This window comes from Tyto alba, unplaced genomic scaffold, assembly GCF_018691265.1.
Source record: "Tyto alba isolate M040663 unplaced genomic scaffold, T.alba_DEE_v4.0 Super-Scaffold_6, whole genome shotgun sequence".
Lineage (NCBI taxonomy): Eukaryota > Metazoa > Chordata > Aves > Strigiformes > Tytonidae > Tyto > Tyto alba.
In genome coordinates this window covers 11,310,731-11,887,446 of record NW_024881327.1, presented here as the reverse complement: position 1 = coordinate 11,887,446, position 576,716 = coordinate 11,310,731, and the positions used below count along the sequence as shown (strand labels likewise).

The window sequence follows — 576,716 nt, the reverse complement described above, 5'->3', positions numbered from 1 at the left end:
TCCCTGAGCGAAGAGGAGAAAAGTGTGTGTATGGGTATTATTTCCTATATAATAACTGTGCCCCAACTTTCTGGGTTTTTTGAAGAACATTAAACCCCAGAGTAACTCTATGATCAAGCTCTTACAGGTTTCAAAGAAGTAGAAAAAAGTCTACTGTTCTCTTCTCTGTAGCAAAATGACTGAGCACACAATGGCAGAGCACTTCATATTGGTCAGCAATTCAGACTGTAAAAGACCAGCCACACATTAGTTCCCTGCTTGTAAGAGCCTAAAATCACACATAAGGATTCCCATTTAGGCCTCTTCAGAGATCCTAATCGGAGTGAACATAAGCAGTTAATCAGAAAGGCTGGTTTCACAACAAATGTAATAAATTCCCAAATGGTCAAGCCCAGCAGTGCTTCTTGAAACAGCAGCAGCAGTAACTGCAGCAAACAGATGTTAATGTTTCACAAAGATAAATTTTAACAAACACTTTAAGGCATGGCTCAAAAATAATGTTTCTTTAACAGGAGTTCTGATTTTTTTTTTTTTTATTTGAACAGAAAAGGAATAGACCAGTGGTAAAGACAAATTTACACTTTTAGTGAAGTACACTGCTCACTGCATTTACATTTGTAAACTGGTTATGTCACCTGTTTGGACCAACAGAAGCAATTTGTAGACTTCTTTTTTCCTGGGGATTTTTAGTTTATGAAAAATAAGCTGCTTTTTGTTGTTTTGGTTTTAGGTTTTGTTTGTTTGTTTGTTTGTTTTGTTTGTTTGTTTTTAAAAAAATCAAAACAAAACAGAAAACTGAGAGAATAATTTAACACTTTCAATTCAAATATTTGTCATGGAAAGAACAGTTGTTACTAAAGCAGATAGTCAAGTGTGGGAAAAACTAATTGTGTTTTAATATTCTCTTTTTGCAAGTAACCTAATTAACTTTTTACAAAAGTGTCCTCTAAGTTACATACTAGTGTATCGTACTTCAGAGTTTCAATAACATGTTAACTTCAATAACTTATATAAAATCATGGTCCTTCCCCAGTTATTATTCCTGAACTCCAAAGGGACATCTTTGGATAGAGTGACTTATCTAAAAATTACTATTTCATTAAGCAATTCACTTTCACTTCACCTTTGAAAGGTGATGATACAGTGATAAATATATTTTGAAAGAACAAAGTTTGTGATAAAGGCTCTTGCAGCATTATTAATTACACCCACACTCAGAATGCTTAAAAATAAGATATGCTTCCTATATATACTCCAAATCATATTAAGGCATGGAAAATGACATGGAAGCTATCAGAAATCTTACCATTGAAAGGAATGCAAAAGCCTTAATGGTTCCACTAAACAGCATGAGGTTTTGTTTTGTGTTTTTTTCTCTAATTTATTTCAGCCTCTGCATAACTGGTTTTTCATCCCGAAGCCACTTCCTAGCACTTCTAGGAGCCAAAACAACATGTAGATTAAAAAAACAAACAAAACCCCAAAACAGCCAACTAGCCAAAACCATCCTGTTTGCTTATTACACAGCAAACAGAATCCTCTACATTGTAATTCTAGTTTATGATCAACTTTTCATAGAAGACCTTCCTCCTGTTTTTCTAAAATAAGTATGCTTGAAATACCAGAAAAACGCCTTCAACTGAACTTTTCTGGTAGTTCTTAAAATATTCTTAAAATAATATTTATGAGATTATTTTTGATCATAAAAGAACAGAAGTATTTTCAGACCTTCACACAGGCATAAGACATAAGCCCGCTTGCTTTTAGGCACTGGTAATCTCATTGATACTGATAAAATTATTCATGCTTTGAAAATTAAGTGATTAAGCATATTCTTAATTTTTTTCCTGGGCTGGACCTCTAGGTAATAGGCTTAACACACTGAACAGGCTGCATACAGCTTTTACATGATTGAGTAAGTTTTAAAACAAACCAAAAAGTCAAGTATACTGTTCATCTCTGGTCTTTTTGAGCATGTTAGTCTTTCGGAGGAACAGTTATGCATCATAGTGTCTGGAAACGTCCAAGTTAGCATGCAAATTAAAGGAGGTAGAAGATATGCAATTACTTCACAAAAGGACAGATCTAAAAAGAATCAATGACAGGCTACACTACAGGCGAATGAGCAAAGTTAAGCTTTGTATTGTGAATTAAGATTTAATGAATTCCTGGGTAAGTTTTATCAAAAAAACCTAAAGGAAATGGAAAAGAAAAAGAATATTGTTTGATCATGGATTAGCTAAATGAAAATGCCATGTATGTTAAAAATAATATCCATCCAAGACAGAGTGACCTTGAACATTTAGCTATAGCACTAATCATCAGGAGGTATGATACTCTGTTATTTCAACATAATGATGAATTGATTGCCATGAAAACAAAACTACATTGCAAGAGTATTTCAAAATCCCAGTGGCATATTTGTAATATGCCTTTTCTGATAATAAGAGATTGCAAAATATGTTTTTTCTTTACGGAAAGGTTAAAAAAGGAAACAGCCTTTTAAAACAACTAAATTATCAATTAAGTTTAAAAAATTTTCAGTAGAAGAACATCTATCTCTCTTTTTTCTTATATCCCTCCCAGAGACAGTAATCTAAAATGAGATGGGCAACATATCACATCCAATACACAAATATAACTATCAAACACAATTATCTAAATGATGGTAAGAGTTCACTGCACAGTGATTTTTTCCTCTGATAACTATGCTAAGGAACTGCTTTTCAGGACAGAGCAAATAGAGTTTACAGACTGATGCAGATATATCATAGACATAAAGTGGTTATTTGGACAAACATTTCAATCAGACTGTCACAGAAGTAGTTCCGTTTCCTATTTCCAACTGATGATAATTTTAAATGTAATTGATGGTAAATTATTTGTGGTGCTGGGAACTAGACCTTTCAAAATCATGAGTTAGAGGATATTTTTCAACAGCTTTTATTCTATATTAGACATAAACTGCCACAAAGAACAGTAGGGAATGTTCTGTTCCCAACAAATTGAACTTGTCCATGCAAGATATAATCACAGCCCCAATTTCAAGTACCAGAATTGCTGATTAAGAATGCAGCTACTAAGGAGAAAAACCGTGATCTAAAAGAGCTCATCGAACATTGCACATTCCACAAAATAATAGCACCAATGGCAATTTTATTCTCTTTAAAAGACTCAATGTTCTTCTGTGAAATTGCAGGACAAAAAGTTGTCTATGGGAAGGCAAGGAATTTCAAGAGACTTAATTCCTGTAACTAGGGTCATAGTTGAAGGTGAGGCCAGAGGCATAAACCTGATGAGAAGCATTACAGCTTGTCCCCATGACTGAATGGAAGCCATCGGCGTGTGTCTGACCGTGCTCAGGCCCAGACTAGCCAGAGGAGGCTCAGTCCCCGCTTCTGTTCCACAGCAAGAACCATTAAGCTGCAATGTCTATGATATCCTTGGTACCGTCAAGAATCCAAGGCTGTAGAAATATTTTCAGAAACAAAGTATGTTATCATTTTAATAGTGGATCTGTCAGGATCTCTGATAAATTATTATGGAAAAGCAGATTTTTAAAAAGTATGATTTAAGTAACAGAATAGTCAGAATCTTCATGTCTTTTCCCTGTCAGAGTTTAGCTTTTCTTTAGAAATAAGACTCTGAGGGATTAGCTTCCTTCTGCATGTAACAAAATTTTAACACTATTGAAACTACTTTCCTATTGTACAAACACAGTGTTACTAGATGGTAGTATAATAACTAAGGTTACAGTAATCAGAGAACAGCAAAGCACTGAAATCTCCTATCTACAAATAGGATAAAAAAGAATTAATAAAGAAAGTGGCCATCTTCATAATTTCATGTAAAACACTACTGGCAGACTACATCTCTTAAATTCTGTATATTGTTTTTCTTCATCTGCATTGACTTGAAACAGTTGGAAAAATATGCTCATTTTTATTTGATATAAGAACCACAGGCAAGTAAGTTAAGACTTCAAAATTCCCAGTAAGCTATGGCATACTAAGAATAGTAAAGAAAGAGCCTCATCCCTTCCTTACCATCTCAGTAACAAGAATATAGTTATGTTTCTTCTCTATTCAGGACACATATTTACTAGCACATAGACAATTCTACTCATTCAGTGCTACAAAAATACTTTTTGAGGCAGTCTTCAAAAATTAAGAAACACTTATGCGTGAATAGAGGTTGAAAATCATGGCCCTGATCAAAGACATTTGGCTTTCACCTTCCCCTTCTGCTTTCTCCTCCTCTTCATAATGTAGCTGCTAGCAACTGCCCTTTATTTGGGTACACATATATCCATCCTGTCAGTCAACATAAATACTCATTAGAGACAGACAAGGTGGAAGAAAATCCAAGCAGCATGAGAGAATTTCCAACCTGCTGACGTCAACAGCGAAACTTCTATTTCTGTATGACCAGCGTATCATCTCCATGCACTTCCCCAGAGAGAGGTAAAGTGGTCTAATGGTTTCATCTTAAGTCAGAAAATGCACAAAACTGCCAGATTTCAGGTACAACCCTGGGCAAGCCACACAGCTGCTCTCAAATTCCTTGTTTGCAACATGCAGATAATAAATCTGGCAAATGTACTGCCATAAAATAACTAAGCGTGATTATTGATTTTTGCCTTATAAAAGGCAACAGTACAGACCTCAAGTTAAGAACATTGTAGCCCAGTGCTAGTAAGCAGCAGAATCTGGGAAGAAGATGATTGTCTACTTTTATAATTATTGATTTTTACAGGGTACATATCACTTTATTACCTTGACACTCTTTAAGTATGGAGCTTCATAAGCAATTAACAAACCAAATACAAGAACAAATGGACCTTATATAAATGCCAGTAGCAGACCTGCTTTAAAGGACAAAAATGAAAGAAATGCTATTAAGCAGGCTAAATGTCAGAGATTCCTGAGTGCTTACACTTAATTAGCGGAAGACTTTGTTTTAGTAACATATTTTTAATCTATGAGAGTTCATAATTAATTGTATACCTGCAAGGAACAATGTCCACAGATTTCTAAATTTGATAAACGTGAAAAACTGAAGGAGGCCTTTTTCGTGTACATCCTATTGGTGAAATCTGTGAAGAACAGCTAAGCCACCAGTCCGTGTTGACACTATAACTTCTGACAATGTAACCAGACAAAGGGATATTCTTCACAAAGCAATACTCTTTATGGTATGTCACCTACTTATCCTTTACCTACATGAAGTTCATTATTTATGTGAGCAGAATACTGGTAATAGTGAATTGTGTTGTGCCAGAGACTCCTCTAACCAACTACAAGAAAACAGATAGCAGCTGTGTAAACTGAACTCCTGGTCTTGTTCCTCACACGATTACCATTATTAAGTGCAGTACGGAATGGAGGAAATCACTGACGACTGCCAAGGCAACTGCTAAAGGGGAAAAATAGAAAAAACAAACTGATCAACATATATATTTTTATTTTCCCATGGAAACTAAGGTATAAATCCACACAATAATTTATTTTATGACAGATTATTTTTAAAAAGTCTGCTGAAGTTTGCTCCTAGCTCTACCCTGTTCCACCTTCTCACCACTCCCTGCACTGTAACATTTAATTCATGGGTGGTAATTGCCACTGTAGCCAAGACAGGACCTGGTAATGAGCAGAGTTAAAAAGCAAGGGACGATACAACCTTTTAGACCGGCTTTTTCAGAAGAGAAATCATGATGCTGCTAGGTACTGGCAAATATAAAACACCTTTATTGCAAAACATCAGAAAGGTTGCTGCTGCTACCATACTGATCATAAAAATTGCCAGCAACACTGACACATTATATCTCTCTGTGGCAAGCCAAGGATCAACAGTGTTTGCCACCTCATGGACAAACTGTAAAATACAGACAGTGTGTATTCATGACTGGCAGCATCTGGAAGCAGGATTAGTGGCTTTCAGATGAAAATTTGTTCTGTTCAGGCGAACAGGATTTGCAGTCCTCCACAACAGTATTGAATATGGACTACAGCTCCCCGTACTTGGATCTAGCATTTTCAAATCCCTTGTAAATGGGGAAAATTGTATCTTTCTAAACACACTTGTTTGTTCCAAAGGACAAGGTAGAGTTAATACAAAATCAAAATAAAAAAAAAAAAAAGGAGAGGGACCATTACCCAGCTTTCTGGATCAAAGATGTTTCTAATGTGCAATTTATAGAGCATGCTTACCTGCACACAGCTGAACAAAAGTAAAAATCTTCCATACTAATGCAGAAACTCATTTTCACATACATAACACCACAGCTCATCACAAACCACATTTGTCCGAGAAACTAACATGTATAGTTATTGAATAGCAGGATAGAGCATGTGGTACAAGTTCCTCTCCCTCCTCCTTCACCAATGTTTAGGAGCATCTTTTTTCTTTCAGTCTAACATCATCTGTGAAGTGTCAATCAACCGGCTCCAATTTCCCTACCCTTGTCCTAAAAAGTTCCCACACCTGACCTGCTTCTTTTTATTCCAGTCACTGCAACTGCAGAGAAAACATATGTTCAACCTCTTGCTTTTCTTAGTCTGTGGCTAGATTGTTTCAAAACCCCATTGTAAGCTGGGAATTTCTGCCATTTGTCTAAAAAGGGGTGTTAACATTAAAGGCCAAGCTCAGCTATTTGAATGCCAGCGCTGTTAAACTGCTAGATGAAATATGAAGACTCAACATGACTCATTAAAATTTCATTGTTCAGAAACAGATTAGACTAATTTCATTTTAAATCTCAGTACCAATGTAGAACAAGAATCAACAAAACATTCACCAATCTACCAATAAACTTCACATTTTCAGGGAGATGACCTAGACTGCTTCATTAGTCTCTGCCTTATCTAGCATTCTCCTCTCAAAAACTGAGCAAATGTCTTATTTTGTACAATATTCAAGTAGTACTTTGATTTGTATAAAAACTGGAATAAGAGAATTCAGGGTAAGTGAACTTAAACTGATAACTGTACTCTATAACCTAAATTAGCTGGAGTTACTAATTTATTCTCAATGTTAAAATATTTTACTGACTAAGGTATTTCTATTTCCCATAATCAGTGGTTGGAGAGAGGACTCAGATACTGAAGTCCAATCTGGTTAGGTACTGTCCCACTTACTATTAAATTACTAAAACTTTTAAAAGTAACAAAACACACCAATGCAATTACAATGACCAGCAGAAATCTTTCAAATTCCATGCCTATATCATAATGGAAATAAAGATGATAAACAGGGTTTTTTCACAGTCTAATAGAACTACTGATTATATTTAACTCTTTTTTTTTTGTTTTGTTTTGTTTTTTTTTTCCCAACTGAAAGTGACAGACAGGAACAATATCTTGGTAAAAGTCAGCATAATTGAAACAAATTAATCTGGATAGCACTCTTTCCAAGTGAGTTGCCAGCACATTAGCAAAAGTAGAAAAAAAGATCGCAGTCACAAGTCATCAGCCTATTATATTGGAAGCAGTTAGAAATAACTGTCCTCCAATTCCATATTGCAAAGAAATACACATCAAATGCTTTCTCATGCACTGAAAAAACAGTAATGCCAGGACTGAAGTATATGCTTCTTTTCTGTTTCTAAAACTCTCTGACACACTCTGCAGGTCACAAGGCGTCATGTCATCATGTTACATTCTCAGTGGAACAGGGAAAAGCATATCAGGACCTAAGGGAAGGGAAATTAGACTGTAAAGCCTCTTCAAGAGAGGAACAGTAAATAATAATGATAATGATAATAATAATAAAGTAAAATGAAAAAATATTCAGCAGATACAATTCAAGTATTTGTTTTTCAAAGACCAAACAACCCACTTGCACAGGAATTTAAAGAGTTTTAGAAGTTTACTAAAATATGTTACTTTACTGCTAGATTAGAATAATGGCTTTCTTTTCCATGGCCATCTCTCTCTTTGCCTTGGACAAGTGCTAGGATGGTGAGTGAGCCAGAGGCAAGGCATGGGGGAGCAGTGCAGTACAGGCACAAAGGCAATCAGAGTACAAGAAGGTTTGCAAGAGGGAAAAGGAGTGGGAAGGAGATTCTCCAACTGCAAAGCACACTGACCACGACCCAGTGGCTCCTGTGAAAACAGCCAGCCACGGCAAGCTACAACCCTTGCAATTACACTTGCGCTTGTCTGCGTAAAGAGCAATTCTTTTTATCGCACCAGAGCTTCCTGGTGCTCCTCCACCTCTCTTTAGCCAGCTGTACAGTATCAGAAATTGGGTAAAGAGGCTCTTGTTTTGCCAAGTATGCCACTGGTATACACTCATCCATGATCAAACTGGCTGTAAAAGGAGGAAACACAAAGATGTGCAGCACAATAACGTACACATGATTTAAGTGTTTGAGTATTAGGTAGAACGATCAGAGACAGTGAATCAAACTCCAACATGTCTTGAAGCTTACGTTGGAAAGCAGAAGATAGATAGCAAATTTAACCATGTGCACAGGGAAAGGGGAAGGGAACCTCACAATGCAGCCACAACATTCAAATTGATTTTAAACATCTCTGATATCCAGAGAGCCTAGAATAGCTTCTCTGTGTAATTTCCAATGCCAGTGAGCACACTGCAGGTGCTGTTAGAGTAAATATGTACTCTACTATGTAGGTGTGAATTTTAAGACTATGGTATGTAACTCTGAACTTGCCACTACTTCTTTCTTGAGATGAGCTCTCAGCTGTGACAACTGGCTCTTTGCACTATCTATAAATGTTCTTTTCATATAAATGATGTCTGTTCTACATCTTAACAGGAGTGACTCCCCAGGAATAGGGACCAAAGAAGTTAAAATATTTTCAATTCCTTTAGTAGGAATGGAAAAAAAAAAAGATTTCCAAGGGTTTATATAACATTTCTAGCTTACCCGGCCCCTGAAAAGTAAGCTCTGCTACAAGCAGCAGAGCTGCTTAAAACTTAAGAGAAAGTTTTATAGTCATGGATGGTATTTATTGATTCTCCATTACTGATCAGCATTTCAGAAGTACAAATTTCCAAATGTTCATAACCAATTATAAATGCAACTTATAAACATTTATTTCGGCATGATATTTTCTAGCTATGAGAATTGCTCTTCCCACCAAAAATATCTTGATGAGACCTTCTATACAGTTTCTTCCCCCAGTGACTTCAGTCAAGATACCAAATAGAAAAATTGGTATAAAAATAGGCAGGTACAATGTACCCTTATGCCACAGAATCCCTTGTTAAAAAATTTCCATACATATACTTCTCCCAGAAATGAAAGCTTGGGCATGATGCATCATTCACAATTTCAGAGATTAGTTTATTGTGGGAGAATCTTGGAGGCTGATTAAAAAAATAAGATTGATATAATGGAAAGTTTGATTCAAGATTAAATGCTGGGATAGCTACTGCTGCATTATACAATCAAGATGGATGACTGGATAAAGAAGTATGGAAAAAAAATGCAAAAGGGCTTTATAAGAAGCCAGCCAAACAATAATGTTGAAATAATGAAATCTAAATACTGCTAAATTACTTGAAAGGATAGAAAATTTATCATTATGGAAACAAGATAAATCTAAATAATAAAGATATATTAAAATGCAGTAAATCTGTCTTGTTTTAACTCTTTTTCCAATACTGACAGTTTTATGATGTATATGTAATCAAAATATGGTTTTGCTTGTTTTGTTTTGCTTGTTGGTTTTTGGTGTTTTGTTTTGGTTTTGTTTTTTTTTTTTTTTTGAAATATTGGGTTATTTAATTTGAAACAACAGATCCCATTCAAATCTTGTCATAATATTTCTTCTTCTCTCAAAGTCCATCATGTCTACATTTTGCGAATATATATGCAACAAAAATGTTACTTTTTCAAAATTAAATAAATCAGCTTTTAGCAATCAAATTGTATAACAACTGAAGTAGATACTTTCATAGAAGGTTTTCAGGATATCGTGTTTATTATATATTAGGCAGCTAGTCTAATTAGACTAATTAGTGAAGCAGATAATCATTTAAGTAGGGATGAGCTAAACAACTTGGTGATTATATTCTTTAAAAAACACGCCTTTTTGTTTGGGTTTGGTTTTTTTTTGTTGTTTTGGCTTTGTTTCAGACAGATTTCAGTATTAACTTCTGATGCTAAACTCCTCCAGAGAAATCTTTACAAAAGTAAGCAAGCAGCTGGTAGCTAACAGCTACCTTCTACTAAGCAATTATTTACACCAAACAAGTAGGAAATATAATGTAAACAATATTTCAAGCATCTAATTTCCTACACAGAATTACACACAACACCCCTATTAATTTTTTACAAGAAAAATCATTTGTGTGCATCCACAGAATTTTTTAATCAGTATCTTGTGCAGCAATAATTTTGACAAGGGAGAGCACAGCCCCTCTTTGGAAGCACTTTCCTGGTCTTTAGTCATGCTGTCCAATGTTAAATCTCATGGATGCTGAGGAAATTTCATGCTTACCTGGTTATGCTGGGTTCACAAACACCATAGTTCCACTCTTTACAATCCATAAAGCACTTTGCAAACTTTATTGTGTCTTTAAGCACACTAGGCATGGAAAAAATCAAATCTAAAATATTGCTTGGGTATAGTTTTTGTACTAAATTTTCAAGTTTGGCAGGGGAAATAAAAACAAAATTAAAGAGCAATGTCTTCTTTTGATGATTTAATAGTCAAGCAAAGAAACAGGTGTGTGATTTAGCAGTGCTATGGTTACATAAGTATACATTTGAACACACATCCAATTCAAAACCCCACCCCCTGGGAATATGTGCCCTAGTTTTCCAGGTAGCCTACAGCACATGCCAAATTTGAAACAGAAATGTTTCCCTAATCAGCTAAATCTGTGTCAAAATGTCAACTCAGCTTAGGTCCAAGTCATTGCCACTCATGATCTCTAGAATGGCCATAATTAATATTTGTGCAGCATGAGGGACTCCAGACATTAACAGTGGGGCACAGTCTCCTAACAACTACCACAAAGCAAAAACAGGTACCCATGCCTCCCTTTGGTACACGTGGATCTGAGTGCTCACCTTAGGAAAGTATGTAGCGGGACAGAAACACTGCACTTGTCACTACTGCCTTTGTGCCCTCTCAAAGGCTGCACGATAGTTCCTGTTCCATAAAAAGGCACTTTGCAATCATGATTCTTGTTGGGATGGAGCTAATTTTCACAGTAGCAGCTTTTGCACTGTAGCTATAGCAAATTAAAGGCACTTATTTTTACCCAGTCAACCAAGATACATTGACTAAAATATGTATTATATATAACAATTCCAGATAAAAGACCACTTGCGAGTAAGGGGCAGACAAACAATAGTTAACAGGAGTTGCTCAACTGTGCTGAAGAGGAGGCTGGTGACAACAGCTAAATTTGGGGGTAACCAGGTGAGTCTCACTGACACGTACCAAGCCTCTCGCCATTTCTAGTCAGCAGCTACCAATCTTTTGCAAACTAAGATATCACAGAGGCTATTAGCTGTTCATGTTCGCTTACATTGTACAAAGAAAAAAAAGCACTGATATAAAAATGGACTATTACACAAGAAAGCAAGGTCTTCACTCTGCAAACGGCTAAAAAAATGTGGCCGTTTATTAATTATTGAGAAAAATGGTGTTCATGCAATTATTGCCCTCAGTGAGTTACACAGATCAAGAGAACAAAACTAAAGCCAAATCTTAAAGCTAGATGATTCTCTGACTTCACTGGGCTTACATCAGTTTACACCAGCAGCATGCCTAGCTCTTCGTTATGACACTTCCATTCTTTTAAGCCACTAATGCACAATCTCAGCATTAATTTCAGATAATTTTTCTAGTCTGTGGAAAAAAGCTACGTACATTTGAAGTGTATGAATACATGCATATACATATATTAATTGTATTATAAATAAAGACATGTTACAGATACATAAGTTATAATGTGTTCAAAATCAACTTCCCTTACTTTGTAAATGGTTCCTGTTTTGATGTAATTGGCCCACTAATCAACAGAAAGCCTACCGAGTACAGTAAATCTGCATTATCTGATTGTCCTGGACTGCATCATTACATAGTCTGGAAGTAAGACACCATAACCTATAGAAGGCTATGCCCTTCACCTAAATCTGACGCTTTCGCACATTATATACAAATACTGTGTTGAAGAGTGACTTTTGTGGGGGGACATCTTTAATACTTGAGGCAGCCCCTCAGAAGTTCCTGTACTCTGCCTAACCTGGAGCTGAGAGCAGGCAAGCAGCTTTCCTAAATTACAGAAAGTACTGTTTCAGGGGTTAATCATCTGGGATTGTTTAAACAGAGGGACATCTGGCACACCTCCCCACAGAGACCAAACAAATCATTTCTAATCTCCCTCTACTGTATCAGGGTCTGGGTTTCATCCAGTGCTAATTTGCAATTTTACTGCACATTCCATCATTTCCACAACACTGTGTAGTAAAAATACCCAGCTTTACATTCATTCCAGCAGAGAAGAAAAAAAAAAAAAACAACCCCGAAACAAAACACCCCAGAACTGTAATCAGAAGAGCTTTAAATTGCCAAAAGACAAAAGAAAGTTTCTTTTTCTAAAGAACGTTCACCTAGTACTATTGGTATTGCTTTTAAGAATACACGTGTAGTATTTGGCAGAGCTACTGAACTGTGCAAAATCAAGAGTTTGAAGAATAAACAGAGTAAAGTGAGGCAATTCAAAATGTACATAATTTGAGATAATAGAAAGGGTGAAATGAAAAATGATACTCCCAGAAGTACCAGTTCTATAAAAATTTCAAACCATCAATTTTACGTAGCAAAATGAACAAAGCAACTCCACAAGCAAGGCAATTACTGATATCTCTTTGTAATAAGTGCAGAAGAAATGGAATTAAGCAAAAACATAGTTTTTGTACTGCAAACATAAAAGCTTGAAGTTTTTATGTGAAAAGGCTTTAAGCCTTTTTTCCCCCCTTACTTATTTTTTAATTGTTCTACTCTCACTTTTCATCTGAATATTTTAATGTAAATGAGAAAGAGGATTGTAGGTCTTCCACCAAGGGCCCTCAGTAGTGGAGATACACAGGTAGAACTTTGACTAGGATAAAATTCATTACATTTTATTTGAAAGAGGAAGATAAATAAAGAAAAAAATGATCTGCTGAGAAGTTTATCGCCTGGCATCTGTGTCAAGCAGGGTAAGAAATATGACTATATTACCCAGCTGTGCTAGGCAGAATATCATAAAACAATTTGAGATTCTATCTCTTAGTTTCATCTGTTAGCATATGTCCTGTTTTTCAGGGAATAACCTAATACAATACAAGTAATTTAGAGGTAATTAACTGTAAAAGCCTTTGGATGGATTATCACTTCAACAAAGAAATCAAGTCATTATCTATATTCAGATATATTCAGGGACTGTTTCATCATAGAGCAATATAAGTGCTATGTATCTCGGGAGGTACATTACATTTTAAAATATCTCTGTATATTTCAGCCTTAGGACAGTAATCTGAGTTTTATAATTATATCCAAATTATAATCTGAAGTTGCTTTTTCTAATTGAAAATGTTTTGGAAGAAAAAAAAAAATATTGGAGGTCTGTGTCTATCTAGGATTTCGAGATGTTGCTGTTCTTTAACGGGACTTATGCGATGGTGGAGAAGCAGACCAAGGGCCTCCGCTGAATCACTAAACTGTGGCAATGCCACCACTCAGTAAACAAAACTCCTCAATCTTTCTGAAATTTATATATTTTTGTTCCCAATCCAAACAGAAATCAGCCCAGGCACTTTAAATATGGAAGATGGTGTCAGTGAAACCTCTAAACTGTGTGCACATATCCTCATGCACATTTTATTAGTATTAAGAAGTAGAAGAAGAAATTATGATCATGATAAATAACCTGAAAAAACATGAAAAGTTTGTGTCTGGCAGAAAGTTCTGTTGCAGTCCTTAATATTCAGTAAATCCTAGTTCTTTTTCAGGAGAAAGTGTAATTGGCCTTATTATCTCCACCTTTACAGCTGCAACAACATAAAAGCAAACTGATCCAGGCACAGCCCTACCTTCACCTTGAAGAGGCCTAAACATTAAGAGTTAGTTGTTATGCAAATAAAACTGAACACAATTCAAGCCATTATTCATATTTCAGACTGAGGAGACTGAACAAAAGCTATAAGAATGTGATACTAAGATTCCAAAGTGGAAAAGATAAATGACATTTACTCAGCAACACCATGACTTCCTTATATTTAATGATACACATTAGAAAGCCCGCCAACATCTGCCAAGGAAGCGATATATTAAGCAGAAAATTGGTCAGGTTAATAATACTAAGGGTTTGTAATTTAACCTCTGAAACTTCACTATTACTAGAAGGCATTTATATATGAATAAATATATACACACGTGTAGCCAAATGGGCCCATACATAATGCTAGGCCACGTAGCACTTGTCAGGGAAGGTAAAATATACAGTATCATTTCTGTATAATTGTCTACAAGAAGAAACAGTTTACACCAGAACATTTACATTTCTGTGGATTTACAGCTTATTCACATATTATATATATAGGGATGTTTGCAGAGAATTTTTTCTGTCTATGCAATTATACCTCACATTATTTTTACATGTATATATGTATATACATACTCTAGACTACAATATATATCTGTAGGTACTATAAACAAAAAAAATGTATGTACAAAACAATGTATATTTATGTTTTATTGCTAATTTGATGTGGGTCAGATTTCAGATAGTGTAAACCATTTACTTCTTACAAAAAAATTCCATCCTGAAATCTTGGCATATTTAAATGAGTTACAGTTTATCTTCATATTTTTCACTGTTATTAATATGATTTATATATATATATAAACTAATTATACAGCATTATGATCTAAAAGCTTTTGAGCAAAACCATTTCAGTTCAGTTCCTGTAACTAGTAATATCTTGATTAATAAGTTTCAGTAATGTGAGGTCACTTCATTCTGAGCTGGAGCAGTCAGTGGAAGGAAAAATCAGTCTGTGCCACAGAAACATTTAATTCATCCTGCCTTGCAGATGTAAAGTCTCAGCCATTTCAGTCGCACTTCAAATTGTCTTATGTATCAGATACATACATATTTAAATATTTCACACTACTGAAAGACATATTAACATTTATATTGACTTTTAAAAATACCTATAGAGACTTGGGAGCAATAAATGTTAATTAGCTGCATTACTTAGACTATGCAACCTCATCTTGAAAAACAAAGTTTCCGTTTCCTGGGGTTTCCTAAGCACCATCAAAGAATATGAAATTATATGTATATGTATTTCCTCCGATATATCCAGCCTACCAGCCAAGTTGCAACAGGCATGAGTTTGATCAATTTAACAGGTAGTCCTTACCATTTTCAAAAGAGATATAAGAGCCCTGGAAAAGGCAGAGTTAAATGGCATAAAAATTACAAGCAGGATTTTATCTTCTAAGAAGATGCACATTTTTATCACTTGAAGAAGATCCACACACATGACAGACAGTGACCTCAGACTGGGCACCACATGCTGGTCATCAAGCGTGACATTTCATTTGCAATAAATGTTATATACACAAGAAAAGACCAGCTCACAGTCTCTAAATGTGGTTCACCATGTTATCATATAGACTACGATATAAATAAAAATGAACCACTCCAAATTTTTTTTTTTTAATAGAAACCTATTTACATTTAGACAATTTGGATTTTGGGTGAATTACATTTGGAAGCATAGTAAATTTATTCTGAAATCTTTGTATGCGTGATGACCTTTCAGATGCTAAAGTAGTAGAAATACAGTGTTACAGCTGTAATAATCAAAACAAATAGGCACTTGCTCCAAAACTGTAAATAATTTTTGTCATAGTTTCCAAGGATTCACAGAAATGTAAATTGTCTAAAAACAATTCAGAGCTCTGAATGGTAGCTGAACAAATACCTTGCTAATTCATTAATTCAGGATGTGTTCAATGTCCTCCAGAGGACTTTTGAAAACTTACAAAGTGCTTAGAAATTTTTTGTTTGTTTGTATTTTCAATACTGCCTTTTGATTAGCAGTAGTTTTGGGTTAAACCAAGATGAAAATTTTGGCAGGTATTTTCACAAAAGTGAAATACCTCACTGCCACTGTGTCCTGGGATCGAGTGAGTAGTGGGGTTTTGGGTAGCAGGGGAGGGGACTATAGGGGCGGCCCCCTGTGAGAAGCTTCTCAAAGCTCCCCTGGCTCCAAGTCAGCTCCACCTCTGCTCAAAAACTGAGCCAATCAGCTGCGCCTCTGCGATAACGTATTTAAGAAGGAACGTGGTGACGGGTGGTGGGACTTGTGAGGAGGAGTTGCTGCAGCTGCATGAACACCAAGGTCAGTGGGGGAACGGAGGAAGAAAGGAGGGGGGAGGTGTGCCGGAGCAGAGACCCCCCTGTATCCTGTGGTGAGACGGCAGGGCGGCCCCCCCCCGCCACCCATGAAGATCTGCAGTAGAGCAGACATTGATTTATGGCCTGTGCTTTTTGCCTAGATGACCAAGGTGCTGTGCCCGAAGAAGGCCGGGGTCTCAGGGGAAAAGGCAGCCCCGCTGCTGTAATTCAGCGCTGGGAGGATTGCAGCATGCAGGGGAGTCCCACGCCGGAGCAGCTCGGGAAGGGCTGCAGCCGTGGGAGGGAATCCAGTTGGAGAAGGTTGGTGACCCACAACAGAGCAGTGTGGGGAACGCTGCGGCCCGTGGGAGGGACTCACATTGGAGAAAAATTGTGGAGGACTTTCTCCTGTGAGAGGGGGACCACGATGGAGCAGGGGAACAAGTTCCAGAAGCTCCCCCCACCAAAGATGGAAGCAGCGGCAGCACTGACTGCACCCCCCATTCCCTGCCCCTGCACCACTGGGGGAGGAGGTAGAGATATCGGGAGCAGAGCTGAGCCCGGGAAGAAGGGAGGGGTGGGGGGAAGGTGTTCTCAAGATGTGGCAATGCTTCTCACTGTCCTACTCTGTTATGTGTTGTTAGTGTCTGTAATAAATGTATGTTCTTTTTTTTCTTCCCCTAATGAGTCTGCCTTTTGCTCATGACCATAATGGGTGATTTTCCCTTCTCAGTCCCATCTTGAACCCCAAGCCTGGCTCACTTGTCCCTTCTCATTGCCAGAAGAGAAGGGGGAGAGAGTGGCTGTGTGGTGTGTGGCTGCTGACCAGGCTCAAACCATGACACACTGCCTTCCATTCTGTCTCCAGGTCTGCATGCAGCAGTCATTACTACGAACTCTGAGCATGCTGCACACTCTGAAAGTGCCTGGTTAGGAAGCCAGATAACCAAACCAGAGCTTAAAGTATAAGTGCAGGGTACGTCCAGCTGATCTTGCATCTCAAAGGCCAATAGCTCTTATTTCCAAAAAGCAGTAAGCATTAAAGCCTAAAACTGCCAATTTAAGAAAGATGAAAACAAGGGGGTTTTGCTCAGTTTTAAAACTCTATGCAAGAAAATTAGCATAGGAGTTTAGTTAAAATCAGATTTTGGACCAAAGAATACTGATCTTACCTAATCACAGGTTTTCATTATGACCATATTTACAGGTGTCATTTTTATAATGAAGTTATATAAATTAATCCCTGATCAGCACTTCTTAGGTCTTAAAAATACCAAACAATAGCACTTGAAAATAGAAACATTTGTTGCCACTGGCTGATACATGTAACCTTGTATTTAATTATATTGGACTAATTAGTTTGATTTCAATAAGAGCTCCTTTTTTCTACAATCTACAAATAAACAGGAATACCCAAAACTCCACAATGCTTACAAAGTTTTCAGAAGAGACACTTGTTTTCAAGTGAATGCTTCATCTTTTAAAGGTTGTTCATGGTTTCTAACCGAACATCACAGCAATACTTTCCATACTCTGTGAGATATTAGCACTACAGCATAGAATGCAACAGAAGGGGCGGGAGAGAGGGAAAAGGAAGATCCATGTTCATGTAGGAGCAGATTTTTTTGTGTGTCAGATAAGTAAAATAAGTAACAGGAATGGAGGCAAAAGTGAAGCTAATACACTTAGCTGAACTGCTCAGGTGAAACCCAAGCAGTCACAAAAATGCTTAGAAACAAAAATTTGTTGTGTTTATGATATAGGAAATATTTTGGTAGAACACTGTTCTTTAGCACTGTGTGGCCAGACCATCAACTCATAAAATATTATAAGCTTTACTGAATGAAATGGGGTGATGTCACGTTACATTGCAGAAATATCTGCCGGCTATATTTTTCAATCCCTATAAAGTTAATTGTTGCTAAATAACAGAATAATTATGTATATAAAAGCAACAGTGGTTACAGAGCAACATTAAGATGAACTTTTTACAGTCATTGAGCCTTATGGTATCATATACAGAATGTAAATATAATATGCTTATAGATGGAGAGAATCATATTTTTAAAGAAATGGTCACTCAAAGCATTTTAAAGTTTTGGAATGGAAGCATTTCCTTTTTTATTTCCAAAAGACAGTGTGTTTCAAATATGCCATTTTTGACATAAAATTTTAAAAATTTAGTCAAGAAACAGAAAATTTATTACATATTAGAAAAAGGAAATGCTTGCAATAATGTTGTGGGTTTTTTTTTTTCTTCAAACTTTAACTTCAGCACCTGCTATAAATATAGTTTTATGGTGTGATTATTTTCAGTGTTAAAAGACAAATTTTTTACTTTGCAAATTTCTCATCTTTCATTAGAACTGAATGATACCATTACCTCTGTGACCTCCTCCTTTCAGTCATCATCTTGATACTTACATAAGTAAATATTAGTATTAGAGTATTCCAAGTAAGTCCATAATACTAATACACAGATTTAATAATATCTTCTGTATTTGTTGTTACCCTGACCTCTTCTAGAAGAGGGTAGGGAGGGATTCATACTCTATTTCAGACCTTTCTCCTCAGTGTCTGTGTTCCGAGTCCTTGTATAGTTAGCAGAGAGAGATAAACTCCAAGTGTATGTGATGGGGACAGAAGGCACAATGATCTTAATGAGATTCAGAATTATCATAGGAAAAGCAGACAAACAAATGTATTTTTCCTAACACTCTGAATGACAAGTGTAAAGTTAATGTCAATACAAAAATCTTAAATCTGATAGATAAAATAAAACAATTAGCTCAAGAAATATTAGTTGCTTTCTGGCATTCAAAAGTGACTCTACAAATCAGCAGGAGGTAATTGCACTATAAATATTCTAAATACAGTTTAATTTTAAACTAAAGACTTTGAAGTCCACAGAAGTGCCAGAAAGCCACTTTTATGACCCTCCATTATTTCGTTTATTGTCCTTTCCAGATTTGCACATGCAAACTGTAACATCATCATCATAACTATCTTCTGCTAGTCATTTTCTGCAGAGGGGGCTCATTCTTGTGTGAGCAGTGAGGTCCTATTGTTTTCTGCTTCTTGAAAGCAAGAGTAAGAAATAAGATTGTAGAAGATTCATGAAGATCAGTGTGACAAATCTTTACACATCCCAGCATTGCCACTGTCTTTGGTCCTGTGTTAGTTACCTATTTTGCTCCACAGAGTAACAGGGCATCCACAGAGCATCCAACACACCAAGATATGATAATGGCATGAGTCATATGCATCCTAACAGCACCTAATGACTTGCATCCTAACAGCACTAGTAGGTTGTGAGAAGAACATAAGATGCATTTATTAATAAACCATTGTAGCTGCTTCTACTAGAGGCAGAAAGCCACTCATCAAATTTACTAATGCTAGACAGGAACAATTTTCTCATTTCTAGGTTCTGAAAAATGCCTTCTGAAACCACGGGGAAGGTACATCACACAGACAGCAGATACATCAACTAGATCTGTCCATTCCTGGGAGATTCCTAGTGTGTGGATAATATGCTAATAAGTAGCAAAGACTAACCATTAAAAAGGTATCAAACCAGTCTGAATAAGCCTAAAGAAGTTGCATGCTCATTCCAGCACCATACTTTGAAAGGGTACAGTTGCTGGGGAGAGCTTATAGCAGCCTTAAGAAATATACTTTAAAGTGCCTTTCCTAAGGGAAACTTAGCATTCTGAATTCTGATAAAAACTATCACAAAACCAATTATAAACAGGCTAACAAATTAACTATTTTTTCCAGGAAGCTTACTTCGCCTGAAGCTTATTCTGATATGAAACATTCTCTGATATAATCTCACCTGCAACCACAAATTATACTTCCTATTTTAAACTAAGAAGGAAGAGCGATTATGTACTTTTCCCTTCAAGCTTGATACAGCTGTAAAGATTTTAAATATCTCATCATCTAAAATTCTAGCTCTGCAAAGGGCTGAACTGGATCTATTCTAACAGACAATGTGTTCTTGAGACTGAATGTGTTTAACTATTGCTTGACACTTTTTTTGATTTTTTTGTGGCACATATACGTGGACTGAAATGGTATTTAGATTGCTTAATCAATAATAGGTTATAAAAGCACTTCATTAGGAATGGAGTTTACTTGAAGGGAGGAGGCCGTCAAGAGGTACTAGTGAATAGCACGGTCAGCAGCTCACCCTCTCAGTGCCAAAACTGGTGTCAACTCAAATAAATTACTTCAAGAGAGAGACACAGATAGCAAGCACAGTGACTGGCACTATCATCAAAATACTGGTTAACAATGTATTTTCATTTCATTAATTCTGGGCTTTATATTATTATTATAGAAAAAACAAACAAACAAAAACAACAGAAGGAAGACCTGCTGAGAAATATGAAGCTGTATTTCCCTAGCTCCAATGTGAGAGAAAACAGCAAAGACCTTCATTTCCAAAACAGAACTCAAACCTTAAGAGGGGGAATTATTAATCTATGTAGCATGCATCTTTTATCATTTGTGATACATCTTGTTAGCAGTTTTCATGAAGAGTGAGAAATTACTATTAAAGATGGGAAAATACCTTCATCTTCCAGTCAAAATTTGGAGGATGCTGAGAAAATATCTGAGACAATCTACTCTGCTATAGCCTATAAAAATACTTCCACATAAATAAATACCACATTTTATAAGACAAAGCTTGAACTAGCTCTTTAGGACATCATAGCATTAGCAACAGTGTAATGGCAGCTATAGAAAGTAGATTAACCCTCTTACAGTTTTCCATAGTGAGATTTTACAATACTGTGACACTGCAAGTCTTATAGGGAAGGAAAGTCTGTATGTGTTTGTATGGCACTGAGAACATTTTGGATGCTTCCATGATAACAATATCAGCAGCAAAGACTCAGTCCAAGTAACAGGTTGAACCACTTTCTGGGAGAGAGGAAATCTTAGCTTTAAAAGCTTAACATTTGCTCAGATAGTGACATTAACAGGACATGAACTTTCCCTCTGAATACAGTATGTAACTGCTTCAAAAATAAGCATCTCAGCTGCATCTCAGCATTCATCTGTCAAAGCTGGATAACATTACGAGAAATGCACACTTGTATTTTATTATCTTTTAATTACATTCACAGTTTTTACTGTCAGAAGGCACCCTATACATGAGGCTTTTAGCCTCTCCTAGAGCAGGACAGCTTGCTATGCATTTAACAGCTACAGCAGGGCGTTACAGCTCCACCTTTTCTCCCCTTCCTTCCTCTTTCATAGGTAAACAAAGAATAAGGGGGGGAGAAAGTAATTTTAGACGTAGAACTTTGGCCACTTGCAGAACACAGTACTAAACAATTTCATGGAGACTGGAGAATTTGCATCCTAACTGTGTTCCCATTAGTGTTATGATTTGCTTCTACTCTTTTTGCAAGCCTGTTTACACCTGGTGAATTTCCAGCTGATTTCTTATTTTTAAAGCAATTCCTCAGTTCCATTTGTTGCAAAGAATCATTCACTGCTCTTTGTTTACGATGTCTGTCTTATTTGCTTACGAGTTCTTCCATATAAATATTTTACTAACGCACAACAATACCAAACTGTAATGGGACTTCCCAAAATCATTTCTTCAGGATAAATTGCATCAGCACAAGGTAGTTTTACAGATAAAAGAAAATATTATGGCATGTCTTAATGACATGCAGCACACTACTCTGATCTCTTAAAAAGGCATTTCAGTATAATGACTCCTGTAACATGAAACACGTTTGCTAAAAGTAGTACCAAAAATTTGAAAGGATCCGTTAGTAAGTCATATTCATTGTTTGGAGTTACTGCTTCTACCCATTTTTGGGTAAAAACATAAATATATGTAAAAACCCTTCTGTCCTATTCTGGACAGAATCTGAGAATTTCTTTGAATATGCATTTGCCTCCTTAATTAAGGCATCCATTAAGGTCATGAAAATACTTATTTTGGGCCTGGGAAAACCACAATGTTTATATACGGACCAAAGATTTTTAAATCCATATAAAAAGTCCTAAAAAGAACTGAAATGTTCCTAAAATCATAAGTCTACTCCTGTTCCTAAATCCTAGCTCCCACAGGAAGTCACATGGATTTAAAATTATCTCTAATATAAAGTGATAATTTAAATTGTCTCAGAACTGGCTTATTATCTTAAGTAGTGACAGCAAACTGAAGCACCCTTTAGTGTTTCTCAAATGAGAAAAGAGTTTGTGGACTCAGCAATTCTGTTAATCTTTAGTCTAAAGTAAACCAAACTTGAATTAGAAGTAATTCCTGAATATACAACTACTTTTCTGTATGTTTTATGTATAAATGTGTTCTATCATCCTTCCTCAAAGAACATACTGCTGAAAATACATTATAAGGGTATGAATGGGTAAGGCTACCCCTGGCCAGCCTGCATTTTGATACCAATAAAGTAAATTTATGAGCACTGCAGAATATGCAGAATACTTACTACCTTTTTGGTGTACATACAAAAATACTTCAGAACTAATCTCTGAGGCTGGAAAATAGTATATAGGATTCTACAGTCACAACATAAATAGAATAATGAGGGCTTCAAAAGGCTCTTTTTCAACAGAGTTTTATATAGTCACTTCATATAACCAAGAAAAAGAAAATTCTGTCTTAGCATAGCATAGTGTTTAGATTAAAGTCTTTTACATCATCTAAATCACTTATTAATATATTACTCCTCCTTTTCCTATGCACTATGAATTACTCAGTATCTGTTTGGGAATGGCACTGGATTTTCAAGTCATCTAACTTGAAATTTCACAAAAATTGCCGTTTAAAATAAGTAATAGGCTGATCATCCTCAGGAGAAAGGCAGGAGAGATGGGGAGAAGAAAGGATATAATTTAGGTTATAAGTGAAGCTGGCTGCTACCCAAGAATTCTACCAGCTGAACCAGTGATTTAATTGTTGGCCTGAATTCTCATTATATATTGCTGCAAAATTATACTGCCCAATTAGGTTCGTAATCTAATATTCTAACTACACCTTGGATTTTTTTGTACAGCATCCAGCAGTGAATTCCAAGAACTAATTTGATTCCTTGTTCATAGTTCTAATAACTTTTAATGCAAGTTTGTTATTTTGCTGCTGTCTTAACTCAAAATCCCTTTTAATTCCTCCCTCCCCTCCAATTTGAAAAAAAAACATGATGGGAGGATGGCACATGAGCAATATAAAAATATTTTGACACTGGCTATGAATGATTCATTAAATCTTGGTCAATAATTCAAAATGAGGTTTCCAAGCTAATAGTCACCAGTTTTCAGATTTTATTGGAAAAACACTCAAATTAGAGATGTGCCCAATTATGTGACGCAAGCCTGGTAATTCTTAGCTGCACAACAAGCAATCTCATGCACTTTTGTGAACAATCACTGGAACTTTCTCAGACTGTGTTTGCTTTAATAACAGCCCATCAGCACACCTTTCCACCCCTCAAATAGCTGCCTGTTAAATAATGGTTTAGTTCAGCATCTGGGCAGAAGTTAGACACAATGCATTAGTCTGCTAGGGCCTATATGGTTACAAATGCGTTTCCAAACACTCGTTGACAACATGGCAAATGCCTCAAGTCTGTTAGCTACCTTTATCACAGAACACAAAGGTTCTTAATGGCGGTGGGAATATAAGGTAAATGAAAACTGTCAATTCAAAATGACTTTTCCTTTTATAAATTAAACTCAGTGTGAACAAATGGATTGGTACTTGCTTTCTTCCACACTTGGTCAACAACTGTACTTCTCAGTTCTGGGCTGGGGTCAAGCTGAAAGGAGTAGCAACAGGGACAGAATTAAAAAAGAAAGGGTAGGAAAAAAAAGGAAAAAATACCTTGGGTATTTTATTTTCTCCTTTTGACTTCCTGCAACAGATTAGTCCTCTAAATACACTGCAAGTAACCCTTTCCCTGTTAAGGTGCCTGCTGTGCATTGTTCCTATTAGAGAACAACATGTACCAGAATAAAATCTAAGTTCAATACACATTTTAACCTAAAAATCTAAGGAGAATGGTGCTAGAAAATCCAGAGAATAAAGAAAAAACACATGTTATAGAGTCCTGGCTGAGTTGAAATCTTGATTTTGGGGGGTATGAGATGTGATCAGGCTCCAATCATAACCTCTAGATACTGTATTGCGTGACAGACTAACTCAGTGCATCAGCAGGTTTCATGTGCATCAGCAGGTTTCATGTAGTAGTAGTTTACACTCAAACAGCATGATCAGGGGACAATAAGGCCCCAAAATAGTTTGCTCATTTAATTTTTACTGGAGTTACCACATCCACAAATCAGCCCTTAAAAAACTGATCCTTAAATGCAATTTTAACCTTTATAATAGACTACAATAGGTCTTTTAGTGAGCTGCTTTAGTAGTCAAATGAAAACTGAAGTTGCTGTCTTCTCCAAGGCAGACTGGTATTTAGCTCTCAATGTTTAGAATTAAAACAAGGTGTCTTTTGTTAGGACATCTATAGAGCATTGGGAAAGGAAAACAATTTGTTCTAAAATTAAATAGGTCAGACAGACACGTACGGAGATGACACTTCAAGCAGGCAGTGATGACTGTGAATGTGACTAGCTGCTTTTACAGAAGGAAGGTTGAAAATTTAAGTAACGCCACAAAGCCAAGGACTTATGCTTCACTCATTTAACAGGTCCAAACTGACAAGCTTGGAAATGAAGGAGGTTTGTTTTCTGATGCACATTCTGCATAGAAATGCATAATTCTCCCACATTCTCTTGCACTGGTGTGGTTTGTCTCTTGTCTAGTTAAACTGCAGTCTACTGCTAAAAGAAAAAAAGAAACTGGAAGCTTGGCATGAACACCAAAGGCTAACTGAAATAATCAGTGTTTATGATGATCTACACTAGTGACGCCCTACCCAGACATTAGCAAGGGGAAATACTTCCTTTTGGTGCATTTGGAACTGTTGAGACAGTTCCAAATCCCCCTTCAAAATTTTCCTGCCATCAATGGCTTTCCAGTCATTCTGTGAAGACAGTAAACTTTAACAGACCTACTCAAAATTGAACAAGACACTAAAAGGATATAAAATGACTTTGCAGAACTTGCTCTCTGCTTTGGTTAAGTAACATGAAAAGTATACTCCACTCCCTAATATAAGCATAAAAGTGGTAGCATGTACGAGACCATTGACACAAATGTGTTTTTACCATCCTAATGATCAATGTATACTGAGGAAACAAAATGAAATCTGAAGGAATTTAACTGGGAAGAGATACTAAACAGCATGTGTAAGGGTAACAGGATCTGGTTTACAGTGTTTTCTACATAGATAGGTTCCAGTCCTGCTACTGCCCAAGTAGGAAAAGCACAGTGCCCAGGATTACACAGAATAACTACTCCTTGTTAAATAATCTCTGTGGTTTGGTACGCACTGTTCTCCACACAGTTCTCCTGCACATATCCCCATATTTCGGTTATAAAAGCAACTTCACCTGAAAGCTTTGATCAGTAACCCTATTAGCTGTTGATAGTTGGGCATATTTGGGCGGAGAAAGGAAGAAAGCAGTTTAATTTTCAAGACAACAATACAAAACACTCAGCAATCAGTTCTTTAATTGAAGCTCACTCCCACTCAAGCTAGTTTGAACGGAAGTAGCATGGGTGCCTAAGCATTTTCATCAGCCCCACGCGGGCTACCTAAGCCCATTCAAATGCCTGCACACTCTGACAGTGCTGTGTAGATGTGCCCTAAAATGTGAAATGATACCTTGTAGTCCCCAGGCAACACCCAGAAATAACTGACCATGTAGATTTACTATAACAGATCCTGTATAGTTATTTTAAATAGAAATCCAAAGATGCATAAATAATAAAAAGCAGTTCCCTGCCTCGCTTCATGTGCTCTCTCATATCACTAAAGGTAGATCTTAAATGTGACTTTCCCTGGAGGCACCTGCAGCTCTGTCTTCAGCCCTGTCACTGAAAGGGAGGCACAGTTTAATGACCCTGCTCACTTCTGGTTCCCTTACTGCCCTCCTGCCTCTCTCTGAGGTGGCTTGACCCAGCCCCCAGCAGCCAAGGTCAAGTCAGAGGCCGTGTTTGGTTAAATGCTGCACCCCTGGGGCAGCCTTTCAGGGCTAAGGATGACTCCGCAGCTGGAAAATATGGCAGGATACATATCTATATGTGTACTGGGGCGTGTGTGTATATACTTCTGCACAAGTGACAAGCAGGAACATTAGTATGATATTAGCTGGTCACGCATCAGCATCGTGAGACAATTAGTATAACTATCACTTGTTGAATTCGTGCTTTCCAAGGTGTCACTAATAAGAATTATTATCTTTCTTTTAATCCATGGTCTAGATGAAGCAAGTGACAGGGGAATTGCCTACCCTCTTCTTTTTGGAGGAGTAAAACATACCGCACACTCCAGAGTCCCTCCACTGCTATGAACGTTACTAAGCACATGTGAGACTGGCATGGCACTGCAGTTTGAGACAAAGGAGGGGCAGAAAGAACAGGGAATTTTAATTTTTGTGCAGGAGCAGAAGCCGTGCTTGGAGAAAAAAAAGAAAAACAAACCAAAAAACTAGTCTCCCAGTAAGATTTTTTTTTTTTTGCCTTCATACTTTGAGTATTTCCTCTTTCATATCTTACTGAATTTATTTAGTGCATGCATTTGGCCAATTTGTTTTAAAGGTATACTCTTCTACCTATAGTCTGAAGGCAGAAGAATATCTTTTCTATGGGGATCATCTTTTTTCTGATGATACAGACAGTAAGTATTGAAGTTTATTTGAAACAAACAAGGTGAAAATAGGTTTTCTTAATTTCCTTTAAAAAAGGATATTACCCTAAAGTATTCCCAATTTTTTAAGAATGTAGCTGAAATCTGTCTTTCTTACATAAAGAAATAACTGTAAAGTTTCACCATAATTAGGATCTTTCAGCATTTTTACATTTGAAAATGAACAAATATATTTAAGTATATAACATATGTAACAAATCAATAATAGCTCCTTAAAATAAATGCTGACTGTATCCTTTTATAGAAATGCCTGTGGAAAATGTAATTAACAGTAGACCAGTTCTTCTTCAGTACATTTCTTCTACTCTTTCAGAAGATTTTACCCAAGTGTGATTCCCCTTCCCCCTTCCTTCTATCAGGAAATTTTGACTCCTCTGTGGGTTCCAAATTCATTTATTTCAAGGTACTTACTAATTCCCTTCTAAAAGAAGATGAACAGTGACAGAAAACAGTTGCTGGGAAAAGCATATTTGTCCTTTAGAACAGACGCTGAAGTACATTGACATTTCCCCATACCAGTACAATTTTGAAAGTGGTTTTCTACTGCTACACACAGATTACCTTACACAGATGCCAGCTATTGCATTTCATGCTATCAAAAAAAAAATCCACAATCAATAAAAATATAACTATGTTCTTCCATTTAAATAAAGAAAAAAATAAAAGGACCTTGCGATGCAGGTATGGCTACCCTGAATTCCACTGCACAGTTTATATGCCAAAAATTCAAGCCTAGCTGCTCAGTAGGCTTTCCCTTGGAAATTACTTTCAACAGTATCTAGGCCTGGACCTTCCACATGCTGAAATACTCTCGGGTTTGAACTTGCTCAGTTCTAATAAAGGACAGTGAGTCCTGTAAAAGCTCAGACTTGGGGTTAAGCTCCCACTGTGATGCAATGACGAATCTGCCTCACTGCAAAACCCACCAGGTCTTCCAAGTGAGTAAGTTTACCTAACGGCATGCAGTAGTTTATCTGAGCTAATTAAAGCACTTTGAAGCCAACTGGATTCTGAAGGAGGAGGGAAAAAGAAGGGATGGGGGTGTAAAGTCTTGCATGACTACAGTGAAAATACTTACTATTTTCTTGACGAGCTCAAAAGATACCATTGGGAGCAGCAAGAAAAAGATAAGGTACTTACCACTGTGAATGCCAACAGGGTTTTAAGAAATAACGGGAAAATACCTTTAAGAGAAATATTTGCAAGCGTGGTTCCTTCCACACTGGTACAGTTTGTGTTTCATCAGGAATAAAGAGGATACAAGTTATTAAATAGATGAGAGAAGAAATGAGTGGATTGGGCAGACGCTGAAATGTGAAACAATCTAAAAAAATGAGAAAACCATGCTCTCTTGGATGTTGATCTAGAAGCACAGCTATCTGTTACAAATTCATTCATCTAGAAGCAAGGCTAATCTAGCCAAAATTGGGATCATAATTTTTATACTGTGCTGTTCACTATGTGTTTTGGGCTGAATGAATTGCTTTTAAGGGCATTAGAAGGAAGCATTAATTACAGCTGGGACATACTTGGAAAATGTAAAGGATCACACCTGAGAAATCACCTCCACAAGAGCTGAATAGCTGGCTTCCACCTTGAAAGAGCTGCAAAAAAGTCAATCCTGCTGCACGTGTGAAACAGACAGTCAAAGGGATCGATGGTGGAAACTCATCTGAGGACTCCCAGTACATTGCACATAATGACTGAAAATAATTAGTTCATTAGTCTCAGTCCAAAATGTCAAAATCATGTTTACCATGTGATTTAGAAAACACATGTTAAAAACCTCACACAACTAAACCAATTTTTTGACCCTGTAGATCCTACTGCACTAACTTTTATTCAAAACCCAAGTAATCTGTCTTATGAAAGTTATTACCTAGAGTCAGGGCTAGCTTTTGAGATAGGCATACTGGATAGCAATCCAATAGTAAATAAAACCAGCATAAGACTGGCTAGCCTAGACACCTTAACTCCAGCCATGGCTCAGGGAACAAAATGCCTGAACCAGCACCCAGGCCAATAGGCAGCCAGGGCTCTGCTAGAAACAGGTCATACCAACTTTCACTTCAGTTACATCTTCAACAACCTCCCAAAAAGCAGAATAAGAAAAGAGTTTCTTGCCATATAGGACTGTAATAAACAAAACAAGAAACAACAAAAAGTTTCAGAGAACAAATAGATCTGTTTATCAGCAGAATGCCAACGATCTAGAAGACCTTTTCAGTCTCTCTTATGTGTTACCATTTTCTTTAAACACCATATAATGGAAAAATAAATGAGGTGACAATGATGAAAAGACAAAAAATTGTCCCAGTTCAAAATCCCAAGACAGAATTGATTTGAAAATATTTTGTACACAATCCTTCTCATAACACGAAGACCACCAAGAGATTGAGCTCCTTCCTGTTTTTTTTTTCTTCTCCTTTTTCCTGATCTACAGTTTCACTGGTGTCATCACACGGTCAATTTTTATTTCAGCATCACATCGCATTCTCTCACAATCACTCTGCCGACTCCCCTACCCCCCCAACAGTATTATCGTGGTAGGAAACGGGAAAGGGGAGAGGGAACCTGAAGACATGACTGGTCCATGTCAGTAGTGAAGATACAGACAAGCAGCCACCACAGGAACTGTTGGTAGGAAAAGTGTCCACGCAGACTAACATTCATCCACTGGATATCTCACTTAAACTGTGCCAGATAAAAAATTCTACCTTTTGTAAACATCTGGTTGTAAAATATAACGTTATGGGAAACTTCTGCCACAAAACACATGCAGACAGTAAACAAATAAATTAAACCAGTGCAAAGCAACAGGGACCATGTTTTCTCTGCAGTATAAGTCGTGCTCCCATTAAAAGGAACAACAACACAATTATAATACTTGTTTCCTGTATATCACCTCTCATCAGACATCATTCTCAGTACATGCGTTATTCAAGCCCCACAAGGCTCTCAGATTCCAGAGTATTTAAATTTGCCACCGTAAGCTGATTTGACCATTTCCACAACTAGTTTCTCAAGAGAATCTCATTGCAAATTTGACTTTTTATTGCTTAAGAGCAGCATAAATGAGTGAAGAGCACTCTTTCATATATATTTGTGAGAGATGTTCATAAAATTAAAATTGAAACAGTTCTTTTACTTAAATCTATCTTCAGCAAAAGACAACTCCAAAATTTCAGCATTGTAGAGAAGAAGCTGAAACCAACAAACCTATTTCAGTATATCTGTAGATGAAGATGAGGGAAAGAAACTAACTACATATAAATGAGGAGAAAATAGATTATAATATAGTTAAAAGAAAACTCTAATGATTAATTATCCATGTCTAATATCAATATGGTAACTTTTTTGCTGATCTTAAATATAAAAATATTTTGACTTCGAGTGAAGCAAAAAACTTCTCTGGTTTACCCTCTGAAAATGTTTTAGAATATGACTGCACAATAGGAATAGCTATCACCTGATTCATCCCTTTCTTTTAGATGAGGGAAAGAATATCCACACGCAAGTGAGAAATTCTCTATCATGGAAAACAATGGAAATTTTTTGACTCAAACCACTTCAGTCTTGCCTGAAGAGAGTCATAGTATCATACAATTACATTCTGTTAACTCACAAAAGGAGAAAAATAACTAAACTTTAAAATTTATATGCTATCTTTTTACCTCAGATTCTTAACATGAGGTACATAAATCACTGAATGGAACAGTGTAATAGTCTATTTTTTGACGGGAAAAAACACCCAAATCCATGAACCATAAAGAGGAATTATTTTATGTCATACAGAGTGTATCAAATACTAAAAATTAATCGTTTTTTAACTGAGAGAGAATATTCTGGATTGGGATGAGTCTCTATGTAAACAGATAAACAAAGTAAAAATGTACTGATCTGGGCACTTCATTATTCCTCTATATTCAACTACAGAGACTAATATATGAATGTCAACTCAAATATATTTGATTTAATTTAAACTTAGTAATTTCAGTCTTTACCAGTTATTATACAAACTGATATAAAATGTACTAGACTGAGAAAGCATTTAAGTAGATCTTGTTGATTTTTTCCCTACTAAATTACAGTATTTAAACGAAGAATACATTATTAAAAGGATGGCAATTTGAGTGCTAGCTCCACTTTAAAAATTACAAAGTATTGACTGTTTTACAGGGCCTCAAAGAAAAAGAAATTATTTAAATTAACTTCTCATGCTTTCATCTGGTGGTTTCCACAGTTAACTAGAGATATTCCCTACTGTGAGACAACTATTGTGTGCAGAATTAGGTTCATATCAATTAGATGGCAATGTTTTAAAACGACACCAACCACAGAACAGAGAAAAGCTATTATGTTTCATGAGATACTCTCCCCCTTCCAAGGAAACCTGATAGGTTTCCATAACATTGGATAGGCATTTGCTTTGGTAGTAGCAGGAAGAAGTAAACCATCCATGAGTACAAAACAGCATATAAGTTAAAGGGAATTTCATGAAGTCTTAAATTTTAATACCCTTTTCTTAGTGTTGTTGTTGGCATAGGTATATCTAACAGGAGTAGGGGGAGCATCTTAACAGCTAAGCAGCAAGTATCTGAGTCATTTCAATAGCATAACACAGACATGGGCACAACGAGTTAAACTGCTTCTCATGTATGTCATTCCCTCCTGCTTTTCATTAGGAATTTTAACCTCCAAAGCAAACAACCACATATAAGTGTTAAAAGCCTAACCTATATCCACAAATGTGGAATATTATATCCTTTATATTGATGATGCAGAGTACAACCAGTGCAGCTTAGAATGGACTGTACAAACATACATGTTGGTTTGGTTATGGAGGAGGAGAGCTAGAGTAACACTACACAGGTTCAAGAATGATTATAACAATAATGTGATGCTATGATCAACATGAAGACTGTGCTTTTATCATTGAGATACTGGGGTCTGATGCTACTAAGAACAAAAGATTTCAAGATGAAGTTTCAGATATTAGCATGGTAACCCACAAGTGAACAATTCACTGCCCATGGAAAGACAAGAACAGAAGCCTGCTAAAAAAAACATGGCGGAAGATATAAAGGAAAAAAATTTTATCAAGGCTTGAGAATTTGTGAAGGCTTATTATATTTATGGAGGTCTTCAGGGAGAAGGGGTGGTTTACACTATGAAACAGGCAGAAAGCCAATGCCAGTTTGCAGTTATCTATAAGTCTGCAGGATACAACAGTACAACTGTGGCAAAGAAATTCCTCTGTTAACCCCAATTTCTTGCTTGTTTTAAGAATACTACCAAAACATTCAGTATCCATAGCAAGATGGGAGGGAAAGAGACACTGGTTTTAGGGCTTAGGTTGAAAGCCTTTACCTTTCTAGGAAGAACACTCTATTTAACCAGCACACCCACATGATATGAAGACACAGATAAACTGTTCTAACTCCCAAACCACGTATGTAATTTTTTTTTTCCTAAAAAGCTGAAGATCACAATGCTTAGAACCATAATTGAGAATAATTCTTAAAATTACATTACATGCAGGTATATGGAGATATATACATGTATATGTTTTTCTAGACCAAGACAACACACTTGAATGAAAAATTGAGTCAGTGAAGAGGCCAAGATTATGATTATATAGTTAATTTTTAATAGTAAGTTTTGCATTTTTTGTACCATAACAAATGATATAAAAACATTTTTATTTGCTGAGGAATAAAAAAAAAAAAAAACAAAACAACCAAAAAGCAACAAGCATATAACAATACAGCCTACTAATTCGTTGCTAAGGGAAAAGTCTTAGCCAAGTGGGAGAAAAATTGCCTGAAGAGCCCAACAAGAGACATGAGACTGTAAATCATCCATTAAAAAAAAAAAAAAAAGCTCTGAGTGACACTGTTAGCTACATTTTCCTTTTTGCCATGCCATGTCTTCTCCTATAATGCTATTTACACAACCATTGCTGGGAAACTGTCTGGGAAAGTCAGCTAATGACTAATTAAAGGGATTGCTCATCAAAGATGGCACAATGACAGCTTGACCTACCTCCCCCATTTTCATACTTCCCCCAAACAAGTTGCTGTGTTTCTGATTTATGTCATAACCATTATATCATTTAAATATAATTTTATATGTGGCAGAAAGTAATCTTTCCACAGCATGCATAAAGAAAGCATAAATATTGAAAAAAAGCAGATGATTGCGAATGACTTGAAAGAGCAAGTGATTAAGCTTAATGCTTACAATTTAAAAGTCACAGGCAAAGCACATTCACCTACACATTTGCAGAGCTCTCTTGGGCAAATGCAAGCCAACACAGCTCAGTAGATAATTTTAGTGTTATTTATCCTATAAAGAGCACTACATAAGAAAAAAGAAGAAAAAACAAAACAGAAAAACAAAATAATCCCTGCCACCTATGGTGGCCAAATTTTGATGGCATATGTTCATGAGTACTACATGAATACTATGAGGATCAGCAAAAAAAACAACTTTGAACTGAGTATGTGACACATCCCTTTCAAGTTAGGCTGCTACTTGAATATGCTTAAGTAAGACCTGCACTGAATTTTGTATGCTGTTGTTATGCATAAAATATTTTTAAAGCCACACATACCCCTGAGAGGAAGAACAACAGCCTTCTCTTTCTTTTTTAGTACAGAATATAATTTCACACATCACTATGCATATTCAGTGCTGGATATGGCTTTCTGTCAGCATTTTTCTTTTATTTATGTTTCCTATTTTTTTACTTGCAATATCCAGGTGTATTATGTGAATCTGGTTTGCATACAGTATGGCAAACGTATACTGCTTGCTTACTTGCTTTGCCCTAATTATTGGCTGCAGCTACTCATATCCCTCACTTGGTCCCAGCAGAATACTGTGGCAAAAGTGCTGGAAGTCATAGTAATTAGTCACAGTCTGACAAGAGCAGAAGATGCATTTGTTTCAAAACCCACTCCCTTCCTCCCCCTATTTTTTTTTTTTTTTTCCTTAAGGGAAAACAAACTCCCAAACACAAACTGCAACAAAACTCTCTGCATTTGGGAATTAGTTGATTATCTCTGTGGAGACACTGAATATCATATTCACACACAGCACACTTTTGGAAAAAAGCTCAGTTTGCTGCAAAAAAGGAACAGAAGGATTTCAGTAGCGCACAGGGGAATGAATCTGAAAATGAAATTTATTACTTCACCACAGCTTGTCAATTCTCTCTGAAATAAGAAATAATAATTCAGACTATACTCCAATTACAGTGAGTATTCAACAAACAGGAGAAGTCAGCTTAAGTAAATGTGTCTAATTGACCATCTAGGATTCTAAAAAAAGAATTTTTCTCAGCTGCTTCCTCTGAATTAGCTGTATGAACTCAGACAGCCTTGTCTATAAATGTAAAGGGTTTGAATCAGAGTAAGTTCTTTTTAATGATTAGATTGCAGGTTTAGACATATGTGAAAGTCAACAGGTTTCATTAAAAGTGCTTTGATTCAACTTTTACATCCTGATCATTAGATTAATAATAAGCTGTTGTCTTTACTACTGATCTACCTGTAGGTGTCTATGTAGAAGAACTGAAATGTCCTAATTAACAGGAGAAAGAAACCAGTCTCCTATGGCAGCAAAGCGAGAAAGTATTCCTCTGAATTACAAACTACGTACACAGTTGAAATTAGCAGGAGTAATTGTGCATTCCTTTTTTCCTTTGAACACTCACCTCTTGACTGGTAACTCTGAGTGAAGATGTGCTCTATTATGGACCTTCCTGGCACGCACTGAAAAGGTTCTTGACCTTGTTTGGCCAAAAGGATCTACTGCTCTACTAGAGAATGATTCACCTTTTTGGGGGGTGATGGTCTTTAAGACTATCTCACATATACAGCAAGAGGAAACCATGCCTCCCTATTCAACCTTCACTGGCTGGTTTTTATATGGCAATCTTTCTTATGCTTGACATTTTCCTTTTACTGAGTACTTGAGAGTATTGCTAACATCCAATTTTAGGAAGAGTGAAAGAAAGTGGTCGAATTGCCAGAAACGTTGTCACTGATATCTATGTGCCCATAGAGATGTTCAATGGTATGTACCAAAACTGAATAGCCTTCAGGTTTAAAAAAATTATTTTTCTTTTATTAAATAATCCCTGCTTTTCCTAGTTATCACTATCTTTCTTAAACATCTGTCAGACTGAGTGTATCTATGCACAGTAATATCGTTATAGAAGTGTGAAGCAATGAACTATCCTGTCGTACAGACCAACATGACTTATGGTCTGATTCAGGGGCGTTGTGAGCACACCTAACTTCCACTGAGTTCACCAGAGTTTTGTAAAGCAGGATGTGAGTCAGAACGAAGTGGTAGATTCAGATGACAATAGGTTTTGCACAAATGCCTGCAGTTTCACTCCATTCTCGACCTGCCACTAAAATATAAAAAGAACCATGCCTTTGAGATAACATATGTTTGCTTAGATGAGTTTGGGAAAGAGCAGAGCCCAGCTCCAATCACAATCAAAGTAATCAGTCAGTGAAAAAGACTTAGATTTAAGATTAAACTATATTAGTTTAAGCCACTTGTCTTGCATAGGAATATCCTAAAGACCTTGATAATAGTAGGAAAGAAACTGAGAAGCATCTGGAATTATTGCAACTAAACAGTTATTGTGTATTTAATATATGATTTTTATTTTTATCTACTAATCTTTTGGAAAAGCCTTTTTAGTAATGTATACTAATGTACAGGATAAAACAGATTATAGGCTGTGTTGATAGCTTAGTTCTATATATTGTTCTGGTTGCTGAACACTTACCTAAATAAAAGGTTTTTCAAGCACTTATCTGTCCAGACAGTTTAAAATTCAGCAAGTGACATTTTCCATCCCTCAAGCTGACTTTTTTAAAATTTGAAGTTGAAATAAGTTGGCTAAGTTTGAGAATGGTGTCAAAGCAAAACGCTCGAAGATAGAGTTCCCAAATCAACATAATTCACTTCAAAGTTTTAGTGCCTCAGAGTTATGAGGTTAAAGCATCCTTCTCTTAGTTTCTTAGATATGTCCTTTGTCTTTCTTATGGAAAGGAATCCAAACCTGGGCAAATTACAAGCCACTGAAAAGCCTTCTTCACACAGATTCACAGTAGACACATTGGTATTTGGCCTCTATATTTTCTTAATTTTTTTTCTATGCACAAAACAAACCCTACTTTCTCACATCCCAAATGTGCCTACAATGACACAGGTGGCTGAGCAGAACTTCACTGACATTCACTCCTCCCACCAGATGTCCAGAGTTTTTTCTGCAGTTCTTAAGATGCTGCCAACCCCTTCCCTACCCTCCAATTATCCTCATATTTTGCAGATGTTCATGCAGTGTAGAAAAATGAAAAAGCACTTGGTTTAAAGACAAGGAATTGAGGGGGAAGCCACAAGACAGGCCACAGGATCCAGAATTCCAGGAAAGAGACAGAAGGCAAGAATCAAAGTGGAGGAATATGTGTACAGGCAGAGTAGATAAGGATGTAAGGAAACAGAGACCGAGTCCACAAAGTTGAAGAGAAAATGAAAAGAAGAGACTACAACTACCAGACTCCCTATTCTGGGCAAAACCAACCTTCTTTAGTGTGAGCAACCACCTGTGAAATTTCTTTACGCCTAGCAAATCTCTAGTTTCTTGGTGAAATAAAAAAGTTTCATCAGAAATCTCTGAAGTTAAAGCCAAACACTGTCAAGAGAGGAGATGCTGAATTTTAGATACTTGGCTGAATGTACAGCACATTGAGGTGAATTATGATGCAGAACCTGAGAACCGCAGATTTTTCCCTATACTGCCTCTGTGATGCAGTGCCCAGTGTAGGTACTGCCCAGTGAATGATCATATCTGCATAATGAACAAACCTGTTATTTATACATACCTTTGATATGTAAAAAATGGAAGATGTGAAATAAATGAGACAATTAAATTACTGAAGACTACCTATAGAATCAAATTCTTGCTTCCACCATCAAGTTTCTAAATGAAGAAAAGCAAACACCCCTGAACTTTTCACAGCTATCTACTAGCATGTATATTCTGTATTTTTAGGGTCGTGTGAAGCATTAGGGGTTTGATTTGATAAAGTACAGAATGCTCAGGATTGCGAATTAACTCAGATGGATCCACGCTTTGAAAATTACAAAACTAAAATGAAAGAATAGTAAAAACAAAAGTTCATATATAAAGCTTATGCATATTTGGCAGTGTGAAGTATTAACATCCCTCTGTCTTAGTTTTCTATACGTGAAACAGGTATACAGCATTGTTGTGATAAGGCCGTTATTTTTGGATATGTGTACTACAGAATAGCACTGTGGGACTGAGTTAAGGTTGCAAGAACTCTAATTTCACCACTTCTAACCAAATTTGAAGCTGTAATAATCTTTTAATACAGTTGCTGAAATTCAATTCCTGAACTCATTTACATACTAAACATAATAATGTGCTTTTAACCTTTGTAATCCAGTCATATTAGTTATAGACACATATTCTAATAATGCACCCTAATACGATCATCATTAAATATTCCTGGAATCTGCAGACAAGAATTTAAGCTAGTACCTAACAAGACTAACAAAAAAACCACCAAATAGCATACTAACACAAAACAACAAAAATTAATTCTATTTGCAACAGGTTTCTGAATGTGTATGGCATATCTCTACCTAACATTTTCCAAAGCACTGTGTGGATTGCTTCTGAGGCCTCAGGATGGAAAAAAAGTGAAAGTTTATCTGTTGGCAAACTGTTTCACACACACCAGTACATTTTCAGGACTGCTGAGAAGAGAAAAAAGATGAAGTCATCTGATTAGATGTTTAATGAGATTATGCATGCACAGTTACATAGGACTTCTATTTAAACTGGGGAAAAAAGAGAAAATATCCATCTTGGCACTAGTACCTATCAATGAAAAACAGTAAAAATTTAATTTCTGTGTGGCTTTCCAAAAAAAACGATCAAGAATGAAATCATGTATCTAGCTGCAACTTCTGCTGAAGTACAAAATGACAATACAATTAATAGCTGCTCTAGCTGACTATTCAAATTGCCTTTGCAGTGGCAGCAGCAAACATTGTTTGTATTCCCCAACAGCTGTCTGGAAGGACAAATAACTCAAGAACTTCAAATTTACCAGTGGACTAATGATAAAATGTCAGAGATTCGGAGCAAAAATTTCTTACATTTCCTTTACAGAGTGTCACCTGCCTATGAACAGGAAATGGGAATTACTGAATTTTCTCATTGTCCTAACGAAGGAAGATGAAGATGGCATGTATGTTCCCTTGGCTAATCTTTCGGCCAGGGGGGATTGTTTCTAATGACAAGGGTAAATGAGAGAAAACCTCAGAAAAATCAGTGCAATATTACCCAAAAAGAAATCCTACGACTGGGAAAAAAAAGTAATCAGCATACATTTTTAAATTTCTGCATGGTTTTAGCTAATAATAATAATAATATATAAAGATAAGAAGTTGAGCTTGATAGGTAGTAGCTTAATTTTGATTCAAAAGTATTGCAAATAAATGGGGATCTAAACAATCCAAATTCAAGACTTGAAATAACCCCCAATATAAAAATTTTATTTCCTCAAAATGCTCTTTTTCGAACTCACTTTGCATGCATACCATGACCAAAACATTTAATTTTCCATAGGTGGTCTTGACCACACATTTCAGCTCTAGATTTATTTTTCCTCTAAGTTTGGTTTGCTTTTTAGATGAAGTTTTACTTCAACCCTATATAGAAGCAAGGGTTAGTCATTCATCTGAGATGACAAAAGATTCATTAGTGAGTTTTGGGTTTTTTATCTATATTTGTAGCAGAACTAAAATATTTTAATGAACCCTTTAAAGGACATGGTTGGAAGTCCAAAACATGCTTTGAATCCCCAAAATCTCACCTCTGTAAAATTACTCTTTAGTGGTTTTATTGAAGATGGGCAAGAGATGGAAAAAAAAAGACAAGAAGCACCACCTAACAAAGCAACATAAAAATGAGTGCAGCCCTAATAGTTTACGCCACATGAATTATTTTGATCCATAGTTTCCATTTGGATCTTATCAGAAAAGAGTCAATTTGGAACAGAGCATTCAATGAAAGAAAAAAACCCCAGAAGTTTATTTCTTACCGGCATATCAAATTGCAAATTACAGTCAGAGAAATCCAATCCCTTTAAATGGAATTTTTAAAACCTATTTTTAAAATAAATTTGCAAATTCAATTGTATCAAGTTCGCTCTACTTAAGGTGCTGGGAAAGAAAACCATAATCATGCAAAGAACATTAATATTCAAACCAGTACAACAACAACAAAATGACACAACACAGTTATAAAATTAATTATTATCTAGTCCTAAAATTAATGTTATAACTTCAGGCCACTACAAGATCAGACTGCTTTCAAATTTGAACAAGAGGCAGTAATCCACGTCTCTAAAATCACCTGCCTTGAAGAGCAAACCTTGCATGATCCAGCAGCCTCTTTCAAGGCAGCGGATAAAAATCTGCTTTAGGTGATCACAGCTCTTCAAAGTTTGTGCTTCCTGTAATAGAAAGTATTTTCTGAGTGGAAAAGGCAGGTGAAATCTTTGAAATCTTATCTTCCCTACACAATTCCCCAAGAATTAGCAGCTAAGGAGCCTCCTCCGCTGTGGAAGAGCGACTATCGCCACAGCACCGGAGAGCGCTGCTGGGTGCAGCACAAGCCTTGAAACATATCTGGCTTGTAGACAAAGGTATTTTCTACCTCTCACTACAGCTCCATGAAAGATTTTAATACATGCTTTCTTAACTGAAAAACTTACTGCATATTAATTAAAATACACAGGGACTGTTTGAATGGATTAATATTTGTCATTACCCACAGAAAATTAAAAATTAAAAAATTCTCAAGTTTAAAAAAACCCAGTGTGACCCCTATAACCGCAGTCTCGGTGTTTATGTGAATTATGTATCATGCAAGTCTGTAGCTTTTATGTACAAAGACTGTTTGCATAATCCCCTTCCTAAATATCCACTTAACTATCCCATAGATCTACTATCAAAGAACTGCTGTCACTTCCACTGACTGTGGATATAATGTTATTACCTTTCAAACTGTCTTTGAGATGGAGTATCATTTATAACGTCAGTATAGTATAATTATGTATTGAAATCCTAAAGTGGATAAACACAGGATTACTAAAGATAGGCAAAGACAGACGATCATGAGAAGTACCAGTTGTGCCACAAAATTTTATTACTTATTCTATATTTTAATCTCCCAGGAATGTGCCAGATTTCTGAAGTGACCACAGCACTTTAAACACAGAAGACATGAAACTAGGTAAAGAAGAATGCGTGCAAATATCTTCACTTTCACTTTTACTACTATTGCCTTTTTTCTTTCTTTTTGCATAAAAAATAAACATGCTACCTTTTCTTCAGTTTGAAATATTATACTCTTTAAAGGTGTTCTAGTTCAATTTTTATTTCTAAGTTACATCACTGTGCATATATAACGTAGAGTGTCAGCTATTTAGAACATAAAGCAGCTATTTCAGATCAGCTTTATTTCTAAAAATCGTATTTAGCTTGAGTTGATACAGAAAAAAATGTAACTCTTAAAACTGGATATCCCCAAACCAAAATATATTTTAAATTTGGTTCCTCTCAGTGGAAGGACATCAGATACTCTGCAAATAGTCCAGGTAAGTCTTCTATACAGAGAAACACCTCTTTAAAGTACTAGTACTAGCCAACCAGTTCTGATTTTTCACCGGTGGGAAGGAATATCAAAAATTTTTTTCTTCACCTCAGCTACCAGGACCACAACCAGGAACACATCTACTTCCTTTGCTGAACGGGGATGGCTGCTGGTCGTAAGCTTTGAAATCTTGATGCAAAGACTACAGGCATTCCTGTGGCTAGTCTGAATTATCACACACTTACACTGTAAATTACTGGTGATATTCAAAGAGATCATAAGACCAGAATCTACAGGCTTCCAAGGAAACTTTCAGCTTAATCCACCTGAATGTGAGTGCCATTAGCAAAAGGGAGACTATGCTAACCCTGAAATCAGAAGAGCAGTAACAGATTGTAGGTGTGTCCAAACTACCATTCAATTGCCTGGCACGTACATGCATAGCAATGAAAGAATGGCCCCACCAACTTTAGCTTTTATTAATTAAATATCTAGGGTGCAGGATATGTACTCTGTCATACATTCACTGATGCTCCATCTCCGATAGCAGGAAACACACATTGGCTCAAGCTAGAAATCTAACTTTGGAACACTGTACAATCACTTGTAAAAGAAGTCACAGAGTATTAAAAATAATGGATCTGAATAGTAATTTATGATGAAAAAACTTTGGGCTTCCACTAATATCCACCTTCATAAATAACAGGGAGTAACAAGAATTTTTGTTAACCTCCATGAAAGAAGCTTTTGACTGTCCTGTGAAATATTCTTTGAAAAGCTCTTCAGAATAAAAAAAAAAAAAAAAAAAACCAACATGAATTTAAGCAAAAGATAGACATGGATATTGAAGAGAAAGAAAAAGTCACAGACTATGTGATCTTAGAGATATGTTATAATCTTTACTTTGCGCTGGTTTTTAATAATAGTAATAAAAAAACCCTGCTAATTTACAGTGTGACAAGACACCTTTCAGGGAGCAAAAATCTTTGTCCTGCTAAGTCACTGCAGATCATCTGTCTGCAGCCCTTAGAAACAGTACAACAGGCACATTTTCTCTTATAACCTAGCAATTGTCAGAGCAAGGTATGAGTTTCAAAGAAACCATGTCCACTCAAATGTTGCTTTTATTATTTTGAGCAGGAAAATATTAAATTTGCCTCCACTTATCACCTTTCCTGGAAACCCCAATTACCACCCAAATGCCACTACAAGGGAGTAAAAATAAGAAGTCCTAGAAACTAAATGTTCTGACAGTTCTCAGGTGTTCTACCTAAAGTCTCACTTTTACTTGGCCGCAGTTCATATAATACAGAGTATTACAGAACCTATATTTTAGGTTAAATAGCTTTCTCTATTAAAATAAGTTGTTTTTATCTCTGTTACTTGCTGAGGTTAAAATCCAGTTAAAACCTAAGTAACCTTTCTAATGTCCTACTTACTCAGCTGATAAAGTCTCCTAATGACAACACTTAAGTATGAGTGTCAGTGATATGAAAACAATTAATTGGTTTTTCCTCTAGTTTGTTCCCTCTCTCCCGACTCTCTTCTGTACTCCTCTCATTTCTGTGGTACTAGTCAAAATATATGTGCTTTGCTAAATGACTTGAGCTCTGAGTATCTTCTGAGATTTATCACAAGAGCTGATACTTGAACTTAAAACTTTAATGGCACACTTACAGTCTTATAATTCAGAGATAATTTCATTGAGGGTAATTCGCTAAAATCAATCAGATCTAAAAAAAGATAGGGTGGGTAAAGAAAAAATGAAACCAGCAAGTAATTTACCAACAAAACACTCTTTAATAGAACACCTTTCATTAATTCAGATTTCTAATTAACCACTGAATACTTGCAAATCATGGACAATGAACATCTACAAATCAACTAAAAAGAAAAAAGCCACTAAACTTACCACGGGGATCACCTATTAGGCTGTATAATCTGACCTAATACGCAAGATACAGATGTTTCTGTGCATGTAGGAACCAGAACCTGAATGTCAAGCATCACCAAAGCTTTGGATTCTCATTTATCATTTTTCACGTCTGCATTAATTTTTATCTCTAAATTATCCCTCTGTGTTTACTGTAAGTTATGCAGAATGACTTCCAAGTTGAAATAAGCTTAGCAGATCCCCGCTGGTTTTGCCAGAGGCAGGCTTTGTTCTGGCTCACCTGGCAGAGCTGTACTGATGCCTGCGCCTCAGGACAACCGCAGGTCTCAGCCTCCGCTGGGGTAATGTGAAAACTGTACACTCAGTGGACTTTGTGAAGGATACTGTAACCCAAATTATTACATGGTCAGTCATTCCCTAGTAATCATCAAAACAGTGCTTAGCATATCACTTTTCTATTATTGCTTTATTTTGTTTAGACAACTGCAGCTGAAATTTTACTCTATTTTTCCCCCTCTTGCACTGCCTAAACACAAAACCACTAATATGTAGTCTTGACTTATTTGAAATTCAAAACATGAAATGAAAAAGCTCAGAAACCTGAAGTGGGCTAAGGAGAGAGTAAAGGTGCATTTCCTGAGCGTAAAAACACACCCAAAGCCACTACAAAAGCAACACATCTTATTACACACAACAAATATATAGGGTGCAGACTCCTTTTGCTACATCCAACTGGGGAGAGTAGAGAATAATACTCCTACTTACCTCTTAGAAAATCCTCTGTGTGGATGCATATTTTTTTTTTTCATTCTTCTCTTTTCTGCATGGACTTTAGCAGAAAAGACAGCATCTAGACTTAGGAACTAAACCTGGAAGCATCTACAGAGCTTTATGGTCTACCCATTGATTTCTGACCCCACAGGGCAGAAACAGAAGCACAGAGTCATTCCTTACACCTGGTATGTTCCAGATGAGAAGGCTTCTTCATGTGCTTGCATAATGGCATAGTGATACTTGTAAATAGTGATTTTTTCATACAATAACGAATGTTTTATTTAGAGAACTGAAACTCTTAGGAACTACAAACTCTGCATGATAAGTAAAGAGATGTATTTTTCCCAAGGGAAAAGAAAGTTGATGTGTCTTATAATGAATAAAGCACCCAGCTGTTAAGACTAGGGATGATTTAATCCTGTCTTGATTAAAAAAAAAAAAAAACCAACAAAAAAACCCAACACAACAACAAACAAACAACAAACCAAACCAAAAAAAAAACAACCAAAAAAACAAACCTTAGGAGAGAATGGGCAGCAGCCTGATTTGTAATAAGGTTAACTTCACACACCTGTGCCATCTCTTCTTTCTGTAACCCTGCTGGAAGCTCCTTCCCCACAACCACCCATCCCAGGGGCTTTGCTGCCTGTGTAACAAGGATCCTGGCTCTGATATGGCCCAGCTGGATTGCCTTGACTCAGGTGGCTAAAACAAACCACTGAGAAAATCTGTAGAGAGATAGAAGGGGTGAAATTACGGCCAGAGAGGAAGCTTGGAGAGATGGGACTGCCGACAGCTTTTTGATTCAAGAGGGAAAATATCAACATGGAAATAAGTGCTGAGTCTGGCTGGGATGGAGGCAGTCCTCAGTCACAGCAGCCTCAGGTGCTGTGCCTTGCGTTTGTGGCTAAAACAGTGTTGAGAACACACCAGTGTTTTGGCTGTTGCTGAACAGTATCAAGACTTTCCCTCTTCTCCTAGTAAGCAGGCTGGGGGTGCACAAAAAGTTGGGAGAGGACACAGCCAGGACAGCTGACCCAAACTGACCTAAGGGATATCCCTGACCATATGACATTGTGGTTATCAATAAAAGCTCAGGAAAGGAAGATGGAAGGGTTTGTGGTTATGGTGCTTGTCTTTCCAAACAAGTCATGCATGCTGCTTCCCAGGAAATGACGACATCTGCCTGTCGAGGGAAAGTAGTTAATGAATTCTTTTTGCATGCTTAGCTTTTGCTTTTCCTACTAAACTGTCATTATCTTGATCCCAGAGTCTTCTCACCTTCCTTCTATTTTCACCTTCAAGTGAGAAGGGAGTGGGTGTTAGATGGGGTCAACATGACACAAAAGGTATAAATTCCCAAAGAGAAAAACAACAACCTGTTTTTTTTTTTTTTTCTGTCTCTGCCATTGAAGCTGGTGAGCTACTGCAACTCAGCCTGGGAATACAATCCAGAGCACTGGTGAAGCTGAATCTTCTCTGCCTGACTGATGCCTTCCTGGCCAGCAAAGACCCCTTGGGTGCCTTATTAGCAGTGGTGACCTTAAGAGCTCAGTAAATTCTTTCCATCTTATTTGTGTGTTAGCCAATAAATAGTTGCTTTAGGTTTTAAGTGGTGTATATCCTGGTTGCAGAAGACTTTCTGCATCAGGCCAAATATGTCTGAATGAACTGACAGATGCTGCTATATAAATCTCAGATATTTTGACAAGCTACATGCAAAGTAATCACACTTCCATGTACAGATGCTATGTAGAAAAGCTTGATCTGTTCTGTGCAGGCAGTAGCTATTGGGGAGTCTAACATCTCAGAAAACCGTATCTTACATGGTCAGGTTATACTCTTCCAAACCAACCAGCTTATAAACAATTATGATATGCTGTGCTGCAGGTCTGCTATGAATGGAGTAATATACAAATTACACAAGAATATACATTGTGAAAGTCTGCTGTCAATATTCCACAACTCACTGTGGCTTATCAGACTGCTACATTTACTATTGCACCAACACTTTTTACCAAGGGGCTAAGTTTGAGATAATTTTTCTGTTATGTCAATGTTTGCTTTATACCAGCTAAGAATTTCTTAAGAAAAAAAGGCCTTCATCTGGATAGGCAACAGTTGAGGGCTCAACACTTCCTTGGGAAATAAGAGCATGCTTCCAGATCTGCTGCCTTGAGACAGACCCTGTTTTTTTCTGCCACCCACTTTGCACAGGAGTCCCCTGGGACACAGCTACAGGACACTCCAAGGCAAGTCCTAGTTTCTCCTGAGCACTCACTGAATATTTAAATGAATATTCATTAGAACAAATAACTGAATCTTTATCTCCCACTTCGTGGGTGACTACTGTAAAAAGCTGGAGAGAATCATGTCTCTCTCCACTGCTCTAGCTGTTCCTTTACATATAAATAATTAGAAAGTAATTTTAAAAAGCTTTATCAGAATATCCCTACCAGTTTCAAGTCATTAGCCTTCCCCTCACCCACCCAGGACTGGAGTTTATAACTGTTTCTGTCTGACTGGTTTACTCACTTGTAACATCCATTTAATCTCCTGGGCCCACAGAAAGTTTTTGGGGTGAAGAAAGGGGTGAGAAGGAGGTTTGACAAAGGCAATGATAGAAGAAAACAGTCTTGCAGCTGAGATTTTAAAAGATTTCTATGTATTTAGACACTCAAATCCCTGTTAATTTTTACATCATCTTAAGGAAAATATTAATGCAAACTCTTAGGAAAAGCATCATCTTATTCTCTAGGTATGCAGTTTGCATCGTTTAATGAAGCTCATAAGAGAAACAGTGCTGAGATGAACAAGGAAATGAACTAGAATTTACTTCCTGATTTATCCATATGTTTTCTGTGCAAGCTACTTGCATTTAAGTCTGAACATAACTTTACATTTTCCATTTTATAGACTGCAAATTTAAGCACAGAATATATTAAGTCATTTTCTGTGGCCTGTAAAAGGACAAAATAGCATCTCATAGGGATGAGGAAAATGATGACACTCAGCAGTATAATGTGGCACTCTAGCTTTATGGTGATGAAACAGGTAAGTTATACCACAATATAAATGATGCTATTTTATAAAATTACATTTGGAGTTACAATAATGGACCAACAACAGAATTCCTCTCAGACACTTAAGACATTATTGGTAATACTTATTTGCAAAAGACATTGGTAATATATGGACAGATCTTCATACTTACGAGTTATAATGTGAGTGACACGGAAAGCACCGTTATTAAAATTGATATGCTGATGAATCTATGTACTATTCTCCACTTCTAAAATAAATTAAATTACATTTTAATTTTTTCTTCTTAATTTACATTTGTGCTCAGCGTGCTGTGCTCAAAATTCAATATGCTGTCTAGTAATTGGCTCTTCAGGACTATTTACTGGTTAGCTAATAGTATACTACTGCCTGCTTTTGTTTTCCAAGCATATCTCAACTGTTGTCATTTCCTCCAATAAGCAAATGAAATTTTTTGCAGCAGTCACTTTAAAACCATCCAGTAATAGATATTGTGTAATATACCCATGACTACCCCATGGGAAACAGCTGTGGTTTGAACTAGAGTAAATCCGTGCACCATAACAGGCAATTATCGCAACAAATCTCTGAATTTAAAACTTATAATTCTACAGTGTGAGTCAGACCAAGTGTCAGGCCAGAGTTGCATGCCATTCAGCTCAAGACCTGTCTAGCAGGCTGTACCTGCGGCACATCTAGGCAGCAAGCTACAAACCAACTTACAGTATGAGTCAGTCAGTGATCTGAAAGGAAATCCACAGAGAGACCTTGCTTAGAGCAGGCAATGAAGAACCAAGGCTTCCCACAGAATGACTTGGGCTAATCAATCTCTTGTATGTCACACCTGTGATGCCACTCTGTGGATGCACATTATGAGCCACACTGTCAGCTACCAAAATTACAAATCACAGCTGGTTTACGTAATCAGTAAGATACATCTGACTAATGGTCATTCCTTGATCAGGTTCAAACTTGGCAGCGCTTCTTAGGATCCTACCAGCTAGGCAAAAGAATAATTTGTTTTTCTGACTCCTTTCAGCAAATATACCCAGTCACCATACAATTTCCTAATGTTACATTTTAGCGTAATCATTATTAATTTCCCATAACAGAGTCCCATATATTCTTCAGAGTTGGTGTTCCATTAATGCCTTTTCTCAATCAACTTTAAAAATCAATGTATGAGGATGTTATGGATAATATCAAAGGAAATTTTAATCAAAATTGAAATACTGACTTGTGGTATCTTTTGCAAGACAGTTTTATGCTGAAAAATCATATCTGTACTATAAGAAGACTTTTAGATGCTATAAAAAATATTTACATGATAGTCTTGTATGTGTTTTGTTCCCATGTCCATTAAGAGCCACCTCTATGACAGTATGTAATTTCCCTTGTACCTCAAATAGTGGGGAAGAGTGTTCCTTGCTATCTCTGAAAGTCAAACCAAATTAAAATGTCAGAAAAGCCTATGCACAGAGTTTTGGCTTACATGTCTTTTTTCTTCTTATCCTTTGTCCTGACCTATTTATGGCCTCTCTTGCAATGAAAGTTAAGTTACCTCTACAGCTACACTTACCTAGTTACCAACATACACAATGCAGATATTTGTAGCCCTTACCAATGACACAAAAGGGATGGTTAGACCAGGGAGAAGAAGCATCTTCAGTATCCTCCTGTGTCTACACTGGGTTTTTAACTAATGTGACCTGCATTACTGGAACACCTTGAACAGGAGTATAACTTGTGAGTATCTATCTTCTGTAAGTAACTATCTTCCAGCAAAACAATGGCAGTCCATATTTTAATAACATTTCAGCTGTAAAAAACGGAATCCAGAAAATGTCAAAAGCCGTATTTAAGAAAAGCTCTGAATACATTTGAATATATCTCTTTTTGACTGCATCAACATCATCACATGTTAATCCTCCTGTACATGTATTCCACTTCTCATTTGAACCATCTTCTATGAAGGCTGTATCAGAAACTAGGCCTTACCTAAATACTGAAGTTATTTCACCAGAAACATTGCCGTATCACCTCAAGGCACTTGGATAAACTTATCAGAAAAAAAATCAAGACAAGAAGTACGTGCATAGCTTAACGATAGCACTCACTTTACAGTGAGGAATGCTGTAATGTCAGTTGCTGTGTTCTCCCTGCTCCAAATCTATCAATCAGAGATGTCTGGTCCATCACATAAACTGGGGCAGAATTCAATCGGTCTATGTTTATGGAACACATACTATGATATTGCCTAGCTCTTCTAGTGTCATATTTGAAAGCAAATGAAGTATAAGGGAAAATAGTTGAAAACTTGAAGACAATATTTTTTTAAAAACTTCTGTTATAACACCTAAGAAAAATGGATAAAAGGAAGGAATAATTTTTCACAGCATATTTTAAGATTAACTAGAACAACTTTAAACAATCTAAGCTCAGGAAGCACCAATTTCTAAAAAATATTATTGGTGTGACTTTTGGGGGCAGTGAGATTCTACTAAGGGTAATCTAAGAAAGGTTCATGCTACACTCCATATTAATATACAGTGTCTTGATACAACATATGATAGTGCACAATTCATTTGAAAACTAGCATACTTGGTTAATAAAGCAAAAAACCTTAATGTCCAACAATTAAATAATACAGACTGTTCACTTCTGCACAATTTCACAGACTGCAGTGCAATTTATCATTATTCTATCACGCTCAGCCCACAGAAAAAATACTACATCTCATCAAAGTAGATTACTGAGAATAAACGAGACACCCAAAGAACAGAAGAAAAACATCATTAACATACATTTTCATAAATAGACATAGCTAGATAATGAGGGCCAGAAATCCTAAATCACATGACAAACGTCACACAGGAAGTTTATGGCAAACCTGGGACCTTAACACAGATACGCCAAACCCCAGTTTGGCACCCTACCACATAAAACTCTCCTATCTCTAAGTTTATACCTGTACAGATCTTCAGAGAAGTAGTTTAACATTAGGAGGAAATGCAAAAAATATATATTATGTTGTTCAGCCTGGACTGTACTTTAGATATTGCTTACTCTGCTTTGCTTCAATACTTGATTTCTTCTGTTTTAAATATCTGTTTCAAGAAGACACTTTTTTCACTGTAACTAATCACAATTGGAAGCTGTTCAGGAAGGGTTTTATTTAATAATGTGTGTGTGGGGGGGAAAAAATCATATGCTACTCCGCCTGTCTGCACTGATACTGTTAGCTCCCTGTTTAAATAGGCAGGCAGAAAGAACTGCTCATACTTGTTATTCAGTGGGAAAAGAGAAGAATTCTAACTTGTGCCAAATATTTTTAAGTGTTATGAATTTATATCAGCTCAGAAGTATATGCTTTTGAACACTGAATTTTAAAGTGGGTTAGATTTTTCTTAAAAAATTTCCTTAAAATGCTTTTTCCCCATAAAAAAAGAAATAAAAAAAAAAAAAGAAAAATATGATGTCGGAGTGTGAAAATGAAAATACAACAGACAGATTTTTATAAACCAGTATGTATGACACATTTTCATGATGAAATCTGCAAACTGCTGTTTGTTTATGCCTACATTTTTCATTAATAGACATTAACTTATAGGTCTTGTCTGTGAGCAACACCAGTTCTGATAATTCTGAGACAGAAACACTACCTAGATGAAATGACAGATACTGAGATGTGCCTTGATTCTCCTCCCACTTTATCCTGAAAATTAAGTCCTTTTTATCTTGTTCCAGCCACAAGAAAAAAATAAGTTTGTCTACTGCTTGCTCTACGATTCCTTCTGCAATAAATATCTAAGATTCAGCATGTCAGTCATATAAAGAGATCCAGCCATTTTGAATATGGCAGTGTTTTTAAAAAAATATGTGTATATGCACAAAACTGGCTTTTAGTTGGCATTTTTGCTGACAACATTAAAAAGGCAAACACCATTGCAGATAATGGATGAATTAAAAAAAAAAAAAGTACATCCTGGGTGCCCAAAACATCTACAGAGCCAAAAGGAAAACTGGGGACTCAAACCAAGGAAATAATTATGATGTGCACTCAAAAAATGGCAAATGGGCAATGAATGCAACATATGACTGGGTTAAAACAAGTTTTGATTCCAGAGAAAAATATCAGCACAACAGCAATTTTTTAAATTTTACTTTTATTTTTTTTACTACTATATGAAGTTTATGTGGAAAAAAAAATATTTTCTGGGTAAGTATGGAGAATACAATTCCAAAAGCAAAGCACTATTTTATAGCTGAGATTTTCTGTACTCTTTTAGTATTTTAGTTTCACTTATTACAAATGCAGTTCTTAAAGAAAAAAAAAAATAAAATGCAGTCATACAAAATAGAAACCTTCTATGTTTTTAATAGCGTGAATAATCCCAAACTTCATCCCACTTTCTTAGGAAAAAGGGGCTGGCAGGCAGCAATCCTTTCTGCACATTGCTTACACTACAGAAGGTGGGAACTGCATTATGCCAGCTGTTTTGGTCAGGAATTAATCAATATTGGCAGAAGGGTCAGACCAATATATTGAGGTGATATTTATTCTCCTATCTGTCATTCTTCTCTCTACCCTCACACAGCCAAACCATGGAAAAACTGGTGAATGACAGCGAACTTCTCTGCGAGGCTGATGTTGTCACCAGATGACAACTCAAAGGCAAGGCAGGTGCTAAGGCAGCACTGCTCACCCTGGACGGTGCCTTTGGCTGTGCCCCTCTCCCTCCTGTACCCACACCTACCTAAAGGGGCTTCCATCTGTTTCGTTTTCAGACAACCTAGTTTCTGAGATCATAAATTGACCTTTAGGTTAAGTAAGAGTACAGAATTTTATTTTTTTTCCTGTTTGTTTCTTAATTAATATGGTGGGGGGATTACACATTTTGTTGATCTGTTACATTTCTATCTGTAATATTTTAATGTAATTATTTAGTGGCCTGAAGCCAACAACAGATAAGGTTGTGTGCAAATGCAGGAACACCCACAAACAAAAGTACACAACCTGTGTTATGATTTTATATCCTTAAAGCCCAACAAATAAGTAAGTAATCATTTCAGTAGCATTTTTATATCAGGGGAATATATATTTTATTCCCATTGTATAAACATGATGGCGCCTTGATCCTACTGAGTGACACAGACAGCAACCCCAGATGCTTGCTTATTTGCAATGTTAAAAGTTTATTAACTTCTGTTTCCACAGCTCCACAGTAAACAGGCACAGTACTCTTTGCCAGATAATCTTCTCCCTGCAGATGCTGGTTGCTGTAGCAACCTGTTGTAACAGCCGGTATGCCAAAGTGACCACCCCATACGTGCACACAACACACAATAGTTCCAGGAGAAAAGTTGAAACAACGGAACAAATCCAGCTGTAGCACTGCTGAAAGGAGTATTTCTGCAGTTACAATACCACTTAGGTAGTTAAATCCACAAAGACTGAGTCTCTTTGTATAGCACATGTAAGAATAGGTATATGATCAAATACATTTATTCAAAGTATAATAAAACTGTGTATATACTTCCCTACTAAAACTGAGGGGAAATTATTTCCATATGCAAGCGAGGAGACATACCAGGATGTACCTAACATGCAGGTTTTCTATGTATGTATTAATTACACATTAATTACAGAAACACAGAGTGGTTGAGGTTGGAAGGGATCTCTGGAGGTCATCTTATCCAACTCCCCTGCCCAAGCAGGGCCACCTAAAGAGGTTGCCCAGAACCATGTCCAGACGGCTTTTGAATATCTCCATGGATGGAACCTCCACAACCTCCCTGGGCAACCTGTGTCAGTGCTGGGCCACCCTCACAGAACAAAAGTGTTTCCTGATATTCAGAGGGAACCTCTTGTGTTTCAGTTTGTGCCCATTGCCTCTGATCCCGTCACTGATCACCAGTGAAAAGATCCTTGCTCCCTCCTCTTTACACTCTCTCTTCAGGTCCTTATATACATGGATAGGATTCTCCTCCTGAGCCTTCTCTAGGCTAAACAGTCCCAGCTCTCTCAGCCTTTCCTCATAGAAGAGATGCTCCAGTCACTTCATCATCTTGGTAACCCTTCATTGGACACTCTCCAGTATGTCCATGTCTCTCTTGTACTGGGGAGACCAGAACTGGACCCCACACTTCAGGTGTGGCTTCACCAGTGCTCAGTAGATGGGAAGGATCCCCTCCCTTGACCGAGTCAATAATTTGCCTAAGGTGGCCCAGGACACCATGAGCCTTCATTGTAGCTAGGGTATGTTGCTGGGTCATGGTCAACTTGGTGTACACCAGGACCACCAGGCCCTATTCTACAAAGCTGCTTTCCAGACGGCACCTCTCCCAACTGCCATGATCGTTCAAGGACTACTGAGAGCGGCCTCACAGTGACTACAGTCACCTCTCCCAGTATTCGTGGCTGCATCCCATCGGGGCCCATGGGTTTATGTATCTCCAGTTTGCTTAAGTATTCTCTAAGCCACAATAAATTAATTACATAGAGATAATTAGTGAATGTATACATAATTAGCACCTTTTTACAGATCAGAAACCAAATCACAGGTTACAGAAGTTATCTAAGTTTAAAACAAAACAAAACCAAAACCAGAAGTGTGGTTTTAATCCAAAAACTGAGTCCCAGCCTAATGCTGCTATTCTGTTCTTTAAGGCACTTCCTTCCAGGCAGCAGAACATACTTTAATCTTTTCTGCCTGGAATTCAGCAGCAAGGGTCCTTTCTTGCTCAGAACATTTTTCTGTATTTGTTTAATCAATAGATTCATTTTATGTTAACGAAACACAATCTGGACCTTTAATCAAGCTGATTTAAGTCCCTGCTTTTAATTAGGACCAGATAAAAAATCATAACCAGTTGAATTTAGAGGAGGTATAAAAGATAGCCTAATTTGACTCATTTTCTTCCTAAAACAAAAGTGTTGTCTTTTCTAGCTTATCTCGCATTGTACCAGCATCAACACCTCTATATCCGGTAAATATTTTCATGTCAATATTTTAATAACATTAAAATCCTGCTTAATTATAACAGCACAGATCAGTTTTTCCCTGAATTGTATTACTAAAAATGCTTCTCAAATGTCATTGCCAAATGGCTTGCTCAAATCTCAACAGAAAGGGCACTGCTCATTGAGAAACAGTGTCAGATCTTTGCTGTCAAAATTATCCACAGGGGACACATTTTACCATCTCGTAATGTTTCTAAACCTTTTGAAACACTTCTGTGGTCTCATAAAGATTTCCCTTGGTACCCTGTAAACAAAAGGTCAGATCTGCATTTATCCAGGTTCCACAGTTATGGGAGATTTATCACTGCATTATCTGAAGATATGGCATGGGCAAGCAAGCTGGAGCACTGTATTTCATTTCAAGCAGCTGAGGCCTCCAGCTCTTATTTTGCCTTTTTTGGTGTTTGTGGGTTTGGTTTTGTTTTTTTTTTTTTTTTTTTCCCTCTTAGCAGAACTGAAAACAAGGCTTAATAGAACACTTTGGGCTTGTTTTCTAGATCACCTAAACCATTTAATTGAAAAATTAGAGATAAAATAAGCTATTCATGTAAAGAAGCACCAACAAGAAACATTGTTCCTTTTGATAGGTTTGGCTGATGAGCAGCTTTGAAGTAAATTTATTATCTGGAGATACATTTTTTTTGGCACAGAAATTAGTCCTGACTATCAAGCATAGAAGAAGCGGTAACTGTTTAAACATCTTAAGCAAGCCTGGAGAAGCTTTACATAGTAGAGTACAGCTATCCTAAATCAAATAGCAAAGAAACAGTACTTGTCCTTTTCTATTTGTTTACTTTGGGCATATGACAGAACTTTCTGTGCAGTTTGTTTTCTCTGCAGTGTCAATTCTCTCCGCTGTCTCTACTGTCAGGCAGCACCAGGCACAAGAGAAGGACTAGAAGCTATTTTTAAATTTTTCCTTCCATCCCTCTCCTCACTTCCCTTAATTGGCTAGGTTCAGGTCCACGTTTTCCCTTTAAGCTAGAAATTGCTTGAGCTCTTAGTGTTAGGTTTTAGCAACAGATGGTATACTTCCCTCTGAGTTAATTCTGAACTAGTATCTCAGGGCTGAGATTGCTAGAGGTGTTATCTTTCAGCAAAGATCCTGATTTTATAATCATTACCAATCCAAAGCCTACTTTTTCTTTAAAGTTGTTAAGCTCTGCTGTGGCATTATTCTGTGTCAAACAGCTGCTTCAATCCATCTAAGAGAAAGATGCTATCAGAATGCTGAGGATGCAACAGTGGAATATGGTATTAAATGAAGAATTATGCACTATTTGCTATTGAGTAAAATATCCTCTCCCAAACTCTCTAACAAACAACACTCAAGTTCCTGCAAGTTCTTGACAATACCAATGAAACAGCTTTCCTCAACCTGGAGTGTAGGTAAAAGTAATAAAATAAGACTGAAATTAAAAAAAAAAAAAAAAAAAAAAAAGGTAGAATCTGATGGAATGGGGAAAAGCAGGAAGGAAAACTGGGTAAGAAAAACCCAAAATATTGATATATTGATTGAGGGCAAATCTGGAGAGAAGGTTAAGACAATTTGATAAAGTTAAAAGGAAAACAGGAGACAGTTCTTGGCCAATAAAAATGGGGAAAGCAGTATAAGGAATCCATGGAAGTCTGACAGGATGAGTAAAACAGTAAAAGAAAGAGAGTGGCAATAGGAAGGGCAGAGAACACTGAATCCCCTTATCAGGAAAATGCCACTAGACTGAACCGTGAAACCAAGATCTGATGTCAGGAAATTCAATAAACTCTAGAAAGATGTTGGGAATTCAGCAGATGAGCACAATAAATACATATTTTTAATTTAACATGTTCTTACAATAATTCCAGTATTGGCACCGTTGCACATGAATCTATTAAAAATATGGAAATAAAGGGAAAATGAAAGGAAATGAGCTTGGCTCTCAGTACTCTTGATTCCTTGCATGGAGAGCAAAATTCAATTGAAATGTTTCCTGGGGCAGAGAAAGATTAAAAGGAAATTAATGGTATTCTATGGGCACAAATAATGTTTCATAGGGTTTGTCTGTGGTTATCATAGCTAAAGGCTAAATAACATATTACGTTTGAGTGAAAGTTCAAATGATACAATATGTAGCTGTTCTTCTTGTTGCCTAAATAAATTTCCATTACACTGATGTGTAAGGAGCTGAAACTGTAATGAATCCTACTGTTTTGACCTCTAACCAAAGTCTTTATGTTTAGCTATGAAAAGGTTAGATAAGCTTTGTTATCTAACAAAGTTTGTTTTCTTTGGGTATTGTTTGCTTTGTTTGGGTTTTTTGTGTTGTTTTTTTCTTTTTTTGCTTTGTTTTTTTTCCCCCCAAGAGATGCTCTGGATGCTTAATTTGCACAGATCTTTTACATAGCAGCCTCTGAATTCTCCCAAACGCTATCTCATTTGTCCTTCTGCTACTGTCTTTTGAGCATGTTGACCTTTATCCTTATTTATGCCTAGTGCTTTCAAACCAGCGTAACATTAATGCAGAATTTATTTTTTAAGGGACCCTTAAATTTGTCTGCGAGTAGGACATTTCTCTATAGTAATTTAAAATCAAAATTCAACCACTTATTCCCATTAATTAGATTTGTGGAACAACTAGGAGCTATTAAAACATGTATAGCATGATGAATAACCTTTGTGCTAAACATTATTCTCCGGTCTCCTTTACTCCTTTCAACCCAAAATTCACCATGTCATCACTACTCACTTCAGCAGGAGTTCTCCTTCTCTTCATTTCTCTCCCTCCCCTATTCATAAATCCTGTATTTCCTCCACTAGCTAAAATTCTGCTTTTCTTCTACACGACATACAATTCAGGATAAATTACCAATAAAATACTCAGAAGAAGAAAATAAATATATTGTTGTTTGTAGTTAACACAGACCTGATTGTTAGCTGGATTTCTCTCTCACAGGCCCCCATATTTACTAAGGGGAACAATGTCTCTGTATCCGTTGCCATTTTGTGATGTAAAGTGTTACACTAACTATATACATATTCTTGGTATATAAATGTATAAAAGTGAACAAACCAACCATTGTTAAGAATACAGGCTAGAAAACAAAATTACAGCTACTGTACAAAACCAGGAGGAATTCAAATATGCTTCTTTTGCTCAGGCAGATAAGATGCCCTTCCTCACTAGATAATATGAAAAGCAGGGAGGGGTTTTCTGGGGAGCGGCACGTTTTTAGTGGTGTAACAGACAGTTGCAACGACCTGAAGCACATATAAACTCCAGGCATTGGAGGAGAGGACTAGGAGCACACCACCTGTCCGACGGCTGACTGCCATGGGAGGAGAGCGGGGCACCCAGGCTGGAAGAGAGCTGCAGTTCATCGTCAGAGGTTCTCCACTCAGGCAAACCAGGACAATGGTGGCATGGCAGCGTGCATCTGTCCAGCAAGCTAGACACAACCTCAGAGCCCCAGATTATCTGGTGACGTTTAACAGTGATGTTCCACCAGTAAGTAATTTTGCCCAGAAAGAGTTAATTAGTTTTCTCCAGAGATGTTTACTAGATGAATAGGCTAATGGTTTATTAAATCATCATGTATAGCTGATAATTGCTTTTAAAATCACTGCCATAGCCTGTATTCCAGTCTGACCATTTTGCATTTAAAATGCAAAACCTTTGGGGAATAAATAAATAAGAATCAGATAACACGCTGTAAAAATTACTTAAAAAGGTTTTCCCCAAATCAAGTTCAGCTTTGATCTCCTGTTTATCCCTCTATTTTATTTCCTAGTTATGTACAAATTGCATGATGATATAGTTTGAACGCAGAGCTGCATTTGTGGAGCACCAGACACAATGTTCCAGTCCTGCTCCCTAGAAGTACTTGAGGGCCATCACAGTATGAAATCTTAAAACAAAGGTTTTTCATTGCTTTCCTGTATGGCCTATCATAGTACTGCTGAATAAGGCTGTGATCCTCTTCAGAAGATCTCCCTAGAAACCAGATGTTTGTTGAGGTTTTAAATTGTTACTTATTGTATCACACTAAAAATATCATGCTGTGAGAAATGTATTATGCATTTGATATGTGTACTCATGCCCTGGCATTTGCTTACTGAACCAGTAAAATACCTTCTTATTAGCATTTATTTTGGAAACAGCACCAAGAAAGAAAAGAATACATGCTTTAATTCAACATTTGGGATTAAATGGATTAAGGAATATTTTTGTTTAGCTCTGGTTTCTTTTAAAGACATCTGGGCCAATTCCTGTTGCCCTGCCTAGAGCTCACAGATAATCAGGAGAACTAGAATTTTTAACTGAACAAGATACCTATCATGGATAGGAATTTCCTTTTCCAAAAACACAGGTTTTCATTTAAGCAACCTTTCAGCTGGCAAGTTCTCACCTCTCTACTACACTGAGGGTTTAGGTTACGGTTGACAGTGTCTGTCCTACTGTAGTCAATTCAGTACAATATACTCGACAGAAGTGAGAAGCTTTCTGGAATTATGAGCAATTTATATTGTCCACTGAACTATGTATGATCCAGTAAACAGTAACATTAGACTTCAAATCTCTTTTTTCAAAGCAGGTGTGCATCAATAGTGCCTATCACGGACAGTAACAGCCTGTTTTAAATAACTTTTTTCAAGTGGAGATGCAGGAATAGAGCAATGCAGGCGCACAGACAAACATCAGCCAAGATGACTTCAGTCAGATAGAAAATATCTCTCAAAGTTATAAAGTTAAAAACTATTATTTGTGCAAGTGGATAATACTTGTTCACTTTAAAATAAGCTCTATTTATTTTAAAAGCAGATAATCACAACCTTCTGGAAAAATATTAGTGTAGAATATCTTGTATAATTTTTTTCCTGCACAGTTAGCACAGGTTCATCCCCTCTCCACCAAAATCTTAAAAGTAGATATCTCATTTTGGACATTGGACTGCTTGCCAGCCAGCTTTTGTCAGGAAAACCTCTTCAGCTCCCAGTGGCAATTCTCTCAAGGCTGACTCTCTCCTGCCTCTATGTTGGACTTTTAAGTCTAAATGCATTAGAATGAATTCTAAATATTTAAGCAGAGCAGAAGACCAATGTAGATGACATGCAGTGCAGGAAGAAAATCTTGGCCTCAATAGCATGTGCAACAACCTTATTCACCCTATGTGTAGTGGTGGCCCAATCCTCAATGGATCCAATCCTGGAATGAACTCCATCTCATTCCATTGGTGTTTCCAGAATTTAGATAGAAAAATCCTTACAATGTTTAGAATATATAAGAGAAAAGTTAGATTGAACTATAAAACCTGTTTCTCAATCCTCATACACTTTGAATTCAAGCTGGACTTAAATTTGATTGTAGTCACAACAAATTGTTTCACCTTTTCATAGTTTGAAGGTAAGATCTACAGTGTTAATAACTAGAGCAAAACAAGGGTAAAGAAAAGAGGAATGTGACATCCTAGATCAAGAAGAACATACTGGAGAACGTTTCCAGACTGGATAATCTGCAAGCTGCAGTCAGACTACACAGGATGGACAAGCTCAGCTCTGAAATCAATCTCACACGGTCACACTTCTGAAGATGTTTAGGTACTTTGCTCCCAGTAAAACCACAGATCACAAAAGCACCCAAAAGGCGTTTGAGGATGTATGTTGTTGTCAGCAATGTAATGGGGTAAGCATACAGGCTTTGTGTTGAGGGTGTGAAATAGGAGGAACATCAGGATGGAACCCACAAAAGGCAGGGTGCTGAACAAAAAGTTTCTCCAACAAGATGGCAGAAACAGGGAGGCTTTAGCCTGAGCTCTAAGAACTCATAACCAAAAGGTAAGTTGTTAGAACGTGTACCCAGAACGTGAGAAAACAGTTTGATTTCCCTGTTCAACCTCAGGAGATTTGATTCTCCCAGTATGGTGCTCTAATTAGCAAGCTGTCCCCTATTGTGGAGAGGGAAGCTTTGATCTCTCCCACTGAAGCTATCTGTCTTTTCAGAGAACAGGAGCACGGCAGATGCACTGTGCAGAGAGATGTGAGTTCCACTCCCTGTTCCAATGGCTGCTCAATACACCTGAAATGCATTCAAACATAGACCAGATCCCTTGCTTCCTCTCCCAGGCATATGTCTCAATGTCTATATTCACAGAAATCATAGAATGGTTTGGTTTGGAAAGGACCTTTAAAGGTCATCGAGTCCAACCACCCTGCAATGAGCAGGGACATCTTCAACCTGGCCTTGCATGTTTTCAGGGATGGGGCATCTACCACCTCTCTGGGAAACCTGTTCCATTGTTTCACCATCTTTATCATAAAAAAATTTCTTCCTTCTTTCTAGTCTGAAATTCCACAAATTCTCCTCACTGGTCAAGCAACTCTTTAAATTGTTGTGAAAAATACAACAGCTTCAACAGAAGGACTGGCTGGGAACATCACAGACAACCAATAGGTTGGTGGTTATGTCACCTTCTGGGAGTTAAGTGATGGGCAGTCTCATCTCCTCAAGTAGAAAGGTGCACAGAGACTTTGTTTCCTGAATCCCTAGGGGAGAGCTCTATTCCCTAGAAAAGCTAACACTGTGAAAAAGGGGCTTACAATCCAATGCATGCACTGCAAGAACCACCACTGCAGGGGTTGTTGCAAGAGAGGCTGAAAAACACTTCCTAATTTGGGGAGCATGAAGAAGAGCAAGAATTAGATAAGCACCAGGCACCTCAGAACTGCATCTCACAATATCTAATTTCAGAAATGTATGTACCCCCCCAAGGAAATAACAACAGCTAAACTGTTTTTTTTCAGTATAAGCCTTTCACTCAGATGTCCAAAGCAGCTTTTAAATATCTTGCACCTTCTGTGGATCTCCCTTATGGGCTCCCAGGTCTCGCATGAGTTCTTATATTAAGCATCTGTCTATTGACTACTGTTGGCAGAGTAGTAGACAGTCTTAAGCTGTTAAATACTTGTTAGCTAAGGATATGAAACTCCGAATTTTTTAGTTAAGGTTGATTAGCCATGGGTATAAGTATGGTTTGAGATCTTTTGATGGAAGATAAAAGGAGACATTTGCATTCATTACACTGATGCATAAATGCCAGTGATCCTTTCTGTTTAATGAGACAACATATATATTATATGTTTACAAAAGTGGAAAGAAGATTCTCATCTTGGAACCCTTCTGCCAGGTATGAATTTACGCATGCACGAATGTGATCATGGTTCCAGCGAAACTATACCAAACAAGTATGAACAACTAACATACCTCTTAAGTAATAAGCAAACATCTTGTATATAGTGATGAAAACTTTTAATCATCCCATGTACTAATACTTTTGCTCTGCTCTTCCTTTTTTGCATTATGCTCTTTCTTTTTCTATGCCAAGAGATGGTACTTTGATATTGAAATCTGTTTTGTAGTTTGACCTCTAAAGAGTGACCTTCAAACTTTAATTCATTTAATTGTTATTCGACACTGTGGGAACCAAGCTGGCTTGCAAAGGAGGCCAGGTGAATCCCTAAGGTTTAGTGTTCTGTTTCGTTTCTATACCCAGTCACTAACTGTGAGACCATTTGGCAGCAGCAGTCTTCAAGCCTTCAAATAATTAGTTCTTGCTAAAATAGGCGGAGATTGTAGGAAGAACATAGTATGGAAGACTATAACCAAATAAAACCCCAAGACCCAACAAGCCACACTTCTGCAATGTGCCCTACTTGGAAAAAGTTGAAGAAACTTTGTCACCTAAGTTTGTACCTCTATATAGCCTTATATTCCAATTAAAAGTGGCACAAGAGAAAGAAAAACCTTTCAGAACTGGGATAAGTACAAAGGAAAAAAAACAATTAAATTCAGAATTAAAATTGGCAGTAAATAAAAGAGAATTGGGATAGGGAGTAATTTTCTCTTTAAATATTCTGTATAGCTCCACAGTAGTATTTCCACAGATCTTTTTGCAGAAATGTTAACATAGAGAAACATATTTTAAAAACATTTTTACAAAATTCTCACTTGCTTAAAAAAATAAAAGAGCCATAAGATTTTCCTATAATCAGATCTCTGGGGTTTTTGTTTGTTTGTTTGGGCTTTTTGATCAATATTCTCAGTACTCCTGTATGTCCAAGAAGATACACAGCTTTTCGTAAATCAACAGAAATTTTCCTGATAGGATTGTCGAAGGCAAGATCTCATACTTGTATCTTAGTCTCCTAGTTCTGAAAAAAATGGTCTTTAATGACACTAGCCACTGAACTGAGCATATCTGAGTGTTAAACACACACACAAAAAAAGAGAATTCAGGATGACAAGAATGGACAATCCACTAGATGACCTTTATATCTTAGAAATTACATGTGGGAACTGGGGAGTGGTGGCTAAACTGTCAGTCACTAAAAGACTGGAGATGGGAATAAAGGGTCTGAAAAAGATACAGACTCACCTACAAATGATGCCAGAAGCTGGGGGATGATCTTCAGAAATGACTCTTCCTTCGTTTGCCTGCTAACATTTATTTCATTTTATTTTAAAGCTGTACCTAGAATCATGCTGAGTATAAAAGACTCCTAAAAGATATTCCTCTCCCATACAGTTGACAGTCAGCATCTTGACAGGTTTCTTCCATCCCTGGATATTCCCAGTCAATTACTTTTTTTTTTTTTTTTTTTTTTTTTAAGTAATTCAAAACTAATGCCTTTCTCTGCTCTCACCACTTTTTTTACTCCCCTTTTCATCTCCAGAAAGTGTAAGTATCAGAATATCTATAAAGTTTAATACTAGTTGCTCCTTTTTTATTTTTCTTCTTTTATATTTTTATTTTGTGTTAATATTTGCCTTTAGAAAATATTCTTAAGATATTTTCTTGTGAAAAATCAGAGATAGTGAGATGGAGTTGCTTTGATGTATCACCAAGCTGGAAACTGGTAACTGGGGATTCTCACAGCAACCAGCTGTCCTAATTTTTCTGTTTTATGTTGAAGATAATGGAAAGGGTGAAAGGACAAATGTTCAAGAGAGACTCTTTTCTGCTGTTTCTCAAGTGTAAATCGGTGCTTTGATGCCTCAGCTTCTGAGTCGTACCCCTGCCTCCCCACCCCACTGGTATATCAAAATGCAGTAACAGCCCACAGTTGAAAGTGGACTTACTGGTTCCTGCTGTTTACCGTTTCAATAAGCTGTTTCTGTGGGCAAGAGCATTGCCCATCATTTTTCAGCTTTCCTGCTTGTGCTTGTACATCAAAATTCACCAAAACACAACATCTCAGACGAATCCCATGATATACTCAACTCGGCACACCTGAATCAGAAGTCTAAGTTTTCCAATGACCTTTTCTAGAAAAGGTAAAGCAATATTATTTTTCCTTTCTAAACCAAACAGTTTATATGTTCCACTAACTTCTTATTCAAGCTGGGATACAAGACTTAAGGCTTTTTCCAATGATAACAATACTCCCAAACACCTGTAACTTCACTGTAATGATCTAACATTATTGATAAGTTTGGGATGTAAAAAACAACCACACTCACAAAGAAACTTCCCCAAACCCCTTTGTCTGTTATGACCATCAAGGTACAGGAATGAACTCTGGAAATAAGCACACAAGCCTGACATTATGACATTGATATGATTACATTATAATCATCCTCTTAAAATATACCAAATGTCAAGTCGTTGGAGAAAAACCATGCACCTGCAAAAGAAAACCCCAGCATTCCTCCTTATGCTCTCAACTATTTGCTATTCCACATAGAGTCATATACTTTACAGAATCATAGATGTGTTTTTTTAAAGGTACATAAAAGGTATTTTAGGTATTAAAAATTAGAATTATAATTTATGTTTAGATAAATTTTATTAGGTAATGAAAATATTCCACTTTGATGTTTGGAGCTGGGAAGTAGTGAAAGGCTCACTATTTCTTATGATGTAAAATGAGGATAGCTTCAAAGTGCTGATTTGGGGATGTTCAACTCAGAAACCATTTTATTCTCAATATTTTATAAAATTAGCTAAAAGTAAAGGATTTTAAACAGTATCTGGGAAATCATCAGCAACCCTCCAATTCTGTTTATTTATCTACATAGCTACAAAATGTCAGTTCAGAATTTTGTTGCATTTACATAAAAACAGAAGGATATGAAACCATCCAGTATTTTTTTGTATCTTTGGTCAATCTTAAATGCAGATTTTAAAAGTGAGACTCAATTTAACAAAAAAATATTTACATACAGCTGAAGTGATTATTATCTATAAAATAATTAGCTTTCTAACTTATTTTTAGGGGAGTCTGTCCTGGAACACTTTTAATAAAGGCAAAGTATAGTGGAAGAGGATTTTGTCTGAAACAGTTGGTCAAAGTCTTTCCCATAAAATGCCCGAACTATGATAACTTTATAACTTAACCCTTCTCATGTATTTCATAGCAGCTAATAACCAGCTACACTATTAAACATCCTATGGGCAATATAATAAAAATTAATGCCTGTTATTCAATTACTAGCTAATTAAAAGTATTTACTGTGTTTAACTACCACACTGCATGATAACAGAGTGGTGATTTCAATGAATGCACTAATATATTTTATTAATCACATGGTAATTATTGTAATAAATTTCAATAAAATGATATTAGGGGATCATAAATCTAATCACCATCCTTTATTAAAGTTCTTGTTAAAGTCAGACAATTATCAACAATCAAGAGGAGACACTCTACCAATTGCTGGTGGTGAAAAGATCGTACGAGTTCACAAAAATCAGAATGCAGGGATGACACAGGAGCATCACTTGCCTCTCTTCAGAAGTTTCCGAGGAGAAGGCGGCTGGAGGTGGTGAGAGCAGCCACGGACAAGCCGGCTCCTGCTCCTCAGCCCTGGCAAAGCCAGCGAGCTCAACACTGCAGGGATGAGTCTCCTGATAATTACACACTGCCATCACTACTCTGCCAGGCCCACAAGACTATGACCCCCAGCACAACTCTCTACAACAGCTTTATTTGCTTCATGCTTGTTTATATCATCCCTGTTACAAAGCACAACAAAAAAAGGTCATAGGAGTGGCTAGGAAAGTAACAACAACAAATTAGGACTTTAAGCAACTCTTACTTTGTTAGCAAACTGCTCATCTCCGCATGTTATTTATTGCTTTCAGGTGAATGAAACAACAGATCAGGCTGGAGTTGTGATTTCATCTTGCTTTAGAGATTGCAGGCTCCAACAGAAAAAATACAGCGCTTTTAAACAAGATGAGGGTTACACAGGTTGCTGCTACAGCTCGATGCGAAGCTTTCGTACAAACAAATGCAAACAATCATTTATACAGCCATTCCCACAGTCTTAAAATGAAGCTATTTGCAAAGATAAATATTTGTCTGCTAAAAGAATCTGATGGGCCACAGTCAAATTCTGTTACCTTGGTGGCACTTGCTTTGTTGAAAGTACTGGAAGAAATAGGTTCGTGTAGATTCTGAACCACACAGAAAGGAGCAAAAAAAAAGTTATTTGAAGGGACAACATGAGCAAAGCCCAGCAGGTGTGTGCCACGGTCTTCCGGAGATCACAAATAAATACACGCACGTGCAATTTACATATGCAATTTGCCATCAGTGTGTTTTGTCTCCCATGCATCCCAGTCTCATACCCTAGCAATTAACTGAAAATTCCGAGATTTCTGCATCATAAACTATTATAATATCATATTATGTAAAAACCCCTTAAAAAACTCACAGTAGCCTGATACCTCATGGTGTAACAACTATGGACTGACAGGTCTTCACCAAAGCTAATGTAGTCACAACAGGATGTAACTGGTGTAAACTAAAGGAGAACGGTGCTCCCTCTAAAAACAAAACAAAACAGGAATCCAAGAACTTGAAGAGCCCAGGAAAATCATTTTATTAGCTGGAACCACAGGAGGAGAGTGGGGGGAGGCTGCAGCAGCCTGCATTAGCGTTTTAGAATTCTTCCAGTAGAAACAAACAGCCTAGTTTGCATGCTAAAATCAAAGCACAGGATAGCGAACAACCCACAATTTATGCAGCTGAAAGTCAGAAGGCAAAAACCCTCGAGGAAGTTTTATAATCACGACCTTATCAACTAACAGACACAATTTTATGAAAAATATCTGTGTAGGTGTGCAAGGTTTCCAGAAGAGGAAATAATACACGCCATTAAATAGATGCTAGTAGAACTCTACTATGCAGTCTGCATAAAGCAGGTAATTTTAAAACAAGACACAAATATAGTGAGTTTAGTTTCAAATAAGGTAATCCTATTTTTTCTCTCCTACATCCATGAAAAATAAAATACAATATAGCTAAGAATACGCATACAAGACTGACATTGTACTATAATGACACATTCAATAATTGGTTATATTTGAGTATTGATTTTGTGGTAAGCATTTAAAAAAATAAATACCAATATATGACACGACTTCTCTATGTATGAAGCTTATTAAAAGACAATAAAAACTCTGTCTGTATATTTGCAGCAAAATTAGGGAACAAAAGAAATGTTAAATTATTTACTTGTTCTAGGAAGTACACAACAGTTGACTCTGAAAAAGAAAATCCATATCTTACATGCATAAAATATTGCATTAGACATCTATTTCATTAATATACTGTAGTTTTATCTAAAGCACATTCTAAGCTTCTTGTTTTTAAATTAACTGGATTTCTTCACTTTCAGGAACTTAGCTGTATTTCTTGTTGTTAGTGAGCAGATGCAATACACTTTTATTAAAAAAAAAATATTTTCAATCTATGCTATATTTCCTCTGTACTGAAGCAAATTATCTAACCCTTAGCTACACAGCAGCTGGGATTTACTTTTCCAAACAGAAATTTTATGCTGGCAGCATCGGTTCTGCTTCATTTGTGATAGACCCACAGATTTTATTTTTTTTTCTATGAAAACAAATGGAAATGGAACACCTGGTAGCTGTCATGTCAAAACAATGTATTGCAGCCCATGGCACCCTCCATACCTAGGGACTTCTTGCATAATGACATGAGAACTCTTTAGTTCTAGCCTTCTCTTCCTCCTGGAAGAGCTTTGCAATAATCTACTGCTCATAATTTTATATAAATACTAGGCCATTATTGCCCTACTATTAAACCATCCTGGATTTTCATCCAATAACAAATGCAATAGAAAAACTATTCTATTGAGTCAAATGATTGCAACTCTTGAAAAAATTTGTCTCCTACACCTCTCAATTTTTGTGTTTACAAAGGTCACAAAAACTACTTAAGAACATATTCCTACCTACAACTTCTTGCCTCAAAAAAAACCAAATCCTTTTTTCATCTTAAAAACATACAAGACTTTCCTGGTCACATAATACAAGAGAAATTTTCCAGAATTTAGGCTACTGCAAATAAGTGACACTCAAGTGTTTGACAATATGCTTTATGTTATTTAAAAAAAATTCTTGGAATCTTAACTTTGGAATTTTACTCTTTCTCTCTCTTTCTATTCCCCTTCTCCCTCAGCCCCGCCCCATCTTTGCAAGAGTTGATCACTGGAATCAACAGCAGCAACTTGCACTTTTCTAACATTTTCACTAGATCAGCTCTATTGTTGGCTAGTAACAGAAAAGCTGCCATCCTTTATGTGCTCCAGGTCTGAGAAAAGTAACAGAATACTCATACAGTTTTACTAGTTATTAAAAAAAAATTAATCTTTCATTCATAAGAAAGCATCATTAAATCACTTAAATCACTTAATTTGTCTAAGTAAGAAAAAACAAGTACTGTGGATTCTGACTCCAGATGTAAAAAGAAAAAAAACATCAATCATAAATGGACACTGGTATTTTTGAGAAGACAATCCACACTTTAAATACTCTCATGCTATGTGTCCTAGGAATTTAAAACACCAAAGCACTTTGAGTCTCCCCTTTCTTTCCAAGTTTTGCACAAAATAAACCCAATCTTGTATATATGAAAAAAAACAACCTATTTTGCCTTGATATCAATCTTTATAAAATACCATGAAGAAAATAGAGATGGCAGCATTTCTAAAAGTATCAGGGTAACAGACAGCAAAAATAAATGCTGATAGTCAGATCTATAATTGCTATAAACATTTGTTCTACTTCTTTCTTACAGCCAAACTTTGGACCAGTTAAACACTGACACAAGCAGAAGTTTGATCATTTACTGTGAGAACTACAGAGACACGTATCTTCAAAGCCATTGCAGAAACACAGCTAGCTGACTTGGTAAAAATATAGATGGAAATATCAGTGTTAGAGACCTCTCCTGTATATTCCTCTTATTCTTGGACTACATCCCTTTCTGCTCAGGCAAACCAACAAGCACACAGAAGACATGCAAGTACCCGTACATATTACAAAACCATAGTCAAATTTGCCTAAGTCACTCAATGTAAAAGCAGGACTCAAAAGTTGGGAAAGTACTGTTTTGGGTAAGATATTTTTGAGAACTGATAACATAGGGTTTTTTCCTTTTTTTCTCTATGTTTATCTAATTTGATATAATGCAAAACTACACAATACCTTTAAAGTCCTCTTTAATATGACTATTAAGATTATTGAAGCAGAACATTTATTTGTTTTTTAGTACGTTATAAGTGAATAAATTAAAAATACATTGAACAACATCAGAATTCATCCTAACCTCAGAGGATAGTACAATTCACTGGTGCAGAAAAACACCACATATGAAATTAAAAAGTTAAATTTACATCAACAAAAAAGCAACCTGCCTGTGCAGAGCAGTAACAATCAGCCTTCCAGTTCTGCTTGGATCTGTAAGTCACCAAGGATTAGATGACTTCCACAGCTTCCTTCCCAGGTTAATTTTTCAGTGATTCTAGGGAGCTCTGGACCCAGAAGCCACAACAATATCATGGAAAAAATGGGTAAGTAGTATTTGGACCTTAACAGTGAAAACTGCTGAGATGAATTGCAGAGTGCTGAAAGACAAATTCCTTCACCAGGCTTTTAGGGAGAACTGCAAACACATTTGAAAGGTACTCTCCCATGATCTTTCCAAACAATTCAGCAGCTCTAATTGTTGAATGCAATTTAAAAGTAACAAATTTATGTTCCTTTGTTCAGTACTAGAACAATACAATCTGTCTTTAATTTAAAGTCCACAATGAAATCATGAGTCACATTAATAGATCCTTCAGCCTTGAATTTGAATTCCTAGTCCTCATCCTTTTATACATTCTCTCATTGCTATTTTCCCCACATGCAAGAGATAACATCTTAAAATGTGTTTTCATAGTGCAAATAACAAGTCACAGTACAGAAAAGAATCAGACCTCAAAAATCAGAACCATCACCTAAATTCATTCTTACATTGAGAGCCATCAGTACCCCAAGCCATCTTCACTCTAGCATGACACCACTCTGACACCTCACCTTTGATGTTCCCCCCCAATGCTCTTTCTCGCTCTGATGCCAATGCAATTAGAGTATCTAACAGAATAAATGTTTCACCCACCACTGGATCTCAAACTCCTCCCTGCCCTGGCCTTTGGTGCATATAATTTCCTTAATCCAAAATGCAACAGACAAAACGGTGGAAATACTGTTTCTCCTAGCTCATTGATAAGTTCATTGATGAAGGACCTGGAACAACATTCTCTCATCAGAACACCTCTGTCAGGCACAGAAGCAGCATTCTTTCACCTGACTCTGGCAAAAAGTCAATTTAACCTTCCTTATTATCCTAGGATTTTTCCAGAACTGATTAAAAAAACCTCTATCAATCCACAAGTAAACTATCCTACTTAATTCTACTACATAAACACTTAAACATTAACACCTTCAGCTCAGAAGATTGAAGACTTTCAGGAATACTTGTGTATGCCTGACTAACTGTGTGCGTTTTTAATACAATCATGCTTTAGCCTCATGACATTACTGAGGTCAACTGCCCTCACATAAAGCCACTGTAAAATTCAATACCATCAGCAACTTCATAAGAGAACATGTTGTGGTTATAAACTGAAAACAAGCCCCAGTGATATCATGAGATCCCACAAATGGTGCCTCAGCTATGCAGCTCCAGCAATCCTTTTCTAGAGCAGATATCCATTGATACACAAAATATTTAGAGAATTAATATAAGGTCCATTAATTACAATTTTTTCTAGAAACTGAAGACAAGGTCAAAAACATCTATATCCCCACAAATGAGTAAGACCTCATCTAGTTGAGAGGAAAAAGGAGATTTCATAAAATTGACAAGTGCACATGTATATAAAAAGGGAAGTCTAATAAACCATTCTAACATATATATCAGTCTTTCTTTAGCAGGTTTCTTTGACTAATATTTAAAAGTTAATTTAGCATTCTCAAATTTTTCACACCAATGATATTTTTAAGTGGCAAATTTTCCTATGGGACAGTGGTACAAGAGATGGCATTTGGTTATATTATGACAGCATTTTAATTTATAACAAAAAAAGAGATAGGGTAAAAAAATATACAGAGGGCAGCACTCTACACTAAAAATAGACATGGCTCATGAAGAGATACATGATCTGACAAGAGATTTATCTGCACTTATGAAAGTTGAGTAACACAGTTGGGATTACCCTCTTCTGCACAGTTACACTCTGAAAAAGGGGCAAAAAAATATTTTATTTTTTATTTCAAGTTATTTATGAGATGTGCCACAATCATTATTTAGCGTGGCACAATATAACTTGTATTTTTAATGAGGAAAAAAAAAAAGAACATCAGTTAGAAAAGATTTAGTCACACTATATGCAATCATTCATGAGAAGTTTAAGTGTTCAGTTTAAAATCAAAACAAGTGTTGAAATTACTCAAATTATGTAACACAGCCTTTGTTTCACAGATAGCTAAATATCTCTTTTTTCACACTTCGTTTTTTAAAGCTCTCAGTATGGACCATGTTCTCGAAGTAGTAATCTGACTCACTGCCAACCTCATTAGTAATTTATAGTAAATGTTCCTTTTCTAAAGAATCCTGATTTCTCCATCAGATTAAATGAAATGTATATAATTTACATTAAGCTTTCACTACATGCTTTTAAAGACTATTTTGATTATAGGATGAGAACTAGAGAACATCACATAATGTGTAGGCTAGAGATAAGAACTTATTAGAAATAAAGAACACTCTTCATCTGTCAATGAATTAGGATGAGTAATTTACTTTATTTCTACCACCTTTTACCCATCTGCATTAATGTTATTTTGTTTCATATTCACAAATGTCCTTAGTTTTGGAAACCCTTAGTTTTGGAAATCCCTTCTATGTTTTGTTTCACATTGTTTGGAGACAAATCTTCCAAGTGATTTCCTCCCCCAGGCCAATAAACCATTAGAATTAACAAAATATCTTAAAAATACTGGAAAAAATGGTTTTTTTTGTCTTCTATTTGAATGGAAAATGTAAAAATTCAAAAAAAATGTATCAAATAATTTCCCTAGTTAAACACATCCTAAAACTTGCCTTACTTAAGAATAGGATCAGGAAAGGATTCATCAAGTCACTCAAACTAATACTTTAATGCTTTTCTGAATTGTAGTATATTGGCTACAAATCTCTGAGAACAGACACCTCTGCTTTTTACACTTTCCTTTACTTAGATGTGACAAGCATCAATTCAATCCAAAGATGTGTCGTGGAATCTATCATGTTAATACAGCATTATTTAATAAAAATAGTATTCAGTTAATGAGATCACATCTATCATGCATATGGATTTGAGGCTTCAGTCCTGAAATGTGGATAAATAAGATGCAAAAGAACAATGTGGTTTGCAAAGAATAATGTTTACACAGTAGTTTACACTGCCATCTTCAAGCAGAATGAGGTTAACAAGTACCAGCCCGTGAAGTGCTCCACCTTCGATACTGAGGTTTATTTTCATTTCCATGTTGTAATACATCTTGAAGAATAAAAATGCTTGCAAGATCACAACTAGTATGTGACAATTTATTTTGAAACAGGTCTGAAATTAAATAATCGCCTAATTTACCTCCTAAATTGCAATTTTCAACTTTAGGTGACGCAGTCCTTCACAAACACACAATATTCATGATACAGGGAATATTCGTGTGCTTATGGACAAAATTGCTTGCAGATATATCTCCCCGCTCTCCCAGCAGGATGGATGTACACACTGGCATGTGCATGCACATACACCCGCTCCCCATCCCTCCAATAGAAACAAGCTGACATTGGGGAACAGATCAAATTTGAGCAAAAATCTCATATTGCAAAGTCTCATGTAATAATAAAAAAAAAAAAAAAAAAAAAAAGGAACTTCCTTCACATGCCTTCAAGTGAAGGACAGTTTTATGGTTCCTCATACTCCTCTGTCCTCGTCCTTCCCTTGCAGTCAGTAATGCACACTACCGGGCAGAGGCTGGCACCGCACGCACCGTTGTCTCTAACAGAGCAACACAGATTTACATCTGACTTCCTGCTCTTCAGTTCTTTTCCCTGTTCTTAGTTTTAATTATCACTCCCATGATCGTGATTTGGAAAATTCAGCCCTTCTCCATCGCCACTACTTGTACTTTATTTCTCCAGGTTTACAGCTCAAGCATAAATTTTATAAACATCCTGCCACCCAAAACCCACATTAAATTATAACAACATTGCAGTATGTGTAGTAGGGTAAAAACGAGCACTGGATAGTGTTCATCTGATAGCACTATATGATCTAAAAAAAAAAAGCATCTGTAGAAACTGAATGGAAAGAATAGTTATTTTAACTACATTTACCAGTAAATTCAAAATTAAAACAAGTTATGCAAAAAAATGCCCAGACTTCCTGCAAAACATATTAATCATCAGATCATTCCTTTAGTTGCATAGCATACAGTTCAAGTAATTATGTCTCCCTGTTATTAAATATATTGCATTTAAAATTTTCTGTTCTAAAATAACTGTAAAGTAAGACTTGCCCTAAGTTACTGTTGTGTCTGGGTCTTTAGCATGTTCCTATTGCTTAAGATAATGATTGTTTCTAATACATTAATAATGTGTATTAAAGACTCTTAGATACTTAAATGGTTTGCTGTGGTACTTTAAAAGCATTCCTCCTAGACCAAACTCTATCTTTCCAGAGCTAAACCCACCATTTTCAGATCTTTTGGAAGACAATGCACATTGCATTCAGCAGGATTGGAGCTTTCTGCCTTTGTTTTCTGTGCACGTATAAATAACCAGAGAATTATTTACATGCATGGAGAATACAAACAAACAAAAAAGATTTTATACTATTATACTGCCAAATGTGTTTTCTGTAGTGAGAAACATTTAAATAAATAAATAAATTATATCTATAAGCTGTGCTTGTGTGCGGTAATTTTCTGTAAGCTGTTTTGCAGTTGCTAAAGAATTTATAGCTCAAATGCAAGTATTAAAGAAGCACCACTTTTGCCCCACAACTAAACAAAAAAAAATGTTTCAGTTAATTTCAAACCCTCCTTTAGTGGTTACCTTGTATGTTATTCTGCTTTTTTCTTTGAAATCTATTCATGAAATGGGACAAAACATAATGAAATAAAAACCCCTTTCCAAAAACATGCTGAAGGAATGGCAATTTCATGAGTCCTTATGTTTGACACACCACTGCCAGCATATTTCACAGTACATTAAAAGGACACATGTGGAAATGCAGTTATAGTTTTTTATTATGAAAAAGAGAGCTGTTTGGATGCAAGATGCACTCTACTAAAAGACTGCACTGTAACTCCATATCACAGGATGTGTACTAGTCCACTAGAAGGTGACATCAAGAATTGAAACAAGCCCTACATCTATGAGGGGTTTTGTGGGATATTCCTTGGCGACATACAGAGACCACCCCTCCCAGAGGGAAGGATGCAACAAGGAAATTCTAGAAACATCAACAGCACTGGGAAGGGGCCCTGATTCATACAAGCTGGGCTCCGGCTACAAGCCAAACAGACACTTGAACGCTTTTTCCAGGAAACTAAAATAAATATCTTCTACTTTCCTCATTATTACCCAATAAACTGTACTTTTTATTACACATAGCTTCCAGCTAATGGTGTGCAAAAACATGGCTTCTCACTTCAAATAAAAGAGTTTAAATCTGCTTAATAGCTTTTGGAACTTTATGATAGATATTAAGTCAGAAAGTACTTACAAAGTTTTAAATTCTTACAAAGTCAGGTACAACGGAGGCAAAATTAGAAATTTTGACCAGTCACTATATTTGTTGATGGGTGGTTTTTTTTTAATTTGCAGCACTGTAATCACAGGCTATTGCACTAGCAATGCTTTACACTTATGGATTGTAAGGCCAGGAGGACACAGTGGATTTACAGTGAGTGTTTAATCAGCTACTACCATTTCAATATACTGAAGAGAATACGTTCGGCAATAAAAGTATATGTAATTCATGACATTCCTTCACTGGCAAATCCCAAATAAAACTAATATTGGCACAGATCTATAAGCATGATATGGTGAAAGATAGACATTTCATATCCAACTACATTTTGGGGACAGAAGTTCACAGTACGCAAACAGAAGGTAAAGAGATGTAGTGCTTGAAAGAAAATTAAAAAGTAGATATTTTCTCTTCTTTGCATATTGTATCTTTGTTAATTGTTAGATAACGTAAATGGGATGCATGATGGTTTTCTCTTAAGAGCCAGGATAACATTTTAAAGTATTATGGCTACATTTCTAGCTCTCCTATGAATTTCCCTTCTTGCCATAGGATGAACAATTTAGTGTCTCCAATCCAACTCAACAAAACTCAAGAGTGTGTGCACTTCTGTCTACTTTATGTTTCTACCAAATTAACAGAGTTTACAAACATATTAAACATTTTATTGAATTATAGACTCTGTTTCTCAGAGACCTGTCCTAACTCTCTAGGCTTCTTAAGGGCTTACATTAATGCACAAGGATATACCCTCAGCTCATGTAAGTTTTCTTACATACGTAACTGAATAATTATATTTCTTAGAGGAAGACAAACTTTCAACATATATCTACAAGATGGAAAAATACTGCTGTTTCAAATTTAGAAAGCTGCAGGTATTAAAAAAAAGGAGAGAAAATATTTTAATAAGAATTAAAAAGAAGATCTATACATAGATGCTGGATCAACAGGACCTATTTGTTTTAGTCACTCAGATTTCCTTTATTCAGAGGAGAAAAAAAAGCCCTACAAATCCTGGGAACTTGGTTAGGCTGCACCAAGGCACAATACTTACAGAGAAAAGAAGCATTTCAGTGAGATTCTTCATCTTCCTATATTTTCTTAGGTAAACACTTGGGTTATTAGTGTTAAGACAGCAAAACCAGACTGGAAAATGTTACAGATGACCAAAGAAGAGTCCACTTGTCTATTACATTAATTACTGAATTTAATCCCTTTGTTAGTCAAATTAAAAATAAACCAATTTAGGCCATTAAGTCTTCTCATTACTTGAAACTTTCAAGTTAATGGCAACCACAAAGAGCTTAAGAAGTATATAAATATAATTTATAAATATATAAAGTCTTTATAGACACAGTCAAGGAACTTAGGTGCTCTTCTTCTTCCGGTATTACTTTTGCCATTTAATACAGAAGACAGCACTTTTTATTCATGGTGCATTTAAAACAGATAAATTGGGATATACATTTTGAATACTCCTAAGGCAGTGTTCAGGGCCACTGGACCTTAGACTGTGTTTGTTTGAAGACTTCTGTCTTCAAAAACAGATTTTCTAATTGCTTTCTGTCTAATTGGATGCTTGCAAACTGTTTAATTTTCACAGGTCACTTAAAAAGATGTGAAAATCTCTGGAACTACTCATGTTCTTGACCTGAGACATTTTACTACATTTAATGAACAATGCAATGTGACTGGTAAATCATGTCAGGAAGTTTAACAACAAAATTAAACTAACTTGGTTTGAAATTATCACTAGATGAAGCACAACCAGTGACAAACCATAAGTAAAATTGATCATAACAGAATTCCATCTAGCGTAGATGAAAAGTGTGCTCCAGTAATGGCTGGATGAGTGTTAAAATTTCATCAGACTTCTACAAGTAGTCATAAAGTGAAGAAGCCATTAATTAAATCTGCAAATGATGCAATAAGTGGGAAGATAGTTAAGTGCTAGACAGATTAAAAGAAAATAAAAAGAGGGCCTATGTTGATAAGATTTGCCAAAACGAGAATGAAAAAATGCTACTGAGCACCTCTAAGGGCAATAAGCTAAACTTTACATGTATAAAAGGCATTAGATTTATGTTTCTATATAAATGCAAAGTAGCATTAACAATGCACTGAAAAATCTAAGACTGAAAATGGAACCGATAGCTAACCAGCCCAACTCCTAAATACTAAAACCTGCAAAATCCGCAAAAGCAATTCTAAAAACTGAAAAGTAGGGTGATGCTCTATGGCAGAGGCTGCTCCTTGGTTTATAGCATGGAATATATTGAAAAGTCTCCCTACAAAATTTGGTAGTATTTCACAAGCTGACTAAAGGAAAAAAAAGTTTAGAAAAACATGGGCTGCTTTAGCTGACCTCTAACTTACTTAGACAGACTGATTTGCGATTATCAGTCTCTTTGGTATCTCAAGACTCACAGGGAACAGTCAAACAAAAATAGTCAGCATAGACCAGTAGCTTAGCCCTCAAACTCCTATCATGACTAGAAATCTGTACTGGTATCATCAGCTAATGAAGTTTCCATAAAAACCCTGCTCCCACTTATGCTCCCCTATTGAGTAGGATTCCAGTGGCGTTTCTTTCTGGGAATTAAGTGAACTATTCTGATATATGCACAGGCTCTCTATATATCTCCATAAAATCTACAGACCTAATACCAACAAGCATGAATCAAAATTGTTGTCTTTTCATATTGTCAATCAGTGAAATGTTTGCGCTTTGTTTGTTACAGAATACAAGTTACTGGATCTAAGTAAACAAATTACTGGAGCATAGAAAATAATTCTAAGTTTAACTTGTCTATTTATACTGGGGTTTCATTGTAACTTTTTTTTTTTTTTTTTTTTAAAGAAGAAGTAAAAGTTTATTTCCTTTTATTTTATGTTAATACTGCTGTCTCTTTTATGGTGTATCTCTGATTTTATAGGACATTACTATCCTGTGTTTCAGGAATAGCATCCAGATCTTCACCTATCTCCCACAGTTCCACATACATAATGCTGCATACTTTATTCCATCTTACTTGCCATTCATGCCCACCCACAAGAGACACATTACTCAGATCCAAAGATTATAGCATTGTAATGCTGATGATACCTAGATTTATTTCTCTACTAGACATTAATGATGCAGTATCTTGGCATACATTTAAAGTGCATTTTTAGATGTATGAAGTTGAAGATACCATGAAATATATCAATTTTTCTGCAAAATAAATTTTATACTGTCAATATGTAGTTAACTGCTACTATTTTACCTTGTCTCTTCCAAATAATTAATCACAAAACCACATTTCTGTATTTTCAGCTAGTCCTGGTAACACTGTAAATCAGAAGAGAAAAGTAACCAAAAACACTTTCTAGGAATTAATACTTCTGTAAAGATAATAGAAATGAGCCATGTACCATTTATTTTTGAAGCTTGCACTCACATGGGCACATTAATTTTCTCATATCCTTTAATAACAGAATTAGACTTCTGAGAGACACTGGCACAAAATGGCAATGCTTTTCCAAAAAAAAACCCTCTCCTTTTTTTGCATAAGACAGTTTTCACAATTAAGTTCAATTTGAAACCTCAGACTTGATCAGACACCCAAAGGACTAACCAGTACAGTACTTATCAATCCTCTACTACTGAGTACAGCAAAAGAGCCACAAGACATGTAGAACAGTCCAAGCTGGTTTTGGATATCACTATTTTTAATACTGTCAATAGGGAACACTTAGTAAGATAATTCCTGTTATCAGTGCATCTATCACACTTTAAGCAATCTGCTGCCTCAGCAAAATGGTTTGCTTGTAGCTTGCAGGCTTGCTTTCACAATGTAGCTCATGTTCTCCACCATGGGATCTGTATCATGCTGAAAAAGTAGAGGTCTTTGCAAAGGCAACTGCAAACTATGAAGGCAAGTGAACAAAGAGAAGTAGGAGTGAGTTTCCTGCCTTCCACAGCATACTCACTCCATTTTCTTTATCCCCAACAATGCCGTTGCAGAGGTCAATTTTGGAGGCACTACTTGTCCTAATGAAACAGGACACTTGTTTGGGGCTAGTAATTCAAGCAAATGCTAAACTGTCTGTTACATTAAGGTATGTACTACAACAAAATATTTTTGAAATACACAGATATAAATATTTTTTTTCTCAAAATAAAGCACACTTTCCTTGGGATCAAAACCTCTACAGTTCTCCATATAATGTCTTCTTGACAGGAAGCAGGCAGTAAGATGTCAGTGCAGGCTTTTGGTTTCACAGTGCTTTCATTTTTCTGGAGTAATAGTATCATGGACTAGTCAAGAGACGTGTGATCTGAGTTGGGCACATTTGGAGATGATGAATCCTTCTAAATTTCAAAAGGAAAAAGAAACCAAAAATACCACCACAAAATGGCTTGCAAAATTAAATGCAGTGTCCCAAAATCTTTACAAAGGAATCTGAAAACAGGTCTATCTGTGATCAGAAAGTGCTTACTTAGCATGCTGGGTTATTTTGCCAATATGTTACAGAAAGAAAATGGCACACTCTTAAATCAAATCCAATAGAAGAGCAGAATGCAAAAGTGCAAGCCAACTGGCTGATCATCCATAACAAGACACTCACTGGTTACAAGCAAATTCTGTCTTTTTGAGTTATATTTCACTTTTTCATTAAAGTCTGATATTTTAGAAGTTCAACCTTGCTACAGAATAGGTTATAGCAGCCCACAGGGAAAATGAGACGCATTACATACCAAGAATGATGAATTTGGAAACATCATAAGGCTCATGGGGTAGGTTGCGGTCCAGCTGGCCCATATTTTGTGATGCATTAATCAAAATAGCATTGACTACAGTAGAAGTTAATCCTATCATAACATGCTAAAGCAGAACAAGCTGAATTCTGGTTCCATGCCATGCTCCCATACACCTTCAAGTAAAATAACAACACACACAAACATGAAACATGCAATTCTCCTAAACCTCATCATATAATTCTCCACATATGCTAGCAACTGTGATTCATACTAAATCAAGGGATGTGTGTCACAGATGTCAACAGAGATTTTTGGGGAATAATAAAAGTTATTTCTGCACATGCACTGTTCTTACCATAGAAAAATTTGCAGTTTGTTTTACTATCAAACATCTTATTCAGCAACAAAAAGTTTCAAAAATTAAGCATCCAAAACCACATAGACAATCATCTTAGAATAAATTCCATCTTTAAAAACCTACTCTCATTTTTCTGTAAGACTAGATGAATTCTGTCACAGAAATCAGTATTAACTTGATCTAACCTAAGCACTATAGAATGTACTATCAAATGAAAATCCTCCAGATTTATTAGAAAATAAGTATTTTACTTATGAGGCAGAAAATAACAAAGTATATTGCAAAGTGTTAAAAATGTAGTGTCATTAACCGCCCTGCCACCCCCCTGAAAAAAACAACAAGAAAAAAAAAAGCAATAGAAAAATAACCTGCCAAAAGCTGCTTAGGTTAAAGCATGTGAATCTCTGATAAACATTCCAGTTCAAACAGAAATAACAAAAAGAACAATCTTGATCCTTCTACCTTGGACTGTTGAACAAACTGTCCTTTTCAGAACTCAGAGTTTTCTTTGTTTTGAGAAAAGTTCGCATTTTTTCAAACAGCCTGGCACAGGAACAGCTATATTAATTGATTTATATAATACACTACTTACAAAATTCAATTATTCTCTTGTACCACAGTATGGGCATGTTGCAGAGAATCTTAACAGACAATGGTGGTAGTGTCAGATAGAGTCCAGTGCCACACACTAAACAGCAGACCAATTTCTGAGCAAATATATTTCATGGTTTAATTGTAGCAGCATATAGAATTAAGAGCAATGGCATTTAAGCTGTGCCAATTTATGATCCACTAAGAATCTCACTGTATTACTTTTCAAGCTAGGTAAAGACAGATAAGGGTTTAAAAATTACCTATTTAAACTGTTAACAACAATCTGATTAGCTAATGGCTTTTGTATTATGAACACTTGTTTTTTCTTTGAAATGTTGACACAAAGCCATCACACTTGTTACCTGTACTAAACTGGCATGAATCAACAATACAGTATTGCAAATTTAAATATTTTATGCAAATATTAACAAAAAAGAAGATGGTACATTTTCCTAATAAAGAATAATTTTTGACATTCATAGAATTCAAAGCACTTCAATAAATGGCAAAAAAGGAAACCAAGGTAGAGAAAGGGAAAATTACCTAGGTGAGACCATACAGAACATCAGTGGAAGCATGATGTCAGAAAACAGGTTTTCTGACAAAGAATTCGGAAGTCTCACTGCTCAATTATGCTATAGTGAAAACAAAAAGGGGGGGTACAGAAAGATAAAGCAGAAATTCCAGAACAATCATCAAAACACTGAGCGACATTACAGCTAGACATACAGTGTAAGATGGTGGCAATGATGCTGAAAAGGCAAAAATACCAATATTAAGGTATCATGAATTCATTGTTCCCTTCAGGGTTGTAAAATCTATTACAGAATTTTATCTTCAACGAGTACCTAATTAACACGTAGAACTACTTCTGCATTTTTACAAAAGCTAATAATTTATTTGAGTGGTAATTCTGTGCAAATGGTAAAATGAAAATTTTCATATACATTGTGCTTTGGTAATAGCACCTACAGCCCAGGCATAGACTAGTTCTGTTTGTATATGCTAATTTAGACTTCTCTATCATGTTAAGATGAAGAGAAATGCTCTTGATAAGACTGAACTTCAATTGCAGTATCCCTATGAAAATTTTCCCTCCTTCTGATATTTTATCTTCTTTATTTAGTCTTCTTTACCACAGATAACACTGTGCATGATCTTTTTTTTTTTTTTTTTTGCCTGATGGTGTGTAAAAATTGTTTTTTTAAGCACCACACTTTTCAGACAACAACTTTTAATGTTTGCATTTCTCAGAAAGAATTATCATGTCACCATCCCTTACCTTCAACACCTTCAACAGCTGCCTGTGACAGAAAAGGAATAATTCTTAAGGTATTTATATCATTGATTGCATCATCAAGAATGTGGGCTGTCAATGCTAGTGTGTCACTACTTGCATCCCTCAGTGGCACCTGACATCTGCAGCACGGCTCTCTAGGACCGTGCTTGCAGCATTCCCTCTCAAGGAAGGTCTGTACTAGCACAAGACACGTTCTCTGGGAACTCTTGAGTATACCAGCACGTTTCTCCAAGACTTGCCACACATGAGAGTATTCTGCTTACGACCATCTACCTGAGAAAATGTCTGACTCCAGTGAAAACTTTCTTTCCTGTTGTGCTGCTTGGCAACACTGGCTCCTGACCCTGCCCTTGGGGCACCTGTGTGTGGTACCACTGACAGTCACGCTCCGCAGGCTGGGCTGGGAAGCTGAGTGTCCGCTTGCTTCAGTCCTTATTTTCCCTCTCGCAACTCAAGGTACAGTTTTTAATTTTGCCACAACTAATGTGCTGCAGGGGCAAGCTGCACTGAAAGATAAGTCAGTGGGTTCTTGCATCCCTCCACCCCTTTATGCCAGCTCTAGAGATCAGGATGCTGTAGGACGTTAGTGCACGTGGACGCCCCTCACCACGGCAGCTGACTCGCACTGTGGCTCTGTGATCACTACATTTAATGGTACGTGGAGAGCAGAAACCATTTCAGTTAGCATCTTGCTATTGAAGCACTGTAAGTGTAGTGTAGAACTACACTGTTATTAACTCCTGCTTCTCTTCCTTTCCTTCCTCCACCCTAAATGAAGAAAAATATTCCATTCATCCCATAAGATCTAGTCACGGTTGACTGAATAGCTGTCAAGAAAAGAAAGAAATCAACATTTGGAGCTTGTATTTTATGTAAACATCTAACTCCTATACTCAGGGTTTCCAGGATACTAGATTAAGGATAGAGCACAAAGACACTTCAGTTGAGACTGGGGAATATATTTAACGATGGGTGCTTCTGAAAACATTAAGATAAATTTGTCTAAATGAAATATTGATGAATAGACATTTATCTCTTCCCAGCCTTATATTAAATGCATTGAGTTTTCCTAGCAAACATAAAACTACATTTTTGAAGGCTTCCCTTTCAATAGCTTCAGTGTTCTGGCACTATGGTATATATGGTAACTGAATTATTTTTAACGACCTAGTTGAAAACACAGTTAAAAAAATTAGTACTTTCACTTCCATTTACTTAAAAAAGCAACTCTAACAACTTATTACAGTATGTGGAACTTTGAGATTGATTGCTCAAGGATTTAAAACATTAGAAAGGCTGGCAAGAGTATATACCCACCCATGCACAAACCTGAGCACACACATACTCTTGCTGTGGCCTGAACTCAGGCTATTTGCACCACGTTTAAAATTTAAACTGGTTTCCATTTATTCCCGTGAATTCTCAAGCCAAGGTCATGGCTCTGCCAACTGCACATTTACAAACCTGTCGGATCAATAGAGTAACACGTTAAGCTTGGGTTCAGTTCTTTATGCCAGTGAGATAATACTCCTCCACAGAACCTGAAGTCAGTCAAAGGTTGGGCTCCACAGTCTTATCCTGCAGCCCTACCCACTCTTAAGCAAGCAGCAGTAATTGCATCATAGGTTACTGGTGTGGTGAGCTCTCCAAGACAACAGACTACCCACACACCTGAAAATCACTGCCTACTGTCGGAAAAATGGAAAGCCACACTGTGTTGTTCCTGGGCTCAAGACCTGAAGTGGTACACCAGTAAGCTGCAGCCTACAGCAATGGTATTGCTGGGCCTCCTGCTGCTCCTTTCTTGACAACACTGGCATGTCTCTGACACCCCAGGGAGCCAGGTCAGGAGCTCAGCCAGTGGTAAGTAACCCAATAGAGAAGTGAATACCTTCCCAAACTGGCTCATCAGGTCGTCTGGTGAGAGCTATTGCAAATTCTGTGGCAAACTGCCACTGACAGGTTTAGCTGGAGCGAATCACATCTTCAGGGAGGAGTTACGCTTCCCAATAATCACCTGCTCTTCCCTGTTGCATGACATCTCCCTTCAAACTGCCAGCCCTGGCATTAAACAGCTCTTGAACTGAGACAGACAGCAGAAAACTGTTCACTTTTTTGCAGAGTAGTTAAGATGTAGGTCTGTGATATAAGTGAGCAGTTCAGCACCACTGAAAGAGGCATCAGGAGGACACAGGTCCTCTCTGTGATGGAACTGAATTCCCAGGGGTCATCCTTCTCAGGTAACCCTAGCTCTGCATCACTGAAGGCTGCTGCTGATAGTAAATCTTCTTGCTTCCCAGGTTCCTATTAATAAACAATTATTGACATTTTCCTCCTTCCCACTTAGCTGTAATTAACTATCTCACCTTCACCATTGGTTATATGTGGTACCCAAGCTGCAAATCAACCGATACGCAAACAGTGTTTGTAGAAACTTGGCTTAGAGATCCATATTGAACAGTTTCTAACATGGTTTCTTTTCCTTAAGCTATCCAGATACCAGCAAATTCTCTGAACAAAAGACAGTTTCTAGACTTTTGCTCATTTCTTCCTGCTTCCTTTGGACTTTCACAAAATGATTCGTCTCTGGTCTTGAAATGCAATCTGCAAAACACAGCAGCAATCTCAGGAGGCCTCACCAGCACCAAAGGGACAAGAAGGATTATTTTGGGTGTCTTACTGCTAAAGTTCTAATGCACTTGTGGAAGCCTCCATAAGTAAAACAGTTTTTGCTTTTGCTGTTATTCATTCAATTTTTTTTTTCTCCCAATAACAATTACATTTGTTTAACAGCTAAAGACTCACCCTTCAATGAAAGCATCTCGAAAGCTTTCCCTGGAGACTTTTTTCAAGCAATTAATAAATCAATCAAAAGCACATACATGTACAAGTTACCATATTAATGAAAACCCTACAGAAACAAATCTGTTCGTTAAAACTGATGCTCATTTTTGATTCAGGAGAATGTGTAAAACACACTATAACCTGAAAAATTATAATACAGTTGGTAATTTTAAAAATATTACCAAGTATAACTACAAGACCTTCAGCATCATCCCTGAAGTTGAACTTCATAGACCAAGTGACAGACGGGAAAATCAACACTGGATAACCACCACATCTCTACAAATAAGGTTATGACTAGCTCATTTGAATAACCCCTAAATTAGGTTTACTGAGCAATTTCAGTGAGTTTTTATAAAGCTAACTCTTCACCAGTTTGTGCTGCAGCTTTCCACATATTCAATATGGACAATTTACCCATCACCACATCATGAAATTATGTGACCAGAGTCAAAAATAGGTTATATCACTGACCTGCTTTATGTCCCACTATGAAGCCCAGTCTTAGCACTGGCAGCAATGTCAACATCTTGTGTGCTCTAGAATACTCTATTTACTTAAATTGGAAACCCACAATAGTATTGTAGAATGTATAATAACCATAATAATAGTTTTTAGTATATCTGAGATCAAATGTATTTGCAAGTCTTCCCTAATCACAATTAGGTTTGGGTTGTTTTGTTTCGGTTTATTTATTATAATAGCAGGTATATCCAATAAGCAAAACAACAAATATTTCACTAAGCAGCATAAAATCACCAATTACTGTTAATGGCTATTGTTTTATGAGATGGTTGAAATGTAAGCATTTTTAAATGATTGTTAGTAAATGTTTATAAAAAACATTTTTCGACTCATGGTAGGAAACCAAAAAAATAGTGAAAATTATTTGAAAGCAGTGAATGGATTTAAATACAGGATAATAATTGGGTTTCTGCTATGGGCTTCACTTTAATTTAGAAAGAGGTAGTTTGCAATAGACCAACTATAAAAATAAGATCTGTTCAATTTTATTTTTAGCTTATCACTGTTGAAAAGTAATACTTTGCTTAAACTACCACATTATACAAGTTACATATTTCATCACAATGTGGATGTTTACTTTTTTATCTGCCTCTGAAAACAGAACTAAAATCGAAGCCTCCAAGAAATTTTCTTCTATTTCAGAATTTTAGATTGTCAAGATTTCAAATTCTGCTCATATATAAAAATAGACAAAAAAAAATCAGTAAAAAACTTAAGATATTTATTATTACTGTCAGTACAAGAAATTCTTATACTGCATACTGACCCATGAATTATTGGTACACCATGACCAAGTTTATTACTACATACTCCTCTTTTTCCCTCCCTTTTATGTGCAGGTAAAATTAATTAAATCAATAACAATTGTTAAATAAAATGCCACTAACCTATTCATCAAAAGATAAATCTAGATTCAAAATCAGGTTTATGACATATATTTTGGACCTGTGCATGTTATTTTCCCCTGTTCACAGAGCAGTAAGTTGAGTAATGAGAACAAAGCCTGTTTGCAAATGTAAATACAATGAAGCAGTCCTTAATTAGCACATGCAAATGTAAGTTCAGAAAATTGCTTATTATCTTCAATGTTCAAAATTGTAACTTCTATTTATACAAATTTAGAGATTATATTCTGTGTAATTAGGTGTAAATTCTAAGGATATGCATTAATCATAATTTGTCTTTGCAAATAGGATTAATTAGTGTTTGCAATAGCATATGCAAGTGGAGATTAACTGTGAATCACACTTGCTCAAGTAATACACTAAATGAAGTCAGCATCACTTTCTAGATTTTTTTTTTAAAAAAAACAAAGGTAACTACATACTTCAGTATAATTCCAGAAACTTTCATAGTAAAATTAAAAACACAAAAGAACAGATCATGCCCATGTAAAGTACACTGTAATGCACATTGTTTATGATGAACCAGAACACCCCGGTGGAGTGCTACTGATTTACACAGATCAGGATCCGATTTCAGCACACTAAAACAGGAGAAAACTGAGAAAAGGGGACACAATATTTACTTCTCTCTGACTCAGAAGTGATAAATATCTGAATACCCATACTGTGGCCTTCTACGTAATGTACAGTTTCATTACAAAACTGGATGTGATCAGAACCTAATTAAACATACTACAAAGGTCATACAAAGCCAAATAGTGACAGAAAACTGCTTTTTGATAAAAGAGCATCACATTGCACTTTACATGTGTATACTATAGATATGTATAGTGTGCATTTAGCTATAGCTAAAATTCTAATGTTTTCATCAAGCACCTTGCCGGTAGAAAAAAATCAGATTCATTTTACAAAGATAATAAGATTTTCTGAATTCTGAATGAGAAGTTCCCTTCTCTCTCCAGTCACAGTGCAAGGAATAATAGCAATAATAAAAATAAATACTACCTGTCTTCCTCATCCCAGTCTTTTTTGGACAGAGACTGATAAAGAATGCAGTCTTTAAACTCCATGGAAGGAGAGTAAGGCATAATTTTTAAATTATTTTTGAATTTGGAGAGCTAAACCAAGGAAACAACAAGCAATTGCTGTCCCCTTTAGTTCTCACAATTTGTAAATAACTTTTACTTCAATCTTGATATATGTGTTCATATGAACTGTACAAAAAATGTAATACTATTCAATTTATGCCACACAAATAAATTAACAACATATTCCATTTCAGACCTCATTATAAAGAATAATAAATGGACAGATCCCATCTCTGATACCCTTCAGAGAAGCCTATCTGCACCTTTTAAAGGCAAAGCAGATTTCTATTCTAACAATGGTGAAACCTCTTCCAGGCAAATACTGTGAAAAGTCCTTCCTTCTAGGACACAAGATAAAGTTTTTGGCACATTTCATATACAAAAGGTTCATACTGGAAAACCTCTGTTATGCTAACTCAGAATATAGGTAGAAAAAAGGTGATGCTAATAAAAAGAGCTCTGTTTAAAAAACAAAACAAAACAAAACAACAACAAAACAAACACCAAAATGCAAACAACAAAACAACACCAAAAAAACCCACAAAGGTTTAAAATAATTATTTTTTCTTCTACAAAACTGACCAGCTCCCCATACATGCATAAAAAAGTTGTGCCTGGGTCACTTACATTACAAAGATAATTAAAATGCTAACAGTTAACTTGATCCAAATCCACAAACTATACTTAGGTTTTTGGAGGATGTTGATTGCAGCTGGTATTTAAATACCTCTCTGCATTTGGACTGATGTGGTACAAAATTTAGCATATTAAGGTATCTCCTAATAAGTTCCACATGTCTGCAAACTCTTCATTGAAGGTAAGAATCTGTGTACTGATCTGACCCTGTTTACCAACAAATGACAGTGCTGATTGGTTTTAGAAACCAGTTTACTTATTTTTGAAGATACTGTTCAAGATGGAGTTTTATGTTTTGTTAAAATAAGCCCTGGGATCTTAAATATTAATTTAATGCAACTTTAGAGCCCATTAGTGGAAGTGTAGTATGCTTTCTTCCTGAAACAAGAAAACTAGAGTAGGATGTTAGATTACTGAAGTTAGAATTTGTTGCAGTAACTTAACCTTTTTGAAAAGGAAATGTTACTAAAACATATGGAAAAAAGCATGTTGGATATTTTACACTAACATTATATTCACCTTAGAGATCCTCTGACATTGTATGCTGTGATTTGGATTTTGTTTCCATTTCCAGTCAATCTGCAAAATTTAGAGTTGCTACTGGCCAATTCCTACCTCAACAAACACAGCTTCCTTTGAAATTAAGAGGCTGTCAGCATAGCTATCCAGCATCAGTACGTTCTTCCTTATAATCACGTATCATTTGATCCATTACTTTGGAAAAGTTGCATTGAGTTCAAGCAGTTAAAGTGGGTAGGTAGTGTTTGTATAATATGATATTTATAGTGCCTGTGTACCACTTTTTACATGGAAAAATAAAAGTTAACTAATTGGTGATTAAATAAAGTACACTAAAGATAGATTCTGGCTCCCTTGTGTTTTTTATTCTAACCAATCCAGGAAATAGTTTGCATCTAAGAATGAGAATGTCAACTGCCCTGTGGAGTAAATATCTTCTCTCCCAAAACTTGTCACATCCCTAGAGAGTTCTGCAGAGTCATTTTAAAGGATCCTTTTAAAAGAAACCTTATATGTGTGTTTTCTTGGTTATTTTAATTGTGACTAAAATTATACAAAATAGTAGAAATTAATAGAAAAGATGGTATTATAAGTAGGCAAAGTCCTGCTGCAACCTGTAGGGCCACTGCAATTCTATGACAGCTATACAGTTATCAAAAATGGGGATAGTGGTAGAGCTTTTCCCCATAGTGTGAGGGCCAAAGCAACACTGATTTAAAACATTGCCTCCATAAACCTCTATCGTAAAGATTACAATTTAAGTGCAGAGTCTGTCACGTGGACCCTCTAGTTGCCAAATATAGCTAAAACTGTTGCCTATATAGTCAGATGTTTGCTTTTAAAGACAAAGCAGATGAAATGATTGCAAACAGTAGGAGAAAGTGCCAGGGTATTTAAATAGCATCATTATTATTTCTGAAGTGCCTATGTACAAGTCAAAGCTACTTGCATCAGTAACACTAATGTGCTAATTCAATATGCATCCAGTAAATCTGCAGCTGATGCAGTAACTCAACAATAAACATGTGTCTGCAGAACAAACTTTCAAGACAAAAAAAAATTTAAATGGATAAGGATTTTGTGACAATCCTTGATTTAACTTATTCTTAATATGGGCATACAACCTATTTTGCTGTAACTGATATAGATATTGAGTAAGATTAAGCAGCGACATCTTCCAATTGGAAATTTTTATCCTACACCCAAAAGATTTCCCTCTTGACTTCACTGGTACCTCCATATAAACTTGCACTCCAAGTTACTGGTTCTGCACTATCAATACAAATACAAAGAAAATTTTAAAAGATCCATTTCAAGGAAAGATTTCAAGCAATAATGGAAACTGCAGATAGGGAGGACGACTGTTCACCAATGAACACAGAAGTAGCATGGAAACCAGTGCTGACAAAGAAACAATCTGGGAATTAAAGAAAAAAAAAAAAGTACAGGAAGGAACAGAGACTAGGGAATTAGAGAACTGTAATGAGTCAATAAGGCAAGTTTACGAGAATAGGAAGTGAAAGTACTGGAAGTTTCCAGAGAACAATTCAAACAAAGATATAATAAAAATATGAAAAAAATAACATTTGATTAAATATATTGTACAGTCTTCATCCTCTCTCCCCTCCCCAGTGCCTCCCACCTCTCTCCCCTTCTAAAAGAAAATAGTTGCCTGTAGGCAGTAGGCCTTTTTCAGAAATAATGTATTTACTAACCTGTGAGAACTAATCTAGACTTCAGTCTTAGAAGAGGTGTAAAATTGAGTAATTGTCACATACCGTGGGAGGTTACCCCACTAGTTATTTGAAACATCATCTCTTACAAGCACACACATACAAACACACAAATTTACGCAACTAAGGGTTACAGAATAACATGATACATTACTGTTGTGGCTATACTTAATGAGTTTTGGCAATGCATTTAGCAAAAAGAAAAAACCCTAAAATTTACTATGTGCAAAAGAAGACCCAAATACTAAGAAAATGTGCAGAAGAGATTTTGAGTGACTCAGCCTAATGCCTCAGGATAGTTCAATATAACATTCTGGCATCCCAAATTGAACATGGAAGTTGAATCAGGCTGTCCACACTTCCTTGTTCTTCAATCAAAACAGAACTTCCCTTGGCTATAGATATTGAGCTCTATACCATAAATATTTTGGTAGAAGTTTTCTCTTCGTCTGATGGCTAAGAAAATATGAAGCAGCAGCATGATTCCCCTGGGCAAAAATTCTCTAGAAGACAGGATAGTTCACTAATTTATTTAACCTGGACTTTAAAAGGCCTCCTGTAAGAAGAAGGTGAAATCTTGCCATGCAAAATCTTCACTGGGTATGCTTTCCTAGGTGTATTTAATAAGACTTTGGTCCCACAATAATCTACTCAAATTAATACAAGAACAAGATGAGTATTTTATGAGCACATGGCCTCAAGTCTTTGAACACATTTTTTATGCTTATGCAGAAATGCTGGTACTAATCATGCATTAATTAAATTTATCAGAAGTAAAGGAGCACATTACATTCATTACTTACAACCAAAGGGCAAGGTGAAGCAACAATTGGAACAACGAAGGATAGAAACAAACCTGAAATGAGTATCGTCAACAGAAGGAAAGTTGCCCAATATTGTTTAACATATTAAATTCTCCTATCTTTACTGTAACAGTAAGTAACTCACCTAGAGTTTTAAAAGTCAGCTTTAAGAATTGTATGGGGTTTTGTGTGCAACAAGGACTATGAGATCTCTATTGAAATGTATAGACTAGCAGTATGAAAGGGGAATATGTCATGTCAGTGCTCCCTTCACACACTCTAATTTACTGTGCTAGGATCTTCCACATACATGTGACATGATAAACATACAGAAAGCATTCTGTGTTTAGCCAGAACAACGGCATGACCTACTGAAAATTCATTACATTATGAAATACAAGATACTGCAAAGCACTAATGCAAAGTAAGCCTTCTGACAGTCTAAAAAGTTTTCTGTAGATGTCCAAAAGAATTTAAAAGTATTTTAATTAAATTGTAAATGTGTATGGTCAGCTGAAAATAGCTGTCCTCTATGCAGTCCAAGCTGACAGCTTACAGTAAAGCTCTTTGATATTTGCCACCAAGAATCTGTTACAAATAGTTCATGAAAACTAAAGGGTGGGTAAACAAGTTCTACAGGGATTTCTGACTTGCGACAAGATAGAATAAACCAATATAATTTCTAGGCATTTAAAAAGGTATCTAAAATTATCTTAACATCCCCAGAATTGAAAGTGGCATTGTTTTCTTTTTACATGTTTTGAACATAGCAGCTAGCGCTCTGAACTATAGAAAAAATATCACGTCCTAGTTGCTAAGAATTATTCTGTATAGGCAGTTTGTGTTAGATGTTTTTTTTTCCTCTTCCTTCTGCCTAAAAATAAGAAAAAGACTGAGGAAAAATGAATTTAAAAGAAAAAGTGTGACTTTCTGGTTTCTGTTATTGTTGAAGTTTTAGAAGCATGCTTTCTGGGTGATAAAAATTATGTTTTATAGAAAAAAAAGAAAGGAGAGGATGAGCCAAATGGGACTGTAATATGGAGAGAGAATAAAAACAATACAGCAAGATAAAAGAAAATGAGCAAAGGAGCAACAGCAGGGGAAAATAATGAGCCAGAACAAAAGCCCCACCACTAACAGATTTTGCAAATATTCCCAACAGCAAGACAAATTTGCAGACATGGCAACAAGAGGTTTGAGAAAGGAAGACAGAAAAACCTGGGGTTTACAAATGGAGTCAGCCAACTAATTTCTTCCTTTCCTGCTGAAGAGAGTATAAAAAGCTCTTAGATGCAAGCATTTGGCACCTTCTTTTGGCAATATACGCCCCATATATATAATATCCGCTTAATCTGTTTCTCAGCATAAACATGTTCAACAAAGAACTATAATGATAGTGAACTGCTGAAAAAGACCTATAAAAAAATCATGAACATTGGATACTAGTTTCATCATCATTATAGATGATGAGAAACACGTTAATTAAACAAATCTCATAAAGAAGAATAATCAAACTAAACCCAAACCAGAATATATTCCTTCAAGGATGCTGTCAGGATAAAGAATCTCGAGGGAAATAAACTCATAAAAAATATGTCTACTGGCAATTATCAGTCTTGAGGTTACAAAAACCCCTAACCTGCTTTGGTAAACTGAGCAGTTTACCAGTAACATCACTCTACACTTGTTTTCTCCTTTCACTCTGTCTTTACTATTGTTTAGTATCAGGAAAGAGCATTGACCTATGAAAACCTTCAGAAGACAGATCTATTGCTCTTCCTGGGTATTTGTTTCAAAGGAAAGCATTAAAAAGTAAGCAGGTGCACTCTAATAGGTTCATAAAGGCTTTGCTTTCCTCCTTGTTCTCACTAGTTTTGTTCTTGTTTTGTTTTTCAGATTACTTGTCTGTGTTATTTTATCAGGCAGATCACTGAAATCACATCTAGGAGTTCCATAACAAGAACATTTTTAGAGGTTTTTCTATTTAAGTTACTGTTGAGTTCGCATCTGTACTATTTTAAAAAGATCTGAAAATTTTTATTGTGTTTTATGGTAGTAGCAAGATTAAGTTCTAGCCAGGCCAGTCTTCTCCGATGGCTTGTCTTTCAGCACATGGGGACGGCCTGCTCCTGCACCTTTAGGTTTTCCTTCTTGAAGAATATCCAGCCTTCCTGGACTCCTTCGCCCTTTAGGACTGCCTCCCATGGGACTCTGTCAACCAGGTTCCTAAACAGGCCAAAGTCTGACCTCTGCAAGTCTAAGGTAGCAGTTCTGCTGATCCCCCCTCCTTACTTCTCCAAGAATTGAAAACTATCTGTGATCATTATGCCCAAGATGGCCTCCAACCATCACATCACCCACAAGTCCTCCTCTATTTGCAAACAACAGGTCCATCAGGATGCCTTCCCTAGTTGGCTCACTTGCCAGCCACACTAGGAAATTATCTTCCACACACTCCAGGAACCTCCTGGACTGTTTCCTCTCTGCTGTATTGTATTTCCAGCAGACATCTGGCAAGTTCAAGTCCCCTAAGAGAACAAGGGCTAGTGGTTGTGAGACTTCTCCCAGTTGCTTATAGAATATTTCATCTGCCTCTTCATCCTGTTTGGGTGGTGAATAACAGACTCCCATCGTGACATCTGCCTTGTTGGCCTTCCCACTGATTCTTACCCATAAATGCTCAACCCTTTCGACACCATTGTTAAGCTCCAGACAATCAAGACACTTGCTAACATACAGGGCTACCCCACTGACTCTCCTTGCTTGCCTGTCCCTTCTGAAAAGTTTATAGCCATCCATTGCAGCATTCCAGTTGTGAGAGTCATCCCACCATGTTTGCATGATGGCATCTATGTCATAGTTTTCCTGATGCACACAATGGCTTCCAGCTCTTCCTGTTTGTTGCCCATGCTGCATGCACTGGTGTGGATGCATTTCGGTTGGGCTATTGATCCCGCCACCTGTCTGGGGGAAGAAGCCCTAATTCCTACATGACCATTCTCAGGCACTTCCGTGGTTTCTAAAATATCAATAACCCTTGTGTCTTTGCTGCCATATGGATCTCCATCCCCTACCTCCACTAAGATGCCAGACCAAAGGACCTTGCTAGCACACTGTCCCTCAAATATTGGCATGCTGCCCCCAGGCTTATCTCTAGTGAGGCTAGTTTTATTACTTTTCCTCTTCAAATCTAGTTTAAAGATCTTTCAATGAGCCCTGCTAACTCCCATGCAAAGATCCTTTTCCCCGTATGAGAGAGGTGTACCCCATCTGTTGCCAGCAGGCCTGCTCTCATGTAAAACAACCCATGGTCAAAAAAACCCAGTTCCGCCTGTGACATGAGGCTTGTAGCCAGATATTGATCTGCTGGCTCTTCCTGTTTCTTCCCTCATCATTCCCTACAACTGGAAGGATAGAGAAAAACACTACTTGTGCTCCTGATCCCCTAACCAGTCATCCCAAGGCCCTGAAGTCTCTCTTGATTGCCCTCAGACTTCGTGTTGCAATTTCATTACTGCCTACCTGAAAATTCAATAATGAGTAATAATTTGAGTGCCATACTAGGGTAGAAAGTTTTCTCTTCACATCTTTAACCCAGGCCCCAGGGAGGCAGCAAACTTCCCTAAGTGGGTCCAGTTTGCACCCTGGGATTTCTATTCCCTTCAGAAGGGAGTCTCCTATGACAATGACCTGTCTTTTTTAATTTATGGGAACATAGAAGTGTTGTATGGGTTTAACAGAAAACATGATGAACAATCACCTCATACACAGGACTGCTAATAAAGATATGGCACACCACTTGGTCAAAGATTTTCCGGAACAGAAATACTAAATGCAACATTAATCCACTGCCAGTACAGAGACAGAATTGCAGTCTGAAAAATATGCTATCTTTAACTTGGCCTTATTTATACAAAATTTAATTGCTAGATTATTTTGAATTAGAATAGGGGAAGACTGTATCTCAACAGAACACAGAGTAAATACTGGCCTTTTAACTGACATTGAAAATCATCTCCTCCCAAATAAACCAAACAAAGTTCCAGTTACACTCAATGTCATCCAGTCAAGACACTTGTTCTTAACTCCATACTACCAAGAAAGAATTCCATATTAATGCAATTTAATACAGTATCCCAGTCAATTTATTGATTTTTCAGGCCAGCTTGCAAGCAAAACTCCAATTTTTGTGTAATCCATGAAGGCTAATTGTTCCGAGAATGTAATTAAATAGGAGCAATGTTATTTGTAAAACTTTTCTTTCTAAGGCTTGGACCATCTATCTGACACACTCGATACAATGCCCAGTTCCTGTAGCAAAAAATGATCTCTTGGCCTGGGGCACCAATGGAAGTTCTGCCAACATTGTCTCTCACACTTCAAGGATGAATTCACAGTAGTCATCACTAACAGCACCAGTCTCAGTGTATCCATGTATTTGGAACAGAAGTTATGCTCAGTTTCATTAGTTTCTGAATTTGCTGCATATCTAAATTAAAATACCTAATCAACCATTTTGTAATGCTCATTCCTCACACATTAAGAGATCTGTAAATCCAAGGAATCATTTTCCCAACATGAAAAACAATTATAAGATTATTAATATTCATCATAGTTAGGTCAACTGTGGGGCTATGCTTTGCTTTTGTTTGCTTTTGTAATGGGTTTATGTGGCAAGGTGTTGCAAAAAGGAGGGCTGCAGGGTGGCCTCTGTGAGAAGAGTTCAAGAGCTGCCCATAATGGACACAGGTTATTCCAGACAGCTCCACAGTGGACCCACTGTTGCAGTGTGTCCACAAATGTCACAGTGAGCATTAGTAAAACTGGTGGCACATCTGTGAGAACATATTTAAGAAAGGACAGAACACCAGAGAGCAGAGGAGTGAAGGAAAAAAGTTGAGAAAAAACTCTGTGAATGCCAAGTGAAGAAGAGAGAAGAGGCACCAAAGCAGACATCCACATTGCAGCCTATGGAGAGCACTCTGTCAGAGCAGGTGGGTATGCCCTGACGGAACTGCAGCCCATGGAGAACCATGCTGGAGAAGTTTCTAGAGCACATTCAGCCTCTCAGTTCCAGATGCCAATTAAAAAACATGAAAGAACAAATGACACAACTTCATCGCCCTGCCTCAAGTTCACTGGGGTGCTCTCACCATTTCCAAAGAGTCTAATAAATAACGTTATCTGTGGCTTCAGCTCATCTTATATTTAGTTTTGCAGTTCAGGGAGATTCTCACAAAAAAAAACAATTTGCTCACTTCTGCCCAGTTACCACAGTGATTAAAAATTTCTGGATTTATTTTGCTATACACATATGTGAGAGTCTTTGGTAGGCAACTCAACTGTTAGCTACTGTTTCTCTAGTATGCACCTTCTAGCATCAGGGATCAGTTCCACAAGCCTTCAAAAATACTGCAACACTGCGAGTATGAGTAGATACATGACAACATCTGAAGAGCCAACTGTTTTGCAATTACTTGAGTTTTATTCAGGGTACCTGGATGCTTGCAAAACACAGAACCTTAAAAGCTGACTCCACTGGAGCCAGATAGGACCACTGAATTGGTCCTTTCCCAAACTTCCACTCTAACCAGCAGAACTTGTCTTCCTTCTTGTCTTTATTTCTGTAATACCTGAAATTTGGCAACTTCTTAGGGGTTTTCTTTCAAGAATTTATTCATAATCTGACAGGACTCCTGTAGTACAATTGTCTCCACTTTGATCTTTTCTCCTCAAACATTTAACAGCCTAGAAGATGAAATGTAGATGTACACAGATGCAGAATTATATATTCACATGGACACTTCATAATACTTGCAAATTAGGAAGCTTATGTCTCTGATGTGCACACTTAAAATTGCTTCATATATTTAAGGTATGAAAATCCTACTGTCTCTATCATCTATTCCTCTCATGTAGTTGTGCTTTCCTCATTCTTCACTTAAAACATAACATTATGTCAGGGAAAGTGTTGACATTTCTCTCCAAATAGTATGTATGCACCATTACACAATACAGATCAAGCCCTCATATTTTAGCATCAGATATAAAGCTATCACTTAATTTCATCATCACAGTTAACATCAACAGCACCACCAAGTTTTTCCTGGATTTTCTTAGATGAATAAAAATCTCCCTGAAAATAATGAAGCTGGTACTGAATATAAAGTTGCAAAATGGTATCTAATTCATGTGCTTTCAACTTCAGCATGATTTAATACGTGTACACACAGAAATATATTTTTGCAAGATTTTTTGCAGTGCACTTGCTAGTAACTAAATAGATTTTTTTTTTTCTTTTATTGCTGGTATCCAGTAGATTCTGTTTTCAATTTAATGCCTTCTTGTACATTACAAAAGAAATGTATTACTATTCCCCAAATCTCATTTATAATCCTTCCCCTTCATGCTCCTTCTTGCTGTTTTATCATTAATGTTAATATTCAGTTGACTCTTAAGAAGTAGAAACTTCCATTACTAAAAATGAATAAAGGAATACTAAAAGAGCACTGTATTGAAATGAAGGCAGAGTATATAGCCTGGATATAGTTCTCACTACATTTCTGTTAAGAAAGTACATTTTCTGTTTCTATTATTGGTATAACATAGGCCATATATTGTATTCTAAGTTTTTCCTCCTAAGATCTTTCAGTTTTAACATTTATATAAAAGTCTAAAGCATACTGAAAAGTTTAAACCATAATAAAAATGACCAAATACTGTACGTATACCTTAAAAATACTTGTTAACACTGTGTAAACTCAGCTCCAGAATATAAGCCACTGATCTAACTATTTAAGAACAACAAAATTTTCAGCCCTTTCACCATGCAGACAGTACCTATGCCCGCAAACATCCTCAATTATTATGTTTCATATTATTTTAGAGACCTGTTGTAAACATCGTAAGGTACAGGAATTCTTTACTGGCCCAACTGCATATTGCGGTCCAGCAGAATAATTTATATGCCACTATTCACACTGTTCTGCATGTTTTCATACTGAAATTGCTTCATAAGATTAATTTTAAAAAAAACCCCAAACACTGACAAATAATAATAAAAAAAAAATTTCCTTCAATTAAAGCAGGATGTAACCTTTCTGCCTCTCTATCCCACCCCAGGCTTTTTGAGACTTGTCTGCCTCTCTGACTGCTTATAAGTGTTAAAACCACTCTTGTTCCTTCTCAACCTCTCAATGTTTACCACATAATATTTGCTTTAGCTATAACATTTTTGTACTTGTGTTAATTTTAAATCCAGTAACTCAATTTCTACTTTTTCCTCTCTCATGTTTTATCAAACAGCATCATACTCACACATTTGGAAATCCCTGGAGGAAAGCAAAGAAAGCAAACTCAGGTTATCTGGTAGCACTTGGAAAGCATCAAATGGAGAAAGAACAATGTGTGCTAGTTAAAATAACAAACCCCTGCACTTGTTAAATGTCAGTGCTCAGAATGAGAGCAAAGTATTTTGCCAATACTGTTTTACCATTTTATCCCAGTTAACATGGTGTTGCCATTGCTTGTAACAGCACATGCTCTGGATTAAGCTAACAACACGGGCATCAAGATCTGCTTTTGTCCTGCCTGCCTGGATATTTGCTTTAGCCCTTAAGAGGAATTATCTAATGACCAGGTTACTATTACCATTTTTGTAATAGCTGCTGTTGAGCTTTTCACAGTTGTGCGGCGTAACACCTTGCATTGGGCTTACATGGCAAGGTTTTGGTACCAGGGGCGTGCAGGGGTGGCTTTGTCAGCTGTATGTCTGTATCTTCCAGATATGAGTAACAAGCACTTACTCGGCGAAGAATGATCTTCCAGTCATGAGCAATCCAAACAATTACAGGCACTGGATGTCCTGGTTGGGGCTGGCCTAGAGCTCCCGTTGGTCTGGCAGCGGGAGGAGCTGCAGCCCCCTGAGACCCCAGGGGCTCCCCAGGCCCCAGTGCCCTCACCTGTGTGCGGGGGCGGGGGGAGCACATCTGGAGGGCTGGGCCCCGATTGGCCGATAGTCCGTGTCATGTGACCTTGTGCTCACCATATAAAGGCAGGAGTGGGCTGGGAGGGGCTGCCACTTCTGCGAGTGTGGCTGTGGGGCCTTGGTGTTGGGGATCACCAGCCAGGAGCAGGCGGGTGTCTGTCGGTCGGTCTGTGGGTGGTGAGCAGCTGTATTGTACATTACCCACTGATACTGCTGTCAGCGTATTATTCTGTTACTGTTATTAAACTGTTTTTATCTCAACCCGTGAGTCTCCCTTTGCCCCTCCGATTCCCTCCCCATTCCCAAGTGGGGGGAGGGTGGGTGAGCGGCTATGTGGCATTTAGTTGCTGAGTAGGCTCAAACCACAACACTGGATGACAGCAGAGACCCCAGGACTATGAACAACTCAGCAGTGGCTAGTTACTCACCATCAAAGGATAGAAATCTTTGGAGCGTGGCAAAACCAGTTGTAAGGATAACAAAGATGTCACGTGAACTTGAAACCAATGATGAAGAACAAAGTGTACAACATGTTAACAAACATATCAGTGAGATCCCAACTGGCTTCCAGAATGAGGAGAAAGAAATCATCAATGTTAACATCAGCCTCTTGCCAAGGATGTGTGATACCAGATTTACTGCAGTACTACTACTCCCTCAACTGACTTGAACTGACCTTCACAAGAGAGGCTGCGCAAGAGTAGCAATACATCAAAGAAAGGAGTAGGTACTAGGAACTGTATGTACATTTAATTTTTGTCTGAACTAGATGTGCTAGTATCACTGTAACTGGGATGATAATAATAACAAAAATAATCTTTGATCAGATTGTTAGGACTTTAGACTAACACTAAGTTCTTGTCTGTGCATATAAAGTGTGGGTTTTGCCCACACTGATCGTGTCTCCATGAAGCCTGAACTCTAATTCTCAATCATTACTTTTTTCCAGACCATTTGAATGCTGTGTGAGCAAAAAACCTAACCTGGGTACCTTCTTATTGTTTTGTAAAGTTATAGAAAAATTAAAGTAAACCAAAGAAATTGCAAAAAAAAAAAAAAAAAGGTATTGGAAATAATGGGTAATTTCCTGGGAAAGTTAACGCTCTTTACTCTGAAAGTCAAAGGGCCATATTCAGTTTTGCACTGAAATGAGAGCTGCTAGCAACACCTCTATCAGGCGACAGGTTTAGAAATACACCAGCTGATAGACTTAGGAGGAACAGGCAATGTTCCTCACAGATCATGTGATGCTTTGTTTAAGGAAATACAATGTAAAATGTTTTCTCTACTCTCTTCCAGATAACAGTATCCTACGTGGACTGAAAATACTACCATAATAAATATGGTGATGAAAAAAAAAAAAAAGAAGCATGACAGCAAGAAGTAGATATTTCTATGCAGAAATAATTTTCTAGTATCAAGAAAGAGAAGGAAAAATAGCAACAGATGAAGTTCAACAAGGAAGGTGATGTTCAAAAGGATAATATGCACAAGCCCATTTCTGTTGCATCTTTAGATTATGTATTTGCTACTTAATTGTTTTTTCAAGATACTTCCAATAAATACAACAAGAACTATATGCAATTATACACACAAAGAAGTTTCAGAAAGCCTAACAGAAAGGGTGAGAAAGGATGATGAAGGTGGCTGTTATGAACAAAAGAAAAGATCATATAGGACTGATAAACAATAACACCATGTGAAGTGATATGGAATCAGCCAACATACTGCAACATCACTTGTGAGGAAAGTTCATTATATTTAAAGACTTGCGTGAATATTTAGTTGACTGCTTTTATTTTCAGTTCAGATCCATTTAAGAATAACTCATGAAATGTTATTTTTAAATGGGAGTGGTAAGTCCTCTGTTTGAAATAAAAGCTACAGGTGCTCCAGTTGAATAACTGTTAAGATACACTGTGAGGCCTGATCAAAATGGCATAGTAATAAGATTCAGGGATTGACTCCTGTTAGTAAGAAAAGGTATTTGCAGGAAAGCTTAAAGAATACTGCTGGCACAAGTACCTTATCTTACCTGGTAAGGTGGGGTGTAGAGTACATCCTCAGGTGAATGAAGTCAATCCTGGGTAAGACAACACTGAAGCAACTAACAGTGGTGACAAGTTTTGTGGTGAACTCTCCACTTTGCTTCTGATTTCTTGATTAATAAAGCCATAAACCAGGAATAACCAGTCCCCCACCACAACCTCCTTTGCACAACAACAGCTCTCCACTCAAGCAGCACAGTCATGTCCAGCAAACACAATATTAACTCCACCCACATGTATCAGTGCTGTCTTAGCAGTCTCTTAGAAGCTGGAGTACTCAGAAAATAAGAAGTAGAATAAAGCTGTGATTGTAATAAATTCAAAAATCAGAGTGTATGCTTTTAGGATCAGCTCTCCTATTTCCTGGGATAAAGCTGGGTAAATACTGACCTTGTGAAAGCTTACCAACCCCCCTCAAAACATCTCTTGATGAATATGTAATTTTCAAGTGTGATTCAAATAGAGCATTCATCAAATATTCATCAAACATTCATCAAACAGAGCACATATTGAAAGATACTGACCTGTATTCACAACTGGTACAAAAGTATTAATATTGGAAGACAAAAAAAAAAAAAAAAAACCGGCAGATTTTTAAAAACTAATAGTTTCTGTAAGTTTCCAGACCTTGAAGATGTATTTTTTCAAACTCAGAGAAAAGCATCACTGAAGCTTTTTCTTACTTGTAGTGAATCACCAATAGATGATTAATTGCACAAAATGGTAAGAATAATTAAGTTTTATTTCAGATAATAACTTTGTGATAGCTTACTAATAATTTATTCATATATATATTTAATAATGAAGATATTACTGCCCAAAAAAGCCATGTTTGAGTGTTGATAATACAAATATTATATTAAGTAGTAGCATTTTGCCAGTAAGGGTAACGCGCAGCTCATTTCATATACAGCAGTATTTAATTAAATCCGTAAGTGGAGAGTGTCCAGATGTTGTTTTTTAATTTAATAATGATGGAACCAATGAGATGCTGATAGGTTTGTAAATTAAGCCTTCAGAACATGGAGAATTCCACAGGGCCTTTGAAAAAAAAAAAAAAAAAAAAAAAAAAAAGAAAAGAAAAAGAAATGAAATGAAATCTTAAAGATGCATGGTTTAATGGCAACACAAAGTTAAATGAAAAATGATCATTTTGCTGTAATGCAGTCATGCAGGCAGCATGTATCAATAAAGCTTCTTTCACATCAATGATCAATGTAACAAGGAATTAAGTGACAATGCAACCAAAACCAGAAATCTGACTCGTCAGCTTGTGCATGACAGTTCTAGTTAGAAAACAGTTATGTACAACAGATGCCATGTTTGTACAGGAAAAAGGTCACCAGAATGAGCTAGTTTATGCTAATAGAGGGAATCTACATGCAGCATGCACACAACACGAAAACATTTCCACGTTATGATAAAACCGTGTAAGTAGATCATTCTGCATTAAAAAGCACTCATTCTAAATGTACTAATATGACACAAATGGTACACTTTGCTTTATAATACAGTGGTTATCCATGCCTCATTTCTGAATTTCGCTTGTTGATCTTTTCTTAAAGGTGAATCTATGTTTTTACCATTTTTAAGAAAATATACTCAAAGCCTATTGCAAAACAAATCTATGTTTCAGAATTGCTGATTGTTATCGAATGCACTTTACTAAATTCTTGGTTCACTCTTTTGAACAAAATTCAAAAGATTCCAGTGCTACTATGATATTCCCAAACCATTCTCTGGCACTACAAACAGGTCACTGATAGCATTCAGCATAATGTATGAACAGAGTCAGTAAGGTATAATCTAGTGGGACAAGGTAGGCTTTTTAATTTCAATCAAATAAAAACTATTGAAAGGACTTCTTTGTCAGTGTCCTACTCCTTTCTATCCTTAGTGTAATAGGTCAGAGTGTATGTAGTAAAAACATATTATTAATTCTAGGGATAACTTCTCAGTTAATTAATACTTTGAGATGTCGTGAACTGCCTGGTAGCATCTCTATGACAGGAACAATGCAACTATAACATGCTGAAAATATACTACTGCAATAACACAAATACTACGCAGAAATTAAAGTAAAAATAAGACATGAGACAAAAGTCTAGATGGATATGCTTAAGTGAAAAAGTAAACTTCTGAAGATCTCTAAGGAAAAGACAGTAACGGAGCTAAAGCCAGGAAAGTGGGAAAACCATTACCTTAACAAACCAAAACTTCTAGGATGAATAAGTAGTAATAACTAAACACCCTCCTTTCCCCCATTCCAAGACAGCTAAGCAAAAGTTAGTGACAGTAAGTGTGGTCAATATTTCTAAGTACCTCATATTTTGTTGCACTTTGAAAGCAAGATAGAAACAGCATAACTGCATATACAGAAACAGAAGAAGTTTATGACAGAGAAATATAGAATAAGTAGAAAGAAGGAAAACTTAACAGGCAAGAAAAACATAGCACTGTTATTGCAGAGTATATTACAGGAAAACAATATTTTTAAGGATACAAAGACTAAGTTCTGGTCTGCAATACAACTCATCTATTATATCTTCAAGCCACATATTACTACAAATATTTAAACAGCATGCAGTTTATTTATACAAGCAGCAAGAAGACAACTTGCATTCAACAAATCAAAACTGAAGATCATTCATCCTAATTGAGCACCACTACAGAATGTAAATTTTACTGTTCTTTATTCCTAGAGATGGCAAATTTAAATGCATAATACCTGTTGATAATCAGCTGCAGAATTAAAGTGATTAGTGGAAAACTGTCTTTCCCATACAGCAAGTCTCAGTTTCTGTCCCAGAACCCAGTTACTTTTCAAAGTTTATATGAAAACCTGTATCTCTTTTTCTATAGCACCACAGACACCAAACCCTGAGCACAAGCAAGCATCCTCTGGCAAGGTCAGCACTGGTAACTTGAATCGTTTACCCCTGTAGTGAGCAGTACTAGGTGTAACAATTCATTCATGTTCATGACTTTGTGGCCAAACGAAATTCAAACAGCAAGGACAGAGGGGTTTGATGGTGAGGCAATATGATTGGTAAGGGTTGGTGGGAGGCCATCATTAAAACCAAAATAGTTTCAGCATATTTCACTGATATGGATGAAAAGTTTGACAGCATTTGCACAACTAGGTCATCCTAAAACACACATGGATTTTGAAATGGTATTTTGAAACTGTCTACTAAAAAAAAAGGCAATCAAACATGAGAAGAAGAGAAAATTACTAGAGGAAGTTGTGGGAAAGGAATTAACACAACAAGAAGAAATTCAATATCCAGATATGAATAGTTACACAGAAGTACAAGCAAAACAAAGACTGAAATGGCTAATGGTTTATTTGATTTCTAAAGGTAGTTACTTTGTTTTAAATAATTGTGCATTAGAGAAAGACGTATTATGCACAAGTTTGCATTACTTCACTGTATGTGTTAGAAAACAAACTCAGATAGAAAATTAGAAATAACTGGAGAAAAATAATCTAGTAGTAACATACAATCACAGGTGAACATCAGCCTCCATGGTGGGGTGGGGGGGGAGGCAGAAGCAAGGTGTATTTCCTTGTTTAGGTGGCAAAATGCAACTCATTTCACATTATAGCAAACTATGCAATACTGTGAGGAGGAATATATATAGATTTAAGTAGAAAGTTCACAAAGTTCAAGCACTTTAGTATTCCATTCCTTTGCCTTTCTAAAGTAGAGGGCACAATGCAACATGGTCCCTCACAGCATCCATGAACCATGAGAGCTGGCTGCCGGGGAGGATGAGCACAGAAGGGAGGTGGAGGGCAACAGTCAGAGCATCCACCTCCACATCTTCCACTCCCTCCTAGTGAAACACAGGGACTCTGCAGAAAGAGGTGCCCCAGCTTTGAGAAGGAAATGGAGGCATACTTTCCAAGGTAATGTACAGCAAGCTACAAAACAAATACCCTGAAAAATGTATTAGTAAACCTATTAATCTTAATACTGCATGGTAGTACAGGTGTTTAGACTCAGTGCCTGCTTATGTATCGCCCAGCACTGTTGCAAACACAATGCTGGTGATCACCAAGGAAAGGTGAATTTTGTTTGTAACTATGCCAATCAAACAGTAAGCAGATTGGGAGTAATACCACACAAGTTTGTTGTCTGAGACTCTAGAAGCATAACACAAAACGTAAGGACCACTAACTGGAAAGGATTCTCATTAAATGGGGAATGAATTAAGGACCAGTTCAAAACCTGTTTACATCAGCTTTGCTCTCTGTATGAAAGAGAAAGATCAAACAGAATAGCAGTTCTGAGATGTGAAACCTGTAGTATCAGCACAAGGCAAACACCGAAAGGACACTGTAGAAATCGCGTCAGCTCTTAGGAATTTCCAGTCTGTGTAGAATAAAATTAAGTACAAATTCTTTTCATCTTATAAAGATTGACAAAATGGTGCTGTGTCGGACTTCTTTTGGTGACAGAAATAGACAACTGTACTATATTTAATTCTGCTTTTGAGACATTTTAATGAAAACTCATTGCCAATGGCACATGTCGTACAGTGTTCGAGTGATGCTTGCATGATACTTAGGACTACCTATTTAGCTAGCAGCCATTAGTGGAGGCATATTGCTCAACATGATTCTGTAATCAATTCGCAAGGCTACCTGACTGTTATCTATTCATCTTCTGGTCCGTTTTAGTAACCTGATCGGTATGGAAGAAATTATTCCTTGGCCTCTCAATAAAATAAAGCTTTGCAAACAAAGGAAGGTGAAGGAGCTTAAATTGGCACTGATTATTTAAAACACATTAATCATTTATTATTTAGCAGTCTCCCACATCAATCTGTTGTGCACATGGCTCTTCCTGTAAGACTCCCAAAATGTTTTAAATGATTCTCAGTACACATATTGGAAAATGGAATAAATTTAGGACCATCATAAGGTGGGGATCCCTTGACATTCTGCGGTAGAAAGCAATTAGCTCTCTCAGAAACCTGGATTACTATCTAATGCCTTCCCCTGAATACACGACAGCTGACTTGATATTTTACTTTCTATTTAGTTAAGTAGCAAAGTGGTCATGTTAATCACTTAAGGAAACTAAGATTTCTCATCATGGAAGACCTTTTTCATCCTTATCAAAACTTATGTTAAACTTTATATTTCAATTCCATAATTAAGTTTCTTATTAGATTGTTTTAATACAAAAAAGAGATTCAGCAGTGTGCTTCCAGTTCAAACAGTTCTTTATGAGAAACATTATCTTTACTGCTACAGACTAACTTTCACTTGCTTGCTAACACAGTACTCTAAAACAATTTCAGTTGAAAAATCTCAGTGTGCAGCATGGGAGAAAACACAGAAATCTATCAGAATATTATCCAACAATTTACAGGTGTTGCAGGAGATTGCATGATCCAAACTTTGCTGATAATTTTGATAGCCTGAATCTGACTGTAATTATGTTGTATCTGCTAGCATAAAATACATTATATTAAATTCCATTCTGGTAACTTCTCAAATACTTACCCAAAACACTCAGTCAACACTATTTAAATATTTTCAGAGCAGCTCCACAGAGAGAAGAACATTTCTTCCGTTTGATTCTTCACCCATTCTTTCCTGGACATAGACTAACCTCTAGCCTTTTTTCACTACTGTACACCCTATGGATGAAAGGATTCATTCCTCATCCAAGTCAAAGTCAGAACTTCCATTTACTTTTAACGACATATCTAAATTAATTCCATTGCTAAAGAATAGTCTCTCAACTACCGGTGACACTGTCCAGCAGTCAAACAAATCAGATAGGCAACTATTAAGTTTATACAGTGAAACAAAAGAATATGAAAGAATATAAAACAAAATATTCACAAAAGCACTAACTTAAAGATTTCTGAAATTCTACATTCTGAAATATGTATCAATGTTTGTACAACATTGATGAAATAATGCTACACAAATCCCTGATAACACTTTTATCCACTTTATAACACTTTATTATTATATTCTGAGGTTGCATTAAGAAGAAATAGAACAGATTACTTTTTTTTTAAATTACACCAGAAAATCTGTAGTGATGATGGAATTAACTTATATTTTCTGCTTACCTGTTAAACTAGATATCTCAGGTATTTAATGCATGCTATTCTCAGAATTTGTGACTAATGGCATAAAAATAATAACCTGCATTTCATCACCTGTTCTGTGCTTTTCTATTTAATTTCACATTAGCACAATATTATTGTAGTTATACACACTTATGCACATCCTGAATAAAATGATGTACAGATACTACTTGCCAAGGTTACAACTTGCTCTTTAAATTGTCATATACAAACAAGGAATACAAATGTAATTGCCACTTGGTTTCAACAGAAACACAGCTGAATCTATCATTACCTGTAATAGCTATCCTTTGAAGAAAAGCTGCACAATCTAATAAAGAAGTGATCAAAAGTTTTTATCAATATTACGAAAAGTATTAACACTATTTGCACATTCTTCTTCACTGAATTCCCTTCTGGATGATCATAGTAAGCATGTCTTATTCCTGTAAATTAGTTCAACTTCCTCTGTAATCAATTCACTGCAATGCAATTTTCAGAAATACTCTGTACAAGATAAATACAGGTGGATGTGTTGTTCCATACAAAAACATTCTACATTTCCTTTTGTTCTTGCATTGCATCTCCCTATATAAGAAAAGATACGATTGCAACCATGACATGGTCAAGTCATTTTACCAGGAAAAGTTGAAAAATGTATTCCACTAATGTTGAAGAGAATGCTGCTAAAGAAAAGGATTGTTAGAAATTATTACTATCTCTAATACTCAGTCCTCAGCAGAAATCTCTATCTGTTTGGGGGAGAGGGTTCTAATCTTATTGCAGACTCAGTAATCATCTACTTTATTGACAGAAGACTTCCACACACACACATACCCTTCCCACAAACTGTAAGGGAACACAGACTGGTAAAAGGAAAAAAAAAAAATCCATTAACAGCATGGATCTCTGCAGCATGAGATACCACATATTTGATTTGGGAGGGAACAACCAAATGCATAAATCATATCCGTTTAAAAAAAAAAAAAAAAAGAAAAACCAAACCCAAATCAACCCTACAAATTGCTTGTTCTCATTTTTAGTGGAAGCCTTTTATTTAACATCTAAGATGTAATAAAGTAGCTGTTAAGGATAATTAGTCCCAGAAGAAAGGGATATAGCATTGCAATATACAAAAATGTTTTAAATTATTTTTGAATATGATGGGATTTTCACCATTAATATATACACTTCACATTTTCAGTAAATTCCAACTGACATTATTTCACAGATAAAGTAGCACATAAGGGTCCATGAACAAGGAATTAGTGCAGATAGGTACACTAAGTAAAGTAATGGCTTATTTGCCCTAAATAAAAGAACACTCAAAAAAACCCAAAACCCAACCCACATGTGTTGGGTAATCTAAAAATAGTAAGTACATTTTTGTCCAAAGTATTTTACTTTTTAAAAAAAAAAAAAAAGTTAGTACTCCTGACTTGAATCAGCTTTCAAAGTCTGAAAAAACACCAAAGTGGTTTGCTTCAAGAACTTTTCAGAATTAAATATGAAATTTCTATATTTTTATCTTCAGCAGACTATCCAAAGACTCAGAAGAAAAACTTTAATGCTTCACTGATACAAAACATACTGAAAGGAAGGTTTCAAAATATGCTTTAATTCCAGTGTTCTTTTTATAAATTTGAAGCAGCATGTTGGTATACACCAATGCAGAACCACAGCCTTATTTTGCAGAACAGTCTTTGGTAAGAAGACTTGTTAGACTTTGCTCAAATCACAGAAGAGAACCGTGCTAAATATTCCACATTGTGGCATTCTTAATCGAAGATTATTCAAGAAGGATCATATAAACAAGTGAATCTTTTACACTTATTCAGCCAATGTCCCACAGATAGAATACTTTTTTAAAAAAACTGGGAAAAATTATTTCTACAGTTAAGGAAACTTCCATGACTATGTTCTTGCATGAGGATACATACTATCAATTAACTTTCCAGTAGAAATTCTGACAGATGCTCTTCAGGAAACAGAATCTTATTGTCACTTTTCAAGACTATATTTATTCCATTATCTTCTGAAATTCAAATATTATTTGGACAGCACAAGGTGATTATAAACATAACTACCTCATTAAATTGTCAGTAAGTCTGTAAATGAATACTGAAAAAAAATTACAATCCACTAATACATATCCTCTACGTTCACTTATGCTAATTCTCAGCTGTTGCTGTTTTTTAAACATAAAATTAATAGGTCATTGGTATGCTGGCAGGTAGTTGTAATTCTCATGTTTCAAAAGGTATTTTAGAATCATTTAAGAGCAAAGGATGAATGGTGTTCTGGTAATTCCCCCTAAATCAATGCACGGACACAACAGCAGTAGAGGCAAACAGGCTGAGAGAAGTCTGAACACCCACAAAGATGATAAAAAATACTGTTTGATACAGCTACTTACATCATGGCCTACGAGGTCTGTCTGCGTGGATTTATCTGCTTGGGAGGCAAGAGCCTTCTGAAAGCACTGGGCCTTTTCCTGTAAAACAAAATAACATATCATAGCTGAGCCATGTCTTTCCTCACCGGGCTTTACAGCTACAATTATCCAGATAAGTTCAAAACTCATGTATGGGCAGCTGTTTGGAAATAGATTTATTATGGTATTATTCTCACTGAGGGGTTGATTTCCTTACTGTTATTTCCTTTATCAATTTTTCTTTCTCTTAAACAGACAGTAGGCTTGGGAAGTCCAACTATGCGGTAGAGCTGGGCCCACAAGAAGGATGACCCTGGAGTGTAACGCAAAGCTATTTTCTTCCAAAGCAGATACAAATACAAAGCACTGAGGAGCAGCAGTGACTCTTGCTAACACCAGCACCATTCCAACAGTAAAGAAACTTTTTTTTTTTGTAAGAAACATTAAGCAACATGCAAACTCCACTGAAGATCACAACACTGAGATGACTTTCCCCTTGGCTGATGCAAACACATTAGCAAAGCCTAAAGATTTCTTGGTTATTGTACTGATTTCTGCTTTTCCTGTCCTTGTCCCTCTGTACCTCAATCATTTTTGAAGTGTGGCATGGAACAGCTGGGACAGGCTTGAGCAAAGAAATCTGGCCACTTTGACACAATTATGCTTCACCAAAAAAAAGCATTTTGATATTTCATTTGAAACTCATCACTAAGTAGAAATGTTGATCCTCATCAAGCCCTTACATATACTATACTATTTTCCAGAAGAAAGTATACAGTGAAACAACTGTTAATACATGGGATAAGGCAGGAAAAGGCACACAGGAGGGGAAGGTTCCATGAATATAGAACACAAAGCCCTTTACTGCACTGATTTATGTTTTCCTATCTACTGCTTCAGTTTTATTTTTCAGCTATATTCATACTTATCCAATAGTTATCTTTGACTCAAATTCCTCAAGACCTACGAAAGTATGTTTTAATGTTACTAACAGGTATGTATTACAGTAAAATAGAATTTGTGTAAATTTAATTTCAAGTTAATTGAATCTCAAGTTGAATGAATCTCAGTTTTTACTGAAATAAAGACATAAATAAAGAAATGTTATTATTTTCAGCTATTGTCTGATTTGTGTTTTCCTTTTGTGGTGGGTTGACCCTGACTGGATGCCAGGTGCCCATCAAAGCCACTCTATCATTCCCACTCCTCAACTGGATGAGGAGAGAGTAAAATATAACAAAAAGCTCATGGGTCAAGATAAGGACTTGAGGAGATCACTCACCAATTACCGCCATGGACAAACTCGATTTGGGGAAAAACCTAATTTAATTTAATACCAATCAAATCAGAGTAGAATAATGAGAAATAAAGCCAAATCTTAAAACACATTCCCTGCACCCCTAACTTTACTCCTGATTTTCTCTACCTCCTCCCCCTGAGTGGCACAGGAGGGATGGGGAATGGGGGTTGTGGTCAGTTCCTCACACAATGTCTCTGCTGCTCCTTCCTCCTCAAAGGTAGGACTTGTCACACTTCCCCTGCTCAAAGCGTGGGGTCCCTCCCATGGGAGACAGTCCTCCATTAACTTCTCCAGCATGAATCCTTCCCACAGGCTCCAGTTCTTCATGAAGTGCTCCAGCGTGGGTCCCTTCCATGGGCTGCAGTCCTTCAGAAACAGCCTGATCCAGCGTGGGCCCCCCATGAGGTCACAGGTCCTGCCAGCAAACCTGCTCCATGCTCCAACGTGGGCTCCTCTCTCCATGGGGACACAGGTCCTGCCAGGAGCCTGCTCCAGCACTGGCTTCCCACATGGTCACAGCCTCCTTCAGGCACATCCACCTGCTCCAGCATGGCATCCTCCATGGGCTAGAGGTGGAGATCTGCTCCACCATTAACCCCCATGGGTTGCAGGGGGACAACCTGACTCACCATGGTCTTCATCGCGGGCTGCAGGGGAATCTCTGCTCCAGCACCTGGACCACCTCCTCCCTCTCCTTCTTCACTGACCCTGGTGTTTGAAGAGTTGTTTCTCTCACACATTCTCACTCCTCTCTCCAGCTGCAATTTCTGTTGGGCAGCCTGAGGGTTTTTTTCCCCTTCTTAAATATGTTACCACAGAGGTGCTACCACTGTCACTAATGGCCCCGGCCTTGGCCAGTGACGGGTCCGTCTTGGACCCGGCTGCGTTGGCTCTGTCGGACATGGGGGAAGCCTCTGTCAGCTTCTCATAGAAGCCACCCCTGTAGCCCCACCCCTCTCAAAACCCTGCCACGCAAACCCAATACACCTTTGTAAGTATCTCTTCTACATATTTTAAAAATCTAATGTTATTCAAGACAAGATGCACATCACTTTGTTAAGTGAATTTTGACCAAAAGCAGATAAGCAGCAAGAAGAAGACACCACCTAAATGACTCTATCTCCAGTACTTCAACTCTTTAAATAAGGCGGGGTGGGGAGGAAGGAGCAGAATTCAGACAGATCACTTCACTGGTATGAGACAACTTGTGAGCAAACTTGCTGATGTAACTACTGAGTTAAAACTGAATTCATAGCAAAGGTTATCTCATTTCCAACAGAAAAGCTTAACCTTCTTGAGATCTGAATTTACTAGTCCACTGCCCGCAGCATCCTCACGTGTTTAGAAAACAGACATTGTTATACATCTACTGTCTTATTTAGACAACAGTATTTTACTACTCGGAAGCTCCATGAATTTTCTAGTTATAAACCCAGACATGCACAAAGACTGAATGTTCAAGTGACATTATGATTAGACCAAAACCAATATTAAACTTCCTCTGTGGATACACAAATACATGTTTTGAAGTAACAGGAAAAAAACACAGAAATCAAAACCTTCATTAAGGCAACCAATTAAACTGGGAAAGCTAGGAATGTTGGAAAAATCAAATCCATTTCTTTCTGTGAGCTGCTCATTTAACTGTGTATATGCAGTGAGATCCATTTTTAATGTACACAATTTTTGACTCGCTATTATCATCTTTACCAGAAGCAGAAGTTAAAGATGTCCATGTTGACAAGCAGTATCTTCTCTTTACTCTACAAAAAGAGTACTTTCAACTGTGTTTATGCAAAACCCTCATAATATGAATTCTTTTCAAAATTATTAAATATAATAATAGTGTATCTTATTTCAAGTGATGCAATAAAAGTCCATGACAAGTTTAAAATCACAGACATAAATATTTTCTATGCAATAATGTAGAAAACTTACAGTTTGTCACAAAACAGCATACGACTGGAAGAGGTTACTTACACTTAAATCATTCAACTTAATCTCAGTTATGTTTTCCTAACTTGTACTACTTTATTTCTAGAATTGTTGTTGCCAGAGTAATGTAGCTGTTCTAAAAGACATACTTCTGTGTATGAAATAATTTTACTAATTTTAAACATCAAAAACCACTAGAAAACGTTCTAATAAAAAACCACTTCCTAAAATTATAAGATGATACTTTAAATAAAATTGCATGCTGTATTAACTATATCAATAGACAGACTTTATAATGAACTAATGTGGCAAAATCCTGGGAAAAAAATTTTTACACTGTAATGTGAATTTTATATCTATAAAGTATAGCATACTACAGAATGCAAGATAAATGCAAAACTTCAGTGTAACTGTTTCTGTAAAAGCATAGCAGGTCTTCACACAACAATAGATATTAATCCTACTCTACACCAAAAAAAAAGTATAAACTGACACTTTATTTTACTACATAATAAACTACTGTAAATATTTGGCAACATTTACTAGATATTTATGTAAGAGAAGGAAAGAGTGTTGTTTTCGCAGAACAAGTCTGATAAAGGAGGAGCGATTCACACCTAGCCTGTGGCCAGAAGATAATCGGTCCTTTTGTTAACTGTGATGACACAGTACTTGGAACTAGTTTTAGGTGGATGGAGATACCAAAAGGCTTGGGGAACCTGAACTTTTGAACTTTTCATCTTAGTAGGCTTGCGTCATGAGCTCATGCATATTACCTTCTCCACCCTGGAGAGAGCCAAGGTTCATTTCCATGAACATGAGACGTATGAACACATACATGAAGAGGCGTGTTGGTCGGCAGTTCGGGAAGCCTGTACACCCTGTAGTACTCAACCAGTGAGGAATCAGGGGAGGGAATTTGTGGTCCGGAGACAGGGATATAAACCATCGCACGGTGGCTGCTGGGCGCGTCCACCTGGTGGGGCGCCCGGTCTTGCAAGAACATAATAAAAAGTGCTTCACAACGCATTCTGTCTGAGCTGTTACTAATTGGCAATTGAGCATTTTCTCACATTTACAACACTGTCTGCTTTTGGCCATAGATTTACTGTTCCTACCCACGTACATCACAACATGCCAGACGCAGATCCCAGATACAGCCAAAAACCCTCTGCAGGGAGGTCAAGTTCTCCAACGAACAAAGATTGATCGAAGGAGATCTGCACCTTTGCCTTTTTCACAAATCTTACTAAGAATAGTAATTTTAAAAGAATTGATGTCCAGGTATCAATTAATTTTGCTTTTGCAAATGTGTTACCCTAGCATGCTGTTTGATATGTCTGAGTCTGCATGGTTACTTTGGTCTTTAGCATTGGAATAGACAACAAGCGCTGCCACAAATGCAAAAGTCTAAGGCACTAAGTGAGAGGCAGTCTGAAAAGGAAAGCAATCTCTTATTTGCTTTTTATTAAGCTAATACAAATGGGAAAGACTGGCAAACTTCCAGGTGTCCAGGTAATGGAGAGGACCTTTGCAACTAAAGACCTGTCCCTTTTTCTCAATTGTATCAAATCAGCCAAATAAAAGATCTTTACAAGCATGCTTTAACATTAATTCATAACAAAGGAATAAGTTACCTAGACATATATTCCCATCGCAGCCTTCAATTGCCATCACATCATTACTCCTGGAGACAGTTACTATTATACAGTAATATTTTAAAGCAATTTTTCAAGTACTGATACTTCTTTGAGACCTTCCTGCTATTTTAAAGCACCAAAGTTATCTTCTTTCAGAGGCTTCCTAGTGAAATGGAGTAATTAGTGACTTTTTCCATAGGTGACCCATCTTCATACCACTAGCTCCATAGCCTGCACCCTATGGCCTTCCAGAAGCTTTTTCATAAGCCTATGTTGAAACTTAAGGATTTTGAGAAAGTCAAACCACAGGATAAGGTGCTTCCTTAATGCTCTCATTTTTCTTTTGAGATATTTCATAGAATCACAGAAGATTAAATAGTCCCATCCACCTGCTTTCTGCCCTTTCACTACATGTATCTGAGAGGAGTTGGCTCTGCCTTCTCTGTAAGATATTAGTTAGTTAAATAACTGTAAATAGATCCTTCCTTAACCGTCGTCTTCTTTTCAGGGTGAACAAAACAGGTGCCTTTGCCTCTCCATGGAATATCATATGCTCAGGCCCCCTAAGCATCTAAGAGGTCCCGTGAAAGGAACATCTCTGAAGATCAAGAAGGGACCAAATTATTTATTTTTGAGATACTTTTAGATTTTTAAGATCAGACAAACAAAGTACTTCTAGGTGACTTTTTAAAATAGAGCATAAATTAACATATTTTCTTACACTTCTGTGTGTTGTTATTCCCTTATTCCCTCTTAGTAAAATAAATAGGATTGAGTTCACCTGCAAGTTGACAGGGATAAGAGTATGAAAAATTCCCATTCCCTGGGTTCATCCTAATTAGTGAAAAAGCAAGAAGAGTTGTTGGCAATTTTCAAGTCAGATAACCCGTAGCAACATTGCCAGCAACATTCATCACAAATCTTCTCTCTCATGTACACATGTGTGTTGGAGGAAAAGACAGATAAAAACTATGTGGAAGGACATTTTCTCCGTCATTCGCTATTGCTTACATTACTGAGATTACCAACTGAAGTATCTAATGAAAAGCATTAGTCTATGCTAAATAAAGCCATTCATTCACATGGGAATAAGTTCACATGTAGTTTATATCTCAAACTGCCTCTAGTACAAGAGTGTCATTATTTATATACTTATTATTTTATTACTATATTTGTAATAAGTCACTGAGATGTACTGAAATAGGAATATAACAGGCATCAGCTGATCACATGCATGTGAAAACATTACAGATAAAATAGGTAAGTGAAATATAAGATAAAACAGTAAGTGAAAAATGCACTTAATCTTCACTCTAAGACAGCTGCTAGATAAAAAAATGGAGTCAGTTACTACCAGTCTACTTATATTTAGAGAGTCAGTGTAGGTTAGTACATCTTGAAACATACAACTGGCTTTTTACAATGTTCCTTCTCTGAACAAAAGAGAGCTAAAACCATTTTCATATCTTTGACTGTGAAAAGGTCAAAGCTATTTTTTGTGACCATTCTCTTACCCACATCTCTATCAGTGACAGCACGGTGACCACTTGTGGTGCTTCATTTAATTGCAAATTCCAGAAAGAAAATGCTTGAAATTTACCTTGAACAGTTATACTAAATCAAACAGCGAAACTTACCATTCCAGCTGTATTGGAGAAATCAGAAGTCTGTTAGCCAGTACAGCTGTGGCTTTCATCAATAAGGAATCTATTTTGTCTAGCTGATAACATACAAAAGATTTTTTTTTTCCCTAACAGCTGTTCCACCTTTATTCTTACTTACATTAAAAAAAAATCTCATAACTTTTTGCATTGAAATCTCTTCATACTCAAATGATTAAAACTCAGTCTCCTATAGTCTGTACAGATTATTGTAGGACTTCATGGATATAAATCAGTTTTGTTTGGGTTTTCTCTCAGCATTCAGCCAAAACAGCCTACACTTGTCAGCATCAGTACTACAGTCAAATTTACAACCTACATTAAATTGTTTACCATGCTTCAGGCATTTACCCCACTGCAAATCACAACTTATATTTGCTCCAGAACTTGGAAAGAAAAGCTTGTCTTCAGCAGACTTATAAAAATGCTAAACCTCTTAATTTTGATGTGTTTTGGGATTAAACTTAGTCAACAGCAGCAGTTAGGCAGTGAGAGCAAAGGGATAACAAGTAGCACCAAAACCTGCTCTCCAGCATCTATTCTATCTAATTTTCAGGTTATAGTAAGCTACAGAACTGCCTATATGACAGCAATTTCCATAGAAATTGAGTCCCTTCTGGTTTGAGTCTCAGTTTGGGAAGAAAATGTAACATATAAAGCATAGCTCTAGTGATAAACTCTGTTACAGATGAATCACATCACACTTGAAAGCACTTTGTGAAGCCCAGTAAAAAGCCCAGCTGACTCTTGAGCACAGACTAAGAACACAGCTGTAGCTTGGTCCAACACTCAGCAGATAAAGTACTAAGAACTAAGGTGCTAAAAAGCCACAAAACATTTACAGGCATCAGTCTGGAGTCACAGTGGTGAATGGGTGTGATCATCCCCAAGGGGATTAGCCCATCGTTCAGGAGAAAAACAAGGGAGAACTTGGTGGGAATGCACCCAAGTATGCATAAATAGAGGTTTCACTGAGGGTTATATTTCTGTCAAATCACGGTAAACAGTGAAAACCAAAACAACATGGAATTTCAATGAATGTTTCATAGCTTTCACATAGGACTCTCATACACACCAAAATAGCTTTTCGGTTACTACGTTATATTTTTTTTGTAAAACACAAAGGCAAAGTCCTACGCATATACTAAGTATGGTATCTGGAATGAAAGACGTTCCTTCTGCTCTGATTTCAATTAAAACACAGTATTCAGGTGTGAGTCAAGAAAGGCTAAGTACAAGCCTGTCTCCAAGCAGTTTGCAATACTCTAATAATTAGTTACTGCCAAGTCTGAATACATTTAAAGAAAAAAAAAACCAATTTCAAATAACTATTATGAAATGATTACACTTTCGGATGAACCATATTTAGGAAGATTTCAAATCTTTATAAAATTACAAGCCCCACCATAGTCATGCCAGCTAGCCTTACTCACAGTAATGCAAAGGTTTACTAGATCCTAGCCAGAGAGGGTTATTACTATAATTTTAAAAAAAGTTTTGAAATCCTTATAATATCATGTTTCTTCAACTTTCCATACCCAAGCTCTAGAAGAGAAAAATTCTTCTGTTTTGTTGAGTGCTGTATGACCTTACCAATAAAAAGGTAACTCCAAGCTTTGAGAGCACAGGTTATCTAATCAGAAACAGAAAACACAAAAAAGTGAATCTCCTAGTCCACTGAGCTGATGTATGCCAGAGACAGGAAAAGAGACTTAAAAATTATATCTTCTGATTCTTATTTACTTGACCGGACCATTATTCCAAACATTACCACTACCACTTGTGTACGTATTGCAAAATTAAAACTAAATGTTTACAGGGACATGAGACCACCACAGAATTTCAGGATAAGGATTTTTCAAGCATACCTGAGCTTTTAGCTTTATTTTTTAAAAGCATCTTTGGAATGTGCTTTAAAACATAGCATTAAAAAGTGGCAGATATCTGTTTAAGCTGTATTAAAAAAATAACATTGCATTTCTTGCAGGGATTTATATTCGAAAAACAAATGTATCGTGATTATTTCCTGTTTTATCTGTTGCATCAACAGAAAGTAAAGGATTAAATTTCCAGGTGGTATTAGAATTTATCATTAAAATTTTAAAGCAATACCTGGTTATCATTTATTACTATCATTCACTCATTCAGTAAAGCTGTATAGCAAGTAGTCACTTCCTTACTGATTATGTTTCCCATAATAAATCAATACTACTCTAAGACATAAGTTTCTCTACACACATCACTGGAAGTATAGAGGAACTTTTTCCAGTCATTACACCTCTAAAATAAAAAAAAATCACGTCACACATTTGTATATGACCCAGATGTGGCCATGAATGCTTTGAATACTACAATACAATAGGAAATTTATATTGTCACACTCTATGTCACACACATGGCCATAACAAGTGATGCCAACCCTAACAACCCCCTCCCCCCAGCAACAACAAAAATTAAAAAAAAATGAGAAATTAACTGAAAGGGAAGGAAAAAACAATCAGTAGTGCAGTCATAAAAACCTTCAAAAGGCTGACACATTGTCCTGGGTTTGAGTGAGTGGTGGGGTTTTTTTGGTAGCAGGGGAGGGGGCTACAGCAGTGGCCCCTGTGAGAAGCTTCTTGAAGCTCCCCTGGCTCCAAGTTGGACCCGCCTCTGCACCAAAGACGAGCCAATCAGCTGCACCTCTGCGATAACGTATTTAAGAAGGGACGTGGTGACGGGCAGTGGGACTTGTGAGGAGGAGTTGCTGCAGCTGCGTGAACACCAAGGTCAGTGGAGGAACGGAGGAAGAAAGGAGGGGGGAGGTGTGCCGGAGCAGAGACCCCCCTGTATCCTGTGGTGAGACGGCAGGGCGGCCCCCCCTGCCACCCATGAAGATCTACAGTGGAGCAGACACTGATTTATGGCCTGTGAGGGGCCTCATACAGCCACTTAAGGTGGCTATCCTCAAAGTCAGATGAGATGCTGGGGGAAGAAGCAGCCCCAACCGTTTTAGTTTGGTGCTGGGAGGATTGCAGCGTGTGGAGGTGTCCCATATTGAAGCACCCCGGGAAGGGCTGCAGCCTGTGGGAGGAACTCCAGTTAGAGAAAGTTGGTGTCACGCCAGAGCAGCTAGGGAAACGCTGTGGCCTGTGGGAGGGACTCATGTCAGAGAAAGTTTGTGGAAGACTGTCTCCTATGAGAGGGGGACCACAATGGAGCAGGGGGAGGTTCCAGAAGTTCCCTCTCCCCCACCGCTCTCCCTCCAAAGATGGAAGAAGCAGCAGCACTGATTGCATCCCCCATTCCCTTCTCCCTGCACTGCTGAGGGAGGAGGTAGAGATATCGGGAGCAGAGCTGAGCCTGGGAAGAAGGGAGGGGTGGGGGGAAGGTGTTCTCAACGTGTGGCAATGCTTCTCACTGTCCTACTCTGTTAAGTGTTGTTAGTGTCTGTAATAAATGTATGTTCTTTTTTTCTTCTCATAACGAGTCTGCCTTTTGCCTATGACCATAATGGGTGATTTGCCCCTCCCTGTCCTATCTTGAATCCCAAGCCTGGCTTATTTTCTCCTTTTCAGTGCTGGGGGGAAGGTGGAGTGAGTGGCTGTGTGGTGCTCAGTTGCCCTCTGAATTCAAACCACAACACACATAAAGCAGAGTCGTTCATGCAGAAATTACCTCTACAAGTAGTTTTGAACTGCTAATAAAGTACTGTCTTTTAATCTTAATTTGTGTTATGGCTGCATCCTAATGTCCAGAAAGATAGCCTAATTTTTATAGTAGCTTGTCTAATAAAGAATTAGTGCTCTCTCAACCTGTATGTCCTAAGATTAGGACTGCTACACCACCACTAGGACCACATAGACAAATACAATACTGTCCCAAAATATAAGACGCCCAACAGACAAGCCTAGGAGACAATATTATCCCAATTTGATAAATCAGAAATTGTGATGCAGGGACACCAAGACTTACAGCAGCAAAACACACAAAAATATTAATGCTATTGACTCAATCTTCCCACAAATATTTGAAGAAATATAATCAATAGGGGATTTATTTTTCAAGGTCATGCATGAAGTCACCTTCAGAGTTATAGAGCACTGCATAGATCCAAATCTTATGTGCTATTCACAAAAGCAGTCTTCTTCACACTGTTAAACTTCAACATATTCACATATTTAGATATGAATTTCCGGGCTCAGTTATCTACTCAGGTCCCACAACAGTGAACAGTATTCGGTACAATTACACGCAAGATTACTTCAAAGCAGGACTACACATTCAAGTTCAAAGATCCAACTTGCAGATCTTCGATTCACAATATTTCAGCTTTTTCTTCTCTGTGGACATCACAGATATGGCAGTGTTAGTTACAGTTACAGCTCTTCAGTTACAGCTTTCATTTACTTAACTGTACAGTATTAAATAGTCCCACTGAAGATGTGAAACTGGTTACTGTTCTTTTACACAGCAATTGTTAACTCGTCAGCTGTAAAATACTTGATCATCAAGAATAATGAGGTCTTACTGCATTTAAGTTGTGCTTTTCCTCAGTTTACTAGCTGAAAATGGAGACAAGACATGTAAAGTCTCTAATTAAATTGCTTATAAGCCAAGCAAACCAGTGTTTGGTTTTTTAGAAAGAACTGCATGTTAGAAAATTACTATCCTAAACCTTAAACAAGGATATAAACATACTTATTTCAAGTATTTGCCTTGTGGGAGTTACACACTACCTTTTTCATAGCGTAGCAAGAATTAGTTCTTCCAAGAGCCTAGATTAGGACAAAGTGGATTAGATAAATTATTCCTGCACTTCTACTTTCATTAAAATATATTGCCACAACATTGCCTCTAGTTGGTATGCTCATGATTCAGCTGGCAGAGTTCTGCTGACACACAAACGCAAAACTAACATGAAAAGGAACACAAACCTATCAACTTTGGCAAACAAAGAAAGCACATAGTTTATAACCTTGGGATTTTTCCTTCCTTTATCCCTTTTTTATAGCAACCACATTTATCACTTTCACGGCATACATGATTTTAAATGCTGCCAGGTTCTGGATGGGTACATGAAGAGAATTTCACAGTCTGTTCCAAACAGCTGTTTTGAAAGGTTTTTTTTCTTTCCATAACATCTTCCATGTTTTTTTGGTGACTATCAGTAATCACTGAAGGAAAAAACTCTCTGGTTAAACAAATACATACTACAAGATAACAGCCATATGAAAATCCTGTAGCAATAACTAGCAGATGATTCTGCAACACATTTAATATAAAGTTTTACTTAGGGAAGTTTATTAATTTTTGAAAGTATCAAAGGTGCCCCTTCACTTTTCATTGTTTTTCTTCTCTATCATGTGAAATGCTAACGTTACGCACTTTGTCCTTTAGGCCTCTAACTGGAGTTGCTTAAATGGATTGCCTCTAAAATGTTTCTGTTGATTTGTGGTTTCCTTATCCTCTGTGCATGCAGGGACATTCGTGGGATGTGATTAATGTCAGCACCAGCTACTTTGCACGTAGATTTAACAGCACGTGCATTAAGCCAGAGTGCAGGAATCATTAACTCAGCATATTCCAAATTGCAACTGATGTTTATTGAAGGCTTCTGGCATTAATTAAACCTCACACAGCTAAGCATTTACAATAATTTTACAGCTTGCTGTCCTGAGGAATGAGATTCACGACTTTGGGATTAGAAGCATACACTACAAACACAACCAAATGGTCATTTTAAAGTCATCCCAGCAACAACTGCATGGGGCAGATTTTGATAACTTGTTGTTCAAACGAATAGAAAAAAAAAAAAATCATATAAATCAAATAATTACTGACACTATGGTAATCAACAAAAGCATGTACCAATCTTTGTGATAAATAAGGCTGCAGTTTTATTCATTGATATCAACAATGTATGAATCCTGCATCACTGTAAATATATCTAGCAGTACCGAAAATAACCCACAGCTGCCATTTTTTGAGTTGCCCCTGTGTGACATTACGCCAATTACTCAATAAATTAATTGTACATTTTGGCAAGTATTTTTGCTAGAAGCATCAGCTTGGGTTTAGCACTGCCAGAATAGGACAACGATGTGACTTGCTTTTGTCCTGCGCTCATATGCAGTGCATTGTGTGCATACTGACATGTACACACGGGAAGTGATCACGCTGCCTGCCCATCTACTCATCAGTGATGATTTTTTATTACAATGGTCAACACTAACTAGTCCAACCAACAGAGTTAGAAAATTAAAGCTTCTGTAAGCTTCGTGAAAGTCACTGTGTGGACAGATGCGAAGGGCCTAAGCTGGCAAGTGGCTTCAGCATGAGCGTCGAGCTCCAAGTCAGCCAGCCAGGCAGCCGGCAGAGAGCTGGGAGCCAGTCACCCTGTGCAGCGCCTTCGGCCCAGGTCACAGGAGCCCAGGAGGCTGCTTAGGGACTCTATAGGGAAAGCAGGGCATGAAGAATTACAGGGAAACAGAGGAGACATACACAGAATAGGATTCAGTGGTTCTGCTTGTGAAAAAGCTTCAGTCACTACACTAGGTTCTCAGATGTACTGTAAAGACTTTTTCCTAGGAAATTAATTGCTTAAGCAAGGACCAAAAGGCATTTTACCCTTTGTGAACCTGCTCTCAGGAGAAGCCACAGCATGGGTTTTGCCAGTAATTGACACTGAAAAGTTATTAAAGTAGATACCTTTTTACAGTGAATTTAGGTTCATCACTCATGCCCTCCACTCTAGCCACTCACCTCGAGACACTGAAAATTAAATGCAAAGTGCATCATATTTTATTCCTTAAAACAAAACCAACATGCTTTAATATACATTATCATGGTATTACAAATACTTTTGCACATCTAACCAATGCTCACTAGTAATGTTCAGCAGCTTTGTACTGCTTTGCCAAAGCAGAACAGCTTTGATGGGACAACAAAATTTGCTTTCACTTTTACAATACCAAAGCAATCCAGATGTGCCTTTGTATATTTTGTAATACTGGACAGACTATGACACAGTAACATTCCAACACAAGATGGGAGAGAAGAATATCAATCTCCTATTCTTTCAAACATTTCTTTAATTAATTCAGAAATTTTCCCAATGATGGGAGCTTGACTTCATGAAAGCTGTGTGACTGTTAGGAATTCTACAGCAAATCAGTGGGATGCTGGAACTCAGACAAGCATGTATAGCGCTGACATTCTGATTTCAATTAATGAAAGTACTGAAATACGTAGAAAAATACTTTCATCACCATATAAATGTTGTACTTTTCTAAGCATCTGCAGAAGAAACTAAAAATTCTTATACTGTATAAGGAAAGAAACTGTTGCTTTATAGTTTTTGGTATGATGCATATGCACAAGAAGCTATAGCACAAAGAATATGAAATAAGCTTTTTCTTACTATTTCTAGAAGCATTACAGGACCTTGAGGAAAGAGTATTGAAGAAAGATCTCTGCTTTTTTTACCCTTTTAAAAATACAATTCCTCACTTTAAGGAAATGGTGACTAGACCTCTATTTTCCAGTGACATATATCATAAGCAAAACATATTGCTATGGTCCCCATAATACTGCTATAATGGAACCAAAAAGACGACTTATAATCATGACCGTAAGCAGCTGTCACATAAAATTGTTCAAAGAGGGGAAATAACAACCTGAACTAAATATTCATAAAAGCAAAAGAATTACATTATACAAGTCTAAAGCGACACACTGATACTATCTTATAGAGTTTTTCAGACAAAAGAGGAATAAATTCTAATTTTGCCTCAGAAAACAAGAAGTGAAAAGAGATGAAGGTGAACCTATGGCACTTAAGAAACATTAATAGTCAGATCATACTATAACATAAATTCAGTGTACCAAATAAACCCTCTTTATTGGCTCATAATCAGCCTGTTGGTACACTATTGTTGATAAAATTGTTTTGCTAAAATTTTTACAAGTGTTCTTTAATGCTCCCCAGCACTGTCTCAGCTCATAATGTGTGCCTACTAACAAAAAAGGATTTGTTTGTAAACGCTGCTTCCAGATAAGCCAGCGCTGCCTAGGAAGATGCCTTGTTTCTCAACACACACTACATGCTATAGTATCTTATAAAGATGCAGAAGAGAGCTGAATCCTGCCTGTTGGTTGAAGACCAGGGACTCCCTGTGATCTGTAAATGTAAACCAATAAAGACAGCTTTGAAACAAAAGCACTTTCAAACTAGGCACATGAAAAGAGGCAATGAATCACCGAAGTAGAAGATGGAGGTATAAAACTACAAACACTGTAAAATTGTATTGAACAAGTAAGCAACAGAGATCCTTTGGGGGGTTAACAAATAAACAGGTAACAAGCGGTTCAGGAGCTCCCTTGAGCTGCAAAGTGACGGATTGGGAGAGCATTGATGAAAACATCCCATGCTTTCACATACCAGCTTTTCTGTAAGCACCTGCTTGTGGCCACCACTGGAGACAGATGGCCGAAGGAAGGGCTGGATAAACCCTTGCACTGTCCCAGGACAGTTTTTCTTATTTCGTATTCTAAAGCCTAAACCAAATCCACTCTTGGAGATATCAGCCTCCCAAACACCCAGCTCATACTGTTTCAGTGGACAAGAAAACTGGTTACTTCTACTTTTCATCCAGTTATTTCTTGTTTCTTAATAATGGAATGATAGTTTGTGTAGATTTTTCCTACTTTTTCAGTTAAGCTTGTAGCACTAGGAGCTAAGAAAAAAATAAAAACAGGCAAAAGCTACTGAACGGCACATCCTGGGGAGAACTTTCTAGCACACTCATGTAAGCTCAAAGAAAATAGTAATCTCTGTGATTACATTTCAGTAACATTTACCATGTGGTCTAACAACAGTATGTATTTTCAAACTGGGCATTATAAAAATAGTCTACAAAGTGTTACCAATTTTGAGAAATAAGACTTGTCTACATATTTTTATATGCAAACCCCAATGTAACTATGAAGATCCAGAATCCAGAGTTTAAATCAGGAATACTTAAAGACATAGGAAAAAAATTTAAAAAGATTACCATAGACAAAGACTAATGTGGCAAATAAGGGTATATTTTATATGATTAGGTGGTGGGTTGTGGATGGGAGGGGAACAGGCTATATTTCAGTAACCAAAATTAATGGGCATTGTAGAGTGAAAGGTACCAAGTCAATGTTACAATCCATGGGTGATTTTATCAATGCACAATGATGTCATGTTAGAAAAAAAGTCTCTGCCAGAACAAATAGTATCATCATAAAATAGCTCACTAGATGGTTTGTTCTTGAGTTGTAAATATTTAGCAATTGCACAGCATTAGCCAGGGACTAAGTACTGGTTAGCATTTTTAGAATACAATAAACATCTGTTCAATCTAAAAAAAAAAAAAACAAACAACTTCTTTTAACCTATAACGCTGCACTCAATTGGCAGCTGTATGGCAGTGCTCAATCAATTCTCAAAATTTCAAACTGAACCAAAGTTAGAAAACATGATAATTAAACAGGCATTTTATTAAAGCAGAAGTGAGAAGACAGTCTACAAGAGCCTCTAAAGTGCATCCAAAAGCTAGTGGCAAAAGCAATTTCGAATTTACTTGTGAGAACTTGGGGTAGGGTAACAACCTGTGTCTCTACACCATACTGCTGCTACTTGGTTCAGATTTCTGTTTTCTCCAGAAACTTTCTGCAGTGTCCACTGTAACAAGGTATCTGTGGATTTAGGAATCACGGTAAGACAGATAGCATTTACAATCATTAAGCGTAAGTTGTGCAAAAAGCTCTGTCTCCATTTTTATTTATTACTGATTTAATAAAATAAAGTAAGTAAAAATCTGATTTTGCTCTGTTCATTAAACAGGTTTTGTAGAACTTAAATCAGAAGAAAGCTTTTTTATTTTATTTTTTTTTTTAATGAGGGCATCAATCCATTTGTTTCACAGTTCCCTATACATTTTATTGAAACTGAACCTCACTCAACAGACCAACAATTCAGAACATCACTGAACTCTCAGTCAGGTGTATATAGACAAACTGGTTTAGACTGTTGCATATTTGATAATCACAGAAAGTTTGCCAGTCTTCATATCTTCAACATTTATGGCACATTATTCCATTCATGGTAACAGAAAGCATCATTTCTCTGAATTCAACAATACATTTACTGTAGGCCGTCACATGTCTATTTACAAATTACATAAAACATTAAATAGGAAAGCTGAAAATACAACAATTATTTGAACAAATGTAATTTCAAAGTATGGATATTATCAGAAGTGGTAGATGTATCTAGTCTTTTATGGAAAGATAGCTGAGTTTTTCATGAGTTCCACAGAATTTCTCAAGTAGGTCATCAAGTAGGTCTTCTTAAACTTTCAGGTTATCCTAGCTATATGTTCAAGAAATACCACAGTCAAAATTGACTTGTTATTCACAAGCACCACTCTATGTCAAAAGAGTGGCAAGTTTCTTGAAAAGTGATGTGGTGTTCAACATTTTTAGGAAGAGATGCTTAGTTTATTCTGTATACACTGACTTTTGTAGCATCAATTACAAAGACAGCATTTGCTTTCCTATCAGAATTTGCACACAAGCAAAAGTGAAGAAAGTGACTACTTTTTGAAGTGCCAAAACTGCATCCAACCTGTAAAAGACTTAATGGTTTTTGGCAGCCTGTCTCCAATTCTACCACAAGAACTATGGTAGATACTACAAACAGATGAATTTTCTTCATCTCTGATCTTTTGAGTGCATTTAATTTCTATCTTAGTCTTAGCTTGTTCTCATGAGGCACTACAGAGGTCTTCCGTAGCATCTGATCCTAGATATTCAGCTCAGCTCCATTCACCTGTGAAGTTTTACCTGCTGCTCAGACTACAATGTTCCATGTTGTCTATTTTATATATTTACCAGTTCTGATGGTGATGACTACATAGACTATCAACAAGGAGGAAAGGGCACCATGCAGAGACCTAGTCAAGCACTTACACACAACACACACAGCAAAGGAAACAGGCAACATGAAGAGACCATTAGTGAATATCCAAACTGGGGTTATAAGAGGACTATGTGCAAACAACCACCTTTAGCCCAACAGCTGTTCTCCCACAGGCTCAGTTGGTGCCACTGAGGCTTTTCCTGCTTGGGCTGATGTAGTGTGTGTAATCCTTACCTGGTTATAGAAAGTGACCCAATAGTGCAGCCTATTCCACTACTGATATGCATCAGAAACTTTCATAGGGACAAAAGAAAAAACAAAACAAAAACAAACAAACAAAAAAACCCCAAACCAAACAAAAAACCACAACCACAAAAAAGCCAAACAAATTGCCCCTACAACTTCTTTATGATCAGGATAGTTATAAATAGGACCCAAACGCTACAAAGCTAAACTCCTGACACAGAATTCTCAGTTCAGCTAAGTTCACTTCCTCTTGTCTCTTCATCTGCACAAGATTTGAGGTAAGCATTTTTTTGCATTCTTTTCTTTCCACTCATATATTCTCCAAGCAGATCTATTTCTTCCTTACTTGTGTCTTTTTCTGGTCCTTTATTTCCCTGCTACAGATTACTAACAACCTTTGTTCTTTATCTGCCAGTGAGAGATTTTGCTCTTCCCTCTAGACTTTGGCTTCCAATACACATGACCCTTAAATCCAAGGTCTCTCCTCATTACAACAACTTCAGCTTCAGGGGCAGTCACAACAATTGGCTGCTAAAGTGCCAGGGCTGGCACCCTCTCCAGAGTTCTTACTGAAGAAGTAAAGGTGTCATGGGGAGGACAAAAATGGAACTCACTTAACTGCAGAAGTTAACTTTGAATTGATACTTTTATGGTCTTAGAACATCTTGACACATGAAAATACAAACACATGGAATCTTTGTCATCCTCTTTACTTTTTTTTTTTTTCTTTCCATAGCAAGGGGAGCACCCATTTTCTCCATCACAAAATAACTTACAAACTCTGTACAATTTGCTTCATGTTATAGCCTAAATGTGCACCTAGACTTTTAAGACAAGGTCAGGCGATGCCCCTCACTTCCTGCTTTATCTTCCAACCACTGACTCACATAGGACATTTCTGCTTCTCCATGTGGCCAAACTCCAGGCAGCTATACTGCAACCAGCTGTGAACCTGCAGCTAGGTCTGTTCCTGTAGCTGGGACTCCATGAAATCACCTAGAATACAGGACTTCTCAGTCACATTAATAGCAGAGGAGTGGAGCCTCCACCACATTGCATGGCACCGATCTTCACCCTACTTTCTTACACCTTCCCCACTCCCAGAACTCCTCTGTGTTTAGCAAAGCAGCCTGCATAGCTCAGACTTTATAGGAAAGCTGAGCAGACTGGAATGTTAGATGTGTAAACATGGAGGACATAGGTAAAGCCACTTGTCAGTACACACACCTGCATTACCAAGTTCTCAGAAGAGAAGATAATAAGACCCTTTTCATTAACTTGCCATCCCCACAGATGGCACATTTAACATAGTGGGCTGTCTGAGACATGTCCTAGGAATTAGTTGTCATTCATTCCTAGAAACTTAGCTTATAGTGACAAGAAAAAATACAGCTCCATGCTGCATGACTGACCCTGCATGGTAGAGAGTGGACAGGACAGGAGATGACTAAATCGGTTATAAACTTTTGCTAAATACATATATGTATATACCTATATGTACATTTACATAGGTGAAAAAGATCATCCCTCTGATGGTGAGTAACAGGTGCTCTCTACCACTGATGGAAGCCATACACCATTATAACTTCCTGTTCTTGATATAATCCAGTTTAAACAGAAAAACGCTCCTGACATTCCAGTCCAAATCTCTTTTAGCTGCAGACACACTTAGACAATCCAGTTGCATATGTATTGCAAGATGACCTTAGCTTTCAACAGTTTATCACCCTTCTCACATGATGCAAAATTTGTTGTCACTAATTACTCAGTTACTGTGAGCCAGTAAGAGATGTACTCTGCAGTTGAAGTGCCCCTGGACAAGGGGAATGAAATTTTGAGTGTACAAGCAGGACAAAAGCGTATTGCTGCACTGTGTCTTTACTGGTAAAGATCAGAATTCTGGAAAATTTAGTTGCAGTGGTCCAAAGAAATGTTGAAGAATCTCATACAAATGTAACATCAATATTACAACAGTCTCAACTACTTAAGTTATACCCACTAGAGTGTATCTCTTTTCCACTCCAGGAAAAGCCCAAAGATTTTAAATTTAATTGAACACACATTTTTAGTAATACATTCTCAGGGAAAAAACTACTCCAAATCGCATTGGCTTTGAAGCTACCTTTCCACGGAAATCTTTAAATTGGACATAATGAGAGATCCAAGGTCAAAAGGGAGAGAGGGAGTTGTGCTGTAACATACTTCTCTCACGCACCCGTTCCTCTTATATTTTCATTCATTTTGCAGTTCAAAAAGGTAGTCACCAGAAATTCAATGTTCTATACCAATGATTCTTACCAAATTGCCTTGCAGTACAGGTCACAGAGTTCATCTACTCCCCTCTGCTATGTCTGCTCTTGTGTTTCGACTGACTGCTTTACACAGATGGTTTCTTTATCCATCTCTGAATTCTGGTCCCTACAGTTACTGAGTGTTAGTAACAGGATGCTACTCTGCAAAGAACAATAATTCTGATTTCCCCAAATGTCATGTGTCATTACAATCTGCCAGGTTAGCATACCCGTCTTATCACTTCATTCCCTGTCCAAAAAGGAAGCTTCAAAATCACGTATACCCTTTAGATTTCTTTGGCAAATGTGAACTGTGAGCACATCATGTTTTAGTCACAAGCACAAATGACAGAATTCTTCACTGAAATACCAAACTAAAAACATTTGTGGAAAATCTAGAGAAAAACATTAACATCTTCCTGCGTGCTTGAACAAATATTATTATTAATGAAATTCAGGATGTCACAAAATTGGTTCTCTAGAGCCTGTAATCTATTGTGGAACTCTTTCATATTGATGTGGTAGTGGCAACATGTTCCTTAAAACTCTCAGCATCTGTGGGAAATCAATTATGGTCAGACATTACTTCACACGAAGTATCTTGGTGAATCAGGTTCCAAGGACAACATGTAGTAATAAAAAAAAAAAAAAAGTTCATTTACTTTGTAGTGAGAAGATTTGTTTTGTATGTGATAGACAGAATTTTTAGTATTATAGAGATCGCTGCTTTCTAAATCCAGGTTTGGTTTTGTTTTTTTACTTGAGCAACACCATGTAAACAAATTTCCCTCTTATTTGTTCCTTACAAAATGCTGTGCAACCTTTGTTGTATCTCAAAAGGGATGGTTTTACCTCAGCAATAGCTTCAGTGAAGTTCAACTTTCTCAGTATTTTTCTTACCAGGTATTTTGTCTTGGGACTTGTTAAAAAGTGTTTAATGTGTTACAAAAATTAATCCATGTAAAATACAACTTTTTCATTGCTTTCTAAGGCCTCCATCCTTCAGCAGCAACTTCTAACAGGAAGGTGGAAATTTCCAAGGCTTAGGCATGCTATTCCAAGGATTTAGCTCACAAGGAAATAAACTTTGTGTTTTGCTGAAAAGAGGAAACAAAATCAGAACTGCGTAACAAGAAATTACTACATTAAAAGCAATAAACTCTCATCAGAAAATTAATTTCATGCTCTTTTGGGGGCTGGGTTGGGGAGGGAGGAGGCAAGAATGTGGCTCATGTAACTGGAAATTTTATCACTGCCATCAGGAACATGAGCAGAAACGAAGGCAGTCTTCACTATGGTGTTTCCCATGGGAGTACTTTATTTTGCAGACTTTCTTTTCCTTGAAGGTTTTGTAATTATATTTCCATAATTTAGTCATATAAACAATATTATGATTGAGGTACTTCTCCTTAATTCAATCGCATAAAAAGAGCAGATTTGAATTTTTCACTTATCAGTGTAATAGCTGGCTTATTAAAAACATGTGGCATAACTAAGTGATAATAGGATATTCTTTCTTTCCAATATTTCTTTTAGAAAGAGCTTTTATGTATCTCTTTGGGACAGAGCTTCTTGAACAATATAGCTCTCTTCATTGTAAAGTGATTATATCAAATTGAAATTCATATATCCGGTTGATGGACTTGCTCGTAGTTCAAAGACTACATAATGTTAATGTTGATCTTTTAAATAAAAACAAATTCTTGATGATCACCTTACCCTATTACTGAAAAAAGACTCATCTCAATCACATTTCCCTATGATCACCACAGAAAATTCTGATGTTTACCCTCAGAGATAGGTTTTTAAAGAATTAAAATTTCTTTCTTATGAACTACTGTCAATTACACCATTCTTCTTGATTAGGATGTCTAGCATTATTCTTGCAAAGCATCCACACCTGCACCAAGACTTCTAAAGCACTTTATTTAACAGATGGCATACTCATACAGTTTTGGTTTTGGTTGCTGTTCTTTTTTTGTTGGTTTGGGGTATTGTTTTGTTTTGTTTTTAATAGAATGCAGCTCTGGATTAAGTTATTAAACCCATAAACAAACCACTTTTCAAACGCTGGAAGCACTGAATGACTTGTATTAACTTCAGCGAGACTCCCAAATACCAATTGTATTTGAAGACTTATACAGTTTTCAATGTAAGGACCCAGAAGCCTAGCTTTAATGAGAGGAAGAGAAGGGACAAAGCCCCCACTCAGTCTCCAAAACTTGGATGTATGATAAATTCATACCCTAAAGCCAAAAGAGAGGAGAAAGGGGACTTAAATACTTTACTGTCTATAACATCAGATTAAAAAAACATTTACATATTCACAGCACACATACTGTCAATAACTGATTTAAGTTTTCAAAAGCCAATGAGCAATAATTGTTGCTATCAACTTGTCAAGTAAAACTAAATTAAATGAAAACCTGTAGCATTAACACAGAAGTAGAGGCATTTAAAAAGTAAAGATGAATACAAGAAATTAAATTGAAAGAAATGAAGGATATTTTAAAAAAATTTATGCAAACCATATCCTTCAGGTGGAAGAACAGGTGCTTTGTGAAAAAACTAATTCCACTGAACATAACACTCTGCTTATTTTTATTTACATAAATATTTAGCAGATATAAATATAAATAATTATTTAAGTTAATTAATGTACCTTTTATTTCTTATTAACACAGTAACTTTCAATTAAATTCTCTACAATTAAAATGGTGGAAAGAAACAGAATGAAAATGTTTTAATGCAGCATTGCCTTAGGTCATTAATTCATGTTATGGCAACAAGTCTTGAATCTACAAAGGCTGAAGCTAATTAAGGTTGATATTTTACAAATACTGAATTTGCACCACATTTGATCTTGAGCACCATGGTGTGATTCCAGATGTTATCAATCAAAATCACTACATCATCACTAGAGTTTTAGGTGTAAAACAAAAAAATAAAACTATATTTAATTTCATACAGGTGACAGAGTATTTTAATGACCATATTCCTAATACCACATCAGTGATAAAATGGAAGGATAAACTTGCAAGCACTTGCAATTTAAGAAATAGAGGCTGTACTTTACAGTCAGAGGGATTTAGTCTCTCAGTAATTATTCCTGCTACGCATTATTACACTGTGTTAATCATCTAATCACACGATTTTAATGTTATCGTAAATTCCATATAAGATGACATATCTGGGGAAAAAGAAAAAACATACTTGATTTTGCAAGAGCAAAGAAATGGGCAAGCAGAAATAAAGCATAAAAGTAGCAAAGAAAAAAGCCATCTTAATGTTACAGGAAAAAAGCTTTAAAAATGATTAAAAGAAGTATCCGGAGATTCAGGGAACCGCGGAAGATGGTAATGAAGAAGATACAGCCATCGCTTATTAACTGAATATGTAAAGGTATTCTACCAAGAACACTAGCTGCTAACTGCAGAAAACCTATCAGCACCAGTACTTGTATGGACTTTGCTTTGTAATAAAGAGTTGCATGAACTGGAATATTTCAGTAGATCAAAACAGGTAGCATAGATGCAAGAACACTGGCAATCTAGATCAGAAGACCATATAATGGGAAAGGTATGATTAAAACCTTGATGTTTGGTGAAGGAAGAACATAGAGGAACTTAACTGTATTTTAAAAAAATATTCATATGAATTCATATAAATGTATAAGAATATATTTCTTATAAGAAATAATACTAGCACAAGCCCAAATTTCTGTCTCAGTCCAGTAAGGTAGTTGCCAAATGAAAAACAATACAGACAAGCAAACCAAAGCAACAGATTTCTGCCAGTGTTTCTTCAATCGAAAGGCTCCATAGGGCTTGCTCCTCAAAGGACTTGTCATTATCTTTGGTGTGAACCAGATCGAACTCCTAAAGCACATACAAGTTAGAATTACCTACTGCTTAGGTGGGCAAAAACTGTTGGTTTGTCTTTTTCAATTATGTACAGATGTACACACACCAAGTAAAGTTACAGATAAATTACCAGCTATATGAATTTTGCGTGCATATTAAAAAGAAAGACTACAGAGAATTCCAGTACTCAGTATTAAACATACTGTATTTTCAAGTGTGCCCAGACTGCCTTCATTTTCTTTGTGGTAGCTCAATTCAATGTTTTCTACTACACAGGTATGAACTCCTAGCACTAAACTCACACGGAGCAGACAGGGCGCAGAGGCAGCTTCTTTGCATTCCAGGCCTTTCTGAATAGGTAACGATGCATATGGACACAGCTACAGGTTCGATATCTCTAGAGGCCTGGATTTCTCTTGTTTAATCAAGAAATCCCCTAAATGTGGATGAGATAGCAGCCATACTATGTTCTTGAAGTGCAATAAAGTTTAATGGAATATACTGATTAGAAAGTAGGATTATGAATTATATGAAATATGTATTTCTATATAAACATGTATTACAGAATCCAGAAGATCTGGCTATCCAGAAGATATTCTGTTTTAAATTTCCTTCTGAAAATTTGAGACAGCTATACTATTTTGGCTTTCCTTATTAACCCATATTATTTTTAAGCGAAACTGATTGAACATCCTTTGCTAATCTGTTCTACCCTGTCAAATTCCACTCCTCTAAGATAAATTCCACAGAATACATTTAATATATCCAAATAAAGGAAATTTGCAAATCACTAGGCACCATGTGCATTGACCTTCGCTCTTCTTTTGAATTTGCAGTATGGTTCATTTTAGTCAAGCTGTTGAAACATTTGTGCTATAATGCATCAAATTAAGGCAACCAGCTGTGATGTTTAATTTAAGCTAAAAGTTTACGATCTGCAACTACACAATACCTTAGGGAATAACTGATATTTCATGTTACTAAACTAAATGGAGTTACAAAATGGTTACAATATTCCCTACACTTTACTCAGAGCATGTTGTCATTTAAGCTTTGAGTCTGTAAAGAACACAAGCGTTCAGTCAGAACCTGTGTGTTATAGAGAATAAATGAACAACCAGTTCTAGCCTTTGCTGAATACATAGATTCGAGGCCTTCTGGTCTAATGTGTTGTTAGATTACTCCTATATTTTATCCTTCATTATGTGTAATGGAGTTTCTCCATTTGTGAGAAAGTGAGAATTAGGAAAAACCATTAACTATTTTGTCATAATGAACCATTTTTAGCAGATATTTTGTCCAGATATGGTACATAGAGTTGAATAATTGGAACAAAAACAACCAAAAAATACCCCAAGCATTTTCTAGCTATGAAGCACTCTTGAAAGAAAATCCCCTCCAACAATGGCTAAGCCACTGTATTGTTCTTGACAACGGCAATGTATAAAACAAGAAAGAAACGACACTTTATGAATGATTAAGTAACGATACCTTTTGGAATATTTTAGGAGATTAATAAAGGAGAGAAAAACTAAGGTATATATATGAAATGCAAAAAGTGTGAAAACTAATGTAACGGAAGTTGAAACTTCAGGTTACCAATCTAGAAAGGAACAAAGTCAGCTAGAATATTGATATATGACAAAACCCATGTATATTAACTAGCTCACTACTTTGTTCATCAGTGGTCAGATGTTCTTTTAAAAAGTGTAAAGTATAGATGTGATAGTTTATAAACAAATATACATAAGGCACATGCTTCAACTAGAATGATACATTGATAACTTACAATGACAGTGTACCTCCAGTGAAATTAGAAAGTTGATTTTCATTGATTGAGGTGTTCTGGGTAGCTCTTTAAACATTTTCTTAGTTATAACTGACTTTAGCAATCTTCTGCAAGAGCCAAAACACCCAGAAAACATCTTCATGCTTACTGCAGTCTTCTGGTAACAAGCTATATTATGGGCAAAGAGATTCAGGCATAGGATGTCCTATAATGGACGCAACTTCACCATAGGGGTACACTGGAGTCTCCAGTTATTTTTTTCCTGGTATAGGAGCCCTATGAAGGCAGGCAGCTATCGGAAATTTAATTTTATTAAATGAAGCAATCTGTAGATTCATTTTATTTGGGTTAGTGCAGACTCCCTTACTGACAACTGCTGGAAATTACTAGTACATCAACAAAATCTGTCTGTTAGATCTTGCTTCAACTAAAAAGAGGAAAAAAAAGTCTATTTTTCTTATTACTTCAAGAACAATGAGAAACTCTCCATCTTTAACATCCAGAAACTCCCAGAAATTTTAAATACATCTTAATAAAATAGATTCCCATTTTTAGTTCCCTAAATTAATTTTAATCACCACTCTGCTTCCCTGCCATATTTCATTCTTGCATTATTGCAGTTGGCAATGTCATCAAAGGGTCATGCAATTGAGAAAGCCATGCTGCTTGAAAACTGATTACTACTCCAACATCCTTGTGGTAAAAAATATTAAGATCAAGTGAAGGATGAAAGCAAGCACAGAATCTGTTGCTTTCAATGGCATGCTGCTTTATACCACTCTGGAATCAGAAGAGTCTGCTGTATTAACATTTGAAAACTAGAGATTACCTAGTACAACATAAATGTCTGTTTTCCACAACAATGTTTCAAAATCTTTCCTTCAGACTCAGGAATAAAAACCAAAAACTAAAAATGAGCAAACCCAACCTCAGCCTAATATGGTTTATAATGTTCTAAACAATTGCTTAAAGGATTTTTAAAGTGAAAACCTGGTGCTCAATACTTGGCTTGATCTTTAATAACACAGTTATGAAGTGACAATCATTAAAACACTCATATAAAAGTTTATGCAAATGATATACCATCTGTACAATTTCAAACAAGCACTATAATTTCACACTGAGAACTAAAAACTGTGAAAAAGCAAAGTACTTTGTGGATACAAGATGTTGGAAGGCACAGCTCTAATATCTACAACATTTTCAACTGATTACAGTCTTTCACTCAAGCAGACACTAGTTACAATCCAGAGAGGAACAAAAACAACCCAACAAACTACAAAATAAAGATCCACAATAATTATACTTGAACACAAAATACTTGACAGTCAATTCCTCCTTTGTTTGCCTGCCAAATACTGAAATCAGAATGTTATGTTACTCTGGCAACAGTGAATTAGATCAAGTGCCTGTAAAAGTAGGCTTTAAATTCCATTACAAGAATACTCTACATCAAGATTTGCAAAAAAAAAAAACAACAATACAAAAACAAAACAAAACAAAACAAAAAATAAAATGAATCTATAACTTACAGTTTTCAAGATAAAAAAAAAAAAAAAGGAAGCATTTTGTTTTAAAATGCAAATTATTATGTTTAACAAACACCTAGAAAATATTAATCATGAGTGATTTTGTTCTGCTTTTAACAGTTAACAAAGAGTATTTCAATATCAGTAGCACTTTCCTTAGTGGCCTTACAAATACCATCAAAAAGTACTGAAAGAACAATGCCAATTTCTTTACCTAAGAACCAGCTGTGTCAGAGACTTCACGGACACTCTCACATCTTTAAAATTCAACCAGAGCCTTGTCCATAGATGGCCATGAATGATTTGAGATTACTGGTACTTCCAAAATTTTTCTACTATTTTCTCCCCAAAATACGAGAATAAAAATATTTTTTTTAAAAGGCAAATGTAAGTATAGCTACCCGCACGAGGAAAAAACTGTTTTATCCCATACTGGGACTTCAGATTAGCAAGACTGTTGCACATAGAGCTGAACTCCTGTTACTACAGCTAGAACACTAGAAAGTGTTCTTTGAGTTAGTGGCTTCTCATCCATGAGTATAAATGCTCAGATGTTTGCTCTTTTTTTTTGATCAACACAACTGAGTTCCTACGAACATTACTTCTTTATTATTCCAGGTTAGCAAAGTAATGAAGCATGTGTTCAGCAATGAACATATGTCAGAATCCCACTTCAATTTCATTTTAAATTTGACTTTATCTTTTCCTAGCCTACACTGATGACCAAAATTGGTGGAACTTGCAGGGATAAGCATTCAAAAATGTAAAACTATCTCACTCTTGTATATCATAAATTATATATGCAGCATGTAACTTCGAAGTGTTATTTACAAACGGTGGACTTGGTGGAGTATCACTTGAATTTGCATTTTGCAGCCAACATTACAGTGTGTAAAATAATATTTCCTGTCAGAAGCAACTGAGAACCTGCCAAAACAACGGTACGGAAGAAATAGCACGATATATCTGCAAAAGCAGTGTATTCATTTACTTTCTATTTTGTCTTGTGGAACAGAAAAAAACACACAGGAAAGTTTTCTGGAAAAAGTTCATCTTCTGCAACTTTTACTGTAATATTTTACTAAAGTATTACCCATCAAAAAATAGTAATGTTCTGTATTCTGCTCTATAACAGCTTTGCTGACTACAGGTTTCATACACACTATTCTCTGATATGTAAATTCAGTATTTTCCCACCTACTATTTCTCTTTTACATTCTAGAAGGACAATGGTTTTTATCATTTTTAATACTTACTTTGAAGTTCATTCTTACTAAGCATAGGTGTATTACTTTCTTAACAGTTTTCATTTTTGACAAACCAATTAGGAAAAAAAAATCCATATACTTAGTAAGGATAACTACTAAATACAAACAGCTAAAATTTGATATGGGGTGGGTATGGAATATGTTTTTTGAAGAAAAGCATTGTCTTCATGGCAAGTTGCATTTTCATCATTGAAAAGCCCATATAGATATCAAGTCATTCATTGCCAGTCACCATAGAAGTGGTTTGCCTAACATGGAAACATATGCCCAAACACAGAAAGCACCCATTCTTCATGAGAAAAAGGATTTGAAGGCTTCAGTAGCCCGTCCTGGCCAGCTTGTCACACTTGCTCATTCTGTAGTTCAACAAGAGCAAGGAAGCTCTGGAAAGGAGGAAGAATCAGCCCCCTGCTCTGCTAGGAACTTCCTAGGAGACCTTCAGAAAGCTTCTGGGGAAGAGGGCAAAAGAAGTCACAAACCCTGATATGAACAGTATTGATTTTACACACCTAAAACTGCCATTCCAAAGTGTAACAGACATTTCCAAGTCTAATTTAAATGCACAGCCTAATCAGCCTATGAGAGACATATCACAGTGAATTGCTAATAGTGATATGCATATTTTATTCTCATCCACAGATCTGAAGGAAGATTAAAAATTTTTTGGAAGAATATATAAGTACTTATGAAACATGTTAGTACATAACATTACCTGTGGAGTCAGTGTTAATTTCTTAATTCCACATTAATGGAAGCAAGGAAATGGAAAATGACACAAATTAGTCATGCAGAATATTGATGGCATTTGGGTAGGAATATAAAGTAATATTGAAAACATTTGCATATGTATGTAAATAAATAAATATCCACATCTAGGTTAATAGTATATTAGATGGATCCAAAATGAAGGAAGTAATTAGATTTTTTTATACAGTTTATAAAATATTAATACCTTGGCAATATTTTAGTAAATGCATTTTGTTCATATTTAATTCTATTATGCTCAAAATATAGAAATATACTATCTTCAGTCAGTTTAAGTCTAATTTGTTTTTTCTTTTTGTCTTAGGAAAAAATAAACAATGAAATTACCACAGGAAAGTTTGAAGACAAAAAATTTTTTAAAAAAATCACACATTCATCTGAGACAACACTGGAGACCTTGAAAAGTGACCTCAACAAAAAGACAATTTCTTCAGTATCCAGAGCATTAAAGGAACACCATTATTTGAAGACTTCTCCAAAGCATAGGAGCATCTTGACATAAGACAATTTGGCTGAATCTGAATTTCAGATGAAAGACTGGCAATCTATAAATGTCAATGTCATACTGATACAAATGCTGAATACTGGTTGCATATATGTGCATTTGGGAGGAGAGAATTTATTAGTCTCTAGAAATCTGAAGTTTGTCTTATCCAGACTGATGGTTGAAGTTCACATTACATCTAACCTATAACAGGCATTCTTATCTATCCTTACTCTCCTCCCTCAAACCCCTCACTGCCTGGCTGTTCATTTCCACTGCAACTCCTGGCATCCCATCTACCTCTTATGTGACCACATGATGATCTGGATCAGCTCTTTGATATGAGACCAAACTCATAATTTATTTTTGTTGGATCAGTTTTCCATTATATTCAGATTGATGCTGTTAAGTTACTAACCCTTAAGTTGGAAAGGAAGAAGGAAAATGAGCAAAAACATCCCTCACAGAAGGAGATTCTACGGTCAGATTCAGTAAAATCGACCAACAGAAGTGTGATATCTACAGAACCCAATCATACATTTGGAAGGATCAGGATATTATTCTTTTACCCTCTAGTGTTTCATAGCATTTAAGAATTGGGAGGAGTGCTCAGGTGGGAAGCAGAATGCAAAAGAGGGAATTTCTGCACACACATGTTGCTAAATAATGCCGCTTATGGATAGAGCATTTATTTGTCAGATTTGGAGAAGGAAAACAAAAAAAAAATCTATCAGTGTTTATAAAACATATAGATAAAACTTCAACTCAGAATGCTCAAAGCCAACAAATTACCGTAAAATGCAAAGCTATGCTAGGAAAAGCAGTGGTGTAGTGTCTTTCCCAAGGCACCTGCTACTGACCACTATTACAGATAGGACCCTGCATGAGACAAACAGTTCAGCTGAACCAACTGATAACGGTTCTCATATTTTTTAGAAATAAGTGGTTGTTCTTATACCCTCTTATGACCTTATGGAGAAAGCTGAAAGCATTACAATGGAGCAGGTAATATAGCTCACAATGAAATTTCAGGAAAATTAAAGCCTAACTTCTGGCCAATCATTTAAACACATGCCTAATTTTAAGGTCATGCATAATTCAAGTTACTTAAAAGCCCCCTACATATTTAAATCACACATAATGCTCAAGTGCTTTGCTACAGCAGGAAATGACCCAGAGGATGTTATGGAACTGCTCATAACCTTTCTTACTTTTCAGCTTTAGGTTAACCTCCAGCTTATTATAAAGAAGAGCTTTTGAATACAACGGACTCTGTCAGCATCTTAAAGATTGAATGCAATTTTAACATAGTGACAACACCACTAATGCTTTTTGAAAAATTAACTTGATAATTTCTGTCACTTTTTAATAAAGATAAAGGGGGATAACTGAAGTCATTAGATGAGAATATGAAATTCACCATTTTGTTGTAATATGGTTAAAATAGCAATTTTACAGCTGTCAGTGTTTAAAGGGGTTAGTGTTAGGCTATTCATCTGGAAGATAAGTATTTCATATGTAGCCTGTAATATGAAGACAAAGTCTTACTGTCATTCTATAATTCATGTGTGTTTCAAAGTACATACTTCCACTTCTGAAGATAAATAAAATAGTACAGCAAAATGTTCACTTTTATATGTTACAAAGCAGACTATTTTGCTTGCTCCATGATAATGAGGCCTTGAACATCAAAATGTTACTTCCCTTTACATTACAAAAAGGTATGAGAGTTATGAATATGTAAGAAATTTAAGTACACAGAAACATACACATAACTTCCTTCTGGTTTTGTACTCATCTCTCAGTGGTAAAATATATTTGCAGTCTCATTCATGATCTTATAAACTGTCCTTCCTCACATGGCAGTAACTTTTTTATCCTCGCAAGACAAGACAGAGATTTTCAATTACCACCCTAGCAAAATCAGTTTGATCATACTTAACTGTCCACTAATTATACTATTTGGTAATTTATTAAACATCCATAATCAGGTAAGCCTTTAATACAGTAATTGAAAGAGATACAGCACAACTTGACAAAAACAATTTAAGTTCTGATGTTTCAGTTCCTCAGAATAGAGGCTGTTGATTGCTGTACATCTGCACTCTACCTAACGGTTAGTGTCTACTCTTAGATCACCTTTTCTAAAGTAACAGCAATAGATAATGAGGTTTTATGTGGATAAACTGGCAAAAGCAAGATCAGATGTGTGTAGGACCACTGTAAAACACAGTCATTTCTGAAAAGCCCATTTAAATAGTTTTGGTGTGTGTTTTTCTTTAATTAAAAAGATTTATTCATATTGTTCAGTAAATGAGAAAATTTATGGCTTCAAAATACGGATTTTCATTTCAGAAGTTGCTTCTGCTGAAACAAGGAAAATAATAATTAAAAAAAAATCAAACAAGAATTATATGCATTAATTTCTACAAAGCACAGTCAAGAATGAGATCCTGATTTCCAATACAGATCAATTGTATCTTAATTTCCAATGCATTCTTTCCCTTATATCATATAATTGTAGAAGCATTTAGGTTGGAAAAGACATTTAAGATCATCAACTCCAAACGTTAACCTCGCACTGCCAAGTCCACCACTAAACCCTGTCCCTAAGCACCACATCTACATGTCTTCTAAATAACTGAGTCAGTGGTGACTCAATCACTTCCCTGGGCAGCCTGTTCCAGTGCTTGATAACCCTTTCAGTGAAGAAATTTTTCCTAATATCCACTCTAACCCTCCCCTGGCACAACTTGAGGCCATTTCCTCTTATCCTATCACTTGTTACTTGGGAGAAGAGACTCACCCACCTCACTACAATCTTCTTTCAGTAGTTGTAGAGAGCAATAGGGTCTCCCATCACCCTCCTTTTCTCCAGGTTAAACAACCCTAGTTCCCTCAGCTGCTCCTTGTAATAGTTGTTCTCTAGACCCTTCACCAGCTTCATTGCTCTTCTTTGGACATGCTCCAGCATCTCAATCTCTTTCTCGTAGAGAGGGGCCCAAAACTGAACACAATATTTGAGCATTATATGACTGTATCCTAACATTTATCGATGAACTACATTAATAGTCACACATAGGCAATTTCCACACTAATTCTTTGTGTAGAGTATACTAAAAGATCTTAATCGCAAAGGTACTTTATGCTAATAAAAAGTGTCCTTTAAAAAAATACATCTTTTTTTTCGGTGCTACAAAATGTTCTTCCTCTTTGAACAAAGAGAAGAGGGCTACTGAAAACACTTAGGTCCTATAAACAACCTGTACTCTGTGCTACGTGTAGACAAATTTACTGTAATAAGGAAACTTCTCTTAATGCACAGAAAACCAGAAACATTAGTGGGCAAACAGAAACAATTTAAAAATCATTCTACTTCCTTTGCTTGTTACGTTAGTTACCAGACCCTTCTGAAGTCCCATTTGAAATCTCAGTCAATGGGAACATCAGAACAGATACAAGACCTTCAAGGTTAAAAACTCAGCAGCTTTTCAGCAGCAACCAACTAAGCCATTTCTCACCTACACAGCATGTTAGCTAGGAAAGCAACTTCTTACTGAAGCAGACAATCCTGTGTACTGTGTATTGTGGCCTTTGTTACAACTGCATTTACAGTGATAGAAAAGACAATTGCTTTGTTTGAGTGCTTAACATTTATACAGCTCATACCATTGTGATAGAAGTAGGCAGCCACTGCTGACAGAACCTGCATCTGTGCAGCTTATGTGTACATGGAATATAAAGGAACAATGGTTGTTTTTATATCACATATTAGTTTGCTGCTGTAGGTAGAAGCCAGCTGCATTCAGCAGCTCCATCTTTCAGACCTACCCTTTAGACATTTCTGCACACTCACACTGCAACAAATACACTCTGCTACGAACACTGCTCCACTCAGAGAGGAAGCTCTGCTGGCATAAGAGCTTTTGAACAGCGGTAAATGGATCCAAACTAGGATTTGTATTATATAAAATTAAGTTTAATGATTTTGGAGAGAAGAAACTAGGAGTGCAACAAAGTTTCAAAGCAACAATAGCGTCTGTATTGCAAAACACATTTCAAAGGGTTTAAGGGTACACTGATTTGGACTTAAATTGGCTGAACTAGATGAGCAGATCTGCACAATGCATGAAGTCTGAGGTTATACTCTAATGCCCTTGCTATCCTTTAACTCCATAATCATGGCCCTTCAACTTACGGAGTTGGTCAAAGCACATCTCCGGTACCTCTCCTCATATGGGTATATGCTGGTAATGTTCACTCATAATGAAACTGTCCATTCAAAGCTTTCAGAAAAGCTGCTTCCCACTCTAATAAAGAAATACATTTGTAACCTCAGAGTGAACACCTTACATTTTACACATTAAATGAAACTTTTGAACAGTGAGGATAGTCAGCTCTGTTTTGTAACAGGTAGTTTAATGGAAAATCTCACTTAATAGGAAGACAATTTTCTGTCCCACTAACTCATTTTTGCAGTAATGGAGGACGACTGTACGTATTTAATATCAATTGCCATTAACAGTTTCCCATTTAATGTCAATTGAAAAAACACAGATTTCCTGCTTTTGATAGCATTTAATGTCAGGTACTACATGTCACATAGATATCTTTTTCAACCTTTTAATAAAATATATGGAGTCCATTTACAACTTCATTCAAGTTGTTCCAGTGAAGGTCTAGTCAAAATAATAGATTAAAAGAACAGGATTGAGAAAAGCACTATATGGTGATATTGCCTCTATAACCATACTTATAACTTGAAAACAAACAGGCAATTAATAATCCTGGATAGCATAAAAAAAAAAAATCCTACAACAATCTGGAATTCAGATTAAGGAGAAAACTTTCAGTTTCCCTCAACCTTTTATAAAAAGAAATAACCCATAACTACACAAGCATTCTGACAACAACTACTGCGAAATCTTGGGAAATATGAATGATCTTATCCAAAGATCTTTGAAGATCTTTTGAAGACTTTGTTGAATTTTACAAAGGTTAATATGAGTTCTTATAATGGCACTTCAAAAATAAGCACATCAGAATTATGCCAGTGTTTTTAATGCACATAAAAAATGAAAATTACTACATTTTGAAGCACTTCCCAAAACATACAGTCTTCCTCTAGTTTTCAATAAGGACTAAAGAATATGTAGGTGTTATAAGTGATCTGCACAGCATTCAGAACATGGTTGTCCTGTTCATTACTAACACACAAGTGATTTCACTTCCTTTATAATTGAACGTTTCTAATGTTTGAAAAAGTCATCAAAGATTTAGCATAACCCTTCTAGAGTGGGACATCCCATTCCAGAGATGAAAATAGTGCAGTAAGAGCCAGACTTTGAACAAAGCTCTTTAGGTGCCTAGAAAGTCAGTACAAGTTATCCAAGTAAAATAAACTTAACTGTCAGATGCCTTATTAATACATTGCCTATGAAAGGCTCAATGACTTCCCTAAAATTATTGTGCTCTATCTTAAAGAGATTGTTCACTTTGTGACTTAAAGAGTGTAGATAGACATTTACACTTCAGCATCTCATTTTTAAGTATCCCCCGTCAGAACTAAGCAGTGTTCAGCTATTCAAGGCTTTGGCTTGTTTTCATTATTGTTGCTTAAAATTTGAACACAGATTCAAAAATTTATTCTGTATAGGAATTTGTTCTACAGATAGTACCAATTTTGGAAGTAAGCATCACTCAGTATAAATACTGAAATCAGATTTTGGCTTTGAACTTTTGAGAGATGCAAACAGAATAGAGATACAAAAGATCTATTTAATCAATATATTTAGAGGAAATGCACAATGAGAAACAACATTCAGTGAGATAGAAAACAGAGCTATCTGCAGGAAATGGAGTTTAAATGGGAGCAAAGCCCAATAATCATTGCAAAATATTAGCATAAACCTCTTCCACAGCAAATTTGCTTTCTTTGTATCCATAATCACATGGGACAAATCTGACCTAATCAAACATAACAGAAATTTTGTCATCAACTTCTAGAAGTGACTGGTATCTGCTTGCTTAAAATTGTAGAACTGCAGAGGTTTTTAATATGATGAATCATTCAGAGATAATCAGAGAGAATTAAATGAATTCTGTGATAGTTCATTCATTAACAACAAAATTTTATGCTATCACTCTACATTCAAGATCCCATTCTCTCTTTAGATCTACACTGATGATATCACAATGGCATAAATGCTACAACAATGTGACTGGCAGGATTTTTATAAGCTGATTAGGCCCTGTAGGGGAGCAATAATAAATTTTTCACTTGCAACCTGTGCATCTTTCAGTGATTTGCAGTCACTGAAAAGTGGCAAAACATGGAATTCAAGTGAACATTTCAGTCACCTCTTAGAGAAACAAGACTTCAAAACACTAACAGAGAATTTCATGGTGCTTTCTTCAGATATTGAAAAAATAACATTTTTAGTGCTTACTGAAGTTATACATCACATGTTGAAGTTGTGCAAACAATCCATTTCAGATCACCTTAAAAAGGAAATACAACCACCGATGACACAGTAGCTGCTCATCTGATGTGGCCCTTTAATATATCCAATTCATATCATATCTCCAAGATAAGAAGAAAAGATCACAGTCTTTAAATCTTGTGACAGGAACCACATCTTCATGGTTAAGAGTAAGAAGCCCATTTCCACTTCATTCCATGACATACACTAGTTCACACTTCCAAACGTAAAATCACATGCAAGCAATTTAGCTTAATCCTGCAAAACAAGTTGACAAAACCTGGGCATGTCTACAGGTGCATCCATGCAAGCATTTGAGTTCAGATAGGGTTTCAAAATGTAAACTCTCCTATGAACTTTTGGTTTGTATCAGATAACAGTCTCTGAGTGCACAAGCTCAGCTCCTTTCAGATAAAATGGAACAAAATTGTGTATTGGAGGAACATAATTGGTATGCTTCAACACCTAATGAGGGTCCAATCCAGAGGACCTGACTTAAGAGTAAAACCCCATGAAATTGCATAGAGCAGATACTGGATCATCAGAACCAACTGCTATAATCTTCAGATCCTTTCCTACTCATGCTGACAAGTACTATTTGATAGTACAGAAAAAACAGCCATTTACAGACTCATGACATAAGCAATACAGACAACTCCCCTAGCTACAGATAACTGTTCTAATAAACTGTTCTAATAAACCCTGCCTATGTTAAAAATATCTTTGTATTTTAACATCATTTTACTTTTGTCAGGTTTTAAAAAACTGTTAACATGAGGAGAAAAAAAAACCCAACAGTGATACTGAAGTGAATTCTGAAAGTTTCAAACAAAATCAAACAAAACCCACAAATGCATTTCCTCAGCTTTGATTTGGAACTTAAATAATTTGTTAGTCAGAAATTGGGTTAAGTCTTGAAATTAAAAAAGTTGTAATCTTTAGGTTTTTCCTCTTTAAGACCTTTAAGACAAATTTAAACTGAAATTAACTGAGTGATAATTTGGTCATAGAAGTGAAACCAAAGATGCTTCAAGCCACTAGGCCTGCATTGATAACCTGGAGGTACTCCTCTGGATTTTCATTTGAGCAGATTCAAAACCCAGCCATACTCCCAGAAAAGCCCATTTGAGGAAAAAAAAAGGTCTGATGTGTAATGGATGGCCTTACAAAAGAGGCCTCACAAACTGTCAGTTCTTTCTCATGAAATTAAAAAGCTCTTCCAAAACCCTCAAAATAACAACAAAAAATGTATTTTTAATAAAAATCATCTAATACATGAAAGGTTGCACTAAAATTTTTAGAATCTCAGTATCCTGACACCAGCGAAAGAAAAAACTTTTCACCTTCAGAAGTCATCTGCAGAGAAGTAGTAAACCCTGGTGGAACTGCACAAAAAAATCCTAGAACTGCTGAACTTTCAATCCTGCTGCAGAAGAGAGGTCCCCACAGTGGTTTAAATGGAGTTTACCATTATTTTTAACAGTATTTTAAAAGAATGGCCTGAATGGCATGGTATGTTCAGCCATACTTTTTTAAGAACAAATAAAAAAACTTGTGTTAAATAGACTGTAGGGACTTTTGGAACTCTATCTTCTAAAGCTTAAAGGGTAATGTACTGTTTTAAACCCCTGTGACACCATGCTGCAGATCTCTCCTTACAAAGACAAACTTTATATCTCTCTAGGTACTCATTACAGTATACTCTGTATATATACAAAAAATGTCCTGTCTATTAAACTATAAAACTGTACTCTGCTCTTAGTGCTTTAACTGTCTCTGCCCCAAGATAAATTTTCTACCTTCCTTTTCTTTTTTTTTTTTTTTTTTTTTTTTTTTGACAATAAAACAGCACTCTACCAAATTCATGAAGACAGTAACACAGTTTTGGTAAGGTGAGACTGGTGGATGACCATAGAAAGTGAGAGATACAAAAAAGCACAAACATACATTATTTCATTCTTGTTAATATCCCTCAAGCCTGGGTGGACATAAATATATGTAATTCTACTATGTCATCAACAAGAGAGTCTGCAATAAAAGTAGTGTCCAATTTCTTTTCACAAAAACAAATCTCGTATCATATGTAGCTTTTTGGTAACTCCTCTGACCAAGCTAACATATTCTGACTTGGTAAAACCTTTTTCTCAGTACAACCGAAACATGTCTTTAAGCTGATGCTAGTGCCTAAAAACCACTCAAAGTCATTTCCTACCTAAGTTTCATTAAAGTTTAGATGTGTTTTAATGCATTTCTGATTCCTCCTGGTGACAAAAATATTACAGGATTCACAGCAGTTACAGTGAAAAGTACAGTAATAATCACCTTCAACAGATGACTTTGTGAATAGAAGAGAATTTTTCTCTAGCATTCAAGCACAATTTTTTCAAATCTTCCCTAAAGGCCATCTGCCATTCTGGATGATTTTTGAGATTGCACTCTTATAGCTGCCACTGTGTACTCCAGCTATCATAAAACAAAAAAGTCTCAGAAAACAAAAATAATTACTAACCCCTCAAAATTATTCTCATTTTCTTCATTTTTACCATGTGAAGTCTCAAAGACACTGTTGCTAGTTTATTTCTGAAAAATTAGCTTTCAGTTTTCTATAGAGATTAAGGGTGGTGGGGATTTGTGCATGTGAGATAGCATATGGCATTGTGAACCTTTTCCTTTCTTCATTTCCAGCCTGATGTTAAAAATAACACCTTGTTCTTTTGGTTATTTACTTAAGGAGGTCACACCATTAATCATAAAGGGAGACATGCAACTTAGTTAACATTGGCCTTTTTTGCACTGTTCTACTTCCAAAGCAGTATACAAATCATCTTTAAATCTAAAGACACAATCTGATCTAATGAATGACAAAGTTGCCAACAATCTTTACATGTTAGATATTACATTAATATACCTGTCCATCAAAACCATGTTATTAAGTAAATGAAGCATTCTATTATTGTCCTACAAAATGGATACTTAAACTTTTCCCCTCTAGGCATACAATGACAGAACTTGCTGTAAATCAGCACAGCTCATCAGCACATCAAGTAGCTATGATTATGCATGCCTACTAAAGATCTAGTCCTTATTGACAGATAAATCATCATGAGCAGAAATTAGAGCTTTCTTTCCTCTTATCATTTCACACTGAAGCTTTGCAGAGAAAAAGCTAAGCCACAAAAATATACTTTTTTTTGGTTTTGTTTTGTTTTGTTTTTTGTTACTTTATAAAATGGCTTAATTGTGATTATGGTAGACGAGCTCCCACTTACAATTCGTTTTGTTTATTTGTCTATTTTTTAAAAGACTTCTTGTCTCTGCTAAACAATCTATGTGGGTATTAATGCAACCAAAGACAGTTGCCAGGAATGAAGTCTACACATGAGAGCTTTCATTGCATGATCTAAGGTGCTTCCCAACCTTGTGAGAGAAACAGAAAACAGATACTCTGGGGCTAGCACAAAGGAATGAGAAAAAGACTGCATTATTACTTCAAGTCCTCCAGTGGAATAAGAGATTACATGGCTCTAACCTTAAGACATGAATGGGATGCTATCAACTTGTTTTTTATACTGCATTTAAGTTCAAAGCAGATACAATAGGGAAGCAAGTCCAATTCACACATTGATGTATAGCTCACAACTGGAATTGTTAAATGCTATTTTTTTTTGAACAGCAAAGAGCCATGCATAAGCTTGTCCATGCGATTCTCACATAATAATTACATATGAAATACCAAAGCAGCCAACATTTCACAGAAAAAGGAAGGATAGTTATTTTCACTTATTTTAGTATAAAAACAGATGAGCTGTGAAAGATGCCTTCTTGTACATGTTCATTCTCAATGGCATTAATTAGTCATAAGTATAAAATTCTACTCCTATGCCTTCTGAGAAGTATAGCACCATTTATAGTACAATTCAGGAACTTCTTCACTTCATTGAATGTCTACTGGGAGACTAGCAATGTTACAAGGCTCTGGAATATTGTTCTATGCTTTATTTACTCACATCACTGTATACAAGTACGAGAAAGCTAGCACCACAAAAACTGAAGAGGGATGCTGACGATTAACAGAGCTTTAAGAAAAAAAAGTGAAAATCATATTGAAATGTTACGTAACTGGGTTTGACATTCTTCAACAATGAACATTTCTAATTCTGCAGCCTGAAGTAATTATCAAGAAAGCTGATCAAGAAACACTAAGGCCTTCACAGAGCTAAACTCATGTAACCTGTAAATGTGAGGCCCTTAAGACCCCTTTAAAGATGCTGCTCCATAATTTAGACATATGGTACAATACAGTTCTGAAGGGATATTCAGCAAACTAAATGAGCAAACTTTTATTAACATTTTATGTTGACACTTTTAGTGCACACTAGTGTAAGTATACATAAAAGCCTGAAAAGCCTTTCAAAAGCTACCTTACACAAAAGCCTCTTTCTGCGTACTAGTAGCTACCTGGACAGCAACTTTCCAGAGAGAGATAAATAACTTCCTTACTTTTCTAAACAAACTTCTTTGGGCTGATCAACTCTATTAGCATGGGATGTCCTTTCTGTTAATTATATTATGCCAAGTCAAAAACCGATCAAACTACAAAGTATTCTGTGCAAATGGATGATACTGATCATAAAAGTTATAACAGGAAGACACAATTAAAAAAATTTTTTTTGAGCAGTGCATGCTTGCCCATCTACACATACTGAATAAAATGATAAAAATAAAAGCAATGGCAACAACAGCCTACAAATTTTACAAATTGTATTGGTGAAAGCTTTGGAAAAAGAAAGTGAGAATAAGTCTGTTCTGAAATGGGATCCCATAAGCCTTCAGTGTGCTATTTTAAGAAGAAGGAGTAACTAACTGTATCCTGGCTTCACTGTGACAAAGCACAGAAACATCTAATTGGTTCACTTGGAGGAACTTGAGCCTGCTACTCATCTGAGTTACATTGTCCCATGTACAGCTGAAATTCTGAGCTGTAATCACTCATACAGTCCTCCCCTTCCTCTTCCTTGTTTTTTTTATTATTTCATCTACTTTAGTTTTATACTGTTACATGTCCTTCACATGAAAAGTATTTTTCTGCACATTCATTTTCTTAAAAGTCTTATTCTTAAAATACATCCTATTTCCTTAAAGATATATCCCATTTCAACATTGCATACTGTAGTTAATCAGGCCTTCCTGAACATTCAATTAAACAGGGGCAATGCTGGATTCTCAGCTCTATTGGACACATTTTACTAGGTCTTTGTGTGATTATCCCAAAGGCCAGTGTCCATGTAGAGACTTGTGTCTTGTTGGGATATTTACTTATAGTGCTCACCCTCATACTGGAGTTCACTTGAATTACTCAAACTAGCCGTTAGAGTTCTTGCTTAAAAAAGTCAAATTGATGCTCACCAACCCTTTTATACTTAAAAGAGACAGAAAGAAAGAAGAGGAAACAAAACAACAAACCAAACACTGCCCCACCCCTACCCCACACCAGTTTCTCCATGCGTAAGTTTCTCACATTTTAAGAGGAAGAATACTAGACAGCAGAAACACCAAAGTATTTCACATGTAAGACATCAAATCAAATCTAGATCAAACCCACACTGAGTCAAAATCCTTACTATCTATGAGATGATTACTAACTTATGTAAAATGAGCTGAATTCTGCTCCTACTGGGCAGGCATCTATACCACAAAGTCATCATTTGTCATTAATAGCCACCCTTCATACAGCCTAAGCAACCTGATGAAAGATTAAACGAACAAGCAAGATGGACTTGACTCTTTCATGTCAGGTGTTAATTCTCAGTCTGGGGCTCAGTCATATCAATAAAACAGTATGGAAAAAGACATAAGTGAACAAAATTAAGACACAATATTTGAGGCTTGTGATAAAGGGGTTGTTTTTTGTTTTTTGGGTTTTTTTTTAATCTGTACTTATCCCTTCCCAAAGGCTTCCGGATGGCTAAGTAGAGCTGAAAATACAATTGTAATTCAAAATTGCACAAATACCAAACCAATACAATTAATATATGCTTGCTTGAAGCAGAACTCTTTTCTCATTATTTAATCTCTCTTTACTCAAATTTTCTCTGATTTGCCATTAATAATTTCATAAGGTATTTTTTAAAGCAGATCTTAATATTAAACTTATTTGCATGACAGAATAAGCCTTGTGCTATTACGGTTTCTTTGTATTTCCAAACAGACTCTGACAGCAAACAGGAGAGCTTTATTCTCTTTAACTTAGCAGTATACCTAGCAATCATAATACATTGTACTTTTAACCATTTTCATGGGCAAAACAGTATGTTTAGGAGAATACAGGCCTGTCTTGAGTCTTCATTTTTCTGTGTTTCTTTCTTTTATTTTTAAGTACACGAACCTATTTAGAGAAGGAAACACTACAGCATCTGGTAGAAAAAGTGTTGTTTGTGATGATAATTTCTGAGATATGTTAATGCCTCAGTCTCACAGTTAAACATTAACCTGGATTTCAGGCATCCTTCCCAAGTGAAAAACCAATCTGCACCTTATCCACTAACAGGAAAACATTATTCAGCAATACAACGCACACCTCAATTCCCTATCCTGGCCTGAATCCATATTTTACAATTTCTTAAATAAAAAGTTCCTAAATAGTAGTTTGACATCTGATATTATTAGAAGACATGATGCGAGTCTGATAACTAGCTAGAATTTTGGATAACAAGCACATGAGAGAAAGATCATGTTTTCAATTAGCCCAGCACTCTTAAAATACAATAATGTAAATAATAATTTGATTATGATGGAATTTGATCATGATATTGAATGAGATTTATGCTCAGACTCTAAGACCAGAAGTTTGACGGTACGTTGGGCCACTGTGCCAATTACATAACCAGAAAACAGTTGCAACTGCTTTTTCCCCTCTAATCAGTGCTCTGGAGGCTGCATCTGAAAGTAACATGCATTGTTTTGGGGACACCACTATGAGAGATAGATGCAAACTGGAGAGGGTACAGGCCACTAAGATGGTGGATCAAATGACATACAAGGAGAAGCTAAGTGAACTGGGTTTGTTTGGTCTGGAGAAGGGAAGGCTAAAGGGGCATCTATTTGCTCTCTTCCACTATCGAACAGGGTATGGAGAAGAAGCAGCCAAATCCTTCTCAAATGGGCACATAGAAAAGCAGCGATCAACAGCACATGTTGCAATGAGAGAAACTCGTACTGGACACAAGAAAAAAAAAATTCTTCACAGGACTGGTTAGACAGGTCTCCAAGGAGGCTGCAGAATTTTGGTCCCTAGAGAATTTCAACACATGGCTAGAAAAGGCCCTGAACAACCTGGTCTGACTTTGAAGCGAACTCTGTTAGAAGATAGGACTAGAGCACCCCTGAGGTCCTTCTCACCTAAATTACCCATCATTTTAGGTTACATGCTTTTGTTCTAGTAGTGTCTACTAAGAAGCCTGCCTGGTAGGCTACACACAGTTTTACACACAGTTTTTATTTGCATTTTTTTTTTTGGTACATTTTTGAAGCACTATTTCCAATGTTCCAGTAAATAGTGGGCTGACAGGTAAAAAAATGAACATCAGATGACTTGGACTTTAAAATTTGGTATATAAGCCTGATGGAAAATGAGAGAGCTAATAAATTGCCTTACGTTTCTACTTATTATGCTCTCCAACTGGTCTTACAGGGCAATGGTAAGTTTTTATTTTATGTTATTTTATATGTTAGTAGGCTTTGGATAGGGATTTATGTTCAGCCAAACACAGTCATTGAGCAAATACTGCATGGGAATGAATGTAATAGCCCAAACTTAAAAAGTTTGGAGTTCAGAACTATTCACGGGCAAAATTGCAATTCAACTGACCGCCTGTATCAACAACTCTCTGGCAACATGGTCACTGCTAGGCCTTTGCTGCATCTACTTCTTCTCATGCTGAATTTTATGTATTCCTTATCAGACCAGTCACCCTGTTTTATTAACTCCTTATTAGGGACTTCATGTATATGAGAGGTTTTAATAACTCATAAATAGAGAAAATAAACTATCAAAGCTGAAATGGAATCAAGAAAAAACTTTGTAAGACACTCTGTTCTGCAGATGTTTTACTACTGATACTAGGAAATATTAGAGATGACCTCAGCTTTACCACTCTTTTAGGGTTCTTTCTACAGAGACAAACAGATAACTGAATGTGCATGGAACATGCAGCTTCCTGATTCCCTACAGGTTACGTACATTTTGTATTTCCCAGTTAATTGTCACCTTAATGGTTAAGAACTATGCACATTCTCTCTCCCTGCCTCATTCTGTTTACACTGATTCTGCAGAAAACCAGATTTTGGTAATAACAACATATGTGAAAAAAGCTCTATGCTTGGATGCTTCTTAAATTTTGCTGACTAAGCAGAATCGTTCATGAATTTTAGGTTTAAAATTCAAGAGAAAGAGACATACATTACTAACTCTATTTTGACAAATAAAAATCAAATAGCACTAGAGATGTCTTAAACTTCTGTAGTAGAAAGAAAGGGTAGAGAGAGTAGAAAGGAGCCAATGAACCACATCATCTCAGGTTCTGAACTAGAGGGATTAAAAAAAAGGAAACATATTTGTCCCTTAAGAACTGAATTCCATTTCCATAAATTAAAAGAGATGCAACAAAATAAATTCCACAAGATTCCAGAAACTGATCTAAGTTTCCTTATTCACACTGACTAAGTGAGGAAGGATCATTTGCACAGCAAGTTCTATAGGCTGAGAACACCTATGTTTGCCGTGCTCTTAAAAGGTCAGTCTAGTGACAGTGTAAAAGTTGTCAGTCCTCTCTATGCCACCCTTCCCTTCAGAATCTATCACCTTTCTCCTGAAAGTTATACAATAAATAGGTGGTTCAGCCGAAAAATAAAATGAGCTCTCCTGCTGCTTTAGGTCATCCTTTAATTACACTAATTTTTATTTTTCCAGCCTATTAACCTGAACTCCATTACAAGCACACCAACCAAACTGAAGCATGTTTACATAAAGTTTATTTTTCTTCCTTCTCATCACCATACTACTAGCGTATCAGCTCTACTTGTTCTTTCCAAAACCATAGTAATACGACATCCTATTGCCCAACTAGCATTGTTTGGTGAAACCCTCATTTGTAAGCTGCAACAAAAACCTCACATTGTGAGAAATTCTGGTTTTATAAAGTCATGCATTGATAATTGGTGAATTCTGATAAATACTACAGCATGCACACTCTATTACTCTTCTGGTAAATCATGAGAGCTCCCTTTGAGAAAAACAATATAATCTGTAAGTCAAATTGGGAAATGTAAGATAAATGTCTTGCATTATTACTAGAAAACTCCAAAATATGTTAAGTACATTGCAAACATACTGAATAATTCATAAACAATAGCTCTGAAAAAAAAAAACAACAACCAAATCCAAAGAGATATATTTTCACTTTATATTGTGAACTCAACAAAGAATAGTACAAAACAGTTTATTGCTTTTATTTTACTAGCCATGCAGAGTAACCACTGAAAAAATATTCAGAATTGACTACCCCAGACAAACCAAATAGATGTATAATGTGTGAGATTAATTAATTTACTATTAACTAGTAGCTATTTTCTTCTCCTTTTAATTTAAATGTAACACATGGCTAAAAGTCAGTAAGATCATTGGGGTTTATTTGATTTTCTGATGATAACCATATATTACCTTTTTATCTTCTATATCAAGATACAAAGGAGTATAAAAAGCTCATCTAGTTAAACTATCAAAGGAGATAAAATGTGAAAGGAGATTACTCTTTTTGGAAAGAATTTACCAATGCAAGTAGAAATTTGTAAGATAGATTTCTGCTAGGACACTCAGCAGGCTTTTGTACATAGTCTTGTAACATGCTGCATATCAATGATATCCCACACGGCACTTTTTACTACCACTCAGCATGAATGCATTGCTGCGCTTCAGTCATCTGCCTCCTCCCTGAAGGGCGATGAAGCATTTGTATAGACCACTGCCTATCTCACCAAACCCCTAGTTTAAATATAGGGTAATAAGCAGGTAATTTCTGAAAGCTTTGCCACAGAATCCATCCCCTTCTTGTTATATCAGGATACTGGTGAAATCTCATTGAGAGTCAAAGGTATTATAGCCAAACGTCAGTCTGAATGAATGATACTGAAAATAGCTGCAGTAAAACATGTAGAGGACATTAAAAGAAGTGCACACTGTGTGTGGCTTCTATAAAAAGGAAGAGGGAATAATATTTCAAAAGACAAAGAAAGATGCAGGAAAACAAAACAGCAAAGATAGACCCAAAGTGGACAAGAAAGAAGCTTGGCATTGTGACCAAAAACTACCGCTTGCTGTCGGATTTGTACTATGCTCAAAAAAAAAAAAAAAAAATTATCTCAATTATCTGAAATAAATGGCACCACTTCCAGTAGCTGTCTAGCATCACTATCTTTCTCATGAATCCTAGAGAAAATAACACAGGGCATCCAAGATGCTGATTAGCTACTCAAATCCAGAAGATCAGTAATACTTTATTCTATCGAATTCACTTCTCCCAAGCACTGGAGAATTTCTCACTTTGATCTCTCCACACCCTATGCTTTCTGGTCTCCAGATCAAATCAACTTGAAACAGCTATGGAAAAGGACATTTTTTCTATACAAAAACTGAAAGAGGTAACAGAAATCTATTCCCAATTTCAGAGCTAAGACTTCACACAGACAAACTGGATATAGAGCTGTACCTTCTGTGAAAGTTACAGTAAAACTCTATGTATACATCCCAGTGAGAAAGTGTTCAGTCTTTGAAACAGAGTGTCTTGGGTTTGAGCGAGTGGTGGGGTTTTTTTGGTAGCAGGGGAGGGGGCTATAGGGGCGGCCCCCTGTGAGAAGCTTCTCAAAGCTCCCCCAGCTCCAAGTCAGCTCCACCTCTGCACCAAAACTGAGCCAATCAGCTGCTCCTCTGCGATAAATTATTTAAGAAGGGACGTGGTGACGAGCAATCAGACTTGTGAGGAGGAGTTACAGTGGAGGAACAGAGGAAGAAAGGAGGGGGGAGGTGTGCCGGAGCAGAGACCCCCCTGTATTCTGTGGTGAGACGGCAGGGCGGCCCCCCCCGCCACCCATGAAGATCTACGGTGGAGCAGACATTGATTTATGGCCTGTGGTTTTTGCATGGTTGATCAAGGTGCTGTGCCCGAAGAAGGCCGGGGTCTCATGGGAAAAGGCAGCCCCGCTGCTGTAATTCAGTGCTGGGAGGATTGCAGCATGCGGGGGAGTCCCACGCTGGAGCATCTAGGGAAGGGCTGCAGCCGTGGGAGGGAATCCAGTTGGAGAAAGTTGGTGACCCATGACGGAGCAGTGTGGGGAACGCTGTGGCCCATGGGAGGGACTCATGTCAGAGAAAGTTTGTGGAAGACTGTCTCCTGTGAGAGGGGGACCACGATGGAGCAGGAGGAACAAGTTCCAGAAGCTCCCCCCACCAAAGATGGAAGAGGTGGCAGCACTGACTGCACCCCCCATTCCCTGCCCCTGCGCCACTGTGGGAGGAGGTAGAGATATCGGGAGCAGAGCTGAGCCCGGGAAGAAGGGAGGGGTGGGGGGAAGGTGTTCTCAAGACGTGGCAATGCTTCTCACTGTCCTACTCTGTTATGTGTTGTTAGTGTCTGTAATAAATGTATGTTCTTTTTTTTCTTCCCCTAATGAGTCTGCCTTTTGCTCATGACCATAATGAGTGATCTACCCCTCCCGTTCCTATCTCGAACCCCAAGCCTGGCTCACTTGTCCCTTCTCATTGCCGGAAGAGAAGGGGGAGAGAGTGGTTGTGTGGTGTTTGGCTGCCGACCAGGCTCAAACCACAACACAGAGGTTAAATGAAACCTGTTAACTCTCTTGTACCTCAAATAACATTTTTTTCCTTAAATACAAACTGAAATTAAGTAATAATTAAAAAAAAAAAAAACCACATAGAAAACTTGGAGAGAATGTATGGATTTTTTTTCTGTGAAGCAGTATTAGTGCGATCTAACAAATACTTTAATACAGCTAGTTTTTTGTTATTTATTTAGGAAAGGACAGAGATTGCAGTTCAGCTTTTCAGTGGTGTAAGAACAGTTTCCCAGTCCTTACATCAAAGTATTTTCAAATAAATGCTTACAATTTTTCTTTCTAAAATGTCTCGTTTATGGACAAAAATGTCTCATTTATGGACAAAAATATTGAATGTCTTCAAATGCTGAAATATACTGTGAGTGAAGGAAAAAATATTGAGGATGAAAACCACATAACACTCTTTCCTTAGACAACTTCACTATAATGTAAACAAAAACGATATTTTGATATTAGCAGCTAAGTGCTTCTGCTATTAGAACATGATTCTTCATTTGTGATGTTTGCTATACCAGTGTGTATGCACAGAATTTTCTGTGAATCATTGCCAGGTATAGCAAATAAAACTGGACAAGACACTAAATGACAACTGGGAAAAAAAAAAAAATAAAGAGTGAGCAAGTAAAACATTATTCTTATATTAGATGCCTAGCACAGACAGATATCCCCACACCTTCAAAACCAAAATATTTCCCAACCAGAAAATTAATTATTGGAAGAAACAACAGTACCAGTTGACTCATTAAACATTGCTGTGCAGAGCTGAGGATAAAGCATTTATTAATCTGAAACTCATCCACATCAGAAGACTATAGTAAAAATGTCACACAGATGCCTTTAGCAACATACCGAAGCTGTTAAATCATACAAATTAAACTGCTGATCTTAAGTAGCAAAACAACCTTTCCAGTATATGTGTATTTGCTTTTAAGCAACATTACTTTTCTTCTTCCTCTTATAAACACATATAATGCAATAGCATGTTGTTGGATGATACTGACAGCAGTACTCTTCATACAAGCTCAAACGTAAGTACTTCTTTGAGAATTTATCCAGTATCAGGAATATAGGGCCATGTCAAGCAACAGTCAGTTTCCATATTTTCAGTCAGCCTTCCCTCTACAACCTTCTTTATCATAAAAATGTTAGCAATTCTTGAGTGGAAAGTAACTACGAAGAAGCATACTTAATAAGAGAGACAGTGTGTGTGGACACATGCATGTTTCTGTGTATCTATATATAAATATTTATGTGTATATATATATTTATATGTGTGTGCATGCACATGTGTATACGTATATATGAAAAACACAAACTGAATTTTAAAAAATCCAGGATTCTGAGTAATCAAAACTATACAAAAATCACACTGGATCTTTGCTGCCTCTTCATATCCTTTATTCCTACAGCTTAGAAAACAACATAGATTTTCCTTTGCCTCAGTTACTCAGCAAGTCTTGGTAGAAATCCTGTTTTGCACCATGAAAACTCTCTTTGCAAGTCTTTGGTGAGAACTGCTCCGGTTAGCCCCTCAAGTGATGCATAACAGCTTAGCTCCACAGAGCTCCAAGGACATAGGTCAACACTCTAGTTTGACCTTGACAAAGTCATGGTATAAAACAAACACTATACTACATGCAGCTACATAGGAAATAAAATCTACCATAATTCATTTAAGGAGAAATTAAAATCTCTAAAAATATGTGTCAGTCAAAAGTATGTAACATCTACAAAGCTGATGAACTGCAACATACAAAGTCTTCCTTCCCACAACACCTCCAAGACACTGACATTTCCATTTGTCTTAAAATTCATCCATTATTGGCTATCTTTATAACTTCATTAGAGTTAAAATTGTTTCATTCAAATTGGTTAAAAAAATTAGATGAAAATGGAATGGTGACACTGAGACCTATTTTTTGTCTTTCATATAAACCAAAGAGTGAAGTTCTCTGAGATTTCAGAGTAAGGCCAGATCATATTTGCCTGCTTACATGAAAAGACCCATCAGTAAAATGCTGCACATCTCGTGAAGGCAGCAGTCTACAAGTGACACTGCTTCCAAAGACAAGCATATGCAGTGCAGTTTTATTAAAGCAGTGTAAGCCTCAGCATTGTCTCAGGAGAGACTTTGGACAAATGTTGTATTTTGGATTTGCTCATTTCTGCAGTATTATTTTTATGAAATATTCAAGGGCACAATCTCAGTGAGACCAGGAAGACAGTACTCCATGCTAGTGACATAGTTGTTTATCTATGCCAAACACCATGATATGACAATGGTTTGTGATAGGGACGTATATGCAGAACCACCTCCACAAGTGCCAAGGAATACTAAAGATCCTATCTGACTGGCAGCTTCTCATCAAGGGACTGGCGTAGATGAGGAATCAGAGCCTAATCCCCATTGTGTGTCATAGAATATTGCCATTTTCATGCGCCACGTCTGTCCTGTTGAACTGATTCAGAGTAATTACAGCTCAGATAAGCCTTCTCTGGAATATGTGCAATTAATTTTCCTGTAAAAAAGGGGAAAGAAGCCTGACATTTTAATAATGTTTAAATACATCTAATCTTTTTCTTTTCTGCTCCTAATGTTTCCTAAATATGAAGAAGTAGGATTTGAAAGAACTTACAAACTACCTGTTCTTATGTAAATCATCCATGGGTCTGCAATATCCCCTCATAAAACAGTCAACATGAAATAATATTACAAATCAGCAGAATGTAGAGCAAGTGGGTTATTAGCGTAAAGATCAATCTAGTTTGGTTTGTTTTTTTTTTTTTTTTTACTATAAGCACTATTATTCTTTTTAAATAGGAATTACCTAATTTCTTTAAAATTTCAAGGACAACTTTTTTAAAATTTTGAAAATAGACTGGACTAACCAAAATTTCTGGTTTTCCTAACAATTTAAAAAATGGTTTTCACAAGTTCATTAATATATTTTTCCAAATCTCACTCTTGGCCTGTCAAAACAGAACAAGTTGTGATTTTAAGACTGTACAATTCAAGGCATCTATATTAGCATAACTACATTTTGAGGTGAGTTTTACACTTAACCCAAGTGTCTTTCATAAACAGTTCATCAGCAGGATTCAAGTGCATCTCAGGCTTTCTGTTACACTTCAAAGCTGAATAACAAGTACTCATCTTCACAATACTTCAAAACTGCAGCAATTGGCTAATTGCCCATTACTGAAACCTACAGAAAAGAGCTAAGATTTCCATCATTCTGCCCTCCAGGAATACACTATATTTAGAGAAAAAAAAAAAAAAGAAAAAAACACAACAATAAAAAATAAAACAAAACCAACAACAACAACAAAAAAACACACAAAAACCCACCACCACCACCAAAAACACAACACAACTCCCTTCCTCCCCAATCATTTAACATGTTTTAGACAAGGAAGTAGAACTTGTTTATGATTTGCAAAGACAAAACAAAAAAAAGTGCAGTTATGTTTTGTTGAGCTGACTCGAGAGTATCTAGTCCTAAAGCATTAATTCCTACAGCTTGAGGTAAAGCTCACTTAGATAGCACTGTACCTAGCTATTCCATAAATATAAAAGTCTAACATTTGATAAAAAGCCAACTCTACAGCAGAAAAATATCTCCAACAGCTGGACTATGAGAGGGATTCATCTTCTGTCCTAACTTTGCCTCCAGTTCCACTCAGAATCCACCTAAACTGCCTCACTACACTTTTTATTTCGATGGGACAACACACATGACTCAAGTTACAGAGGGAAATCAAGGTTGAAACAATAATATTGTTAACACTCATTTTTCAGTGTGAATGCTGCTGTACCAATGGCAGCAGTAGAATAAATGTTACTGTAAGCAGCACTCAGTTATTTTTGTCACTATACCATGAAAATATTTTCTGCTTAAAGTCATTCTAAGTGCTCACACTGCAGTGGAAAAAGATTGATTTGGAAAATGTACATGAAGATGCAGTTGCAGGTAGAGCTGGGTAAGAGACAGCTGAGATTTCAAACATCATTTTGTGTCCGACGAAAACTGAGTTTAATTTATTTTGTTTACTTTAGGGGAGAAAAAATAAATAAATAACTAAATAAAAAGAATAATAATAAAATAAAACAGAACAAGCAATTGCTCCTTTCACCAAACCCTGAAGAATGGATTCACTTTGTTTCTTTGATTTTCTGGATAAGAGGATATTTTCACAAATGAGTACACCTTTGAGACAAAGCAATGCTCTGAACCCAAATTTTATGTTCCTGTTCAGGTTCACCATTTCCAAGGAGCTTTAGAGCAGTTTTTGGCATCTGACATGTTAGAAGCCAAACTCTCCTACAATTTCTGTAGCAGGTATTTTTCAGGAGATAATGACAGAACAGAGGAATTAATTCCACTGCTCTGTATACCTGTGCTTATTCCTCCAAAGACTGACAGATACACTTCTGGTGACCACAGGGGGTCAATCCAAAATTATCACTAAAAAGAGAACAAACAAAAAAATTGGGGAGGGACTACTTTTCTAAGTTCTTGTTTGTTTGCTCAGAGGTAGGTGAGGGCTCCTTCCATTTTATCCTTTGTTCCTGGGTCTTGTAACTGAACATCTAAACCCCTGTTTTAATTCCTCAAAGATTTACTCTATTCACCCTTCAAGAGCTAGATAACAATTATAAGAGAGAACAGTTGAAGGTCCTCTGAAGCTTCATCTGCTTACAGCAAGTCAGCTTGTACTCCATTGACATTTTCCACCCTCAGCTCTGTTCAAGGTCTCTTTCATAATGCATGCAAATGTGGTAGAAATACTTTTTCAGAAGTATTTGAAAATTTCAAAAAATCAAAGGGGGGAAAGGGAAGACAACTAGAAAACTCTAGAAAAACTAGAGAAAAGAAAGAAACAAATGGTCCTTGAGAGCCAAAATTCACCCAAAGCTCACTTTAGGTTAGTTGCAGAGTTCTGCAGAAAAACTAGTTAACCAAGGCTTTGAGATCTATATGCAAGCATCCAACTTAATGGAAAACCACAAGGAAAATACAGATTTTTCATATACTTCTCTCAAGAAGTATAAAACTGACTCTCACTCAAATTGATTTTTATGTTAAAGTGGTATCTCTTAATTAACATCATGATGTCATGGTTTTAAGACAGGCAGGTTGTATTTACAACTGTTGTATTTCCATATTCAGAATGACAATGGAACATGGGTTACCCTAAGATTAAAGACCAAAAATTATAGTTATTCATCAAGTGCTACATCTGTAGTATATTGTAGCTAAGTGAAAAGGTGTACAGTTTCATTAGCCAAAAATTGCTGTTCTACCTATCTTTTGTAAACATTCAGTTTCCTAATATTTATAGTTTTACAAACACATAAATAACTGCAGGATTTGCAGAATATTAAAGCATGTTTTGCATCAATTTTTGACCTATTTTATATAAGCGAAGAAAACAGTTTTATCAGCATTTTCTAGCATTCATTTCAAATTTACTTCATTTTTAACAGCTCTAAAAAGAGAACTTACTTTCCCTGAATAGTCCATGCATGTATCTCTGTAAAACAACTCAAGCAGTGAAGAGCAAACTGTATGAAGCTCCGGTTGGTAGGGCAGAGAGATGAAAAAGGGGATTGTGATGCCCGCCTGGCGCCTGAAGTGGCTTCCTCAGCCTGCAGGACGGTGAATGAAGCTGCAGCAGGAACTTCCCCCAAGGGCCTGAGGCCTTGCAAATAAGCCCCAGAGCAAACCAGAGAGGGAACCCTGGGCCTATCTTTTACTAGGCCTCAGTATTTAGTAGCACCATGGTGGCAGGGCCCCAGGCACCTTCCTGAAGATGACACTGGATGTGCAGTATGAGAGGTGGTGGCCACAGGGGCACGAGCCCTGTTGCTCTTCAGAAGACTTCAGGTCGCATCCTCAGCCTCATACAGCCTTGTTATAGGCATCAGGGAAGCAACAGAGGCTCACTCTAAGCATACTGAGGCTTTTTAGATGCTTAAGATCAAAACCATGGCTGGAAAGAGCTGCTCCATAGCTGCCCAACTTCAGAGAAGCCTAAACTGAGTGGGTGCTTCCCTGTCGGATTGCTGAGGTCTTTCAATAAGTAGACTTTAGTTTAGTGATCCCGTGGATACCAAGGGATATGCTTGCTCTGTTTCCAGAAGATTGCCAAAATGTTCAGTAGTTCTGGCACAAGTTCTAAGTGTGTTTTTAGTGAGCTCTTTTACTAGTCTGTCACTTTAATTCTAGCTGCTCTAGAAATCCTGGCAGCTCTTAAAGCACCACACCCTTAAACAAACAAAACCCTCAAGATTTTACAAATAAATAGTATTGCAGAAGAATACAAAATAGATATTAAAAAATACACAGATGGCCTGAGCTAGCATAATGACTCTGCACTTACATACCTCACACACAAAAATCCTTTTTTCCAATCCTGTGGGCACCAACTACCTTGATTTGGGGTTTTGGGGTTTTTTTTTTGTTTTTTTTTTTTTTTTTTTTTTCGTACGTTTCATAACCTTAAGTCCGGCTTCTGTCACGTTCATCTCCCAGTCTGGCTTTAGTTAGTTCAACATGAGTAAATGAGATATACTGAGTCCTTTCAAAACTTAATTTCAAGTTACTAAATGTGGTCTCAAGACTCTCACCTGTACTCTTTTTTAAATCCATGATACGTGCTTTCACTCATATGGAAAACCTTATTTCATGACCCTAGGAAGTTGTATTTTTCTGTCTATTATGACATACAAGAACTAAATTCCCTGTGGGATTATTTTCTACAACCGACATATATACAGATGGACTTGACGACAGTTAACAGCAAAAGAGCTACATTTCATTGTATCAACACAGGATAATTTTACACTGACAACATTGTCTAACAGTTAAATAGCACATGTTCTGAACTAGACTGATATAAAATTAATGCTCCAGGACTGTGCAGAAGCTTGATGTTCCCTGTGTCCCATTTTGTCATTTAATTTTAGATAATAATTACACAATACATCATTTCTTAATGTAGCCAAATATGAAACAAAGAATATCGATGACCTGTATTTATTTTGCAGATGTTAATATAGCAAAGGAGTCTTTCATCCTTGAGCAGCATTACATTTTTCCCATGCAACTTGGAACTTAGCTATTTGTGTTGGTGTGAAGACATACTTTGGTTTTGGTTAGTATATAAAAGATGCAGTAATGGACGGACCTGAATTAATTCTGTCCAGGCTTGAGCTAGCCACCAGGCATGAGATAGAAAGGCACAAAAAGCCCCTGAGCTAGATCAGTTAAGATCTAATTAGGGGAAAAACTTCACCTCCCAACCTGCACACTTGCAACTTCCATGGAAACAATGTATGTGCTGTACATCCTCCTGAATGTCATCACCCTACATGCTTTCTCTGCAGAGTCTTTAAGCAAACCATTTGTGATAGAAAAGGTGGAAAAATCTCTCTTCTTTATTTAAAAATAAGACATGCATGTTTTAATTATGTTCCATCAAAAATGGAATTTTAAAATTATGTTAGTATAGTCTTAATAGTACAGTAAAATGCATTTTCATGTGCTTAGTTTTTTTAATTGCTATACACATATTTCACCTCAGTCACTTGAGAGTATTCTGTCTATCCTTAAAATGGTAGTACTCAAGCATTAGTAGCTCATATGCTAAGGAGCGGTTCAACAAGTGTAAGAATATTTATTATTTAAATTAAAGACATTATGGAGAAAAAGTATTTCATTTTCTACTGAACAATCTTGTAGATGTGAAAAGCAGCACATAGCAGAAGTATTCACAATTCATCAGGACATGTGCATGGCCCTTCAAGATTTCTACCATATGCATTCAGTGCTGTGCTACTTCTCCCCTTCTTTGATACTGCAAGACAACTGTCAACACAATCTTTTAAAAGAAATTTCTACTAACAGTGCAACTAGATAGCAGCCACTTCAGAGGCTGACAGGTATCTGGAAATGTACAGTCAGTGTTATCAGTGTTTATCTGAATAATTAACATAGCCTTAGGCTAGCTATTCTGTGAGTGTGAAATTGTATTTCTTTAGTTTCTGGTCTGGATGAGTGACATTATCATGTAAATGAACTTTAAAAATAAAAATTGCTTCTCCTGCTTACCAGCTCCTCACGAAGTTGGGCTATGAGTTCATCTCTCTCCTTCAGCTGCACCTTCAGCACTGAGCATTCATCTTTTATTCCATCCTACAAAAACATCAAAGGAGATGTTATAATAGGCTTAATACTTTTACTTTGCTCTTGACAAGAAAAGGCTGTTTCACATAGTGTGAGATAATTACATTCAAGTAATGAAACTCAATTCTCCTTTGTCATGACTGGTATTTTCAATAACATATTCTAAGTTGCTGCATAAACAAATTAATGTATCCAAAGACTTTACATAGAAATGTGAATAGCTCCCTGTACAGAAGTCCATTTCATTGTTCTCTGAATCTTTTAAGCCTTTTGCTGAAGATCCGATCAGGTCATTCCTTTTCAGTTAAGGAATGGCTATGAAGTGCAATAATTTTACTCATAGAAAACAACATTACAGAAATATCAATTTAGAAGCATTATTGTGGAGCTCTTGGTCTTGGAGAGGATGAAAAAGAAAGCACAAGAGAAATTCACAGGAAAAGTAAAGTACCCTTCCCATGTGTACACCTTTTGTTCCACATCAGCAAAAACAGCAGCAATTCTGGTATTTAACAGGGTTAAGGAAAGAAAATAGTTTCCACTTAGCTTGACTATAACTCAATTCGACTTGCATGACAACAAACATAATAGCTAAGACTGTAGTCAAACCCCAGTCCATGAGGCAGTCCGCAAGTTGTCCCCTGGCAATTTTGTGAGTTCATGTAAGTCTGAGTATGGTGTCCAGATCTGGGGGCCCTGGCATAAGAAGGACATGGACTTGCTCCAGAGGGTCCAGAGGAGGCCACAAAGATGCTCAGGGGGCTGGAGCAGCTCCCCTGGGAGGCCGGGCTGAGAGAGTTGGAGGGGTTCAGCCTGGAGAAGAGAAGGCTCCGGGGAGACCTTAGAGTGGCCTTCCAGTACTTAAAGGGGGCTACAGGAAAGCTGGGGAGGGACTCTTTGTCAGGAAATGTAGTGACAGGATGAGGGGTAACAGTTTTAAACTGAAAGAGGGTGGATTTAGATGAGCTATAAGGAAAAAATTCTCTCCTGTGCGGGCGGTGAGGCGCTGGCCCAGGGTGCCCAGAGCAGCTGTGGCTGCCCCCTCCCTGGAAGGGTTCCAGGCCAGGTTGGACGGGGCTGGGAGCCCCCTGGGCTGGGGGAAGGGGGCCCTGCCCGGGGCAGGGGGGTGTGTGTGTGGAACTAGATGATCTTTAAGGCCTCTTCCAGCCCAAGACATTCTATGTTTCTATGAAATCTAATCACCCTATTTGGCAGTTAAATGTCAATCCCATTTTTTCCCTGTTCTGATAAACATCCAAGAGGAGAAATTCAAATGAAATGACTGAACTGTTGAAGAATAAAAACCCAACAAAATAACCAGCCAACTGGATGCTCGTACAACTATTAATGTAGCACTGTATCTTTACATCCTTCTAGTAGAGAGACATATTTACAGTGTTTAGGAAATATACTGGTTTGGATAATCATTATTTTCCCCCAAAACACAAGCCATACAAGAAAACTTTTGGGAATATAGTGTTATTTGCACAACACAAATCAGACCTCTATCTAACAGGTGATAACACATATAAAAGTGCAGAATTTATGTAGAATACGAAGAGCTCAGGGGTTGAAAAGGGTATAACCAGTGCAATAAACTTCAACTCTGTCAGTACTAATGTGTCTGCAACTCCAAATGAACACACAAATACGATACAAAAAAGTAAATTGTGTGGAGTCCATTCTCCCCAGTTAAATTTCAGTTACAATAATTACCTTTTGAAGTAATTATATTGCTCATTATCCACTCTAACAGAATTGGAAGAAGAAACAAGATACTCACATATATAAACCCCAAATATTTATAACTGCAATAAAAAGAGATACCCCCATTTCTGGCAGACAGTTAATGAACCTGCTTACACAATACTTCAGTACTATGTACAGATCTCCTGAAATATTCAAATTCAGGAAAAAAGCCAGGACTTGCTCTATCTCCTTTAGGGAAAAGCTCACATGAATTTTTCTTTGCTATATGGTATAGAGGCATTTCACTCTTACTATCTACTAATAGAATGCTGTCTATGAATTTTAGCTGAAAATAAAATACTAATACATCCCAGAATACAGTCCTCAGCACACAATATATTATTAGCATATATTTCACATTCTAGTTAGCAAAAATATTGCCTTATAAAAATATATGGTATCAAGAACTTCACTAATATTTTATCTGTGAGGTCTTTATTTTTAAAAACAGTTTTAAAAGCGATGCAGCATTAACTATCGTGCAATATCTAGTTATGCTATTCTGACTTCTTTTTGTCAACACTTTCAAATTGTTGTTATGTTCTGATTTTCCCCCTTTTAACTTAAAAAAAAAAAAAAAGTTAGTGAAATACACAGTGGAAGAAGGAAAACAATGTCCCATAAGCACGACTACTACAAAGTAGCTTTTAGAAAGCATGCACAAGCAAATACAGCAATGAAGCCTGTAATAGTGAGCAGGAAAGATTTTCGAGTTAAGCTTTGTCACCAGGTATTGTCTAAAAGGCAATGCAGGACTCTCTTGGACTAGTGAGAGCTTGAAGAAAGGCTTTGCCTCCCAGAGCTTCTAAACATTTAAAAATCATGGTACATCTCTGAGAACAAAAAGCAGTCATGCACCCAGCTGGATCTTCCTCACCTCCACGAAGGACTGTCCCTTCTTGCACAGCACCATCCTCCAGGCACTTAACTTCTATGTTCCAGGCAACAACTTTCTCATCCAGTATAGACTGTAACTGTCATCACAGTTTAGAGAAAAATATGTAGGGCTAAGGTAAGTTTTCCCTTGTCTTGCCACATATCAGTGAAACTCCAATTAACATGGGCCCGTGGGATGTGATTTCTGTAAATCAATACCCCACACCATCAGCTCCTATGCAGACCTTTGCAGCTTAGTAAAACCGCATCCTGCAATTTCTGGGGGACCCACTGTGCTGGGATACTTGAGAGTGTGAGTGCTGGACAATACCCTTCATACATTTACCAGCATTAAATGAAAGAATACCTGTTGCTTCCACCCCTTCCTTAAATCATTTTCAGTATTAAGCTAAGCTAGCAGTTAGGTAAACTTAACTGCAGAATGCAGGTGCTGCCATCACTGTCCCCAAACAAGACTTCATCTGCACCTGACCATCTCAGCAAGGACTGTTCACTAAACAGGGTCTTTTCTGCAACTTGCTGTACAGGCACATCAATGTGTATGCAGGAGTTACCCAGAATTCTCTAGTAAAAGGGAAATGCTAGTGATTCGCAAATTTTGATGTTATCGTTTAGTAAAAGAAGTAATAATAAGCACAGTCTAGATTTCATCCCTTCTACACCACACTGTGTTTGCAAGCAGCGGAGAGCTCTTGTTCAATTAGGATTTTTTAATCCCATCTTTCTGCATGGTATCTGCACAAGCACCATTTGTCCCATAAATGCAAGACAAAAGGGAAAAGACAAATGGTACTTGGTGCTTCTTTTATGTTTCTACTATATTTTGAGGAAATTTCTTATATAATACAAATGGAGAAAACAAACAGAAGAAAGAAAATATCATACAGAAAAAAAAGAGAAAAAAAATAGTCAACTGCAGAATGGCTTGGATAATTTCAATATCCCATACATTTGTTTGAATGTCATACTAACAGAATAAAAAATGTTATAGAATTAACTATCTGTTGCCAAAACAGAGAATGCAGTTCTTCCAGAAAGTAACTATTGAAAGCTAGGGGAAGGAGAGAAGGCTCCAAAAATCACATTCTTCTTCAAGAGCCAAAATACTTCGGTGAGGGCTTGTGTGGAAGATACCAAAGTAGGAGCAGGCAATTGAAAGGTGTGGGGTGTAGGAAAAGCTAGTGGAGTAGGGGCAAACAGCAATGCATACCAGGATAGTGTGAATTCAGAAACAGATCACCTTTGCTCCTTAGGAGGCCTGAAATGTTTCATTATCTACTGTGAAATCGCAGTACAGTGCAAGGCTGCTATGGAAAGACCAAGAAGTTTGTTGAGGAAAGCTTCTCAAGGTAAATGAGCAATAGGAGATGCAGTCCAGTGGAGATTTTTAGTAAAAAATAAACTACCTGCAAACCAGAATTCCCCTCTAAGGAGTTGTCACAACAACAGATATTGAAGAGGAAGGGTGTTGAAAAGGATGTCCTGCTTTAAGCAGTGCATGCAATCAGTGTATTCTGAGTCTACACTGTAATTACAAAGCTGGAAGTAACATTTTCCCACATAAAGCAGAGCTTTTTAATATGCTTTGAATATTCAGGGGCTGCATGATTTGGGCTTTTCACTATCACCACATTCCAGTAGATACTCGATCTGTGTATTCCTATGTTTGGAAAAATAAGCTTATTTATAATGCTGGTTATGATCAAGTATGCAAAATATTTCTCATGTTTTTGCAGCACTTGCAATACTTATAGAATGTAAAAGAATAACACTCTTGCCGTATAAGTATAGCTGAGTTAAAGTGCTATCCATAATCGATTAAATGACCATAGATTTAAAATTCTGCTAGGTAATATTTACCATTCCTAGTTACAAAACTACTATCCTTGGACACTCTGGTTTCTTATTGTTCTGCAAAGTAAGTTTATACCTGTATATTTTATCAAGGCTATCAGTCCAATGAGAGCATGGATGCTATGAAAATATTAATCACCACTCCAATTAATTGAATCATATGCTCTGCACATGTCCATAAGCTATCTGTATACACTGTAGCTTTGAGGTCATTTGGTTGAGTTTAATAAATTATTACATACAGTAATAAGTATTATAATGATACTATCATTATTTTTATGAATGTTTTTCTTCATCTCATTATGAAAAAAAAAATAAGAACTCTGCTCTCCACTAAAGTGAGCATACCCATAACAGGCTTGTCCAAGACTCTAGAAATACTTGATAAAAGAGAAGTCAATTAACAGCTCATTCTTAAAGAGAACTGTTAGACACAGCATGCCCTGTAAATAAAATGCTGTGTCTTCAAACTACTTTCTTTTATTAAATGGAGGTAAACAAAAAGGTTTGTAGCTTAAATTTCAGGTGTACGTCATAGAAATGCAAAAGCAGCGGTGTGCAAATTATCTGTTGTATTTTCCTCATGTTCTCTGATATTGTAATTAAAATCCAGGACTTAGCTTCATATTCACTATGGAGCTGATGCTATTATTGTACATGCTTATGGTCACAGTGTTCTTTAAATTATCATCTTTTTACTTCTTCAAATTATCACCCTTTTACTTATTTTCAGTCATAGGCTATGACAGCAATTGCTATGTCTCAGTGCTAGTATTTTCCCATTTTAGTTTAATTCTGTCCATCTGGGAAAATGCTAAACATAATAGCAAACCTGTTTCTCATCAGATCAGGTTACAAGATGAGAAATTGTACAGCGTGTTAGAAGACAGCTGCAGCAGGTTATGCATAAGTGCCAAAAAGCATAATCATTTCCATTTTGAAAAGTTACTTTATACCTCTTCATACTTTGCAACAAATAGGCATATTGTGCTTACTGTAATCAAAGTGCTATAAACAAAACTAACCAAGTATCATGGAAGATAAATTCAGTGCAATTTTACTTCGATACTAAACAGAATATGCTGCCAAAATAGTACCATAAAATTAGAATATTATAAAACTCATTTGATAAATGTGCTGAATTTCAGATGCTAAGCAGATTGTTTACCAACTTAGGGTAATACAAAACTCGGCAATTACTTAAAATGTAGTTTCTTAAAAAATATCATCCTGGAACAAACCAAACTAAGAAATAAAACTGAGTATCAAGGACAGAAAGCTACATAAATACCGTAATAGTTAAAACTTCCTTTAAGTTATGCAGCAGATTCATACAGCAAAATTAATACATTTCTGGATAACTATCTAGAACATTCAGAGAAAACACTTCTTATTTTAACACGTACAATAATTTTATGCCAGCAGTGTAAGAGTTTAGACTATGTACAGGGTTATGGATGTCTTTTACAGTTCACTTTATACCACCTGGCATCTGAAAAGCACCGAGTACTTTTGAAGATCTTGAAATTTGTAGAGAATCACCATTACCTATCTCCAAACTGAGATCCCACTTGTGTAACACGTACCGTGTTGACAGATATAATTTTATTAAAAGGAAAAAAAAAAAAATTCTACGTATTTGAGATCATTCATGTGAGTAGACTTCTGGATATTACAGACTCTGTTTTCAGAAATGATTTTTTTTTGTCAGATCATGAATAGTTTCATTGGTTGTTGTTATTATTGTTTTAATGACAATCTTAATGATCTTAACATGAGGCAGAGAACCCGAGACTGCATTATGTATTTCAGGCGCCAAAATGTGGTCCGTCTTTGAGAGATAGTCCCATGATGTATTTCTACCATGCTACCTTATGTATACATGGTATGACTTTCCAGTGTTCCATTTCTCCTTTCTGTGTTCACTCTAGGTCTACATATTGTATCAATTTATATCTGTCATATTAATTCTTTTCAGTCACACCAAGAGAGAAATGAATTGGCTGGCTGCAATTCTTCACACGTGCAAAGCACATTGATTTTGCTTCTTAGGCTCATCTGTTGTTCTGGTGCTATGCCAGTCCAGTTAGTCTTGGCTGGAGTCCTGACGATGCTCCCTAAGAGAGGCTGCTGCCTGCAGGCCACGGTCAGACTTAACTCACCCGCTTCTCGTGCCACACTGCCCTGCCAGCTGCTGCTCAAGCCCAGCACAAGGGCGAGGGCCAGTCCACGCTTCACAAATTCCCATTAAAGCGTCCCACGGCAACTCAGAGCGATCGCCCACAGCCACCTTGACTCAACACAAGCAGAGTCTCACTGCAGGGTATCTTTTCAGAAGGAACAAAACAAATCTATAAAATCCTGAATCAGCTTTGGAAGCTATGGTCGTATCAGAATCAGACATCATTACGTACATCCTCTTTCAGTGCAGCTACAGCATTCAGATGGCATTTCCAAAGGAACAGCTCTATATTTAGTTTCTTGATCATGAAGTCAAATGGATTTTGAGGAGCACAGGATCTGATCTTATAATGATAAGTAAGGGTGATTAATCCTCATAGAACCTTATGTAATTCTATACTATGTTCTACCTAAATTCAATTACATGGAATATGTCGATAAATATTTTACTGGTACAATTTAGGGCAGCTATATCCATTTGAATACTAGAATGCAACTGATATTTTACTATGAAGGTAACACTCAAAAAGACTACATAGGCTATGCTGCCTTAACCTCAGACATTTATGAATACAGAGCTAAATAAACAATGTTTTCTTCATAGCAATCCAACTGTCAGTTAACTGTGAAATACCGATTGAGCAAATTAATTTTTTTTTTCACTTAGCTGAATTTTGCTCTCCTCAGGAGTGATAATAAAAAGCATGGAATTTAAAAGAATGCAGCTTGATTATTAAACTGCAAAGCATAAAACTGAATGATCATACCAGGTGAACCCCAAGGTGTATCTAACCTTCAGAAATCATGATCAGCAGCCAGGAGTAGAAATGTGTAATAAACATATAAATGTATTTTTCCCTGATATATCACTGTATTTACTCTCTTCTTACGGCTCTTCCTGAGCCAGAATTCATATACACAGTACCACACCTCCTTGGGTAACATCTCTAAATAAATTATATGTTCATGAAAAGAAAACTAACCAATCAAGTGAAACAAAAAAAAAAACAATCCCCCAAACCTGCCTTTTGTTTCAAACCTGCTGCTGAACAGTCATTGTTCCTCTCAAGAAAAAACAGGAGTATTTCCTATACATCTTCTCCCTGTCTTCCACAGTTTTATAAGTCTGTGTACTTACTGTACAACTCCTGCCATCTCTGAAGCTCAGGTTTACTTCCTTTCTTACATAAACCACCCTGCATCTCTGATCAAAACCTATGATCCACCTTTCAGTTGCACTACACCATTCATTCAAACCAGGTAATCAGGATTCCACGTAGCACTCAAGCAGTGGCTTAGCCATCTATTCACAAAACTGCATTATGGTATTTTGGTTTGCATTCATTTCTAAGTGATTATTCAAATTAATTGTTAAGGGCCCAGATTTATAGAAAAACCCCATGTCTTCTGTGTTTTCTGTAGAAGGGGAAAAAAATCAATCACAAACCCTTTTGTCAACCTAAAATCAAGTGTCACAAACTTCAGAATAAATGAATTTCGGGAACAACATCCCTGTACCTAATTCATCAGGAGCCCTGAGAGAACTATTAAGAATAATTACTCAACTGTATGTACTTTTTTTTGATTTTGTTAAGTACTAAGCTAGTCTTTTCAGGGAACTATGGACAATGTCTGAAAGATCTCTTTCCTCTTTTAGAAAAATAGGACTGTTCTTCCCCATGTGTATTTCTTTGTGCCTGCTGACACTGAATCTCAACTGCCTTTCATCTTTAAATCATTTGGAATGATGAGATCTTTCTGCAACATTTCATACTCCATTTTAATTCTGATTATTCTGGACCCTTCTGGAAGTATAATTCTTCCTTTAATAAATGACTACTTACTCACATCTTTTGTACTCTACACCTAATCTGCCATTAATCCAAGAGAAGACTTTCCTACTCATTCTCTTATTTTTTAAAAGCCTTCAGTGACGAGCCTTGTTGAAAGCTTTTTGGAAAATGAGTTAACTACAAAAACCAGATCCTTATTCACATGCTGATGACTCTTCAGCTGACTTCTGAATGATGATTAAAATCTCAGAAAGTCAGGTCTGCTCTTCCCCATTTATTATACTCATTCATGGGCCAACTAAATCTATTTTCCAGAACAGTTTCTATTAATTTAATCGGTAACAAAGTAAAATAAAAGAGCTTTTTAAAAAAAACAATCAACCAACAAAAAATGTCATCTTATTTCCAATTGTCATTTTGCTAAGATTAAAGCAACAAATATTGGGCAAGAATTAGTTGTTCAACAATTTCTTCTATCAGTTTCTTTAGCACACTCAAATGAGTAGCTGGTGCAAGGGATTTCTTATTCTACATTCATATTCTCAGATATCTTCAACTGACATTTCAAGGCTCATTCCTCAGACTAGTTCCCCCAGTGATGCTGGAGTATCTACTTATGTGGAAAGAAACGCAGATAACTTATTTACTTTTTTTACAATAAACTTATTTGACAGGAATGCTTCCTTACATAACAATTATCTTTCAGCATTGCAAATTCTCTGGAAGACCTCATGCCACTTATTAATTTAAAGAAAACCTTTTGTAATCGGGGCTGGAGGGGGGGAGGGTACCGTTTGTTGTTTGTTTTAGTATTTTGGCCTTGCTTATTTTACTTTTACATTAAATTGTAAGCATGAAGTTTAGCAATTTAATATTCTCCTATTAACTCTCATTATAATCAGGGAAAAAAATATCTTATTCATATCTAATTTTTTGCCCCAGTACCAAATCAGCAAAACCAAACCCCTTTTGCAATCTTATATGCAAACAACCATAATCATGTCCTACATATAAATTGATTAACGTGAAAAAAAGTGGGGGTCCACAGCTGGCCTGAGGACCCCAAGACGAGGACAACTGACACTGACTTGGATAAGACAGCCGTGTACCTGTGAGAAAGAAGAGGCTGAGACTGCAGCTTGATAAGATAGCTGTGTACCCGTGAGAAAGGAGAAGAGGCTGGGACTGCAGATGTAAACAACTTAATGGAACATGAGAACAGCAGAAACCCAGCAAGAAAAACAGCAGATGTGGCAAGAAGGATAAGGTCATGCAATCATGAACTGTTGGGTTGAACCAATAAACTAAGAACACATATGCTTAAGAAATATATATATAAGGCTTGTAAGACAATAAACTTAGGCTTTTGGCTTTGCTTGCAACTTGATGAATGTGTCGCGTCCGTCACAACAGCGACAAAAAACTACCCGTAAGACCTGTAACTTTGTACAGACATAATTTCACTCACAACTGAAACACAGCCACTTTTTCACTTGTATGTCACAATTTCTTTCTGACAAGCAGCATGATAAAACCATTTAGGGCAAGTAAAGTAAAAATATCAGCCAACTGCCACATTTCCATAAAAGTTTCATTACCGCCAAGCTAGTAAATGCATTTCTTCATATTCAGAGAATAACGTCCTACACAAAACCTCATTTCTCTAAATGTAAGGAGATAAGTCCAAATCAGATACTGATTCCCCTAGGAGGAGATCAATAGCAAAGTTCCTTCTGGTTCCAACCTAGCACAGGCCACCGGGCTGAATTTTCTCCGAACCCACTGTAGTCTTCTACTATCACCTTGAAAATGTGACACCATTTTCATTATTTTATGATGAATTCAACAGTTATGCTTTAAAATATTCTTTCTCCTGCTTCCTGGAATTACAAGAAAATTTCAGACAAGAGGAAAAGGAAGCCTTAAAAAAATAGTTACTTCAGCTTTTCCAGTTGTGAGGAAAAATGTGACAAAACAACCCCTTGTGCACACCAACCAAAAGACAAAATATATTTTTATGTTTTACAGTTACTATTTTTAAAGCCAAGTCAAGATTTTCTTTAGGACCCAAATAAAGATAATTTTAGATTGACCAGGATGATTCAGGGAGGAAACAAATTAATAATTTTTTAGATCTTCCAAACAGACCAGAATTGACAGAAGTAATCTTATTAAATGCTCTCAAGAGAATAAGAAAGGGGAAGAGATCCAGCCAGCTCTGGTTGAGGTTATAATTATGTAAATAATGTGTAATTCTAGGGAAGTTTTTCAGATCAAAACCACGAATGTTTGCATGCATGGATAATGCATGCAAATAACAAATACTCACAGAATTAACAGTGATATAATAGTTACTATTAAATACTGTCTAGTGCAGGTCTGGAGAATAAGTGAGAAGAATGTGAAAGCTCATGGTGGCAGGGTACCTAATTCTCTGCCAGGTATTTAAGAAAATTATTAAATAGGGACAAATACTACAACTTCAACTTATACAAGCAAGGTGTCTTCATGACACAGAACTTAGATTTTTTTCATGCATCGTATGTTTTATCTTTGTATAAAATGGGACAAGTGCAAATTCTAGGGAAAGAGGTGTCAGAAGAGCATATAGACTTGTAGAACAGCAGAGGACACACAAATATACTTTGGAAATAAAAAGTTCAGCCCAGATTAACCTCAATGTTTCCCTCACTATTTTGGACTTTAAATTTTTATTTGTCCGCTAATATTTTATGATATTAGGAGATCAAAAGTATTAATTCTAAAGACCAACTCTATTCTGGTAGGTAGACTGGGGAAAAAGCTGCTTTAGAAAGTGCTTATTACCTAATAATTGTTAAGCATGCTACCATATATACAGAATAGTACTATTTCAAAGGTAGGCACATGTACATTTTAAATTTTGAATAAAACTTTGATTTTTGACTGTATTTAGACCATCTTATTTCATTACTTAAAGAGATGTCTAAAAATTTCCTATTACCTTATTCTGCTAATCATTCTGTGTAAATTGCTGCATTCTGGTTTAAATAACTTTGTGATTTCAGCAACCAACATAAGCTTTCTGGAGTTCTGATGTTATGAATGAGATCAAACTAGTGCCGAGATTGACAATTTCCAAAACAGCATCACGTCCAGTGGAATTCTGTGTGTCCAATATGAAACAATTTCTTTCTAGAGACAATAAGTTCTGGAGCAATGACCCAAATCAAATTTTAAGAAATCAGTATCTCTGAAAAGGTCACGGATTTTTTTTTTTTTTCTTTTTCTTAATTGGGGACCTATTTAAGGGTTAATAGATTGAATATTACTATTAGAAATAAACTTTAAAAATACATAATATAAACTACTTTTTCAAAAGCATATTTAGTTCACTTTGTGCAATGTTCTTGTTCCTATATTAGTAAAAGAATACCACGAGTATTGTGACATCCATGCATTTTTACATATAGGGAATTTGGTAATTTTGTAACACTTCAATATATCACAAATCGCTTCATTTCCCCTTCCCCCTCCAAATTCACATATATACAACATTTTGAACAATGGGTTCTTTTCAGTTGTATATTCCAAATGCTTCCATATAAAGAGGTCCATGTTACCCCATTTTTAATTTTTATTTTATTTTTTTCAGAGTAGGAAATTCAAACATACAAAGGGGAACGTAAGCACACACCTGGAGTACTCAGAAGAACCTGCAATTGGTGACAGGTTTCCCAAGCTTTGTGCCTATGAAAAAGGACTCCCCTGTTCATATTACACGAGACATCACATAAACACAATACCATATTAATGACTAATGACATCTCTACTCATGGCCATATTAATTCAAATTAGGAAAAAAAAATATCTCAAAACAGTATCTTTTCTTTGGCAAGTCTTCGAGTACTTTCATGCCAGTCTAACTTCATTTATTTCAAAAGGCTCCCTAGGACCCACAATGGTAATACAGAAAAGTAAGACCCTCATATTTAGATAAAATCACACCATAGAACTACCATACACTGTGATTATTTTTATATCATTAAGGGGTATTGTGGAGAACACGGTGTCCTCTCTTAAACTATACATAATACTTGTAATTTGCTACTGCTTATAGGTCATCAAATATACTATATCAATAAACATACAATATAATATTACTGACCCTTTAAATACAACAGGAGCAAATAGCAAAATAATGCATAGCTGGTGGGCAAATCAGTAATTCATTTTGATATTTCATAACATTTTGCTACAATTTACATAAAACTTGAACATATAAAACATGAAGATTGTTTCCTAGCTTTATCACACTTGCTAAACACAGTCGGATTTGTTTCTCTAAATGAGCAATTTTGTAAATTATTGACATAACCTCTTTCATCTACTGTCATTTAGTACACAGAGCTATTGGATGCACATTTCTTGTATAGAACCACTGAGGTTTTATCCCTTCTTATCAGGTAGGCAAGAATAGAATCTGAATTACAGTGAACATACTTCACACTGAATACAGATATATGAAGTCAATCACTAGGCTTCTCACTTATATAAATAAATATATGGAAATTCCAGGGTAATGAAGGGATGTCATTTTCGATATATATTTTACCAAAAGAATAATTGGCTGTGTTTATTTTTTATCAACACTATTCATGCTACTCATTATTTTGATGTTTTCAATTAAATATTTTGCTTTTCCTCTTCAAGTGGTCACATCTCCATCATCTTCTTATAATCTCTAAAAGAGAATTCTGCATTTTTCATGTCAATGTTCAAGCTAGGCAGTCACAGAAAATAAATAATAATAACAAAAAAAATCTAAAAAGACTTAGATAGACTACACATTCAGTGCAACTCCCTCACAAACTGCATACCCAATTACTTACTGACCTTAAATGAAAATGCATTCTTCATTTGAGAGTAAACCTTTGTTCAATCAATGTGACATTTTGCTGGTAGTTTTTATGCAGCTATATCAATCTTTAAATACCACCTACTTTGCATATATACAGAAAATCTAATTTCTGGACCGACATTACGATCATTGCAAAAGAAAAACCAGCTGTATCTTAATGAGTTTTTAAGCAAGAATAAAACAAAAAGGGCTTTGATAACTGAGAAAAACAAAATTCAGCTATCAGAAGATAGTTATGGTGTCATAGAACATTTACAAAGATACTACAAAATGTATGTCTCTTAAGACAATAAATACAGTACCAACTATAAATACCTACCTAGTTTGGTCAGCACAGAAGACAATACCATCTAATTAGTACAGCACTTCTCATAATAAACGTGCTAATACAGAATTGCTCCTCCTGTTTCTGAGCTACCATGTATAGAGATACATATATAGATACTGCACTAAGCCAAACAGAAATAAAATTCTATGCATAAAATGTTATAGAGAGTGTTAGGGTTCGTTTGTTGTTGGTTTTTTATACTTAGATCCTCCTACACTGCACATTTTAAATCGGAGTATTTCAAGTATACAAGTCTTGCAGAAGAAACCTGAATTTTCTTTTCCCAAAGATTACCTAAAAATGTATTTAGGAGCATTGTAAATTTGGCAGACAGTCTCTATAAAATTTTCCTCTGTAAAAAGAAACAAACAAAAATCCTAATAATGCCAAGATACCATGGGAAACAACAGTGGCCATGAAGCAGACATCTTTTGTTTGTTTCTTTGTAACCGAGTGGCAGATGACCACTTTTTCCTTACAACTGAAGCCAGTTGGGGATTTCATAACAACATATTTTCTCACTTTAAAGTGTTTATTTCGTTAGAAAAAGCCCTTGACCTTTCTGAATAAAAATTAACCAGTTTTGAAGAACCTTACAAGGGCAAAATGTTCTCATACCAGTGAGCTGGAAGAGCAGCCATTAGCTGCCGGGCTGCCTGCCCATGCGTTCAGTGCCTGAGGTCACCCCTGGGGAGGTGGGCACGGGCGGGCGTGCTTCCTCACCCCCACAACCCGGACAGGAACCCCGGTCACCGCCTGATTGAGATTTTAGAGCAGCCTGCACTTTTTCTCTCCACAAGAAAATGAAACAAAGGCTTGGTGGTTTGCATAAAAGTGAATTCTTGTTTCAAGTACGGCATCATTCAAGCTTCTTTGTTACAAACAAGGAAAGAGCACCGAGACTGTGCCAGAGAAGACACCGATGAAAATTTACTTTTGAGTATGGCTGCTGTTTCTGCTTTGGAACAGCGTATTTGCTTTATCTTCTTTCCATATGCTGGGAGAACACGTTTTGTAGAACTTTTCATTAATATTAAAATACATTAAATGAGTGGAGGTAAACTAAAGATTCATTTGCCTGGTAATAACACTGTAATTATGCCTGTGGGATTTGAATTAAAAGCATCCAAATGCTAATAAGAACTAGTTAACTCCAGTGGGTAGCTGTGATTAGCTATTACTAGACTTGATCTTCTAGAAATGGGGAAAGTTGAAGGGTTGCAGGGTTACAACCTAAGAAAAATAGGTGGTTCTTCTACATGGATATTCATACGAATCATCTTTTTCTACTCATAAATCTTACCATTTAATTCTTTAATATTTGTCATTATAGAACTGGGAAGCCTAACCTAGCAACCTCTTCTCTGCTCATTTGAACAAACAAAGAAAAATGCCAAGAAACTCAGCCAAAAATGAGCTTGATGTTATTTTCTTTAGGCAGTTTCCCAGAGATCCAGTTACTAAAACATTTTTTGTAAGTCATATTTTAAGTGAATTGTGTGTGCCACACAGACATTAATTATGCTGTCACTTGCAGTACAATATTACACCTAGTTAAATTCCCGCATGATTCTTCCTTCACCACTGTTACAGGGTCTTAGCCATTTGCCCTTTCCCATTTTGATTATTAAAAAGCATATTCCACTTACAGCACACCTCTAGCATCTCCTGTTTTTTGACAAAAAAAGGGAAGCATGCATTTCGGTGTCCATTTTTTCCTGGACAAGTGTTCTATCCTGACATACCCCCAGAGAAGCTTAGCCAGTAGATGTGGTGAGTGAGACTGGGGAGATTAATGAGCTCATTATAATTCATTAAAGAGTGATGTGGGGATGACTGCCCACTTTAATTAGTTTTATTACTGTAGGAAATTGTTTCATATGCCAAGCTCATCACCAAGCATGCCTGGAAAACATTAGAGTGGTAATCAGACTTGATATGAGAACCTTTCATTAGCCTGTAAGGCTAAAGGCTCTCATAATGACAAGGAAGGTATTAAAAAGATGGACATGAGAGTGGCTAGTATAAAATAATTTATCGTGTCTAATAATTCAGTGATAAACAGCACAATGATGATTTCAAGTTAAAAAGTTGGTGGAACAGCTGTGTTGCTATGGCAGACCGTGTACTCTTCCTGTAATCATGACATTAGCTGACAGTAATAGATTTAGAAGGTTTAATAGGTCAGGTTTGCTCAGATAATAAATCCTAATGCAAATTACCTATGACTCAAATATTCTAATGAAAATGTTAATTGGTAACTGGAATTTCTTCAGAAATACATGGGCCTCTTTTCCCAGTCATCCCCTAGATTAACAAGCACATTTCCACACATTTCTTGACAACTTTTTTACCTGTTGCAGGTAAACAACAGGTAAAATTTTTTTGTAGATAACGATAGGTAAAAAAGCCCTAGGTAAATTAGTAGTAGATCTGGATGAAGAGAAATGGAGAACTAGCTTAAGAGTTCTCTCAAGTCTCTGAAAGTCCCACTGAAGAAAGGAATATGTTCTAGGATCTGCTTTTTTAACATTTAAAGGCCTAGAACATATCCACATTCAAGGTCTCTTCATCATTATGCAAATGGTTTAAGGTCTAATCTCTGTAACCTCAGTAATTTATTACGATCATGACTACCTTATCATCATTTTAATTATGCTCTCTTTTAATCTAAGCAACATTAAATCTTCCTAAGCCCTACTTTCCTGATTAGTTGTATTCTGAATATATTGTTTAGTATTATCAAGCTCTGTAACTTATCAAGATTTAGGTATTTATATTAATACAAATGTTAAGGGAATATCTATAAATGCCTCATTCTGGTAACGAACAGAAGAAAGCGATGGAACTATAGTCTAAATTGGTCATTGATAAGATCATGGATGATCAAATTTCTCAAGAGTACATCATAATGAAGTATGGCAAATTATGACTGAGCATATTTTTAATAATATAATTTTTTTCATTTTACGACATTTTTCAGGTGATTTTAGAGTAGCATAGTGCAAGATTTTTTTCTTCCCCTCCCCCCAAATATATGAGGCAATTAAACAATGTAAAATAAAACAGCTTCTAAAGTCATCTCAGTTTTCAAACATACCATTATCTTTTCATGCTTAGTGTTGTTCAGCCATTCCAAACACCCCCTACCTCAAAGCCATTCTTTCTCCTCAAATTTTCACAAACAAACCACTTGCCACTCTTGAATTTTCTAGTGCAAAAGAGCAGGTTTCTTTCTGACTACATAACAGAGTAACTGTCCATTGTTATTTTGCTTAACTGGTAAGAAAATAGGTGTCACTAGCACCTCACTCTGCAGAAGCTTTGCAACATTTCCTGTGGCAAGTGGCCCCACTGGTTATTAGCTGAATACGATACTGTTGAGACTGGCAGGGCAGCAGCATCTGACTGTCAGGTATTTTCACATTCCTATTGTAAATATGGTACATATAAGTATCATAAATGGTGGGTTAACAAAAAGAAATAAAGGCAGCAAACACACTGATTTCTAGGATGTCTTCTGTACAGCTCTGTGTGCTCTTATCTAAAAGGCAGTCCTTACTATTGCACTGTGGCTCACAGTATTAATAAACTAAGTCTTACAAAAGTCTTCTGACATAGGTTGTCGTTACAATCTTACAGAAGAGGAAGCTGAACAAAAAGGACAACGAAAAATCTCTGAATAAAACTCTGAGGTTTTTATTTCCATTTGTTGCCATGATTATAATTAAATTATCTCATTTGCTTGTTATCACTCTCACACCCCTTAATATTCCTTATCCTTGTATCACACCCGGGTCTGGCATAATTAAGGGTTCTATACTTTTGCCAAGCCACACTGGTTCTGAGTCCAGGACTTTATATTCCCAAAAGATTTCGTTACCTGAGAATGGGTAGGGTAAATGAATACTACCAAAACTGAAAATATTTACTGGTAAGACTCCTGGGTCTACTTTCAATTGTTGAAACAGATGGAGGAATTTTTGTGGGTGTTATTTTAGAGGTGATTAATCCTGATTTCCCAATCAGTTGGTATTTGTTTCTCCCTCGTACATAATCTTTTTGAGGCCCAGCAGTATCCTTAGCAACTGAACTGGAATATCTAGTCCAACATTTGAACTGGGAATCATTTTATATGTTACTAGTCCAATGTAAGGAGAAACATTTTCTGCAGTTTAAGCTGTGAAACAGTGAAAAGAGAAACAAAACAAACCCACGACAGCTTTCACGTCTAGGTGGGAGGATTTGATCAGATTTCAGCATAGTCATCTGGCAATTGTATACAGTGGATTTATGGGAGCTATGGAAAACAGAAAGTAATTTCAGTAATGCAAGATACAGCAAATTCATCTGCTCAAGTAAAATTTATTCAGCATCACCACTGTTTATGTATATAAAATAAAGCTAGCTGTAGTTTAGCTACTCCATGCAGACTGATAATTCTGCATGTTTTGAAGACTGCCAAATTACTGTCATCTCACCTTGTTCTCACTTGTATCACATACTTATTATTCGCAGTTTTCTGGAAGCTGTGGAGTGGAACTGAGGTTAAGAATCAAATCTCAAGCAAGGCAGTAACATAAAAGAGACATTGCAGAGCAGTTCTGTCTTGCTACTTTGAGCTGATTCTCTCTGAACTTGAAGTATAATTGCCCTTGATAACACAAAATTAATGTAAAGGCTGGTTTTTGTCTGTTTGTTTGGAAAGCTATTCAATATACTAAAAAGTTGTGTTTGCCCTGGAGTAAGATCTACTTGGTTTGATTTCATGGTTTTCTTTAGCAAGGGGATTATCTTGCCTTTTGACTCAAAAGGCTTATCACTTACCAGAATAAATCTATTTGGGGGAAAAAAAACAAAGATTCTGGAGTTTGAGGTTTTTAATTTTTTTTTTTTTTTAAGAGAGAAAAGAGGTTGGGGAATACTGCGTGCAAGTGAGGACATTTCTTGTTTCCTTCTGCATGATAATTCAAATACTCTGAAAAGTTTCATTCTCTTTATTAAGTATGTTTTATTTATTGTTGTACCATAATACCAGCCTAAAACCATTTAAAACAGTTCCCGGAGATATTACAAGACTGATTTAAGCTAATGCTTAGAATTCTTACAACAAATCTGATCCTTAGATGTTTTGTAAATTACAAAATACATAGTAAATTACACAATAAAGACATAGTAGGAAAATCATTTGATTACTTGTGAAGAGAATACTTTGAAAATTCCTATTGAACTGGTTACTGAATCTGTAAATGATGCTAATGTTGTTCCTTGTCATCACTGAATATTCTATTTATATCAATTTGGCTGTAAAAAGAATACAGTCATACTTCTACCACTTGCTGTCAGTTAGTACTAATAACAAAAGCTGTTGCTTGTACTTGGACACATACACAAGAATCATGGTTTTGTTTTGTTTTAAAAACTAACAGCAATAGGATTCTTTAGCTATTCAAAACTATACATGGAGGTACAGAAACACATGAGCTACACTTTCCAAATAAACTTACAATTTCAGTTCCTTTGGTTTTTAGGTACCTCACATAGAAAATCCAAACAGGGTTCCAATTTTGAGAAAACACTCATAAAAATCTTTAGTGCAATGTGAATAAGCAAGAATCACTGAAAGTTATGGTGACTTTTGCTGTGTTTGGACAAATTGCATTAATCAAAACTATTATTTTGTTAAAAGTAAATATTTGTTTGAAGAAACACAGTCCAACTGATTTAAAACAAATTACAAATTAATGCACAAATTGAATTTCCCTGTTTCTCAAATTGTATTTGGCTTTAATAACCAATTGCAATGTTTTTTAAATACAGTAACACAGTCCTTCAGTATGTTACTAGCACTTTATTCACTGCAGTCTATTTAATTATATTTTCTTAAATATGTCTTTTTGAAATCCATATTAAAAGCTATGGTATCAATCATATTACTCTCCTCATGAAAAATAAACCTAAATTTTTCATCAGTATAACCTGTTCACAACAAATGACTTACCCAAATAACATCACTGATCTGTATCAATCTATATGTAAAATTCAGTCTTTGGGACTCACTTCAAAGACATGCAAAATCGCAGTCAATTCACCTTTATTTATTTTTTCAAAAAAGGTACTTACTGTCCTATAGTTCATACTCTTTCTACATACATTTTAAAAATGGTCAGATCCAAGCATCAGCCCCATCCATGAAAAGCAAGAACAAGGTAGAGACTAAACTAAGGGAACTAATCAAAAACAAACAGCAAAATAAGCCTGAAATATTAAAGACCACATATTTATGTACCTAAAAAGAAAAGCAGATTATGCCTATTAACTTGTACCCTGATTTTGCTAGCACATATATGTTGAACAACTGTTAGCATTGAATACACTCCCTCTTGTACAGTCAATTATGTGTTTGTATGCTTAAAAGTTCTTTGTCTTCTTGTTCAATTCAAATTACACAGAACAATTACCTTATGCCAGAAAAATCAGAAGTGGAAGAAAGGGTTACTTCCTTCTCAGTTAAGTTTCTCAACTGGAGATTAAATGAAAAACTGAATGAAAGAAGATGATGGCTCTCAGGGCTAACTCTAGCTGATGGACTGTTGTCAATGCTTCAAACACTTGTCATTCAAAGAACTTCAGCTTGACAGAAAAGCAAGCAGAATTTAGACTTAACTATTCTCTCTCTGATACTGCTACAATTTTGGCCATTGGCATTAACTTAGTCTATAAAAGTCAAATGCTATCCCTGAAAATACAAAATGGATGATTTTGCAGTAAAAGAACAGAAGTTGTAACTAAAATTAGTAGAGAAAAATCATCTGAGTGTGAAACTGCTGTGGAAATACACATGGTTTCATCCGATTATTTTTTTTTTGCCCCAAGGAATATAGATGTGTGAAAATCCTATGACAACATTTACAGAATTACTTAGAAAATGATACAGTCCTGGAGATACTGTCCTTCAGCACCTTTCAGATTGTGGATGAGAAGTTTAATTAAGGCTATAAACTAGGGATAGAGATGACTTCCATATCTATATATATGATTAAACACCTGTCCTAATGAGGTCCTGATCTTTAAAGACGGTATTAAGCACTCTATCTCACAGGTTAAATCTTTGAAGCAAACGTCAGAATTTACCGTCATTGTTGATCAAATGACTCATTTTCACAGGAATTTTTCATCACATTAAATGGAGCTTCCAAAGATTATCTCCTCTATAGTATAGAGAGACACTGCTTTGTTTCTTCTGTCATATATAAAAGAAGTCAGGCAAAAGGCTACGAAAACATTAACGCCACATCTGTAATTTATAAAAAAGAAACCAGTTACATCCATTATGGGACATGCTTACACTTTGAACCAAACTGCAAAACATTAGAAAACTTAGTGTCATTTTAATAAGCTTAAGTAAAACAGAACCAAGCAAAGGTGATTAACATTTTTTTTTTAAAACTTGAGAATTTTTGAGGTTAATCAAGTTTGCCCGTACATTTAATAGATACAGATGTAGTATCCAGACGCAATACCAGTAATGCTGCAGCATAGCCTTCCTTCCCTGTACGCCGAAGCAGATCCTGCCCAGGTGAACACTTCTCCATGCATTATCACCAACAAAACAAAATGAATACTTTTGCACAAATGTCACCTTCCATCCCTCCAGCAAAAGACCGCTGACACAATATTCATGGAATGAGATTCTTAGCCTCCCTCTATATATCTCCACAGTTGTATGGAGATGGAGAATCTACCCTACATATCTTCCCAACCAGCAGAAATAGGCTTAATACTTACTACTAGATGTTATGAAAATAAATGGGACTATGCAAACTAGTAAGCTGGTGTTATACACCTACAGGAGTGAGCAGTAATTTTTTATATCCTGCAGAGAGATGAGCTTAGACTTCAGAGAACAGAAAAAGTCAGACTGATTTTGCAGAGATATCAAATAGAATGAAAACCCCAGAGCAGAACTTCTCCATTAAAACAGAGTCATAGTTTTTCTTGATTCAATGGAAAGAAGCAGCTTATGGGAGAAACATAATGGTTTATGGTATCATAAATATCAATCTGGGCAAACCCTATTTTGCTCTCTACAAGACCAATGTGTGTTCTTCTAGGCATCTTATTGCCTGGCTGGCTTATAATTTTTTACTCTTATCCCTACAATTTTTAAAGTTGTTGGTATGTAGCCAAACCTGTCGACAAAAGGATGAAAATATTTCACTCTTCATAAAACATCAGGTGAATTATTTACTGTCTAACCCTATTGTCACTTTTCTACTAAATCTCACAACAAGGAAAGTCCTTTTGCACTGATAAAAATCAGCGATTGTAAAATGCTTTAGGAATGCTATTAGCCTTTATAATCCAGTCCATTAAAAGCAAAGTAGTATGTATGCATTAAGCATGAATGAGATCAAAAGGCACTAAACTTCTAGTCACCAAAAGTAAATCACATTCTAATTTATTAACAAAACCTACTTATTCTATCTGAAATTATTCCATTCTACTAGTAATACAAGGAAATAGATGCAGAGATCAATAGTATATTGCTCTGGACATCACGTCTGCTTCCTTGGTCTTGAGAACCCCACAAGGGTGCTACTTGCTCGTGCAAGAGAGCAGTAGGTCAATGCTGTATCAGGATAGTTGCTTCTATGCCCTAAGTGCTTTATCAGCTACAGGAACAGCTGCTAAAGGCTACCGATGCATTAAGCTCAGTCCCAGTTCAGACAGTTTCTTATCCAGTGCCTCCCAGAGCCTGCCAATACCTGCTGGTTGAGTCTGGGTTGAGAAAAGATTTATCTTATTTTGAAAGTGATGCTTTCTCTCTCTGCTTATGAGACCCAACTCTCCGGAAAGCCTAATGAAGTGACCAGGTTTGTGTACACAGTGACACAAACAAACCCTCCAGTCATAGGAAGGGAGGAGAAGCTGTGAAAGAATGGTAAATAAGTAATGTAATAGAAGAATGGATTAAATAAGACACAGAGGAAAGAAGATGATGTGATAGGAGAAATATAAGGAAAATCAGGGAAGAAAAATTAAGCTACAGGAAGTTATCAAAAAAAGCAGAAGTTTACAGCTTTTGATATAAAATACAGTTAAAAGAAAAAAAAAAAAAAACAAACAAACAAAAAAAAAAAAACAAAAAAAAAAAAAACAAAAACAAAAACAAGAGAAACAAAGGATAAATGCCACAGAAAATCCGAACTTATTTTTTTCTGGTACAATTTATCATAATCAATACCAAAACAGATTTAGTAATGTAAATAGTGCCATATTATGTATAAACAGAATATAATTTTCTTGTACAAGAAACTAAAATGAAAGTTTTATCAAATGTCTGAACCTTTGATGTATAAGAAATTAATTTCCTGAAACACTGGGTGCAGTATTTATCTTTCATTCTTGCCTTGGAAAGAAAGGCAATCCTGCAGAAATCATTGAGAAGAACAAATGACCTAGGGAATGAAGCCAGGGTTACATCAAGAAATGCCCATATTTGGAAAATTCTGAGAACTCAGTTTTTAAAGAGGCAGCCCCATTGGAAAATTGCTGTTGTAACAGCAAGACAGATTCAAACCAATGAAAAGAATGAAAGAAGGAGAGAAGAGAGTGATGTTACAAACCATGAGTCAAGACTTTAATGAGTTAAAAAAAAAAAACAACAAAGATCAACTGGACCTTAAGTAGACAGTGCATCTGGACAGTAATATAAGCTAAGTAAGGATCATTTCCCACTGGGGGAAGCCAAGAATTACAGAAGAAAATAAAGGGCCAGAGCAAATGAGGGGGCATGAGGAGGTGAGGAGGCCATACCTCTGGATGCTGGGTAAAAAGTGTGGGTCTTGATGGAAGGGAAAACATACATAATAATTTTTAGTGTTTTATTCTGTATGCCAGACAATGCTATGATCACTATGCATTAGTTCTGTATCATTTTAAGTCTCTGGATTCAGATAAAAGATAGTACATACATGGCTGGAATAGCACTTCTTCACCTATGCTTCTTCAATTCAACCCACGTCTTAAAATAGACGTGCATTGTGCTCATTCTCCTAAGACAGAAAGGATGGATCACCATCTCATATAAGCTTCACTAGTTAAGATTTCATAAATTTTTTATAACTTTATATGGTACCTATTTCAGTATCAACAGAATGGTAATCATAATGAATGTGATTTAATGGAGGAATGTGTATATCCTGAGACAGAAAATAATAAAAATTTTCTCTAAGCTTCATATAATCATGGAAACTAAATACCAGATGGTATTATTTTTTCACTGACAAAAACATTCTGTCTATGCTTTATGTCACTGTAACAATCTTCATGATAGAAAATACTTTAAAATATTGATTACTTTTTTTTTTTTCCTTTTAATGCAGGTGAAATTACTCTAAGGTATCTGTTTTATTTTTAAACACAGAATGGCCAGAGAGCCATCTAGCTAATGAGAGGATAGCACTGACATGTGCAGCCTAGGAACAGAGAAAGGAATTACACCTCATTTTATTCCCTTCTCAAGTTTTCTGCTGCTGAAAAAACAGGATATTATGGCTTATTCTCACCAATGTACTTGTCTATCTCATCATATTAGTAGGCAGAAGTCACAACTTATCTTCTCCAATCACACATAGTTAAACTGCAAGGCTTTCCATCCTGTTTCCTTATTGTTCAGCAACACTTCTGACATTTTTAAGAGCACAATACAAAAGAATTAACAGATTGCATTTTAAACTGTGAACATTTCTTCATTAAAGATGTCTTTTAATTGGGTCAATAACTTGTCTGTAATTTGCTGAAGGAAAAGTGTAAGAGGACAAGAACAGGTCTACAAAATTGGTTAATTTACACAAGGCAAATAAAACACTCTGATGGCTAACGAAACACAAAATGTTTTTTTTGTGGTTTGTGGGGGAGTGTTTTTCATTCAGGCTGCTGGGGATGATGATGGGGTTATTCTCATAGCGTTTACAGGCTAGAGGAGGTCCTGCTTAAGGTGCTGAACTCAAATTACATATCCCAGAGCTGAGAAACATAATGACTAGAAACCCCAGCAGGGGCTTGCTGCAGGGACAGAAGAGCCAGGTACGGGGATACTGCAGTCCAGAGCACAGCCATGAAAAACATACAGGCAACTAAGAACAAGGGGTGGAGGGGTGGAAGAAGACATTAAGCCAAGTGGTGGCAACTAGTTAGCTAGCTCACTATTCCAGTACTAAAGAAAACTACTATTATTACCCTGTCCAGAAAGAAAACCAATGTGAATCTAGGTTTCAGAAACAGAAATAACCCTGAAAATGGTAAGTGTGGGAAACTACATGCCTTGGTATTTAGGGTTTCCAGAGCTCAAAGCCCAGAGTGGAGGCTGGTAAAATTTCTTGTTTCGCCTCACAAAAAAAGTGTGACTTCTATTGTCATAAAAAGGGTAAGAGATTGACAAAGATATGAAATTTGGGTCCAGAAAGACAGGCTGATGAAGTTTCTGACTGTTTCAGCATGGACCTAGGAGTTAAAATGGGGCTTTTACCTCGTAAAGCTCATTGCCTCAGGAAGGTACCCCTTGTCAGAAGGTGAGGAAGGTGCAGGGACTGGCTCATGCTGAAGCTGGACTGGGTTTCCATAAACCTCTGAGGGAGGATATTATGCAGACCAGACTGAGTGCAGTGCCATCTCACAGTGAGGGATGCTCTGGATTACATCCTGCTACAGTCAGACATAAAATATGACAAGTAATTTGTAAAAATTATAAGTTTATGATCAGACATAAAACTTGGATCTTTCATTATTTGAGCTACAGCTGAACCATTTTTAAAAGTACATGAAAAAAACACTTTCTAATTCAGCTGCGCAATAAAATACTTGAAAATATGTAATTTCAATGTATAATTTCAGCTTTCCAAAAAGCATTAATGCTATGTAACCTCAGTTAATAAAGTCATAATAAACACACTATCAAAATAGGAAGATGCCAGTATGCCGTATGTGAACAAATGCAGCAAAAAATAATCTCTAATGATACCATTTTGAAAAAGTTTGGTAAAAATCAGGAGATTTTCTTAGTCAAAGTTACCCAACTCTAATCAGCATGAAATTAAAACAATTTATGCTCATTTACACTGTTAAGTCAAGCACTCACTGAATCTAATTTTTGGTTTTGGAAATATTTAGAAATTAGTAATGATTTGACAGATCTTTTATCTGTATAACTATGTTCCCAGGGTGTAAAATACATGTTATGCATTACTCAAATTAAATAATATCATATCCCAAAGACCTATTAATCGTATAACTTTTCACCAATTAAAAAGGATCAAGTATCTTTTCTGAAATATTAGGTTGCAGCTGTATTCCTATCAGGAAGGTTAAACAGATTTATCTTTCAAGTACAAATAGGATGGTCTTGATATTCATCAAACATTCCTTTTGGGATCACAGGTCTGTGCTTTCTTTTAGCAGACATTTATTACTGTACACTCACTTGGCAGATGCACAATATCCAAACTGTCCAGTTGCCATGTAATGGCTATTCATTCTGACATCAAGTTTGTTGAAATTATTTCCCTACATATCTGAGGGCATGACACCACTTCAGCTCTTCTATTTTTTTCAGGCTGTTTGTACAATAGCACTCCTAGATAAAGGCATTGGCAGTAAGGATGGCATATTATCACAATTTCTTCTCAATTTAGCATGGCCATATAATAAAGGAATGCTAGATAAACTGTTTTTTTTTTTTTTTTAAAGGAAATAATTGCTATTACCACAACATTTACAATCAAAATACTGTTCTATTATAAATATGCAAAAGATTTTTAGTTGTTGAATTGTTTGAGTGCTGGTAAATTCTGCTTTTATATATCATGTTCCAATAATTAGGACTGTTCCTCAAGAAATCGTTCCTTTTCAGTATGGCTTTCATTTCGAAGAGCACACTTTTAATGACTCCTGGATTTTATTTCTCCAGCACTCAAAATGCCAGAGGTAAGCACTAATGAACCCAAGCATATGTGCAAAGATAAGCACATGCTTATATTAGACTTACTTTTAAGACCATAAAAGGAAGTTGTTGCAGCTGAAGCTACATTTTTGAAAATATTTATTAATTCAAGAAGTGCAGTATGTCAAAGTGTCTTCAAAGTCCATGTGCAGAAAAATTTGTATGTTTTAAGCAAGACATCAGAGGTTAAGAAATAATTTTTAATGAAAATCGAAGGATACTTGAATAATATATTTGGGACAACTACTGTAAAATCAATATATTGAACAAAGACACCACGGTTATATGGGACATTTCTAGCAGCATCTTATATTTCAGTTGATAAATTTATTCAGAAAAAAGTTGAGAGAGATTTACATATTGTGGTGGTTTTACAAAACAGGAAAAATATATGAACTACAGTAAATATGGACTTGAACAAGTCTTCCAAACAGAAGGGAGAGTTTTATGACTTCTTTAGAAATGTATTTAATGTACTAAAATGAGTAGGTACCTTGTATAACTCTTTGAATGTATGTTTGGGTTACCTTTTACAAACTGTGTAAATTGTGCAGCTACTTTTTATAATAATTATTTAATTTGTATAAATACCTACCATAACTACAATAATTTATCTTTTATTTTAATTATCATCAGTGACATAGCACAATGAATGCTTTTAACTGATATTAAGCACTTCTGCACATTCAGATGAATCAGTAATGGATTTTGTAGTAAGTGTTAAAAATACTTTGACAATGTGCGTTTGCAGACCAGCCCTCAAAGAAAAAGGCATAAGCTAACTAAAATGTAACAAACTCTTGACATTTTAATCTTAAGCACCCTAGCTGGTTGCTCTACTTGTAATTTTCAAAATTAAACTTCCATACAAAGCTTTGTTCTGTACCAGAGCAGGCACTAACTGCTCTAAAGAGCAGCATTTCTTTTTTGTGCAGGAGATGTTTACCAGTGGCTTTTAAAGAATCTTTAATTTTAGGTACCAGCAATTCATAAAAGACCTGACTTGGAGAAAGTACTGATATTTTGCATACAAAGTATGCTAAGTAGCAAAATCTAGGGATCTTACACCAGTGGGCACTTTTGAGACCGTTAGCTAAAACCAGCCAGTTTTGAATAGCAATATAGCTACATCTGGAAGAGCTACACGTAAGACAGAATGTCCTTCCTGAAATCAGCAAACCATTTATGTCTAGGCTTTTTTTCTTTTACATCTGACAACCTTGAAACTTCACCCACAGCTATATTCTCCTGATTTATCTTAGCACTGAACTGCACGCTTGACTCTAAACACCCAGTTAATCTTGTGTCTCTCTGCCCCTTCCTTTCTCATGGAAAACCCAATGATGGAGAAGTACATTTTCTGGTTAGAAAATAATTTAGTGATTTTCATTTCATCAGGCAGAGCTTTTTTTCAGTCACTGCTGATGCATTCTGAGCTAGAGAAAACAAATGTTTCTACAGAAGTTTACTGTAAAAGCTCCTGGAAAGGGAGACTGAATTAATTTGGTTTTCTGAAGAACTGAGTAAGAGAGTTTAAGAAAGATCTATACTTTCTTAGTAGGGAAAAAATACCCAAATAATTTGACTGGAAATAGACAAAGAGCCGAGGAGATATTATTTGGCATCACTTTCCACTGGAAAGATTTAATAGATGCAAGTTGATGTGACTATAATGGAAAGACAGAAGTTTTCCTCCTTTAGCATCACCACATAGAATTGAAAAAGACAGCTGCAAGTATGCAGCTGATCTACCCAGGAAAAAAATAACAGTTGGCTTTGCAGCTGCCTGAAACCCTCCCTTCAAGTAATCTTTGTCCTTTAACCTTGATTGCTTAGATCACGGTTGACAGTCTTCTGTTCTGGAGCCAACTTGTTTGTTTAGGTGAATTTTGGACAACCTATCATTTCCCAAAACAGCAAGCAGGTGGCATACTCCAAATAATGGAGAAGCTAGTGGCAACTACAAGACCCATCAGTGAGAGAACCTGCAGCTCAGGGAGGTCACAGGGACCCTGCTTAGCCGTCTGCCCATGAGTACTTTTCTCATGCCAGCAGAGACTCCAGCTGGAATGATCCTGCTCCTAGTGCAGGAGCACCTCCCATGCAGACAAGGCCTTTTCCACAGAAATCACCGGAGCAGAACTGCCTCCACATCACCATTGTGATGGACACTGCCCTCCAACCCATCTAGTAGTCATTTACTAGCCCCGTTCTCCAACTCTAGTCCTTGCTGCCTGCAGGGCTCCACAGCCCAGCCCCTTCCAGTTTCTACACAACAGAGACTGGATAGAAAGGAATTTGGCAGTAGAAAGCCAACTACTTTCCAATATAGTCTAAGCTTTGCATTAGAAAACTAACCTTGCTCCTGTGAGTCCATCACATAGAAGTCAGTCAAACTAGCACTGCTGAACTGCTAAGCCATGCAATTTCCATACAGATTGGCCAATTAGCTAGAGAAGCAGCAAACCCTTGACTTGACTTCTCTTCCAGTTCAGACTTCCTTGCAGGTGAGGTATGGCTCATCAGCCAGTTGCTGACTCTCACTCATTTAGGTATCTTCTGCCAGTCTCTGCCATGTGACTTTCCTGCTCCTTACTATCTTTCTGCTGTTCTCAAAAAAATGCTCATGCCTTATGAGGTGTATCATCACATCATACTGGTAATCTTTCTATTATGACACATTCAAAGTTTTCTTTTTTTTCTCTATCTTGTTAATTACTTCACTAAAATTTAATTTCGACTGATTAACTGAAACATTGTTATCGTGCTCTAATAGCTACAGAAATCTGATGGATATATTTAGGAGCAAGAAATTAGTGTTGTAACAGAAATTGAATGTGGATCTAGCTTTCTTCACAGGCAGTTTCATCTGTCTAGTGATGTTGTACTCTTGCATTTCATAAAGAAATTTTATCTTCCTTTCGCTTCTGAGTGAAGCATAAACTGTGAGCTTATTTTCTACTGAAAACAAATAGGACCAAGTCTTCTGAGTTTGAGTTGTTTTGATTTTTTTTTTAAATGAAGTTGTTGGAAAGATGAAACCATATGTCATACTTAACATTACCTGACATCTTTACCCCTCTGTCTGTTCCTAGTCTCTCATCCACCTGGGTGACAGGAAAATGGAGGAATAAAACCAATAATTTGCTTAATGGAGCTTTCATTATTACTTGAATTTCAATTTCATTATCTGTTACACAGGAAATAAATGTTTCCTCTTGTGATATAAGAGGAGGGGGAAGAGACTTGAAAAGAGAAAAATTGGTAGTGAAATGTTGCTTAGAATTCAATGATAAAGACTTTTAATCTAAACTTTGTCCTGGGCTGAGTGAGTGGTGGAGTTTTTTGGTGGCAGGGGAGGGGGCTATCGGGGCGGCCCCCTGTGAGAAGCTTCTCGAAGCTCCCCCAGCTCCAAGTCAGCTCCACTTCTGTTTGGGAAATTGAGCCAATGAGCTGCGCCTCTGCGATAACGTATTTAAGAAGGAACGTGGTGACGGGCAGTGGGACTTGTGAGGAGGAGTCGCTGCAGCTGCGTGAACACCAAGGTCAGTGGAGGAACGGAGGAAGAAAGGAGGGGGGAGGTGTGCCGGAGCAGAGACCCCCCTGTATCCTGTGGTGAGACGGCAGGGCGGCCCCCCCCTGCCACCCATGAAGATCTACGGTGGAGCAGACACTGATTTATGGCCTGTGGCTCCTGCTCGGATAATCAAGGTGCTGTGCCCGAAGAAGGCCGGGGTCTCATGGGAAAAGGCAGCCCCGCTGCTGTAATTCAGCACTGGGAGGATTGCTGCATGCGGGGGAGTCCCACGCCGGAGCAGCTCGGGAAGGGCTGCAGCCGTGGGAGGGAATCCAGTCGGAGGAAGTTAGTGACCCATGACGGAGCAGTGTGGGGAACGCTGCGGCCCATGGGAGGGACTCATGTCGGAGAAAGTTTGTGGAGGACTGTCTCCTGTGAGAGGGGGACCACGATGGAGCAGGGGGAAACAAGTTTTGGACACTCCCCTCACCGAAGATGAAGGAAGTGGCAGCGCTGACTGCACCCCCCATTCCCTGCCCCTGCGCCACTGTGGGAGGAGGTAGAGATATCGGGAGCAGAGCTGAGCCCGGGAAGAAGGGAGGGGTGGGGGGAAGGTGTTCTCAAGACGTGGCAATGCTTCTCACTGTCCTACTCTGTTATGTGTTGTTAGTGTCTGTAATAAATGTATGTTCTTTTTTTCCTCCCCTAACAAGTCTGCCTTTTGCTCGTGATCATAAAAGGGGGATTTTTCCCCATCCCCGTCCTATCTTGAACCCCAAGCCTGGCTCTCTGTCCCTTCTCATTGCCGGGGGGGAAGGGAGAGAGAGCTGCTGCGTTGTGGTTGGCTGCCAATCAGGCCTAAACCACGACAAACTTTCATACTTTATGTACGTAATGTAATAGATGACTACTAAGAACCTAATAAACAACATTTTAAGATTAGCAGGCTTTTTAAAAAATATATTAATCTTATATTATTTACAGCATCTCACTTGATCCAAACTTATTCCTTAGGAGACAATGCTACTTAGAGGGGGACCTAATTTTCATTGAAACTGTCAAATAGACAGTTTTTTTAATCTCATCACATGCATGAGATTAAAAAGAACTTGAGCAAGGTGTTTCCAACATGTTTCCTGTAATGTAAGGTGTCAATCCTTCTGAAGCTCTGTTATGTTCATTATAGAGAAAAACTAATTAAGACATAGCTGTATTAGGCAAGGCATTGCTTTCATGCACACTAGATCCAATCTTACCAGTTTGATGGAACATCTTCAGACCTGCCAAAAAGTAGTAATTAAATCATAACATTCATAACAGTCAAACAGTCAGATGCCAGTGTGGACTATTTGATGTGAATTAATATTCTTATTAACAATTAGAACTCCCATGGTTTTTGATATGCAGCCTGCAGTATCATGTTCACTGTCCTATTCTTATGTATTTTGGTGTCTAGAACATTTGCAAGTACTAATATTTTGCACATCTACCACAGCTGCCTTCTGAGCACTTCAAAGGATTAATAAAATTAGTCTCACTATGCCACTAAAAAGAATAAATGTACTCTGTCAGTTCTGCAGATAGAATTTAAATCACCTATCTCCCCTACGAAGATATGCAGCTCCTGGGACAGAAGTTCCGTATCCTCTGATTTTCACTTTTCTACCTTAAACCCAAGGCAATCTTTATAAATAAACTACTAAAATAGCACAAGGCTTGCACTATTTGCAATTTAAACACATTTTTGTAAACCACAAATGGAAATTCCCGCCCCTGCAATCTTCTCCCTTTTGTCCACCCAGAAAGAGAAAGAAAAATCCAGTGCCACTTCTCAAAAATTAGAGGTAAACACAGTCCTTTCTTCTTCTGAGGCACTTGATAAGAACCTTTGATTGACATTTGGTTTACTTTTTCCCCTTTTCCTTTATTGCCCTTTTCTCTCATGAAACAAAGGAGAAAGAGAGGGTGAGTAGGCTGCTGTCATCAAGAGCTACACAGATGCAGCTCTGAACAAGAGCAGGTGTAATTTAAAAAAAAAAAGCAACTTAGGAATTGACAGCATATATACAGTAAGTATTTCTATAAGAAATATATACCTGTATCTGTGGGTATACATGAGGGAGAAATCGGTTCCCAAGTGAGCCTGCTAGTAAACTTCATAGTAAAATAAACTTTATATTAAACTTTCTAAAAACTCCATAAAGAAGTCTGAAGGGCCTTTAACTCACATAACCCAAAAGGCTCTGTTAGGATTAAAATAAGAACGCATAACTTTTAAAGTAGAGAAAACTTTAGAGTTTTCTAAGGAGAACTGAACAAGCCCACAGTCACTTCTCAGCTGCCCCTGTGCCATGGGAGATCTTTCTGCTGCTTTGCTGGCCTGGCTTGAGCAGCCCTACTCACTGTTCACAGTGAGCTTTGCCCAGGATCCAAGACTGGCTGTGGGGCCAGCTGGCCATCCTCAGTACAGTAACCTGGGCTCCCCACACAGCCCCCAGATCCCCACTGCCCCTCTCACCTTCCCCTGGAAGGAGGCAGCGGCAGCTCCTCGCCCTGGTTTGGGCTGGCTACCTTGCTCAGAGGCACTAGTGACCTCTCCGTGCCTCCAGGACAGGCTCTTCTCCAGAGGACTTTGGTAAAAGTTGTTCTGTTTTCTTGAGCAGAAAAGCATCAGTCAACTCACATAACACTCTACTACCTCCTACACTCCATTATTAAATTGAAATTGCTCTGTGACAGTGGTGCAGAGCTGAACTCTCCCTGCCTATTCCAGTCCTGCCATCTGTTAATACTTCTCAGGTAAGTCTTGTAGGGTTTCTCTTTATGTACCAAAGTTCCATTATCTGAGAAATTATGTCCTAATTCCTGACATCTTTGCTCTCCATTGGTATGCTTCCAGTGGGAGCATATTCCAGTCAAAGCTGGATGCTTACATGTTCTTGACCAGACGACATCATTGTCACCTACAGATTTACTGAAAGCTGTTTCATCCAGATAATTGTGCTCTAGCTAGCCACACAAGGAAAATTAAAGGTTTTTTTGACTAAGAACTTACTGTCAGTTACTGTAAATCACTTGTCTTGGGTTTACAGTTCAATTAATAACTTATTGGAATGAACAGGTCCTGTGCCAAGAGACCAGATCCTGCCCTTTCCTCAACTCCAGCTCATTTCCCACCTGTATGCAGAGTCAAACCAAAACATGTACAAATAGGTGTGGATGGCAGAAGAGAAGTGAGGCTGGAAATGTGCCTGCTTCTTCTGGAAGCCCGAGATTATGCCAAGTGAAAAAATTAAACCAGACTAAGCCAGAGAAGCATCAAGTAGCAAAGTGGAGGATCATGACATCTGGATCTGTCACTGGCAAACAGTTTGATTAAAATACAGCTCCATGCTGTACTTTTTCCTTTTACTTTGTTCCTGAAAATTAGAAGGTTTTAAAACTTTTTTTTTTTTTTTTTTTTTTAAATTGAAGAATAATAATAATCAACTTGTTAAAGAAAAGAACTAGGGAAGTTCACACCTCCGGGGTGGTGTATGACCTTGAGAAAGCCACCCAACAACTCCATGCTTGCACAGAGTGTCAGTCCTGCCAATCTGTACTATATATACATTGTTGCAGTGACTTTTTTTTTAATACTCTTGAGAGTTTCACACATGTAATAAAGATTGACAAGCACACAATTAATTCTGTAGGTCATCTGCTACACAGATGTATTTTACATTCCTTCTCTGAACAACTTTTTTATGTTAAAGCAAGGTCGTTTTGGATTATTAAATTCTATTCTGGATTATCAAATCTTCTCAATTCAAATTACAATGGATGGTATTGCTCCAAGATCCTCACATTTATTTATGCACCCACAGTATTTTACACATGACTTTAAAATCATGGAATGGTTTGTGTTGAAAAGGACCTTAAAGACCATCCAGTTCCACCCCCCCTGCCCCGGGCAGGGCCCCCTTCCCCCAGCCCAGGGTGCTCCCAGCCCCGTCCAACCTGGCCTTGAACCCTTCCAGGGAGGGGGCAGCCACAGCTGCTCCAGGCACCCTGGGCCAGCGCCTCACCACCCACACAATAAAGAATTTTTTCCTTGCACCTAACCTAAATCTACCCTCTTTCAGTTTAAACCGTTACCCCTTGTCCTATCCCTACACTCCCTGAAAAAGTCCCTTCCCGCCTTTCCTGTCCCCCCTTTAGGTACTGGCAGGCCGCTGTAAGGTCTCCCCGGAGCCTTCTCTTCTCCAAGCTGAACCCCCCCAACTCTCTCAGCCTGGCCTCCCAGGGGAGCTGCTCCAGCCCCCTGAGCACCTTCATGTCCCTCCTCTGGACCCACTCGAGCAGGTCCGTGTCCTTCTGATGCTGGGGCCCCAGAGCTGGCCCCAGCACTGCAGGGGGGGTCTCACGAGAGGGAGCAGAGGGCGAGAATCACCTCCCTCGACCTGCTGGCCACAAAAATGAAACAAAGGAGACAGCCATATTCTGCCTCTGTGAGAAAACAGCATAGGTCTTTAACAAAACTGTGGATCCTTGTTCATATACCAGGGGTCCACTGTTGCACAGAGTTCAGCAGGCAGAGAATCACACACCTCAGACCACCATAGAAAATGTTTACATCTGTTACGTGCCTGAACTTTAAAAAATTATTTCAAGTCTAATGATTGTAGACTAACAATTACTTAAATAAACTCTAGCCTAATAATTGATAAAAGTGTCCCAACTATATGGCATGAAATATATTTTGATATGCTTCAAGAGATGCAAGAGATATGATGCCTTAAATTGATATATATTTACTTTTCCTGAATAATTCTTGATCACTTTCAATTCATTAAATACAGACCTCTTCCAGTCCCCTGACAAAAAAAGTAAGGAGCAAGTTAAAAGAAGTGACTACAGGGCATACAAAAGACAACTTCATTTCCGATTTGTATGTAACAGCTGCCGAGTACTAGGTTTCCTAATCTGTGTCCTTTCTCCTAGTGACCATGTAGTCTGCCCACCTGAAGAAGCTCTTCCCAGTTTATCAGCTTGTTCTTATAATGCTCCCATCTGGCATATAAATAACAGCTGATACTCCTAAAAAAAATTGTGGGAAGATATGCAGATACATTAATGCCTGCTGTATCCTTCTTCACATGAGGAATTAAATAGTTAACAGTATGGACTTTTAAACTGAATTTTAAAATGTCAGTGGGTATCTTCAGTTGACTCTTCCTAGTGAGATGATAGTTGTCATATAAACAATATTGTCCTTACAAGTATATAATTTTGCTAAGTCTGTAATGCTGTAGCATTCCTGGGTAACTGACGAGACCTTCATACCTTTTTAAATCTCTTTTGCAGTAATTTTATCTATCAGACTTTTATTCACTGCTTTTAAATAATTTTACAGCTACAGTTGCAGCTTAAATAAATGTCAGTCATTTCTGTAAGGTGTTTCTTTGAAGTACGCTGCATTACTGATGTTTTGTTTATACCACCACGATACCTGTAAATACTGATTTTCATGCCAAATGGCTTTAATGTCAGAAATGGCTATCACAATTTGTCAAGATCATTGAGTGCACTGCTCCGCTGAACAATAATGTAACTAGTGGAGATCAACATACTCTGCAGGAGACTCCAAAATAACACCACTGGGGATAAGGCTACGTTGCTGCCAAAAGAATCACAGTCGGAAATAATCAGCTCTCTAAAATCCCAACAAGCCTCCAAATTCTTACTTTCAAAAATTCATTGCCTAAAGGACTGGGAACAAGTAAGAGACAATCCACGAGAAGCTGGTACAACACAGTAAAATTTCGTAAGATGCTCATATTTTGCATAACATCTTTTCACAATGACACAAAAGGAATCCTCCCCTCTATTCATATTAGCAGTGTTTCTCATCATATCCCACACAAGGGTTTTTATTTTAAACCAGGATTAACATCAACTGTCACATTTCAGACTGTATTTGAACCCTTTTTTAGGTAAAATATTTCTAGAGGATTTTCTGGTGTTAGCCATGTGATACTTTGTGTAATAATTTTGTTCTATAATAGTTGATGTCACATAGACAAAACTGAGTCAAGAGGGCGAAATGATGAACATGCTGTTATTTAAGACAAGACAGGAAAAACAAAAACAAAACAACCCACAGATGGAAAGAGACACCTGATAAACTCAACTCATGCAGGGCAAAGAAAGATGGCTTCTGTTGATTTAACCTAACAATTGATGAATTTCACTAAACATCTTGCTTGCAAACATTTCAGTTATACTGCCAAATGCTCAGTTTTGCTCAACAGTCTAATGATCCATTAGTCAGTGTGACAGAGTCAGGTTTTTGTTTCACCCCCATAACACCCACATACCAAGGAAGAAGATCTTATTTGGTTCATTTAAAGAAATCATAGTTCCTTAACCAAAAGGTCTCATAGGTAACTTCCTTTAACAATTCTTAAGCCTAAATTAATTTTATGAAAGCTACATCTCAAATGCAAAAAAAAAAATATTTCTGAGAGCAGGCTGATATGAATGAAAAGTAGCACAACACAGCTTACATATATTGTGTATGTGCAGGGATATCTTTTCAGCTGAACCCTTTGATGAATTTGCCTGGCAGCACTCTTAAATTTTGTAATGTAGAAAAGTCAGGTTAAAAGTATCTATTCTACATTAATCTTCCTTCAAACTAATTTAAGGCAGGTACAGAGTAGAACATTAGTCACATTGATTAGGACGGTAGTTTTAATTAATACTTCAGTCACTAATCCAAACTATAGGTCAGTAGTGTCCCATAGTGCTCATATTATGCTTTGGAGGGGACCTGGGGAGGCGTCATTGCTTCATTACACCGGAGAGAAGTGGCATGGTCCATCTGACATTATCCATCCATCTACCCATCTTGAATTGGACACCTTTGGCACAACCAACTGCCCAGAGAGACTGGAACTGCAGGGCTCAGATTTCCTTTAGCTCCTGTTGTTTGAAATAAGAAGCCCCAAACCTCTGGCCTGCTAGAGCCTACAGAATCATCATACCAAGCTCTCCAAACACATAGAGCAGGGGCTTCATTTGCTTCCGATCTTTTGTTTGACTTAAGTCAAATCACTATTTCTTGACTACCTGTTTCTCTGCCATTAGGCTTGCAGTGATATTAAATGCCACCTTTGTCTACAGTCATCTTTTTCTTCCCTTTTTCCTGACAAATTGCCTACAATCAGAGGTATACAAGCAGTTGACAAAGTGACCAGCTGCACTCCAATTCACAACATCATGTTTAGTTATATTTTGACCCTGCCAATACAGCCTGAAGGGATGAACCTTCTGCAACCGGACAGTCAAACAGCAATGTCACATACAGCACAAAAGAACATTTGATGCACTTTAAATCATAATCATAAGCCAATTTAAGTTAATCTGTTCCCTGGTGAGACATGCACTTGCTTAGATTCAGTTAGTTTTGCCTTTTGGATCCTTCTGGGAATACTCTTTTAAGCTAACTACATCACGAAGCTTGCCTGCACTGTTGCTTTAAATGATTCATGGATGTGAGCAATTATGATTTCCACAAAGCACAAAAAAGTTTATGAAAATATTACAGAAGGAATAAAATACAAATGGACACATATCTCATCTTGTGGCAGAAGAGTGACTAAATTTTTTTAGTAAATGCCTGCCATTTATATTTCCACAATTAAAGCCCTTGGGGTACAGACTCCCAGAGGGAAAACAACATACAACAGCAAAAAAAAATTAAACTCCTTTCCGTATGACATGGGAAGGGTTCTGTAGATAAAGAATAATAAAAATAACTGCACAAAGGAATACTTAACATTACATTTCCCATCAAATAATATGATGCAAACTTGAAAAATAGTTTTTTCAAGATATCTTTCCATTCCTATAAGCAAAAAACTTTTAGTATTTTACAGAGAACTGAAGTATCACTTAGTACCAACTACTCCGTTTAATGCTATATGGAATTGAAAGTTATCTTAAAATATAGTAGGTATTCCTCAGATACCATTATTTCATTTAAAGAGAATTGATCATTTTCTACACATGAGTGTGAATGGGGAGATCTGTTTGCAGAGCAGGCGTGGCTCACCAGTTTGGGTAGCAAAGGAGCTGCCGAATTCTTGTCTTGAGTGAGAATATAAGCCCTTCAAGTAAGACACAGGTCAGTGAGGAATAATTAACAACTGGAAATTGAAACCAGGAAAAGCAGAATAAGTTCCCCAGTCTGAGACCAGGACAGCGTGCAGTATCACCGACACAGTAGAAATACCCCAAGCCTCTTTCTGTGAAAATCCCATAGGGGTGTTAGGAGGATTAGTGTTTGCAAGAGCCTTGGTACCTCAGAATTAGTATTTACGATGATCAGTCTCCTCAAATTTGCATGCTGAAGATACCTAGATGATATGTGAGTAGCATTTATATGGTTACAGTACTGATATATAAAAAAATGACAGCTTCATAATATTTGTTAGATTTTTTCCAATTAATTTCATTTACTCTAAGGACTTCTTCCTCTCTAAGAGGTGCATACTCCTTTATAAAATAGATTAAGCCCAATAATATTGTTGTTTTAATTTATGGACAGGTAATTCTGTGGGTTTTTTTCTTGTCATGATAAGGAAATATAATTTTGCTAACAAATTTACATTCATCCTCATGCATCACTGAGAATAATTATGGAAATCAGATGAACAGTACTGGAATCAACCATTCTGTGGTTGTAGAAGGAGAGAGGATAAATATATTCAAAAGAGGAGTCTGAAGCAAATGGCTTAAAGGATTAATAAATTAAAGGCCTGTATATATTATTCATTCAAAATGTTTATAAGCCTGACAGTAAACATCAAATATACAAATTTCTAATTGAAGGAGCATCCTCAAGAATATAGCAGAGCATAAAGCAAAATAATGAAGATACCAAGAAGCCACAAGTACCATTCTGGTCATTTCTAATTATGAAAAATACCTTATTATCACAGCTAAAGGCTTTGCTGCTTATAACTAAGGGTGGCCGAATGACATGGTATATGATCTGCTTGTTTCGAGCCTGTGCAGAGCACAAGAACGTCCTGAAATGTTTGACATTTCCATGGGACAGGAAAGCAATTTCTCCTCCAAATTTAATTCTGTATTGATATGACAACTAGAATTCAGGTGGTCAGTTTTAGCAAACTCCTTTCCTTCCCACAAAATCCTTCCCCTTAGTGCTGCTCAGTGAGCAGAGCACACTATGGACAGAGCAGAAAATGCACATCCAGAACTGTTTGCAGAAAGATGACAGCCTATTGAGCTTGCAAATACAGGAACACTTATTTTATGTCCAAAGAGATTGAAAATTTGATCAAGCAAAGAAAACTGACCTGTAGCAATCCAAACAATCACTCAGAAACAGTGATATGTCAATGTTATATTCCTAGTTCCCCTCCAACAGTAACCTAACTTCATCCTACTTCAGATCTGCAATACCAGCATGAAAACAATATTTAATATCTTTAAAATTTCTCTCTCACAGTACTAAAAAAAATGGTAACTTGTGTGTGTGAAACACTTAAATCCTTTAACACTGGTATGCCAAATTAACTACTTCATTTTAAACTTTCACTGTCACCAGATTTCTTCCTATTTGTCTTCTTTCATGTTTTTATTGCATCAGTTTTTATAAGATACATAATTATACCCTGCAGATTTTCAGTTAGTGCATGTCTCCTAGGCATTTTAAATTTGATACAGGCATAGCAGCCTGTGAAAGAGGTAAGGCTCTAGGTGTTTTAGCAAAAGCTGAACAAAAAACTTCAGCAATAGTAGGTGTTTGATGTTGCTTGCAAAAACTTGATATTTAACTGGCCTTGAAAACAACTCTTTATTCCTCAGATCCAACCTTCCCTGAACTTTACTTCTATTTACTGATTTATTGAAATAAACTGCCTGTTTAGGCATCTTGTTAGAAGCACCAGAAACAAAGATTTGCTCTGTACAATCATGTGGAACATTATGTGCTTCTCCCTTTCACATAAATATGAAACTTCACTCTGATTTGGAAGGATCCTGCCACAGGGAAAAAAAATAAAATAAAAAAAAAAACAAACCACCACAATCGTGCTTCTTCATTCCTTTCTTGGTTACTGACGACAGACAGAAATGTAACAATTACAGAAAATGGTACTATTGATTTCAAGCAATGGAGATACTCAGACACCAGAGGAACAGAACCAGTAGGGGATTAAAAGCCTGTTTTAAGGTGACTTTAATCAAAGTATGATTGGGACTATGCAATACTGCTGAGAGTAAACACTACAAGAGTGAACAACTGGCTGGGAGGAAAAGGAGGTCCCTGTCATTCCCAGTTCCTAACAAAGAGCAACCATGCTGGTGACAGTGATGAGCTCTGCTGCCTAGGAACTGAACTGAACTACTCGGCACCAATGGAAAAGGATTTCTCCTATTCCTTTTGAAATCCTCGGTTCTGTATCTCAGGATATCCATCCATTCACTGTTTGTATATCCTGTTCCGCGACACCCTTGGTAAACTTAATCCCATCGTAACCTACAATTATTTGTACAGAAGTGGTCATTGTTCTCTGCTCATACAAAGATCAAAAACTCATAGGAATTAAGTATAAGGCCAGACCCTATGGAGTGAAATTATCATTTTATCAAAGAAAAGCTATCTTTTACGAGAACAAACAAACATTAAGTTTTACAGATATGGATCTGGGAATTAGATGTGCCCACAGTCTGCCATGGACCTAAAGAGAACTTTTTTCCACCATGCCCTCATTAGCCTTAATGTCATCTTTCAGAACTCCTGTTTAGAACACTAAAATCTATCACAAGGCTACCCATAACACTGTTCAGCTCCTCCCCTCACATCTGTGTAAATTTAAAACACTTAGAAAATACCATCCAAATGAAAACCATGTGAATTCTTCTCACCTATAACATTCATCATGGCTTGAAGATATCAAATTTAAAAGAAGAAAAGAAGTTTCTTCCTTGGTTCATGTTTCCCCTCTGAATTTCTGTCAGATGATCTGCTAAATATTTTGTTCATTATTGATATGGTCAGAAACAAGTGACTAAGTCTGTTTATGGGCTTTTTTTCCCCCTCCCCTTATCTAAAAATTACATCAATTTTTAAAATTGTCACAGTTATCTATAAGCTACTTGAAGTAGGAGTGGCATTCTCCTGTATATGTTCCCCATGACAACAGTGCAACATACCCACAGGCTAGAGACTATGTTTTCTCCATTTTAGAAAGAAATAAAATTAACATTTTCCGTTGTCTCCATCCCCAATATCTTTCTGGACTCTTGCTAATCTTTGATGACTGAAGAAGACTGAATAAACAGATTTCTTATTCTACACAGGCAATGACACATAACTTCCCTGCACAATTATTAAGAGCCAGATCATTCAGCCACATTTAAGAACCCTTCAACAAACAGAGACGCTCTTCTCCTTGTCCTGTTTTTTTTTTTTTTCTTTTTTAATTGTGCAAAAAAGGCAAAAGACAACTTGATGATTCTTGAACATGAAAAGGTCACCTTAAACACACAAATATATTTCATTACCAACCATCAGTGTACTGAACTGTAGTGGAAGCAAGGAAAAGGGCAGACAGTAAATGGAATGCACATGCTACGGCTTAAAATGAGAATACATCACACCCTTCAGAAACAAGAAACTTATTCCAACAATACTATAACTATGTTACACTTCTAATATTTTAATACAGAAAAAAATAACTTTTGTTCACACAGAACTAGCTTTAATGTTATGCAACCATGCAAAGGTTGGTGGAAAGAGGAACAGCATTTAGAAAGTCTTAACCAAACTTTCTAAGTCACCTACTCTGGTTGTATCACGCAATCAAAGCCTCACAGATAAGCCAGCTTCCTCAGCAAAATTAAACAGCCCAGTATAAATAGATGGCTTGCAAGGGTGATTATAACTTAATAAGAGACGTAGCATTACCAAGAGACAAACTGAAAGAAAAAAAAACAAACCAAAATAAAACAACAAACTAACACAAGTCAAACCACAGCAAGGCATCATTCATCACCTCTCAGTAGGCTGCACTACAAGAGAGGGAACTGGAGGAAAGGCAGGATATAGCTGGGTTTCTTAAGTGGCACACAGTGTCTGTGTTTCAGCAGCTAAACCTTGCCTTTAATTTCAGGTGATTAAAATTAACACTATATCCCACTCTCCTTAATGGCTGTCTAAATTGCTCACCAAAATACCTGTCTGTTTAAACTCCAGGAAAGCATTATCAAAATCAGTCAGTTATTTTTAGTGTCGTACTTTTGAGACATCCAACTTGATAAGCATTTCAGAACACCAACCCTGTATTTCCTACAATAAAGGATTATGTTTGAAAACATGTGGCTGGGTCATTAACATTACTTATTTAGAGACTGGGAAAGTTGTTTATACATGTTCTAATAGAAGAGTCAAGGAACTTTCTAACATATGTTTTCCATTTGAAAACTTGGATTTGATGAATCTGAAACTTCTTTTCAAAAACACATTAGGTTTCCATGCAAATGTCTTTTGGAGCTTTTCTGGATGAAAAATGCAATCACTGGCCAAAAAGAGAGAGAGAGACCACCTGCTACTGTGGGAATAGTCATCTGAGATGCAGGAAATCCATTTTAAAGTTCCTGGTTTGGTTAATTTATTCTAGGAAAAAGATATCTATTGTTCTAACACATACTGGAAACTGAATCATTATTATTAAATAAATTCTTGCATTGCAAACAGTTCTACATTTTAATTATATTGAATCAACTTTATGAAAATACTCCAATTTTATCTCATTTACAACAGTACAACCACAAAAAATACTCTTGGTTGGAACAGTCAATACAGATTTATATTTTCACCTATAAAATAACTGATGGGGTTAAAACGGTCAGTACAGATTTATATTTTTCAGTTCTAAACTAATCGATGCCTATGACACAATCCATGCCATCCATGACCTGAAGACACACGCCACTGTAGTCAATGGGCACTGTGCCCTTGATTTAAACAGAATTTCACTCCAAACTCCTTGGAATAATTCTGCTCACTAAAAGAATATTCATGTTTTCCAAATGCCAGTGTCCTCCTCCACATTTATTTATGCCGACTGGTCCCCAGCCAAGTGAAATTAGGAGGATTTACTATCTGTATTGAGATGATTAGGACAAAGAACTTCCAGTGCTCTTACTGGGGATATCAGGATCCTCCCATGGAGCTTCAAGAAAATCTTCTTTCACCGTCTTAGTGATAACATGTTTCCAGCCACTTGTAATGTCACAAGTTTTATAATATTTTCATCTTAGATATATAGTACTCAGCAGGAAAAAATGACCCTGTAGGCATGTATTAGAATTCATCGTGTGATCTTGTGTCTGCCTGAGGGAAGGAACCTGAACAAACCTAACATTTACCCTTGTAATACTGATTATATTAATTTTTAAGTTACGCTGGAAACCCTGTTAACTGAAAATAATTAATTATAATCCTTCTACATGTCTTTGGTTGAAGCTTCATCTGTGTTTCTGGTTGCTTTTGGAGATTTTAGTAGGATGGACATTAATCCTTTTTCTGTATGTGTCTCACTGAGAAAATAACTGAATTTATAGAATTAGAAGTATCAATTTTGCCTAATCCAACGGCTTGCAATTTTCAAATATTGAAATAACCCTTACTCTATGAAGAAAGTGTCACTAAATTAAGGAAAACATACTAAAAGAAAAGAGAATGCATGTTCACAAAATCTGGAAAGGAAAGGCAGCTATGATCAAGGCATAGAGGCAGAAAAAAATCATGCAATACAGGCGTAGTTCCCAGTTTCATTCCTGATTCTTTCAGTAATTATATCAGTGACACTGGGAAATTATAGATGTTAAACTATGTTCCCTGCAATAAACATTTAAATTAAAAAAAAAAAAAAAAAAACGCAAGAAAAAAAGCACTAAATCTTGTAAAATATCCTTGTACCAGGTTTCTGAGCTCACACAAGTTTTCTTGAATGATCCCAAATTTTGGGTGTCTGGACCTGCAGGTATTACCTCTCTTGAAGTATTTTGTTCTAACACCAAACATTGAGCTGCAAGTACTGAAGGAAATGGTAATCCCAGAAAACACCATCTTATGTTCAGAATGTGAAAGTATTTGTCTGTCTTTTCCATACATGAAGCCTGGCAGGTATACATTACCCACAGGCACTCAAGACCACTTCTGTCCAGGTGATAAATTTTTCCTTAACTATAAATCATTCATTCAGAAAATAATATCCATTGAGGGATTCTCGATGTTCAATCTCTTCTACAGTCTTCTTTTTAACACTTCAATACACTTAGAATGGTTAGTTAGTGCCACTAACCAAACGAGGATGGAGTCCCAGCCCTAGCAGCAGCATTTTCTCCTGGTCTTCATTATGCCTTGGGAGATTGTTTATTTAGTCTATTTGTTTCTTCTTGCTCATCCAATTCCCCTTAAGAGAGCTAAATCAACTAAGTTCGTACAGGGAAGTCTAACAGCCCAAAGTACTTAAGCAGTAACATAACCTGAACTATTAACTCACAGTATTCCTAAAATTGCATAGCAGTATTTTTAGATTATATAGTAGTGCCATTGTCTTCTGTATCTCCTCCTTTCAAAACCTTCAGGAAGAGGTAGATATTTCTGATTCCATGGTGTACAGGACAGCTTTTTCAATGGATGCACACAAGGTACATAAAGACACATTCAAATTTGGCCATAAATGTCGTGTATTTTCAACAAGAGCAAGAAATCAGAATCAATGGCAGACACAGAGAGCGTGTTGGGAAGGAGACAACTTGTTTCCCAGATTCCATTTACAGGCCAGGATAAACTAAGACCTGAAAGAAACTATTAGGTCAAGGAAAACTGGGCAAGTATATATACTTTTTAATTTTTTCTTCCATTAAGTTCTATTTTGATAATGTTATTCTTTGTCACTCCATTTCATATCAGTCAAAACTTAGGAGAATTTCACAGCCACATCCACACCCTTCTGGATGAGCTGATACAAATATTACCCATGAAACAGGTGATATAGTTCTGCTCAGACAGACTTGCTGGCAGAGCCCTGTTCCTTAGGAAAAGTGTGCACAGAGCTACTGAGAAAAAGGAAGAGTGAATAGATGCACAGATGCTTCTTGCAATAGGACCCGTAATACCTAATTCTCACTCCTACCTTCAGAATAAATTCAGTGCATTTGTAGATCTCATATACTACGATGATAAGGACTGTGAGACAAATCAGATGTACAAGGCTTTTTTCAGAAATTACAAAATTGAAGGCTTTCATCAAAGGCAGAAAACCACTGTGATGACGTGACTTTTGAAAGTCTGTGCTACAGCAGTAAGACATAAGGAGTCATAAGTGAATACTGATACCAGAAATAAAATTAAAGAATGGAAGGAATCAATTAAGCTACTGAAGAATGATGAGACTCGTTTAAAATAAACTGGAGATTAGGGTGGCAGATTAGGACAGGTGGAGTTGAGCAAGTCATACTTCTAGAACTCTATTCACTTCAGTAGAAATACCAAAAGTATTTCTGTAATAAACAAAAAACGCAGAGGCTTCAGAGCTTACATGCTGCTTAGTGGAAGCAGAAATCAGGTGGAGGATGGGATGAGAGGGACAAGAGCTAATGAGGCCTCCAGCCCATACAAGAATATCACTGAACTCTAACCTGTATCTGCCCATGGGTCATTATGTCTGTGTGGTTATTTCAGAGTCCATTTTGAAAACAAGGAGAAACAAAACATTTAAATGGTTTTATTCAAAGAAGTACCAGCAAATAGTTAAAATATGGCAAATAGTGCATTTAAGGAAGAGAGGGCAAATGGCCTGGCTGTGTGTCAACTAGCATAAGAAGCTTTTTGAAGTATAGGCCAAATTTGTTGTCATCGTTGCTGACTAAGTTAGGACAAGACCTCATTCTCCAGCTAGATATGTGCAGTCACACTCTCAAAGATAAGTTGCTTTGGCGATCATTATTGTGACTGTCATACTGATTATTCCAAACATCTGCAGTAAAAATATTTATCTGATTACTGACCAGACGGAAAACTTATCTCTTGTTAAAGTTATATGCACAAACGTCATGAGCTGCCAGAGAGTCATGCCCATTAGTGACCGCAAAGATCTGCATTTACAGAGCCTGTAGAGCTGCAGGATGAATGGCAGAACTATTAGTACAGACCTAATTTAGTATAGATCTAGATCTTATTAGACCTACAGCAGTGGCAACACTGTTAAGGACTGTTAGCCTTTGCTACTTGCGCTGGCACTTCCATTTCTTCCTCAGGGAATCAGCATCAAGAGTATTAATTACAGAAGTCAGAACACAGTTAGATAAATGCTGACGGAAATTCTCAGCTCCCTCAAAGCAGAAAGTAAAGAATGTAAGGATTTTTTTCTTATGTTTAATGCCAATTAGGAAAGCATGGTTGAGATTAATCATGGAATTGAAATGCAATTAAACATTGCATTTATATAATACATTACTATTATGGTTATTATTTACAACTTGGTTGTGGCTAATAATCAGTGGGACTGGTGCTCATTATAACAGATAACGTATGTTTAGGTAATATTAGATATCTTAGATATGAATGGCTGTCATAGATCCCTTCCTAAAAGTGCCTGTCAGTAATTTAAAAACAATAATAAATCACTATTAATATAAAGCACAGTATAATGAGTAGGAGAAATGAACAGGTTTTAAAAAATGGATGAGACATTGCTTGATATGTTAACCTTTCAGAAATAACCCCTCCTTCATGGATCTTCTAAATGAAAGGCAAGTTTATTTTTAATAACAGCTTATGAGCATACATATAAGTAGTCATAATTAATTAAAAGTCACTCACATTTGAACCAGCTATAGTTTTGCTATTATAACATAGAATAACACTTGAGTTAAGGTTGCATGACAAATACCATTCTGCTCTGTTGTATTTCAGATTCTTAATTCTGAAATTTTATAACTGTGACATAACTTTTTTCCCCAAGACAAAGATCTAATTCTTCAAGAAATATTATACAGGGACAGAAGGATAAACATCTTTTCAAAGGAAGATCCTCCCTACAGAAAAGTTTAAGTGCAAAACCATCAACAAAGAAGATGTTCTTTTGTGAGAGAAGAAATGAACTCTTCCCATAATACGGGAAAATATCTGGCTTTTTTTAAATAGCTTTAACCACAGAAAACAGCAGATTGAAAGCTGGAACTTGACATGAAAAATAACTTTCACTAGAAAGAAATGCTTATGAGTGTTCTATCAAAAATTGGTTCAGGAAAGCTTTTCAAAAGAGCACTGTCTGCCTACATGTCTAAACAGGATTTTTTTTTAAAGCTTTTAAAGAGCACAGCCAGGGAAGACTGCTCCAAACGCACGTGTGTCACTAAATCCGCAGGGAGAAAGAAACCCGAAGCCACATGAAAAACTGGTGGTACTTCTGGCCACTGTGCAAAGTTGCTCCTTCCTCAAGCAAAACCAAATTCCATTGCTATTTCACTACCTGTAACAACAGTTATGGAGCAAAGGTTGCTGGACATCATTAATGATACATTTATGTTTTCATTTCGTCAGGGCTGTTTTTAGGATTGAATAGCACTTGAGTTGGCTACCCTTACTTCTTACTCAGTTGTTTTCTACTCCCTTTTGCTAGCTATCACTGAGACTCCTTTAGAGGTATTGTCTTACCATAAATAAAACATAATGAATCCATTAAATAATGGCAATACAATGGACCCAGGTGGAGTATCTCTTGCTGTACTGGAAAACACTTTACTCCAAGTATTCCTGAGCATGGTTTCACATGATTTGGATCTTTCTGGCAGTACTGCATGTCACAGTATATGCAATATATTGTGACAATGGTAACTGAGTTCAGTGCCACTAGAGCTGAGACGCAACGTGAAAGCACTCCCATAGAGATGTTGCTTCCAACTTTCTCTAGATTAAATTCAAAATCTTAAAATGTTTTTGAACAAGTTTAGGTTCCCCTTCATATTTATAGAGCACAATCCTGTGGGATTAAAAATAACAGGCATCTGCTTTGGTGAAGTTGGATGTAATAAGAGTATGATGACAGGATTTGCATTCTTTCTTTATGCAGAAATACAGACTTTCTTTAAAGATGAAATGATAAAATCCAAGAAAGGACAGTTATCTTTCTTGGTATAAAACCAGGTACGATTGAGAACAGAGGCTTGGTTTCATTTCTCAGTCTAATATAAAAGCTCATTAGCTCAGAGATCTTCAACTGTCCCAAAGAGACACAGTATTTATACTGCCCTGTTTCATTACACCTGTGTTTTCAGAACCATAGAATGGAATTTGTTTCAATCTTCATTTCTGCAGCAAGGAGGTGGGAAAGGTTATTATCATGTTGCTAAGGGAAATGCATCATCCTATCATCAAAAGGCAATATTATAGACTGACAGTATTTGGAGAGGATTATGGCTTGTAAAACCAGTCATTCACAATACTACTGGAACAATATTGGACTCTCTTGGAGTGAGTCAGGAAAAAATAACAGGAACCGTTACATTTTATATTACTTTTATTTCTACTTAAGGTCATTGGCCGTGAGATATAGTTGACTTTTTCCTGGTCTGGCCCCCATTTTACTTGAATTCCAAGGGAAAATGTTCCCCGTTTTGAAAACTGACTGAAAATGAAAGATTAAATAATGCTTCCTGCCCTTTTTTTTTTCGGTTTCTTGTACCATTTTCTACTATAAAATATAAAGGAAGGAGACTTTTAATACGAATAAGTACCTTCATTTTTTTTTATTAGAGCAACTATTCCTCTTCAACAAAGTCATTTACAACCCATTTTGAGCTACCATTTCCTTTAAAAATAAACGAAGGCACTACAGTGTATTTGTCAGAGTACTCCTGATGCAAACAGAGCAATGTTTGCTTAACTCAGCTGAGAATTTAAGCATAAGAGTTTATTGTAACTATTTCAAGTTAGATTTCCTTACCTCTTATACCTTTACCTGAGCTGAGCAGCCCATTCCTTTGTATGTGATGTATCTCAGTGGTTTCCCAGGCACAGGGAGAAACATTAACTACTGAATCTGCCTCATAATGTTGAGTAGACTTCAATGTGCACTTAATGGGGCTTCCCAAGGGAAAAAAGATGTGTGTGCTCTAGTATCATGGCACAACATTGCTCAATTTCAAGCAAATCTCATTGAGAGGTAGGAGTCTTGAAAACATTAAACTCCAAAAGAGGAATGAGATTCGGTGACTAGCTGATCACCTCCACTGATGAAACCACTGAGCAAGCACAGTCCTTAACCATTCTAGTAACAGGAATCAGCTCGTTAGTTAGCTGGTTATAAACTGTAGTACAACTCTTGCACAGATATACAAAATAAGGAGAAAAAAAAATAATCTATTTTTATGAAGTTGATCAGGTCTGAAGGAGTCTAGTATTTCCTGCACTGGAGGCATGTGCAGGAGAGATGCAAATTTTGCACCATCAAACTTCATTAACTCTACTTCCTCAGCTTTAATTCTGCATCATCACAAAGTCACTGATAACACAACCCAAGCTACTAATTGTTTTCGCACAGTAAGCAAAAACTTACTGGGGAAATGGGAAATTTTAAAAGGGATGCTCCTGTGAGTGTAACTTTGTCCATATTATGACACAAATTTGAGACAATGGTGCTGAAAACCCGAGTTCCCTCTTCCTTGTCTCAGCAGACAACTGGCAAGGTGATGGCTTTGCTTGCAGCCACATCACTGCTCTAAATACCTGGGTGGCCTCAAAGACCCCTTCCAAGAGTTGGGTCCTGTCTAAGGTCATTCTGTGTCCCAGGGCTTGATACCATGAAGACAAGTGAAAAAGTGACATAGGGCCACTTTTTCCTCATGTCTTAAACCTTAAAAAGTTGTAGATATCATCCCATCATTTATTATTCAAATTAATTAAAATGACAGGCCTGTGGCTTACACTGGTTTTACACCAAAACTGGTCTTTGACATATCTTTAGCATCTGTATTTTTGTGGTAACTAATCATTGTTCCATTAAGACATGTACTTGAAATGCAATATAAAGAAAGACCTGTTGATGACAAATTACATACTCACATATACAGGGATGTGCATATCAAAATGTATCACTGGCAGATGAGATGGATAAAACACAGTCTTATAAATAATGGTTTATAGTTCTAATCTAATCCTCTGAAAACCAATAACATTTTATTCTAAGTATTTTATGAAAATTGCATGGTATATAGGTAAGAACATCTGCTGATATCACAGTAATTTAAAGAAAAGGAAGCAGTAATAATAGCACTTTATAGTATACTAGATAACATGATAAGCCAAAGTTCACACACAATACTTTTTAAGAAATTAATTAACTGTACCTTGAAAAATAATGGCTCCTCGGGAAGAGGGCTAACAGGGAGCGAAGTGGTGCTACTAGCTGGACTCATGTCTGTACTCTGAAAGAAAAGCACACAGGAGTTTACATTTCCAATCAAGTTCTACGGACATCTTTTTACATTTTGGGGAAAAAAAATTACCTCAAAAACAACACAAAAAATCCAACAGAATTAGATTGACAAAGCAACTGCAATCTGTACTGTATTTACCTTTAATTAATAAAAGTATTTCACTAATGGGTAAGTGCATTTTCTGTATTTTAAATGAACTCCCCATTCAAAGACTGAAACGTAGGCCCAAATAAGAAAACATGCCATGCCTACAGAAGAGTAATACAAGAGGATAACTGAGAACACAAAAATTTATTCATACAGAGTAAGCTATGATATGCCATTTTTTAAAATTTATTTTTATTATTTTTTGGATGGCCCAATAGTAAAGCTAGAAGGAAAAATCAACAGGATAGCAATATATTGCAGGAAAGTATTTGGATCAAAGTTTAAAAAAAGATAATTTTCACATGATTCAATATATCTTACAAATAAGCACTAATACATGAAAAGAAACAGTGAGCAGCAAAGTTAATAAGGAAAATAAGTATGCTCCAACGGACCTATCCAGTCAAAATGCTTGAAAGACTGATCTAAAACTCCACTCTTTCTTAGGTAATATTTCAGAAACCTGTTGGTTAGCATGGTCATTACTTTTAGAGAAGTGACAGATATGAAAAGAAGTGTGAAAACTTAATAATTTGGAATGGTAATAATAATAGAAGAACAAAATCTGGATTTAAAAAACACATAAACAAAACCAAGATTGTTCTGGAGAAAACTAGAATATATGATGCTTCTTGGAAAGTAGGTCCTTAAGTGCTAAAAGGAAAAAATCCAACAACAACAATAAACCAGAAAAGATCTAATGGAGAATATAAAAAAAAAAAAAAAAACAAGTTTGCATGAGCTAGAAGTTCATTTCCTTTTCACACTATGGCATTGCAATATAGAATGATTTAATGAGTTCAAATTTTGCAACTAACTAATCAGATCTCTTGTTTCACATCACTATGAATCTATTATGACCCCTCTGATAAGCCCAAATTCTTCAAGTGAAGAATACCGCTTCTCCATGAAGTTCTAACAGTTCATTCATCAGAAGATTTTTATGCAGAGATACTGTATTTTATTCAACCAACTGGTACAGGATGAAAACTGAGATGAAATTTTGGGTATGAAATCCCTATATCAGATCTGAAATAAAGGGCACAGAGTTCAAAGTTAACAACTACTGAGAAAATCACTGAGTTTAATTAGATACATATCAGTTACACCATACCTGAGAGAAAAGACAATAGTTACTTCATAAATAAAAGGGATGCAGGTAAAGGAGAGGGCCATAGTAATTATTTCCTAAGAGAAAGAGAGAGATAGGTAGTTTATAACCCATGGAACACAAAGAAGTTGTTGAGGAATAAGGGAGATTATAATATGTCAGAAAAACATTATCTTGGTTGAATCCATCACTCTGGTATTCAGACACATTACAAATTTTAGCACAGAATCCTGCACTTGATCATCAAGGAAACTGGTTGATAATATTTACTAAAAGGAAGTGAAACATAGCCCTTTTAGATTAAACTCAAAGTTTAGACAAAACTGGAGACCTCCTCTGTGATAACATTCTGTCTCAAAAGCCAACAGTTCAGCTGAGGACAATTTGTCTTTTAATTTACACAGAATAGAAAAAAACTAAAAGGGGAAAAAAAAAATGGGTAGCTCCTTTCCAAACCAAACCAAGCACCCTAATTTGCAATTAGAAGTGTGCAGGAAGGCAATCCAATCTCTTAAGCATTGAAACAGCCTCATTATGAAAATTTGGAAAGCAGATTGGTACCTGTACGCCACACGAGCCGCAAGTTCTTCAGCGACAGCTGGAATCTAAGAAAGGCTCAACTGCCCTGAGGATGCCGAAGTTACTTTGACAAAACGTCTCAGGGCACATCCACACGATGGCCTAGGGAAAACATCCCCTCTTCTCTGATGCGTGGGACAGGAGCCAGCCCGGGTCTGGATGCCATGCTGACGTGGCACCGTGCCTGAACTCGAACGGCTGCTAAGAGGTGAGGTGTATTAGTAGGGGCACCAAGACTACCTAGCTTCTGGACTGCAAACGGTTTGAGTCTGGCCAGATAGGAGCACTGGCAGAAGAGCCGGTGTCTGGCTACACCTGTCCATGTATACACACCCTCAGTGGCCCCTCCAACAACTCCAGTAATTTTCCTCTCTAAGGAATGCAGAGCAGCTTCTCTGCCAGTGTAAATTAATTAAATCCAGTTGCGGTAACACAGTTTATTATAGCAGAATTGAGTGAGACAGTACCAAACAGGCTGTTTCTCAAGCTACTAAAAAAAAACCCTTCCAAACTAATCACTGCTTTGAGAGATGTTGACAGCTTGCCCTCATGAAGGGACATATTAACAATTTCAAACATCACACCTCCAACCTAAATTTACCATCCACAGGGTATTTGTCACAATCATACTTTGCAGGCTAAAGCTTCCCATATATAGATAAAAAAGAAACTATCACTGTGAGGAATTCACCCAACAAAGATTTTTCATTTGATGTTGCCTAAACCAATTTTGTTCTTATAAGAACAGTCACTCACTTTAAGTCTGGCTTAAAGTTGATAGATTTTAGTTATAAATTAGCCAGAAGATGCTACACCATTAGGCTATAATCATATCTTATAAGTCATAGTAGATATTAAACATAATTTGCCTCATAATTATATATATTAGGCAAAATTAGGTAAATTAGGACACCTTCTAAATTTGCAGCACTTCACTGTGCAACTGTCACATTTTAAAATGTATTTTTGATGCATAGCTGGGTTTTGTAGACTGAGCTTTTACCCTGTGTTGCTGGAAACCTATGACTGTTCTGGAGAGCAGAGAATTTTCTAAGTTTTAATATCCTAAACTCCATTTTTAAAATGTCTGAATACCAAGCAACTCGAGTAGTTCTCAGACAACAGTTTGGAAAATACCATCTAGCCCATGTCAAAAACAATCCTGTAAGCTTTTCTTTCAGTGCTTTTAGGACATTTTTAAATTTGGAGCAGGCTGTTAAAATTCAGCAAATGGACATTATTGGGATTTTGCTGGTAATTGTTCCCTGATTTCTCAAGTTTTCTTCTGATTTCTAGAGCTATTCAGCCTAAATATACATCATCCTCATCGTGCAACTGAACGGGCACCATGGAGGCACTGCTAGGCTGTGCTAATCATTTATCATCAGGAAGAAATGTTAAAAATCTGATTAACTATCAGGAAATCTCCTGATAATGAGGCAAAGGAAGAAAACAAGTCTAAGAGAACAAACTTTTCCCACTTCTATATCCTGTTTGGAGATCCCGGATCAGGATCCTGCTTGAGGACAGATTCCCATCATTTTAGCTAGATGAAAGAACAAGCAGCTCTTTCTAGAGCTGTTTTGAAGTAGTTACAGGCTTAGTTTTGTTTTGTTTTCTTCCACTTGTATGTAGCTGCCTCAAAACAGAATGTTTCATAAACCTACATACTAATGTAAATTGTCTAATGGCAGAATAGAGAATGTAGTCAGTGTTTTTCTAGCAATACAGAAAATCAAGTATATATAAAAGCACATTGTTAAAATCATGGTCCTTTGAAAACAAGTCATCTTCCAATCTTCAGCAACTGTTCTTTAAATGAAAACAGATTCTCCTCACCTCATAAATCGGGATTTTTCTCGCTACAAACCCTTGTCTTTAATCTGATCTTTTCTAAGACGAGGCCAATGTATCAACCTTCGTTAATTGTACCATAAAATACGGACCATCCACTGTATATCATCCACTGACAGAAGCCAATTTAATTTGCTACAACTGCTTTTCAACAAGGGTAAACACCATAATGATAGTTGGCAGACATTGACTTCTCTGGAGATCAGTATCGCAATGTATTGATCTAAGAAGTTAATACTGACAGAGAAAACCTTCAGTGGATATTAGAGTTAGAGATCGAATAAATCTTTATAATAACAGAAGAAAAGAAAAGACAATCTGTGTGCTTTATAGCTTTTTTCTAAGGAGTAGCAGGTGAGTGTTGAACTAACTTTCAGGGTGATAGTTTTAGTTATGCCAATAAGTATCATTTCATAATCTAGAGGTTGACTAGAAGTAGGAAGTTAAATAAGTGCCGTCAGCAAGCTCAGTAGTGACATTTTGATATACTGAAAGTAACCAAAGACCTGCAAATGGATGTATTAATGGGTCTGCATAACACCTTTATGAAATATTGTGCTTAAATATTATTATCTCCTTTTACCAATGAAAGTGAAAAAGAAGGGGAAGTGATTTGCTCAAAGCTGTGAAGGGCTGTTAAAAACAATGATAGAAAACAGTAACTCAAAGTCCAGGCACTCCAGTTGTTCATCCTGAGTGTGCAATGCACCCCTACACAACTTTGGAGTGCTGCAATTTCTGTTGTTTCTACATTATTTAATGCCATGAAGAGTTCTTCCTGATACATAAACTTCCTGTTAATAAAATTACTATAAACAATTGAGGCCAGGAAAAAAAAAAAATGTTATGATAAGCATAAACAGCAGACACATGAAATGAGCTTTCACCTCCTGCCAGGTTTGATTATTTTTCCCCAACATCTCCAATCTCACTCACTAAGAATGGAAGCACCTCCTTAAAATGTGTTTAGACCTATTTTCTAGCACCTTTGAATACAATCCAGGTGCTTACTTATAAACCTGTTTCATGTGTCTTTTATTAGTAGGCATAGTTAATTATTTTACTAATTACTATTATGTACAGTTATCAACCAAGACATTTAATTATTATTTTATGGTATTTGCGTGGTCCATTGCCTAGAGCTTGCTGCTCCCATAGCTAAGAAGTCTGTGTGAGTCTTGCATCTGACCTGAGTCTTCATAGCTCCCATTGCAGGGGCGAACCATAAATTACAGATGCTACTGCTTCTTGCCACCTCTTTTTATGCTAGTATACGTGAGGTGTGGATAGCCAAGTAAGTTTTTAGTGGTTCAGTTATCTCCTGATTCTCAACCAGCACTTGGTATAGGGGCGGACAGATTAGCCTCCATTCCTCTTACAATCTAAGCAGAGCTAATCACCTGAGCTGTGAAATGCCAGTGGGAAATTTCACCTCATTTAAGATAAGACACTGATCTGTCACTTCACAGCATTTGTGTATCTGGTACTGTTTATTTTAGAAGACTGAGTTCTCAGGAACTCTGAGCAAACACGTTAAATGTAATATTTTGCACAATAATTTTTTTCGGCAAGGAAGGATCAGGATGAAGGACATCTTGTTGACTGCTACTTGTTTCTACTTTGAAAAAAGGCTGGAAAGATGTTCTTTTAGCCTTTTCATTAGGCTATTTTGTTGCAGGGCTGCAGTATTTGAAATAGTTTAGAGCCAGATTATATTTTCACATCGTTTAATTTATATTTAATATATACTTAATTTACTCAAATATTTAAGTTTACTAAGCTAGCTATCTCCCCTCTCCTTATTTTAAATGCAAAAGTGTAAGAATACCTAAGTACCAGGCACAAATTACTATTATTATCTGCTTTTCAGTTTCTAAAAATAGCAATGTGAAAATACCTAACATATAAAACATCTAGAAGCTGGTGCAAGGAGAGCACTTTAATAAACATGTTTTTAAATTTGTAAACAAAGTAGAAAGCTGAACTAAGCCTCTAATTGAGCACATACAGAGGGAAAATAACAGTGTGCTTTTATAAGCTTATGTCACGTTTCTCATAATAGAAAATGACATATATATCACTATATAACTAACAGATTTACTTAATAGCAAGTATCCCGCCCTCTCTGCTCTTTATTTTCACCTTGATTTTTCATTGCTCATCTTTCCAGTTTGTCTTTATTCCCTGCTTTCCTTCACAAGACTCATCATAAACAGACACCAGATTCCTTGGTCAGACAACTTCCTGGCACACAGAGGTTAGATGAAGCGTCCGTTAATATGTAGGAGAAAACCACTTTTACCTTGCCAAACAGTAAATTCAACTCAAGTTAATCTCTAAACACCCCCTTCACTTCTATCTGCAAGCAGAATGTAATTTCAAAAGTAATTTGGACAGTGACTTCGGGGTTAACATCTCTTCGTGAAGAGTACCTCAGGATCATCAGTGACTGTCACTGTGTGAGCTGGGACTGCTACTATGACACATTATATTAAATGCAACACCAGTCACATTTTTATCTTAATGAAAACCAGGGGGTTGCTTTCACAGACGCAAACGCTTTGTTGACAACACAGTGGAGAACTGATTTCCTTGAGCAAAACTCTACTCCCTCTTCAGTTTCCATTGTTTCTTTCATACTTCATTGACTATACTACCCAGCCTTGACATTTTGTTATTGTATATTCTTCCCTAATATCGTATAACATCAGCTTTTTCTGCTCTTTCAGCAGTCAACTGAGAGAACCAAGTACTCTCCTGGGATTTTAATCTGCGGGCTGCCTATTTCAATTGCTTTTCTTTCCTTGTAGGAGATCTTTCAGGTTCAGATATACATATTTTTTTGCTCAAAATGCATTCAGTTTTGTAGCAAATATGACGGTTGTCTCATATAGTAGGTTCAGTGATGTTTTTTATTACTCCAGTCACAAAGATTTTCTTTCTCCAAAGCCTGCACTGCAGCACCAAGAGTAACTAAACTGATACTCCATACTACAGCCTGAATCTGGAAGAAAATGTCTGCATCCACTCAAAGAAGAGGATCAGCAAAGTATCTCTGGGCACTCTCAGACACCTACATCTTCCCTGCATACAGATCCATCATTTTTCTGCCCTTCCAAATAAAACACTTAAAAAATAAGTAAACAATTAACTAAACCAAGAAGGATAAAATCTGATAACAGAATTGTCTCCTTTCCATGCCTTACACATTCATTCCTGTTCTGCATCATTGCGCATCACAACATACTGGCACCACAATATAAGCTGGAGTTAAAAAGGATCAGATATTAATACAAACAACTGATGCACTTACAATTACATTAGAGGATAAAAACATAAGCAGGATATACATTTATATGCTTCTGGATTTGTGGAAATAACTGTCTTGATGGGTTAGGAAAAAAGTGCTCCTGAAAACAGGTTGTTCTGCAAGTTCCTCTGAAGTACCTGCAGATGGCCACTGTTGAAGCCAGACATGGATTTAGGTGCCAATTTCCGCAAAACAGTTCTTATGCTCACAAACTCATACAATTAACTGTTCTCCATGAAGCTCTGAAAGATGTTAATGATCTCCTTATAGCCTGTGTAACTTCTTTTTTAGTCTACAAGAGAAAGACACAATTCCTTCGAGACAAAAATTAATTTGCACTTTCTATTAATTAATATTTTTCTTTAAGGTACACATTTTCTCATACACTAAACTCATGCTCAAAAAAACTACACATGCTTTAATGTTCAGTACAACCCTTGGCCCATAAGTACATAGGGATATAGGTGATATATCCTGCAACACTGTTGTCAGTTTTCTGATTATAGCTTCCCTGCCACATATTGTTTTCACCTGAATGAGGACAATGTCTCATATCATTAATAAAACCTGTTTTTAAAATCTGAACATAATGAAGACAGCCCGATTTTCATTAATAATTCACTGCTCAATTGTCCAATTGTTTTCTACCTTTATTTTACTATCTAAGCATCAAGAACAACATTGCCAGATTTTCACACTGCCGTTTTAATATGAGGCTATGTTTTATTTTTCTGTGTTTCTCGAAGAAATTCAGATGCCTTCAATTGCGATGCATTGAACTGAGGTTTTAACAACCCACTTTGCACTTTCTAAATGTTGTGACTGCAATTATTCTCACTTCTTCATCAGTTCTCAGAGTGTTTTTTACAATTTCAGTATGGAACCGCTTCTGACAGGGTATTTTAACTTATTTAGATGTAGAGTCTTTATTCTCAAAACTTTCCTGAATTCCCCAATAACAGCTTAAAGGAAACATTTTAAACATCTGTATGTGTCTGCTGCTAAATCAAGGGAGACAGATTTTTTTTTTTTTCCCCACTGCAAGAAAATAAGCAAGTGACATTTAGCAATTTGAAATACGCTCTTCCTGGCTGCAGCACTTCTGTATGATATTGTTAGAAATAGAAGGTAAACATTTAGTAAGTTGTGCCATGTTATTTGCTTCGTAGTGTTTTTAATAGTAACGTTCTTTAATGCTTTTAGCAAGTTGAATCCCTTTGTGTAATATAAGGCAGTGTTTGAGCTCCTGAAATGTAGCAATTCTGATTACCATAGACACACTATCAAAGCATGCCAAGCCTGCTTTTTGGTTTAGCAAGTAGGTTCCAAAGTGCAGAACAAATATTCCTTGATTTTGCAAATGTGTGGTACGCTGACTTTCTACCTTCAGACAGCAGCTTTCAATCTTAAGGGAAAAATTAAGAAGGGTAAGGCACAACGGGAACTTCAACTCCCACCCTGGGAGAGGGTTCAACAGAAACTACTGCAACTGCAGCAAGCTCTCCACAGTCTTGCTAGCTCTACTTGTTCTTCTTCCCTCCTCTAGTCTAATACTTTTCTTCCCACCAGCTCAAATCAAGATCCGTCAAAATTGTCTGCTCTTTCTTACCTCTTAGGATACTTGTACAGCATCTTCTACTCATTGTACTTCCCACCCCTGCACCCATCCCATCACCAACACCGCTCCTGTTGTGCCGTCCATCTGAACCTGAAAGTCTTCCCACCTTCCTTACCTTCCTCCCTTCCACTGGTCAACTCCCACCCATCCCCTTCAGCCCATATATATATATAAATTGATATATAAAAATACACACACAAAAATGACTGAAGGAATCTCTTTAAGCAGTTGCTGTGATGGAGCAGCCATAAAATTGGTTTTCTATTGAAAAGACACACAGTGAAGCTGTATGTCTGAAAAATTTGTCGGGTTTCGCTACAGTGAACCTCCATTTTGACACAGCTCCTCAGTTCCAAGCTCTGTACAGCCTGGGGAGGCCAAAATGCATTGCTTAAGAAACTGATGGAACTTGCAAAGGAATGGAGGAGTTAAAAGTTGCTTGTACTAGTACTTAGGCATTGTATTATCATTATTTTTAGAGCCCTCAGCTGAGCATTTTGTTTTCATTTTTGTGTTTTGCAACGGAATTATATATTAAACTTGCTGAGACGTCTGAATAGCATTTTATAAAGCCATTAGCAATAAAAAATTCATTTTTCATTTATATTGTGTCCAGGAATACAAACGAATATAATTTCTTCCTACCCTTCAACATTAATATGGAAACCAGGGAGAAAAATTGAACACACCTTTCACATTCATTTAACTACAATAAAATATAAAGATTTTTTCAAATGAAAAATACTTAAAAAAATAAATACCATCTGTTTTCTTTGGAAGCATTGTTACATGCATCTCCATTATTGAATTTATATATTTATTTATTTTCTACTTCGGTAATTCTACAAAGCAGGGTTAAGGTACTCGTTCAATCACCATGTGATAAATCAGTATTCCTTGAAATAGCTTTGCTAGAACTATTACAAAAATAAACTAGTAAGAGTCAAAGCAAATGAGGGAACATGTCAGCAAACTCTGAGGCTCATGCTACAGGTTAGAAGTTTATCCATATTCATGTTATGCCACGAAGCAGCTGGCACCCTGGTTTATCTGATGGCACTCTCTCTACATGGCTCCACTGAGTTTCTTTTATCTGCTTTTTTCCCCTTCCCCTTGCATCCACCACTACAATTTTAGCTCTCAACAGCTGCCACAGCTTAAGAGGATCTCTGTAGGCTCGGTTATGGTAAAAAAGAAGTTTTTCTTGGCATCTTTGTTGCATCCTTTGCTGCGCAGCACCACAGAGGTGATGGCAGGTGCTGACACCGCTTGGCTGCTGCAGGGAGGCCGTGTGGCTGTCACTGCCCCAGCTGCCTCCAGAGGTAAACTGCTGCAAAGAGAACTCTGTGTGACTACCTTGTCCTCGGCATGAGCTCTCAGCTGAGTTACAAGCAGAAGGTAGCTCCCCAACTCCTTCCTAAAACTCCCAAGAGCTCCAAGAGAAACTGGTATCATAGGATCTGCAGGCAGCAGAAACGCTCTGGGTTTAAGTGATGTGCATCAGCAGAGCTGGGCTGAAAACCCTGGCTCACACCATTCCTTTTGTACCCTGGCTCTTCTGCTATTGCTGCCCCCAACCTCTCAGGGGTGCGAAGTTCAATATAAAAATTTCATCAGTCTGTTTTTTCATGCTCCTTAAAGTTGGGACAATTTTCTACTTGTCTGCATCAGATACTGCATACGAAGGACAATCTTGGAAAGAATGTTGCTCTGAGAATAGAGACAAGTGTCTCTTGGCAAAGAGTTCGCACTGGAATACAGGAAATACAAGAAACATTTAGCACATACACTGCAGATGCAAAAACATACTTGTGGAACTCTGCATTTTCAACAGAAGAAATCAATATTGAGGGAATGCTAAAATCAATATTGCCCATGACTCTATTTTATGATACCTTTCAATTAATGGCCACATACCTTTTTTTTTTGACATAAGTTCTGCTTCAATCAGAGTACATGATGATGGCTTTTAAAAACTTCTCAATATTTTTTTTTTTTTTTTAACATACAACACTCATATTGCAACACTGGGATGTTGCAAAGGGTCTGGAAGCTGTCCACATACGATCAGAAGAAACTTCTGCTGTCAGGTTTCAATCCTTTCTAGGCTAATGGTTCCATTTCTTTCACTCAGTTATGCTTGTCCTTCAGTAGTATAAAGTCATTGGTTCCTGTATTAGAAGGATTATGGATAGGTGCCCAGGAGCAGTTTTAACCCTTGTCATAGCCAGAGACAAAGAGTTCAGTACCAGGAATTCTGGCAAATCTTACATTAAACAAAACCATATTAATACACTTTTTCAAAATAAGGAGAATTTGCATCTTTTACTGATGGCTCTTAAATACAATATTTTAAGAGTGAATACAAATGGTTTGTACATCACTTTTCCTTTGTTTCCTGCAAAGAAGTTAGAGAGTATCTTATCTAGTAAGCAGGAAAAAAATGCTATTCTGTAGCTTTTTAACATGTAAAAACCCAACAGAAAATCTTCTTCATTTAAGTACGGTTTTCTTGAAGGAGAACAAGGATTTTCATAGGAATCTTGCTGAATGCTTTCTATAGGTTATTATAGGCAGGTACCTAAACTTAAATTTAAGTAATAATACTGTGGTTAGGAAAGCTACTTGAAGGTATATATTTTTCAGAGGATTTCTATAACATCACACAAACTAGAAAACAATGAATACTATTATTTCCATCTCCTTACCACAAGCTTCCTAAAACAAAAAAACTTTACTTTTAAAACGTCACTAGTAAATGCTTATGTTGGGAGCATGTGAAAACCAAGCCTAGTGGCCTGAAAGTCAGACTATGCTATCTTAGAGAATAAGATGTCTAGCATCCCAAAACCAGGAATTGAAACCATCCAGGGTGGAAATCTTAAAGATTTTGTGGGAAATGACTATGTCATTCTTGATGGACTGTGATCCAGCTGTGCCAGAATGGAGCCATTCCACCAAATGCAAACTGAGTCTAGGTCAGATACCTATATTAAGTAGATGTAGTAAAAGTAAGAAAAAAATCATAAACCTTAACTTTACTATTTATATTGTTAAACTGTTTTCAGGGGAATCTTGTGCAGCTTGAGATATAACCAAGTAGAAGGAAACTGCCCTTCAGCAATTGCCAGAGCCTCAGAAGACATCTCTCTTCCCATAGACAACAAAACTGGATTCCAAATTCCTACAAATACATATCTAATGTCCTGTGTTCACATGCATTCCTAATTTATCCTAAACATCAGAAAACAAAAAATGCACAATATTTCCAAGCATTATATGAACAAGTAAATAGTCTCAATTTATTTTCAAAACATGCTCATTCCAATGAGAAGCAAAAGTAATGAACGTTTTGAAACAATTTTAGTGAGAAAAGGGAGTTTTTCCTTGAAGATAGGATTTCATAGCATTCCAAATCCTCAAGAAGACAAGTATGGGCCTTCAGCAGATTTATACAGCAGTGACTTATACCCAACAGTCACAGATTCAAGTGACTAATGTTCCTGTTTTGCAATCCATTTCAAGCAGATGAAGGGTACTGCCTGCATGGAGCATCATGTATAATTGGGCCCTGAAGTAGTGAATCACAATTAATAAAGTTCAATTTATGAAATCAACACCAATGGAAAAAGACAAGGAAAAATTAAGCAGGGAAAAAATGTAAAAATGCATGAACATCAAAATAGCCTTGATAACTTTATTTTCTATTTTGAGCAGTACGATCTCTTCTGCAGTCTCATTTGAATAGATTTATAATTAGAGCTGATTAAGGGTTTATAGCAGAAAATTAATACAAATTTAAATTCTCATGATCATTAAAATACTTTTCAAGAGAAACGTCTTTCTTCTGCTTATTCTCATTTATATCTGTGCCTTGGGTACACAAATTTAACGTTTACCTTACAGCATTTGTCTAAGCAAGGCTAAATTAACCTGTGAGCCAAAGTCATCCAGTTTCTCCAGGATTAAAGTATTTTCCCCGCTATGGACTGTCCAGGCAGGGAGCTCCTGCACAGTTAGTTAGGACATGAACATAACAGTGAATAATCTGTTCTGGTCTAACTTCCCACATGAAAACTCTTCACACAATTGCCAGTGTGAAAGATAACTAAACTCTATTTTAAAACTGGAAGAAACCCATTGCTCTGCAAATGAAAACTGTAACTATGTAGTAAGTGCCTTTTCTGGATAAATCCCTTTTTTTTTCCTCACACTTTACATTTATAAAGCAAAATAGGGAAACTGGAGATTTGAAAAGGTCAAAGCCTTCTGTACATCATCATGCAATTCTCCAGCTAAGAGTACTGTACTCTTAACAACTCAGCTTAAAGTCTGCTGAGTGATTATTATCAGAATAATTTCTAAAAATAGCATCAATTGCTAGATGCTGGGAGGAAAGAACGGTGTGTGATTGCTGAAAAACAAGCCTGAGAAAAAGAGCCTATGTCTTTTGTGCTTATTTTGACATGAGCCTTTAAGCATTTGACTTACTGAATTTCAGCTACCTACACAAAGATAGTGCAGTCATTTGAGATATTATGCTTAAAGGAAATGTTCCTTATTTTTATATGTTTTACGAAATATGGAGTCTCTGTTTTCTTTATCCTAAGCAGACTAAAGAAAAAAATTTAACAGTATGTCAAGCAATAAAATATGATACTGTGTTGCTATAGGAATCTGAGAAATTGAGGACAAAAGTCACATCTCTCAGATTTCAATCGTATATTAACTATTAAAGAGTAATTTGCATAAAATATGGTATTATTTTTCAAGCATGAAAAAGTCACAGATGGAATCTGAAATATATCACAGCAAAAAAAAAAAATGCCCTACAACTCGATCTAGAGCTAGAATAAATTGTTGATTAATAACACTAACTCCAGAGGTCTATTTTTTGTTTATTCTTTACAAAGAATTCTTTATGAAGAATGGGTGGGAGTGGGCTTCTAATGTTGCATGATTGTCTTGCAAAAACAAATGACTTTTCAGATGTGTTCTTGAAAGCCACCAGACAAGAACAGATACATTTTGTTTCTGGTTGCCAGGGGATACAGAAGACCATTTTCACATAGTGAATCATCACTGCATTTAAAAAATGGTGTTAGCAGGAATTTCTATCATCGATGTGTGGATGAGTCTTTCTGTCATCTCCAGTGATCCTGCAGTGATCTATAGTCCTGACGTAGGATGAAATACTTAGTTTTTAAATTTTCAATAACTATCTATCCCTGTGGCATTTACAAAGTACATATTGCCACTAATATATAGCAAAACTCAGAAGCATGATTACACAGGGGCTGAAACACTTCTCCGGATCAACAATATATAGGTAGTTCACTATCTATTCAATTCTGTAATGATTTATACATTCAGAGTAAGATTTGGTATGACTAAAGCCTTGTATGACAGGGTTTTCACCCAGTCAAGTGACAGCTGAAGACTTTACAGACAATGGGGAAACAACAATTGTATCTGATAACTTACTCTACTGTAGTGGTTTCAGTCAGCATTCTGACGCGTGGTTTTTGTGCAAATCCACTTGTATGACACAAATGGAAACTTCCATAAGAAACACCAGTTGTAGTTAATTTTCATCAAGCAACACAAACTTAAGGAGGGAAGGGAAGCCTTCAAAAGATAATTTCTCTGACATGAGAAGAACTATGTTATACAGAAGCAAAAATTTGCATCTTACTAAAGGACTGTCTGAACAAAAGACAGTTCCTGAAAAAAGTCTCAGTGATATACCAACAACAACAGTTTTGGCATCTGATTTCCATTAATAATTCTGTAGATTTTGTATATTTTATTTTAAGAAAGATGAATTAATATATTTTTATATGTAAACATTAACAAGACAGTCTTTACTATGGCCTCAGTTCAGCTGATGCCTGCTGCGATTATGTGTTCCTGAAATGAAAAATCACTCAGAAGAACTAAGTCATTTTACTGGAACATTTTTGTAAGAGCATAAAAAATCAGGAAGCCAAATAAAATAGCATCCTAATAGTGTAATTGATTCCAGAAGAAACTACAGCAGTGTACATAATTAATTTCTGAGGTACACTGAAAGGTATAGTTAGGCTGGACTGATATCTGGGCAATAAACAACATTATATGTGACTATACAGAGTGTTTATCTCTGGACCCGCTCAGATTTAGTTTGAACAAAACAAAACATGTCTGGAGAAGATTATGAAAGTTCTGAGTTAACCTTTTACCTGACAGATTAATATAGTCAGATAAGATAGTCCAGTGAGGTGTGAACGAAGAAGAAAAGGACACAAAAGTGATTGATGGCATCCAACAGTACGCTGGTGAGAGAGCCAGAGTATTCATTCTGTACTGAAGAAGCCACTAAAGAGTTGGAAGCAAAAGAGCCAAATATCCACTCATGCCAAAAAGGACAAGACCTGAAGAAGAATGTCTCAACATACATGGCTGGCAGGTCTAAAATAAGGGGAATGGAGTATTGATTATAAGTTTGGACTAGGAAGTAGTCACAAGAAATTGAAGGTTTTTGAGTGAAGGATATGAAGGATGGCCTTAAGGAAGAGTAGGACAATTGGAGAAACAGAAGTCTAAGAGGACTCTCAGTAAATCAAAAGAAGTCACTGAAGTGGTCCTGAGGTTGTCTTCAGTTAAGACAGAAGACATTAAAGGAGAAGTAGGAGGAAGTATTTACATTAGGTTTCCTATTGAAAGCTAACTGAAATACAGGGGGCTGGCTGGGACAAGTGGGGAGACTAGAGAATAACAACAAGAGAGGATCTTAATATAGGCTGAACAAAGAGAAGGATAGAAGCATCAAAAGAAAGGAATTCTTTGGAAGAGGGAGGTAGAAGAAGGTAGTGCACAATTTGTTCTCTCTGAAGGGGAAAAAAAAAAAAAAAACCAAAACAGTAAGAAATAAAGCACACCACTCTCACTATTATTTGGTTTGTTCCAGGGATGGACTTCCACACTTTCACAATGTGTTACACAACCTAGCACTGTGTGCTACACAAACTACAATCCGAGGCCAAATCTGAGGTATTGATGTGCTTTAGAGTGCAAAACAAAAAAGCACAACTATTATGTAAAAAACCTCCTTGATGTCTTGCAATATACTACTAAACTTATACTAGACAAGTTTCCACATTTCATTTACATTGTTTTGTTCTAACAGCTGAACAGAAACCTGTGAACTGAAAATCTTACAGATGCTGAAAGATTTCAATTTGTCTCATTGATTTGGCAGGTACACAATTAAAGTTACTCACATGTCTGCACTTAATTGTTTCCAAGATTAGGCCTCCGGGTACACACAAGGCAGCTTGTAATGACACCTAAAGGCAGCCTGCCTAATGTTTTTCATTATAAAGAATTCCTGTGACCTTTTCTTCAAAGCTTTCATGCACACCCTCTTCTCTGCGGGTCTTTCATATTTAGTGCAGAAAACAGCCTTGAACTGAAGAAGTGACTTTTGTCTCAAGAAATCTTGCTGAGGTATAAACCACTTTAAAGTACAATTTCTCTACACTTTTTCACATTCCTTGGGAAAATGCTGGCAGTCTACCTAAAACAGTAACCCATCAAAGCAAAAATGATACAGCTTAAACCATTGCACTACTAAAGTACTGTTGGGTGGTACTAAATCCTCAAGGGAATAGCTGTGAGCTGACAGTGAGAAGAAACCGTCTGTTTGCTATATGACACAAAACCATTTCTACCAGGAAATAAAGAACCTTTCACCTGATTTGAACCATAAGGAGAAATTCATGGAAGCGAAAGAAAAGTCCTTAAAATGAAATTGCACCAGGCACCACACCTAGATTATATGGATTGGCATGTGACCTTTATTACTTTGCTGGGTTTGAGTGAGTGGCGGGGTTTTTGGTGGCAGGGGAGGGGGCTACAGCAGTGGCCCCTGTGAGAAGCTTCTCGAAGCTCTTCCTGCTCAAAGTCAGACCCACCTCTGGCCAGGGCCGAGCCAATTAGCGACGGTGGTTGCACCTCTGAGATCATGTATTTAAGAAGGGGACCTGAGAACAGGAGTTGGAGTTGGGAGGAGGAGAGGAGGAGTTGCAACATCTATGTGAACACCAAGGTCCGTGGAAGAATGAAGGAGGAAAGTAGGAGGGAGGTGCATCAGTGCAGAGCCCCCTGTAACCCATGGTGAGGCAGCAGGGGCTGTCCCCCACCTGCCACCCATGGAGGCCTATGGTAGAGCAAATGCTGACCTGCAGCCTGTGGAGGAGCCCGCACTGAAGCAGGCGGCTACGCACAAAGGAGGCTGTGACTCTGGGGGGAGAAGCTCCCACTGTTGTAGTTTGGCACTGGGAGGATTGCAACATGTGGGGTGTCCCACACTGGAGCTGCTCAGAAAGTGCTGCAGCCTGTGGGAGGGACTCATGTTGTAGACAGTTTGTGGAGGACTGTCCCCTGTGAGAGGGGAACCATGAGGGAACAAGGGGAAGAATGCCAGGAGTTCCCTCAACCCTGAGAAGGAAGAAGTGGCAGCACTAACTGCACCCCCCATTCCCTGCCCGCTGTGCCACTGAGGGGGAGGAGGGAGAGATATCGGGAACAAAGCTGAGCCCAGAAAGAAGGGAGGGATAGGGGGGAAGGTGTTTTCAAGATGTGGTAATGCTTCTCACTGTCCTACTCTGTCTGTTAAGTGGGGGTGTTGTTAGTGACTGCATTAAATTTACGTTCTTTTTTCCTTCCCTTAACAAGTCTGTCTTTTGCCCATGACCACAATCAGTGATTTATCCCTCCCTGTCCTTATCTCAATTCCAGAGCCTTTTGCTTTATTTTCTCCTCAGTGCTGTGGTGGAAAGGGGGAGTGAGCAGCTACATGGCTCTCAGGTGTCCTCCTAGCTCAAACCATGACAATTAGCTAGAACTACAGTAGCACCTACCAGATGCAACACTTACTTATATGGAAAATATTCAGGACAGTTGTTCTGTATCAAAAAAAGTAACTATTCTAGTTTCAGTTGTGCTTGCTGACTGCCAGTGTAGCTGACTTAATTACAAACATGCGGGCACCTGCTGTGAGGGAGTAGGCAGGAGAGGCAGAAAATTTCTAAGAATTGCACAGGACATGTCCAAGAAGGTTAGAAGCAAAATGAGCCTACTGCATCTGCCAGCAGAGTTAGCTGTCCTTATCTGATGGGATATATAATGTGTTTTCTGATGCACATGTGGGAACTTAGGAGGAAATTCTCTGAAGATGAAATGCTACAGCAGTTCTTCTTGGGTCGGTATGGAAAGGCACCAATGCCGCCTTCATCTAGAGACTGTAGCTTGAAGGGCAGCCCTGGAAAAGGCAGCAGCGTACTGAAGTTCCCCTGTGCCTTAATACTGGTGACCCTCAGATCAATAGCAGTAAACAGAGCAGTTTTGTCCTACTAACCTGTGCTTTTTTCCTACAAATCCATCACTCCACAAACAAAAGTGTTTGACAGTTACATAGACACCTCAACTATCTGACAATGTTCTTCAGTCTCAAAATGTGGTCTAAATAAATAAGAGTAGGCTCAAGAGGTCTCACAAAAGATAAATAAATATAATGAAAGCATAAAAAACAGCCATAAAGCTCTGTTATTATGGTTTAAGATTACTCAGCAGTCACTAACCGGCTCGTTTATTCAGCACCATGAGTGTTCTTCCCTTGCACTTCTAACACACAAAACAGACTGACTATGACTCCTTTTCAAGACAAAAGCGGTCACTATCAAGACTTGTCTGTTGATCTGAAGCCAGACGGTGATATTGCGGGCTCAGGATCTCAGGTCTCTGTGGGCTGAAAAACAAAGCTTCACCCGATCCTATCATTCTTCATTCCCAAGTGACAAGCTTTCTGGAAGCATCATTGAGGAGAGGGAGAGATACAGGACAGACGGAAGCCTGCACCAGGGAAGTGATGGAGATTGATGGAGGTTGCTGCAGACAGACCACACAGCTCAAGGTGGCTTACATGCTTGTTTGCATGGGCAGGCTTAACAACTGGGTAACATACAGTCTGTTTGCTAGGGGTATGCTAAAGTTACGGCTGCCATTTATAGCAGAAGAGGCTAGAAATAGTTATTGGTAGCAATACAGTCATGGCAATAGCGCTTTATGTGATTAATACTGCATGTTGACCACTCTAACCACTGTCCTCAACACTAACCTTCCTCCCGCTTACACTACAAACGACAGTGTGGCTCACAAAAAAACCTGCAAAAACGTAACTCTGTGTAGCATGGTAGAAACATTATATTTGTGCCTTCTCTCTTTAAAGTATAAACAAAAGTTGCTTTCACTTCACAATTTATGCACGTTGAAAATACTGTAATAGTGAATTTAACTCTCTTGTCCAAAAAACAGCCTCTTCTCAGACATTTTAATGGCATCCTAAGAAAACCCTCCTCCAAAATCAGATACACACCAACAAATATTTTAATGATTTTCAGCAAAACATGGCCTCATTTTTGCAAGTAGCATCATAAAGTAAAACAGCAGACAACATAACACTGCTTTATAGCTTGCCTATTAACCTTCTATTTCCTTCTAACAATATTCATCTGTCTCTCTTCTTTCCCCTGAGACGTTTGTCACACTATATTTAGCATCTCCATGAAGAATGGGCTACAACATATACCATCTATGCATGGCATTGCATACATATTTTTAAGTGCAGATGTCTGTGAACTGGTCTATATAACAGATGTGCAGGATACTAATACACTGTTTTCATTTAAGATGAAGTTTATATTTCACTGCCTTGAAATTACTATTCTACTTCAGCAAAAAGCATTCAAGATGAACTTCCCCCTTACTGGTAGCTATAGGGAATGAAAGAAACTGGGAAAGCATTAATAGTAGTCTGCAATCAAAATGGAAGTATATGTAGAATTTTTCCTGTAGTTTTTACAGACTACACAGATGTTACAGGTCTTTCTTCAGAACCAAAAGAAGTCAAGGGGGAAAACATCCAAGGTAATTCAGTAAGTCTTCATAGCAAGCGGTCTCAAGTGAACCAGCACAAATCATAGGTTTTAGATGAGATTTTGGTGCCCTATTGTTTTTGCCCCATAGAAATTGTAGAGTACAAAGAAAAATTGTAAAGAGGGTGAGTTTAGAAGGAAACAGAGACCAAAGGCCTGCAAGTCTTTCTGTTTTGTCTGATTCCTACAGTATGTCTGAGCAGCCCTTCAGATCTGCTAAATGAAGATTTAGTTTCAAGTATCAATTACTGTGGTGTAGATTCAAGCACTCTTGGCTAGTGGTGGGAAAATGAAGAGAGTATGCCAGACTCACTACTATCCTAATTGATGCAGATCAACTCAGATAAACTGAATAACAGCTACTTATGCCAAAACTGAATTGAGCAAACACCTTCAAACTGCTTCTTAGCTAACCAGCACTTACTGGTTCTTGTCTGTAAGCATTTCAGAGACTCAAACACAATAACCCTTACCCCACTCATTATCCTGCTGATTAAGACAGGGCTAACTGAGGTATAACAAAAGAAGAGATAATTAAACCTAGCACAAATTAATTTTCACAATAATCTCTGACAGTAAGATGAAAAGGGTATGGACCGAGATTTAAAGACTCTATGGCTGATGCAGGCACTAATCTCGTATTTCCCAGTGTCTCAAATCTGGGATTCATCCATACGTTTTTTTTTCACCCTTACCAGCTTTAATCACTTGATCACAGATCATAAACAAAGACCTTACCAAGAAAAATAAACAATAAGCACAATGCAAACACATCACTGTAATATAAACAATTTCTTCCTGACACCAATTTATTTCACAGAGATTACGGGCTAAATTAGGAAACAATAAAACATAATTGAAGCAAATGGTAAGAAGCTGGGTGGAAAAAATGAAAAATACAGCAGCAGTACATGTTAGCTATACAGTTATCATGATAATATACTTTCATATCCTACTATCTCAGTATGGCATTAGAGTTTTCTGTGAGATACTAGAACTTTTTGTACTAAATTTTGAAAATTTTAATGTGATAACTAAAGTTATTGTTGGCACTCTCTGAGTAGAAAGACTAAATCACTGATAACTACCCCTGAACTGTCATGGAAAAAAAAAAGAAAGAACCAAAGGGAAGGAATTATACAGCACTACAACCCCTTCATCTCCTGCTCAGATCACAAAGCAGCTTGCTCGACAAGTAGTTCAGGAAAGTTAATGATACATTGCATTTTTCTGCAGCACATATGGTGAAGAAGTTTTAAAGACTGACAAATTTTGAGATCCCAAACTCAAAGACATAACCTACAAGCAGTAAAGGAGGACCATGTTGATTCTCATCTCAGCAAATCTAGACACTTGTAAAGTTAACATGAAGTCTGCAGCCCTAACTTGTAAAGGGTGATTAGTGAGCTTAAACTCTTTCCAAATTAATACTGCATAATACCACAATCACACTAATTTTCTCAGGCTTTGGCACAACATTCCACATGGTTCCTCCAAAGCTTGGCAGTGTTTCCTTCAGCACCTGTTTCTTGAAAATTGTGAAAACTCCTGGTCTTCTCCTCTCTCAGGGGACAGTCAGAGCCCTGTTCCAGCCGTTCTGGGTCACGGGCATAGCAGAGCCTTTTCTTATACTTTGTCCTCATTTCCACCTAGTTTTGATTTTTAAAAATCCCTCTTTGTTTAGACACTAACAGTGCTTAACCGTTAGAGCAGAGCCTATTCAAACAGATCAAATAAAAACGTACTATACAAACACTCTACAACATATAAAAATTATTAATTCTCTTGACTTCTTGACATGATGCAAGCAAGTCTGAAAAATGTACTGACACAAAGGGAAAAAAATGAAAGTAAACAGCTTTCATTACAGGAAGTTCTGATGCCCTAGAGGCTCTCCCTCCACTGCTTTCAATTGCTGATGCTGGTATTAAGCACGTATTAAAATTGTTATGAATTCCAAGGATGGCATAAGAGGTACATATATTCAGGTTTTAGGTGTCTCTGACAGAAGTCAAAAGCACAATTATTTTATTTGGGACAGATGCTTTTAGTGAGAGCTTTTTTAACAAATATATCTCAAAAATACTTCATTTCTCAGCAATGCCAAAGCCATTTAGAAACTTCTCTTTCATCAAAACTCCCCATTCAACAGGTGACACCAGTGTATCATAAATAAATGCAGCACAATTCAGTATACATGCATGTACAAGGACTGCCATATTAAATTAAACGAAACCCTACAGTTGTGAGTATTTAGTCTGATGCCATTCCATCACTGTCTTGTGTTTAGGGATGTTCTTGTTACAAGGTCAAGAGTAGTAGTCTGACTGAAGTCTCTAAATGCAAAAATTGACAATAAATTCCTAGGGTAGTGGAGAAGGGGCTAGAGAGAAAGGCAGAATAGAAGTAAGAAAGAAAATAAAGTTCCAGAAATTTTCTACCTTGCATCAAAGTTCCTTATGAAAACAAAGGCTTACGGAAGGGAGCAGAGCATTGATTCTTTTAACTAAACAGCTTTGTCCACAATTATTTGTATCTGTTAATATTAATATGGTATTTTCCTCCATTGTACAACCCAATTTTTAATATTTGTATTGGGTTTGCATGGCAAGGTTTTGGTAACTGGGAGGGGAGCTTCAGGGGTGGATTCTGTGAGAAGACACCAGAAGCTGCCCCCGTGTTGAACAGAGCCAGTTCCAAATGGCTCCAAGATGGACCTACTGCTGGCCAAAGCTGATCCCATCAGCAATGATGGGAGCACCTCTGTAATAACATATTTAAGGAAGGGTAAAAAAAGCTGCGCAGCAGCTATGAGAGAGGATTGAGAATATATGAGAGAAACAACTCTGCAGACACCAAGGTCAGTGAAGAAAGAGGGGGAGGAGGTGCTCCAGATGCCACAGCAGACATTCCCCTGCACCTTGTGGTAAAGACTGCGATGATGCAGGCTTTCCCCCTGCAGCTCATGGAGGACCAATTCTGAGCAGATATTCACCTGCAGCCCATGGAGGTCCCCATGCTGGAGCAGGCAGATGGGCCCTGAAGGAAGCTGAAGCCTATGGAGAGCCCACGCTGGAGCAGTGCATTCCTGTAGGATGGCACCCTGTGGAAAGGACCCACGCTGAAGCAACTCTTGAAGAACTGGAGCTGGTGGGAAGGACCCATGCTGGAGAAGTTAATGAAGAACTGTATCCCATGGGAGGGACCCCACAATGGAGGAGGGGAAGAGCATGAGGAGGAATAACCATCAGAGATGAAGCATTATGAACTGAACACAACCCCATCCTCCATTCCCCTGTCCCGTTCAGGGGGAGGAGGTAGAAGAGTTGGGAGGGACACTGAGCCTAGGAGGAAGGGAGGGGTACGAGGAAGGTGGTTTTAGCTTTGCTTTACTTCTCACTGTTCTATTCTGTTACAATTAATTGTCAATTAAATTAAATAATTTAATTTCCTCAAGTCAAGTCTGTTTTGCCCATGACTGCAATTAGTAAGAGATCTTCTCCCTGCCCTTATTTTGACCCATAAGCTTTTAATTGCATTTTCCTCCCCTTGTTCTGTTGATGGAAGGGGAGTAACAGAGTGGCTTGGTGGGCACCTGGCAGCCAGCCAAGGTCAACCCACAACAATATTGCACCATGCCAAAAAAATCAGTATTAAGAACCTGAAGAGCTGAAGAAATTCCGATTTGCTGTGGAAAGACTGGAATAGACACTTTTATTTGGAAAGATCTTTGACAAAGCTCCAATCAACAGGTGTCTGCTTTCACCATCAGCTACACAGTAGATAAAAACAAAATAATATTTGAAAGGAACTAGGCCCCAAAGTGGATGCAATGTGGAGCATCATTCCAAGGGAGGGTATCTAGACAGATGGCCAGTACAACATGAAATTGTGAAGAGGAACATAAAAATAACATACATAAAATTCCAAAGACTTAAAATACTGTTCCTCATGAAAAATAAAAACTAAAGGCACTGTTTAAGGAGCATAAAGTGTGAAAGCTAAACATTAAAATGATAAAGTTTAAAGAAATCAAAGTGCAAAAGTGTACCTTCAGTAACTCAACTGAATCAAAACTCACTTTCACCAGCATAGTACAAGACACCAGTCTTGAAAACTAATCTTTAGAACTAGGAGTCTCAAATGAATGTTGAAAAAGTTCTTTTGTTATATGCACTGGAGGAGTAGCAAGGACTGACTGTAAAGAGGACCACAAGATTATTATATGAGGTCTGTAAAAACTGAATTAAAAGATCAGGCCCTCGAGTAGTTAGCCCTAAACTTGTGCACACAAAGATAGAAAAGGAATGAGGTTTTTAAATTCTGTCTTCTTTTGATAATTCTTTTTTTTAAATAAAGAGTGACATAATCCTGTGCTTTCTACCTCAACTTTATTAGCAACTATTAATGTTTAAATTTTAGTTTATTTCATTGGTACAAGCCCAGGACCAGTAAGTGTTCTCAGACAACTGAAGCCTATACACGATTTATAGAATATATACAATCATTAAAACAATATATCATAAAAATGCATGACAATGTGCAGTTATATGTTATGTAACTTCCATAATTCATATACCCAACAAATAATGGGACCAAGCTAATGTATATTGTGACATTGCCTTGACTCTGCCTTAAAAGAATAATGAACATTCCAGTTCATTTTTCCTGTTACATAAGCACATTCACATCACATTTATAATCTGCCTTCTACGTATAAATCTGTTGTTGCCATACTTTTGCTACATAACGTACATCCCAGGGTTTATAGCTTATGGTTATTATTTTTAGTTGTTCTGTTCAAGTACAATGCACTCATAAGACTTCCCAGATTTTACTAGTTATAGAAATAGACCCTAATTGCCAGGCAGGTCAGCTTTCATTTCCTCTCACTCTTGAACTGTCAAGACTAAAGACTTATAATATTCCGGAAAGAAGAGCGTAGTGTGGGTGATGTAATTGTAGTTAGACTACTTTTGTTCTTTAAGACATCCAAACCTGCTACAGCTGTGTAGCAATATAACTTTAACTGTGCAAATACCCAAAACATTCCGTAACTTACTTAAACAAAATGTCTTATCTTCACCGGAAACCTTATTTGGAGAAAAAACAGAGTTTTCCAGCAAAGCAAAAGGCAATTTCCTTTCTTTCAGCAACATAAGTCTTTCTCAGTGGACATCTAACAGTGCTTATTCATGTCAACCTTTGGTGAAGAAGGGTGACCTTAATAACTGTGATCAATAACACAATCAAAGATCAATAGAAGAGGGGAAAACTATACATCATATGAGCAAATGCCTCCAGGTTATGGGAACAAAATAGGGAGGGCAGGAGGGAGAGAAGGAAGGAGAGAGTGAAGCTGCTGCATGCGGCTTTGAGGGACATAAAAAGGACAAGAAACTTGATGTTAAAACTGATCTGCTTTAGAATAAGAGGGGGAAAATAAGTAAAAATAAGAACAAATGCTTCCATAGAAAGCACTCCTAGGACCTGTGGACTATACAGGTTCCCTTGGCAGAACACATCAGATCGGTAAAAGGAACCGTGAGTTTCAAATGACAGGGTTTTAGCACAGGGCCATTCAGAAAGCAGACTATAAAGGGAGGCTTTCTGCTTCTTTTCAGGTCTGCTTGATGCCAAGTACTTCTAGAAATTCCACTGACAGCCTCTACTTTTGTAGTTAATGCATTGCAGGAGGGTTTCCAGACAGTGCTTGTGGGTTTCATGTAACTTGCCCACAAAACTAGTGTGTATTCAGGGAACAGAGAGGAAGTGCTGTGGAGATTCACATTTGATCATGGAGAAGCTTATGGGGTTTATAAAGAAGAATAGGAGGACTGATGCTGAGAGTGTGAAGTTGTGCATAGTTAAGACAGATTCTCACTCTTCCTGGTGAAGGGAAAGTGAGGAGGCTTCAATAAATTTGTATGTCTGTATTACTTTATCTTCCTACTTCAAGTCAATTAAATTGACTTGAAACCTGAAGTCCTGGAAGTTGTCCATTTCCTAAAACCTGTATATCACTAGCACATCAAAATAAAGGCTATGACAAAATCTCTGCTGGTTAGTATAGAAACTGCACATTATGGAATATTTTTCACTTCTTTAGGAACCTGAGATTCAATTTCAGTGACCAATTTAGTGCTTCAGACCAGAAGAAAAAGTAGTTATTCTCCCAGAATTGATGAAACTGACAAATGAATCAGCTAGAGGCATCTCTCCTTAGCTGGAAGTTAATGAAGTCAAAATCCTGACTTAGGTATTAGACTCTGTTCATAATACATGACCTGCAGTTTTCTAAGTGCCAAGGGAAAACCAAAAGGCAAGACAGACCAAAACAACATTTTCTAAGATCCCTGCTTAGGAAACAGGGAATTTACAATTGTTCTTCTAATTGGATTTCTGAGGGTTTTTTTGCTTTTTTGTTATTCATCTCACTGAAAAAGGCTTATTAACTTCCAATGCCAATATATTAATGTTTTACTTAAAGCCAGCTGTCTGCTTTCCACATTAGTCTAGCACAGTGATCCAAAATCATTTCTGCAATGCATTAAATTACTTCAGTATTTTGATGGTAACTCTTCTTGATATGTTAGTCATTCCTAAGAACATAATTTACATAAAAAGCACTGCATTAAACACAAAGATAGTCCCTGGATCCAGAACAAAAAAAAAGACATTTCCTTCTTAGACAAGTGTCGAACAGAGACCAGTGCAAAATTACTCACTGATAGTTGCACACAGTTTGTTGGTTTTTTTTTTTTTTTTTCCCTCTCTCCCTGAACCAATGAGCCTTGGATACTTTTCTGCATGGTGGAACTATGCTGAAGGGTGGAATGGAGAGCATTTGCCTCCTGCCTTCATGAGCTGTTTGCTCAATCACCAGAAGTGGGTCTGAATTTCCTTGGGTACAAGGACGTAATCACAGACTTCCAGCATCCCTCCCAGCCTGCTGTTGTGAACAGAGGGGCGTCACTGCTACCACTTTCTCTGGCTGCTTACTAAAAAGATCATCAGTGGGATTGTTGAGGAGACCCAGTATTACTGCTGTTTGGCAAACACAAACATGGAAAACATGTATGAGAGAGGCTCCTGAGTACAGTTAGATGAAGACATGCTTCATTTCCCAACCTTGAGCTAGACCTTGCATCAGCAAGGGCAGCATTCTGGCAACCTCGTAATATGGTAGACAACGTTTGCTAGACTCCAGTTTAGTATTTCAGCAACAAAATTCCCAAGTCACTCTTAAATGATTTAAGTTTCTTTGAATCTCGACCATTAACAGTTCTGCATGATCAGTAAGAGCTAACTTTATAAAAATATAAGTGCTTACAACTATATGAACATATTTGGAAATGGTGAAATATATATGTAAGTATCTGCCAGCACCTAATCAAATAAAGATTTTTGCTTTTCCACATGACTGGCAAACTGTACTAACCATTTGGCAGGACACATGCTTGATTCAAAATATGCCTACATAATCTAAACTCAAGTATGCAATAAAAGTGAGTTTAGTAATATTCCCAGTTATAAAGTTACCCACTTAAAATGGATGATAAATTTAGAGCCAAAATGAGATTTTCTAATATATCCACTATACAGGCAACAGTATACACCTTGCCCTGTACCATCTTTTTTAAGAACATGAGTAATTTTGCGTGTGTGCACACACACACACGTATATATATAATGCACATTAATATATACATACAGACACACTGATCCACATACCTAAGTTTTAAACGTGTTTTTCATATGTTGACATATATGACGTAAGTCAAATATTATTGTTCCTTTAACTCAATTCAGAAACTTGAAGTGCTTCTTGGTTTTGAAGTTAAATCTGGTGACCTTGAATGCTGTTAGTTTCTCTTATTCTCAACAATAGTTACATAACTAAGCTCCTTTGAATGTCATCCAGTCTCAAAACAGGCTAAGATTTTGTGCTCTGGAGTTTAGATTTGACCTAATGAAATTTAGATTAAAATAATTTATTGAAGGGCCAGTCAGTTTTCCTGTAAATAACTACCTACTTACACATCTGCACCAAATCTCTGTTTGACTTTATGTGGACACATTTTGATTTTACTCTTTCTTGGAATGGTCAGCAATATCCAGGATAGATCTGAACTCTGTATTCTTTAAAACAAATCCAAAATTGAAGACAAATTTTCTTTCTAATAATGGCCAATCACTACACCACATTCATATCATTCATTCACACATGGTACAGCTAAAAACAACTTCATCGCAAAATCTTACAGTCCTGGAGGGGCATGCCAAGGTAACTTCACCTCCATGCCATCACACTGCAATCACAGTAATATGGAGAACTGCTTGTGCACTGTTGCAAGCCTAGTTTGGCTTGTTTGAAAACTCAGATTTTAGAACTGTCACTATTTTGGCAGGGCGTTTCAGCAGGAAGCAAGCACTCTTCAGGCACTGGGGAAGCCTATGACAAACTCAAGGTGTTCTCCAGGCTGGATTAACAGACATGCATGAAGCCCTGCAAAGAACAAGACTACAAAGATCACTTTAATACACCTCTGGTGAAGGAGAAAGGCCTCCCAGTCTGCCTCCTTTTTTGCAGGGGAGTTACATAACAGTTTTTAATTCCTGACATAAGCAATAGCCATTTGAGAAGCAGAAATGAGAAGCATTCCCAGGCTAAAAAAGGAAGGGTCAACTTTTAGCCTGAATATTAGCATCCAATTAAAGAATACTTTTCATTGCCTTCAAACATCAACCTCAGGACAGACAAGACAGGGTTTGGTTTCTTTCTTGTATATACTCTTATAAAGAGTGGCTGGCTAGGACAAATTTTTCCTGATTCTCTAGGTGGGGTTTCACAACTCACACATAACTTCCTCCAGTTCCAGGTAAACAACTACCAATTTTGCATCAGTACTTCACATGTAACTCTTCATACACAATACTAACAAATACTTAATACTGAAGTGCAGTCACTGGTGTGACTGGAACATAGTTACATTTGGACATCTTCAGACAGCACTCTTAATTTATAAGAGATGGGCAGATTTGCCTCTATTAACATGTTTATATTCATTTCAGACAATTTTTTCCCCTAAAAGATGCTTCACTACTGACCTTCTGAACATTAAAGAAGGGAAAAAGAAAATACAAGACTCTAGATAGATAATTAGACCAATAAGCAGTCCTTTTCTTCCTTGTGTTACATTCATTCCTACAGGTTGAAGTTGAAACAAGATGCTGGTAGTATTGATATTCATATAAACAACAGATTCCTGGTTAGTGGGTGGCCTTTCCTGCACAAAACCATAAACTGAGGTCCCTGTCTCAGAATAAGAATCAAATAATCACTAACATTACTCCTTCTTTAGACAAACAAATTAAATCTAAGCAAGTGTTTGCATCCCACTGACTTCCAAAAGATTTTAGAATGCGCTCACATGCTACTTTAAACAAAACCATTTTCAAGAATTGTGTGGAATATACATGTGGCCATACAGCTGGTAAAGGGCATTTAATTGACGTCTGTAGTGTTTTAGATCATGCTCTATGTAACTGCATCAATTCCAGAGAAGAAATCTGAAAATAAGACAGGGTTTGAGTAGTTATTCCAAGCCAAGCTCACTCCATCACCACTGCTTTGACTTTCCATCCTCTCATCTCAAAAAGACTGTGGAATAGACTGTTTTAAGTTAGCTTCAGTATGACATTCAGCTCTGCCTGTCAGTAATTTAAGAAAAAAACTGAAAAGGGTCTTTGGGACTTAATTTTCTATTCTATGGGCTTTACTTTCAACAGACAAGCAGAAATTAAAAAGCATTTTCCTACCTCACTGTGACATTTATAATGCAGGAAGGTGAGCAATTAGATCAAAATGAAAAGAGAAACAGATTAAATTAGTAACTACTACACGTTCATATTATTCAGAGAAGCTACTGAAAATTTTACTTCTGATCAATTTGATGGACTGGCTTGGACCGACTGCTGTCATCAGCCAGTATACTACCTGACACTAATAGTATATGCTTATTCTGATCAACCAATACCATCTGGCTGCTGGAACGATTCAGGTTAAGAGTGTGTTCATTACAAGCAGACACAAGAAGAAGTGAGCTGGCACCAGGAGGCTCAGAGCCTCATCCAACTCTACACCCTCTCCGTCCCCCAGTGAAGAGCCTGGATTCGACTTCAGTGCTTGAACATACCTTCAGAGAGCCTGGGCCAGTTACAGTTTTCAGATCAACGTCCCAGCTACTGTATAATTTCAAGATTGGATTTAGGATACCGGTTTGGGTTGAATTATCAGTATAAATTTAAATAAACTACGTGCACAAGTGCAACTTCCTTGCTTTATATTACTCATAGATAAATAATCATGAGAGTGACTCAGAATGTTTCAATAGTGATTTCTTTCCATAAAACTATTTTAATCTAATGACAATTGTGTGCAGTATTTAGAAGGACTAAGTCAGCAGAGAGATTTAAAAGACAAAGCAAGAGGAGAGGTACTTAGGGAGCTGTGAGGCAGACAGTGTGAGTTGACAGGCAGCTGCTGAGAATCTAGACCTACATGTCCCATAAAACTAGCAAAAAGTTAGCACTTCTTCTTGGATAGTAAATATAAACCACCACTGAACTATGTTTGACCTTTCAGAATTCAAATTTTAGACTCCTAAATTGCTGGAGACTCCTAAATTATAATTAAGAAGACAGCTCACACAGAAAGCTTCTTTAGCATGAAAACCCTACACATTATTTTAGATGTTTTCTATTTAGAAAGATTTGTTGGCATTTTGAGAAATGCTATTTTATGCCACTCTTTCACTCAAAATTTAAAACATTTTTGCTCTTTTATTAAACTGAAGTGAATACACGAGGACTCTGTTGTTCACAAAATGACAAGTGAAGATATAAAATAAGAGACAGTTTCAGGACTTCTTGACAAACAACACTAAACCCATGATTTCTTAATTTTCCCATACTGCAAATGGTGTGGTCAAAGCAAAAGACATCCAAGCTATTATGTCACACTGAATGATAGCAAAGGGCACTCTGGCAAGCTGAACACAAAATGCATCTTTCATTTCAGCAGACAAGCCCTGTTTAGGAAAGAAAATGCAGTATCCTAACAGAACACTAAAAGTTAATGAAAATTATACTTATTTTTCAGGATCAAGAATAAAAGAGGTCATCACAGAAACACAGCGTCTTCTAATTTATAGTAAATTATACCCATAGCATCCAGATGGAGGAGAAAAATGCTTTTCTATACACATATACAAGGAAATGTCATTGCTGAATACTTCCAATTTATCTTGATTTATGGGAAAACACTCCATTATCTTCCAGGAGTCACCATCCTGAAATATTGAAAAATAAACTGTTCAGGATATCCATCTTGCCTACATGAATAGTATGAGCTGTGATACAGATCTAGTTTAGTAGAAGTAGAAACAAACAAATGAAAAACAAAACAATACAAAACCACTTTAGGGATTGACCTGAATTAAGGGAGAACTCATAATCTGCATCACTCCAGGAAGTGTTACTCCTCAGACTGTTAATTCTTCCCAGGTAGCCACCAGGCAATAGGAAAGAGAAGGGAAAGGAAGAAGAAATTAGAGAAAGATTGTTTGTTGGTGGTCTGCACTTGCTTCTTTAATAATAAAATACAGTGAAAATCAGGACACTGAATTTCTTTTAATGCTTTTAGGCACTGTGAAAATTCATTGCCAAAAAAAAGTGATGCTTCCTGTGTTGACTAAGGAACAGGAGTGACAGAGCACCTGTGGGTAAGTACACGCATGTACACACAGAAGGTATGATGTGGTGTCACACTGCCTAGTAGCCTATTTGTAGGGCATGAATCTAGTTTTCCCCACTGTTGGGGGAAGCAGAGCATTCTGAAACAGAGAACCTTGCCAGGCAACGTACCAGTCTTCAGACTCTTAGGAATAACACATTGGTACGTTGTACATCATGGTCCGACGCTTACTTGCTAAGCTGCGGTTACCTGGAGGAGGGAAGGTTGCTCCCGGCTCCCCTGGATGGTACCAGCCCTCAGAAACACAAACCCATCCCAGCTCACAACCAGCAGTTGAGAAACCACGTGCCTTTGCAGAGTGCCAGCTGGTCGGTTTAAAACCACTAACCCATCCTAACAAAAGAAAGGAAGAAAGACAGGAGCTTCAGATGTGACAGGCAGAGGATGGGACAAGCCAATATACTTCTTCGCTAGCTTGGATCTTGTTCCAATTTTTCAGTTATAACTTTTGTCCTGGTTTATGGCCTTCACCCAAGCTAGAGGCACATAAGCTATTTTAGACATAAAATTACTTTGCACTAACAGGCAATTAGTGAGGTCAAGAGGCCACTAGAGAGCTGCATATGATGAATGTAATTACTAGTGGGAAATCCTGGAGGGGTTTTGACCTTGTTGCTAATTTTTTTTTTCTTTCTTTCTTTGGGAATATCCTGAAAAGATCACACAGCTGGGACAACACCGTTGCCTCAGAAAGAAATGATGAGGCAACTTACTCATTACAGAATTAATAGCTTCAGAGGCTAAAGAGTTTATGAACAAGAACATTAAAAAGATCTTAGTACCAGTACATAGGAAATTGTTAATAGCAGTCTGTCCAACTTAAAATCTAGTAGGCTTAATGTTCTTTGAAAAAAAAAATTCAAAGTCTTAGAGGGATCAGCAACAGACATTGCCAGAGTTCTGCAAAAACACAGACCAACATGAAGTGGGGAGCACCTGATGCATTGCGAGTAACACCGTTCAACGCAGATAAAAATAACAAAACCGAAACAACTCCAATGAGTTTGCATAATTCGCTTTTATATTTCTTTCTAAAAATGAAAAGGGAAGTTCCTTAAACCAATTACAGCACTGAAGCCATAGGGAAGGCTGTACTGAAATCACTGTTGCTCAGCAGGGCACCTCCACCCCCAGCATTCAATGAGCTAATCTGGGCACTGCCAGCACAGAGGCTGGAGCAGCCTGAATTTCATGTAAGCGCTTAGCCTGCCTTAGAGCCTATTCAAAGTCTCCGACAGCTTTTGAAGATCATGTTGTGCTTAATGGTGTGGCAGCTACATTACGAGCTACTTCAAGCTTAAAACAAGCTCTGCTGCATCTACAGAAGCTGCAGCCACTGCACTGCAGATATATCAGTCTGCTCCTTTCCAGTTCAGTGTTGACAGTTCTTTTAGACAGATTTGTATTTTTTGGTGTGCAGAGAGCTGCTCTGAGGAGGTTACGTCTCCTACACAGAAAGGAGGATTAACTGGCTAAGAGTAGTGCTCCTTCACTTGGCAGACAGAGAAACTGAAAAAAAACCCAAGTGTTAGACCAAAAAAAAAGCATCAAAGTCTAACAGGCAATGTAATAACAACACTCCTTGAGTAACCACAAGGAACGCTCTGAGCTTCACTGGAGCTTGTCACTAGATACAGTGATAAATATATATATTCACATAAATCATTATGCCCACACTGATGGATAATGCTTTACTCTAGCTGCCTATTACAGGGAAGGTATTTCAACATCCTCTTGCAGAGCCTCAATAAAAGGAGCATCAAATGGAAGGTTTAATTTTTCATCATCGTACGAACACTCTGATGCCCGCGGGAGTGCTCTCTGCAAAGGCAGGTGGATTGTGCAGTTAGAGAAACGCAACAGACCTATGCCTCGTAATGAAATCAAACAGCTCACTAAATCTAATACACACTCCAGCTGAAATTTGAGTTTCAAAAGCAACAGCCCACAACTTCAGAGATTAAACCTAGCAGAAAAGCACTGATGGTGCTGTTAGATGTACTATTTTAGTGTCATTCTTGCCTCACATGAAAAGTTTCTCCTGAAAGATAGAGCCAAGCTGTGCAGGCTTGATACTGCCATTAAGTCTTGTAACTGCATTATTTTACTGCATGCTTAACAATGCTGAAAAATGGAGATTTAGGTTTTGTCTAAACAGTAAGGAGACTTCCACATAAGCTGAATTTGATTCTTTTCCTTGTGGATTTTTTTTGTTTTCTTAAATGTCTGTTCAAGGCAATAAAACAATGAAGTAGCATAAGGGAAAACAATTCTCTCCTTCTTTCTTTTTTTTGTATATGGAAAGTAGAATACATACCTCCACACGAGTAGCCCTACTGCAGTAAAGACATTTAGAGCAAACATTACTCCATCTTTATATTCTGATGCTCTCTACAGTATTACAGAAATTCAAACATGGTAGGCTGCAGTTGTCTTCACCTGTTTGTGTCTGATGAGATTCTGGCAGCAGTTCAGTTGCCTAAATATAAGTATCTCTGAGATACCCTAAGGTATTTAAGTCATATGCATAGGCCAGCAGATATGACACAGGACCTATAGCGAACCCATGCTCCTCAAGAGCTGGAACTAAAAGCTGGATGAGATTACCGTAAGGCATATTAAATGGTACTTAGCATCTACAGTAAAGGACCTGAATCAAGACCTTTCAATAATTAAAAATATTTACTTTAAGCCCAGCTAGTGTACATAACTTCAAAGAATACAGTTTATGATAAGGTAAAAGTCTGCAATAACTTTTGTGGAAGACAGGGTTCTTCCCCTAAAACACCCTGAACTTGCAATGAGGTTTTGCCACCTCAGGAGGTGCACCTAGCTCTCATCAACACTGAAACAACATGGGAAATTACGACACTGCTGACCTTCAAGAGAAATCTTAAGAATAGCTAATCAAAAAGAATAATCCTTACTGAGGCTCATACTACATTATTCAACCTGCCTTTGTCTGTTCATTTTTTACTTCTTGCTGTGTGTGGAATTACAAAATTAGAGCACAAAATCTCATCTCGCTCACACTCCCCCTTCAATCCTTACACATATACACGCAGGGCCCACATTACATCCCAGAAGCCAGCAGAAGCTCTGGATTTCCAGAAGAAACTGAAGGTGGCTGAACCACCATGGTGTTTGGTCAAGTTTATGTGTTCTTGGTTACAGCAAACCAGGGTAATTCCACCCAAACCTGTCAGAGTTCCAGCAGGATCACAGACTGAAAGCAGCACTGGCACAACATTTCTCACAGATGGAGGAACTCAAAATGCCATTGTCACTCAATCCTATAATATGTTATTTTAACTTACAGAAATCCCATGAGAAAGCTTGAGGACACACACTACTACCCTTGTGTTTCTCAAAATTCACTGTATTACATCTGAATATAAACAAATGGTTCCACCATTCCTATTATACCTTAATACTGCTTCAAAAAATCTCTCAGTTTTTGTATCCTCATTTTCTTCCCTGTACATATTACAAATCTGCTCCAAGAAGAATGGTTCCTATTCCTTGTAGTCTAATACTAATGGACAAATTTAATTTTCCATTTCCTTACCATTCCTCTCCAGTGCCTATAACATTATCTTTTGCCTCACATGCACTTGAATATTTTCTTCTCCATTCTTTCTGATAAAGGGAAAGTACCATCTATGATATTCAAAACCAAACCCAAATGTCCCTACGTCTTTGGGAGACACTTCTCAGTGACGGAAGCAACTATAAGAAGAGGCTTTACTATTCTTGAATCTATCATTAAAAACAGCCAAAGAAGATCTAATTTTATCCTTTTTTTTAGGAAGGAAAAAAGGTTTGTCTTCTATTTCCTACCACAATTTTGATTTAGTATCAAAATTAAATATCCTTTCAATAATCTTTCATGTTGTCTGCCAGACAGCAGTACGCATTAGCTATTCTCTATCCTCCCTCACTGTACTATTTTATTAATGTGAACTCAAGGTCTCCTGCCCTCTTTCATAATTTCTAATTACCTGTAGGCAATATTATAAGGAATGTCCATTAGCATAAAGATTATTTTTGGCATGATAAGACACATTTTAAGGCTATCAATCTTTTTCTAGACTGAATATTATATATTTTGCCACCTCTGGGTTTTTCCTTAAAACTTTTAAAAAGTAGCATTCCATGCAAAGAGATTCACTGTATTCTGGTTTAATTTTATTCCCAGCTATTTTTATTCCACTAAATTCCAATATAAAGTTGAAGCTTGCCATCATGTATAATGACTGACTGAAATTTTAAAAGGGATAATTTCATCTTCCCCCTATGCTCAGCAACAGTGTTTAGAGTTTGGTCTGTCATGCTGTGAAACTTGCTTGGCTCTGCAATCTGCAAATGCAGTGCTAAGTACCACAAAATGTCTGTGTGAGCATCAGGCAGGAAACAAGTTCATCATTTGAAACGGCTTGTCATATGAAAACACAAGTAAGACATATGTGGCCCATAAATACTAGCCTTCCTTGTAGGAAGGAACATCTAGTTGGTTGTCTGTTCTAGTTCATGTATTCTTCAATATTTAAAGGTAAACCTGAATGTGACAAATATGAGATCATTCACAGAGGCACTGTAAAACACATATGCATATTTTACTACGCTTTCAAAGGTAAAATAAAAAAAGTGGCCTTTCTTGTTCTATGTGTTTGTGAAATGCTAGTAAATGTTGCCTAATTTGAAAATAAAGGAAGGCTTTTTAGTACAGGGAAACTGCAGAAGGGGGTCATAATTTGCTGGTGTGCTCTCAGCCACGTAGAAGAATAAATTACTTCCTTCTCTAACCTTACTGGTCTTACCCAGAAATTTCTCTGGTCTAATGACTCCCTTGGTGACTGCCCAGCGGATTCTCTCTGCCTGCCATAGAGGTGTTGAAGCTATATATCAAGAGAAGGTTTCGCTTTCCTGACTTGCAGTCAGTGCTGCAGAACAGGCACAAGGCAGGAAATGAGATTCCCTCTTTAAAGAACTGTAGTGGTTGCCTTCTCTTTCCTAAAAGAAGAGCAAGGCAGGAAATGAAACATCATTTCTTCCTTGGGCTTCCTCTAAGAAAAGCAGTTACCAGCTGCTCCTTGTGTTGACATGTGCTGAGAGACTGATACTATCCCAATTCATCTGCTGTAGTCTTGGTATAGAGCAAAATCTATTTTATATCAGAGAATGAGAAAGGACCAGATGAAAATCTCCTGGGTTTCTATCATCTTTTTCAGCATGAAAAACTAAGACTACAGGAAACATTTGCTAGAAGTTTTGAAACAGAAGGAAGCAGCAGCTCAGCAGAATAAATCACCAAGATATTGTCATTCTGTACATTGTTTCTAAAACAACTGCTTCTGCTCCCTGAAGGCATTTAACAGTGGACATCGTTTAACAGCTGCTAAGCATGTAAAACTGTCTACTTAAAAATGCCTCTTGAAAGTTTTACACAACTTGTTCATCTCCCACACAAATGTAATTCATAAAAAAAAACAAACAAACAAAAAACAAAAGCAAAACCAAACCAAAACAAAATAATAAAAAAAAACCCACTATTCCCACAAAAAATCAGATCAAAGGTAATCTCAAGTAAGCTGAGAAACCTTTTGTTCTTTGCATGCTATAAATTTTTCTTCCTTCTTTCCAAAGCTGTGCTTGCCTTTCCTTCCCATGTCTATTGCTTCTTATAATCAACATCTGATTAAGCCACCCTATTAGAAAAACTAACAGTACACAAAGACAAATAACCAACTGCAAATTTTTCAGGTAGTACTAAAATTCCTGAAGATTGGGCCTAAAAGTATGATTTCATTTGAAACTATACATTAATTCAGAATATATACACCAGTTTTTATCTCGCTTTTACTGGAACTTAAGACAACCTTCTTTCTACTTCCAAAAGTCATTCTATATATATGCATAGACTTCAAAATCACTTCAGTTTTGTTTTTGAAAGCAATTAACATTACTATTTGTATACATAACTATGTAAACATTTTGGCAATGTGGTTTGCAACACCTAAAAACTGTGAAGATTTTACAGGATCTAGTACCGTTAGGCATACAAGCATGTATATGCCCTAAACGCAGAACTGTATGACCTGTTTCTGTTTTTTAACAACGAAGGTAAACACACAACAAAGCCAATGTACACGGTTCCACACAAAATGGTAAATTTTTAATAGGTCTTTCAAGTTGTACAAAATTCTATAGTAACTGTACAGTAATCTATTCATTTTTAGAGGACAGATAAAAAAAATCCTTAACAAAGGCTTATCATTCTACATTAAGCCCTGTAAAATTTATTTAAAAGGAGATGGAAAGACCCTTTTGGAGTCTCCTCTCAACTGCCACCTATTATGGTTAATGGAAAGAGTTGAACTGAGCTTTTATATATCAGACAGTCACTGAAAAAGATGGTTATTATAAAATGTAATATGCATATGCAGAGCAAGAGGTCAGTGATACACAGTAGCCACAATTTACTATGAATTAATCCACTCCTGGATGGAATAAAATAAAAGGAAAATACTGGTATCTTGCAATATTCACAAAATACAAACATTCACATCTAGGAGCATTCATGGGGGAGGGAGGGAGGAAGGGGGGGAAGAAAAAAGGAATGTTTAAAGTACAGATGACAAATTCAGATCAAGAACAGCATCATCCCTATCTCTGAAAGCAGGCGTAATGAGCCTTTTGTCCAAAGTCCTACCTAGATTGCAATGGTGCATTAGCAGGTGAGAGCCACATGGCCCTTATGAACTTATCTTTGCAAAAAATCTAACGTCTGGAATTGAATTGGCTTGAGAAAGTCTTAAGATTACACTAAAGCATGAAAATATTTATTCTAGTTATAGGTAAAGATTTTGTAAATAGAATTAGCCTAAGATAACTTGAACTGCACCACTTCTGTGCTATAATCAATCAAATGACAGCAGCAACAACAAAGCTTTTTAATTTTCACAGCCAAGGATCTTTTCATGTTCTAGTCAAAGACAAAACACTTGCAATAGGCAGACTTTCAAAATAAAACTGATGACTGCACTATTAGCATGCGAAAGAATGGAGTTATAAACATAGCACCACTCAGAATACATCTGCGCTGCATAGAGACACAGAAGTTTCTTGGTGCCCACAGAGGCCTTGCATGTGAAAACTCTGTGAAGCTTTTGAGATCCCTAGCTCTCAAAATTTAAACCATGTCTTCAGTGCTTTTTGAAAAAAAAAAGTACTTTGGGGAAGGAGAGAAAACATCTAGCAGGAGAGCACCTACATGAATGTAACTGTAAATTCATACAGCTGTTCTCTTTGAATCTACTGCAGCAGAAGTTAAAGTACCACAATCACTGGTGTAAATCCACTATTTGATGTTACTGAAATCTAAGTTGCTTCAAACCCAGTATTTTCTAGACAGATAGATGCAGTGTAGCAAAAGATCACTGTTACCAGAATAGTCAGTACCTGCATTTGCTTTACATACAAGAACAGAAGCAGAAGGTTTTGTCAGTAGAAGTGCCTGCTGTGCAGCACCCCCATTATTTTATGTCACGGTCCCGCTTGGATGGCTGATCCAGACAGGCTCTACGGGCCTTTCTAGATGGTCAATGTGTGAGGATTGCCTCCATCTGCTGTGCACTGGTTATTTTACAACTTGAAAATTCAAGGTGCCAGACTGATCTATTTTATGAAGGCCTGTACATCATGCTGCAACTGAGCTGCTGTGTGTTGGACTCAAGTAGAAAACTGGAATTCAGGCAACCATGGCAAAACCGCGCTAGTCATTATTTGATTACTTATGCTGCAAAACCATCACACAGACTAGTTTGAAACTGAGAAGAGTGGCAGATTTCATCTTTGTTGTTTTCAATGAAAATTAAGAATTGTTGGAATGAGTCCACATAAAAATCAGAAAAATATACAAACTACAGTTTGTGCTTGAGTTTACTTAAAAGTTAGTCCAGTCTTCATTAATGTAATTATTTTAATTTCAGCTGTACTTTGTCAGTCATGGTGAGAAACTAACCACTGTGCTTCAGTACAAGCAGTCTCTTTGCTGGTATCCAGTGGTACATAATGCCCTCTCCTCTAACTGCCAGTATTACAAGTTATCAACGCATTCTGCTGGGCATAAACCCCTCTAAATAAAGCTCTGCCTTAAAACCTAATGTAGGAAGAAAAAACCCCACACATCTCATTTTAAGTTAATTCTCACAATTTCACTACCAGCACCCTCCTAACTCGGAATAAATCCTACAAATAAATTATAAGTACGTCATTTTTTTTTTCCTTATTTACTCCTTCTAAGATTTTTTTTTTTTCCCTTCAAAAACAGGTGAGTCAACTTGTTACCATAGTGGCAATGAACAAAAGGAGGCTGAATAATGTCACAGGCCAAAATATACTTTCAGTATAATTTGAGAATTTCAGCAGACAGTATGTGAATACTTCATGTCACTGCTCCAAAGGCCATCTGGAATGATGGCTACCCCAAGCCTTTGTCGTCTTGCTTTCTCTTGCAGTTGGAGATCACAGTCTTACAACATAGAACACCAGCAGCAATTAAGGGCAGCAGATCAGAGGCTCAACTCTCACATGATGCAATGTTGTCTTGTCAAAAAAGAAAAAAGAAAAAAGAAAAAACAAACAAACAAACAAACAAACAAACAAAAACAACTTAAGAAAGCTAGAAAGCTCAGCGGCTAGATCTTACTCTTATTTCTGAAGTTCATGAAAAACACTTGCTAAAGCACACACACAAAAACCACAGCAAGACCAGCAAGACAGATGACAAAAAGATACAGAAACAAGAAATAAAGCATATTTGTTCTTAGAAACAAGGGAGAAGGTGTTAATCTTAGTGAAATAGGATTCTTGCAGTACTGGCAAAGTTACTGTCAGGATAAATTACTTGCTTCAGCAGATACCAAATACAGAAGCAGGCCTGTCAGGGTGCCAGACTAGCTCAAACAATGACCATTCCAGCAAAGCATTTCTATTGAACACATTTAGTTCATATTTCACCACTTTCCTCCTTTTCTCATTTCTGTGTCTTTGCTTCATGCCCCCTCCTTTGTGCAACTATATTCCAGATCATGTCAAGAATTTGCAATTTAATGTTAAAACCAAGATGGATGCAACGAAAGGGATTTTTTGGTGTAACTTGCACAGAACGTCTTCCTGAATGACACACATGAATGAATCTATCACTTCTGGTATTGCATTTCCCAAAAAGAAGATATGAATGACAAAGTAGTTGATGGCTAATTAAATTTTGATTATTCTGACACATTGAAACAGCTCTAGAAGAACACATATTTTCAGTTCCCAGCATGTCAAAAAGTTTAATTTCTATCTTTATTCCATAGAAAATGGAATGAAGTTCTAAACTGTAACCAAGGCACGGACAAAACTAATAAATGAGATCTTAAAAGATAAAATTCAGCACGAGAATAATATGCTCTTGAAGACTCACTATACATCTCTTTACATCCTGGCCCTACTACTTGAACAAATGTGAATAATGCAATTAAGCACTGGCTTTGAAGACCTGGGGTGATTCTACCACCATACTACATGCTTCCTCCAGCTCTGATGGAAACATGTTCTTTAAGACACTTACTTTATCAAACTACCAAAATCTCAATTGTTTTCCAGTAGCATTGTAAGACCACACTGCGTTTCAGCTATCTGTCTACAGTTCTGAAAATCACTTATAAACAGTGTCAATTTAATCACTATGGAGAATATGGTATTATGCTATGACAATATTATAGGACCAAAGTTCATCCAAGTTTGCTTAAGGATACAACAGATATTTGGTGTTTACACAACTCAAATTTTTCGATCTTTAAATGCTGTCAAGATATTAGAAAAATGCGTCTCTAAGATCCTCTACAATATTAAGATGGAAAAATATGGGGGGAAGGAAACTGAACAATATCAGAATAATTAGAAGAATATTGTGTACTGATTCTAATACTAGTATAATATTGTATAATAATTCTTATTAATTCTAGCCAATTAAGTTGCATGTAATTCAAGTCAAAAAGTGACTAGAATATGAGAAAATAATTCATCCAAATAATACTACATGTAATGCAAGTCCTATAGTGACTAGAATATATGAAAATAATTTATCCAAATAATACTACATAATTTTATTTCCAAAAAAGCTGGGATTATCTTTTGCCCTAATTCTTCAAGAAGCTGCCAAAACATGCCATAATCATGAGAGAAACAGAAAGATACTTAAGTTGTGAAAAAAAAAATCAATTATATGAATATACAAACAGACAGTCAAATATTGTACTGTATGAAGAAACTACAGTATATGGTAAAATATAGGCTGCAAAACTGCCAGATAAAAATATACTTATGAAGCCTTCATCGTCAAAACATAATGGCATCTCAATAAAAAAAGAGACAGCTAAGAAAGAGACTAATCGCAAAAGTCAAAAGAAATACATAAAAGTTCATATTCATTAGAAAAAAATCAGTTGTGAAAGAACAGTCCGATGACAGATGGAATGATGTGGGGTAGGAAATATCAGTATCTAAACATCAGTCTAAGGAACACAGATTTTAAAAATACTTTCTATTTGGAATTATATTACAGGTTTTTAGCATGGTTATGGTTTTTAGCAGCAATTTCAATACCACCATCAGTGTAATTAGCAAGAGGCAGTGGGCTTATTTTATGTGTATCTGTAAGAACTGTACACTTATGCGAGTATTAAAAAGCTACGTGTATCTTCCTAACTAATTTATTGTAAAAATTTCTTAATAATTTACAGCTATATACCCACATTTTACCCACAGACACAATCACAATGAAAAAAGGCAGTTTGGCACCACCGGAATGCAAATTATAATCACCACATAAAAGTAGAAACTATGAATACAAATTCATTTTAGTGCTACTGTCTTATTCAGAGAGTTATCCAGAGCTCACTAACATCAATGCAAAGCTCTCCATTGCCTCGGTGAGCTTTGAAAGCGATCTTTAATGAGGAAAAGAACTAGCCAGCATATACTCACGATAGTTGACTGGTTTTGCAAAGGTCAGTATGATTAGCAGTATTTTTATCCTGGGTTATCTTAAGTTTTACCTTGAATGTTCAGTCTGAGTACTCAAAAAAAGCTAACTCTCTGTTTAAATGTGAAACTAGCCCCCACAAAAGGAATACAAAGTCTGTCTTCTGATGGAGCAAATCAGGAAAGGTCCCACATGAGTGGGGACCAAAAAATTAATAACTCTCATTTGCTTAGATCTTAAGTGATTAGTTAAATCTTTTATCTATAAAACATCCAGACACACTAAACAGTATCTCTCTAAATGCACCATGCTAGTCTTATTTTGAATGCAATTGTTGCTCCATAGCACTGTGTATGAGAAACTAAATACCAAAAAGGTTAGGAGTACAAGTTTAAGACACCATCTGATCCAATGTGCATCACAAAGCATAGATGCAAAAAAAGACTGATAGGTCTTCTAACCCCAGATGGGGTTGGGGACTGGAGAGAAAAAGAAATGCTCATTCTCATAGCAGAAGGTGTGACACAAACATTGCTTGTTTTCTCTGTGGTATTGCCAGTTTAATGGCAGCAAAGGTCTTCCACAGATGAGCAAGGCTGGCATGGGTATACATTGGAGATTCAAGCATTTATTTCATCCCTAAACTAAATTCATAACAGTTTAAATCAAAAGTGAAGAACAATTTTTAGAAGAGATTTTGCATGGGGTGGCAAGTAATAGAAACCTGGTCCTCTTTTTCCACAGTGGCACTTTGTAGTTATGACCCAAGAGCAGTTTTCCTGTTATTAAAAAAAAAGAAAATAAAAATCAACAACAATTTGCCCAATAGGAACAGGAAAAATAGAGCCACATAAGAGAAATAAAATTCTTAGAAGTGATCCTAGTCAGTTCATTCTAGTTTTCCCTACCCTGCTTAGAAGAGGTAGGTTGTCAAAGTATCCTTGTTTAGCTGCTATATGACATGCTCAGTTTCTACTGAGGCAACATCAGTTATTTCTGAACATAACTTTGTTCCTGTCTAGATTATCTTCACACTTCCCAAATTTTTATATTAAGTCCAGGAGTGAAAACAGAGGAGAGTTTTCAATTTAAATTAAAAAAAACAAAAATAAATTCCTAAGCATGAGCTAACTTTGCATTTTTCATCCATGAGCCCTTAATCACACAGATGCTTACTCTCTCTGTAAGGGGAAATCACCATGAACATGAAAACCTAAGGAGAAAGAGAGATGAAGAGAGCAGCTTCTCTGAGAAGGCATCAAGTACCAGCTGGATTAAATGGACCTGCTATTTCACATCCAGCTGAGGCTCTGACTGAAGGCAGAGAACTGACGTATCTATAATATTAAGATATATAAAGGAGAGAAATACAGATTGTTGGACATACGTGATATTTCTTTTTATATATATATATCACATGTTCATAAAAAAATACATGTGCCTACCAACTGACTCTGGGCAATTACAAAACCAGGTGTAGGATATATCCCTGATTTGTGATTTCTAAACACTCTTCCAAAAAAAAGGTTTCCTTTTCTGTCACTGGGAATCATCATGTAATCCTTCAAAATATCACTTCATATTCATGAATTAAAGAGGAGCCAGACTGCACAAAATCAGCACTATTATTTTAGCCAAAATCATGAATTTATGTAAGCATGCTATATCAACAATTTTCTTAGCTTTTCCTTTGTCCACTAGGAAAATGATCAGCACTGTTCTGATAACCTGGGCTACAAAGTAATGGCATGCAGTGTGCAGAGAAAACATTAAATAAATCTACAGCACAGAGCTGCGCCAATATCCATGCTGTGAACTGTGAGAATTTCTCCTGCAACCACACTAGCACTTGTTTCATAAATTCTGGCTGATCAAGAGTTAGGGATAATTAAGAGATTAAATTAAAGTTCTGACAAATCATCTATATGGTCATATACAAACACAAATATCGAAATGGGTAACTACATGCATGGTTGGCACTCCAATACCTGAACACTAGACCTACATTTTTATCTATTACATTTTTATTCTTGTTCTGCATGCATTTATGGCAACATTTGCGTATCATCAGTTTTACTGCTTAATCTATATAACCAGCCATTTTTCCATGTCAGGAAATCTCTGAAGCCTACCATGAGGAAGAAAAAAATCTTCATATAGCAGGAATACAAGATTGTGAAACTTCAGGAGATGGAAAACTATTTAAATGAGGATAATTCTTTTTGGTTTAAACCTACTGGAATTGAAGGCAATGGCTCCACCTATAAGTCTCATACTAAATGCTCCTTTATAAATTACAAAACTGTTTGAAGAGTTGGTATTTTCATATCTACAAGCCCAGTAAATTTGCAGGAAATTCAATTATAGCTCAGCTTGGGTGTTGTGCACTCATCTTCATCCCACTCCTATTTCCAACTGCTTTTTGTTAAAGACCTGGATAACTCACTGGGAAATTTGCTAGGTCTATCAGTATTGTTCGTTTTTGTATCAGAAACCTTTCCATCTACCCTCTGTACTAAATGTGTTATTTAGCTCAAATTACTCATGAACTCTAAGAAGTGAGTATAATTAATTCCTTCTATAGACTTTTACAGACCTTCTGGATTTCTTCCATTGCTTGCTCATTATTTTGCATGCACTTTTCAGTATTTGCACATTTATCGGAAAATGTAATTGGTGTGAACAGCTCCATTGCCAAGGAGTGTTGGGTGGGATTTAGCTGACTGACCTGCAGCAACTGATCAAAACCATGGAAGTACTAAATGGGAAAATGGTTTCATTTTTGTAGCTGTTATAATTTTATGGTCTTCAGCCACAAGTTAATCACAGCCAATTGCACAGAACTGCTGATGTTGGGACGTTATGTATTAATTGGGTTGCTGTTTTTAATGCTTCTCTGCAAGGTGCTGTTACGAATTGGCTGTTGAGGAGACTGGAGCAGCATGCTGTGCAAATCCATGCTGACCTGGAGCACATTGCACTGTTGTATGAAAATGTTTCATTCAGGCAACCATAGGAAAAGTAAGAATGCAGCTAATCACTTGCCTTCTGAATATATGGAGTGGACATGTATATCAATATAATCTCTACATGTGGGAGAACAACATGTTTCATGGTGAATCTGGTTCCAATAAGGCTGCAGCATATAGACATATGTAGTCCAAAAATATTAAGCCACTAGGTCAGCAGTGGAACAAACAGAACATAAATGGAGGGGAGAAATTTTAAATTTTTCAGTATTAAAAATTAAGTGTATTCATTTGAGACTGATAATCTTTAAGTGTGGGTCAGAAATGCTCTGAATGTGGCCTGCAAAAGAACTTCACCATGAGTGCGAGCAATGACATGAACTGATAACTGAGTTGGATCATTTCAGATCTTTTTGTTGAGCTGAGATAAGTGTGACTTCGCAGGACCCCAGAGCTGCATGTCAGTCCCAGCCTGTAACCTCACACTTGTTAAGTACTCATGAAGTGTTATGCTGAACACACTGTCAGGAGCATCTGTTGTAAAATATGAAGATGCTGAAGAGCAAAAGAGTCTGGGAAGGCTGGATATTCTTCAAGAAGGAAAGCCTAAAGGCACAGGAGCAGGCCGTCCCCATGTGCGGAAAGATGAGCTGGAGGGGAAGATCAGCCTGGCTGAACAGAGAGTTTTGCTGGATGCAGGAAATAAAAGACTTTACAACCTTTGGAAGAAGGGGCTGGCAACTCAGGAGGACTACAAGGATGTTGTGAGGTTATGCAGGGAGAAAATTAGAAGGGCCAAAGTCCAACTAGAACTTAATCTGGCTACTGCTGTAAAAGACAATAAACAATGTTTCTATAAGTACATTAGCAACAAAAGGAGGGCTAAGGAGAATCTCTGTCCTTATCGGGTATGGAAACATAGTGACAAAGGATGAGGAAAAGGCTGAGGTACTTAGTGCCATCTTTGCCTCAGTCTTTAATAGTAAGACCATTTGTTCTCAGGGTACCCAGCGCGCTGAGCTGGAAGACGGGGACGGAGAGCAGAATGAAGCCCCCATAATCCAAGGAGAAATGGTTATCGTCCTGCTGCACCACTTAGACACACAAACACATGTCGATGAGGCCGGATGGGATCCACCCAAGGGCTGGAGGGAGCTGGCCGAAGTGCTCACCAAGCCACTCTCAATCCTTTACCAGCAGTCCTGGCTAACTGGGGAGGTCCGAGTTGGCTGAAGGTTAACAAACGTGGTGCCCATCTACAGGAAGGGCTGGAAGGAGGATCCAGTAAACTACAGTCCTGTTATTCTGGATTTGGTGTGGGTGAAGGTTATGGAGTGGCCCATCTTGAGTGCCATCATGCAGCATGTACAAGACAACCAGGTAATCAGGCTCAGTCAGCATGCGTTTATGAAAGGCAGGTCCTGCTTGAGTAACCTGATCTCCTTCTATGACAAGGTGACCCACTTAGTGGATGAGAGAAAGTATGTGGATGTTGTTTACCTGGACTTTAATAAAGCCTTTGACACCATTTCCCACAGTAATCTCCTGGAGAAACTGGCTGCTCATGGCTTGGACGGGTGTACTCTTTGCTGAGTAAAGAACTGGCTGGATGGCCAGGCCCAAAGAGTGGTGGTGAATGGAGTTAAATCCAGTTGGCATCTGGTCCCAAGTGGTGTTCCCCAGGGCTCAGCATTGGGTCAGTTCGGTTTAATATCTTTATCAATGATCTGGATGAGATGTAGCGCACCCTCAGTACGTTTGCAGACAACGCCAAGTTGGGTGGGAGTGTTGATCTGCTTGATGGTAGGTAGGCTCTACAGAGGGATCTGGGCAGGCTGGATCAATGGGCCAAGGCTGATTGTATGAGGTGCAACAAGGCTGAGTGCCGGGTCCTGCACTTGGCTCACAACAACCCCATGCAATGCTACGGGCATGAGGAAGAGTGGCTGGAAAGCTGCCTGGTGCAAAAAGGACCTGGGGGTGTTGGTCAACAGCTGGATGAATATGAGCCGGCAGTATGCCCAGTTGTCCAAGAAGGCCGATAGCATCCTGGCTTGTGTCAGAAATAGTGTGGCCAGCAGGACTAGGGAAGTGATTGTCCTCCTGTACCCAGCACTGGTGAGGCCGCACCTCAAATACTGTGTTCAGTTTTGGGCCCCTCACTACAAGAAAGACATTGAAGTGCTGGAGTGTGTCCAAAGAAGGGCAAGGGAGCTGGTGAAAAGTCTAAAGAACAAGTCCTGTGGGGAGAGGGTGAGGGAAGTGGGGTTGTTTATCCTGTACAAAAAGGAGGCTCAGGGGAGACCTTATCACTCACTACAACTACCTGAAAGACGTGGTAGAGAAGTAGGTATCTGTCTCTTCTCCCACCTAACAAGTGATAGGATGAAAGGAAGCAGCCTCCAGTGTCTCCAGGGGAGGTTTAGATTGGACATTAGGAAAACTTTTTTGACTGAAAGGGTTGTCAAGCATTGGAACAGGCTGCCCAGGGAAGTGGTTGAGTCACCATCCCTGGAGGTATTTAAAGACATGTAGATGTGGCACTTTGGGACATGGTGTGGTGGCAGACTTGGCAGTGTTAGGTTTATGGTTGGACTCAATGCTCTTAAAGGTCTCTTCCAACCTAAATGATTCTATGATTCTAAGATACAGACATATACAACCTTTTTTTTTTACCCTTCATCTTTAAAATTGTTCCACAAACTGCTCAACTTCTACCAAACAAGGTTTTCTAAATTAACCAGTGGAGAACATGCCTCGATCTGCCAGGTGAATGGCTTTCCTCAAGTACTATTAAACAATTGTTAACAATTTTGAGAAATTTTAAATGTTGCACACTCTGAAATCTATACTGCATGCACTAAAATACTCTGACGGTTCTCCAGCACCCTTTTTTATTACCTGATCTAAGGCTTATTCAGCTAAGAAACCTAAGTGATAGCATTGGGACTGGAATTGTGGCATTACAACCTATTTCAGAGTGCTATATATGCTAAGTTCAGCACACATGATGACAATGTTGGAGACCGTATTTGCCCTACTCAGCTTGCCTAAAAAATATGGGGGAAAAAAAGGGTTTTCTTGTACCTTGAGAACGTCTAGCTAAACAACAAACACTGGGTTTGTTTGTTCCTATTAATTACCTTATAATGGATGATCTTAGAATAAAACATCCTTGCTGCCAAAGAGAATATTGGATTGTATCCATTGGCTCCCAATATTCTCCATTAACCTGAGGTACGCTACTAGAAAATACACACAAAGTTTGCCAATGGGCTGTTCTGCTCTCTCTTTGCAAGTATCTGAGCAAGTGTATACCTATGTATATTTCCAAATGAAAAAGCAATTTAATACAATAAAGTTAAATCCTATTACTAAATCTGGTACATTTTTATTATTAGTTATTTAAATTTATGGGTATATCCAGTGTCAACACACCATGAAATGAAGGAATTACCAATTTCCAGCATGAATTGCTTGATAAAAGGGACTGCATTAAATGCAGAGTTGTTGAATAAATCAGTAATGCTACAGTGGTTAATTACAAAGTTACTTAAAGGAAGAAAACCTGCATTATTTTACAGTGTATTAAATTTGCAATTGCTTCCTAAGTGGCTAATAGACAATATTAGTAAACACAATACATTTCATAGCGGACTGCAGGAAACACTTTAATGTCTTTAAAAACCATAGTTTAAGGCCAATTCCATATTGCTTAGCAATCAGGCTATGAAATATTGCAAACAACACTTAGCTTTCTCTTAGTACTTTCCATTAGTAGGTTGCAAGTGCAGCATAAAAGAACACTGTATAATTATGATTATTTTACTGATGAGGTGAAGGATGCATGGGGAGAAGTAACGTAGCCAGTGATATCTGACCGGCTAATTGCAGACTGAGTGGTCTCACTCTGTCCCCTAAGTCTCAAGCAACTGTCATGGCCTGTCTCACAGTGGTTTTGACATAATTTGCCACAGTTCTAATCTTTTTCAAGTGCAATCTAAAAACACTGTATTGGACACATTAAGTTTTAATGACAGCCACAGACAGCTGCAATATCCCTCAGTAAAATAAATGATTAATTAGTAAAACACAATATGCAATATACATCCAGAGTGACTTATCCTTATTGCTAATCATAGCAATTAGCTTCAGTTTCTAAAGCTCCACAAACCGCATGGTGTTTTGCAGAGCTGTGAACGAAGCATGGGCATGCACTGAATAATTTATATTCCAAATTACACAAACGTACAGACAACGTATCTTAATTTTCTAGATTAGCAACCAGTAAGGTCACTTCTAATAGCCCCATAAAAATATCTAAAAGTAGAATTACATAGTTGATAACCTATATATTTCATAAAGAATAATGGGGAAATGTGACCTGTAGAAATAAGCTTAAATGTGGGCAAGATTTTAATTTTATTGAATGTCCCAATATTGGGACATCTTTATTGAAAAGAATCAACAAGTTCAACATCTCAGGTTTGAACAAAAACGCATTACCACCAACTAAATGGATTCCTTCCCCAAACAGCTGTATTTTTTCACTGTGTTTATTTCAGCATAAAGACCCTCTCTTGCCAGGCACAAAACCAAAACCGCACAAGTTTTCCTCATATGTCTCCACCTGAAATGTTCTACCAACGATTTCAAGGAAGGCAAAGACCTTACATGTCCTCTCAATTAGACAGCCTTTGACATTGCCTCAGTTAGCTATAAATCAAACCATTAAAAAGTTAATAGATGGAAATAATTTCAGTCTTATCTGGAAGAGTACAGGAAAGCCCATCTATTGTTTGGGAAAGCGGCATTATATATTCATTATTGTTGATAGCAATAAGTGAGGAAGAAGCTACAGTCTAATTTTTAGAAGCTCATTGACTATATCTAATCAGTTGGCGGCCAGAAATGTAGTAAAACACGGAAAGTATAGGACAGCATATGGAGGAGAAAAGATGACAAAGACTCAGAGTTGAAGACCAGTGCAGAGCAGAAAGGCCTATCTGAAGTCAAAAAGTGAAGAATCCATTTCTTAGGAGAGGGTGAACCTACCAATTTCATCCATCCAACTCCCCATTTTCTTGTTGTCTTTTTTTTTTTTTTTTTTTTTTTCCCGAATGAGAGGAGTTATTACAGAGATAAAGGTCAACATCAAGTATACTTTGAGGGAAAAAAAAAAAAAAAAAAAACAAAACAAAACAACAAACAGTTCAATAAACATCAGTGAGATGGAGGGAAAAGGGAGACCAAGAACTATTTGTAAATCACAGACAGGCTACGCGACAGCTTGTATTGTCTTACATGCTGAAGTGGCTTTTATCAAGTTGCCTGTGCTGCTAATTTCTGGTAATGCTTTTTCATCAAATTATGCAGCCCACAAGCCTTGGTTACTCCATTTATTGCAGATTTGTCCACCAGAAATGCAACACCCATGAGAAAAAGCTGCCAAACAGATTCAGACATACTTTCTGGACCAATTTCTGGTGGATCACCATGTTTCCTCATGTACCAGGGTCCTCCAGACTATCTTCAGCTTTGTTCAATGAGGTTCTCAAAACATTAGGGGGCAATCTGCCTTATGAGACTTGCACGGCCAAAGCTATAAAGACCTATTAGTAGTCATTTTCAAGGCTTTTTCACTGAAAGTGAAATGGTAATTAATTCTCTTAATTGAACAATCATTCATTAGTCTTTTACTAAATACGTTACCTAATAACATTCTCAATCTTGCAAGTTACTGCCATGTCTTCAATTTCCCTTTTCACGATAAGACTAATAACAAGCTAAACCCAAAGCTTTATAAATCTGCAGCACAGTACAGCATATATTATATGCAGTTTTTCCATTTAGATTGATCAATTACGAGCAACTGCAACAGAAAAAAAAAATAGCATATTGTACTAGCTAGTATTACATTTTGGCAGATCATAATTAAATTATTCCTTAGAAGCAGTGCTCAGTGCTTAAGAAGAAGGATTATATTGAATAAAGGGGCTAATATTTTAACTCAATTAACATATTATTTTTCAATAAAGAGGTGTACACTACTGTAATTTCTTCTTCAATGGGTAACATCATCTATAAAACAGAAATACTGCACCTTTTTTTCTGATAACTCATGTGTAATTATCCCCCATGTAGATTGTATGCTTTGTATATTTTTTAAAGTGGACAAAAACATGTGACATATTATTTTTATAAATAAATATACTTATTTTTTACTGTGATAGGCATAAAATATTTCACTTCTATACCATATAAGCCTGCCAGAGACTATGTTTGACTACATCTAAAAATACATGAGCGTTCCACAGTAAGGAAAGAACTTTTCATTTACTTCTTTTAATTCTGTACTGTTGTGAGTTTGATTTATAATATTGGTTGGGGTGGAAGTGATTTTTGGATGAAGAAATTACATTTAGTTACAATGGAAGTAGAGTACCTTCTTCATGGAAACTGCCTGCCAAATATATTCAGATGACTTATTTATCAGATTCTTCAAGACAATATTTCAATTTGATGGAATTATATTTTCCCGGAATCTTTCGCTAATAATTTAAAAGTGACATAAATGTATAAATGTCTGTATTTCTGAAGATAATCAAGTTGTGTCATTCCAATAGCAATTTGTAATATATTTCAAGGTCATCTTCTCTTTGGTTGTTCAAACTAGCTGCTTATGTTCTTTTGAATAATATTTCGGTTTTGGTTTAATTCCTAATATTTTCATGTAAATATTTTGTTGTTACTGCTCTTTCACTCTCCTGCAATTATACTATGGATGATGCTCACTGTATAGTGGTCGGGTTTGTTAACTCTTTATGAAGAGATGAAAACTGTGTAGTTTACCAATGTCCTTGAATAGAGTAACTTTGTTTCAAGAATCAGTATGTGTATTTATATGAGTAAAACTGGAATATTGCACTATATATCAAACAGCTATTTTTCAAATGGGGCTACTAAAAAGTACGCTTCCATACCATTTTACAGCATTCTCCATATCTTTTCTATCACTGATATTATGCAAGTCATTCATTAAAAAACAAAATACAAATAACAACTCAAGGTAGCAAAAGTTTTTGACCATCAAATTGGTCCTTTCATTCTATCTATGGAAGAGTTTTGTTTAGCTGTGTACCAGAACAACGTATACTACTACTAGGATATTCCATCTCAAAAGTGCTGAAAAACAGGGACGTAAATTACAGCACACATATATTACATATGCATCACATATCCAACTGTAGAATTAGACAAAAGCTATTTTGATTTCATAAGGAAAGCAAAACAAAAGAAAAGGAAAAGACAGAATGTCACTGTTACAGTCAGATGGGGAGGTGGAAATTATACGATACTAAGGAACAAGTAAAAGACCGAATTATTATGATGAAAAAATAAAATCAATATGAGTTACATAAGGAGGTATTAGTAACTAGACACGAGTGAGTCACATAAAATACTTCATGTTTCTTGTGTGGAGATCACCTGGTGAATGTTTTTAAAGATGAAGTACTATAAAGTACAACATATCTCCATATAGAAAATCACAGTAGATTCTTACACAAATTTAATGGAAATTAGTAAGTTAAAAATAAAAGTCACATGCATACCATCACAGTAAAAAATAACTTTTCTGACCAAAACATAGAATTATTCACACTAGAAGCAACAGAACATGCTGCCAGTGTTACCAGCTGAATGTTAGAACTGCTATATTGTGTAATATTACAATTCTCATTATTTATTCTCATACATAATAGGGTTACAAATCCTTCTTGGTGGACAAGAATCTTTAAATGCACTCTACATTCTGACATTATTTAAGCAGGAACTGATTGAGAATTAATTACTTCAGTTCTGGATTCAGCAAAACAAAAGTCCATTAAGAAGCTCAATAGCATCCATAAAGGTACTAGTGAACTGAAGGGAACTGGAAGGCATGAGGCTTGTCATCTAGCAAAAGCATGCTATTTAGGAGGACTAATGAACAATTATCGTGGCTAAACCTTTGACAAAGCTTCTCAGACAGGACAACAATTGGTTGAATTTAGATACAGATGATCAAGAAGTGAGTAGTAAAAAAAAACAAACTTGCCAAAGCCTTATTTTAGTATTTAAATGTCTCCATTAAGTGACTAGCACTTCATCATATGAAGTTGCAACAAGTGAAATTCATCATGATGAAGTTGCAACAAGTGAAATTCTGATTATATCTTAGGGAAAAAAATTACAACGATATAGTCAAATATTGAAATAGTTGCCCAGAGACAATTTGGAAACCCGATTAAGGTACCAAAAACTTAAGTGGACAAGGACCTGAGCAACCTGTTCTAAGTTGGCCTTGCTTTGAGTAAAGGGGTTGGACCTCCAGAGCACCCTATGAACTTAGATTATTCTGTAATTCTATGAGCTATATAGATAAAAAACAAAAAAAAAAATATATCTTTTTAATAGATCTTAAAGAAGACACACAATGCACTTCACCAACACAAAGATGAAAGCTTGTCAAAAATGTATCTGAGGCAAAGCTCCACAGCTGGAAAGTGCCAAAAAAAAAAAAAAAAACAACCACCAAACAAACAAACCCAAACCAACAATAATTTCATTTCTTCTAAAATCTTAAAATGAACTACATGCAAAAGAAAATTTTCAGAACAACACCAGCAGTCCATGGGAGGAAGCAGGAGAATATTGCAGGACAGGACAAGCCAGGACTCTTGAAATTCTTAGAATGGACTAAAGAAATCTGATTTCAGGCAGCATTTACAAACTCAAGCTAGTAACCTTTAATTTTAGTACTGTTACTTGAAAGAAAAACTTTTTCCTTTGCATCTCCCCTCTGAATAAATTGCATGCAACTTCATACTGATTAACAAATGTAGTAAGAAAATGGAAAAGCTCTAAAACACTGAGTAAAACACTACAATTTATTTTGATCTAAAGCAGTTTGTCTCCCCTGCCCACTTTTTGGTAGACACTCAAGAAAAGCTTTATACTCTGTATACCAAAATGCCAGCATCAGTTAAATTCTGCTATAATATAAACTTTCTGACCTCCATCATGTTGAGGCACTACTATTTATACTTCTGCATCAATTCCATATATTTAAGACCTATTAAAAGACATCAAGTCCATAAACTTTTCTGACCCTCTTCTGCCTCTTAACTCATTAATGCTGAAAGCTATTAATTTAACAAATGAGTGGGTGCTTACTTCTTGAAGAACCCTCTTCATTTTCAGAAGCAATGTCTTTACAGCTGTGCAATCTTGCAGCATCAGTCTGAAGGGCAAAGATTCAATGCCTCCACCTTCGTCCAGACCACTAAAAGGCCACTCCACGGTTGGGCTGCCAGCCAGCTGGCTAACACGAGGGTGCCTGGCTTCTCCTTGGTCCACATCCTTTGACAGCTTCAGAGATAGGTTCCTTACAGGAGAAAACAGAAAAAAACAACACCGAAATATTAAAAAGAAAAAGAGGTCCACAATTTTTGGCTTTTTCTTCCATGAGTTTAAAGAGATATTACCCATTCACTTTTTAAGCCTGCTAGCATAAATGGCCTTTTTAATGTACATATAGCCATATGGTGTTAGGAATTGAAACTATGCTCTATCCCACACCCATCAAAAGAAAGCCATTTTCTTAAAACAAAATACCCTATGGGAAAAACTGCTATGGGTCTATTTAATTTCAGTTCAGCTTTATGAACAAATGAATCTGTCATGAACTTTCAAAAGCTAAATCACGTTCTTCCTATGCTTTGACTTAGAACTCAAAAAGAAAATACTCCCTTCTGGGCTGTCCCAGTGACATAAGATGAACCTGCTATTCTATAAAATGGAATGTGACATTTAATTAATCTGTACTCACGCTGAAGTTTAGCTAACCATTGAAATTATTTAAGCAAAACGTGAAACAAAACAACATTAATTGGTGGTTAAGAATCCAACAGAAATATTGAGAAAGGTTCTGATGGACTTTGGAGGTAACAGAATACCATTATTTTGCTGCAGACATACTATCTTCCTTTAATATCAGAGCAAGGTAACTACAAGACTTTGTCATGCTGGAGCAAGTCCAGCAAAGTCCAACAAGGTGGTGAGGGGGCTGGAGTACACAATAAATGAGAGGCTAAGAGAGCCAGCTTTGCTCAGTCTTCCAAAGAGAAGAAGGGATTGTCATTGCTGACCAGAGCAATGTCCCCACTGGGAGGGTGCAGAGATGATGGAGCCAGGCTGTCCCTAGGGATGCGCAGCAATAGGTTGAAAGGCAATGGACAGAAGCTGGAATACAGGAAATTGTGACCAGATATAAGAACTTTATTTATTTATTTACTGGCTTATTACCATGAGGGTGGCGAAACACAGGAACAAGGTCTCAGAGATGCTCTGGGACACCCATTCCTGGAGACATTCACAACATGATGGGGCAAGCCCCTGAGTAACCTGCTCTAACTGGACCTGCTTTGAGCAAGGGCTTGGAACAGAGACCTGCAGAGGTCCCCTCCCACCTGTGTGATTCTATGATCTAAAGATTCAATCAGCCAAAATCAGACACAATCAGCCAAATATTTAATAGTAGAAAAATAATTTAAATAGAGATTACTTGACATTTTGGTGGAACAGAATGTAAGTAGAAACACTAAATATTTTTCCAGCATGAAAGCATTCACAATTTTAATTTTGTACCTATTTGTACTTCAACCAGTGGGTAAAAATGACAAATCTGAACGGAGAATAAATTTGAGAATGTGGTTGCACTGTGCAATAGTAGTATATTAATTACTACTAAATCACTAAAGTGTTGTAACAGCAGTCCGTGACACCCATATTCATACTAAATTAATTCACTACAATTAAAGATGTTAGCATAAGTGGTGAAGAAAATTACAATTATTATTCATTTAATGTATAGTTCCAATTTTCTGTTCCATTTGAATTTTCATGAAACACAAAACTGATTCTGAATGTTAAGCATGGCCATATTTTGGAAGGACAAAGAATATTTTTCCACATACAATTTTCCTTAATTTGGGTTTCATAGGAACCACATACAAAAAGGGATTAATGTGATTTCTCAATACAAGCAATTCTCATTACCATACTAACAAACTGGAAATGAGGCTACTAGAGTTATCTTTTATGGAGGGTTCATTTTTATATTTTTCAAGCTATGTCATGTGCAGTAGGGACAAAGTGTTAGATCAAGAAAGGTACCACAGAGATCACAGATATGGACAGATGCTCATGATGGCCAATGGAACTAAAATTTTCTAGCCCAGACTTTTCAAGACTCTCATAAAACAATGAAATTAGTCTGGTTTGATTTTTAAATACATTGAGACAACTTTGTGAGTAAAATATTTTGAGTCCTTTAAAATAATAATGAGGTAGATGGCAAAGGTGCTTTAGACTGAAGGATATTTTATGAATCAATTAAATCTGAATTCTTACAGAAGCCTCAGGTATATATCATGCAAAGAAAAAAAACCTTTTAACTGAAGTTTCATCACATAGGCCACCTTTAAAGGTTTATAAAAGAAGCCATACTCAAAATATTGGAATCTATACGAGTAAGATTTATGTAGTCAGAAAAGCACATTATTTGAGTAAGATGAAACAACAAGGTCTTCTTTTTTCCTGCTCAGTGCCTGCAGGCTGGGAGACAAATTATCCTTTAGAATGTTCTGCACGTTCACTTTGTAAGTCCCACCAAAGTTTCATCTTCCAGATGCTCCTGAACAAGCATGTTATGTGGGTAACATCCTGGCACTGAGAAGGGACCAACTTAAGATATAACACCTCCCAGAAGGAGTCTTTTACAGCACATTATCAGGGAGAAGAACCTGGTATCAGTCGCAATGCCCTGCCGCCCCGTTGATGAGGAAACAAGCAGTACTCTTGGAGAACTATCACCCTCTCACATGGAAGAGATATAGCATTTATGTATAAACTATAAATGTTCTGGAAATACAGCAAATCTTAATTTCAACTGAAGAAAGTATCTTCAGTTACTTCAGTGGGCTTTATGCTGACATCACACTGCTTAACACACAACATTACCATCTTTTCAAATACAGAACCTTGTACTGAAGTATGAAAAGCACCATAATAACATATCACAGTCCTAAGAGTTTAAAATCTAACTCAATTCCTACTGGAAAATGGCAACTCAGAGTTGGTAAACAGTGAGCAGTCATATCATATAGTACCTCTGAACTACTTGGAAAGAATATAACTCATCTGTAACAGAAAAACTTTTTACTGTCTGATACAACTCCTTCTACTCACTGCAAGAAACAGCTTATTTTAAATTCATTCCAGAACTGATATTTCATCAAGTTAATTATTAACAATGTCCAGGTGGTCTATTACAGTACTATTATGGTAATCCACTGCAATTCATCTCAAAGCAGCAGTAGACATTTAGCAAGGAAAAAAAAAAAAAAAAGTTCTTAATAAAATTAGAAGTTTCCCTTTACTACTAAAACACCTCTTTGCCTCTGAAGTTGGAGAAGTGGCTGGTTCTTTGACTGGTAGTGCAAGAGCTCCTTACAGATAGCCAGCTCCCTCTACCTGCCAAAGATGCATTTATTGTAATAAAAACACTTCACAAACAAATGTTACCTGTGACAAACTTCTGAAACTGTGGATAAAAAGCCTCAAAAGGTCTACTTTAATGACTAAAGACAATTTATTTCATGCAAATGACAATACTAATCCTATATTAGTAATGCAAAATATTTCAGAAAAGTAATTTGGCCACTTTTAAATATATGGCTCCTGTCTGAGATCTAAATTGGCCTGACAGACACACACACTTAGGCTATGTCTCTACTTTAATGAAACCATACCTGAAAATGTCCCTGGGTTCTGTAAGTCAGTCGGTGTTAAAGCATTTCTGAAATGGCTTGATCCAAACCAGCTATCACTTTTTCAAACAATTCTCTGGTATGGTTTGGTTGTCAGTATAGGCAAAATGGATGAGACCACTCCATTCTGGAGGATGTCAGTGATGCAGATGTGCACTAAAAACCATCCCATGTAGATATCATCTCAAATCTCTGTGCATGACTAGAAGCCATGAAGCTACAAGCTTGAAATGTGAAATCCAGCCAGACTCCTAGGCAAGAGAAAAGTCAGCCTGTTTTGGAAGGTCTGTGGTGAACTGTGGATGCAGTGGCAAATCACAGCTGAGAAGAGTGGTAGGAAGCTGCTCTTCGTTTTCTCCTGGGTCTTACAGACTTCACTTCCCAGATAAAAAGTGGTTCTCAAATTCTGTTTGATGAAGATCAATGTCTGACAGAAGTCATACTTAAAACCCTGCCCAGTCCTCTAGATCCATGTCATAGGGAAACAGGGTAACTCAAGTTGCTCAAGTGGTGTCAGCCTAAAGCCTGTGGAATACTTACTATACAGATGCATGTCACATCTAAGCCGACCACAAATGACAACAGAGAAAAGCAATCTTAATGTCAGTAGAAGTACTGTCACCATAAAGTCTGAAAATCCACAGAAAATTTGTTACAAATTTGTAAATGTTAAATAGGGTGAAAACGTGTGCAACTTGATGGTGCTTTGGGTCCTTTGGCTTGTTTTTGTTGTATCTGGACATACCCACTGAACACCATGAATATATTTTCTCCTTTCTAATTGATACAAAAATCAGAAGCTACAATATCCACATTTAGCAAAACGGTAGTGCCATTAAGATAAAGTTCTATTTCAAAAGTAATCTTTATTGAAATAGTGAGATAGCATTAAAATAATCAATCAGTGACTTCCAGCATTTTAATAGCCTCCATAAATCCAATGCAACTGCGTGTTAACTAACTGAGGAAGAGACACAATTGTGCAGCTCCTCTCAAAGCTTCTTTCACTTAAGAAGGTAGAAAAAGAACAACTTGTTCTTTAAAGGATTTTACTGAAAGGAGAAAAAAAAAAGGACCCAAAGATTTGCAACTTGAGCTACTTTGAGTTATTCTCCCCTTCTTACTGATCCTTAGATCAATGACTTCAAGACCTTACGGTAATTTGAACTTCACTTACACAAAAATCCCCAGATTATGTAGAGTTTAATCATCTTAGTTTTCATCAGCAGTGCTCAAGAGGTTGCTATAGCAGAATTAGACTAAACAAATATAAATGGTCCCACAGAGTCTGCTTTTCTTGATTCCAGCTTAACAGAAGAGAACCCACATAACACTGTGGGCCTCAGGAAGGCTCTGTAAGCACAGCAAAAGACCCCAGCCTCTATGGAAAGAGCTGAACAGCCCTCCTTTCTTCCCTGAGGTCTTATCTTCTAAAGCAGGTTATTAGAAAAAGCCTTAAATCACTTACTTTCAGTGTTTGAGTGTGCAACTGTATGTGCATATATTAATATATAAATACATTATGTGTGTATATATATATACACACACCTATATTTTTTATGTGTATAATTACAAAATTCATACACACGCTCATATATAAACACATATAAATTTGATCTTCATAAACATTTCAGAAAAAAACCTCTTATTTGTTCATAACTTCTCCCACCAGGAAGCATGTCCTTTTACACTACAAAAACTTTATTCACTCCATATAGAGTTTACATCCTGAAACCCTTTTTCAGACAAATCTAGATAGACTTCAATCTACACTTTTTCTCCAATCCAGAATTTTATTTTTTTCTCACCAACAGCAAACAGATGAAAGGGATCCTCTTTTAGAAAAATCACTATTTACTATTTTGAGAAAGGTCCCACAGTTGGACCATACCAGACATATAAAGAGCAATTATTTCTGGCTTTTGGAGAAAAACGTGCCTACCTCAAACACTTCCCAAATTCAGTTCAAAGCACTCTGTGGCTCTCTTTACAATGATTTACATTACAGTCAAGGCCTATAATCATCTCAGACTGAATCTTAATCTCTGAGTAATGTTTTACTAATCCATTTTAGTAAGAGACATGTTCTATTCCAAACAGTTTACAACTGAAATGCATGGACACATTCTGGAAAAAAGGAAAGGCCTTTCCCCATATTTAGCAGAACTGAGGCACAGACTTTAAAAAGCACATTCCTAATATTCCAATGGGCATATGAAATAATGTACTGCTAGGTGCCTAAATATTCTCAAACTCTGATCAAGGAGGATAAAAACTGCCAAACTCCTCACTCAGTTCTGAAAATGCAGCCTTTACAATACTGAAGAGATAAAAAGGTAACCAGAACATAAACACTTGGCTAATTACCCATATTAGCATTTTTTGGCATCAAAATTTATACCGCTCTGTCTCACACAATTTCTCAATGTTACTTCTGTTCTAATAGAGAATGCTTCAGAACTTAGAGAGATGACATCTCAGAATATTAAACCACACCATATCGTAAGGTACATATTGTTTGACATTTTACAGCTTTTAGAACTAGGTATCACTTATTGGTACTCTGATGCTATGATTTTTCAAGGTCAGCCTTTTAGAAAAATGATGTTTGGTATCTGTCACTATCAAACTATGCACCCACACACAAACGTGCACACAAAGTCTAATGGCTAGTGCTGCTATAAGTTAAGAGACTGTCAGCCTTTTCCATTACAGACCCTTTTCTTTCAAAGGTTTATATCATAGACATAAAGATTTCCTTTGGGCTAGAACCTGGTGATCATGAAATACGGAATCAAATTAAAAAAGAAAACAAAAATAAAGAAAAAAAAGCCTTCCATTTTTCAGCTACTGGTAAATTACAACTGATAAGGGCATGTCAAGCATTTCTTTCCTTTTTCTAAATTCTACAGGAGTCAAGAGCTCTGTTCATATCCCCTGATCTAGTACAAAAACACAACACTTGAGATTTCAGTAATTTTCTTCCTCCTGGAACCTATCAGGAAAATTTAAATGTGATAACAATATAAGATAATGTGACACCACACAGGAATCAGATAACGTCCAAAAAAATAGCTGCTTGGAAAAGACCGGCGGGGTTTATTCAGTTTCAAGTACTAACAGTGCAGTAGTAAATGAAACATTACAGACAAACTAGGAGAAGTAAATGAGGCTACCTGGGCATTAAGAGTTTGGTAGAGTTTGAGTCTTTTTAAATTTCTTTTTTCCCAAAAATTCAGTGGGGGGATCATTCTTGAAACTACTTTACAACTGGCATACAAAATATAAATCGCAGCCTAATTATGCACAAGAGCAAGCAGTAACTCACATTACATCTCTTGTTGGGATATAAACAAAAGAAAGTTTACCTTTTCTTTGGACAAAGGATAAACCTACCTACAGTCATTGCAGCCTTTGTAAATACTACGTACTTCTGATTGGATATTCCTCAGCACAGATAAAAGCTAAAGGCATTTGGTATCCTCTCCAAATCTCACTCCAAATGCACTCCACGGAGCTGACCAACTCAGCTGACCCAGGACTGGAACAACAAAATTTTGATCTAATCTATTAAAGAAGCCAGGCATTCAAGCGTGCCGAGAAAACTTCACAGTACTGGAGGAAAGGAGAAATATAAATCAGTTTCGCCACCATCATCTTCTAGATCAAAACAATTTATCCTCACCTTTGCTCTCTGCTTTAAATGCTTGAGTCTTTCTTTTAGAAATTGTGCAAATGGAACATAAAATCTTCAAGTTTTTATGAGGTTAAAAAATGTTAAAAAAAGCTGGAAAATCACGATGGATATTGGAAATTATGACTGCCTTCCAAGAAGCACAAAAACTGCACTCCTTTCATTCAGTTACCAGACTAGTTTCCCCTGCTAAAAAACAAATTCTGAACTACTTCCTACTACAGGTCAGCATTTATTGCTACCAAGGCTTTTCAAAATTCTGCTCAAAATTATATATATTTTAAATTTTTAAAAAAATATAAATATTTAAAGGACCTTCTGTGCCCAGTAAGATGCTACAGAACTGTTATACAGGCTTTGGCGGGGAGATAGGTATGTTAACAGATAAGGTTAAATCCACTAAAAGACAAAAGGACAGCAGGATTTGTAACAAATATTTGCTCATTGTCTGTGAATTCTGCCAGGCACAAGTTAGATGGGTAATATGGACTTCCAGTGAGAGCAGAACATTAAGTGGAAAATTCATATACAATATAAAGGAGACAAGCCACTCACTTTGAGTCCTGTCTGACTTGTATTTTAAATATCTGGGAAGCACCTAACCACATTACTACTGTGTAAACCCTTATATTATGTTTTGATGAAGCTATTAAGCATTAAGAATACTTTTGTGAAGCAAGCAGGCAATTCATTACACCTTGTGTCAGCTGAGAGGTTCATCTCTAATGCATAACAGTCAGTTTTAAATATCTGATTAATATTTACTAAAATACCCAAAGTGGAACACATTCAGTATTATGACTGCTTTTCTTACATCCCAACCCCTACTTTCCTTCATCCTGGGCAGGTGATTCAAGAGACTCGTCCCAGATTGTGTCTTATTACAGAAATGTCCTGGCTTCCGACCATGCCAGGGCTTGAGAACAGATACAGACATCTAAACAATCATCCTATAAATTATCATGCTATAGTCACACACATTCTTCCACCAGCAAAAATGCACATGCCTACAGGATTAGATGGCAGCTGAATGCCAGAGACTAGAAGAAAGAGGACTAAAACATCAGTGGAACTGAGCAGTTAAGAGTTCAGGGATGCCCTGTACAACAATTAGGTAGTTAAAACTCTAAAACTCAGAAAATTCCAACTAGTAATCCTAAAATTTATCATTAGCTCTGTACATTTTCACATAGTGAAATATAGAATCAGTAATATAATCACCAAAATAATCAGAAATTACAAACATAGCTTTCTGAGCGAAGAGAACATTCAATATTCTTTAATGGAATCAACACAATGGATCTTCATTTTGGTGAAAGTATGTGATTAAACTAATGTATTCCTTCTCATTGCCCTCTAACAGTTTAAGAATAATGAATAGAAAAGAGTTGTGTTTAAATTCAGAGGATACCTTCCATCTACTTTACACAGGGAATTTGATTAATATGTCAGGAAGAAACAGCAACTTTAAAACCCATCCTATTTAATTATCACATAAGATAGTTGGAACCTAATGTTATTGTTAAAAGAGCTTTTATGTTAAATCCTCTTTTATGACCAATATATGAAAGCATATGATGGATTTAGGGACATAATTTATAAAGAAATACAGAACATGCATGTTACTATATTTCCGTTCTTAAAAGACAGCAATCTACTGGAATTTTTTTAATGTTTAAATTGTATTCTTCTATAAGGTTTTCAGGAAATATTATGGAATTAATCTTTTACAAAACTTCCAATTCCACTGACAAATATACAAACAGCCACAGTGACTTCAAAAGCCTGATTTAAACAAAAGTAACAAAGCAACATGAAAAATCCAGCACCAATGCTATTTAAATACACCAGTTATTTAGTGAAGTTTGCTGATAAAAAATTTCATGCTCTTCCTGGCACAGCAGTTGCAAATAGCATGTTCTCTTGCTAACTGAGTACTTGTGCATGTGTGTCTATGTGTGCATGTACATATATATACATTTGTTTTATATTATCAAAGAGACTCATAGAATATTGTGTTGGGCTTGTGTGTGTGGCGGGGGTTTTGGTAGCAGGAGAGGGGGCTATAGCAGCAGCCCCTGTGAGAAGCTTCTCAAAGCTGCCCTGGCTCAAACTCAGACCCACCTCTGGCCAAGGCTGAGCCAATTAGCGATGGTGGCTGCACCTCTGCAACAACGTATTTAAGAAGGGGAACCTGCAAAGAGGAGTGGGAGTTGTGAGGGAGACACGTATGTAAACACTGAGGTCAGTGGAAGAAAGGTGTGCTAGAGCAGAGACTCCCCTGCAGCCCCTGGTGAAGAGGGCAGGCTGTCCCCCTGCAGCCCAGGGAGGTCACTGGTGGAGCAGACACCAGCCCGCGGCCCATGGAGGTCACTGGTGGAGCAGACACCAGCCCGTGGCCCAGGGAGGTCACTGGTGGAGCTGACACCAGCCCGCGGCCCACGGAGGTCACTGGTGGAGCAGACACCAGCCCGTGGCCCACGGAGATCACTGGTGGAGCAGACACCAGCCCGTGGCCCAGGGAGGTCACTGGTGGAGCAGACACCAGCCCGCGGCCCACGGAGGTCACTGGTGGAGCAGACACCAGCCCGTGGCCCACGGAGGTCACTGGTGGAGCAGACACCAGCCCGTGGCCCAGGGAGGTCACTGGTGGAGCAGACACCAGCCCACGGCCCATGGAGGTCACTGGTGGAGCAGACACCAGCCCGTGGCCCAGGGAGGTCACTGGTGGAGCAGACACCAGCCCATGGCCCAGGGAGGTCACTGGTGGAGCAGACACCAGCCCGTGGCCCAGGGAGGTCACTGGTGGAGCAGACACCAGCCCGTGGCCCAGGGAGGACTGCATGCCAGAGCAGATGGCTGTGCCTGAAGAAGGCCGGGACTCTGAGGGAAGTGTCCACTGTTGCAGTTCAGTGCTGGGAGGACTACAACATGCAGGAGGGACCCACGTTGGAGCAGTTTGTGAAGAGCTGCATCCCATGGGAAGGACCCACGCTGACTGAAGTGGGGGGAAGAGTGTGAGGAGTCCTCCCTCTGAAAAAGAAAATGTGGCAGAAACAATGGGTGATGAACTGACTGCAAGCCCCATTCCCCATCCCTCTGTGCTGTTGGGGGAAGGAGACAGAGACATTGGGAGCAAAGCTGAATCCAGTCAGAAGGGAGGAGTGGGTGAATGTGTTTTTAAGATGTGTTTATACTTCTCCCTGCCCTACTCTGATTGCTAAGTGGTGGTGGTGTTTAAATTAAATTGATGAGTTTTTTCCTTCCCCTAATGAGTATGCCTTTTGTCTGTGACCATAATGGGTGAGTCATCCCTCCCTATCCTTATCTTGACTCCTGAGCTTTTTGTTTTATTTTAATCCTTTGTATTCCTGAGGGGGAAGGAGTGAGCAAGTAGCTGCTTGGTGCTCAGCTGCCCTCTGGGCTCAAACCACCACAAATATCCTGAGTTAGAGGGGACCCATGAGGATCAAGTCCAACTCCTGACTCCACGCAAAGCAAACTAAAAGTTAAACCATATGTCTAGAGAAGTAGTTGAACTTCTACAAAAGAGCAGTCTTTTCGAACAAAAAGTGTGAAAGAACTCTTCCACAGTCTATTCACTGCTCTGAAGTATGTTGTTTCATGATTAACAGTTCCTGGTAGACTCAGATGCAAAATATTATGTATTCTTCTCACAGTTAAATAATATACACTTCCTAGGCTCCATCCAGCCAAAACTGATCATAAATGAAATGTATAGAACAGAAGAAATAAAGAAACTTCTTTTTAGAGTAACCGCATAACAGCTTCCCAAGAACTGTAGATCTAACGCTATGAGCTAAACCATTAGTTCATTCTTGTCTATGAAGAGTGCCAGGTACCAATGTGAAATAAACAGCTCACATCCAGATGTGTCATCTTAAAACCAACGTAAGAGACTGATCTTCACGAGCACGAACAACCCCAGGATCCATTCATCTTCCTGAGGCTCGGAGTCTCCCCTTCTCCCCTGAACGCTGCACAGCTCAACACCCCAACTTACAAAAAACATTGGCATAAATAGAGGCCAATAACTTAGTAAGAACAAATTCCCAGCTATAGATGGAGATGAAAGCCTGTAAGCTGTGGGATCCTCCAGGTGTTACTTTCTTCTGACTGTCCTCTCAAACTACCAGAGGGCTTGTATTCATTCAGATAGGTTTCACTTACAAGGCAGGTGTTGCAATCTGTGCACTCAGTTTTTAATTAGTGAAATTAAACCACACCAAAAGCACATGCTCGATTTTTTAAACAAAGGCATTAGAGACCAAACAAAAAGAAAGCAATAAACTCATTAATGTGTAAATTAACCTAATTGCTTTGTTCTTACATGACATAATCAATCAATAAGTGCCACAGCAGAAATGTCTTATTTTATCATATGGTGAAACTAGCTCACCTACAGATTTCTCTGCCTTTGCCAGTATAGTCTTCAATGTTTTTTTTTTTGTTTTTGTTTTTTTATTGTAAATAACTTATTGAAAAATGATCAGAATATTGAGTTTAATTTCACTGAAGCACTGCAGTAGCATTTCATTACTACCTTCTTGTAGAAGAAAACATTCCTTCTCCCTCCTTTCCCTCATAATGTGACCTGAAAAAGTAAATCTAAAAAATTGGCATACTGAGGCCAGAGGCAGATGAAAAAGAGATGTTTGGTTTGGTTGATTATGAAGGACCAAAGCTCAGATCTCTGAATCATATTTAAATCTCTCTAAATATTTATTTGTACAGCAGCACACAGAAGGATGTAGCATGCTAAAACTGCAATACCAGCACTGAGCTGTTTGTTGCTTACAATATTTTTGTGTTAATGCAGCATTACTGGATAAATAAGTGCTTACAAGCTATGTCCCATCAGAAGCTTCATTCTCTCTACAGTGCCTTATGTCTCTTCACTTCCAGGAGATCAGGTCCCCTGACTTTTAACTTTGCTTTTTAGATCATCACATTAAAACTAAATGTTTATTTCAGTTTTTTACTCTCTGGTTGTTACATTCTCTACTTTGGGGACTCTGCTTGAATTACCTGAATATTTGGAGTTACTGTAACTGCTTCGAGTTTGCAATGCGAGGCTTGTTTAAGGTTGAGAAAGACCATGAAGAGTGGTATTGTGCAAAACTATGCAAGTTTAGAAAAGGTGCATCTCACTGAAAACATATGGTCCATGATTTGAATTTAATGTCTGATGTCTGAACTCTTTTGCACTGCACATATTTGAATTTTAAGCAGTGAATAATGGATAATATTCAGAACACAATTTCTTTTAACTTAATAGTACTGTTATAATCTGTACCATTAATTTATTCAAGATTACAACAAATATGATAATAAAAAACCACACTTGTAAACGTTGCTTTAAGGAAGTTATCAAAAATTTAGTAAGATTATTAATTTACAATAGAATTCATAGCATTTCTTCTGTGAAACATTAATTGTACCTTACATTTAAGAGAGGGTGTGTGTGTGTGTGTGTGTGTGTGTGTGTGTCTGTGTGTGTCTGTGTGTGTCTGTGTGTGTGTGTGTGTCTGTGTGTGTCTGTGTGTGTGTCTGTGTGTGTGTGTCTGTGTGTGTGTCTGTGTGTGTGTGTGTGTCTGTGTGTGTGTCTGTGTGTGTGTGTCTGTGTGTGTGTCTGTGTGTGTGTGTGTGTGTGTTAAAACTTGCTGTCCAAGATAAAAACTAGACTTGCCAAATCATGTATTTTCAAGGCACTTAACAATACTACTCCAGCTTTTGTTATACATTGAACTGTTTTTAAATAAGATAGAGGTTGCACAAAAAGACGATTTCTGGCCTGCACTGTTGTCAGACACAGCTTCAAATTTTGATCTAAGCACACCCTATAGATTTTGAAAGCAGAAGACAAAAGACGCCTGTGCACATATAGACGTTGTACAATCTTTGAAGTTTAGTATCACTTGACTTATGACTCAATCTTCTGTGTTGCTAATGCAAGGCCATCCTCCCACCTTTACTTTCAGGGACCAGAAATCCATCAGACACTGGCATTAGCATACATATTACAGGCCAGGCTGCCTTTCTCTAAATCTGACACACTTTAGGGTGTGCATGCATCAATAGGGAAGATGTTGAACAACTACACATTGGACACTGGCAGAAGAGAAAAGAGAGAGATTCAATTAATTAGGAGGGGGTAACAGAAGGATGAACAAGAAATTTGCCTGCTATTACCAGAATGTTTTTCCTTCCCCCCCACACACCTTTTTTTTTTTTTTTAAGTTGAGTGGGGTTTTTGTTTTGTTTTCTTTTTGTGTGGGGTTTGGTGTTTTTTTTTTTTTTTAGAAAGTAACTTTCTCTTCTGCATTTGAACAACCAATAAGACATTTTGAGAACAATAAAAAGAGCAGCAGACAACATGTCTAGAAATAAAGAAGCCTTCTCCGGGCCTGTAATTAGACATGTAATCAGTTTAGAGTGTCTCAGCTTTAAGACTGCTGTCACAACTTCAATACAAGATACAACAGATCAGTCTGTGTTCAGAGGTGCTCTCTGTGGGTCGTTTGGGTGGGTGTCCTTAATGCTTGCACAGAGGTGTGACTACCCATCTCCTGGAGCCATACATCTGTTTCCAGCATGGCCTCCCTGAATGCTATCTCATCTTCTCTTTTGTGCATGCTGAAGGGTACTTGACATTTAAAACCAGATAAAGCTGGCTGGTAGCAAAGGGGCAGGTTTCTATTCACCCTAAACCACATAAACACCGATCACTATCTCTGCTCAACTGTCTTTTAAACAAAGCTCAGAATGCAAATACTGCTCTGTCCAAAGATGGTGAAAATGATAACAACCTTCCTCTCCTCTGTGACATCTCCCAGGACAGACAATCTCATTCTGGTGAATATAGTGAAGGGCACTAGTCAAAAAGCGATAAAGTTCATTTTTTCTGACAGGACTGACAAGTATTCTATATTTGACAAATATGTGCTGGTTTTCACTTGCTTTGTGGGGAGTTGATAAAGAAAGATGAGCCAGATATCAAATTACCTCTTTAAAAAATCTTGATGTCACAAAAACCATAGGGAAGCTAGCAGCATTCACTTTTCCACAGTTCTTAGGCCTCAAAAATCGAAATGTCATGCCTCTGAGTCTGCATCTAGCCATTTATGGAGATTCTTACCATCTAGCTAAAAAGTTCTTTTAATGGTTAAAGCAGCAAGTTGATGTAAAGCGTGGTCAAAGCTTCACACAGGGAAGAGGGCACTAACAACCTACGGCATGCAAAAGGCATATTTTCAGTTATTTCTTTGAGCGGCCAGGAATTGTTCACATTCCTCCAATGCAATATAGAGGAACAGGGATATTTTTCAATTTTTTATTCCATCTCATTTCTTTGGTCTCCTAATATTCCTTCTCCAGCAGTCTGTGTACCTGCATCTACAACACCTGACAGCAACCTCTCAAAACTACTACAAAGGTGTTTCCACAAAGAAAGGAGATTATCTCCCTACACACCCCCCCAACAAGCCACCACCTTTCTTCTCTTGAAACGCTTCATGCAGCCAGCATAATAAACTGATGTAATTAAGCACAGCCAAGCTAACCTGAAAACAGGTTGATCTAGAAGGTCCTTTGACCATAACTAGTACAAGGGTTTCAACAAAACTCCACACATAATCTGCATATTTTTCTCCTTACCAATAGAACTACTGTCTATCTCTTGCTGAAATAAATTTTCAGCTTGGCCAGGATCATATGGCAAAACACAGTGTTTGCCTGCAAAAGCTGGCAGCAGACAATTAAAACAAATAAGTTTTCCATTAGAGACATTTTTATTAGTTGTAGAAGCAGTGTTTTGAAATTTTAGCATCATCCATCAGACGAAATGAACCCTGATGGGCTGCAGCCTACCTTCTTTTTTTCTTTTCTTTACACATCTTTTGTCAAGCTTTTTGTTTAATTTTCAAGAACAAATGCAATGTCGGAAAAAGACAATGAAACAGAAAATCCTAGATCAGAGCACAGTTTAAGCAGAAATCTCTTCTAAATTACTTTGTAAGTCCTGTAACATTACAAAATATTTCTAGAAAACAGAAAATACAGTAAAAATTCATTAACATAATGCAGATGGTTCCTCCTTCATCCCGTCACTCCTCAATAAAGCCCTTCACATGAATAACTAAGAGATAAATGAAACAACTCATTTAAATGAAGGCAAAAACTGTAAGACAGACGTTTAACACCTTTATCCATGTGTCGGAAAACAGGGAGAGCCAATCCAAACCTACTGAACCCCCAATTTGCATTTACAATGCTCTCCAAAACACATGGGGCAAAGGTAGGAGATCCTCCTTAGGGTAAGCCACTAAGAGTTTTTGACATGCAAAACTTGCATGTCACAAGTCATGTGCTCTTGTCACAGCACTAATAAAGAGAAGAGAAAATGTGAAAATATAAAGCAGAAGAAATAGGAATATTAACTTAATTTTTAAAGCAAACTAAGTGAGGATAACCAAAGAAATAATAGCAATTCTCATGCCTTTAAGTGGTAGAGTCGGAGCCTGCTTTTTACAAATGGTGATCAGCTCACTGCCAACAGAGAGGAACCCTGTGGATCCTACAAGGACGATTAAGTTACACAAGAATAATTGATCGTCCCTTCAGAACACGAACCAAAGAAGTCACTGGGATATTTACTGCAGAGACTGCAGCAGCAATATAATTGTTGAGGCAGCCACTGAAACAAACAAAAGTTTTCAGGAAGAAAGTTTAAGATGGTGTATCTTTATTAGTCTCTACTAGTCTTCGTTTTTATCCTGCTTGGCTGATTAAGTGAGACAACTGATAATGTTATTTGTGTAGATGACATTTTTCCCCACAGCATCATCTAAAACAACAGGCTGAGCATTCTATACTTAATTACTTTATTTCCAATTTTGTATGTGCTACATCTTTTTAAAAAAAAAAAAAAAGTTTGCTATTTTAATCAGCATTAAATTCCAATACTTCAAGACACACTGTGGGTAACTACAGTTGAAAATGGCAAGGAATAACCAAGGTGATAAAATAGCAATTCCGCACCTTGACTGATATATTTATGCTTGTCTCTATCTCTCTACTCATCTCTAAAACTGGTGAAAGCTGTGGAAGCTTGGAAAATACATACATACTCTTTATCCTCAAGATGTCTGGAATTTAACCAAATTAAACCAGACTGGAAGTGCTTTTGTTTATAGGCCCATAAGGTTATCAGTAGAAACAGATGCAAAATGAGTATTAGAGATGTGAAGTAGCCAGCAGTTTCGTAATTTTCTATCTGGTACATGTTCCATCTTTTATTCTTTATACTGGCAGCAAAAACAATTAAAGCTTTGGATAGGTGCACTGATTATTACAGTACACTTAAGTTAAAACACTTAAACTTACTTGCTGCTGAAATGTAAATTTCTCTTTCTAAACTAGCAAAAATCTCTTCAAGGTTTTGAACAGTACCTTGTTCAGTTTAAGAGTAGAAATTTAGAAACATCAATTACAAATAATACCCGGGGCAACTGTTCTTATATGAGAAATATGTGGACTTTTAATAACTTAATATAGGCAAGAATTCTACTTTATATCCTTGCTTAAGTTGGCACATTTTACCATCAGACTTAACTATTCCTTAAATGTGAAAAGAAAGTACTGAGCCTCTCATTAGCACTTTTAGTTACAGGACCAGTAAATTTCATAGCAGTCATACGTCCAAATGTTGGTAGTAACACATAAAATATACCGTTAGAAGTTTTTAGAGAGGAAGGGAAATAATGTAGAGTGAATGTATAGGGAGGTACTGTTGAAGAACATCCTCTTCCCAGCCTGAGGGACACTATTTCACCTGTGTTTCAGCAGTCTATCTCTGTGTGCATTCATTCATGCTCCTACTCAGAAGGAGATCAAAAGCAATTTCATATTCTGCTGAGGCATTTCAGAGCTTATCACTACTTGTGTAACTTCAACTGTGGTCTCTCCTGACTCTCTCCACTGAATTTCAAATTTCAACATCGAAGTGGAAAAAAATTCCATTTCAGTTACCTTACCATCAGTGTTAAAGCAGATGACTTTTTTAAAAAAGAGCTATCTTCTAATAAAAAAACCAAAGAGTGGGGAGCAGCTCTTACACTGGGGACTGTAGGGTCCATCCCTACCAGCACATTAGCAAGTAAGTATTTCTCAATCATTTTACTTGTGTGTTAAAGGCCCAACAGACATGCCAGTGCCAAACCCAACACCACAGCACAGCACAAACAGAAGTGTATTGTGCCTGCACAGTGTCGTCAGGGCAGGGGGAGGTAGGGAAAAGGTGAATCCATCCCAGCTAAAAAGCGTAAGAGCTGCTCCTGCTCTAGGAGTGAAATAATCCCAATATATTTTTGAACATATATTCTGAGACTCTAGAGAAGTATTCTCGCTAAAATGATTTTATTGCCTCCCTCTATTTCATGGTTGCAGAAATTAGGATAAAGATTTAGATATGTAACAGAAGGAGCTTCATGTAGCAGAACACTGGGATCTATCTGATGTGACAAAGGCTACTGCTGATGAAGGGAACTTTTTAGATGAAAAACAAGTTTTGCTTCTGTAAAGGTGTGGTTTTTACCTCTTACCACCGCACCACCTCAACACATTGCATTCACTGCATGAGGTCATTAATGCTGTTTCTTGACCAATTGAAGATTCCTGTCATACTCGTACAAATTGCATTTGGGTAGTTGAGAGCAGGAGGAAGCTCCCAGCCACCCACAGCAACAATACAAGGGCTCAGTCAAAAACATGCAGAAATGACATATAATCAAAAAATACTCCCTTCCTCAAGGACTTGTATCTGAAAGCAGAGGGTATAGAAGAGAAGTTATCACCTCATTTCATGCTGTGAATCCTCCAAACTATCCTTCCAAGCACATTCCAGTAATGCCAGACAGATGGCAATGAGTGATTTCAGTGGTTCTAGGTGAACACACCTGGCTAAAAGCCTTATTATTTGTTTCCTTGATCCTTTCAAAGACATTCAAGAATGGTTTGCCTTGCTAGTCTTTTCTAACATTTATGTCTACTTCCCCCATTTCATTTGTTTTTAAGAAACAAAACTTTGCAAATGGACAAAGGGATGGGCAGAGGCTTCTGCATTAGAACTCAATGGGGCAATACCGTCATAAGAAAATATAAACACGGAAGATCCAAGTGACATTTTTTCCTGCTCTTTAGAGAGAGCTGCTTGGAAGCAAAGAAGGACAACAGAATCTGTTCTTTGCTGCCTGAATGAAAAAAATGGGAAATACTTCTGGTTTGGATATTCTTTCCAAAATTGTGACAAGACCTACCTGTTATTGCTGTGCTTTGAAAATCCTACCAATTGCCAAAGCCCAAGAGCCACACCACATCACCAACAGTGACTAACTGTCACTGTTTCCTAGTAAAAATAATGACTGGAAAGACAAATAAACATCAAGACAGGCATCTCATAAGGAAGCGGAGCATATAAGCTGAAATAAAAACCTGCACCGAAGCACTTACAAATAAATGAACACATGATGAACCATTCATGGAAAAGAAAATCAATAACTGAGAAGTGAAATTTACAGTAAGAGCAATTTGACTGTGGGTAACACAGAGAATGACAGCTCTGAAGAGCAACAGAAGGAAACTGTAAATATGCACAATATATTGAGCACCCAGTGATGAGAAGCAACTGGAAAGACACTTACATCTGTGCCTTACTTTATCACTCCTGACCACCCAGAATCCATGAAGAGAGAATGATGATCCTACTTTACAAGCTACATATCCTGGTCCTGCAGTCCAAGCACGTGTAAATGACAGGATAAAGCAGACTAAATGTAGGTATTTTAGGCTCAACTTCAATTTAGCATCACCTGTGATAGTTTCAAGCAGCCCAAGTGAGAGCTACAGTGTAAGTATACAGCTGCAGGCAAGTCCTGACTGACAGCCAAGAAAACTGGTGAATTATTGTCACCCTCATACAGATGGAAAACTCGAGCATAGACAGATTATGTTTTTCGGCCAAGTTGACTTGAAGAAGTTTGATGTCAAACCTTGAAAAAGAAACCAAGGCATTTCAATGAGACAACCAAGTTAATCAATGAAAACTGGTTCACAGAATTTATTTGTGCTCATTCATGTTTATACTTGAAAACAAACAAGGGGACAGTTTAACTGGCACTCTTACACATTTTCATCCCTTAAGAAAAAAAAATAGAAAAAGGAAGAATTCCTGGTAAGATCCCAAAGTTATCTTCAGCACTAATTTAGCCAGATTTATTGCTGTTATGGAATCATCAGTCTCAGATTTACTTGATTTCACTATACATTCTAGAGAATTTACAAAATAAATAATCTTTAATCTAGAAAACCAAAAAGTTCTCAAATACAAAATCGGGTAGTATATTAAAAAAACAAAATGCATGATTTAGGAAAATGGAGATTTGAACTATACTAGGAATTAAGTCTTTTTACCACGCTGTCGGTTAAGGCAGGTCTTCCACAGATCGGGACTGCTATGATGCACCCGTGTCTCAAGGAAGCTGCCTTCAGAAGAGATAAAGTTTTACTTTAATCTATCTGTAATTTTATCTGGGCTACAGTGTTTGAAAATGACCCCTGGAACCAGAGCCTAAAAGTCTCACCCTTCCTGCTAATTGATTTAGCAAAATTTTTATGCTTAGGTCAAACTGCTTGTAAGAATTCAAAGTTCATTCTCCTGCCTATGAAGTTAATTAAAATGCAATCTCTCATTGCACTTTTTCCCACTCTTTCCCAGACAAGCTTTGTAGTAACTTGGAACTTGCATACTATAAATAATAACATGTATAAAACTGTTATGATGTTCTCAATTTGAGAAACAAAACATTTGACATATTAAAAGTATACTAATGATTTAACATTCAGCGTGCATAGTTCCTTCTCCATCCTTTTTTTGTTGTAATTTTTTCAGGTTACAGCCATCACATTAATCTTCTAAGTTTGCTGTAATATTTTTAGCTCATATCTAGAAAGACTCAGTCATATGTTTGTTTATTTTCTTTAAATACCCTCCCGCACAGTAGAAACAAAATGATGGAATACAAGTCATGCATCATTCTTGCAAATGGGGCAAAATGGGCAAAAGTAGACACTCAACTAAGGAGATTTTTTTTTTTAAAGAAATAATATAGGGAAGGAAGAGAAGAAATATAAATACATAGTAATAACCTTAGAAATGTAAATAAATAGCTAATTGCTGTTGCATTTCTAATTGCATTATCAGTAAAATATTTTAATTTGGTGAAGAAATTAATGGAAGACTCTCTGCCACGCAATGTTTCTTTGCAGAACTGAAATTTAGACCTAGTTTTTTTAAATCCTTGTAATGAAAGTGCATAAAAACAATACATGGTATAAGCCACTCTACACAATGTCATTCTGAATAAAATCCAGTGATTTTATTTCACTTAATATGAAAATTCTTTCTAACTGTTAATGTTTTCATAAAGAGTTCAGTCTCCACTGTCAGAAAAATTTAAACCCCCAAGGGAACTTCTGAACCATAAACAGGATTAAGATTTCTTGATGCTTTTTATATAACACATTCTGTACCACAAGATGAAGAATCCTGGTGCATGAATAGTTCCCATAAGCCTTTTCTACGCAGATGCTTTTCTTTTTTATCCCAAAGCACAAATACAGTATAAATAGCAATGACAGAGTTTCAGCCTTCATTATGTTCGCTTACAAAATAAATATTAAAGATCACATAAAGGGACACTTCCTACTATAATAATGTACAGCAGACAGCAGGCTGTGCCAAACATGCTCTTCTGTATAAAGTACATAGCTGAGAAATTCAGATTGTGAAACCTTTGTTCTCCTGCATGTAAATTGCCTTCTCAGTATTGTGTGCCAGAAGGTCTTGCTATGCCAAAAAGAAAGCAGTTGGGAGGAAAAAGAAACAGCAGGAAGTAGAATGCGAATTTGGTGTTAATCTAAAATGCATAGAATACATTTAAAATGTGAAAGTCAGTAAGACAAAGAACTGGGTAAGCTACTGCTGCAGCTACCAAATGTGGAAGGTACCTCTGAAACTGAGTCAAGCTTGGCACAGTTGGTGCAATTCTTCCAAAGTGAGGGTCCATGGGACAGTAACCAAGCTGACCTGCTGGCAAAATACAAGAAATGGCTTCCTCATGGTGACCTCCTTGACTCCTTCAACAATGTTCCATGAAAAGACATGGTCACACACCTTTGACCAGTTTTCACCAGGACACATTCTGATGGACCTCAATTCTCCCAAATCTATATGGTTGTCTGCACTTAAAAGGGTCATCTTTCAACAAAGGTCAGCTCTGGGTCAATTTTATCACTTAGGTCAACATTATCTTTGTATGCTTTCTTGGAGGAGAGGTAAACCATGATCAAATATACAACACCTGAAATAGCCTACTGTTTCATTTTTCTTTTATTGCTCAGTTGTAACAGCAATCACTTAATACTACTTGAATTTGCTCATTTTCCACTATAAAAGCAAGTGTTGCAGTTCTGTTGTAATTAAAGAGTTGGAGCTAACTTTTTGGAGCCTCTGTTTCATCAGAAATGTAAAAAAAATTTTTTCAGTATTGCATCAGACTAAACATACACTGAAAAATTCAAGGCAACCCATGAATGGAGTCTGCTATGTTCTTCCATCATCATTGCTCTGGTGATAAACAGCAATTTAATTGTGTGATCTAAGTTTCTGCTTCGGACTATCGTAAGGCCACTGGAGCATGCAGGGAACCCACTTCAGAGCTTCCAACTCCTTGCTCAGCTTTGTTTCCTGCTTTTTGCAGAAAGAGATTTTGTTTTCTTTCCTGGACAAAAATGTTGCTATTTCCCAAATTGAAAGCTGTCTCCTTGACTGTACAAACATTTTTAGAGAGTACTTACCCCTACAAAGCCTAAATTTTAGTCAATGGCATGGGCATTATTTTTATGGCATCTAAATCCTATCAAAAACACACTCACAGCCAGACAAGAGTTTAGCTCCAGTAGGGTAAACTCTGCTGCTCTCAGTTTCACAACTCTCAAGTGTTCATAATGCATATATTGTATTGGGGTACCTGAAAGAAAAAAAAAAAAAAAAAAAAGGTCTTTATAAAAATCTGTCCTGTATTTGCAAGAATTAACATCTTTGACTTTTTTTATTCATTCTTTCTTTGCACTAAGTATTTGTCATCACATCTGAAAAACACACAAAAAGAACAACTGAGGATAATTTTGGTCAGAACAGAATCTATACCAGCAGGATTTGTGTTCCGCTTTCAGCAGTTACTCATTCACCACATCGAAAAACAAAAACAGAATAAAAAAAACATGGAGCAGTAGCCACTGGCCACACGGGATGACCCTGTGGGATATAAAATTTGAGGTGCTTTCATAGGGGAAGACATGGCTAAAATTGAAATTGCTCACAGAATTCAGAGTTATGGAATATCTGGAGTTGGAAGGGATCCATAAATATCAGTGAGTCCAATTCCCTGCTCCTCACAGGACTACCTAAATCTAAACCATATGACTAAAAAAAGCATTGTCTAGATGCTCCTTTAACTCTTACAGGCTTGGTGCCATGACTACTTCACTGGGGAGCCTGTTCCAGTGATTGACCACCTTCTGCATGAAGGCTGTTTTCCTAGTGTCCAACCTGAGCTTTGCCTGATTCAACCTCACACCATTTCCTTGTGTCCTACCACTAGTCACCAGACAGAAGAGATCAGCACCTCCCCCTTTGCTGCCCCCCTTGAGGAAGCTGTAGACTGCAATGAGGTCACCCGTCAGCCTTCTCTCCTCCAACCTGAACAAACCAAGTGACCTCAGCCATTCCTCGTAAGTCTTGCCCTTGAGGCCTTTCCTCCTCTGGACACACTCTAATAGTTTGATGTCCTTTCTATATTGAGGCGCCCCAAACTGCACACAGTCCTCAAGGTGGGCTGTACCAGTGCAGAATAGGACTACCACCTCCTTCAGATTTCTAGCTCCTCTTCTTCATTCCTCATGCGGCATGCATTAGAAAAGAGACATTTCAAATGTGCTTCATTGTACTCAGCACGCTGTGGAGCAGACTGAAGAACATCGCTAGCACACTGTCCCCCAAACACTGGCGTACCACCCCATGGCAAGAAAGCCATGGTTTTATCCCCTTCCCCCTCCAAACCTAGTGTAAAGCTCTTTCAATGAGCCCTGCTAACGTTTGTGTGAAGATCCTCTTCCCCCTTTGAGACAGGTGTACCCCATCTGTTGCTAGAAGGTCTAGTGTCATGCAGATCATCTTGTGATCAAAACAACCAAAATTCAGCCAGTGACACCAGTCACGGAGACAGAGCAGCTGGTTCTGCCTGTTTCTTCCAACATCATTCCCTAAAACTGGAAGGATAGAGGAAAATACTGATTGTGCTCCTGAGCCCTTAACCAGTCATCCCAAGGCTCTGAAGTCTCTTTTGATTTCCCTTGGACTTCTTACTGCAATTTCATTGCTGCCTAGATGAAAAAACAATAATGGATAGTAATCTGAGGGCCATACCAGGGTAGGAAGTTTTCTCATCACATCTTTAACCTGGGCCCCAGGGAGGCAGCAAACTTCCCTAAGCAGGTCAGGTCAGCAAACTGAGCCTTCTGTTCCCCTCAGAAGACCCCTATGGCAATAACCCATCTTTTTTTTCCTGAATAAAAGTAGGTTCAATGCTGGGCATAGGCTAACTTCACCTTGGCAACACCTCCAACCTAGACGGCCCATCATCCTCATCATTGTTTCCGTCCACTTCCAGAGCCTCATACCTATTGCACAAGGGCACCTGGGGAGGTGAGGCAGTCACAGAGGAGATGCGCCCGCTGCACCAGGCAGGAACTTGTCGCCATTCCCCCCGTGTCCCTTAAGTCACCACCTTCTCCCGGGTGGATGCCACCACTCCCCGGCTGAGCCAGCAGAGGCACAGCACCCGCCCCGCCAACCACCGCGCCTGGGCTCCCCAGCTGCTTCTTTTATAGGTGGGGAGGGGGCTTGGCCGCTGCTGCTCCTGACCCCACTCAGGTCTCATCAGCTGCTCTCGCAAGAGCTGCAGGCTCCTGCCAGGCCTCTCGGCTCCCTTGAGGCGCCCCTGGTTCAGGAATCCACCCTGTACACCAGCAGGGGCTCCGCTGCCAGGCCTGTCTCTGCCACAGATCCCAGTTTGGCTTAATTTTCTGAATAAACTAAAATTTTATTTCTTCACCCAAGAAAAAGACTTGCCAGTACTTAATATTTCTTTTAAAAAAAAAAAAATCGTCAAGTCCTTTCCCCACCTTGTCAGCAGTGTGAATTCACACCCTAAACTATGTGGCTGCTTATTGAGTATGTGGGAAATGAACAATGAAACCCTATGTGCCATACAGTAAAATGTAAGCACCTACTAAATAAAATCCCTTACAAAGCCACTTAAGATACACATATTACGTGCCTCGGGACATATGATAAAATCAAATTTTATAATGTGAGAATAAAACTTCTACTAAGCTTTATCTCTACCAAAACTGGGAACAATAAAACAGTTGGCATGTTTGAAATTTCCGAATCTGGACATATCTTGCCTGGGGAGAGAAGGCCAGCCCTCATACTTTTGCATTATGGCTGAGTTTATCTATTTGCATCCTAGATTAAGCCTCATGTCTTCAGATGCCCCCTGTCTTATTTCTGAATTGAGAAATGCATACACCAGTGATCGTTATTACCTCTGAGAGACATCATAATTTCAGGAAATGAACCATCAAATTAGAATTTTTTTTACGCTTTTTTTTTTTTTTTTTGCAACATTTCCATGCAGCTGGTTTGGTGTGAAATGATGCGTAATGTTCCAAGAATAAAAGTAATAAGGATCCATTTATATTACATATCAGGAAGGGTAATTTTGTCAAATTCATAACAATGAAAAAGAAAGAAATTGAACATTTACTCAAACACTGACAGAATGACAGATTAATACAACAATATATCCAGGAGAAAAGAGATAGAGATGATTTACTACAACTGCAGGTGTTTGAACTATTCTTCCTATACAGGAACCTATTTAAATGGAACAACACACTGCATGTAAATTCTGCAGTCCACAAGCTTTTTTTAACAAGTGAGAACATTTTAAAAGCTCGATTCAGTGCAGGGAAATACATGCAGAGAAGACAAGAAAGTAATGGTTATCTGTCAAGTCTGTACTATATTCATAGCAGCATATTCTTTTCAGAAGTACCATTTGTAAGTAGTTACAGTACTAGTTTGTGGAAGAAAAAAGTTATCTTAATAAATTAAAAAAAAAAAAAAAAGGAAAAGTTTCTTCTATATGAGTGAATTCAGCTGAAATAGTTCTGATGAGAAGTTTGGAGTTAGCTTGGTTTTAACAAACAAGCAAACCATAACAACAGCTTCAAAATTATTACATCTTTGTTGTCCTGTCAAATAAATTTTGCTTTTTCTTCACAGGACATATTAGACCCGGGTTTGAAAGAGATCATGGCAGGATGTAGAAAAAATCCCAGTGAGAGGTAGCAAATCACGCACATGTCATTTACCATTTTGAGGCTTCTGAGGAAGCAATGAAGGCAGATGAATTTGTGCCAGGGAAGAGGTTAATCCTTAGCCTTATATTCCCAAGTTTAAAATCCACTTCAAGGCTTAGTTACTTAGGTTTTGACTAATCAGCCCTGCTTTAAAGGATTTTTTTCGGGTTTTATTTCCTGTCCCTTTAGTTACTGCCTCTTGACTTTTACTAAATCTACATTGTCTACTTTCATCAATATCATTTTGATTTCTTGGGTCATCTTCTTTCCCCAGCTCTACCTCGTGAAAGGTAGCGCTGTCCCTTACACTGCCAATCTTGTGCCATCTGATATCTTTCAAGAAAAACATACAGCCACCTAAGTGGTATTAGAAATTTACTGGTCTTTGCTATAGACTTGCTATCAGGTCTCTCTGACATTTTCCTAGGCCAGACTGTACCTACAATGACTAGTGACTTTAAAACCTTTAATTTCATCTTCTGCTGCTGTTCTCACACCTAATGCTTTCTGGTTTAAAGCGCACAGACACCTTTCAATTTTAACTTGAATTCTCCCATTTCATCCCTGCATCTACTCCAACCAGTATCACACCCTCCTTTCAATTAAGACACCAACTCTGATGTGTCTGCCCTGCTCTACATGTTACTATGCCCTAGTTGCATGCCCATACCTTCCTAATTTAGTTTTCTTCCTTCAGTTTCTACACATTTGAAATTTGCTATTCGAAATTTAATTTACATGTACATTATCTCTTGATGACTTTCTATACCACCTATTGCCCTGCCTTTTCCCCATAGTATACCTTGTATGTATGTATGTATGTATGCATTTATCAGTATTGGGAAAAAAAGTCTTCCCCATGCCTGATAGAGCCCCATGTGTGGCAGTGGAATACCTGACCAACACCTTCATTCTACCTCTTAATTACCTGCACCTTTCATTCTATCAAATTCCCCCTACCAAAGACTTCATAAAGACATTTATTTTCCAAGATGACAGCCATGTTCACCACAAGCAGCTGTCTCCCCCAAATATGTTTTCCCTAAATGCTAAATATTCACAGCTTTCAAAACTGGGGACTGTACATGCCCAGTTAAACAGAAGTATCATTCAACCTGGGAGCTCTGGACAGAAGGATTCCTTAGAGACATAAGTGTTTCACAATCAATTTGGATGAGCAGTTCTGTATTAATTTTAAATAATTACTTTATCAGTAGCTGATTTGTCTAACTGAATTGAGAAAGAACTTCAATTTAAGACTGATTTGTGACTGCCATGTGTAACCAGTGTTCCCCACTGAGCTGTTTTCAGATAAAAGAGAAAGACCATCCATTTTGGTCTGATGCCAGTTCATAACTTTAACATGGATATTTATTGCAATATTCAGCTAATCTGTAGCTTCTTGCTATTGTGTTAATAAAGTCTTCTTATTTTTCTGCTTTTTATATCAATAAATCAATAAAGTCGCAGGGGAGAGATTTATTTCACATTTCAGAAAGTTCAGCATTTTATCTTTAAATAGAAAAGAAAACCTAATCTAAACAGGGAAACAAAAAAACTTACACAGCAATTTATAAGGAGATGCCTACAATAATACAATTTCTGTAAAAAACTATGACCAGAAGTAGGTTTCCATAAGCAGCAAAATAGCAGAAATTTCAAAAGGATTTTCCTACCAATATTTTAAAGGCATGTAACTGTTGTTGTTTATATCTATATATTATTAATGCAGTAATAACAATAAAAATTTACACAGCTATTTCCTTCCCAGGACAAAAAAAAAATATATAAATAGTTTGGTGATTATCAGTTTTAAGTTTGAAATCACCAATCTTGCAGTACAGAACTTTTCTGTAATTAAGCAATGGGTAGAGCCGGTGGAGACAAGGAATAGAGACAAAAAAAAACAAAAACAAAACAAAAAAAAAATTGTTTGAGATCAGTTTTGTAGGACTGTTGTAACAGTCAGAAAAAGACCAACCTTCCCATCCCCACCCCACCCTACCCACACACACACCCCCACACCCCACCGAAAAAAAGCTAACCCCTCATCAGCAGTGTTTCTTTCAAAGTTTACACCACAAAATGAAAGACTGAGTTGAATTCCAGGCCATATTCCAACAGGACAATTCAGTTAGTTTTTTACTCTCGATTCTTTTTGATTCTTGACCCTTGATCCCCCTCCTTTTCCCATATTTTTCCTCACCACAGTTTGAAACAAGGGTCAGATGTTTCCACTTGTAGGGCTGTGTTACAAACAAACAAACAAAAAAAATCCCCAACCATGACATGCCATTCCCTTCTCTTATTTTTCCCCCATCATGAGCTAGAGAATTATGAAACATAGCCAGTAAAGAAAGTGGCTGGTGAAAACTGGTGGTAACAGTTACAAATAAAGCCAAAGTATCTACAACACCAACAGTTTTAAACACTTCCTCTAAAGCTCAATTTTCACTGCATTTCCCTCTTAAATTCAACATCAGTGCAAAAGGGGAAGATTTGCAAAGGCTGCAACTAATTCTTACTAGAAATGGAAACTGTCTAGAAAATTCTCGTAGACATCAGTGCTTAACAAAACATGGATTACTGCAAAACCGCTCTTTATTTCTGCTTTATGTTGCAAAAGACAACCCACCTTTTCACAAGAAATTTGAAAATCAGGACATGGAAGGAACTACTACTCCTGTTTCCAAAATGCTTTGGAATAATTTTTTGTCTTTTGATTTCTAGGATCTTAAAGGTGCCACTTTGGATATTGTAAACTCATCTTCTTTATTGATAACGAAATGCTCGTTATAGAACCATGCTACTTATAATGAATTGCTTTTTTTGTTTTGTTTTCTTTTTAAATACACCTGGCCAATATACTAATAGAACTTATCACAATGAACTATAAATCTTCTCCAATTACTGTAGAAATCTGTCAAATTGCCTGGAGCCTACATGACACAATTGGGATATCTTCTGTCAAGTATCAACTTAATCTACCCAAGTTCTACTATTCTAGAGTTACCCCCTCAAAGCAACTCAACTCAGTTGCCTTTTATAACAACTCAGGACTCACAAAGCAACAACTAACAAAATAGTTTAGTTTTCTGAGCAGTTACATGAATGCCTTATGCTATTACTTTTTGATATGACGTGTTGGAACATATGCAGCTCTGCACAGAAGAAGTTTTGTCAACTTCCTCACAGTTGATTTAAAAGAGCTAGAATAGATGAGAAAGTTGTGTCCTACAATACTCAATCACAGCTTGCAACCTCATTATTACAAAATTAATCAACCTGTTCCTAGCCTTGTAGTTGTTTTTACTAATCTGTTCACACGAGAATAGTTGGTTTATTCTTCATCTCCATTGTGACAAACTCAGAATCGTGCCTAATATTGAATTAACTTCAGGCAGCAGTAATTCCACTGAGGTTGAGTTAGACAGATATTCAAAGTATCACTGTTGTGAAAAAAAACCTCTACATCCCACCGTGTCAATGTGGGGGTTTCTTATCTTTCTGAGCTCTTACTACCAGTATTCTAGTGCCTGCAGGTGTCTGTGCTTATTCTCCATTCTGATTTACAGGGCAAACCTGATTATTTTCTCCAAGTGGTGGAATGCATTATTGCTAAACCCCTTATTCACTGCCTCATGTAACAGTCCTAACCTTGTTTGAGTCATTCATCTTCCATGATTCCAGGCAATGGCTTAGAGAGGGAACCACAAACCCTGGAACATTTGGCATCATTTTATAAAGGTCAAGTTGGGTTTCTCCAGACTTTTGCAGCTCAACAAATATTTCTTGTTGGTGCCAACAGAGAATGCCCAAATTTCTGCTTGTATTGATTCTGTGGAGTTAAAGAAAAAGAACAAATTGACCACAAAAGATTTCAGACAGGTAATTAGGCTTGGGTCTAAATCACAAAATTCACACACCTCAGTTTCCCAGTTCTGACTCTGGTTTCTCCTTGCAATCCAGCGCTATAGAGCTCTGTTGGTTAGAAAGAAGCACTTCAAACAACACCAGAGTACTGCACAGATTTTCTACATGTATTCTGCCAATAAATTCAGTCCCAAAAACTTTAAATTGACTGGGGACAACAAGTACGAGAAGGACCTTGCCACAGCACTGTAAGAACTTGAGGGAACAGTGCCATACCCCAGGGAGTTCAGCAGGGAAAGCAACAGTACTGCTGAGAGATACCGCCTGTCACAGAATTTCCTGCACAGAGAACAGGACAGCAGAGACTGTGGCAAAGAAAACATCTGCAGCTCCTTTACGATTCAAATAGTAAGCTTCTTTCTGTTCACAGCTTTAATATACCAGAACTTTTAGTCTTGATAGTTTATAAGTCAAGCTGAACCTGGGCAAATACAGCTTATGTAGCCATGTCAATTTTACCAGTTGGCATAAGTCAATGAATGCACATGCCTACATAATTGAGGAAGGGGCACCTGGAAGACAGAACAATAAAGGCAAATTTAATTTTGACATTATTAGTTCCAGTAATGTTTTTAGTCCAAATATTTTTACTCATCTTTTCAAAAATATTAACAAGCAGTATGCAAATGTTTCAGAACAGAGGGAAAGAGAATGGGAGGCAGAAGGAAAGATGCCAGTTTTATTATGAAGTTCCCACATACATAGACTTACAATTAACTTTTATATGAAAAAATGTGGTTTAGGTGTTTTTTCTAGCTAATTTTTCTGGAATCTCTCTCCCAAATGTCCTGAAATTTTTCATGTAAATGCTAAACATTTAAGGGAATACATCATTATGTCATGTGCCAATAATATATATCTTACACATTTCATCACACAGTCATTACTTTTCAAAATTGTCACATCCACATAGGCACACACACATTCATGTGACAAATAAATGTAATGATTTCACTTCATGTAAGTTCTATTAAGGCTCCTTATACAGAAGAACTCAGAACTGGTAGGAACACACCAGTCACTGAGCTCAATCCCCTGACATAGCTGGCAAACTAATTCTGTAACAGCAAACAGTTGCAGTAAGCATGGGATAAATAATAAATTTTAATGACCACTGGTCTGCGGTGCAATTAACATCCTGCTGTGATGAATTCTTTAGTTACTGAATCCGGCTCCATAATTACTGACATGGCATGGCCCCTTATCTTAACATCATCTTTTGCACACTGGCTAGGAGGCACAGCTCAAAATGTGGGCGCAGAAAACTCTTCCATTGTGGATTATCAGCACAATCTGTTCCCTATCTGTCACCAGTCTAGAGACTGGGTTTTCACAAAAAGACAAGCGGACAATTAGTTTTGTGTATGTAGTGTGGCTTATCACAGTCTAGGACCTAGGATGTAGGCCATATATTTATTTTATGTGAAGCACTCTTACTTCAGCTAACACGGTCACGTACCCTTGTGAAGCTGGAGAGTACTTCCAATAGCAATTTTAAGCATTGTATATAATAAAATTCATTTAGCACACTAGGTATGATATGCAATGCTCTGAAGTTTTAGAAAAGGGGGAATTTTTTTTACTTAATTTTGAATACTGGTGATGGCAGGGGGGAGTTGCTTTCCTTTGTTTTCAAAGAACAAGGGAAAAATGTAGGTTCAAACACTGATTGCCTACTTACCAGCCTATTTATAGAAAACATGAAAGGTTTACCAGCTGCTAGCACAGAGAATATAATCCAGCTACAGAAAATTCAGGACACTAAACCTGACAGGGGAAATAAATTAAATTAAATCCAGGAAGCATCTCATGCTTATTACAGAGCTCAATTTTGATTTTAAGTGCCATATGGTGCAACAAGTGCTTTTTTGGCAGATCTCTTTGCTAGTTTCTTAAATGGCATCAAATGCCTTTCTACAATGAAAAGAAATTAAACAGCAAGAAGTACAGAGTGAGTTGTATCAACGGTTTGTGAGAAAATAACACTGGAAAGTTACGTGAGAAACAATCTTGCAGAAGTAGCTTCAATTCTTCAGCTGTTTATCAGGAAGCAACAAAAATTTGAATTAAATTGCCTGACACTATTTCTGACTCATGACTGTATGACAACAAAAACCCTTTAAAAAGCAAGCTTAATGCCTATCTAATTTAGAATATTTTTTTCGTACTCTTAGACAAACAATGCTAATTAAACCAAATGGCTGAATCATGGGTTCACTTTTGTTTTAAAAAATCTTCATGTAAATGATGATATAAAGCCAAATGTTTCACAGTTAGAAATTTATGGTGGCATATCATTTTATGGGCACAGTAAAAGGCTACAGTCATGTTAACATCTCTGTGTATAAAATGCTGATCTGCTTTTTAATGTCCATCCTCCTCTAACCCCTTCTATTGAGAACTGTGAAAATCAGCTTTTTGCTGGCTTTTGGACAAAAGTTAAGTTCCTTTAGCTCAAAAACTTTGATTTACTTCCTTTTTCCCCCACATCTGGGGCCACCCATAGAAAGTCCAGGAGCAGTCAGAGCATAGCAGTTGAAGGTTATGAAGACTATTTACCACCTTAATGTTCAGTTCTGTGCCTTCACAAAGTATGTGTGCCGTTACTAAGATATAATGGGAGCAAAAAGGTGGTTTAGTAAAACTGAACAGTGTAATAAGCATCTCAAGTGCCTGCGGCACAATGAAGGAAAGATAAGAGCTCATATTGCTCAAACGACACAAAACTTGGTTCTTCATATCAGGAGTTGATGATTTTTTCCTTTGCTGTGCAGTTGGAAGGGTGAGGTTGCCGTCAGCCACATGGACAGCATTACACCCCCCAGGTCTACTCCAGACAGCAAGAGAACTCACCAGAAGTCAATTCGCACTCTTCCCCGCCTCCAGCTGCAGAGTCATTCTGCTAGACCTCTGGTAAAGCTCCCTGTCTTTCAGCTCTGCCAGCCCAGCTTTATGAACTAAAGGGATTTCACCTGATCTACAGTCACAAGATGCATGCCACAGCTTTTGATCCTGGCGCTTCAAGATAACTTTTACAGCTATTGGGGAATATCTCACCTCCCCTACTACTTCCAACAGTAACTGAGCCCCTTGTAGAGATGATAAGCTGTGGGGGAAATGCGACTGTGATAGCAATGATCTTAAGAGAAACGGTATTAGAAGAGACCGATACCATGGGCAGTAATGCAGTAATCTACTGTGCAGAAGACACTGTGCTACAGTTCCTGTGTGATCAACTAAAAAGGTCAGAAAATTTAATGCTAAAATTATACAGCAATTTTCACTTGCTATTAGTAAAATTATTGCTTTAGGATAGTACCTAAGAAACAACCATTCAAAGAAATTATAAAAAATAATGGCTTAGCAAAGCTGGAATCGCTCTGCTCCATCTGTCCTGGGGTGAATTGAAAGAGGACACATTTTACATTCCAAGTCTGAAGTATTAACAGCCTGGAAAGCACCATATGGATTTTGGCATTCCTTAGTTTAAAAAGAAAAAAAAAAAAAAAAAACAAAATCAAGACCATGAATCGTTAAAAAGACAAGTTTTTTTTCTTATTGTGAAAAAGTAGGTCTATATGACTGAAAATGTTTAAAAATAACAGAAGTTGTCACATGATGTTGTTACACTGAAAGTATGTCCCAAAAGCCTTCAAATTTTTCTGTTACCTTTCCTTAAATTTCTGCAAGCCTTACAGTATTTTTCAACAGAAACTGGCAATAGCAAAGTAAAATCTGCTTGGTTTTAATACTTGGTGTATAAATAATCTTGGCAATAAGATACAATCTAAAAACATTTGACTTCAGAATTCCATTTGTACTGAACTTCAAAACAGTAAATACCCAGATATGATGCAGACTGAATACTAAGGGCTGAAACCATCAAGAACAGAATAAAAAATTACATTTAGAATTAAGGAAATGTAATAAAAAGAAGCAACAACTTATGTTTGTGAATTAAATTCTCTTCTCTAAGTAGCAAGAAAAATGCAAAAATTATTCCAGGCAGCAATATTGAAATGCATAATTTCTTTTATCTTTTTTGGGTTTCTTTTTTTTTTTTTTTTTCCTAAAAAGAGCCTAAAGCTAGTAACATACACAACTTTTGTTCCAGTGCATCTCTTAAAACCAGTGGAATATAGTATATATTACTTGAAGCAGTTCCTGTAATGTATTATAATAGATGCTATTATATGCTATAATTAGAGTCCAGAATAGAAAGAGCACTTTGATTCATTATCATTGTTTATTATTTATGAAGAAAGAAAATGAAATTTGGAAGAAAACCATGATCAAACATGCTGAACATCACAAATATATGTAAAAAAGAGTGCAAATAGGAGCAGAATCTTCATTCTACAAGCAGTAACAACATTCATGATGAAAATAGTAAACTCTGGTATAATTTGCATGCTTTTGTTTTGGCATTCTGTAGTAAATGACACTTCTTCAGACATAAACTGACTTTAAAAAATAAAACAGAAGAATTTTAAATGCAAATTTTTTACAACTCAATGCAAAACCTCATCCTTCATTAGAGATGGTACTGGTATCAGAGATTATAATTATATCACAGAGTTGATTGTTTCTGCAGCTTAAGGAGTTCAGTATTTCTTAGAATTGTTTAGCACTTCACAGCATTGATTTCAGGCTGCCTAACTTCTTCATAAAGGGAGATTAAGCACTAGGCATAGTTGCCTGATCATATTAATATGAAACAATCTATATAAGGAAGTAAAAACATAGACCAATTAATTCATTCATGGTCATTAAAGATAATATTATTGGCATCCTGATGCATTCCCAACAGTTCATATTCTCTACTGCTAGCTTTCCTTAACCTGAGATAGCACATCTGCCCAGCAAAATGAATACCAGGAAAATAAATATTATTCATTTTGCTTCCAAATAATTTTGCTAATCTGGAGGAAGCATGTTATAAAATTGTTTTGAGAATGAAGTATAGTATATGCTGCCTAAGAGAGCTAAATAGACAAGAAAAAATGGGCTAAACAAAAGCAAAGGGGAAAAAAAGAAACTAAGTGTCTTCTTTTTATGTCTTAGAGTGACATTAAATAAGCTTTTGGAGCTAGATACTAAAATAGCAATTTAATAAGAAAATATCTTGTTTGTTGAATTCAAACTAACGAAGACCATTAATAATATAAACCACCTGTCTTGCTATGTATCAAAAAGGTGAATTTTAATAATGTAAGCTGATATTTTCTTTTCTCTTCATGTTCTCTCTTTTTTTTTTTTAAAAAAAAAAAAAAGGAGAACAAAAGAAATAACCTCTTCATACTTGCCTGAATTGACCACTTTGGTCACAGACATATCTTTAGCTTGGAAAAGACATAAAGAAAAATTGGATTCTTTTCTTCATAATGGCTACAGAGCCAACCTTTATTTGGCGATAAATATCAGAGAGAGCTGAAATTAAGAAAAATGTTTAAACTAATTCAGGCTTTGAGCTATTATTATATACCATATGTAATGCATGGAAATTCAGATAAAATTGTCATGAAGCCGTATGAGACAAAGACAGGAAATACTATTCAGTGGGAATAGTCTAACTGTCTATTTTACTTTCTTGGTTCCTATCTGTATTACTACAGTTCTTATCTGCTAGTCCTATTCATGCTAGACATCCTAAAAAAATAGATTATTCACTTGAATAAAGCAAGGATGATTAGGCAAAGAATTACAGGTGACAAACTAGTGAAATTATAACTCCATCAAACCCTTTAATTCACACAAGTTATCATTGACATATGTACTTAAAATACTTCAGGTATTTTTATGTATTCCTTAGGAAGTATACTTCAGGTATATTACAAAAATTCCTTTAATGAGCTAAGAACACTTACAATGTGGAAACTAAAGAGACAGTGAAGTTGTAAAATGTGTTCATTGTCATCATGAAGACAAAAGCAATTCCTGGCACCAAAATACAACTTTGATGACATGAATTTCTGTTTCCACCTACATCCTATAGAACAGAAGTTCTAGTTGCCCTGAAATTCTTTTTATTTGAAGGATTATTCTGCTTTCATACACAGGTGACATATCGGACAAATTAAATTCCTGAGAGATTAATTATGGTAGAATTCATTCCTCAACATACAAAGGAATATAAAACTAGGATTTCCATACATGCTTCCTTTTCCTGGTAATACACTGTCACGATTTTAGGTAGTTTAAATACACCATTTGCCCCTTTTATCTGTTTTAAATCAGACTTTTCAGACTATCTAAGTATATCTCCTATCACCTATATAGCTGCTTAGAAGTCCTCATAATTTCAGGGGTGGTAGTAAATCTAAAACTGTTAGATAAAACAACTTGACAGGATGGATTTCTACTCATGTAAACAAAAAAGACTCCAGAGATTTTCGACTGTGGCATTGCCAGTGATACACAATTCAGTAGCCGGTATCCCAGTAGGGTGATGAAGAGGCAGCAGTTTGCAAATTGTATGGGCCTTCACTAAATCTGTAATATTATAGCCCAAGAAAACACTAAAAAACCTTCAGAATAATGATATAATTCAATTGCTATTCTGCCAATAGCTCCTTAACTGTTTCAAAGAGCAGGATCCAGTTTAATCACTATCAAATGCAAATAGAGGAGGGCCTCAAGCTCATATGAGACTTCCCAAGTCCTAAGAAGTCTTTCAACTCCACACAGCCATCAAGTGGGAAATAGGTCATGCAGTATGATTGCACACAAGTTTCTCTAGACACTGTAATTTGGTATTTTTCTACTGTTTTGTATTTATATATTTAACATGACACTGAAAGAACAAAGGTTAACTTGGTCATCTTGTGACCATCTTTTACTATCACATATTTTTACTTCCCACTTTTACATAGTGAAATGTACAGAACACATCTTCAGTAACAGCACCTCTGCAGACCTCTAAGGTTCAGTTGTCCAGGCAGTGGTGATTTTTTCAGCTTTTTAAAAAAATACAATCTGAAGCACTTTTCCTCTGTGACCTGCTGATTTCAACTGAAGCTCTTCAGATTACCATTTGTAACAACAGATTTCCCAAAGTGAATGAAGTTTGATGCAAAGAGGAAAATTTTTCTTCAAATGCAAATGTTCTTTATATCCTTCTTTCTCATAATAGCAGATGCAGAAGCAAAATAGCATAAATTATGATTGACCTCAGCAGGAATAATTTATGCTCCTGAGCCACTTTATGTGTGTAGCCAGGAGGGAGCTGTCTGACTGTAAGAATTTTTACACATCTTTCAGCTAGTTTACAGATCCAGTGTAAAATCAAATGCTCAAGGACATCATAAATATTTGTGACACCTTCTAAAGAACTTTGGGTTCATAAACCAATTAATCGATTACACAGATCCATAAAAGTATTCCCATCATCGCTGACAGATACAATCTTCATTTTATTGACGGGCTTCATAGCAACATAAGAGAGGCCAGATCAAGCAGCATTTTCATGGTATGAGATGTGTGCCTCATTGCAACAAGAGGAAAGCCATATGCTGACCTTTTCTAAGATATACCAAAGAATTTGTAACCAGTACTGTCAAATACTGAAAAACAGAGTGGAGGCACATATTACTTGTGACCCACCGCAATTATCGGAAAGTTAATATCTACATATAGGACTCCATCTGTTAATGGTACTAGGTCTTAACTTTTTTCAACTCTCCACCTTGTAGAAACTCATTTATTTTTAACAATCACTGATATATCCTTCTTAACAGTTACTAATGAGTCATTTTATGAACAATAAGGGACATCTTGAAAAACAGGGTCAGATCTCACATGGCTTAATTAGCTGAACTCTGTTAATTTTCATTTTAAGAGGCTGATTTCCACTACTAGAAAATTTGGATGTTTACTTCAAAACACAGCATGATGATAAGGATCCATTTTTGATACAGGTATGTTGCCACAAAAAAACCTGCCCACAGATGGCAAATTGCATTTACTGCCATCTTCTTGCAGAGTCCTATAATCTGCCAATTAGGGGAATAACCTCAAAAGGAGCCAAACTCAGCACTGAAAGTTAACAAAGAAAGTTTAAATGCCCATGGTGAATATGTTCTCTAATTTTAGATTCTCAGCCTCATCCCCCTTATATTTTTGAATGATTTATGCTAAATTTAATTTATTTAGGAATTTACAAAGGAAAACTGCAATGTTAAGAATACAGCAAGTAATACATCATTAAAAAGGAAATAAACCTCTTCATTTCCTTTTGTTGTGCTTTTAAAAATTACCTCTAATCATATTATGATAAAACATTTCAGAAAAATTATTATTTTAAACTGCTCCATTAAAACCACTGAAAAAAAAATCACAGAGTTATTTTTGTTGACTCTGCTGCTGGTAGTGTTCCCTTAAAACCTTGAAATTAATATTATTTCAATGAATTTTACCACTCATGTTTTAGCAGTTTCACAGACATTTTCCTACTTCTACACTGGCTGTGTAGTGGAGCAGAATCCATCAGTGTTGCAGAAAAAAGAAATAGTTAATTTTAAACAGAATTCTATCAGATGAGAAAAGTGGGAAAGTATACAAACAACACCCCAATCACCATATTACATTAGTAGGGTAATGCAATGACAGTCTACATTCTTTCTGAAGTCACAATATAATTACACAACACACTTGAAAGATTCCACAAGGGGCCACGTTACTGAAGCCAAGGTTATTATAAGAAATAGCAGCATGTGGTTGTGGGAATGTAAGGTGAAACAAGTTAATAACTTCCTATTATCTACTGGCAAAGCTGCTACCTCCGTATGTGGAAATAAATGACATGAGAAAAAAGCTAAATTAAACAACCAATAATTTATGTGAGGTAGCAACTGAGTACAGATGGTGATCCTAAGTTGCACATATCAGGGCAACAGCAAAAATCACCTCCTCCTATTTGGAAAACACTCATTTAAATAGCTTCTTTAGTGAAAAGCATGCTAAGGTAGAAAGCACTTGAAACCATTAGAGGAGCATTATGGTAAGTATTCATACACATCAGTGGACAAAGAAATCTACGAGATGCTAAGCCTCTCTGTTCCAAAGCCTGATAATAAGAATTTGGGAGAGCATTCAGAAGTCCAGGACTCACAACCCTCCTGTACCTGAAGGTGTTTGACCTACACTTTTCTACTCTTCACGATTCAACTGCAAAGCTACGGGGAGTTTTTCAGAAAGTGCTGAATGCTCCACTGATTTTCTGACCATTTTAAAGAGAACAGCTCCAACAGAAGGGAATTAAATATCCTCAGAATACTAATTTAAGATTAAGGAACTCTCCTGGATGTAGGGCTTCACATTCTCTACACCAGAAGGACTAAAATGGAGGTTTCCCAAATACAGTCCAGTTTTCAAGTCTTTGACCTACTGGATAAAGCAGACGCCTATCATTCATCTTTTCCAAAATTTTCTGTCAGGTCAGTTATGGCCTTCTTTTCCAGCAGAAAAACACTGTGAACAAGTGGAGAAATATTATGAGACTACCAAAACACTGAGCAAAGAAACTGGTAGAAATACTTCTGTCAAGCTGAAAGAGATTATAAAAAGAAAGCCAACAAAACCTGAAATGGCTCCTTGGTATTTTTTCTGTGACCCTCTTAAAGAATGCTATTAGCATCATTCTAACATCTGGTTTCAGAGGTGAGGCAGCCAAGGCAATGCCTATGCTGTGAATCCCAAAGGAGCTAAAAAAAGGAGCCAGATGCAGAGCAATTCATGTCAAAATTAACTGGCTTTGAGCATTCCTAGAGGCATAAAGTTCGGCACCACAAATGAAATAAAGATTTTGTGAACAGTGGAAGTGCCTGGAAGTCCTATTTACATTTTTTAAAACTATTCAGGTACCTACATCTCCCTAGTCACTGTCTCAAGTGGATTTCTTCCTATACTTTTTTTCTGACTCTGGTATCGTAAATAACATTCTTTATTTAATTCTATGGGTAGTTTGTCAATTCTGTAGAAAAGTCATAGTTCTCTTCTAAATTCTGCAGGAGTTTATAGAAAATGATGCACCCAAATGTAGGAGATGTTAAACATTCTTTAAACCCTGAAAAATACTGTCAGTAGATTTGCAATAGAGTATGCAACGTTTTTACAAAATTATTTGTCAAATACTGTGCAAATACCTACAGGCTTTACAGTTCAAAGCCTGAAGAGACTGCAATTCATCTTGTCTCCACTGTCATGTAGGCCAATTTAGAAGAGATTCATTCCTTTAGCACTAGGTTGAAAAAAATCACTCATCTCAGAAGCAGCATGGCATGAATATATCACAATATACCTATTCAACTAACACAAGCTTTTTAATGAGAAATTACTTTACATAAATGCATAATGAAATAGCTGCATGTTGGTTATGTATATGTATGTCAAATTTTAAACTGGTTAAATATAGTACCATACAGACCTTAACATGGGCTGGGAAACACAAAAGCTGAGTAAATACCTAGTAAGCCTTTAACAAGGAAAGAACTGGAGAAAGCAGTGTTGAAAAGAAAATGGGCAATGCAGATAACACCAGATGGAGCTAATACCAGGGGTATATTCCCTCCTCTTACTATAAGACTCCAGGTGTGGTAGCTACACAGCTAGCAGCCATGGAATGGAGTGGTCTACAGCTATCCCAGTCACAGAATACAGACACCCCCTGATGAAAACTCTTTAGGTGATGTGCTCTATCTTAATCTTGTATGCTTGTTTCGTACCAGCACAGCTGGGTCCTAATCTCTGATAAGAAGTTCTCTGTGTGACCTGTTACAGTACAAGGACAACAAAAATTGTCCTCAAACAGACCAAAAGAATTATAAATCACCGTTTACAATTGAGAGCAGCAGCAGAGATCTTGTAGATGCTTTCCAGGCGCATAGAAAAAGTCAAAAAGTCAATCCTTAAATTCAATAACTTATGTGCTAGGCAGAAAAAGGGCTTCCATTTAATAACTAGAATTACATGATATTATAGGTATCAGTACTAAGGCAGACACTGTTATCTTGATGTTAAGAATTAAGAACACTAGAAATCAGTGGAAAAAAATAAGAAAAAGCATATGTATTTCTCATTTAAACAAACAACAACAGGTATTTTCATTCCTTGTAACATTCATGAAGATGGCATATACAGAATAACCGGCTTGTTGAAAGTCTCTGAGAAATTTGGGTTGAGAATGAGGCACATAAACTTTGCCTTCTACTTCCAATAATGGCCAGAACACTCCATGAGAATAACCAAACAAACTGAACATTTCTATCTCTGAAAATAATCACTGATTGAGTGGTTTATACACAGTCTTCTCCCACAGCTTTCACATCACTAAAGGAAAAAAAAAATAAAAAAAAAAACAAACCCAAAGATAACATATCTGCTAAGAATCACTACAAGTCTATATCCTTTTCAAGAAAACAGCTGGATTGCTACTGCATGAGTAGGTTCATACTGTTATCTGCTCTAACTTAGCTGCTTTTGTCAAGATTTACATACCTCTTCATGTGAACTTGATTCCTTTTTTCTTAACTTGCCCTAATGCCAAATGTCTAGGGAAGAGTGTCTACAAATTAATCTAGCACTAAGACAACTGTGTTAAAGCCCCATCACCTATAGTGTGGAAGTTTTCTGTGATGTTGCTGGAAGCATCTGCCAGGAAAGCTGCTCTAGATTTTCCATTCCAAACTAAATTTTATATGCCAAGCTTTTTGAACCTTAAAGCTGACATCTACCAAATAAATTCCAATAGATATTTTCAAAGCCACTCAGAAAATACTGTGTTTGTAAAAGAGTTGTTTCCAGCATTCAGAAAACCCTTAGCATCAACTAATTTCTTCCACCACAAATCTATTCCACCTTCCTTCTGAATTAATTGCCAAATACTTCTCCCTCTTACCTTATTCAGGCTTTTGGTACCTTCAGACACCAAGTCCTTGTTCTCAAAGATGAAATGGTATGTCTTTCCCAACTACTTACTAATAACACAAGGCTTTAAAAAATACTACTAAAAAATTAATAGTAATAAACAACAAGTGACATCCTGATTATAGCTTCCATCATTGATTTCTGTATTTTCCTGGACATATGCAAACTATGAAGCTAAGATTGAACTGAATAATATTATTTTATTAATTTTATTTCCTGCCTACTTTTCTGTTTCTATGTTCTTTGTCTCTTGGAAACAGTAACAGAGAAATTAAACCTCTCAAATACACAATAAGACACTGTATGCATTCTTAGGACTCAAAGATGCAGGTTCTTTTTAAAGAACTTACTTGCTAAATGGTTTGGTGGAAATCACTTATAGAGCTTCTCCATATCACTATACTCACTTAAAAAATAACAATCAACTATTTAAGAGTGTCTAGAGCCACACAAAGACAAATTGACCTAATTTCTTTCACAGCTCTGTACAAGGTGATGAGTTTACTAGGGTTGAGTGTGATCCACTAAAGAGATTCTTCCATGGAAGCATTGTCTCTTTTCAGGGCTTGACTCGATGCTGCCAATAGCTTTTACAGACGAAAGAGGTGTTGCAGAGTGGCCTGCAATACTCAGAATTCTAATTTAATTATCACTCTGTTTACAATATGGAATATCAAGCAAATAAAGAAATAAAACACAAAGGAAAAATATACAATAGGAATCATAAAGCCCCAAACTAGATTCCATTCTATCTCCTTAAAAAACAGCATCACATTCTTACGATTACTGTGGTTTCTTTTTTTCTCCAGTAATGGTGCTTTAGCACTCCATTCTTAAGGCTGTCATTGTTTGGGATGTAAGTAATAACAGTATAGCCACAATTCAAATTTCTGTTACCCCGAGAAATGTCAGCTTTACCTTTCTAAATTTTTCCTTCACATGCTTCCAGATTTTCATCAGCATTTTAAAATGCATACTGTATGGTGTAAGTCCTTTCAAAAGGAAAATCACAATAATCTCTTGGCTGCAGGTGCTAGTTGAAACCAGGTGTTGACTTGCTTAGCCGATGTTCAGACCTATGTGCCACAGTCATACCTTTCAACAGTTGACAGCAGTATAAGACTACACAATAAAAATGTTTTACTGGTAAAAATGATTACTAGTTGTGAACAAAACTACTCCATAACACCTTGTGATTGGTGTCTTGACATTTCCCAAATCACTACTCTCCATAAGCCCCAAACGATTCACAAAAATCAATGGCTACTGGCAGAACAATACCTTACAAAGGTGCCAGGCAACAGGCAGTGTAATGCTATCCTTTTTAACCTGTGTGGCAGTACAGATGATATTACTCTTATATTTTCAGGCATATGTGGCTCTTAATGCATATAAAAGTACACAGAACCATACAGGTAAATAATAGTTGTTGAATCAATGAGATTATAGACTTAGTGCATGTTTACCACAGAGGAATCGCAACAAGGAAAATAAGGTTGAGGCTAGAGAGAATAAGGGCTGCTCAAACATATGGACACATCACTGCTATGTTATGTGCTCCAGTTCTCCACAGGAAAAAGCCACAAACAGGTATCACGTACACATGGAATGTTTGCTTACATATGAAAAAATTAGTTGCCTATACTTGTTCTTGTAATCATATCCCAACATGAAATCGAACATCCATCAAGAAAAGTAATGACTACTTCAGAGGTAATTTCTGGTAAAGGCTAAGCCCCTGTTCTATGATATTGATAAGCACACCATTTTAGACCTTATGTTTGCAATAAATTAATTAAACTGTTTTATTTGTTAGAAATATAGACTGGGAGAGGTAGGAATTAACTGTAGTTAAAAAAAAATAAAAGGAGATTCAGCATATTGGAGAACAATAGTAAGACATGAAATCAGCAACTTCATAAATAATTGAAGAAAAATTGGTAATATAAAGGATAACATAGAGTAAGTTGAAAGACTGAATGACAGTAGCAACTTGAAATTGAGTAGCAAAGTATAAATCACATGGGCTCTGATTTTCCAGGATTCTGCATCTAACTTCTGCTGTTTTTCTTTGAAGTTAGATGCCTAATACCCTTATTGACTCTAAAAATATCAATCACTGACCATATAGGGAAAAAATAACGTCCAAATTTGAATGGAAGAATACCTGAACTAAGGATCTTAACAGTTCTTGCCACTTCTCATATTTCTAAAGCATCTGTCAGCACCATGAAAAAGTTCTAGCTGGTAGCGGCATTTTGAAAAATAAGAGGATGAAAGTCTTGTGCTTCAAAATTCAATCACTGATACAGGAAGGAGTGAGTTTGTGTTGTGAAGTCCTTAGTCTTGGAGTTGTACAGAAAAGAGTGAGTAACTGAGAGTAGTTCTAAATGGTGCTGACACAGAGAGGCAACCCAAGCGAGGTGACTTGGAGTCAGAACTACATTCATAGAGTAATTGAGTCTGGGAAGTAAATACAGAAATAGAGAAGCTGCAAAAGCACTTTTTGTATGATGGTTTCTCCAGCTCCTCTCTTTTGCTTAATTTTTATTTTCCACAAGATGCTAGTTTTCTTTGAACATAAACACCTATGAAAAGATAACATTATAGGTTTTTAACATCCTCAAGTTCCAAATGTTCCTTCTTAGCAAGAAAGCTTGAAAATTTAGTAGACGTTACATTGATGTCAACAGACCAAGTAGTTCAACAACAAACTGGAAATCTGTCAAGGCAATAAATGAACACTTTTGCATATAAAAGTACTTGGATAAATCCTGAACCTAATCCCCAGGTCCTCTGAGAAATTGTCCTCTTCTGGTTTTGACATTGTTTATAGCTGTAAGCTAATGCCATAAACACTTCAGTTGTTTGCAAAGTATTAGAGTATCTGCATTGACATAGCCATATGTAATTCAGGTAATTAATCTTGTTGGAACTCCTACACATTTGTCAGTCACAGCAATGTTTATAGTATCATGTAGCCTTGCAGTTATCTTCCTAATACAACCAAAACTAGAAATGCATCAGAAATCCATCTCTCCTGTATATTTGTAATACTGTAATCAAGGAAACAGTATCTTAACATTTCAAATGCATTACTGAGTGTAAATTACATGCATGCAAGGAACTGATGCTGAAAATGAAATAGGTAAAATAATTTTGTATGAGCCAACAGTTATCCAACACTCCCAAGATTAGTTTAGATAGTCCACCTCAGATTCAAATTCAAAGAACATCAATCCCTAACAGCCATTCAGCCAGAGGACTCAAAAAAGTATGTTCTCCAGCCTTTGCTCTGGGACAGGCTGGAAGTGGGATGAAGGGAGTCATGAGTGAGATAGGATGAAAACAGCATCAGGAAACATTTGTTAAACCTACAGGGCTGCAGACTGAAAAAGAAATAATAATTAAGGTTGTCTATTCACGGTATTCAAAAAAACCCACTCCAGTCTCTCTATTTTGTCTTGTAGTTTATCGAAATGAAAGATAGAAAGATGGAAAAGCATTTCAGCCCACGAAATGGTGAAAAAGTACTGGGGAGCCAGCAGGGGGAATCCCCTGTGCCAGAACCACTACAATAAAATTGAAAAGCACTTTTGCTTTGTATCCTTTTCATATAAAAACACACAAAACATAGGGCCTGACCACTTGTGATCTTCAAGACTCTCAGAGCACAGGCTGTAAGAGATTAGGGATAAAATTTAGAACGTGTCTTAAGTAATTAATTTTCTTATATTCTATTATTTAAGACAATTAGATGCTTATCCTAAATCTCATTAATAGTTAATTGCTTCTAAAATATTAAATGAATAAGCTACTTCTGAAACTAGGATTTTTAATTCAAAGTGTTTGAGAAATTATGACCCTTGATGCTGTTACTAGTGATCTGTGACCTCCCCCAGCACTTTCTTCCCTAACCAGAGTATTGCTAATTATCTTGCCTTCTCAAGACGTTCATAGTGTACATTTTACCCCAAATATGGTCTTAAGCTTCCTGGTGGTTGAAATAAGCTCCTACCTGTTTTGCATGCACCTTCATTAAATAAGGAAAAGTGATCTGATCCACTTTGATTAGAGCAGTGAATACATTAAAGTTAGTTATAAGTACACATAGCTGTAATATTCCTAGTAAAAGAGTACCTGAATGAAATTCTTGTGCTTATTTTAAGAAAGAGGTCAGACATGATGACCTGCTGATCCCAACTAACTAGAGGGATCTATTAATTATTTACTGTCTTTGCTGTATGATCAGAATGTGTATTTTCACACGATTTGTACTGTTGGTCTTGGTAAGAATGAAACTTGACATATCAGGGTTTTATACCAGCATGAGCAGGAACAAAATAAAACAAAAATATGTAAGCCATAAAGAAAACCAGGTCGAATGTCAGATTTCCGATCAGGAATTAAATTCTGCTGTATTTTGAGGTCATAGGTTGTAACATAAAATTGCATCTACGTTCAGCAATCTTGCGTGTGCACAAAGGAGGCAGGGGGGGAGGAGGTGCTGGAGAGGGGCAGAATCTCCCAAAAGGCTTAATCTATTCAAGATTTTTCTATTTTGTTTTCCTGAAGCAGAGAACAAAGATAGCATTAAAATGAAATAGGAAAGCTGCCTCTTAACCCACAAGATCTAACCAAGACTTTTGAAAATTATGTAAGTGTGCATTGACTTATTTATACAACTAAATCCCTATCATGTTTCATAAAACATTTCTAGGTAAGATGCAGAAGTATGAACAATAAGTGTGTCCTCCTTCTGATATTTAGTTAGAGAGACAGTATAATAAGAAAATTGTAAGGGAAGTTTATTCTTCTCACAATTTCCTTTGCTCTGAGACATATTTATTAAGATATTTTGACTGAATCCCAATACATTCAGTGCTTGTAGCCCTGCTGACACCTGCAAAAAGCTACAGACCTTTTCAACGGGAAATACTTCATTTCTAACAGACACGTTTGTATTTGGTCTCACACAAGTGCATTGGAAAGTTTATATTCTAGTCTGTACTTGAGGACTGTCTCTCACTATTTAGATATAAGAAAGCAAATTGACAAGTACAACAATATAACTATAGCTTTAATTTCTTGCAGTGCAACTAAAGCCTCAAGGGCTTACTCCTCAGCAAAGAGAACTGGAAGCTGCAAATTAATCTGGCTGAAACTTCCTAATATTAGAAGGGGATCATTAAGCTCCCTGCAGCCTAGGGTGATATATGGGTTTTGTAAACTGTGACAACCAAATATGAACCTAGAAGACCTTATATGAACCATGGACTGCTGAAGTACAAAACTGCATGCCTGCCAGGACTTCTCCACACATGTATGTATCCCACACATGTATAAATCTGTGGCAAGGAGATACATGTATGCAGCTGTTCCAGAGAGAAGCGTGGTTTCCCTGTGGTACAGTTACAGGCATGCCTAGTTCTACTCCAGCATAACCTAATAACCATCAATTTAACACTGACCATCAACCTGATCCAACTCTTTCACTCAAGCAAAACCCAAGATCTATACCATCTTCCTGAGAAGAGTGCTGTCAGTATTTTTATTGGACTCCAACACCTTCAGGAAGTTCAGCATTACAGCAGAGTAACTGTGAAAAAAAACTGGCTGGTCAGAAAGCAGACATGGATAATATCAATTCTTATGATAGCTTTTAAGTGAAAGATAATTTGTCAAAAGAGAATATTTTGATGAGGTAATCAGTCTCACTTCATTAATATACAACAACAATTTCCTCTAATCCTTGTAGTTACAAATATTTACAAAAGAGTTTGTTATGTAAGGACTAAAATACCAATGCTGTTAATGTACACTGCTAAAAATAAAAATGACAGTTTAATTTTTACTGCTTCATTGCACCTTGGTTGATACAAGCACAATCCACACAACTATCTCACCTCAAGACCCACCATATTTAGTAAACAACAAAAAATTACTCTGCAAACTTGCCTTTTTGCAATGAAAATCAGTACCATTTTACAAGTATTAGATTTAGTTACATCCATATTCAAATATTGTATTACTTTATTTACATAATCCATTACAGCATTGAATTTTCTTCATTTCATACAGCATACTGCCTATATAAACATCTTACTCTTCCTAGCCATTTTAAGTGTATCTACTATTATTTCATAAATAGTGGGTTATTTATCATTTCTAGTTTAGGCAAAGCACCGTATTTAATATGGTTTGTCAGAATAAGCTCTATTCTGCTTGTCATTACTTTCAGATATTTCCCTCATCTCTTTCACTAGTCAGTTATAATGGATTTTCTTGCTTGTGTCTCACTTTTGTATTATTACTTTTTGCTTTTTTCTGTGTGGGTAACTTCACTATTCCAAGAGAATAACTTATTTCCTTCCCCCTTTAGAGTGGTGCTGGAGTCATACTCATTCTCTTACGCCACCTCATTTACATCTGCTTTTCTCTTGAATGTTCATCTTTTTGTTCAACATTAACCTGTGAACCACCATGCCCCAAAGTAGCCTCTAAGCAAAATAAGAAGTAGGGCACTATATTACTTTTTGTTGCTGTAGCCTAATGTATCTTACATCTCACAGTTCTTGTTTCTCTCATAAGATCTAGTATAGATGAATGAACAGCGAAAAAAACCTTCCAACTAATTTAATTGGACCTCTGCCCTTCGCAAAAATGTAATAAATAATTATTTTATAAAATAGCATTTGCCTATGTCTACTAGTTGACAAATATAAATATTGCCATTTCTTAGCAAACTGCAAATTCTTTAAATCTGAATTTAACAGTAGCTAACTGGAGACTTATGGCAAAGGTCACAGGGAGATCACAAATCACATTTGCCAACTCATCCTCCCCAGGAGATATTACCTGTACATTTTTAGTGAAATATTCTCTCAGTGATGCTATTTATATTTATTCTAGATTCAAACCTCACAGAATATAAAAAGTGTTCATTTTCTTCCCCTCAAATTTGCTTCTTAATTTGGACAGTAACATGTACAGATATAGTAACACTGAATAGTACAAATACTGCATTGGAAAGATTACTTAATTAGTAAAGCCACACTACTGCAGGCAGTCTATCAAGTAAAAGATTGCTGGGGCGATCACAGCACACATGAAAACATTCCCTGCTTCAAGGAGATTACAGTATCTTCCGTAATAGTAAATGAACAATAATAAAAATTACTGAAGCCTTAGGGAAAAAAAGAGACTGTTAACTTCATCTTTTCTTTGTCCCTCAATTAAAAGAACAGGTGAAGAGATTTTCTGACAGTGGTTTGCATCTGGTGGATTAAGCAGCACCAGCCCTTCTATCAGAATAATTCTCCTGAGACTTTTCCTGGCGGGCTGATGGCTTGGCACTAGGCTCTTGTTCCAGGAGCAGGGAGGAAATAATGGAAACAGATTCATGGAAAGAATCAAAATGCACCTCTGTGGCATCATTAACAGTATACTATAGGGGTAATTCATATGCAGTTTGTCTATATAATTAAATTTTAAAATATATATTATATATGCACATAAACATACATATGTAAAAATCCATTTCTTTGAATAGAAGACAAGAATTTAACTCAAAAGTTTTTAGAAGTGTGGCTGTACTGAATACAGTAAGACTTTGCCATTATCTCTACTGAATTAAGGATTCACCCGACAGCTAGTTTATAAATTTCATAATACTTCCCTTTATTTAAGACTTTAGCCAAAACTGTCATGGATTTTCTTTCTATTTCAAACTGTAACTGTATACATAGACTTATATTAAACCCAGGTAAAGATCAGTGCAATTAAATTGAATTGTTAATATGCATCTTATTAAACACATGGAAAAGACAGAGTTCACAGGATCACTGCCTGCAAATACGTTTGAATGGTGAGACACAATGTTAATACAGTCCTAATGCAGGGTTTACTCAGATAACTTTTAAGCTACCAGCCTGGGTACCGGGGTAGCACTGATTCCAGTGCACACTTCATCAAAGTTTTGAGTAAGTCTTTGTGAGAGAAACATCCACTGTGATATGTGCTTTCTATTGGCATCCTAGAGAGAGTACCTTTCTTTCAGACCTTCTTCTTTTGTTTCATGAATTTTAAGCTTCAAATGACAGATAAATGTGTCTAGGGAATGTTAAAATTACTTTCACACACTTGTTGCTACTTTCTTCCACATTTGTCCTGTATTTTCAGTGTGTTTTTAACCTGTTGTGATTGTCTTTCCCTTTTTTATGCTTGCTTTTTCTTTCGCAATTAGAATCATCTTGTTTTAAGAAATTCTGTCTCCTTATTTAGCAAATGTATTTTTCATCCAACTATAAAAAGTGTCAAAGAAGCCTCTATACAGTCTTGTGAAACTTCCTCAAAGATCTCTAGCACAGGCATTTTATGAGTACATGATTTTTTTATAAGCTTCATAACCCATTACAAACCTATTGCATAAAACTGACAACAAGCTTTCATTTAATGCATTTTCTTACCAAATAAGAATTACATTATAAGTGCATCAATGCTTCTCCCTTTCTTCCTTTTGCACTTCAGTTCTGGGGCATACACTATGCTTTTTACCACATTTCAGTTCTTGTTTAAGTAAAGAGACCCTACTAAGCTTAGAAGCAAAAAATCTGGAGAAGTTAGGAAATCTGTAATTAGAATGGACAGAGAATGCCTCCATCAAACACAATTCCTGCCAAGGATCAAGTGCCAAATGAACATCCCTGACATCCTCCCTATTTTTCATTCAGAACTGGAGTCTTCTGAGAGCTAGTGAAGACCAGGCTAACTTCTTAGTGACTATTCTATGAAACTTGGATGACTTCAGTGAATCGCATCATGGTCATCAACTTGGCCATCACCATGTCTTAAAACTGGAGTTTACACATCAAGAGAGGATAAGCCAAGTTAGCCATAGTTCAGACAGGGATCCTTGTTCACAGATGAAGAATATGGCATCAGAAAATTTACTGACACATGACCTCAAATTTGATCTGCTGGTATATGAGAAAATGGCAGAACTTGGCACTGTTTATTGACCAATTGAAGAGTTAGAAGATGAAATAACTAGATGGTACTGGTCCTTTTCTCCTGAACTTTGTTTTACAGCAAGATTTACAGGAAAATATTAACAAAACTTTTGAGTTGTGTTATTGCAGCATTTAAAAAAAAAAAAAAAAACAAACACCTATATTAAGATGTTCTTACTTTTACAAACAGCTCTTACATAACCCTTAATTTTCATTTTATTTTCAACAGGCAAGAGAAAGCAAAAGAACAACAATATTGTTGAACAGGAATAAAATTTTGAGATACAATGAACACCAAGGTCTACTTAAAACCTCTTCATTTGAGGTGGTAATTACTGAAGTAATTTTCCCATGAAGATTGGGGTTGTTCTTGAATTCTCATCCACAAACATGTAACATCATGTAGATTCAAACCAGCTGCCTGACAGGCATAAAATTGTGCTATGGTTGATTGCAAAAGCAGGCAACGTATTGTATTCCTTGCTGAATAGAATCAAGCCATTAATCTTTATTAGGCAAACAATCTCTCAAAAAAGGTGCTCCTTCTGCTCATTAGAAAACGAGAATTTAAGATAAACACAGCAGTGCCTCATGATCACCAGTAATGACTTTAAGGCTCATTTTACTTTATTACAAAAAACTCCACACAACTTATGCTGGCTTCAAAGGGGAAAGAGTACTAGGAGAGCGGGGAAAAAAACAGCAAGTAGTTTTTTTTTATTGTTTCCTATCTTGTACATCAATCCATCTTGACCAGAGGCACATACCCTTTTTCCTACTGAAAATTGCATCTGTGGGTGACAGAGCTGTTTGGGTGAAGAAGGGAATATGGCTAGGATTTCTGGACTTTTGACCAAAATAAATCAGTCTATGTGGACTTCCAAAACATTCAGGACATAGAAGCTCCACAGTACTTACACTGATGTAGGAGAGACTATGTCCTCCTACACTAGTCAAAAGACTCTAGGGGCAGACAAGGTATACTTTTGGAAAGTGAGTTTTGGCAGCTGCAGTCTTTCAGCAAATTATGAAATCTTCCATGTCAAATGGAAGAGTGAAATAAAAGCAAGTGAAGTTCTAGTATGAGAAACAAAGATTCAGTTTAACTAGGTTGTTAATGCCATGAAAGTCATTTCAACAATTACCTCCTTATACACATCAAATTCTGTAAGCTTATTTATTATCACTCTGACTTAGCAAGTACTAAGTAGAAATAAAATAATGCAATATGCTTCTTCCTCAAACAAAATATTATATTTTCTACGTAATCAACATGTCAAATGCATGTTCATACAAAGTCTATGAACAGCTGTTTATAAACCCTACAAGATCTTATAAACTATTCTGTCTGAGGAAATGGTATAAATTTATTGTTTAGGAGAGAGGGAGAAGTTAGCAGTAGGACACTGAGTGCCAAGTATTAATAGAGCTAAAATACAGGAAAAGAGTATCAAAAAACTTGAAAAAAAAACCCTGTCTCCTAACTAGGGCTTTCTGATATGTTATTACAGCATGCTGAATCCATCAAAATAAATCTCACACTTCTATTGCTGTAAAGAATGTTACATTCAACATTTCTTTTGCTCCAGCAATTGAAACACCCCGTGATGTGATTTAGAGTCAGTCACAAACTTAGTGTTATCCCAAAGCAATCGATTACCACTGGGTCTGGTCTCAGTCCAGAGCTATTAATAAACTTCACACATTAATCCAATTTAGATGATTGTGTCATGTAGAGTTGTTCGCTTTATAGGTTAATATAGAATATAATGTTCAAGCCGTGGAGACACTTTATAATAAAGTGTAAATATTGAGTCATCCAGAAACAGAGGAAGAAGGAATTTTTTACTTTGTTGAGTCAAGGAGTTACTAACAGACCATGCAACTACAGAAGATGACACCTGGTCACAAAAAAGGTATTTTTATCTGCAATGAGACATAGCAGTTCTTCATTTAGCACTGTCAAACCATCCCCTCAGTTACAGTGATAGAGCTCTGTGGACATGTAAATGCATTTAAATTGAGGTCCCGTAAAAGTCCAACAAAAAGGCTAGTATACATTTCAGAGAGATTAATTAACTGGGACAGCAAAGAGGACATAATTCCTGATGAGCTGAGTCAGGAATGCATCTAAAGAAGGTCAAAAAAATACAGGGACAGAGATGGTGACTTTTAGAAAGTGATGTGGTATAAAGTAAATTAAGCTTTGGGGTTTTTTATTTCCTTCATTTTTCTTTTGTTTTAAACAAACATTAACACAGTCTTTGTAAATAAGGACAAAAATAAACATTCATGTTTGATCTGAAACTTATGTGAATTAAAGGTTTCATGCTATTTTGCTAATATCAAACATTTGACATCTACAGACATGGCAATATTAAAAATAAAAGTGCAAGTCTTCAGAAGCTACATGACATTGGTGGGGAAAAAGCATTTTGCAGTGAACAGTGATTGCTAAAAAAGCTCTCTGGAATTGAGTAAACTAAGGAGAAGCTTACCTGAACTCTGATGTAGTTTGTGAAATCATTTCACTTCAATTTTCTATAAGATTTTATATAGATGCCCCTTACAGTCCAAAGCGATTGTTTGTGGCTTACCATCTTTAGAGACCTGCTGTCACTGGACTAATAGTCCTCAAAATTACTGTGGCTGCATCTCAGTTCTTATAAACGTGTCCCAGTTTCAGCTGGGATAGAGCTAATTTTTCTTCTTCTTAGAAGAAACCACAACAAAAAGTTACCTGAATATATGCATTTCCCTTAACAATGGCAGAGAGAAAGGGCAATATTAATTTTTGTTCCCAGAAGATGCAAGTGAGAGGCAATTATAGCTGGCAGGCTTACTAAATGATATCTGGGAGAAATTGCTACCTGCTATATCAGGAAGTCTCTAAGAGAGTAGAAAATATAAATAAGATATGATCAACTTGGAATTATCCAGAAATATGTAATGGGATTCATCCTGGAAGGTCACTCACCAAATTAATGTGTAATCACTTCCCAGATTCACAAGTGAAAGTACAGTCCAGTAAATGAAATACACTGTGCAAAATTTAAAACTTCTCCTTTTCTATAAGAGCTATTCACAGATTCCTCAAACAAAAGAGAAGGTGTAACAACCAGCAGAGCTGGTGCAGATCTAACAGCAGCCTAGGAGCACGCAATGATTTCTTTCATTGTTATTGCAGGTAACAGTGAATAACTGAACAGGTTAATGCAAGAAGGGGATTGCTCTGGGGACAGGCACTCAAGTAAAAACTCCTGCAACCAGTACAATGCCCAGAAAGGAAGGATCTAACCAAATAAGCTTATGCAGGAGGATATGCCTGTAGGCATATACATTCCAACCTTGAACATACAATCTAGGTATTTTAAACATGCAGAGAAGCCAACAAGTTAGTTCTTTGCTGCATATTTATAACACTAAAGCTACTCTAATGAAAGCATTTTTTTGTCTACTCAATTTACCTCCTCAGTCTTCATTAAGAAGAAAAATGAAAGGGCAAAAAAACTGCTCTATCTTTACTTGAATGTAAAATGGATTCAATCAAATAGAAACATAATTACAACTCTGAGCCAATTTTACTGGAAATCCTTTGCAAAAATTAGAAATAGCTAATTCTTACAGTTTCAAAAAAAATGCAGTTTTCAGTTGGAAGTAATTCTTGTTACTAAAATTGCCTTTTTATTTTTAAAAAGGCCAAGAGAAACCATTAAAAGCTTGAAACAGAAGCAAGATAGTTTGAGGTCATCCAGCTTACCCTTAGTTCCACATCTGCCAATGAAGGCTTTAATTCCAAATTGGAAGAAACTAGTTTTGAACTGGCAAGTAACCAAAGCATAGTAATGCAATTGCATTGTACTCAGGCTTTCTGAACTGTTTATTCAAATGCTGTAAGTTGACTATCAAGAACATTGACTGTTGCAGAAAATTACAAGAGTTAGGTAACTTAGGTGTTTAAACTGGAACTTTTACAGTAAAAATAAATTTTGGATAATTGTGCAAATAAAGCTATGTATCAGCCAATAATACAGAAGTTACAAAATTGTATTATTTACAAGAAAACTTCACTTATGAGCTCTCAGTTTAAGTACATGCAATGAGGGCATATAAAGGCAAATGTAAATTTCTAATCATTTTTAATGCAGAGCAGATCCAGAAAAAGAACTAAACAACCTGACAGTTCACTGGTTTAAATCTGGAGCACTCAGTCTTAATATAATGCCAGCCTCCTCTCATCTGTCTTTACTTCAGCGCTGTCCACCCAGTTGTCTCTGCTTTTAAAACTGATAAGCATGAACGAAAAATGAATGATGTTATTTTTGTCAGAAAGAAAGTGAAATACTAAGTTTCTCAATTTTAATGGGGCCAAAGATGTAAGGAGAAGTGATTTCTCCATCACCAAAGCCTTGCAAAGGCTTTCACTGGAAAACAGGCCTGAAGGTCGGGCCAGCCAGTGCCCTGTATGATATCATCTACACTGAAACTTCTCCAGATGCAGAGGAGAATGTTGCAGGCCAACAAAGCAGAAATTTGAATACCACTGGCAACACAAAGAAACATTTCTTTCCATGCTCAATAGCAAAACTTGTTTAGTGATGTGAAGGTCCATAATGTTGCTGACACAGACTTTAACATTGTGTGACTGGCAATATAAAGTGACAGAACCTATTTATTATGTGATTCTCAGGCTCTTTCTTCAACCTAATTAAGAAATACCACCCACTAAGGGCTTGAAAAGTTTGTTTTTATTGATGACTGGATTTTCCTCACCTATTCTCTATCTGAAACTTCTAATAGTGAGGAGTCAGTCATGAATTCAGCATTAAATAAGCACTGCTGACCTGCATACATAAGAGTTAACATTTGTATTCTCCAAAGGTGTAGAATGATATGCCTTAGCCCATTACAGTCTCCTGGGTAGAAATGAAACATTACATAAACATGACTATGAAAAATGAAATCTTAGCTTTAAATGGGTATGTAGCTGGAGAAGAAACCCTTGGAAGCTCCTTGTTAGAAGCGTGCCAACAGTTACAAGGTTATTCCCTTGCCTTTGGTGAAGTTTACTGTCTTTCTATATCCTGTTAAAGCCATCTTTGTCAGAAGCTATAATCTCATAGGCACATAAAAAAACTATTCTATAAAGTGATACTTATTCAAATTGTAAAGGATCTGATTGTGCCAACCAGCAGGTATTTTCTCCATGTTCCCAGAGTCTTTGTCAAGACTGTATCTCTTCTTGTGGCCCAACTGATCTGTTTGCTGGAACCATAATTTAGTACCTAGTTTCTGTTGGAAGTGACAGAAACTGTTTGTCACAGTGCTGTTAAGGCAAATGCTTTTAGGGAACATACAAATCTCTCAGGTAAGCAGAGAGATGAGAATGAACATGCCCCCCAGCCGCACAGATGCCATGTTCCAAACTCATACTTTGAGGGGGTGACCCTGAGGACACCGTTTGGCTTCAAAGAAAATGCATGTGAGGAGCTGCGGGGAGTCTGTCCAGTTGTCTGTGCTTCATTCAAAGCATTCCAGTATAGCTGGTGATCCTGAAGCATTTCAGATTTCATTTCAGCTACAGGTAGAAAAAGATGTTACTCTCAACTTCATACCTGTCCTTCAAATTATAAAAAAAAAAAAATAATCCCCAAGGCTATTATTCAAGAAGGAAGCCTGTTTTTTATCTTGCTTTACACACTTGCTTTCCAGCTTCGATTTGATTTATCAGGTCTGTTACCAAAGATTGTCACAAATGAGAAACTAAAGCAACTGAGCCCTATTTGCATCAAAACCACTTCATTTCAGTGCATAAAGCTTAACTCAATGGCTTTCCTATTATTGATGCAATTGTTACCAGCAATGGGGAGAGAAAAGGGGGGAGGATGAGAGAGAGAGGAGAAAAAAATGTGTGAGAGAAAGTACAACGCCTATAAGCTTGACTGGCATAAATGCTCTTCTCACTTTCTTCCTGCTGTGTGAAGACTTGTTTTCATTTAAACTGCAGAATATTTCAGAGAATCTAATGTTATCTGACAGCTAATCTTAAATTGTGTCATTATATACAAAAGTAAAAAAAAAAAAAAGCCCACAGACACTGTATTACCTATCATACTTGCAGGAAGTTGTATAGGGCTGGAGCCCCTCTCCTGTGAGGGCTGAGAGAGTTGGGGGTGTTCAGCCTGGAGAAGGGAAGGCTCCGGGGAGACCTTAGAGTGGCCTTCCAGTACTTAAAGGGGGCTACAGGAAAGGTGGGGAGGTACTCTGTCAGGGAGTGTAGGGATAGGACAAGTGGATTTAAACTGAAAGAGGGTAGAATTCCACTAGATGTAAGGAAGAAATTCTTCCCTGTGAGGACGGTGAGGCGCTGGCCCAGGGTGCCCAGAGCAGCTGTGGCTGCCCCCTCCCTGGAAGGGTTCCAGGCCAGGTTGGACGGGGCTGGGAGCAACCTGGGCTGGGGGAAGGTGTCCCTGCCCGGGGCAGGGGGGGTGGAACTAGATGGTCTTTAAGGTCCCTTCCAACCCAAACCGTTCTATGATTCTTTTTAAATCTAATACATAACACAAACATTTACTGAAAAGACTGCTTAATAATTTCTACAGTCTTTCTTGAAATCCATCACTTAGTAAGGAATTGGTATTTCTGGTGCAGTGGGTAATCACTAGGCCCCTTTACCATTTTTTAGAGCATGTTTACAGACAGGGATCTCACTATCACATGAAGGGGTCACTGAAAGCATTCAACAAGATGCCACAGAAATGCCTGTAAGCACTGTGCCCCAGGGTGTGCTGGAGTTACTTCCTCCTGAAATGCCTGGGGCAGAATGATTTCATAAACCAAAAAGCTCTGCTGAATATGTCCTGCCTTCAATCCTACAGGTTTTATTTCCTGAATTGAGACAAAAGCACTTCCATGGATGTGGAGCACAGTGAGACATTGCTGTTCTTGAGCACTGTACCTGTAAACACGAACAGTTCAAGAGCAAAGTTTAAGTGGCTCAGACACTAAGTCTCCTGTGTCTTATGACAACCTTATAAATATTTTGGTGCCTAAAAAGGACAGGACCCAGGTGAAAATCTAAAAATTATCCTACCTCATTACCCATACTAAAAAAAGTAAAAGGCAGAATTTTAAAAATCCTATTCCTTCTTTTAAAATCTGCCTTTTCTTATGAATATAATTTCCATGAAGTTTCAATAAGACTGACCAGACAAACAAAATTTAAAAACTTTGCAGGTGGATCTTCTATTTCCATAAATACTTACATAGGGTAGTAAATGGCATTTACACACAGTTAGAAGCTTGAATGCTTTTGCAACCTCCCATTCAGCCCCAACACACATACAACTAAGCAGACACTCAAAAATTTCTTACTTAAAGGATTACAGTCAATAGGGATCTAGGCTATGTCTGCACTGTACACTTCATTTTGTGCAAAGAAACCTAACACGGTATAAAACAACTCAAGTATTTGAAGCTGAACTCATTTACCATTTCTTGCACTTTCAGGCATTTTGGAAAACATTACCTCTAGCAACTGTAATATATATTTTATCATTTTATTTCAATATCTAATTTTAAAAGCATTTTTTAAAATTATAGAGATTTTTACATCAACTTTTTGAAAGAGTTTTTTACATCAGACCTTTCTGGAATTGATTTTGCAATCACAACAAATCTCTTTTGGCAGAAAATGCAACTAAATACAGAGGATGAAAAGCTAGGCTAATACTAAAAACAAGGGGTTTGCACATGATACATGCATGTCTATAGCCAGACTAAGAAGAATGAGGAAGAAATATACAAATTAAACATAATTTTCACTAATATCATTTAGCATGTAACTTTACTATCATAACCAGTCTTTGTTACCTAGAGTATTAGTTCATCAAAACATCTCCTTGTGCTAGCCAGTTTTGAACACTCCTGTTCCAAAGATCTGTTTCAATGAATGCCAAGTACTGGCAAGAGCTGTCACAACATAACATACTAACTTCACAAATTCTGTTGTTCCTAAAAAAACCTGTTAGGCAGCATTATGAAACAGCATTACTGTTTACTAATTTTTTTTCCTTTTATTTTTTATTTTTTTTAGAAAACCTATAGAACAAAATACAACCTGTTTTTTGCATAGAGCAAACTCTCCTGAATATAGTTCAGTCTCCAAGATAAAGACATTTTGCTGTTTGCCAGTTTAATATTTTGCCTGCAGTACATCTTCAGATCTGCTAAATTAACTTCTTTTAAGCATAATTTTTTTCAGACTGCCCACAGTGATACACTTCATCTGCAACCAAAGATGGAAATAAATCATAAAGCTTGACTGAATAGATGCTGTAGCTGACACACAGACTATATTCTAACTGCTGACCATTCAGGTTTCCTCCTAGATGCATGTTAGGTGCAAATTGCAGGCCAGTGGTGATTTGCAGTCAGTCCTGGAGCTCTCCAGTCTTCGTGCTTAGGTCTGATTTCCACAAAAACCATGGAACATATGGGAGGAGAGGGATGATGTGTACACAGTTGCCACCTCCACACAGAAACAGGACATAGCTGGAGAGCATCCTTCCCAGGAAGGACCTTCTTTTAAACACAACCTTCTTCCTTCCATGTGCTAACCTCACAATCCACCTCTGACTCTCCCTCAGGTGTGGATTCCTATGTTTTGAGAAGCTTGGGTTGCTACTACATTCAAACAGCGACTGCTTAGATAAATGCCACTCCTCCTGGCATGCGTCACTGGAAGGCTCTACATTTCTTCAGGGCATTATTTATCTAGTTTGGGTTGTGTATCAAAGGACATGGGAAGCAATAACTGTTCATATTTTTTTTTCCTTCTTTTTTTCAAGAAACTGTACCTTAACACTTAACCCTCTTCTCAACCTTCCCCTTCCCTTTATACAAAAGAATATTTCTGGTTATCCCTCTACCCCCAACCCAAATGAATCTTATAGAACCTCTTACATTTCAGCTCTCCCTAGGAATAGAAAATGAGGAAAATAAAGAGCTCCTGTTTTGGATCTGTTCTTACACCTTGTTTATATGCTAAACAAAAAATAAACAACCCAAAAAGTCCCCATGAAAAATCATCTGAAAGTCAACATTTTAGTATGCAATAGGAAAACATGTTAGTATGCCCATCATTAAAAGGGTCTAACAAAGTGTCTACAAAATCTGTTTTCTTTTATCATTTTGTAACTATAACCCTGGCACTCATATATATACATACACACACACACACACATTATAAGACACCATAACTGTAAACAGAAGCAAAGAAAAAGACCCCACACCAATAAACCTGACCTAAGGTACTCAGTTTATTCATGTAAGCACATAAGTAGTGATAATTTGTCAGGATCTAAAAAGCAGAGTAATTCTTGTCACGTCAGGTTATTAGTCTGACAGTCAGCTCTGATTTATTTTCCACTAGAAATGGCAACAACTTGATTTTAAATGTATTTCTTTACCTATGCACTTGCACGGTGACATAATTGTAAAGAAGAAAAAAAGGAAAGATCCAGACTATATGTTTAAACAAAGAGGTGACATTAAGACATATTTTTGTGAGGAATACTGGGCACTAACCTGTCTTACTAGAGAGAAAGAATCAATTATAAAGAGTCAGTCAAATCTTACATGGAATATACTATGTCACATTGTGGTCTTCAACTTGCAATCATGGGAAGTACTTTAATGCAGTAAAAGAAATATAAACCATAATGAAAGGAATAAGAACAACTTGGCAAAATAGCATGCATTTTGAATCTGGGGTACAAATTTCATCCAATTAAGGCTGTGATTTTAAAAACACTTGACAAAAAAGCTCATCTAAAATGTACTCTTCGCAAACATTAAGCCAGAAACCCAAGCTAAATATGTGAAGTAAATTATGCTGAGTGATCCAGTCACTTCTGAGATGCAAAAGATACTTATAGATTGTGACACTGAACATGGTAATAGATGCTGAGAAAGCTCCTGGAGCAGAAACCACAGCCCTACCTTGGGCACCTAAAGTTATTATAAAGTCGGTGGAGAAAAGGAAGCTGCCTAAAAGTAGAACAGACTCAGAACAGAATCCTCAAAGCAACCTGTGTGAATCACTCAAGGGAGAAGACTGTCTTAAATCTTTTCCATTTAAGGCAACTAAACTGCATAGCAGAGACATCCAAAACTGTAAAATTACAATCCGCATCGTCCAACAGCTGCTCTGTTACAGACCGCAATTGTCAGATAAAGATTCATATTTTGTTTACTGTATTTAGGCATCTAAACCACTAGAACATTCTCCACCATTTATTTTGCCCAATGAGTGCAAGCAAGAGGCAGGAAGCAAGAATACAGCTGCTTTCCTGCCCCCATGATTACACCATGCACTAACACAGAGTGGGCACTGATGAAATAGAAAGCAGCTGTGCAATAAAGGACTTCAGGGTCCTGCTGGATAACAAGTGAGTAGTAGTCAGAGCATGCCCCAGCAGTGATGAAGGCCAACCACATACTGAGCTGCAATAGTGAAGCCAGCAGGTTGAGGGAAGTGATTCAAGTATCGGAAGGCCACTCTAAGGTCTCCCCGGAGCCTTCCCTTCTCCAGGCTGAACAACCCCAACTCTCTCAGCCTGGCCTCACAGGGGGAGGTGCTCCAGCCCCCTGAGCATCTTCGTGGCTTCCTCTGGACCTGCTCGAGCAGGTCCCTGTCCTTTTTATGTTGGGGGCCCCAGAGATGAACACAGTGCTCCAGGTGGGGTCTCTCGAGAGGGAAGTAGAGGGGAAGAATTACCTCCCTCAACCTGCTAGCTATCCTTCTCTTGATGCAGCCCAGGATATGGTTGGCTTTCTGTTGCTGGCACTGGCATCAAACTGGTAGGAGTGGGATGGATCAAGGTTCCCCTCCCCCAGAAACTTTTGTTTAAATCACTTTTCACCAGCTTGGCAAGCCTATGACCTAAGATGCTCTTCCCCTTCTCTGACAGAGGGACCCCATCAACCCCCAGTAGACCTGGTTTCTCAAAGTAAGTCCCATGGTCTAAGTAGCCAAACCCCTGGCTGTGGCACCAGTACCATAACCAACTGTTGATTTGCCAGATTCAACTGGTCCTCTCAAACCCCTTCCCTTTGACCGGGAGGATTGATGAAAAAACTACCCGCGCTCCAGAGTCCCTTACAGCCACTCTCAGGGCTCCATAATCCCTCTTGATATTCCTCAGACTGCTCCTGGCTGTATCACCAGTGCCTATGTGAAACAACAGCAGCGGATAAAATTGCTGCTGTCTAAAACTACCTAATGCTAGGTGCAGAGAAGATGGAGAACATAACAACACGCAGATGCAGAACATAACAAATTCTTATTAGATATATGGAAAATAATGTTTCTCATGAGGGTTGTCAAATACTGGGAGAGGGCCTCAGAGAGGCTGCCAGACCTCCATCCTTGGAGATACTCACTACTCAAATGGACAAGGCCCTGAGCAACCTGCACCAAATGGACCTGCTCTGAGCAAAGTGTTGGACTAGAGAGCTCCAGAGACCCCTTCCCACCTAAATTATTCTATGATTCTATGACTGAGATCAGGGATTGTTTTTTTCGTATCATCATTATTATTATTACTATTTATATTATACATAGACTGAGGTACTTAAATTCTTCTTAAATCTTTTTTTTTGGGGATATGAACATAGTTCTGAATACCCAGCTACTTCTCACTTCACCAATAGTTCTTTTCTCCTCACTGACTTGAGCACTTCATCATTCTCTGCTGGAAGTACCACTGTCTGATACTGTCCACCACTAGAGACCACAGACACTTAGACTCCACACACTTTGTGTTCTTTCCAAAAACAAAATTACATTCAACTAAAATTCTGGATTGGAAAAATCCAAAGCCACTTATCCTTTGGCCACCTGCTTACCTTGTCACTTCTCTCTCCTGTCTTCCTTATTTCCTTGTTTCTCTAATGATTTCTACTATGTGAGTACATAAAAGTAGATAAAAGTTCAGGGCTAACCATTCAGTAGCTTATATTCTGTACTGAATTGATAGTAGTGAATATTAACTCAAGTATTTTGATTAGCCTACTGGTTAATATGAGCACATATACTATATGTAACCACCACAATAATCCTAGATAATTGTCTAAAATATAATACTTCGAATAAATTCAGTGTCAAATAATAGATTAATTTACACACTGATGAAATATCACTAGGTTGCAAAAATATTTCTGTTCTCTTCTACATGAACAACAGAAAAATAATAAAGCAAAGACATAAAAACCTAACTGAATAAAACTTTGATTTGTCATTTTAAAATCTGCAATTACCTGGAACTTTTATAAAGTCAAATTATTAATATATGTTATTATATAATCTATTTTACAGCTTTAAAACTGCAAGTATGAATACAATTTCATTCTTATAAAAGAAAAAAATGGGCTGCCAGATAAACACTGAATGTGTTTGAGAGATACAGTGTAGTTTTATGTGTAGTCAAATGTGAAAAGGTGAATTATTAATCTATAGTGTAGTTTCTTTCATAACCATGATAAAATACTACTTTTTAAAAATAAAATGCTTAGACTTTTGCAGAAATTACTTTAATATATCATGCCAAGGAACAATACAGTCTAGCCACAGTATTTCGGAAAAAAATTGCAAGTGAATCCGTAATTGTCTAACAGTGGCAAAAAATGAGCAGGCTGAACTGAAAAATATATCTGACATGTCTTAGACCTGAAATATTTTGAGATATAAATTGTATTTTAACATGGCCAGGTTTTGTTGGCAAATCTTGCAAGAAGTTGACTAATGCTCCAGCTGGTATCAATGACAGACCCCTCACTGATTCCAAGCAACTGCTCCCATTCAGAGCAGCAAAATGGCTTTCCTAGCCCAGGGGAATATCTTAAATTCTTTCATGGCCATACACAAAACTAGAAAGAAACAAACAGAAAAGAAAACTGTGACTCTGTTTGCTTTTCTTTCAATACATAATATAGTAGTTTCTCCCAAATCTCCTTCCAAGTGGGTATAATGGGAAGAATACTCACCAAAACCAGGAAATATTTAGTGACGTTCACAGAAAGCAAAATTGTATAACACAGAGAAAAGCAGCAGAAAAACAACTCTGAAATCCACCACAAAAATCTCATGTCCAAAACCAACATCCCTTGTTATTCTCCAACAGACACTGGAAACGTTATCTAGCTCATCATGGTGAATTTAACAAAAGCATTCAAGAGAGGCAAATCTAGATTCTTCCTAGCACCTATAAATCCTGTAATTTATTAACTTAGCTCCTTCCATGATGACTTTTGATCACAGAAAAGTAACCAGAGATTGCAGCCATACGAAGCTTGGAAAGCAATCATGCGATTATTAGCAAAATAATTACTTATACTCATCTGAGAATGGTAAAATACTGATGAAAGAAAGAAATCATGGATTAAGAACAGGAGGGAGAACAAAAAAAAAAAAAAAAAGAGACAAAGACAGAAAAGCAAATCAACATGTCACATAAGCTAGCAGAGTCGACATAATGATTTATTTCACAGTTTTCCCTGGCAAGGAATGCCTTCTTTTAACACCCTTAGGTTTTGAAATTGATGACTCAAAGGCTTTCTCCACTACTAACTGCTGTCAACTGAGACTCAATAATTTAGCACTGGTTTGTCATATGACTGTGACAAGTAATGTTTGATCTTCATCATCCCGTCATAGGATGCCATGCAACATGATGAATTGGCAATAATATGCTAAGATGTTAAGAAATGACAAACATTTCCCTCTGTCTCAAGTCCGAAGGATCTTTAACATGATAGTGCACAAGAAGATGTAATCTAAAAATATGGAAACAAAGAATAGTTACAGTCAACTCATAGATGATGACAAAAACAGGGCCATTTCCTCCAGCACAGGGCTGTATACCACGTGGAGTACAACTCTGCACAGGGATCAAAAATAACATAAATGAGAAAGTTCTGGAGTTTTGATCCAATGGGATAAGTTCATTCCACCAGTCCAAACTGCTCTGTTTCCTGAGTTATGGCGGCTAAAGCCAAAATGTGAGACTGAACCATGTGACTCCAGAAAAATCTTGAAAATTTCACTCCCAGAAGAGCCATCTAACCAAGAGGTAGGAAATACATTGTGGTGGGTGCAGGGAATAAGACGAGTCATTACTTTTTTTTCCAGTTATTTTGACATATACTGAAGTCTTCTCCACTGGTAATGCCAATGTGTTTAGAGCTTTCCCACTTAATTTCCTAGTTTCTAGATCTCTTTAACCCTCTGCTTAAAACACCATGCATTTCAGAAGAATTTCTTCTCTGTTATTAAACCTTTGGTGATTTTTTTTTCCAGTTTCTAAAAGGCCTATTTCCATAGCTAATAAAATCCAGGATATTAGAAAATCACCCCTATTTCACTGAACTAAATTTTATGCTGTTGTGGCTTTGCAAGATAACAGTCTGTTCAAGATTTACAAGAGGCAAAGACAAGCCTTTTCTTTAAATTACTGTGGCAGATTAGGATTTCTGCTTGAGCATTTCTATTTCGTAGCCTATATTCAGTGCCTCTAATTACTCAAACAACTGATGCATATTGTGCAACAGAGATGTACACCTCCACGAATCATTAGTTACATATATACAGCCTAACACAGACTGAGCTCAAAATTAATTTAAAAAACCCCGTTAAAAGATATGCCATTTTATGTGTGATGGCAACATCATAGTAAACCACATTAAACTGGCATTCAAATGGATGTATTAAAAACAGTTCAACATGCAGAATTGCCTGACTGGATGCTTATGGAGCTTCTGTAGAGCTAATCCAGCCAAGACAGAAAATTATTATTCAATTCATCTGAGCAGCTAAGCATAATGTAATATAATGAGGAAGCTCAGCTAGCAGGCTACTTAACATTTCTTCCTTGAAGCACTGAAACCCCTATTAAATTACTGTACTAAGACACTTGAGAAAAAAAATCTAACCCTAAATCTAAGCACCTTATGATTAACTGTTGCTTGCTAGGTGTAAAATCTTCAGTTGCAGTGGCACAGCAGAGGAAGGCTTTAACAAATAAATAAAATAAACTTGCAGTGAGAATGACCATATTTAGTCGAGAACTGCATGCAGAGGCAAAGGTCAAATACAATTTTCTCCTATACTCTTAATGCAACGATAAAAAGTGGTTCTTAGGATGCTCTTGCTTTCTTGTAAGGCACAATAATGTTGATCTAAGGCTTCACTTATTTAAAGTGTGCAGTTCTTGTAGCAAAGGCTGTCTTCTTCAGCAAGCCTTTTTGGGCAACATTATATTAATTCACTATTCCTGTATAAGGCACTGCTCACAGATGAAAAGAGTTGGTGGAGGGTGTAAACTAGCAGGGAAAAAAATAGAAAACACAGGTTTGTTGACAGGAAATCTAATCCATAATGAGTCACCTTCAGCTATGATTACTGAATGACTATCTTTTGTATTCCAACTTCCAGTAATTAATTTCTAAGGATTTAATCCTGGTCAGGACAGCTCCTCCTGAAGTAGCTTGTTATCATCTCTCTGATTTATCTGCATTCACACCATTATAGGATTTGCAACTGTATGTATTTTATTGATATTGAAACATTTTCCCTGCTAGAGAATCCACTGGGGATGCATTTGCCATCATCCTGAACTAAATCTACCAGCTCCCCAGCACCCCAGAGGTCAGCCTCCAACAGAGCCACCCCAGGGCTGCTGAAGGTTTTGATGATCCAGCAACTTTTGACTAAAAACCTGCAAAATGAAGCTGTTCTGCTCAACAGCTGGAGAGAAGTAACATGAGCAAGGTATTAGTTGTGTACTGTCACCTGCAAATTGAGAGGAAGTAAACAAGAAAGCAGAAGAGATCCCAAAGCATCACAACTTGTTCAGCTGAACCTCTAAAAATTCAGCTGCTTGCTCCTATCTTTTCAAAACCATAAAATTCTGGCATAAGATGATTTGCTATTTAAGACTCATGTCTCAGTACTTGCCAGGAACACCAGCAAAAGGAAGAGACAGCCTCACTGCATTTTGGCTTTTCCAGTTGTCACCCCAGCTAGAAAGCAACATAACAGTGCACAGAGTAGGTTTAGATTTTTCAAAGAATCAATTTTACCAATGTTTCTCAGAAACATATGACAGAGAAAGGGCATTAATTTTTTCACTCTAAACACCAATTGAATAAAAGCATTTGGTGACATGACAAGGAATTCCTCAAGTGGGATGGGACAGTAGGAAGACAAGTAAGATGGAAAAGAGAGTTAAATCAATCCCATCACTCCATCCTTACCAGGCAAATCCTCAATTGCTGTGCCAAGCTCCCATTTATTGTATCAGACTAAACTCTACAGGCAGACTTTTGCCAATGTGCACTCTTCAGGAAAAAGATTAAAAAAAAAAAAAAAAAAAAAGAAAAGAAAAAGAAAGAAATTAAAAAAATAAAAAAGGAGGGGGGAAAAAAAAAAGCCAGAACAGTTAAATACCAACTTGACTTTATATAGGAATTATCCTTTCTAAGCAAGACAATAATCTGTAATTGCATTATCTGCTATATAACAGTATCCAGTTTTTCATTTATCTTGTTCTTTCTGAAGTAAGCAGGCAAACTTTCATGCTTCAGTAACAGGCTCATAAAAAGTGCTTGATGGACTGCAGAAGGTATTTCTACTGCCCTGGAAAATTACATAAATCAAATGCTGAGCGATTGGCACTTTCCAGCTAAATGCTATTATAAATAACTGTTTGTATGGCCTTATCATTTTTTTCTACCTGTCAACTACTGGTAAAGATTCACTCCCTAAATCACAGTAATTTCCTTTTAGCTGTCAGAAAGGAGATTTAATATGGTGATAAAGAAGTAGATGAAGAAAGCGTGCTTTACTTTTTAAGATAGTTGTATAATTTTGTGTAGTTGTTTCAAAAGCACTGTGCTTTCATTTTTCAGTTCATGTCCAAACAATGACATCAATTTATTGTGACATATGATATTCTCTTCAAAAACTTTGATATAAATAACTTGATAAAGTTTCTTCTCCCCACTCAAACTTAGCACAAAAATTTTAGTTCAGAAATAATGTCTGTTACCAGGCTGCTTTCATATTTTTAAAGTAGAATCACAAAATCAATCACTTATAATTTTATTTGAATTAGCATTCAAAGCTGAATATCCTTCCTCATCATTTGTAGTATCACATAGATCATCTTAATGCAATTTATTTTGAGTACCTGAAAACACAGATTCTATCAGAGACACAAGGATTCACACATTCACACCTAATATCATAATAGTATTAACTGTATAGACTAATGTGCAAATGGCAGAATTAACATATAAATTTGGGTAGTAAAAATTATGTAGATATGTAAGATTTGAATGTAGGAAGTTAAGTCCTGCTCACTAGTCTAGTATCACTTCTACATTCTCACATGCCATCATGCAGATGACAGTAACTGATAGTATAGAAGCTGGTATTTTTTTTCATCCCCCAAAATAATATTATTTTTAAATTTTAAAATAGTTTTCAAAGCAAAACTGTGAAAAATTAATTACATTATGAACTGAAAATTGCAAACAGAGAAGGGTCTCCTCTTAAACTGTGGTTACCAAAAATGAATATACACAAATATTTGTGTTAGTCAAGAATTTTAAACAGAGGAAGTAATATATCTCTACATGTAAATAAATACCTTTGAGCTGCGACCGTCCTTTGGCAGCACTGAAATGGCATATGTAATTGCTAAACTCAACAGATTTTATTCAAGAACTTTGCTGCTTATGTTTACTATCCAATTTTACAGAGATTAATTTCACAAAACCAGAATTTTTATGTGGCAATATCCCCAGGGGTATGCAGACATCAGTTCACATGATGATATTTTAGTAGACAGAATAATAGTTCTAAGAGTCTTACAAAGAAGTACAGCTCATTCTTTTAGAAAAAATACACACACAAAAATTTAATCCATAATATATTAATTTCTTTCCTTTTTTTTAGGGCTGAAAATAGATATTTTCAACCACAAATGTTACTTTCAATTTTTCAATGAATAAAAGGTCTTCCTACGGAATTCTCAGAATGAAAATATTCATCCTCCCAAAACACAAGTTTCTGTGTCTGGGTTCATACTTAGAAACAAAAGTAGTTCAATGCTGCCGTGGCAGACACAAAGATCAGCGATGTCCTGTGCTGCTCCAGGTGGGATTCCTGGGATGGTTAAAGTTGCTATTTCATATTAGCTTCTTTTCAGATCTAATTTTTTACCAAACCTCACATATGATACATGAAAACACAGTTATCACCCGTTATCACTGGTTTTCTCATCTGCAGTCGGCAATGATGGACAACTTCATTCTCTGGAATTCGTTATACCTGATGCAGGTTCATAAACCAGCCATTTGTGCAGTGTCTTCCTTCACTTCAGATATACTCCCCCTTCTTACAGCCAGGAGGTGATGTATGGCAGAGGGCAGCCAGGCAGACTCTGAGTTTATGAGGACATTTTCGCTACTGGCTTCCCAGGCGAACCATTTCAGTGTTGAAAGAACAACGTTAAATGAACTGACTGACAAATCCCAACAGACAGAGGTAAGGGCAACATATGTCTTTCCAACCTTTACTTGCTCAAACTATTTTTTGTCCTTCCAGCATCCCTCAGCTTTACAGGATACAGAGTTCTTATAAAACTTCTCCCTTTGACAAGTTATCTTCTTTCCTGGAACAGGGTCAGTGTTCTTGTTGGCTCCATGATGCTGAGAAAGATACACTGCCCTGACTTGTAGTGTTTTTTAAAAGATAGGTTTTCATCACAAAGGAGCCACCAGGCATCAGTTTAACCAAGTAGATACCACAGACCTTATCTGAAGAGGCAATCTTTTAGTGTATAGAATTTATCAGTATTTTTTATTGATGACACCAATATAAACTTGAGCTAGGGCATGAAAATAAAAATCAAATGTTATGACAGCTCTTCTTTTCCACTGTCCTTGTAAAACCATTCAGATTTAGTATTTAGGCATTCGTGGTAATGAATATGGTTCCCACTGGACTTAATTGACTTCACAGACCTGAGTAGTAAGTGAACAAAATATGTGTGGATATAATGTATGTTTATGAAGGACTTTCCTGGCAGGCTGAGGAACAGTGCTTTGAATACTGTTCTAAATTCTGTCAGCAAAGAGTCTACTATTTCTAGTCACTTCTATCCAAGAGTCATAATAAACATTCTTCTAAGCAGAAAATAGATTGCAGATTTAAACCAGACTTTCCTTTGAGAACAAAGAACATAAGGAAATGATCCAAAACTGGATCAATGTCAACAGTATTATTTCTTGCTTCTGTTCTTTCAGTTTTCTGGATATTTATTAAATTCCTGAGAATTACAAGAAGGAAATGTGCCCTGTTTCTTTTCCACACTAAAATCAAAGAAGAGTCACATCAAACTAATTGTTGTTTTTCAGAACAATAACCAGTTCTTCCTTATTTTGCAGTGTTTCTTTTCTATTCCTTTCCTCCTAATACTAGATCCTAATATTTTAAGATCCTAATGCTAAATCCTAATATTTTAAGATTTCTGAATACAACGCTGTACCAATTTTCTGTATTTTAATATCGTACCACAAGAAGCAACACATCCATATTAATTTCTATAACACAATTTAGTGTTATTTTTTAATAAATTAAAAAATCACTCTCCCAAAAGCATGAAGGATTCTCATGCCATCAAAGGACTACAGACATAATTAAATTGCTCCTTTAAACAAATACTTTGTTTAGAGTTGTTTTCCAGTACTTCAAGGATAACCTAACATTTGAAACAACCCATTCAAAATGTCTGACTCCGTCTTCACATTTCCTGTCATTCAAATGATTCAGCATGTGTCCATACCATAATCTGTTGGGAAAGATCTTTTTGAGACAACATGTTGAAGGACATAAACTTGATGAACTCTTACAGCATTCTGTGATTTCTAATGCCATCATGAGGTTTACTTCCCTCTTCAAGTTTAAGTATCCAAAGGTTGATTAAAAAAAAATAAAAGCTATCACAATGTCAGGTTATTAAAAGAAAGACAAGAAGAAAAACAGAAAACTGGGTTTTAAATAATAAATTTTAAAAAGCCGGATAGTCCTCAAGTTCACTGTATCCATATGTCATTAGTAAGGCATAGGTACTGTGGGCTAATTAAATGTTAATTAAATATAAATAATCTGCTGGTCTCAAAGCATTAGCTAAGGAGCAGTAACTGCACAACAGCTGCTGCAGCTCACCAGAAGTGCTCATGTCAGCACCCCAAACAACATCTAAAATCTGGCTTCAAAACATCTGAATGAAATAATAATGACTTTTTCGTGTAACTCATTTCAGAAGACCTGCAATTATATTTGCTTAAAATGGAGGTGAAAAGTCAAAGTGATAGCGACAAAAGCTGAAGAGTTGCATGGAGCAGTACAATTAAATATGAGATTTTTCATCTGCTGTTTTGTTAAAATCTTTTTAAGTAAGGCACAGTGCCTGTAAAAGCAGTACTGTATTAAGATGCTAATGATATTGATAAAAGAAACCCATGCCAGAAATATTAATGTTAAAGACACAAAAGCTTTACTCCTCTTCCATAGCATCACAGTCAAACAGTGCACTGGGCAAAGATAAGATTAAGCCCTAAAGCCTGATATTTATGCATGAACTTCCTACTAGCCAGAAAGAAGGCTTATATCTTGTTGCAGGCCATATGGGGACAATAAGGAAAGTCAGGAAGGACTGAAACATCACAGACACAACATGCAGTAAACTAAGCTAGAGTTTGAGGTGCTGAGAACAAAACACACCATGCCTAATCCATAGCAAGAAATGTAAAGGCCAATGCCAAGAACTTCATGTTTAAATTGTATCCTTAAAATTAAAATCTCTCTCAGAAATGTCAGAGGTGCTCCCTCAGCTCAGGCTGCATGCTCTCTTGCAGCCACCTTCTGCAAGCCAGTGACTCGGGGGTCAGGCAACTCATCTGGTTTGGGGGATCTAATACGGGCACAGTTCAGATGGTCCAAGACAGCCGCCTGTGCTCCCTGTTCACTTTTAGAAAAAAAGAGATGCCATCTTCAAGGAGGGGATTCTGAACATTTTGCTTGAAGACCTGAGGTGTCATAAATTGGAGAGAATGACTGTCCTCAAAAATCTCCAGTTTATGATGAGACAAACCCTTTTTCTCCTAACATTTGGTCAACCATTTCACTTCGTCCCAAGTCAGATGGAGGCGGAATTCCCAAGTTGTCAAACCACTTCTCCCCATCTTTAAACCAGCTTGTGCAACAATAAAAGAGTAAAGAACATTTTGTGTTCTATTGGAATGAGATATATTTGGTAAAACCACCTTCAGTTTGAGTGTTGTGTGCCAGAGTTTATAGCTGCCAACTATCCCCTGTACCCCAGTCTCCACGGGAAGCAAAGCAAGGCAATGGTTGGCAACTGCCAGGGTCAATTCCAGCCCTCAGTTTCCAGTCCTGATGGCCAGAGGACTGTAATTTCTCCTGCCCTACTGCCTAGACATGGGCTGTGAGATGGAGCTCAGGCTCTTCCCGCCAAGGCTGAATTAATGGAAGCACTGCCACCACACTACTTGAAAATAAGCAGATCCATCACTACCCACATGTTTACAAAGACAGACACAAAATTAAGTATAAATCACTCCATGAAAATTTCAGCATGTAATAGTAATGCAGGTGTTCCTATGTGCACACAAACACATCAGCATGCATTATAAAAACACGTCTAACAACTAGAAAAGGTTATTGATTGATGGTTTGCAGGGACCTTCTAAGCAACCTGTAAATATGGGGCTATTGTTTGATGCTATTCACATCAGTGCTGCATCAAGAAAAAGGATTTCCGCTCCATACCAAAACCCATTCACCCCAAAGATACACACATTACTCCAAAGATGTAATATTTTTCACTAAGAGGTACACAAAAACATTCTTAACAATACAGAGCCACAGTACAAAATCTCTCGTTGCTAAATGTCAACAAAGTCCATCTGACACAAACTGTGATCCTGAAACTGTAAGGGAAACGTTTTACTCTGCTGTTGAATAATTTGGCATCTCGTCAGCAAGAAAGAAAATCGCTGGAAATGAGTTGAGAAACTCTATAATCAGTATGCTAGTCACAGTCATCCCTTTCAAATAACACAGAGGAAAATTAAACAAAATACAGCATTACACAGAGATAGTGTCAAAATCAATTAAAAACTTCAGATTCTTTGGTGTTCTGAAATCAGGGGAGTTCTTGTTATAACCTAAACAGAAGTAGTAATTCCATTTACTATAGACATAGCACATCAATGTTTGTAAAATTCCTTTATACTGCGTGGGCACATGCATAAACACTAGCATTTGTCACATAGGAGGTCTGCACTTCTGTGTTCAGAAAAAAATATCAAATACTGGTTTTGAACCATTAGTCAAGAATTTTCCAACAGCTTCTTGCATTTGGAAAATACAGGCTCTTTTCAGCACTTTGACTGAGTTTATTACATACATCAGACAGCGTGTGTGCCGTGAATCCATTGTCAGAAATATGGTCACCATCTCAAAGAATCTGATTTTTAGAACAGGTCAAATATTTGCCCAGCGCACGTAAATTCATGATGCCTGTGCTGGTGTTGAAACTGAATCTAGCAAAAACATTTTTCCAGATGAACCCAGGAACTTCCTAACTGAATAGCAAACATGAAGCCAACTGTATCACTTTGCTCACTGCTGAACTGCAGTTGCCTTTAGGATGAAACCTATGGACTCAGAAACATCAAAGCAACTCATGCCAGGATTCAGGAGGGGAAGCAAAGAATGTCACATCTAACCAAAACTGCAGGGAGAACAAGGTAATCACTGTGGAACTAACCAAAATTAAATCTGGCCAAGACAGGAGGATGTCTCCTCAAAAGCACCATGGGATCTTGTTGTAGTTTGAGCCCAGAGGGCACCTGAGCACCACCCAGCCACTCACTCTCCACTTCCCCCTCAGCATTGGGAAGGAGAAAATGAAGCAAAAAGCTCAAGAATCAAGATAAGGACAGGGAGGGGTGACTCACCCATTACAGTCATGGGCAAAAACCAGACTTGTTAGTGGAAGAAAAAAGAACATAGATTTAATTCAGACACTAACAACAACACCACTTAACAAACAGAGTAGGACAGTGAGAATCATTACCAGATCTTAAAAACACCTTCCCCCCCACCTCTTTATTCTTCCTTGGTTCAGCTTTGTTCCATATATCTCTACCTCCTTCCCCCCAGTGGCGAAGGGGGCAGGGAATGGGGCTGGAGCAGTCAATCCTACAACTTCTTTCTCCTTGCGGGGTGGGGGAGGAATAGGACAGGATAGACAGAACTCCTCTCATTCTTCCCCTGATCCAGCATTGTTCCCCTCTCACAGGAGACAGTCCTCCACAAACTTTCTCCAGTGTGAGTCCTCCCAAGAGGTTGCAGTCATTCCCGTGCTGCCGTGGCGTGGGTCACCCCTGCGTGTTGCAATCCCCCCAGTGCTGAACTACAACAGTGGGAGCTTCTCCCCTCAGAGTCCCGGCTTCCTTTGGGTGCAGACACCTGCTCCAGTGTGGGCTCCTCCACAGGCTGCAGGTCGACAGCTGCTCCACTGTGGACCTCTGTGGGCAGCAGGCGGGGGCAGCCCTGCTGTCTCACCACGGGCTGCAGGGGGGCTCTGCACTGGGGTACCTTCCCCCCTCTTCTCCTCCTTTCTTCCACTGAACTCAGCGTTCTCACAGATGTTCTCCTCACAACTCCCACTCCTCTTCCCAGGTTCCCCTTCTTAAATACGTTATCACAGATGTGCGGCCACTGTCATTAATTGGCTCAGCCTTGGCCAGAGGCGGGTCCGACTTGAAGCCAGACAGACTTTGAGAAGCTTCTCACAGGGGCCACCACTGTAGCCCCCTCCCCTGCTACCAAAACCCCCACCACAGACACAAACCCAGCACAGATCTTTCATGACTACAAACTGCCGGAATCATGATTTTACAACTCATTCAAAACCAAGCACCTCATGACTCATGAGCCCTTAAGATTTCAGTTTGCAACTAAGTTGTAGAACAACACCTGCTAAATCATCAGCATCAATATCCTTTTTCTTGAGGGATGCCTTACCTAAGTACACATACAATCAAAAATTATGTCAAGTCAAACAGTATAGTATCTTTAGTCATTATGGCAAAAAAGTGGAAGAAAATCTTGTTTATATTGTGCTTCATATTACAAATTATGTTGTCCTAAAAACATTATTAGGTGATAGACTCATTCCAGATTTCAAAATATGTTATTATGAAACAGATGAAACACAATGGAATATTACTGTCATCTTCAAAGCTCTCCTACTTCACACAAAGAGATTTCAAGCTTTTCTCAATTTGTTTTTTAATGTTTAGACCGTATCTTTCATCTTTTGAATATGTCATTATGCTCTTTTAATCTTTTATATCTTGCTTCTTTTTAAGCTCTTGTCCACATGCAGGGAGGCAATTAAGAAGGACTTTTTTGTGTGTGCAACTGCGAAAAGATAGGTTTAATGAGTCACTCACTTATACCACGAGTTTCTCTGATGGAAAACATATTCAAGAATGCATTAGCCTTCACATTGAGCAATATCTAGGGACCATTTTTAAAACAAGAAAAATGGAAGAACCAGGGAACTACAGGTCAGCCAGTCTTACCTCTTCATCTGGGAAGATCATGGAGCAGGTTCTCCTGGAAACTATACTAGGGCACATGAGAAAAATGGAGCAGATTGGTGAGAGCCAACATGGCTTCGCTAAGGGCAAATCATGGATGACAAATTTGGTGGCCTTCTATGACAGTGTTACAGCACTGGAAGATAGGGGAAGGGCAATTGATGCCATCTGCCTGGAGCTGTGCAAAGCTTTTGAAACTGTCCCACATGACATCCTTGTCTCTAAATTGGAGAGACAGGGATCTGATGGATGGACCACTCGGTGGATAAGGAAATGGTCACACTCAGAGAGCTGCAGTCACCAGCTCAATGTCTGAGTGCAAAGCAGTGAAGAATGCCATTCCCTAGGGGTTGGTGTTGGGACCAGTGCTGTTTAACATCTCTGTTGGTGACATGGACAGTGGGATTGAGTGCACCCTCAGCAAGTTTGCCGACAACACCAAGCTCTGTGGTGCAGGAGGCACGCTGGAGGGCAGGGATGCCATCCAGAGGGACCTGGACAGGCTTGAGAGGTGGGCCTGTGAAAACCTCATGAAGTTCAACAAGGCCAAGTGCAAGGTCCTGCCCATGGATCGGGGCAATCCCAAGCACAAATCCAGGCTGGGCGATGAGTGGATGGAGAGCAGCCCTGCGGAGAAGCACTTGGGGCTGTTGGTTGACAAGAAGCTCAACATGACTCTGCAATGTGTGCTCACAGCCCAGAAAGCCAACTATACCCTGGGCTGCATCAAGAGAAGTGTGGCCAGCAGATCAAGGAAGGTGATTGTCCCCCTTCACTCCCCTCTCGTGAGACCCCACCTGGAGTACTATGTCCAGCTCTGGGGCCCCCAAAACAAGAAGGACATGGGCTTGCTGGAGTGGGTCCAGAGGAGGTCACAAAGATGACCAGAGGGCTGGAGCACCTCCCCTGTGAGGCCAGGCTGAGAGATTTGGGGTTTTTCAGCCTGGAGAAGAGAAGGCTCCAGGGAAACCTTATAGCGGCCTTCCAGTAATTAAAGGGGGCCTACAAGAAAGCTGGAGAGGGACTTTGTACAAGAGCAGGTAATGGTAGGACAAGGGGTAATGGCTTTAAACTGAAAAAGGGTAGATTAGATTAGGTATAAGAAAGAAATTTTTTATTGTGAGGGTGGTGAGGCACTGGCACAGGGTGCCCAGAGCAGCTGTGGCTGCCCCCTCCCTGGAAGGGTTCAAGGCCAGGTTGGACGGGGCTGGGAGCACCCTGGGCTGGGGGAAGGGGGCCCTGCCCATGGCAGGGGGTTTGGAACTAGATGATCCTTAAGATCTCTTCCAACCCAAACCATTCTATGATTCCATCATTAAAAAAAATACCATGCTCACTTATTTCTGTAGAGAAAAGGCAAGAAAAGATGTAATAGTCGTGTTTTAATTTCACTCTGTATAATTTCTCAGAAAACCCCCCAAACTTTCCTAGCCTTTCCTATCAAAGTAGTCAATAGGAAAAGTCATCATAGACATGGCAGGTACAAAGCTTCTGTTTATTTTCCTTAAGTGTTTTGTAAATACATTTTATCCAGCACTCTGGAAAGTCAGAAACTGACTTTTAGCTTTTTACCTGTCAACCTGCAATCCGACCTCAGAATTCAACCTGAAATTCTGACCTCAGTCAGAATCTGATTTCAACTCTTCTCTTTGCAATTAAATGAATGTAGATTATTAGACTAAAACATTAAAATACAAATCATCTTGAAAAGGATCCTCTCTATTATAATTGTATGGGTTATTTTTTTCTTCCCTCCCTCCCTGTGATATAATAAGAAATCTTCATAGGTCATCACCAGAGACTGAATCCTGGATGCACATCATGAAGCTCTAATGCCTGCTCTGAAAGAATGATACCAGGCAATTTCTAAGGAGAGACAGACTCCTAAATCTTAATATGTTGTCTCATTAATAAAGACAAAATGCTTTCTGAATGATCACTGTATACTCCAGAAGCAGGACCTTCAAAAGTAGCACTGAAGTAGACTGGAAACCCCTTTTTGAAGTACTGAAGTATCACATTCATCCTGACAAGAATGGCTAAAGGCACATTTAACTGATGAACCAGCATTCCAAATTCCATACTCAGCACATAATTTCTGTGCCAGACTCAGCACAGAAGTTTGAATGTGAACATCAAATAGTTTAAAGCAATATATGCAAATGTACCTGAGAATACAGTGAAAAAGTGTCAGTATTTTCTGTAGAACCTCAGCTGGTCTAATCACTGCTCATTAAATTGATGCAGAAAATACAAAATTAGCTGGTGAACACTCTCTTCAAAAAATGTATTTTTAAACAAGTCTCTATTAACAAAACTTTTCCCCTTCTTTGTCCATTTTGTGGGTTTTTCAGCCTTCTTAGCTGTATTTCACAGGCGTATTTTAGATGTAGAGGCAAGGCAAAACTTAACTATATTGCTGATATACAGCCAATGCCATGAATTGACATGTGGATAGGAGCAAGAAGAATGGCAGCCAGCAACTCAGATGCAAAACAGGTGTTTCGTGATGTAAACTGCTGTATAAAACAGCACATAGTGTCATGTGAAGAGATGGTACACAGGTATTTATAAAAGCCACATTAAGCAGTCAACCTTTCACTCCAAATTTGTCCCTCCAGTTGTTGATTGACTGCAGGTAATTTACAAAAGTATTTTAATCTGTTCACATGAATAAGAATAATAATGAAAGCACTGGTGAACTGTGGGCCTTCTCCAGCTCGTGAGGTTTTTTTTGTTACTGTCTTCCTTTTGTCGAGCTCATGTAACTGAAGAGTCTGTTTAAAAAAACATGACAGAGGCCTTCAATATTCTTTTCTTTTCCAGCATTAAAGCTTGTAGCTTTCTTTCTTACTATTAAGAACCACATGGCAACATGAAGCAGAGTACCGTAAGAAAACTGTTTAAATTCTAGCCTACTGTGAGATTAATAAACCACGGAAATCTGACATTACTGCAGATGCAGGGCATTAATTCCTTCAGGCAAAGCCTTAAAAACATATTACATAAAAGTATAGACAAAATGCTTCATTATATTTGGGGGAAAGGGGTGGCATCAACAGTTGACTTCAAAAGTAACTATATTTCCTGAAATGCTACCCCACCTGTACAATGTATTTTTTTAAATTATTTTTAAAATATTATAACAGAAATGATTACTGAAAAAAACCCTCAGTATGTCCAAGTCAACAGATTTAGGATTTGCAGACTATCAGGCTTCTCCCATAGCTATGCCAGGGTGCCTACTGTGTAACAACATACTGCTGTGACGTCCCAGAGCATCCCCACAACCCAGCTATTGCAACTACTCTCATCCAGTTGTCCCCAGCATTTACATCCTTCAACATTTGCTACACATTTAGCTTCCATACCCCATATGGATGGTTGCTGTCCAGTATAATTAATTTCCTAGGCTTCTCTGGGAATCCATCCTATCATTTGGCAAGGAATGCAACTCTCCATCTGACTCCTATCATGAATTGAGATTACAGTTCAGGGAAATGAGTTTATGCTTTCATACAGAATATTTTGAAATATGAAAGCTAGTATGCTGATCTTCAAGCAAAACACCAGCTTTGCAAATTGTGGCAATATACATCTGTAAATTTGGATTAAATTTAATCACCATGACAAATTATAAATATCAGTGTATGATAAATATCAATTCAAGGATAGAAAATTCTACACTCACAATCCTTCTAACCACTGGGGTCCTCACTGCAAACTTAACAACAGCTGGTGCAATTTCACAGCATCAGTCTTCCTTACATACTCACCACAGCAGAATCTCTGGTAAGGCGGCTGCTGCTGTGATGTGGATCTAACAGGACAAAAGCATAGGTTGCCTGTGTGTGTTTTACTTCCACCCCCACACTATAGACTTGCATTCTAATGCCTTTTATGCCCAGTGACATAAAGATGACCTGTATGAGCTAAGTCTATCTCATTCCCTTCTTGGAAAACACCAAGATTAACAGATAGACCAGTATCAACACAGTGAACATCACACTACTGTAATGACATCAGTTCAGCTAAAAAGATCTGACTTTCTAAAACATGTGATGCGTTCAAAGGACAAAATGTCAACTGAGAAATTCTGGACAGGTGCACAAGTAGCATGGCACTCTTTTCAGATACAAATTAGCTTAATGTGCAATTTGTGCATATTTGTAAAATACATATTTGTAAATAAATTTCACTCAATCTTAAATTTTAGTGGTATGTCCTGGCCAGATGAGGAGGAGCTGAGAGGCAGGGCTGGGAGAGTGAAGCTGGAAAAATGGGCACTTAAGTAACCATATACGAGTTTCCAGTGCCTAAGACTGCCAGGCCTCTGAACCTGGGTTTTAAATGTGAAAAGTTGGTGGGTGACAGCAACAGTTACGGTTACTGTGAATGTGAGTAGGCAGAGGTGGGAGCAAAGAGATTACACAAACTACATGTGTGATGGGCAATGAGATCTGGTGGCAAAACTGTAATTTAGGACAGCTCTAGAGATGAAAACATACAGCTTACATCTATGATAGGCATAACTTCAAACAAGAGGACTGTGAACAAGAACTGGGGCCCATGTAATCACAAGAGGTATCAAAAACTAGTCAATATGAAAACAAGCTAATTCTCATCTTCAGAAAGGCTTTACTAACTGAAGGTATAGATCCAGCTACGTATTTGAAGCAAGAAGACAGCTTGAAAATAGCCATGTTAGAAGTAGGTATCGAGGGCTCAGTGTTATATTTTATGACAAAGCTCAGGACTTTTCATTCACTTTTGCTTGACTATAGCAAGTACTATCAACTGTACATGGTAATGTGCACTACAGTTCATTAAAGTAATATTAAATTGCCTGGCAATACCATATTTTTTCATTTATAGAATTTTGCAGTACTATAGAAATATTAAGGCAACATAAGAATGCAGCATAATATATGATACAAATACAAATTTAAGAGCAATAAAATGTTTCAATAACAAAAAGTGAAGCTTCTTGCCCAATCACATTTCTGACAGTGAAAAAAGTAATGGTTTATTTATCTTGTCTGATGGTAATCTTTGTTGATATTCCCTAAGGTCAAATATGCCCACATGAGCTTATGTTTTTATATGAAATTATGATTACTGCACAGGAGATAATTTTCTACATTACTTTCATAAGAGGAAAAAAAGAGAGGCCAATTTTGATTCTCAATCACTCAAGTGACTCTTCAACAATTTCCGCTGCATTGCATATATCTGAACAAAAGCTGAATTTACACCAATGAGTTTTATCTGTGTTGGCATTATGCATGCCTGGCATCTAAAAAGGCAGAAGTTATTTTTCACATGATGTACCTTTTTATCATACACACATAACTTCTAAATTCAAGGTATACAAACTTGGAAATGGTAATTTTACATTAGATGTTAGTCACAAATCAGAACAAAACATATCCAGTTTTCCAGAGATTGATTCCACCTGCTTACCCTGTTCATCATCACTTTGGCTTTGAACATCCTAAACATATATTGACCTGCTCAGAAAAAAACAAATAATTCTGGAGAAAGGACAAGATTTTTCTCTGGATCTACATTAGGCTACACACCTATCATTTCAAATGACTAGAAAGGAAATATTAGATTTCCATAAAACTCTTCCCTCAAAATTCTTCTGATGGACTGAGCCACCCTACAGGAAATGCATAATATCCTCATGAAAGCACGTAAGCAAGCTATCATTGCATCATAAGAACCAACTTCCACTGGCTGGACAGAGGACACTAAAACCAACTGAAAGCAGTTTTTTGCAATATAGCATTTTTATAGTTGTCATATACCATCTAAAAATCCTGTGCAAAATGATAAGGTCTTTATATTTTTCTAAGTTGGCAAATGACTTTTCTGCTCCTCAGATCTTGCACACTACTGCAAACTAACAATACCAAAATCTTTCAAAGGGAACATTTTAACACAGTTCTTTTCTTGTATGGTGATATAATCCAAGCAAGAATTTTTTTTCTTTAATGTGTTTATAATAAAATGCTCACAACAGTGAGAAAATTGAGATTTAAAGAAATGTTGTTGGACTTCAAACAGCATGAGTTCCCTGGAACAAACTGAAAAAAAGTCTTAACACAATCATTCTGCTTCAGCTAGCATCTCATGATTTCTGGGTTTAAAAAACAAAAAAAAACCAACCAAACAGCAAACAAACCAAGAAGCAAACAGGAAAAAAAAAACCACCAAACCCCAATAAGACATTAATTTCTAGCTTGGCAATGACAATGGGCTACAAAAAAAAACAAAAAACACACCAAAAAAAACCCCAAACCAAACCAGAAAAACAACAACCACCAAACCACACAAAAACCAACCCAAGTTTAAGTAAACAAAGTATTAAATATAATCAACAATCTATACAATCAATATTCTGGTATCCATTTTCGCTCCCAACCACATTTCAATTCTATAAATGAAATTATACATTTATATTTCCTTGTGCAGCAACATTTTAGGAAATTCTACTCATGCAATTACTGCCAAGCACATCAGACATCAACTGGAGTTTTGACTAGATTGTCATAAATGAACCTATACAGAAGAAAAATTAGTAAAAATGATAAATCTACCCTTCAAAAAACATGGCAAAGACGATGTAATAGCTATAGCTCCTGTACCACTGATATTTTAGAAGTGGAAAATCAGACTAAAGTGAAATACATTCCAGAGTAGGTTGAGAAAAAAAGAAGCCATATCCCTCCCCTGCAAAATCTCAACTCTATTATAATGATTTTCTGCAGTTATTTGAGTAAACCAAATACATTAGGGAGTTCAGCAAATTAAGTGACTGATGGCCTAACAGCTAGGGGGGTGCAGGAGGGGGTGTCTCTGACCTAACAACAAACCATCTCTGTTGGGATTGCTTTTTGGTTTTGTTGGTATATTGTCAAACATACTGCATACAGATGAACAGTAGGAATTTTTAAGCCACAGAATGTGGCTTCTTTGCAACTTTTAAAAAAAGCATATTTAATACTGCCAAAATAGCTCTGACCAATAAAAACTTGAGTCTTTTATTACCTGCCTAATAGAATGCCATGGAAGGTTTCTTAGAGGAAATCTAGAAGGATTATCCCTAACGTTAAGGGTACAGACCAGTTTCCATATTCTCTGAGCTCAGTAGGAAAAAATATTCCCTCAGGTTATATTTTCAGGATATGCCGCATATAGATTATGAGATTTCAGAATAAAATCTGGGAAAAAAATCAGCCTCAAACCACCTGAAAAACACTGCATTACTTGGGTTAGAAGTATCACTATAATTTTAAAAGGAAAAAAATGGCATTACATTCCCTGTTGTGCCCTTTAGAAAAACAGTGCATAAATCAAGCTTTCATAAATTATATATACAATCAGTGAATTTCCAAGAAAGTCTCACCACAAAGTACAATAGATATTAAAGGAAGATATTAAGCTTTTAAAACTTTAGCAATATCTAGTATAGTTTTAAGTGCTTATCTCAAAACTGGGTTAATACAAAGACATTCTGTCTACGGCTGATGATTTCTGTACAGACCGATTCTTTCCCACATCAGTGTTCTATTAATTTTAGAAATTCATTGGTACTGCAATCTACAACTCATCATTGATTAAAGTCATCTATACAATTTATTGCCTGTGTAGATGAACCTCTAGTGTTAGACATCTAACAATACCTCCGGCTCCTTAGATCCCCGTAGTACTGCTATTCTGTTCCTTAACTAGATTTGCTCATTCCTACATTATAATAAACAGATTAGATCTGAAGAAAGATTAGATCTGAAAGATGTGAAGACCAGTGGACTCTGTTGGTTATTCTGTTTTGTTATTCAAGGGTGCCGACTTTGACAGGGATGGGTTCTTAAAAAAATCCCACTTGTACTGCAGCATGCTAAATTTTCTACATAATTTTTCAGCACCTCAAAATCCATGAAAATAAATGTTTGAGAATAGTAAATACTGTAAACAACAACTTGTGCTACACCTTGTAGCCTGAAAACATGTTAATCTACTTAACACACATCTGTTACCATGTCCTCACCAAAGCGCCTTGAAACTCAAAGCTATACATGAGCTATGTTAGTGCTTGGCTAGGGATTAGGACTGTGGGGGCAAAAAGCTCCTGAAGCAGATTTGCTGTTAAAAAAAAAAAAAAAACACAACAAACTTTTAATCTATTGATAGTGGTTACACTTTAGCAAGTTTCTGCTTCATTCCCTCACTCCAGACATTTGCGCCTCTCCCTCAGTTGTCTGCTTCATGTTTCTGCTCCTGAGTGATGCTGAAGAAAGTAGATGGGTGGTTGTATCCTAATTTCAAGGTAGGGCTGGGGCAAGGGAGATGGTGGAATAAAGAAGGCATTAACCTCACTTTTTATCATCCACAGCAGAGAATAACTATGGTGTAAGTAGATGTTGCACAAATTCAGAGCGCTGCTGAGAGTTTTCAACTTCCAGTTTGAGAAAACTGTGAGAGTATGTAGAAATCTTTCCCTAAATGCTCTGGTAGGCTTTAAGACTGCAGGTTAAACCTCCCTCACTGCTGGAAGATTTAAGTCCAGTGCCAAAGCACAATGAACAAGGTTTAGAGCCTGCAGAAGGTGACACTTGCCTGTGAAAACTTCTGTACAAGGTGTAGAGCTGCTACACAATTCAACTAGAATACTGGGAATAAATTCTTTACTTTTTCAAAATATGATTTTGAATCTTTATCCATCAGAAGTGGTTAAAATCCAGATTAAGCATGCCCATCTGGAAGAAGTAAGATCTTAAGTATCTAATAACTAATACTTAGCTAAAACTCCATTACCCTGAAAGATTTCAGTCTTCCCTAGTGAAATCACTATGGGTAGCAAATGGATTTATAAGTATGATTAATATTCAAAGTTAATTTTAAATGCACATGTAATGAAGGACAGAAAAGGTAAGAGATCACCAAATTTCTTTTTAATGGTTAAAATGGTATAAGAGATTTTTTCGCTCTACAATCTTCGCCTCAAAAGAAAGAAATAGTTTAAATTATTCCAAATGAAAAGAGTCCACTCTTTACAAGGACACAACCTTCACCTGTTTCAATTACAGCTTTGACCTTTTTATCTTCCCATTGAAAAGCTGAAAATTTCTGACTATTTATGTTGGAAATAAGAATGCTTTTATCTTTAATTTCTGTTTTTCTTTCAGTTTTTAGTACTTATTTTCCTTAAGTTCTTTAAATATTGCCATGCAAAAGTACTTATATTTACATTTCACAGACATGTATCATCCCCGTTTGCTTTACTGAATGAAAGAACACTGGATAGAACAGCATAAGCTTGTCAAAGACTTATGCACAGGCTTAAATGTCAATGGACTAGTCATTTACTTAAATTTGAATAAGTATGCAGATCTTCATAGCACTGTAGTTGAATTTTTAAAATATATTAACTTCATTATGCCACTTTCAGACTTCAGATAAGAGTGCATTTATGGTAAGTTACATTTTCTGCAAAACTCAATACATAAAAATCTGTGACTTTCAGACATGGGAGTAATACAGAAGAGAATTTTCAAATCTTCTTCTATAACTATTTTTTCTCACTTTTCAGTGGGGGATTTATCATCAAAGCTATATGAATCCATTTGGCTCCCATTAACTTTGTTGACACTGTAACGTTCTAAATACACATAGCCATTGTATTTTAGCACCCCAAAAAGCAACAGTAACAAAAAAATTTTTCAATATGGGAGTTGAAAATCAATGGCTACTTGATTTCAAAAGGTACTGTTCATACATGCTAAAGGCCCCCATTTTACATGCACACATATGCACAAAGCCACACGTTCTCTACTAGTTTTTTTAAGTCAGAGCTGCAGCACTACTCTTGGGCAGTACAAATTGCTGGGAAAAACCACTCAGAATAATGCAGTATCCAACATTTTATCATTAAATACAGAGACCTTTTAATGCCAGGAAATTAAAGTCTACAAAGCGAATCTCAACTGTTCAACTGCTTTACCACTGTATTTGCATTAATATAAGAAATGGGAAGGGAGATTGTAATTAGTCGTTTGAAGACAGGGTAACAGCTGCCACATTTTATGCTTATCTAGCTATATAACTCATGGTTTAAAGTTCCTACTTTTGACTACCTTAATTCATCACTATCTGGAGGAAGTGGCAACCTCAGGATAGGCATGATCTTCCATGAAAGTTTCCCTAGAAATTTTGGCTGGCCCAAGGTTTTTCTTTATTTTTACTTTGGCAGATGGATAAAGCCATTGTGAACTAAATTTTAAAAAATACAGCCTTTGACCAATATGTGATGTGCTCATATAGCCAGCAGTATGCATCCAAGGTGACAGATCTTTAGAACAGACATGAATTTTTCATAGATGTGCTTGAACGAACAAGCTTATCCCTGTGTCATCAATATACAATGGGATTCATAACCCCAAGAAACCTGAGGAGTAGACGGCAAGACAGCAAACCTGCTTTCTGCTCATCAGCATTCATAGGATAGACAGGGATGAAGTGCATTTTTTCAGCAGCAGTCCTGATGACAAAATACAGATGCCTGTTAGAAAAGAATGTCCTAATGTAAGCAAGTACAGATTCAAGATTAGATGCCTCACAAAACAGAGTAGCTCTATCAAAATGGCCTACAGATAACCCCCCTCTTGTAACAAAATCATGATGACTGAACAAAGATTAGCATGTGTTCTTCCGTTCACCATAAGCAATGAAGAACATTTACATGATACATTAATCAGTATAACAGATATAAAACACCAAGTTCTTTCCCTCCAACATTAATGAAGAATCTATAGAAAGAGCTACAACATAAAAGAAAAAAAAATCCAGATCATACTTGATAAAAGCATCTCAAGCAGTGATCAGCTGTATCAATGAAGAAAAAAAAAAATTTAAAAATACTTAATCTGCTATCACTTCCAGGTAGCTAGTTGGCTGTATGCAACTATTTACTTACGCCAACAGTGATATGCAGACATACATACTCCAAGAAGTTTAGGTAGCACTCCACTTAAGCTAAAATACTAACTTTTTCAGTAAAACTAACAAATGAACAAGAAATTACTAAGTTAACTGTTGTTTCTAGGGTCTAAGGAAGGTTACTCAGCAGCTATTTTAGGTTTCTTGTCAAGGCATTGTATTGAACCGCTGACACCTGCAGGCATAGTTGCATTTATTAATTCTTCAAGAAATACCTCTGCAGCTTCACTGTCATGAGCCAAGACACCTCTGAAGACAAGCAATGGAACTGCCTTGGACAGTCTGATTTATTGGCAAGGTACATGGTAATCCAAGGCAGATGGCACAGGCGTCCCATTTCAGGTAAAGTATTTCTCCCCATTCTCCTCAGTGAAAATGCAGTGAACAAGTGGAGGAAACTCTTTCTGCATTACCAGGAGTTCCTTAAGCCTGTGTCATTATTTTAGTTTCATCCTGGTGTAAAGAAAATGTACACAACAAAACTGACCCTTATGAACCTCATGTATCGTCAATTAAAGACACCTAAAGACACACTGCTTATACCCTAATAGATTTGAAATTTTGCCTGCCTGCAATAGCTACTGGTTTGAAGATGATCACAGGGAAGTGTGATATATTATTAAGTAAACTCATTTCTAATCTCTGCTCTTAGTTTTGACTACTACTGACTTTATTTCATTATAGACAATAATATGTTATTTGGAATATATTTGGAAAATATTTTTGAAAGTGTTCAGGATCTAAGGAAATTTAGTTTAGAATTAAGGAAAGTTGTTTCCTTCACCTAAATCAGGCTAACTTTAAGCAAACTGCAGCATAGAAAAGTAACTCTGACTATCACACAAACACATGTATGAAAATCATAAACACCTATTTTAAGACACGATAAAAAAAGAACAAATTAATTAGCTGGTCCTGTAAGAATGACTCTACCAGACCCTCCACAGCCAGTGCTAGCAAAAATAGCGCACAAAATTAAGCTTTCTGAAAGATCCATTTTTCCCTTTACTTACTTGGCACAAGTCATTTAAGAAAACAGGTAAATGTGGCAAATCAGGCCAATGCAACCTTTAAGAACAACGGATGCAAGGCTGCTTTTACTTCATCAAAAGAAACTAATCATTTTGTGATGTATTGACTGTCCAAAACCACTGGAGTACCTGTAACCCCATTTATGAAGCCCGAGCAACGGCTAAGCTTGAGTTAGCTTTCTCCAGCCCAAGTGAAGAAAGCAATCTATAAAAATGTACTCATCATCTTTTCTTGTCTACATCTAGACTTCTTGTCTGTCTTTTGTTACTGGGGGGGGGCGGTTTTGGACGTGTTCTGAGGTCATCTTTGAAGAAGCTGTCAACAGCGGAGAACAGCCCTTGCTTTCTGTCAGTGCTACAGGCGGCGTGCTCCTGCTGGAGGGAGCACCCGGGTGCCTGTTCCTCCCAGCTCCGTACCAGCGGTGGCACAGCCGGGCCGCGCCGCGCCCGCGCCTCTGGTCCCTGACTGTCAGTGATGCTGCCGGGACAGGTGGCGGGAAACGGGCCTCAGACAAGGAAGCATTTCCAACAGATAATGCTGAGCCCTGAACTCATTTCAGTTCTGTTAGCAATTTGTCTGCAGGCAGCACAGCAGATTTGCCTCAATTCCCATTAAAGGCAATTTCATCAGCTTTTCAATACGGCTTTGAACAGGCTCAGGATGGTAATGAAGCAGCACATAATAATCATGGCAGCTATATGTTTGGAGAGTATGGCCTCTGCAGCAGTGCTCGGTGGGAATTTTGCAGAGGACTACTAACAGAGATCAGCGCAAAACCATCTGTAACACAACTTACTAGTTTCACAGCCCCCAAATCCTCCCCTTCTTCACAGAGGAGGATGTCAAGGTCAGTGAATATCTGGGAAGCTGAGAAGGCCACTTGGCTCGGTTGTACTCAGCATTATCTGGCCCTAGTAGTTTTCTATCCATTCGTACTTGACAGCCATTAGGAGTTTGAGAAATTTAAGGTTATTAAACTACCTAAACAAATTAATGTGGGTGAAAGTGAAAAGCAATTGTAAAGAAATGTGTTTTCTTTCTCCAAAATGCAGAATCCAGAAAATTACAGCTACAACACTGGCTGCAAGATATAAAACACTTCCTGACTTTTTAAAGGTGACTTGAAAGAAAACAGGAACCGCACACACAGGCACAGTGAAGGTCCCAAACAAGCACAAATTAGTCTGAATCTGGAGACTTTCCCCTCGCTCATGTTCGCACACACATAGCTGTTAGTCCCAGGTCTCTCATTAGTGATACAGAAGCATTTTCCACAACAATACAAAGTCTTTCCTTTTTCTCATACACCAACGTGAAAAATGCTGCATAGCGATCTCACAATAAATATTACACCCAAAACAAAGGAGATGAGACTCTTAAGTATATATCCTTAGTGTCCCTAAACATGTGTTTCTCAGTGTACATCATTCTTATTTCAGCACTAAAAATAAACAAGCTGTATGGTACTTTGCATTGAAGGGTAGGCACTCTCACTTTACAAGTAAGCACAGAAAAATAGATTACATATTTAGCAGAGTTTATGTAACTTCTGGGTTGTAGTTCAATGTCAACACATTCCCACGTCTGGAGTTTGAAAGAGAGACACAGAAGTAACACCGTATTGTTTAATACATATTTAAATAATAGTTAAGAATATATTTTCCAGACAGTTTATTTCTTTTAAAGGAAATCAGAGAACTTTCTCCTTTTTAAATTCATTGTCATATCATGAAAGTAAGTGTGCTAACTAGCTTCAGCTACAGTTTCCCTTACTCTAAAGGACCAAATTTCAGATGTTCCCAACTCTTGCAGATTGTGCCAGTTTCAGTACAGGACTAAGCATTCCTGATGATTGTTTTTAAAGCTTCCTCAATAGATATCTGAAAACTCCAATTTCGATCGAGTATAAAAGACATATTAAATCCATATATTTAATATTTGCTCTACTGCAAACTTGATGCTATAAGTACTCCCTCGTCTGACATTCTTTTAACAAATATAAAAACTGAGGTACAGATGATAATGTTTAGAGTCAAAAAAATAATAAAATTAATAAGGTTAACACCTAGCTTAGAAATATTATTAAGTATAACATGCATAATATAACTGTGCAATCCTGTTTGAAAGCACTTAAGCTTTAGTGAAATACAGAACTAGTAATTTTCCCTACTTCTTCCTCCTCTAGCTTGTGCATTCATTATTTCTCGTTTAAGAGAATAAAGAGAAAAATATGTCAAAGAAAGAGTGAAGCTAAAGTATGGACACCCTGGTCTAACTAAGATTTATGAGACAGTATTACATCTCTTGTAAAAGGTCCCAGAGATAAAATAACTTGTCCACATTGCTCTTTCATTCACTAATCCTCTTTTCAAAGTACTTTTTGCTACACAACTCAAAATCTCAAACTCCAAAAATTACTGGCAGAAAAATGGGGTGAAAGCAGGAAAAGGGAAAACAGAAAGACCGACATATTGTAGAGAGATATTTAAAAGCTTTTCCTTCAAACATTTCATATTATTTAGTCTTTTCCTTGGAAAGCTTTCATAGTTTTTGATTCAGAAGAACATAATTTCTCTTGTATACACACAGTGGTTTGTAATGCTAAAAAACCTCCCTCTAACTGTTCCCATAGTAACCAAAACCATTCTATTATATGTATTTAATTGTTGCCTTTTCAAGTATAATCTATTATTGTAGCTGGAGTCAGCGTGTTCTGTTGCCATCTAAATTATGGATTCCCTGAAGTCTATCAGGCACTCATTATAAATTCAAGTTTGCTTTCAGTAATTCAGAATTTAAAGCATTTAGTGTGTTTTATTATGTAGTATCAGAGTAAAAAAATAATTCAGGAATAAGCATGTAGATAGCACAAAGATGAAAGCATTAAATATTATTTTGAACAGGTGAATTTTAGTCATTTCGACTTTGAATGTGAGCATAAACAGTCCTTGCTAGAGCTCATCTCAAAATTCCCTACTTGAATGAGATATGACTCCTTTCTGAACTATGGCTCAGCTTTGTGATTCATTCCTGTAATGTACTTGGACTGAATTCCAATATCTCTAAATGTATTCCTGGTTTCAGGTGACATCTTTAAAAAACAGAAGTAATTTCTGGGAGAATAAATGAAGAATTATGATTTGCCTGCTTAAGCTTTCTCAGATAAAATAATCTGGTTTATATCAGCACTGTATTTATTCTCCGAACTTTAATGGCAGTGTGAAATTTTAAACTGCAGCATAGTTGAAAAGAACTTGAAAACAATTACAAGCAGTATTTATTATTACACATCATACTTGCATTACTGCATATCAAGTCCATCTGATATTAAAGTAAAATATATATTGTATACTATTTTTACGTATATTTGCTCCCACAATGCCAGCACCAGATTTAGAAAATAATGTGGTAATCCTACTTTTGAACACTTGTGCTTTCACACTGACCCATGTATGTTATTTTCTAGCTCCTCCATTAGTTATCTCAAATAGAGTGCACTGTTCCTTGGACAAGAAAACAAGGAGGGTTTTATTTACTTATGGAGGTACATGGCATGTTTTAGAGTGCTGTAACACACTTTGTCAGAATTGACAGCAAATATCAGTACAGCAATGTTTATCTAGACCTTATCTCTGAAAATGTTTATCCAGAACATTGAAATTTTCCAGCCAAAAATATCAATCACTTCTATTTATTCAGGTTCAGATAAGGAATAGAAAAATAAGATTACAACATTAAGATTAAAATAGGATTACAAAAATACAGGCTCAAAATATAGCCCCATTAATAGGGGGCTCTTATAGGACAAAATAACTTGGCATCACCTTACCGCTTAGTTCATCTGTCAAAAAAGGACTTCTGTTTCTCTTGTGCTGCCTCTAAACTGTGTGCATGAGACATTTAAATTTTAAAATAGAAGAATGCTTTTCATTCTTGGTTCTCATAATGTTTATTCCAGGTTGTCTTGGGGCTCTGATCTGAGGTCTCTCTCACCTCTGCACCTACTACTGCCAGGAGAGAGGAGTCCTTTTCAACTCAGTATCTTCCAAAGTAGTAACCTGGGCACATACTAAAGTTGTATATAAAGATGCATATCATGCAAAAGGACATAATAAAAAGATAATTGGAAGTGGGACTAGAATACTCCTGAAAAGTCAGTATTAAGATTTTGAATACAGGGCTGGGGATGGGGGAGTAGGTCAGTACAATAGTTAGATGAACATTACCATACTTTTGAGTGAACACCCTATAGGCTTTCTGTATGAACAAACAAACAGATAGAGAATTTTACCAAGAGTATAGGTTATAAGCATGACTGATTAAGACATGGGAAAGCTTACCTCAAAGCTACCCTTCTTTTTCCCCTGCCTGTGCCTCCCTTGATTTTTCCCAATAATCTCTTAACCATGTTTCCCGCCTCCTACTTGTCTTGCTCATACCAGGAATACTCCTGAGATCTGGGGGATTCACTGAACATATAAACCAGCTGATTTTGGAGCAAAAAAGGGAGAGCTGCATATTGTAGCCTATGTCATACTTTGATGTATACATACATGCTTCTAAAAAAGCCACCTCACTGTTATGATGCAAGCACTGGCCTCTTTTTCTTTCCCTGCTTCTCTTTTTTGGAGACATTTATTAAATCCGAACACAGGTTGATGTTGTGGGCTGCTGTGATAGAAGCTCTAAATCTTGATTATTAATAGGTGGATATATTTGCAATACATGCTGATATGTATTTAATCAATGTAGCAGCAGCAAATATTTTTCATATGTAACAAAAGCTACGTACTACTACATCGTGTAATGATAAAGAGAGGATTAAAATACCAAAAGCAAAAGAATTTGTATTCAAAACAGTTGGAGTAAAATCCTACCATATCCACAAAGACCTAGTAAATGAACCTCGAACAGGAAGCACATGAAATACTTACAGGTATGCCAAGAGAAAAGAAAACCAAAACATATTCTTTCCTCACAAACCTCAGTGAACCTTTTACATGGTGGCAACTACTGATAAAAGTCAGCTTGCCCAGTCCACCTCCTTAGTATAAACAGAGCTTAACCCTGCTCCTGGGGCACCTAAGGAAGACCTTTTATTTGTACTCACTTCATAACCTCACAGATAATTTTTGCAGCATTCAGCTATTTTAAATTCACTATTGCTTGGTATAATATTTTGTCTTTACAGCTTAACTTTATGCAATATAATTGCAAATTTATGTCTCAATCCAACTGCACCAATGCTGCATATGTCCTAATGTGTTGATGCAGTGTCCTTTCACTTTTATCTCCTGTTTCACACCTCCCAGCTTCCCTTTTTTTTTTTTTTTTTTTTTTTTTTTTTTTTTTTTTATGCTGTAGATGTCTTACATCTCCCATATGGTGACCAACACAGCTACTGTATTGCCTGGAAAAAGCTGGGGGGGGGGGGGGGGGAAGGGGGCGTGGGGAGAGGCAGAAGAGAAAAAGAAAGATCAATAGTAACACTTCACTTTTTTGACTATAGCCTTCTCCTTCTACCTCCACTATCAGTAAATCCACACAAGTAAATCACAACTTATTCAAAACCCGAAGTAAACATACATTTTGACTGGTCACTAAAATCCCTGCTCCCAGGGCTATTGGCTATTCATAAGCAAATTGAAAATGTGCATTCAAGAGGAAGAGGGATATTGCCTCTATATCTCTGTTATCTTCGAAAAAAAAAAAAAAAAAGTAAGAACAAAACAAACTAGAGATGGAGGTGGGGATAAAGAGATTGTTCTTAAAATAATTTTTGACCTTTCTCTAATATCCCTTTTTTATACTGCAAAACAGAACAAATCTTGCACTTCTACATACACTAATATTTAGATTATGCATATTTCCAGAGCATCTCTCCCCATTTAGTTTTGCAAAATATGAAGTGAAATCCCACTGATGGTATGCAAAACATAGCATGCAGGTATGTATGGTTTTTTCACATAATTAATGCCCTCTAGGATGGAGGTAATATCTCAACTTGAAGCACCACGAAGCGCTTTCTATATTTTTAAGCAGTATGCTGACTGAACTTACTTTGCTCCAGTGGTATTCCTATTTAAGTCACGATAATATGACTCAGCAGTATATTTTCTAACAAAGTTAACTCTAATACAACCACTGTGCAGGAAGATGGTTTTAGGAATGTTCTGCAAAATACATGGTTTAGAAAGCCCCTCGATAAAACCAATAATGGCACCATCACAACACTATTGTTTTTCACTGATCAAATTCATAAGAATACCTGACAATGTTTTCACTGAAAGCATATAACAAGCTATAAACCAGCACAGTGTAGCCCAATAACTATACCATGCAATCATAAACGCAACTCTTCAAGTTGCAAGTTTTCCCCTGACAGCTCTTTCCCCCACCTTCCAGTGACAGTAAGAAATTACCAAGAAATGATGCTCTTTCTTATGGTTCAGAGATATTATTAAGTTACTGTGAAAGTAAAACAAATACATCTCTGCTATGTACTTGATCAGTTTTTTCTACTTTTAATCTACAATGCATTTGTCTAACCAAATTAAGTACTTTGCAATCCTAGCATTACATGTACAAGCATATTTCCTTCGTATTTGTTTTTCATTTTATGATGCTTTAATTGTTCACAAGTAATAACATAGCTGATTAATTTTTATATTTGAGCTGCAATTATGCTTTGAAATCTAATTTGTAAGAACTGAGGTTGTACTTTAATACCAACATCACAGACTTCTAAATTAGAAAACAAATTATCCCCTAGTCCCTTCTCCCCCCCACACACCTCTTCAGCATTTAGAGAACACTACTTCAGACTGATGTTTCTGCTGCACAAAAGTACAGACCCAAACCTGCCTTAATTTCCTTGTGAGATGATAAAATACAACCTCTGGCTGTGCCTCAAACAGAACTTTAATTACGGTTTAGCAACAGCCAATGCTTTTACATACCAGAAAGTATAACTCTGTTTCTGGAGTGGTTACCTAAGACTAAGCACTTCCACTTCATTTTGTGCAAGCCTGAGTCAAAAAAGTCAAGTTTAACAAATATTTTTCCCCAATTTTACAGCAGTATAAATTCTGTATCCTTTCAAGATTTTAGACATACTAGCATACAAGAAAAAGGAATAAATGAACACAGCTGGAACTTCTTCCTCACCATTTGAATTAATGGGCTTTCTTTCAAAGGTCTCAGTTCTGTACTTTAAAAGCACATTCCTTCAGTGAAGTCTCACAGCAACTGTAAATTCTCATTAGACAAAACTGGTTATTGAGGTTAACAGTGGGATTTAACATTGCCTTTCCAATTGCTCCAATATGCTAACAAGAATTGATTATTGACATACAAACTTAACAACCACTATACAACATAAGTGCATATGAACTAAGTTTACACTTAGATGATCATAAAAATGGCTTTTTTGAAATGAGGAAAAAGACCAGACAGTAAGACCACAGCTTTTTTTTTTGATGTTTCATTATGCTGCCTCAAAATGGTTATTTCAGCCCCTTGAATAAGTACCTGCTAAATAAAAACTTTAGATTTACTTTAATACATGAAGCTGAGGGAGTAATGATGCTTATTCTGTCTGTGTTGGCCATGAATTTAGGTTGGATGAAAATGAAGTCTGTTTTCCACAGGAAACTTACCACTATAATTTTATTAAAGAACTCTGTAAGTGACTAATGCTACAATTCCAAACAGCAAAATCTTCAGATGTGGATCTCCAGATAAAATAATTGATATTCAGTTGCCTAAGCCTGTTCTGGTGGCTCAGCTTCCTAGAACATCTCAACCATCTCTGCCTGCACTGCCTACCGTAAACATACTTTTCAAGGAACCAGGTAAGATTTTATTTACTTCAACTACATCTCCATTTAGACTTGCTCCAGAGGCTAAGGAGTCTTAATATACATGTAATCATTCCCATTTCATCACACAATAAAAATCTCAGCACAGAATTCAAATTCAAACAAACGTCCTATCTAGTTATAACTGTGCCTTATGGTTCATTGCTCTAATTACAATGTATATGCCAAGAATATTTTGTAATGATTACTCAAGGTCATTAGCTTAGAAGACCTCTTGTTTGCCAAGTGTTAGGCTGCCACTTAGGGATTCAGTTGATACTGGTGGTCTGACTCATACTTCTCAGTAATGTAAATAAAGCAGAAACTTCTAGACACTACAGTACACAAAGGATAACACTTCCACTCTTGAATCAAGCGTATCTTAAGCACCTGCCTTTGTAGAGCTCTCTGGGTGACAACAGGCATCTTTTCAAATAAGATCTCTAGTTAAATACTGTAAAATTACTTATCTTAATGTATATCTTTTGGGGAAATTTCTGGCCGTGAAGGATGAGCAAATTAGATGCCTGAAGCTTCCATTATCACAGAAGTGTCCAGTAGAGAACGTGATTCAGAGAACTAAGAAAAGAAGGATGCATGGGAATGCACAGATTTTAATGTAATTTAAGAATAAAAAAAATTGTCTCAGGTCTGATATATAAATGGATAATCTTACTCTAAAGGACATTCTTATTAAAGTGATGACCAAAACCAGAATGACATTATGGTATCATAAAGGTATTTAAGTTTAGGGATGTGAATGGAACAAAGTGATCTTTTAGTTTTGCTTCAGGCTAAACCAAAGCCATTTTCTAAATGTAACTGTGATTTAGTGACAATGTTTTTCTTATAATGACTTCAGGTCTAGTTAAGAAATTGTAGCCATTGATGCAGTTATGTTGTCTATTGCTTGCTGCTGAAGCAGGGGAAATTTATATTCTAGATTATTATAACTGCATTGTCCTTAGACTGTACAGTCCAACGCTTTAAGTCAGCTTTGGTCATATTCTGTGCCAATGTAAATTACAATAACTATTTTGACTTCACAAGTTCTATACAAATTTTCACCATCTGAAGCTCAGACACATAATTTTTCAGCAAAGCTGTATTATCCCTACACATTCTTATTTCCTGACTTTTCTTTTATTAATGAAGACTAGCTACACAATGATACAATGCACTAGTCTTATTTTGAAATTACAACAATTATCTCAACTTTGAAATGCCAGTGCTCTTGATACTCCATGCTTTGATTCCAAGTGACCTCATTAAGCACCTTGCTTAATATTGCATCCCTGTATCTTTTCATGAACTGCCATTAAGTTCAGTCACATCAGTAATACTTTAAGGGCATTGAAACACCTATGGTTGATTGTCCATTGGAAACCAAGTCTCTTCTCAGAGGGAAGAGGAAGATTTCCAAACAAAGACCATATTTGCAAACGATCAGAGCTTTTTTGGCAGGGCTACAGATAAAGTCTCCATAACATCTTTCCTCCAGAGGACAATTGCCATCATTCCTCTGCCTCCTGCATTATTCACCACCACACAGGAAAAGGCAGAACTTGAGCTTCAAAATATTGAAAATATTAAGTGCTGTAATTACAGTTAGTGACTCTCAAAAACCAGCTCACTCAACATTTGCAACTAAAGATCAAATAAAGCTGTACAGAACGTCTTAATCCTTCAGTTGTAAACAACTGCCTAAGATATTGTAAATACTTACTTAGATTGTTTTTCTGTCAAACTTTCCTGTAAACTTCTGGTTACTGTGTCTGAGAAAGAATATGAGAACTGATGATGCTCCCATTCTATAACCAAAGTTTCTTTCATATTTGCTTTGCAGTGCAATTATATTTCCTTCACACAACTGTTATTTATTTTATAGTTGTTTGTACAAAATCATTCTAATTTTTGCAGTGGCCAGACACAGAGAAAAAAACAGAAACATCAGGGTCTGGTTTATTGATTTGTTTTTCCTCAAAGCAAGCAGAAAGTGGTTACCAATTTGGGCAACCTAGACAAGAGGCAATGTCAGGCAGGAATATCAGCTAGTTAGGGTTACAGAATAGCAGATAATAAAAGAAGTGCAAATAATATATTTTTCCTGTTTTCTGAAGTGTTTCCCATTTCAGAGAAGACACGAGTACAGCAAAATAACTCATTTTCCCATTACATGCAAAAAGCAGTATAAGATGTACAAGGAGACCATGGAATTGTTATGGCCATTGGTTACTGTTTGTTTTTCCTCTGTTTTATTACAGAGGGATAGGAAACTGTAATAACCAAAAATGTACTTCTAAACAAATGCAACAGCTTAGTAGTGCCTTTTAAACAAAGAGTTAATTTGCTGTTTGTTACCCTGATTATGTTTTGGGTATTTATTGATTCTTTGCATGACGACAGCCAGAGCTACAAAAGTTTTTATATGCTCTTCTTGCCAGTACAAAAATTAAAGATTCAAAAATCAAGCAGAAAATACTTTTCAAATAAACATTTGCTTTTTCAAGAATAAAAACACCTTTGTTTCATTAAGCATAACTTTATCAAAGGAAACTGACATCTATGACAAAGATCTATTCAGTTCACCCCATGTTTCTTCAGAAGACTTTTATATATCCTAGTTAAGTATAGTTATAGCTAACATGCAAAACCCACCTGTTCAGCAGGGTCTACAGTAAATCAAACATCCTACTGTACTTTGGAAATTAACTTCCCAGACACATCTACTGCAATTTCCAGTCTTTGCAGGCAGCCTGTCACATAAAAGGTAGGTTATGCTCCTCACCAGTAATATCTGCATCTGTCCTGTCCTTTGAGAGACAGGCAGCACTCCTCACTAGTTTCCACAGCTGTGAGGAGACAGCATGCCAAAATCCTATCATGTGAGACACAGTGATGTGTTTTAGCCATCCTTAAATCTACACAGAGGAAGAGCCACACCCCCACCAGAAAAGGACCATAAAGTAAGGGGGCTGCAGGGTGCTGTGAGGAGCAGGAGCAGCAGGGAGGAGGGACAGACGGGGTGCTGAGGGAGCAGGGGAAGCAGCCCATGGAGGGGGCGGGTGGGACCGGGACCTGGACCCACGCGTGCACATCCCACCGTTCTGGCCTGCGCCCTCAGGAGACTCAGGCCTGGCTGGTTCCTCAAGGAGGACCTCCAGTACCCATGTGTGACAAGCGATTCCGGGAATATGTTCAGCCCTTGCAGAAACATATTTGATTCCTACTAGTCCAGGAAGTGATGTTAATGGTCCATTTGACCACTGACAGCATAAGCATATTGCTTGTATTTATGCAATTTCAAAGTACCTGCTTTAAAGAAATGGATATAAATTCTACCTCCTCTACCCCTTGCCTATAACTCAAATGTTATGGTGGAAAGTATACTGTAATTCAGCTGATGTCTCTTTTGTTTTTCAGCTGAGCTGGAACCACAGCTTTCAAACCAACGTCATTCCAGAGCAACACTGGGCATCCCTGTACTCTCCGCATTACCCGAAGAGTGATACATGCTTTCACAGTGCATCATCCCAGTTATCCAGGAAACTGAAACACTTCAATCATCTTTTATCAGGTTGTCCAAAGAGGTCTGAAAAGTGTTCATTTTTCACATTACTGAAACATGCCTTACCGAATGGGCTGTCAAAGCAGACACAAATCTTGCAGAGGGGTGCCACCGCCTGACAACCTGGCTGCATTAGAGACTGCACTTCATGTCACCACTAAGGAGCACCAAAAATTACAGAGGTAAAATAACAACACTGTCAGTCTGAGGAGAAAAAATGTTTTTCCTGAGATTTATCAAAATACCAAAAAATCAGAAGGAGAGAGAACAAAAGGAAAAGAAGTTCTGCAACTGAAATAAGTGAAAAGCAATATATAATCAGCTTGGTCTAAACTCCTTTTGAAAGGAATTAGGCAAGGCTGCAAGAGTCAAAAAGTATTACCAGTGTCTTCAGATATAACAATTACATTTTTTACAACTTGGAAGATCTCAGTGAGAAAATGCTCCTAAACTTCAGAATATACTTACTGCAGCTACCAAATACAGGATATATATGCACCAAAACCTTTCTAGATGCCAAACTGAGCATCTGTACTAAACAGCACAATACAGATTGGCATTAAAGCTCTAATTCTCCCACTTACCACCCTGTTTCCCATCAGTAAGCACCCAGCTAGTCACTGAGACTCCAAGGAGCCTTCTCATGTATTTGAACTCATGCATAAGAATCTTGCTCAGGTAAGCACAGTTGCAAGGCACAAGTTAAGCAGCTTTAGCACAGACAGAGTACTGAATAGATTCACTACATAAGCCCATTCATGCATTTACCAGAACAAAAATCTGACTCGATTCTTACAAGTCTGAAGAAGTGCAGCATTTAGAATCATAGAACAGAATCATAGAATGGTTTGGGTTGGAAAGGACCTTTAAAGGTCATCTAGTCCAACCCCCCAGCAATGAGCAGGAGCGCCTTCAACCAGATCAGGTTGCTCAGAGCCCTGTCCAACCCAATCTTAAATGTTTCCAGGGATGGGAAACCTCTACCACCTCTCTGGGCAACCTGTTCCAGTGTTTCACCACCCACATCGTAAAAAATTTCTTCCTAATATCTAGTCTGAATCTACCCTCTTATAGTTTAAAATCATTACCTCTTGTCCTATCATTTACCTACGATCTTCGTCTGGAAATCTCCCCTAAAGTTCAGGAAAATATTTCTGACATGAAGAACAGTTGGCAAATTACTGTGTCTGCTTCATGACATAACAAGATCTGTAGTTCTAAAACCAATTTAACAGCAAATAATATCTTTCAAAAAAAAAAAAAAAAAACAAAATCAGAAACATGACGGCAGCTGAAGTACAAATGTACAAACCAGTTTTAAATTGGCCAGATCAGAGGGTTACATGTTGCCATTGCTATTCTGAACCGCAGGGCAGTCCTATCCACAGATACCAATCAAATGAAGTACATAAGCACCTGGTTAACTTTAAATCCCATAAATTAAAAATAACGTACCTGAATTTCACTACACTTTTTTCAAGCACTAGTAGTAGATGAATGGTTTTCTGTCTTTACATATGAACTGCACACAGCATCAGAACACAGTCTGCTCAGGCACACGTGTGTCTGAGAAACTTCTTTTTCCACACTGCCTCTTGTAGTGTGAGCTTTCAGCTAATAGTCTGGCCAGAGAAGCTGAAGCTAAGGTTTTTTTAAAGCATAACATCCAGTTGCCTGGGCCATGCCTCCTTTCCCATGCTCTCTTGTAAGAACTTGAAATAGAAGGGAGAATTCCTCATGTCACTGCTCTGTTCCAGCAGCTGATTTATTTATATTTGAATTCAGATAGGAAAAACTAAAATCAGGACTATGAAAACAGAATACACTCTTCAAATTGTTTTAGCATTTGGGCACCTTTAAGACCAACTCACTGATTTATTACTACAGCAACACAAAGAGCTTGAACTATTCAGACAGCATGAGGTTTTTAAGTCTTGTATTTCTACAAAATATAACAAAGTTAATGCAACACCCTAGACAAAGTGGAGGGCCCAGAGGACAAAGTATGGTAGAGCTCACATTTCTCGTCCTGACCTCACACTGACATTCGGACTATATACTTCTTTTCATCACAGTCTGTTGTGGAGTGGATGGACAGAAGCTAAAAAGGGTGCTCTTGCCAGCTAAGCACTGAAAGCATGCATTGCCAAGTGCAGAAAACAAGAAGCCCTGTGCATTGTTCTCCTGTGAAAAACAGAGAAATTTCTCCATTTCAAAATGCATATTTACAGAAGAGAAGCGAACCCCTACTGTACTCTACCAAGCCTTCAAGGCAAGACAGATTAATGGCCAAATCACATAGCAAGGACTTAATCTTCCTCCTGCAATAGCTTCATCAAACAGGTTCCTTCATGTTTCTTATGATGGGGATGTCACTCTCAGGCTGCTCAAGATTCGATGTTTGCTTGGCCAGAGCCTCCTCTGCTTATTTTGTGGCTATCACATTACTCAGCCAAGTGCATTCCTGCTGAATGACCAAGGCAGGGATTTTGCCCAATGCACAAGCACACAAGATTTAGCAGTTAGCTAGATAACACTAAGGAATTGTTTCCTGATTAATGCTTTGAGCTTCCAAGAAAAAATACAAGGGAAAAAAATTGGCCTTTTATTCCTCCACTCCTGATAACATCTAATCACTGACACTTCAAAGAATCATTAAGCTCTGCTGCTACCATTTCTGGCATGATTCTTTGCTGCTTACAATAAAATTACATTAAGCAAATACAGTGCATTATTTAAAGCCACTAAACAGTTTCTTTCTAAGACAAAATAACATAATTAGTCAAATATTATACAATTCATATTAAAGGATTTTTTTCCCCCCACCCAGGCTTCACAGCTTCTTGTGTCCTGAAGGTCTTGGATATGATTCCACTGTGGTATGCAATATAATTATTTTTAGTTATTTGTGATTGTTTAACACGTTATTATCATTAATATGCATTTTATTTGTTTTGGATTAGAAATTGCCTCCTAATGTAGTTTTAGAAAGCATTAGTTATTCTAAACATACTCTGTTCAAGGAGTGGAGCAACTGCCTGGAGGCAGCAACTTCTATTTATAAGACCTCAATGGCAGGCCACTGCTCAGCCCTCTGTGATATGCACAATTTTGGGACATACAAGTCAAAACCATTCAGGTACAGAAAGATAAGCATAAAAATCAAAGTGTCAATGTTATTTCCTATAGAGGTAATTACAAATACCAATAATTAAAATTGATCTGTGCAGATCAGCCCATACATGGACTCTGCACTGCAGTCAATGGAATTCAACATGTGCCAAGGGCTTCCTCTTGCTTGATGTTTACACTGGAGACAGATAACACTGGGTTATTTAGACGCAGGAATTGGGATCTGGTTTACTTCCATTAAAACTGGATATGGGGAAAATGACCTACATGTAGAAAGCACAGGGTAAAATGAGAGAAGTGAAAGTTATGCTGATGTTTCACAGAGCTTGAGATTTTTTTTGAAGCTGTATGCTTTCACCTCCCTACAATTACTTTGAACGTGTCTACAGTATTTACTGAATTCCCATTCTAACAACTTGCAAAAGTTTTCCAGCAAGATGTTTCTGTTTCATTTCCTATATAAAATCACAGAATCACAGAACGGTTTGGGTTGGAAGGGACCTTAAAGACCATCTAATTCCAACCCCCCTGCCACAGGCAGGGCCCCCTTGCCCCAGCCCAGGGTGCTCCCAGCCCCGTCCAACCTGGCCTTGAACCCTTCCAGGGAGGGGGCAGCCACAGCTGCTCTGGGCAACCTGTGCCAGTGTCTCACCACTCTCACAGTAATGAATTTCTTCCTTATATCTAATCTAAATCTACCCTCTTTCAGTATAAAGCCGTTACCCCTTGTCCTATCATCAGAAAGAAATGTTGATTTAGAGATACCAATACAATGATGTTGCCTCATGTGAAGAAGTTAAAAATATATTAATTTGTTTAAGTACAAGCTTGTTTCTTTTTGAAAGAATTCCAGAACCACAAGTCATATTTTTAGACATGAAAATTGAAAGAGTAGCAGAGGTTAGAGCATATTTCCAAAACCTCTGAGTACATAGACAAGCATGATTTAATTCTATGTGCTTAGAAGATATCACTACTGAGGTTGTAAAGAAAAATATTTAAAAACCAAGCACACAAGAAAGAAGATTAATATACTTGCTAATACCAATAAGGTGAAGGAAAAAACCAATCTAGAAGGTGTCATGGTTCAGCTTTTAGGCACATGGTAAACAGATACAGGAGTTTCCTTCCTCTGAATTTGTATAGATCATGAAATGCTGAAACTGCTGATAGTAGATGAAAAAGTCAATCAAACAACAGTGCAGGCTTGCCTTTTAGTGGAAAGAAGGCAAAAATGTACTAATGCTGTTTGAACTAACCACAAAAATTATTCTGAATTTCAGCACTGTATTTTTGCAGCACATTGCCTTTCCAATCCCTTAGCATTCAGAGAGCAATATAACTGAAACACTAAAACAATTAGATACTAACAGTATTTCAAATGTTAAGTCATTGTAATAATACCTAGATGATGGGCAATATACTGTGTTAAATTTTAAGTACAGGTAGACTAGGTGAAATAGGTTTATCACCAGATTGAGAAAGATGCCACAGTCAGATACAGACTTAAACCACAGATCTCTACCAAGATCCCATCCTATCTAATCCAATCCACCAGTGGTGGTTTGGGGTTTTTTGGGGGGGTTGGAGGGATGTTTTAATTTCTTACTAGGTCATGTTTTTAATTACCTTCCACATTTTAAAATGCACAGACTCCAAGCTTGTGTTGTGAGAAGGAATTACCATTATGTTTTCTTTTCTTTCCTGAAAAAAAAAATTCTTTACATTCTCCAAGGCCTCAACTGTTAAGAAACAACTATCCTGCTTGATATTTTAAGACAAACGTTACTGTGCATGCTGTAGTTATGATTCTCATCTAAAGAAAAATATCAAATTACAATCTACTCAATGAAATAGAATTTCCTTGGAAAATCACTACCACACTTTTGAAAATTCCATAATATCTAATATCACAGCAGTAAAATAGTCACTGAAAAATACTGAAATATCTCAGATGAACACAGCACTTAAGAACTATGTTCTTTCTAAAAATCAACTACTGACTAGAAAAACTGTGCAAGAATGAAAGGACTATTTAAACAAAAAGAATCACCTCATTAAGCTTGTTAAAAAGTTGATTTCTCAGAGTATAAACGCCCATTCCCTCTATATACCTCATTACCAAAGGCCTTGGAAAAAAGGCAAAAAAGGCAGGCTAATGAATAGAAGAAGCAGCCGAGCCTCAGGCCAATTTCTGCTTTTGGAAATGCCTGTGCAACCACTGATGAAACAGAAAGGAGGTGTATATGCATATCCATAAGAATGAATCTGGCCTCGTATTTAAATTGCACTTGTAAATGATCATATTATTTGAATAACTCACTGTTTAGACACATCAGGCATTGTCTGTTCTTTTTTCCTTGTATCCATGGTCGGCTCCACAGGGGTAAGTACTACAGCAGCACATGAGACTATTGACTGGTATGAGTCTTCTCGGCAAACTGCAAAGACAAAAAAAAAATCTCAGTGTTAAAGAGTGAACTCTGTATTTTAAATGTTTAAAGGAAAAAAAAATACAATCAAGTCATACTGTGATAAACAAAAATCCATATGATTAATCAGTGTTCACTGCGGTCACCTGCATGAAAACTTCATTGTGTTTCACATTTCCTCAAGTGCTTGCTTGGCACTTCTTTTTGTCCATAGACTGATATCCAACCATCATTTATCCCATTTTACCTAGCACAAGATCTGATGTCAGTCTGCTCTAGCTCAGTGGTGTGTCTGAGTCCTAAAGGGACTCATACTTCCATAAATGACATCAGAATACGATGTACTTTTTCCTTTTTTCATCACAAACTGAAAATGAGCGTGGAAATTATGGACAGTTTTCAGACAAACCTCCTACCTTCAGAAATTTCAGACTTCATAAGAAAATAGATTTGAGAAAATCTGATTAGTGGGGTTTTTTTGTCTTCAACCATTACATCTCTCTAATGAAAAAGGCCAAATCCAAATAGTCTAGGAGTGATATCTGATATACTGATTCATGCTTTTTGTTGATACAAATTATCTATGTATTACTGTGCTGGATAATATGCCTGTCCTGGTTGGGGCTGGCCTAGAGCTCCCGTTGGTCTGGCAGCGGGAGGAGCTGCAGCCCCCTGAGACCCCAGGGGCTCCCCAGGTCCCAGTGCCCTCACCTGTGTGCGGGGGCGGGGGGAGCACAGCTGGAGGGCTGGGCCCCGATTGGTCAATAGTCCATGTCATGTGACCTTGTGCTCACCATATAAAGGCAGGAGAGGGCTGGGAGAGGCTGCCACTTCTGGGAGTGTGGCTGTGGGGCCTTTGTGCTCGGGATCGCTGGCTGGGAGCAGGCGGGTGGTGAGCAGCTGTATTGTACATTACCCGCTGATATTGCTGTCAGTGTATTGTTCTGTTACTGTTATTAAACTGTTTTTATCTCAACCCGCGAGTCTCCCTTTGCCCCTCCAATCCCCTCCCCATTCCCAAGTGGCAGGAGGGTGGGTGAGCGGCTGCGTGGCATTTAGCTGCTGACCAGGCTCAAACCATGACAATGCCTTAGTTGATATTTAGAGCTAGAAGAATGATCATGCATTTCAGCTGAGCTTCTGGCTCAATTAGCACTAATAAATGAATATACAAAAGTTCCTGACCTCCGAACAGACAGCTATATTTGTTATAAGACATGCATATTCTAAATTGCAAGTGTCACCAGTAATTTAGCACTTAGCAGTCACCACTCCTACTGATTCTGAAGGTAGAGATTTCCTTTACAGCCAAGGTACCTTCATGAGCCAAATAAAAGTTGGAATTAAGAGTTTGCTGTATTGAACAAAGCATGGCAGCTTCTTATACTATACATTTTTGGTACTATTATATATCATATATAAACAAGAATAAACTTGGTGACCTACCTTTTAAGCAGAAAGTCACGCATTATTTTATATGTATAACATACCGAATTAATTTATAGAGTATACATATGCACATACACAGCCAATCAGGATGACTGAAACAAATTCTCAGCAATTCAAAACCAGAAAGAACCCATTTTACAGGTACACACTTTTATGAAAGATTGTGACAGCTGGAAACATTGAACTATAGCAAATATTTATAGGTGGAAAACTTGTTTCTGAAGACTTTCCTACCTTCCATCCTCCACAATTATGTGCCTCCTTAATGCCCACAGAAGATGTTCCTTTTGCACAGCCTATGCTCCTCTTACAAGAGAAGCAAAAATAGAGTAGAACTTCATCCATATTGCCTTAACTGGGTCAAGAAGAACTAACTGTGGTGTTTTACCCTGAGCACTCAAATCACATTCAGCATGAATTCAGTGCGCATCAACAAGGTACACTGCATGCCCGATGAACACCCTGGAGCAGTAACTAGTGTTTTAAGGCAGTTAGAGAGCGGATTTTAAGGAACAGTTCAGAACAGGGTTGGGTATTTCTACAAAGGCTGGAAAATTGCAAAGGTGTTCTTTTTTTCAGAGCAATTATGAACCATTCAGCAAGCACCAAAAATGGACAGAGCACGAGCAGATTCTGTCAGGAAGGAAATAATCCTTTTGTGGAGTACATGTGATTATGTTTAATGCATTTGATGTTCTCCAGCATTGCTTATGCTTGTATTTTTAAATATTAATGTGCACATTTGGCTAAGTGACTAAGACACATAAAGATGACCTAAACTGAAACATTACCTTCATTTTTTTTTTGAACCAGAGCTACTCAAAACTTTGTTACTATCATAGACACCCATCTCCAGAACATGATTATACCCAAAGAGAACTTGCTATACTGCCTACAGGTATGAAAGTACATATAGTACTTCATACATAACAAATTAAGAAAAGAATTATTGCAAAATACATTGAACTAGAGAGACTACATAAGAAAAAAAGAGGTTTAGGTGATTTTTATCCTACTATGTTACATGCAACCAGCAGACCATCTATTAGCAAGGTGCTATTTGATAGGCACCGAGTAATGTACAAAATAGTATCTTTTCATTACATCCAGTGACTGAATATGTGCAAATAAGAACATTTATATCTATTTGACTCTTGACTTACAGTCAAAGAACTGTAAAAAGTTAGGTTTGTCAAAGGGTGATTTTGAAATTCAGTACCTGTATTTTATCCTGAAATGCTAATAAAAAAGGGAGAGTAAAGGATAAAGCAAAAATGTATTTTTCTTTAAAAGACCTGTGGTATCATTTTAATATCTAGTTATTACTTTAGAATTTGTAAGAGGTCTGGTGGCTATGGAAGCATCAGAGAGTATGACTTTCCCTAGATCACCCACTGTCCATCAGAGCAATTACAAAGAAAGATAAAATAGGAAATCACAACTAATAAAAAAGACACTGCTACTATCCTACCCTTTACAGAAATTTCACAAATGAATAAAACTGTGAAATTGCTTTTGTTTAATAATTAATGCTATATAGGAGTTGTATAATCCCCCTAATTTAGAGCTGAAGACAAACCCAGTGGTCATCCAGTGATCTGAGCTCATGGAATTTATTATCCTCCCATTCTAGACAGCAATACTCTTTGGTCTGGCTTTTGAAAACCACTACAATTTCTCCTTTTTATCTCAAGTCTCTGTTCACACAGTCATAAGCCATTATGAGACAGTATAATTAACTAAAATGTCATGAAATAGGGACAGCACATCAGCAAGTAATTTTCACCTACTATAGTGTATTCTCTTATTATCTGTTCATAACTTGCATTAAAATAATGAGAATTTGCTTGAATGTGGACTCAACTTTAACATTGATAGGGATGGGCACTGTTTTACTTAAGGAGACTGTTTTAATTTTGCACTTCAAACTTTTCTTAAGTGTAGCTTCTTTTCTACATCTTCATTTTTTTTATCTACAAGTGGCTTACATTACCCCCAAAAAAATCCCATTAGTGATGTCCACATATGATACTCTTCATGAATCCAAATCTCTTAGATCCTTAAAATATTACAAACCTCAGAACAGCCAACAGCTACACTAAGGGATTACCCCTTTTAACCATAAATCCTCTTACATGTCCAATTTGCACTTTAACAGCCAGCAAGAACTTTACAAATCTGGCCTTACCACATGAATTGGTAAGGAAAATAGAGAAAAGCAGAACTTTCAATCATCTGAGTTGGTGTTTGGAAAAGCCATCAATGTAAACAGCTGCCCCAGCCTGACATTATTCCTGACCTGAGTATAAAAGTTAATTCCCTGCTCACCACCCTCTGGGCCCAGCCATTCAACCAGTTTTCAATCCACCCCGCCCTCTGCTCATCCAGTCCATACACCAACGGCTTGTCTATGAGGATCTTATGGGAGACAGTGCTGAAAGCCTGACTGATGTCACGGTGCACAATATTCGCTGCTCCAGTAAAGAAACCAATAAGAAAATTATCCCATCTATCTGCTACATTTTTAGAATGGCACACAAACATTAAATACGTGTTGTAGGTAGATGTTCATTATCACACTTGCTGTTGCATATCTCTGGAAGTGTGGAAAAAACTGTACAAGACATCAACATCAAGGAAAACAATCAGCTAATTTTATACTACCTGTAGCAACTTCTTTAAGAGACTAATATTTAGTATCTCAGAATGTGTTATACATTGAATATGTTCTGAAAAAATAAGTAATTTGCATGCAAGTGAGATGGTATTTTTCAGTACCATTGCATCTCCTTTCTTCACAATTCAACCATTATGTAAACCACCTAATAATTGTGAAATAATACAATTGGAGGAACAGGTTTCTTATGTATTATTATTAAAGAAACTTATTTTTCTTAGTGAAATAAAAGACCCTACATACCAACTGCAAGTCATATAAAGGACAACTCTACAGAAAAAGAAAACAAACAGTCTAGCTCCAAATGATACTATTATAAAAGATCTGTACTGCTTCTGAAGTTGCATAATTTCTCCCCAGATTCTTCAATTTATACTTTAATGATGCATACAGTTTGTTTTCTTCCATGGCCAAGTGCTTTAGAAGTACCCCAGCTATTTATCACTAGGAGTGCTGTCTTGGATTTACCCTCGTTGGTTGAAGCAGTCCCAGAACATCATTCACTATCAAAACAGATCTCTACATCTGCAGAAGAAAAACATTAACTTTTTTTTTTTTTCCTTTGCTGTTTCTTTCAAGAACAATGAGAATGACTAATTAAACAGTTTTCTTTTACTTTGAACCAACCAGTGAAAAATTTTTAATTCCCTAAATAGTAGGACAGTAGGAAGCCTTCAACAGCTACTGAATAGAATGTATCTCTCTGGAGAATAAAAAGATTTTTAAGCTCTAGGGGTGTCATTTACAGTGTCTATTTCAAACACTGTTAATTGTATATGTTTCTTCCCCTCCCCCTCCCTTTTTTTTTTTAATAGAGGAAAGAGAAAATCTGGTTATCACCACTCACTATCAAAAAAAAAAGTCTCCCTTGACACAAGATGCAAGTGATGGTTAGATGAAATTAGCAGCAAGTACTACCTGCTTAGAGAAAACAGAAGGGAAATGTTCATATGCAATGTTCAATGAAGCGTAAGGGGTTCATGACACAGGGAGGTAAGAAACAGTGAAGTATTTCTGGATTTTAAAAAGCTGGGCACTTACGACAATTCAAAGTATTTACAATCATGCCTGTAGAGTTTAAAATAAACATCTCTCATAATTCAAGAGACAGATCAAATCTGGAAACAACTGCTGGTTTATACCAAAAAAACTTCTGCTTTGGTAAAAAACCAGGCAACCAACCAGGAGCATGGAAGGTGCTAAATACTTTCCCCTGAAATATCCATCAACTGCCACTGTAGGAGACAGGAGACTGAAGCATGGGGGAGCAATGTCTGGATCCCATGTATCCAATCACACATTCCTTTCACTACTGAAGGTAAGAAGATAAGTTTTAATTACTCCAGAGCACCAATTCTCAGTGCAGACATTTACACTTTGGCACACAGTTTCCTAAACGTGGCTCTGTCATAACGAGGCTCAGGAAATGTGCCACCCTCTGAGGTGTTCTGAACAAAGGACAAGGAAGACCTGCAAGATAGGCAACCCATACGCAGGTTCTTCAGATATGGGAAACACGGGACAAAGAACTGTTACATGAGAGAGAGCTTTGCTAAAAAAAAAAAAAAAAAAAAAAGTGCAAAACAACACACCACAAAAGCCAACCAAAAAGAAAAGGAATAGATGATCTACTGTAAATTGCTTTAGTAGGTTAATCTAGTTTTGAGGACAAGTGAAAATCTGAGAAAAGAAAAAGGAACATTTAAAACATTTAACTCAAGTTATTTTCCAGGAAGGATACTGACACTATAAATAGTTTATAAGAGAGAAGCTTGAAATCTGATCTACTAATTCTGGTATCTCCAGTAAGAATTGTGGTTAATCACCGTGCTAATCCCTTCCTCACCACATAGACATGTCTTCTGATATTCCTGGTTCATTCAGCAGGCTCGGAAAAGAACCTCTCCTCAGACTTGTCTCTTCATCAACCCCAAACATCACCTGCATAAAACACTTCTAGCAAAACCAAGTGTATTATTTCAGTTCCACACCCCTCTTCTCAGCCCCAGAAACAAAACAAACTCTTTTAATACTTTGTTATGAAACCCTAAAGCCCAAGGAGACTTTCAGTTTCTTTAAAGCAATACAAAAGGTCAAAGTACTTTGCGTGAAAGCCATTTTTTCCCATCTACTTAAAAAAAGCCTAATATTAAAAAATAATTTTTAAAAAAAGCACCTGATTTTCCTGCTGCTTGATTCTAGCTTTGAAAATGGTCTTCGGGGGGAAAAAGGAAACTAAATGGATCTCTATTTTATTAGCAGTTCAACAGTTATTCTAGGGCCCCTTGTCCCTTAGAAACAGCCACATTTCACAATATTGGCCAGATGAACAAGAGAATGAGACTATACACTCACAGTCCCCAAAGGGTTTGCTGTAATAATTCTGCAATAAAACCACAGGCCCAATTCTTAAACACAGCATAGTCACAATCAGAAATTTTGTAATAGCAACAATTACAGACCCATTATGGGCAAATGAATTGCTTTCTATCAGGTTCTTATGTTTCCTGGCTCTTTTGTAGTATTCATGAAGGCTGCACACACATATCTGCTTTGTGCTACCCACGCTGGCAGCCAGTGGCAAAGGGTACATAACATGGCACTAAGCAGGAGCCAGGGAATTCTTCTAACACACCCAGCAGCTCTGTAGTGATTGCCTGCACCCTTGCTTTTGCATCCTAAGTTTGTTTGTTGCCACAAGCCACTGTGATAATATGGTAATAGACACATGTGAAATTTGGGCCTACTGACTTGTACTCTATGTGTAAGAAATTAAACTGTAAGAAGCAGCAAATGCTGCTTCTTTTAACGTTAATGCTTAATGGAATGCTGTTGTTAGTGCTGACGCTGAACGGAAGGGTATGCCCTGACCACCTAAGGACCCTACAGACATGGTTAATGACGGAAACACCAATTGCTATCACCTAGATAACAACAACACTGGTGGCCCACTTCTTGCACGTTTCCCGTTAAGTACACTCTATTGACCAACCAACTGTATTTTGGTCTCCCTGGAGAAGCACAGGGTAGCACCTTAACTCCTGTTTAGAGCCTTCTCAGGCAGCCTCCCCCAGCTTACAGTGACTTGCAGACTTGCTTAAACAGAGCGGTTGTGTCTGTATTTACTAATCCCGCAGGGACTTTATGTTCAGTTACTTCCATTCTTAAGCAAACTTATAGTATCTACAATGTCCCGTAGAGTTCCAAAGCTGAACTATAGGTCATATGAAAAAATATAGCTCTTAGCCCACTTTAAACTTGCCACCAACTAGTTTCATTTGGTTCTCCCAGTTATAATGCTGGAAAAGACAATGCACAATTCCCCCTTCACTTTCCACTCAGAATTTTACAAACTTCTTTTGGATGCTTTGCCAGTCATCTCTGTTACGGGCTGCAGAATCTGTGTTTGTTGCTGTATAAAACCTGTTCCATATCTCCGGCCACCCTGCTAACCCCTCCATGAATAATCACTCCTTGTTGCAGTTCCTGCAGTGATGGATCACTGTACCCACACCAGGAGAAACCATAATTGCATTCACAGAACAGCAAGTAGGTTAGTTTTTCAGCTGTAACTACTGTACACCTAAAACATTCTAAGTATATCTATTTATGCTTGAGGCTGCTTCTCAAATACTTTCTTATTCACAGTGAACTACTTAAATCAAATATTGTTCCAAGCAGCCTACACTGGAATTGAAAAAAACAACCTTTAAAAATAAAAGCATATTCTATATCCAATAGGTAGGTATTGCTTCTCAGTATCAAAAAAGCATTGGTTTAGGACTTCTGAAGTAATAACTAACTTTCATTAATTTTTGGCAACACGACTGGTCAGGGTGATGTCACAGACTTGTCATTTTAGCACCATAGTCTGTGACTTGTTTTGTGATGTGGACATGAATAAAACCCACATGCATAAGTGAGGGAAAGGTTGGGATGAAAGACTAATGATCTGAGCCCCCAAAATCATGTCTAATTCTGCCAAAGTGCAGGAAGTCTCATAATTGAAAAGGATGAATATCCATTAGAATAAAAAGTGGAGGCTTAGTCATTTAGTTTAGGATGCGTGGTAATAGTCACCATGTGGTCCAAATAAGTGCATCAGTTTATACACAAGGAGGCTTTGAAGATAAGTGGTTAAATCAATTTCTCATAGCAAAAAGCTGCAGGTAGGTTCATGGGACAAAGAAGGCTTACCCCGACCTCCTCTGCCGGCAGCTTATCTGACCTTCCTGGCCTCCACACAAGCCTGAGCTCTCAGATCCCTTGGTCCTCCTGACTTACTGACTGAACCACAAAGTGTGAGGCCGCCTGCAGGAGCTCTTGCAGGGAAATAAGAAAGAAAAACAATACAGTCCAGGGTGATGGAAGAAAACAGAACAGCCAAAACCTCTGCTTTTCCAGTAAGAATGCAAATGGTATTACTGAAAGTGTCAATGTCAGATGGAAGCATAAAGCCACCCCCTGGTAATAGTCATAAGGTACCAGAAACTGGGAAACCCTTGTGTCTCCTCCTAAAGGACATGGAGGAAATCCCAACAGGGATTTCACCAGTCGCAAGAGCTGGCTGCTTCCACGTTCCCTTTTGAACCAAGAGAAGAAGAATAGTTTTAGTTCTGGTTTTGATCACATGTGGGTTTTAAGCTATGTGGTACTTTCAAGAAAAGGAGAGAAACAAGAGTGACTGTGACACCGGCATCTTAAAAGGAGGAATATAAAAAGACCTGCAGGGCATTTCTGTAGGCACAATACAAGCCCCTGAAGGAATGACTACTCTAACAACAATATTCTCGGCTGTCATTTACCACAAGTAAAACTGTCAAAACTCAATAGCAAGCATTTTCAGGAGCACAGTCTCTTGGCTTCGACTATTATTTCTGGCCTAGCTAAAATAAAGACTGACAAACAAGCAAGATTAATTTATTGTTGTTTGTACTAAATGGCTGTAGTCACAAGAAATTTACACAATTAATATACAGATAAACCTCCAAAATCATAGCTTCCCAAGAGAAATTATTAAATAAAATCACAGTGTCAGCTCTCTTTGCAGTTTCTAACAACAAAAGCTCACCAGCAAAAATAATATGAGGAATTTTTGTTTTGCAATAGTACAAGGCTATTTGGCTTTCTGTTATAACCATATTGGCATCTGCTAGCAGGAGCACGAGGTACAGCTGTCAGTAGAGTTGTACATCTTCCCAGTCGCAGAATGACAGCCTTTGTCAACCTCACTGACAAGCAACCCAACCCAGTGAGAAGTCCCTACAGCAGCACATTTGTCACAGCTATTCCTGACTCATTCCTCCCTTCGCAGAAGTCCCTCATAAACCTTGTATTAGAAATTTACACCGGACATTGAAACGATTAGAGGGCACATAACAAAAACACTCTCCCTCTCTTTTCTCCCAGAACACATCTCCCATATTTATTATAAAATGCAAACAATATATTTTACATCTTTGCCCTTTCTAAGATGAGTGGTTTCCTTCTAAAAAACAAACAAACAAACAAAAAACCCCAAACCAACAAACAAACAACAAACTCTTGAGGGAATTTTGCTGTCATTGTTTTTGTTTAGTGATTAAAACTGCCCCAACTCCGGAACCTTGCTTAGTTAACTCCAATATTTGCACATCTCCCTTGAGAAGCTTCAAGATCATTATGTGTTTAACTGGTATTGAGGTTTTGTTTTTCTTAGGACTAAAATTGTCACAATTGTATCAAATCAGTTTTCTGGTACTATTTAGTAAATGTAACAACAACACCTGGAAAATAAAATCAATCTCTTCTGAAAATAAAAATAAACATATACTGGGGAAAGTCAATTCCACTTTATTCTTCAGACTCTGTCAAAAGTGTTTACATACCTTTCCTGGGCCAACCTGTCGATGGCCACAACGCTCTGACAAGATCCTAAAGGAATGCAAATTCAACTCAAATGTCTCTGCAGTCACTTAACAATCTTTTGTAGGAGCATGCATAAGCAAACAGCCAGCTACTATTCCAGCTGGCTGCTCCAGTGTAAGCACAGAGCAGTGGAGAAATGCGGAAAGCGGGTAAAGTATCACCCACAGTCTTACCACTCACTACACCAGCAGCAAAGGGACAGGCCAGCAGCATTATGATCACCTACTGATATACCTCTGAACCAAGAGGGGAAGTGGAGAGGCTTTAAGGAACAGTAGGTTAAATCCTGGGATGAGACAGAATACACCACCTCCTGCGGGCATCTATGGCTAGGCACTAACTAAACCTGTGTGTGAAGGAAGAGAACTTGTACGTTTGCAGGATCGCAAAGGGCAGGCTCTTCACTGGAATGTTGTGACAGCAAGCAAAAGATGAACTCCAGGAGACAACCAGAGTAAGTATTTCCTAGGCTGCTCACACTGTTTTTCATACACTACCAGGGAAACGGTGTTCACCATTTATCTAGGTGACAAGAAAGGTCAGTGGCAGCTATGGAAAGAGAATGGTACAAAGTCTCCTGTGCCACAAAGAAAACTGGTAAACAGGATATGACCGTCTGTCCATTTGTTGAGCCTGCACTTTTAAAATTCTGCCCATTTACATAGCTTGCAGATTTACTATGCTTTGTGTTTGCCACATATAATTTACTAGATTTCAAGGCCAAATGAAACTATTCTGGTCATCTAATCTGACATGTGGCACAGGAACGTGATGCTGTGGTTCTTCCAAAAGTTCAGCATTATAGTCCTAATGTAAAACTTTGAAGACTAGAGGTCACTGCTATGCCAAATTCGTAAGTGATCTGCCGAGTTCTTCAAATTAATGGTCAAAATAACAGCATAATTTTTCCAATTGATTTTCAGAAGTACAGACTGCTAGCCAAACATCTACGCTGCAGATAAAGCATATGCCAAGTAAAATATACGCATCTGTCTGAAAAGCAATAAAACAATTGATCATTATACTGACACCTTTTCACACTTCCTCTGAAAGTCTCAAATATTCAAAAAAAAAAATCACTAAGGCTTGAAATCTAACCAAGTTTTGAGGGCAATGTATTTTCCTTTAAAGACAAATAAATTGAAATAGGAATAGATTATGCTTGGCAAAAGGATCAGGGTCAAAATGACAGGCAGGTCAGGCAAGCTTAGCAGTCTTGAAGAGCCATTAAATTGGACAATTCTAACAAACAGTGTTTAAATGGAGTCCAATGCAGGACTACACCCGTAGAAACAAAGACCGCAGACTATCACTATACCTCTGAAGTGGAGTTTCAGTTCACAGCAAACCGGAAACTCAAGCCTTGCCTGTACAAATACGGAATGGGTGACTCCAAAGATACTGAAGCAGGTCCAACTGGGTTACCAACTCACCTTCTCAGAAAGATGACTGAAGAGTGCATTCATTATGCTGTATGTGACCCTGTATATGAGAAAATCCCAGACCTCCCTAAACAAGCAGAGAAAGGTGTAACAGAAGTCAAACTGTAGCTTTAAGAGCAATTAAACTATTGAGAAAAAAAAAAAACAACAAACATAAAATTGGTGGCTGTCTCTAGACATGTTTAAGACTAACATCTTTCAGAAGGATGTGTGTTAGGCAAGTATATATTTTAAGGTTCATTACAAGCATAACTATGCAATGTATAATCACTCTGCTATTCAGGAGACCGGAGTTGGTGAATTAAGGCCCCTACCTAACTGTGAAAATCACAACAGCTGGTTGCTCAAGGTCACAGTACAAGGATGCAACATAGATACTTCAGATATCCTGACCTGTAAACCAGTGGTTTTAATTATACGAGTGGTCAGGGCAAGCAAAATAACATTAGCATGTATAGAGGTATTTTGGAGGCTGTTTTCCCTACACAAGTTATCTAAATAATTTTCTTCTTCCTATAATTTTCAAATCTGACACTGATACTGCAGCCCCACAGAGCTCAGAGTGAAAGAAGAAACATGTATCAGAAAATGAGGTACAAAACTACATGGTTCTACTTTCTTCCAAAAATATTTTCCTTTGCATAGGTCATACCCATGTGTAACTGACCATGTGCTTGGCACCCATATGTAAATATGTCTGAAAAACTTCAGAGCAGGCTACCACAGAACAACGAAGCGTCATGCAGATAGACTGGTACTGGAAGCAGAATAGCCAGAGGTCAGTCGCCTCCATCCAGGCCTGCATTAGACATGCTCTAAGCTCGTTAAACATCAGAAAACTTACCGGTGAGGAGTAATTCAAATTCCTAACATGAATCAAATGAAAACCTAACTTGCAAAGAAATTCAGTTGCTTCTCTTCTTGTCTCATGTTACACATGAAGCTCTTCACAGAACACAGTGATACAAACCTACGAACCAATGCAACACCTAAAGCCAAACCATTACAAATTCATCAAGGTCTGTTCAGATTCCACCACTCATAACAACTGCAAAGCAAAGAATGAACAACTAAGTCACTTTTCTTTTATTGGCAACCAACGATTTAGAGACTAGATAATAAGAAAATATACAGTTGCATATTATCCCTCTACCTTGATTTAAGCACCTTTCCTCTGGTTTTGGCTCTAAAAAGGACAGAGTGCCATTTAGTGGTAAGGTAGATTTACTGCACCTTTTAAACAATGCAATACTGTACACTGGTAGTATCAGTAAGAGAATTGAAAATGCTGAGCAATGACACAGTTATTAATACTGTTGTTTTTACTTGATGAAATATTGTAAATGTTTTCTGGAGGGGAAGGATGATGTTTTATTTAAAGCATGATTTACAACCTGCACTGAACCTTTTTGTGCCTCATCTCCCTCAATAGCAAAGAACTACAGGCTCTTTCTCTTGCGCTCCACCAGGTGATAATCTAGGCTATAAATTTTATGAATCCAGAGAGGATACAAGGAAATTCTGTAGGTGCTGTCAGGAAGATAACTCAAAAACCTGTTCCAGAGAAAAAGTCATTATGTTCTAAAAGTGCAGAAGATGCACAGGAAATAGGAGTAAAACACACGTTACTGATTTTCATAGGGTTACTCTCCAGCTGCAGATAAAAAGTAAATGGCCAAATTCACCTGGAGCTTTCTTTGGATTCTTCAGCCTTAGGACTTCTGAACCCAAGGTGAACTTGTTAAATAGAAGCAAAAAGATGAAAGCTCAATTCTCAAATTGCACCATTTGTCAAAGCAGATGAAGAGTGTTCATGAATATGGAAGACTGGTTGTGCATCTGTGAATCCAGCAAAATCTGGTCTAATGACTATTTAAATAGTGAGAACACATTCACAGCCCCATGTTCCATCTTCCCTTGGGAAATCTTCAATCTTTACTTCAGATGTCATGCCAGAGGCATCCAAGGGAGGAACCAGTCAAGTACAACAGATCCTTTTGAAAGTTAGCAGAGTGCAAACGGACCAGATTTCTAGAGGAACCTAAAAATGAAGATACACTACTTTTTTCTAATCCACAGTGATTCTGGAGACATCTTTTACAAATAATCAAATACCAGGGAATCTGGCTTTATAAAATCAGAGATATCCATCAGTGTCCACCATTTGTTTCCAAGGGACAATACTCCCCTTTATTACATACTTACATAGCTTGCTCCCAAAGAATGGCGCACACAAACACCAGATGCACACAAAAATCCAGGCTCTAAAAAAATAGTAACCTACATAGCGAAGCTGGATAAATTAGCTCCCAACTTTCTAAAACACAGTGCAAGTAATGGCACGGATCCATTCTCATCCAAATGTCAACAGCCGTCACCTCCACAACCTAATTTAAAATCCTAGCACTCGCTGGAAGGAGTCCCAGTAACTTCAAGAATGCTCTAGACACCAGGGCACAAAGGTCATCCTTGTCTCCTTAAAGGGAGGGTGACTAATGTGATCTTCAGAACACAGAGCATTTACTTGCATTTTGGAGTGCATGACCACCAATTCTGGAACCTCCTTCTGACTAGTTCTTCAAGCCACTGTGTATCAGAAGGTAATTTACTTCACTCTCTAGTGAACAATTATGCTCTTAGCTGATTGGAATTTAAGAGCAGACCTAAGATTAACACTTGACATTTGTTGAAAGCCCTCCAATTTAAAAACAAGAATTATTTGGAAGTTACCCAGTATTTCAAATATCATATGTATTAATCAAAATAAAACTTCATTTCTGATAAAATCTTAAATATGAATGTTAGGTACTGCATTTAATCTACAGTTAAGATAATATTCAAAATATAAGGATCCAAAAATTGAAGGAAACATACTTAACACATCGTCTTCCTTAAAAACGCCTCACATAATTGTTCTATATGATTAATTTAGCATAAAAAAGCTGGAGAATCAACAATAAAGTAACATTATTGCATCTGAAAGAGTAACTCCTGTTTCAATCAAAATATAGTTTTATAGCTCTGCAATAAATATATATAAAACAACACCACTCAGATGTGAGATGCCACGCATAAAATGTGCCAAAGTTACTGCACTTAGGACACCAGCACCCATTTAGATTTAAAAAGCAGGCAATGCATTTTCTACTGTCCTGGTTTGGGCTGGAATAGAGTTCATGTTTGTTTTGATAGCTAGAGGAGTGCTCAAACGACGACATCTACTCAAAGATTTCTCACTGTACGTTTTAGTTTTCTTTCATATGTTCAGGTTCTCTTTATTAGCTTTGGTTTCAGAGGCCCTGTCTAGTGCAACAACATAAAGCATAAAATACTGTTATGAAATAGCTGCAATCCCCCTGGGATTAAACACTTGACCAAGGTTTCGTTTGACTACCATTCCCTCTCTGTCTCTGTACCACTGTACAAGCAATGTGGATAGCAGTGATTATATACAGAACTGCTACCCATAGATGAAAAATGCTATGAAAGAGCAATGCATTAAAATTTTACATTGATACTGCTTCTGAATTCTGAGCATCTATTTTGATTTTTAGATCTACTAATGGGTTTGTTGCTGAAATGTGTTTTTAATATGAAGTAATTCATTAAACATTTTGCAACCTGTCAAGGCCGAGACAGCAGAGACACTGTTCAATCTAACCAGCAACTGATTCCCACAGCTGTACTGTCAGTATTAATGATGTCAGGCCACAAACATGAAAGAAAGCAATGATTACTTACTTTACAGAACCATGATTCCTTCTGATAGAGTAGAAAGCAAAGACTGCATGGTAAGGTATGGTTCACTGCAGCTTCAAGTAGAATATACATAACTTCCTGTGCCTACCAAGGAAGGTCAAGAACAACAGAAGGACCAGTACTCCTCAGTCCCTTGAAATACAAAGATGTTACAAGTAGCTGAAGACAGACAACTAAGTTTGAGAGTTAGCGTGAGTGTGGGATCAAGGTTGACTATGAAGATCTCAAAGACATACATCTACTATGGGGTATGTGAAAGGATCCGTCCTTAGGTAACTCTTATTTATAACAAAAGCAGCCAAAAAGTGATGTCTTTTCAGGCTGGTGGAAATCAGGATTTCTGGCTTTATCAGTCAGAAATAACAGCCCCCAGCTTGGTGTCTGACCTAGCAGCTAAAACCTAAGGGGCAGGAAGTTTTAACCAGTTCTGCAGGGTCACACTTATGTTACTCTCTCCAATTTTCTGATGTTGGCATAGTCCTGAAGAAGCCATAAGAGTTAGCTTGTCTTCTAGTTGCAAGAACACATTGAGAGCAAGAGAAAAGTTAGTAAACCAGAAGGCAACTCTGAGATAAGATATAGTCTCTACTTCAATACATTTTGTTTAGAAACAGCTTAATGTTAAAACCATCCGGTTATGCCTCTAAAAAATAAGGAAATGCATTTAAACTGTGTATACAAAGTGTATAAAAACCAAAACCTTATGTAAAGTCCGGGATACAGCTAATGTGCCCAGTAGCTGTTCTCAGTAGGAGTTTCCCACACCTCAATTAAAGACTGTAAGATGATGTGGAGCCTGCTGTGGAGGTTAGCAGTGATGAGGTCCTTCTGCTGATGTACAGAGGGCTGTATAGTCAACTACCACACGCATTAGCTCTGTTCTCTCTTCCTTGGTTATGGAATATCTAACTTGTCATGAACGTAAAGAGAATGAGGAAATATTTCTAAATAAACTAATCAAAACCAGTTTGAAGTTCAGCACAGAGGTTCAGCCTTGCTGACACATGGAAAACAAGGGAAGTAACAACCCATTCTGGGGTTTATAGTTTCTCATAGGACAATGAAATATCACAAGATGGGCCAAGACACTACGACTAAAACCAATCGAGTCACACGCATTAGGAGGGCATTTGCACAGTCATACAGGTACATCCCCAGTGACATGGCCCTGAAAGATGGCAAAACACAGCCATCTCATATGAATTTTTGTGTAACGCACACTGATATTTACACAATGTCTTCCAAACAAGTACAAATAAAACTGCAGGAAATTATTATCTGATTTAAAAGAGAGTTTGGCAAACGAAAGAGTGTTCCCTCGATAGGCTTCAGAGTAAATGTCTCAACTAACTAACCAACCTTGATTCAGGAAACTACTGGATTAGTACTACCTTCCAGTCTCCAGATTCTTGCTTTGAAATTTCAACAGGAACGGTGTTTGCTTGTTAGAACCACTAAAAGGAAAGGCAGAAAACCTCTTGACACCCCGTCCAATCTTCTAGTGAATATAAGGCATGAAAATAAATGCTTTTGTTTTCCCAAGTGCTCAATACCAAATAAGCATCACTTTTACTGTCAGAAAGTGAATGGCTTTTTTTTTAAAAAAGTATCACATTTATTCAGATACTTACGCAGAGATTCACAAGTGCTAGTTTAGACTCTCACTTTAAAAAAAGAAACAGAAGAATGTCTGCGTTCGGGATTTCAACATTACCAGATCTCTTCCCGGCACAAAGCCGTACTGCTCCAGCCTTAGCCCCGCAGAAAACCCAGACGACGCGGAGGACTGAAAGGGCCTGCAGGCCCCGCCACACGCTGCGCTGACGCTCGGCCCGCTGTGCAGCGCCGGGGCTCTGGCAGGTTCCTGCCGGCAGGCAAGGCCAGGCAGCCCCAGCCCCACAAGCCAGCTGCCAGGGCCATAGGGACAACGGCCACTGGAAATTTCTCTGCCCGGATAAGCAAAGGCAAAAAAGGGGTCAACTCTTCCTTTAAGTCAACGGTGCTGAGCTGCCTTATTACGTCCATCTTTGAGTGAAGGCTCAGTCTAGCTCTTCCTTGTTTTTAGAGGGTTACCCGAGATCATGAGCGAAATGTGAGAATATAACTTCAGTATATCACTGAAACTGGAAGGCAAACCCACAAATTCTCCTGCATTTTAAAAATCTCAGCGCTTATAAAAGAAATTATGTTTTCAGTACTTGAAGTGGGCCATACTTGGTTGTGATCCCTGCCAGCAGAGCCCTGCCCTCTAAGGTCTCCATGTTGACAGAGTATGGATGACAACAATGTACTGAATTTTGAGCTTATCAACACTACCTTTTCATTGTTAATCATGAACATGAAACAAAAATCTACAGAGCTGCTGCAAAAGTATGTAAAAGATGTTTAGGCATTTAATAATATTTAATTTAATAATATTTAATAATAGCTATGCCATAGCGTAAACATCTGTAAATTTTTATAAATTCTACCTAAAAAAATGGAACAGGAAAGCTTTTTTAAAGCAAGAGTTTCTTGAAATTCTACATACAGTCTACATTCATGCATGCATATTGTCATTTGAAAGCTAATACTGGGCACTCCTGTTGATGAACAGGCATACCACAGAAGCTACCACATATCCAAGAATAACAAACGCGCTGAACAGAAAACTTAGAACCCAGTTAACCTCTCCTTAACGTTAAAGGAATAAGAAGAAACAGGTAGATGAGAAACCTCACTGCACTTAAGCTTCTTTGGGAAAAGGCTTGTCTAATGTGTATTGTGTATGTTGCTTAGAATAACAACAACAAAAAAATAAATTACTGCATAGTCAGGTGGCTCGCTCCCTCCCCCCCTCCCATGTCCCTCCTTTCAGTCTGTATTTCTATATATGCAAGCAGGAGACAGTCAATTCCTGCCGCTTCTCTCTGTCTACTAAATAGACAGCTTCTCCTCCCACTTACAGACTGTTGCTGCTCTTGATTTTTAGGAAAATGTGACTGCCTGTTTAAAACAAATTTATCAATTTTTCACTGAACAAACAACAAATGCAAGGGATGAAATCACATTGGATGGAATGTCTTGGAAATATTTCTATAGAGGAAATAAAAACACTTCCTACACCACAAGCTCTATTTGCAGGTGAACTCTTACTATGCTGTTAAACAGGTATTTCACAGTTTTGATTACGGAGCTGCATTCCCTTGAGAGATACTTTCACAGTTTAGTTACTATTATTACAATGTGAGAACACTGACGTCCAATATAACAGAAATTACCTTTGCATATAATTTGCAGGAATGCTTTGTCATGTATGTAAATTAGTAATGCTATTAGGATAGGAATATTCAACAACACTAGTCAACTTTAAAAATTTTACATATTAAAATTTGCATTAACGCAGCACTAACTTTGCATTTTTAAGAACCTAGTAATCAGTGATGAAGAAGTAAGCAATCCAATTAAATGGCTTACACTATGTATTAAGGTGCACATTCAAGTGGGCAGTTATTTTAGAAAGCTCCAGTTCCTAGTCAAACCAAGTGCAAAATCTATTAGGGAGGAAAAACGCACACTGAATATGCATGCACTGCATTTTGTACGCTGAATAAAAATAGGCAAGCAAATGCTTATTTCTGTGGAGTACTGTGGACTACTTTTCTATGTGAACACAAATAACAGTTTGTAAAAGCAAACAAAAAAAGTTTAGCCATTTATTTTCCTTATGCCCTTGAAATTCATCTAATATTCAGTTAATTCAGAAACTAGCTCTCAAGACCCATATCTAATCATCAAAGTTACTGCTAATGTCAAAAAGCATTTTGACTTACTAAGAAAAAAAAAACAAAACATGAACACACCTTAAGTTTTCATTATTTTTCTAATATTTTAAATGTCTAAATTTCTTATGGGCTTCAGAAATATACCATTGCCTCCCTGATACAGAGTGCATATACCATGGAGACCTGACACTGTAAGGAAATCCCACAGGGTCTAGCAAAGGCATAAGCAGGGCCGTGATCCTGATATATAACGGGAACAGTGGCAGAGATACACTTTGTAGAAGAATGTTCTGTTTAAGAATCTGGTTAACCTTTATTAATTAGGTACTGGATAGAGAGGAATTATCATTCAACTTCTTAGTAATTTGTTGTGTTGATTTTACAGGGATAGGACTAAATCTGCAGTTGGTCTAAATGCTATACTCTTTTTGGACTTTGTTTTCATTGGCGTGGCTTTTTAGGGATACTGATAAAGAGTCACTTAAACACAGCCTCTATAGACATAATTACCTTGTTATTAGGTTGCTAATTACTGCTGAAATTAACAGCATTGTTTAAGATTTTAAAATAATTATATAACATGCAGGTACATTTTAAGCTTACTGACACATAAGAAGCATATTCAGAATTACTTTTCTTACAACACACTCCTTGTGGGCCAGGGTCACAGCTCAAGACCACAAACCGTCCCATCAACACATTTTGGACCTTGCTGGCTTAAGGTACATATGAACAACGATTTTGATGGAGGGGCGGCGGGGGGAGGTGAGGAAGAGGGTGTAGAAAGATAGGATACAATTTTTCCACATTTTGCGATACGTCAGATAATCAAACCACTCAAGTTTTCCCTAATGCTTAAGAATACAATCAGTGTACAGAAAGTTATAGTTATATGAGGAACGAATTTGGCCTTTTGAGCTGTTATCTGCTTTGTGGATTTGAGTAAAAAAGTTTTGAGCATATGCCATATTATAAAGGAAATACATTAATTTCTGCAAGATCTTTTCTACAAAAAGATGGGTTTCTCTTTTCTATTGCTAAGGTCTCCCAGGTAAAGACAGGAGAATGTATGAGAAGAGACATAGTTCTAACCCAGAACAGAAACTCCCAGGTTACCATGTTATTCTGGCCTTTTTATTATAATATCTATATATAGGAATTCCCTGTGCTCACAAATCAATTCTTATGGAACGAATTATCACCTCTTTACTGAATTATGTATACCTAACTCTTTACTATTCCACATGTAAGTAGACTATGGTCATAGGTACAGTAAGAAACAAAATAATTAAAAATTCCCAACTTCTACCAAAGCATAGTTCTACAGTGATTCTTTTCCTGTGGCCTTAATTTATATATTTCAAGCACTTTATAGTCACTGAATTGCTGCTTTCCTTAATTCATATATTCTATTCAAGCACTTTGTAGCCACTGAACAACAGCTTTCCTTTATATCTTCATATTTCTAATCAATGCTTGTAGTTGAAACTCTGTATCTGCAGGATCTTAAAAGCATATTCCTTTATAAAATAAAAAACTGTTTTCAAAGACTATTTTAAGCTCTAATGATTTAAAAAATGAATTAAGCATTTGAGATATCACAGTTAAACTGGAAGTGCATTTTGAGCAAACCTTGAAATAACATTTTTCAGACAAAACTGAAGTGCAGATGAAGAGGTTGGACATAACAGAAAATGGTCATGATTCCTAAATCCATCACTGATACAGGAAAACTCCAGCAAGCAGATCGGTGAACTGTGCACCTGTTTTCTGACCTCCAGCATTCCTTTTCGTTCATTGTGTGAAAAGGAAAAGCTAAGGACCCAGTTTTTAACACAGTTGTGCACGTTGCTTTGCTTAGGCTGTAGGGCTTAACTGAACCAAGCTTTAGTAGATCCAAAAGTTTTAACAACTATGAAAAACAACACCTAGCTCTTTTTGGACGCTGGACTTTGCTCTGATTTCAACAGTCCATCAGTCTCCTGGGAGTTTGTACCTCACTAAAAGTCAAAGGAAGAACCTGAAGTTACCAAGTGCTTTTATAACATAAGACTCGTGCTTCAAGATCAGTTAGGTCTTGCAATGTGAAGCACAGAAATATTTTTAAAAACCAGGGCAGACCCTTAACTGAGAAAAAACTGAGATTACTCAAATTGAGCGCTAGTATCTTATATGTGTGTATCATTCGACATGGCTGTTTAACCAGTCCTCTTGGTAGCTTGGGAACACAAGCAGTATAAAGCATCCACGTACTAGAAACAGAAATAGCCTATGTATCTATCTAAAGCAGATATGTACAGTAACATAGTCCCTGTGCAAGATCAACATCTCTTCACAGACATAAAATTGGAGAGAGGCTCACTCTTGCTTCCAGTTATCCTCTCAGCACTGAGGTTTTTTGGATTAAACGTTAATTTGAATTTTAAGTAACAGCCATTTATTACCCAGCTCTGTAAAGGACAGCTAACACCTTAAAATGCTACAGCATTAATTATGTATATAAATCACTACACAAAGGACACACAGTTAATTTTAATCATTAATTAATTGTTTGCTGTTTTTGTTACAAAGACTCAAGGCTTAATTAAGTACCACAGGAATAGTCTTTCATGTTTTCTGACAGACGCTGTCATAGATGAAAATGTTCAGAGACTTTCTCCCTCCTCCCAATTAGGCTTACAACCTCTACAGTCATCCTACCAATTCAAGGCACTATAACAAAGCATATGAAGAAACACTGCATAGAGATACACGACAGATCTAGCTACCTGCAGTTGACCACACATCCCCAGAGATCTTCACTTGAAGCCACTGAGATTCTATTGAATACTCAAACAACTGAATGCTACCATAACACTGTTTATGCTGCATCACTTATTTTACAGCTTCTCTGAAATTTCCAGACTATGAGAGTCTTATGTGGTTGAGGCTGCTGTTACAATTCAAATTCATTGACTTTGGAGACCTACACATTCCCAGAATCTCAACTTGCACAGTGCTGTTCAGGTAATTTATTAAAAGATATTGCAACAACTTTTGCTAAACAGTAAAGCATAAAACTGTGCAGATAGCAGTATAAGAAAAACAGCTCCAACAACAGAAGGGATAATTAATTTAAAATAAAACAGTAAGGTATTGTTAAACCAAGGTAAGAGTGTGTCCGTGTATGACAGCAGTTATGCTCCACCAGTTTCTAAACCAATATAGTTATACTGCCTGTATAACAAATTGTATCATCTTGACAAAAACTTTTGCCTTCTCACTAAAGACTTCACATAAGTAATTAATAGACACAAGTTGCTTCTTCTGGGTCATCTGGAAGGAATCTTACTTCACTGTTTTGCTAGGATTTATCTTTTCCATGGTAGCTATCAATGCAAATCCTTCAGCTGCATCTAAATTCTCTCTTACAACAAAGATTATAAAAACAGGTATATGTAAAACACATGGGATTCTTTCTTATTTCAGAATCTTTATTTTATAATTTATTTTATTATTTCATAGCAGTAGTATTCATCCAGAGCAGGTGATACCAACAGCAGATGCTAAGGATTAGGGCAAACAAATCAAAATGATAATTTCTACCACAAAGAGGCTACTAAACCAAAAGCACAATCTTGAATGAACAATGAGCTGATAAATGAGTGACCCTGACATGGGCACAGATGAGGAATTTACACTACTGAGCTACTCAGCTTCACCTTTAGGCCTGGAAGAGTGGTGATGTTTCTCACCTGTAATACACTCTCTTCTGGGATCTCCACTTTCATGGCATATGCAGGAGTCTAAGCTTTTTTTCAATCCTCAGATGGTCAGTTGAGTTCTATTGTTATTTATTTTCCATGTAAACATGGAACACTCTGGGAAATACACTTCATTCAATGACAGCAAGGGTGAGAAAAACAAGTTATCTTTGAAGAGCAACATGAGCACCAAAACCAAACTACTGAACTTGGTACTATTGAATTTTATATTTAGTCACTTAATAAGCATTCATGGATGGTCGAACATGGAAAAGCAAAGACTAAGTGCAGATCAGAAAATTAAAGTGCAAATTTGACTGACCAAAGTCAAACAATTCACCTCCTCTGAAAATTCTACTTAAACACCAAAAGATATAAGAATATTTGTATTATTTTGGGGACTGGTGTATGTATTTACTGAAAGTATCATATCAGCATGACCGTGTATAGGAGTCTCACAAGGCCTTGCTTTTTTTCTCAACATTATTCTAGAGCAAATATGCTCCATTTATCACTATAACCATTTTCTTTTCCCTCAAGGCAACATCACAACGTTTAACATACCCTCTGGGTTTCTTTTTAGGCTAATGAATCATCACTAATAAAAATCAAAAGCATCTTGCAGTTCTGTTGATTGAATAACCTGTTGATTAAGACCAAGAAGAGAAAAATAGTCAACTTCCTCCTATCTACACTCCTTTCTCCACTAATGAAGTAAAAGATCAAACAAAATTTAAAAAGTCTGGGCATTTAGTTTTGTAAGGAAGTGAGCAGATTAGAATCAGAATATGCAATAGAAGCTAACTTAATGAATAAGATGGTATTTACCTGAATGTTTACTACGATGAAGAAACCATATTGCTTCATGGAAGTCATGAATGAAAACACATACAGCGCAGTAACTGTTTGTATTTATAATGCGCTATGTATTAAGAAACTGAACTAAATCTCTATGGCAATGATGTTTAAACCGTCAGTTGATTAGTAATATGGCAGTTTCAGAATCATCTTCTACTTCATTTACATCATATAAGGAACAGTTAAATAATAATGTTGCCTACACCCAGAAAAAAAAAAAAAAAAAAAAAAAACCGAAAAGGTTTCTGATTTGTTACCCACATCAGAGTAAAAAAAAAAAAAAAAAAAGAAAAAGATTTGCATCTTAGATAAGTATCCATTAAGTTTAAAACAAACATCTGTTACAGAAACTCGTAAAAAATACGATTTTGATTAAGAATCAGGGTCACAAAGGTAAGAAACAAAACAGTGGCACTCTAGACACATCTGTTCACTCATCTCACCATTTACTTTTCCTCTGCATCGTTCCAGGCATCACTCAGATCTATGAATGCTAGATACGAATCAAAATAAGAGACAAGCCGAAACGTGGAAAACTCTCAAGGCTCATAACTACCCACAGTCTCATAACTGAGGTAATGGAAAGCTGATAAGAAACACACCATAGGAAATATCCTGTGTTGGCAGGAAAAAGGAAGAAGAAAAACAAACAAAAATAAATGCACCAGATGAGGTAATTAGCTCTTTCCATCTGTAACTTCTGTGTTATCCAACGCTATGAGGTGAACTGAATGCTGCTGGTGAAGTGATTAGCAACGAAAGAGGTAATGTTGTCATGTAAAATGTCAACAGTAAGCTACAGGTTTATTTGCCTACTGCTGCCAATGGGCAGTTTATAGTCGGAGCAATGATGACAAATTCTTTTTCAAATACATCAGCTTTCACCATAGGTATTTGGAAGCAATGCAGTAAAATAAGGCTTGTTAGGCATAGCTGGAGATTGAGTTTATCTCATATTTAGGAAGTTATCTCTATAGCTGTTGAAGTTAGCAACTTAATTTGTTTTGAATTTAAAAAATTAAAATTAATGGCAGCAAAAGAAAACAATTTTCAGCTCAATTTCAGCATAATGAACAGGAGCTGCATACATAAACAACAAAAGTGTTCTGCATTTTAAGATTACATAGTGAACTTGATTCTCCAGCAGTTCTTCAAATGGAATTCCCATTTCAGTCAATTATAGACTGTTTACTCCATTGCTTTTTGAGCCTTCAAACACCACTGGGTTTAATTAATTAAACAAATAAGCAACAGTTTGATTAATCAAGTGCACATGCAAAAGCCATTGAAAAATCAGGATGAAGGAAACCTTCAAGAGGCTTTGTGATCAGGCTCTGCAAGACCACATCAATAATGGCCTACATAAAAGGCAAATAAGAGAACTGAGATGCTGCAGATATGTATCTGTACACATGTGACTACAGCTTTACCACAGAACCTAACCATCATCTAGCACTTCTCAAATACAACCCCGTTGTATTTGCAAGCAAAACACAGACTGAGCCCTTATATCTGTTTTAAGAAGCCATGATAGATTCCACAAAAACAACAGCAGGATTCATGTCAACAGGCATCTACACCTGGGTTTGTTGTTTAGACTCCTTTATAGCCCATGCAGAGAAATGGGCTCATCTGTAGTACATCCTATAACAAGCACTGGTGTTCATTGGCCACTGAGAGTAGAAGAGTCCTTGATGGCTCAAAAGTAGATTTTTTTAAATTAGGCAATATTAATTTCAGCCCTGGGCAGTGACAGAAAGAAAAGGAGAGAGGGAGTGACCAGGTGCAGAAGAAACAGTTTCAAGCTGACTGCACTCATGCTTTGAGGACAGTGAGAGACACTGTAGGAAAAAGGGATACATCTCTGGATGTCACCCCAGACACTCTAAATGCCTGCTGTTAATACTAACCAATGACTGTAGTTAAGACAGGTTGTAAGTTCCAGGAATTTAGCTTCTGCCTAGAAATTTGGCCAAACTGAAAACTGAGTGAACAGCTTGCTTGGGATAGCTTGCAAGGTCACCACTATTGGTCTGCCCAGGAAGAAAAATGGCTAGGCAGCTCTTTAATCATCTCCTACTGATCTTGATTTGTCTTAAAATGCCAAGTTCTAAACTGCAGAGGCTCAGGAACTGATTCACTATCAGCTCAGACATCTGGGCAGAGGGCACAGGCTTACCAACAGGACAGTTCTCAATATTATTAACTAAATCATAGAGTAGAAGCATGATTCTAAGTAGCTAGCAACAATAAAACTTACAGAGAAAGGTGCGTTTCCACACCCTTTGACATCTTTGAATATGGGAAATTCCTGCAAGTCATATGTATATGGCAGACCAAGGCAGACCCTATGTGGGCAGGTACACAAGGTAAAACCAAACTAGTGCGTCTCTAGTAGAAGGAAGATTGCAATTACACGACCAAAAAAAGAACTAAAATAACTTAAAAGTGCTGAATACATCTCAATATTCTCATTACATCTCAAAATTACAGTTCACCTAAATGACTGACACTAATTATGACAATGACATGGAACGACAATGCGTGAAGAAATATTCATCCTACAAAAATGTTTCACATTTTTATCATTAGGCTACATTCATATATCAATAATTGACAACACTTATTTCTTCCAGCTAAGTGGCTTTAAATAACTTCATATCAAATACAATGAGTGTAGGTTACTATGGAGATCAGTATAACTCAGGAATAACTGCTTTATATTTTAAACAAACACATCTGATTCTCCAACCTGAGGCTCGGAAAACATTTAGTAGCCACTCTAAACTTCAGTTGTCCTGCTTAAAGCCCATGACCTCTTCAAAGTGAATAATACATTAAAATGATTAGTCCATGATGCTGAACTATGTATAAAACCATACCATTCTGCCCACGATTTCTGTTGAGTGGTAATATTTTAAATTTATCACACAAAAGTATCCTGCAGTTTGCCTGTAAATTGATACAACTGCATTTACTGATCAATTTTCAGGCGTAGCATTCCAGGCTGTGATCTCCCCATCACGACACAGACCACATTAGGCCCAACCAGTGTTTAGATGAGAAACCACTGGAAGATCAGGAAACATCTGTGACTTGGGGACTGGTTCTGTTTCTTCAACAAGAGCACTGGCTCCCTGTCCCAGTATTGTGCAAGATGATACTGTGCCTTTTCATCTTTACGGCATAGACAGACAGATGCTTAAGTTCATTAACATAAGCCCAACACAACTGATTTTTTTCCAGAACTAAAGTGATTTCTACTGGCTCATAAAATCTATGTTTGTTGGCTGGATGAAAGATGTCAAAATATTTTTCACACAAGTAGGGATGGTCAATGATGTGTTCTTTCAAAATTTCTACGTTTTCTTCTAGTTTTTAAAGAAAGTTTTTTTCCACTTCCGGAAATAAAGATGTTAGCAATATCATAATTAGTAATTTCTATAGCAGGAGCATCTAAACTCTCAATATTAGTGGATGCCAGGAAACAGTACAGAGGAAAAGGTCTTACAACCATAGGATCCAAAAAGTCATAAAACATTCCAATCTACAATTGGGTATAGAGCACACTGGTAAGTGTAGATGATGAAAATGGCTCAGTTAAGTCATGTTGGTGGTTTGCAGGCTTTTTTTCCCTCGTTGTACTTTGTTTTTCAAATTGGGTTCTAAAATAAGAATACAGTTAGGGATATAATTCCACTAATATTGCTCATGATGCCATAAAATGTTTTGAGATTCTTCAGGATAACGAGCTTCAGTTAAAGTATGGACACAAGTATGGAATAAATACATGTGAACTAAATATGTTTTATACATTGGTACAATACATATGCAGAGAGCACACCTATAGATCTGCCGAATAATGGCAGAATGACAGCACAGAGCACTGAGGCCCTCGGACCAGCCCCTGTTTCAGTCCAGGCTTATTATCACAGCCTGAGGATGCAGCTCTTGATCATCCTCATTCCAGATATTCCAGAATCTCACGTTTGCTTCTATTCACTGTCAATCAAGCGACCAAGCTCCCTGTAGAGCATTTTGTTTCATCATTGTCAATTTGAAGCTATTTACTTTCTCTTTTGTTAAAAGTAAACATCACTTGAAAAATTACAGCAAAAAAAGGCATAACACATTTCTCAAATAATCCAGTTGCTATCAGAATCTTATTTGCAAAACACTGTAAGTTATTAAACTGCGGGAGATATTACAGCACTTGCAATCACAGTATATAAACACCTATGAAATAAAGAAAGCATCCCAACAGGATCCTTATATGAGAAATAAATACTGATGAGCAAATAAAATAAGAGTATCTTGCAAAGGATTATATAGACAATCTGTGGCACAGATAGAAGCAGATCTCAAATTTCCTGAATCGTGACTACATACTTTTCTTCTGAACTGTATGATTTATTTCTGCTTGTCCAGAGTAGGGCTGTAATTGCATTACAGTTTCTGGGAAGACCATAAAACATACAAGAAAAGAAGCTGTTCAGAATACAAAAGATTAACATAAGTGGAAAGTCAGTGCTGGTTTAATTTAGGATATTTATCAAGTAAAACAATAATGAATATATTTTTAAACTAATTTGTTAGTGTTTACACAGCCATTACCTGTATCCACTTAAAAAAAAAAATTAATTTCAAAACTAACAAGAAAAATATTTCTCCCCTTCTCAACTACTCTTCCCTTTTTTCCTTCTCAAAACCCAGTAATCCAACAACAAAACCTACCGCATTTTTGTGTCAGCATAATTATTGATTTCTAGACCAGAGGTCCTACAGGGAATTCACAAATCTGCATGATACCCTTGAGTGTTAGATGCAACATTAGAATCTCTCCAAATTTTGTGAAAGATATAGGAGACCTTATGTCACCAGACAGTTCCCTACTGGGTACAAATGTGAAGAGGAATATGAATCAAATGTCACTCTCTCCAAAGTCACCGGAAGTAAATTCTTCCATCTGGCTCAACAGTCACCTATTTAAAATGCCAGTACTTGACTAAATTAAACCTCACAGTGTTATTTTACAACCATTTATTTTCGTGTATGTAACACTCTCCATACATCCCTAAGGAAACCAGCAAGTCTACACTAGAAGATATGAATCTGTGAAACTCAGGTTATCCTTGCCCCTCCACAGTTTCATCAGAGCTGAATCAACTCTAATATTGTAAAGCACCAAACAAAAAACCAAGAAGGACAGTCTGATGCAGTACCAAAATTAAGCTGGTTTGCATTTTATAACTGGAGCAAAATTAGATCTTTACCAATCAGCTTGCTAGGGATACTTTCAAAAGCAGAAGTGCAGTTCTGCATTCATTTGGAAATTGAAGCCAAGTTCCTAACACAAATATTTCTTCAGAGTAGATCTGTTTATAAAATTATACCAAGAACACAAAAACATTTGTGCTGTTCTGAAAGTCAATATTCATCTAAGAAAGTTTATCACTATCTTACCAGTGTGATATTTCCTTTTACCAAAAATGTTGACAAAAATAATCTAACATAAATAATGGGGCTGTGGTTTCAGGATCTTGGTTTTCTTCAGGATTGCCAGCCACGAGCGGGATGCATGATACTCCCTATGGTATTTGCTATGAAAAATGCAATGAGGCCTTTTTAAGCGACACTAAATTCTAAGGTGAAAGACTGCAAAAAAATCCACAGATAAATATTCTAAATCCTATCCCCTGCTCAGACAGCACACTGGCTATTATTTCTAAAATACTTAGGTACACTAAAAGATGTGAAAAGTTATTAGTTTATTCTTGCAATCTGGACAGCTATACTACACAGAATGATGTATATGAATAGTAAGGAAAAAACAAAAAGAAACTACTGAGATCATTAAAGAGCAGAAGGTCAAGTACAGCTAAGTACAGAAAACTGCATCAGCACTTGAGAAATTACAGCTCACCACACTGCTAACAACCTGAAGAACCACGGCTTCATAGATCTGTTCTTCCTGTAAGGAGTCTATACCTAACCTACTTTATTTTTGCATCCATACTGTCCTGATTTTGGCTGGGACAGAGTTCATTTTTCTTCTCAGTAGCTAGAATAGTGCGGTGTTTTGGACTCAGGATGGGATTTGGTATGAGAAGAGTGCTGATAATACACTGATGTTTTCAGTTGTTGCTAAGAGATCAAGGACTCCCCACCTCCCCCTGTCCTGCCCGTGCGCAGGTGCACAAGGAGCTGGGAGGGAGCACGGCCAGAGCACCTGCCCCAGCCTGGCCGGTGAAATATTCCACATCAGGTAGCGTCGTGCTCAGTGTATAAGGGAGGGGCAGCCGGGAAGGAGGGGGGTCTCCCTCGCTTCTGTGACCATGGTTTCAGGATCTTGGTTTTCTTCAGGATGATCAGCCATGCGCGGGCTGGGTATCAGTCAGTGGGTGGTGAGCTATTGCATTACGCATTACACGTCTGAACATTCTATTATTGCTACTGTTTTGGTTTATTTCAATTATTAAACTGTTTTTATCTCAACCTGCAAGTCTCTCTCTACCCTCCAATTCTCCCTCCCAAACCCCCAGGAGGGGAGGCTGAGTCATGTTTAGCTAATGGCTGGGTTTAAGCCTTGAGACAAAAATATCGTATTTACTGTATGCGTGCACTGCATCAGATAAAGAAAATACAGTATTTTGATTTTTATCAAATCATAACATCTGACACTTGAAGAGCGAGTGCTACGTAACTCCATAAAAACACTTTAATCAGTGCATGATACCTCCATAAGTGATTTGATTACTTGGTACCTAACCAGAAGTGTAAGGAGTAGAGGTTAGAGCACTTAACAGCACAGACCACATACTTGAGTAGGAGCTAAGATGCCATTAAACCTCAGTAGATGCAGCATCCTCTGTTGAGACAAAACTGCTTTTCCAGAAATTGTGACTCAATTCCACAAAATACACGCTCCTTCAAAATAAACTCATTTCAGTCTTTCACTGTGTTTTGACTCATTTTTCTCAGTGTAGGTTTTCTAGATGTTCATAGAGGTCATGTCAGAGATGGAAAAACCTGTAAAAATCCTGCGCTCAAAAAATCTTTTGAAAATATGTGTGGAAGACAAGAAAGCAGGAATGTAGTTTTAGTCACCTACTGGAAAAAATTATGGGAAAATACCTGCTCAAGATACAAAAGTCAAACAAAACTGTGACATCATAGTCTTCAGTTTAGGTAAGAAAAATCAAATACCCTCATTAAGAATCCCCTATTCAAATTAATTTAGTTATGTAGGAACCTACATATATGATCAAGGCTGCCAAGAAGGACAAAGCTTCTGTTCAGGAGAAACTCAGACTGTAACACTTTCTAGGCTGACTTGAACCAATTTCAGTGAAAATTACTACAAAATAATTTCTTCTGTTAGATGCAGAATATTCAGAAACTATATTTATGCAAGAGAAACAAAATTGATGTATTTAAGAAGAGAGACAGTGAGGGACTGAAGCTACTTCTAATCTGTTTCTACTTTATTAAAAAAACAATCTCACATCACTTCTTAAAAAGAAGTCTAGTGGGTTAAAAGGTATGCTGAGATTTTAAATGAACCTCATCTAAATGAACCTTGAATAAGTTATTCTCGCTCTGAGTTTTCTCTCCCCCCTTACATAATTGTTTTCAAGGTCTCCTCAGACTACTGAGTGCAGAAAATTGGCAGTTATTAAAAAAAAAAAAGTGTTTAAAGAAAATATTTATTAGTAATAAAGTCTTACCTACTTCTACACTGCTTGGATGATTAAGAACGTGTCAGGAACGATGCCCTCGTTGTTTTGGGAAATAGCAGTGTTTGTATGGACCCAGCCTCACTAGCAAAGAGTACCTTCTAAAGGATGTTTTTCTTTAAAAGATATTAACATTGTACTTGACAGAAGCATACTGTGCTTTGCTACTAATTCTAATTTTCCTTACAATATAGAAAAAAATTTTGTGGTATCTTCAAATCTTTTTCTTTCATATCCATGCCTAGAAAACACAGCTAGATGATATCTCCAGATTTATTTTAGGAAAAATAATCATTACTCATTTAATAATATGATCTTTTGTTCCTCTTAAGTATGCTGTTATTAGCACCACAATTCAGAAGAAATTAGTCTATACATTAGCAAACTGTAACTATGCATCTCCTTAGCTGGGCTACACAGTTTACCATATCTGTTAGCAATACTGTACTCACATATACTTTTATCCACAACATAATTATATTTAAGGCAAATGATGGCAACTGAATAGCTATAAAAATCCAGTCTCCCAGGGGGCACTATATGAACCGAGTCCAAGCTCCTAAGACCAAGGTCACTTATGAATGAGCTTAAATCTGAAACATACGATCCCACTGACTTCAGTGAAGATAGTTTTCTGCCTTGGGCTAAATACATGCTTAATGCCTCATTGAGATGCTTTTCACAGTAATCTCGAAGCGCCAAACAATTCCTGTTTCCCAAAGGAAAGATGTCTTTTTTTTTAAGTACTCTTTAATACACTAGTAGTGTATTTCCCGCAAACTAGTGAACATGCATATATACAAATGAGTAAGGACATAGGAGAGAACTGAATCTATAATGAAATTTAAAAAAAGAAATGAAATTTTTAAGAAGTGGTATATGTAAAACATGCTGAATCATCCTTGATTCAGATATGAATTTGAATAGAACAGTAAATGCAGCGATCTAAATCCTGATAAGCTGTCAAAATTTCAAATGTATTTCTGCAGCAATAAATATAGGGACAATTCTTCCCCACACATAATTAGAAAGCAGGCTGATTTCCAAGCAGTTCTGCCGACTCCAGAATGCCTAACCTGTAATTTGTAAATACAACTAGCATTATTAAATGATGATGGTGATTCTATTCTACAACATGAGAAACAAAATAGTCTACTGGGAGACAGCATCCTCCATTATTATATCAGTAAAAATCTAGCAAACTTAACTAATGTCTCGGTTGTGTGGACTTCTAAGCTTGGATGCAAGCAAGACTTACCATCTTTGACCTACAGTTTAAAAATATACTGTTACCTGAAATTAAGACCTAACTGAGGGTTGAAAAGATACAGGCTGTCTGCATTGTACCTCAGTATAAGACTTGAACAAGAATGTAAAACAGAAATAAGCTCATCAAAATACATTTCTTTAATAGAAAGCAAATATGCTAGGTCAAGAGAAGGACTAAAGACAAACAAGTAGGATTTTTTTTTTGCACAACACCTCTAGGATAAGCTGAATCTGCAAAAGTAGTAACTGATTTTATAGGTAGAGTTGCAATCATAATAAATCCAAATGTCATCTAAGATAACATAGGCTCCTGCATATTACAGGAAAGTACAAAAGGCTTGTTAGGCAAGAAGAGGGAAAAGCCATGCTAAATGTGACGGGGAAGGGGGGGGGGGGGGGTGGGGGCAGGAAGAAGAAGAATGAGGAAAACAACCTCACTGGTATTTAAGAAGAAAGTTACACAACTGAATATGTCTTCTTTTACTTACAGTTACAAAATCTGGGAAACATAAATTCTCACACTGGAAGAAAGCACAGCTTTTTCTGTCATCTCCTCTGGCCTCACTGTGTTCCCTTTGCCGCCCTTCTAGCACCTGTCACTGAGCTGCTTCAGTGGCTCATTATTTCTGTATGCCAAGAGAAGAAATCCTCCGGAGGTTTTCTTGGAGGTTAGATAAGAGTGCAGGCTATTGTGAGACTAGATATACCACGTAACATACCTTGCCATCACTTCTTACCCGTACTCTGTGTTTGCTGTGGGGAATAAGGGGAGCAGTGCACACAGCAAGCCAGCCTGTGTTACGGAGAGCTCCTGCTTATGACCCCTGCAGCCTGAAGAACACACTCCTGGATTTCATTCAACTTGTTGATTTATTTTCAGAATAGAGAGACAGAAAGACAGAATAACACTTCTGCTGGTATCTGAAAGCTGGGAGAGTTTGAAAAAATTCTTTTAAGTCACTTGCCATATATCATTCCTAACCAAATTTAAAGCAACTCCATTCCAAAGTACGATGTTTTTCCCAGAAGCTAGAGGTGATATTTTCCCATGCCATTTTTCCTTCTTGACTCTATTAATTTCTTTTCCCCTTCCTATTTACCACCTGTGATAACTCAGTGCCAAAGGATCACAGTATGAGATTCCACAAAAACTCAGTACAAGGCGATGCCTTTTGCCTGGTGAGCCTCCTTCCACAGCCAAAACCGCCCCTTCCAGGTGCACAGTGACACAGTCACCAGTTTCTCCAAACTGAGGGCTTTGATTGTAAATCCTCAGAACCAGGAGCTCTTTGCATTTGACCGAAAACACGCTGACAATAAGATGGTTAAGTAACCTATCTATGTCATTTCTAAAAACCAGAATTTACAAGTAGTACATTGTGTTAGCGATGTTATATTAAAAAGCATAAAGAATACTTTTTCCTGAACCCCCATCTTGCAAAAATCTCCAAGCAAGTCAAATAAACAAATTACAGATTGAGTAGGGAAGAAAACAATGAAATTGAACCTTAGAAGTAGAGTTATTCCATGTTTTATTCATGGAGAAAGTGTATTAGAAATACAGAAACTTGTCAGAACTATTTCCTGTGAAATTAACAGTTTGGGGAAAAAGCACAAAAATAATATTACAACCCAGCTGTACATTCATTTTATCTATTGCCTGGTTTTCAACCTCCAAATAAGCGTATTTTTACAGTAAACTGTTCTTTTTTATAAAGAGAAACTTCTGTGAGAAAAAAATTGGTCAAGTCGGGAAGATTTTCAACAGGTTAATCATGTAGCTGTGGCTTTTGACAGTCAGCAAAATCATAGTCTATTATAATAAAGAGACGTTTACTACCAACATTTTTTTTTTTTTTTTTTTCCCCCCATAAGAGTTTCTCAGGCCCTAGGGCCTCTCTGGTTTCCTTAACCTTTGCAAAGATACCACTTTAATCTTTTTTCCTAAAAAATATGTGAACTGTGTTTGTGGAGCTGGAAATAGTTAGAGAGATAAGAGAAAATAAGCGCATTGTCCGTCCTGCAACCAAAAAGCACTACGCTCATTTACGATCAATTTTGTTTTATTTCTCACCCTTGCAGATTCAGCAGTTACTGCATTACAAACAAAACCCATCACTAGTTCTCAAGAGCTGGGTATGAGGAATTAAAGCATTTTAAACCCTGAAAGAGCTCAAAGAAATGGCTTTGGTCTGTCAGGTATGTTTTACACTTATGTATTACTACTTCTATTTACTATTACGTACTACTAATAGCTACCTACGTTTACACACATGCTACTTTCAGGACATACACACACAGCACCATGGGCTGAGGGATGCTGCATGGGGCCATCACCTCCAGCAGCTCCAGGGCTGGGGAGATGATTTCTGCTGAGCCGCAGGGGCTCAGTCAGGAGCTCTGTGCTCCAGCCTCAGCAACGCTGCTGCCACTTGCCCGTTTGCAGCTTCAACCAGTAGCAAAAATGAGCTCACGTGCCAGAGACAGACAGACAGACAGACACAGGACACTGACATGGCCAGACACACAGACTGCCTGCAACAGCACCCACGTACAGGACTTGGATAAAATGCAAGCACGGCCGGCCAGGTGCCCTCCTCCTCTTGGGCTGGTGGACACTGAAGGTCACTAGTGAAAGCACACACCTCCCCACTCCCTGGATTCACGGCACATTCGGGGATCCCTCGAGTACCAGCACAGCCCCTCTGTTTGCCCAGTGCCCCTGCCCGCATCCCAGCTCCTCTTACGATAATCTTCTGCTTTAGCAACTGCCTATTTTATTGTCAGCTTAAGTGATCTTACTCCTCACCACAACTGACTGCAACCTCTTTTCCACAGTACGCAATGTACTGCCTGCAGCAACACGCCGATTTTTCTTTTTTGTGCGGATGTGAAAGAAGTTCAATTTCACTGTTGTTTGTGGTGAAAGAGAAACTTTTTGTAGAGCAAGATTCAAGGAGCTCTCAAATTACCCATTCATCAGAGTATGCTCTTGGAAGTTGAGAAACCTTCATTGGCAATCAACTTTTCACAGACTAATGCATGGTTCAGCAACTCTTTAAATATCAAACCGATAAATGCTTAGATCTGTGAAAAAATAGATATTATACGGATACCCATAGATTCAGTGTAATATCAATTTGTGCATAACTTGCCACTTGCAGATCCATCAGTATTTATGTTATCCACCCTGCAAGAGGCCACTTGTTGCTTGTTCTCAAAAGTCTATTCTGAATATTTTCAACTGCAACCACATTTTCCTTTAAATCTTAACAGGAAATAGACTCTCCTAAAGATGCTACAACATTAGGGAAATGGGAAAAAACCCACACCAAAACCCAGTAATACTGATGTTATCCTCAGGAGGTATAGTGAATGCATTATGTTTTGCAGAAGCTACTGGAGTGGTGGCAAGCAGGTGCTTTGACCAACTTTCATTTTAAAGCTGTTCCCTACAGTACGTGTTGCATGGGAGAACTCTGAAATCATGCCAGTAAAAAGGAGATGGCCAGGCTTTACTCACTTTGGGTTAAATTGAACCATCATAAAATAAGCCTAAGTACAGAAGGTAAAAGCAGAAAATTTCTTCAAGGTCACCTTTCAGAGTTTACCTCAGATTGTTCCTTTGGCAAAGAGAGGTGTACGATTTCCTTCTTACAACGTACTACAGAAAACTAGCTAAGCTATACAACCCGAAAGCACAGAATTATTCTGGGGGTCTACAAGAGGCCAAAACGTTCTCACGAAGCCCATATACCCCTGACCTACCTCCGAAGCACTTGCAATCTATTGACTGCCCTTCTAAAGCTGAAACTAGGCTGCAACAAATGTCAGGGCTTACATAAATGCATGGCATTTATGTGTGAATTCCTTCCCCCTCAAGGGAAGCGGGAGGTAAAACAGACATAGTAATCAACAAAATCCAAACCATATTAAGTATTTGACAGAATCCTCACAGGGACAAAAGAAGTGACAACAGGGTCTCTCATCACAAGAGACTCCAGTACAAGACGTGCAACAATAAAGTCAGCTATATTTTCAAACACTACAGCAGATATGACGCAATCTTTGAGTAATGATGGATGGTAGGTACAATTTTAGAAAGATTTAAAAAGTAATTTATTTATGATCCCAGACTTTAGTTGATGTGTATGGTATGATTTTGCAGTATGTTTTCCTCCTGTTATAAAGTAACTTGTGTTTTGCTTTGGCATTTTTTCAGCAGAAACACAAAAATAACAGGAGCAGTAACAGTGGCGGACACACCAGCAACAGCAATGTTGCAGTCTGCTCTACTTCCTGGAAAGACATATGAAGAGGCACACGATATAACATAATTGGCCTCTAAAGACTGTAATGACTGTAGTTATTAATGCAGCTCCATCCCAACGGTACCTTGAGTATCTCTCAAACTTTAATGCCAAATCCCCATGACTATGGGAGTACCACTTTCTATATACTACAAGTAAATTAAGTGACTAGCCTACGCTAACACTGGAAATCTGCATCAAAGAACCCAGCTCAACCCAGGGGACCTACACTCAAGTTTTAACTATTAGACTACCCCTCCTTTCTTTACCTAAGAGTAGAGCTACAAGGAATCCAGAGATAAATACTTCAAAATGTCAAAAGCCATCACTAACTCACACTTTCTAGACACACAGAGTTTCAGTCCGACTTTGAAGTAGGATCACTGCAGAAGTTGTATGGAAGGTGCAGTTGTTCTTAAATAAACTGAGTTATGGCTATTCTGCAGAATAATTGTGAGCTCGTAATTGTCCCTCTTAGTCCTTAAATCTCTTGGTTGTACTCATGGAAAACTCAAAAGAAACAGCATGCTCCTCTCCAGTTCTCATCACGTTTCCGTTTTGGCAAGACATCCAGTCCAGATCTTTGCAAACTCACAAAGGAGGATGCAAAACCAGCACTTGGCATGCTATTTAAACTTTGCCATCTAAAAATGCAGAATTGCTTTAAATAGGATAGTATGCTTTGATTTGCCATAATGTTTATGATTGCATTTATTTTCTGCTTGCAGATACTATTAAAAAAGATATTTCATCTCCAATGTATGTATAAAATCAAAGGAATGAAGAAAGGCACTGTGCCTAATTTAATTACTGTCCTGGTTCTTTCAGTAAATGATGGCTAAGCATACCAATACGAATAAGGATTTGTAACTAAATGTCACACTATAATTATGAAAGAGCAGGGAATTGAGATACAGACTCCGATTCTAGTTGCTCCATGATAACCATACAAATGCATCTAACTCAAAGTATTCTTTCATGACCCTGGAGTTAGGACTGTGATCTTTTGCCCTTCTTGTCTGTTTATGAAGGGAAAATCTCTTGGCATCTAAATTATGGCTGTGATGTTCTGTCATGCTGATCGTCTAACTGCTCCATTTAACTGAATAGGATTTGCAAGTACATATCATTAATAAAATTTGTATCAGCCAGAAAGGAACCTAATTTATACACCCAATTTGAACATAAGAGTCCTTCTTCCCTCTTCACACCAAAATAAAAGAGCCAAAACTACTAATTTGCTTAGAAAACTGAGTATTTTTTTCGCTGATCCACCGAGAATACACTACACAGGACAATTATCTAGACACAGTTTAAACATATTCTGAGGGAAGCACAGCTGGAAGCTAGTGTTACATGCCTCCTGCAGCTCATCAACTAGGCTTGTTCACAACAACTTTTCAGGTAAAATACCCTAAAAGAGTTTTAGGATAAAGTTAAATTGGTAGCAGTTCTGGTTTTTTTTTTTTTTTTTTCCGCAATTAAAACTGGATTAAGATTACACCATTCATTTACATAAATAACAGAACAGAAACAGGACTCTCAATTACTTTTCCAGAATATGGCTCCAGGATGATGGAGGACTAACCTTATATTGGCCTATTATTTCTACTTAGTTTTATTCCAATTTAATACTAACTTCTTCTCTAAACATTATCTCTTCTTCTTCTTACTTTCAGTAACTTAAGCTTCAACACTCCTGGTGATTTTTGACTAACACAAATATGCTCTTTCAATTTTGTAACGCTACCTATTCTTTCACTGCAAAGGCCACAAAAATCCCTTTCCTCCTTGTCCGGTGCTCTTTCAGAAGCTGTAGATCATTGTTAAAAGAGTTTAAAAGACCACAAGTTTTATTTAATTTCCCTGAAGACCTTAAGTTACTCCATTACTGTGCCAGATTTATCAAACAATGCTTCAGGGGAAAATGTGTAGCTTAGCAGAAGAGGTCATTCTGAAATACAAAAATCTCCCTGTTTCTAACTTTTCTAGCTATGGAGAAACTAGTTGCATGTGACTCTCCACTCCGTACTTCAAAGCCATTCTGGAAGCTGGCTGTACATGTGAAATCAGGCCACAGTTCTGGCTCTCCCTTCACAAGAGGTTTCATAGAGGAATAGCAAGCATTTATTCAGTGAGTCTTTTTCCCTTGCAAAATTAAAAACTAACAACTATGAACTTCCCATTTTAATTGTTATTAGGATATCTATGCCGTGATGTGATTAAAGTAGTGAAGTCACACATCAGTTTTTGTTACGTTCATGATTAGTACTGCTTACTTTTTTATTACCTTATTGTCCAAAATCTGTAGTGACAATGCAAGATGCTACTGAGCTCCTTTTTGGCAGAGACACAGAGCTTGTTATTACTTTGCCATCACAATCTTTATTTTGTTCAAAACCTGTAAATATAAACTGAAATGTTATTACAAATTTCAAGCAGAAAACTGAAGGGATGCTGCCCTAGTCTAACCTGATCTGTGATGTATACATCTCTGAAGGTGGCATTCGGGCATGGCGATGCTTTCAAAAGAGCCCAAGGAGTTGAGCACCCAGTTCCAATTAAAAATCAAAATATGACATTGTTTTTAAACACAGAAACATAATTTGCTGCCAACAGTATATTATTGAGTAAAGCAATACATTCAAATTACCTAAGTATCTCTTTTCTGGTTCTCTGAAGCTGTTGTCTGACAAAAATACATAGTCAGGATATCTTTTTTTTTTTTTTTTTTCCCCTTATTCTCTATTTAAAGGCAAATTAGAACCACTGAAAAATCTGTTTTTTTTCACACTGACAAACGTGAATGGATTACACAGGCACTTTGTCAGACTCTCGAAGACAACTTCTGCTTGGGAGCAAGAGGTCTGCTTTGCTAGAAATCTCAGGAAAACCATCCAGCCTGTGGTACTTGCCCCGTGTGAGTTCCTGTGCCAGCGCCACTGTCTTACAAAACGAGACGCCACGTACCCAGAGGAGAGCAGTGCCAGTGCCAGAGCTGGCTGCCCAGGCACGCTGCCCTCGGCAGAAACTGATGCCGACTCCGGGCTTCTGACAAGAGCCACCCTCGGCTGGGCGAGGACCGGCCCCGCAGCCCAAGGCACCCTGCCACCCGCCAGCACCTCACACTTCTGGCCTCAGTGAAGCCCAGCTGATCCACCATAGAGGAGGGGCTGGCTTTCGGTGCTTTGCTGCCAAAATGAGTAGTGTAACTTACAGATACAGCATATTTTTCTATCCCTTTATTACTTTTCAAAGATGTTTCACATTTAAGAAGCGAACAAATTTATTTTTGTTTTACAGTTTGTAACTACCTGTCATAATGACCCACTACAAGCACGGAATTTTTCTGTACTTTTTCTATAATAGCATTTGTATTTCTCCCACTCCCAGTGAAAAAAACAAAACAAAACAAAACAAAAAAAAAACCCAAACAAACAAAAAAAAAAACCAACAACCATAAAAAAAAAAAACACAACAAAAAAACCCAAACCAAAACAAAAAAAAAACAAAACAAAACAAAACAAAAAAAACACCAAAGGGGTTTAATCTCAGCTCAGCACTCCTTCCCTCCATTAAAATATTAATAGAAATAATTAGTACATTTAATTAATAGACACAGGAGGAGCTCTAAACCCACCACAGAATTTTTACACAGCTTGTTCATCACATTCAAAATAGTTCAGCAACTACCTAATTAATATTACTGGGTCATTACACCAACACTTTAGTTTGGCTGAGTACTGATGGCAATTGATCTGCAGGCTCTGTGGATTGAAAAGAAATACAACAGAAGTCCCTGACTTCTGCTTTCTAAACAAACAGTGCACTGCATTTTTGTTGGTGATGCTGCTAAGACCTAATACGTTACTAAAAGTTCATAATCTGATATGATGACTGAAATTTGACATGTAAATAATTATGTTTACATTTTGCATCCATCCTCCCCAAAAAACACCTTTGTTTCTACCTTGCTCTCAGAAGTTTGCAAAACCCAGAGTTATCTGTCAAATCAATAAAGTTTTTTCAATGAAAACCACAAATATTTGTGTTGTGATAGTCTAGGCCAGCACACTATGTTTTGGATCTCACTAATGTGCACTAAATAAAAAATACCTAATACAAACATATGACAAAGATAAAGACCACAGTTTCCAACTACTTCACTAAGATGTGCCTCTCTGCTCATTACTGACAGTGCTAAGCAGACACCATACCATAGCATCACATTTTAAGCAAAAAAGTCGTCTATTTAATAACTATTTTTCTATTTTTATTAGGTAAACACAAGCAAGCGTTACATCATAAGAGCGATACTACTACATCAGAACTTCACATGCTCATTCCTTTCAGTTATATCAACATAAAGAAAGCTACACCAAAAACAGGCCCGTCTTTCTCAACAACCGTTAATAGAAGAAAAGATATATAGGGCACATAAAAGCCATTGCCAGCATGACAAATGACATTTTGTCAAGTCCTGTATACCCTTTTTCATTCATAAACTTTGAGCAAGTACCAAAGCATGTATTACCACATTCATAGAATTAAGCACACACTTAAAAATCTTCTAAGATAGATTGCCTTAAGTTAGGTTTAAACAAAATTATCTCTGAAAGCGTTTGGTTTTTTTTAAGAGTTGAACAATATTTAGACAGATGCTGAAGCATACTTTCATATTTCCACTTTTAATTCATGGGTTTTTTTCCAGCAAGTAAGGCAAATAATTTAATTTTTGAAATATGCTGGGTGAAATAACTATGCTCTACATGCACGTTGGATCACTGCTTTACAGATTAGGCTGAGGCATTAAATCCAAAACGGCTAAAGCTTAGCCCGAAGACAAATCTCTTCTAAAAATTATAGCGAGCTACATTATTCAAAACTATTCAGCAAGCATTCAAGCAACAACATGATGGATGCGGCAGACCAGTCTGGGTACACAGCTAATCAATATTGCACTTGTGAATAGTCACTGCGTGGCGTGGAGCCTGATGTGGAGATGACACGCGCATGTGCTTAATATTCGGTACCGTGAGCAGTCCCCCCCCGACTTCAGCCAGACCCCTCGCTACAAATCCCAGCTACACACATATGTCTTTGTAGAAAGATACAGGGGCACCAGTTTTATGACACCTGTGGCAAATAGTTAAGAAATTACAAAAGACCTTGAATAGCTCTGCCTTTGTGAACTTTTAGAAAAAGCTACTATTTACTGCAGTCATGATTTAATGACACCACCAACCACACAAAACCAAATATCTGGTTTTTCAATAGGCTATAGCACAACACAAGCACACAACTCACCCACAGTAACGTGCATTACTTGAATAAATTCCCCACTGTTTATATCACTGAATATAAAGGTCTTCCTTATACATTTGAGTAATCAATACTTGGAATCAAATAAGTCACGTTTCACCAGGGAAAAGGAAAATGAATAAGATTAAATTTATGCTGTCACTTTCTATAAACCAGCAATGGCTTCCCGCTAGAGAAGCCACTAATTTCATTATTTTACAACAGGAAATCAACACTGTAGCATATTTTAAAAGTCTAATTTACTTGGAGTAATAAAAAGGCACCCTCAAGACTCATCATGTGTGTCATATTATGCTTAGTTTTAAACATTCCAGCTTAAGAGCAGTATGCAAAAATCTCAGCGAATCAAGTTGATTAATATTTTGCATTTGTATGCAGTAGTGTTCTCCACTCACCAACTACTATATAAATATTATTTTATTAAATTTCAAAGCAATTGTGTTAGGTGGGATAATAAAATGTCTCTGTCTTACATTCTTTATCTTGGCAATACAGCCTTTAAAACAGAAGCAAAAGTAGTAAATTAAAAACAGTAAACTCACTTACAGACAGACAGTCAGAAATAAGGGAATTCCAGACTTCTAAAGCAGTGCTAAGACTAGCAGGGCACAGAAATCTACATTCAAAGTAGAAGCTTCTACATGAGGCTTGCAGGTATCTCCTTATCTTCAGTTGTATGTTTAGAGAAAAAGTTAGGGATATTTTTTTTAATTTTGTAGTACTCATCAGGGTTCATAGTGCGTTTTTGCAGGAACCCCATTTCATGAGGTTGCTTCTGGAGGGCAACCAGCTCACTAGGGAAAAGCTGAGAGGACAGAACAAGAACACAAGTGAAAAAAAGAGTTATAGTAGTAAATAAAAAAAAATGCAAACAATGAAAGAGGTAACAGATCTTTGTCTCTTTCTCCTTTCTAGCTCTAGTGTGTTAATTAATACAGCATTCCACTTTCTGGAACAATGTCTCCTTGCCTGCCAACTGGCTCCTAGCTCCTCTTTTAAACTCACTCCTTAATAGCCATTTGTCCCAGAAATCCTTCCAATAGTATCTTACTTTCTATTCATAAATGGTCACTAAAAATATAGTAGATCAATACAATTATTTTGTTAAATTATTATTATATTGTCAACTTCTGTAGAAAGTCAAAAAGACGTCCTCACCCTAGCAAATACTCTTTTTTTCAACCACAGCAGCTAAGAGCAGAAGTTATTGTAAATTGGGCCTTAACTAACAAGTCTCTAAAAATCTGGAGCTCCTAATGGCAGTTAAGAAGCTTTCTCAATTCACCATTAACCAAACCATCAGCCATATTTATTAACTGTGGCACTAAACTTCAGAATTGCTATGTTTCAATGATACAGCTTGCTGCATATAGCCTCCTGACCAAGGAGCAGTTTGTCATATTCAAGACAAAGACATGATGTTAGCCCTTGTACTCATGTAATTTGTCATTTTAGAGATGTTTCCATAGGCTCTTGAAAAATAGGAGCTTGCCTGATTCATTAGTTATTGCTCTAGCAACCAAAGAAAGAACTGAATTCTTTTCCAATTACACCTCTTCATATTTCAATGTATTTGTTAAAATACTGACCAAAGCTTGTCTTGGAACATTTCCCCCCTTTAGGAATTCCCCACAAAATTCCTTATTAAAAAAAAAAAACAAAGTGGGGCACAAGTTAATGGCAAGTTATGGCTTTAGGACTGATGGCCTTAACCAAATAAATGCTATAATCAGCATCAGTACGTAGAACATGAACAGGATTTTCAATGCACTACAAATACCCACAGTACTGTTGATAACTTTGACTTCTAGAAGAGAATAATTTTAAGGTTTCCATGCAAAAAGCATCGTTTTGTGTCATATTTTTATTCTCATGAACACCTTTATTTTGATAACACATCTAGAAGCACATGCATTAGCTCACAGTTGACTACAGTACAATATATGTGTGAACGTCAGATATATAGATCCCTTTCAAGTATTAGAGAAACATAAGAAACTTCTCAGGAACGCAAACAAATATTGCTAACAAAACTGCTTAAATATGTAAAGCCAGCATAACACAGGGCTAAGTCCTATATACGATGGACAGCATGCACCAACAGGAAAAAGGAGGCTCACAAATCTGTATATCTGGGATTGTCTTGAATGATTTTAAGTGAAGCAAGACATTGGTAAACTACCAAGCCCATCATCTTAAAGACAACTTTACAAAGAGTCAAACAAACCGGCTACTAGCAAATACTATGGAAAATCATCTGCTCTCATTTTCAGGCTGGTCACATACTGAAAGAATTAAATAGCCCCTTGGTTTTATTCACATTCAATTAAAATAACAAATTTTACCATAATAATACTGACTCAAACTCAGTGTGTAATTTGTTGTCTTCTTGTTTATGCAGGAGGAAAGATTAAAGGTATTTAAAAAATATATATATTGCTTCCCAATTATCTTCAATGATTAGGAAGTTCATGCCCAGAGATATGACCACTTCCAATCTGATGAGCTTATCAAAGTTTAAAACTCTGCATTAAACTAGTTGTGTATCTTGAACATGATCATTTGATGACTCCTGTATTCCTATGCTTATTAAAAAAAAAAAAAAATCAATAATATCTGATAATCTATTTTAATTGAAGAAGTTTAGAAGAATTCTGTTTAGGCATGAATGGAGACGCCTATTGGAGAAAACAAGCAAGCCCAAAGGTGAAAACAGAGAATGGATTGATTTGAAATTACTAAAACCAATTTCGGTTGAAAAGTCTTAAATCCTGGAAGTGGGCCACACCTTAACACAGCAATCAGAAAATCAACTTTTCAAAAATGTCAGTATTAACTCTAGGGTTTTATGTACTTCAGTGGTATGTAAATGCTTAAAGAATCTGAAAATTAAGACTCTTACCTCAGTATATTAACATGAATTAAGACGACAACTTACAACCAACCACATCTAGCCATTCTGTGCCAGATCCTGAACCAGTATAAAGACATGAGCTTTATTTGGTGAAATTGTGTCAACTTATACCATGGGTCTATCCTTACAACTCTTTCTTCCAACTGAATAGTTCAAAACCAACAGTGACAACTAGTCAAATCCTAAATTGTTTTCCTCTAGACCCACTGCCAAACAAATAAATCAAAGAGCAACTATTAATAAGATAAACACCTTCGTGTTTAAAGATGATGTGTATGCTGCAACGTGTGTCTCTACATTACTGCTCAGAATAGAAACGGTCACCATTCTTCGAAGGGCAATGTAGATCTTTCTGTTTTAAAAGCATCTCATTTGCTCTGGATAATGAGCCAAGAGTAGAAAGATGATGTGTCATATCACATCTTCTTAATTACTTTTCTATCAAGTATAATGTCATTTAGGCATTATGATCTTATCTGTTCCAGAAGCTGCTACAAATCTTTATAATAATATACTGGACATAACTTTTCCAACACTGTTAATTCAGTGCTTTATAAATATAAAAAAGGAGGAGAACACAGGTGAAGCCAAGTGTAACATGTTAAGGAAGTTTATTTATGGAAAATCGTTCTGCCAGTTAATTTGTTTCCAACAGGTCCAGGGAACGAACAAGTCTAAACCAACATGATTTCTTATAAAACGTAATGTTTGTTTTTGAAGCTTTTTGGCCCATGTTTCTTCACCAATGAGTTCACTTTCTGTAACCAGTTAATATCATTATTCAGTACTAGATAGATGGACCTTTTCTGTGCAGTTAATTTGTTGCATCCTAGCGCCCAGTAATTTAGGAAACTATAAGCACTGCTGCTACAATCCTCCATACTCTCTGGCTACTTTGCTTTCTACTAAATAAAATGGAACAGATGTTTTAGGCTACAAGTAGATATGCAAACAGCTTTAAAAAGCAAAATACAATGGTTAAATAGAATTATAATAGAAATAAATCAGATCGTTTAAATATACTCACAGAATTATCATACGCAAAAAAAAATGAAACAGGAGCACAATTCAAGCCATTTCTCTGTAACCAGTGTTAAATTTACATCAAAGAAGGGACCAGAACTGAAGATGGTGCACGCTGGCAGGCACATGTCTCATGAACCCCACTTCCACACAGGTGTGCATGAATGTGCACTATAGGTACCGACGTGAGTGGATGGAGAAAGAGGGATGGAGAAACAGCAGGTAAGAGTGAGAGTGACAATTACTCCTGCTTAAAAGCATGTCACTGCCATAAGAGAGTATCACAACAGAGTACAAACTGAGCGCTCTACCTGGGATCAAGTATAAATCTCACCTACGTTTTAAGTCTCTCTGAGCTCTGTGGAGTTTGCAGGACTTTTCCTGTTAAGAGGCTAGGCCCTACCCCATCCCACACCACGGCCAAAGGAAATGCAGGATTCCCCACTGCATGTGCCACGGCTTACCAAGCCCTTGCGTAATCTCCCTACAAAATCGTTATGAACACACCGTGAGTTGACCTTGATTATCGCTATTCATCAAGGCAGCGCAACAGTGCCTTAACCAACTATGAGAGAAAGGATCAAGTTGCACTCGCGTCTCAAGTCAAACCTTCTTTATTTGAAGCATTTTATTCTGGCACACACAAAATGGGATCGCAATTATATCAGCAGTTGTCTTTTTGGTAACTGCCTGGGGTAGAGAGCAGTCACTTTAAGTATCTAGAAAATCAGATGAGTCTGCCCTTGGTGCTGGAATTCTTCTGTAGCTGTAAAAAACACTTCCATTTCATAAATGATCATACGAAGTCCAAATGTGCAAAGAGTATGTGTCTGTTTAATGGCAACCGCATTTAGAAATAACACTACAAAATGCATACTGCTTTTCCCTTTCCAATAAGATGAATTTTTTATTTCCAAGTAATTGTATTGAATAAATTTACTTTATATTTCTAGAAGCATAATACCTTGATGAAGATATTCAGTATTTATCTGACTTACCAGAATGATGGTGATGTTGTTCTTCTAGGAACTCCAAGTCAAGCATTAGGTCATCTTCATCCAACTCACAGGAACCCAAGTTATTCAAAACATCCTATTATACATTTGAGAAAAAAAAAAAAAAGAAGAAAAAAGGCATTTAGACAGATGTGTTAACCAAACTGTTCTGCACAAAATAATGAGCAATCAGATCTGGGAAATATGCTTAAGCAGAAACTATGGAAAATTTTTCTACTAACATTGAACCAATGGAAAATTGTACGAAACAACTGTCCAAGCAGAAATATATTTGTCACCATTCATTGCTTTTATGGGATCTCAAATATTTAACAAAAAAAACCACACAGAAGTACAAGTAATATCATCTATATAACTCTCTATTTTTTTTTTTTGTACTGTTCAATGATGGGTTTGTGTCTTTCCAAGTTTAATCATAACTTTTTATAGTATAAAAATGGTATTTTTAGCACAACACAAAAGTATCAGTCCTTTTATTTCAGTACATTTTGGAATTCTAAGCACTGCCTGACCTTACCAATATACTCTGAAGACAGATTTACTGTTCTATTTATCCAAGGGATAAAGAGACACAAATTTAGGATAAACAGGAAATTCATGCATGAATGATCAACTCATGAATTTTTAAGTATTAAGGTGGGTGGCAAAGGTCTACATGGGCAGAGAAGAAAGCCTGATTAAGTGCAGTTGCTTATGACCCCCGTTTCCTTTTTCTGACTTATGTTGTTTTCCAAGTTTTAACCACAGACAGATAAGGAAGGTTTATACAGTGCATCCTCTGGAAAGTCAAAAAGGGGTGGAGGGGGGAGGGACTACCATCAAAAGAGAGCAAAGTAGTAGCTTTTCGTACTATGTTTTTCCGTACAGGATTAGCTTCTTGGAAGATAAAATGACTAGCTGTGTCTCAGGTAGACATCTTTACTCTGTAAACTCTGAGTACAGCCATATCACTATTTAGGCTTCATTTGGGGTACTGAAATGTTGTTCAGCTCGGCCTTTGCTAAGCCCTGCCTGGACAACCAGTGCCGGCAGCCGGACACAGGAATGACTGTCAGTCTTGGAAGAGGCGCACCGCCGACGGGGGCCAGGGGGCACACAGGGACCCCCGGCTGAAGAAAGCCTCTCCTCTCCGCCACCCAGGGAGAAACAGTAGCAGGGAGAAGGCAACCCACACCGTGACAGTTCACTTCTTTTTCGTTCCCCGTTCCTGTGCTCACCATGAACAACTTTGGAAAATGAGGCAATGAGGCAACTGTTTTCTCTAGCTCCTACCAACCTAAAGTTGCTATACATAGTGTATTAAAAAAGATATTAATTCTCCATTTTCTTCCCAAGTGTATTTTATTCTATGGTCATTCCTTTTGACCTGATAATACCATGATTCTCTCCACAGTCACCAACATTTAATCAAAGATAATTCATGCATTCTCCAGCTGGCATTTTGTTTGCAAATCTACAAGTGATATTGCAGCAGGCTTGATTCTTCAGTCCATTCACAGGCAAAAAAAGTCAGTGGATCCTGCATGAGATGGTGGCACCCCATACATATCACATGCTCCCAATACAAATGTAGCTCAGAGAACACAGGAATTCAGAGTGAAAGAGGCCAGATGATCATCCCAAAATATTGAGCTGTCTGCGAGATCTCTGTACAGCAATCTCCTGTACAGAAAGCAGAGAAATATAACAATAGTACACATTAAACTAGCAACCCCCCCCAACTTCAGTCCCAACCATATTTTTTAATGTTTCTTCTAATTCTTTGAAGTATTTCCCCCCATAATAGATGTCAATTCTTATTCACACTCACAACTTGCACTTTTTCAACCCTTTTGAGCTGTTATTTTTTCAATTTCTGCTTTCTACTCTTTCACAAACAACACCCAGGCAACACAAGCACTTTTTCTTGCATTCTTTCCCTGACTTACCATGAGCACAAGAAAACCTCTTCTGAGATACAGAACCCACTGCCAATGCTGTTACTATATCTACAGGTGCCAAGCACAGAAAGTGACAGTTGTCAAGTGCAGAGACCTCCACACAAGCAGTGAGCAGCATTGTACAGAAGGAAAATACACATCACATGAACATTAGAGTGACATCAAACACACAACATCCTATTCCCTGTATCTGAACTCAAAGAGCTTCTGACAAGCCTTCATCATAATGACTGTTTCTTTCCCTCATGCTGACAAGATGTAGACATTCAATAATCAAATTATTGATTAACATACAGTACAAAAGCATAAAACATGAAAATACCATATGCAGATGCATTATATCAGGTTACTGTACCTGGTACTTATATAGATACAAAGTTCTTTAGTCTAGTTTTGCCTTAACACACAACAAACCCAAACTAAAACTAGTTTACTAAAAAAAAAATAAATAAAAATTAAAGCATGCTGTATTAAATGCAAGTGGGAGAATTGCTCACTGTTACAGATAACCTAAAAAATAACTTCTGAATCACTGTTGGAGCCAACAAAACACTGAAGACTGAAAATCTCATTTAGGGCTTATGTGTTTCCTTTAGTACCTAAGTATCTTTCAAAATAGTAGCAGCAAGACACTTCTTTGATTTGTTCTCTGTTCTTTTTCACAAAGTCCAAGAACACTGCCTGACACGACTGAAGTAGCTTCAGTCCAACTGTTATTACCAGCTGTATTTCAGACAGAGAATCAATGATTATGGCAAGTTAAGAGCGGATGAACATAAGGAAATTATGTCCAAACAAAAGAACAGTTTGGGGTGGTTTGCTCCCTTTTTAAATTTAAACACTATTATGCACTCGAGCTTGATCAAATGGTATATTAAATTACTCAGAGAATGTACAACATACCTTGTTTATAAATTGTTTTATTAATGTAAGAAAAGCATTCTGGTGACAAAGTCCAGAAGAACAAACTCTGCAATTTTTAAGCAACAGCTAGAAGTTTTTCATTATACTAGAGGCAAAAGGTAAAAAGGCTGAAGTACACAGATTTTTCTTTACCTTAAAATTGTTATCTATATTACAGGTGACCAGCTGAACCCATATTCATATTAATGCTAAGCATCCTTTGATGAGCCATACCAGTAATAACAAGCATGATTTCATGCTAATTGAGCATCTCCTGCATGCATACATCTGATGCAGTAACTTATATGTGGTCTGAAATCCTGGGAGATTGCATGCAAAAATGTAATGATTCACAGCCTTTGACCAAAAAAAAAGTTCTATGTGATTTGGAAAAAACACACTCAAACAGAACCAGAGTTTTCTAAATTGAAGAAACTCCACCAGGTAAGATGGACCAAAAGGACAGATTTTGTATGCAATTCTTCCTTTATATATTACTGCTTTTCAGGAAGGCCTTCGGTTCCAGTAACCTTCAGAGTGGGGGCAAACCATGCTCCATCTATCCTCTCTGTCCTGCAAGGCTGATGCACACCCCGTTCCTCACAGCAACATCTCCGCTTGTCCACCTGAGCTGAGGGCTCCCTGCTGCCTTCCCAACACACCTGCAATCCCCTTGCCTTCCTTTTCCTACAGCCTCTTAGCTTGCCTACTGCTGTTGGCGCAAAAGCGTCAAAGAAAAGTTTGCTCGCGTTTATTTTTCTTGCAAGTACTTCCACCAGGAAAACAGTCTCCCTCCCCAGAAGTTTACTTGTTTTTTGTAATCGGACAAATCACAAAACTGAGAACAAATTAAAGCAGCTACTGTCCATCACGGTGAGAGCGTGGGCTCGGCCGAGGAAGCTGCTCTACCTGCCTGGGGTGTCAATCGTGTCAGTCCAGCTGATTCCCTGCTCTCATTGCCCACCTCTGCAGGTGGAGTCCTCTCACAGACAGAAAACAGAAACCAACTCATGAATGCATAAAAGCACACCGAAGCAGAGAGTGTTAGTTAGGTTACCAGGGCCACCCTAGCCAACTAATATTTTCTGAAAAAATCTAATTAGAAAATATAGTAAGAGAAAAGGGCTCCTAGAAGGACCTGCCTCATGCCCCAGAACAGCTCAGTGGTGCTGCTGCGAGTGCACACTAACGTCCTTTGCCCCTCTGCCTCCTCACCAGTATTCGTTACTCCTTTGTTGCTGTCCTGGGCTTGAGGGACTGGCAGAGCTTTTGGTGGCAGGGGAGGGGGCTACAGCAGTGGCCCCCTGTGAGAAGCTTCTTGAAGCTCCCCCAGCTCCAAATCAGACCCACCTCTGGCAAGGGCCGAGCCAATTAGCCTCTGCGCTAACGTATTTAAGAAGGGATCTGGGAGGAGGAGTTGGAGTTGCGACATATACGTGAACACCAAGGTCAGTGGAAGAACCCAGGAGGAAAGGGGCAGGAGGAGAAGTGTGCTGGAGCAGAGGTTCCCCCGTATCCTGTGGTGAGATGCCAGGGCAGCCCCTCCTGCCACCCACAGAGGTTTACAGTGCAGGAGATGCTGACATGCAGTCTGTGGCAGGCCCCACACGACCAGCTAAGGTGGCTGCGCAGAAAGGCATCTGGGATCCTGTGGGAAGAAGCAGCCACCGCTGTTGTAGTTCGTCACTGGGAGGATTGCAGTACGCATGGGGGTCCCACACCAGAGCAGCTCAGAAAGGGATGCAGCCCATGGGAAGGACTTAAGGCAGAGCAAGTATGTGGAGAATTGTCTCCTGTGAGAGGGGGACCATGCTGGAGCAGGGGAGTAAGTTCCAGAAGTTCCCCCCCACAAAAGATGGCAGAAGTGGCAGCGCTGACTGCACCCCCCATTCCCTGCCCCTGCACCACTGGGGGAGGAGGTAGAGATATCGGGAGCAGAGCTGAGCCCGGGAAGAAGGGAGGGGTGGGGGGAAGGTGTTCTCAAGATGTGGCAATGCTTCTCACTGTCCTACCCTGTCTGTTAAGTGTTGTTGTTAGTGTCTGTATTAAATTTATGTTCTTTTTTTTCTTCCCCTAACAAACCCATCTTTCGCCCATGACCTTGATTTATCCCTCCCTGTCCTATCTCAGATCCTGAGCCTCTGCTTATCTTCTCCTTCTCACCACCGGGGGAGAAGGGGGAAGTGGCTGCATGGTGCTCAGTTGCCCTCTGAGATCAAACCACCAAGCCTTTTGCTTTATTTTCTCCTTCCCCTCACTGGGAGGAAAGAGGGGATGAGTGGGTGTGTGGTGCTCAGCTGCCCTTTAAGCTCAAACAACAACAGTTGCTATGACAATTAGCAACAATTTTAATTTCTTTTTGAGTTTAATATCTCTTGAGCCTTTCTTCGTTCTCCCTCTCACCACTGCTGCTGCATTTTCAAAAAAAAATTTTTTTTTTAAATTAATTTAAAAATGAAACAGAAGAAAGAGAGAGAGAGATTAAGCTCTAAAGAGCATTTGAAGTGAATAGTTTCAAGGCTTTGCTACATACAGGAAAAGAAATATATGCTTCCATCAAGGTCCCAAGGAAATATTTGTTGTCTATTTATGGTGGCATACTTTTTATTTATTCCAGAAGGCAAACCATTTAGTTAAGGCAGAAGCTCTGCAGCAAAAGCCTCTATTGACTCTGTATTAGCCTCTTTGAAGCTTTAAGACATATTTCCTACTTCTGGTGCCTGCTTGACTTCTACCACCATTTTGCCTTTATAATGGACTTGAAATTAACATGACGGTGCTTTTTTCTTCCAGTTGATCTGGAAGTTGACCATAACCTGTGAGAAGAATATGTGAACAGGCTTACTTAGTCGATTATTTGCCCACATCTCGCAGTTATTCCCAGTCAAGACAGGCTGGAGCCCCAGTTTACCTACCACTCTTTTCACTTTTGACTTGGTGAACTACCACCATTATTTAAACAAGTTACTATTTAAACAAGAGGTTAACAGTGGCACTTTAAATGTGACTAATTCAGGATAAAAAGCAGTAATTTGTACAATGGTTCAGGCTGCTTTCGGTAACTGATAATGGCTGCAGCAGAACAGGATGCTAATCCAAGAATATTTCAAGGCATCAGTAACTCTTCAGTATCAATTTCCATATTTAAAATTCTTTCAGCAACAAGAAGTATAAACTGCTGGTTTTCATCCAACAGCTAGGTATCTCACTCAAAGCTCAATGAACTCAATGGTACTCAATTTAGTTGTGACTGGGCCCAGACTTTCTTTACATGCTTAAGAAATATGACCTAAGAATTGTTATATTATTGAAAGATACACAGAGATTTGCATGGATATAGTTCAGAAACAGCTGAAACATTAGAGGGATAGAGATATATTAGACATACAGTTCTTCCCAGCCAAATGGTGTGTATCTGGATAGTAAGTTGACTCGGGATTGCTAAAGGGGGCTTCTTACCTTTGTTCCCTTCCTATCTCTGTCCTTCTCTCTTCCCAGCTTCCCTTCCTATAATCACTCCAAGGGAATCTGATGCATAATAAATGAATTTGCAGTCCTTTTCCAGAATAGTCAAGTATTACACTATTTTTAGACCTGTTGCAGCTCAGAGTCTACAACAATTAAAATGAGTTTGGAAGATGGAATAAATAAAAACAGCTTGAGTAGTAAATACATATAAAATGCCCAACATACCAGCTCTCAAATCTACTATTAAGCTTAATCAAACCACCAGAAGTGAATAGCATTTCCTTAGAAAGCCCCCTTTACTATGTGGGTTTCTTTAATTATTATTTCAAATAATCAACATACACATATAAACACCTGGTGAAATTACTTCTTATGGAATTATAGTATACTCCTCTAAAAATTTATTACTCCGGTATTCAAAAATGACAATAAAATATATATATATGAATATACAAATACACTAAAGCATATTGTTTTGTTAAGCAATGCAATTCAGTCCCCAAATGGACCTAGTACAATTGTATCAGTTGCACATTATATACAAACAAGGCAAGGTAAATCCATGTAGAACTGAATATTTACAACTAATATGCAAAACCAAGATGAATAATTGGGTTTAGGTGACAAATTTGCCTGTCTGAAACAGCCAGCAATCAATGACGCCAATCAAAAGACTAATTTCTTGATGTTTTCACACATTTTTAATCTAGACTTCTTGCTCCCATACCATTGAAATAATAAAGTAACAGCAAGGTCCTAAAGGCAGCAGACACAAGTTCTCTGTCATTACCAGCATCTTTGGAGAGCTATATACATTATTTTGTAATTTTATTCCAATTAGCATGCAGTCCCTAGTCAATGTGATGTTCAAAGGCTTCTGTTTCTTTTTCATTTTCTATGCTGGTATCTTGAGGGATATTCAGCCCTGACAAATTTTGTTTTCCTAAGCAAGGGGATGGAGATTTCTTTTCTGACCAGTGCTTTTGTGCATCCACAAACAGGTTGCCACAGGGGCCTGGCATCTTCCAGTAGCTTTCACGGTTCTTTTTCACAGGTGGCTGAGATTTCCATTTTATTACGTTACAGTGATGCTGCAACAAAATATTGTCTATTGCATGGGGATTGCTCGAGACCTTTGAGAACCTGAGGTCCAGTACCAACCTAATAAAACTGCACGACTGAAACACTGACATGTTTGCAATTACTCAGTTCATAACTATTTCTGTCAGACACATACATGGCTGAAGATAGTATTCACAGAAGTCACTGAAAGTTAACTCAGGTTACACATACATTGATATCACCTTCCCATCATAAACTTGAACATATTGACTACATTTTAATCTTTAGTGTATCTTTTGATCAAGCGTTGTACCTGTGCTCAGCAAGCAAACTATTTTTCCTAGAAAGAATTTTGTTCCTATGCTTCCTCTGATGCGTGCCTATGCAAAATACTCACCACTGCTGCAATTCAAACCGAGCTTTGGTCACAGGCATCCCTCTTTGAAACGCCATTCTGCATCATCACTTGTGTTGTATACTGATGTATTTTTCCTCAAGAATCTGTTATCCTACTTCACTGCCACTTTAGACTACATCAGAAAAGCCCTAAAATCCCAGGGAATAATTTTTAAAGTTATTTTCCCCTGACATAATAGCCTATGTCTTATTTGCATAAGTGATTATGTGATGACCACTAGATTTTCAAAGATATTTTTAGAACTACAAGAACAAAATTTTAAAAACTCGTTTTTCAAAAAAAAATGCTATGTGTTCTATTTTGTTTTCCTTTCACCCCATGTTGGCCTCCAGACATCTTTCCGATCACCTTCCCCTGCGTTACTGTTCTTAACTATTTTCTGAATATGGATCTTCATATCTTATTGAGGATTTGGGGTTTTTTTCCAAAATATAAAGTTTTAGTATTCATGCCTCCCCACTGAAATTATGTACTAAATGTGGTTTATAAAATCCCTCACAAGAGAAAAACAGCCTAGTATTGCATGTGTAACTGTATGCTAGTATTTAGTATTATTGACTCCTTTTTTCCTTCGCTGTAGAAATATAAGTGGGGGGCTATTTGAGATCAATGCTTTTGCAACAGCATGTAGAAAACACACTCTAGAGAGAATAATTTGATTATTTTGTAAAGTCACATGTGTGACAATTCACCTGTATCTACTCAGGGTCACTGCGTATCTGATCCTAGAAAAGATCAGAATTAAATACTTATTTCAAGTCTGAAATTATTTATAGAGATTGCCAAAAGATAGTACTTCATCAAAATTGTATTCAGCAAAGTAACACAGCATACAATCAGCATAAGAATGAAAACTGACATATACTCAAGGAAAAAGAAAGACCTTGAGCTATTTAAAGTAATGTTAACTCATAGAACTGTACCTGAATAATTCATGGACATAATGAAATATTTCCCTTTCTGCACTCTCCCACACACTTCAAAGGGAAAATGAAAGTACACAAAGCCCAGCAAACAGAAAAACCTTTAAAAACACAGAATCCCTGCCAACAGCCTAAAAACCTCTGTATCAGATATAAAGCTTACGGATGCCTTTCATATACCGAGAACAGCTTAAAAGCGTTCTTTTTTCCCGAATAGCACCACCCAAAAAGCCTATTATTCCCTACTTGAATAAACTAGAGACTTCAGAAAGGAAAAAAATAAATCTTGTAACATTTGGTAAGAACATTTTCTGTAGCTAATGTGTGGAAATCCATTTATATTATAAATTAATGTGCCCTTAAGAACCAAAGACAGAAAATTATCAGTAGGGGGAACTGTCTAACTGTAGAGTTCAGATCCATCACAGTATTCTTCAAAATATTTTTTGCACGCACGCTTTCAGCTATGTAAGGGAAGTGCAGTATTTTCCATACTATTCTTGTTTCTGCCCTTTCGATTCTCTCCGTGCATTAAATCAATGTCTACAATGATGCTCCTTTTGCCTGAGCGATTATAACTAATGGACTTTCCTAATAGGTCTCAGTTTGCACTCACGCACGCGGGGTTCGTTCTGCCACGGAACAGCTGGCTGGCTGAAGCCACAGCAGCGGAGCACCGCAAGGCCCCTGCACGGCTGGCGGCAGGAACAGGAGCTGACCGTGCTCCTGTCCAGCCACGAGGTCAGCCCGGATCGGACGACACGGGGAAGTGGCACCTGCCTTCAGAAGTCCACGGGCAAAAGCATTCGAGCAAATACCCTGTTGATGTACAGCACCAGCGTTCACTCTCCCCACGTTAATCAGCATTCCTATCTTTGGGACAGCACGCATGGGGATCATACGGTGGGATGCTTTGACACCGAGAGGTCACCAGCCCACCTCCCACTGCAAATCTGCAAGGGCTTCTCTTCCTACATAGCAGCTGTAGGTGCTGCCACAGCTGGTCTTGGCTCCATTTGCTGCTGTCGAGTCATCTGAACACTACAACACTGGTGAGGGTAACGTGCAGCTGAAAGCCACAGTTTGATCATCGCACAAGAGCATAACCTGCCTCTAAGAGAGCACCTGTGAAAGCCAACGGAGTCACCTTTGAAGGAGTAACCAAAGCCACACTTAGTATTTGCTTGCCTTGAGCTCAGACATATGCACACTAAAATGGAGAGGCAATAGCCAGTGTTTTTGTAACACAGCAATGCCGCTAATAGCGTAACTTGCAACAACATTCAAGTATTTCATAACACTGCTAAGCACAGGTATATAAACAACATGCAACTCCAAAGGCTCAAGCAGAGAATGGTGGCATACTTGCACAAACGATGTACTGGAAAACACGCAAGCAAAAAAAAACCCAAACCAGCAAGATGACAACAGAGGTGGTATAACAGGCAGGAAAGGTGTGTGATGGAACCACAACTAGTCTTGGTCCCACAAATAAGACGACCTATAGGAGATGCAGATAAGGTCCCCTCCCCCTTTCCTTTGGGGGAGAAGGCTGAGAAGCACAAAACCACCAAGGATGAGCGAGCACAGATGGAGAAGGAAGCAGCAGCACACTTTGGCTCCTGCTTCCAACACCTGACAGTGCAGGAGCTTGGCCCCCACAGCCCCAGTGAGGGCCACATTCAGCACCGGTACCTGCACCCCAGCGAAACCGGCCTCGTCTGTCCATCTCCTAAACAGCCCCCTCGCAGCCGTCTTTAATTTCTACACTTACATACACATATGTGTCTGTGCATGCACCCACCTGCAACACGGAGGCCACCTGCACAGACAAACAGCTTTTAGAGCTGGGAAGCAACAGGCATTTAAAATTTAGCATGCTCTATGCATCTGAAGTATTCTAATAACTGCAGGTTCAAATCAACCCCAGGTAAGGATCAGCTCTTAACAAAGATGATCAAGACAGCAATCACCTAACCTTGAATTCGCTATCTAGCAATAGAGTATCAAAGTAGAAGCCAGATGTAATATGTGAACAAACCTATGTGTACCAGAAAGCTTGAGATCTGAGTCTGTGAATGAAAGAAAAAACAGTATCATTTCAGACAGAGATGCACTCTGCCGACTGTTTGCCGTTCTTTCAAATAGAGCACTCAGATTCACTTTGGTTGTAAACAGAATTAAAACAATTGGATTTTCTGTGTTCAAAAAGAAAAAGGTATATATGGTTTTCATAATGAAATTACAGATTGATGTAATGGAATCCTAGGGAAAAAAAAAAAAAAAGAAAAAAGCAAAAAAACACGCCTTCTTCTGTTAAAGAAGAATGAAAATACAGTCAAAGAAATGCAATATAGCTTAAAATGACCAAATAAAGCCTCCTTTAATAGATTTTCTTCCCCTCTCTCATACACACATATGCTTTCCTCCCAGCAGAGGGATACATCTGCAACACATAATTTGCTTTGTGGATTAGTTAATGTTTTTACAGCTTTTGTAATAGGCAAAGCACTATGCAAGCATTCTAGTACAGTCATTATCATCATATAGCTTTGGGAAAGTTTTCTACATCTTAGGTGCCAGATTTTTCTGCCAAACATGGAAAAAGCTCCTTGAGTATCTCTATCCTGCATTTATATCAGATATAATTTAGACCATTCTGGGAAGTTTATTTGTATATACCTGTGAGTACAACAGGTTATTCAACACATGGATTGGCCAGGTAAATTTTCCAAAACCACTCAAATTAAATACATAACTTACAGCTAAACCTTTTGGCAATTTAAACTTTGGCAACTAAAAACTTCTGGCTGTGTCCTGACAGCACCCAAGTCAATACTTCAGCCAACATTTAAAGAGTTAAAAATTGCTTTATGACACCTAATCAATCTTCAATTTCATTTTTGCCTTTTCTTGGCCAGTAGTACACAGAGAGGGGGGGAAAAAAAAAGGTGTGGGGGGGATACAACCATAATAACCATACAACTAGTGAGGAGATGGTTGCCAAAAAAAGGAAACATTTACATTCAGGAGATACAAGAGGGAGAACCTTAGCATTTGTCATATTGATAAACCACTACCACTCCTAAGGGGCAAACCATGGCAATCTCTTTAAAGAATAGTATTCTTCTGACAAACCACATCAGAACAATTCTCCTTCTGCCACCATCCAGCACCAGACACATTCATCTGGCAGGAACAGCTGAATTCAAGCCCCATTTCGCAAAACAGGACTAACTTTGCTTAGCATGTGTTTTCAGTATTTCTGAAAAGCAATGTATGCAAAGATACATGTGTAGTACCAAGCTCAAGAACTGATAATTCTTGCAAATAACCTCTTCCCAAAACGTCCCAGTTCTAGCTGTATCATCTATACTGTTGGTGTCAGTAATTTTGGGTGCCAAATGAAGATAAACTATTCTATGGCTTAAGCACTATTTTATTTATAAGAAAAGACTACAAATTTGCTACATATGAAAAACTAAAAACTCTCCTAGACATATGATTAAATAAATAAAATATTTTCGTCTAGTAACAGGAAAATTTAATACTTTTTCCCTCCCAATATTATTATAAGCCAATTCAAGGCTGAACCTTTTGTTTCTAATTCTCATTGGTAGCCTGTAACATTGGTGATAAATCACTAAAGAGTGAGCTCTGTAAATGAAACCACAAGTGACCCTTTACTATTGCATCATTAATGCAATATCATAATAGCTATGCTATTGCTAATATTATTTGAATTCTTTCTGTTTCCATGGCAACTTTGGCCTACGGCTGCTCTGGTAAACAGGGGTTTAAATCATTCTCTGAGAAAGGCTTCTGCTCAAATGTCATTTTCCACTACTGCATACTTTTCCCCACTTCATTTTGTTCTTTTTTTTTTTTTTAAGAAAAACTGCAATGGCAATTACTGGTCCAGAAGACAGGGGGTTTTTTGGTTACCGCAGTTGAATGGGCAGTGAATTGGGAACTTGAAGAAGCAAGGCAACCTGTAACAAGCTTTGACTAACATCAGCAGTACAGAATGCAATATTCCAACCTGGAGAGACTTGTAAATCTCACGGAAACTGAGAAACAACCACCCCTTGCTGGAAATTCAGTAAAGCATATATTGTACAGGCTTTGTTATTTCTCCTCTGTACTTTCAAAACCCTGATACCTAAAATTTCCATCTCTTTCAGTATCTACATGTGCATTTTCTTCTAGCAAATATTTAATCCCCTAGGCATCAGAATGGAAGAACAGCATGAATACCTATGGAGCAGTGTCCAGTTCTCCCCATGACTTACACAGGTGCTTAAACCGAACAGAAACATTTGGTTTGCCAGACATACTCAGCTTGAGAACAGTATAATGGTATCAGAGGTCACCTGGATTTTATGTCCGAATTCAGAGATGACCAAACCTGTACATTCAGCTACCAGTCACCTTGCCAACCACAACCAGGGATAACCAATGGAATCTGATTTTGTCACATCATTTGCACCCCCTAAAAAAAGTAATCTGTCGATTAATTCAGTATCCTATTAAGGGGATCATCTCCTTGTAGGAGCAAAGTGGAAATACCTGAGAACACAACTCTGCTTGAACTAAGGCCAGGGTTTAGGCTATTTATTTATTTAGGCTATTCCTTAAGCTTTTGGATACCCCTGTCTGTCCAACCCACCCCAACAATAGCACCAGTTTCATTACTGCTTCAGAGCCCACAGAAGCAGCTACAGATGATTCCCTTTGTAAGGCAATGAATTCACAGTCCATTTTCTGTACAACATAACCCTTAGTAATGTTAATTGCATCTCAAACTGTTACTTGCTGGCAGGACATCCAATCGTTCAATAATTTCATAGAGTCAGTATAGCTGTTTATAAATCAGACTGATGTTAGGTTTATCAGTTCAGGAAAATGTAATTACTGATGCATTTTAACCAGTGAAAGCTCAAATAACAATGTTACGTATAACATATATTATACACACATACATATGGAGCCCAAATAATGTTATAAACATATTGTAGAGATTGGATCAGTGTCAGGTTCTTCAGAAGAAAACAGTATTCTAAAAAACTATGTGGCATTTGCCACAAAGGAAAGCACAAAACCTGTTCCTCACTCTGCTTATGACTCTTTTACTCACAATTTTGTTTCCATTTATTTCTGCTCACTGTGTGGCTTTGCAGTTTAAATGGCATCTGCAATATTTCTTTGACAGTTCCCATTCTTCCCATAAATTTAACAGAAATAACATGCATATAATAAAGAATAGCAAAGACATAGTGTATTTTTTGTTTAAAAGGGCAATGACTGAAAATATGCACTTACTTAATCAGCAACTTACTTGTTAAAGGCTCTCTGGTTTGCCATTAAATATCATATACCTAGTCACAGAATTCTTCATCTTGAGCACATGAAAGGTCTGCTGTTTGAACAAGGAGGGATGGGTAGCTTATTATGTTGACAAGTTAGACATCAGACCCGAGACTGTCAGGAAAGACTTTGCTCCACCAGAAAATACTCCAAAGACCTTTTTCACTAATCAACATTTACGCATCTTCAGTATAGAGAGCAATTGTAACTCTTTGAGGTCATGGTGACACTGTCAGAAACTTTCTCAAATCTTTACTGAAGAAGACTGTCATTATAATGATTTTCACTTGCCGTTAATTCCCAGCTGCTTAATTTAGTAGGGTAGAAAGTGGTCTCCCCAGTATTAATTGGAATAAATTTTTAATTTAATAGTCTAATGCGCTCTAGTTTTGGGGTTTTTTTCCTTTCAGCAAATCAATGCTCTCATTATTTGTTAACAGGTAGGTGCTCAGGGCATACTGTTAAGAGGCCTAAAATAAGATCGCCTCTTGATCAAAAGTCTAGGATTAAAAAAAAAAAAATCAGCAATGCATACATCACAGGGCAAGTTTCTTTAGTACAGTTATGATTTTCTTTCAGAAAGACTTAAAGCACAGTCTTCTGTTCTGTTTTGAATAAGATAGTGACATTTACGGATTCAGTTAAGAAAATGTTACTGTTTCAGTCCCACTCTAAGCAGACAACATCATAAAAATCCAGATTTGCCCACCACTAAGGACAGGTTTTTATCCCATAATGTGAATAACTCAGATCCTCATGGACTAAGCTTCAAAACAGCCATCACAATAAGCTCCTCAGGAGAATACTTACCATGAAATCTTTTTCAGTATATAACAACACATAAGCTTAATGTTCAAATTTATGCTAAGAACTTAGACTCTTAATTTAAGAGACCTGTCCTTAATGTCTACATAGTCAGGAACTTACAGAATAAACTGAAGTATTACACAGTAAATATTTACTGTCTTAGCAATGGCAAATTGCCATTATTTTCAAATGTTTACTAGAATGAGGAAGCACTTGTACTATACTTTTCAGTATAGTACTTCTGTAATACTTGTAGTACATTAGTGATGCTAAAACTACTTGTTTTCTCTTGTTGCCTTGATTTTCACCCAGATTTAACCCTCACTTCAGTCAACAGGTTCCAACAATGCTTTCTACAAGGATTATCAGACATATTCACACATCCAGAACAGAGTAGCCTTCTTTCTTGGTCAATATCCCTATTTTTATGATGCTTTTTCATATGTAAGCACATTCTGTAGCTGCTGTTGCTTTTAAGGTAAGATAAGAGGAAAGTACAAAGGTAAAGATGTTTTAGAAACATGTAGTAGAATCTACAAAAAGATTAGATACTACTGGATGTGCTGCGCAAAAGAAATCTGATCAAATATCAAAGCTCGTACCTTCCACAGCCTTAATTCTGTATGTATAGACTGCATTATGCCAAAAATTAGTTCTGGTTTTCTTTCTATTTATTGGAGTCATAAAGCAAATATAGTCATTAAGATAAAGCCAGCACATGTAAATGCCATTTGGGTGTTCAGTGCTATGTAGTACTATTATTCCCAGGTCTGCAGTGGAAGTGTGCATGCATTTTCACAAATGACAAGTAATTAAGCTGCTTTCCTAAAGAATAAGGTCAATGTCCAACCACTGTCTAAGCACAAACTTTTTCTGTTATTTTCACAAGAAATTTTGACCCTCTTAACCAACATTCACCGATTTGGACAGAAAGGTAGCAGTCTTAAAGGCAAAATGCAGAAGCTGGGCAACAGCAGATACTTGGATGAAAGAGTGAGATTCAAGCAGTGCATCTGCTATGAGCAAAAGTTCTGTACAAACAAACTCACACCTTTACAATGGTGGGTATGAAATACCCTTTTTTCGCAAGAACTCAGCTGAAACTGCAGGAAGTTTCAGCCGAACCCTACATCCTTCCTTGATACCGACATTGATCTGTCTGTCCCAAAACATCAATCCCCTTGCAAGTCAGGTTTCCCTAGTTCCAGTACTCGTAAAACTCATTTGCTTGCTACATGATAAGTGAATATTCTATGATTACTTTCCATACGCTAATTAATACAGACCAACTCAACATCCTATTGTTTTTATGAGAGAAATCAGAGACAGGTGAAATTTCTCCACAGAATGAGATGGCTGCACTGCTGGGACCAGAACAGTGTCTCTAGTTTCTGCTCCTCCCTTATTCAGCTGTACCAAGCAACTGTATCGTAATTTGAGCAAACACCCACTTAGTGGAACTGACTAAAAAAAGAAATGAGTTCTTAATTTGCCAGAGGATCTTAAACAGGTTTGCCTGTGCTGCCACACTAGCTGCTAAACCCCGTCTGTCCTTACAGCTCCTGAAACAGTGAGCATGTATCAGCATAATAATAGGTAGCCTGCTGTTACTAACAAAAGGGAGAGGGTTTTCTTCTTTAAATCTGTATTCACTTCCAATAGGTGAGCATCCTAAACTGTTAGAGAACTACATACAAATTATTGTAGTCAGACATTTACTGATTTAAAGGTTATGGTGTAAACACTATAGCTGTATTTTTTCGAAACACATGATAATTGAAATGGACTGAGGAACAGGCATGTTCCTTCAACACAGTCAAACGCATACAAATACAGAACATCAGCTCATCTGCTTCAGCAGCTCCCATCACCACAAACACAAGATTTCAGGATCTTCCTCCCTGGTCTGACTCACCATTAAACAGCGTCCATTTAAAAACCAATGATCAGGTAATAAAAGGTGTGAGGCACAGTCCTACCTGAGATATGAGATACGATTTTTATCTCCTAAAACAGCTGTGCCGCATAGACACCACTGCCCTATTGCCCAACTGGCAGAGATTTAGGAGTACAAGAGGCAGACATTTGAAAATAGGGGGCTAGAACACTAAAAAACAAACAAACAAACAAACAAACAAACAAAAAACAAAACCAAAACAAACAAAAAAAAAACAACAAAAAAAGAAACAAACCAAACAACCCATACCTACTTACAAGTATAAGCATACTGAAATAATTTCAGTTTTCATCTATTCTTTTAGGGGATGATAAAGGGAACAAGAATTAAAACTTTATTTTCCTTCTGCTGGTCACTACCTGGGAAGTATTTCATCACGGGTGTGATGAGCTTGCACTGCTCTCAGCTCCAGTCCTGCACTTCAGACAGAGGCAAGTGCCCTTCTACACTGCAAAGAATTTGACACTGTGTACTTCTTCAAGATGACAATTCAGAGTACCCACAGAAGAATGAACCACAAAGATGCAAGGGGTTTGTTATTTTCTTTTTGCTCAGGATGCACAGGAGGCTAGCATTGCAAAATTTGACAGTACAGTGTATCAATGAAATTCAGCATTCTAATCCCTGGGGAAAAGTCCAGTTTAATCTATGACAATGTAAATATCAAATGTTAAAAAAAAAAAAAAAATGTGTGTAAAAACGTATGTCATACAGCCTTCTTTGGGTACCATCCATAAACAAAACAATAACTGTTCATCTATAGGATTTTCCATGCATTATCTACAAAAGGAAAATATGACACTAAAGATTCTTGAGTCATTTATCAAACATAGAGAAAAGCTATCAATGCACATGTATTTTCCATGTATAAAAATAGGTCCCCAAAATCATCTACTCTTACTATTTTATAAGGTTACATTAATAGACCTATGGTTTGTGGGCCATAAAAATACAGGATTCAGACTTATACCTTAGAATATTTGCCAGTGGAAGATATGATTACACTGACAAAAGTAGCTTCCTTCATATGCTCCACTTACTGCATGGGCTAGGGTAAGTGTCCAAGGAAAAGGAGATTTCATGCCTTTTGGAGAAGAAGCAGGTGATAATCTGCTTTTACTCAACAACACTCTGCTTTAAAAAAGGCATTTTCAGGTGAATCAGAGCCAGTATACGATTTGCTTGGTTACACAGCTTGTAAAAGCCTTCTGACTTACTATAACTAATACTAAACTTGTATATTTATCTTGTTTGGATATGAAACAAGGTAAAAACTTGACACCTAATTGTATTTTGCTTTTATTTTCTGAGTTTGACAAACCTATAGGAGGACTCAAACATTAACATCAGTCAAATGAGAAACTGCAAGCTTTCATATAATTTCGGCACTTTCTGCTTCATTACATCAGGTAATCTCTTCAACCTGAAGGTACTGTCTCTACTCCTACTCCATGTCTGTCTAGCTTATTCAAATAGTATGTCTCTGAACAAACGACTCTGTAGGTGATTTTTTTCCACTCGCATTCAGCAGGATATTTTGCAGGGACAGCTGAGATCACCAACCCCATCTCTGTTCCATCCCTCCTCTACTTTATTGCAGCCTTATGAGGACAGGTGGAACAAGTATTCGGTTTTGAACTTCCACAAGTTACCATTAGAAGGGTTAAATAAATTTCTTTACGGTAATTTATCTTAACAGCCTGTGACGTAAACTTTTGTGATCCCAGAGCAGTCACACATCATATTCTGCTTTTCCAGCCAGAGAAAGAACCAGGTGGAAAATGGAGAGCTGTAACTGCCTCAGCCATGATAGCATCTTTCACTTGCAGCATCTTACACCTTTGCAGAATGTCAAGTGTGTCTTTCAATGAATGTCTTTGCCATTATTTCTGTTTTTATTTTAGTATATGAAAACTGGCACTATCTCATGCAATATTAAACAAAGAAAATTCACGATATCTTTTTTTTTTTTTTTAATGTTATCATATCACATGAAATCTATGTATAATGTCTGTGTGGTATTAAATCATTCTTTTCTGAAATGTCTTGAGACAATTTACAGTAAAAAGGAAACCAAGCCTAACCCCAGCAGCAATACAGTAGGATTTTATTTTCTCTTCCCTGTAGTACTTGCATTGCTACAGAGCAACGACTTCCAACAACTGGATACTCCAACTTTACTGCCCAAAAAGCTGCAAATTTCTTTTCCAGCCTCTTGCTACTTACAGAGGCAGAGTAAAAGTCTCCTGAGCTGGCCTGTCCATCGCAGCACTCAAGGCATTTTTCCGCATTGCAAGGAGAACTTCTTAGCCTACCAGCTGCCCAGTGCCTTTAAGCACCTCTTCCCGGTAGGCCACACCACATGAATCTAAAGTTGAAGCTTGGCGCCTCGCCCTGCAGAGCCCCAATGTAAAGATTCAACTTATTGTGGTAATTTATCCGCCAGGCTTCTTTACTGCTGAGCGATCTTGGATACTTCCAATCCCAAGGATGACACACCGCCACTTCCGTAGCATCGCAGGGTTACTGCTCCCTGGCTATGACAATGGCATCATCAGAAATAAAAGCTCAGAGAGGCTTCCTTGTCACAGGCCTCACCTGCCGAGAAACCAGAGCACCTGGCAGGCTTTCCTCCCCATGCCTCAACACTTTTTTCTATGCTTCAGAGTGGCAGCATCTCCTAAATGTTTCCAAAATATTATCACACCGGTATTTGTATAAAGTAAGGAAAACATAATTTATGTTTTAATCAGAAGGCTTAGCTATCATACTACACAAGAAATCAAGCAGCCTTCTACTCCAAAGCACAGGCACACTTCACATCAGTGTTCCTCATTACAAAGAAGCCTACTGCCACCGAGTGGCTAAGAGGAAAAACAAGTTTCTTGGTGAAACACACTGAGTGCGGAAAGCCTGTATATCCTAATTTTGATGCATTTCCCAAAAGAATTACTTTGAATTGCAGTTGCCAGTCTGTTTGTGTTAAGAAAATCTGGTAATCAAAAATTAATTTGTAGGCTCAACAATCAACAGACATCTTCCTGGATCTTTGAAAGACACAAATGGTGTATTGATACTGCAGCATAACCGCCTTCAATTTTTGCCTGAGGGTTCTGTACCATAAATTTAAACTATAATGGGAAAGTATATAAATCTAAATACTAATGCTACCCATAATTTAAGTAGTACATCACTACCGCTGTAATCAGTGGCAGACCTGATAGCTTTCTGGCATACTTTAAATTAACTCTGCATGCAGGAGTTCCAACCACATTCTCTGTTCTACTTGGATTTCAACCATACACACGTGCTTTCTTTTCAAAGTAAAAATAACAGGATGATATGGTACTGCCTTCTACACTTTATATATAAAAACTATATTTCAAAATGTCACTTGAAAAAAAAAAAAAAAAGCTTCTAAAAAGTGAATTTTTAAAAAGAAAAATATGTCAAAAGGATTTTTTAAATCCTCAGAACAAAGTCCCACTTAAAAAGAAAAAAGCACTTAACTTGTGATTGACAATCGCTTGTCTAACTGCTTATTTCTTCATGGGAGCTCTTAAACTGCACATAATGTTGTTATGGGACTGTGGCCCACTTCTGGTGATTTGAAGGTACTATCAAAGAAGACACTGTACAAGTTCTTCAGGTGTGACTTCTCATTTTGTCTTATTGATATTAAAAAAAAAAAAAAAAAAACAAAACAATGCAGCCAAGTATAACAATCATAACATCTTTCTGTATCTATATATACTACATCACATGGTTAGGCATTATACCACATAGATATTCTAAATTTCTCTGTTCCATTATCAACAAAAATAATTGTTTAGGATAGCGAACACTGTCTTCTGTTTCATGTGATACACAGTACTAGAAACATTGATAGTTTCTACTACTAGCTGATGGTTTCAAGCCAAGCAGAAAGCAAAGAAAAGAATATATCTTCAGATTCATTTTTATACACCTGAAACTCCTTCTACTCAGGTCAGAGAAAATAACAGCCTCTGACATAAGCAATCTTCCTGTACTCAGCAATGGGCAAAAAGAAAAGTTGCTAAAGATTGCATTTATTTTTTGAATACTGGGAGGTAGTTAAATTCCATAGCAAGATAATTCTATTCATAGATTGTCTATGCACTCAGAAAAGAACCCCTAATTTAATCTCTACAGTCTAACTAATAATCTTTGCTGCTTTTAGCTGATAATACAGCCCTTAACACGATGTGATACAAATGGAAGAAAAAGAAAAAGGCTCTGGGAGGAGCTAAAAGCAGCCTGTCTTTAATGAGTGTTGAGAAGATTGGCAAGAAGATGGGACCAGGCTCTTCACTGCAGTGTGCGGCACAAGGACAAGAGATAACCAAGAAATTCATCAAAACTAGAGGTTCAGACTGGATGTAAGAAGAAACTCATTCCCCATGAGTACAGCCAGGTACTGAAACAGTTCCTTGAGGCTGTGCAGTCTCCAGCCTTGGAGGCTTTTAAGATCCAGCTGGATCAAGCCCCGAGCAGCCTGGTCTGATCTCACACCTGGCCCTGCTGTGAGCGGGAGGTCGGATTAGAGACCTCTGGAGATCCCTTCCAACCTGAATGATCCTCTGATTCTACAAGAAGCTATATGCATAAGGCTTATAGAGACAAGAGACCTATCTTTCTATCAGGTATTTCAAATTAAGCTAGTAAGAAGGAAAATGACAGGAAAACGTCAGAAGTACATAACATCATAAACAAGAGATAAGGCATTTCCAAAAGCAGTATTAGGAAAATAAGCTTGGCTGAAAATAGCAAAATAAGTATGTCACTGTTTAGCACAAGTGATAATTTTCCAGTACTGGTAAGGTAATAAAATTAGAGTTACTTTCACAGATAACTCTTGTATTAAATATGTGTTCAAACCAAGGTTCCCATCTGTAGAAGCCCAGAGACTTTCTTGGAATTTATTAGGGCAAGTTAGATGGTATTTCTTACCAAATAAGGTTGTCCTCTCAATGATCTCCAAGAAAGAAATTGTAATTTTCTGGATATCAGATGTTCATCCTATTCTTTCACTTACTATCACCAGACTCTTTATGTTAAGCACTTTTTTTTTTTTTTCAATCATCAATTGTGTTGTATGTTTATAATTAAGAGTATTCCTTCCTCATCTACTTGTATGTAAAGCCTGTGAAAGCTTGACTTCTAGTCAGGGGACCGTTGAACCTTCTCGGCTCCCAGTTCATGGCTGGGGGTCAACACAGCAATTATAAATGCAAATGAAAAATAAGTATTTCCCTGGGAACACTGTACAGAAGGAGAGGTTCATTCACACAACATTCAAACCAGTGACCAAAGCATCTTCTCCATTCTGTGGCTGTTTGATGGGCAGAATATTTTTCTATGTCTGTGACAAATAGTCTCCTTTCCAGAGTTAGGCTTCCAAATTTATGAGTTATGAAGTTACTTTATGACTCCATAGTTTCTTATTATAGTACTGCTGAAGAAAAATTTCAAACCCGCTTGCATCTGCTGATACAATATTATAGGATTATGTTTTATGCTGACAGATAAGAGAGTCGTTGCTACTACTAAGTGTTAAGAATAAAAGTTAGCAAAAAAAAGATGATAGGTTTTTGTAATTCAGTTTGAAGCTTGATTTCAAACTCTGGACAGTAAATTCTAACGAATAGCAAAACTCTCTATGTGAAATCGAAGTAATCTATGTTCTGTCCACAGGTATATTCAGAGCTCATATTACAAGGAGTCCACAGTGTAGTAGATGCTCTGCAAATTTATCCACAGGCGATGTGGTGGCACTAGGTGACTTGCTCATTTATTACAAAACAACTGATTGAATCGGCTGCATGGCAGAGACAGCAAAGCAGTCAGGAGTTTACAAGCAGTGACCCTCAGACTGTCCTGTCATCCCACAGACATGCAAATTAACCAAACACTGTCCCAAGAACATTTTCAACTACTCTTTATCCATACATGAAACCCCTTTAAACAGAAGTTGGCTTTCAGAACATAGACATTACACTCTACCAGCTTAAAGTGAAAGGCTAATCAAATATCAGGAAGGGTTTTTGGACTGGAACTATGCATTGACTAACAGGAGCCACGAACAAGACTGAGAAACAGCACTTTTGAATTTATTCACTTATTAATGAAATGACTGTCCCAACAGTGCACTTTCCAAAGAAAATACTTCTGCCATTAAGGAGTAAGTGGGCAGCAGAAATGTGTGACTATCAGCTCAGCACAAGTATGATTATTTCAAAGCACTTGCTCTGAAGCGGGTCTGTAACTGAGCATCATTGCCCCTACAAAATGTTTTAGATGGGCCCTTTACTTACTCTGTTAAGGAATTGTGTTGCCTGGCTTCACACAGGCTCACATCAAATGGGAGCTCTGTGTAAGAGTTTCATTGTTCAAGTCAAAGTATTCTTCTTACTCTTTAGAATTAAAACAAAAGCTTAGCGAAAAGGGTTTTTTGGTGAGAGAGACACTGATGAACAATTCCATTGAACTCCCAGAACCTAAAACTATCATGTAAATTCAGTGAAATATACTGTCTTTTAAAACCAACAAAATTCAGGATCTTCCAATTCCTGTTTCATTTTAGCTGGATATTAAGCTCTTGTTTCCCCAAATTCCTGACAGTCTGATACAACCATAAGCATATTCTTTTCTTTCCTTACTATCACCGTGACATTTCCCATGATAGGTTTTTTGGGTTTGTTTTGGAGTTTGGTGGGTTTTTTGGTTTTGGGGTTTTTTGGTTGTTTTTGCTTTTTGTTTTTTGTTTTGTTTTCTTTTCTTTTTTTTTTTTTTTTTCATTTTACACGTTCCTTATAAGCAGCATAAACATGAGTTCCTGATTTTCAAAAGTGAAATCGTAGACATACTAGACAAATCCTACATGAACACAAAATAATTCCATATCATTAGAAACCAAATCTTTTGCTTTTTCTAGAAATGTTCAAGGTTGTTATATAGAAGACACAACTGCCTTACAATTTCCACAACAAGCATAATTTGACCATATGGAATCATCTGAAAAAGTTCCAGTTTTGACTCAGTTGGTTTGATTATCATCCAGTCCTAATACCAACATCAACACTTTCAACCAAAGCAAAGCTTAGCAAGCATCAATGTTTTGCGCGTCTTTCATTTTTCACCTCAGGACCCAGATAATTCAGGATATGCACTACAATAACAAGGAGGCAGAAGTATTGTTTTTCTCAAACTCCCAGGGGCTTTTACTGACATAGCACAGTAATAAAACAAATCCAAGGTCTCCTTTCCTGTGCTACAGCCAATGCTCCCCATGAATACAGTTCTATCAAAATAGGCCTCTCGCTGAGTTTTGATTTGAATAAAGAAAAAACGTCCAAATTTTGTATTACTACTAGCTTTGTAGAGTCAGGCTTCAGACCAAGATATATTCCCCAGTGTAGATACAGCATCAGTATAAAAAGCTATACTTTCATCAGTGGTCATCACAGATACAAAAATAAGACAAAGACTACTTTGATGCCCAGCACATGTTTTGGGACTGGGGGAACAAATGACCCACATACAGTATTACATCAGCACATCATTAAAGTGAAGGTCTGATCTGAAATTAATCACATTCTAATAAGGTGGCACACTGACTAATAAGTAGTAGTACTTGCTGGAGGCTGCAATCTTTTCCCGTTAGTAATGCTTCTGCTCATCCCAATTATTCTCATGAGCACCACAGCACAGTATTTAATCAAGGATAAAAAGAGAAAGGGAATAGAAAATGAAGTAGGAAATGGGGGGAATGATGGGACACCCTCAGCAGAACTATCTCCCATCTTAAAATACTGGATATTTTTCTTCTAAACCACAGATGATACATTCAGTGAATACCAATGCATTCTTTCAAGTACCTAAAATGCAAAATGCTTGATAAATTTATTGCTGCAGGACTTTCATACAATTCTATAAAATAAAGATAATAACCATACACAGCAATGGGAGGGGTTTAAAGCAATACTTTGTTACTTGAAAGATTTGGTCAATGTTTTGGGGAAGAGAAATAATGCAAATTCTCTTTCTGAACAGAAGGCCTTTGTCCCTCATTAAGAAAACTACAAAAGCATTTTTTCACACTCTGGCTCAGTTTCAGATTGCTTCAGTTCTGTCAAGTTCACTCTATCTAGTTTTGCTATTGCTGGTTGGCTCAAGGCTCCACAGTAGTCAACAGGATGCACTAGAAGCAGAGGAAGGCAGTAGAATTTAAGATGACTGATCCTGCCAGTACCACCTGAAACATTTGAAGCCTCAAACCAGAGTACTTTGCTCATGGAAAAAGAAAGTGAGATTACATCAGTTTGGTGGACAAAACTAGCACTTAGTTTTCCACCAGTTTGCTGGTGTGCTATCATGCCTTGGTAGCATAACTGAAGGAAGTTTGTAATTGTTACTGTAGGAAAATTTATAAAAATACACTGGTTGCTAAAGTTAAAAAAAAATCTCTAAGATACTTCTAATGTAGTTTTCTTGAGCAGCTGTGATGCAAAGATATGCACTATGACAACCGTTATTTCTGAACATTTGAACCAATGACAAATTAATATAACTAAATATACATATAGGCACATATATGCACATACAAGCTAATATAAAACTCTTAACTTCACACACAAATACCCACTGCAGAATCTCTCTCAGACACAAGATATGGGCACAATGACTTAATAACAATGACTGCTACCAAACAGAAAAGATACTTTCAGCCAATGGTGATATAATAGTGCTTTCAATGAATACTTCGGGTTCTTCTTGATTCTCTGGTGTTGCCTCCTCTAATAGTTTTTTATTCCTCCTCCACTTCTGAGACACATGCAGAGAATAAATGAATCATCTGTTGAAAATCCTGTTTTGACTTTGCGCCTTCTACATACATCAACCTTACCTGCTGTCAAGTCATACTGAAGCTTCACAACTGCCCACAGAGTGCACAGCGTAAGACTCACAGTTGTAGAAAGTTGTAGAAAAAGTAAAGCAGGATAAAAGCAGTTATTGGGTCAAGTCTGCTACCCCAAAGACAGTAGGAAATACATGTATATAATTCCTATCCACTGCTTATCCAATTTGTTCTCAAGATTTCCAGTGATGCAGATTCCACAATACCCTTAGTCAAACTACATCTATTTTTTCCCATGCTTATCATCAGAAAGCGTTTCTTAACACACATCCTGAATGCTCCTTAATGCAAATTAAGACAAATAATTCTTGTCCTAACCATTTTGAATACAGAGAATGATTATTTCTTCCATCTTTCCAGCAGACTTTAATGTATTTGAAAGTAATTACTGCTTCCTCCTCAAATTTATCTTCTTAGGCTATTTAACCTCAAAAATTCAAATACTGCCCAGAATGTTCTTTGATCATTCCTATTGCTTCACCATTGTTTGAGATATGGGTGCCTAAACTGAACACGGTACTTTACCTTGAAAACAGAGGTCATGTTTCTACATCCCAGAATTAGGGAGTATCTCTCCCAACTACAAAGAGTTTTCCAGTAACAGCTATTCAGAGTTATGCAACTTTCAAGACCACGTTAAACTACTGTTGTACAGTATACTCTATAAATGAGGATACGGATATTAAGACTTATATCCAAAATAATGTTTTCAGTTCAGCAGCTTCTGGACTTAGAGATACTATGTTCTATGCTGAACTGGGGTCATGTAGCACCACAAACTGAAGTATTATCCCCTAAAACTGCTGAGTAAACAGGCATAGTTTTCAACACGACTTTTATCACCAGTGCTTCCCAATTCCAGTGCTATACTGGCTTACAGAAACAGAAAACTATATTTACTCAGTGAAAATATCCATGATACCTTTATTTGCTCCATAAGCATACCAATTGCTGTGTTCTCATCAGAACAGAAATTTTAAGGGAAGAGGGGTTTGCGGGGGTAGGAGAGTGAGGTGAAGAGGAAAAAGTGTGAAGGGGAGAGGGAGAGGAGGGGGTGGGAAACACCAAAAAGACCCAGCAAAATGAAGAACATTAAAAGGAAACACATCAAGAAACACAAAGGTACCAGCAAACTGGATGTGCTACAGTACACATGAGCTAAAGAATGGAGGTATTAAAACATGAAGGATGATACAGACAAGTTCAAGATGCATAAGGGAATAGGCCACCTTTCTATGGCTTTTATTTGGCTTCTGCTGGATATTACTGGGCTGCCACCTATGAATCTGTATCATGACTCTAACACCAGTGACACTAGAGAAAGACAAGTTTTGACTGTTCCCATTTTAAATCCTTTTCTCCTGTCACCAGTAACTTGCCCATGTCTTTCATAGTCAGAGATAGTTCTTCCCAAGCTCACCTTCACTTTACCGTAACATTATACTAAACTAACTTAATGTTAGTTCTGGAAAAATGCTGGCACTAATGAAAGGAAATTAGTAGCTGAAAACTAAACATACATATTTCAATACAAAAAAAGACTATAGATGGGGTGTGGGAGGATGAACCACCATAGGAGCTTACTTCCACTGACCTCTCCCCCTGCTGCTATACGGACAGGATTGGGCCTGGCTTTTCATAATTAGACAGACTCTTCTCCTGAATACAGGCACAGGACATCCAACCTCCAAGGGCTCACACTGCCTGCCAGCAATGTTCTTTTTTGTGCTAGACCAAGTTTAATATAACTGAAGTAGCGTGTTCTAAAAAACACTATTTCATGATTTGTGCCTGAAGCATCAATATATTTATAGCACTTTATTTACCTGCAACAGGCTATATGGAGCTCAGCATCAGTATCTCTTAATCTATAAAAGTGGGTTTTACTATTATACCAGTGAGTGAAAAACTAGCTACCCCACTGTATAACATACTCTCAGTATTGAAAATCCAAACTTGTGTTTCTCATCCGCAGTTCTGCAGTCTGTGCTTATCTGTGAGAGTAGAGAAGAGCCCAGCCAGAGAAGATTGCTCCCCAGGTGATACAGAGTGTCATTACCTTGATCAAGGGTTGTATTACAGCATTAAGTAAAACCTTAAATCATTGCCTGTTGCAGCTCTTGCACAGACAATCACACACCTGAAATTTATTAGTATGGGCAACCATACCGATAAAAACAACATATGAACATACAACAGCAAGTAAAACCACATAAAACTGCAATTTATAATGAGTCCTGCACTTGTCAGTGACTACACAGAATTAACATCAGATTCATCTCCATCCTCAATGGAGAAATTCAAGGGGTTTCTTTCCTCTTTTTTTAACATTCTCTTCATTTTCTTTTCATAAATAAGTACATAAAAGGCAAGAAAACTAACTCCTGTGGTTCTACACCCTGCAGTGAGAAATTTAAATGCTTAATTCTACCTATTTGTCCTTTCAGTACAGTTTGGATACCATTATTTCATGTTCATAGGTAAAATTATCTGAAGATAAACTAATTAAATTTGGGACTGCAAAGGGAAAAAGCAAAACTCACCACATGTACTTGCCACTAAAGTACTGCTTGTAACAGTATCACTACTGTTCTCAATACAAGTGGAAAAAACTTCTGATCCAGTAATCTAGAGAAAAATCACTCTTCCACTGTGAGCATACAGATTCAATTAAGCCTAAACCCAGCATTTTTCACACAAACTACTAAACAGTCCAGAAGTGGGGGTGGAGATTTTTTACTTATGTTAATAAAACCATAGAATTTTGGTCCCTTGCCATGGATAGCGTTAATTAGTTCATGTTCCTGGTACCTTGCTAAATTTTTCTTACATATCTGCTTTATCAAACTTATTCTGCATACACGTCATTTTATGTTCCAGATAAACAGCTTAGGTTCACCATAACAGTTCAGCCATGCCTGCGGGCTAACTGGAGACAGAGTTTTCATTTTCAGCCTAAGATTGGATGCGCTTGGCCAGTCAATGTACCACAAACCTCATTTTTTTTCCTCTAGTAATATAAACACAATAAAGCCAGTCAAGTTAATGGAGGTTTGCAGTGCGGTAAAAACTAGAACAGGGTTGGCTGGGTAGATAGCTGGTTGTTTTTTAATGCAACAGGAAGGACATTTTTCTTCCCAGATTAAGAAAATGAAGATTTTCCTTAAACAAATCACACATATATCTCCCCTCACTGATGAGAATATTAATATTTGAAATAAATGTTTTGCTGAAATAAAAGGGAGATTTCTGTTTATTGCTTGTAAGGCCAACAGGAAAAAATTGACTTTCTTCTTGACAAATGCCATGGGGCTAAAATGTCAATAGCCTCATAAAAAAAACTGATACCTATAAATTAGCTATGACATTTTTAATGAATGGAAAATGAATTCTGAACAATGTAATAGTAACTTTACTTGTTGAATCAATGTCTTGAAATATATTTCCAGTCTCAAAACCACCAGAAATCTGTAGAACTGGATTTAGTAATAAACTGAAGAAGATAACATGAGGCAGCTACCTCAGAATTACAAGCATAAATCTTTGTTTATCTTTCCTTTGTCATGCATGTATACACAGCTGCTTCCGATTCTATTCATTACAGCAAAATACAGAACTTGTACAGGCCTTTAGCTCTTGCATACATTCAGACACTAAACTGAAAAGGACAGATTAAAAGATAGTAAAAACCCTCCAGTAAAAGTATTTTTTATCACCTTATGCTTCTAGGGAGATAATCCCATCAGTATCTTCACAGCCAGGAAGATAACTATCTTTTTTTCCAGATAGGGGAAAAAAGAAGGCATTTAAGCAACTTAGCTCAATCTATGAAGCAAGCCTATCAGAGGTTAATGGAGAGCCTTATAGTTAACATGTTCTCATCTTTTCACAAACTACAATTCCAGGTGTAGCAAATCAAAGTCCTTCTGCAAGAAATGTGAATTCAAAAAATCTGTCCAGGTTTTATTACTACGCCTTCACCATGATATCTCAGAAAAACAACAAGGATATTCATGCTATATTACACTATATGTACATAGAGCATAAATAATATTATTATGAACTATTTCCTATTATAGTAACCAAACCTGTACCACCCAAATATCTAGATGAAATTATCACAAATATTTTAAAATTTGTACAGCATTCCAAGCATGCCACAAGCTTTGTACAGATATAAAGGCAATCTTGTGTCTATACAGAGTCTGCAAGCTAAACAGATCAGATAAACAGGGCTCTCCATCAGTCCTGGACTCAGAAAACAGAAATGGAAAATAAACATCAGCATGACTGACAGTGTTCCATTAATGACCACAATGGAGAGTTCCAAGTGAGAAAACTGTGAATAAGGAGAATTTAAGGGCACAGTGATTACAGGATTTTCAAAAAAAGAATTAAATAATTTAATAAAGAGGCTGCAACTTTCTTCTTACAATGTTGAGCTTCCTATTTATAATGTACGTATTTGTGTTAAGGACCCAAACATGTGCATTATGTTCTCAGTGAACTGTAACTGTATGTAATACTATGAGTATTACTAGGGTAGCCAACTAATCTCATTCCTATTCCTGTTGCACCCTTTTTCAACTCTCTGTGAGGGACCAATGACACAGCAAGCGTTTTTCATATCAGACTCTCTTGCCGGCAGTAGGAGCATTTATCATAATAAGTTCTTGTCAGTCTTTTTGGGAAAATGAAAAAAGAAAATTCTTGTACTACCACAGGCATTTTTGAGAGCAATGCTACTTTTTGCTTTTCCTGACGCTTTTTTCCTAGAGAGTATGTTAAGAAAAAAGGGGCTTGAAGTACTGTTTTGAATGCTTTTTTTCACATTCGCAGGCAAAAAGGAAGCTACTTGCTTAGTGACTGACATTTCTAACTTGATGACACTGAAGGTTTGTTTACACACCATAAAAATCTAGTGTGCTCTTTCACTCATTTCTCAGGTCTTCAATTCCAGGATCATACAATAAGAGGGCACAGTATCGCTTCAATTCATGTAAGAATTGGGAAAAATATAACCTCATTAAAAAGAAGCCTTTGACTAAATTTATACTACTTCTTTTCTGGACTTGAAATAAAAAAGTCATACTGAAAAAGAGGATTAAATGGAGCATAAAATGAGCAATCTAAACTGCAGGTGTTCTCCTGTATTTGACAATGCAACTTATATCTGAATGTCATAAAGAATAATGGTATGATCCTTGGCTATATCGAGCCTTTTACACCCTGTCTTTCCTCATGCAAAATTTCAATTGATTTTATTAGGAGTTCCTCAGTACATTATTTCTGTTCTAATAAAAAATAAGAAAAAAAATTATATGTACTGTATACTATGATGCTCTAGGAAATATAAAGGGACAGTATACTTTTTCCAAGGTTACAGAACCTTATTTCAGATAACATCAACAACTAACACTCCTCAACACGTAGTCTGAAGTATTATTTAAAAATGCTAATAAATCTATGAATTTCAGAACAACTATTGTAGAAGTCAATCCTAGTTTCTTCTTGCAAGTCTGCAATGAAATATTTATGTGTCTGACACTTCAGCTGCTTAAGATCAACCAACATGGGTGAGGCTGGGATAAGTAGTATGTAAGTGTGGAATAACATTACACTTTTTACATTGCTGAATTCAACTGCATTTTCAGGTCTTGGCCTCCTGACTTCAAGGATCACAAACTAAAAGGAAGAAAACTGTCCTGAAAAAACTGCAGTAATTTGGTGTTTTGTTTCACAGTTTATAGTACTTGGGCTGGTAGTTAATCAAAATACTGTTTCCACCACGTCTACTAATGATGAGTAACACCTTACTGCTGGTCATTGGCATTTCTGGATGACATCTACTCTTTAATAAAGTTGTCTTCCATCTCCTCTCCAAGTCCATCCATTTATCAAAAGACTTCTAAGGACAAGAAATCAAATGAAAACCAGAAATTATTTTCACAGCCTTGCTGCAACTGTTTGTGATGCCCTCTGATACACTTTTATCTAGGATTTTTGGATAATATTTTGAAAACATTTAGCAACAAGGCTAAGACAACCGTAGAATGCAAAATCTCCTGGCAAATTAAATAAACATTTACAGAGAAAAACACGGATCCAAAGCAGGGCAGCATGAAAAAATGCTGGCTCACATCTATTACACATGGCATCAGCAGACAGTATGTATAGGAAAAAGACCTCTCTAAAATGCGACAGAGTATTTATTTAGGTATATTAAACCAATTCTCATTTAATAAAGTAAGTATTATTGTGTACAGAATCTCAAGTTGAACCTCAAACCATATCAGCTGGCTCAGATCAGATGAAGTTAAAACCTGCCTCATTTACATAACAAGTACCAAAACACTCTGCAGATACTTAAGAATCCAGGTAACTGAACAGTACAGAGAGGCAAGGGGACAAACACTATCAGCTGAAACAGAGGACCATGTAGTACACTCAAAAATTGGGCTGAATCCACATAGCACATGATTTGCCAGCACAGAGAACAAATTAATAAAACTGGGTTGAATGCTTTAATAGTGAGCCAGACTATCAAAGATGAACCAGCCCAACAAGGCTAATCTGTTGAGGTCCTCTCAACAGTCATCAAGGGAGAACACTAAAAAAAAAAAAACAACCCAACAAAAAAAACCTTACACATGGTTTTGAAGGGAGGTTGAAATTAGTCACTGTTAATTATTTCCTGAAGGAGCCTTTTTCTCCACTGACTATAAAATACACCAGTGAAATTATTCATAATTTAAAGTTAAGTTTTACAAACAGGTCCTACTGGATATGTGTTATACAAGATCACAGAGGACAAATGTCCAGTGTTAGGAAACAAGAAGATTTGAATCCATATGTGATAGAAGTAAGTAATTTATTTATTACACTAGAGTTAATACAAAACATTCTGAAGAGTTAGCTGAAATTTTTCTTCCTTTAGCTCAAGGACTTGCTCACTAAAAAAATCAGATGTAATCTCCTGTATATAAGTGAGAAATGTTGGGAAGCTGTGCAAAATCTAATCAACTCTGCTTACTAGTTGCAAGACAGCCCTGAAGGAATAAAGCTGTTCATGTCAATCCCTTGAAACACTTGGTTACAGCCAGGTTCACCGAGCCAGGGGAAAGAAGCCAGGGAAATACTTTACTGTCTGAAGCCCTACAAGAAGTTAAAAGCGCGAGCAGTCCTTTAGCATGGAAGAACCACCAGGGTTAGCGATATTGTCAGAGAAGGAGAATATGTGGGACTGTCACAGGACTTGAAGAGACAGCAAATAGGCTCTCTCTTAAATGGGCTTGTGCATTTACACAGGCTTTTGTTATCTTAAAAGGGAGGACCCTTCTGGACTCGCAGAGCGATAACTAAGCCAGTTTGGCACCAGGGCAAACCAAAGCAAGTGCCAGATTACTTCAGCTACCAAAGAGGAACAGCTCTAACTCATCTGCTTCACAAGCCTTCTTCTTTAAGGAAAGGGAAGGAATGGCAGCCAGGCACAATAAGAAATTCAGCAGATAATGTCTTTGCTCTCTAAAGAGGTAATCAGAAACAGCACAATAAAACCAAACAGCCCCCAGGTTCTCAACAACATCTGGTGCAGAAAGCTTCATCTCCAGGAGCCATAAAAGGTTTATTTTGTCATCCTTTTATACGGCAACATGATACAAGCTTTCTGTCTTTGTGGTCTCCTCGCATTTATTCCTGTGGATATCTACCTAATTTTTCTACTGTTGATAAACGAAAGGCATGCTTGCAAAATAGAGTCCTGTAGCCATCACATCTACAAGCGGGATACAAGGCTGAAGATCGGGTTTTGATTCTTAATCATGAGTGATGAGCCTGTGATTAGCAGAGAAAGTTGCAATCAGCTCAGCTAGATCGTGTACCTGCTCAATTGTTCTCTGCTGTCCACATCTCTTAGGAGAAAGGGCCCTGTCAGACAGAACCTTTGAGGCAGCAGCAGTCTCTGCAGTTATCACACTAAGATATACAAAGCATCGTTAATTATAACGCAATCAAAGCACAAGTCCCTGAGCTCATCACTGACACTACGTACAAATGAGATTTTCTGTTACCATGAATACCTTCTCTTATCTTATGTCACCTCATGTGCAAATGTTATAAGAGTACTTTATAGGTTGACAGTTCAAGTTAACAAGTGTAGAGAAAATAACACGACAAGCGTGTGGAAATGACACAGGTATCTCCCTTGTGAGCTTAGTCCCCTAATAAAGCTTGACAGCCTTCACCTAAAAATGTAAATTATGAAAACTGACAAATTAAGAAAGGCACTGTCTTTTTTTTTTTTTTTTAAATCAACAAAATAAATATGAAGAAATAGGAGTCTGCAGTCAATAGCTGCAGTGGGAAATGAGCAATATCATCACCTTTGTAAAAAGCAGCTGTATAAAAAAGTTGATTAACCAGGTATATTTTTAATTTTTCTAATGTACCACTGCTTTTCCAGACTTCCACATGTGTGAAAAATAGATAGCTTACATTCTGCTTGTGTCAGCTTAAGGCACATAAAATCAGGGAGATGAGAAACCAAGAGCTGGTGAAAAACTACATTAGCAGAATTGTTGCAACCATGATTGACTAAAGATCTAGGAGAGGCAAGGTTTCTTAGGAGAAATAATAACTTTTACTGGACCAATTTTATAGTTGGAAAAAAACAGACATGTTCCCTGGAAACAAACACTTATCCCAGGATAATTACTTATTACCTAAGGAACAGGCCCTGAAAAGAACTTATGTGCCAAAAACTTGGGGGCTTTTTCCCTCTATTTCAATTAGACTAATAAAATATATTACCTGTACTGATTGCATCTTTCTGCACCACAGTGCAGCACATCTTTTGACAAGAACAAATATCTCTTTATAACGTCTGTGGAATTCAGTGCAAGTGGATGATAGATGAATTAACAGATGAAGAACATTCACTTAAAGGCTGACAGACAAGCGGTTAGGATCAACAGCCCTTCCAGAAAATATACATTTAGCACTCAGACAAATAAAAACCATTAAGAACAGCAGAACAGCTGCAACAAAGAAAATCCAAAGTCAATTATTTCCCATAACACACTGGAATAATTTCATATGTCATCCCACTGAGCTACAACAGGACTCCTACTTCAGTGAATACAACTGATAACATGAAATGTGTGTTGCTGCCTGCACTTTATTTTCTTTAATGCATAAGTAGTTGCATCGGCTTTACAAGAAACAGCACAGTGGAAAATTGCCAATTAGGCACAAATTTAGAAAGAGCTACTATCTTCACTGAGCTAAATGCTTTATGAGGGACTAGATATTCATACCATTTGCATGAGTAACGTCTATGTGAAGTCAATATACTTTGCAGCAAAGAATTCATCTTCCTGGAAGGTGCAGTGTATTTTACACTGCAGAATTAATGTATTCACTGCTATTGTAGCTATTAACTATACATACAACAGTAAGACAAGAATGAGGTGATTTTTGTCTTTCTGTACTAGTTATTTTCACAAATGCTTGACAGGGTATTATTTTTTATTATTATTTTGTTAGAATCAGATTTTTTCTTTTTTAACTTTTGCTTAACCCCACCCTCCCCTCAAAAATTTCATGCAGCTGAGAAAAAAAAAAAAATATACACCCAATAAAGAGACTCAAAATATTATGCAAAGTAAGATATATAAAGACCTCAATCTGTTCAACTGAAAGGAAGAAAGGACCAAGAAGGTAGCTTTGTTTACACTTTACAAGCAGCTTTAATGGACAGAAAAATGCCAGGTACTAAGAGATGCCCTTAAATCTAGGTACAGAAGAGAAACTGAGGCTTAATGGCTAGAAGTAAAAACACAGTTACCATTAGTTTAGGAATTAGGCATGTTTGTTTTCAAATAGTCTTTGGTTTTGATTTGTTGGTGTGTTTTTTTTTAAAAAACCCTCACACCTTTGGAATAACCTAGGAAGTGAAAGTGCATCTGTTCCATCTCTTCATATTTTCTAGGTCCTTACTCCAACATAACTCACTGTCCTTGATTCAGAGTTAACTGACAGGCTTTTATGACATATCCTATACAAAAGGTCTAGCCAGAGGATCCAATAGACCCTTCCAGCTCTAGAAATCTATCAGCCTTTTTTTCTGTTGAAACCTGTGGCTACATATATACCACAAAGTTTTTTGGTATCATCTCTTGTTTTCACATGAGCAAATGCTTTATTCTCCTCTACTCTGACTGCACCATCCCTGAAGTTTTGTCATACCATATGAATTGATACTTGCCACTTGGACACAGCATCACCTCTTACCTTAGTAAACACTAGTACAGGAAAGAACAAAATAGTCCGGTTTTAGTCTAGAAACACCATTAGGAAAAATAATTTCCAATTAATAAAATGCTAAAATAGAAGGGAACTTGGGAAATAAGATGGATTTTTTTTTTCTTCTATTCACAGATGTATATTCTTTTGTACTCAGGAATATCATTACATACAGTCATATTCAAGTTCATCTTTACTGTGAAGCCACCCATAAGAGTCAACTTTTATTATTTCAGTCTTTCCTACATTACATATTGTTTGAATTTCAAAGTACAACCATTCCCTACAAATACCTATTAGCATGTGGCTTTTGTAATGCTACAGTGCAAACCCGGTACATAGCAACAGCATATCAAATGGAATTCAGGTCTGAAATTAAATCCTAATTTATGTTAGGATCTGCTAATCCTTTCTGCTCACCTCGAGTATGAAAATAACTTGCAGTACATCTATACAAAAATGTTGCCTGTGGCTGCATCTTTCTACCTTTGAAATATGTAGAATGAATAAAAACAGAAATTTGTCAAACAATTCTAAGCTCAAACAAAGCCCTCAACAGAATCTACAGTGTTTGTTCTATTTTCAGTAAACAAATACTGTTTGCCATCACAACACAGAGCCAGATTAATGGGGGATGAGTTTGTACACCAAATCTTAAAACATGAAATGATGATTAAAGCATCTGATCATGAAAAAGTTTTTCCTTAGCCACAGGAACGTTGCTGTTTAGAGGAAAGAAAAGCCAAAGAAGCTCACGAACAATTTAGTTTTGGCAGCTTCATGTGTTGACTCCAAAAAGGAGAGCTCCATTAAACAAACTGAAATGTGCATTACAGGGACAAGAGAAGATCCTAAAACTTTTTATCAGACACCCTGCTGCATGGATTTTTTACTTTTTTTTTAATAAATACTGAACAACAACAGATATCTTTGAACTTCTCCAGTTAATAGACCTTACAGACCTCCTACCGTGTGGCAACAAATATGTCTCAAGAAATCAGTGTATCACTTCATACCATTTAATAAAGCCACAATTGCCTTTGTTATGCAGACTGTATAGAAGGGTGAATGCCATCCAAGAGCAAAACCATGCATTAATAGTTCCTTTCTTTCTTGTGTTAGTAAGCATAGCATCCCTGCTTCAGTTCTATTCTCTTCCACCTGTAGGTCCTTCCAGTAGACAGCTGAGTCCACTTAAAGCATCAAGTTCAGAATAGTTTGGCATCCAGCTTCCCAACTCAAGTTATTAAAGCAAGAGCTGCTGTGATTCATGAACCATGGCTGAATGCCTGACTATTCCTTTCACTTAAGTTCAAGATTTTTATTCATGTATTTGTATCTCTTTGAAATAAAAACCTCACAAAGACACTGACATGCTGAGAATTCAATGTCTTGTCTTATCAGTGCCTAATACAGGCGATGAAGAATCTGACATCCACAAACCCTCATCCTAAATATGTCTGTTCTGAAGAGTTCATTTGCACAAATAAGCTTTGTAGGTCGCTACTCACTTCTCAATGGGTTGTTTTACTCCTGATTTTGCATCTGGGCACAGAAAAGCAAGAAGGACATTTTACTTTTCCATTATTTTAATACTTTAGAAATACCAAGATAAATAAAAATATATGCATATTTATGAATATATACATTCACAAGAACTCAGGAACACTGTTTCGTGTCAATGTACTACTTCTGATCATATCTCGTTACTAAATTGTACTGTTTTGACAAATTAACTTCACTCTTGCTTCCCTTCTGCTCTTAGGAACTTGAAAAACAGTATGAATAGCTTGACAGCTTGTCTCTAAAATAGAGGTAGTTCTCACTCACTGATGACAATTCTTGTTTGTTTAAAATGTACAAATTTTCCCACTGTGATCAAATCATAGAAAATAATCTTCCTTTTTTTAACCTCTTCTTCCAATAGTAAACTTTAGAAGGGATTCAGTGTAAAAACAAGCTAGCCTATGCACTACTCTCTAGTTGAGAACTAACTCACATTAAGTAGATATTGTGTTACATAAAACACACATCCTTAACACATCTGAAGCCCAGTCATGACTCCATCTTAAATATCCTTTATTAATCTTTTTACCACATAATCTTTAATGACTGTGTGCACACTTCCTCTGGCATAGGAACGGGGAATACAAAGAACCACAGCCCAAGGCGTCGGGAAAGCAAATGTTTCCCAGAACTCACCTTTTGTCTGACATAGGAGAAATAAAAATTTGTCCTGACTCCATGTCTCTGGTGATCAGTAGGTGGGAACAAGGCATATTAATTAGGCATCTCAGAAAATCTTTGCATCCCTATGAGGCTCACCTCATACCACATCACCAGCAGCAGACAGCCTCTCATCTCCAGCACAAGGCTGTAGTTTGACATGCACTTTAACTTATCAGCCATGCCAAAAAAGATGTCTGCTCTGCTTGCCACCCTCAGCTAGCAATTCCCCTATGCCCACATCACTCCCCACAGCGTGGTGCCATGACTACACTGAACCAAACCAGGATCAATTGATTCAGCTGTTGCTTGGTTATTTTTGACCCCAGAATTTTCTGACCAGCAGAATCCCTGAAGCACAGGGTTAAAACAGTAAAAGTACAGTATGAATAAACAGGTGACACCACATCTTTTCATATTTCCCGTAGAAATATCAACACATCAGACACAAAATTAATTTCAGAAGCTTGCGTTTCTATCTGCAGGTATATGCTCTCCTGAACACAGTTCTGTCCATAAAACAGTTTGTGGGCTCTACTGACTACTTTTTTTTCCCCTCCATCTAAATGAACTTAACACAGCCACAATGTTGTTCTGAAACTGCTCATAAATTCCTTGTAATGTGTCACATTTATATTTTTACATATTGCTCTGAAGAATGCCAAATCATTTAAGGAAACAATTAATCACATAAGCCTTAAACATAAAGTAAAACAAAATTTCTCATGTTATATGCCTGCAAAATAAGGAACACAACAGTAACATCTAAACAACAGCTGAGAAAACAGTTGCACATGGTAAATACCAGGTGAAAGGAAAAAAAGATACAGAAAAAGAAATAGTGTGGTCTATTGCAAAAAGAGCACATAACTGTCATATCATAAAAAAGAAAATGGATTTTGTATAAAGACTTGAATTAACAAATTACGGAAGATATCAGTGCTGGGGATATTTTGTGATTTAACTTTGATCAGAGCTAATATGAATGGAAGTTACACGCATAAATCTCTATGAACCAAGATGTAAAAATATTCATTTTCCTTTTTTTTTCTTTCCCCTTTTGCAGGCTCAGAGAATGTAAAGTGTTTCAAAATAAAAGGTATAGCTTTGATAACAAGCTCAAATTGCTTTCCATGTCACATCTGTCCTTAAAGAGTAAAGACAAAAATGACAACTTCTTATTCTCATCTTGAGTAAAAACTCTGTTAAAATGTGACTAATGAAAATACAAAAAGACTATACTACCACGCACACTGCCACACTTACAGAAGGAAAATTGCATTACTTCCCTCTTTCAGCTGAAATGCCTGACAGGTTGTTGCCAGCAATGCATATTTTACAGGCTGCCTTATTTTCCTCCAAACAATGTCCTATAGAGGGAATATTCATAGAAAGTAAGACTAACCCCTGGATTTCAATATTTCAAGTAACAGAAAGGTTACAAATTTTTCTTGGCAACCAGTTCTGACAGCTCTTGACCTGTTTAGTTCCCAGCTTCTCCCTCAATTCCTGCCTGATTTACAAAAATATAGAAAGCCTCTCCCCTGTTTCCAACTCCTTCCACTGACCTACTTCCCATCCTCTTAACTTTAAGAGCTCCACTAGCCCCAAATTTCCTATAAACTTCTTTCCTTCTCAATGCTTCATCACTTCCTTTTCCGCATTGCCTGCACTGAACTCCACCCCATGCTTAATCCCAGTTTTCTTACCCTCAACCCTTCCTCTCTTATCAGGACTTCATAATCCTCCCTGTTGTTTTCTAACAGGAACACAGCCCATCCTCCAGTAAACCCTACTGTTTCTTTATCCTCCTTGCTCCTCTCTGGATCAGGTCCTCACTTTCCCCACTCCCACTTCCTCCACGCCAGTAAGGAGCCAGATTCCAAAAGCTGGTAAATTTATAAGGACAAAAGTCTGCCAGGGTAACAGTTTGCCAACTGTGGAGATTTAAAAAGACAATTTCATTTAACTAAGTGTTCCCTCCCACTATTTACTCATTTTACTTCACACAACACAAGTTTCACAATGCTTATTTTGGGATAACTTCTTCAAAATATATCCCAAACACTTAAAATCTCATCATTTCAGGTTAGAGTAACTAAGTCAGAACTAGTGGGGGTTTTTACTTTTATCAACTACAACATGCCAAAAAAAGATGACAGGAGACTTCTCATGCAAATGCAAACTTCTGATTTTTGGAGCAGTCAAAACTAACCTAATTTCCTTTGATATACTGCAAAAAGTTATCCAGTGAAGAATCTTGCAGAAGTCATTTTTAGGAAACAACGTGAGTTCAGCTACAGTACTGCCTGTTTTACAGGATCAGATATAACAGCATGGGTATGTGGGAGTGTAACTTAAAACATGAATATGAATAAGAAACAATGAAGTAAGAAAATTTTAAGCCCTTCTTTTTGTCCAAGATATCTGTCTGAGCAACAGAAATAGACTTTGGTGAAGAATCTTTCATTAGCCTTGGATTGATTAAATCTCCCCATCCTGTTGCAGATGTTCAAGATCCTGAAGCAGGCTGTTACTAAACATTTTAAAACTCCTTCCCAGGTTTTCTCTGGTATCAAACACTGCATTTTGTAAGTGTGTTGCAATGCATTGTGGCAACCATTACATACTACTACTTTTCAAGTACCAGTGTTCCTCTGTCAATCAGCTCCACATCATAACAGCTATCTAGACTGTTTATGTAACTAGAAATCCTAGGCAATTATCTACTACTAACATTCTTCAAAAATCAAGAAAACTTCTCAAAGCACAAAAATACAGGATGTTTGCTTCTTTATCAAGAATTCAAATACAAAAATACACATTCCTGTCCTGAAATTAAAGTATATTAATTTCAGAAAGGTTTGTGTTGTCTGGGGGGTTGTATATTTTTTTAATGAAAACATCTATTCAGTGAGTTATAAAAATTTAAAAAGAAAGACATTAAGCTATTCACAAGGCCTATGTTATTTCCATGAATTTTATTAGTTCTACTGAATAAATGCCATGAATACCGAAAATTATCTCTGAGGCAACAAAATGTGTTTTAACATCTCGCTCCTTTCCTTAATGATATATTTTTGTCTATTCCTCTGTTAAAAGGTGAATTAACCTAGATAAGGATTCCCAAACCTAATTTCCGTATATCAATCAGCAATATAGAATGCAAAATGTGATCCTGAGTCTTTAATGGGCTAGCATGCGCTTGACTCTAAATTAAAAACACTCTTGTTCTAAATGGCATGCTTTTGGGTTCTGCTGCTAGTTTTCCAGCCACTGCCATGTCCTTAATCCAGGGTTCACCTAGCATTGCCTCCAGCAGCACACTGGAAAGCCAAGATGGACTGCCAATATAATGACCGAACAAGTGACCCAACAGCATTTCCATTTCTCACACCATTACCTTCTTTTTATCAATCAAAGGGATCAAAGGCATGGAAGAAGCACCCTACCCTGAATTGCTATAGCCTGGGGGAAAAACTACTGTATTTATTCTGAGTTTACTCTCATATAAGCAAAAGAATACAAACAGGCACTTTATGGGAAGGCAGTGCAAAACTCTCACCACAAGACCATTCTTGGTCACACTGTTCAAAGGACCTATACAGCAGGAAATGATGTGCACAAAAAAAGGACAGGAGCTAAATTAGTCACTCTTTGAACAAGACTGGGCCAATTTTCAATTCCTCTTTTCATAAAAACCAAGTTAGTGCAAACAACCTGTGAAAAACCCAAGACACTGTTTAATTTGTATTCACTAGTCATAAATTTCAACTTCAGTGAATTAGCTCTCCATTAACTGTCTCCCTTAGACAAGTCACCTAGTGATTTCTGGTTTCCTACTGTATGTATTATTTGCATATGCTAACCTGAGAAAAACACTGCCAGTTCTAAGGGCATCTCCCAAGATAAAAGACGTGACAGTAATGTTCCAGTGCACAGAACAAAATAAATGAAAATAATTTACCTTTTTCTCTTAAGAAGTTCTTTCTGCTACCAATACTGGACAGAAAGATTTTTCCACTTAAGTGTATTATTCATTGCACAAAGACTCCTCTTTTATTTAAAATTCAAGTGTAGTAATTGAAATACGTACATTAGGTCAGCCACACTAGGTCACATAACCCTATAACCTGTCTCAAGATTCTTTGACACCTGGGAGGTCAAAGGAGTTCTGTTCAGTATTCCCTGCAGCTCCCAGCAAGAGTCCTTGCATTTCAGCCTTGGACTCTCATCTCTTCCCAGTGTCAAATGGCTTTGAGCATCTGACACACAAGCGTGGTCGTAGGGAGGAATGATGACACAGCCAGACTCCTCTTAGGGGTGCCCCGTAAATCGACAAGAAGGTACAAAAATGAAATACAAGAAGCGGCTTTGGTTTTTTTTAAAACCGTAAGGCTAGACAAACACCTAGACAGGTTGCCAAGAGAGGTTCTGGAGTCTCCAACCCTGAGGGATATTCAAAACCCAACTACACATGTCCCTGGGTAAATCCTAGCTGCCCTGCTTTGACCACAGGTGTTGGACCAGACAGTCTCCAGAGATGCCTTCCAATCTCAGTGCTTTTGTTCCTTTCCTACTACTGGTTAACATATTGTGAGAGTTAATAGGGAGTGTTGATTGGATCTGTCAGACAATTGTTTGATCCTTGGTAAATCTCTGACCTCTCACATCTCCGTAGCATGACAGGCTGTGAGCAGAAGATAAAGGTCTTCACCACAAATGAGTTGTTTCTTTGGAGATGGCACGTAGGTGGTGACATGCAGATTTTAGTAGCCTGCATGCACAAACAGATTGAAGACCATAGAATAATTTCTTGTTTCAACAACACTGCATAACAATTTTGCTACAGTACTCACTTGTACTCAGAACATGTGCTTGTGGAAACTGTGATAATTAATAGGAAAGTAAAATGTACGAGTCGAAATAAAATAGAAAAAGAACAAAGCTGCTTTTGCTTGACAAATATAGTTATCTGTTTAAACAATATTGTTCATTATTGTGTATTTTAACACAATATCAGATATTTCTGTACAGAAAGAAATCTTTTACTTCATGTGGTAGAAGAAATCCTTAAAAATAATATCAACTCAAAAAGATGAGCAGCTTTGGAACAAGCTTTCTCTTGACATTAACTGGGAAAATTTTTGGGGGAATGTAGTAAGACTAGCACAGAAGCCATTTTCTTAGAAAAATCCAATAATTGGGTGTGTTTTACACTTACATTTTTGAGTCTCAATAAACAGCTAAGCATTCCAGAAAAATAAGCATAACATTATGGAGGAGACCTACCTGTAATTTTAAAAATACAGTCCCCTGTAAATTAGTTCAGATAATACTTACAGCAAGTACTCCTATATTACAAATTTGGAAGAAAATATCAGATACCCAACTTGTACTGGTTTTGGCTGGGAGAGAATTAAATTACTTCATATTAGCTTGTATTGTGCTATGTTTTGGATCTGTGATCCAAACACTGTTGATAACACAGGGAAGAATCTTTTAGCTATTACTGAGCAGTGCTTGCAGAGTCAAGGCCTTTTCTGTTCCTCACCCCACCCCACCAGTGAGTAGGCTGGGGGTGCACAGCAGGTTGGGAGGGGGCACAGACAGGACAGCTGACCCCAACTGACCAAAAAGATAACCCTGACCATATGATGTCATGCCTAGCAATAAAATTTGGGGGAAAGGAGGAGGAAGGGGGGTGTGGGTGTGTATATTTGCAGTTATGGTATCTGTCCTCCCAAGTGCCCGTTACGTGTGATGAAGCCCAGCTTCCCTGGAGACAGCTGCACACCTGCCTGCTGGTGGGAAATAGTGAATTAATTCCTTATTGTGCTTTGCTTGTGCATGCAGCTTTTGCTTTACATGTTAAACTGTCTTTATCCTAACCCTTGAGTTTTTGCACTTTTACCCTTCCGATTCTCTCCCCCATCCTGCTGGAGAGAGTAAGCGAGAAGCTGCATGGTGATGAGTTGCCCATTGGGGTTAACCCACAACAGAACAAAATGAACTAATTCTCTCCTATTTTCACTATGTAACAACACATCCATCCACTACCATGATTATACTGGTATTTAAAATTGCTAATAACTCACCCTACCTTCTACTGGTATTAACATAACTCTCTTCAACTGGAATAACTACACCAATGTTAGAATAACAGTTTACCCTTTTTTGGGCTATAATCGTTATGCCCTTAAAGAAGTGCATAGAACATCATAGCATAAATATTGTCACATCTAAATTAATTTCTGTTAGATACTTGATCTCAAGAATTAATTCAAAGTGTCTAACAACTGCAATCTGATTTTCACAAGCTCCTAATATATTAAGAAATGTATATTACACTAGAGACATTAATTTCCCACAGGGTATTTAGCTGAAAAGCTTCTAGTTGACTTGACCTAAAAATCACAGACAAAATGTTTAAATCCCAATTTGCCATTTCCATTTTTTTAATGCTAATAGTATGTGAAAGGCACTTTTTCCATGCTAATTTAAAAACATAAATCCCAAATTACTACTTACCTACAATCAGCAGTTTATTCCTAGTTAGATAGCACTGTTCAGTCTTATATTATCAAAGTTGTGACTTTAAATGGCTTCCACAGTTTCTTTCCACAAAGGAGCAAAACGCCAAATTCATTGCAAAAGGGGAAATTTTGTTACGTTAGTACAAAGCTAGTTATAAATGAATGCTGTCAAGTCCACTTCACATGAAGGGTGAATCGCTGTCTTACAGGATTTGTTTGAACAGTTCAATAAGAACTGATGTTCCTATATATTCTCCCTTGAGAAGCCCAGTATAGCAGAGAGAAATTTGAATTAAGCAGAAATCCCATAATTCAGTGACGGAACAAAATGTAACATCTATTTTAATTATGAAAAAACTTTCATTAACATCACCAATACCAGATATAATGTACGTATAGAAAGTTAACAACAGGTTACAGTCATTCAGAGGAAACATAACCTGTTAGTTCTAAAGAAGTTTGTGCAGAGGACATTAAAGGAGTGTGTGTATTTCGCTTACCTCGTTCATGTTTTTATAACAGTTTTGATATATCTGAAAAAGGCAATTTTGTTTGGGGGTTGTTTTTTGAACCTGAACTGAAACCCTGAGCACTCAAATCCTCTCTGGAACCTTTCATTCACTGCCTTTCCAGTGCAGGCTGTCAAGACAGAAGCTTATCTGCTGTTAAGACATTAATCATTAATGTGTTTCCAGCCTGTAGATGGAGAGTGTATCCCATAGGGTTTTCTCAAGCCTCTACAGGTCACATTTACAGGTCACAAAAACAACCACCTTCAATTCCATTTTTAAGTCTACTGGTCACTCACTGGAACTCATAAACCATTCAACTCATGTATTTTCAATATCTTCTACCACCTAATATGTTGACCACACATTGCATAAAAATCTCAGCTTCCAAATGGTCTCAGCATAAACTGTCAGAAGGTATGAAGCAGAAAGTCAAGTCCATACTCAAGGAGAAAAGAGCAAGAGAAAATAATGTTAAAGCAACCTGGAGCAAATATGAGAATCAGTTCAACTGTCTCTGGACTAGCAGACAACCTAGTTTTACCCATGCCCTGCGCTCCATCAGACACCAGCAAAATACCATACTATTTCAGCATAGAGAAGAGGAATATAAAAAACATTTTAGCCCTTACTCATGTACATTCAGTGAAGCCCACGGGGGCACAGGATCCTGTTGTTCCTTTCATGATGTAACAACTAGGCTAGAACGGGTGCTTGATACCAAGATTACTCAGGAAACATTAAAAATGAAGTAATCTGTGAGAAGCACCGATCACACTTTGATGACCTGCAGATTTGGGTACTGCTTCATAATGTACAACATCAAACACAAAGATAGAATTGATTACAGTGGTTTGGATAATTGCTCCATCACTGCAAGTACAATTTCTCAAGTACATTAGAAACCTAACTATTAATTCCTGTAACCCCAAATCACCTAGGTAACAAAACCTAGATACAGTTATTCACACAGAATATCCAGGACACCTAAGTAAAATTTAGACACCAGCTGATACTTAGATAATTATCACAGACATTTCAAGCAGGGGCCATAACACACTTCCATTAAAGTGACCTATGTTTTGCCTTTCTGCACCCTCCAGATATACACTAGGAATTCTCAAATACTTGCAGTTAATATCTCTTTTGCTAACATCTCAATATTTCTATGTCAATCATTTACCATTGTTATGTCTTCCCACAGTTTCAGATGGCCCTCTCTAAATTAGTCAATTATTAATTTTGCAAATTTAATGTTTAACTGACATATTCAACCCCTCCCATTATCATACTGATCCCTGCAGTAGCCCATGAAATATTACCCTGCATTCCAACACTGTTTTTTGCATATGCTGTTTTTAATTTATATTCTAAATATACTTACTGAGATGTAGGTACTCAGAGCATCCCCACATAATAAGCATATTACAAGCATAAGGAAAAGGAGATTTTGACTAAGTGTCAGCATTGGATGGATAAGCAAAAAAAAAAAAAAAAAATAAATAAATAAATAAATAATCAGTAACAGTACCGGCATGCATCTTGAAAAATTATCTTAATTCAGTATTGTGTTGTTACTTGTAGATAAGGCAAAAAAATAAAACTAGAATTGAGAAAGCAAATGAAGAAACTTTTGTGGTAACTGCAGTTATACTAGTGCATGATAGGCAGAGTGGGAGAAAACAGGAATGCAACTATTTGACAGTTTGACAAGTAGGCTATAAAGACTTGTATCACTATTAAAGTTGAGGGGAAAAAATCAGGAATGACCTTAGGCCATGAAAGTCCTTTAACTGGCAACAAGCAACTCCATCTAATATATTGGAACCATGGGAAAGATGCAAAGAAAGAAACAGCACAGTCAAAGCAACAATCCGGAAAAATAAGTTGTGCAGCTCTAACTGGACTGACACAAGTAGGCAAGGCTGCCTTGCTCTAGGCAAAAGGAGAGGACGATGCAGCACTGAAGACAAGCGTAAATATTTTTACCTGCAAAGATGAAAACTTGTAGCTGAATTTAAGAAACTAAAACCAGACAACATTTAGAGAAGATTGAAGTATGAGAAACTGAAGAAAAACCTGTGCTCAAGACAGTGCCCAGAGAAATGCAGTCCTGCAGAACAAAGGACAGTAAGTAATGTTTACCAAATGAGAAAGAAAAAAAGCTGAATAATAAGGTTTCTTTTAGTTATATAGCACATACACTGATAGCCAGGTGTGTGCAAGGGAGCAGTCGCAAAGACAATTATTTCCTTTGTAAATAATTGTAGAGAGGCAGAAAGGTACATCTGTGAGAGCCAAATGTAAGTGGCCAGTCTCCTTCTACTGCACGTACACAGTCATATTTCTAGACAGAGTAGAAACACGTGTGCATAGAGCACTGTGCAGCTCACATCTTGGAAGTGGGGCAGTGTCGTGTAGGAGCTCCAACAATCCTCTGAACTTCTTGTAAATGTACAGCTACTTTCATTCATATCATCCTTCATGCTTCATGACTATATGGTTTTAATGACTGACTAATTGTTAGTATTTCAAAATCTCTACCAGCAACTTAAAAAAAAATTTTTTTTTTTTTAAACATTTCCTCTATAGTACTGGTAAAGGTGATATTTAGGATAGTCATCTTTCCATATTAGCCATTACTATAAGAATGGATGGTTAATTTTGTTGCTCATACACATCTCAACTTCTACTGTTAATTCTAAGTAGTGTACCACATCAACTCTTTTTTCATGCTGTTCTGTCTCCTAATACTCTTAACGAACTTACAGTGATATGGGGGTCTGATCCTATTTTTTTCAATGTGGCTATTCTAATTCTCTCCTGTATTTCAACCACGTTCTTTTCATTGGTCTTGTAGGGCTACATATTTCAGGTCATTCAGGTCTTCTGCCATGCTGCTTTGATTTTTTTTTTCCCTTTCTTTTTGCCTCTCTTACACATTGGAAAAGAAGAACCACTTAGCTGGAGAACAGAGAGGTCAGCCATAGCCTGTACCAATCTTCTGAGACATAGTTATCTAGTCTATGTTATATCTAAATACTTAAAGTTGTAACCAATTACATCATAGTTTGAACATTTGAATGACCAGAGTTTCTATAGCAGTATGAGTCTCTTTAAACTGCATCAGTATCAACCATGTTCATTTGAAAAGGGCCTGTTATACTGCATAGGCTAATCATCATTAAACTGTTCCAAAAACGTGTCCTGAATTGCAATTTTCACCTTTTCGATTAACAGTAATACTAAAGTTTGAAACCATTTTCAGTGAAATGGTGGCATCTTGTGGCTGAAATTGGTCACTGCGAGAATGACAGTTAAACTGTTCTGATGAAAAACTCACATAATTAGTAATCTAAGCAGTTAATCTCAAGCGCCCGTTTCAGTTCATTATTCTCATTACTATGAAATTGGCACACTTGCAGAGTTATTTTGAAATATTTTTTTCTTTCCCTAAATCTCATTTATGAATAGTGTTCCTCTTGTCCAGATCATAAATACTTTCCACATCTCACAAATGAGTTAATGCCACTCTTGGGCGAGGTGGTGACCATCTTTGTAAGTTTGATACATATTCTCAGTATTTGGGAGATCCACCTATCCAAGCGTATCCACCTATTCAGTATTTAGGAGATCCACCTTTCCATCACCTTCAAAAAGACCACTGCCAATCATGCAGGAATACTCTGCTGAGCAAATTGTTTGAGAAGAAGAATAGTTTCTCAGATGCTAATCTTTCTTCTTCTCATCTCCTGTAAAAACCTAGCATCCCTTCAGTTCTTCTGGCTCCTCACCCTGCCAGCCCCTCAGCAGAAGCTGCCCACACTGCCTGCCAACAAGAAAAAGAAAGTAAACAAGGTCTTGGAGGACTTCAGTTTGTGAGGAAAGGGTATCTTCTACACTACGGAGCTTCCTCAGCCTAACACAATGTCTGGATGATGCCAGAAACCGGCATCTGCAGCTACTGCCACTCGCTCGCTGCCGCAGAGCGGACCTGAACAGCAACGCTGCCCTTGCCAGGGAGGCCTCAGCCATCGCCCAGGAACTTGCCATCCCTTAAATGCCCATGGTCCATCTTCTTCCCAAATTGAACAAAAGGAGTATAGCTACAGGAGAGTAGCTAGTATTTTTTTCAGGCACACAAGAAAGTTAGGTTAAGATTTTTAATGATACTTCATTTAGTAACTCCAATTCTTTACCTAGGATTTATTCTTCATTAGGATCATTCACTGGTAACAATCTGTTACTGTGGTGTTAAACACTGCTTGTGACAAGTATTTTGAAGGGGCCTTTTTACTATTGAGATATGTATTGTTATGAACATTCAATTTTGTCAATTTTTAAATTCATTTTCCTTCCAGGGAACTCTGCTTATTCTTTTGCCTTCTGGTTGCAGGGAGGAGTATGTGCATAGTGCTGGGTTTGGTTTTGTCTGTTTTATTTCTTAAACCTCACTTTTTACTAAAAAAGCTTTCATCTATCATTTTTTTCTTAACATATGAAGATGATATCCCTATATGTATTGGGATATATTTTACCTTCAGTCATGGGTATGTGCAGTAATCTTGGCATAAAAGTTCTTGGACTGTGACTAATACAAACAAGCAGGAGCAAACACTTATGAATTTGTGGACAATCCTGTTGATGAAACTGGAAAAAACCCTGTGGATTTCATATACAAAACATGAAGAGGAGACTCAAATCACCACCTACTCACCATGCACGCTTTGCTTACTTCTTGTTGGTACTGTGTTGTCACCTTCCCAGTTTCATCACTAATACAGGGCTGAACAGAATGAAGTGCTATGGCATCAGTCCAGCCTAGTATTTAAATGAACTGAGAGATCTGCCTCACAGCTTGGGTCTAACAACCCAAAAAAGGTTTACTGGCTTGAACAGTGGTTAACCAGCTTTTTAGGGCAGGAACTACCTGTGCATAATGCTCTGTATGCCTACACAAAACAGCATCTTTAAATGTCATTGTGTTCTTTCTGGCTTTGGAAAATAAGATGTTATTCACTGATGTTTAGATGTGAACTTCCTGCAAAAACAGAGAAACACGCTTTAACTACATGCTTTAATAGCACAGAGGTTTCTTTTACTAGTTGGCAATTCTACCTCTTTATTTCTGCATTGTATTTTTGGGTGTATTAATCCAGTGGATTAAAAAAAAAATAAATAAATCAAGATTTTTTTGTTGAAATAAATTTTACACTACTGCACAAGTTCATCTGACAAGTTGGCAACAGTCTAGAAACAAGAAAGGCAGGTGTGCAAAATCTTCTCCTTCATAAAATCATTTGCCCCCTGTCCTTTCAGATAGGATAAAATTAATCAGCAAATACTGATAAATCTGCACAATCTGATCCTGTTAAGAAGGGAATAATCCTGTCATTGAAGCACAGATAATCCAGTCTGCCCAGGTTACACAAAGTAAGTATATGGGCAAGTGTTTCTGTAAAAGACATCAAGTAACTCCATTTTAGTTGAGTGTTTTTAGTGACCATTGCTTCAGGACACTGGTACACTGGAAAACCTGCTGTGCATCAGCCGTACATAGTGAGAATGTGCTCAGTACTGATGTAATTCTCTCTTGCCATCCACAGCAGCATTTGTGAGACCAGCCATAAAGGAACATTTGGATGATACATTCAGACTCATGGGTGAGATTTACCAAGACAAAAGACAGATTTCACATCCTCTTGAGAAACTCCCAAAACCTAATTTCCCACCACAGTTTCCATAAGGGCATTTCACACTAAATCTGATCCTTCTCTGGGGACTTATTTTTAAATGACTAACCAGGAACTAGTAGGGTTGAATCTCACAGAGGAAGACAATTTTAACCTTCTTTGACTTTCTGGGTGAGAGAGAAGATGTTACATTTAGTGGCAGCCAAAGCGGCACACAGTCACAGAAGTGTCTAAGTAATAGTTGTTGATTTTTGTATTATCCTGTAAAACTACACCAAAAGAGCACATAACTGGAAATCTAGTATCAGTTTGAACCAATCAGTTTCACATCTCCAAAAAACTGCAAAAATTCTCTTAGGGCAGTTGTGTTCACATCTGAGTCTCTCAGGGATGTGTTTGGTCCTGCATCAGTGTAACATAATGGCTATTATGTAAACCTGAAAAGGAAAAGCCCCTTTATTTATACACCTGTTTAGCAACTCTAGGCAGGGGTAAGACACTGGGCTTTTTGCTTTCTGCAGAAAGCTGTCTTCAGATATGAGCACAAAGTGAATCCTCCTTTTTTCAGCTAGCTTGTTGAATAAAATATTTCAAACTAATAATGGCCATAAAACTTGTTTTAGTGGTTCCCATCAGCTAAAGCAGGGATGCCACTGCTGTAGATGTTCAATCCTGGCATCTTTATTACTCTCACTGGAGAGCACATGCATAAGTATAAATTACACTCATCTCAAAATGTTTATTCTCACTGGCTAATAGGAAAGCACAAACTTGTCAGTCAGTCAGTTCCTTCTACTATTGTTTCACTATAAGAGGTTTCAGAATTAGTCTCCTGCAGTTACGTGATCTGTCTTAGCTTTTCCAGTTCTCAAGGCTTCTCAAAAGCAATCCTTTCCTCTCCTCCTTACCTTGTGCTCAGGGTGAAAGCATTCAAACTTGTCATCAGTTTCAAAAGGGACTGCTCACACCTTTCAAATGAGCTTCCTTACAGGGAACTTCCCCTCTATCCAACTTCTCATATGAATCTCATCTCACTCATACAAGACACGAGTTCATGAAACAATTAACACAGTAACACTCAAGTGTTGCCATGGAGCAGCCCACTGTATTTAACCTCACAAATAGTCATACTGAATTTTGCTGCCGTCTCCCTCTCCCAGTGTTTTTCTCCCAGGCAAATCAGCAAAGTGTGACAAAAAGAATCTCTTCACAGAAATTATGCAAATCTTTTCACAACATCACACCCTGAAAAAAATACTTTTAAATATCTGTAGCTGAGGCTGGATCATATTTTGGAAGCCCGAGACAGCTTTTCCCACCCCCTGATCCCCCACCGCCTTCTTTATTACTACCCATTATTTGTTAAGTTGCTGCTCCTCAGTATAGTTACACCAAACACAGAAAAACAAAAACTCAGACATATGGAAATAAAACTCACCATACTGTTCATTTTTGAAGAGGATGAGCTTGCTCTCTGCTTTCGTAGGCTGTTAAGCTCTTCTGTATTTCCATCCTTTGGTTTTATGATCAGCCGACTGCCTCCAGCAGTACCTTCTGAAGAGGATCTCAGTCGTTTCTCAACAAATCTGCCTTCCCGGTATGGACTGAAGCTATTGGCAAGATCAGCTACAAATAGAGAAGCAGTCAGCAATCATTACAAAGAATTACTCTCTACAAATACTTTCTTAATGAGAACACTGCTCTGCTTGAAATGCTTACATTGAAAGGCAATCGTATGAAATGTTCTGTAGAAAGCAGATCCTTCTTACCTAGATAATCCTGTTACCTGGGCCACCAGCTCGCTGTTCATCCCCCAGTGACTGGCACACTGGGTTACAGCCCAGTCCACAGCTTCTCACAGAATCCAGAAGGACCTTTGCTACATCCTTTCCTTTCTTCCCTCATTCTAGGACACCTCCAAACTGCTGTCCAGTAATATCCACTGGAGAAACTATCGCTAGTCCACTGCTGCCAAAACCCAACCTGCCCTTATCCTGCGTCCCAAGGCAAGTCCAGGTTTTGTAGGGCCAGGTCACAGCTTTGTTATCTCTGCATAGGACAGGGATGCACATCGGGTTTGGCTTCTGTTTGGCCCTCCTAGCTCAGCTCTGCATCTGCGCCCTCCAAATCCAGCCTGCAGCCAGTAGGCCCAATCCCAGTCCCAGTTACTCTTGTTAGTAATACGTCAGAAAAGAGGAGGGAAAATTACATTTTGAGGCATTAGGGCAAATATAGAGATGGGGAAAGAAGAAAGCATAATAGCATAATAAACGTAACACAGAAAATCTTAACTTCTTCTGCCTTTTGCAGGAGAACAGATATTTTCTACAAGGCTTTTCAAAAAAATCCATATCACCCAAAAATATATGAAGACATACTAAGAAATATATGGCACATCAAACCTGCTCATACATTAATGTCACGTTCACGATATAATGGTATCAGCTATGAGATCAGCTGCAGAAGAGAAAATATCTATTACCAAAAAATATGCACAGAAATATTTTGCATTGACATCTGATTTTAAACACTGTTTTAGCAAAACCAAATGTTCAAGCCAGTCTGTTTGTAACAGATATAACTACTTATACCCATATCTTACTGAATGCCACGTAAGCTTTTTCTATATTCGTTTCATTTCATATGGCAGGATTTTATATCTTTTTTCAATGGTCCCTTTGTATGCTTTGCCAGTTTCTAATTTTAAATACATTCTTCACCACATAAGTAAAAAAAAAAAAATTGCATTTTGAACAGCACTATAAAATCCTAACAATTAATCATCAGCTTTTATGCAGTGCAGTATTAGCTCTAGTGTTTCTGTGAGCATGAATCCCATTTACAAAAATCCCTCTATCACAGTTTCAACTCCAGTTAGCTGCCTTCAAGAAATACAGATTAAATATACAACTGCCAATGCATGAATTTCAAATGCACTGTGTTATTTCTAAATACCACTTCGAGCTGCTCACTTGCGGTTCTGCAGTACACTTTAGTTCAAAAGGATGAGCTCATTCACAGATGAGCCAATGTTGCAAGGAAGGCCAACAAAGTGCTCAGCACCGGTAACATACATAAATGGAAATATTTTTTCTCCCAATTGACTAAGGCTCTGAGGGAGAGAGGCCCCTTTTGGTGAAAGCTAATTTAGTGGATTAATTTGACTTTATATTGCCATTTATGTTCAAGATTTCCAACCAAGCTTTGCACTGACAAATAATTCAAAAAGCAAAACTGCTTTTAATCTAAATGCCTAGATAAATGTCCAAGCAAAAAGATGGATATGAATTCATATGAGTTTACACTCCTTCATCTTCTAATACAGCCACTGGAAATGGAGTCCTGTTAACTCTCACAAATTTTGGCCCACCAGCTACAGCTTCAGAATTATGCAAGAAAGCACCAGTCTTTAGGTTGGTTTGAGAAAATAAACTGTCAGAGATAAATGCCTTCTGACAGGTGTCCTTCACTCAAGGGCCTGGTGCCTTTATTCATCTGCATCTCTATAGACTGGGATTTCTAGGCAAAGCCTCTCCACTTAATCTTGTTAATATTTCCAAATTCCTTTTCATAAACTGAAGATCCAGTGTGAAATTTAGATGGTAATTAACTCTCTCCTTTTCATAGATTACATAATGAGAACTTGCACAATATTATTTCAGATGGAAGCAGAAATAGGATCTCATACTCTGCCACAGAAACATCCACTCCAAGCTACTCTATAACATCAGTTGAATACAGCAAGCAAGAGTAGGGAAATTTCAAAACCCAGATCAATATAAGATAAAAACTGTGTTATTTTTCATAACCAGACTAAAACAAGGCTTATTTCACTGGTAATGTTTCTGTTTCAAATAATGCAACTCTGGCTCAAGTCCAAAATAGGCATGCCTCAAAAATCACAGCTTTAGCCTTCCACAAGAGGCAAGAATCAATAGTCTCTTTCTTAATTCATTTGCTACCCCAGGAAAGCACAGCTACGAACAGCACTGATGGGTGTTAGCAAACTGTAAAACATGGACTCAAAAAATCATAGACTTTTCGTTTAGTGCATATGATTTTGAGAGGAGGACACAACACATAACTTTTGAACTTCCTAGCTAGCACTTGCAACTCTACAAAAACACTTCATGACCAAACAATTCTTACAGAAGAACTGAGGCCAAAAGAACCCCACCAAACCAAACAATGAAGAGACCACTAAACTTACCTTTAGAACGGTTTGTTTCATAACCCTGTTGTGTTTTAAAGGACTGAGGTTCAGAACATGGAACAATCTTAGACTCCATTACAGGAACTGTCTCTCTTGTGTGCTTGGACGGTGTGCTTTCATCTCTGTCCCCACTCAACCCTTGTGCCTTCGAAGAGAGAATCACCGGTTCTTCACTATGCTGCAGCGCAAAGGTTTCTTCTAAATGTGCATTTGATGAGTTAATTTCTCCTATGTGCCTGGCATCGTTCATATGTAGTTCATTGGCTTGCAACAATACTTTTGTTTGATTAGCAGCTGAGGTTTTGAATAAGACATTAGATTCAACGCTACACGAGCTTGCGTGGCTCACAGGAGATACACCAGCGGCATGGCCAGTACTTTCCGTAATATCCATTTCCCTCAAAGGAGCAGCAGCAGGATTAAAGAAGATCTGAGAGGTAGAGACATTATGGCCAAAATCCTCTGCGAGCCGCACCCCAGTCCCGCTGCTGGGCAGAGCATCAACCTCCGAAACAGAGTCCTCTGTCAGGGTGACAAAGTCGGATGGGGTCTGGGCAGCCGTGAGGTCAGCCGAGAGCAGCGGGGACTGCAGGGAGCTTCCCACGCACTCTGTCGTCTCAGCCGAACACGGAGGAGAGGACTTGGCGATCACAGGTTCACTTTCCACATACGATTTGACCTCCAGCAGGCACCTGGACTGCTGCACAGAGGTAACTGGCTGACTCTCTGGAACCGGCTTGGAAAATCTGTAGTGCGATGAAAAAGATTTAGGGAGAAGTTTCCGCGTGGATTGTTTGACAGAGTATCGGCTCTGCTCCTCTGCAAAGCCTGAATCATCACCCTCATTCTTCCCAGAGCTTATGCAATTTATAAAGACATTTTTATTAGCTGAGGGCTCCTTTCCCTTTTCAAAATCATCTGTCAAAGACCTTGTTATCTTCTTGCTACGCGAGCTGCCAAAGCCAACCGAATGCCTTCCTCGGCTTTTAATATGTTCCTCTAAGCTCAGTTTTTGAAAAGTGCCGAGAGAGGACTGGGCACCGTTAGAGATGTTAACATTTTGACTAGCCGAGTCAGGCTTCTGCTCACTCCCTTTCTTGTTATGGAAGCTAATGGAAGGAGTGCGGAAAATACTCCGGCGCTTGCCTGTGCTTCCTGAGCTGGAGTTAGTGCTGGATGGGGAGGAGGTATGGACACCAATGGCATTAGCAGAAGAAGGTGAGGAAGGGAGGGAGTCGTGTCTCCGGCTAATACTCCTCCTGAATATTGGCAACCGAGATACTAGAGTCGATCGTCTGGATCCTGAGTCCCCCATTGGGGCACAAAGTGTCCGTGGCTCTTCCCAGCCAATAAACTAATCTGGGATGAGAGAAAAAAATAATAAAAAAAGAATGATTCAGCCTCAAAGTCCACTTGAACAGGCTTTACGTCAGCCTAAACACATGAGATGCCAACATCAGTTTTACGTACAGCTGCAAGTTGTTGCGTATGCATTACTGAAGATTTTTAGAATTTCAAAGTGATGTTCAATAAGCAGCGCTGAAAACCCAGCAGCTGAGCAAAGATGTGGCTCAAAACATGATACAGATGAGAGATACAGTACTATATATGTTATATTATACAATGCAGATGACACCAGGTAACAGGATAGAATCTACATGCCAAAAGATATACAAATATATCACCCAAATATCCTTGGTTTTTTAAGTTCTTGGGACAAGTCTTACAAACTGTAAACTCTCTTAGAGAGACTTGATTTTTTAGTATCTGGGTAGAAGAAAACATTATTTTGTGTTCCTGAATAAATTTTTGCAAGAAAGAAGAGGATTTAGATTTTCTAACCTTCACTAAACTTTCAGTTGGATTTTTAATTCCTTTATGTGCTCTTCCTAAAGCCTGTATGTATCACCTTAGAGCAAAGAAAATGCTGGCATTGCAGTCCAGCTAAAATATGCACACCAAAAATTCTTCCTAAGGAGCTGTAAGTTCTAGGAATTTACTGTCAAAATATGGGATCACGTTTCTAGATTTGAACTTCAATGTTTCCTTTGAACATTTCTCTGAAATTCTTTTGTAGCTTACTTTCTTATAATTAGCTATTTTTGTAGGTTTTTTTGACATTAGTGAAAAGTGTTTCATACAGAGACACTTGGAATTTTTAAGAAACACCTAAGCCATAAAAACTTATTTTGATCGGCACAGCAGATATACTAGAAGAAAATTAATCTTTATGAACTATATATCAGTTCTACCTCCTTTTTGTTCTTGTTATAATAAACTACCGCTGTGAGAGACAGGACCATGGAGGCAACAATAAAAACATGATATATAATCATAGGAACAGGAGAGGCTGTAGGTAGAATGCCCAAGTGCAACTTCGTGAGCTGCAAGTGATTAGCACATAGGAATAAAAATCACATCATTAATCTAAACAATGTTTGTATGTCAAGTGCAAAAACAAATTAATTCATCTAATGAGCTATTTAATATGCGTTATGCAGCTGCAACAAATATCTATGAACAATATATATCTTTACACCCCAAAATAAAAATGGGAACAGAATATTTAATGAGTAATAAAAATACATATATGTTATATTACTGTGAAAAAAAAAAAAAGTAACAAGTAAGTTCAGAGACCATTTCTAACTAGATAGTGCTTTATACTTTGTTAACATTTTTTTAAAAAAATCTAGTACAGCTCCAGTCTGAACAAGCACTGCCAAGCAGCCACAACACTCACAAGCACCAGGAATCAATAAGCAATTCTGTAGTTTAATATCAGAGAAACAGCTTGGGAATGCTCTACCAATTCCTAGAAGCCATTGGTGATGTCTGATGAGCTAAAACCCAACCTAGACAATACCCAGATTCTGCGACTGAAACCCAAATTTGAATTCAGTGTGATTGGGACAGAACTGATGGTACAGGCACACACGCAGGTTATCATAATAACTTTACATCCACCAGATGAAGTGGTGCTCAGCCAGTTGTTCCATTTCACTGACACGTAAAGTAGTTTTTGCATTTACACCACCGTAAGAATAAAAGCAGAGGCAACAGCACCAAGAAGCTGAGGCCCTGTGAACTCACATGAGGGCTTACAGGTGAGTTACACCAGCTTGTTCGTCTGGACACAATTCAGTCTACCGAAAACAGGCTTTGGGAAGCCACCTGTAATCTGTAAGCCACAAGCATCTCTTGGTTCTCTAGCCACCTCCAGACCTATTGTGTCGGGGTTCTTTTTGTTGCTGTGAACACATACTTGCAGGCATGCTGGTATGCATGAATATGCACATACACACAAGATTATTTAGAGATTGTAAGTATTTTTCCTTGTATTTTAAGGAGACATCGTAACTGCTGAAAGAAGACTTTAGAAGGCAGTTTTACAACTGCAGTAAATGAGCAAAATATGTTTAAAATACATTAAATCACTATAGGCATTTTATGCTCAGACAAAACATTTGCTCCCATCATTCCGCCTCCTGCTGACACCTTAATTGTCAGTTCACCAGAAAACAAACCATCCTGGTTTATAATTATAAAATTCTCTGAGTTGAGAGCAGAAAGAAGCAGAAAACTGAGCAAAAAGCACATATTGTAACTTTCACTGGAAATACAAAGACTGTGTCTAAATAATAATAGAGCTTATTCCTCATGACGGAACCATGAATATACACAGCCTTAGCTTCCCAGGTGGTAACAGGTTTTAATAGAATACACTGACTCTAACTGCAGATAACAAAATGGCATTTATTTAGTTATTCTTTCTTTCTTGTCTCTTGAAGGAAGGACACAAATAAACTGTCAACATTTCCCTTATTGTCTAAGCAGCAGAAATCTTCACCCATAAAATACGAACTCATTATAATATGCTGTTCTTTCTAGGTCTACAATAGCTATCAGAGAACACTTCTTAAAACACACACATCCATGTACATATACATACGCATGTATGAATGCTTATGTGCACATACAGTTTGAATACTTTGAATACTGTATTTTATTAATATTTTGAATATTATTTGCACATACTATTTAGAATACACGTTTTGCAGTGTAAAAGCACCAAAGTTCAGCACCGAATTCAAGTGACAATTCTACTTGCAACACAGGAAAAACTAATATTTAATTCAAGATATTAATACCCTCAGATATTAATGAAATAAGAGCTTTCATTAATTTTTTCACTTATTACAGAGGAGTTATAAACTGCCATTTATGTCATGTTATAAGCAAAATAGGAAGTGTTTCCTTTCAGTCTTCACATTTTTATTCATATAATTACATGTGCTTACCACTTTACAGCAGTGACGCTTACAGAGTGAAATTCACTTCAGCTACATATCCTCTATGAAACCACTAATTTTCTGTATCTAACATCCTCATCCCTACTGGCATCATTCTTAAAAACGTCAACAGAGGAAAAAGAAAACAGCAGAGAGAGACACCTCTGCAGTGGTATTATGCCATTCCAGATGACACTTTCAAATTTAAACTGGACAACAATTCTGATCTTACAGTCAATCTAGGACCTAATACAAAGCTCCATGTATATTAAAATAAATTACTGTGTTTGTAGAATACTAACAAGGAGTCAAGTAAAGAAGAAGGACCAAGGAAAAGTGACAGTCTAGGAAGGCTTTCAAATAGATCAGGCTCCTTTGTTAGGACATAATATATTATCACATAACGTGAACAGTCGAAAAATAGCGTACACAGTATTCTATACAGAGGTCTGAATCTTGGTCAAATACACCAACCATTACTTTGTAATACTTTTAAATTCTAAAATCTAGTTACTGCTAACACTTAAGTGTTTACTCAGTGCTTCGATAGACATTCAAATTTTGCTCTTTATGGAGGGGATTTTTGATGCACATTTCTGCATCTGGTATTATGCAAGCAAAGTTTGATATACTGAAGAAAAATAAGTAAACTTCTTTGAAAACATTCCATTGCAGCCAGAGTAATGGTGGATTATTTCAGGACCTGCTCTTCCTCAAAAGCTTGGCTACAGCTCAGTTTCTGAGCTCCTATGCTGAAATCAATGCAAATGAGAAACAGGCAAAGTGTGAACAAAACATTTTTCCTCATATTACCAATTTTAAAAGTTAATCAAATGGAAGTAGTTTCCTTTCACACTGGTCTGCACCAAGATTTTACAAAATGCAAATTAATCTCAGACATATCTTAAGGTCGCATATTTAATTGCCAGAGAAAACAAGGAGGCCACGTTTTTTTTACACTTGAGGCTTATTCTTTTCCCACAAGAGATCTCTGGAGGAACCAAAGGCCTTTATCTTGCCTACAGCAGTTTTATGAGTATAAAATACAAAACTGTACAGGGTAATAATTATACAACAAGTTCTGTATTTTATATATTACTGTATCTTGTGTCAAAATAAGCAAAATGTTCAACTTTCAGACAGCAAATGTAATGGCAGAAAGAACCACACAAGTGTTAAAACATGTAAAATTGTCAAAATATTACAACAGTGTCTCCAGAGACATATACTCCACCGATCCACCAGCTGAAAAATAAAACCCAGTATTTTTTATTTCAGCTTCTGCCAAGCGGTTACTCACACAGCTGTGCTGGAGTGCGGCGCACTCCATGAAGAACTCTCACTGGCAGTTTTGAACTCCAGTAGATGGAGCCATGGACCTACCTTTTCATTGACTGCAAATATGAAAAAGCAACAGTCGCTGCCTTTTACATTACTTATTGCCTTTGAGGCAACACTTCAACATTTAGGACTTGAAATTATTTGTGAATTTTATCATTATCATAATTACATGTACATACCAGAAGTTAATATTTGCTTATTCAGAGAACTGTAATGCGTAGACCAGTACAAATACTTCCCTTATAAATAACCAGCCTTCTACTACTCCTCAACACTTTTTAAACAAAGCTTTCTTAAAAGATGTTCTCCTTAAAGATGCACCTCCTAGAAATATCAAACAATATCTTCCACGCAAAGAACAAAAGTGAATTAGCTATCTAAGTTTAAACTGGGAGATGACATGACACGTAGCTGAAAGGCCCCAACTTTAAATCAGAGCAGAACATCGGTACTGATCTGCTCCCTAACTCTCTCCTCCACGGCAGTATGATTTTTAGGCTTCACTCATAGTTTAAGGAAGATTATATTTTCTCTAATGCTTTGAATCAGGAACCATGTAATAAAGCAAAACACACAGGACTAACATGTGAATCTTAACTGTGAACATACTCCATCCCTCACGTGAGCCCTACCATACTGCAGGAGGCAAGGATGAGGTGACAGAAATAGTCTCTGTACAATAGCTGGCTCTAGGTTTACAAAGAAATTAAGTTTTCCCCAGGATACTAAAAATACCCACAAAACCACATACAAATAAGAATTTTTAGTTGTTGGTGAGTCAACAAAGCCCTAATGCAGCTAGCGCACTTGTAAGGAGCAGTCCTTTAGCCCAACGGGTAACATCGTAGCCTGTGGCTCCCACTTGAATCATTAGACTTCCCTCATTGGGATTCCAGCACTATACTATCCTCAGCATTTAAGCATTATCACCTTCAATCCTGTTCCAATTTTATTCCAATATTATTTGTCTCTCTAGTACATTTGTGACTTGTTTTTTTAACTGCACAGCTCCCAGAGGTCACTATGTATGAGCAATCCTGTAGAGAAAGAGAACATAAGAACTTTTAAAAGCCATTAAAATACTGTTTTACATTTAAAACAAAAGCAAACGAAGAAACACCTGCATATAAATTCGTAGGGCCTTACTTGTTATCAAGGATAATGTAACTGGATTAATAGGGCCTTACTGAAAATACTAGCAAAACCAAATACCTATATAATAGAAGGCACTAGCTAAGAAAGGTGGGATTGTTGATAGTGTAACAATTTGATTTTTCAAGTGAAATGAGTGAAATTCCCTCTAGTACATAACAGCTCCACTTGCTTTTGTGAATAACCCTCTTCCCTTTTCCTTCCTTGTGCATGTAACCCTTCCAGCATGATACAGAGCTCAAGAATTTATTTTGTAGAACGGTGGCCACAGCCATAGTCCTGGTGTGACATTTTATAAGCTAATACCATGTCCACACTTCCTAAGAGTTTATTTTTTCTCAACAGTTTTTATAAACAAAAGAAGAATACCCAAAATAGGGAGCTAGACCTTTAAAAAATGATGTGTGTCTACAACTCTACACACTTTTTCCTGAAAACTAATTTTTGTACTGAAAACCAATTAAGCAAAACTGCTTTTATATATCTGGAAAAAAAAAGAACACAGAATCCTAGCACTGAGGTATCCTAAGGCAAGACACAAGATTTCTTTCACTTTCCTGTGTCCTGCAGCCCAGGCCTATTTTCAAATGCTCACGTGCTTATTTTCAAATGCTCACATGCTTTCAGGAAATAAGAGAGGCAACAGGCAGATAAATTTGCAAAAATAAATCTGAAGCCACACACACAACAAAACTCCATCTCCCATTTTGACTGGTTTTGTACCAGTTGAAGACAGTTATTTCATAAGTGCGTAACTGCTATTCCCAGTGCTAGGGTGAAATTAGAACTGTAACAAACATTCAAAGAAGAAAACTGGAGATAAACTATCTATATATCCTGTTTTGACTTTAAAGTAGCCAGGAGGCAAATGTGAGCATGAGACAGGTCACACGCGACTCATTCTTTTATTCATTATCACTGGGTATGTAAATTTATCCCACTTGTATCAGGTAAACTGCAGGTTTACTGAAAAAGAACCAGGGAAACAAGTCTCTAGAAATGTAGAGGCCACAGTTCTCTCCTACCTACATTTAAATCATCCCCTACTTCAAATGCCTCTGTATCACACCAAATGTTATCTCAAAGCACTTCAGTATAATATACAAAGTATCAGGACAGAAGTGAACCAACCTTACTGGCAGTTTTTACATATACCCAGCAGCCAGTTATTCTTCAATAAGAGCTGGGATCACTGGAAAAAAGTTTACAGTCTGAAGAAGATAAACAACTAACTTTCATCCATTGGACAATCAGACACAAACAGGTCAGAAACAGGGCAAGGACCATACCACAGCGAAGCAGCAGTCACATTCATGTGACTGGGTTTTGGTGTGTTGTATTGTTTTTTTTAACAGAGGAGAAACCATGTATCTTGCCTTTAACACTTATCTGGGTTCCGGAGAAGTGTACACTGCATTTCTACAACATCTGGTATTCACAATGTTTAATTAGAAACAGTTACAAGTATAAATTATAACCTGGAAATAGAAGTATCCAAGAGTATATGCTTGCCTTGTGATTCAAATGACATGACATCCGCTCCCCTATTACCTTTCCCAAATGTGTTTCAGCAATTAACTATTCACTTTTAACAGGTGAGGTGGACTTACGCTGATCCCTGAGTGCATGTGGAAAATATACCATAATGGGTCAAAAAGACATTGACTAATCTTTGGTGGACAGAGAGAACGGCAGTCTGGTGACTGGGTAGGATTCAGTAGGTTCAAATGGCACCAGTCTTCCCTCACATCTTTGTCTCCTCTCATCCCACTCATGATGCACACAGTAGTGTTTTTATAATGCTTAGAGATAGCATAAAATCTTACTCAATTAAGCCTTTAAGAAAAATAATCATGTTCAGACTTCACAATGAATAACAGGATTTAGTCATAAATATGGGATGTGCTCATTTATAGACAGCATTTGACTTTCAGCTGTATTTTATTTTAACCGAAAAGCAAAAGCAACCTAGAAAGAATCAAGGACCTTCTGTCTTCTTCATGCTGGAAAAATAAGTGTAACATGCCCACTAGAGCACTGACTCATATGCACATTGGGAAACAGCAGATCTGGCATTTGCCTCAGCCCGGGACATTAAGAGAGGGAGAGACTCCTTGCCAGCCATTTGCTCTGGAATTCGAGTGGAACAGCTCATTGCTGTGCAAGCCAACTGATATTCTCAGGAGGAAAATATAGGAAATAACATGGCCCGAGCTCTGTACCCATGGTGCACTGCTCACTGCATAAAATTTGCCAGTAGCATGAAGCAACGCACCAATATTGGCTGCAATTCCCACAAGCATTCAAAGCATCTCTATCAGCTCCCCCACAAAAAAAAAAAAAAAAAAAAACAAAAAAACAACCATAAACAACTTCCTTAAAATATTCTGCTGGCTGGATCTAAAGCATGATCCGGTTGATTTGCACAGTCAGTAGTGAATTCAAGTTCTGCTTTAATGTGCTCCTTCTAAAAATGTGTCATTTGATGTATTACAAATGCATACCTCTTGCTCACTTCAAGCAACCATCTCGTAACTGCCTCAGCACTACTCAGTCCCAGCAGAACTGCAAGTCTTTGTTCTGTGCTCTCTCCTGTCTATTCCTCTTATATTCCAGAATCACAACTTCAATGTCATCAGCAATTTATTTTTTATGATAAAGTTTCCTGCATGTTTTCCAGTATGGCTGCTTTTCCGTTTCAAGTGCTGCCTGCTTCTGCTATGTATATGGCAACCACGGTGACAACAAGGGCTGGGGTCATTTATTACCTCTGTCACCGGCTGAACGTATGACCTCAACTGCATTAAAACAGACCAAATCCTCATCTGTTGTAAATTCATGGGGCTCCACTGAAGTGAATCATGTTGATTTAAACCATTTGGCCTTTCATCCCTATAAGCCTCAGTCACCCCATCTGTAATTCTTCTTTAACTCTTGCAAAAGCAACACTTGGATGTGTACTCTTAGTACACTGGCTCCCAATTTGAGTGGATGGAAGCAGGATTTTCTTTGCATCTTTTTTTATGCTGACCAACTACAGAATCCCTTAAAGGATTATAATGAAAACGGATAAAACCCTAATGAAATAATCATGCAATTCTGAAGATCCATATACTTGCTGCTCTATTCCTGCTTCTCCTTAACTATCTGCTTAGAACCACTGTCAAAAACAGAGTACTGAGATAGAGGAATCCATGGTCCACCTTACAGCCTCACAGTGAAAAGGACCAAGCAATAAAAACTCTTCCAGGGGATCCAGATATGTGAAAGGATTTAAAAAATAAAATAATGTAAATCAATGGGGCTAATAGTATTCATGAAAGCAAACCATTAAAGCTTTGCCTAACATTAGGCAGACTAATTTACAGATTGGTCTTTGATTAGTAATAAGGTAATTGTAGTACATCACTGTAGCAGCTGTTGACTATGTTACCACGAAAGAATATATCATTAACAGCAACAGGAGCAAGAATGCTCTTTTCCAAGGTCCTCTAAGCTCTACAGAAGAGAACAATTCCCAGCTCATGCCTTGAAAGAAGTCTGGTGGTATAAAATGAACTGATAATCCTCAGACTGACTGTTCCAGGCAAGGTACTCACAGCTTACTAAAGTCTAATGAAAGGGAACCATATGAGGCCTGTTCCCTGCAGGTTTTCTCACACATAAGATGTGTGCCTCATGGGGCTGAATATTAAATACAATGATAATTACCACCCCTAATACTGTGTAATTTTATTATTTTAATTGCTAACTAATTGCTTTAGTTTCTTCATATGTTAATGTACTCCAATGAACACCACTTACAAGAACAATACTTTCTTAGGACTCGATCTTACTACATTTAGAAAAAAACCATATGTATCACATTCTACTTAAGACTTCCATGAATCTTAGCAAAGACTCAGGCAATTCCCCTTTTGCTATATTGAAAATATAATTATTTCTAGATTTATCAGACTCGAAATTTCAATGTATCTTCTTACTAATAAAAACAATGAAAGATAAGAAAACTGAAGACAACTGAACATATTCATATACTCAAATTCTGATTATGAGTTGTTAATCAAACATCAAAACACAGTGGCTCACACCTCTACAGCAACGAGTGTAGCACACTTCAGGAAAATCAAGTGCCATAGCAGTAATGCCCAGAACCACATACACCAAGTTCACACACACATAGTAAGGACCTGCATTTTCTTTTGGAAACTGAAGGTTAAGAAGTTCTAAGCATAAAACTGAAAGTTAAAAAGGTCTAAGCACAAAATTGAAGTCCACAAAGCAAGCACAGAAAGGGAAAAAAGAAACCAGCCTGCAAACTCAGAGCTGCCTAACCAGAAAAAAAAAACAGCTTATAAATTCGTAGTCCTAGAAGAATAAACACCTAATTTCATTTGCTTTCCTCTGGATTTAGGAATCAAGTTTCTGGGAATTCACAGCTTATAGTCACAAAACAACACAGACTTGCATTAATGTTAGGATTCAAACCAAAGTTTAACACAGAAAAGTCTACATAAAGATAGTATATCACAGTTTCCATTTACCCTAAGTACTAAATAAATACCCAGATACTTAGCAATGATCTGCTCGGTGACCAAGGGACCCAAGAGAACCTATCCCTCTCATCTAACATGTAGATCATACGCAGGTATTGTAGTTTTGTCCTTTAAAAGCAGCTTGAGACAACTAGATGGAAGTAAAAGTACTGCTGCATTATAAGAATTATGAGGTACTATACCAGGAATATCTTAACCTAACAGATATTTTAACTTGATGTTTAAAATTTAGAATCCTTAAATATAAAGGAAGAAGTTCTCCCCTGTGAGGACGGTGAGGCACTGGCACAGGGTGCCCAGAGCAGCTGTGGGTGCCCCCTCCCTGGAAGGGTTCAAGGCCAGGTTGGACGGGGCTGGGAGCAACCTGGGCTGGGGGAAGGGGGCCCTGCCCGGGGCAGGGGGGGTGGAACTAGATGGTCTTTAAGGCCCCTTCCAACCCAAACCATTCTGTGATTCTATGAGTTCATATTTTGGAAACAGCCAAATAGAGACCTTTGGGTGATACCTAACATTACTTGGGAAGATTTCATTAATTAAAAAGTAAGAAAAATGTTTTGTCAAATTGATTTTCTACAACTTTTTACATAAATCTTTATTAAAATTATTCACATAAACACAACACCTTACAAACTCAAAACAATTCTAACAGTACTGTATGAGAGAAAAAGAAGCAACCTGTCCACAGTTACTGTCAAAACCAAGTTTCACACTGAGGTCAGTACTATTTGGGAATCAAATACTAAATCAGATTCCCAAACAAATACTTCTCCCAGACACCTCCATTAATACAAAACATGTTGTAGCAAGAAAAGGTGAAGGAGACAGGGAGTGGTGAAAAGCAACCCTTTGGGAAGAATAATGGGCAAGAAGAAATACTGATTATATTAAGGGAGAGTGTTTCCAGAAAAGGGAAGCTGTATGGTGACTGCTACAAACAAATGACTGATTTTGTTTCATTTAGCTTGCTTCAGAAACATGAGAAACAAGAAACTGTACACACAGGTTACAAATGTAACTCTCAAAACTGGTCTGATTTTCTGATGGATCAGGGACACTTGTGAAAGCATTTTAATAAAAGCTAGTGTTTTAAGTCAGTCCTAGAAGCTCAGTCAAAAAAATTAACAACTTAGCAGGGTACAATCCATTTGTACTCTGCCTCCTGGTTGGGACAGAGAGCAGAGATGACTACACCATGACTACAATTTTGGTAGGAAAACAAACTGCTATTTCTTTACAACATGTTCCCTCATGTCTAAGAAACACAGATCTGTAGCCCGCATTTTGTCTCCAACAATTTTCAACATATACAAAAGTTCCGCAAATAAAAAGAGACAGAAAATTGGTGAGCAAAGATACTGATAGCAACTGAGAAATTATGACAGAAATAATCTCTCACATCAGATTTTGGAGACCTATCTCAAGCCAGAGGAATAGAGAGAACAGGTAAGGCAGCATCCTAACAGGAGAGATGTCTGCTGAAACACAGAACTGCACAGAAACTCAGGAAGAAATTCAAGTCTCTTCTCAACCTACAGAGAGGATAAATGTTTAGAATAGTTAAAGAAGAAGCAGCTGGAAAATGTGAAATAATAAAAACAAGTTAATAGAAGAGACAAAGATCGGAAAAAATAGAAGTTTGGCGATAAATCATCTCTGAACAAGAAAATGTCCTAAAGCCATTCTGCTTTATTTGTGTTTTGTTTTGTTTTTTTTAAATTCCATTGAAAGATAACCGCAGAACAGTTTAGTGACACTTACTGCTTAATGACATTATCTCAGAGCTGGTCAAACTCAGCTGGAACTTACAAAATGAACCTTATGAACAAGTGTGCTACCAGGTTCAGTTTTTCTTGTGTTAACTCATAGATGTTAACTAATTCAATTCTGCCAAGCACTTAAGCACGTGCTTGACTTTAAGAATGAGAATAATCTCATCCCTATTCAGTAAAACACTTAAAAGCACATACTTAACTTTCAAAACATGAGTGGTCCCATTGACTTCAATGGGACATAAGCACAATGCCGAGTGCTTTGCTGGATCAGTGCAGAAGGATATAATTTAGCCGCCCTTCACTGGATGATTTGGACATCCTGTGTCTTGCCATTTCATAATAAAAGACAGAACAGTAAAACAAACTTTAAAGGGTAAAATTAACTATAGTAACTGTAAACCAAATTGCCCTATTCTGAATGCTTTTTAGGGTTATTGTAAAAGCTGAAATCAATTCTCAGTATATTTTATACCGTAAGAACAAATGAATATATTATTTTCTTAAATTTATGCACAAGACTAATTGCTATGCAGGCACAATTAAGAAGATCTAAGAAATGCAAAACCAAGATACCATATGGTTCTCAGTTCCAAAAAACAGAGACATAAAAGCAGATTTCACACACTTGTGTGTGAACACAAAACTCTGATTAAAAGACAGCTAAATACAGCAAGTCTCCATGCTTCCCTGAGTTTTTTAAACATAGTTTTGAATGCATAGAAGAAGTGTCAAAAAACAAACCTGGGTATTTCACAGTTACCTCAATTACTCTTATTAAGTAAACAATTTGCACACTAATTATTTAAAAGTTAGTAATTTCTGGTTAAAAAAAAAAAAATTGATTCAATAGCACATATTACTCCATTTCTGCATATATATTTATGAGATACCAACACTGGTATATCTCTGACCTCTGACTCTATACAGATCTGAGGCTTTGCAGATTTAGTTATGTTCTTTTGAGATAAATAGTTTTGCACATTGATCATTTAACGGAAACATATTTTGGCTGCTTTAATAGCACTGGTGAGTCTGAACAAAGTTGGAGGGGGGAGATATTAGTAAACAGGAGGGAGAATTCAGAAAATTGAGCTGTATGATCTTGTTTACTCATCACAGAAGCACTCACAACTGAGCAACTACAAGCCCACAGCAAAGAGTTTTGGACAGCTTTAAGTTTTAGCTCATGATAGTGCCTATTCATGACTTCCTCCATTACACTCAAGCTCTGCAATATTAAATAGCAGTAGTGCTTTCATACTTTCAAAGTGGCCTATAAATATCAGAAAGCATGGTGTGAATACAAATGTACAGTCTCCCAGCTGTTGCAAAAGTATTTCTTCAAGACTCATCCTTTCTCCATGGCCCTCAAGGGATCAGATAAGAAAACTCACACTCAGAGCAGTAAATATTATTCCTATTGTAACTTGTATTACAAAGACAGGTCCTTCCCATTATAAGGGCTTGCTTTTATATATTCAATAATTTTAGCTTATTCTGCTTAGATGTATGTGCTTTAAAGCAGAGGACCAACATGATCAGGGGGCTGGAACACCTGTCCTATGAGGGTGGGCTGAGAGGGTCAGAGTTGTGCTGGATTTGTGTGTGGCAGGGTTTCTGGTAGTGGGGAGGGGGGACTACAGGGGTGGCCCCTGTGAGAAGCTTCTCAAAGCTCCTCCCTGGCTCCAAGTCAGAACCACCTCTGGCCAGGGCTGAGCCAATTAGCAACAGCTGTTGAGCCTCTATAAGAAGGTATTTAAGAAAGGGAACCTGAGAGGGGGTTGCAAGGAAGACACCTATGTGAACACCAAGGCCAGAGGAAGGAAGGAGGAGGAAGGAGGGGAGGTGCATCAGAGCAGAGAGCCCCCCTGTATCCTGTGGTGAGGCAGCTGGGCTGCCCCAGCTGACCTGAAGCCTGGGAAGGAGCCCACTCCAAGACAGGAGGCTGCACTTGAAGGAGGCTGGGACTCCAAGGGGAGAACCAGAGCCCGCTGTTGTAGTTCAGCGCTGGGAGAACTGCAACGTACGGGGGTGACCCATGCCAGATCAGCTTGGGAACTGCTGCATCCCATGGGAAGGGCTCACTCCACAGAAAGTTCGTGGAGGACTGCCTCTCATGAGAGGGAAACCACACGGAGTGGGGGAAAAAATTTCAAGGAGTGCAGAGTGGCAGACTGACTGTAACCCCCATCCCCTGCCCCCCTGCGCTGCTGGAAGGGAAGAGTTAGAGATACGGGGAGGGGTAGAAGGAACTTTTGAATGTGATGGTGCTTCTCACTGTCCCACCTTGTCTGTTAAGTGCTGGTTTTGTTAATGTTTGAATTAAAGCGATGTTCTTTTTTAATTGCCTTAATGAGTTTGTCTTTTGCTCATAACCATAATGGGTGAGCCACACTTCTCTGTCCTTATCTCAATTCCAGATCCTTTTGCTTCATTTTCTTCTTCACTTGGGGGTGAAGGGGTGAGTGAACGGGTGCATGGGGCTCAGCTGCCCTCTGGGCTCAAGCCTCAACGGTTGTTCAGTCTGGAAAAGAGAAGGATCCAGGGAGACCTTATTGTGGCCTTTCAATACTTAAAGCGGGCTTATAGGTAACAGAGAGATACTTTTCACCAGGGTCTGTAGGGACAGAACAAGAGGCAACAGTTTTAAACCAGAAGAGGGTAGGTTTAGATCGGACGGAAGGAAGAAGTTCTTTCCTGTGAGGGTGATGAGACACTGGCACAGGTTGCCCAGAGAAGCTGTGGCTGCCCCTCCTTTGAAAGTGTTCAAGGCCAGGTTGGACATGGCTATGAGAAACCTGCTCTAGTAAAAGATGTCCCTGCCCATGGCAGGGCTCTGAAACTAGATGATCTTTAAATGTCCCTTCTAACCCAGACCATTCTGTGAGTCTGCCCAATTCCCAGAGCTCCACAGTGTGGAAAGCTACCTAAAACCTGTCAGCTGCACAAAGCTTGCTAGCGTAACTCCACAAAGCAAGAGACCCTGTATGCTAATGTCAAACTTAAATTCTAGGTGACCAACAAAGGTGTCCCAAAACAGATTGAGACATGTAGTTCTGGAAAAGCCCTTTAATGAGCAACATAAAAATGAAAATAAGCCAGCTCTCCATGCAGACTCAGCACACTGGAAAGGAAAACATCTTCTGTTTAGAACAGCTGCTGAACCAGGCCTTCCTACACGGTAGCACAACATGTGAACATATTCCCAAAACACAGCACATTTGCATCTGAATACAAAAACATCTACTGATCTCCATATATTCTAATTTTCATGTACTCCTTGATCTTTTTGTTTGTTGTTATATAACAAAGTTTTACAACTGGCACAAACTATTAAGTTAAAAACTTAACTAGTAAGTTAAAAACAGGGACACTTAAGGCACTGTTATTACCAGTTTCTGTGAATGAGAACTTTTGTTAATACCTGAAATGAGCATACGTGCTCAACAGTGAATCTCTTTGCATATCTCCAGCTCTCCTTGTATTTTCATGGACTTATTTTCCAGAAATTGAATGTGTTCTTTATTATTCTTAAGAAAAAAAGACCAAATCATCTAACCAAAATGCTCTGCTACTTATTAAACACATAAACAGGGAATGTTCTGTTAGAAGATGCAAACTGCAACCAAAATTCAAAAGAATAACGTCAGCTGAATTCTGACAGTGGTAGTCAGGTTAGGCAACCTTATTTTGAAACTTCGAATCAATCTTCTGAATCCCGGTGCAGTACACCTAACTTGTTATTCTTGTGGGGATATGCATAGATGGCATAACCAAGATACAGATAGCATCAATCAAGAGCAAGCACACACTATCTAGAAGTCTCACCAGGATGGTGAGTATGTTAATACTTAGCCTAGTAGCTCTCACTAGTCCTGTCAACTGCATGTATCAGACAAGCAGTTGCTCTGAACTTGTAAATCACACATTTAAGCAAGTATCCTGCTTGCAGACTCTTTGCACACTGTAAAAACAATGCTAACAAAATGACACAGAGAGGAGTTACAGCCCACAGAAGGGAAACGTTTATTTGTAATAAAGGAGAGCTCTGTTGCCAGACAGCAAACTGCCAGCTTCAGAGCAAGCAAACGAACCTCTCTGCTTTAGCAGAGCAGGATGAATTCCGTATGAAATTTCTAGACCTTAAAAACTGTTACCATGAAATTAAACCAATGACAGCACTGAGCCATCTGCCAGCTTGGATGAGATATTCAAAAACATCTGACACACAGCAATCTTAACTCATCAATCTTACTAAGATCTTTTGAAAAAACCTAAGTGTGTGCAGAAGGACAATGACTACTTTTAAAAATCTACTATATCTGAATACTGCTAACATAGGCTGGAGCAAAAAGCTGAACAAACTTCATGAAATAATTTCAGTGTTACATTCAATGCCTTTATGCTCAGTGATGACATAGGATGGCAATAGCAAATCTCACTCATTTTCTTCTGTCAAGAGCATGTGTCACAAAGGCAAATCTCACACATACCACATGCAGGAGATGACTGAGAAACAAGGTAATAATCCTCCTGTGCCTGACAGGGACCAGACAGTGCAACCTAATAAAATACTGACTAGAAATTAAGATTTTCCTTAAAAATAAAATTGCTGCTAAAAAAAGCTTCAGGATAGTTTTTCTTCTTCAACTGGTGATAGAAGTATCTCGTATGAAATAAAAAAAAAAGGGGGGGGAGCTTATTATTTCAGAAGCATTAGCATTTTATTATTTGGATTAGACTGGTGCCTGCAGGTTCTGTCTCAGGCACCCTATGGCACACAATACACCTAAACTTAAGAAAATATGGTTCATACTTCAATGGGATTACAACTCCAACACAAAACAGGTGTCTGAACTTAAACAAAGGTTCAATATGAAATTAAAATAATGGTGTAGAAAACTACAGTTATTTTGTTACAGTATGAAGTTTTCTATTGGGGTTCTAAGTTAATTCTACAAAGAAGAATTACACATGACAGACAGCTGATAGAAGTCAGTAGAAATCAGTCCTCCTTCTCTTCTGCCTTGATTCCAGAGATAATATAGGTATTTTGTAACTTTTTTAGTCAGCCACAACCCCTTCTTTGATGTTACATTAGGTTTTCTTCTCATCGCTTATAATTCAAATTAGGATTTCTTAGGTCTTCTATGGTCAACCAAAAGGCTTAAAAAAAAATACAGGACATGCCTCTTGGTTAGCACACCTCTTGCTCTTTATCTTCCTATCTGCATTCACCGAATACATCAAATCAGTGGAATATCACTGAATTTCCTCAGTGTCTTCCCCTCACTGACTTTTATTGCTCCCTACCAAGTCTTCTGTGCAGACCACAGTCCCTGAGGGATTCCAAGAGTGTCCTGTCAGATATACTTTTAAAGCCTTTAATTGTCTATGTTGTTTCTTAGTTAATGCCCAATTATCAAATCAATAAAAAAGAGAACTTTGTAGATGTTTTACATATAGGAAATGTATATTTTTTATGCATGTTTTTGAAAGATCATCTATCTTTTGTCTCTTTCTGTCTTCAACCTAGCTGGAAATCAGATGGAGTCCTTTAACTTCAATCACATGCTGAAATCTACACTATTGCTGTATTACTTTTCCCATAACAACATCAATAAAAGTAACACCTCTGCTTTGGTCCTGAATTCCTGTCAAACAGAGCAGAGATTGCACTCTGTGTTACCTCTTAAGCTCATTACTGCTCTAATAATTATGTCCAGGGTTACAATATTTTTTGGGCTGTGGGCCAAAGACCATTTCGTAAAATACTATGATCTATTTTCCTTCAGTCTGTTTTTTGATCTAGTCACAAACTATTTTAGAAGAGACTACTAGCTGAAAAACAGTTGTAGCTCTAGAAAAGTCAACTAACAGCAGCCCTGATCCTCACGAGTTACTTTCCCTTTGTTACATACGCACCATAAACAAAAACCACATGGTTCTTCACCCTGCTACAATATTAAATATATATTCTCTCAGATCCCTATGGTCAGGTCTCAATTTTACTCTTAGATTTATCTCTGTCTTAGAGCAATGGGGCAGAACGTGGCTTTACTCATGTCAAGACTCTGACTGCTTTTATACCTTACCTCGTCCTTGACTCAGAACTCTTCAAGTTCTTTACAATAGAAGTCAGATAAAACAGACACATACATTTTTACAACGACAACTGGAAATACGATCATGGGAAATAATTTATTGACTACTTCTTCAAATTAAACTTTTGTTATGTTACTGTATATATTGTGCCAGGGTGCCCCAAAAGGCCCAAGGAGGTGGCTAGGTTGCACCGGAGGCACTTGGAGCATCCTGAAGCACCATGAAAGCGGCAGGACCACCCTGAGATGTTCCGAAACACACACAGCGGCCCCTGGGGCATGAGCACAGCTCAGACAAGGTCTGCATTCACCCGCCAAAAGGCATACAGGGGTTGCTCAGGTCTATGGAAAAGCACACAGGGAATCTGGGGCACCTCAGAAGCGGTGCACAGCACGCGGGCTGGGCCACGGCCGTGCTGGCTGGGTTGAGGCACAACATGGGACCCACAGCCCTCGGCAGCAGAGCCCAAGGCCCAACCTGGAGGTGGGCAGAGGGCGGCCTGTGGAGGTGAGGGCAGCCCTGACGCACTGCTGGGGCTGGGGGGCAGCCACCCGCACCCGAGTGCCTGGGCAACACCCCTGCCCTGGCGCAGCTCCTCCGGGCTGAGCACTGAGGAGCACGGCTCAAAGTGCCCGGGGCTCAGGCCCACTCCCACAGCGAGGAGACAGAGCACTGGGCTGAGATATCCAGATGCTCAGACCCTCCGTCCTTGCCTTGACCTTCCCCACCTACTGGACTTGAGACATCACAAGGCCACAAAGGCCTGGTGACACGACAGGGCATTTGGCGACAGCACGGTGGGCGACAGCAGACACCATCACCCTCCCATCGCACAGAGGCCGGCGCTGCTAGTGACTGGCTGAGTTCGGCTCAGGGCGACAGCAAGAGACTGCCTGTGCAGAGGCTGCAGCTCATCGGGGAGCAGCACAATGCTCAGCCCAGGACTCTCTCTGGCCCTCACTCTCTGCATGGCCTCCCTCTTCCCCGTCAGCCTTGACCTTTCCAGCCATCCCACCCAGGCCGCAGGCATGCGGGATGTGCCTCCCCAGGACCCGGAGCAACAGGGCACTGGCACAGAAAGGCAGTGCTCCTACCAACCCTGCCCAGCAAAGCAGCTTCCATCCTCCTCTGCCCAGCTGGGTATAGCCTGGAGGTCCCTGGAGGTGGCCTGTTTGAGCTGCTGCTCAGCAGGGTTCTGCTTGTGTGCTACCTTTGCAAAAAAGCCAAGAGGCGCCTGAGAGAGGCAAGTGAGGGGGGCATCAGGCAGGTGGGATGGTGCCAGGTGGTTGGGAGCAGGACCCCCCCGAGGCCTTGGGCCAGGAACACGTAGGACCAACAGCCCACGTGGAGAAGAAAGACTGGGCAGTCGTCAATGGTCCTCTGCCTCCTCTCCAGCCCTTTGTCCAACCCCAGGAGGTAGAGGTGGGTCTCAACCACTAAGAAGGAAACAAGGACAGGCTGAGTCAGAAAGGGAACAAGACAAAAGCCTGACTGAGGTCATCTTCACACAACCTGCTGCCCGGTGCAGCACAGCCAGGCCTGAGCTGCTGCAGGAGACTCCAAGTCCAACCAACGAGTTCTCAGTCTCCTGAGGCCCCTGCCCTTTTCATTGTGCTCCCTGCTCTGCTGTTTCCAGGAGATGGACCGGACACCCTCAGTTTCTCCAGGGACCTGCTTCCAGGATGATTGCTCCTACAAGAACTATGAGCTGATCTGCCAGATGAAGGAAAATCCTAACTTGATGAAGAGACACCTAAGGCACCTGCACCACTGCTACCTGCAGGAGAACATTCTCCAGAGCCAAGAGGAGAAGAAAATGTGAGAAGACTTGGTAGAGACATATTTCTCCACTTGAATATACATCCACAGCTCCAGCAAGACTTGGGAGGGGGTGAGGGGAAGGACATTGCAGGGGATGCAGCAAGCAATGCTGTCTCTGTGCATTGGGACATCTCCAACAATAAATGTTTTCTATGAAACCAGCTGCAAGCTAAATGTAACATCAAATGAATGGTCAAAGATACAGAGCCAAGTTACTCTGCACAGGGATGTTGCAAAGTACCTCCCAACCAAAGGGAAATCACATTCATGCTAATTGTTCAGGGTTCTCTGAAGAACAAACAGGAAACAAGGAGGACTGCATCATCAGCAGTTAAAGTGCAGTCACAAGTACCAGGGCCCCTCCTACACTGACTGTGAATAACATTATTCCTATAATTAGTCCCACAGGATTATGTGAGGCTGCTCTCACATTGTACGTTAAACACATCCAAATGCCTGCACAGACCAATGCAAAATTTTACTTCTTACTTGTTTCACTGACAAAAAACCTCCTTTATTCCTATCACCCTGTTATGCATTCCCCTTAATTGACAGAGCACACACTCTCATCCTCAGCCAATGTCACAGATATTGTAATCGTGTCTTTGACCATCTTTTAGCCAATTTAAGTATTACTACAAATCAAAGCAGGGATTTGGGAATCCACCACTGTAACAGCTGTGACTTTCCACTGTGAAGAAGGGAAAAATGCCTGACTCAAACACAGGGGCACAGGAACCCAATGAATGAGAGAATGCAGAGAGGTAGGACACAAATCTGAAAGAAGTAGCACTGGGGCTTGAGACCCCCTGGTCGTTGGCCAACAATGAAATGGCCAGAATCTGGTCTGAAATTCCATCATTTTCAATGTGGGGTATGTTTAATGAAGTCAGCACACTCCCTATGAGGTATGTACAGAATGTCCATGAATGGATGATTGGTTATGCACATATACAAGCAAGAAGTCTTTTGGAGGGACTACAAGATGTAAAGACCATTCCTTATACCACCATAATTTCCTGCTGTGATATACATATCTTGTCACACAAAACTCATCAACAAAAATATGCCATAGTGAATATTCCATTTGTAATGTCACCAGAAGAGGAATCGTACACTATTCATAATGGTTAGCAGCTTTGCAGAAAAAACAAACAACAACAACAACAACAAAAACAACAAAAAAAAAAAAAAAAAAAAAAAAAAAAAAAAAACCACAAACCAAAAATAACAACACCAAAACCCAAAAATGTGTGCAACACTTTTTGGTTTTAAGTAGTGATTTTATGATATCAACACCTTTCTGCAACTTGTTTTCCTGACTGAGTTATTGCTGTTAATGTGTAAGTTAATTACATATCAAGATTTTGGGGTTTACCTCAAGTTCAGTTATTTGAATCCTTCATCAATGCCTTCAGTAATTCACTGCAAGCAATGGGCAAGAATGAAGTCTAGAACATCCTTTTTAATATCTATTTTCTTATCATAATCCTAATTTCAGAGCTGAGTATTCTGAGATACAATCATTCCAGCTGGTTTGAGACAGAACATCATTACTAAAGACAGTTACCTCATATAAGAAAGGGGTCGTCTGCTCTTCTGTGCAGGCCATGACCTACAAGCACTCCAGCATCATTTTATATCCAATGGTCAAAAGAGTTAAATTTTGAAATATCACTCCCAAGTACAACTGATACAGCTGTAACAGAAATGTGCGCATGGTCTTTCTAGGCCAATCAGTTTTCCGAGGGTAAAAGTGTTTTGAGCTTTGGGAAGTATTTCATGCTAGTAAAGACAGAAAAGTACTGAAGTATGTGAAAGCAGGTACAGTACACCTTTTCTTAAGTAAACATGGCTTTAAGAGAAGTGGTTTCGTAATTGTAGGAGAGCTGGTTATCTTAAAATCTGAAGCCTAGGAGGTTTACTTCTTCATACAAAGAAAGTGATTTAGTCTTAGAAGAAAAGACATAGAAGAAAAACAGATGTGTTTCAGAGCCATAGTTACCTGACTGTCCTTCAAAAATGAAGAGCACAGAGAAACTCAAGTCAACAGATGCCTTCAGCAGACAGGGAAATTAATGACAGAACAACCCTCTCCCCCTCACTACAACTTCAGCTTCACTAAAGCTGGCCTTCATTAAACTACACTTCTTTCTACTGATGGTCAGTTAAACTTTTGCAGGGCCAGGATTTCATGTTTGCCCAGGATTTCATGTTTGCCTCTAATAGAAAGTCAGCTTACATCAGCAGCGCATTATTTATATATTACTTGCACTTTCAAGTCCTCTAGGGACAGAGAGATTGGACAAGGGGAAAAAAAAAAAGCGCCTTTTGAGAAGTTTAAAAAAAATGATCATTCTGTGAATGCAGGTGTAGGCAAATGCAGAAGAGCAAAGGTATTGAAGAATAAGCCCCTTAATTTTCATGAACCTCATAACTGGAAAACTCCAATGCCAAAATGAGGTCCACATCCCTAGTAGCAGCTACTGGATAGGTCCAGAACATGGACTGTACAGCATGGTGTACACCTTGGAATTAAATCTGACTGGGAAAAGATCTGGAAACTCTGTCAGGAACTAGACCAAAGTGGGAATGACTTCTGGAGGTTACTCTTTCAGCTCCATTAAAAACAGCAAGTGAAAGCCCAACAGGTAAGATGTGTTGAATGCTAAACTTAAGGACTGTCCTCTTAGTGACAATAATACCCATGCCTCACCACCAGAACTATAGTGCATCTCCCAGGAAAGCACACAATATTTAGTGCAACTAATGCAGTCTTACACAGTTTGATCACTCATCCAGATATCATCAAGAAATACCACGGAATAATAGAAGAATTTTTTGCTTGTGTTTTATCTTCAGAAGACACTTTTTGAATATCACAGTAGCCCAATAAGGCAAAATAATCCAATATGCAACAAATAAATATATTAGAAATTTGTCCATATACAAAAAAATCCCATGCTATTTGTTCCCATTTATTGCACTCTTTATAACTTTGTGCATAAAAAAATAAATGAATTTTCAGCCTTGACTCAATTAGATAAGGGATAGAGATCAAACATCTACAGCCTGCAAAACTACTACCAAGGGAAGATCTGGCAATTATTTATTGATTTAAGCAGAATTAAAGAAAAAAAAAAATAAACTGGACTTGTAATGCACTGTAAACAAACTGTAAAAAGAGACTATAACACTTCATAGGGAATAGATCAAGTTTCACACCTGACAAAACTGATAAAAGAGCTTTCATAATTTAAAAATACTGAATAAAAATGAAGTCTCTTGCCTTTTCTTAGAGCTTTGGTACTATCTTAAAGAACTTAAGAATCAAAGTCCCATAAGACTATATATATCTCCAGCAAAGGGCTATGTAAGCAAGTTGTAAGATCATCAGTTTTCTGCTGAAGGAAATATTATACACATTTCTACACATTATACACGTATTAGACATCTTTCCATAGAACTGTAAGGCTGAGTTGGAAAAAGGAAGCTAATCAATACATTCCTCTAGAGGCTATAAAGGCTAACATACTATTCACAACAAACAATACAAGATTCCTCTTAGAAAACATGACTAGACAGAAACAATTTTAACTGACACTTTTAAAATTATATCCTATTACAGCCCTTTCCACTTGCCACAGGAAAGCTAATTCTAGTGGATTTTTAATTCAGGTTATGTTCTTCAGGCTACTCCAAGGCTGAGCTGATCTATCAACACTTGCAGTGGAAAGTCTAGCCTTTTCCCCTGTTCCCATTATCTTGCAGCCCTTTCTGACATAACTTTATACCTACCTTCCACCGCCTCAGCATTCAATAGTATTAGAAAGCAAGCACCTTCCATCAGTCAAGAAAACTGGAATTAACACCCAGTAGCTGGAATTCCCTTTATTAATAAAATATACAGTATTCAAAAGGGTTAAAGAAACTGAGGAGACAATGTCTTTCAGCACTGCCTCCAAGGTGGTACCCTGTCATTTAACAGACACTATGCCCCTGGGCAGCTCCCCATCAACCCTGCAGCTGCGGCTGTCTTTGCAGAAACATTACTCTTCAAGGCACCTGTGGTGGCCCCCTGCATCTCTACGGTGCCTTGTGTGATCTTGAGAAAGTCACCTAGTCATTCAAGCATTAAAATGGATAATTCTTTCAGGGTTACTGAAAAGATTTAATATAACGCCTATATAAGAGCTCTGAAACACAAATAGGCACTATATAAGAGTTCTGAAACACAAATAGGCACAGCAAACAGTGGGGACAAATAGCACCAAAAAGAAAAACTGCTTTACAAACAGAACACAAATTAATTATGAATTATTTTAGTATTATCCCAAACCCTCAAGTGGGAAAGTTCTGTTGCTAATTGTTAGACCATACATCTGCTGTTTGCTGAGAACATATGGTGCAATTGTAACAGGGACTGCTGACTAAGGGAATACAGCATTTGATTCTGATAATAAAGCATATCTGGAGAAGCACTTGCATTGTTCATCACCTTGCACTAACCACATACAAGTTGCTCTACCACTGAGTATCAGGATTTGGGCACATGTCTGTGTGGCCCTGTTTTGAACTCTTCACTCTATATCTGTATTTTTTTCCTTTCTGAATATGTAGCTAGGACCCAAAGTCACTCAACAGACCAAAAAATACAGGAGTAAAGGACATCTCTCCCTGTCGCTGTTAGTTGGCAATAGCAGGCTAACCTCCAGAGAAAATACATACTTTCAGAATTATCTTTGTTTTGATAAAAAAAAAAAAAATATTTTAAAAAGTCTCTGGGTGACAGCATCAGACTTACGATCTGTCCTGAAAGTCTGTACTGAGCTCTAAAACCAAAATATGTCCATCAAAAACCTGCTAATTTGTGTGTGCTAACCAATTTGAAATGTATGAATGATTATAAATGATTTTGTATTTACTTGAATTTCTTATTACTCCAGACCTCTACCACCACCCGTTCTTCAGCATGTAAAACACTCCTGTGTTTATTTGAGCAGATGAATCATCTAATTTGACATAAAAGCGAGTGGACATATTGAACACTATAAATTAGTCCTACTGTGTTTCATCTGCTTTCTACAGATAAAAAGGATATTCAGTATCTTACTGCTCCTTTTACTAAGGTTTCTGTTTTCCTTGCATTCTTGCAATAAATTATAAAAATATACATTTCTCCCTTATTCAGCTTTGACAGATTACCAGTCTGAATTTGCCAAGCACAGGAATTCAGCGTTCCACAATTTGCTGAACGAGGAAGTTATTAGCAGGTCAAAGCTCAAATACTGGCGTGCCTTTTTTAAAGTTATTTTCATTCTTATACAAATACTTCATAGGCATGCAATGCACATGGCACACTCACACACTTGCTCCTGTCTCATTTCAAGAAACAGTATGCAAGGAGATACTTGCAACATTCAGGCCAATAGGTTACATTAACTGTTATGGTCTCATCTTTATCATGACTGCAGCTTTACGAATCTCCTTTTATATGGAGGATCTGAAGAAAGATACAAATAAAAGGCAGACACACCCATAAAGTGGAGAAAGCAACCAACTACTCAGACTTTAAACTTTGCTCAGGAAGATGGCTATTAGAATACAAGGAACAAAATACACATGAATATTAAAAGGAAAATACAAGGAAAGTGGGGGTTAGGAGCAAGGTTACTAAAAACAGAGGTGGAGTCAAACTATTAAAGTATTCCTAAAGATACATAGGAGCTATGGTTGGACAGGCAATTCAGACTGTACTGAAAATGTAACCAAAAGTTACTGAATGTAGTGAAGTATTATAGATAGTGTATTACAGCCCAACACAAAACTTTCACACAAATGAAGCACTGATGGTAGTTTCCACACCAAAGGTACTGGTAAAAATCCAGAAGCTTAACAATAGCTTAAAATCAGCTGCAGAAAGGCTATTACATATATCTGTACTTGCAATACATGTAACTCCGATGCTTTAATCCAGACCAGCTGAAGTTACATGGCAATAGCAAATCAACCAGTGCTAATCCTGCCTCTGTTCAATTTACACATATCATCTGCAATCCCTAAAGGTGCTGTGGAAGAATAAACTGCTGTTTGAAAGAAGACATGGATCTGTGGTTTTAGTCCTCTCTGTTCCTGAAACTCCTGCTCTGACCTTCTTCTCTTCAGGCCAGTCCATGTTGTGGAACATGCCGGGGGTGGCAGCTCCAGGCACACACCTGCACGGCTGTTCCTCATCTGGCCCTGACACCTGAGCATTGCACCAGCAGAACTCTTCTGCACCATGCCCAGGGACCTGCTCCAGAACGACTCCCCAGCTTCACCCTGTAACACCTAGAAGACCTCCAAAAGCTTCACAAGTGAGTAGGCAAAGTGACAGCTACAATCCTTAAACTCTGAAAGACAGAAACAGAAATGGCAGAACTGACCCGGTAGCACAAACCCAGGCCTCCCTCTGCAGTTTCTGAAGCTGACACTAATGTAAGGCAGCACAGTGAGCTTCTGGAAAGGCAGTAAATGCAGAAGGCACTGTAGCAAAGCGAAAGCAATCCCCTGAGACACTGAAATTTCAGGGCGTCATGGACTGTGTCCAGGTAATACCAGTAAAACATAATCTTAGCAGCTCATACTGCTTCTGTGGAAATTAGGAAGATACCAAACCTCAATGCTGTGAACGGGACTGATGAAATAAGTAAGGCAGATCAAGTCAAAGACTTAGACATTATGTGAAATCTATCTTTTTACACAACTAAGACTGTTTAATAGTTTCTAGAGTTGCTGTTGATAGACATAAGCAAAAGGCAATGTTGAATGAGAGAAGGGAAGGCTTGTAAGGCTGACCAGGAATACTAACTTGAGTCATTCCCCCATTTAGGAATGGGCTGTACAGGAACACAATACCTGATAGAAAGCCTTTCCGATGCAAAAACTAGAAGAGAAACTGACAACAATTCTCTGATGCTCTGTTTTGGGCTACATGAACTATTTTGTCTCTTTATTTGTGGGAGGTAGAAATAGTTGAGATACATAAAACCACACAGACAAGCTCCTATTTTGATAACCTCTCTTTAAATTGCATGGGAAAAGCCAAATGGAAAGGGTAACCCACTAAGATATAATTATTCATTTGGTCAATAACATGTCAAGCCAGCCCCTACTTCTGAGAATATATACAACCCTGCAATGAGGGAGGAAGAAATACTTATTGTGTCAACAAACATCTGAGCAGAACAGGCCAGGTGGAGTGATGGCACAGAAGTGCCCAGAGCTACACCGCTCCCGTGAGAGGATGACCACAGCTATGCCACACGAAGATAAATCAGACATCTGAAATGACATCAACCTGACAGGATTCAGCAACAAGGGTCCTGTGAAACTTCATCTGTAAACACAGTCCACAATTCACAATCAAACACACAGGAGGCACAACAGGACATAGAATAACAGAGTGCACAACTCATACCACTTTATACAAGGGAGGGCAAATCACACCCAATTATACCTTGCTTGCCCAACTATCTCCATCATTTAAGGTTTATGTATCACTTCCACTTCAAAATTGGCTTAAGCTTTGTTTTGTGCCCACACTTTACAAGTTCAGGAACACTGAACTATCTGAAACACAAATGCTAATAATCCAATAGTTTGGATCTTTCTATTACAGAGAAGACAGCAAAATACACCATCTTTTGACCCAAACCCAGCACTTACTAGCGTAATAGTAGCTATGACTGCGAGCATATTCAGGATCAAGTCAAAGACCTTGGGAACTAAAAGCAGATTTCTTTAGAGCAAATTCTTTGGCTGCAGTTTGGTCTGGTAAGCCATGCAGAAATTCAGTTCTTCCACTGATGGAATCTAAAACACATGCTGATGGCTGCACTCGCTAGAGGTAACTCCCTCACTCTGCCTCATGCAGATTCTAAAAATAAAAAACTCAATAGCCAAAAAGCTACTTGCTTGTACTAAATATTCTAAACACGACTTCAACCAACATTAGTGTTTGGATATATAGGGAAGCAAATGCAAAAGAGACAGTAAATGAATCCAAGGTAACAAGGTTTTATCTAGACTAGAGATGAGCATCACATTTAGCAGCAAGTCCTCTGGAAAGTCTGTACTGGTGCAAAAGCCAGAGAACAGACTCTACATGCACAATTTGCTTCAAAGAAATTACACTGCCAGTCACTGAGTGCTGAAAATAAGAATCACCATCTCTTTAGAACCAAGATCCAAGCACAGCAGAGAGAAATGGGAATAAAATCCATGCCAAGAAAGATTAAAAGCCCTGTTCCAAACTAGAAGCATGGAAAGCAGAAAAAAAAAAAAATTAGGCTAAAGGTGGCAAGAGGGGTTGAGGAGAAGAGATAATGGCAAGAACATAACCTTATCACCTAGACATTAATAATTTTTTGCTATTTTTCTTCTAGCTTTATTTCAGACATCTCTATCATAGATCAGCAAAATAAAATGAGCAACTCAGAACAGAATGCAAGGAAAAATAATCTGGAATTTGAATACATTAAGCTTGAAAAGTAAGACGTGATAGCCAAACTGGTTTCATAAATTAAGAAACTTCCCAGCCTCACGGATCATCATCGACATCTCAAAATGAACGTTTTAAAATAACCGACATATTTTAGCTAGAAGTACTGAAAAAAATTGAAAGAGATGTATTCTTGCATTATTCTTCATGTGATCCAGCATGAAAGGACAAAAATTTTTCTCCCACCACATTACCACAATGGCTTGTCTGCTGATTAAGTGACAAAAGTAGTGGGTTTCTGCAACATCTTTGGTGCTAGTTTTATCAGCAAGCTTTAAATAGCACTCATCACACTACCACAACCATCAGTACTTGACAAGCATAGAAACAGTAAGAAAACTCTACAGCAGTTGTCTGCAAGTGATTGTAGGGCACAGCGCAGCTTTTACTTCCATGTCTCTATCTGAACTGTAATTTTGGTGATATCAGTATCAAAGCACTAGAAATGACTGACTGATATCAAATTGAACTGTGCAGGCACACACACTCCCTAGCACCTAAAAATCAATACTGTTATTTAGGTAAGCAACAATGAACTGCATACAGTGCTCTTAGGCTAGACTCCAGGGGTAAACACACTTTTCCCAGTGGCTTTTGTAATAGCATAAAAACGGTTGCAAGTCAAAGGTAGCTTATGGATACTTCAGAGGTGGTTCTTTGGAGGGTTTCCCAACAACTTGATCTGAAAAAGCAGTTGTCTAGGAGAACACAAGCTTATGGCTTCAGGCCTTAAAATTTTATTAAGCATTTTCCAGCTATTTTTCCCCTCAAATTAACGCTAGCAGGAGAGGACGCCCAATAGCATCAAAACCAGATACTGGCATTTGCCTTAATTTAGAACACAGAAGAAAAGAGACTTTGCACATTTAGACATTACACCCATCCATCGGCAAAAACAGCTTGTTCCTTCCATCTCTATGAAAGCCACAGAAATTGAACTATGTTTCAGTTAGTACTTAACTGCTTACTTTCAGGAAAAAAAAAATACAATTTTGCTCATTTTATACAAATGAAGTAATGCTAATTAAAACCCTATAATTAATAAATAACAAATAAAACTGATTTTTTTAATAATGGTGAAGACTTCTTTAATTTTCCTGACACTACGTCACTTGAAAAATAAAACTGAAGTTAATTTTTATATATGACTATTTACCTAAAGTATTCTCATAATGTCATGGACCAATGCTTGAAGCACAGTATATGTCTTGATAGCACTGAAGTGATCAATATGATTGGCTGAACAGCCGTCAGAAAAGCTGTTATTTTTAAGATTAGCTCCCTGAAGACACATAAACACTATCATGACTGTTATCTCATACGCCCCATTTACCACATAAAATGACTCTAAAAAGGTATTTTTTCAACACATATTGAAAGTATGTTTTGAAAATAATAGGCAAACACAGAAGACGTTGTTTTTTAGCAGCAACCCCTTCTATCTTTTTCCTACTCCAAAAGTCTTGTTGCAGATGACACTGACAGTTAAAGCTCAATTATCACAATTCTTATATGGATCCACGCTAAGATGTCTGGGCTAGCATTATCAGGTATTGTGCTGGCAATGTGTCCATAACCCAGAAAAACAGTCCAAATATCAGTTGCTCCTGGAGATTGAAAAGAACTGTGGTCTACCTGCAGTAACTAATACAACCCAGTGCTCACTTCTGGATGGCAGTTTACCTGGGAAAGGATTTGTTCCCCACTTGAACTTTCAGCACCAGACATGCAATGCCAGTTCAAGGCCCTTGCTCTCACCAAGTCCAACTTCATTAACTATTTTCCAACTTGTTTACTTTAGAATATAGAAAAATCTTTAGCTTGTGACACAGCAGAATGGAAAATGGACACACCTTGAAAAACTGGGTCACTGGTATATCAGTCTTCCACACTGTGTGGGCAAGTATTGCTATGAAGACTTTGCCACTATAAAATATGTGTAACAAATATCAATGCTTCAAAGTGAAGTTTGCTTTAAGGATCTTTTTTACAAAAAAGAAAAATTACCATTTTTCTTTTTAACACTGCTAGTTCTTCATCAATTGCCTAGAATAACACTGGCTTTTATCTAGTCTAAGAAGCAGAAAACTTTCAGAGATAACTGCAAATGTGTTAAGACATACTTTCAGCAGCAGGCCATGCAGCCATAAAGATAGGAAATCGCTGTTTCATACATTAGCCAATGTGCTCACTGAAAACAGCAGATGCAAGTCACCCTTGAATGGCATTACACCACATTTCCACTCAGAAGGGGATTTTTGTGAGCCGGGGTTCGACAGCTGACACAGCAGCTCAACAAACTTGGGTGCTACCTTATTATTACAGGTTCTATTAGAATCACTGTAATTACAGAACTGTCATCACTTCCATTATGAATTCTTTTCCAGGGGTTAATAATTGAGCTGTAAAATCTGCTTCAGGATGGGATTTTGCATCTGGGTGTGAAAGCTTTTTTCAGTGCAAGAAAAAAAACAGGTCTGGGTTTTCCCTCTTTTCTCTGAACATGGACAATTGTGATGCTTAAAAACATCTGAAAGCATTCTGAAATACAGTGCCTATGCCTATAATAATAACAGAGCAGCACTTTCAGAGTTTTTTAAAAAAATGATCCAATATGAACGTCTTATTGTGGTTCCGTGGACATAAAATGGACAAGAGATTTATGAGATGTGGAGTCAGTTCCTGCCAGCAGACTCTCTTGTGACTTTAGGCAGGTAACAATGTCCCTGTGCTTCACCTTCCTCGTCTCTGAAAGGAGGATAATTGGCCTAATGATCTGCACATAAAATGCACTCACCGAAACCTAGGGAATACGCTGTGTAACTAGCACATCCTTTTCAATATGATATGCAACTGTTGACCCTTGCACATCTGCAGACTCTATATGCTTCACATGCACATAGATGTTGTGCGTATGACAAGTCAGGCCATCTACATAAATTCAGTGTCAGCTACATAAATATACCTGTCCCATATAATAAATGAGGGGGCTAATATCAGAGTTTAAAGATCCTGATTACACCTGAACATTGAAGGCTTAATCATGGGAGTCTAGAGAGTTTAACACACATATTACAATAGCCTAACCATTTATTACTACTCAGATAACTCTACCAGGAAATCTTTCTAAGCTGTTGAATCAAACGTAAAAAAATGTGAATGAGATTTCTGTTTAAGATTTTTCAAAGTTACCACTGTTGGTACTGTCTTTTGCCACCTCCCTATGTATATCTGATCACAAATCCGTATTACAAAAATTGATCTTTTTAAATTCTAGAGAACTGGTTTGCCTCTCAAAAGCAGCATCTCCCATATGTGAAAGGTAAACCAACAACAGAACTGCTCTTGGAAGTAGCACAATTAGAAAAATTGCCCTACTTTCGAAACTGAACAAATTAACTCTTCCAGGCAGCATTCGTAAGTATACTTCTTCCCTGAGGGTTTTTAAACAGAAGGACTCACATCAAGAGACCTGAAGCCTGATGCTGCAGTCATGCCATCAACAGAATCTCAGGACAGTTCCTGAATGGAGATACTGCAGTTATCAGTCTCTTCAACACTGTATTTTCTCTGCTTGACTTGATTTACAGTCGTTGAGGACAGTGGTATCACTATCCATGGCATAATACTGACCAGAACAAAGAACCACTATAGCTGTCCAGGGACAATGAGCTTTGGGCTTTAATCCTCTAACACTACATTCACAATCACTTAATACTTGCAGTTCTTCTTCTCTAAGAGTATAATAGTACACTTCTTAGTAAAAAAAAAAAAAAAAAAGCTCCAAAAGTACTTCAGGCACAAGCTAAATGACAGCAGAAATAAGTGAAATAGTTTAAATTAATAATTCATTGTACCAATACCACTTACAATATACATACATCCTCACTTCATATAAAAATAACATTTGCCTTTAACTATGGCTTCAGGAAATGTGTAAAAAAATTGCCTTTCAATCACTACTAGAATTACATTATTCCTTCAAATAAACCCAAACAAGAAAAAAAAAATGTAAAATTTCCTTGTTTCACATCAGAGAAGTGGTAAAGATAAAACACACACTTAAGTACTCCTTCCTACCACATAAGCTGATCTTAATATCCAAATTCCTGGCACTCCTCAGAAGTCTGGAACCACAAGAGGTAGACAGGGGAATCTCCAGGTGGTGTGACAGTTCAGGATGCTTTAATACGTAAGACACCCCTGTTTTCCTTTACATTTCTACTTTCTCATAACAGAGAACAACTATGAAAAAGAAAAAAAATCTCACCTAAGCCATTGTTTAAGTATTTTACTGACTAGAGATCAACTTGAAACTAATTCTGCAACAGAGTCCAGTTTTAGAAGACCATGTTAATCTGATAATAAAGTGACCACATCTATCTTTCCTGGAAAAGCTGAAGATTCTCCTGCTGTTATCTTTATATTCAAATGCCAAGTATTTTAATAAAGTCTTGTTGATGTTAATATACTACTCCATCACTACATGATGAAGAATCCTGCACTTAGTAGACTGAGGGAACTATAGTGCAGAACATGGGAGGCCATTACACCTTGTTTGAGCTTCTTTAGCACTTTCTCCAACTACTGAATTAAAATGGGAAATTCAGCTTCCAGAGGTCTTGTCCACAAGAAGCCAGTGTCACCACACTGTCTCTCTACTTGCTCTAATGCAGTTAGCTTACTGAGTTTACTAAATACTAGATTTCATATTATAGTAAAACAAGATGACCCCACAATTTACAGAACAAACCAAGGCCTCATGCTTTACAAGTGAATTCAGATTCAGCTGACATACAGAATGAAATTTGCAAGCAATAAAAAACATCCAATAATGACTATTACCAAAAAAATTAAAAAAAAAAAAAACAACCACACCACAATTAAAACTGCACAAGGCCAGAGAAATACATTTTATTACTATTTTAAACACTGTTTCAAGAGGAGATAAAAAAAAAAAAAAAAAACACAACAAAAAGAAACACACAAAAAACACAACAAGCAATCAACCACCCTACAACACTGAAACCTCTAAGTGCTACTTTACAAACTACCTTGTGAAAACCACTGTCCATTCAAAGACTTCTCAGAACTTTTTCATCCAGATATCCTGGGTGGTTTGTAGGTGTTATCTGAGTCACACACCCAACTTACAGATAATGACATTACAAAAGGATAAATTGAGACAAAGGATACAAGGTTCTCACTGATGAACATCAAACATTGAAACAGTGTCATAGTTTAAAGCAGTTTCCCACTTTGGAATTTGGGGGAAGATTTCACAAACTTCAGAGTTTTTAGAATCTGATTCATTCATTGTTAAAAATAAGAGTAAAACTTCAACAACAGTGTGTACGGGTTTATGTCTGGATCTCCTAAGTTAAATTTACTTCTTGCACAGCAAAGTACAAGAAGAGCTCAATTTTCAGAACTTACTTTCTTCTGAAAACAAGGAAAAAGCTTGCTGAATCTTATTCTGGGAGTGCAAAATTCAGACAGCTCATTTAGTCCATTACAAACCTCACCACCAAATTACAACTGTAGTTTGAATGAAGGAATGGGTCAATACGTACTGCTTGGCCTCTTCCATAAGCAAGCAAAAGGTCTATCTCCCCAAAATCAATGTTTATAAAGCAAATTCATACTGGCAAAGAAAATTAATACACTGTGTATTTAACCGGGTGAAAAATTACTATATCTTTATCTTTTACCTGAAAGAAAATAAATAAATTATTTGCAGAATGAGATGTCTGTAATTGGCATTAGTTAACTGCTAAATTTTCTACGCTGCTTCACTCTCTCTTAGTAATATATAGATGTGTATACTGAATACTTCTAGAAGTGGAAATTACTCAACTGTTCTAAAGAAGTCAATTTCCTAAAGCGAAACCTTATTCTACTTCAAATAAGAAAAAGAGCAAACCACCTCAAAGTTTTACTGTAAACACTGTCATATGATACTCATTTAAGTTGCAGAATCTTGTAAAATGATGAAACAACTTTTGAACTACACAGCCTTACCTGTATTTCTCTTAAGCAAGTTACCTGTCATAAGATTTACTACAGAATTTACCAGAACAGGAGAGTATATGGAGAAATAGTTGGAATCTCAAAAAAAAAAAAAAAAAAAAAAATGGAAAAAACATTCTTGGAAGCCGAATTTTAAATTTAAACATATTTTTTTAAAAAATATAAATAAATGAAGCATCAGGGTATGGAAAATTATGCTGCTGCATTTCTGGTCCACACAAATTGATGCACACAATTATTTAGGAGTTTTTAAAAATGAAAAACAGAGTTTCTTGAAAAAGTTCCACCAACTATGGTCTGTTTATGGCCACCTGAAGGCAAACAGGCTAAGAACTGCTCACCCGGGTTTCCAATCCAGCCATTCAAAGGTGGTGCTAGGTAGGTTTGTAGAAATTAAAGACTAAGCATCAGAAGCACAGTCATCAACCACAAGACCACAAGCAAAAACAGCAAAGGTATCAGGAAAGGTTACAGCTAAAAATCCTACAATAACCCTGAGGAAAAGAGGATTGAGGAAAAAAAGAGGAAATAAGATGATGATAAGGGAAAATAAGTTTTGTGGACGAAAGTGAACTTACAGAGAGTAGAGTGAGGAATATTTGATGAGATGGACTACAGCATTTGAAAGAGAAAAAACCTTGCTTCTAGCTGAGAAGTGCAAAGGCAGAATTTGCTTTTTCTCACTATATTTTTGGAAGCTCAGCTATCTCCAATCCACCTCCTTTCAGCTGCCTGTGCACAGATCCCAGCACTTACATGGAGCTCACACAAATTTAACTGAACAATGCACTTTTACATCTGTTCAGATTAGACCAAAGAAAGAAAGCCTGATTCACTTCTAAAATCCACAGCAATCTGATCAATTTTAGGGTTATAGAAAGCATTATTAAAACAGTGTCACCTGACTCTGCAGTTCCATATCATCCACCTCCTCCTTGTTCACCTGCCACATCCGCCTTCTCCTCCATCCCCAGCCCACATCCTCACAACCCATTAATTAGTCTTTCATTCCTATACCCTCAAATTCCATACTTTAAGTGGTCTTCTGAACACAATTTTTCTACCAGCGACTGCTTTGCTGTGTAGGCTGTAAGTCTTTGAAGTAAAAACAGATCAAGTAAGATCCTTTTTTAAAAACTTGCCCACTGCCTAGCAGGGAAAACAGCAAGCACTGCTCATCTCACAGACCTTCCGCGTTCAACACCTGCAAGAGTTCACCCATGCTCTGTGGTGAGCTTCCTACACCTCCCCCTCTTGCTTGTCAAGCAGCATCTTCCCTGGTGAATATAGTTATCCTCCACGTGTAACTAATCCAGTAACAGAAGGCGGCAGGGAGGCAAACAGCTCTCAGGGCAGGGTGAAGCACAAGCTGGCCCTTGGCGAGGTTACAACAATCTTCCATGAAGAGCCTGATCCGACTGCCGGGGACAGGGAAGGCCCAGGCTGTGGTTTCCCTCCCTGTGTGATTCCTGGCAGAGGCATGAACCAAGGACTGATTCCCAGGCAGTGCCTCGCTGACAGGGTGCGAAGGTCTTGGGGACTCTCCCCAGCAGCCTCTCCTATCGAAGCAATTCTAATTTGTACAAAATACATACATATGCACTCAGCAAGAGAAAAGAAAGAGAAAGCTGTCCCACTGAAGTGAGCAATCCCAGAGCCACCTACCTCACAAAAGTCATTCAGGACACCTGAGGGAGAACATAAGTATCAGTAGTCCTATCCTTTCCTACAAACTGCAGGGAAACTTAAATCTTCTCTTTTTATTGAAAAATGTCCAACAATCAGAATAAAACAAACTAATTGTGTGTCTTAACAAAACAGCTTTTACACTAAATTAGTTTATTTCAGTCTGTCATATATTGAAACAATAATCCTTGTTGGCTAGCCTTTTTTTTTTTTTAATTTGTTTTATAGTTCATCCTCCAATCTAAACACCAATTAAATTTCAGACCTCAGATTTTCTGTTGTAGTAGCTTAGTAAAACTCCTACAGCTTTCAAGGATTAAGACTGCTAGAAGCCAAAGATCAACTATTGCTTGAAAAACCCACCTGTGTAACTGCGTATTAGACTTTGGGGTTTTTTTGGCTCTGACTTAGGTATTTTTGGAAGAAGCACATTCTACAATGAAAAGAGTTAGAGAGACATATATGATGCATTAAAAAGTGTAAGTGACATTGATGCACCAAACAGTAACAGAAACAATTCCACCTCATTCTTAAAACCTACCAATCCTCTTACCCAACCTTTCAAATACACAATGCTCGTTATATGAACATCAGCACTGTCCAGATTTGTAAAAATACACATATTACGTTCTAAACGCATATACTAAACACACTCCTATTAAACTCAAAACATCATCGCTATCACACAGGCTGCAATAAAGCACCTTTTTTACTGCAAAATTCTTAAATTAAGTGGAAAGGGTTGTGTGACATTTTTACATGCAATTATAGTTTTTTAACAGGCTCTGATATACCAAATGATAGGTGTTTATCTAACAAAAAAATTAAGTTAGACCCATAAGTACATAGAATGATACTTAGATTAGCAAAACTGGTGTGCTGTACACATATTAAAGAAACAGAAAACAAGCCTTGTTCTTTTCCACTTTTCAGCACAAAGTATCACTGTACACATATCCGTAAATTGGTTCTAATGAATTATGGCATTAAGGTGAGTTAAGTCAAAAGAGCCTGGTGCCAGGAGAGTTTCAATATATGTACGTATAAATTAACTTTCCTACCATTTCTAAATAAATCTGATATTGAAATACACTTTTATATTAATCCAGAAGACCTTGCACTGTCAGCTACTGAAATCATGAACTGGACTGAGAGATCAGAACTGTTATATCATTTCATAAGTCTTCAAATTCATTGTGATGCGTCTATACTCTCACTACAAGGTTCCTAATGAAAATAAACACGTGAAGACCTGTCTGTGAGGCAGTGTGGACCTCACATGCATCAGCTATGTTGTCCATTCAAAATGAAGTTACTCATATTAACTAACACATGAACACAAATAGAAATCTACTCCAGAGAGCTTCCACTTCTGGCTAAAGTGTAATTATTTTGATATCTGGTCACTGGCACTGGAACACAGACATCTCCCAATTCAGAAATTACTGTATTTCCACAGATGGAAACTGCGTTTAATCTTTACTTGGAGATTTTGTTTCCTGAACTTATGTGGCAGCTGCAGCTTTGAGTTGCAATAAGACTGCATGTAACAGGAGCATAAATCACCTCCTTCCTAGATATATTCACAAAAGCTGGAAACAAAGATTTTTCACACATCAATGAGCAGGAAATCCATATTGTTAAGTGTATCACTTTAACCATTAGTGAAGGAGTTACTTTAGCATTCACTTTAACGATTAACTCAAGAATCATTCTTGTGCTAAAAACATGACACTAAGAGTTTTGCCTGTCCATTTGTGGGATCTTTCACATATTTTCCAAAAACTGTTTTTCCCCATACCTTGTACTGTTCATGAATCCAGAAAAAATGGTTTATGAGTCTTCATTTGGAATCTGTAATAAGGTTCAAACAAGAGACTCTGACTCTCATTTATGAATTAACATTTATCATAGCAAATCATAATGCAGCTGTGTTTCAGAGAAAAAGCATTTCCATGGATGAGATGGAAGGTAACAATTTCAATGTAAAAAAACCCTCATAAAGCATCACCATCAAGTTCAATGTACGGTTTGAGAATGCAATTAGAGCGATCTCAACACACAATAGGTCTGAACTATTGAACTGTAATTAGCAAAACCCTTTTCAAATGTGCTGTATGGACAGAAAAAGATACAGAATGCATACCAGGTTTAGAAATGGACAGTGTAGCTGTGCTTGGTAAAGTACTAAATTAACTGGAAAAAACACATGAGCTAGCTCAAGGGCTTGTTTACTAAGTGTTAAATACATTTTACACAACTTCACTGGGTTAGTGAAACAGAGCCCTCAAACAAAGCAATGGGAATTCTACCTGTCAGAAATGCACTGGCCACACAGAACAACACTTATGTGCTTGGCAGTGCCCTAAAACACAAAAGCACAGGTCAGACAAGCCCTGAGGTCTTAAAGGAAATTCCCATGAAATTCCCATGGAGCCTCACATTCCTCTGCTGTAATCTTTCACACAACGCCAGCCGAGGGAGGGGGTTTAAAAACCAGCACTTTGGAGCACAGCCCAGCCTGGAATTGCAGATGGAGTCAGAACAACATCTAGAGCAGGGGGTACAGCCTGCATCCTAAGCAAGTAAAGCCACTTAGCTGGTGCACCAGCTGGATATTCCTCCTGGCTGTCACACTGCTGTCCAGGCATGCTGCTTTCCATTAAGAAAGCTTATCAGTCATAAATGTGTGTGCCTCGATAATATTCAAAAAGTAAATGAAGAGTGATTGCAGGCCATATCTAATAGTATGAATCTGTTCCTTGTTGTCAGTATTACAAGAAATAAGTTAATCGTTTTTCTTACTTTTTTCTCCTTCTTAAATATTTCATTTTTAACAATAGAAACAAAACACAATATTTATTTTCCTTTTTGTTTGCTGTCAGGCCTGCCAAATCCCCCAGCGAGCAGTTGCGAGGCACTTCAACCCATCCTGCCACCGCAAATGGGCTCCGGTCTCCTCTCCCACCTAGCTGGGCCTCCCTGCCTCCTCATCCTTCCTGCTGGCATAGGTGCTATTAGGACACAGAATAAATCAAATCAGAGGACTTAACTAGTTGAAAACTAACCAGACAGAAACAAAGTGAGTTCCCCACAGGCTTAGTTATGATGCAGTTATGGTGGGGAACAGCCACACAATGCTAATGCCTGGGACAAAGACAACGCAGGATCATCCCTCTGGAGGCACAGTGGACATCTGGGGAATTTAAGTAATTCTGACCATGGCTGCAACATGTAATAATGCCCAACAGTTAAAAATAAAGTGGCAGTACACCATCTTGTTATAATTTTGCTCAGTTTAGTTTTAAAGCATGACTCAAATGGCTTGTTCATCCTCACCCTCTAGAGAATGACTTAAGTAAGGCTTTGTCAAAAGCACTAAAGATCAATATTCTTTGCTGCGAATTTACTATCCTTATGAAAATAATTGCTGTCCATCTTTACACACGGTGTCAAGGAAAGGTTTTGTAACAAAACGAGTAATACTAGTATTAGAAATAATCAGTGTACACTATAACTGAAAACCTGCTCGTTACTTCTCCAACTGTAAGCCTAAAAAAAAAAAATCTCATTCACCTACTCAGCCCCAGAGAATGCCCAAAGATATGCAAAACTATATGCTAATATATGGATATATCACATTCTATCCAGGAAACACCTGTGTACACGTAAGGGAACTCTAACATTTCCGCAGAGTTTCACACAAATTATTCCTTCCTTCCTTTCAGAGCAAATGGCTAAAATTTGTTCTCTTGCAAGATGAATAAAGTATAGCATTTTAGCCTTTATACCTTTCCAAATTTTTGCAGGAAGCTTTCACATTGCTCCCACCATCTCTTTCACGTAACCACAAGGCTACACAAAGATCTTTCTCTCCTTCACATGTATTCTGCAGCAGAGAGATTTTTGCAATCTAATCTGTGCTGTTTTGCAAACAGAACTTCTCCACACACAGGACAGCTGCCTTGTCACCAGATAATTGCATGCCAAAAACAGTAACTGTGCAGCCAGCACTAGCCAAACCTAGGATACACAGATCCTTGCACTCATCAAGCATCATAATTTGAGAGGCTGTCAAATCGTATCCTACATTTACCTTACACCCTTCAATAGCACTGCAAGTAGTTCCAAGAGAGGGGAAGATTTAATAAATTTTCACATCATTTCCCATTTGGACTAGTATCTGCTCACGCCATCTCAAGAGAAGTATTTATCCTCTTAAAGACAGTGTTAAAAACCAATGTATGAGGCTTTGTGATACACAAAAGCCTTCCACACTTTAGGGATGAACACGTGAGAAATCTGCATCTTCCAAGTCTGGTTTTATGACTCACTTTTTGTGCTTCCTCCACAGGAAGGGACTAAAGAACTGCCCAAAGCAGTTCTGCTCCCAGGATTTGAAAGAAATAAGTATATATTGTTTAATGCTTGGATATCATTTCATAGAAAAAGTCTATTTCTGGAAAGCAATTTAGAAAAATTAATTCCTCTATCACCTCTAATTTTAACATTCATTTTTACATCTTGAAACAGTAATTTCCATTAGTCAGAATGCATAAAGAAACTGGTTTATTACATGATACCTGGTAGTTTTCTAAAACAATCACCTTTGTGCTCCAGGGAAATCAGTTCTCTAGAGAAAAACTGACACCACAAAGAAAAACAGCATTCGTTATATATATTCTAAAAAAAAAAAAAAAAAAAAAAAACAAAAAAAAAAAAACCTAACAAAACCAAAACACACACAGAGAAAAAATAAACTCCACTTTTTTCACCTGTTTTCTTCCCTCCTTCCCCATCTTCCACTGCATTTTGATAACAGATGCATCTGATGAATTATGGGCTGGCTCTGGGTCTAAAGCACAAATTAAGGCTATTTTCTTAAGAAAGTCACAGGATGAAAAACAAAACAAAACAAAACAAAAACAAACAAACAACAACAAAAAAATAAATTAAAAAACAAACAAACAAAAAAAAAAAAAAAAAAAAAAAAAAACAACATGCTCTTGCCAAAGCTTCAGCTCCCCTTGGTCCATGCTGAGGGTGGCAGGAAGATGGCACGAGAAAGACCTGTTTCAAACAGAGATGTCTAGAAGCTTTTATCACATTACTGTTGGAAGTATAGCAAAAAGGATCCAAAATTGCAGGAAAATATCCTGAGGATACATCTTTCTCTTCCTGTTCTACCAGTACAGCTATTCCTTACACTTTTACTGAATCTTTAAGGATAAGCAGTATACACATGGTTCTACTTACTGTTTTGAATACTTATTTGCAGAATATTTTCAATAAATCGGAACAACAGGACTAAACCAAGGCCAATTCCAAGCCCCACAACCACCTCTTAAATGCTTTGCCTTTCTTTTTTTTGCCATGTTTTTCGCCTTTTTTTTTTCTTTTTGTCTTTTTTTTATTCTTGATTTATGCTTTTGGGGCTTCTGCTACAATTGATTGAAATAAAAAAAAAAAAGCTATGTAAATTCTACCACATTCTTTCCTTTCTTACAAATACTCCAATATTCAAAGGTATTTTGTTGACAATTAGTGGAATATGAAGTAACAACACAGGACTCCCAAACATCATCGTTTAATACACATTCGAAAAAGGTCCCTGAGGCAAGATGCTTCTGTTTAATAGGTATTAAGAGCAGATGCCAACAGAGATGTTGAACAGAAAAAGCTTACCTCCATGCCAAGAAACAAACTAGGAGCATCAGCTCATTTTCTACACATCACTGAAAAGCTGACAGGTGGTGCCAACTACAGGTTGCTGTTCATGAGATTTTAAAGAAATAAATATACCCAAATCCAATAGTAGTGTGCAAATAGCTGTCTGAACCAAACACTGACTGAGGTTCTGGAAGCACTGTGGCTTATCATCAGCTTGCTGGATCCTATATCCTCTGACCTAGCCTCTGCTCACACACAGTAGCACCCATGCTAGGGTTGCATTAAAAGATAAGATTCTTATAAGTATTTCTTTTGGCATGTTCAATCCTGTTTACAAGTTACTTTTTATAGATCTTATTAAGAAGACAGAAGTTTATTACATTTGAAGCCATTTTCCTTTGAACACAGAATGCAGGAAGACACCAGTTGTCAGCATATTGAAATACCTTTGAAAATATGCATCAATTAAAATGAGCGGTTTAAACAGTAGATGAACAATACACCACCTCCAAAACTCCCTCTTTCTATAGAAAAGCTCTATCTACTCTGACAGTGCCTTTAACATTCACCTTCTTTCTGAAGGAGGGTTAGTCGTCCCATGACTAAAATGCCTCTTATGAAGACATTTTCTGCAAAGTTGGAATTTGAGAGTCAGTTTAACCCTACCAAAGCATTACAGGGAATTGGAGGATCTTGCTTTCAAACACATGCCTTTCAATTGTATCAAGACATGTCAGTGAAATAAAAATATTATAGCGATGCTTGAGGAGCCTGGTGCTTCCACCAAGCAGCTATCAAATTTGTATCATTAGCTACACATGATCAGCTCCCACAGCTCGGTGTATTGTACCAAACAGAACTGACATCACTTGATGCAAATGCTTCTTGAGGGGTAAAGAATCCTGCAAAGGAACGGGTGTGGAGTTACAGGGCAATGAACTGAATATTTAACACAAGCTGGGCTTTGCAGGGGGAACGTTTTAACAGCCACCGTGCAACTATCGCTCTCCTCTGTAAGCCAGTACCCTAGTTTTCTCTTGCCTCGTTGTTGAAACACAATGCAGCTAACCAGCAAGAACTGCAGCTGATTTTTGTTCATTCTGCACCATTTCACCAATACATCTCTATGTTCAGATTGCATTTTAAATATGTATTTGATACAGCATATACATCTTTGTGATTGATCTGGAGCACTAAACCGAAAGCTAGAAGGTCATAACGTGACATTCAGTTTTCACTCATTCTTATCTTAAGAAGCTGAGAAAATGCAGTTGAAGAAAAGGCAGCTTGATTTAATAGACACAGCTTTAAACTAAATGAATATGAGAAAAATAACTCAGAAGTAGATTCCAATAAGGGGATTACAAATCACTCTCAATAGCATTTTGAGAGTTCTCTCAATCTCCATACTGGCTATGTATGCCTACAAATGTTACCTGATACACCACTTCAAGTAGGGGACAGATGCCCTCAGGGTACAAACATTCACACCGAGAATAAATTCAGGCTTTATGAGAATCCAGCTATTGCTCTGTGAAGGCCTGGTCCTGCGCTGCATAGAAAATGTGCTTGTACAAAGTGGACTCATCTCATTGCTTGTCTCTCTGCAGTTCAGTTCAGAGGCCTTACATAGCACACATACACAGGGGTAAGAGATTTAAAAACTTCCCTGAGAGCAAACACTTGTTAAACAACTCATAAAACTGGGCTAAACTAAAGACACAATAGTAGGATACGATCACCCAATTAGACTTAATTAAATATGCCACCAACTTTTTATGCAAGTAACGTATGCACTAGTCCATATTAACAGTAAACTGAGCATTTCCAAATTCTTACTGACAGCTACCCTACAATAAAATAAAAATACTAGGCTTTCTTATAAATTGTAGGACTTGTTAAAAAAAAAAAAGCTTCACTGGAAAAAAAATGCCAGCTTTTCAAAACTCTATCTCCAAACAAAAAGCAGGAAAAAAAAAAAAATGCTTGCACACTTTTCATCCTTCCTGCCAGCCCATGATTCTGCTTTCAGAGCTGCCACAGACAGAATCAGAGAGCTGAGTGACTTTTCAGTGTATTCTTTCTCTTGATTTTTTTCAGAATTTCCCAAGTATCTCTAGCACATATTTAATATTTCTGAGCAAATATGCCTTTGAGTGCAATGAGCTGCACATACAACAGCTTTAATTTTACACTTGCATTTGCAAGTGTATGTGGATGAGTAAGCACAAGAGACTATAATTAGCCCTGTCACTCCCTGTTCTGTCTTCACAGATTGGCATAAAATCAGGAACAGTCTATACAACTGATTCTTATATGGACTGACTAGTTTTGCAAATAATGAACACAAAAGAATATTCCACAGATGTGGGATGAAAATTTCCATTTAAACATACTCAAAGTAATGCATTTCAAAGTCAAAATATGATTATTTGCAAAAAATACATGTTCCCAAGAAAATATTAGTGTTTTAAATATGAAGACAGAAAGGACTGCTAAGCTGCCTTCACTTCTAATAAAAAAAAAAAAATTAAAAATAAATTTTCATTTCATTTTCATTTCATTTCATTCTAAAATAACTGGTTTTCAAGTAGCAGATGAAAATATCCCAAAAACTGACAAAAAAAAAAAAAGGGGGCAAACAGATTCCGTTGAAGCATTCTGCAAAAACATGACTGCAACCCAAACCTATACCCTGTTTCATGATCAGCCTAGCAGACTATGATGATACCAAGTCATCTAGAACTGTGTAACATGATGTCCTTCAAAACAAAACTGGTGTTAACAGCATCAAAAACTGATACTTACAAATCAAACAGCTTGCCAACCTGTTTTAATGGTTTCCTACTAATCCATGTTTATGCATGAAGTATCTTAAGCAAGTACACACTTGTAACTCTACAAATGACACAGAATAATGGTTAAGCATGACATTGTATATAATCGGTAGGCAACTTCCAAGTAGGAGCATCTAAATTTGTAGGCAGAATTTTGCTAGCTTTGTTGTGTTAGAGCTTACACACATTCATGGTGAGATCAAGGACAATTTTGTCACTGCTTCAAATGCTGTGCCGTGTCCAACGTTACTAGGTCACTAGTCATCCAATTCAGATGGTTTTGTGAACTTTTAAAGGTTGCTTTTACGAACGTGTAGCAAGCACTGCACGGAAAGCCTGCCAGCTCAAGCCGGAGCCATAGGGGAAGCCAAGCGGGGGCTGTGCTGAGCTGGAAGGGGCGTTGATGCTACCAAGCGCCAGCCGCCAGATGAAGCCCCACTCCCCCCCGCTGCCAGGGGTCTTCTGTTAGCTCCGAGGATACTACAGGTCACTGTCACGCTCCTCTCTGAGCTCTCAGGCCCTTTCCCAGTGTTACACACCTCGGGTTTTTGGGGTAAGGTATTTCACAGATTGGAAGGAAGCATAGAATAGAGTCAGAGGCAGTGCAGTCTACAATTAGCTCAATATTGACTAAGACAGTGAGTTTTTTGGCTTGAATTCTGTAATTCTGCGGATTTGTGCTTCTGATAGTGGGACAGCTGCTAAAATCAGTCAGACACTGTAAGTCTTTTCATTTACAGATATACATAGGCATTATCCTCCACAGGGGTGAAGCCTTGGAAGTCCACTGAGCTCACTAGCTTAGCATCATATAAGTTATTCTAAGAATATTTTATTTATGTTTGACTCTACTGTAAACTCAAATATTCCCAGGAAAGAGTTACAGTTCATTAAAATATTTTTCCATTTTATGCCATTTCTGACAAGCCACACTTGTCAGCTGAATGTACCACTCTCCAATTTATTTATTTTATCTTACTTCCATTATGGGATTATAAAGAGATATAAATCCAAACAGACTACATATTATTCTAAACAGTTTCTCATTTAATACTGTTGTCCAGCATCAGCCAAAATGTCCCTTGCCATTCTGCTGCTGTCCATGGCACACTTCTTTTACATGAAAACACCAACTGTTTGATCAAGAGCACTAAGAGTACGCTACTGCAAAAGACAGGAGCAACAGATAGTACAAACATTGTCAGCTTGGGACTAATTTTTAATATCTCTTACTTCAAATGAAAATCACTGAAATGAGAAGTTCCAATAAAGTATTTTTACATTTCAGTATGTTTTGTCTCAGCTCAGTGAACAATTCTTTTGTTACACCAAAATAACTGAATCAAGACGCATATACACTTAACTGGAGTAACTTTGTGATCTCACTGCAGCAACCTCTGGGCCTCCTTCCCTGGCCTGGCCGGCCAAATGCTGCTGCCCTGTTCCTCATTGACTCTTATCAGGCTACAAGTCCTTGGGGTTAGGAACTTTCTGCTTGTACTTTAGGAAACGTAGAACAATCTGAAATAAACCTTAGCAAGTGCCTGACAATGAGGTGACCTTTCAGTTATTTTCCTTTTTTTTCTTTAAAAAAAAAAAAAGGAGAAAAAAAAAAAAAAAAAAAAAAAAAAACCACAAAACAAAATGAAAAAAAAAAAGAACAAAAAAACAAAAAAATATGTCCACCTTAAATTGGAAAATATAGAAAGACTGAAAAACAGATTATGATAAATACAGGTGGGATCCTTTAAGGAAGTGAACCTCTGACCCTGATCCAACAAAGTACTTGGTCAATGATTAACTTCAAGTACACAAAATGATCCTGCACAGCTCACCAGAACTATTAAAAAATCTGCCTACACTGTCAGACAGGGAGAAAGCCTAGCTGCTTGCAATCATTCTTGCAGTTGTGTGCCAATTCTGTTGGTCAGTGATGGAGATCCAAAAGCAGTATTTCTGTACACTGTAAATGTTGCCATTTTAATGTATCAGTAAGTCAGACGAACCCAAACATTTGTATACACATGCTTAAGACCTGCACACTAGGGAAGGTTTACTCAAATCAGTCAACTAATTTTTTTTTTTTTTTGAAACAAAAACCATGTGTGTAATATTTTCACAAAGTATCTCTGACCATTACTCCCTGTCAATTGCAAAACATACAAAACTCAAATACATGTGTCACGGACATCATTAAGACTATTTTTGCAGAGATACAACCACATATTCCTTACAACTAAGTTCTTTTTGCCCTCTTTGTGATTATAAATATTTCCAAGCATGTAGCACAATACTGTATTTTATTACCCCATCTTGAATGAGATGTTCAAAAGCATCTGGAGCTTGTTACTTTCGATGACAATATAATTATACTAACACTAAAAAGTTTTGAAAGCACCATTTTATAGTCATTGCAATACCTGCTGCCTATCACCAATGTTTTCTGGAAAAGTTTTTCTAAAATGAAAAGGAAAGGCTTTGTATCATGATACTGAATTTCAGGTGATTTTCCACCATACGATGCAAATATATACTATTAATTAAATTGGGTAGAGGAGTTCAACCATAACTAACAGAAGAGAGTATATTATGAGTCTAGCTTCCCTAAGCGCCTTCTATGGACTCCACCAGGGAGCAAATCAGGGAAGTAATCCAATTGAGATGTTCTAAATCGGTTTACAGAGAAGCCTCTGTCTGCACCGACCATAGAGGAAAAACAGACTTCTAACAGAAGAATCTGAGTTATGTGACTGAAGTTAGATGATGCTTCTTCTCCTCAAAAATGCACATCTTTAGAATCAAAACACATTCTGAAATGTGACCACTTACTGCTTTATTTGTGAAGCTAAAGACACATTTTGAAAAGTTACGCCCCTACATCACATCTCACCTTCCCTGAAGAAGAAACCAACCGGTGTAGGCATGTCTCATCCCTCTACTGATAATCAGTGCCAACAGGCTCTGCAGCAATTGCAGGTACACAGTTCTGCACTGTAACACTGCAGTGACTCACAGGACAAGTTCACTCACGGGCTCGTAAGCCAAGATGGCAGTTGCCACATAAACCGCGGCTTTCTCCTCCATGCAGGTAACCCAGAGCAAGTTTTCTACTACACACACTCATCACTCACTAGTAATGTTAGCAGAAATGCCATTCTCACCCATTCCTCACTTCACACCAACCCAAACACTCAGCAGAGATGACAAGAAACCCCCTCTTTCCCACAAACTTTCTGTCTGAAGTCGCACTTTAGTTCAATAAAGCTAAAGCATCAACAGGAAACTCATTGCCATTCCTCTCCTGGCTGAAAGGTATAAAAATTATCTTAACACTGCAGTCGTCATAAAGCATCATAGCCCCAGAGAGGTGGAACCTCGTAGCCTGCATTTACTGACACAGGAGATTAAGAAGGGTTATGGAGAAAATGTCATTTCCAGGAGGTTGTTCAAGTATTCCCAAATTATTCTTTATCAGAAATGCTACACAGAGATCACTTTAGAAAACTTACAATTATGGCCCACCATATCTTGAGGGTAGCAGGAAATACTCCGGCAGTTTCCTGAAGTGTATTACAGGATTAAACCCAGAAAATTAACCCGTTCGGTCATATTAAGTTAAGCTGTCATTAAGCTAATCACCTGTCCTTCACCAGTAGGAAAAAATTTTTAAAAATGCAGTAAAATGTGAAAAAAAAAAATCCATATCCACCATTTTGCCAAAATGTAACAAAATAGAATATAGCCTATAGCATAATGTTTGCAATTGTTATCAGAAAGAAATGTATTCTAAATAAGGTTATTCAAATAAAATATTTCTCCTTCCAAAATATTTCAATTAACATTACAATTACCAAATACAAAGAAACAGAATTCCCTGGTAGAAAGCCATAAGGCTTCCTTTAGGATACTTTTTTTGTGCGAACAACACACAAAGAACTTCATTCTGATTTTCAAGCAACAATTTCACTGGATTTTTTTTTAATGTATTCTAAAGAAAAACACAACAGTAGATACTTTAGGTGGAAAAGGAAAAGGTTATCTTATTTTGATTTCACCTGAAGCACAAGCTAACCAAGATCTTTCAAACCCTTACTGTAAATCACATGTTTTATCATAACTGATTCAGATCTAACCGGTGCTATGCAGAGCTTTTGCTAGCTGTACCCACTTTCTATAAACCACTTCATTCTTCCACAAGTGGCAATTCCTTCATGCTGAATTCAGATATCATGAGAGCCACTACAAGGCAGGCAGGCCTTCTTCTTCCCAACAAACTTGCATAACATTACAGTTTTTACTGTTCGAACACTAGGCTGTTTCCAGGTGTGGCAATCATGCAGTAATTTTAACCTCTGAGCAGATTAGAGGAGAACTCTCCAGCCCCTGTGCCATCAATATAATTTCCAAGGGATGAGCACTTTTACATAGAAAACTTAGTAACCATCCTCACCAAACTCCAAACTCCCTGCTGATGAGCATCTTCCGCACGAGCCTTTAGCTAAGATACTTGACTTACTCTTCTTTCTTGAAAAAGATTTGGCATAAACAAAGAGCACACCATCACCTATTCCAATAATTAACAAGAGTTCAACTTTGTATTTTTCCAACACTAATACCACAGTTGCAATAGTTTCTGCAAAAGATGTTTCTGATGGAAAAAAAATATGTAGTTAGAAGTTACACCTAGCACTATACATAAATACACCTGTGTTTTGTTCTTTCCAAAGCTATGCAATACTTTTGTAAAAGTAATTTCACTATTCTTCCTGAATTAATTACTTAGTTTCTGCCTTCCTGAAGAGGCATAAGGAGCTTGAAAGCCTTTTCAATTTTTCTAAAGTGTTTTTTTTTGTTGTTGTTGTTTTGTTTTTTTTTTTTTAATCAGTATTTCCTAGTTTTCACAATTCAAAGACAGTGCAAATGTTCGTATTATTGGAGGACTGATGTGTACTGGTGCAGCCACACTCAAAACTAAGCATTCCTTCTGTCTTCTATGCCTCTAATCTAAGCAATCAGATTTAAAAGGTCTCTGCAATTTCAACGACTTTGGTAAAAATCCTCGCTGAAACCCTGATTTCTCTGTATTGTTCCTGACATTTCACAATAGCACCAGACAAACTACATACTCTCTGAGAGATCAATCATAGCTACACAGGGAGTCATTTACTGTGTCCCATAACAGACTGCTAGACCAATTTCAGTACATGAGAATTACAGTAACCTCCAGCATGAAAAAGGAGTTAGATATTCAATTAGATGAGGGGATTGTTTTTCGCTCTGCAGATTGAGGTTGAGAAGGGGGGAGGGAATCCCTGTTACTGGCAGGCTTAAGGAATCTGCACATCCCTAGCTTTTGTGACTATTTTTTTTGGTAACTAAAGGATTGAAAAAGCTGGAAGAATTAAGGGGGTGGGGGGGAAAACTATGTCCCTCTACAGTCCTCTACCAATTTTTTTGTAAAATGAAACAAAAAAGCTATGCACAATTTTCTTCACTTATCCATTAAATGTGTCCAGAATGAAGATTATCTCACACACCAAGTCTCCTCGAAGTATCTGTTGATCAGGACAGTGAGTGACATTAAGTAGATGCTTGTAGCCCCACTTCACCAAATGGTTAAGACAGATGTACTGCTCTGATCAGAGCAATAGCCCCCAGAAGTCAGGGTACGGTAATCAATAAAACATCTCACCCCAAGCAGATTCCAATTTTCCAGTTAAATATACAATGAGGGATAAAGTTCAATTCTAAATGGTTTGAGACAGAACACAGGTGAGATTTTTTGGCTGTTGTTTTACTTTGTTTTAGTAAGAAACCCGTGTTTTATTTTACTGCAAGGACAATATACAACAAACAATAATTCAACACTTCTAATATTTCTTCACCTCCCCTTTAATTATAGAAATGTGAAAGAAAGAAAAAAATAAGGAAGGAAATAGATTTCCAACACAATGTGGGGGAAAAAAAAAGTAGCAATGTAATTATAGAGGGAAACAGACTATGGAAACAAATAATTTGAGTGACAAGGTAATTATATTTGAGGTTAACAGCTCCCCCCTCACATTAAAAAAATCTAACTATAATGAAATCTTCTACATATCTAGGCTAGTTATCAGAATATAATACATTTCAGTTCATACTCAGCTGATGAATCAGTGTGTTTGAGCATGAGCTAATAATCTCTCAGAAAAATGCAGTACCTTCTGTTCAATATTCATTCATAAAGTCCAGACCAACAGAGAACATACTTGAAATTGCAGCTGGTCCTGAATAAACAGATACTAAGCAGATTTTTTTTTTCCACCCTAGTTGACTGTATCTGGCTCATACTCTGCCTTCTTCTCTCACATCATTAACTGACTGCAACTTTTTCTTTATAAAAAGTATGCTAAATGAACAAAGAAGAAACATACCACTCGCTTTTAAATTCAGTTTTTACCTCCGTGTTTCTTTCTGTGTACTCTTTCAGTAGTAAGCAAACAGATTAAAGCTGTTCAGCTCTGATTAGCTCTTATAATAGTCTCAGTACAGCAGTTCTACACACCTTTTCCCAAAAGCTTACTAGATTCTCTCTATTGAAGTATCCGTCTGTACTGACATGGAAACTAAGAGTTCCTAATCCACTTCTAAATTCTCTAACTCATACAAAGCTGCTCCTATTATATTACCCTAATAATGGTTTTGGCAACGGTCAGGCACTGCACTTATCTCCCCATGGTGCTGCACCAACCCTTGTGTAACACCTCTGCACTCCAAGCATCTCATTGGTACAGATGAAGTGATGCAACATTCACTACCTAAATTGAGATCACTGAACCTTCAAGTCCACTATTTTCTTTTTTACCAACATGATTGACTATAAGAAAACCTTTTCATCCCTTTGATGCCACTAGCTCTTGCACTGTTCTAAAGTGAGTAGACAAGTGGAGCAGCACCGCAGGTCCCTACAGCAATCAGCTTAAAGAGCAAAGCATGATAACCTTTATCTTAGCATGCATAACTACTAATGCTGTTACAGCTTATTAAATTATCTGGATCTGTTAGAATCCAACTCCAATATTTAACTCTCTGACCTCCAGCAGGCAGTCTTCAGTAACATTTCCTGATGGAATACATGACAATTTAAATTGCAAAAATTGCTTGGGTATACAGTATTTATGTTCAATCCTTTCATGAAGAATGTTCCAATACAGATGAAAACGACCTTTTCTCAGCATTATATAGATAGTCACATCTGGATGGTTAAAAAAAAAAAAAAAAAAAAAAAAAAAAAAAAAACACACAGAACAAAAAACAAACAACAAAAAAAAACCCACACCAAAACAAGCTGTTCCTAACACTCATCTTTCTATATGCATCCAAGTTTGATTTTTAACATCAATTTCAACATCCTTAATGAAGCCAAACATCTTTCAGTTCAATGGTTTCTAGTCTTTTTCTTTTATTCAACTAATCATATAATCATCTATTTGGATATAAACATAGAATAACACCCTATTCTCCTTGGCAGAGTTACAGCATGCTCATAGTAGCCTAAATCTGACATCAAAATTTATCCATTATCAGTCTTTCCACTACCTGGGGTGTTCCAAGTGAGCCCTGATAGACCAGTGATCAACACCATGCCTCCTTAGATACTGGAAAACATAACATGATTTGCATATGCAATAGCCCAAGCATGTTTTTTGAGATAAATGTCTACTATTCCAGAATATATTTTTCAGGCTGCACAGATACCTTAACCTCTGAAAAGCTGCTAGGTCTACTGCTCACAACACTACTTTGATAACTTTCTAAAAAACTGTACAAACAAATCAGACCTGTTATTCCAATTATTAAAAACCTTGGGCTTGTAATTAAGATCTCGCAGCATCATGTCACCTTTTTTTTTTTTTTTCCCTGTTAGCTAATATGGAAATTCAGCTTTCTTAATAAGCAACAATCAGGAGCTCACATTTTCAAAAAACTTCAGACTTCCTGCTCTGATCACAGGATTTACTATTCCTCCAAGATCTAAACTGCCAAGAAAAGAAAGAGAAAATCCTATGTTTCCAAGCTAAGTTTCTCAGTACCAGTAGATAGAAAAGCAAAGCAGAGTTGTTTCTCTGTATCAAGAAAAAAAAGTGTAGGCCTATGTTAAGAACTTCACCACAGATCAGTTCCGAAAACATGTTAACCAAGTGCCATCAGACACAATGAAATGAGACACTAGAACATAAGTGGAATTGCTGCCTACTGAGGTGATGAACTGGGTGGTTAATTACACCCATTCAGACCAGTCTTTTAAAAAAATTGTAGTAGCTGCTTCAGTCCTATTTCCCCCAAAAATTCCTAAACATTAGTATATACTATCATAGAGAAAGCTACACACACAAAAATGGAGAGGACTTTAAATGAAGTAGAGAGCATAATTAAATAAAGATGCATACTAAAATTAAAATCTAAAAGAAAAGTGAGCTTTTACTTACAATTATCCTGTGCATATACATTACCTTTCCAGGTGGTTATAATTTTTAATACAACAAGGTGCTTCTAGCAGACATTCAACCGTTCTTAGCTGCCACTTGAAGGAGCACAAATAAACCAACGCTGAAGATACTGCGTGCTGATTATGCTGTTATGGTCTAGATGTCTATCTTTAAAAAAAAATAAAATCCCTCTACCATTAAGGGTAATCAATATGCTGCACATAATGATACAAATCTGTAGCCTGTGGGATTTTAGAACATTCATAGATGCTTTACAACACAGTGATTTATGTTCCCAGCTCTCATTTCTTGAGGGGTACCAAGGATTGCAGGTACCTGGTCCATTACCAACTGCAAAGGCTAAAATTTGGAATGAATCAAAAACTGTGTTGAGTTTTATGGAGAAGACAAGGCTGATGACTACAGTATTTAACATCAATATCCTATCAAAATATTTTGTTAAATCTCACTTTTCAGGTCTTTAGCAAATTTCAAAAGTGCAAGGAATAAAATCAATGCCTGTGTAGGAGTCACATCTGCAACTCCTCCTGGAGCCTCTTCGCAGTGCAAGGCAGGACACGGGATTAAACAGGCCACGGACAAATTTCAGCCATATCTGTGTTCTGACTTTGCAAAATGCCTGGTAGAAAGGTCAAACCTTAACGAAATTGTGCAGTGAAAGACAGCAAAGAGTCAACAACACATTGGACTGATTATTCTTATCTAACAAAGATGATTTAAAAAATTATTATCATCTCAGCTGAGTCCGTTTGACAGGAAATAATCATTTATCATAATCATCAGCTAATCAAGTTTCTGTTTCTGGAAGGTCAAAAAAAATTACTTTAAATAAAAAGCAATCTTTTTTTTTTTAATGTCTAAACGTGGATACCATTTCCTGAAACGGTAGCAAATGTTGCTCTACAAAACCCAATACCAGGTTTAAAAAAAAAAGAAGTCTGAGACATTTGAACATGAATCTTTTTCCCTCATTTAATCTGCCTTTTTTCTCAATTCTTAACACCTTCTTCTCCTTCCTACTGGCTTTTTCAACACCAAGCCCCTGTGGGATCACTGGAAATGACATCCTGTTCTCCTTGGACAGGATGGGGCAAGATGTACAAAGAAAAAGGCACTTGAACTTGGCAAAGCTGCAGTCCAGGTAACTACTGTGGAAGCTCAGAGGGCTGCAGGAGCCCAGGGCACAGGTTATAATCATACCCCACCAAAGGCAGAGAGCACAACACTAAAGCTATGCCTATAATTGGCAGCTGGAGGTGAGCGAAGCTGTAACAGCGGTGGTCCTGGTTTTGACATATCAGTGAAAGAGAGCACTGGAAAGAAGTGTTTCAGTGCTTCTGAAGTGCTCAGGAGGAACATACTTGAATGTGCTTAGTAACAAAACTGGGATTTAAACAGTAATTTGTGCCTGTTCATCTGCTGGCAAAAATCAACACAGGTCTAAAGTGCATGGAGCAATGGTGATAGGTGTGGTCTGAGACAATATTTTTTGCTGTTGGTACTCGGTTAGCTTACTTGGCCATTGCTAATCAATCTGCTAATGAAATTAAATAACAATGGTAGCAATCATTTTCCTACACAAATTCCCAGGTGAATGCACTATCTTGCTGTGAGCCCAGTTTGACATGCATGGATATTGGCTTTTCCTTTCCTCTTAAGCATGGGATAAGAAATATATTGCACCTCTTAAATCCTGTAATCTTGTTCTTTTTCATAATTCAAAGCATTTCTTCTTTCCATATTAAGACAACCTTATTCATTCACTTAAAGAGAAGCTATTTGCCAGACCAATATGCTATTTCCAATTCTGTCTTCTCTGAGCTTTGATTTTTTATACATCTGCAAAACGAGGAAATGCCAACATCATTAGACTCCAAGATCACTGCTTGAAAGGTACCACACAAATACTAATCATTCCTCATGTGAGGCATACTAAGAGAATACAGCTACATTAGCTGTTTTCCAGTGAAAACCTCAGTGGGCCTAAAAGTATATAGGAGGCTAAACTATATGGTGTATTGTCAGAGGAGAGACTCGTTAAGAAATACATAGGATTGATTCCTCAAGATAAGAGCTATGAAGAGGGAAGGACAATGAAAGGTGGCTGGCACCTCTGACAATAATCTTTAGAATAGGAAATAATAAGGTGTGGCAAGGCCCACCCTGCTGTCCTGGCCTGGCTGGCCCCACTGCTCCCACCCACATTCTGCACTACGTGGCTTTTCAACCTCAGAAAACAATTAATTCATATTTGTAAAGTATTTTGGGAAAGGTCAAGCACTGTGTGAGCACTAAATGTTATTGCTATGGTAAGGAGATAGAAATGGGTTTATAGTAAGTGAAAAATATATGCTATTAGTTTTAATAGAGCATTACATATTCTTATAGCAGAACAGATATTTGGTCTTAAGTTTTAATCCACCTTATTACACCACAGTTCACAGGGAAAAAATAAATTAAAAAACAAACAAAAAAAAAAACCTAATCAAAGAGATTTGAACTAATTTTTACGATCATCACTACTGCAGAAATCTCTTGACAAAAACAACATTTTGTCAAACGGATCACACAACAATTTTCACCAGGCAGTAGCAAACACCTTTATCATGTATGCAAAAGGATGAAAGTTTATGTAATTATGTACGTTTTACACAGCATATATGCAGAAACACAGTGTACACCACATTTGGTCAGAATTTTTTTCAGATAAAAAGAGAAGTAAAGCAGCATTCACTGTCAGACTGTCCATCTAATACTGGTGCTTCTGCCTCTTCCCTAAAAGCCTCTCCTGATCCCCAGCTGAACAGGTTCACTGCAAAGAGCTACAGCTGTCCAGATGTCATATGGCAAAAAGAGCATCATTCCAGGTCAGCAGTCCTATTGTCATCCCCTAACACACCGTCAAGCTCCTGGCACACAGCCTGCACATGTACACAGAAAACATCACTCTTTCCTTGTCACCAGCTTTCTCAATTCGCTCCTCACAGGCCCTTATGGCTGTCCCTCTCTACTTACATCACTCACCATCCACATTTTTCCACGAGAGCACTTTTCTATTTCTGATGCAGGCACCACCAGTGCCATGAGGATCCCTCTTATCTTTTGCTGTAACCAAAGCTGTAACATGGTATTGAAGCGGTTGATCCAAACCAGTCCAGGAAATCGTCTATCACAGCTGACCAGGCAGAAACAAAGACAGTTCTTAGAGCAGGGCACTCCCATCCAAATCCTTCAATCACCAAAACACTTACGACTGGCCTCTCAGTCAGCAACCACTGCTCCCACTATATTCTGTTACTATGACATGGCATCCCAGTAGTTTTAGCTGATGCACAAAGGACAGCCTTTGAATGCACCCTTTACTTGCAATATCCTAGATATCTAAGGTTCAGCCCCACTGCAGACGCTATATTTTGTGGTTCCATTTCTGTCATGTTTCATTAGCACAGATTAAGTATTATATAACATTTCCAATAAAGAAATAAATGGGGGGGGGGAAGGCTTGACACCTCTAAACCATTAAAATATTGAACTTCCCACTATGTCATTAGCTGTGTATGTCTGCCGAGTCTTTAATCATATTTTGAAGAACAAGAAATGAGAGACATGGAAACCACATGAAAGAAATGGCCTCAATCCAAAAGGAAGTAACGTTTCAACCTAAACTATATAACTATATAGTAGTTTAATTATAGTTTGCCTAATTATACCTTATGACACTACTCTACTACACTGTAGTATAAAATAAACTCTCTCATGTATATATACACACACAAAACCTGTATTAAAAAAGCATTATGCCAATGCTATGCACAAGAAAGTCAGAAGTTCATAGTCAGTCACCACATGTCCTTCATACAGCTCACCCCACGAAATCCTGCCACAACAGCCTCTGACGAATCCAGCTGTGGCAAAGCAGTGGACAACATATGGTACGCCTCAACTATCTACAAACTTTTTCAGCTTGTTTTCCTCTTGAAATGTCGATGTGCTTAGATATAACTCTTGGCATAAAGAATTATTTGGAGAAATACTGTTTCCAAGACAGACAGACAGACAGACAGACAGACAGACAGACAGACAGAAAGACAGACAGAAAGACAGACAGAAAGACAGACAGAAAGACAGACAGACAGACAGACAGACAGACAGACAGACAGAAAGACAGACAGAAAGACAGACAGAAAGACAGACAGAAAGACAGACAGAAAGACAGACAGAAAGACAGACAGAAAGACAGACAGACAGAAAGACAGACAGACAGAAAGACAGACAGACAGAAAGACAGACAGAAAGACAGACAGAAAGACAGACAGAAAGACAGACAGACAGAAAGACAGACAGACAGACAGACAGACAGACAGACAGACAGACAGACAGACAGACAGACAGAAAGACAGACAGAAAGACAGACAGACAGAAAGACAGACAGACAGAAAGACAGACAGACAGAAAGACAGACAGACAGAAAGACAGACAGACAGAAAGACAGACAGACAGAAAGACAGACAGACAGAAAGACAGACAGACAGAAAGACAGACAGACAGAAAGACAGACAGACAGAAAGACAGACAGACAGAAAGACAGACAGACAGAAAGACAGACAGACAGAAAGACAGACAGACAGAAAGACAGACAGAAAGACAGACAGACAGTCCTAAAAATACGGGGAATTATGGTGGAAATAAATGCGAGAAGCCTGGTTAAATTAGGGTCTTTGTACCGGACAGTTCAGACAAAGGACTGATAAGGCTCACTTTCACTTTTTGTGGGTTCAAACTATGGGTAAGGTATTTAGATATCCACTAGAGCCCAAGAAGACATCAGTATGGAAACATGTTCATAACAGTTTCAAGTCATGTACTGACTGCATGAAGTGTCTTATAAAGCTCCAGGTCAGCACTGAATGCCTATAGAAATCCTGAGCCAATACACTAAGATACAGGAAAGTATAAATATTTCCCTCCTTTAATCTCCAGATGATTATGGACTTTATTAAACAGATGCCACCCATCTTTCAGTTCAGTTAGCTGAAAGAACCAATTAGCTGCACGTTTTCATAATGAAAATGTGAATTCAGTGTGAAGCTTTGTCTAACAACAGGCTTGTACAGCAAAGCCTAAGCAGAGTTAAGCCGTGGTCTCTGAAGGCTCCTCCTGGAACAGACTGCTAACGTAGGATGGGGAGTGACTGTAACCGCATGCGTCCACGGATGTAAAAAGGCAAAAGGCCAGCAGATAACAAGGAAAGCAGCTGCAGTCATAGCTGGGGGGCTGGGGGAAAGAAACATAAGTTTCTGGTTAGAAAAACTCATGATCACTCAATTTCTGAGTTAGAAAAATGCCTGATCTTTTTCATTCAATATTCTCAAGAAAGCAAGACTTGAAGTGTACTCTTACACAACAGAATCGCAAGCTGTTAGAAAACCCACTTAAACCAGCAGGAGAAGCCTACCACGAGAGCTACGAGCACCAGCCAGCCGTGCGGACCATCCAGAGGACAGCCTGCGGGCCACACCGGGCATGGGGGACACGTCCATCTGGCCCGTCACCTGGAAGAGATGCACAACAGCTGCTCAAGCAGCAATCGCAGACCTGGCAGCTGAACACCCCTCTTGAACACAGTCTGGCATACAACATCGATGCCACTTCTGCGGTGGCCTGGGGGATGCCATTTGCTGCCAAGGATAGAGGGAAGCACTTTTCAGGTCCTGGATCCCTCTTTTTACTCTAAAAACTTGAGCCATCCTATCCCTTAGGCCATATCAAAATAAGTTCCTCCAAACAGATTTTAAGCCAAAATTTAACTCAATATATAAGCTTACATAAAACAGTCTGCTATGAGAAAATGAGCTGTATCCATATTTATTTTTTTTAAGTCCCATGGAAACCAATTAAATTAATTAAACTCTCTCCATCAGCTTTCTTATTAAGTCTGTCCTAATGTGCAAGAACACAAAGACAGAAGAGGCTAGATCATTTTCCTACTCTAAGCTGTAAAAAAAAAAAAAAAAAAATAATAATTAATGGACAGAGTAATCAGCATGAGCAGTGAAAAATGCTTCCGTATTAAAAATATTTTAGTGTTAAACAGAAGATACCTGGACTGCAGACTCTTTGAAAATAATGACTTTTTAAATCCACCCGTCACAGAGTCTTAAAATAAAATGTAACATGATAGCATGCATTGCAGGAATAACTCTGAGAATAAGATTTTAGGGATGGAGTAACCAAGATGACCATTGCTTCAGACCTCCTATGTAACCGTCTACACAAATTAGTTCCTTCATATTCAGATTCCAGGTTTTATAGAACTTGTACTTTCAGCTACTAAACCATAACTAAACACCACCCTATTGCAAAAAGCTTCCTCTCACCTGCACTTACATTTCCATATTTCTATTGATTGAGGTTGGGATTTTTTTTTTTTTCCTGTTAACTCAAACAAGCAGACCTTTTTAACCCTTCAGGGTAAAATATTTTCCGATTCTTGAATAAGCTCTCCTCATTTTCTTTAAAACCTCCACAAGCTGACATCAAATTCTCCAATGTAGGACACCAAACTGTCCCATTCCAACAAGCAGACTCACTAATGAAATATACAGCAAGAAAAACACCTCTTATTTCTGCTCAGTACTCTCACATGCAGAGACATATTGTAGCCTCATCCGCTATATGAAATGGGGATTGGTCACCCACTACTTCAGTTAGTCGCTGTTTTTTCTCATGTAGTTTAAGGGTGACCTAAATTTTTGCTTCCTACTCATGCAATGTTTCATTTAGCTTATTAAAATGAACCCCGTACAAGGGAGTTCATCTTAGTATGCAGCACAGATCACTCTTTGAAATGGAATTCCTTTTATTATGCATACACTAACAACCTTTTTGTTCATCTAGAATCTGAAAGTTTAAGAACTGATTTTTTTAAAAGAAGTGATGCTAGTCATGGCCACAGTGCTTTTCACACCGTTATCCATTAAGGTGTCAAACTGTGACACACACATGCTATATAAGAAAGTAGGGGAGATCAGATTTAAAACACAAATACCTCAGAGTATTTTTTTCTTCCAATGAATAGAGTTGAGAGGCTAAAACCCCATTAGCTATGAGAAATCTAATGTTAATCTGAAGTCATGTTACAGAATCTGAAATTATTTAAGCTGCCAAGAAATTGTTGCCATCATTTGATACATAAAAAACAAGATCTCCCTTGTTTGGCCATGTGGGACAATGGATTATCAAAGTTCAGAAAATAAAGAGCAGATCAGCATCATTCCCTTAGCTCAAAGAATAAGATTGTCCGCTCATGCAATTTGCATTATCTTGGGCACTGCGGACATAACTAGCACTCGCAAAGGCTTTAAGTTCTTAATGTCCACAACTGTAAACACTTTTAATTAGAGGATGCCTTGTGAATGCAGAGTTTTGATCTAGCATGGCCATTACCATGATGCAGCCAGCCTGCACACCTGCCTCAGGCAGGGCAAAAATCTTATGTCCAGGAAGAACATAAAATACTGCCCTGCAAAAACATTCTTCCCATGTCAGAATTTCTGCATACTTGGTAACACACATTGCATTTCACTTCCATAAACTTATCCTGCATTACCTTGAAAACATACAGATTTCTAACCTTCACCGCACACTGTGGCATCAAGCTTCAACTTTACATACTCACTGCATGAAGAGCGTGTTAGAAAACATTATTTTTTTAAAAACTGGCTACACCTCATTCCATTTGTCACAGCCAATGACAATCAATAAACACAGATAACATATTTTAAGCACAGAAAACAACTTATCAATATTACTGTGACTGTATTTTTCATATCACAACTGATCTACAGAATGTACAGATTGGGGAGGCAAAAATCCTTCAAACCAAAAACCTTTAAAACTTGATAATTACATTTTCTGAGAGCACTTATTCCTTCCATCAAGTTGCGTGAATAATTCAAATTAAGTACAGCCTTCTCTCTTAAAGCTACACCTTTAAGTGACTGACACCATGAAATTGAAAATATTTTAGGTATCTATGCCTTACTGTACCTAAGCAGTGACATCACCAATATCATGTCTTGAACTAATACTCTATTTCAATACAGCCTAAAGGGGGGAAGTAACAGGATACCTGTAACCTCTATCATGAACCAAAAAACTTAGAAAGAAATATCCAAAGAAGGGAGGGTTGCTAAAATGGCTTAAAACACACTTAAAATATTTAAAATATTTTAATGAATTGTTCATTGACTATTTAAAAATACAGGGATTAGTTCTCAGATTTTGTATCTGTAGATTACTTTCTTGATCTCCATCACTTGCTTGGTCTGTGCTTTCTAGGGAAGAGTGCTGAAACCACAATAACAGCCTGAATTACTTATGGATTTAGTGAGAGATTAACCCAGCTTTTCAGTAATGATAGTATTTTCTCAAAAGTCCATGGAGGTCATGACTAGCTTTAATGACATATTGTTTATTACATTCAGGACACTGACAAAATGTCATTTAGATGAATGAGGTACTTCAGCATGGAAAGCATTGTTGGGAATTGTGCACCGTGCTCGGCTCTTCAAAAGACAACAGCCTGTTCCTCCACAGCAATCACAAGTAATCATATTCCTTTCAACTACACTAACTCATGCACACCATAAAGTAGGCCAGGAGCTGCCAGAAAGCTATTGTCTTGCTAGAGGTATATGCCATGCCCCTCCTCCTGTGGTTTCAAATCTAGCAAGATCTCCCCAACAGACAGAAACAGTGATGTGACAGATGAGGACAAAGGATGAGCACAATCCAGAAAGCTAGCTGAAGGGTACAGTCGTTTACGTGGTGGGGATTTGGAGATGCAGTGGGCGAACAAGGCACACAGGGTAAAAGCAGCCTGTGAGCACTAGGATCCCTAGGACGAAAGGGCTGGAAAGCACACACAGTTCCTCTTGCTGGAATAGACCGAGCAGACCTGTTCCTTGTGAAAACTTCACTGCACAAGCTGTTGTTTCAGGTGCAGTAGAAAAAAGAAGGAAGGTCCCACATGCAAAGCTGCTAGGCTGAGCAGCTGAAGCAAAAGATCCAAGGATCTGCATTGTTCTGGTGAAACGGAAGACCCACGTGCTGCTCCATTTGAGCAGACAGAGCCCCGAAGAGAGACAGAAGGAAAAAACAGCATAAAAGGCTGCAATACATGGGGAGCCTGTCAAGCTGCTCACAATACATCCTTACGGTGAATGAAGGGTAAGCACCAGGACAGATGGCAGAAACTTTTAAAGCCTACCCGTGGCTTTTTTTTCCCTTGGTAATCAGATGTAGCTGTAGAGATTAGCACAACATAGTAAACAGTTTGAGGATTACACTGAAATTCATCTCTGTATGTATCTATTCCTAGTCAAATAAACAAATACAAAATATATTCTTTTCAACTCCAGCCAGGATATGATTTCAATTTTCATCTAATCTGACCTCTCCAGTAAATGCCACTCAGTAGGAAAACCCTCAGGGCATTAAATGGACAAAGTGAGGCACGCAGACACTCTGTTCTAGCTCAGCACATGTCTCCACGTGTCTTCAATTGATTTTGAAAACTAGATTCATGACAAAACATTACACCCTTTATAAAAGCCTTCCCAGAATGATATGACAGACTATGACCTACCATTCATTACAGGAAAAACACCTGTTCATTTTTCATGCATTGACTGACTAATGGCAAAATCTAGCTGAGAGGAGAAAAAAAAAAAAAAAAAAGTCCACAACAAACAACTCAAGGCAAAATATCTCCTGAAATAATTTCACCTATACATATCACAGTGACTGGCATTCTTCCCTTAATACCACAAATCTATGTATAATAGTACTTTGTTCAGTTATATTGACTTTACTAGGAACATACTTTGAGTAAGGACTGCAGCACAGGGAATAAAGAGAATCACATTTTGTTCATAATTGCTTTTGACTTGGGAATCCAGAAGAATCTAAGCATCATATTCTGGTTAATTTACTTTGATATGTGAAGATTAACTCCAAGGAAATAAAAATAATACATTCAAGGATTCCTTCCACCACTCGTGTAATTGTTTCTATTATCACAGATTCATTACATCCCTCTGTAAAACTCCTAAGTATTACAGGTCTGCGATATTCAAGAAAATAAAGTAGCCCGTGAAGCAACTTTCCTGAATAACAATCATTCATAACTGATAAATTACAAAAGGTCTTTCTAATACACATAGACAGTCACCAGAGCACAACTGAAGAGCATCCAGCACTGACTGAAGCACAACCAACACGAACAAAGGCAAAACTATCACAGTGTGAAAGCAAGAATCTCAGCTTAAAAAGGATGCTTCACCCTTGAGTCACTTTATTGTACCCTGCATACCAGTTTATCTCAGCTGAAATTTCCATTCCAATAGTCAGGTGCATTTTCTGCACACAATCTCAGCAAATGGTTTTACAGGAACACTGCCACACACACCTGTCTGACAGAGCAAACCAAGCTCATTTTGTTTATAAACATGCTCTTGAATAATCACTATAGCACCCAAACTGTTTTCCAAAATAAATAACCACATGAGGAGGTTTTTGCTGCTGTTACTGTACCAAACACTCACACCATATCATTATTTTTCACAGTCACTCTTTTTAGCATTTATTCTGCATGTTCTCCACCATAAATTGTGATCAGCTACAGTTCAGAAATGTAATACGTTTCCTAAATCTTAGCATAAAGACTGAAATACTGAAACTTACCGTTCCATATGTCTGTTAAGCTTCTCTTGACACAAAGACTCCCTTGCTTTATTTCTAAGCTCTTTTGCTACTAGAGCAACAAGCCACTTAAAACACTTTGGTAGGATTGTACACTATTTGAATACAAATATTTGGATTTTGTATTCACTATTGATTGGTGTTTTGCTATTGCACAGAAAAACAGATGCCTCTATCTGAAGGTTTCACCTACTTCTCTACTTTTAACATACCTCCTTAAGCCAGAGGTACCAGAGAGATGCTGAACAGCAACAGAGAATAGGTCAGCAGTTTCCCATCTTCAGCTGCATATCTCTAACTGGGATCTCTCCTTCAGCTACTTACACTATGACCAACCCAACACACAGTTCACTAAATTGGCATGGCTTCTGTTCTTCCAAGCATTTAGGTACCTTAATTCAAAGCAAAACCAATTAATCTGCACCTTCCTGGCAGGAGGGTTTGTTTAGGCTTTCCCCATCCTTTTCGGACACCACACAACAAAAAGAAATCAAGTCTGGCCTTGATAGTGCTGATAGGTTTGTTGGACGTCAGTGAAAACAGACCAACTTAAAAATACAATACCTGTTACCTTTTCAGTCAAAAGCTCCATACCCACAATGTGCTTAAGGACTTTGGGTAGGTTAAGTATTAAAAAAAACAAAAAGCCAAATCTTCAGGTGGTGTAAATGGATACAGCATATGGGCTTAAACAAATCAATTCTCATCAGGCATCAGTCCAACGCCCTGAATGACTGCTCCACCCTATGCTTTTGGACAAGTTAATATAACAATAACCCAGGGGGAGGGAGGAAGACCATTAAAAAAAAAATAAAAAGGAAGAAGAAAAGAAAATAAAAAAAACACAAAAAGAAAACAGAAAGCCACAAAAAACACCAACTTAATAGTAACTACACAGGTTTTTTTCTCACATACAATTATGAGCACCTGATCTAACAAGGCCTAGTTACCTGCAGATTTGCATGTTGTGGTTAGTTCATTTTAATGTCTAAGAAGCTCCCAGCAGCCAGGACACACACAAGACTCCTCTCCTGGGCTGACTCTTTGATACAGATCATAGAATGAGCTCACCAGGCAGCTTTTCTCTTAACCAGAGAACTTACATGAGTGTCTCTCTTCTCTGATTTCTCAAAACTTATTAAAATTTATTTATTAAGTTTTAAGACTTCCATTCTTTTGTCAGATATTGTTGAAAGCAATCAACAAGTTCAAAAATAGCTGGTGCAAGCTTCATTTTCGACTTACAAGACAGAAAACCAACTTCAAGAAGAACACAGAAGAACCAACAATATACCAAGGGAGAAGTGCTAAAGGCACTGTAGTTCTAAAGCTACTGCATTGCCTGCCTACTCCAGCCTTCTTTCACACAGCTGTCAGCAGTCACCACTCAGCCTAACAAATATAAGGCCAACCAGGAGCTACAAGCAAAAGGTGCGTTTGGCTCCATTGAAGGAAGCAGTACTGTAACACTAGCTGAGGATCTAGACCCATAAGTGTACATTTATAAGCAGCTTTTAATTCCTTCATTATTTACTACTAAAAAAGTCTCTATAGATTTCATACAATTACTGGGTTTACTATCTAACTTAGAAAGAAATACTGGCTTCTAAAAACCAGTAACAAAAACCTAGGCAACAAAAAGGTGTTCAGACTCCTGTACTTTTTTTTTTTTTTAACTGGGGAAGTGGGCCATCTTCACCATCCTTTCAAGCCTTCCTCAAATCCTTGACTTGAAACAGTTGTACAGTTCCTCACCAATAGCTCTTATGCCTCTCTCAAGCTGTTTTGTGTCATGTCAAGTCTCGTTCTAACTACACAAACTCTTTATGACAAGGACTTAGTCTATATTTAGAAAATGCTGCATAAAGATATAGTGCTGTGTAAGTGTTTTACAATTTCTCTGGTGTTCCACTTCAGCATTTTGGAAGTCACATGCATTGTCCTGGGCAATTGCAAACTATAAGGAAAAAAAGAATCATTAATATGAGTAGAGAAGTGCTATATGAGTAGAGAAGCGCTTCCTTTATATATACTTTTTTTCCCCTTGACTATCTTCAAAGCATATAGAATCACAATAAAATAGCTGCACTGTAGGTACAGTGTAGAAAGCAGACAGAAGCTCTAAAATTCTCCCACCCTTTTCCAACAGTAACTTCTTGCTTATTTTCTTCAGTGAACAGTATCATCCTAAGGCCCTCTTAAACAAAGGCTACAAATAACATGCGTATTGCCAATATACAGTTTTCAGAAACATCTTGCCCACAACATATTAAACTCCTTAAAACCTAGATGAGTAGTATTTTTTTTTATTATTTTCTCCCCTCTGGTTATTACGTATTTAGAGATCTGATGGTAGATTTTAAAAACTGAATTTATGTTTGGATTTTACTGTACTAGAACAAGTAAATGAAAGAAATCCTTTTTTCCAAACCATTCGCTGTTCCACATCTAGAACGGAGCATAGCTTTCAACTGAAAGCAACACAGCTTGCCTTCTGAGTTACCCAAAGAATATTTTAATTTTATATATGTATGTATGTATGCAGTATTTACCCCAGAAAATTGATCCCTACAGTGTCTAGGGAATATTATGTATCCCTCTAAGCAACTCACAGGATGGGTTAGCTTAACACTTCATTCAAGTCTTATTAACGCCCTAGTCTTCTTCAGCTGCTAACACTCTTAATTTGAAACTATTATAGGTATAAATGATGTGCGTCTCTTGACAAAGAAGATTCGGATGCATAATCAAGTTATTAGGCATGTCACATAAGGTGGCTGCTTGCATTCTCTTAGCTCATGTCAAACGCTAACTGAAAAAAGTTCAAACTAACTTTTCTGTACATTAAAAATATACACAAGCATAGCAGAGCTGCAGATCAGATGGTCTAAAGCAGCCTTGTAGCTTCGGGTTCCAGTTTCCGCCTGTTGAAAAGTTTAATCTGTAACAAAACCTATTATTAATAGACAATTGTACATTATTCCCTTTCGAAAGGGCATAAGCAAGTACTACAGACTGGTGTGAAATTTGCTGAGACCCTGCCACAGACAGCCACCAAAAACATATTTGACCAAGATCAGGATGTTAATTTTAAGATTAGGATTTACGAGAGGATAGAGATTACCTTGTGGCTAATGTGACTAATCCTTGAATTTCTTCTAACAGCCTTTGTGTGGTAGAGTAAAATAAAGGCATGGAGGTGGGAGAATGTAACAGCTGATTTTTCTTTCATTCCCCACCACCTCTCCTCTATATCTTTTTCTTCCCCATCTCAGTAGATGCCCTAGAGTTTGCTAGTTATAAAATAAAGATTAGTAGATAAAAAGAAGCCATTTGTGGTGTCAACTCTTAACAGCTGACAAACTAATTTCTCTATATTCCTCTCACTTCCTTCTTATCTACTCCATATGCATATTTTCCACAACTCTCTGCTCAAATTTTACTTTGAAATATAGTTTTCCCCAATCTTATATTCTACCTTCTACCTTCCCATTATTTATCAACTTCTGAAAATTTAAAATCCAGGTGATTATTTTAACATCTCCAGTCTTTTTAACCTCTGCTCCTGCTGGACTTCATAAAAACTCTGAATGCCTTGTTTCCTATCTGATATTGTGCCTTTGCATAATTATCATTACTATAGAATAGGTGCCCATACGTACAGAACAGTTTATTTTCAGACACACTGAAGTTATATCAATTGCATTTGCAGTGTCTTGACCATTCTGAAAATTCGTATTCCTATTCTTCTGGACTCTCAAATCATCGTAAGAAAAAAAACTTGATAACCTAATTTTTAGAGGTACTAGTAACTTAATGACGTAACAAAGAACATAAGAACAGTACATGCTCGGTAACTTTTGAAAAATCAGTCATTGACAAAAACAAATGCACTCCAAAGCAAACTAACAGACACTAAAATATTATTTAAGGGTATAATCAAGGCCTCATTAAAATCAATAGTACTTTTACCACTGGCTTACAGGGTCAATATTTCTCACAGAGCTTATAGCTGCTACATTAAAAAAAAAAAAAAAAATGGTTTGAAAACACTAACATATTAGGAGTCTTGAGTGTTCTACCCACAATATCATCGCTGCACTAACTATAGCTACAAAACACTAGAGAATTCACACAAAACAGAACCACATTACTTTGCTACTCACAGCGAGGGCAGAGCCTGGCATCACCTTTGCACACCACATTCCTTATACCACATCTTCTTTTATGTTGGGCAACAGCAAAATCGAAAGAGAACAGAAGATACCCACCTGACTCTCCCACCCCAGGGTCCTTGGCAGCTCATTAACCTCTAACAGAAGGAATGGAGGTGGAGGGATTGGAATGCCTTCACAGACTGCCTCTGGAAGACACACAGGTGTGCCCTCCCATACTACTGTTTTATTTGGGGGTTTTTTGTTGTTTTTTTTTTTTTTTTTTTTTTTCCCCAAATAGCCAAGTAGTCATGCAGCAAATGATTATATCACGTTTGCACTTCTACATGCATGTCGAAACTAACATTTGTATTACATGATAGCAACTTGTAAATGCTATTTCCTACAGATGCTGTGTGTCCCAACAATACTTGGTTTAGGTATCAAGAAATATTAAAAGTTTAATATGTATTGGTGTTTATTATCTACAGCTGCCTTGTCATTTTAAGCACAATTGATACCTTGCACTCAAAGCTGAAGGCATGATCTGCTCTCAAGGTAGTTGAGAGGTCTGTGAATCTGAAAGAATGTGCACCAACTTGCAGCATCACTTTAATTTAAATAAATATGTAGAAAGCCACATCATTTTCCCTATTGCCATTTTCTGCCAGTCACCTCTCTTTCAGCAATATTGAGAGAAAAAACATTAATATACCATTGGAAGAATCTGCTTACCAAGACAGTTTATTAACATTTTTGAATATTGCAAATGAAATTAGCTTGTTAGCACTTTCATCCTTTCAATATATAGATTAGGTTCTTATTTAAAGTTACTGTGTTAACAGCAGAATAAATACTATTTTTCTTGCACAGACTACAGTAATAAGTACTGTGACAATTAATAAAGAAAGTGAAAGGCAATCTTATTTTTGGCAGGGCTGTTATTCTATTTCCATTGTAGTTGTGCCACAACATGTTTCGCTGGTCATCAAGAATCCAGCCTGCATATTTTAAAGTTATTAAACCTGTTAAAAGTCACCAAGGCTCCTAGTCAAACCAGTAACAGTTCTGCCACTGGCTTAAATGACCAAAACTTCTCCCAGAACGAACAGCAAAACTTCGCTCTTCTCCTGTCTCCTCACCAGTCATAGCGTAAAAGAAATTAACACAAAACACTTTAAATAAATAAATAAATGAGCCAGGACAGTACAGAAACACACCCCCCCAGATTGGCACTGCACCCGGTATATCTAGAAGACACTGTATAATTCAGAACTATTCCCTAGTGCACGGGACAAAATACAAAGCCCCAGACGCTGGTGTATTTGGCCGCTGGCAGAGGGGCAGAAGCCGCCACTACCCCGGCAGCACAGCACCCCCCTCCTACCGCGCTCTGGCTGGACCACGGGCCTCCATCCTTCACAGGGTCTGAGGTTCTGCCAGCGTGGCCAGCGATGACGGGTTAACATCATCGGAAGGTGACATTTGCACAGATGTCACTGCTTCACAGGTTCTTCTTCAAATTACAAGTTTAGACTACGTCACAAGCAACGTACAGATGAGGAACCTGTTGAATACTTCTATACTTTCACCCAAGTTAAATCTCACTGTACTACACAGAGTCGGTAACTCAAGAGCTGCTATTTTCACATTAAAACATTTGAAGAGATCACATCAAGATGGCACAAAGGAGCAGGAGAGATGTCCAAAAACAAGACTGAAAGAAGCAAAAACAGAGAAGAAAGCCGGAGATGGAAGGGCACAAGAACCAGTCAGTGTAATTTTCAGAAGTAATGATTTCCATGACCAAAATGTATAGGCAAAGGGTATTTTCTAAAGCTCCCTACCAGTCTGTCACAACTGGTTCTTCACACCGGAAGAAGACAGCTGTGACCCTCAGTAGCATCACTGCCTGGGCTGGATCTCAAATTCCTGATATGCTAGAGCATTATAAAAAATTAAGTGGTATTTCCTTAAATAATGTAAAAGTGTCATTGCATTCTAGGACTGCTGAACTGCTTTCTCTCAAACTTAACAAAACACAATCCAGGAGAAGCTTTTTCTCCTAGACTGAAAAAAATTATATGCTAGTAATTAGTGTTTATAGAGAAAATGCTGCATAACTTTACACCCAAATCGTGCAAATGGATCTGTAGAAGATTTCCACATCTATGCCAAACTATCAAAAAACCTATACTTACACAGTTAAGTCATTAAGATAAGACTGTGGGACTTGCAATGCACATTCCAGTTCAACTGTCTTTCTCTAGCACAAATCAACTGTGTGACTTCAACAAAATCACTGCTTCCACTTCCCATCTATGAAGAAAATAATTACACATTCATACCTCAATACTCACAGGGACTTACACAGAAATATCCAGGGCAAAAAATTAGTATCAGCTATAGTCAACTTAGAACATCATCATTCAGATCTGATAATATACCTCAATTATGTATTTGGGGTCTTTTTTTTTTAAGTTTTTGTGCAGAATTACAAATGCATGCAACAGACTACACTGCACATTTTAAAAATTTCTTGCCCTTTCCACATCCAGGACTTCTCTGCTTTTATTTATTGCTTGCCTGTGGTTTCTTCTTCCTTACACTATCATTGCATGTTATTATAAAACAACTATGCTGTACCAGACAGATCATGTTTCAGGTAAAAGCAATTGACTTTGTAGGAACCATTAACATTTTGATGCCATACAATGAAGAAATGATACTACAAGTCTTCAGTCACAAGAGTGTGTGAGCTTATATTACCCAAGTGATACACTGTGCCGTGTAGTACAGTGAGAACAAGACAAAAAGCAGTAAGTACGAGTAACCACATGTTTAACTAGTGAACAGCTATAGAGGTTTAATGCAGCTGCATGTAATATATATGGCCGCACCTTCCATAACCTCAAAGTTAGAGGCCCTTGCTGAAGCACAGGAATATACATGAAATGTTACAAGTACAAACCACACTACACATTTTAAGTGCTTACAAGTTCTGTATTGCACATACCATCCCACACAGCCAGCACACTCAATAGCTGAAGTGTAATACAAAAGCATATTTACTTTATCAAGGTAACCCGGTTTACTACCATTGCAGAAAACTGCCAAATAAATGCAATAACAAGAAAAAAAACCTGATGAAGTTGCATAGTTATTTCTCAGGAAAAGAACCAGTCCCTACTTGCCATTATTTATGTATCCATTTCCTTTTGTCTCCCCCCCTGTAATGAGCCCCTCCAACTGCAGCAGAACTATTTCACAAGGAGAAAGACCTGAGGCACTGAATCTTACAACAAGCTAACTTCTTATAACAAGTAACTTCTGCAAGATAGGCGATACAGTTCAGTTCTTCCCCCTAACGAGCTGGTAGACATGCACTGCTTATTAATTTGACTTGAAGTGTCTATAAGGTTTCTTTTCACTGACACACAAATGCTGTTTCATCTCATGCTTTCCTTGTATTAATCAACCTCAGAAAAACAACTGTGCAGCTTTCACTTCTTAACCTTAAAGGTCTGTAACACCTGGTAAATACATAGCCTCCTTATATTAGGACATCTTCAAAAGTAAGTGAAAAGAATCCAGAAATGTAAACTCTATGAAAATGTCAAGTCCTCTGAATGTGCAGATTTTTATGTTTTTCAAAATCTGCCATTAAGTTTATTTTGACAAAGTGCTTTTCCCAGTGACTTGTATCTGTGCAATTCACAGCAACACATAAAAAAAACACACGTCAACCTTATGTATTTCTGACCTTCCAAATCCTCCAGATGGGCTAATACAGCAAAGCCATAGTATCTTCCATTAACTTTCATGGAGGAGCGGAAATTGGTCCAGATGGAGCAACATCTCTATGTTTCTCTTGCAATTTATGAAAAACTCTATCTAGTGAACAAAAACATTGCCAAATTTATTGTAAGTTGTTCTATGTCCAGCTATTAACTACAAATGCTTACGTGAGGCATTAGGCTTGAATCAAGGAGGAAAAACTCAACCACACACAGCTTACGCAGCATGACAGATCGTGCTCTCACACAACCATATGCTTAGACCTGAAGACACAAGATGCTTTTTCAGCATCTTCTGTAACTAACAGACTTAAATACCAAACACCCTCTCTTGTAACCCAGGCATGGTAAGTAACCTAAGTACTGTTGTTCCAGGTCCTCCTCGCGGTACAGGTCCCCATGTCTATACCCCTACTCAGGCCCGCACCAAGCTCTCCAGATGCAGGCCCTGCTTAAGCCAGTGTGCGCCAGTTATTCCAAAAGTCCTGCCAGGGACTACAGCCAGGGCTCCAGGACCTCACCCTGCGGGCTGATAGACAGCTTTCCCACTGAACTAAATTCCCCTCACCAAACTGCCACAGAAAGCTGCTGCACTTAGTATCCCTCCAAACGAAACCTGGGAAGTTCTTCAAACTACAGGGACCATTGCAGTCCAGACTCCAAGGAGTAAAGGAACTCCGATGTGCAGCAAATATCCCTTGTTTGTACAACATGCTTTCAGCAGATCCTGGACAGCCACATATTGCCTTCTATTTAGGGAATTTAGAAGGTAGTGCCTATTTAAGGGACATTGCCCTCCATCTGGGATGCCAGAGATGAATAATAACTTCAGGGTGAAAAGAGTCATCACCATGTCTCCAGGAGAACTTTCTAAGGCTAGCTGTTCCTCTGGGCTATTCCAGGTCTGAGTCAGCCCTTCCCATTTCCATTTCTAAAAAAAACATACTTGAAATATTTTTTACTGTTTTTGCAGTAATCCTCTGCCCTACAGCAGCCTCAAAAATCATAGCTAAAGCGAGCCACTGCAGAGATGATCATCAATGCAAAAAAATACTATGTACCATTACTACTTCTAGCTAGGTAAATACAAGTATCATTGTCCTTTATACCAATTGCATTTGTACTACAGAGGCACATACAATGAGGAGTTGTAAAGAGGGCAAGAACCCTCCTGAATGATTAGGCGCAATGTCTTTGCTATCTGAGCTTTTCCAGTTCATTAATATTTCACTTTTATATATTCCTCAGCTGCTTTTACAACATGTTCCTTTCTCTCCTTCTTAAGTATGAGCAAGGAGAATTGTTTGAAGTAACTAGTAGACCTTGCCTCACATCCCCACCTCCATGCCCCTTGAGAGTTTAACACTTCAAGTGCAATATATACTAGATAGAAAAACACATCTGGCGTAGAAAAGGATAAGAGGAGATTCTGAGTCTCTCTTCTAGTTACATTCAACTATAAAGGTGTGCAATAAGAAAATAAAGCGTAACACAGTTTCTCTTCTCGATGCTGAGACACTTACTGTTGTCAATCTCAAAGGCGAGAAGGTGACATAAAGCTGTGGGGGTTCCCGGTTCTGTGGAAAAGCAGAACCACCACGTTCCTTCGCAAGACAACTCGCAGCACTGCTCTTTTCCTTGCCAAAAGTGAAAGACAACCTCTTTCAGCCAGGAGAAACAACATAAAAACTACCTAGAGGAAATAGGGGATTTTCATGAACCGCTTCCGTAACAAGCATTACCATCACCTTCTGCTCCACTTTCAAGCGTGCCATGCAATTTCGGAAAACACAGGCAGCATCCTCCAGCTCCTGCCTCCAAATCCAACCCCACGGCAAAGGCCACACAGGGCAGCCAGTGCCTCAGCCCTACCCATTCACCCCTCGGAACCCTCTCCTGCCTGCCGTGCCCACAAGTTAACTGTAGATTGCTCAAAAAACCCGGGCGGGGGGGGTGTAAGAAAGAGAAAGAGAGAGGAGAGAAGGGAGAGAAGAAAGAGGGGGGGGGGGGGGGGGGGGGGGGGAATTAAAAAAAAAAGAAAGAAAGAAAGAAAGGCCAAAAAAGCATCTGATCTTCTTCCCCCTGCACCTGCAGCAGCGAGGCCGGAGCCGACTCCCGGAGAGGTGCAGCCGCCGCGGCAGCGGCTCCCCCCGCTGCGCCCCCGCGCAGGCCGGGCCCGGCGGGCCCCCCCACCGCCCCCGGCCTCCCCCCGCCCCCACCCCTGCCCCGGGCTGTCACCTGCGGGCGCCGAGCCCCCGACCGCCCCCGCCACAAAGGCGCTAGCGCCGGCGTCCGTGTGTCCGTCCCCCCTCCCCGCCGCCGCCACCACCACCACCACGGGCTCCCCGGCCGCCCTCCCTAATCCCCGCCGCTACCGGGGATCCGCGCAGAGCTGCGGCACCGGCAGCCCCGATCCGCCACTGCAGCCGCGCCGCGGGTGGGCGCAGGGCAGCCGGCGGCCGCCGCCCCGCCGGCGGGGAAGGCGAGGCCGGGCGAGGGGTTGGGCCGCCCGCCCCCCCCCGGGGCCACCCCCCCCCCCCGCATCCCCTCAGCACCTGGGAGGCGAGGCGGCCCCCGCCGCTGCCGCCGCGCGCCGCCGCGCTCTCCCCGCCGGCCGCCGCCTCCGGAGCCCCGCGGCGCCCCGCGGCCTGGCCCGGCTCCCCCCTCAGCGCCGCGCCGGGGAGCTCAGCCCGGCGCTGCCGCCCGGGGCGGGGGGGGGGACGGGGGGGACACACACACACCGCGTTACCTGGCCGGGCTCCTCCAGCGCCCGGGGCGCTCGCCGTCCTCCGGCGGCGGGGGCTGGGGGACCCTCCCGGCCCCCTGAGGCGCCGCCACCGCCCCGCTGGGTGCGCGGGTGGGTGCGCGTTCCCTGCGTCCCCCCCCCCGGCGCGGGGGTGAATAATCCGTCCGAAGCGGCGGCGCCCCAGCCCGTCTGTTTGTCCGTCCGTCAGCCCGTCATGTCGCGGCCGGGCGTGTGCGCGTGTGCATGTGTATGTGTATGTATAGCGTGTGTGCGTGTGCGTGTGTGTGTGTGTGTGCGCGCGCGGATTGGCGGCGTGTGGGGAGGGCGGGGGCGGGGCGGGCCGGGGCGGCGCTTCCGCGCGTGTGCCGGTGCGGGGCGCGTGTGCCCGCGGCGCGGTGCGGGACGGCCTCTCCCCGCGTGTCCGTGTCCGTGTCCGTGCGTACACGCGTGTCGCGGGTGTGTGTGTGTGGGGGGGGGGTGTGGGGGGGTGCCGCCCCGCGTTGCCACCTGCCGGCGCTGCCCCCCCGCCGCTGCGGGGCCGGTGAGGCGGGGTCCGCACCCCACGGGGCTCCGCGGGTGGGGGGGTGGGTCGGGCAAAGCAGCTCCCCCGGTCTGCTCGGGCGAGACGCAAACACGCGGGGGGGGGGGGGGAGGATTCAGCTCCGCTCCGGTGTGTTTACACTCACCATCTGCCTCGGGGATTTGTATTTATTTCTTTCGCTTTCCCGCAGGGCGGTGGAGCCGTCTGATTTCACTTCCTCATCCTCTTTCCAGATACGTGTTTTGCCATTATTTTCCAGCGGCTCCGTGGCCATCCCGGCGCATTGCCGATCCTGGGAGGGGAACAAGGAAACGGCGCTTGAGAAGTCGTCTCCGCTCCCAAGGCAGGTCTTGTCTGCACCGCTGTAAGAGCAGGAATGAGCCCCCCGGAGTATGGGGTCAGAGCAGAGGCAAATTACATGGCGTTTAAACGTAATTAATTAAGTTCCTTATTCAATTCTGAAAGGAAACGTTAAACAGAGAATAACCTTATTCTCTGAAACTCATGCTGAAAGAATACGATTGAGTTTTCATCCTGTTTTTCCTTGGCAATTTATACAGGATCCTTCCTGCGTCATGTATCAAAGTGAACTATCTTGCCTCAGTAAGGACATCATTTGAGTAAAATGAGTGACAATTCACAAGTGACAGACTGCAGATATGTGCCCTGTCCACTCATATTACAAAAAAAAATAATATACATAATTTGATGAACTGAAGAAACACACTGACTTTGCAGACTTAAGTCTCCACAGGAACAAAGCATGTTCTTCATTCAGTAACAAGATTGCTCACGCTGAAACTGAAGAACCCAAAGAAATTTTAACTATTAGGCTTATACAGAGAAATGCAGGTCAGAATGGCGTGAGAGTTTTGAAGAATTTTGAGTAAAACACATTTCCACAAAATACAGCTACAACTTAACAACAGCGGTGAGGTTCTGCTGAAATTCTGAGTAAGAATTGTGTGAGAGTGCAGAAGGAGTTGTGTCTGTGTCACATTTGGTATGAAAGTTTCAGGAAACCGAATGCTTATAAATACATCTTTACAAAAGCTAAACTTTTAAACAAGAAAGTTCACCATACCTGATTATATTTAAATATAACTCTGTCAACCTGTTCAACATGTTCTTGAGACTGTTCTATGAAATGTAATAACCAAACCTAAAGGTGTTTCTGTTTCTTCTTGGGCCAGATAATAAACCTAAAACAGATAAAATGTTCTGCGGTCACAGAGAACCGTCTGGTGTATGCAGCACACAGTAGTACCACAGAGATGCTACGTGGAGAGAAACAGATTTTTAGTATCTGTCATCCGCATTTAAAAAGCAAAAAATTTCATGTGACACCACCTCAAGAGTAAATGCTCATTAGTGGAAGTACCTACCTTCACAGTTTGTGAATTTCGAACAAGACTATGTGGTAACCAGACTGTTTTACTGAGAGCTAGTCCACAGCCCAGCAAAGCATTTAAGCATGTACTCAACTCTGTGTGCACGAGCCGTCTCAGGGAAGACTGGGGTATTTGCCGTATATAAAATTATGGGTCTGCTTAGCCGCTCTATTAAGCTGAGACAGCCTTGAAGTTAGAGGCAGAGGAATCTGTGTTTTGCTGAATCAGGGTTTTCCCGAGTCTTGCATGATTTTCAAACTCTGTCTCTCACTCTCCTTCTCCCCTGTATTCAGCAGAAGATTCCCAGAGCTTCCTAATGGTTAACTCCGACTCTTGGGCACATTGCTATAAGCTCTCCTGGCCGCCGTTGCCCTGAAAGGTGAGCCCCTGTGATTAAGCAGCGCTTCCAGACACACTCACAAGTGATGCTTCCAGTGAAGCCGGCAAGGCTTTGATCAGCCCGGTGACACAGGCAGACGAACAACAGCCAGCAGCTAGAGGTTATACAGAATAATGGCAGCTTTTCCAATGCTAAATTGTGTTCTAGTGAATTGGGGGCAAAAAAAAAAAAAAAAAAAAAAAAAAAAAAAAAAAAAAAGACCCAAACATTGTAATAAGCTTAAGCATCGAACAATACCTGATTTTGAAGTAGGTTTGCTAACTGAGACCCCAACAGGTAGCTATGGGAGCTACGGGAGGAGAAACACTTGTGGCCACCACACCCTGGACCTGCCCAAGCACACGTAACCCCGTTCTTCTTCTCCCACCAGTTTCCTACTGGTGTGGCCCGGGCGGCTTCAGCAGAAAGCCTTTCTGCATGACAGCGTATTTCACCAAAATCTTCATTAGGTTTTGCTAGCTCAAGAAAGCCTTAGGAGGAAGTTCCAGATTCAGAGATGTGCGGATTCACCAGGAACAAGATCTCCTCACTGACTGAGAAATAAACGTCCTGAAAGTCACTACAGCTGACACGTCTGATCGCCTTGCATCGTCTAGCTGCTCTTTCCATTCCCACTTAGTCTGTGTTCATTCTTTGTTGCCTGACCAATGATTTCACATGATTCCCCCATATCTGACACTTCCTCCTTCCTAATAAATAAGAGGGATGTGGTTTTTTCACACTTTTGCCATTTTGTTGTGTTTTTTTTTTTTCCCCACATGTCAGTGTGGATCCACCACAGGACAGACACAGGGGGAGCTGAGGCATGTGAGATCAAATCAGTTTCAACAGGTATGTCCGTCAGGGTTGAGCGTGCATCCCTGTGTAAACATCCCTTCGCCAAACAGGCATCTCCCTCTCTATCCCTGAGACAAGCCTTTGGCACAGAGAGGTGCTAGTCTGCCTTATTCAACAGACCGGGCACGCAGTGGTTGCCTGCATGAGTGACCCGGACTGCATGGAGTTTGGGGCTGGCCACAGATATAAGCAGTCCTTTTGGGGTAAAACAGACTCATCTCTGTTTTGTAGAAGCATTTTATGAGCCTGGGAGGAACTGGTTCTGGGAGGACAGCTAAGGACGCCAAGCAGTGACTCATGACCACAGGCTGGGAGAGTAACCTAACCTTGGTACTGGGGTCCTCTGGGGAGTCTTGGGAGGTCCAGGGACTCTCTGGCTGTATGGACTTCACTAAAAGTTTTTCTCTAACAATATTATTTGAGCCAGGTTGGCACTGGGGGTGTTGCTACACCACAGCAACCATGAAGCACTCTGGCGACAGGTCTTGGTTTACCTTACCATCACAGGAGAGGGCAGAGGAGGCCTCCTGTGCCCAGTGGCTTCCACTCTCCTTTCAAGAAGCATCTGTTCAGTGGGGCATTGTCACGCTAATCAATATGTATTGGTTTTGTATTGCATATGATCATATCCACTTACACCTTTGGAGCAAGGATTAATCAAGTGACCTTCTGCTTGCTGTATGGTGCCATGTATGTACAGTGTACTGAATAAATACTCACTGAAACTGGTCAGTTAAAAGAGATGAATTTTATCATGCTAGTACTGAAATCTCCAAGGGAAGTTGAAGTCCGCTTTAGTTAATCATAAAAGAATAGTAATCTGAAGCAGTTTTAAAATCAATGTTCATGGGTTTTGTCCCTTGCTTTTAAACAGGCTGTACATTGATTTATAGTCTCTGCCACTTGGGCTCCCTTGGCACCAATGGCACATATGACACCACTTTTTAGGAATATAACCACCTTTGCTACTGAGGCCAGAAAGAACAATTACGATTAGAAATGATTAATTTCTGTTCATTCAAAAAGATAAATGCCCCTTACGTTCCCAAAATTTAGTTTATTAAATTGAACTAAAAAGGTTATTTGACTACCTCTGTAGTGAGATAACTGACATGAATTTACATTTGATGAAAAATCTCCAGTTTGGCATCAAAAAAGGATCAGTCCCCACACCCTTGCTTTTCTCATTGTTTAGCTGTTAAAACAACTCAGTTCATCTATTTTGGCTCTGTTATTTCTTTGCAAACAGATTCAAGAAGTTAATGCAGATATTGTCATTGTTCACTGCTAGAAATTGGGATGCCAGTGAACGTATAGCTACCACAGAAGGGCAGCAAACAGATTTCCCTGTAACAAAACAGCTTTGTGAATACCTTTTATCAGTTAGTCTGATTTTAAGCACTCTCAATATGCATGCTTCGTGTTTTACTGTTATCAATATAATTAAAATATTAAAAATCTTATCAGCTCTAGTATTCATATAAATGAGCTTAGACGTATAGTTTGTTTACAATTCTATATAGAAAAATGCTATAACTGGAGAATGCAGTTTTGTATAAGCGTAAATGTATTAATTTCAATGTTTCACTGTCAAAACTCTTGGTGAAAAAAAATAACACACCTAACTCAGAGGGACATTTTCCCAGTAAAATCTGAGCACACTGGCTGAGGATCCAATCCTGCAGTTGGTGAGCAAACTCCTGGTTCTCTGTTGTAATCCCTGAGGCCTGACATGGATACATAATTTGAAGGACTCCAAAGGTCTTGGATATTGTATTTTCACAAACAGCAGCTAATAAAAGCATCCAATGGCTGCCTTGTATGTTCGCATGCCTTTTTATTTGGACAACAGAAGTCTGCATAAAGTCAGTTTTACTTCTCATTCTGAGCTCTTTCATTTGAAGGATCCCCATGGCAAAATATTTTGATTCTCCAGGCTCCCAGTGCTTATTTGTTTGTAATTTGTCTGTTCAGCTCTGTAACCTTTGTACTTAAATTGTGGAAATATTTTGGTTTGTCTGGGGATTTTTTCTAAAGGTTATTTTTATAACATTTACATGTTTGGCAAAATTAAAGTTGACAAGCATTCTTTTCAGCCTTGTTATTTATCCATTGTACAAAATGGGAATAGGAAGGAAACCCGCTGAAAGGGAAAACTGTATTTCTATTTGAAACAGATTGAGTGTTACCATTGAAAACATAGTCTGAGGGTGTTATTCTGTACCAGAAAATAGAAGATTAAAAAAGAATAATGTATGCTTCATTTTGTCCTATCTGTGACTCTAATACATCATCACAGCTGGAGTTTTCTACAGTACCACTGAACCTGGGGGGCTGAGCAAATTCTGCATTTAAGTCTCATTAATTAGGTTTGCCTTAGGCCTAAACAGCACCTAAAATTGTTGACTTAGCATGGAATTATAAAAGTTTTCCTCATCTATTTAGTGAGCAGCAACTTCTCTTCTTTGCAGTCAAAAGACCACACATGAGACAAAACAGGAGGTAGGCATCATCTGAGATTATGCAGGGGAATGTAGGATGTCCAGGTGTATACATTAATATGTGGAAATGTATAAGGTGCACCCATATAATATGCAGCGCAACACCTAAAAGACCAGTTAATGAAAAGATTTCCAGCACAGATACACTAAGGGCCCTGCCGTTTGTCGTTACTCCACAGGTAGAGCAATGCCAGCTTTCCAGCATGCCCTTTCCAAAGTCTCCTTTTCACTTCTGCTGCTGTAGATCCAACTTCTCCCCTGAAATGCTCATTATTCATACACCCATCAATCAATACTGACTTTACAGAAGAGAAAACATTTGTTTCACTATTTCTTTAGCTTGTTAAATTTTTTTTAAAAAAATCTGCTGGTAAGAACAGGTAGTTGAACTTTAAATATTGATCAAAGAATAAGAAATAATATCAAAACCAGAAGAATATGTCATGTGAATTATATTATTCAACCAGCTTGTATGCTCTATAACCAGCATTTTGGCAACACCCAGAAAAATATATGAATTCATTCAGTTACTGTTGTGCTTCCACACAGCCTTTCAGTTTGATCTTCAGTAGGAGGAATCTACCTGGAAAAGCAAACTGGAAATAAATATGCAATAACTTCCAAGTCCTCTCAATGCATTATATTTGCATATCCACTCTGTAGTGGTCACATGGGCAAGAATTTGGAAAGCTGTATGTGGATGATCACCAGTGTTTTTTCAGGAAGATGAAGGTCTTCGTATAAAACATCAGCTCCGTATTTCCTCAAGCACAGGAAAAAAAGCACATTTGGTTTTAGATCTTTAGCAGTCACACAAACAAACCTGTGGCAGACCTCGAATGCCTATACAACAGTAAATATGTACCCAAACGAAAATTAAAGCATTTAGACTTAACTAAAAATTCATTTTTTTTTTTTTTTTTAATCCAGGAGGCAGTTTGTTTATGGGCTTCTGCAATACAGTGTGTCTGAATACCCAGCGAGCACATTCCGGTGCCCTGTCTGAGGCTGCAGCTGGAGTGTGGACATATGGGACTAAATGAACTGAAAGGCTCACATTGGAAGCCCCTTGCTGAGCTGGGGTTAGAAGAAAGCTTTCTCAGTCTGACCCTGTTGCCTTTTCCACAGCACCAGCCTTACTTTGTGTTTGCCACCACGTGCAATGCAGGCTCAGGTGGATATGTGTAAATGTGAGATAGTGGTGTTGAAGAGCAGTACTTGCATAGAAATTTCCAAATTTTGTACCAAAGTCCGCAAGAGGTTGGTGCCTTGCATTTCACTTCAAATTGCTCTTGCAGCAGGGGCAGCTTCGCTTCATCAGCCACGGCACCGGCTTCTGTGATCGCGAGGCTCCGGGAGAGAAGGCATCAAGGCACAAGCTCTCACAATGTGCAATCAAACTGAGATGCAAAAACATGCTAAGATGCATCCATTTTCACATTCATGTCTATTATGCCTAGCTTCATGCTTACTATTTATAGAAGAGAGAACATTTTCTTTATTCAAACATCTCATTTTAAAGTCAGTTTCCAAAAATATTCTAGTCTCTATTGTTGCTGGACAGTTGCTGAAACCCGTGTCGTGATTCTGATTTAAGTGCAAGGTCTGCTGCTAGTGGCTGGAAATCTAGTCTACTTAATGAATTTATTGGGCTTTGTCTCACATCCTAAAGGATATTTATTACTTCATTACATACTCCATTATTACACAGTGTTATTGTTATGAACATCACAAACACCCGTGATGTATAGCTCTATCATAGTCAGTATGAGGAAAAAAATCAGCACACTTCCCCAAATATGGGAATACTCAGTGTTGCCTCATGCACTGAATATTTGAACAGGCTCGTGTTTTGGCTCAGGTCCCTGAAGCACATATCCCTTCCAGGGGAACACGGATCTGGAAAAGAAGATCTGTGGTAAAGGGACAAATCTGGTGTTCAGTGAAAGGCACCGGCTCCCTACTGCTCTTCTCCTGTGGAATTTTGTTTCCCAGTCAGTGACCAGTTTATATGACCTGAAGGATGACACTAGAAAGGTCTTTTAAATTCATCCTGGTAATTTAATTATGTATGCTATTTATAGTCACATAAGTATGGTAACTGGCATTAAACAGCCAAATTTTCGGTAGCATGGATTTCAAAAGCATTAGCAAATACAGCAGCACAGAGGATGAGGGTAGAAAGATACCAGAAATTTGTGGAGTTCAGCAGTGCCCAGACATGGCCAAATACATACACTTCACAACTAAATCAATAAGAAAAACTGTTCAAAACACAAAACTAATTTCCACTAATATATAGTGATAATAATTCACACGTCACAGCGTTTCCTGACTTTTATATCTCTATTTACTCTTCCCCGGAGTATAATTTCATATTTATTATGACAATCTTTGAATCATATACCAATAATAAATACGCTCCTTCTGAGATGCATGTACAGAGTAGTTATGAAATAAACACAGATATTTGTTACCAGCTCTATTTAACGCTCAGAGTTTTTCAGATCACTTTAACTCATCTGTGCTTAGGCTATAGACAATTAAGTGCCATTGGAATGGATACTAAATAAAAATGGAAAACGAAAACCTGAGTGTTGTAGCAAGTAAAATGTGCCAGTATATTAAATATGTGTTCATTAACACACACACACATATGCAGTGTGTCTTTCCCTCCCAAGGGCAACAGTAAGTTATGCCTCAACAAGCAGCATGGATTTATGTCCCTAACTGCTTCTCTCTTCAATAAACATTTGTATACCTGCCATGAAACCTGAGGAATCATATATTCTTTAGTTAATTCCAAAATAATTTTTTTTTCTCAAAGATTAATTCAGAATTAGATAATTCTGTTCACTAAATGATTATTTTAAAAAACACTAGGGTTTGTAGGTATAAGGCATTTTTACACAAACTGTTATTGCTTCTCTTTGACCATGTCCGATGTTTGAAGTGATTATATATGGAATCCTTTCATGGAGAAATTGCCACTTAGTCTGTGTTTTCGCCCAGCAGGATTCTGGTTTTCATTGAAAATCTTGGGGACTAAATAAGTCTGAGAGATTTTGGAGAATACATAGGAGCTAAGGACCTAAATCCTATTAAAATACTAGAAATGGGATACTAACTCCCACAGACTTCCTCAAATATTCCATCCTAAATGAAAGTGCTCTTTAAGACTACATTTTCTTTTGAGTCTGTGTGAAACATTTCCTTTGTAAAAAGTAGGATCTCTGAAAATACCAACTGATGCCCACAGATTTTATTTCAAAATTATGACTACCACCTGCACTGTATAAGACCACAAAATTTTAGCCCCTGTAGAAGATATATTGACTCAGTGAAGGAGAAAGCTTGCTATTGAAGCTCATGAGCAAAGGTACATCTATTTTTCTAATACTTAAGTGAAGAACACAAACTTTTATCTGCTGAACTCGATGGCAAAGGTCTTGGTAATTTTAATGGCAGCAGCACTGGACTTGTATCAGTGGGTGAATTATCGATAACCACAGTACTAAACACATCCCCCTATGTAAGGATGGTGCTTATATTTAGAGTCCCAGGAGTTTCTCCCTGACTCTTTGCCAAAAATGGAATTTAGGCCTTAGCTATCAAGAACAGAGCAGGGCTTGGAGCTGTGTATTTTAAGACATCTATAGCGTTAATAGCCAGAATATAAAATCCAGATGGGAGGACGATTACACTCTAATAGCTTTAAAAAGAGAAAGGTAATTACACATATTTGGGGCCTGATCAAAACACTGTTAAAAACTTGTTGAGTAAAAAAGCAGTTGTCTGCAGAAAGCACCTAGTGTTACTGAGCTGCCAATCCTTGACAATTGCTCCCACAGTTGTAGAAATGGCAATAAAGATGAAACATGAAAATTTGTTCTTCATCAATAATGGCTTTTTAATAATAAAAAAAAAAAGTAATAAGATATAAAAATGTTTTTTAAAACTATACATATTCTAAATCTACAAATACATAGAGCACATCTCTGTGAGCAGAGGCAGAATTTTATCCTGTTCCAACTTTTACCAGCTACCTTTTCTGCAAAGACACGTTCTCAGAATCACCAAACAGAAGAAATCATTTATTATTTGCAAATGGAGAAATGTGTCTTTAAAAATCATTTAAATGCATGCATAAATGTCTGAATTATCATTGATAGTATATGCAGTGTTTAAACAAAACTCACTGTTAGGCTCAACTATCAACACCACTCTGCTTTAGCTTTTAAATAGTGAAAAAAAAAAGGGTGGGAGAAGAAAGGCAGCAGAAGTACTAATGCAATTGTTTGATGTGTGTATGAGAGGCAGAGAGGAGGAGGCAGGCTGCTGGCAATGGGAAGCGCTATGCTTTATACTTCTCCCACACCCTCTTTAGCAGAAAATAATTACAGGTGTACATAAAAATCATACTGGTGATTTTATTGGTCTAACATTGCTGTTACATCTCCACTGAACAGTCAATTTTTCATGGATCTTTTTTTCTGTCCCTCGCTGTACGCTATCGCCAGTGAAGAGAGCTGTGAATGCATCTGCCCCTGCACCATTCAGTATGGCAGCTTGCCAGTGGAGGGTGACTGACTTCACTTCAAAATGTTTTCCATTTAATTGGTGTGAAAAAAAACAACAGTCCAATTATCTAAAGGGACCGTGCGGGTTCTCTTCACAGCGAGGAAAATAACAACACCAGTATCCTCTAGTGCAGGAATATCTAGGTTATTTTATTAGAAGACTGATAGGATATTTAACAGCATATTTTTAGAATAACAGTTTTGGCTCTAAAGCCTTGAATTCATGACTGGCCTACTAGGAGAATACTGTGTTAATGGTTCCAACTCTTAAAGCCTGGGTTCAGTCCTTACCCCTGCAAGAAAGCTTCCTCCCAGCCTGCTGTCTGCACCTTCCCCATGCCCCTGTGCAGCTTCAGAAACCCTCAGGGAGACATTGGGTAAAACACTTTAAAGGTACCAAGACTTCAGGGCTAGCAAATAGGTGGGGAAATCCAAAGCGAGTATATCTTCAACACAGCACTAATAATAAAAGTAAAGTCAGATTTTGCAGCAACCTTCTTGGCTCCAACATCCTGTATGTACCAAAATCAGTTGGAAAATTACCATTTACTTCAATGTTGGGTCCACTGCAATCCATTTCTTCCTTGGACTTGATCCAGACTCACTTGTTTCAATTCCATTTGCATTACTCTAACTACACATGGAAGTTGGGCTGAGGGCCGAAGCTGGTTTTGCAGAACAGTTCCTTTTATTCTAATAAAAGGCATAAAAATACTATTTCTATGTGTTGTATATAAACTAGTCCATTGATTTATGATTAAAGTGCATAATTTGAAATGCACACTGAAATGTTTTACTTCTACAAGCCAGAGGCAAAAAAAAAAAAAATTTCCTTTCCAATAGAAAGCCCATTACATCAATAGAATTTTATGTGTGCATGTGTGTAGAAGTTAAGAGTTTTACATAAAATTATCTGGATCTTGCTTATCTTATTGTGGGAATATGCTCTGACCTACCACAGGATAAATTTCTAGAAACTCAGATTCTAGTATTTACTCAGCACTTAAAGGAGAGATGATGTTCAGCACTGGTTGGAAAACTCATTTGTGCCGATTATTACAGTATTTACAGAGGAAAGCCTCCTGACACTGATTGTAGAGTAAGATTTTCTTGAGAAAAAAATCAGACAGAAGGCTTCCAGGGCCTCTCTGCGGGCCAGATTTGCAGGGAAAAATGAGGGCACCTTTCAGCTTCATTCAGGGACCGCTGCTGTCCCTCCGTATTGGATTGGCTGCTGCTGTGGCCTGCTTGTAAATATGGTTTTGACATTGGTATGCGGTTAACTGCATGTGTAGGGATGCTGCCCAAAGAGCTAGAAAGCTGACAAATGCCTAAACATCTACTAGTGCAGTGAGGGGATTGAGGCAGGGGGTCAGAAAGTCACATTCAGATCCCTGCTCAACCCAGCTGCCTGATGTTCAGGTAAGCGCAGTAACCTGGAAACTATTTTCTGTTCTTTCCTGTCTACACTGCATAAGTAACTTCACATTTATTAGCCTGGCCTTTTACATCTAAAGGTAAGTGCAATAACCTGTGGAGCCAGAATCCAGTTGTCTCTTTCTTAAGGCACATTCAGGTAAACACCTCCAGAAGAAGAAACCAAGGGAGACTCAGCCCTCCAGAGTATCTGTTTGTCATCATCATTCCTCTGAGGAGTAAATCATAGGGATTCATGTTTTTGTGAAACAGGCAGGACAGGAATGTGAACTTGGGCCTCTCACATGTGGCTGTTTTAATCACCAGCCATTGGAAACCAGGCAATGTTGTGCTTCGTCCCTCTACCCAGTCCCCACTAGGCAGGAGTAATTTAGGTCAGAAAGGATCTCAGGAGGTCATCTGGTCCAAGCCCTGCTCAAAGCAGGGCCAACTTCAAAATCGTATATGACTAATATCACATTTTGGAATAAACTCCCAGAAGAGGGTCACATTTTGGATCCCAAATGAAGGGGTGGGTGGCATGTATATAAACTGCAGTTCTTTATTCTATTGTTCACTTCCTAGTGATTCCAAGAGATATGGGCTTTTCTGGTTTCAGAGGATCCTTTCCTCAGACTTTCTTTCACTTTTTTTCCAAAGGAATATAGATGCCCAATTTAGGGCTGAATGCTAAATACACATTGAGTGCTGAGGCACATGGGGAAACCCAGGGAAGGTGGCCCTGACCTGCTAAGCACCCTGGTTCCTCTGCAAGCACTGCAGCACTCTGGAGCACCTTTACCATGACAGGCATTTGTCTGCGGACCCCCCAAGATATCAAATTAGACCCTGTAAAAGGGACATTGCCAGATAAAGTCATCAGACAAAGGAGACACTGGAATTAGAGTATCTGGCATCACACCTCTAACATTGCTTTAGCCTCTGGTTTGCTAATGTGAATAGTAGAGACACACTGCTCACAGTTTTTCACAAGGGATTTTATGAAGCACATTGCTGCTGATTTCCAACATCAGCTATTAAAATATATATATATATAAAATTTTACAAATCTAAACAGATCTTTATGATGGAAAGTATAGACTGAAACCTCAGCTAAGAGCTACTCTTCTGGAAACAGACTTAAAATCCCATTAGTATGTGAATTATTATTTGAATAAAGAACACGCAGAAAGGAATATGAGTGAAGATGATTGTGGTAGAAAAACTATAGGTACAGTAGAAGAAAGTATGACTCAGTACCAGTCACCATAACACATGACAGAGCTTGTGATGTGGTAGAGAGTGGTGAGGCAAAAGCTGTGGACTAACCAGCCTCTTCACAAGCTGACAAAAATATTGAGTAAAGTAAGAAAAAATGAACAAATAAAACCATCTGAACATTAGAACAGTAGCTGTGCAGTTAATTATTTACAATGGGTTAGGACCAAGAGATAGAAAGTTTCTAACTTTCACATAAACAGGTTTGGGTATTTTTTCAGTTGCAGAGCACAAACAACACTGAAACGGTCAGTGGCCAAGGGGTAGTGATTCACCAGTCGGTTATAGCTAGACATAGCTTCAACTCCAAGCTGAATCAAACCGTGCTTTGTGGCATAACCTTAGATGAGTCAGTTGATCATCTTGTTTCACAAGTCTTCTGCCTGGATGCATGAAAATCTATGATGATTTTTTTTATTATTACAACTATCAAAAATAACAAATATTCGATCATTACAAACTAATTAATAGGGAAAGTTGGTCTGGTAGCTAAAAGATTGTTTTCCCAAAACGAATGATGAGGGGCACTGAAGTTTTGGTGTGTTGAGGGTGAATGCGATGGTCAGAGAGCTCATCCGTGCTCTTCTGACATACAGCTGCAGGAATCTGTATCAGTCTTGTGCCAGAAATAAATACGCTTTGATCTCTTTAGTGAACAGACTGCGTGAACCATGGCAGAACCAGATATTCGAGTTTGTCCACCTTCCTGGGAAACCAAACACCATCTCTTTGACCCAAGCACCTCCTCTCCCTGCGGGAGAGGCCGGGCTGGGTGCACGGGCAGGTGCTTGAGAGGAGAGGAGGGTCCTGGTCAGCCCGTGGGACTGGAGAGCTGCTTTGCCCTGGCTGTGCTCTTGGTGCTTGCCACCTCCTCCACACACCCCCTTGGCAGAAGAGTGTCTGAGCACAGTTTCTCACTGTCCTTCCTTCACACTGGGGTGTGGGTTCAAGCTGGCGCCTGGGATGAACCCTCAAAACAGAGATCACCAAAATTTCATGTTGGCCCTTTGCATCATTTTCAGTGTATTTGCATCTGAATGAATGGCAAAATCTTACATCAGTGGGTAAGAGCTGTTAAGCAATTCTCTCAAACCAGTCAACCAACAAGTAACTAGCACCCAAATAATTTTAGATTGGTGGGGAAAAGAGATGCATGTGTAACTCAAAGCTCAGCGTTTCTATTCACATGATGGCAGCAATGTCTTGGCAAACCTTTTACAGCATTTTTTGGTTGTTCCCTGAACCCTCTGCAGCCGAGGAATAAAGACAGCAAGGCCCTCTGTGTACCAGAGCCGGATGCCTAAGGAATCCATCCCCTGCCCCACATGATGGGCTCTCCTGTGAGCCATCCAGCCACAGAGAAACAGGAAAATAACCCCATAGAGGAGCAAGGAGCAAAGACAAGGAGGCCCTTCAGGAAACCCTGGGAACGGGCCAGAGGAACAGCTCTTGCTCTGGTAGTTTTTTTGTTACCAAACCCTAAGGAGGGGGCTTTAGGAAACAGTTCAGGGTTACCTTTTAAATGAGGTAAAACTTGTACATGACCATTCCATAGCATCTCCTCATTTCTTCTTAAATGATACATGACACATACACTTGAATCCCATTTATGAAAAATAAAATCCTTTCTGAACAACATATCTTTTTGGGGAAAGAAAACATTTCTAGCAAGTACTGTGTCAGCCCATCAAACCAATGAAAACCCATGTTTATAAGTAACAGCTAGTAATACCATTGCACATCTGAGATCTTTCCTTCTGTCTGCTAACCATAACGCAGAAAAAAGTGAAATTATCTTCTATGATACAAACGAAAAATACCTGAGGAAAAGAAAGCTTATGTATTTAATTGTGCTTTGCCACTGTGTATTCAATCAAATCTTCTATCATGGTTGACAAGGCCAACTTCGCGCCTTCCTGTTGTTTTGTCAAATAAAACCAGGATGTCATTCTACTGGGGAAAATAATTGTCAACAATAAAAAGGTGGTTTCTTTGACATTTGCTAAAATTTTGCTAAAAAATCTCTTTAGTATGGATCAGTTCATCTCACTAAGTAGGAGAACTGACTGGAAGCTAAGCTCTAGGGCGTGATGCCTACCATTGTGCCTCATGTGAAAATGCAATATCTACATTCCTGATAGCTTAGAGAAAGACATACCCCCTGCCAGGCAAAACACATATGCACATACTCCACTCTCTCTGCCTCAAGTTCATGCTGCAACATTAATGGCTGTTCAGAGATACTTAAAATTTATTTGGGAGGGGGTGGGGCAGTGAACAGTAAGATAATGCTAAGATTGAGATGGACGTGTCTGCAACATCAGCATAATTTTTAGACTGGTTCAGAAAGGTAATCTTGACAGTCCAGTTACAGTGAAAGCCCAGTGGTAGTTCCATATCCATAAAGATATGGAACACTTTTAGTTAAAATTGTGACATATAGGTGATGTCTCAAGGATAAATAGGCCTTAGGGGCACAGGGAGAAGGAACATCAGTCAGATTCCCTGACCTGACTCTCATTTTCCAGTACTACACATAATGCATTCCCAAACAAAAAGGCACAGTTTTGTAGGGATCTTGAATTTTCTTAATTTCATGAGAAAATCATTATACATTGATCTATGAAGCACATGGTTAGGTACTTTGTCATTGGTTATCTGATAATGTATGACAATTTACAGTGATTGTCTACAGAGCTAAACACTTGCAGTGTCATCAAAATCAATCACTGAGATTTTATTTGACATGCAAATTAAGAAGCATGAAGAAATTAAGAAAGATACTGCTTTTTTTCTTTTTTTTTTTTAAGAATACTCAGCAGATGCAAGAAGAATCTTGGAATGGCGTTTAATCTCTTTCTTTTTTTTTTTAATCAACACCACAATTACATTATACATGGGCTGCCTCAGTCTACACAAGAGTAACTTAAATAACTGAGATATTGTATCTTGATGCCTCCAGTACAGTAACAGTTGGGCTGAGTCAGCTGGTGATTAGGTGGAACAAGAGAGATGATATGCCTTCCTTCAGTTTGCTGTGGCATTTGGGGTTCTCAGACCCAAACCTGTCCTTGGCTTCAGCTGCAGGTCATGGGAGGTGATGATGGCTTCAGAGTCTGCGCAATTTCCACTCATAACAACTCTCCTTCAGCCCAAACCACCAAAGCATCCTTTGTGCCTGCCTGGAAGGAGCAGAAATAACCACAGGAAAAACATAGCCCTGGTATTGCCTCCCATTCATGGGCAAAGCAGGAGCTGCTTTGTATTCTGACTTACAAATGCTGAAGCTGCACATATAACCTTGCATTTTGTTTTCCATCTTCTTCCCAGAGGAGGCCACAAAGATGCTCAGGGGGCTGGAGCAGCTCCCCTGTGAGGCCAGGCTGAGAGAGTTGGGGGTGTTCAGCCTGGAGAAGAGAAGGCTCCGGGGAGACCTTAGAGCGGCCTGCCAGTACTTTAAGGGGGCTACAGGAAAGATGGGGAGGGACTCTTTATCAGGGAGTGTAGTGATAGGATGAAGGGTAACAGCTTTAAACTGAAAGAGGGTAGACTTAGGTTAGATAAAAGGAAGAAAAACTTTACCTTGAGGGTGGTGAGGCGCTGGCCCAGGGTGCCCAGAGCAGCTGTGGCTGCCCCCTCCCTGGAAGGGTTCAAGGCCAGGTTGGACGGGGCTGGGAGCACCCTGGGCTGGGGGAAGGGGGCCCTGTCCAGGGCAGGGGGTTGGGACTAGATGGTCTTTCAGGTTCCTTCCAACCCAAAGTGTTCTATGATTCTTTTTCAATTTACTGCTTCTTCAGTGTTGGTCCCTGCACTTAAAACAACTGCCTTGCTAACAAAGGCCAAGTACCAGCTGTATTTTCTTTAGCACTTAAAGTCCCACCTTTTCCAATGAACTTTATTGCTCAGCTAACCTTAAATAATCTTAAATAGCTGCTGCTGCTTCTATATACTGATTTGTCCACATTAAAGCAAATCTTGCCGGTATTGGCTCGTGTAAGAGCAGCAGTTAGTATAACACAAGCAGGGCAGGACCACGTGCCAGGTGTCTCCTTTTAAGCTGTATGTATGTTAAACAGTCAAGTGTTGCATACATTGATGTAGATTAAGAACAAAAAAGTGTTTCCATCTTTCCTTCCAAGACACTTAGTTTGCTGAAAGCTTGTCTTGTTTTTTTTCAGAGAACTACCCATCTATATGTATTTATTATAAATCTCTACGGTATATAGAAAGCTAATGTAAGGTTAGAAATAATTAAAATTAATTGTGAAACTTAATTACAATGAAATAGGGTGAACATCGATAGTAATAGATGCATTAAAATACACTGTCAATAGCTGTATGCATTTAAGCACTCAGCATCAGATATTTCTTGTAGCTGTGTATGGGTTTACTACTTAATTCACAGTATGATTGAATTCATGGTAAACCATTTTCAGAGTGCAGTGATTAATGTCACTAGATAATTGCACAGCACAAATGGCACTACAGCAAATGTCCATGTAAGCACTGGGGAAAAAAGATCATAACGATCAGTACTGTTCCAGAGCCATATCAGATTAATTCAGAAGGGAGACTTAAATTGTTATGCCTTTTTTAAGATATAGACATAGAACTCACAAAACAGATGAATGCTTATCCTTGGAATTCATTCTACTCAGTACTGTGCTTTTCATAAAGCCCGTGGCTTGTCTTCATTCATGAACTATCTCATTGTAAATCAGATGTCACCTGACAAGGTGTTTTGTATTTCATCTTTTTAGCGAAGTAGAGCATCAATTGCCAAAGATAGCCAAGTCAATACAAGAATGTACATAAGTGAGAGCAAATGTATCCACAGAAAATGCAGTCAACCACTTCTATTGTTATTTCAAGCACGTGAGGAGACAGACCTGTATTTCACTTAACCCAATTACAGTCCATTTTATATTTATGAAATTGAGCTGATGGGTGCAGATGGCTGCAGGGTGATTTGTGGTTACAAGCACAAACAAGGGTCGGCGCTCGGGGCTCTGCATGGGGATCTTCCACTGGGACTGGAAGCAACCTTCATGTACTCAGTGTACTCATAGTTCTGTTTAAAATTGGACAAATATTTCCTCTTGGTAAAGCTTTATGTTGTTTTAATTAAATGAGAGACAATACATGTTTAAAACAGTACTATAACTGGCAATTTTGCATTGGTTGGATTAAAGTAGCAGTAAAAAGTAAAATTCCTATGATTTTACTCTTCTTGATCTGCTATGTGGGTAGAAAACAGAAAAAAAGAAAGTCACCCAAGAATCAAATCATCATATTACTAACTCGGGTAGTATCACATGCTAGTGGGTTGGAAATATCCCACCATACAGACTGAGCAAGTTGAAGTAATGGTACAAAACGCTTTTGCAAGTTTCACCAGAGTTGGAAAATAAGAGATTGAGTCTAGCTTGTTGTTCCCCCAGTACATTTTTTTCTGTTGCCAACTACCAAGCAGTTTCATTTGTATCTATCAAGAGAAGCCATCAGGATACACAGAGGGTCTGGAAGTTACTGTGCCTTTTAACAAGCCCATAATAGATAAAACCAGATGTGCCCACTCAACCTCTGCTATGAGACCATTACGAGGCAGTTTGGCAGGGAATACCAAAGCGAATGGCTGCAGTGTCAGATACAGAGACCTAGATAAAGTTCTGATCCATGAGAGTGAGTTCAATGCAAGCCATCATGAACTGCCTGACTCTGAACTCACCCAAGAGCAGACTGGGAGCATCACAGTGAGCCTAGAAGCCCTCACATTTTGAGTAGAAGTCTCTTCCTTAACAGTGTCAGTCATTCCTGGACTTCCTAGAGCAAGCTGACTCCCAGCACTCTCCAAGAAGAGGGAAAAAAAAAAAAAAAAAAAAAGCATCTTTATCATAATATCAGGCTTCCCCAGGGCTCTCCCAGAGACCAAACCTGGAGACTGTACAACAGTGCTGCCTCAAGCATGACCCCAAGCATAGCCAGAGGCTCTCCGTCAGATCTCTGGCAAGAGGAGACAGCTTAAAACAGACACGGGCGGACGTTTGGAGGCAGACTGTCAGCATCAGGGTGCTGGGAGGCTGCAAGGAACCTGGGCGTGTGCGAGGAGGTTGGACATGGAAGATGCAAGTCTACAGCCATTCTTGCTTCTTCCTGTGATCACCACACCCATACACTGCTGATGGGTGTTATCAGAAGCATGCGTGTTTACAGGATCATTAGCAATAATGTTAATATCCCTCACTATCAGCAATCCAAAGATGGTTATGAGAAAAGGGGAAGGGTCTGTTGCCAATCTTGTCATCTTTCTGCTGAGCTCTACCCTCATTTTCATGAGTAGCATAGGATTGTAACTACAGCCCACATTAGTAGAAGTCAGTGTGCATTGACATATCACAGAGGAAACCAAGCCCTTTATCTTCTGAGCAGACTCCTAGTTTATTTTCTTCTGTGATGAAACAGAGATTTTGTGTAGCCTACATTATAAAACTAATTTATAAGCTATTTATTCTAATACCTTCTTTTCAGAGCTTTGGAAATATTCCTCAATGAACAGTTAGCACTAGCAAAGCACATAAGCTTTTATTTGCTTTACAGAAATTAGGTTTGCATTAGGGACCAAAACAGGGGGAGATTGGTTTGGGGAGATATTTATCTGCAGAAGAAAAGTGTGGGGTGGGAAAGAACTAGGTTTGTAGTAAATGCTTGGGTCTAGTTGCAAGCTGCTTCATAAGTGGGGACCTGCATGACACTTGAGAAAATACACAAAATGGTATCAAAAAGGAAGAAGGCTCCATGCACTTGCTACGTCCCTTCTGCCAAAGCACCCTCAGTTTCTTCCTGAGGCTGCTTCAGCCTATCATACAGGAGTAGGAAGATTTGTGTAGCTCTCACTGAATATTCATTTAGATGGGTTGGATTTATTTCACTCTTTCTGGATACATTCAGAAATTACTCTAGTCTACCAGTCAACAGGGGACCACATCAACCCTAACCATAGATGTCATCATCTAAGAGTGTGGTAAACCAAAAATTTCCTTACTACAGTTTTCAGTAGCAGACAGCAGTCAGTGTTGAAAAGAAGCACAGAAATAATCGCCCTGCGCCTGACTGCTTTGCTGGGTAGCAGTGTGCAAGGCAACTGTGTGTCTACAAAAAGAAAGCTTTAAATCATGTTTACATCCTGTAACTCTAGATCACCTCCCCAGGTCCACACTCTTCATGTACCTGTCACAGCACTGACTCAGACTGAAGGACACGGGGATATTCAATGCTACATCTTCTCTGCCCACTCTCAGAGAGGTCAATGGCACATGAAATTGTGTAGTGACAATGTGACATATGGCAGCGTCCACATGACACAAAGGAGATTTTGCATCTCGTTCTACAGGGACAAACACCAAATATCTTAAAAATGCCCATCACGCTGTCAGAGCTGTCAAATACTCACTGATGAATAGGGTTGCATAACAATAATAAAAATATATTTGCCAGATAAGGCCCAGGGACTGTGAAGTGTTTCAACTAGGCAACACAGTTAAATCATCCTTTCTGAACTGCAAAACATATTTCAGAGTTTGCTACAATGCCTCTAGTTCCCAAGCCCAGGAAAGGCTCCTGTGTTAACCAAAGTCATCTCATATGATATTTTTTTCCTAAGTATTGCTGAAGCTTGAGTTCAGATAATCGGATCGGTTCTTACAAGTTTTTATTGACCACAGTAGACAACTCCACCTTTCTGACAACCGTTTTAGCTAGAATAGGAAACAGCTTTTAATCCTGTTCCAAGAGTGTAATCCGGTGGTTCCCTTCACATATCAAAGACTAAAATGTTACCTCTGATATTTTTAAGGTCACTAGTTAAAAGTAGTTATTATAAATATCACATATTAACTCATATGCTTTACTAGATTAGGTGTTAAGATCTAACCTAAAAATGTCTACATTAAAACTAGCTTTCGCTCGAGCAGTATCCTCTCTTTTAAAAATATATCCAGATCCAAGGATGTCAAATCAAGGAAAAATCTATTTCTTCTCCAGGAATTTTTATTCCAATGGCTGATTGCTCTTAAAAGTAAATATTACAATTCATAATTAGATTTCTTGATTACTCAGAATAATTTGATCCTTATGTTATTCATTTTTCATGTTGCTTTTAATAAGCAGTAGGCAGGGCACTGGGGAGGGGAAGCAATCTGTGTTTTCTGCAGGAGGAAGGGGATGGAAATGAGAAAGCCCTGGGAAAACATAGATCCACCACCAAATGGCAAAATTTTCACAATGTGAAAACCTAGAGAGCTCCACTGAGCTGACTAATTGTACCAAGAGTAGTTGATAAAAAGATTTTATTTTTAATGCTTAAATCTATGTTAACTTATTTGAGTTTCTGCAATTGCCTATCAACAGACAAAATATCTGAGCAGACTCTGAAAAACTGCTTGCAGCTTTTCCTTCAATAGTTCTGTAGTTTGCAGAGAGACTCTCCCAAGAATCACTTTAGTTCACTCCAGGTTGAAATTTGACATTTAGATCGGCAAAGGACTCTTGTTTTAATATGTAGAATATGGATGCTCACACAAGACACATTCATAGCCATAATTCAAGTCAGTTTACAGAGCTCTAAAAATGCAAATTAAATCTCAAGATGTGACTTCACAGGTTTGAAATCTTGTGCTGTTGAACAGTAACTCACTCTCTTTAACTGTCCTATATAATTAAGCCATACACCACTGTAGAACCTGAAGGCTGTAGAGAAGTTGAAAATAACATTTACCTCCCTACAGCAAGAAGCTGGTAGAGGAGTGGGGAATGGATCAGCAGCTTTGTCACTTACTGAAACAGAAGAATCTGCAATAATTAATGGTTGGATATTCTCCAACTTGAGCAGTCTTTCACAGGCCAATGATTTAAAATAAACTAAAAAAATCACTGGTTTATTTCACAGGTTTCTGTCTGCATCTGTGCTTATCAGAGGCATGTTTTAATATGTGTCTGCTAGAATACAGACAAATGCATCACATTTTCAGAACAGGAATAATATTTTAGCAGGAGCATCAACAGGAGATGTAAAGCTATCTGTTATTCCTGATGTGGTCTGCCTTTTCAAAATGAGCAGAAAATGGAAAGTTTGTTCCCACCAAGCTAGTGACATATTCAGTTTTAGCACCTCAGAGTGCCATGACATAGCAGAAAAATTAAGATACTTTTATGCCAATTGATAAATGAGTTCAGATTTAAATGCAGATTAGTAAAAGTAGTTACTTTCTTGTACTTTTTTTTTTTTTTTTTGTGGCTACAGAACATAATATATTTTCCCATATTAGCTTAAGAGATGACTACCATGGGCAGATGTTTGATACTGAGTTTTATGAACTGTTTGTCACCTGAAACCTGGAGTTTGATTTTTAGAGACAACATCTTCAAAATGTCCAGCCACCTGGTAGGAAAGTCTCATGTTTACTGTTTTGCTCCTGCCTAAATACCCTCCCAGCTGCTGGAAGGGCAACCTGACAACAGCAGCAACGCATGTCCCTAAGTGACATTCCCTGTGCTCTCCAAGGGGGCTTAGAGCTGAGTCTGCTGACATCAGTAACCCTTTGGATTCATATGACAGGCCCTTAATTTTCAGAAACACAGAAGTAATCGTTCCCTTGGTATATCTCTCATGATATATTGGTTTATTTTTTTGTTTCTGACCGTGGGTCCACAGGCTTCAAATGAAAACAGTAAAACAACTGGTATTTTTTTTTAACTGTACATTTTTTTTTTCCAGTGAAGCTGCCATTTCCTGAAATTCACCTTAAAACAGTGGGACCAAATAACTACATCAACATGTACATATTTAATTATGTAGAAAGCACAGACATGATAAATCTGTTAGGTTGAAGAAACACTTCTGTGGGAAGTAGATTGTAGCACAACAAGTAGGAGTGAATGATATCACATACAGTATGTTGCCCAGAACTTAGACTAGTTAGTGTTTTCTTAAGAAGCTAAAATTGAAATCACTAGAAAAACAAGTTCCAGTTTGCCTGCCTAGTATGGCTAGTGCACCCCTACCTTTAGGCATCAGTGACAAGGGGGCTGCTACAACACAGCAATACAGTAATTCTGAGGTCTAAGAAGTCCTTGACAGAATATAGGAAGACATGCATTGTGACATTTTATTTGCTGACTTCTTGGACCTCACATATCCTTGGGAAAAAAAGTAAAAAAAAAAGTTTGTACCTTCCTGTAAACAGTAACACGGAGGAACTATTTTCCTGTGTTCTGTATGTTCTTTTTTTTCCTTAGCAGTAAGGTATATTTGCACAATATTTCTGCAGAAATAATCTCAAAAGAGAGCCATAACTTCCTAAAGACATAAAAATAGATACTAGCGACACCTTCATTACTAGAAACGGAATCTGCTAAATAAGAATTTCCATCACTATGATACAATACACACATCTCAGCAGAAAATGCCCCTTTTCATCCTAGGTGAAATATACATATTTCATGCACTTAATTTCTAAGAATACTGAGTTTCATTACGTAAAACCATCTGTCTTCAAAACAAATTTTACTAGGTGGAAGCTTTGCATATCCAAAATAAATAACAGTATGAGGAAAGTTTTAGGAAGAGCTAGTGAGCATCCCCTCATCATCAGTTTTCTGCAAATGTGTCTGCAGAAAGCAATGCACATCCTTCATTTTAGACTTCATCATCCACTGCATTCACCATGGGGAGGGAAACGAAGTGCAGAAGGAAAAGGAAATCCTTCAAGACCCTGAATGCTAGAATAACCCTTCTGCAGGAAAGAGTCATGAGTTAGGCAAGGAGATCCTTTGCTCAGAGCCTTGCTTGACTATCAGGCATACAATTAAGTATGAGGATCTATATGTACATACATTCCACATGGGAAGCATATTTTTTATAGGTACACGACTGAA

General features: G+C 37.6%; 1 protein-coding gene and 1 long non-coding RNA gene across 5 annotated transcripts; one reads left to right on the top strand and one right to left on the bottom strand.

Moving 5' to 3' along the window:
• Window positions 1-100,617: 100,617 nt before the first annotated feature.
• CCSER1 (coiled-coil serine rich protein 1) lies at window positions 100,618-553,099 on the bottom strand. Of its 3 annotated transcripts, none has more exons than XM_042808390.1 (11): window positions 552,844-553,099; window positions 551,618-551,787; window positions 477,084-478,445; window positions 474,312-474,499; window positions 421,807-421,900; window positions 374,527-374,644; window positions 270,061-270,271; window positions 215,338-215,415; window positions 164,605-164,688; window positions 108,380-108,457; window positions 100,618-100,908 (listed from the first exon to the last, which is right to left on the bottom strand). In XM_042808390.1, the coding sequence occupies exons 3-11, from the start codon at window positions 478,399-478,401 to the stop codon at window positions 100,828-100,830; spliced, it is 2,250 nt and encodes a 749-aa protein (XP_042664324.1). In that variant the 5' UTR covers window positions 478,402-478,445; window positions 551,618-551,787; window positions 552,844-553,099; the 3' UTR covers window positions 100,618-100,827. The 3 variants fall into 3 exon arrangements, with proteins under 3 accessions (XP_042664324.1, XP_042664325.1, XP_042664326.1); XM_042808391.1 differs by having other exon boundaries at window positions 551,618-551,731; XM_042808392.1 differs by lacking the exon at window positions 551,618-551,787.
• Window positions 553,100-553,227: 128 nt separating this feature from the next.
• On the top strand, window positions 553,228-555,893 carry LOC116963260. Of its 2 annotated transcripts, none has more exons than XR_006167026.1 (3): window positions 553,228-553,275; window positions 553,615-553,812; window positions 553,942-555,893. It is a non-coding gene; the product is annotated as an uncharacterized LOC116963260 (long non-coding RNA). The 2 variants fall into 2 exon arrangements; XR_006167027.1 differs by lacking the exon at window positions 553,228-553,275 and adding an exon at window positions 553,283-553,296.
• Window positions 555,894-576,716: the final 20,823 nt, after the last annotated feature.

What these genes read in the sequence shown, in the direction of transcription:
- CCSER1 (XM_042808390.1), bottom strand. Translation starts at nt 478,401, where the DNA reads ATGGGGGACTCAGGATCCAGACGATCGACTCTAGTATCTCGGTTGCCA. An exon ending in TGAAACAAACCGTTCTAAAG is followed by an intron (nt 474,500 to 477,083) that starts GTAAGTTTAGTG and finishes CTCTATTTGTAG; the next exon opens with CTGATCTTGCCAATAGCTTC. An exon ending in ATGCCTGATGTGTCTAAACA is followed by an intron (nt 270,272 to 374,526) that starts GTGAGTTATTCA and finishes TTCTCCTGTAAG; the next exon opens with GAACCTATCTCTGAAGCTGT.